Raw genomic sequence first — 576716 nt, 5'->3', positions numbered from 1 at the left:
TACAGGCTTTGGAAATATTTGTAGATAATTCTGGAATATATATTATGTCTTGTCAACACTGTAGCAAATGCTACAATTTATCTATTATTTTATAATAAATTTCTAGTTCATTTTCTCCTTCCCAATATTCAGAAGAATCTTATGTCATAAAAGATAGAAAAAAACATTGGTTGTCTTTCTTAGTAATTTTTGTTCTCTAGATGCTCTTTTTATGCTTTCATATTTTCAAAAGAGCATTTTTTTAATCCACATAAATTCTAGTTCTCATAATAAGTTCATGATAAATAAATATATTACAGTTTCCTAATATTATATGACATGGGATATGTTTCCAAAATCCTTATTTAAGGAAGACTTGAATTTAGTGGATAGAATACACAAGGTCAGCAAAATAAAATAAACACAAGTCTTTACCAGTCTTGCCTCTGTCACAAGTAGATCAACAATTTCTTTCATTATTGATATTTTTTTCTCATTCTTTCTTCATGCAACTAATTCCAACATAGCTGTCACATGGAAGATTTGAGATTATAATTTTTTATTTTCTTATGATACTTATGGGCTGTCTGAAGTTATACAAACCAAAAATACAGTCATGTCTGTCTCTCTCCTTAAATAATTCTCTGACCACTCTTGATTATTGATAAAATCATAAAAATAAGAACAATATTTAAAGTTGAAAAAAACCTAAAAATACTCCTATTACTCAACAAATCTCTTTCAATTTTTATGCTCTGATGGTCATTTCAAAGTCCACTTCCTAGCAAGCAGTTACAAGTCTGATTCCTAGCAGCAGAAAGAAGAACCTAAAGACCCCTACTACCCAAACTTGTGTTTCAGGTATTCAGATCAACAAATCACCAATGAGATTTCTCTTGTGTGATAGAGTAACCAATTGGAATGAAAAGTTGTGAACAGACTCCCACTTGAGAAAGTAAATGAATATGAGAGACAAATGGACAGAGAGAGAGAGAGAGAGGCATGGGAGAGAAAGGGAGGGAGAAAGAGAGAGAAGGAGTTAAGGTGCAACAGCAAGCAGAGAAAAAACTAGTATAGATAACAGCAAAACCACTTACTACATTTTTTAGTGTTTTCAACCTCAGGAAAGCCAGTTCTGAGAAGATCATATTGTTCAAACAAGGGGTTAATCACCATGTTCATGGGCTGTGAACAGGCCAGCTTGTGGTGGAGAGGAGTCTGGTGAGGGAACAGAAATGATATTTGGAGCAGTAAGGAACCAGGAGGGAGGCCAGCCATGCATACTCTGCACCATTAGCCTGACATGTGGCCATGACTGCTTAAAGAGTAAAAGTGTGGAGGAAGAGAAGTAAGGCCATGCCAGAAGAGTTAACTCAGCTAAGATCTGTGACCGGGAAGAAAAACAGTTTTGAGGCAGAAGACAGTGTGTCTGGATAGGAGCTGCCATTATGGTGGAAGGAGACATACTTGGAACACAGTCTAAACACCATAACAAAATCAGGTAGCAAGCATCTGTCTGACATCAAAAAACAACAAACACCTCTGGGTTTGATCTCTCTCAGTTCTTTTAAAAGTTAATTAGTTGTTTTTTTTAGTATTTCTTAGCCTTAATTGTATTCTGTAATAGTCATAGTACAAAGCTTAAACATGTTAACTTCACTTAATGATGTTAAACTTTTATCTCCCTCTCAGTTTAGATAAAAATTTAAGCCCTTATCCTCTGTTGAAAACACTTTTATGTTAAAAAGTAACAAGATGAGTGTACAAGGTAGAAATGACTATATATTTAGACTCCTAGGTCTAGATCATTAAGCTACAAGACATTCTATTGCAGAAATAAGATTACTGTGCATTTACCCAAATAAATATTTTATTGTCCAGGACTGCTTATACAGACAAGTAAATACTGCAAAACAGTAGTTCTGTAGTACAATCATTGGCTTTGAGGATCTGGTGCATGCATTATATGTGTTTCCTGGTAGTTGACTTTGAACGTGCTGAAATCTTTGGCTGCTGCCAAATCAAAATGGAAATTTTGGGTAATGGGTAAAAGATCACACATCCCTGTGTAGTTGAGGCAGAAAAGGGGGTTTTACCTGGGACTCTGGTTTTTAAGGAAAAGGACATGAAAGCCTTTCAGGCCACCACTTCTCACGAAAATGTACTAACAGTAGCAGTGAATTATTTAAATCTTTATTAAACCACTTCACAACAAATAATAATGCATCAAGTGCTCTCTTGCCTTGTAGCAGTCTTACTCTAAGAAGGAAATTGTTAACCAAGTGAGTTTTTAAGTATTTAAGACACCAATTTAGTTAATATCTAAAATATATATTTCTTCAGGGTTTACCAAGAAGTTCTCTTACTTTGTGCAAACATCAGAAAACAACATATCTGCATATATAAATTTTTGAAGTAGTAAAGATTAATTTTTCATTGATGAACTACTTAAGTTTCATATGTGAAATTGTGTGCAGATCCTCTAGTCTGTTGGGCACTCAGAAAAAAACCCCAAAAGACAGTAGCAATGTGTTCTGTTAAATTAATGGAGGGTTCAGATTTAACATAATACATAATATGCAGTGAATGTGGATTAAATAGGTTCATTCACTTTATTTTGCAAAAATCAAGAAAAGAAGGAAAAATATGTCCTTAGAGCCATTTCTCTTTTTCACATTCTTACAGGAGTCAACCAGTTATCTCTCAGGCTGTTCTCCTTTCAGTTTCTTCACTTTGGTAAAAGCTTCAACATGACAATTTTCCCCCTCGAAAAATGCTTTTACTTTGTACTCTCCCAGCTCCCCACCTACTGTGAGAAAAACTCCTCTCTAAACAGCTGGATAGGGTATGAGAAGAGAGATGTTTTCATATATATTTTAACTAGAATGTAATTTATAAAAAACAACCCCTTGAAAATATTATAGTTTGTTTTACTATTTACCTTAAAATATTTATTATGTGCACCCAGAATTTTTCCCCTTTTGTTTTCCAGAGAATAAGCTTCTCAACTCAGAGAATATGTATTTTTTCAAAGAAATATGCCCATCATTGTGAAAGGCTGCAAACTACAGGGGGTTAGAGGAAAAGCAATGAGGAGTAGAGGGGACCATGAGGTTCTTAGAGGAGAAACCAGTAAAGTGCCTGAGTTAAGCTCAGTAAAGATCAGTAAAGCTCTGCATCCCTCTTCTCAAGTTAGAAAATACCTATCAAATGCAATGAAAAAGGACCATATTTCTTTATACAAAGCAAAAATTTTAATTCATTTATTATTTCACTGATTCAGTGGTATAACCCAAGGACTTCACTGTCATTAATAGAAAAACCATGTCAATGAAGCCAAGAATTAGTATTATGTCATTGTGAATAATATTATGAGTAGCATGGCTGTAAGGAATATTAGCAGATAACCTTGGTAATTCTTACAAATGCTTTAGTTTATCATCTCAAATCCAGCCTTTTTTGTTACAAACATTGAGAGCTAAAAGCTTATATGCAATTATAAGACAGAAAAAAAACCCCTAACCAAATTGACAAAGGCTTTTGACAAGTAGACAGAGAAAACCACAAAAGCCAAAAATATCTTCAACAGTCTGCAGTAGATTTTCTTTTATCATTCTTTAAGTTACTTATTGCAACCAGTGTTAAAGTGAGGAGTAAACTATCCACTTTTTTCTCCTGAAGGGAGAGATTTGTTGTTTGCCTTAGCTCTCTTTCTCTTTCTCTTTCTCTTTCTCTTTCTCTTTCTCTTTCTCTTTCTCTTTCTCTTTCTCTTTCTCTTTCTCTTTCTCTTTCTCTTTCATTGTCTTTCTTTCTCTCTTCCTTTTTTCTTTTTTTTTCTTTTTCCTTATTCTTGTTCTTCTTTGTTTCGCCCTTTTCTCTTTCATTTTTTAATTTTTCTTTTTTCTTTTTTTTTCTCTTCCTTTCTCCTTTGCCTTTTATTGGTTTTTTCTTTTGCCTTTTTCTTTTTAACTTAGCTAGCATTTTCCCAGTACTAGCAAGCATGCTTGAATATTGTGTCACTATTGAATACTTTCAAATTGCTCATTCACTATGCACAGAAACAAAGAAGTTTCTAACCAAATTTGAATAACAAATTTGAAGAACCTGTAAATGGTCAAAATTCTGCATATATAATTCAATGTGAAACATTAATTTATGTCTTCTGGGAAAGGTACTAATGGGATAGCACAAAAAGAAAATAAGAAGAAGAGGAGAAAGTACAATTTTGAGAAGTACTCAGAAAAGACAACATTTGTGGTACATATGCATTTCAACAGAATTTCTATGCTTTGTTTAGCAGAATACCATTACACAGATGTTAAATAGTTATTCTGGTTTGGGGCTGAGAGCCCAAGACTCTCTTCTTCCAACTAATTACTTAATTTTACAATTAGAGCACAATGCTCTCTTCTCCCTCCTCCAAACACTCCATCTCTCCCCTCACTTTTCCCATGAGTAAATCCTACATGTTCAGCTTGATCAGCCTCTTATCCCCCTAACCCACTTGTGTGCTCCCTTTCTTTCTATCAGGAAAGTAATTTTCTCTGGTTTTACAGAGAGAACATGCTTGAAGGAGAGAAGCACTTAATCTGGGGTTTTTTTCCCCCCCAACAGAGATGACAGTGAATTGAGCTTACTAATGCAGGCATTTCTTCATTTTGTGGGGGAGAACAGGAAGATTTTAAGAAGAGGGAATGAAAAATAGAGACATAGTTTTGGGGGTTTTTTACCATTATGGAGAATACAGCATTGCAGTCTGACCAGAATTTCTAGGAACCTAAAAAGATTATACAAGAATAGATAAAAAATAGATGAAAAAGCACGTCTGTATCCATCTACAGATAACATAGTTTTATGACAAGGCATCAGTCATTCAGAAGGTGTGCCACAAATGTTGTTTCCTATCAAAAATAGCATAGCTGTCATACTGTCAGCTTTTCAAAAGCCGATTTTTGTAAAAAACAGAGGAATTTTTGATATCAAACATACAGATCCCAGAAATCTTCTAAGAATGGAGTGCAGATAGGGTAATAAGTGTATCTTAAAGTTAAAACCAAACCATTTTTGTAAATGGATTCTCCTTGTGCCTGACCAGAGGCTTTTAATTATGGATATTGACAGCTCATTTCTAAAGGTTCCTCTACAACTTTGACAACTAGAGTTTCCACTCTGTTGATAGGAATCTGATTTTTTTTTAATAAGGTAATATAGGTTCTGTGTAATGCATTAAGATAGATTTGACGCTTTAATATTTATAAGATTAGCATTTATATTAGACCATAATGAGCTCCAATTAGTATCATTCCAATCTAACTTAATGTCTATAATCCACTTTTCCTACATTTCAGACATCATCCTCATAGTTAAGATGGCAATGAATTGATTGATTCATGACAACATTTTTTAGGGCCTACTGAGAAGAAGAGTTTCTGGAATGATTGATCAGCATTTTTCATCTGTCACTTGAGGTATCTTTAATGAGTAACAATAAAACTTCAAATTAACTACTAATAGGAATTTTTTTGTTGTTTAAAATCTAAACATTCCCTTGCTTATCAAAAAGATCTTCAACTGAATTGATTTCCCTGTTGCATCTTCTTCACAGGTAAGTTGTTAAATCACTTGAAACCTGAAGGTGTTGCCAGGTTGGTATCTAAATAAATTTATCCCTGTGATGACACCCTATTCTCTGTTTTAATCAGCAAAGCTGTGACTGATCAGAAAGTATTTTTGGGTGATTTTCAGCTTGTATATCTAGCAATCCACTGTGTTTTGATTGAACCTACTGCACACACTTACATATGCAAAGTAAAGCCTGGAGAGGAGCTGATGGACACACAGAACTGGTGCTTTGTGAAAAAGACATAGTGAATGCCTGCTGGAGACAGGGGAGTTGCAGATAAAAAGAAGGTATAAGAGGGATATTAAACTCACAAGGTTGTCGGAAGGATGAGTTCTGCCTAAACTGAGAAATAGTAAGCAGGTGAAGATAAACTTGTGAGGATAATTATAAACTATGGGCTTTTTCATCAGTTTGTAAGTTTACATAAGAGTAACTTTCCCTTTATGTATTGCATTCCAAGTAAGGCAAATTTTTTGGAAGTTTTTCAGCAGAAGAGAGTTGTAAATCAGATACAGCATGGAAACTGTCAGGAGAATAAAAACATGAGAGGTATCAGAAATTGATGCATCTGAACAGTGATGAAGCAGTAGGATAAGGCTGAGTAAAGATGGAGTTACAAGAGGCCAGTGTTTGTGTGCAAAACCTCCAACTCCATCATCTGGTCTCTGCATCAGGTCCTTACTGCAAACCAGCCCAGAAACATTTTCTGTGTCTTCTGAAGAACTACACAGAAACCATTATTTCCATATCAAAGGAAAGCTTATTTTTCCTAACGTTCAGCCTCTAAATTCCAAGTGACTTACCTACTCGCATCCATAACACAGATGTCGGTGCACATACAATCCAATTTACATTCATGCCTTTGAGCAAGGTCTCCTCACCAGTTTTTAAGCACTTTATCTTCATCCAGTGCATGTCTCTGGTGGTGTACACCAATTCAATAACAATCCTATGCTCTTTTACTTTCTCCCTGTTTTAGAGTTAAATACATAAAAAACTTAAACATAAATAAAATAATGATAAAATCATTTCATGAGAGTTACACTAACAGATGCTGCTCTGCCCATAGGATAGATAAAATAGATGCTAACACTCAATGAAAGCAAAGGTTGAACTAATATCCAAAATGTTACACTTACTTTACCTCCTAGAAATTTCCATCTTCAGTTCAGTCCATGATATCAAATACCCCTAAACAAGTGCTCAAGTCTGTTCATAGGCAGTATGTAGTGGTCCATCAGTAATGATGAAACAGTGCTTCATGTTTCTGATGTCAGTATCTGCAGAAAAAATTAAATGGGCGTATTTTGAAAACAGTAATCCTTCATTCTTGTGTTTAACAAAGTAACCTCAGCAACTTCCACCTTCTTGCAGCTTTTTGCATTTCCAGAAAAGCTAGTTCCATTTCAGCTAGCATCTAAAGTGCATCTTCTTTGCTACTTCGACTTTAAACTTTTATCTGTATTCAGAAATTCTAAAATCAATTGACTCAACATGCCAGGAGCAAAGGAAGATTATGCAGGAACATAAGTGATGGTCCTGAAACAGAGACAGGTTACATAATTCAAGAATAATATTTCTGCAAATATTTTCCACTAAAGGTTCATGCACGTGTTTGTCCATTAAAATCTTTCCTTGTTTTACTTGTCAGCTTTCAGAAATTTGAGCTGTGTCAAATGGGCTACACAAGTTCCCGCAGTTGAAAATCAACACAGAAATGAGAAGATATGTTGCTGATAATGTATTGAGAAATGAAAAGAGAAACCAGCCCCAGAAACAACAGAAGCCAAAAGCCAACTCTTAGAAGTTAAAAAATAAAATGTGTCAAGACTGGAAATTACCTATCTGAAGCAAAAATAGAGTGAAGCCTTAAATATTCACAGGAATCATAGTTAAACACAGTGTATTCAGGATACATAAATTCAGGGTGTCATGGTATTCAGATGCTTGAATTGTTTAGAAGGCACTAATTTACAGTTGCTAAAATGTTTGGGATGTCAGTTGCTCCTTCAATGGCATATTTCTCTCCCTATCCTAAACTGATGGAGATACTCTGATATCTCAGTCTTCAGCTCACATTACAATGAGAAAAAAAAAAGAAAAAAGAAAAAGCTAAATACTGAAATAAAAAGCATCTGTATTCTTCTGCATCTGAGAGAGGATCTAGTGGAGGACTGTGAGGATCATAATGGAACAGAAACACCTCTTCTATGCAGGTAGAGCTGGGCCTGTTTAGCCGAAAGAAGAGACGTCTGAGAGGGGATCTTATCAATGCATACCAATGTCTTAAGGGCAAGTGACAAGAAGATACAGCCAGACTCTTTTCAGTGGTGTCCAGTGGCAGTACACCAATGGGCACAAACTCAAAAGTTCTGTCTGAATAAGGGGAAAAGTATCTTCACTTTGACAGTGATCAACCATTGCAACAGGCTGCTCAGAGAGACTGTGGAGTCTGCTCTGGAGATAATCAAAGCCCGTCTGGACTAGAGCCTGTGCAACATGGATCCAGGGTGAACCTGCCCAAGCAGGGGGTTTTGAAACAGACGATCTCAAGAAGTCCTTTCCAACCCCAGCTATTCTGTGGCTCTGTGATTACAAATACATTTAATGCTATAACGTCTAGGGGCTCTCTCAGAGTTACTCCTGCTTTCCCAAAGGATATAGCACCAGCCAAAACTATTTGATCCATCTGCATACAGCAGTAATTTTGTGACCACTATTCTCTAAGGCAGACCTCAAAGTTAAGTGTGAATTTCTGACCAGGAGATTCAGTTGAGTCTCAGGGCTTTCCAGAAACCCCTCTCAGAGACATCTGATAAGACTTAGAGCTGAATGTACTTATCAGTGATACAGACAGCAGCAAAATAACAGACGACAACAAAACATTTTTTCTTTCTGTATACAGTACTAAAAGAAGGATTGGGACTAAGACCTAATAACAGGCATTCTCCATGTCAATATTTAGTGAATTTTTAGCAGCAAAACACTGGAAAGTGTTTTGCTTTTGAAATGTTTTCTTCTTTTACTTAAGATTTATAGATTGGGGTTTTGTTTTTTTTTTGCTAAAAGCTCAAAAGCTGAAATGCCTATTTTATCTGAATTAAACAGATTGGTTTTTTTCATCAAGAGGACTTCCTTACATTAGAAAAGAGGATTTTCTTGCTAAGCAAAATACATTTAAAAAGCCTAAGCTCATTTTCCTTATTGAAGCAAAATGCCTACTGCCAAGCTATTACCTGTGAGACAACATATTTTCCAAAATGAGTACATCTAAATTAAGATAGGTCTTTGGGCTCTGCTTTGAAAGCTACTACATGGCAAGTTACATGACTTGTATATCTCTTTGGATATAAAATCTGCTAAAAGGTATAAAAAACAGCAGTGATTTGATCAAGGATTTGGTTTAAAAATAAAATATTGTTGTTTTAAATAAATGGGCAGTCTTCTCTATTTCCTAAAGCTCTCTTGGAGTATTTTGTCCAGAGAAGCCTTTTTTTTTCATGTCTGGAAAGGGGGTTACTCACAGAGTATTATTTATGATTTGTCTTCAATGAGAAGACAATGTAGACGCTGTTTTCTGTGGAAAAAGAAATCGTTCAAGACAGATTCTTTTTCGTTTCAAAACCATCTAAATTTCTCCTTGCCACATGACAAGTAAGTCAGTCTAATGTCTGAGCGTCATGTTAGTATTTGTAACAGCCATTTGTAAGTATGTTTGAGACTCATGTCTCATGTAAGTATTTGAAAATATTCATCAATGATCTGATTGCTGAACTATCAGCAAACTCTGGCTACTGGTAACTTTGGCACTACACGCAATATTTTTGCATAATTTTCCAATAAAACCAGGAAATACTTAATGTAAGGCACTTGCCTGCCCTAGCTGGACTGCAAAATGAGATCTGACATGACTTCAGCAAGTGAATGGAAAGTTGTTGACCATGTTTTGCAGCCACCTCAGGATTTATCTTCACCTTCCACTGGGTGATTTATCAGAATGAATCAGTAGATACACCCCTAAAAGCCATTTTATCACTTGCTCATTTTATCACATATTCCACTTCATGTCCAAAGCCCTGAAATCCCTCATTTTATTACTTCAAAGAAAAAACAACTCATTTGCTTTTGTCACCTTAAATTCCCAATCCACGTCATCAGGATCTTCCCACATTTTTCTGAAATTATCTTCTGGATTTTATTTTATTTCAAGGACACTTAACCAAAGGATATGTAGCTAATGAGTAGTTTCAGAATTTGAAGAATAGCAGTAGTCTACAAAAGGAAAACTTTATTGCAGCAGTTGGGAAGAGATAGAAAATGGAGACACCAGGGAGAATCAGCTGTGGTTCTGAATTTCTTGCAGGTGTACAGATCAGTCATACCATTCTGCTCTGAAGAATAAAAAGTCACTTACTGAAATGTGTGTTACAGGCTAGACTGTTCAATGTAATTCCCACTGTGAAAGGAAAGAGACATTTTCCCACTATTTTAACATACCTGGTTTTATTTCAATGAAACACAACTGGGAATAACACATCCATCCAAATGACTTGTATGAGTCTAATCACTGTCTTATTTAGGTTGACAGGTTATGGCAAAAAACAATTTAATCACCTCAAATCCTTTTCCAGCTCAGGAGCTGTATTTCCATTACAGTAAAAATTTGGGATAATTGTGTTGTAATGGTTGTGCATAAAATACTCAAGCTGCATGTACATCTGACTCAATGCCTTAATGTAAGGTTCTGTATCAACAAATTAAAAAAAAAACAAACACAAAAACTTTCTTTGAAAAGATGAAAGATCTTTTCAATTTTGTGTTTTTCAAAATTCAAAGGTGGAGTGATCTCTCTTTAGTTTTATTTACTAAACGGTTCCTCAAGATCATTAGCTTATGTTTGGATCCTATAGTTTTGTTATTGATGAATAAGCACAGATTTCAGGAGCAAATGATCCCAGATGATGAATTTAAGAAAAGTTCTTTATATACTGGTGTTTTGCCAGCATAATATTCCAAATATAAGGAGAGGTAGAAATCAGCCAGTGATACTACTTTCTTGTAATCTTGATTCATGTCTCTATGAGCCCCTTTTGCCTCTGAATAGGGGAAGAGAAAACAAGGAAAAAAGGATTATTGAAACTGGAGGTTAAAAAATATTTCAGATTGTAATGCTTTAACACCTTTTCCAAATAGAAACATTCACTGATGTATCAGTTGAGTTCAGTTTCATTCCTGAATATTGTGAGTCTTGTCCAAATATGTAGATAATTTTTAGCTTTTTGGTGTTACGATTACAATCTGATTTTCCTTGTGAAGAGTACAATGTAAGAATGGTGAAATCAGCTTGCTAAGGTAAAATTGGTATTCAGGAGGAAAGACTTTTACACAAGAACTGACAAAATAATGAAACAAATTAAGCATTTATTATGAGAAGTCATGAGAATTATTTTGTCAATTGTCAGCAAAAAATCAAGTATTTTCATGTTAACTTGGAAACAGCAGTTCCTATTAAAAGATCCCAGCAGCTGAAATCCTGCTATTCACAACTAAATAACAAGAAAAAAATCCTTACAAAACAATATCACTTTGTGTTATCTAAAAACCCTATGCATGATCTCTTCTGTTGAATATCACCACTTTGTTTCACACTGAGGTATTTAATGGCTTCATATGTGTATTGGTTCACGTTTTCATTATATTTTGTAATTTAGCGTTCTCCATGATTGTGTCTCATTGAACAGATGCACTACAATTTCTCTGCAGCAAATTCCATGATCCTTAATTAGATGTCAATATGTTTCTTGTAATTCTATTGTGAATTGAACACATTTATAGTTACATGGACATTAATTAAAATCATATGCTGAATTGTTACATCTTTTCAAGCCAGTTGGAGAAAATATTTCTGGTTTACTTGAGTTCTGTAAAACATTCAATTTTATTTCTTCATTAGTCACTGTACTAAAAATTCTACCCTATCCTACTTCAAAGGATGCAATATCAATATGCATAAAAAGATGCCCTGCCCTGCATGCACAGATCTAAGTGCTAAACAATGCCTTCAGTCATGTTCCCTTAAACGGAAGATGACAGCTTCTCTCTTTAAAAGATGAGATGTGTATTTATTAAACATGACAGAGGGAAGGCAAGACCTAGAATGTACCTTCATCTCAGGAGTCACTGCTTATACAGAGGACATATTGGAGAATAAATGTGTCTTTAAATCACTGCCTATACAGAGGCATATTGGAAAATAAATGTGACTTTAAATCAAGGAAGTACCATGTCTGTAGTCCCAAACTACGTGCTATAAGAAAATTTTAGAAACTTCGCTGTTGTTGACAGATAGGAGGAACAGAGGGAACAAGAGTAGTACCAAGATCTTGCATAATCATTGACATGATTTATATACTAAATCATGTAACTTTTTTTTCCTTGTAGCGGAATCAGTTTTGATGGGCAGGAGCTAAAGATTTTTTTTTAAATCCATAGCAGTAAGTTTTCAAGGAGATTTCAAACAGGTCTCAACAGAATGAATGGCATAAGGCTGGCATAAGATGTGTGAAATGACTGTAAACAGCTAGTGGGATGTGAGCTAGTGAGGAAAAGAGCAAAGAACAGCTTAAAATATTAAGGGAAACCAGTGAGAACCAATATTCTTCCCTATTATTGTAGGTGGCATGTCCTTCCAAAAACACCCTTTTGGTTAGTATAACATTTATTTCTGCTTCCTACTCAGTGAGAGCAAGTTTTGCCTCTACTTTGTAGTTGCCAAAGTTTCCAAGACAGAAATTATGACATTCAAAAGGGGAGCTGGGATTCATACTCTCCTTTTTCTGGTGGAGGTTCACTCCATGGAAAATATTGCTGCAGATTGTAAAGGGGCAGAGGCAGGTAGAATAGGTATGCAACCAAAAAAACCAAACCAAACAAAAAAAACCCCAACACCCATGCAACAAAAAACCAAACCAAACAAAAACCCATCAACAAGAAAGAAACCCAAAAAACCCCAAACAAATAAACAAACAAAAAAACCTCAACCCAAAAACTAAAGAAAAACCAAAAAACCTATCAACACAAAACAATGAAAGAAAAGAACTCCATAGATCCGTTATTTAAACCCCCCATCTAAGGAAAAATAAAACTGAACTATTCAATGAGACGGTTCTCCACTGCTCATATTTATTCCCCTGCTATGACAACCCCTTTTTGCCCAGCTCTTCTCCAGAGAGTTTAGTTAGCTAGGTGTTAAGTTGCTCCAGAAAGAAGCAAGGACCTAGAGGAGAGATAAAAGAGATAAATTCTGCTTTTTCATGTGATTGTATCACACATACCACAGTATTTAAGAAACTTTCAACAGAGAGGCCAAGGATCTGATTAGAAAAGTATGGTGGAACATGAAGAGTAAAAAAATATTAATCCAAGCCTCTAAACAAGCCCACCATGCCCACATACAGTGGGCATGCACAGTTTGCTGCAGTGGGAAGATGCTGCTAACTTGAGTACAAAACCAATATTTTTGCAGCTTTTTGTTCACTGTCCTCTCTTACCTCTCCCTGTGCAGCTCTGTAAGGAAGATTATAACTAGATCTTGTGGGGATGTTCTTTCAGCATTTTCCGGATTAAATTTTGAATTTTTATGAGATGGGTATTTGCAAAATATGTTCAGAAGGAGGAATGGAAAAAATTTTCTTCATCCTATTTCATTATTATTTTAGTGAAAATTTCAAAGTTTTAGCTTTCAGAAAATACAGGGACACTTATATGAAAACAAAAAAAAACTTATAGACAACAGTCTTTTCCCAAGTTTCAGCTTGTAAAACGTAGAGAGACTGCAAATTCTCCTCCTGACTTAACTCTATTTTCAATGAGAGCACATGCGGTTCTAATGAGTGCCATTAGGTCCATGACAAATTTTCTGTGTATCAAACTAGCTTATGGTAAAACACAGACTTCACAAAATTAAAAATAGAGTACTGAGTTCTTAGGAGATTGAAAGGCAAACATTCTGAACTGTGAATAAGTAATTTTTTTAAAACCTGTAAGAAATCTCAAATTTAGAGAGGAGCTCAATTTGCATGCAAGATTTACTGCAAATTTTGAACACAAATGTCATCAAAATGTTCACAGAAATAGGTTACACAAAAGACAGTTCTGACTGAAGACTCTATTATTTGCAAGTATCACACAGACAGATAGCTAAAGCAGTTATGAGTTTAAAGTCTGTGGATCAAGGCTTGTATTCTCTGAACATATCAAAAAGTCTCATAGCAGCTCCCAAGGTTCTGCTGATTAACCCAGTAGGATATTAATTAAGGAAACATCTGCCATCCATACTCAGCACTCTCTTTCACCCATTAGGAGAGATCCGGATAATTCAGACTTCTGAAGCACTTTTTTTTCTGCCCCTTCTTTTTTCACTGAGAATTAAGTCTGTACAGCACTGACTCAAATAAGCCAGTTTACAACTAAAACACATTGCAATACCTACTGGAAGTAGAAGAACTGAAGGGAAAAGGAGATTATCATTTCAAAAAATAGTTCAAGCTACCTGACCCAGTTTTCTGTATCTGCTGGATTCTCAAGCTGACATCTTCCTATTCCTGTACTGGAAGAAGTAGCAGTTAGGTAGTCTCTTCCCAGAGAAGAAGCTCTGAAGCAAAGCAAAACAATCAAACAATTCAGAGGAGTGAAAACCAAACAAAAAAACCCCCAAAAAACCAAAACCAACCAACCAAACAAACAAAAAACCAACCAACAAACAAACAAAATACTAGTTAAGGAAAAAAGTATTTCTATTTTTTGAAGTTGAATACAAAGAGATCAGATTTAGAAATATGCTAGTCACTTTCCTTGCAGTGTACTTGCCTTCCCATGTTCTTGTGGTGCTATAAAACATTGAGGCATTTGTTTGACTACAATCAAAGGTACGGTGATGTTTCTGTGACATCCACTTTGCAGAGGTTTATACATTTCAATTAAATATACACTGGAGCTCATCAGATTAACAGCAGAATTTTTTTTCTTCTTCTTGACTGAGGATAGCCTTACCATTTTCACCCCCTTCCATTTTGACTTCTCTCACCAAAGTTGTAGAAACACTGAAGCCAATTACTTGCAGAGACCTGTCACTCTCCCAAAGCTACCATATCATCTTCCTTGCAGTTCTTTTAGCTCCTTCCTTAACCTGCTGCAATCTCCAGCGTGTGCTCCCACACTGTCCCACTTATCTCTCCTTGGACTCTACTGAGATGACAAAACATCCAACTGACCAGTGGCAGACACTTCCCTTATGCATTCACACTCACTCTCTGTGAGAACATGGGGCTGGAAAATAACCATTTAATTTTCATGCTTCAAAACTAACCTTAAAAATTCTCCTCTGCAATGACACTTGAAAAAAATTGTCCATGGTTGAGCAGCTGGTGTGCCAAGACCACTGCATATTGTGCCAGTCAATTTCCTCTTATTTTTAACTCTCCCCTTGCAAGACCAGCCATCTGTTTCTTGTTTTATCCCTTGATTGCAATCTTTTGGGGATGGGTTTATTTCTGTACATTTAGCACCAGCCAGACTGGGATCAATGAACCCAGGCAACCCCATTCAGTGGTTTATAAATACATCATCTAGCCCTTCCTACTGTAGTGGTGGGGATTGGGTATATTTTCCTTTGTCATTGCAATGGGAAGCAATCCAGCAATTTTCCCTCAGTTCTTTTTTATTAATTTTTTAATTAGAGTCCAATAAATGCAGAAAAAATAATTAAAAATTTTAAAATTGTTCAAGTGTTAGAGACCATGAAGTAATTTAAGAATGTAAGTGATTGCTGAATACCTGAAAACTGCAGTGAACCTTTCTCCCCCACATAAGAACACTGAATATGAAACCAATCTGTGGCACATCAGGTTTGTTTCTTAATTCTTAATTACCGCTGGAGAGATTACATGTTGATCTTTGATTATCTTTACAACAAAAGAAGTTAAAGTAGAGAAGAATTGGAATAAAATTATAAAAATTGGGAGCTTTAAAAGACATCTAAAAGGTTTAATTTCGGTGGTTGCAGTAAGACTTGCTTTGGATCAGTGGAAGATCTACAAACTAGAATTACAGAACTCATGTAGATTGTTCCCATTACAAAACTCATGTAGATTGTGCCCTCTTGGTGGTGCCACCCAATTCATTGCTAAATTGCAGGATGCATCAGACTGCTGCCAAGCCTTTCCAAACTAGCTGTCATTGCTGCCACCAAAGAGATTACTCTTTTTTCCCTGCTTGTTTCACAGTTCCTTTGTTCTTCTGCTTTGCAAAGTATGGGCATGGCATGTGGCAGATCATTTTGTAAATAGACATTCTTATTACAACAGAAAAAAGTGAGACAGGGCATTTCACATGTTATTTTTGCCTTAGAGAGCTTGAATGTAATTTCCTGTTTGAGCTCTTTAACTATCCAGAAACAGGTAAGTCCATGGTGAAGCTATACTAACTGATTCCCCTGAAAATTTTTCATGCCTTTGGGCAGTACTAAGTAGCTTTTGCCACAAACTCTACTCTTTTTTGAAGTAGAATTATGTGTGTTGTGCACCAGCTCGTATACTTTCCTGCCATTTGTTCACAACCCAGTTTATTTTCACAGATACAAAGTGTTGGAATACTTACTTTTTAAAGGCTAGAGGGAATCAAACATGCTGGTGAGTATTTCCTAGAAAAGAAAGTCTTGCTTATTCCCAGATATGCCAAGAAGATGAAATTTCTTACGAAATTTCTCTTCTGAAAAAGCAGGCTGGAATAGATTTGAGTTTCAGAAGTTACATGCTGAAGAGATGGATTTAATTATCAGAATTTTTCCCTGAGGTGAAGAATGGTGATTAATCACCTAATCACATAATTTTCAGTATCTACTTATGCATACAATACTCTACAATTTCTAAAATGGTTCTATAGGAAAAATGGCAGTGTGGTACAGCTGCTATAAAGAAACAAAAGAAAACAAAAAAGAAGTTAAAACAAAAAACAAAACCAAAAACAAACACAAAAAACTCCACCAAAAAATCAAAAAAGAGAAAAAGAGAGAGAGAGAGGGGTCCAAGTTAGTACAGAAGAGAGAAGAGAGATGGGGAAAACAAGACAAACAGCAGTTAGCCTGTCATTTTATCTTGCTGTCATTCTTGATTCATGAAATCCAAGAGAAAAACTGTACTTAAATTTAAAAATCTGTCCCTTAAATGTTTTCTGGGATTTCAGGTCACACTACAAAAGCTACTCTATTTTAAGAATTTTCAGAGGATTATTTCTCCTCTGTCACTGGGATCTCTTGGCCATCCATTTTGAATCTGACATTCATGAAAAGGAGAGGCTAATAAATTTAATCATAACCACACTTGTACAAAATTGTGCAGTCTGTCACACATCCAAACACACAAAAAAAAAGACCTCAAGAAAGAGGAGCACAGTCCTGCAGAGTTTTCTTCAACTAAATTTTATTTCCCTAAACAAACTCTAGAATACAGTTAATGTTATTACAGAAAAGCAATATGTACAATCCTTTGCATATGGAGTACTCTGGAGCAGAAACTTAGAAGTGCAAAGTTATGTGGTTCTTGCTGTAGTAACAAATGTCTGCTACGGATTTATAGGGGAGAATTTAGCTTTGGCAAGACTGATAAAAATGTACTAATGTACTAATACTTGTCCACTTCAAACATTCATCTTTCTGTGGGTAGATATGGTCTAATAAACATGACCAACAAACTTTTCCATTGCTAATCTAAACCAAAGAATGAGCCCAGAGGTGAAACCCACTATACCAATAAATAACTGGATTCACAGTTTGCACAATAAAGGAATTAAGGCTACCATTCATTTTTGCTTGTTCCTAGCATTCTGTATGAAAGCAGTGGCTGATGAGCAGCTGCATCATCCTAGTTCAAACACAAGGAATTTGACCCAAAATAAATACAGATCACTTCAGTCATTAAGAGAAAATATAAACAGTTACTAGAAGAGGAGATGATCATTCTACCATATATTATTATCCTCTAAAATGTCTTGATTTTGTTTGATTTTTCCCCAGGAAGTGTCAGAAAGCTGCCTGTCAACAACTTTCAGGTTTCTTTTACAAAGATATGGATTTTCCAAGACTGTGCATCAAACCAGAATTTGTGATGATTTACACCCACTCATGCTGTATGTGAAGATGGAAATCTAAACAATGAAATAAGGCCCATATATACCCTCCCTTTTCTGACCTTCACTGCAGCTCTTTATGCAGAGCACCCAACAGTATGAGTTGTTTTGTATTGAGTATTCTCTACAGATTTTTGTAATCTGGGGATTACAAAAATATTACAGCTCACCTCAAAACAAACAAACAAAACCAAAACCGAACAAAACTCCCCAAAAAACAAACAAGCAAAAACCCCTACTTCCTGACAGCAATAGGCCCAAGCATGTTTCTATCCTTTTTCTGAAGACCAAGGTGTTTTCCCATGTGCCTTACTGAACTGTGAGATTTTTGTTTGAGGTTCAGGCAATGGACAAACCTTATTTTCTTTTTTGCCCAGATTACATATCAGTATATCACTTTTTACCTACAGTCCACAATGATGCAAAAAAGCAAAGAAGCAAGTCTACCTCTCCTTATATGCACCAGATTTGATCACCAGGAGAGGGGAGAAGCAGAGCTGAAAGTTTCCCTTCAGAAACCTCATGGCTCTGGTTTTCATCAGTTATCTGTCAATTGATACTCAAAAGTACAGTTGTTACGCTTTTCCTTCATGTGATGAAAGAACGCTGCTAAAGAAGTTAAACTGTAAGTTCGCATAGGTAAGCCACCAACTCTAGCTATAAATCTAAGTAGATGAGAGCTTCTGAGACAGCTAAATGGAGTAATTCAGCACACAACTAGCATAGAAGACTCAAACTTGCCTCAGAACTTACAGGGGATATTTCTGGATTCCTTGGAAAGAACCAAAATTTTCTTGTGTTTTCTATATTTCCTCCTCCCCATGTGTTTTTTACTACTCCATCAACAGTATTTGGCAATATCACCATCAATACAAATATCAAATTTTCCATTCAGAATGACACTTCAAACCATCTAATTTTAGGTAACACTTCTGTCTAACACAGTAATCAGAAGGGTATGTATCATATATATACATTCTGATATGTAGAATACAAGAATTAGAATTCATCCCTCTGTTTGGGATTTTTTGGTGAAAATAAATAATTTGCAATATTTTTACATTACTAAGAAATAGTAAAACAAAAAATCAGGTTAATTATTTGAATTCCTATCAATTATTTGATTAATACCTAAGTTGTTCTTTGTTTTGGGAATGAAGAGAAGGGTAAAATTTTAATGCAATATCATAGTGTAATTTTATATTACCAGAATTATTGCAATGAGTTGAGTATATTCTATTAAAAACTACTACTACAACTAAAGTGAGCCAAACTTGTAATTCTGACCAAAAGTAATGTGTAGCTCAGTGATTTGGGTTGTAAAGAACCCTCTTTCAGACTTTGTGGTATTCAACAAAAAAGGTTACAATTTTTATATTCCCTTCTATTTTCAAGCAATATAAACTTTTAAAGTGCATAATCAGCAAGCCATTGTCATTAAGGCACACATATTGTTAACCTGTTCTTGCCTCTAGTGCATTGCATGATGCACACCCAGCATATACACTCAGTATAAGGTTTGTCTGTTAGCAGAGACTGTAGCCAGCTGTTCACCATCCATTTCAGATTGCCACAGGATTGATGGATCTCAGGGCCAGAACTGCCTATGCTGAAAAGCGCAGCATAAAATTAAGCTAAAGAAATCCTAGATCCTGAGTCTCCATATTCATGTTTGGACTTTTGACCATTTTTTTGCTAACTTTATCCTTCCTTTCTTTACAGTGTTGAGCATGAGCAATATGGGGCTAAAAGCTACATGATAAAACCAGCAAGGTTCACTTCATAAGGATTTTGCATGGAAGATTTTCATTCAGGCACAAACCTATGCATTGTGAAGCTCCCAGAAGATGTCCAGAAGGTTCATTTAAAAAAAAAAAAAAAAAAAAAAAAGGGAAAAATATTTGCCTCAGTTTCTTTTCTGTCCAGCATGATGTAGCGGTATTATTGATCAAATTTGAAATTTGTCTTTTTTGGTAGACATGTTAGGTTTCAGTAGATAATTCATGTAAATTGAAAATTGGTGATAGCTCCAATTCGAAAATATTTAATAAAATACACATTGCACAATGTGAAAAGCAACTGGGCTGGAGGAAAAGCAGAAGAGGGCAAAATGTTTGCCACCACAGGAGTACAATGAATGAATTAAACACTGAATGTTTGTGAGGCTGATTATCATTTCCTCAAGGCTTACAATAATGAAAAGTTTCATTTAATACAACAAAAGCAGTGAGGGGAACCAGAGAAGGTTGCATATATCTTGTATAGGAGCCCTTGCACATCCTAAATGACCCATTCCCACAAAAGCTCTCTCTTTTAAGGATATGACTTCCAGTACAAACTGCAAGCAAAGTAGCACATAAGTAAGTGCAGTGGTATGAAGGCACTATTTTCTTCTAGGAAGGACCTGTTTCACTGCAATTTATGGTTTCCAGTAGAGAAATACTCAATAGTAATAGTACTACTACAATTTGTGATTACATAAAGAATAGTGTTATATTTGAGGAGATGGTTTCCCACAAGCCCTTGGCAGAGAGCCTTCTTTCATCTTTCTGAAAGGGACTGATTTCTTTCCCCTAGTACCTTTACAGAGTGAAGTCCTATTAGTTACATTTAGCTCCTAGGACTCTACATGTCTATGAAGAAACAAACTGGACTGATTTGCTTTTTCTTGTACTCTGCTATCAAATATCACCAAATTTTTGCAAACAACAATAACAAAGTAAAACTCTCCACACTTCTAACCAGAAAGTTCAAATCTAATGTTTTTCCTTTAAAAAAAAACCCAAAACTTGAAAACCACATCTGTAGATTATATTTTATCCAGCAAAAAGCCATACATCATTGAAAATTCTGTCCATTCCCAGTCTTTAAAATTACTTCAAACGTCAGTAGCAGAGGTATTATGCCATGTACTGTTCCAAATGGAAGCAACTCTAATCCACCCACCTATGTTATTTCTTTAGTTTAATTGAATGGTTTAATTGAAGTGTTTTCATTTCCTGCACTAAAATGGTGTGCAACATCCCAGCTCAGACTTACCCACCTTCTTTCAATCAGCAGTGTGTTTCTGTGGAAATGTAAACCATTGCACTATGTGTATAAAATATTTTGTGATCTCAGGTGCTATAAGACACTGAACAAAAGCATTATTTAGACTCAATTTAATAGAGTGGGCAGTATCATCGTCTGGGCTTTATGGCTTGCCCAGTGGCTCCAGCAAATGAGCCTACTCAAGAGTTATAAAGAAACCTTCAGCCTTTCACTTATTTAACATCCAAATAAATCAAACAGACACAGAAAATACTGGTAAGTTTTGTGCAGAAAAGTGAAAGAGCCAGAATTATTCTTGCCAGCCTTTGCCTACCAAACACATTAGGAAGTTGTTTTACATCTAATATTAGACAGCAGAATTGGACCTCTAGCTACAGCCTCCAGAAAGTCACTCAGCAGGAATGAATGTGGCTCCACATGAGATGATGCAAGAATACATATGCTGCGCTAGGCTATCACTAAGCTTCACATGGGTTATCAGAGATGATGCCAGAGGATGGATGCTGCTGAAAGCAATGAATTTTGCCTGTAGAAGGAGGGAAGTTGCTCCAATCAAGCATACCCTACAATGCTACCACGATTTTGAAAAGGTCCCTTCAGTGTTTCAGGAACCTTAGAGATGATGGGCTGGGGGCAGAGACTATAGCTCATTAACTATTTCTCTCCAGTGTATACCAAAAAATAGTTTCTAATTGAAAATTATCCCAACTACAGAGAAAACTATCTGAAAATAGCTCCTACTTCTTTTACTAGCTTCCCCCACACCCCTCCCCATATCTTCAAATTTCTTGGCTTTAAGACTTCCCACACTCCTCTCTCTGCTTCCCCCTCTCCCACCTCTCACCTCCTCCCTCTCCAATCTGTCTTGCCCGCCTCCCTTGGCAGGCTTTTTTGCTTTAATTCAATAGTTAAAAGGCTGAATCAAAACTTGTATAACGGGCTTGAACAAAATTTTATTCATGTCAGAAAAGAAGAGGCTAAGAACAGCCCAGATTTGATTTTGCATCCATGGGAGTGAGCACAGTGACCTACCAATATTTCCCCCTTTACATGGATATATTATTTGCCAGGTGTTAAATGTTACCTGCATAGTCAAGAGCAGCAGTAGGGGAATCTCAGTGACAGGCATGAAGCACCACAGGGCTGTTCCTTAGGCCCTTCTCATCTGAGGCATTTCACTAATGCTGTCATCTGAAACACAAAACCTAGAAGCTGCTTTAGCTTTAGTGGAAGGCAAATTTCAGGGGGAAAAAAAAAAAAAACAGTAAAAGGTAAGAAAATTAGACAGATAGAAGTATGAAAAGTGGAGAAAGAATGCCCGGTTTTATTCTTTGTATTCAAAGCAGATCTAATTCATTTTAAATAAGTGCAGAACATGCAGATAGGCACTATGAGAAGTCTGTCATGCAGGGGAGAGCAAAAAGTGCCTTGATTAGCCTGATAAAAATGATGATGTGTGCTATGACTGGTGAACCTAATTGTGAAGAATGAGCACAAGTCAGGGAGAAAATTCACCAGTACTAGTAGACAGTATTAACACAAAACCAAATATAAACATGCTGCTGGTCAGCTTCAACACCCTGAATAATTCATATTATGCTGAGACCAGTAAGAGAGTCTCTATAACCTGGTAACCCCAATGCCTGATCCAGCAGCTGGATTGTCGTAGGAGGATCACAACCTGATATAGATCAGCACTCAAATAATTGGGTGTAATGAGGTTCAGACATCAGAATAATGCAAACAAGAATCAGCACGTGATGACGGAGCAATGTCTGAAACCGATAAAAATGTATTAGATATCACTGTGGTTGATTTTGTTTTTGCTGTTGCTATAAACCAGTATGAAGATGAGGAAAAAGTTCTTTATTCTTCTAGTGGCTATGCACTGCAACAGGTTACCCAGAGAGGTTGTAGGGTCTCCTTCAGTGAAGATATTTAAGAAAAGTATGGACACAATTCAGTGCCATGTCCTCTATGATGACTCCCTTCTTGAGGCAGGGAGGTTGCATCAAATGGTTAACTTTAGTCATTTCCAACCTGAATCATTTTGTTATTCTGTGATCTAGAATATTTTGGGTAGAAAAAGAGAGAAACAAGTTTTACTTACCTGTGAGAATTGCATTGTTTTTAGCTTAAAAATTTTTAAAAAGTAAATAAATTATGCTTCTTTATACAGCTAATGAAAGGAACAAAACCACTACACAGATTTTTCACCATGCCATGGAGAGAAGAATGAGGCCAATTTTTTGTCAAAGGTCAGCATCACACCATTTGAGTTTCAGGTAATCTAAAACAAAAATAAAATTACATATTATATGTGTTGGAGCCCAGGTATTTGTTCTCATTAAACTATTTCCTTTAAGGTAAATGATAAAATTAGGAATACAGACTATATGAATTTATTCTGGCTGTTCTTGGTTTTGTTGGGGTTTTTTTCCCCAGCAATTTAAGGGGTTTAAGATAAATCAGCCACACTGCATTGCTTGAGGAAAAAAAACCCAAAAAACAACTTAGATCTCAGATATAACTTCTAAAGAAAAATTCTAATTTTTTAAAAAATTAATCCTAGGACTTTAAAATCTGAAAAGCATGGGGGGGTTGCGCACATATCTTCACATGCACTGAAGCCAGATACTTGTATAAGAGCTAAATTTTAGTGGTAAGTGAGACTTACAAGGACCTTCCATCTTCTGGGAAATGGGACACACACCACAGCAGCAATGCCACACATCACTCAGATCCTCACCATACACAGTCATGTGTGTTTTGCATACAAAATATTCAAATTGCATGTACTTTAAAAAGCAGATTAAAGTTTTTACCAAGTTGTAATCAGTGTCACAACTATTGCATATTTAGTCTTTTCTTTTTGTTTGGATTTTTATACCAATTCATTCTTGCTCTGTGTAGTGACAATATACATAACAAACCCATTATTTCTTTGTGATAGGAGAAAACAAAACAACTACAGCAATCAGAAAGTACTTACATTAGTTCCCATCACCCAAAAAACAATTTTTTTTTTTTCTGAGACTGATTTTTAGGAGCACTTTTCCCCAATTTCTTCTTAATACATAGGAAAAACCTGAAAGTTTTCCATCAATTTTTAATTACTTATTGGCAACTTAATAAAAAAGAAATTAAAGAAAGCAAAGACTGTGAATACATCCTGTTATTACAAGGGGGTTTTTATTGCAAACAAAAAAAAGCCAAAAGTTGCATTCATTTAATCTCTTTCTCCCATGTTTTCATTTCCCCTTGTACATACACATCCACCATACACACAGTGTGTTCATATGGGACATTGGAATTAGTATTAGCTCAGTGTGGAAGCTTTGATGTGTGATACTTTGCAGAGCTGCCAGCAGAATGACAGTCTACTTATTGCAATGCGAAGACTATTCTTCAGCTATTCAGCTCACTTCCAATAGTCTTGTGTCAGTGACACAAAGATTGTGCCTTCCAAAAGAAGAACTTGCACTCCTCAGGGTTAGTTCTTTCTCCCAGAGGACTGAATGTCAGTTCTGAAACTTTTTAGAATTTTTATCAGATAAAAATAAGCATTAAATGCAATAAAATGAAGTGGAAAAAAAAAAAAACCAGGCCAAAATAAAATAAGTAGATACACTGGAATTCATGTTTCTAGTACATTGTTTCCAGAGGTGAGAACTTGTTTTTTGTAGCATGGTGATTTTTTTGTAGCAGTGAAGTTGGGACTTCTTCTTTGAACATTGCACTGTGAATTCGAATGTACAGGTTGCAGCAGTTAAATATAAACTGCTTTCTCCTGGAAAATTCATTGCAATCTATCTCTTCTATGAGATAGATTTGTTGCATTTAAAAGTATAAATGGTGCTGCATATGGACACCAGAAGACCATGAGAAATACCTCAGAAGATAACACATGCCTTAGTACCTGTGTCTCAATTCTGGTACTAACACCCATGGCAAGCATAATTTTCCTTTGAGTGGGTTTGCGGATCCAAGGAGAGAAGGTGCCACATAATTTGCCAAACATATTCTTGCTGAGGTTACAGGACCACAATGCTAGGTGCTATGGAAAAAAAATAAAAAAGCCATCTGGAAGATTTACGGAGAGACCAAATAGGATCGATAAGTAACTACCTATAGTAATATAGCAATACAGTGGCAGAGACAAGAACAAAGCAAAGGTCCTCAATCCTAGCCTAGGAGTTCCCTCTTCCCCACTCTATTTCCCATCATGCTATTAACTGTATTTCTAAGGACTAATTTTTAAGGCTGTATTACCTGTAAGTGGGGGAACATTTTGTGTGAAGGAGTGCTGCTAAAAGGCTATTTAAAAGAACAAAAATACCATATGTTTCCTGGATTAATTTTGAAGCCTCATTAAGGTCAACATAAAAGACTCAGATACACTACTGACTCAGCGTGTATTTTCACTCGATCACCACTTGGCATGTACCACCATTTGAGAGAGGGGTGATATTTTTGTAAACAAAGTTGCTAATTTAACCCAGTCCTGAATGAACTTGCATGTAAATATTCTAAAATGCAATGTTGCTGTACCTCAGGAGAAGAAATGCCAAATAGATGCTAAGTTTACTAATCCTAAATAATGATGGCACTTCATTTATGAATACAACAGACAATAAAGAAAATTTATATTATCTAGCAACTCCAAAGCTGTTTCCTACCAAATTAGCAGCCAGTTCTACAAACTGATAATCCAAAACTGATACAGAAGCTGTGTCAGAAAGGGTGTGTAATATTTTTCCTGTTAACAGAAAATTATGTTTTAAATAAAGTTAGACCCTTCAAATACTGTCATGTTATTCTTACTACTAGGAATAAATAAAATACTGCAGAAGCAAGGGCTGGTAATCTACCCTGAAATATTCCAGTGGTACCAAATTTAGTTCTAATATCCATGAATATAAAAAAAAAAGTAATAAATTAACTACTTCTATATAAAATCTAAATTCATTATTCTGCCCCAGTATTAGTTCTGTAAATAAAATAGTATTGATGTTAGTGAACATATAGTAAATTTTTTCAGACTGAAAAATATTTGCTTTCAAATTGCCAGCTGAAGACCTACAAATCCATTCTGAAAGCTGACATTTATTTTCATGTTAACAAAGATTTTCTTTTTTAAATTTGTTACCAATAAATGGAAAAAAAGGTAAGAAAAAATCATTATTTCTAATGTGACAGAATGAACTGTTTTGCATAACGTTACCTTGAAACTAATATATTCATTATTTGAATAACAACCTCTGCAGAAATTTAATTTAATCCTACAGTTCTCAGAATCTTATTTGATGCAAAGAGAGAAGTAAGGACGGGCACATTTGATCAAACCCAAACTATTTGTTCCACTTTAACTCTATTGACTGAAAACTTGTATTCATAATTTGATTTTTAATAGGCAACTGAATCCAACCCATCTTAATTTAAAATCATCTTTAAAATGTACATTTTCAACATGTAACAATTACAGTACCAAAGGGCAAAGGCTGGCAGGTTATATAAATAAATTTGATATTAAGGAAAAAAGCAGATGGAAAAATAATAGACAGCTGTTAACCTTTTCCAACTTTCAGGTTTATGCTTCTATTTACAATTTTTTAATGAACATATTTCTTTAAAAAAAAATCCGTGCAAACCCAGTTTTCAGTCCTAAACCATATCTTAATTTCAGTCTAAAGAATGTTGAGTGACAAAAATCCTTAACTTAAAAAAAACCAATCAGTAACAAATGTGAAACTTTCCAAAGGGATATCTTGATTTTCTGCATTGTTTATAAGATCCTTCTCTTTACTTCTAAGTTTTTCTGTATTTTTTCCCTATCTAATTACTTCAACTGATCTTAATTTAGGATATGTCCATTTGCTGCCAGAATTTGTACCAACATGTCAAAGCTATGCTACTTTAGTCACAGAATAATAATTATTCCCCTGTAAAATGTTTAGGTGAAAATCATTGTGTAAGTGAATTTCACTGAAGAAGAAGAAGAAGAAGAAGAAGAAGAAGAAGAAGAAGAAGAAGAAGAAGAAGAAGAAGAAGAAGAAGAAGAAGAAGAAGAAGAAGAAGAAGATCTGAATGTTGACAGGTCCTCAGGAAAATACTTCAACAGACCTACAGAATTGAATACATGCTGTAATGTATTACATCCCTTTAAAGTCTCTTAAGATGCAATTTAGAGTGTGTTAGGATACCTTCTTTGGAGGAATTCTCAACCACTAAAAAAAACTACAACTACTTTCATAAGGCTGAGTTTAAAACATCTAAATATAGCGATGTAAAGTCAGCTACTTAGTTTGCTGTTAGGAATGTACTAGCAGTAGGAGTTGTGGCAGGTAATCATTCTATAACGGCAAAAGCCCAATTCAACCTCATCACACCTGGCACTTGTGCAAAGTTTCCCACTTAAAGATATTTGATGAAAGATCCTGCCTGAAAAGGCCATGATATCTTTTCTAGTATTTCTCTTTTCTGATATCCCAGTCCTAATAAATAATTACAATTTTTGCAGTTTAAATGCTTACTTTTTTATCTGCTCCTTGAGCACAGAGAAGCTTTGTTAAGCTTCTCTCTGCAAAACTGGTGAATTGTTAAACTCTTTGTTACAGTTATATTGTTCAAAATTACATAAGCCCAAACCCCTCAGCCTTCCCAGCAGATCATATTTTCTGGATGCCCAATCACTGTCATACAGCCATACTGATAGCTAAAAGTCTGAATCTAGACTTTCATGGAGAAAGGCACAAATAATTGCACTTTTCTTCCACTATAACATCATCAGACATAATAGAATGTTTTCTTCTTCTGTTATAGACAAGTTTTTCTTCAGCAGAGATTTGAATTTTTTGTCCCTTTTTCTTTCTTTTTTTCTGTAACAAAATAATGCAGGCAACTCATTCCAGCTGCAAAGGACCCCACAGCCCTGTATCATTCAGACAGAAGGCATGTACAGTTATTTAGCCTCACCCAAATATAGGTGTTTATACTAGTTCTTGTTGCATTGCATTAACAGTAGTCTTGGCATCATCACAAATTTGCCAAGACTTTTTGTTTCTGAATTCCAGCCTGCAGGACCTCAACTTCCCATGTTGTGCATAAGGCTAAAAAGACCACAATGTGGGTCATCCAGGATTTCAGAGTTTTTGCTAATGACAGATCAACAGTGATCCTTACAGAAACTTATTTTGACAGAAATAATTTGAAATAGCTTTGAGTGTCATTTTGCAAATAGTTTTTTGCTTTTCGTCTTATGCTTTAACTTAGATAGATTGAAAGGGATTTCTGACATCCAGAAAATATGTTAATTATATACATCTATGACAATTACCATGACTCTAAGTGCCATTCCTCTAACTAAATAATTGGTTACCTTATTATGGAACAGGAAATCAGGGAGAAAAATACCTGATTCCAAATTATTTGTTAAATTTGTAATCTGAAATAATTTTTTTCCTATAAAACTGAAGAGAAACTAATTTTAAGAAGAAAAAAATTACTTCCAATATATGTGCACTCTTTTTGTACCAAGTATTACTGTGTTCTCTGCAATTTTGAGGAATCAGAAAAGTGCTGATAACATCACCACAAGAAGTGGTATGCAAAAGAAACACTCAAAAGTACATAAAAAGGTACAGAACAAATTTTAAAAGAACATGAAGGTTACTAAAAGTGTTCCAAAAAATGTAGGACATGTTCCAAAAAATGTAGGACAAGCTTATGGTAATGGGAGGTTGACAGGAGGGAAAAGAGAAGTGAGCAAACAATTTGAAGGCCATACATCAAAGAAAAGCAGAACACACTACCACAGCATGAACAGGCAATGCCTCACAGGAATTCTATTTTTTTTCTGTATGTACCTAAGACAATAAATAAATATGTAGAGAATAGAACAATAATAATTTCAAAGCTAAAAAAGAAATTAAAAAGAGCAAAACATAGCTTGTGACACTCCAATGAGCTGCTCAATCAGTACAGTAGTAAAAGAAAAATAAATTCATATGCAAAAATTTGCTAAAAGGACAAACAAAAATTATATATTTAAAACATAATTAACACACATTTTGGTATTGCTTTCATATTTCTTTTTTGATGAAAAATAAGCGAACATGAGGCAAGGACTAATTACCTGTTCTTTGCAGGCAAATCCCAAAGCCATTATCAGGTCTTGTTGAATTTAATCTTGATCAGCCTTTAAAATAGTGGGTGAGAATATTGTGTTTCCCATCTACATACCTGCCCAGCAGCACAGAAAGTCACAGGGCACACTTAGCTGTTATGTACGTATAGAATCTCCTATAGTAACGGATTTGGGGGCTGTTCAGGGGGTTCTCCTAATAAAAAACAGGCACATTCTTGACTACATTTTGAGTGCAACAGCATAGCTTCATCAGCGAACAGTAGGAGTCCCATCGGCCTGTTTTCCAAGAACACAGTTTTCTACTTCCATCCTCTGCTCGATGTAAACCACACTACTTTAATGCCAGTGTTGATCTTAATACTGCTTTGGACATTGACCTGTAATTTTTGCAAGAAAGGCTTTTCACTTCTCTGGAGCTATATAAATAATTGACAGCAATTATTTATTGCTGCTTCACCTGCACAAAAAGTTAAGACAGTGATCTATCACCAGAAGTAGAAAATTACTGAAGACACTACTTCAGCCAAGCTCTCCAAAAGGATGTTTCTGTATCCTTTTCTGTTTTGTTGTTTTGTTTTTTTTCAAAGTATGTCTATTGAATGGTACTTTCTGCAGCAAAAATATTTCATTAATTTTCAGAGATTTTCAGAGGTGCAAGCAGCAGCTACGGTGCCAATATCAATATGCTGCTGTTCATAATTCCTGCTTTTAACAATCAGCATAGTTTAGGGTTTGGAATTATACTTTTACTTGGTGATCTCAAAGGTCTTTGCCAGCCTAGTTCATTCTGTAATTCTGTGTTTCTGTGATTCTTACATTACTAAAAAGGAATGCCAATTCTAAAGACACTACAGCATCTCACTTTCATTCACATAACTCCATTCCAGACATGAGCATTTATTAAGCAGGTGACCAAGTGCTTACCAGCAAGAACTTTTCTTCTATGTTTGCATAGTCTAATGCAAGGAGATATTATCTACAATTTTCTCTTGCCACAAAATATTGCAAGTCATACTTGGTTAGAACAACAGCTGAGTTGTAGTCACGAAAAATAATTCAACACCCTGTGCTGAAAGCATCTATAGGTGGTCAAAATTCTAATTTCCAGGCACTCTTGCCTTTTTTGTCAACTCCTGACCAGACAGATCTTGTAAGTACAGGTATGGCTGGCATGTCTATCAGGGCAACTGACACTTGAGGTTGAAGAATTCCAAGTTTTCTTAGTAATTTAGACTCAAAAAATGTGTATTCTCATCACAAATACAACAAAACAAAAATATATTACTCTCCTGAACTATTTCCTGTATGTTAATTTTGAGAAATGCTTGCAATCCTCCAGTACTAAAGGCTAACAAAAGATACATACAAAGTTATTTTAATTACTAGGAATGGAAAAAAAAAACAAAAAAAACCCCAAAAACAAAAACAAAAACAACAACAACAACAACGACAAGCAAACAAAAAACAAAAAAAACCAAACAAACAAAATAAAAACCAAAAACAATAACAAAAAAAACCCCAAACCCTTGATATCTTTGAGGGTTGGGTGGTGCTTTTTCTTTTTTTTTTTCTTAAGCAAAATTTCTGCGTTGGTGTAAGGCAGATTTTCCAGGCTTCAACAAACCAGATGGCCATCCAAAATTGTGATATGAAATTTTTATAGGAAGCTAAGAGCTGAACCCATCTATGGGAGAGATTTTTCAGAGATTCCAAACTTTTAAAAATAAATATTACAGCAAGATCTTATGTATCTACATTTGAACCGCAATGAGTCAATAAATAACTGCAGTGATAATTACCTAAATTCTATATTTAGAAGGAACAGAACACATGCAATAAACAATAGCGCATTGTGATATTAATGAAGCACTTGCTTCCTCTAAATGTAGAAATTCAGCAATTATCACCAGAATTGGCATGTATAAAGGTGCTGGTGACAATTTTAAAAAGGCATATTGCTTATATGATAGACCAGAATGCATGCTTTGGACTTAGTGCATTTTGTTATGAAGGATTCAGTGTCACAGTCCCACACTGAGCCAAGCTTATGCTCAGCACAGCATTGGCTCTGGTGGCGAGGAAGAGGTGATTGCAAACCTTCCTTCTGCTTGCCCCAACTATGAGTTGGTCGGAAACCAACTCAGCCATCAGCACAAACTAGATCTGCTAAAATGATTTTCTACTTTACACCAGCAGGTTTGGACCCCTGAGGAGTGCACCACTCGGGCATCAGAGCATGTATTGAACTACAAACCTTTCCCATCAAACCTCTTTCAGAGTCCTTCCTTGCTAAAACGTGTCTCCGTTATGCTCTCAGGCATTTCCCCCACACAATTTAAACCCTGTCAGAAAAGCTGGCAGGGCTGGCACACCAAGCTGAAACATCTCTCAGACACAGGACTTGCCCTCTTGAGCTTTAGGGTTACCCTTAATAATTCTCTTTGTGGATGAAGATTTGGTCAGAAGACCTGCTGTCAAAGAAATACTTCCAGGCTGCTTGCTTTTTCAGACCTTCATCACTAGCCTTGTGTGCACACAGAGGCAAGCTGCTTTGATACCTGCACATTGCATTGTGCCTGTCCAGCATGCCTTTTTGTTCTTAACTCTATCCATCTTTTTTTTTTTTTTCAGGGTGAAAAATATCCTTTTTACTTTTTTTTCTTAGACTTTTTCATGCCATGTGGTTTCCTACCACCCTAAAAGAAAGAAAATAAAGTCCACAGAACATAGGAAAGTGATCATTAACCCCCAGCCTAACTGCAGGGTTTGAGTTTTGGCTTTCCACTGTATTACATGCCAAGAAAAGTCAGCCACAAAGCAGAGATCTTAGTCAATGGTTAAAGTCTTCTCTAATTCTCTGAGCAATGGAGGCTTCATATTCATACTTCTCCTTCACATTATACTTGCTATGCAGAAAGCACTGCTGAACTGCTAGGAACAATTTCTTTACTGGATACTATCTGGCCAAGGAATCTACAGCACAGCTTGCAGTGATCAGAAGGGTCTCCTTGTGTTTGGGAACTTGGCATTGGTTATAAATGGAAATTAATTACTGAAAGGGAAGGGTAGCCATTTTCCAGATTACAGAATTCAGTTGTTTTATTAATTCACCAGAATCCTGAATGTGTATTCTCTGCAATAGAGGTGTAAGTGCTTACTATGACTCTCCTTCTCTCAGTGCATCCTGAAAGATGAACTTCTGGAGCTCTGCACACCCCCTGAACTCACACAGATGTGTGAAATGACTGCATAAAGTCCTGATGGAGAACACCAGAAGTCAGTCATGCTCCTTCAAACTCCCACCTCTGCCTCAGGAAGTATTGCTGGAAGCTGACTCCTATAGCTTCAAGGACATATTCACAGGCAGATGCTTCCAGTCTCAGAGAGATGACAACCATCACACATTGCCAGGATGGGAAGACAATTGCAATATTTTGGAGCATTATGCCACTGAATATACACAAGATCACATGGAGAAGATAACATGCAAGGAAGGATTCATATACCAGCCACGTCAAAAAAAGAGATTACTAAAAGGAATGCAGCTCATGTTTTTGTTTTCTAAGAGGTGATGCCTCAAGAGGGCACAGGGTGCAGAAAGCTCTCCATAGGAATCAAGAAAGTGTCATGGTTTAACTCCAGATGGTAACCAAGTCCCACATAGCTGCTCATTCACTGTTTCACCAGCAGGATCAGGGATAAAACCTGGATGGGTACAAGCCAGAAAACGCTTGGGTTGAGATGAAGATTGTTCAGTAGGGAAAACACTTTACGTATTGAGCATGATGTTACATGGTTTGGAATATCCCTTTGGTCAGCTGGAGTCACCTGTCCCTAACATATCTGATTCCAGCTTCCCAGGCACTTCCAACCTCCTCACCAGCATGGCAAGTATATGAGAAGCAGAAAAGGCCTTAGTTCTGTGGAAGACCTGCTTAGCAATAACAAAAACATCTCTATATTATCAGCCCTGTGTTCAACACAAGTCCAAAACACAGCCACTGTAAAGAAAATTAACCTTACCCCAGGAAAACCAGTACAAGAGAAAGTCGAAGCAAATTTTTAAGAGGAGCAATCACACTATTTTCTACAGAAACTTGCAGAGATTATAGCATGCATGATTACATTCACATCACTGGGACTCTAAATATACTGATCTAAATGTCTGTTAACATAAACTACTTACAACTGACCCCACAGAATTAGAGCTCAGAAGTTTGCAAGGTCAGTCAGCTGATTTATTCAGCAGTTGTGCTGACTGTTATATTTCTACTACCACCATATAATGTCTTCCTCCACAAAGGGCCAAAGACATGATAGTGAAAAAAATTGCCTCAAGAACCATAGAGTCATTAAGATTGGAAATCCAAAATCATCAAGTCCAACCTTTGACCAAATACCACCATGCCCACTGAACCATACCATAAAGTGCCACACTTATTCACCAGGGATGGTAACTCTACCCCTGGGGACCCTGTTCCAGTGATGATCACTCTTTCAGTGAAGAAGTTTTTCCTGATATCCAACCTCAGCCTCTCCCAGTGCAGCTTGTCCTATCAGTAGTCGTCTAGGAAAAAACACTGAACCCCACCTTGCTACAACCTTCTTTAAGGTAGATGTAGAGGGCAATAAGGCCTCCTCTGAGCCTTCTTTTCTCCAAGCTAAAAAACCCTGTCTGCAAGGACAGGAGAGGCAATGCCTCTCAGGCACCTAACCACTGGATGTCTTTCTGACTTGAAAAAAGTAGTTGAAATTCCCAAACACTAAGCTGGGAGCTCTTATCACAGCAACCAGAAAGGGACTCCTCATCTCACTCTAGGATGAGTCTCTCCATCTGTTTCCAAATAAAACCTGAATTCATTCTTTCTTTCTTTCTTTCTTTCTTTCTTTCTTTCTTTCTTGCTTGCTTTCTTTCTTTCTTTCTTTTCTTTCTTTCTTTCTTTTCTTCCCATCAGTCATGTGAACTCTTGGAAGTTATGTCCTATGTGGCAGCTTAGTCAAATAACCTAATAAACACAGGAATTGCTGTGTCTGCAAAAACATACACTTCCCTGTGCCTGTCTGTGCTGGGCTTTAATGACAAAATACCTGCTGCAGGGGCATGTATCCAAACTATGAGCATTGGGATGTATTGAATATGCATAGGCACTGCTAAGCAAGTGTGCAATCTAACTGCTCCACTCTGCTCTTCTCAAGATGTTATTTGGTCACACAAGTTCTTGTTGTGTTTTCTACTTAGCAGTGGAAAGCACTGCATTATAACTCTCTACAAAAACATGTAGTTATAAATGAGCACATCAACTGGTTCTCAGCAAGGAACAGAACAATTGGGTGGTGGAATGCACTGGGAAATTCCATTCTGCACCTTTTGTTCCAAGTCTGCTAATGTATTTTCCACGAGAATTTCTTCTGCAATGGAAAAAATATTTTAGGCAAACAACTTATTTATTATTAGAATGTCAGGCAGAAAGGGGAGAATAACAGAATTTTAAACAGAGACATTCTGTGAGAAAAATATTTTAAAATGCAGAAATATGTTTCAACAGTAGCCATATTTGATAAGGACTGACCCTTCAAGGCCTCACAGTCAAAATCTTCTGAACTGCATTCAAATTAGCTGAACCACAGTCTGAAGCACTGTTACATGTATACAAAGTTGTAGAATCAAGTCTCTGTTACTGGGTATGGGACAAAACCACCTTAAGGATTTTTTTCACAATCAAACGCACTGTCCCTATGAAGATGAAGCCATATACCTAGACTAAACCAAAATTAAAATGGACACCACACCTCCTAACATGCTCGGCTACGTTTAGTGTGCAATCTGCCATGAGCTTACTGATGTTGCTCCTCTGAGGTCATCTAGTTGATGGATGGATACAAAGATGTGGTACCCACTTCTGCAGCAAAGCCCTCCAGAACTGTCTAACTGTTGTTCAGCATCCTACCTATGAAAATGAAGCACAGGATGCAAGGATTAAAAAATAGGAGAGTTGGTGAAATAAAAGGAGTAATTGTGCAGCTGAAATGAAGTAGAGCAGGAGGGGTTGAAATGGAGATGAATACACGCATAAAAGAACTGTTCAGAACTAATTCTGCAGTTAAAATACTACCATTCCATATGTTTTTCAAAACAACCCTCTTGCAACAGATAATCCATTACATTTCTCTCTTAATCCTCTCAGCATGCCTCAGCACCACTGCAGTCTGTTGAGTGAATAGCTGCAAAGCTGACCATAATTCCAATATCAACACCCTGCTACCTACAGCAGCCATAATCTCTGTAAAATAAAGTCCACACACATAACAACATGCACAGGAGAATTATATTTTAAATAGCAATGGCTCTGTAAATATTCTATATGTTTACACATAGCTTTTAAAATATATCTTTTCTGCAAGAAGAGCATAACTGAGGGTTACAGAACATCTTTTAGCCTTTTCTCAGTATTTGTGATGTAGTTTTTTCCTCTGGCTATTTTCCTAAGGCACAATCTGTTTTTAAGCTATGCAAACAGCAACAGTTTTTGCCTTTTCATTCAGGGGAAGCAAAGCTTATAATGGCTGAAAAGGCACCTGAAGGGAGCATCATTGGGCCCATCTCTTCTGTAGTGGTATAGTGGTTTTGCTACAGGGAGAGCCAAATGAAATATCTATATTAATATAGAATAAAAGTTCTATGTAATGCTCATTCTGAACATGTGACTGAGGAGTGAAAATAAAGGAGTGTACACTACCCATAATTGATATTCTTGTGCTCACTCTGCTATACCCCAACCACATATCCTTCTACAGCAATCTTTCGTCTTGTTTCCCATGCAGATTCAGCAAAGATATACATTGCTGAATTCTTGTGCGAAACTTAATTTATGGTCACCAAATTCAGTTTTAATGAAAACTTTCCCAAAATATCAAGTTGGTTTTTTGTTTGTTTGGTTGGGTTTTTTGGGGTTTTTTTTTTTTTTTTTTTTTTTTTTGTTGTTGTTGTTTGTTTGGTTGGTTGGTTTTTTTTTCCCTAAGAGCAGTTTCCTTGGAAAAGCATAAAGAAAGAAAAAAAAACAAAACCTTACTTCTTTGGAATGTCACAAATACTATGTTTTCCTCCAAACTTGGACAAAACAGCTCATAGCATCAGCTTGCACAGAAAAGGCTACCTATATATTTAGCACATGGAAAAATCACTTCATCTTTCCAGCTGCAGGTTAGGCAGACAGATTTTAAGGGTGAAAGGATAAGGGAGGTACAATTAAGGAGTCAATGGCTAATATCTTAAACTACTGTCTTGCAGGGTCAGTAACCTGCCAAGGACTGGAGAAGATAGTTACTTGCCATTGCTTAAGGTCACACAGCATTTAAAATTTTGATTAAATAATGTAATAAATGCTGAACAACAGCTCTTATCTGTTGCGTTGCCATGTTCATGGTCACACAGCTAGGGATAATACATTGAGGTCCAATCAGGATCTTGTTTTCTTGATAGTATGTGGGCCTAAGACACTGTTTTTCCGCAAAAAGTCAAAATTAGATTAAGATTAAAGTTAATCAGACTTTTTCCCCATCAAAACTAGCTTATCCATAGAAAAACCCCCATCTTTTCCTTCTGATTATATTTATTATGTAGAGTATCACATTTTGGGGGGGCAGGGTGGGGGTAGGGGATGGGGGGAGGAGGAGTACAGGTAAAAAACACAAACAGGAATCCCATAGGTTCCATAAAATTCAGGTTGGTTATATCATCTTTCAAGCAGCACAGCTCAGTCTGTTCTGAAAAGGAAGGATCTTCTCAGACCCTCTCTGCTCTGCCCCATAATCACTGCCCTGTCTCTCTTTTTTCTGACCTGAGCCTTTATCTGAGCAAATTCAGCTCACAAAAGTTGCAGAAAAATATCATTCTGTGTTCTTCCAGCAGGTCCCTGGGTTGAGATTACCCTGAGGAGGGTGGTAATACAAAGTTCCAGGATAGAGCACTTGGGGATTTCATTCAACAGCAATATTCAAGCTGAGCACCATCTCTCATTGTCACATACCCATCCATTCCCAAAAAAAATAATTCTGAGGGTTTGGGGTTTTTTTGTTAGTAATATTTGCACAGGTGGACAATATCTTTACAGAAGCTATCAAGAGGACTATGTCCTCACCCACAAAAGGACCCCACTGACTGTTTTGAAGAAAGGGAGGGAAGTGAACCTATCTAAGCCACCAGCACCTTGGCTGACTTCTGAAGCCTGAGGAATTCATTGACTATCAGGCGCACTATGCTGGGTAAGATCAGGAGCATATATTCCCTGGTCCTCACCACATAACCACCGTGAGGCTGCCACGCAATACAATGCAGACAACATCTTGGATCAGAAAACAAAATCCTCTTCATCTACTAAGACAGATGTCAGACTAAGGAAGTGCCTGGTAAACTGAGCTCATGGAAGAGGAAGTCTGACTTTTCTTACAGCTTCCTTGCAATCATATACAGGATTGTCCATAGCCCTTCATTCAGCAGTGACTAAATTACTCTAAATGTAATCTGACAAATCCCTACATGCATACCTTAAAAGAGCAAGCAAAGAAAACGAAACCAGAAGTTAGAAAGGGGCCAGGGAGGGATTCTTGGAAATAATATTTTTCTCCTATCCAAGTAGGGTTATAGAAGAGATAAAAAACAGCAAAAGACTTAGCAATAATTATCACATGTTGGATATGGCTAAGTTTCATTCAGGAAAAGTTCAACAACTTTGGGTTGCAAAGCACAGAAACAGGTTTGCACAGAATTAAAACTATGTTCAATATAAATTATAAAGGAGTTAAAGGAAGAAAAAACCTAAACTTTCCAGCTAAACTTGAACCATAAATTAGAATTTTAAATATATTTAAAAGAAAAATGAATGCTAGAAAATTTATAGAATTTTGAAAGAGATGTTTTAGCAGAGAATCAAAAACTCAAGAATTTCGGAATCACTGTACCAAAGGGGAATATCAAAACAGCCATTCCATTGGAGAAGAGTATGCTTCTCATGCATGGGGATAACAGCATGCCATCTTTTAGCATCCACTCCAAGACATGACATGTAGTCATTTACAGGTTTTTCTTCAAAGGGAAGGATGACACATAAAAAAAGTAGAAAAGCACAAGAAAAACTATTCCATTGGGATAGGAGGGTTTTTTTTCAGAACTGGCAGGATGACTGTGTCTGAAAGAAACCAGGCTTAAAGACAGGAGCAACCTAAAGCTTCCTTCCATCTCAATCCCTGTCTTTTTAATTTTTCATGTTTCTTCTTACTTGTTGACTTGAATTTATCACTTATTTTCTTTTTTCTCTAGTTTGTTTGCTAGTTTATTCTATTAGATGTCTAACAGCTTCTGTGCTGATATTATGGCATTTTTTGAATACCTAGTCTCTTTTCTGATGCACAGAAATTTTGCATTTGTTTGATGTGTTGGTACTTAGACTCTGTCTTAAAACAAATCACAAATAATATAGTTCAAAATAATTTAGCACAGAAAATGATTTGTAAATAAATATTAGTAATATTTCCTTAGATAGAAACAAACATCTGAGGGTGGATTTTTTTCATTCTGTAATGCCAGTTTTGTAATTGCAGACAGGTTTTGCCATTGATGTTCTCCCTCCTTCTGCTGCATAGAACACAAAACCAATATTTAATTTTCTTAGACCTGGTGATCTAGGCAAAGACAGTAAAGATTCCCCTAGCCTAGCAAGGATTAAAGCACCCTTTTCTTTGCAATTTTTTAACATATGCTTTATGTACCACTAGGAAGCTAGAACATACCAGGTTTGTTCTGAACTATTGCCTGAAGCAGTAACCCTGGATTCTTGACCCCTAAAGCTGCTTTTTCCTACAAGTCTATTAGTTCAGCAAACTTTGAGGATCCCCATCCAAGTTCTGCTCACTCAGGATGAAATGAATGTCCAAGCCTACCTGTCCTTAATCAGCTGGAGATGTTCCATTCTCCAACTAAACTGTCAAACTGGAATTACCACAAATGGTGGGAATCAATAGACTGTGAATGAAGCAAAGAAAAAAAAAACCCACAAAAACTCCCAAACAACCAAATGCAAAAGCCACCAAAAAAAAACCAAAACCCCCCTAAATATCAAAACCTTTTTGGAAAATGTTGCCACTTGAACCCGGTTTAAATATTTTAGCTTCTTGAACCAATACTAAAACAGGCGTGGAGAAAAAAGGGGTGGCTGAAAGGCAGGTATCCTACTTTTCATCAGCACCATGAAGAAGAAAGCAGAAAAAAAAATTTAGCTTATCTTAGTAAAAATTAAGGTGTTTTTGTCTTTTAAAGTAACTCCAAAACAGAACTCCATCCAGTCTTTATCCAGTTTATTGTCTCAGTGGGTAAGGATTAATTATATTATTCAGATTATACTTCACAAGGAGCACAAAATGCCTTTCTTTGCAGATGTTATGTGAGGGGCCACATGTTTAATGGAGTCAGTGGTCAGAGACAGGGACAAGACACACCCAGATGTTCATTTGGCAGTAGAGAATGTTTTATTTTATGAACTCAGCCTTACATAGAAGGTTTTTAATGTCCTGATCTAAAACACTTATGGTCTCCTCTTAGCACTGCCCAGGTCCTGGACCAGTGAGATGTCTGCAGCTTAGGATGGAATGTAATTGGGTGAAGTCCCTGTCTGTATTCAAATCCATCCTATTATTGCTCAGACAGGGACTTGTTTATGGAAATGAGCTGGGTTTCTTATTTATAGCCAAATTAATTGCCCAGTACAAGCAAGCTTGTATTGTGACATGCAGAAGCCTTCATTAAAATAAAGTAGCTACACCAGCAGTTACACTGTCTCTTCTGTGCTTTTGATTCAGCTCTTTTGTTGAAGGCCTTATTCTAGTTTCATTCAGGAAAGCCAGAAAGTCACATGTAGAATGAGAATTTATTGCAACACCCAGAAACCCAGGTGCTCTTTACTTTCAAAGAGACTCTCAAATGTACCATGCCTGGACTACTTTTGAAAGTGCAAGCAGGTCATTCAGATTCTGACTCTCAGATGTATTTAATAAAATATGTGTGTTTAAGTATCTTGGCTGTCAGTGCCTCTGAACCTATATTACATTACTAATGAAAATTAGCTCCTCATGCTAAAACTGCAATAGGATTACTGGGAAAATCGCATGTGGGAAAATCACATGTGGGGCTGAGATCCTAACCTTCTCCTGTGATTTGCCTCAGTTTTTTACAAGGAAGCATGTGTTATTCTGAACATGGTTTCTAAAATTTTGTTGTACAAAAAGTGAAAAACTTTTCAACATTAAGAGGAAAAAATTAAACAAAAAAACCCGACACATTTGAATTGCAGACACAGTGAGACCAAAATATCTTTCTGGTGCTACTTATTACCGGCTTTGTCCTTCATGCAGTCCTTCTCCTTTTTCTCTTTCTCTTTTCATTATAAATAGTAATAATAGCAGTTCATCACCTGTACTGACAAGTCTGAGATTATTTACTTTTCTTCCCGTAGGAGGCTGATTTCCCATGGCCTGTCCTTCTGCTGGGGTGACAGCAGAAATGAAGCACCCAAAGGGTTTATTCCTCTGCACTAGTTAGACCCATGTAGCTCCCTAGGACAGCATAATTAACTCTGCCCCATTAGAGCATTGTGGCAGCCCATCAACCCTGGTACTTGATAGATCTGTCCTAGTTACTCACAGCACTGTCCATTCTGTTTTGAGACACATCCACAGTAAAGCCTGAAAATAATATCACTGAAATCAGTGACTACTGAAGACTACACTGTACGTTTTAAATTTAAAGTCAAAATGCCAATGATACTTAAAGGTAGAAGCTGCAACATTCCAGCAAGATGATGTTTGTGTGTCTCCAAGCTTCTCTCTGCAACATCATTCAGCACATAATGGGAAGGAGGAGTACGGCGTGAAACAGATTTTTCTTAAAAGTCAATTGACCAAAAAACTCTGACTTATCTTGATATGTAATATAAATTACTAAAAGCCTGACTGTGCAGCAACATTTTCCAACTAGCAGGCAATGTTATACAAAACACAATTGTGCTAAACTGATTTTAAGGTGAAAACTCCAGCAATTATCCTTTTCCCTGACACTTAATTTTACCAATTAACTTTTTTAAATGTTGCTATTACTAAAGGACATAGAGCAAAACTAAAAGCTTAGAAATGCATTTGGTTTTGAATATGAAATGTCACCTATTTAACAACAGACAATCTTTCATTTTTGGGATTCAAGATCTGCACATATTGCAGTGTCACCTCCCAGCATTCCCCACTGTGAACCTCAAGTTCATGGGAATGACCAATACTAATGATCCCTGAACTGTTTCCCACAGCCAAATGACAGCTGTGGTTCTTTAGTCCCAGATTTCTTCCTTAGAGCTGATACAGCAGTAAATTTATGGCACTTCCTCTGAAGCATCCCATGCTGGTTTGGACATTTATCACCCAACCTTACCATCAGAAGATGCATTTTCCTCATAACTCATAGTCTAGTGCCGAATTCACAAGACTGTGGGTAGTAGGAAAATGCAGGTTTGTGTATATTCTGAGAGATGACCAAGGCATTTATCTTATTACCATCTTCCTTCAGTGGAGGTGGAATAACGGTGGAACTTCATGCAAAACATGGAGGAACTCTGTCAGAAACAGTGGGTTCAAGAAGCTTTGGGCATTTCTAAACCTGTATACTCTGATGAATCTATTCAGGTTTGAGACTTCTATACTGCCCACCTTAGAGCTCATAAGAAATATCTATATCAAAGAGTATCTGCTGGCATGGAACCAGTAAAGTGCTGCAAAAGCTAAACAGGAATTATTCAGGTGTCATGAACAAAATCTATGGCAGTTAATCAAGACATCGCTGAGTAAATCCATGGCAGATTTAACATTTGCTATTTCCCTTATCACTCCATTATAATGCAAATAACACTAAGATTTTGATCTTCCCATGTGAAAAAATGATCCTTAAAGCCAGGATACATTTCTGAGTTTACTGCTCATGTAAAAAAAAAATAAAATCTGCACCAGATAAGCAATAATCCCTCCAGCAAGAAGACTTCAACACTTAAGAAGTGAAATGGAGCTTCCCTGTTTAGCTATAGCTGAAAGTAAAATCAGTGTGAAATTCTGACCAGAAATAACCTAATATTGTTCTGACTGTGGCTTGTTCTGGCAAAACAGGGTGATGCTTGGCCACTGCAGGTTTTTACTATTAGGTGGAAAGAAAGGCACTAATAGGAGAAACAGATTCCAGATTTAGATGTGGATTTCAAACCCCTTCTTTTCTCTCCCTAGTCTCAGCTTTTCCAAACAGTATTTTATTTTTAAATGAGGACAAATGAGGTCTTTAACTTCATAACTTTTTGCTCAGAAACTCTAGTAGTGTGTGATAGTCTGGTTAAGAACTATTTATCCTGCAGCCATGCCAGCAAAGTAGTGCACCCTTGATCTTTCCATATGAGCTGTTATAGAGAGAGCAGGTTTCACAGCAGGTTCCATGGCACAAAAGACATCATGATGCAGAAATAATGCTCCAAACAGTCAGACACATTCTCACTTCTACAAATGTCTGAGCAAACATCCGCATCTGGTATACTAATTTTTTGGTTTTGTTGTTTCAAAGAATTATGAGTATTAGCTCTTGCACTGTGCCATTTAGAAGTGATTTCAGTGACTCAAACAAGGAATTCTTGCTTTGGATCTGGCTGGAATTTGGTCACTGCATCAGCAGCACATTTCAGCATGCTCTGTGCAGAACAGATTTGAAATCCAAGGGCTATTTTTCCATCACAATAGAAAGAGCTAAGGATAAGCTATTCAAAGATGGCTACCAGAAAACCAGCATGTTTTTCAAAATTCTGTTTAGCTGCATATTCAAATAGCATTCTAATTTATACCAAGAAAAACTTTTTTTGTCCATTTTGAACTATCACTGAAGTTCTCATTCAAAGTGTTGCTATTCCATCTGGGTAGTCAAAATGAGACAAGTAAATCCTGAGCAAACAAATCAGACTTTTGTACCTCACTCTGTAAAGACAAATATTAAAATTGCAAACAGTAGATAAATAGAAACATTTTAAAATGCAAATTAATTGTTACCAGCAATGTAAGGCCAAGACAGTAAAGCGATCTCATTAAGAAGCTTTATGGAGGCCATAGATTTAATTATCAGGGGCAGTTGTACAACTCGTTCTGACCTTCTAGCAGCATTTTTGGTTTGCACAGATGGGCCATAGTACTGTCTCTTTCCTTCATCCATCTTTTCTGTTCCCCAGAACAGGCAAATTACTGAAATCTGTAAGTATTCTGCTCAGCAAAGCTCTCACCCTTTCTTGTCAGTCTTGAATACAGCAAGCTTTCTGCTGCCAGTAGAGATGGAGAAAATTTTCAAGTCTGTGAAAATCTTGTAAGTTTCACTCCTTAATAATTATTATTCTGTAGTTAGCAAAGATTAAATGCAGCCTGTTCTCCCTGCTCATTTTCTGCTAGCAGCAGTAAGAGTCCTACATACTTAAACCATTTCTCGTGAATGTGTGGGGTGGAGGACAAAGACAAAACTTAAACAGTTGGCATAATAAATAAGGCGTTTCAACTAATTCACCAAGAATATATGACTTCTTTCACTCACCATGAAATAATGAAGTTTGGGTGCTGGTAAAGGATATATACCATACTTGGTCATGTTAATTATGCAAAGAAAGGCAATGAGTTGTTAGAAGACTGGACTTGTTTCCCTGAGAGGAAAAATGAAACTGCCCACAGAACACACACATACAAAACAAAACAAACCAAACAGACAAACAAACAAACAAACAAAATAACCAACCCAACAAAAAAACTAAACCAACCAACCAATCAAACAAAAACCTCCAAAACCACTCAAATTGAAAAACAAACAAACAAAAAACACTAAAAACAAGCCAACTACAGAGTATTGAAAATTCCACAAAATAAGGCCCTGAAAATTTCTTCTATGTCATTGTTCTTCACAAAAGAAAATTCACCCTGCTTGCTGGAATAATGTCATCTGTGCTCCTAGCCAGGAGTCCCTCCTATCATTTTGGATATTCCTTTGCCTAATCAGTTTTCTATAACTTGTATTTCTGTTCTCTCGCCAAGTAAGCATGTGTTGGCATTCAATCCTTGTAATAATTGCCTTGAAAATTTTAGGTATATCAGCACTGTCAGAAAATATTTTCCAATCTATGCCTCTGGAAAAAAAAAAAAAAAGAAAAAAAAAAGGGAAATATTCTAAGTGTTGTGCCATCTTCAGAACTTTATTCTTTAAAAAAAATCTCATGTCACCATCACATATCTGAAGAATGAAAACTTCTGCATGAAGTTCCTTATTGGTCATAAACAACAAAAACAGTGGAAAGCACAACTTTCCTCTGCAACTCTGTGTAAATGGATAAACTAATATCTGACTTGACCATTTCTGATGTATTAAAAAAAAATCTGAGTGCCTGTAAATATACTGCCATATAATGAATATATAGGCTTCCTCAAATATTGGTTTTATACTTTTTATGTTAAGACGACCTGTCTTATATTTGCCATTACACCTTTCTTCATCTTTTCTTGTCCATTTCTCAGCAAAAGTTAAAAGAAAGAGTTTCTGGTTTGGCTCATGGATTCTGACCCACACCACTCAGAAAGTTAGGGTGTCATTTAAGGTAATAATTTTCCCACAGAAACCAGTTTGGAACACTAGACTTGCTTTTAATGAACTTAACTTTTAAAAACAATTTTCTTGACATTGATATATCCTTGTACTTAAACTATAGTGAAAATATTTCTGTATTTCCCAGCAGTGATGTTTAATTTCTCTTTGAGACATCTCACTACATTTTACTTTTCCTGATACTGGGTGCCAGTCTTACATTGCCTAAGTTTCACACAGTGTGGTTGTGTTCACTGTTTTAATCTTAAATTACATACATTTTTTTGTCACTCCATGTGTTTCTAATTGGTTTCCCAACACCTGCAGTAATACAGCTGCTCTATTTGGCAGCTGCCAGTGCCCACAAATTATTTTGTCTTCCTCTTTGACACTGTTCTAAGTGTTGTCTTTTGGCACTAACATGAAAACCACTTTAATCAGATGTAAAGTGTAAAAAAACTACAAAACATCTGCATATAAGCTATCTTCATATAAGAAATTACAAGCAAAATAACCACAACTAGAGAATAAATTTCCAAGACATGATTGGTGGTGGAGAAGACAAAGACAAAGGCAGGGCCGACCACGGCACCCCTGTCTGAAAGCTCATCACACCAGCATCTAGGGCTGCCTGGCTTGGTTTAGGAGGTTGAGCGCTCTTCCTGTGTGTTTCCTGACTGGATAATGGCCCACTGTTGTTGCTTTATGGTGGAAAATATAAATATTCTAAACTACTCAGGTTCTTGCATAAATAGCCAACACTATTATTTCAAAACACTACCTTTCATGAATAGCAAGGGGATGAGCATAGCAAGGTTATTCTCAAACTGCTTGCAAACGAGGACCAGTGAAATGTAGTGTAGAACCAAACAGGGAAAGGTCTGTGTTATTTTTACTGCACATGCAGAGCAAATGGATCTTCACTTTGGTTTCTCTGATCCCACCTTGGGAAGGCATGAATCTGAAAAGCACAGTGCTCATTTTATCTCTCACACAAGAATGAAGAGCGCAGCCAAACCCAGCACTGCCTGAACCTCTGGTTTGAGGAGGTCTAAGTCTTCTAAAACCAGTACCCAATCACATGAGTATACTGAGTGCAGAAGTCCTCAGTTCATAGATGCACCGGGCTGTGAGCATCAGCCTAGATCCAGGCTGGAAATCACACTGCACCAAACAGGACAGTTAAGCAGTGCTGCTCCTGTGTCTCTATCACCACAGTCTTGATTTACTGGGCTAAATAATCTAGTAGGTCTGTAATATGAGTTTCTCGTAGAAAGTGAATTACTATTTGCACATAGGAAGAAACAGAAAAAAGTAATGAGTGAGTCTCAATCTCATATTCAGTTTTCATAGAAGATCCTGCAAAACAGGTTAAAAGCAGTCATGCAGGACAGAAAAATCTTTGCTTAATAAGACAAGGATGCACAATCCACATATGCAATCCTTGAGATATTTTTACAGAGCTGAGTTTTATATGAGGGTAGGAAAAATACTTCTACAAAATATGCTGTAGCAATATACGTTTTCTATTTGCCCACTTACTCAAGAGAAGAGTTAGTGTAGAGCATGCAGAATTCATGATGAATCACATGTATTCATACAGACTTTATTTTAGTGTTACAATGATACACATTGCTAACTGATGAACAGCAACATAGAATTTTCTGATAATAAATATGATATCTGTAGAAACTGATAAAATTAGTTCAGTAATTACTAAGCCATTATTGTCAGCCATCAGAAAAAAAGAAGAAGTGGAAGGATGTCCTGGTTATTAAAGTTTAGTGTCAGCACTGAAGAAATAAGTGTGAGGGGTATTTACCTACAGGCGCAAAACTTAGCACACGTCCAAAAGGTGACAAAAGGTGCATGTGGATCCAATTAGGAGGCAAGGGAGAGTGGAACAATAACTTAATGACTGAAGAACCAGACAGAGGGTTGAAAGATTTGTGTTTGATTTTCACACCTATCACAGCTTTCCTGTGTGGTTTAAGTCAAGTTATTTCATCTCTCTATGCCTCAACTCCCTATCTGAAATCACAATAACATAATATGCAATATAGCCCTCACCAGACTTTTGCTGCAATTAACTCCTTCTCTTACAGAGTTGTCTTTCAATACTATAATATTATGGGAAAATATCAAATATGCTACCATAATATGAATAATTGCTAATCTGATTGTTCTTTTAAGTCACAAGGGGGCGGGGGGTGGCTGGGGAGGTGAGGAGGAGTGCAGGAAGAAAATCCTTCCTATTTAGGCACTTGGAATTTGACTTTGAGATGAGCAAAGGATACAAATTTCAGAATTTCAGGTCAAGAATCATTTCTAAACCAGTGTTCTTAGAATCCCCTTTTGCATTCAGACTTTCCAAGGAAAATTTCCTTTTTCTTTCTCCCAGATATGGTAAGAAGGAAGGTAATATTGTCCCTGACAGAGATGACAGCAGAAAGTGATGGATGAGAGTTTAGCTGCAAATTCAGCCAAATCCTTCGATTTTGTTCCCATAGAAAGGCTACTTCTCAGCTACAGAAAATTAAAAATTTGCAAGAGGTGAGAACACCTACAGATGCCAGGGGTCTTATATTACAGCAGTTTGTTTTTTTTTCCTTTTACAGTAAAAGCAGCTTGAAATCAAATACAGATGTTTATTTCTCTGGTAACCTATCCAAAATTACTTATACTGTCATAAATACATACACATTAAATAGGCTTCTGCTATAATTGCCTTTGAGTGTGCTTGTAATTACCTCTACCAGGATTACTGATCAAGAGCCTCACCTGAGTGAAGAGCTGGAAATGGCCTCTTGTGCAACTTTCTAACAAACAATATCTACTTTACCTCTTCTTTGTCAGAGACCAATAATTCACAAAGCACCTGACTCCTATACCCCAAAAAAATATATTTTAGAAATTCATGTTGCCTTGATGAGAGGTTCTTTTTTCTTCAAGTAAAGCACTAGGATGCTAAATGTATGGAACAACTCTAGTTAGGTATTTTGTATATTCCAATGGCAACAAAAAATACATGCTCTGACATTTTAATGCACAAAATAATACTAAGAAAGGGATGAAGAGGAAGATAAAGAAGCCTCTCCCTTTAACCTACAGGTTTACATAATTTTTTGAAATCTACATAGAAGACATGGAAATAAAGGCCATGAAGAAACAAGAATTTTTTTCCTGAAAGGATTTAGGCAGGAAAAAACAGATACGTATCAATACAAGATTTGAGCATACTCTACCTGATATGGTAGATCATTGTGCTCAGCTTAGTGCTGTCACGGATGTCCATTGCTAAAGCTGTTCTCTTGTTTAACTCACATTTGATTGTTACTAGAAATTACTCCAGTTGTTCCAGCTGAATGTCTTTGCTTTTCTTTTTTCCTCTGGAAAATGTTAACTTGTCAAAATGTAGATGATCCATGGGAACAAATTATTTTAATGAAGTTCTTGTTGAAGTAAAGAAAACTGGAGCTCTGCCATTTTTGAAAACCTTACTTAAGAAGGTTTCTAAAATTATCCCATGTGACTTTCTGCCTGCTCACCTGTTACACTGTTGAAGAAATCAGTCTCCCTCAAGTCCCAGGCCATGGATTAGCCAGACCTGGAAACACAAGAGTTTGCCAAGGCTTGGGAAAGTTCAGGTAGAAATATTTTGAAATTATTGAAAAAAATTAGAATTTTTATCTTTGTTAAGTGGAGCTGTGGACATATTTGGAAAGACATTTTGAAAGTTTGTTTTTCACTTGATTTTTTTACTCTATTTTTAATTTTTCCACTGAGTGCCTGACAGCAGAGTATATTTCTGTGGCTTGTAGCTACCATTGCAAAGCCATTTCAATTGATAAAAAAAAATAATTGCACTAGGCCTGGTGACTTTCTTCTTATACAAGATGGTTCTGTGAAAGAACTGACACCTGACACAAATTTTGTGTTGATACGTACCTGTTTTTTGCTGCCTAAATACTTTCAGGAAATATTCTCTTGCTTCTTCATGGCCTTTCTAATTTTCTGTCTGTGGAAAGACCTGCATGGCTAACTGAAACTAGAATAATATAGAAATTCAAGACAGGTATAAATCCTATTCATAAACATTAAAATCCTCTGAATTTAGAACAGATTAGGCATGCTACCTACTCTAACTGGAAGACATAATCTATTACTTATTTCTATTCAGTTTCCCAGTTTTTTTACTTTATTTAGAGTATTACAACTAATATTTAGAATTGGTAAACATGAGAGCTTGTGTCCTGAATTTAGTTTTTGTTCCTAGTGTCTGAAGCTATCACCCCATTTTCTTGGCTTTTTAGTACCAAAATGGCAGCTATTTTCAAGATCATCTGGGTATGGTTGTCATCTTTATCAAATGTCTATTTAGCACCACTTTCTAACTTCTTCTTTTGTTTATTGTCTCACCCTTATCCTGAAGCTTTTTATGATTTTCCCCTCTATTATTGTAGCAAGTTACCCTGCAGTTTTCACTTTTCTGTGTCCACCTTGAATAAGGGATGTAACTTCCTAGTTTTGGCAATTGCAGCAACAGCTTTGTGACAGCAGCTGCTCATTTTGTTGCTGGAAAGTGGCTGTCAGAGGTTTAAAATTCTTCATTGTTTTCACATGCCCTTTCTATGACACGCATTGTGCACAACCTCTAAAGCACCAGTGTGGTTTCTCTCCCCTCTTCCAAATGATTTGTAGGGTGCTGTAATCTACTGGAGAAAAAAAACCCCTGGAATTCTGTTTTCATTCTGTCACTTCTTTTACAATAAATAGTCATAATAAGATTTTTTTTTTTCCATACTTAGAGGGTCTGCAGGTATTTAGATGTCTGAAAGGATTGCATACTCAAACCTTTTTTATTTTAGATGATTCACATTCCAGCTTCCTTAGCCTCACCAGACAGATCTGTGTCTTTGGCCACCTTAGCTGTTCTTTAAAATGTTTCTTTTCTGTTTCTTTGGACACTTTAGTTCTCCTTAGCTGTTCTTTAAAATGTGAAAAAATATTTTGCTCTTACAACAAAAAACACTGCATTAATCAGTTTACAGAGGTGTAAAGTGTTTGTCATTTGTCAGAACACAGTGCAAGCAATACAATTTTGTTTAACAACAATCTTAACAGCAAGGGTTCCTGGGATGGAAATAAGTAATCAAACAAAAACAGGGATGAAACTTTGAGAAGCCACCTATTTCCTATGCATCTACAGTGCAACGAGATCTCACACAAAGCACTGGGAAAGGAAACTGACTTCTCTTTCTATGATCCTGAATTCAATATTTATGCCACAAAAGTAGACACATTCCTTAACATGAGAAATGAAGGACAGAAGAACCAAGTCTTTGCATAAATATTCCTGCCTCTAACCTAGATGTCCCCAAATCCAACAGTTTTATTGACAATCACAATGAGATTAAAACCAAATCAGTTTTGGAAACCATGTTCTCAGAGTATAAAATTTACATAACTATGCATTTTAGATATAGGAGAATCAAATCAATCAAATTTTAATGCCTTGGTGTGGAATTAATCTTATGCCTATGCACATAGAGGAGTATTTCCACAATCCAAAGTGTGAGGAAAGCTGAGAACATCTAATTTTCCCTCACCAGCAGGTGAGATGAGACATGGATGAGACAATATTTATTGAATTAAAGCTGCTCATTTTTCCTACTAATTTGCCTTGCTTCTGTCCTCAGATCATCACTGACCCCATTACATTATCACAATCAGGCTGCATGCTAAAATGAACTGATTGAAACACAACTCTCAGCAGAACTGGAACCTTCCCTTAGTTTATTTTTTACTTCCATGCGTGCGAGATGGAGAGAGAGAGCAAGAAAGGGCTATTGAACTTTAAATTTCCCAATAAGCTGTATTGTGGGAAAGTGCCATTTTTAGGTTTACATGAAGGACCTACCTCTGAGAATGTCCTTTAGCCTGTGAAAAAACTAGAATCATCTCAGGAAGTCTCCAAAACATTACAGCCCTGAGAGAATTTGTATAAAAATAAACAGTGGATTATTTCAGTACTACTCCCTTGAGAAAATGAGACCAAATTACTCATAGCTACTAGCGTAATCTTGACAGAGAATTAGCAACTAATGCCAGGGCTTTTTTTTTTGTTTTGTTCATGTTTTTTTCTGTTTTCTTAGTAAAGTAATACTTGGAAGAGGCAGCAAAGGCAGGTTAAGCTTGTGATTTGAAATAGGCTCCAAGCTGAGACCAAGCCCTGGAGGACAACAAACCAAGCAAGGCAAGAAGGAGCGCTTTTAAAAGTTGTAAACTTTAAAAAGTAAGAAGTAACTGGAATTCACAAAAACACAAGAGCTTCAAAAGGCTCTACTCACAGACACAATCCAAAACTGGAAAAATTCTGGTGTCTAGAATTCAGGGGATTTTTTTTTAATGCTTTTTGTCAAGCATATTTCTCAGGAGAAATGAAGACATGGAAGACATAAAGCATGACACAGAGTCTCATGCCAATGTAAAAGGTCTTTCTAAACCTGGTCAGAAAAGTTCTTCATTCCATGGAAAAGTTATTATTCTGTGTTTTCACTGGAAAGGCTTAGAATCCCACACTGTGAAAAAACCCACATCTTATTCAGCATTGGTCCTGGTAAATGATGGTCAGAAAACACATGAGATGTTGTGATTTCAGTTATCTACTGGTGAAGCATGGAGCAGGAAGTCTGAAGCAGGATGATCTGAACCCATGATTCTAAAAATTTATATATAAAATAGGAATTAGAATGAAGGCATCTTCTCCAGAGTTTTGAACTGTTCCACAATACTGATCAAAGCTGAGAAATTCTTTCATGGAAAATGTGTATCAAAACCCTTCTGGGAGGGTTTTTATTGACTCAGAGGAGAGAACAAGCTGGCATTGTCCCCAGTTCAGAGCAATGCTCCAAAGCAGATTCTTCATTAATGGTTTGACATTTGAGATATGACCTTCAGATTTTTAACTTACTGTTGCTCCCTTGCATGGCACTGGGGAGATCAGGAAGAGAGTATAATGCAATAGGAAAAGATCCCTCAGCAAGCATTGAAAAAGCACTGCAGAAGTAGACACTGCTACAACCCATTGACAAAACTCCTTCCAGGCAACCCAAAGTGAAAGTAAACAGATTTTGATCCTTTTGCCATCATACTGGCCAACAAAAGATGAAGGCAAGAATCTCCAGTGTGAACTAACAATATGCAAAATTGCTTCACAACAGGGAGGAAATCAACACCTTCAGAAACAGAAGAACAAAATATGTTTTTAACTTCACTGTCCAATCAAGTTAATAAAATCCTCCAAAAATCACCATACAACGCTCTATCTACAGAGAAAATTCAATATCTATTATATTAACAACATCATTAATAACAAATATTTTTTTAATTACTCTTACTAAGATTAAAAAGGCCATTATTCTTGTAACACAAGACATTTATTAGCTGAAAAGTCTGTTTAATGCCAAATAAACCATCCTTAAATACACAGAGTTTATTATTGGAAGGTACTTCTGATATTCAGGCATTTGTGTTGCTTGAAGGAGTACTACCCAGCTGGGCTGAAGTTCATGCTGTGACAGTGAGGAAGTACTGTTACATTTGAGAAGATCAGACAAAGCTGATATTTGATAAAAGCAGGACATTTGATAACAGTGACTTCCATTTAGAACTCTTTAAAATGCACAAGGACAGAGTGGGGTTCTCAGAAGTAACTAAATCACTTATAACTCTTATCTAAGTAAAAAAATTGAATTCTTCTGAAAGATGAATCCCCCAGCAAATTTTGAAAGTACTGCCCCATAATCATCAGCTTTTTCTTGCCATGTGCTGAAAGGGACTTGCACCAACACAATAAATGTTGTGGATTATGCAATGTGCACCTTCTGTAACCAGATCATCAGGACAATAAACACACCCGTTTGCCTTGTTATTCAAGAATGGAAAATACAGCTAATGTCATAGTGCCTGGCTAGATGCATCAGTCTGTCTGATATCAATTTTTTAGTCATAGTAAACAATGTGTACTCCATCTTTAGAACAGAATGTGGTTGTATAATCCCATCCTTCTGCAGCTGCAGAAGTAATTACATCCTTCTAAAGCTTGAAACACTGCATTTCTCCTGGCATCCAGGGGAAGCAGAAGATCTGATCTGTGGATAACAGATAATAACAGATGGAAAGGTAAATGCATTTCCCACCTCTAAGCTCTATGGATACTGCTGTAAGTTTATAGAGAAAATTATTGCAGTTCGTAGCAATAGCAAAGAGGGATGAGTTTTGCAGGGTAATTCAATCCGAGAATCAAGAGTAGCCCTCAGTTTATGTGTCCCCCCAACTGGCACACCTCCGTATCATGCATGTTCTGAAATCACAGCAACAAGGAGGGAGACATACCAGGACAGCAGTAAGAAGTGTCATTGTCAGAAAAGATACTTAAGTGAACCATATCTCCAAAACAGTGCTGAAAAAGGCTCCCTGTTCAGCCTATTTCACTAACCAGAGGTTACACACTGATGTCTGTTAAATATATTTTTTTTTTTAAAACAATTCAATTAACTCTCCATTGGAATACATTTTTAACGCTGGGTTGAAGGATGTTAGAAAATATAAAGCAGCATTATGCAGTCAAAATTTGTTGAATGCTATATTTGTCTTTGAGGAAAGGGCAGTCAGTGACTTAACCTCTTTTCCTCATTTCCCTAGAAAATACTAACAATCATAGATGCAATTGTCCTTGATGTGATGGTAACAGGAAACCATTAAAAGTTCTTCCACTACTTGATGCAATACCAGGACAACAAATTGTGAGTATCACATTATTAAGACAACAGATGTATGCCAGATCTTAAGAATAATTCAGAGCCACAAGACCTACTTCTTGGGCATATTTGCTCTATTTTTCTGCTTCTGACCAATACCAAAAGTTCAGTCTCTGTGTTGGTTTTTTTTATGCTGTTTTAACACTTGAGCCTTTTGCCTTGTGTTATATCACCCCCATTTCATGTCCTTTTGGAGCTGATTCCATTTTTGCTATCATGCTGCCTAGGGACTTATACTACAGTGGGATGTAGATAGTTCCCTATTAAAAAAAAAAACCAACTTGTGATGATAACACATCATTGATTAGCAGTTACAACTCAGGGATACCCCTCCCATGTGACACACTGGATGCTTTTCTGTAGTGAAAGCAGACTGAGTTGATGTCATGAGGGAGTAGATGTCAGGGAACCTGAGTAGTAATTTGGAAAACCACTAGGTTTGGCTCCTAAATAGAAATCTATTTGCCTCACCCTACTTAGAGATGTTCAAAAGCCTTCTTTTGCAGCCACTCTCCAGTAAGGTATAAAAGCACCTCCTTCACACCAGGCACCAATATATGAGTACCTGCTACGAAGTAACAAGCACATGCTAAAAGATCTTTTTACAAGAACTTCTGTCCCACTTCTAGGTCATGCAAGAAGGTACACTGATTCATTGTCAAAAGTAGTAGTATTGTGGGTCAGTAATTCTGTTAATACAAATAATAATATGTACTTGTATTAGAAAATATTTTTTCATATTTAATTGAATTACCAGTCAAGCAACTGGTTTGCTCTGTTTAGCTTTGCATATGTATAGTAGATGGATTAAAACAATAACTGTAAGTTTGTAAGAAAGGAGTTGTGGGTTCAAGAAGGAAGGGGTTATATGCAAACAGAGCGCATAAACTATTTTCTGGGTTCAAGAAGGAAGGGGTTATATGCAAACAGAGCACATAAACTATTTTCTGGGTTCAAGAAGGAAGGGGTTATATGCAAACAGAGCGCATAACTATTTTCTTTCTTCCTTAGTTTTCAATGCTTTGCTCCACTTTGTAAGCCTTTAATAGTTAGCTTTGAAATACTATATTAATTCAGTTATACCTGTTTATCTGATAAATTTTACATCAGAAACAATTAGACTTGCCAAAGAGCAGTGTAGCAAACAAAATCACTACAGATTAACTGTAGTGATTAACTGCTTTCTGAAATAGGTAAGGGACCAGAGTTGTCAGGAATGCTGGTGTATTTCTTAGTCACAAGTGAATGGGTAGGTTGTCCAGGCCTACAGTTTAATTTTTAGAACTTAAACCCAACTATGATAAGCAGACAAAATCTAACCACATTCTTGTTAACATAATCAATCAACTAACAGTCTGATATATATGCAAGCATATTATACAAGAGATAATGACAGAAATGAAAAAAATTATATGTGTACAGGATTGCTACATTCTTTTCCCTAAGAGCAGTATGATTACCATACACACCCAGCTATCGTACACTTTAGGTTAAATTAAGCTCTAGTAGAAACACCAGTTTAAATTATATCATCCAGGGGTCACTTTGGCCCGTTACATGCCAATTGCATCCCTGAAAATCAATTATTTTCTTTTTAAAGGAAAATAGTCTTTTATAAAATTAGTTTTAGAAAAATGGAGTTTGTCTGTTTTTTCAAGAAAGTTACATATTTGCAGAGTTCCTGGACTACTTATGCCATACAAGTTACATCTGTTTTTCTGCACTGGTGCTGTCCAACCCTGTTTTGAAGGTAAAGCTAATCCAGAGCAAGCCAAAGATCTGACTAAATTCTATAAGCCAAGAAACAGCCAAGCCACAGAAAATATTTAGGCATGAGGCATCTGGCCCACCAATCCCCAGGAACACACTCCAATTGCACTACAACCTACAGCTGGATCCTGGCTGCAGCCTCCATGGCTGAAGCATGGCTTTCTTCCCATTCCTGTCCAGGACAGCCCCAAGACACAAACTGTTGTATTTCGGTGTCTCTCTTTTTCCCCTTCACCTCACACTGTCTTTTTCCCCTTCACCACCCAGCAGACTCAGGCAGGAGAATGGACAAACTTCCTGTGTTTGAGGTTCTGCAAACAGTTGCTCTTCCTTCTTTGCAAAAATAACTCAGGTCCACAAGTGCTTCTCCTTGCAAAGTTAAACACCTGACCAGGCAGCAAGATTTTGTCTGCTTATTTGTTTGTTATTAAGTGAAAGAGTGAGATGTGTATTTCTACATTGTAAAAGCTGAGTTGGCAGAAGGGGGTTATCTGGATATGAAGAGTCTAACCATAACTCTGACTCATTTCTTTATTATATTTTTTGTGATTTCATTATCTACAGAATAACCTGAATTCTAAAAGTGAATCTGAGCTTGCTAAGCAAAAATCTGGCCCCAAAAGAGTTTTGCAGATGATTTCATGAGTACAAAGAAAGTATAAATATTTATCCTTTATGAAAAGCCATATTAAACTATGTACATATATCTTAATAAAACATCTGTGTTTTTTGCAGAGAAGGGACATAAAAACTACCAGTGTTGTCATAGCTGTAGAGCAGTAGTCACAGTAAAATATTACTTTACCCCATGATAAGAATCCCTGGCCATGTAACTGAAAGCAAGACTCTTACTTCTGTCTCTCCTTTCAACAGCTGTAGCATTTGAACACATATTCTTCTTATACCTCCTCTTCAAAAGCCAATCACATGCAGGCAAAGTTGAGAAAAAAATTGAAAACTTTCACCAGGAAAAAGTACACACTGAAGTAGCGGGAAGAATCAATTTATTGAATAATTGTGCTTATGGTTCCCAGTCTCAGCCACCTACTCAAGTTACTTGTGTATGTGTATGTATACAGGTGTGAATATGTCTCTAGGCATATGCAGATTTTATGTGTGCTGTATTCTGCTTTCCCTGTGGAAGATTTTGACATCCAACCAAGATGGCCTTTTGGCATTCCAAATTTGGCATTTCAAATTTTTTCTCTAATACCTTCCCCAGCCTCCTGACAACATAGTTTTTCTGTCTTTCCAGAGCTGTTACAAAGCTGAAAGACTCATAATATTAGCTCAGACAGCCAGACAGGGTTGTGATCCCTGTTCTCACTCATGGAAACACCATGCATTGCTCAAGATCTTTCCTGTCCTTCCTGTGGGTCTGCTCTCATGTCACTCTTCGGGAGGCTATTCCCATTCTCTTCCTTTTTCTTTCTCAGTGATTCATCAGCTGTTTCTATTTTCTTTGTCACTGTTGTCCAAAAGAAAAAAATATCATTTCTTACTGCAGTGGGCTTATTTAGATGGGTTCTGCTGAGACATGCACCACAGAGAAGAAACCTCTCTGCTCCACAAGACAGCTGAAAGTAAAAGTGGGAAAGACTTAACCCTTCTGGAAATTTTATGTCTTAGAGAGAAGCACCTCTGAGAAAATTTCCCTAAAGTGACCACACTGTATCCTTAAGTTTGGTGAGGCTGTTCTCCTTTCCTGAGTACCTTTGCCTCCCCTTCAGGAACCCTTTCTCTTCTCACCTTCCCCAAATGTCTTAGCAGGACTCTTGCACCATAGTCTGCTTCCAAAAATGAGCAGTCAGAAATTACAATTATTAACACTTCATCAGATTTTCTGTCTGACATTTTCTACCTGTCTAAAAGGAAGATTACAGGGCTAGCACTGGTAATATTTTTTTACTTTTTTTTAATAATAAATTGCCAATCAGGATTACAGAAAAAAATAACAATTGCAAAATCCTACCACTTACATATGTCTTTGATCACATTTTCACTGACTTACTTGCCTGGCACATGCTGAGTTTTGCCTTGTCATAGTAGCCTTATTGCTCGTTATCAATGTCGTGTAATTTACAAAGGAAAATTATGTTCTTTGATTCTTGTTTGTAATTTAAGCAAATTGCAAACTAGTTATTCTTAAAGAGGAGCATTTTTCATTTGAGAAATGAAGAACCAATGGATTTTACTTTAAAATGTCAGATCCTTGCTTTGTTAGCACAGATGTGTCCCATTAACTAGGAAGAAAACAATAGCAAATCTGAAGGACATGCAGTCTAAACATATTTTTTTCATGCCATTTGGGGAAATACCTGGTGAAACAAAGATGAAGAAAAACCAGTTCAAATTTTAGGTGCATTTTAAAGTATGTGTCCCTTTTAACATGTAAGTTTTTTCCATGTTCCAAATAGCTTGCTTACATTTTAGTCTTCCTTAAACTAGTTGTTCTTAACCTTTTTAAAGATTAATTAAAATAGTATTAATAGTTTCAAGTAAAGCCTAAATTTATATGAAACAGCTTCTGTGCCCTTTGCATTCCAGGTTTTTTTTTTAATTAACAAGGTTCTAGCAGTCATTTTTGACTGCTGTAGCATCTCTGCAAATCCTTTCTTCAGCTCTGCTACACTGAGTTAATTTGTGTCATTCAAATCTGCTTTTTAAATATCCTCTTATAAATTTATTATGGCAATATATTCATATCTTTAAGCTTAATCTAAATCTTCAATAACAAGCAGGAGATTGAATAAATTAGTAGAAAGGGACCCAGATAAAAATTAAAATACTGTTCTGTCATTGCCCACATAAACTATTAGGGATACTGACAGGATAATATTTTAATGTTGTCCTCTTTTGAGTTGCTTTCTTCATCCCACTTCACTCTTCCATCTTCAGCTTGTTACCAGAACTTCTGATTAAACACAGGAACAGGGTACCATACACAACATGCCCCGGACATCTTTAAAAAGGAGAAGAAGTGACACCAGTTAAGAATCACTGTGCCTCAACCCAGAAGAAAGGATCTTTTCTTTCATTAATTAGGTACCAAGTGATCCCCATAGAAAAACACTCTTACTGTCAATATAATTATGAAAAACAGTGTCTTTTAACCCTGGCTCTCCACCTGTCCATGATTTAGTTATATTATGTGACCAATTGCTTCTTCATGCTTATGCAAAATCTGTTTTCAGGCCTCTCCATCAAGCCTCCCTAAAACAAACAGTTCAGAAGTACTTTCACCCCATAACTAAGAATCTGAATTTTGTTGGATTTTTTTAACTTGTAGGTATTGTTAAGAACAAATTAATTGTGTTAATTACATTGTTGTTAAATGTTGGACCTTTAAGACACCCTTACTGTTAATCCCCTTAGCTTACCGAAACACTTGTTGGGTACTGCCTCCACTGCACCTCAAAATGGTGCCAGGAAACGTCCCCAGGAAATATGCAAGTTAAGAGATACTCAAGGATACTCAAGAAGATCCAACAAAAGACCCTAAAAATGACGAACTAACTGAAGATTTAAGGAACTAAATAAAGGGTCTTACTAGCAAAAAGTCCTCCTACCCCACCAACAAGGTTTCAGATGGCACTGTGACCTGACTAGAACTGAGTCAGAATGAGGACTCTACACAATGAGCCAGAAACTATCTTCCTAGGCACGCCCATGAGGATGGAAGCCCCAGTTCTGCTGAGAGCAAAACTGTCCCATCTCCTCTTCTGCGTCACCAAAGGGAGCAGCAGCAGTGTGCGCAACCCCTCAGGCCCCCAGCCAGAGCTGATCACTTAATAAAGGCATCCTAAAGGAGCAGGTCTCCTTGCTGCATTTTCTCCAAGTATGACTTTTCTCTTTCACTCAGTTAAGGGAGAAGAAAACAAGTCTTTTTTTCAGATTTCTTATTTATTGAGTATCCAGGTAACAAACTGCTTAAAATCAAGCAAACAAAACTTGATAATTGGCCCCATCTTCATCTGAGCTGCAGAAAGATGTAGCCATGGCAACATGTAGTTTAAAGAAGCCCATTTCATGTACCTTGGAGGATTTAAGCTTGTCAAAGTCTATCCATCTCTAAGTAGAATTATCACTCTAGAAGCACTTTGTTTTTTGTTTTAAATGATGGTTAAAGCTGGGGGCAGAAATAGTCTTGACAACATGTTCTGGGGTGGAGGGAAGAGGTATTGAAGGTGATATGGATGTACACACAAAAAGTTAAGCAAAACAAAAAACCCCCGAAGGTCCTCTCCAAAAAGGAACGAACAGGAACAGACACTGCAAAGCAAAAGATGGTAGTTAAGGAAGAGTTAAGGCCAGCAGGCTGTCAAAAAGCCTACCTGCAAGTGAGTCTTCTCTTAAGAAGCACAGAACAGCCCTAAGATCCAGTGTTACTTTCCTTGCTGTAGGTAATTCTTATTGTAAATTTATGTATATGTATCAATAAAGAAACACGTCTTTGGAAAGAAATTTAAGGCAAAAGACTACAAAACAACAGACCCATTGTAGTGGTTTGACACTGGCCAAACACCAGGCACCCATGAAAGCCATTCACTCACCCTTTCTTGCTCTCATCTGGGCAGAGGAGAGGGAAAACAAATAATAAAGGGCCCATGAGTTGAGGTGACAACTGGGAGAAAGCATACTAAGTAGGCAAAACAGGTTAAAATGTAACGGTATAAAGTAAATTTATTTTTAACAGTCAGAGGAGGATAATGAAAACTAAAATAAGCCTTTAAAACATATTTTTCCCCTAGTCCCTCCATTCTTCCCACCGATACCACAGGTAGACACAGCATGGGGGTTTTGATCAGTTTGTCACTTGAGATCTGTTTGCTCAGAGGGAGGAGTCCTTCCTCTGCTATCTCGTGGGGTCCCTCCCATAGAAGACAGTTCCACATGAACCTTTCCAGCATGGCTGTAATTTCACAAGCAGCAGTCCTGCCAAAAGTGCTACAGCGTCTTTGTTACAGGAAAACAGTCTTCCCAAAACTGCTGCTTTGTGGGTCACTCATCCACAGCATGCATTTCTCTAAAGATAGGCTGCTTTATTTTGGAAGCAAGGGCCCTCTCTCTCTCTCTATCCCTGGAAGCAGGGGCCCTCTCTCTCTCTCTATTTAGTTGTCCCGCTAGATTACAGCTTTTTACAGCATCCACCCACTCTGGCATGAGCACTTTTCACACGGGCTGCAAGTGGATCTCTGCATCTCTCGTAGACTTATGTGCTGCAGACAAACAACTGCTTCACCATAGTCCTCACCACAGCTTGCAGAAGAGACTGGGCTCTGACCCTTGGAGAACTTCCCCTTCCTTCTCCACTGACCTTGGTGCTACTATGTTGCTCTCCCTAACTTGTCCTCACTTCCTCCTCTTCTCGACTAGAAGAAAAACTGCTGCATGTACGTACCACTGACAACAAGTTCTACCAATTCAAAGATTCTTGCAGGACCCTGCAGCACCAAGAAGTTGATCTCATCTAGATTCCATGTTGGGGAATCAATTGCCATGTTTCCACTGTCAGCCAGATGGCCCCCCCACCATTGTGAGGGCAGTGGTGGCTGCTGCAGCACTGGCACTATTTAACGCCTCTCTTCAAGCTGGGTGCTGGGAAGGGGAAGCTGCCACCACCCCTGCCCTTCTGCCTGTGGCACAGCTGGCTAGGGGTGACCAGGCAAGCAAGGCTCGCTGTGGGCTGTGCCAAGATGACAGAGGCTGCAGCAGTGCATCACCATGGGCTGTGCTGGGATGGCCCTGGCCACAGCAGTGCAACCTCACGGAGTGTGCCGGCAGCAGGCATTGCCGGATGGCCCTGGCAAAGGTGCCTCTCCACCCCTGGAAAAAACTTGCATTGTTTTGATTTTCTTCTTAAATGTGTCATCACAGAGACATTTACCAGCCTCTATAACTAGGCCAGCAGCATGTCTATCTTCAGAGCCATCAGAGATTGGCACTGTTGGACTTGTAGGAAGCTTTTAGCAGCTTCTCACAGAAGCTACTTCTGTGACCCTCCACCACTACCAGAAACCAGGCTGTGCCAAATCGACACACCCACATTGGTAACATGGTAACTTCCTTTTTCATTATGGGGACTCAGGATCTAATGAAACTGAGTTAATTTAATACTTTTTCCCATTACATAATGTTTTCTAGGTTTTTTCTATCTGTCTAATCTAGCCATCCTTTTGTATTTACAGCTAATACCTCTATAACATTACTATGTTTATACAGCCTGCATATAATTTTGCTTTCTCCTTGCATTTCACTAATTAATTTTTTTTTGTAGTATAATTAAGAGTTGGTCTTGAAATCCATTCTGCTAATGTTGTTTTTTGTTTTCCTTTTGAAAGAGAAACTACAAATATCAGATTTTAGCTGTCTCTTTGCATAAGACAAGTCATATTGTTTAATCAGACCCTGATTAACCAAATTAACTGACATGAGAATAAGTAGTTACTCTGAAGAGAAGAGGTAATGGGCTGCACAAGACAATACTCAGAAATTTCTTGGCATGGAAATCTAAGGGAGGAATATGTATTCAAATTTCAAAATAATTAGATTTGAATCAGAATAAAACTAGTCTGAGTCAGAATGAAATATATTCCTGCATTCTCATATTCTATGAGCCCCTGCAGGGCATGAACAGGGAAACATTAATGGAGGCAGCTTTATTATTGACTGGAGTATGTGTCATGAAAAACTGCATTCCAGACTGTATAATGCCATAAAACATAATGTACACAGTAAACTTTCTTCTAACTGTGCAGTAATTAGAGCTAGTGCTTTTCACTCATAGTACACACTGCTTCACCTAGTTAGCACTTTCCATGCAACGTTTCCTTTTCTTTCCATTATTTTTTCTTTCTCTTCTTTTTTTTTGCACCATATACTGTACGTGTCTTGTGCATCTTTCTTAAAAACAGCAGAAATTAAAGAAAAAGAAAAAAGAAATTAATGGAAAGACAATTAAAATACTTAAGGTGACCTATAGTCAAGTCTGAATTTTATATGGCTAAGATCAGATTTTAGGCCTGCAGGAGTAGATATGCCTGTTATCAGCTCTCTAACTTCAATGAGCAACCAAAAATAGACCATCCGGTTAGGTTATAATTACTGTGCTCCTACCTATCTTACTGCCAACACTATTTCTGCTACTGTTACTATTTTTTTTTAAAGAATAAGCAGGATTTTATTAATCAGCAAATAAATATTTCTTGCTATTTAATTTTATCCTCAGAGAATTTTGCATCTTGCACACTTTGATAGAAATATAAGCTCATTAGCAGAATATTTTTTAACTAGACCATTATGACTTAATTTTGAATCAAAGCTCATTAAAACAATTATAATCAAATGTTTCATTTTCTTTTTCCCTTGTGAGGAACAGCTGAAAAGGTTATGTTTGTTTTTCTTTATCTGAATTTCTAGGGCTATATAAACAGACTATATGGACCTGGTTTTCTTCCTTTTTTTTTTTCCATTTAAGGGTTTGCTCAGCTGCGTATGCATGGATGCTGCTACTGGGATCCAAGAACAGTTGTAGCCTGAGTTGCCACTCAGACCACACTCAAATCAGAGATAGTTTTCAGCTTTGTGCCCAACTGTGTTGTTTCACTACCAAAGGTCCAAACAGGGGCCATCTCTTGATGCTGCATAATTTGAAAGTAAGCACATCAAGGATAGGTTTGTTTTTTCTTGCCTTGCTCCACTTGCAGGAGCATACACACTGTGAGCAGGAGGAATGGGAAGATGGAATAGGTTATAAGAACAGCTCCACTCCTATCTTAGAATAAGTAGTTCATCATTGAAGACAAAAATGACCAATTAAGAGAAAATGTATGCTCAAAACCCAGTAAATCAATGTAACAATAAATTTAGAAGTGTTAAAACTTCCTCTCACAAAGCATTACCTTCATATGCAAAATGGTAATTTTTTTCTTTTGAAATAGCTAACAATTTCACATCATCTGCAAACCAGAAGATCAGCACTTAGCTAGAGACCAGAACCACTTCATATTAAACATAATTTTTTTTTCAGTAATGAGATTAAAACCAGAAAGTTGAAGAGGGGATACTAACTGAAACCTCCAAGTTTGTTCAGACTTCCCTGTTTCTGTTGCACATAACAATTTTTGCAGAATTTCTGTACCAGCTCAGTGTAACTACAGTTTGCATGCATCAAAAAACAGGTAATACAAGGCAGATGACACGCAAAGCTCTAAAAAACTAAGAAATAAGTAACACAAATATAAATGATTTAAAAAAAAAAAAGCCAAGTTTAATGTACAGTTTTTCTACTGCTAATTGATCTAGACTTCTATGTCTAATTTTAAGGAGAGAGATAATACAATATATATGGCCATATCTTAAAATAAATAATACTTGAGCACTTTCTAGAAGGAAACTTCTTTATAAGGATGTATTTCTGGCAACCATATTACCCAGGGGTTCGAGTGATCTCTTGATCTCTTTCTCTCTCTTATGGCTTAAAGCCAACACGCTTCTGGAGTGAAAGGAGAGAGCCTGTTACCCATTCTACTTCAGCACAAGACAAAGAGGTGACAATCTCAAGGTTTTTTCAACACCATGAAGGCCTGAGTTGTTCAGCATGCTCTCCCAAACCTATTAATCATCCTTTTCTTTTTTCCAATTTAGGGATCATTTCCTAGGTTGTGAGGTTTTGCGTGACATCACAGCAATAAATAGGAATGGCTTTCAGAAAATTTTCTGGATTAGTATATTAGAGAATAATTTAATCTAAGTATAGATATGCATATCCATGATTCCTTATTTTAACTTAACTTTTAAGTACTGTCTAACCATATTGCTAGCTCAAGCAGGAAGATCACTGTCATTTTTATTTTTTCCTTATATGTTTTTCTTCGTTTTCTTAATTATTTTTTCTTTTTCTCTGTCCATTCTTTTTTTTTCTTTTTTTTTTTCCCTTCCTCCTTCCTCCTCCAGGTTCTAACAAGATCAAATTGATTTGCACATGAATGTGCAAGGAAATCTCCTTGCACAGTAATGGACATGCGAGCTCTGCTCTTTCTGGGGTGCAACAGGCCAGTCTGTTTTTCTATAGAGAGATTTTTCATTGATGACAGGTGTGAGCCAGGTGGGCAAGCAATGGTATTTTAAAGGATGGCACATAAGAATAAGATAATGTATATAAGAGTACAGCTAATTCTTTACAATAAACCAGAATAATAGTAAAATTAATAGAGGGGATAGTTGTAGTTACAGTTAATTTCTAAGACTGTTTCCAAATGCAGATCTCTAAACCAATGGACATTATATTTATTTCAGTTTTATATCAGTTTAACTTTCAGGTAGAACTGTCAATTGTGTCATCAATCATCCCTAGTCAGTTGTCAGGGTGAGGTACAGAAGGAAGCAAAGCAAGAAATACCTTGCAGTTTCCAGACTTTACTTTGGCCCTGCACAATTAAATATTTTTTTCTCAAAAGACAACAAGATATGGACATTGCATTGTGTGATGAAGTATGTGATTTTTTTAAACTGTGTTATTTAGGAAGGCCAAGCATGACCCCTGTGTCTAATCTGTTCTACACTTTGAGTATTTTGCAGTAGTCCAAAGAAGAATGGCTTCTCTCAGCACAGTGCTACTCTGTCAAGACTTCTCCAGATCACACACCATGGCTGTAGTCCTTGCAACCTACTCACCAGCGGCCAATTGTATTCAAGACTCTCTTGCCTAGATAAAGATATTTTCCCCATCACAAGGATATTTTTCTGGATGATCCAATTGTTCTTTGAGCAAGAGTGTTTATTTTAAAATTTTTGTTGTTGTGATTGGTTTTGTTGTTGTTAACTACTTGTTTTAAGGACACCAGCAGACTAAAAGGCAGTGACCTACTCATGGATGCTGAGATCATTTAAATGCAGGCAGTGTAGCCAAACCCAAGCATTCCAAAGTCATTAATCAGGCCTCATAAATCATAAGATAGCCTCAAAATAGTGACTAAAAAAAAAATGAGTGCTGGTTTTCTCCACTATCTTCTGGCTTTGTAATCTTTTAAGGTACACATTGGGTCAAGTTTTCAAATTCTCATCTAACATGAGTAGTACGTACTTTTTGTTTTTAAGGAAAACTGATGTTAAAATACTAAATGATGTGCAGAACTTTAGTTTTCAAGAAAAACATCAAATATGATCTCTTGTGATAATATCGCAAGAGCTAGAAACAAAAGAATCATGTATATGCATTGCAATAGTCTTTCCAATCACTTTTGTAAGACTTACACATTTTATATCCTAGCTTTAATTAAAACCAGTTACTTTCTTTTCTTTGCAATAGCTGAAACAATTCAGTGCTTAAAAAGAAAGGAAAAAAATAGAAGAAGCAATCTGGATGGGTTTCTAATAGTGTGTGTAAATCCAGTCATAATCAAGATTTATTTGTACATATAATTTCAGTGGGAAAATACAGCCTCCAAGTGTGCATTCAATTAAGTGTCATACCAAGCCTTTTTAATCTTTCTGTTAGACCTGGCTGGTGTCTATGTATTTTGTAAGTCAAACATAACAATATAATAATCATAAATAATTTTTATTTATGAAAAGCTGACTCCAGTGTCAATCATTGGCGACCTGGATTTCTGTGGGTACTTGTAAATGCCTAAATGCAAAAGCAACTTTATTATTACAGATTAAATCACAGTAAAATATTAATTTATTATTCTTTTTCAGACTTCAAAAGTTGGACAGCATTTTTTGCCTCTCATTTGAATTCCTGAATAATGTATTAGAAGACCAAAATTTCAGAAGAATTTGTTTGAGATTTCTTCTTTTGCTTCACTGCAGTTCTCAATGAGCAATGCATCATCCAAGCACATTATAGAAATTAGAGTCTGCATTCCATTATGCATTCAGACATTTATAGCAGAATGATAAACCTGCTACCTCAGGGAATTGGCTTTATAAATCAAGGCATCCTGTAAAAAGATTATATTCTTATTTGAAATTATTTGGATTTGGAATCTTCTTTCCATATCACATTATAGTATATATCAGAAAAAGAAAGGAGAATGGAATTAAAGTGGAGAGAAAGTGAGGTTTTATTAGAGGCAAAATGTATTACTACTTTATTTTGATTTTCTGAAAGAAAACTGAGATCCTGAAGGCTTAGGGTTGAATGCTTCACTATTATGGTGCTTATTAAAAAAGAAAAGAAAACAAAACAAAACAACAACAACAAAACACAGAAAAAACCTCTCATCTCTTAATCTATTTTTGAAAATTATCAGCTTCTGTAGTGCCAGAAAAACTCTGAAGTCTTTCATGGATTTATCATCACTGAATTCCTCTGAGGGAGGAAAATGATGCTATTACTATTTAACATATTAGATGTTAAAGCACAACTCCTCAGGTCTCACAGGTAAGTTCTGGAACAGCCGGGGATTGAGCCACTGTCTCCCAACCCAAAGGTTACACAGGGGATGGAGAAATTAGAAATGCAGTCAGAGAGTCAGAGAATATTCAGAGCTGGAAGGAATCCACAAAGATCATTGAGTTCAACTCTGAGTTAGTGGTCCACAGGAAAGTATCCCTTTTCAGCAAGCAGGACACAGTGGGTCAGGACACACTGTCATTAGCAGTAGAGATTTGGATGGGACATTTTTGGTGTGAATGTCCTCGAGGCACCACAGCACAGTGCTCTAAGTGCCATGTCACCTGTCCCACAGGTAAGATGCTTCTGTTGAGTTCAGAATTTCACTGCTTTAGTAAATGCAGTGAGAAATTAGACTACTAATGTGTGAGGAGCAGAAATTTAAGTTCCACAGAGGGCATTCACTTATGACAATCCCCATGTCTTCTTCCACCACACATCAAATATCCCCCTCAAGCCTCAATGGGACCTTTCTGAGATGTCTGTATTACAAATTATGGTCAATATAACAATGATGATCACACAAACCCAGGTGAAAAGACGTGGAACCAGGCTTATTTTTCTTGAAAAATAAAGGTTTTTCTCTGTGATGTCAAGTGAGCATAACATCCTCTAAAAAATTTGGTATACCTTAAATCAAGAAACCAGTATACATGGCAGGGCTCATTAGGATGAGACTTTGAATAAGAAATATTAAAACTAAAAGGAATTAGGGAATAGAAGAAATTGGATGGAGAATGTGAAATCATCTGTGATTTTCTGCTTATGTGTTGTAGTACTTGACTTCATGTGATTTATGTCTGTAAATTCAATAACTGACTGTTCCTCAGCAGACATGCCTTTCCCCTGACAATCTGCCACAAAATACTTTGCTAATTGTACGCTCTGTATATTCAATACCTGGAAGAAAACTGCAGGATGGAGATGAATGAAAGTGAAAGTAGTAAATTTGGAGGTAGGCGAATCTCAAAAGTCGCCTCCCATAGTTAATGCCGGTACGTACATGTGAACTGCCAGTTTTCTTAATTTTGTTATTTAAAATTCTGCAACGGAATTTCAGACCTCAGAATAAAAAAAAACACTAAGCTAAACTGATGAAATCTTTTTCTTGTAGGTCAAATCACTTAGTCTAGTAAATGGCTTGAGATCTTGTTAATACAGTAGAGTTAGGTGTTTGGGTTCTTTAATTTATACCACAAGTGATACCTACAGTGATTTCAGCACCTATGTGTTACCTTCTTTAAAGCCACGATGACTTATCATCTATGTATTAACTATATTTTATTAATCGAGTGAAACAGAGCTCTCTAGGGCTGAAACACCTCCTGAGAGATACAGTTTACATCCACCTTGAAGTAACTGAAAGGCTTCATGGCTCTGCAAACCACCAAAGAACACCACTATATGTGTTCATATGACGCTAGAATGTCACCTGAAAAAATAATTTTTTTTCACATGTGTATAAATAAAACATCCTTCCTGTTTCTTTTTCTTTTTTTCCCCAAGAAATAAAGTCTTGTTCCATATTTTTGCTATTAAATGATTTCACATCTTTATTTTTCTGTCTGGAATCAAAGGTTTCATGCACCACCTTTAACATTCTTAAAACTTGAAACACTTTTTTATTGAATGGTACATTGATATTCCGTGTTAAGTGTAAGCTATACTTACACTCTACTTATAAAAACTTAATCAAAACCAAAGTCTGATAAATTAATTTGAGCAATAACATTTATCCTACATTGTTACTTAATCTGGTATTTAGAATCAGGAAGCTGTGGAAATAAAAACTGCAAGACTAATCCGATTTGACCATCAGTAGTCCTTACTCTTTCCTAGTTTGTTGCAATTAGAGATGTAGCACAATATACATAGGGACTCAGGAACATATAGAGTATTGATTCCCTTCTGTTCTTGTTTCATATTTTATTTCACACTAAATACTCCCAATGTGAAATACTCCCAAGAGATACACACAAATTCTGAGGTGGCCAGAGAGAGATGCTGTACCAGCACTACTGAACAAAGTAATTCAGTGTATGCAATCTTAAAACCATAACTATTAATCTTTTGATGCAGTACATCTCTGAGTGTAGACTCATAAAGCACATAATAAAACACAGATGTGCAACAACGATTGGAGTCAAGTCCTGTCTTTTCTCAGACATTTGACTTATAACAGCAGAGTAAGAGCATGGGAATGAGCACAAGGAAAAGTCTAAGGATGCAAATGATCAAATCTAAGACATTTGTTCTCTGAGACATTAAATACCTTTAAGGGCTAATTTTTTGTTTTGCGGGTTGACTATAAAACCACCTACTCTACAGTGACACTCCCCTTTAGTTTATTGATATTTTCCACTGTCAGGCTGTCAGTTTTCCTGTTTAAAGTCTTAAAAAAATTAATCATCTGAGTGAAACTCTTCTAAACCTTATGTTGGAATGTGGGAATATTTCAGAATATTTCGGAATGTATAATTAGCTATATCTGAGATTGGGCTAATGAAAAAAATTGCTTTTTTAAAAATTTTCTAACAAAGAAATCACCACAGCATATTCTCTGAACAGTTTGAATTTGTCAGCTTCTAGAGAATATAATTGAAATTTGACCCAGGTTGGCACTTGAATCACATGTATGACTTTGACTGTTTCCGGCAAATTGTACCCAAATTTTTATAAAATCACAAGCTTATTTTACAGCTCAAGGGATCAGAACGGAAACATAAAAAAATTCTGTGAAAGCTCTTTGTACTGCTACGTAAAACGAAAGGCACTAAACCAACAGGAAACAGCATATCTGCCTGGGCATCTCTTTTTTTTTTTTATGTATATTTATATGGTATTATTTGTTATTGTTTTTTATACCTCTTTTTCATGAAACAGTGATGAAATCCACACAAGAATATGTGAAGAAATAAATCACAGTGGTTTTAGAACAAAGCTTTAAACAAAGCAAAGGCTCATAAATGGAGGAAAGAAAACAAAATATCAGATAACTCATAATTAATCAGCAACAATTCCAGTCACTAAATGAGATTGTCATCTTTGAAAAAACTAGGATGTGATTATAAAATTTAAAGGAAATTATAAATCTTGGGCACCTTTTTATGTTATTTTCTCATCTTAAAGTGCTTAACATTGTGATCTTATTAATGTAATCTTGTTGACAATTGTATTTTACTCATAGTGAGAGATTATAAGAATAGCTGGTTTTCTGGGAAAATCATTAATTTTATCAGACAAGGTTCAGATAGCCATACCTACAATCTGTTCCTTTGATGCTCCTCAACTGGGTATGCATAAGTTATGTGCATGTGTGTACGTTTGTGTGTATGCATATCTCATAGATAGGTAATATAACAGATGGTTCATGTGTGAGAGAAAAATCCCACTGAACTATAACAGTCCCAGATGTTTAGTTTTTTCAGAGTATACGCAGAGAGTAGCTTCCCCTTAAATAGCTTGCAAAACTTCCTAGACTGCTCTCTGTACTCATCAATCCAGAGCCACCAGAAAACAGCCAGAGCAATAATATATGTATATATATAACCAGGCCTTGAATGTTTGTATATTTTTAGCAAACATAATTATTTTGTACCCAACTGTGCCCCTATGCTATTTTTCATATCGGTTTTGTTGCTTAAAGATCAAAAAAGCACAGGAATAAACTGTATATTGCAAATAAAGAAAATGAGGAGGCAAAGCTTCGATATTTTAAAAAACTTCTCTGGCACCTCTCCAAAACACAAAATAAAATTGTAGAGATATTCTTGAATATTACATTATGTACCTTGCGCAGGACCAGAATATCTACACTGTTTGGCTTATGTTACTCAAACTTCCAAATAGTGAAATTCTCTTAGTATTGGCTTCCACAGCCTCATTATCTTTTGTATCATCAAAGATATGAGCCTCAAAGAAGCAATTTAACTTTCAATATTTCTAATGTAATAATTGAATTTTAAAAGGCCTTTTGTATGCTGTCTGAATGTGAATATGTTTTTCTTCTAGTCTCCTTTCCTTGACAATAACTAAAACTGTGTCACAGACTGTTGAGAACTTATTCTCAGTGAGACAATATTACTGATTCCTCCATTTATTCTGTGGGATCTTAAATCACAGGAAAGTATTTCATAAAAGGATAAATAAAATATATATATTAGAAGGTGATTGACAGGTGTAAAGGTAATACCACTGAGAACTTTTCATTTGAGCACAAATGGGAAGAGTGCGAAAGTTGCTCTATGTGCCCAAAACTCGGGAGACCTGTCCAGGGTATTGTCTTCATGGTAGGGTGAAGTTAATATGGGTTCAAGAGTTCAATATGGATAAACTGCTAACACAATAGACTGCAGAATAGCTGGTTGTGGGAGGAAAGCATGCCAGTGAAAGATATAAGATGCAGTTATGCATGGGAAGAGGTCACCTTTGCATAGTGACCCACAAAGATAAACTCAGATTTATGAGCAAGGAATTTCCATAGTGTTTGCTTCTACTACATGCCAAAAAGAAAATAACTTCTTTCTCTTTCTTAATTCATGTGGACGTTTTTGTCGGTTGAGTTGGGTTGGGTTTCCTTGTGGTGGAAACTACATCTAAAGTCTTGAAATCTTACCACTTGAACCAAAATCCCCAATTTTATTATGTTTGAGTTCTGAAACCATCATAAGAGATGTATGACATAAATCTGTAATGCTCAAATCCAACCTCTTGTATTCTCTAAGTCTTATCTTTTATGCAAAGAGAACCAGCCAAAGTAAGTGAATCCTTATGTGGCAAAAAATGCAACTACTTTTCTGTGTGCTCCACCTGAAGAACAGCTTCTTGATAGCGTAGGAAAAGTGCTTTTACTTCCTTCATTATTCAATGAGATTTAGGCTCTAAATAAAGCTTGTGGGCATGTGCTGATGTGTTTCTTTAGAAAATACAAATGCCATGAGTATTTTAGATTATTGTATGCATATAGTGGCAAAGTATATGTACATCTAGATTTTTTATTAAATGAAGTCTCAGAGGAAAAGCGTGGCTTAAAGATGCACATTAAGCTCCTGTTGACAGCAAAAGGATCTGAAGGCACTCACATGCAAAGGTGAGGTCTGGGCCACAGTCACATCATAGGAGATGTTCTGACACTGAAAATTGGTTTATTTAAGTTCACAAAAAACACTGAGCAGTGCAAGCACACAGGGAGGAAAATATGTAAAATAGGCTGTGGAATGAGCACTAGGGAAGAAATATGCAAAGTGACGTGCTAGAAAAGCAAACTTGTGGCATACATGGAACTAAAGGTTGTCTGCATAAAGTGAAAAAGTAGTGACTCAAAAACTGGAGGATCAAAAGGTATTTAAAATTTAAATGAGAGTGCAGTAGCTGAAATACTAAAAAGTAAAGGAAATTTTAGATACATTCTGTATAGGACAAAATAAACACCAATAGAGCAGAGTTGTCTGGTGTTTAATTTATCTACATAGAGAAGAAAAATAAATGGAAATTTTGTTGAGATTAAGCTGTTTCTAGATACTTCCATGTAAAATATAGACTCAAAGAGAGTTTTATTTCTTTAGGTATCCATCACTTTCCAAAGCAGATATTGAACTAAAGAAGGGAAGGAAAAAAAAAAAAAGACAACAAATTGATATTTACTTCAAGTTCCAGGAATAGAAATTGTCTGACTTGAAATGTGGAAAATTATTTAGGAAATGGTTTTTGTAGGCATGTAAGTCATAAAGACTGATGGATACGTATATTTGTATATTAATATAGACATCTATAAATTTACAGTGAGAGGAGAGGAGAATTTTAAATTTAAACAATACAAGTGAAAATACTGGGCTTTTCTGAAATACCAATATTAGTAGTCCAGAGTCTTTTATCTCCTGTAGATTAATCCTGTGCAGGTCAATTCTGAAGTACTCATTATTGCTGTGAGAGTTCATGCACAAATTAATCTTTTTCATTTCCATTTCCTAAATCTCCTCTCCAAGGAATGAGTGCCCACATTCAAAAACAAATCTTCTGCAGCAAAACTGCTGCTCTCAGGGGTCTACCTGAGAAAACTGCCCTTCTTCTTGGACCATGAAATTCCAGAGCTACTGCAGCACCTACAGCCTACCCTGCAGCACAAGCCCAACCATATATTACAACCTGCCTTGAAGGTGAGGTAATAGCAGTTTTTTTAATAGATCCCTTGGAGTAGATTAGAGTGAAATTACACTGAATGACCAGTGTTTACATATACATATATGTAAGGTTTATTTTAGAACAATTTGCTTGCTATGGAAAGCAGGTATGTAACCATTCTGGCTATTTTTATTATCTATAGTAGTATAGCAGTATAAAAGTATGAAATGTAGGAGAATATATTAGGGAAAGAAAGAAAAAGAAAGGATTTGAGAAGAGTAGATAGAGGAGAGGAAATATATGACTGCTTGTGGATTCAGTGACAAGACATATTTGTTGCAATTTCAGTATCCATTTTTAGAGATGAGGGCTACAGTCTTGATCTGTCAAGGGCTGCAAAAAGCTCATGAAATACAAAGATCAATTGGTTAATATACATTTAGGTTTGAGTGGAATGTACCTCCCCTGGGTGGGAGGAAGAAGTATTACACTGCCTATTTCAACACGGTGTTTCTGTTTTAACACTGTGAATCTTGTGCCGTCCTCTGGTGGCAGACCTCAGGAGGAAAGTCTGGGGGCACTTTGAGGGTATTTGATGATTTATGAGACTTTCTAAAAGATGACAGCTACCTCTGTCATCAGCGTAGTTGAGCTAGTTATGCCCCATCAAAAGGGACGAATTAACCTCCAGCCTCCCTGTGAATGTGACCTTCTGTGGGGCTGGAGGGGGAAAGTTTTACAACTGAGCCAGTTGTGTAAGGGAGGACATTGGAACGATAAAAAGCCCAATCCCACCTCAGCGAGGTCTGCTTCTAATCAGTCTCCTCCTTTATCTGGTTCAAAATCCAGAGCTTCCAGTGCTCACCCTCTCTGTCTTACACAAAGGTTTCACCACCACATACAAAAGCCTCTCCTCTTCTGTTTCTGTTTGGGGGGTGCAAACCTTGCCCCAGAAAAGCACACTCTGCCTTTGCAAATGGCCAACTCTTTGAGTCATGACCAATTAACATGTCAGTCTCTCACCCCATCCCAAAAAAGCATGAAGCATTAAATCAGCTAGCAAGCCATACTTACGGTTTTAAGGGCAAGCAGATGGAAGGTCAAGGGCTTTAGAAAGAAGGTGTCACCTTCACTCATAGCCCTTCACTCCTCACTCCTCCATTTCCCATTTGCTTCCACTCTCCAGACCCTGGATCCCACCTCTGCTCTAAAGAAAAAGAAATTGAAAGAAAAACCATTGTAATGCAAAAGTGAAAGAAAAGACTTATGCTAAAAGGAATAATCTTCTTCTCAATGAGGTATTTGTTTTCACAAGGAAACTCCTTCTCAGCTAAAAAGGCAAAATCATGGCCTTCTTTTCAAATAAATTTTATTTTCAGACAAAGCTTGAAAATCAAACAACATTTTCTACAATGGAGAAAATTTCAATGGAGAAAATGGCCTTCTGAGCTCTAATAATGTCAGTTTCAGTGGGTTTATCTCCTAATTCCTTTTTGGGAAACACTCTCCTTGATCTTACTGATGAAGTCTCAAGATTTGGCATGAAAAGTTTCATTTTGGCTCTGGTACAAGGCACATACATAGGTTGTTTTATTCATTAGCACACAAAAGCCCTCCCCAGTCCCCAATATCTAAATTTATAGACTGAAAAAATAATCTGTTTTAATATAATCTCACATATTGAAGAAAAGAAATACCCTTTTTCTATCTGTCAATTAAAATAGTCACCTGATGTGAATATAAACTTTTAAGTAATTCTCTTTAACCTCATTGCTCAAAGCCAAATATATTTGTTTGCCTATAATAAAAAATCCACAACTACTAGGTACAGCATGCATAAAATTTTAAGAACCATTATTACATCCAGAAAGTTTCCATTAACACTACCCTTACCATATATTTGTTTTAGAGTTCCCTATGTCTTCTTTGTAAGGATCAATTGGTCTATTGTTTTAAGACTTTTATCTCTTTATCTTTCATTTTGTAATACAGTATTTCACTTAATGCATCACATTTTCTTAAGCTGTTTTACAATAAAAATCTTAATAATTTCAGACATTTTAGCAGGCAATGACTTATTCATATATATATGTATGTTAACAATTAAGGATAATAATATTAACCTAATCAAGCCCCAGTTTGTGGTTAAATAATCATCATTTTTGCTTTAGTAAAATCCTGTCTTTTATATTTTTTTAACATGTAGACATACATACATAAAATAATATATACTAAAGAGCAGAAAAAAATTTTCTTTGGTTGTATTTTCTCCTTGTTTTCCTAAGTGTATTAAAAAAAATTAGAATCTCCATTCATAGCCTATCAGGACTTAAGAATAAAGGAAGCATTCATACTGTTAGTGTCTCAAGTCTGCTTTCCCCTAACAGCACTTTGTTCCAGTTAGATTCCATTGTTAGATGGAATAATGGGTTTTAAGAAGTGGCTCATGACTGTGCACTTGTTTCAGAAGAAGAAAAGAAAAATCCCCGAAATCTACATTGACCAGGAAAATTGTAGGTAGCATCCTACTTCCACAGCAGCAAGGACTTGAAATGAAACATCACAAGAAAATTGAAATTGCCCTTCTTCAGGGATGAGGCTCACTTAAATATTTTCAAATCCCTGCTGGTTCACTCACTGGTGGAGGGAGGTTTCCCACTGACCACTGCTGGGCCCGCTACTGAGTACTGAAGGAACAGAAGCAGGAGAATCTGCAACATGAGGAATGCTTTTACTCGTGATTGAAAAATAATCTGCAAAATCACTGAGTTGGACAGTGTCATTGACAATTTGCTGGTTTGCCTGGCAGATGGCTTGTATCTTGGAGATATTTTTTCAGGGTGGTAAACCTGATTAGTGTATTTTACCTGGAAGATCAAGGGAAGATGAATGCTCTACTTCAAAAGTCTTTCAGGGAATTCTCAGTTTACTCACACACTTGCATAATTGTGCTGCTTTCTCACCATATGGAAAACCCCTTCAGTCACCAGATTCAAAATTTAGAGTAGCCTTCAATGCCTTTTGCAGATCAGATCTGAAGGAAAGTTTACTGGAAAACACCTCAAAAAAAAATCTTCCTACAGAAGGAAATGCTGCATTCCACACATTATAAAAAGAGCAATTTACATCTTCTTTTCAATGATTAGAGGACAGAACAGGGAGAAGAGATGTTTTCAAAGGAAAGCATTTTTTCATCATGTAGATAATCATCTCTGTTTAATGCAATTTAGAAATTCCTGATATGGATAGATAAATTAGGAGGATAAATAGCTGGTGACAGAGATAGGATCAGAGAGATTCTAAGTCTGCAGAAGGTTTTACCTCCACAAACACATATTTTAATATCCTGTGCTTTATTTCTGTACAAAATTATGCAAGTTTACCTTTGCCTAGGAGAGATAATTATCTTTTCTAGAAGAGAAGAGTGCATAAATTCTGAGGGAAATGCAATATCTTTTGACGTAGCTTTAGACCACCCACACAACAAGCTAGGGGAATCAATAATCTTAAGCCAAAATATGTATAAATCACTAAAAGAAGGTTTTGCCCTTCTACATGTCTTGTTTTGTCTAAGAAAAACCACTAAGCTGGTTGTTAACAATTTAGAATTTTTGAGCCAACTCTTCTGGGCTATAAGAACCCAGATACGGAATAGTAATTATTTTTCCAAATATAAAATTAATTTTCAATACAAATATAAAATCCAGTATATTCTGAAAACTGGCCTCCAATTTAGAAGGCAAAAATTGCCATCTATTTTTAGGGCTGTATATCTTTTTCTACTTGATATCAAGTAAAAATCCACTTTGATGTAAAGGATTCATGAAATAAAAGGATGCAAGTGTTTAATGCTTCTTATTAGAAACTGTCTTTTTTTCTTTACCTAAAATAGAGAGATTTACTGTGCACCTTATCCTCACCATACTTATCAAAGATTTTAGAGATTACTACTGCAAGAAAAATCTCACAACATTGCACAGGATGTAATTTGTGATTAAGAGGTAAAAAAGGGCATGTTCTGTGTAAGGTAACTGCCATCCACCCCCATTCATGTGTCCAGAAAAGGGATATAAAATTTTGGGAGTTGAATTCAAGACCAGTTTCCCCCAGTCAAGAATATTTCTCAACCAAAACCTCTGAAGGCACTGGGAAGAGTTTACCCTGAATTCAAATGAGACTTTGATTGTTTTCTCCAGCAAGGAGAGAGCATTAACAAATTTTATTTGTGAATCGTACAATCATAAAGTATGGAAAAATGCTCTAGTATCCTCAAGTCCAACCATTAACCTAACACTGTCAGGTTCACCACTAAGTCATGTCCCGAAGCACTAAGTCTATAGGTTTTTTGATCACCTCCAGTAATGAGGCGACTCTACCACTGCCATAGGTGGCCTATTCCAGTGCTTGACCACCCTTTCAGTGAATAAATTTTCTTAGTCATTTGAAGGTGGTTCATGGTGATTCTTGGAGCTACACTATGTCAGACCAGAACTGGATTTTTTTGGCCCCTTCAAACTCAGGATATTTTCTGATTCTATGACTTTTTCAAAAATGGGCACAAAAGCTGTTTGACAAATATTTGCTTTTTATCCAAAAACCTCAGAATATGACCTCTAGTTAGAGTCAGAATCAGATGTAATATGTTTATCTGCTGGAATTTCCACTGGCTTCAACAGAAAAACCAGGGGAAGAAGCAGTCAACAACTTCATGCATATCCAGACTGCAAACCCTACACTTTTATTTCCCTACATTAACTGTTTCATCTGTATTGCTCTTCAGGTCAGGAAGCTCCTAGGATTAAGGAAAGCAGTAATCTCCTTCCCTGACCCTGCTTTCTCCTGTTGTAAGCATTATCAACAATAACAAAAATATTTCCAAGGTAATGTTCCAATCCTGTATCTGAAGTTATTCTGGAAAATGTTTTTGCTTGTCCAGCCTGTGACTTTGCTTAAGGTGAAAGAGTCCTGTGCCCTCTGCACTTTCTCCAGTAACAGTGCTTGATTCAGTGAGCAACCAGCTTGAATTGAAAACAGTCATTAAGCTTGGCTTAAGTTGTGAGAATCATATAAAAATTCTTTAAATTCAGTCCAAACAGTGGAATAAAAACATATATTTTTCTTTAATAAAAAAAAAAATATGAGCTTTTAAAATAGAACTTAAAACAAGTGGTCTGAATTAAATTTTAGTTGTGACCTCAAGTACTGCCGTTTTTCCTTGTAAATTCTGGGAGCTGCAAGCTATTTGGCAAAAAAAATCAGTGAAAGCTTGAATAAACCAGATTCTTTAACTCACTTTTTTGCACAAGATTAAAGAAAACAGTTGTGTGATGTCAAGTAAAACAATGAAACCATGTAAAAGGCAGTAGCAAAGAGAGGTATGAGTAGAAAGAGTTCTTTATCTTTCTCTTCAAATTACTTACCACAAATGAGAGCACATGCATATATAAGGTAAAGAAATTGCATGCTAAAGCAGAATGTTCATATGAGATAGGCTTAATTCATCTTCCCATGACTCCTGTAGTGATGAAAGTGAAAGCATCAGGACACATCCCAAACACTATCAGCATTGTGCAGAACAGGGGTATCTAAAGCTAATCTGGGTTCAAACACTTGGTCAGGTGCTGGGATTTCATTGTCTCTTCCTCAGCTGCACACAATAAAGCATAGGTTACCTTTCCCCAGGTACCCATGCCTGAAATGAAGGAAAGGTCTTAACTTTGTTTTACTATTTGTATAAATGACAACAATGTGCCTTATACCTGAAGCCTGGATTCATGGTATTCACAGCAATATTACCAAATAGAAAGAAAGTTAGATTTTGATGGAAGTTACTTTCTAACTTTTTTTTTTCAATTATATTGACATTTTTCTGACTCTAATAGTAGATGTAGAAACCCTTCCCACTCACGAAAAAATCCTAGCTCATCTTAGCTCCCCTCTGTGAGCTAAAGATATCTTATTGCTGTTGAAACACAGATTTTACACAAAGATGCATACAATCCTGCAAAATTTTACTGTTTTAGGTCTGAAGAGTTCAGGATTTCACTGGGGCTACTCATGTGGATATGATAATGGGCTTAAATGCTTTGATTTCTGAGGCTTCTATGTTTACTCTTCTTTTTAGGTATACACACATATTCTTCCTATGCAGAGTAAGATTATACCACTGCTAAGGCTGTTATGTTACATTTAAAACACTAGCAGCAGAAAGACATAAAATTTCTGTAAATTGTACTAATTGCATAGCTGCAGAGGAGCTTCTTGGGATGGCAGGCTTTGAAGGCATGCGCTGCCTTTTTGGTGTACACTTTTGCCTCTGGCATGCAGGTGAATGAAGTGAAGAAACCAAATGAGGATCTCTTTCTAATAAAACATGTTTATGCACAGTTGGCCATGCATACATGCACAGAATCAAAAACTCATAGCGTGGTTTGGGTTGGAAGGGACCATAAAGACCATCTAGTTGCAATGCTTTTGCTATGGGCAAGGGACTCTAGCATAAATGTTAGACCCAACAACAGTATGGTAACGTGGTGACACTCATGCCACAGGCATGGGCACAGGCACGTTGGCTGGAACTATCAGGAGAAAAATCTTCCCCAGCTGTACTCTGCTTGAATTTGCATTTTTGTTACAAAATATATCACTGAGTGCCTATAAATCTGCATCAAAGGTAATTAATGAGAGACTAAAAGCTGCTTAGAAGTCTGAACAAATCCCAAGAAAAAGGCCTCTTTAATTTCAAGTTACAAGAAATTTTGCTTATAAGAACTTTGCTAAAACAGAACAATCCTAGTTCTCTCTAATCTAAAGGAATGACTTTGTCTGCAAAGTAATATCTAATGGCAGAGCTTTTAGTCTTTATATCATCCCATCTCATTTCAAAATTTAAGGGTCTGCATCACAAAGGAGAGAAGTCCCCGAGTGCCAGCAGTTGATCTACACAACCACAGCTCTTCAAAATTTAACAATGAGGAATTTGTGTTGTTTCAATCAAATACCCATTCTTCTTTCCCCAGTACAAGACGTGGGAACCTGGAGACTGTCAAAAATACACATCACCATTTCCCAAATTTTACCTGTTGCTTTTTAAAAAAGAGTTAAAACATTTTATTTTGCATGTTCTCGTGAGTTCACAGTGATTTAAAACATTTCACCAGTATATTGCAGTTTTTACCTATTATTTTACATTTTAAGGTGGGAAAGTGCAGCTGTGGAAATAGTGAGGGTTTAAGGTAGACATCTGTTTAAAAAAATTGGAATATGGTAAAATCAACCTAAAATCTGTACTAGGCAGGGAAGTAGCAGGGGATAACATGAGTAAAGGGAATAAAAAAGCTCTGAAGAGCCCATACCAGTTGCTCATACCAGTTGCTAATACTTAATCTCTTTAAATAATGAATTAGCTGCTCATATCTAGTCACTGCAAAGAGAAAGCACTTTCTTTGTGAAGTAGAGCTTGAATATCCATGAATTATTCAGTATAAAATGTGCCAGTTAAAATGCCTTGATATTGGAAGTCAAATGTAAGATTATCTTTTGTCTGTCAGAAAGGATCTCTCCCATGTTACTGAGACTTGAGCAGGGTGGAAAAAGAGGACCAACCAGGGCAAAACATGTCAAGAAAATTAAAGGAGATATTGTAGTAACATGCAGAAGTATTTCCACTTATGTATGAGCTCCAATCCTATGCAGGAAATGTTCTGCTAGACTTTTTCCTGCTTTCTGTTTCTCTTCTCCTTTACGTTCTCACAGTTCCACTGTATGTGAATCTGAGAGAAGCACTCATAATGCAGCAACAAGGCTCCAAGGCTCCTTCCAATAGAGACAGTATCAGTTATTGATCTGTCAGCCTTTGCTGACATGGAGAAATATATTCCTGTATTCAAGTTTCTAACAGACCTTTTTAATGTATTACAATGTTCAATTTAGAAGAATACATGAAAGTCATGCACAGAAAATTACTGTTTCTCAGGAAAGTTTAGGTCAGCTAGCCTTGAGGTATGACATGGGATTTCCAAAATCTCAGGTCTGTTATGTTTTGAAGTCAGGGGAGAAGAGTGTGTGGGGAGGGGCAGGGGGCGGTGTTGGGGACGGTGAGAAAGGGGGGTTGATGTTTCCCTTTGAAACTGTCCACACTGTTGATGGTACCTCCATATATGTCAAACACACCTTTTATTTTATTTTCTACCTGTGTTTTTAATAGATTCCATATATGTTTTCTTTCTTTTTCTTTTTCTTTTTCTTTTTCTTTTTCTTTTTCTTTTTCTTTTTCTTTTTCTTTTTCTTTTTCTTTTTCTTTTTCTTTTTCTTTTTCTTTTTCTTTTCTTTTTTTTCCTCTCCTATGTAGTTTTTTGGGCTTTTTTCTCATTATTGCATTTGAGTTCAAAATATCACAACATTCTAATGCTGCAGAGAAAAAGACGTTAGTGTTTTGTAGCACACTTTTTTCAGTCCCTCTTTCCCATTTTTTCTCCTCAAATTCCTCCAGTACTCTCCACCTCACCAATGCCTTCATCATGTCTTTTTATTTCATGGCTATGTGATTTGTATTTAGTGGCTTTTCAGATTCAACAGTATAACATCGACAACTAACCCACAGATGTAGCATCCAAAATAGCCAGTAAACTGGACAATCTTTATGTGCTGTATAGAACTTACCACTTAAAATCCTCAATTAAAGTATCTTACTCTTCTCTTCGTTGATTACATTGCCAGGAAGGAACTAGCAGCGCTCACCAGAGGTTAGTCTGTATTATCAGGATTCTGAACTGGGATGCTACCCTATGACAATAATACTGAGCCTCTGACAGCAACATGAGTACAGTCTAGTGTAAGACTGAACAGCAAGTCAAGATTACTTAATCTCTTCTAGAATACTTTAACTACCATAATTTTCTGCGATCCACTTTATACTGATTTTGACAAGAATTTATGCAAGCCTGACACTTCTGAGAAATACAGCCTTGGACTTTGAGATGAGACTAGAGAACGCAAGGGGTATCTTTTGTCTCTGAAACACTGATAGTGCTCTGTGGAGTCCTCTGTGAAGGACCATGCTAGTACTCCCAAGGCTGAGACTGAGAATTATCATTTCCCTACCTACCAACTGAAGAAAGAAAAAGAAAAAAGCTGTAACAACACTGAAAAGTAATGCCAGCTGTAAAAAATGTCATTAAAGAATTATACTTTTAGCTGACTTACTTAAAGATAAAAGACATAGAAGAGTTACTGCATACTTTTTGGAAACACCTACAAACTCTTCCTTATCTGTAGTAAAGTAAAACTGCTAGAGCTATTGATCAGTCTATGTTTGGATAAATTTCCCAGAACATAAAAGTAATTACCTTTTTGTCTAAACAGAAAAATCCAACTGAGATCTCTTCTGTTTATTTTCATGTTTCTGTTGAAACTCAGAGAAACAGACTTTTCTAGCCAGACCGAGCCCAGGCCAGAGAAAAAATTAATTGTTGTCTGTTTCACCTGTACTGACTATGGATAAATAAAGAAGCTGCAATTTTAAATATTCATTATTTTGGTTTTCTCAGACACCTTTCTGCATGTTGCATGATACTTAATTTTACTTTTAACAGATATTAGCCAAATAAGCAATGGCAGATTAGCACTCTTTTCTTCAGCCTCAAATGTGACCTGATTCGGACTAAAATCTGAATTTTATTTGTAATAAAAAAAATTATTCAATTTTATTTTTATTCAATAAAATCTGAATTTTATTCAGAAATTCTGAAATTTCTGAATCGCAGAATGAAAATGAAAGAAAGAAATCAAACTAGGGTTCAGAGCTTTCCCTCTGGACAAAGACAGCTGTGTGATTACATGGTTAGAAGGGAAGTATTTTGAGTTAGAATTTTTTCGTAACACAGCACTGATACAAGATAAAGAATCTAGTATTAGGAAGATGAATCAGAATTGAGAAAAAAATCACTAATTTATTTGTTTTGAAAGGAGATTCTTGTACAAAGTCATTTAAGATATATCTTGCAATGTCCTCATTCAACAGATTAAGAATCTACAACATGTTGCATAACAAAAAATGCAATCTTTAGAGTCATTTACGATTGATGTTTAGTAACAAATGAAAACCATTTGCCACTCTCCCCAGAGAAATTTTGGAATGAAAGATTAATTATCCATATTATTGTGGAATCTTGATGCAGAAAAACTCTCTTTTGTTCCAGAAATTAATTTAAATGTATTGAAATGATTTCTCAGATTTTATATGGTGCCTTTCCTCATTAAAATCTATGGATAAATATTTGATATTAAAAGAGCATAGATTTTAGCAAGAAATGTTAGAGGCTTTTTGTCTTTTAAACACCACAGACCATATTGTGGTGTCTGTTGTATGAAAATAACTCTTGCTGAAATGAATATAAGTCCCACGTATATGCTGTTTTCATAATCAGAACCAATTGTTTTTCTGTTTGCACAATTCAGACAGGGTAAAGGCTAAGACTTAGGAAACTGGGCATCACCAGACAGAGTCATTCCTTGGTTCTCAGAATGTGCAACTAAATCTGATTGTTCTCACTTGTGGCTTTAACAGGATTTTATCAGATCTTCCATATTTTTATGAGAATTAATGAGAAGAACCCCCATGATTTTGTTCTGCAACTCTGTATAATTCACCACTATTTGAGTTTTGTTGAACACATTTTTCATGCATCTTGGTGAATAAGAGATTTTCCTTATCTAGCTTAAGTGAATGTGCTTTTGTGACTTCAAAGCTAGCAAAGTAGAAAATGGACCCATACCCAGTTTATTCCACTACAATGATGTTTGGGACAGAGCATGGTTTGTTTTGGGGTGGGGCACATCTGAAATTTTAGTCCAGAACGCCTCCAGCCTGCATTATATATCTTGCATCTAAGAAACCTGTGGTCTATTTGCACTATGTGGCTTCTTGTTTAGGTTTTGAGTTTATTATGTGTGAGGCTATGTGTGTTTTTTACAAACTAACAGCAGCTCCTGACTATTTACACACTATGCAATACATATGTCAGACTGACCTTGTTTTTTAAGAATTATGCCAGATGTCTCATGCTCAAAAATACCCACACTAATTCTACAATCACCACTATGAGAGTTTATGTTGTAATCAGGTGTCATAATATCTTTTTATATCAGCACTTATATTGTTTTGGAATGAGGTCTAGAAAAGAGAGAAAAAAGCACACACTTTAACTGGGCCACTGGCATATTTGTAGAAAATACTCAGGAAAAAACCCCAAACAGTTTTAAAAGTATTACAGCCCTTTGACTTCTATGACCTCTGTAGTACCTACAAAAGAGGCCAGATATACCTTTAAGGCGCTATATGGACACTTCAGAATCCTATTTCACAGTGGATATTTGAAACAGAATTTTATGCTAGGCAGGGCCAAAGGTTAGATTATTATTTTTTCCCTGACACTTTTTCTTGGCCACCAAAACTTAAATAATTGCACATCCACATTTTGGCAGTCAGGATTTGTTATGGTCCATGTATTAGCCAAACTTTTCCTCTCTAGGCTCTTCTGAACAACTGACCCATCTCTATTGACTCCTGAGCCGTAAAATTCACATTTAGAATAAACCTTTCAACAAAAAACTTTATTCTGGGAGTTTGAAAGAATCCACAAACAGATTCAATGGGAAAATATGTAATTACATTGGAGGAATACATTACAGGACCAAGGTGTTCTGTTGCCCTCTCTAAAAATAGCATTTCTTAACTGGATTTTCATAATACCTTCTAGACTGAAAAATCTCAAGAATTAGGTAATAGGTTTGAGTACATATTGTGCTGGCATGGAAACACAATATCTGCTGTTTAAGAAAGTGTTCCACTGATCATTTAAAATTAATCCCTGTCACAGCTAAAAAGGTGTTAGCCTTACTTGTTACCTTGAATCTGCAGTCCAAACCCAAATAAAAGAACCCATCTGTAAATCCTGTTTACCTGTAGAAAAAATTCTAGCCTTGCTAACATGCAAGATATTATTGTTTCTTTTCCTATGTGTATAAATAAATGTAAAATGCTCCAATATAAATCTAGTGTGCTATAACAGGTTGCATTTCTTACCCCATCCAACAACAGTAGTGATATATGAAAAAAAACCATGTGGAAAAATTACCTACACTGAGAAAATCATCCTTCAGATTCAAACACAGCAGAAAATCATTGCACAAAATGTATTGACTCTTTTCTTATCTACAGCAGAGCAACTCTGTTGCTTTCAGTGGAGCTTTATTCATCATTTTGGGGGGAACACATGAAATTATTAACATAGATGAAAACTATTGTTCTTTCTACCTTCCTCCCTTCCCCTCTTTTTTCTTTCTTTCTTTTCTTTCTTCCTTTCTTCCTTTATTCCTTTCTTTCTTCTTGCCTTTCTTTCTCCCCCTCCCACCATTTCTCTCCCTCTCTCTTTCATCGTTTTCAGTCTTTCAAAAAGCAACTGATTAAACCAGTAAATCAAGGAGGAGACACTAAACATGCCCATTCCAAATAGTAAATAATTATTTTGTCCAAGCAGCTGCTGGCAGGTATAAATTGTTAGCCAGCCCCTTAGGCCTAACTTCTCTAAAAATTACTTCTTTTCCTTTCCTCTATCTTTTTTTTTTTTTCCCTTCTTTTCACAGCACATATCCTGATACAGAATCTCTGAGCTAATTATCAGGGCTGGGATTCTCAACTTAATCATCACCACCAATTCCCTGGAGAACAGTGGCATCTACAAGCTAACCCCTGCCATGCTGAATCATACTCACACACATGAAGAACCAAAGCCCACTGAGATTTTCAAAGGAGGAGTCCTGTACACAAATTTAATATAATTCTATTCTTTACAATTGAAGTGTAAACTAGGAGACAGTAGCTGATAAAATGCTATTTAATGTTAAAACATTAATGTTATAGATTATTAGTTTAACAAGGCATCAGGGAAGAGAGAGTCCATTTGCCTGCATTGTCTAAAAGCAGTTCTACAGTGCAGTATCTGTAAGAATTAACTCATTCTGTGTTTATCATTAATGGAAAAAAAGGTGGAAAGAGACACAATCGACTAATTTGCTGTAACTCTGCACTAACCATTAAATTAAGAGAAAGGTAGACTGCAGAATAATTTCTCTCCATCATTCTCATTAAAATTCATTTCAGCAGGGAATTGTGTCGTTGGTGCTTTAGTTATCTGCTGTGAATTCAACCCAATATTCAGCTTCAGCACTCTTTGTATGTTACGGCCTGTATTTGCAGGTACACAGGATGATATGGAGTTACATGATGGCAGTAAATTCCAGGCTTAATTAAATTAAAATCATAATCATTCTGTGAAATCATTTATTTTGCATGAATAAACACAGATACTTATAGTCTCTGCTGGTGTAAATCATAAACATTCTACTGACACCAGTGGAGGTGTGCTAATTTATACCAGATGGAGATTTGGCCCAATTGGTTAAGGACCTGAAGTATCTGGCAAAGGTTCAACAGGCACGACTGAATTGTGAAGTTTCCTACTAGGGCATTTCAGCAGTAAATTACATTTTATACAGAAACTTCAGCTATCTGGATGTAAAATCTTCCTGGAATAACTGCAGCAAATTACTTGGTCTGCCAGATGAATATATGCTACAGCTCTTGCAGATGTTCAGTCCTGTGTTAGATTCCTTTGATGCAGCTGCCTAAAACAAAGACACATTTATCACACTTACAGCTGTCTAACCTTTAACTAACATAGCTCAGATGCAAGAAATTCTCAGAATTTCAAACTATGCTGTTATATTTTGTTAAGGTTTGGGTATCAGTAGCAACATTGGCAGCTTACAAGATGATTGTTCATAGTGAACTGTTTGTTGTGCTGTTTAAGGTTGCAGCTTCATTAGTTTTTAAAATATGTTGGAATTTTTAGTTAAGTTTTTTAAGCATAGATGTCTTTTTACCATGCATCATAGAACAAAGAAATTAAGAAAATGTCCTAAATAAACTGGCAAAGTTAAAATCAACCATTTAAGAAACTCATCCTAGATATTTTCTCTCCATCTTACAGTGGATACAATTTAATAACCTTGGAGCATCTTGCATATTGCTTGATTTGTGACTTTAGCAGTACAGTACAGTAAGATGGAAGACTCTGTTTTTCACAAAATTGTAGTGGAAGGTATGAACTTTATGCCAAGAAACCATAGTGTAATTCAGTGAGATTTCAGAGTCAGTGGAGAAGTTATATGTACAGTGGCACAATTTTATACATCTATACAGAGGATCATAAAATAAATGAAAGTTGAGTGATTAAAGAACAGGAAAGAGAAAAAGAAGCTGTGAATTTTATTTTCAGTACTGCCACAAGGACCTTTATTCTCATTTTCTTTCCTTTTCTCTGCCCAAAAATTAAGTAAAGCAATGCTTTGTCATCACTGTTAATTTGTTTTATTTTGGAGAACCCTCCAGAATGTGGTCAGTCTTGCTAAGTATCATAATAACTGTAAGAGATTCTGCTCTATAACCTCAAAAAGAGCTGTTTCTCTGAATGTCATTAGGACATAGTTGTTGCGTCACAAACCCATCCTCACCTGTTACTAGAAGAAATTATATAACCAGGTGAGTATGGCAGCAATCACATTAAACTATAGGAATATTTGATTAGATTTTTAACTGCTTCCAAAAGGAAAAAAAAAAACTATTTTAATCCATTACTTCAGTAATCAGTGCAGTGTGATATGATAAACAGTCAGAAGGACCAACCTGTGTAGATTATGCAATTTTTTCTGGTGTGTTTCTAGCTCTCTTTAGCATCATGGCTCCAAATTATAAGTAGAAATGCATCTTATTTGGATTCATTCCACCTGCTGGAAAAGGATCTGATCCCTACTTGTGTTTTTCTGAAAAGCAGTACAGGAGATATTATTTCAGAAGGTGTTATTTTCATCCCCTTTTCCTTCCTGAGCACATACATACAGCTTGGAGTTTTGCTTCTAAATTACCCTCAGATGGAGAAGAAGCTGATTTCTGTTACATGGATTATAGCAGATGGGCAACCAGCAACCACCTTTAAAGAATCATCTCCTGTTGATTATTCTGGTCCAACCAGAAAAACTGTTGTAATGGGAGACAATTTCTTTAACCATATACACCATATTTTTAAATATTTATATGCATTTATATTTATTAATAGATCTCAGGAGATTCTTAAGAGCTCTTTGTCAAATGTTTCTGGAATTCTGCCTGTGAAATCATTCTTATCTTGACTGATTAAATATATTTACAAAAAATCCAGTCCCTCATCTCCACCAGTAGAAAGTGCCAAAGGTGAATGCTTTATCTGTTTGGATCCTCATTCTGTTGTCCCTGTCCACAAAGCTGCATTATAGATGTTTCATGGTGATCTTGGTGATGTTACTTGCACAATTGCATACATACGTATTACAGTGCATGGACTGTCACTGCTCCTATTATTTCATGCAAATTAAATTCCAAAGTTGGTGATGAAAAGGTTTCCTTGAGGGATCCGCATAAGATTGGAAGCAGGCTTATCCATTTAAAAATATCTTCCAACTATTTTACCATTCTAAGATTAAACTTTTCATGGAATTTTTAACCAAAATATGACATCAGATATTCATGTGATGAAGACTTAACCTCTCTATAGTGAATTCACTTATCTTTTATCTATATGTTTCTAAAAACAACTACAGTTTGCAGTAGCCTTCCACTTGAGGAATAAACAGTTTCCTTCTGAATAAAACCATCAGTACCTCCAATGGCTAAGTTGCACAAATGGGCAAGGGCTAACATGGAACAGAAGAGTCTGGAGCACAGGTACTACAAGGAACAGCTGAGGGAGCTGTGCGTGTTCAGCCTGGAGAAAAAGAAGCTCAGGGGAAACCTTCGCACTCTCTACAAGTGCCTGAAAGGAGGCTGTAGCTGGGTGGGAGTCGGTCTCTGCTCCCAAGTAACAAGTGAAATGGCAAGAGGAAACAATCTCAAGTTGAGTCAGGGAGGTTCAGTTTGGATATCAGGAAAAATTTCCTCACCAAAACAGTGGGCAAGTCCTGCCACGGGCTGCCCAGTGCAGTGGTGCAGGCACCATCCCCAGAAAGTCTTCAAAACTATATGTAGATTTAGTGCTTAAGGACATGGTGGGCTTAAAATGCTGGGTTAATGTTTGGACTTGATGATATTAGAGGTCTTTTCCAATCTAAATTATTCTATGATTCTATGACTTTGCTAAGGAGTTTTTCACAGAGTTTTGTGGGTGCAAATCCGCTGGACACTGCTAACTCTTCATTACAAGCAGCTCTGTCCTCCTTGTAAAGCCATTTAAACTCAGTCCGAAAAGGAGTGCCTAGCTCTGATCTCTTGTCCTGTTTCCCACTGAATTTTCTTTAAGCAAGCTGTTAATGACTATCACACGCAGTGTGCAACAAGCACAAGGCAACATGTTCACTTTGATGAGATCACTTTGAGCTTTGGCACAGAGCTGGGTATCCTGCCAAGCTCTCCTCTGACATCTCTCAAAAAAGCAGCCAAGTGTAACAGAGGGTTTAGCTGGGAAAGGAGAGCAGCTTCAGGACAGAGTAGTAGCAGACATATCCTGGAGGGCCTTGAACTATTGGAAAAATGAGAAGCATTGAGAGCAAGGAATGGAAAATTTATTATGGGACCCTGTGGGCAGATAAAGGGTCTGTGAGGCCTCTTGGAACTTCAGTTGGTTAAGAGAATCTCTTAAACTTCTGCATATCCACCTAAAACATGCTTCCTCTAATATCACCATCACTACTTTGTGTTCCTTTGTCTAGCTACAAAATTTCACATTATTCTTGTAGACATAATTATCTAATTGTTATTTTAATCCTCCTAAAGCCTTTTGCTGTTTACTTAGCAAGTTACCAGTGAGGCTACTGACATCAAGAAAATTGCTCTGAAAGCAGTTGCCTGTACACTGTGTTGTAGCATAAATTTAGATTTATGCAAAGATGCTACACATAAAATGCAAATGAGCAGGGAATGAGATTTAGTTGTTCACCAGAGGTTCAGATCTTGGTGGAGAAGCCTCTGTAGGGCTACCAAGCAAAAAATAGGCTTATGTTTCAACTCTCCAGCTGCTGCTGAGTAGGGACTGCAACCTGTCATAGAGCACTAATTGAACAGGATGCTGCTGGAAGGAAATATGTCTCAGTGCCAATCCCCCAGTGAAAAGCCATAAGGCAAATTCTTGGAGGAGCAACAAACAATAAATTGCTTGGATGAAAAGTGTAGCCTCAAATGCAAAAACAGTCAGGAGGGTAAGCAGCAACAGGAAAGCTCTCCAGTGGCTGAGGAAAGTAAAAGATGGTTAAAATGCCCCAAAGATTAAAGTGGCCTCTGCAGGAGAAGTGTCAGAAAGACCACTGAAGGGAATAAACAGTTGTCATGGGAGGAACCAACTCATCATAACACAACTTTATTTCATGTTACATCTTTAATGTAAACCAACACCCACACCGTTTCCCTGGCTTAAGCACACCAAGACAGTCAATGTTAAGCGGAAAATTGCAGGAAAAGATGGATGGGGAGCAGACACTGCATCCCTGTCCCATCTACCTCTACAGCAAGCAGGGGTGCAGAAATGACAGGAACACAGGCACTTCAGGCAACAATTCTGGAAGCATCACAAGTCCATGCACCTAAAGTACCTTTATGTTTCATGGCATTTAAAATTATTGTCATTATCTAGTTTCTTCCAAACTAGAGCCAGCGCTTGAAGCACTGAGGTCTCCCACATGGCATGACCCACCTGAAAGGACTTTGAGTTCCAAAGACTTTTCAATTAGCCTAGAAAATCTCACATATATAGCTGACAAAATAATCACAGCTGTTCTGAAATGACAGCAGTAATTTGAAGAGGCAAATCAATGGAACCTGCAACCTTTAATCAGCTTGCTCTAAAAACATCATTCCACAAACAAAGACTGAAAATCTTTTTCACACGTGCTCATCTCCATGTCTCTATTTGGGCATATAAGACAGTCAATTTCATTCTGACTTGTAATGCAGGAGCCATAAGAATACACAGAAATTTTGAGGGAAGTGCATTTCCACAATATCTTCGAAGTTGCTGTGGACAGCTTCTGAGTTTTCTGCTTCAGGAATGAAAGGCTTTGATCAGCTTTCTAATTTTCTGCAACTATTAATATTTGCATTTCATATTTTTGAATACATTATGAATCAGCTCCTAGGTCATCAGCACATAGGACTGGATCAAGAAGACTATCTAGATCAGTCACAAAAAAAAAAAAGTTTTGTTGCCACTTATTTGGTGAAACATGTTGCATGTGGTCAGATGAGTGGTTCAGATACATAAAATTTACAAGCTGAGGTTTTTTTAGCATTAGCCCCAAATCTCTCTTTATTTGCAGAGAAGATAATTCTCTTGTGCATATTTTCTCAGTATTGTGATGTCCCCTAAGAGAGTCTGATGTTCCTTAAACACATCAGCAGTGTAATTCCAACAGTTTTTTATTACTAACCATTCCTTCATTAATAAACTTTCTCTCAGAGAGATTCTAGGAATCTGCAAATCATTTTCACTAAGGAAAGAGTTTTTGTATTTTTCATATTGTTTTTGCTCCCTAAAACTTCCAAAAGTTCCAAAATCAGGTAGGTTCCTGATATCATCTTTATTGTAGAGATATTAGGGAGAAGCCCAGGGAAATAATTTCTGTTCCAGTGATGTGGAAAAGTTCTTTGCTGCTGAATCTTATTTTTTTAGGGGTAGCCCTGTTAACAACCCTATTTACATCTTACAGAAGAAGAAAATTATCCACAAGCCTAGTTGAAAGGGGATGGATACAAAGGAAAACTTGAAGGGGAAATATGGAAACCTATTGTTCAAAGCTGTTGCATTTTCTAAGCTAGCATCTATTTGAATATGACTGTTGTACAAGAATGCACTGAGGTGATTTAAAAATAAAAAGACCAGCAAAATAATAGTGGTTTTCATTATTTCTCCCTTGGGAATTTCTGGCTTTGTTAGTAGATTCTGACTTTGTTAGCAGAGACAAATGTTGAACAATAAACAAAGGCATTTCTTCCTAAATTAAATGAAGTTTTTGAATTATGCAGCTATAATGCTCACTCCTCTGCTAAAAACAAAGGGTTAAACAGTATGAAATATTACCTCTCTGTGAGGAAAGAGGGATTGAATTTCAGAAGGCAAGGTCTTAGAGCAGATCCTGACTCAGACATGCTTTTACTGATTCAGCCATAGCATTCACCTGGAAAGCTTTGCATCATGGCCTTGGCAGACTCCTAGATTTCCCAGTGCAAGCTGCTGTTCTTCCTTTAGCTTACCAAAAATAGCCCTGCATAGATTTAGTGTACCTAGCTTGCTGGTGTTTACAGGCAGGAAGGTGTTTTCAGGATGGCTCTGGGCAGTCAGAGACTGTTACAGTTTGGAGACAAATGGGGAAAATACAGAATTTCTTTGTAGGCAGAGACATCCACTCCAGAGTCTGGTACTTTGCAAACTCTAAGCATCCAACCCATTGCACTGGTACCATCATCCACATGTGTGTCCTCAGCTCATACCCAGCCTTTCTGGATGGTTGTGGTTGTTTCCAAGCAGCTAATTGTTCCACTTCTCACAACTCTTGTGGTACACTGATCATCAGAACAGACTTTCTTCAGAGTGAAGAACAAAATTCTGGCTTCAAAATGTTGAGCAAAAAGGCCCTCATTTGCTACATGAAAAGATGAGCACAATGACATCTCCATATAAATCTGACGATCTTTTTGCAGGCCCTTTTCGTACAGCTGGGGTGACAGAACCTCAGCAACTCTCACAGCTGTCACACATTATAGCTCCTGGGCAAATGGAGATTCCTTTTGCTTCTTGTACTGTGATATGAAGTGACCGACACACCTCAGTGCAGAGGATCCTTGGATATGTAGCATGGAAAATTTTAAAAGGAGACCAGCAAGACACCTAAACCATGACAATCTTTAATGCTCAGCTGCCAACACAGGCATCCCTGTCATGCTTCTTATCTGGGGGGCACAGAAAACACCAGGATGAATATCTTGGCCACCATAGGTCTTCCTAAAGCAAGGTATCTAAAAGATAATGTTCCTGCCACCATCCAGGCTTGCAAGGTAGTCTGCAATTTTAGCAGTAACATACAGTTGTTCCTTGACTGTAGAAGGCAGTTGGAAATAGTGATGAGCTCTCAACAAGGTTTTCCTAAGGCAGGAAAGGGGGCAGTGGACTCACTATTGATGGAAGTGTTTAAGAAAAGATTGGCAAGTCTCTTAACGGCTGTGATGTGGTTGACAGTGTGGTAATTGGTCATAGGCAGGACTTGATCACAGAGTTCCTTTCCAACCTAACTTTTTCTGTGATTCGCTTTCCAAGTGACCAAAACATATTTATCCCCATGCACCTCCTGTTACACACTCTTCTCCTAACAGCACGGTCTCTTAATTCATTATCTAATGCCTTCCTTTGCTATTTTCCTTTCTGTTTACCCATGTTGCCCATGAGATCTGTAAAGGAGAGGAGATCTGTGAAACCTGGCAAAAGGCAGTTTATTTTATTTAATTCAATGCACAGGATGGAAGGCTCTGTATGTGCATTTGTCTGTACCTAGACACATGCACATACATATCTGTGTGTGCATATTTTGGTTTTAGAATATTTTTTTAAATGTACCCCTAAATGCTGACAATGTAAAACCAACACCCCTATGCAACTCTGGCAAGTTAGAAAGTGTAGGCTGGGCAGCCAGCACCAACCTTAATAACCAAAAATAACTGCCTGGGTCTGAACCAAGTATTTTCTCATCAGTATGCAGCACAAGGGTGTAGGAAAATGAGGAGTGTGAGGATATAAAACAAACAGTAAAATGAAATAATGCCATCTGTGCTCTGGCCTTCCCTTCTGCTTCTCACAGCCCACTCCAAGCAATGCAGTTGGGATATGCGACAGGCTGCGCACAGAGCAGGGGTAGCACACATGCAGCTGAACACATCTGGTTAGCAGTTGCCTGGTTTTGTGCTGTGAGCCAACCAACAACATCCACATTTCTAAGTCAGCCCTCTGCCATTGTTACGGAGTGACTTCACTTTTCCTTTGTAATAGGTTCATTCCTCTTCCCAACAATACTGTTGCCACTCTTTCATCTTTGCCTCCCTGTAGCCTTCATCCACATGTGCGTACATAGAGTCAGACTCAGGGTGATTGAAAGGAAATGGTTTGCATAGGAGAATTTGATGCAAGTTCCTTGTCTGAAATGTTACATACCTTCCCATCTTAAGGTTGTTTTTGACAAAGTGAATCATATTTATTTAGGTGTATAACAGTGGTTTGCAGGCCTGGGTTTGGCATGAAAGGAGAAAACTGTGACTTTAGACTTCCGCGTATAAAACATGATGGATGTTGATGCTATTTTTTTGCTAAAGATATGGTTATACAAGGAAGTGCAGAAAAGTAGATTAACTCCCTTTGTTAGATTAGCCTTACTCAGCCAGGAGCAGCCCATCTGTCCTTTCCCTCTTCTCTATCATCCATGCCATCAAGAAAGAGGCTAGGGACAGTGTTCTGATCTATGTTTAGTTATTTAATAGACATGGTGGTAAGGAAAAAAGTAATCCCACAGTCATCACCTGTTGCTGCTCTCAATTTAATTATCTCTACTTTCCAATCCTGCTAAGAAACTGAGGCTGGAAGTCACTGGTTATAGCACAAGGAAGGTCAGATAAAGAGAAGAAAATTGCCAAATGGGCAGACAGGTAAGGTGATCCATACAGAGGACAGAAAGAAATATTGGAGAAGAAACTCTTTCTGGGCTCTGGGGGTCACAGTAGACAAAGAACAGGGACACAACCATGGAAATACAGCTATGCACATGGAAGATGTGAAAGACTGGCAAAGTCAAATTACTTCAGGAGCAAAATTAATGCTGATTACTTGATGCAAGACATCACTCAAACCAATCAAATTGTTATTTTGGGAAATCATAAATTTGTATCTAGAGTCAGTTTGTAACTCATTAAAAACGTATAAGAATGATTAGAAAATTAACTTAATAAGTAAACCTTAACTTCTTTTTCATTTAATAGCTTAAAATATAAGATGATCTCATCTGGCTCTTACATGACCTCTGACTACATCACAGGCAATTGATTTTCTTCTCATCCTTACTGCTAGCATTGGTCTCAGTCAAATTATTTCTTATGTAAATATAGCTGAAGTCTCCCTGCCACCATCTTTATCTGGATGAGGAGTATTATATATACACCAGTATGGAATGTCCATATCTCGCTCTTTGCTTTTTTCCTGGGTCTGTTGTTACATAGACCATTTTCATCAGGCTTTTACACTTGAAAAGTTGATTGTGCTGGAAAATGCCTTGCTGGAGGCAATTAAGAGGTAATTTTGGTGGATTTTCTTTGTGTACTGCGTATCTGCACACTCAGCCTGGGAATCTTATTTTAAGGCACTACCAGGAAAGACAACATTATTAAGTTATGCAGAAGTGGGCCCAGTCATTACCAAAATATCACTTAAAATATTTTTTAAATGGGATTCTTAGGTGCATATAATTTTTTTTACTACCTGAGGACATATTTTTCCCCACAATCATATGCCTTTTTTTCATAGTGAAATATTCCTCTCTTTCTAACCCCTTTAAAATTGGAATGGGTCTTTACATGGAAGAAATACAGATTATTCTGTATCTTTCAAAGGTAAAACATATTGGAGAAAAAAAATTCTTCAGAAAACAGATTTTAAAAAAACATTTTAAAAGCCAAACCAACAATTTTTAAAAGAAAACTATTTCTAAGGGAAGTTACTATAATATGAATGTAGCAGTGAATTCACTTTACCTTTAAATTTTACTTTTCCTTACTAAGAGACACAGGTATTTGAAAAGCTGTTGAAATCTGTGCTTCTTCAGCCTGCTTTTCAATAGAATAAGTACAAGAAACCCATGGGATTCAGGTGTCCAACAGGTAAAGAGCATTGTCCTGCTTTGCTGAAAGGGAATGATGATCTCACCATTTGCAAAAAAAGAGACCTTCTAGATTTGCTTTCAGCTCATCCATGCTTCACAGTGCAGTTCTCTATTTCTTTCTCTCCATATCTAGGAAAATAATAATAAATGCCACTGTGACACATTTTCAGAAAGTGACAACATGGCTTAGAAGATGCCAGTACCTAATGAAACATATCAGCTCTATCTTATAAGCTGTGATTATCATGATCATTTTTACTGATACATATACGGATTTGTCAACTGCAGCCTTTTGCCTTTTAAATAATCTGGTCAACAAAATTGCTAGCAGTAGGTCAATTTAATCATTGCTTTCCAGATTTTCTAGTGTTTTTTTTTCATCTTATGGTTTCTCTTATGGGTATGTGTTGCTGCTTTCCTGTAGGAAACAGAGCAGAGAAGACTTGGAAGATATTCAGAAAACCTTGCTACAAACTCAGGAACATCTTATTGCTTACTGTATTTTGTCATGGCAATGCATTATATAAGTAACACTGACAGAAAGGCTCTGACCCAAGAATTAAAGCAGAGACCAGAAGTATTGCTCATACTGCTTTCAGGTTATAAAAATATTTGTTTAATTGTAACTCACATATATCTTAAGATGACAGGAGTGATAACAAGCTGCTGCTGAGCTGGTGTGGGGAGGGGGAATGGTGCTGGAGCACACACATCTGGCTTAGGCATGAAGGTACAAACCACTACAAACCTAGATAATTACAGAATAACTTGGGTTGGAAGGGAACCTAGGCTCGAGGTTGGTCAAATTATATAGGCATCTATCCACCAAGGGTGTACTCTTATACTTGCACGGTGATGGCTTGCTTTTACTTTGCTTGGTAGACATTCAGTTTGGGTCTGAATGGGACCTTATGTGAGTAACCAAAACACTGAGAAAAATGTTTGAACATGTGATTCCCCTTAAGCATGCTGGTGGCCCTGGTGAATTTCAATTGCCTCCAAAATGTCCCCATGGAGATTTGTACTGAATTGATTGCACACCATATCTGTGCAGTGTAACACACAGCATAGGTGAACCACAACAGCAGTGTGTTAATTTGCTCATAACAGAAGTCCCCAAAACACTGATTGATCCCCTTGATCACCAACAAAATTTTTCTGTTAATCTGAAAGATAAACCAGCAAATGAGGTGTGATTGGTCTAAAGATTTTGTTTTACTTAGTAAAATGGAACTAATTGCTCCAGGCTGGATATCTATAATGAGGCTTACTTTTGAAGAAATTTTGAAAATTATTTTTCAGACCAAGAATTTTTTTGTGTGTGTTTGTGATATGTTTAGTTGGATTTCAGCTTGGTTCTGCCATTCTGCTGTATTAAGTATGACCTTTTCAGGAAAATAAGGATCTGTCTGTTCTTTTCCATTTTGAAATCAAAGTGTTTGCCCCAACACCCAAGCACAAGATGCTACACAACTCTGAACCAGAACGCAACAAGGTAAGGGCTGTAAATGATGACCACAAGGTAAGTGCTGCAGGATTTGCCCATTTGTGCTAGATGTTTATACCAGGCATGAAATACATTCCTAGACCCACACAGTGCTGGTGGTAGGTCTTGCACCAAGAGACACCAAATTCAAATGAAAGTTAATGATTCACACTTACTTGTGTCCATGCCTGTGTTTTTGTGTACAGAGAGATACTCACACATATAAAATAATAAATGCCAGCTCCATTTTAGCACCAATTTTTAGGTAACTCGGTTTTCTACAAATGCTGGTTTGTGCATCACTCTGTAATCCACCTACAGATAGCCAACAAGTAAAGAATCCTGGAAAACTGTCAGAGAAACATTTCAGATTGCTGTTGGGAAGCCTGTGCAATATTGGTACCTTGTTTCAAAACTGACATCCAAAAAATCAAGTTTAACATCCAGGGTCTGTTCGGTGCTTTTCTGAATCAGGGCCATTCACTATAACTGTCACTTGCTTTTGCTCTTGCTGCACGGCCTATCTTTAACCTATGAAATGCATTATCAATAAAAATTGATAAAATTGCCTTTCCATTATTAATTGCCTCATGAACTTTCCTAAAATAATATACGCTCTCACCCTTTCACATGAAATGATAACATTATTTTCATTTAAGAAGTGCTAACAGAGAACAGCTCTTTCACCTTTCCTGTCTTCTTTGTAAACAGATTTTTCCTGTAAGAAATCATAACATGAAATTAATTCCTGGAATAATGAGTACAACCCTGTGTCAGATTTCAAGGATCTTGTTTTTATTTTCCAGTTACTGTACAAATGAAATAATCGTGAATGCCCAATGAATCACTAAACTATGTCAGAAGGTCTTTTAAATTATAAACAGTTCATTGCACCACTAAATTTATGACTACCTACCAGAATTTACATAGAGAAGCACAATAGATCAGATGCTAATTAAGGGCTTAACACCCAGCTGAAGGAGATACAGTGAAAACATTCCCTTTTAGACAAGCTAGTGGCCCAGTTCCAAAGGCATGTATGGGTCTGTTGTCCAAAACATCAAAACCTTTTATCTTCAAGTGGAACCAATTGATGAGATCACAAGTACAGTTCTAGTGCAAAGAGATTGCATTATCGTTATTTAAATCATTCCTTGTACATATTTGTCTACTTCAACAAAATCTCAAAAATGTCCTTTTCCCTCTTTTTCTCATCCCAAAACTGCTGGGACTCTATCGCAGTCCCAGACAGTGGGCAAACACTCCCTATAGAGTAGCCAGCATACCCACCCCTGCACAGTGATACACTTCTGCCTGAAGCAGAAAGTTGTGGCTACAGCTGTGTTCCTCCAGACTGGCTCTTGTATATTCTCCAAGCAGAGCATTCGTCTTCTCCCACTGCTATTTGCACCCAGAAATGCCTGCCTGAATTTCATGTCCGTTCAGGATCAGCACTCAGGACCTTGCATGCTGTCCTTGCCACATATTGCCCAAAACGACACAGCTGCTCTGTGCTGTTAGACATAAAGAAACCAAAGCACTCAGAAGTCAAGACCTGTTATTATATTTTCTTTGGTTCTACAAGAAGTTCAGGTTGGTCTACATTTGTGCTCATTATCAGGACTAAGTGTAAGCACTGCTATGCAGTTCTTAGAGCAATTATAATCTTTCTCTGCTTTTGATGCCAGATTTTCTATATTCAAAGCACACACAGAGAAATATTTTTGGCGACTTTTTAAACATTTTTCTTTCAGTATTGACCCCAGTCATAGATTCATCTATTCAGTCACTTTCCAACTTACATTTGTAAGGAAGGCAAAGAATCACTCACTGTTTGCTCATGGTCTTTTTTACAAAATGTTCAGCCTGAGAGAGCACAAATATTCATGAAGGGTCTTTGGACAAGTTGAAGGGAAGTTGGTTGAAAAGGACGCAAACACTGGAAAACTCATTTGGGTTTTTCATCCCATAGATCCAGCTGCTCTCAATTTAAAAGTAGTGCAGGTGTCCTTCTATGCTGCTGGACTCTTGTAGACAGCAACCATACATAGCATGTGTACCATTTCTCTTTTTTGCCCTCTTTTTCTCTCTCACATAAACCAAAACACAGACAGACAGAGACACATACACACACCAGAGCATACACGCATACAGAGTAACAGCTTGTCAACAGCTTTAGCAAAGTAAAATACGAATGATAATTAGAAACATGTGACCCTAGAAAAGCAGCACAGAAAGTAAAAGGTCATCTTTTTTTCCAAATTACTTAATTAGAAAAGCCTGGAGTGTTGGCTACAATATATTGGTTTTACACAGATTTTTAATATAGACTTCCTGTTTTAAAACAATGCAATTTATTGGTCATAAAGGGAAAGAAAAAAAAAAAAGAAAACAAAAAAATGCCTGGTATTTAATACTGGTAAAATTAGGCCTTACAACACCTGTCTCAAGAAATCACCAGCCTTTTAGATCTATCAACAGAGCACTGTGTATTTGTCATCCTATAATGACCATAAAGAAGCCAGCACCAGGACATCTGCCAACCCATGAGAGAGCCTGAAGAGACACCCCAATGTCTCTCTGGAGAGAGACACTCCTCACATGGAGGAGGCAGACACAGGTGGCTTCACAACCTTCGCCTGTATTATCCAGCTGGAACACCCTCACCTTGGCTGAGCCAAAGGCAGTATGCAGAGGAGGAGGAGGGACAATGGAGTGAGATGGAAAGGAGCTGGAGACATTAAGAAAAGCAGAAAAATACAGAAAAAAAGAAGGTAAGAGTCTTTGTGCAACAAAAGGAATGGATGAGTAATTCTTTCCCAGGGTTATCTAAAAAGAAGATCATGGGCTACAGCAAAGGGTTTTCCCCAGCTTAATTTCACCTACTCACTCTTTACTCCACATTCTTGTTTAATAATTTTCTTTTTTCTAGTGAACATGCATGCCATTTATTCCTGCAAAACTATTAATCCTAACTTATTCATTGTTTAGAAAAGCTATATTTAGTTTCAATTAATCAAACTTTTCAGGCTTGTCAGTTTTAAACAGTTTAATTATGGCAGCTATTCCCACACTGTAAGACTTGTCCCCACCACAGTGGGGGGGGGGCTGCAAAACCAGCTCAGGACAGCAGTGAGGGGAGGACATTAGCTGGCTCCAAGTATGGAAGTAGGATAACCAACATATTGTGCATTTGGACTGAGCTAATAAAGAGATGTACAGAGTTCATGAGGGAAGAAAGAGCTAGAGAAAATATCTTGGGAAGTGCTGAGTTAAAACCATACTCTGCTTATTAAAGGCAGTCTAAGCAGGTTTCTGTATCTTTAGCTGAAGAGAAGCCCAAGCCTTTATATGGAAGAGATGTTTAAAGCTGTGCAGCCATTGTAAAGGTGGGAGGGATGTAAAATTTGAGTTTCTACATCCCTGGGGGCTTAGAATTTCTCTGCTTATAATGGTTTCATTGGGAATCAGTGGCATTGCCCATTTCTCAGGCATTCTCTGTGTCCCATAGGACTGAGCTGGATGAAGCAGCATGGAAAAATAATATATGTTGTGTATGTAATGAGCTGCTTCACCATTTTTTCTAAGAGTCTAAAAGATGTGATCTTCATTGAAAACTGCAGATGCCAAGTTTAGATCTTTACATTCAAAGTCTGTTTGAAAGTCTGTAATGGAAAAGAAAAGAAAATAAAAAAGAAAAAAAAAACAACAGAAAGGAAGAAAGATGCATTTACTTGGTAAAAAGGCATAATATTTCCTTCATTTCATTGTTCTGAAATGAGTGTGTAGATTTTATTCAGCAGTTTATTTGTGCTGGTTTGAAAAGAATAAACATCACATTTTTACTGTTAAAGGTAGTTTTGTTATTAAAGCACTGAAAATAGCGGTTGAAAAATATTAGAATCTAACAATAGTAGCATTGTAGAATCTAACAATAGTAGTATTGTGTATTAATAATGGTTTCCTCATGGTAATATTTTTAGTGATACTGGGTATCTCACCCATAGTTAGACAAGGACATTCAGATATACTTGATGCTTACAATAAACATCTCAGAATGAAAAAGAGAAGCACTGGAAAGATACCATATCATTTGCAATACAAGTTATGTGAACACTTAAGGTTAGCGTGTGACAATTAGTATTTTCCCTGTATCACACTGAAAATGTACACATTATCCACAAGTCTTTTTTTTTTTTATCTCCATATATACAAGGGGTACCAAGACCTACCAAGTCAGAATCAGGCCTCTGTAAAATATTCACACCCTCATGGGGCTGTATGTTGATCTAGGGAGAACCAGGTCAGTAAGATGTTACTTAGTTTCAAAGACTGAAAGGTACTAATTTTGTATGCCAGTTAATCCATCAGATCACAAGGAGACTGAGGAAATGCTTTTATCTTTAAAATGACAGGCATTAATAATGTTACTAGAATTTCCCTTATGTATAACTTTAATATTTTCAGGGGTTTTTAAATATCTGTACAATTGGAAAACTTCTGAAATATGAAAGTCAATGTCCCTTTCAGAGTTACAGAATATTAGTTATTATGGGTGTGGGAAGATGAAATATGCTCTTAGGAAAAAGAAAATGTTGGACAACAGAAAGGAGGGGCATATTGTATAGGCATTCATAGTGACAGCATTGTATCTGGTTCTGTAAAAAGACAGACCAGCTGTGGAGTGGGGTTGCAGCCACCTTTTCTACTCACAGGTATGATAAAACATGAGTTTCAAAACAACAATTGCTATTCACCTTGCAAACTCTCTGGGAAATTTGCAAGATGAAGTCCAGAGGAAGAAGTCTGCAAAGCCTAAGCCACAAGCTCTAAGTATGGGCATGAAAAGAAATGTCTGACCTGTCTAATCAGAGCATCACAGCCTCTGCATTACAGCCTTTCTTCACCCTTCTTCAGACAAGGTTCTGGAAACCAACAGCTGCTTTAAAAAATATAGTTTAATAAAGGACTCTATTGGGATTGCAGGTTATATTTTCATAATCTCAGGTTATTAGGATGCCAATCTCCCCTCTGCCCCAGGACAAGAAAAAATGTCAGAAAAAAAGCCATTTCTTTTTATGTACAGGCTATTAAAGGAAGTTCCGCATTCTGTACTTCTGATATACATTTCCTTGGACCACATCAGCTCATGAAAAGAACATGTTAAGCACAAGAAAAGAACATGTTAAGCACAATCTGCCTTTGTGCTTACTCAAGCTTCTAACAATTGCCTAACAGAGTGCCAATATGCATCTCAGCTGGATGAAGCTGGAGAAAGCATGCCACAATCTGAAACAAAATTAATCATTCCCTGAACTACTCCAATAACATTTTTCTCCTAATGTACCTGAGAATTAGTAGGAAAAAATGTACCTCATGGGCAGAAAATAATGCAGCAATGAGTTACTTGGACATCCTTGCAGGTAATACTTATTGGCCATGTACTGAGCATTTAGCAGCCTGCCATTACTCTTTTGCTCTTTTCTTCCCAGACCAAAGGAGTTCCTGGGAGCAGTTCACTAATGGAGCTGCACAGGAAGTTAGTGTCCCTGCTTTTTTGTCTTCTCAACTTACTTCATCATCTCCTTGCTATAGGACCTATGTTAGCTATCTCATATAGGTGCTGAATCTCTGCCAAACTATGGCAGAGCTCAGAGGGTGGGGAAGACAGATCACAGAAGCAGCAACCCACACAACTTGTTTTTGCAGCGTGAATTAGTCACTAACACCCCACACCTGCTTCTCTTTAAAAATCAATGAGAAAAAATATCCCAGTAAAATTATACAGGTGAACAACCAGATCTATGTACTGAGGTTCATGTAACCTGAATTTCTACTTTTTATGATACTTTTCATTAGCATCACATTAGTACAGCACAGAGATTTTTATGACAGCAACAGCAATTCATTGCCTTTGTTAAAGGTAATTTGAAAGTGTGCATAGAACAGATCTGTAGAAATTCTACAGGATATTCCATTTGGTTTTTATTATTCAAGCTCACTGTAGACTACAGTCACAGTTTTCCATTTCTGCTAGAAATACTACAAGCTATTTTTTTTATTAACTATGATGTGCAGATATGGAAACTGAAGGTTACCCATTCTCATTTTCAGTCACCTACTTTTTTTCCCTTTCACACATATGCTTCATTGATCTAAATTCTACATTAATTTTCATCAGAAAACAGATTTAGTTAATCACAGAAAGTTGCTTATTTCAAAATTGAAAGATTTTTGCTTTGTTTGGCAGTGGGATGCAGTTTTAACACTGAGTTTTCCGAGTCCACATTTCATAAGCTAACTGGCTGATTTGAGTGAGGCAATATGAGCAGAGAGGCAATAGAATATGCACAAACAGTTCTATAAAATGAAGTTATTGTAATATCAGTTGGCTTATTACCTCATTATCATATTTACAAAGTTTATTTCTTCACAGACATCCTATGTACAAAATAATTCCTTACATTCCTCTTAGTCTAAAGCTGTGGAATTTTTCAATTTTCTTCTCAGCAAACACCAAACCAGAACACTGACAGTGTCTTTCATTACTGTCTGATCATTAACACAACCTGGAGGGTTTGCAGAATATACACAAGTCACTAACTTATTTGTCCTGACCAATTAGAACCCCAAAACACTGGTTCTGCACCAACATGAAATACTGAGTGCCAGCCTCAGTAAGATATATCTCAGATCCAGGCTGGACTCGCAAGTGTCACGCTTGTGGCTGGCAAAGAGGGAAATGCTGCAAAGGTTATCTGTGTCTCAAAGGCAACTTCAGACCCAGGAGCTTGCTTTCTGAAACTGTTGCCTGGGGACTGCTGAACATGTATATTGTGACTGCAGGAGTGAAGGTCAGAAGTGTGGCATGTAAGAAACCAATTTCAATTTTTTTCTTTATATAACCAATTCAAATAGCTATATTTCTCAGCTGCTGGGAAATCAAACACAGAGGCAGTTCCTGGACTGTATAAAAACTGTTGCCCGAAAGGTGCAGCAGACTGGGAGGGAACTGGGGGAACCCTGTTAATACACCCACAAGGAAATAAACTGGGAAGCTGCTCCAGAGCATAGTAAGTTTAGCAGAGTAAGCTACTTGCAAATTTACAGTGGGTGGGGGTACAACTCTTGTCCCATGAACATATTCTTTGATAGAATGTGTTTAGAGCCGACTTTTAGGAGGGTTGTTCCAGGTCTCTCCACTTTTTAAGGAGGAGTGAAGAAAAATGCTGGATTCTGTATATGCAGATAGCAACCTGTGTGAAACAAACTTATGGATGCTGGACAACTATCAGGAAATGGAATCTTCACACATTAGCAAAGGTTATAGTCCAGCAACAATAAAATACCCCACCAAAACTGATCTCTGAAGCTAGTCCAGTGTGTTGCTCCACAGCTTGAAATAGTTGTGTACAAAAGTGTAGAGTGTGGCATGAGGAGAGCAGGAGCCCCTACACTTGACTTTGGTTTTTTAGACCCTTAGAAAGACAATAAGTAATTTTTGTAAGCTTTGCATGGGGCAGGCAGCACTGCCTTGCACAGGAAAGGTTAGCAGGACAGTGTTTAAACTTCTGAAACTCATAATAATTACTAAAACAAGATCTCCCTAGAAACAGACTTGAGAAAAGGTGTATGGGTGCTGAGCAACAATCTCAACTTTTAAAAGAAAAAATTCTTCAAAGTTATTTCCTTAGTGTTATTTGAATCAAACAGCATTTTACTGAGACAAATGACAGCTTGACTGGAACACGCCACATTACATGCACAAGTTACAGCTTGTTAATATTAAGAATTATGTCTTTCTCAATGACAGGTAAAAACCTCTTTTGCAACATTATATGGCTCAGAAAGAAGCGTTTTCTGAATTTAGATCTGTTGTTGAATCAAAAATCACAGAGTGGTTTGGGTTGGAAGGGACATTAAAGATCATCTCATTTCCAACTTCCCTGCCATGGGCAGGAACACCTTCTGCTACACTGGGTTGATCAGAGCTCCATCCAGCCTGGCCTTGACCCCTTCCAAGGATGAGACATCCACAATTTATCTGGGCTACCTCTGCCAGTGCCTCACCACACTCTCAATGATGAATTTGTCCCTAATAGCTACATAAACCTATCCTTTTTTAGCTTGAAGCCATTTCCTTTGTTTTATCACTCTTGTTAAAATTTCCTCTCCAGCTGTCTTGTAGCTACTTTAGACACTTGAAGGTATTCCACCATCTCTCTGGAGCCTTCTCTTTTCCCAGCTGAACAACCTCTTCACAGGAGAGGTGCTCTAATAATGTTTCATGCCTAGGGAATTACAAGATCATCATAATAATTTATTGGAGGTGGTAATGAATTTCTAATTATCATTAATAGGTTTCTGAAAAAAAAACCCCTTTCTTTCCACTAAGTTTGTTTTTTATTTTTCCTCTGAGGTAGAACTTAATGTTTACATGTAGATCAAACAACTCTTCATTTGATTTCTTGTTTGCTGTTTTGGTTTGTTTTTTTTTTTTTCAGACAGACTAGTAACTCATAATTTTTTGGCATTTTTACAGCATTTGCTATACTTTTAAAATCTTCACTCATCCTTTTAATCACTTAGAAAGTGGTTTTTTTTACTTTAAAGCTAAATAAAATTTTGTTCCAAATCAAACATTTATGGATTAGGATCCATATACAAAATCTCTTGTATCTGCATCTAGAATTCTCTGCTTGGGATGAGTTGTACAGGATGGTTTGACTTTTGTGGTTTTCAACATTTTTGAAACTGATTTTCAAAACTAATTACCTGGCTAGTCATAAATACAATTATTCAGTTTCTATAGGTAACTGCTATATTTCAATATGAAGTCTCAGGGGTCACTTCTGTTTTGTTTAATGTGACAGGGCAAAATCCAATTGATTTCCATAGCAGGAGCAGATTAGGAGCAAGTGCCCATTCAACTCTCATAACTGGATAAATCTTAATTTTTAAAAGTGAGGCTACATTCATCTAAGCTCACTTTATTGGCATGCTTCCAAATTATAGGTATCCAGTGCTTCCCTTGAGTTTTTTAAAACTGCACCTTCATCTCAAACATCTTTACCCCTTCTTGGGAAACATGTAGGCTAGTGTCCTGTTGTGTTAGACACAAGATATGCAGACATCAGTCAGGACACAAAAACCCCCTAAATATACATAAATTTTTATTATTCATGTTTTTCTTTTCTCCAAATTCGCCCCATCTTATTTACAGCTAAATTTAAGTCTCCATAAGCATAGCTCAATTTATTACACCAGCCAATTTAAGTGCACAGACTTATCTGACATATATCCTAGATCAGCTTAAGATATTCTAGATCAGCATAAGATACTTGGGATGATAAAACAAGATATTTAGGCGTATTTACTTTTTTCTTTGAAAAGAGCAACACAGTGAACTTGAAAAAAGCTCATCTAACTTGAAGTCGTGACTTTGCCAAAAATTCCTTGTGTTCTGTTGGGAATTAATTTCATTTCTCACCAACCCTACTTCCTTTCATTGAAGAGTTTTTCTATCTTTTTTCTCTCCCATGTGTTTCGATCCTTAACACTTCCTTGGCCGCCTGCTGTTTCTAATAATATTAATATTTCCAGATGCCAATGTAATACAAGTAATAACCACAGATTTCATACAATTTCTGCTGTGGCAGCATGAGATGGACTAAGTCTGATGGGTTTATACCAAGGTCACATGGGGCTTTTGTGTAATGAGGTGCATTGAGAGAAAAAATATAAAAGAAATAGTACTACTTTATGAACATTTGTCATCAGCCAAAGCCTGTAAACTCTGAATACCTTAGCTTCTCTGTCTATACAGGGGGAAAAAAAAAGAAGAAGAAAGAAAAAACAAGAAGAAAAAGTCTGTATATTCTAGAAGGACTATCAGTAGTTGTCCTCTTCTTTTCATAAGTCTCTCTATTAATGGGTGTGAGCTCCAAAAAAAAAAAAAAAAAACCACACAAAAAAAAAAAAAAACAAAAAAAAAACCACCAAAAACATCAAGGACAGAGTAAAATTTTTCCCATCTTGTGAATTTCGGACTTCATTTGTAAGAACATAGACCTTTCCTCTCTGATCCTTAAATCTGGCACCAACTGCAGTAAGGCTTCTTAGAGCTCTTTGATGACTGTAAAACTCAGAAAAAAATTGAATGAGAAAGTAAGGAAATGTTCTCAGGATATCAGGAAGAACCAAAGGGAAAAAATGGGAGGCAGACGCACACAATATATGTGATTTCATAAAGATGTTTTCTTTTAAAATTCTCCTCCAAAATGTTAGTCTGTATAATAAATTGTACTAACAGTTATGCTATAAATGCAACAACTACTGTAAAATGTGATTAAAATGATGGGTTAACAATCTACATGGAAAAATAGTGACAAGACAAAATAACAGTGATTTGATCTTTCATGTGAATATTCAGTTTGGTCTGTGATGAGAAATAACATTAATTACGAGATGCTATATCCATCAAAAAATCCTGGGAAAGAAATTTAATGCAAAGGAAAATATTATTCAGTTCCCACTGCCTGTAATCAGTACATTATTAACAATTTTGATAAAATTGGACAATTAGCATGTAGAAGTGTCATAAAAGTATGTAGAGTCTCTAGCACAAAACATGAGCTGTTGCTTAATAATAGAGAACCTGGTTTAGTCTAAAACTTTCATAAACAACATCTTTTTATATTGTTCTTTACATTCAGAAAATTATCCCATTTTTCAAGAACTCTTTTCTTAGGGTGTTAATAACAGAGTAGAGAATTTTTTAAAAGGCTTTTCAGAGGTAATCTTCTCAATTTTTAAGGAGTGACTGCACTTCTTATTTGATAGCAGCAACTTCATTTTTAACTGCATGAAAATTGCCCTTGACTATATTGAGGTATATCAAGGATGTAAATATTACATAGGCACATATATATAATGTAGATCTGTGGTGCATATGAAGGGTATGTGCAGGTTATTCAGGACTGCTTCTGCAGTTTTGCAGGTTGATATTGAACTGGCAGTTCAGACACTGTTAGACATCTTTGAAAATGTACTAAGTGTGTACAGGTGATGTATTTTGAAGCAAGGCTGGTGCAGACGACCTTTAGGATCCAGAAGCACTAATTCAAGTCATGTCCTGGACTTACTCTGATGACAGTCCTCACATCTATCACACTAGCTGCAGAGTTAGGGGTCCATTAGGCTAGAAAGCCAAAAGCACCCAGCTGTGAAGTTTTGCATGCATCTGTTTTATGCACCTACTGTAAGGAGATTTCAGAAACTGTCCTAGGGCACTTGCCTCAGGTGAGATAGTTTCCATTAGGTAGTGGTGAACATGTTCTTACATGTTACCAGAGGGATATTTACAACACAAGTACCTCTGGTGGGAAAATCTATTCCAGAATAGGTCTGTGCAAGACAGGGTGTTTTCCTGCCTGCAAAAGTATCTTGGTTTGCTTTTATAGAGAATGCACAGTGTACATAGTGGCTTACCCAAAAACAAGGGTGTAAAGCAAAATCACACCTTTCACTTCTTTCAGAGAACTGACCCTAACAAAAAATATGAAATGTTTTTTCCCATGACCTGGCATGCTGATGGAGTACATAGAATTAACTACAAAAGAGTATGGAGAGTTCCAGTGACAGCTGATATACAGAGTCACCTGAAATGTCTCAGGCTGGATTGCAATGAGATCTGATATTAGCCAGCTACTGAGAAAAATATCCTCTGTCTAGGAAATACTCCCAGAAATGCAGTAAACAAGAACTAAATGGTCAGTGATAAAAAGCCAACACAGAAGTGACATCCTTCTGTTCCCAGAGGTTTGATTCTCTCCAACTTGTTTTTCCTATTGAAATGAGACCCAGCTAATAAAATTCTATATCGTGTATTCAGATTCTTGTGGTAACAGTGGATGCTTCTTTTTTTTTTTTTTTGCATGACATTTTTTCAAAGTCAGCTTTATATGTGTGATTCTTGCTCGCCAAATATCTGCCCCATTTGAAATCTATATCTAGCCTGAAACATATTGTTTTGTCCTTTGGTTGACCGTCTGCGCCAGTGAAAGACATCCTTGTGAAGAAGTGCCCCCTTGCTCCTGTGGTTACCAATACTGTTCCACAGTTTCCAAGGGTGATGCTATTACATTGTTCCAGCCACCCTGTTGAGTAATTTATTGGCCAAGAGCCTAACAGTGGAAAGGCCTGTCTATAATCCTGTTGAATTTTAAAAGGCAGAAATATTGCACTTTGTAACAAGCAGCCATTAATGATAACCAGCAATATAATTCTTATGGAATTTTGCCTTGCATGTGCATGAAATTCCCAAGCATAATAAAAAGAAAATGAAATAAGTTAACCTCTTGTGTGCTGTGCTTCCTGGTACATAATTACAGTGTAGTGGAAAGAGCATGACCCTGTAGCTGTCCAAAATTATAATTAGCATTCCCCATACTGCAGTCTATTGTCTGGAGGACAGTTTTGTCTCTCCTCTATTCTGACTTGTGCAAAATTATATGCTTAAATGTGAGTTCATGACCCTTTCTCCAAGCCAGCCTTTTGTTTTCAGTGTAGCCGGAAAATCAGTGGACTGGCAGGATGTGCAGCATACACCCACAGGGTCAGTTTGATGCTCATCACTAGATACATACAGTGCATTGTAAGGATCTATATGAGATAACAATGATTTTCCACTTTTTAAATGTAGCCACATGAGATTAGGGCATTTCGCAGAAAAACACTTCCAACTCTTTATGTCATCCTATTAATGGTGAGTAGCAGCAGAGTCTGTACATTTTTATCAGATTACAGAGCAGCTCAAAAATCTTCCTATTTCTCTTCTCATGTATAAATGAAGCTGTGTATTGTACCTCATTAAAGCAAATGGAGGCACCTCCTTAACACTCACCAAGAAGTAGTTTTCAGAATTGTAAGTCTGTATAATTCTGATATGAAAAATTTTATCAAAGGAAAACTCATTTTAATTAAGGTGATAGTAACAGGTTTTAGCAAAAGATTAACAATCAGATGTTCAGAATTTTGTCTAGACTCAGGTCTGATGGAAAAACATGATCCTTACCACAATCTGGTTTTTTAGTCGAAAATTTCTGGCATTGTTAATTAAGGGATTTGACTGTCTAAAACTGTTTTTACTGTTATCTTTCTTCTCTTCTGGATGAATTCATGGACCTGCACAGGTAAAAATGTAACTGTGGGCAATTTTCCTTAATTTTAGATCCAAAATGAGAAGTCCTATTTTCAAAAGTGAAGTTCATGAAAAGCCCCAAATGAGCTCAAGCAAAGAAAATCATCTAGGAAAAAAACTCAGATAGATACCCTGTTTATAAAGCAATTATCTCATGGGACCCTGACTGGTGTACTAGTGATCAACACTGTCACAAATTAGGCATTTTTTAAAGAATCAAACAAGGCAAAAAATTTTAGCCACCTTTTGTTGAAAAATCTTTCATTAGTTTTCTATGTTAAAAAAGGTAAATTTTATTATCATTTTAATTTTTCCTATGATGGTGGTGTAAGAAAACATTTTAAAAATAAGTCTCTTTTACTCCACTTATTTTCAGGTTCCCAAATAAGTAGGATTACCATCTAGACCTCTAAAACGGCCCTACAAATCTGAGACACAACAGCTGCTGCCTGATCTGAGACATTGCTTTTACATGTGTTTCTGTACAATTTTATATTACATTTTCTTTTTCTGCCCAGAATAGAAAAAAACCTCTTGCCTCTTCCAGTGTGAGTGTGGTGAATATCCATCCATTCAATTTGTCTTGAATGAACTTTTTGTCTTTAGACAGCAAAAAAGCAGGCAGTACTTAAACTGAAGTCTACCATCAATTGCACCAGAGAGTTACTGGCAATTTACAGAATCACAGAAGGATGATTGTGTTTGAAGGGACTTCAAAGCTCATGTAATTCCAACATTGCTGCCATGGGCAGGAACACTTTCCACTAGACCAGATCGTTTAGAGCCTCATCCAACCTGAGCTTGAACACTTGTAGGGATGGGGCAGCCACAGCTTCTCTAGACAATCTCTGCTAGTGCCTCACCAAACTCCCAGTGAAGCATTTCTTCCTAATAACCTCCTTTCTGTTTGAATGCATTTTCCCTTGTCCGATCACTCTATGATCTTCTCAAAAGATCCTCTACTCTCTTCCAGCCCCCTTTTTTACTGGAACTGGAAGCTGCTCTAAGGTCTCCCCAAAACTTTGTTTTCTCCAGACAGGGTGTTATCTCAGCTTTTCCTCACAGCAAAGATGCGCCAGCCCTCTGAGGACCTTCATAACCTCCTCTGGACTCCCTCTAGCAGATGGACCTTTAGGTTCTTTAGACTGTGCATGCTCTGATGAACACAATTTTGTTCCAAAGGATGCTGAGATGGTGCTCACCATGTCAATGCTATCCAGAGTCAGAGCTCTAGACCATGCCAAACCCATGTAATGATTCTTTGCAACAGGGATATAGCTAAAACAGCCCCACTTTTACTTGTGATATCCAAGTGGATATAGGCAGTGTGTTAAAGGTAAAAAGACAGAATCTGATCACTGACACTCTTCCCTTATGTGGCCATTTTTGACTCATTTCCCATCTTACTAATAGCCAGAGCTGAGTGAAAATTTTGCATTAAACAATTAATAGAAAAAAATTAGCTTCTTTTCCTAAGTTGCAAGCACATAATAATTTTTTGAGCAAATTTTTATTCAAATTTATCAAATGCATGCTGCACAGTTTGGTTACTTCACAGCTGAACACAAATAACTCCACAAGCATATTAAATTATTAAGTTCTGAAAGTTCACATATACTGTTTAATTGTAGCTAATTAACTAGGAGCTTTAACTTTATTTTCTGTGTGAAGGTTAAGGAACAAGCTGTACAACTATCAACTATTTTCCTTCTCTATTTCTGAGACTGCTACATTACTAATTTATCATTCTCCATGAGATACAATGAATTTATTTTTTCTAGGTTGCGTTATAGTTTTTCCTCTGAAGTAAACTATTCAACAAATTGTAAAATTTTGTTATTGAAATAAGTATTTTTAGTCTTTTTATAAATCTAATATCTTTTTTACTGTTTTCATAAAACATGACTCACACTGCACTGACACAAGGCCTTACAGCTGGCACTGCACTAGAACTTTTACTATAAATTTATGTTTAAAAATTACCTGCTCAGCTAATTGAAAAAATGTTTTTTAATAAATTGACCTCCATAACAATACTTCAGTTTCCTCTTTATTTGGAATCCAAGATTTTTTTAAAATGCTTTCCTTATATTCTATTATTTATACTTTTACATAGTTAGATCCATATGTTAATGACAAGGAAGTCAGTATTGTGAAGTTTTCATAATTTTATATGAAATACATAAATACCCCCAGTTCGTGAGAATTTTTAGCTATTATACAATAGCTTTTAAGGGCTTTTAAGTCATATAGCTAACCCTTCCCAGATTTGCTCTTTTATACAGAGAAAAGAACCAATATTAACTTTGTTTCCACTATTCAGTGCCAACTGAAACAACTAAAATACTGACCTGGTATTTAACATACGAAGCACTCCCAGCGTTCTCAGTCCAGTGCAGAAGTTAAATCTCTCTGCTTTTCCACCGTGCAATGCAGAGAATGTGGTGGGAACAGAATAGCAAGGCAACTCAGCTGGAAAATATCTCAGATAGATGAAATATTTGTTGAGCAGTTTTCTCATGTGAATATGCCTCTGGTTGGTATATGCCAGTCACTAGTCCATTTGTTCTGTCTCAAGGATTTATTCTCAAGGAAAAACTGCTGTGTAAGACATCATAACTGTGGAGACAACAAAGTAATGTTAGTTTTAAAAAGAGCTCTATCTTTCATAGGTCTAACAGACAAAGAGTCAAGTTTTAATATTCTCAAGGGTCCTTTCTTCAGAAAAGAATTTTATAACGAACATTAAGGCAGGTTCCCTTTCTTCTCCTTTGTTTGGCTCATATTCATTATTGCCAACAGGACATCGCCTTGCATTTTTTTTAAAGATGCAGACATCAAATATGATAGTGTTGAATTTTAAATTAACAACAACTATATTATTAAAAAAACACGTTTTCCCAAGATATACTGATGTCTTAATAGAATCTTTGTGCAGAAAAGGAAATAAGGCACATATGAGTGTTTATCAGCTTCGCAGCTTACAAAACCAATGTCCTGAATAAAGACAGCAACATATCCACTGGGTGTTATCTGATCAAAAACATTCCACATGTATAAATCAAAGCTAGGAGGAAAAACAGTCATATAAAGCGGAGATAGATGAGAAAGTGGTCATATTAGGAGAGCTTCTCCTATTTAAACAGTCAGGCTTTAAAGAAAGACAAAATGAGACCTAAGTGAATACCTCTTCAGGGTTTGTAATCTCACAAGTGCATCTCTGAGTTAGATTAAGATACATAATGATTCTCTTTTCCAGCATGATGTGGACACTTACCTCTATGCAGAACATATTTGAAGGACAAAAAAGGCATGCAGACAGCCATTTAATTCAATTAACATTACAATTAATGTTGCAAAATTAAATAATATTAACATTATGAAGAGAAAGTGTGCTGTACAGTAATGCATAATACTTGTGCCATCCTAATTTACTGCTGACCTACACTGAGTAAAAAACCAGCATCTCTGTGTTACTTATCTCATGAGTGTGGCAGTAACAGCCACATCCAGCAAGACAGAGGGTGTCTCTCATATGCTGACAAAATTCCCATGGGAAGGTTGATCAGTTAATGGCACTTTCCTCTCCAAGATGACCATTCTGGACAGTCTTTCAGTTTATAAGATATTTTTGTCTCTGACCATAAAGGTTCAATAAATAGCTCTATCACTACTGAAACTAAAGAGGCTGGCTCATTTATGCACCCCCTTTGGCTTGCTTTCATACCTAAGGTGTCAATTCCTCATGAAAACTTTTGGGGGGTGGGCAGACACAAGTAACATCACTCTCCCATCTATATTCTTGGGTTTCTGGAAGATATTGGATTACACCATCATCACCACCCTTGCAGCATTTTAGATGGCTTGCTAACTCTTTCCACAAAATACGCATATATTTGACAGGCTTTTTTTTTTTAGACCTTAATTTTTTGAGCTTTACATTTCACAGTTATATATATCCAACCATTTCCCTGTGAATAATTTACAAACAAAAATTTCTATTAAGTTTGTAATAAAACACAATTAGTCTTACCACATTGCTTTTTTAATTCAGTGCACCACTGCCTTAGTGGTGGAAGCACAGACAGTTTCAACACTTGACTTGCCACAATGATTTTTCATTAGCTGCTTCTAAGTTTTAAAAAGATACATTGCTGTTAAGATGAAGAGGGAAAACCAATAATTGTGAGAATGGATATCAATCCTGAGTAATTCTTATGTAATTCTAAATCTTTGATTTGTACAATATCATATTCCTATATGCTTTAAAAGAATGATAATTAATAATCTCTTTATGTGCTTAGAGGAGCAGAAACGTCATTGATATAACTAAATTAAATACATTGGGAAGAACAATATTTTTAGATTGGCCACAATACATCCATGGTCTTAAATGCAATAGGAATTACCTGCTTCCTTGGAAAAGCATGAATCATAGAACCATAGGATCATTCAGGTTGGAAAAGACCTTTAAGATCTTCATGTCCAACCATTAACCCAGCACTGCAAAGAATACTAACCAACATTCCCAAGTGTCACAACTACACATCTTTTAAATCCTTCCAGGAATGATGTCTCCACTACTTCCCTGGGCAACCTGAGAGAGTTGTTTTGACAAAAGTCAGTGATATGTATGGGCTGCAAGGGGCCACTTGCTCCTTACCAAAAGCTCAAAGTGATCTCATCAAAGTGAACATGTTGCCTTGTGCTTGTTGCACACTGCGTGTGATAGTCATTAACAGCTTGCTTAAAGAAAATTCAGTGGGAAACAGGACAAGAGATCAGAGCTAGGCACTCCTTTTCGGACTGAGTTTAAATGGCTTTACAAGGAGGACAGAGCTGCTTGTAATGAAGAGTTAGCAGTGTCCAGCGGATTTGCACCCACAAAACTCTGTGAAAAACTCCTTAGCAAAGTCATAGAATCATAGAATAATTTAGATTGGAAAAGACCTCTAATATCATCAAGTCCAAACATTAACCCAGCATTTTAAGCCCACCATGTCCTTAAGCACTAAATCTACATATAGTTTTGAAGACTTTCTGGGGATGGTGCCTGCACCACTGCACTGGGCAGCCCGTGGCAGGACTTGCCCACTGTTTTGGTGAGGAAATTTTTCCTGATATCCAAACTGAACCTCCCTGACTCAACTTGAGATTGTTTCCTCTTGCCATTTCACTTGTTACTTGGGAGCAGAGACCGACTCCCACCCAGCTACAGCCTCCTTTCAGGCACTTGTAGAGAGTGCGAAGGTTTCCCCTGAGCTTCTTTTTCTCCAGGCTGAACACGCACAGCTCCCTCAGCTGTTCCTTACCAGACTTATTCTCTAGACCCTTGCCCAGCTCTGTTCCCCTTCTCTGGACAAGCTCAAGCATGTCAATGTCTTTATTGTCATGAGGGGCTCAACACTAAAATCAGAATTCATGCTGATGGCCTCAACATCTTGCACTGTAAACTGCAGAGAATGGACATTTTGAATGCACACTGTGCAAGCCAAGGTGTGCCCAAAAATCTCTCAAGTTGTAGCCACCTCTTGGCAGTGTAAAAACCATTTGGAAGCACAATAACTTGTGTTTTAAGTTGCTATCTGTGGATGATAAGAAACATCAAAAGCAGTCTCATTCAAAGTGGAATAGTGTAGATCCTTTCAGGGACACCACCAGCATAAGAACAGGAACACATAAGTGACATGTAAGTCCATGAATTTGCCTTCATTTTGCATCTATCTGTGTAGATAAGCACTAGAGGATTTCAAGATACTCAACCAAATCACAGTTTTCAGTTCTATGTCCTAAAGTGCATAGGTGTCTCCTAATGTACATATTAATGCTATGCCCCTTTTAGCTCCCTGTTTTCAAGACATCTAATTTAGGAGTGAGAAGATGAGTGTGGAATTACTCTGAAGTTTTTTCTGTATGATGGGGATGACACAGACAATCTCTAACTCTTACTTATCTTCAGTGATTTAGGGTCTTTTTAAGAAAAATAACTTAGTAGAGTTTACACATCTCAGAATATATTTGTTTTGCATATCACAGATAGCTGACAGTGTAAGTGCAGTTAGTTACATTTATTAGATTAGATTAATTTTATTTTATTACTATAGTATACTTATATATATATACAGCACACCAGATCAGTTCTGATTTTTTTTCTCCTGATGAAATACAAGGAAGGGAAAGGCATTACAAGAGGGAAAAAGAGACAAAAATTGAACGATTGTTACAGGGATCAGCATTCAGTCTGTAACATGGTAAGGGAAGAAGGCACAATTCTAGACTTTTATATTTCACAAATTACTTTGCTTTGCATGCAATCCATAGAACTTCATGTCACCAACCTGTGATTCTTTACCCCAGAGCCCCAAGGGCCTAGGGGTACTATTTTTTCCAAAATTAAACTCATTAAGGTTCTTCCTTCATCATGCTCCCATCTGAAACTAGGGGGGAGGTTTTTTACTGATTAACACTTAAGAGACTGTGTTTTCTAAATTTAACTCTTACTCACCTTTGTTCTCTAATACAATGTAAAGCATGGGTACTTTGACACTTAAAAGTAATCTATAGAGGACTACATCATCTAAAGATACCATCAGGCTAATGATCCCTGAGCTTCTGCTATGCAAGACCTAGTTTTCAACTGTTTATGACCCTGCCAAATACATTTGGATTCATTTTTTTCTCTGTGAAATGTGTTCCATTTTAATTTCCTTGTCAGGGATATGGGATGACTTGTCTGTTTGCATCTGGAAATTTAATCAGTCCAGTCACCTTTCATAAAAGAATAAAGAAAACTGTTTCAACAAATGAGAAATATGAAGGAAGTATTATAACTGGTATCCCTTGGCTCACAGAAGCACCTATTGCCTCCTCCTGCAGGTCCTCCCACAGCTGTAACCCCTGCCAGCTCTTGTCTAACTTGGCTGTAATTAGTGCTGTGATACTCAATTCCTTTGAATTAGTGTTGATGACTGAGATAAGGCAAACGACCTGAAATGCTGCATATTAAAGACAGAAATTCTTCTGGTATGTACTTGCCAAATATTGCTGATGCACCTGTTTTATGTTCAGAGTGGGGAAACAGTCGAAAAGGAAGTGGCTATCTTTGAAAGAGAAGCAGTACTTTCAATTTCTGAAAATAGCCCAGATACAGAACTGCATAATAAGAATACATTACTGAGTAAATGTGTGTGTGGGCATTTTTCCTCTGCCATACACAAATAGTATATGGAATGTTTTCAGAGAATAAATTAATTTTCATGAGCCTGGAATACTTCTTGTTTATATCTACCATTGGCAGATCAAAGATACTGCTCAGTGACAGTTTGCAAAGGTTTGCCAAAAAGCCTGTGGTGAAATCCATTGTATGAATTGCCCTTTTCTCCCTGATTTTCAGTGTGCTTCTCACATAGATATATTGTACAATCTTACATTGTAAGATTGTACATCTAAACTAAACCTACATCTAAACCTAACATTGTCTGGCATACAGGTTTTCTAGGCAACATATTAATTTTCTCAGTATTTGCAGGAGCACTGGCAGAAACTGCACTGCAAATGGGGAAATTATAACAGGTCAGAAATTTGTAGGTGCATTGGGCAATGGAAGAAACATTGATCTCTTGTAAAAAAACCTCCATTAGAACATGAAAGTCTGCAATATCCTAGGATGTTAGGGATGAGGAAAAAAGCATTCAGGGGGTGACATATCTGCTCTTCTTTGCTGGCCAAATCCAGTTAGATGGTACACAAAAGTGTCTAACAATGAAGTGAACAAAGATTTTCCACATCTACTAGGGTGGTAACGCTGGGTCTTAAAAAAAAAGAATATTTTAGAAACCACAGAACACTTGTTAGTACCTTAAAAGATTGTACAAGCCATGAGAAAAGGTTTTTATGTTGGCTAATTGAAAGAAAAAATAGAACTTACTACAAAATGACATTTTTTCCCTTTCCTTTTTTTTTTTTTTTTTTTTTTCCTTTTCAGTTTGACCATGAGTCCCTCTGAGCAAGGCAGAATCTTTGCAACCTTTATTCTGGTGATAGGGGTAAAAAAGAGCATGAAATCTGTGGAACTAGAAAAGGACTCTTGATTCATTCCCACACACATATACCTATACTCCAGTACATAATGGAATAACAGCATTTTATCTGTAGGTAAATAGAGAGATATAAGGTAAATGTGGTGATTCCTCTGACTTACAAAGCAAAAAGAGTTATAAAGACTGATTACACTGGTGGGCAGACTGCCCGGTCCTAAGATTTCAAGTCTGCTAATCAAACAAGTTCCTGAGCCTCTACACAGCACATGGGAACCATGTTAAGGAGGGATTGAGAAGGAGAAATGACAAATCCCCAGAGACACCACTTGAACCATTAGAACTGGTTGATCTAGCATACCATTCACACACTAATGTCAGCAGTGTGGGACCAGAAGAAGGAAAGCGATGCTGGTGATACTGCTGCTCTTCCACTGCAGCTATTGAGCTTTGCTGAGAAGTAGGTCCAGAGAAGATTAACACACCAAAATTTTGAGTCTCTTGTAAAACCTCATCTGAGTTAAAATCCTGCACAATTTGATATGATAATAAATAATTCCACATACAGAATTTTAAAAGTAAGAATCTGCTTTCAAAAACACAGCAGCATCTGGACATGCTGCACGTATAAAATTAAATACATAGCTTTGAAAAAAATTCTATTTAGAACAGAGATATGTCTAAAGTTTGGAGCACCAGTTTTTTTGGGGGGCCATCTAGACTGCAGACTTTGCCATCTGAGGATTCCTCTAGCATTCAGGACTTGGGGCCAAATTTGGAATGAGTCTTTGTCGATTCAGATATTTAAATGCTATTCCCTAACTATGTTCTTATTTCCAAAAGGTAAAGAAATACATTGTAATACTGGGGACATCAGAAAACACTCATCACCATACCTCTGGGATGTGCCTGGCAGTCTGTAGAGAAGGTATCACATACACTACCACTTTCAATTGCCAACTCCCAACAACTACTAAAAGGAATGAATTTACATTTTCAAAGACCTTCTGTGTGCTTGACCCAGCTCTCAAACTGTTCTTCAGTGGAGGGTGTTTTGCTAAAAACTGCTAGAGATGAAGAGCACAAGGATGGAATTCTTCCACCTGCATCATCTTACAGACCACATTCCTCATTTCTGATGCTGAGTAGTATCCCCAGCTTGGCCCTGAACTCCATCTGCCAGTGTTATGCTAGCAAGACAGAAGGTATTCCTGCAATAAAGAGAAAAAAGCTGGAAAAAACTCTATCTGGGACCTGTAATGAGGTTTGAATGTGGCTTTTTTTCCAACATGCACAAGAAACAGAATAAGGTTCTATTCTATAGAGGTTTTAAAATTATATTTGAATTCTTGAAATCTGGCATACTTTCAAGACTTCTGTAGCACTGCTAAAGTGTGAGATCAAATGCAAGCTGGGTATTTGGGGATAATGATCAGCAGTCAGCATCTCATTTTGGAATCATAAGGAAATCTCGCAGAGTGACAGATTGATGATCCCTATAGATCAACCCCTTGATATCACCACGGCAAGACTGACCCACATTATCTAAGAACTCTAAATTCCTCAGATATCCAATGACACTGAGTATATGGGGTCTGGAATGCTCAGATTTTGATTCAAATTCGCCTTTTCCCTGTAGATTTCTAACTTTAACATGTGAATTTCATCTGCATTACTACCTCAGTCCCTTGCACGTTTCTTCAGATAGTCATCTGAAAAAGAAAAAGATTTTTATAGAAACCTGAAACATTAGAAAGATGCTCAGAGAACTGATTGTTGTAGCTAAAATAGAATCAAAGTAAAATCAAATATTCTCTCACTTAATAAGCACATTGATAAAAAAATCACTTGCAAAGGTTTTTGACATAAAAACTATAAAAGCCTAAAAAACTTGTCACTTTTGAGAAACACAGTCTCCTGTGAGCCTTGAGTTACTTCTCTGAGCCTTGAGAGGCTACTGAGCACTGTGTATTTTACCAGCAAACATGACTAGTATAGCATATTATCAGAATTAGCTACCTTTCTTTATAAGGACATTATAGCCCATGTGGATCATGCCAACCCCTTCCTCTGCCATGTCTTTATTTGCCAGCAGGCTGAATTATTCACTGTCTACAATCTGAGTTTGCACAAGTCCTTTCAAAGAAATAAAAAGTGAGACTAATGAGACTAGTGCAGGGAGAATGAGGGACAAGATTTAGTCCATGAGATATGCTGGGAGGCACTTGCAGACTCTTGGGTTTGTTGTGGTAAACAAACCCTGCTATTTTGCAGTAGTGTAATCATTAACAATGACGATAGAGACTTAATAGCTATACTGAGTACAATGAAAGAAAAAGTGGAATGGAAGAATCTGAGCAAGATCCATCCTCTCCACATATGTGAGTGGTGGTTAGCATCAAGGTATTACTCCAGAAAACCCCTTCAACACTGCTTGTTGTTTCAACTAGGAAGATTTCTTTTACAATTACACTTCATTGATGGAGCTAGCAGGGTCAGAGGAGATAGCATAAGAGATGAGAAACAAGCATATTTGACAATCTCCAGGAAACTATTTATGTGCACAAAGCAAAATATTGCCAAATCTAAGAGCTGTGCAAGCTTGACAAAGTATGTAAGCATCGTTGTTCTGAAAGCTGGGCTGCCTCAAACAGACAGGTACCCATCAAACCATAATAGGGGCTTCTGAGCTGGTAAAGGTCAGAATTTGGGCTGGTCTGGATACTGGTGGAGGAGAGAACATGGGATACCATCTCTCAGGTTAGGGTCACATCCTGCTGCAAATTTGGGTCAATCTCCACGCAGGGAGGCATTAAGAGCTGTAGAATGCACTGGTCTTAAAAAGTGCATGACAGTGGTGCATGTAACTTTCTCCAACCCTGACACACTCACAGCCTCTGGAACAGTCTGTGATGCTATGGTCACTTTTCTAAGCAAGAGTTGTGTTCAAAAAGGATTGAAAATTATAAATAAAAAAACCCGGTTTTCAAGCAGTCTAAACTCATAAGTAATTATTGTGTAAAAGGGCAGTAAGAGTAGGTGTTCACCTGTCAGTCTGCTCTATCAATAACGAGCCTATTTCTGCTCTTCCATGCAATGACTTTAAAAAAAAATTACACGGAAAATAAAAAAATTAAAAAAGACACCAACAAAAACCACAACATCTTTGCTACAGAGACATTTTTAACAAGTATTCCAGAAAGAGTACCAGCTATCAAAAAGGCTGCCAGGACCAGAAGGAGCCATCAATCGTACAAGTTTACATTTCAAAGTTTTTTAAGAACAGTGAAAATGTCTTTACCCTTCTTGATGGGAAAACCATAGTGCTATAGGAAAGTAGCTATTTGCTCCTTCTTACTGAATCACATTTATCTGAAGCAAGCCTTTAACTAGGAATGGTGCTAGAGTGTTAGACACACAGACACACAGACACACAGACACACAGACACAGACACACACACACACATATGTTAAGTAGCTCCTGAGAGTTCTACTCAGAGCTGCTTTGAGATTGTGCAGTCAGTCTTCTCTCTTTTCCCTTTGCATATGCCATTGTTCAGCTCCAGGGCTTCTCTAAGATAATAGAGATGAAGAGGTTAAATTTTTAAACCCTTTCCTGACAGTGTTTACAAGTCAGCAGAATGCATCTGTTTGACATTTGTCAGCTAATTCAGTCAAGTTCCCTCATGTGACACAGCTTCATTCCCTCTAACAGAACCTGCTGCAAACAAAAGGCCACACTATATTGCATGGCATCACTACTCCCAGGTGTTTTAAAATTAAACTGCTAAACTTCCCTGTCCCTGTGAAACCTGGAAGAGGATAAAAAAAGTGGAGTGTTTCTTAACAAGCTGAACTTTCTGCTATTATTTCTTTGTGCTTGACTTTTTCTGAGTAATTTGAAGATGATTAGGCAGCTCAAATAATTGTTTCCTGGGTATATTAGCAGCATTATAATTGTCATGTTTAAAGCTAAAGTTGGTAAAGGCTGCAGTGTACTCCGGAACATTCAAACTTCCTATACACAAAAGCTCACAGATAAATGTTTTGAAACTTTTATTACTAGTTTCCCTAGTAGTTTGTTTCTTTGTGTCTTTGTCAGGACCCCAGATGGATTCAGTCTCATGCTGTTCTTCATTATACAATGGCACTGCCTGAACTGTGGATGGAAAGGTTGTTGTCTTGCCTTTGGACAGCATTTTGCAGTCACTCCCATATGATGACTATTGAATACTGTCTTCTGGGTGGGAAGGGTGCATGACAGGCCTTTACTCCTCTCTATGTGCAAAAAAGAACAGATACCATCTACAATAACATATCATTTGTATGAGCCTCAGACTGACTTATTGAAGTAAATTATACTTGGTGTAATTCACTGGCAGGGGTTGGGGGGCGGGGGAGCAGTTACCAGTTACCATGCCAACTCTTTGTAAATACCATTGGTCCTCAATGAACTCCTTTTGACTCACTGTTGTGAGATTGTTGTTGTGTGATGTACATAATTCTCTCAATGCTGGTCCATTACTTCCGCTCAGGTCAAGCCTGCAGTAAACTCAAAGAGAATTAGCAGCCCTATCAATAACCAGCTGCAGAACTGCAGTCCAAATGATAGATCAAAAAAATCCAAGGAAAGATGAATAAAATGTGAAGGAATATGCATGTATATTCTATAGTTTGAGCAGCTGTTGTGGATGATCAACATCATCAGGAGATTTCAGTGCATTAGCATATATTCGAATGACAAATGTACAGTGCTATTCAGAGACTCATTAATTTGCAATGGGTGCAGTGCTCATGACATATTAGTGAAGAATTCGAATGTCTTTGTAGCATTGTGAGTTTAGTTGCAGGATCTAAGCTGCTAAAATGAAAACGTGTGCAATTTTTTAGCAGTTTATTGAATTATGAAGTGTGATTACTGTATATGCGCATCTTTTTAAGCAGATGAAGTCCAGTGTGCTCCAGCACCAAATTGCATGCTTTGTGTTGAAATCTCCCTGTCAGAAAAATTCTGAGCTGGAGCTGAAATACCAGCTAGGTGCTGGCTGCTGCAGCATGCAGGCTGAGATCTCCCCCTTCTGGGTGAATGGCATTGCCACGGAGAAAAACAAAATTTTGTTCTTTCAGGTCTTCTTTGTTATTCCCCTGTCTTTTCTGCCACATTAGCCATTGGGTGTGTTTTATGTCTAGAAGAGCCATGACAGCAGAAATAAAATAATGCTATATTATTATGTATGAACATGATGGCTTCCTCTGTCATTCCTTATACACAGCCATAGCCTTTACGTGTAGGATAACTTAGACATGTAGTATATAAAAATCTTAGTTGGGAATAACACTTCTTAAGCTATGGTTTTGTTATCTGTAAAAAATGGAGAAAGAAAATATTTACATTTTTATATGGGAAAAAACACATCCATAGAACTCTTTCATAACACTGAGATCAAGCTTGAAATTATAGCATCTGACAACTGAAATACATCCCAGTGGATGTATCCTCAATGCCTTGACTCTGCCGTAGGTGTGCAGTTCTGACACACTGCTATAGCTTTCCAAACTTAATGAACACTGTGAACTCTATTGCATATTTTTGCTTCCTCTTTGAAGTCCACAGTGTTCCTTTGGACCTCTAACTATATCTTTTTTCTGTCCCTGAGTTTACATGTTTTTCTGTCCACCTAACTGTCACATCTAGTATGGGGTTTTTCTATGAGAAAAAAAAAATCTTTAAGTTAATTGCTACTAATTTTTCTGAGGAAAAAAAAACCCTAGTTTTGAAGTGCAGGAGCCACAGTACCTAACTGGTAAAAAAAAATAGCTGATATTTTCAAAAACACTAGGTTTTAACAGCACAACCTCTGAAAAATTTTGAAGCAATCTGAGTTTTGGAGACAGGGGAATTAGCTGCCAGTTGCATACCCAACCCCATCAGCTGCTCTCGAACATTTGAATGTCTCTGTAAAATGAATTATATTTTATATATACACAGCAGTCATTAGCTAGTACAATAATAAGACCCTTAATAAGGTTTGCAACATCTCCCAGCATATTTCACACCTCCAAATAAAAGGAAAGCCATTTGTCACTCTTACTTCTCATCTGTGCCATGCCACCTCCCATGTAAGCTATGGTATGTCACAGTTCAAAAAAAACAAGCCCAAAAGAAAACAAGCAACAGAAAATAAGAGAATGTCACGTTCTTTCCCATCCTTGTGAGGAGGATCACATTCCTCTGAATTCCTGGCTTCTTGGTGTTTTGATAATCATGATGTTTGCCAGGTGACCTAAGCTGCCAGTGAACTACAAGAGCATGTGAAAAGTGCTTTGCCCTATACACATATAGAAGAAAAGAATCAGCACATCACCAAATTAAGACTGCAAATCACTATAAACTGGCTTAAAGCTATGGTTTCCAAATCTCACAAAAGTATTAGGATGCTTGTCTGACCTCAGCTTCCACCCTCTCCAAAGGCTTTTCAGGTAGATATCCAAGGTGAGATCATAAAAACTGCATGAGCTTCCCAACAGAGTTAGTTGAACTTCACACTCTAACATCACACCCTAGCATCTTAATTAGCCTTGCCCAAACCTGACCTGAACGTCCACATGACTTGGATCTGAGCTATTGGAAGCACAAGAAATTATTTTGAGAATGAAAGGGCAGAGAAAATGGCATGGTGTGATGCCAGCAAAGGATGTGTCTGGGTGTGGAGATGTCAGGATCCATTTGGAGCCATAGGTTTCAGCCATGGGAAATACTGAAAATCTGAAGCAACACCCAAGACTAGGCCTACAGTTATTTTAGGCCAGAAGGGCAAACACTTAGGCACAGAGCCTGCCCTAGAGGATTGATAAGAGGAAAGGGACAAGAACAAGGAGACCCATGTCTTCATGGCCCCTTAGATTGGGAGAGCTCAGCAGCTGCACTCCCCAGTGCAATTGAAATTCCCATTTAAAACAAGCGAGCAGAGCCTTAACACATACGTACAAACATACCCACATACAGAGTCACTGTGTTAATCATAGTGACTTCAGAGGCCCTCAGATGCCTCTGTCTCACAGTCATTTCTTTCTCTCCCCTCTGCCCAGGATAGGACCAGAGCCAAATGCATAGTGCCATGGATGGTTGCCTGATCTGTTTGTTGGTGCCAGTGCAACTCCAATGTTTAAATGACAGCTAGGGGATCAGAGGAGCCTGGAAATTAATTAGTCACTCTTCTTCTCCCACCACCCACAACAAAAGTGCTGAGGGTTGAGTCCATTAGCTAAATGCCACCATTAATTCTGTGGAGAGATGAAATTTTATTTTGTGAGTAACTCTCAAAAGCAGTTAAAGGAATCAAGGCATAGATGGTATTTCTTATGAGAAATAACTTTCCTTCATTACTACGCAGCTCTGGCCTTGGTTTGAAATATAGCACCTACTCTTTGAAACCAATTGCATGGGTTTCCAAGTGCACTTGATATTTAGGCATCAACAGAGAAAGCATTTTGTACCTAATCAAGACCAAGTAAAAAAAAAAGCTTTATTGCAAGAAATTGATTTTCATACTGCAAAAGAGTTTGCCTTTCTTTCAGAAAAGCCCCAATCTCTTTTTCACTTTGGGTTTTTATGGTTCTCTTATATCACACCACTCAAGAGGCAAGCTGCTCTGGACTCTGCACTTTCAGGAGTGACACTGATTTCAGAAACATATTCCAAGAAAAGGTACCTCACAGATGATCAGGTGATGGTCTGGGTAGAAACAGGACTTCAACGGGAAAGTCGAATCTTAAAATCTTACAAAATTATTGTTAACTGCAGAAAAATCCTACTAGAGGGAGTTTGATAAGACAAATGGAAATTTAAACTATGTCTGCATGCTGGCAGAATCAGTGAACTCCCTCCTCAAAAAATTCCGATAATTGGAAAAAACTCAGGTCTGAGTTTTCAAATACATGAAAATCCAGTCAGTCTGTCAGCTTCAAAATTAAAACTTGGTCCAAAGTTGTTAGGAAAAAGAAGATGATAATATTCTTAAGCTTATGACACTCTTTGTGTTAACATCTTTTTTTTTGCACAGAACATGTTTGTACTTCAATTGACAAAGTATTTACAATGAGAAGATATATATTCACCCTTAAGCCAATTAATTCTGGGTTAAAAAGCTTGTATTTCAGAACAACCATGAATAATTCAGTGTTAGGCTGTTTAAGTGTGTTTTGTAAAATAGAGCTGCAGCTTTTGTTTTTCTTGAAAGCTTCTGAGAAAAAAAAAAAAAAAAAAAAAGGTAATTTTTTTCTTTGTCTTTTCACCCCTGGGCAGATCAGTGGCCTTTTCATGTTCAACATTGAACACTGACCTCCATTTCTTGGTTTTTTTCCCACTAAGTTGAGGAAAATACAATTGAAAGTGGGAGCATTAAGGAGTAAGGCACTATACCTGTGTGTCATAGCATATTGAACAGGTTGTGGTGCTTCAAACTGCTTTGATCGTGACTAGCATTGCTGGATTGTGAGCTTTTATGATGCTGATTAGCAGTAGTGCATCCACATGTGCACTTTTGGTTTTTTTGAGTGCAAGTCTAACCCAACAAATGAATTTACGTAGCTGAAGGGAAGGTGTATGAGTGGTGTCACCCCATCTCCTCCTCAGGTGGATCACATTACCTTCACACTGCCCCATGTTTAAACCTAAAAAGAAAAAAAAAAGGCCTGGGTAACAGCTGGATGACTGACAAATTTTACCTAATCTAGCACCCATATTGAAGAGACGGCAAAAAGGAGGAATTTTTTTTCTAGTCCTTGCAAAGTAGTAGCATAGTTGAACTTGTGTAATAACCATTTACAGCCCCTGTTAAGTGTCTGAGTTGGCAGGGTTGTGTCAGGGGAGAAGCTTCGTTATGGCTCCATCATGATTTTTGGAATGGTCATATTTGAAGTCAGTTGTTGATTAGTATTTTAAACCAAGAAACCACAGAAAACCAGGAACATTACAGCTGACGTGTAAACTGTCTCAAGTGAAGTAAGGCATAAGCTCAGATAATCAACATTCATAATGCATGTTGATGGAATTGAGGGGACTTGTGGGTTTGCTAAAAATGTTCTCACAGAACAGGGCAGGCATGGCCGATCATACCAGTCTTGGTAAGTAATGTGTGCTGAAAAGCAAACCACCTCAAATGGCTAATATGGGAAACTGCTTTGTTCTATTTTTTCAATATGTGCCTAAAATCTCTTCAGGGGGTTAAATCTTATGGTACTTCTGTGCTAGCTCAGTTGAACCTTCTCAGTCTAGGCCAATAACCACTGGATATCTAGCTGGATGTAATCTCTGTATCTGTCCAGACCTCTGCAGTCAGGACAGAGCAATGCATGGTGGGGCTTTGTTTTAGTTTGGAAGACAGGTGTCTGCTAAGAAAGGCAAGAGCCTCCCTTGAAATGGAAAATGTAAACCATCTCCCTCCAAATTATTATAATTTTAAGGGGCTCTCAGGCAAAGATATGGCAGTAGGAATAACAGCTCATTATTAGAGAAAAAAAATTTTTTTTTTTTAAAATGCAGTAATATAAAACACAACACTGACAGAATCAGAATATGACCTGACACCCTGTGGGTCAGGATGTTGGTAGCAGTCTGATTAAATAGTAACTGTAGGCCTCCTGGAATAACACATGTGGCTCTGTTGAAGCAGTGATCTTGTAGAAGGATGTAGTTTTCCTCTGAAGGACCAGTGGTGGTGTAGATGGGCCTGGTCTTCCTCCGGGAATCCAGTGGAGAAGAAAGCTGCTCTTCTGGGAATCTAGTGGAAAAGGTGCTGTGGTATTCCAATCTCAGATTACATCTAGGTAGGAACACTTGGCTCCTTCCCCATGGCAGAGCATCTCACAATGGCATGATGTAATTTTATCAGTCATGCTGTGAGACTCAATGGTCCATTAACAGAAGATGTCTCCCCAGAGGGAGGATTGGTTGTGGAAGAGATAAAGAAAACTGCCCCACCTGGTTTTAACAGGTGGCCCAATTAATAGAAGATAATTGCCCTACCTGTAACAGATGGCAATAGAATACACACCCCCAGTCACATCTTGCATTTCCAACCTAAGATAAGCTTAAATCCTGGATTTTCACCTTTTTTTGCCTTAACTCCTTCATAGTAAGCTATAGCACTTCTGAGAAGGAGAGGAGAGTATGTGCACATTTTCTTTACCACGACTCACACCATGTCAAGCTCACCTAAACCTTTTCCTGGAGACTTCCAGACAGAGGTATAGAACCCTGTAGGTTGGAAACAACCTCTAAGGCCAGCAAGTCCAACCATTAACCCACCACTGCCAGGTCCATCACTAAATCATGTCCCTTAAGTGCCACAAGGGAATAACATATGCTTACATGAGAGCACAGTCCAGGAAAGTTACAGATAAAAATGGAGCAGTGTTTTCAAAATAGTGTTTCCTATTTCTATAAATGAAAAAGAAAATAGGATAATAGGGACAAGATCCACATCAGTTTTCTGCATGGGAAAAAGACAAATGAGAATATCAATACTGAATATTTAAAGTTAGTTATATAGCTCATATGGGCTCTCTGCAAGGGTTTTGTGATTAAATATTATGATTCAAAGGGAAAAAAAAGGATGTGTGCCCCAAACCAACACTTCTCTTTAGAAAAAAGTATAAAGTACATCTTAATTATTACCCCAATAGTACTTCTTGCAAGATTTACTTATTTCTTTCCCTAGAGTAACAAGTCTTGAGCAAGCTCCTGGTTGCTGTAGGGTATGGTAGTGTAGATTAGATTTGTTTTCTCATTAATCTTCCGTATTTCTCCCCATTTATGCAGCTGCATGAAAACTTCTGAGTGAAATGTCCAGACCTTGTACGTGTTAGGATTGCTGGCTTAAGGAGGGATACACCAAGTGCTAGGATAGTGTGGGAAGGAGACAAATTGAAAATCACCCAGTGAGAAACAGAGAAGAAGGAATTTTTTCTGCACTGTGTTTATAACTTGTACTTTCTCTGATACGAAAAATCCACTGTTTTGCCTACATGTCTGTAAGACATTATAATTCGCCATGCATGTCATGTGCAGTTATTAATGTAATAACTTCCTCAAGCAAAGGTGTGCTGAAATTCAGGTTTAGAGTTGCCTGTAAGTTCCAGCAAAATGGAAGATTTAATAAAATGTTCTGCAAATAATGAAACTTCAATAGTGAATTTGGAGCCTGCCTCTTTTTTCACTGTTTTTATTTCTGTATGACACTATTTTATAGTCTGAAGGTGCATTACAGCCTTGTAATTGAAGAGTGAGCTATCATAAAAAGGAGGATGTATCTGTGTGTCTGTGTGTCCTGAGCCCACTTGTCGAGTCTGGAAAGCTGACTTACAAAGCACCCAGGGAATTGCAGCAGGGGCAGTTGAAAATATCCTGGGGTACATGTTTTGGGGGATAAATAACATTTACAGGACTATCTCCTTTTCTCTTTCTTTTCACACCAAGGAGTGGTGTTGTTTTTTGTTGCCAGACCACGGGTGGCTGCAGAAAGGTTGTGTGCCCATGGTACTCCAGACATCCCTTTAGCCCTTTGGAGGTCACAGATCATCTGCATCTATCATCAGGCACATGCCACCAGTTTCAACAGTTATACTTTCTTTCTCACACTTTTAGAATTACTTTTAATTTTAGAATAAATCCAAGCCTTAATGAGTACAAAATGCATTTAGAAAAATTAATTTGAAGATGACAAATTTTCCAAAAAGTAATAAATACACTATTTATTACGTATGTCTGAAAACACTGAACTTTTTCTGTAAAAGCTGTTTTATTTTTTGACAGTTTGTTTTCATCTATCTTACAGCAGCCCTCTCACCATGATTTTGATAACTATACCTTTGTTTTTTATTGTTTTTTATTGCCTTTGTTTTCATTATGCCTTCTCATTATATTAGTTATTTTCTGTTATTTTTTTACCTGGTTTTTTTGCTGTTAAGAAGCTCCTCTGTGATTTGCAGCGTGACAGCATTATCAGAAAATTACATATTTGGTTTTTATTGTCTTGTTTAAAAAATATGAACTCCTAGATAATTTGCAATACTGTAATTTCCAGCCTGTAAGACTTACACAGTGCAAGAAGTCATGTGAGAAAGAAGGCTATATTTACAATACTTCTGATAATAAACCTGGTACAGAACTCGCATTAAAGTCAATCTAAACATGACAGTACTTTACAATTGAACCACAAGAGATAATCAGGCAGAAATTATGAATTATTTCTATATTTCACCACTTTTATAGTCCTGCTACCACCTGAAATACTGTAAATGGTGGTGGAAATAGTGTAATTTCTTACTGATTTTGATCCAAAAAAATTTCATAAAGGTACATGTCAGAAAGGAACAATAGTTCCACTTTAATCCAATTAGTAATGTTTTTTGGTTTTAGTTAAGTTATTTAGTTAATAAATAATGATAAATCTGACAGTGGAAGATGCCAAGAGCAACTAGACTACCATCTCTTCAGGCCTGGTCTAGATATTGCTTTTGTAAAGATACAAAGACATAAGCCCACAAGAGGTAAGTCAGAGAGATAGTTTGTGTTTGAGCTGTAAACACATCAGCTCATCAGCTGTTTCACAGATGCTTCCCATACACATGGACTGACATTCCTCATTGCCGCAGTTGCAGAAAGTCTTAATACTTTCACAGAAGGATCAGCCATCACAAATCATCTTTGCTTTTGGACCTGAGGAAAGAGATTCGGATTGGTATCACCAGAATAATGGTGGCAAAGATCCCAATAGATTTATTTTTTTCAGAACAGTGCCCAGTCTTTCTGATCAAAGAGATGATGCACTTTCTTCCATCACATGAAGGATCATGAATGCTGCTTTGCTTATCCAGAGTGAAGGATAGTTAATTCAAATAACCTGGGGCTCCTTAGCAGGGGCTGCATGGCCTCTGCATGGTAGCCAGGTAACCAGGATGGAGATGCCCAGAAGATGTTTATTGAGCTCAAAATTTGAGAGTCTCCGCTATTTCCACACTGGAATGTGTGAGCACCTTGTCCTTGGAGAGCAGAAGTGGACAGTTTTACCTTCTGCAGCGGCTACTGCTGACCTCTTGGTCTCTGACTCGCCCAGCTGCACAGGCCAGCACCGCCGGCAGCAGTGAGGGGGGAAGGGCACTCTCCCGCTAGGAGACTTCCTAGCGGGGGTATTTAAGGCGGAATGCCTTCAGAAGGGCGAGAAACCCCCAGAGCCGTGAGGAGAGAAGCTGGGCTGCGTCCCGCAGGAGAAAAGGCTTGGACCGCTCCGACAGGGAAAAAGGAGGTGTTTATTGATGGAGCGTCGGCGCGGACAAAAAAGCTTGCTCGGCAAGGTCTTATAACTAGAACACAGCGACCAATCTAAAATTTTGAGAGGAGGGAATAACGGTAACAAACAGCTCGGGTGTCCAGTGTAAATAAATTAGGGGTTGAACCCTGACCTCTAAACCAATCATTCAATGTCCTGGTCAGAATGTTCTGGATGAGTAGGCAAGGACTCTGAATAACAGACAGGCAGTTAGGGAGGAATTTAGGAAAGATAAAGTGTAGCTGACGGGACAATTTCAGAAGAGAGAGAGAGAGAGCCCGGGGCAGAACCATAAGCAGGAATGGGGGGTACAGGAATAAACCAACTTAAACTAATGCACCCCAACAACCTTCAAGCCCAGATGAAAGATACAACTAAATCAGACCCAAATGAGTGAGGTCAGAAGGCGAAACTTTTAGTTTTTCAATGGAACTCTAGGGTCATGGATAATTTTTATCTGCCTTCTCATCCCATTCTTTTTGTTTGTCATCCTCAAATCTGCACAAAGACTGTAAAACTGTATTTCATGCTCTGACACCAGCTACTCGCTTAAGACACTACTTGATAAACAAATGCAGGTGATAAAGATAAAGGTTATACAAAGTTTATCTTTTAACTTCTTAAGGAGGCAATTCCTAAGACTGCCAGGTTTTCTCAAAAAAATCTACTCAGTAGTTCACAAAGTCATTTGGACATCTTAAATTGCATATAGACTGCCTATTAGTCTCTCTTTCTTTCTTTTTTTTTTTTTTTATTCCATTCATTTAAACTGAGATGCTTTGCTTCAGAGAGAGGAACAGACAGCAGAGAGATAAAAAGCTTCCTGAGTCTCTGTTAGATAGTGAAGTGCATAAATGTTTGAAGCTGCAAAATTGTGTAAAGGGACCTGATTATACTAATACATTAAACATCTCTTAAAATCTTCTGAAATCATATTATAGTAGACACACAATCAAAGGAAAAAGGGATCATCTTTTTTGAATGCCCATGGTCTATTCTATTTGCAGAAAAACATGTTACTCATAAAGAAAGAATGGAAAAAGGTTATTATAAGCTAAATCCACATAACAATGTTGGACTCTCAGTTGTCTCATGAGATAAACCCAGGGACATTTGACATTTGTCCTCTAATCTTACCCCAGCTTTCACACAGTTGTCTATTTCCTGTGAGCCAGACAGATCTAAGCTGTCAATTAATAGGTAATGTAGTTTACTTAGATGTTATGTAATGCTGCTATCCATGTGGAAATATATCAAATGTCCTAATTTGCTCTAAAGGCTATGACAGTAAAAATCTTCTCCCATGAGAAGCCTAGGATTGACAAATGCCTGAGGATTAGACATAGTCAGCCAACTCTTTGTGATGCAAAATGACAATCTTTGGCTTTTTCAAGTAGTGTTACATTTTTATTTTCTCCAAATAAAGAACCAAATTCCAGGTTAGCAAACAGTTTAGGTTGTATAAATTTGTTATTGAATAAAGAGGTCTTGCTAAATCCCAGGAACTGAAGAAATGCAATAGCTGAAACACTTGCTTAAAAATTTTAATAAATTCAAAAATGTCTAAAAGCCAATGGTTTCTTTCAATATCTTTCATCGTTTATACCATATTGCTGTAGCACTAGGTAATTGATTACTTAGACTGTCCTCTCCGAAGTCATCCTGATTATACACCAAAAGCACCAAACGCAGGTTGATATTCCATTGTTATAGCTGAGAACTTTATGTTATTTAACCTGGAGTAAGGCACCCTTAAATTAAAATTTTATATTTTAAATAGGACCAAAATCCTTTAAAATGCTCATTTTTTCCTAAAACCCAACATCTAAAACATACGGAAAAAATTGCCTCTAGGTATTGAAAGTTGTTGCCTTTATCCCACTGTGCATCTAAATTCCCAAGGACAATTTAACGAGGTTTGCATATTAAAAATCTTGTTCTTTGTTACAACAGAGGAAATCATAAGAAAGATTAATGCCCTCTGCATGGTGCCATGGATTTCAAATGTCTTTGAAATGCCTTCAGTCCAGGAACACTTTCCTATGCAGGCCTGTACTTGGCAAAGTTTTTCTCAGTGTAAAGAATTTATTAGTCATGGCTGATGATGTTGGTGTGCTATACACTAAACACCTGGAATATGCCTGTGTTAAGACCAACTAGGTACTTCACAAGGCTTTAAAGAAGTGTTCATTTTTCAGGCTGATATAACGGATTCCATGTAAGAAACATATGAGGATACCCAAAGGTAGGACATTCAGTCTTGACATATTTTTCCATTGCAGTAGTGGTATCTGACACAAAGCAGATTAATGTGCTTAGACTGTGATCTCTTAGAGAGTTTACCTCAAAGGTAAAGGGACACAGACCAGGCTGAACATGCACCACTTTTTTAAGGGGGAGAATTTGAATCAGGGAGGCAATACAAAAGCCTCTCAACTGTCTAACAATAGAACTAGTTACAGAATTGGTAAAAAATAGAAGATACAGCAATAAGTTTCTGTAGAGTTACATGGTTGGATAAAAAGAGAGGCATTGCAGCAAAATCATGTAAAATGTAGCAATTAGCAATTGGTTTTTGAAGATGCTAGTGAGCTTTGTGGAAGTAGTTGATTGGATAAGAAATTTATAAAAGACATTGTAACTAAAGTTATAACAGCTTCTAATATATGGTTTGCTGATGTGGTAACTTTGGGTGTAACAACCTTATGGTCTCGCCCTTCCATGAGACTGATTTTGCAATAAACCAACTTTTAACCACCTCATCAGTCAATCCCATCTTTCTGTATCCCAAACAAACAACAAATATAGTTCTTCAGATAATACATGAAAATTGGGTGCACTCTGCCATCTGCTATAATTACTAAAATTCATTCATTATTTCTTGTTTAGCAATATGTCATGAGTTCCACCCAGGCACTTTCCCATTTTCCTTCATATTCTACAAACATAGTAAGAGACAGTACCTGTCATCACAAGCCTCAAATGCACAAGGTAAAAGATAGGAAAAAAACATGGAAAAGAATCACAGAGAGAGAGAAGTGATTGAGTTTTTTAAATAGCTGAAGTGATTTTGAATTCTTTCACATTTATTAACACTAGTCTTAGTGACTGCCACAGGGACAAATGGGAAGCCTGCTGTAGATAGATATTTAGCAAATGTGTTCTAAGTCATCATCCAGAGCCTTCAGCAAAGACCATGCACCATGAAACTTATTGGCCATGGGGCGGGGCATTAGCATTACCACCATGTCCTTGAAATCTTTTCTTTATTCCATTTCCGACAGGTTTCTTTAAACAAAGGAGACACTTTAAAAAAAAAAGCACAGCTGCTCTCAGAGTGATGGGATAGACAGACACCTGCTTTCTCATATATTTTGTTATTTCTCACTAAAAAAATCCTCAAAATAATGGTTGCTGTTTCCAGGATCTCCTTTAAAGTAGATATAACATTATGTCCCTATAATTAAAAATGTTTTACAGAGTGCAATGAAAACAAGATATAAACCCATAATTTTCTACATTCAATTACTTTTAGCTGGTAAATATTAACTATAACTATGTAAAAAAAAAGCAAAAACCCATATAATATGAAAAACACTGGATCATCTGCCTTGTTTACTTCAGACCAGAAAGGGAAAAGAAAAAGAGGATCAGGAACAACTTGTGCATTTGTCCTTCAGTGCACAGGAAATAAATATACTCTGGAGGGTATGGTTGTCCAAGAAGGAGAGAAAAATTTTAGGAGAAACAGAGGATGTGGAGGCAGAAAACTGGAAGCCCAGTGGAAGATGAGAGTAGGTACAAGACAGGAAGAAAATGAGACATTGGCTATGACTAATATGCAGTGTGGTATCACGTGGGACAGATATGCAGAAGGAGGTGGATTTGGTCTCTGGTCTCTGTTGCAGGAGACCTACAGAGCCAGAGGCCATCATTTCAGAACTCTACTAACATGGTAAATCAGTGGATAATCCCAAACTAAATTTATTCTGCCATGGCCTCAGAATTGATTGATTGGTTACACAGATGGTCCTCCAATTTGAATTAAATAAAATACAAGTACACTTTTTCCAGAGTCAGCATAGTGACAAAGACAGTTTTGGGCACCACCAAATTTCATGCACCCTAAGCCAGCCATGAAAACTGTCTTAGACAGCCTGACTGTCCTGTAAAAGCTGACTGCCCTGCTTTTGGAAACTTTTCAAATCACTGTATTTGTATTAATCACCTTTATCAGCCTTGAAGAAGGGGTCTGTGGCAACAATCCAGACAAACCAGCCTGGCACACAAGTGCATGACTGAAATGTGAGGCAGTGAAGAGCTCTAGAGCAGCCAAAGCTCAGGATCCCCATTTCTAACCACAGAAATGGGATGGGATTTTTCTGGTATGTATCTCAGTAGCAAGATGATTGACAAACACTGTCTTGAAAACCAATTAAGGAATGTGAGCTTTTTTCCTTCAAAGATAAAAATCATAATTTTGATGATACACCAAGCAGAGAAGAATATCTGGAATGCATTTCTTAAAAAATGCCCCCTAGCAGGTAGTAAGAACTGTTCCCTTCTCATTCGTAACACAGGCGAAAGGAAATTTTGCTCATGATTCATTAGAAGATTTTTCAGAAATGTTTTCTATATCACTGAAATGTTCTCTATTCTCCTGGACATCTTCAACCTCTCCTCTAACTGGAGGCACTCCCACCCTTGTAAAGCCATATCATTAACCTTATTACAAAAAGTGTAGTCTTTTTTTATTTTCCATTGTTTAGAAAAAACCTCAAAATATTCCACAGCGTGTTTTTAAACATTAATTCAGTCCATATACAATTGAGTTTCATAAAAGTTTTTAAGATGAGAGAGCCTATTCTTCCTCGACACAATTCCACAGTACATATAAGCTCTTCTTCCTTTACTGGTACTTCAAAGCCTTGGAAAAGGATGTGATGCATTCAATTTTTGGTGTGGGTTTTTTTTTTTAATTTTGGTTTTTTGGGGTTTTTTTGTTGTTGCTATTGTTTTGTTTTTGTTTTGGTTTTGGTTTTTAACATGTGAAGCAGATCTTTTGGTATTTCCCACATAAAGCAAGCTTTTAATTTTTTAAAAATTACACTTTTGGAAATTTATTTCATATCTATCTTATCCACAGTATCAGAGCTCTTAATTGTGCACTTAATGTGATAAGTTCTTTTTTTCTTTTTCTGTCTGCTTGTTTCACTTATTCCCCTTTTTTCTCGCAGCATTTTGTTCTAAATAGGAGATAGTAGTGACATCCCTAAAAATGGTAAATTGGCTCTATAACATCAGACTGTTTACAAATTTCTTTGTGGTTTTGCTTTCTCTCTGTCTTATCAATGTCGACCTGTGTCATGGGCAATTTTAATTTTCATGTAGTAGGTTCTCAAGTGATGGCTGTCCTGTTAGTAGCTGCTGTCTTGTATAAAGAAAAGTCCTTACCAAAAGAAGTACTTCCAAATGAAGTCATGTTAGAACAATGCAAGCTTTTTTATTGCACAGCTTTTTGGTGCTGTTTTTACCATAGATTAAAGCCCTTATTGTTTTCTTTTTATTTTCTCAATATATCCAGATGGTTTTACCATTGGTGGAACTGGATTTTTCCATCTTTCAGTCAGGGAAACAATAACTTTGCCTTTTTCCACTGTTTTTTCTCCATGTTTGCTTCCAAGTCACACAAACAGCTCCCAGACATGCGCACAGTACCATGATAAGCAACATGCAACACACAGTCTGCTCATTATACTGGCATTTTTGGAGAGAAAAGGGCCTCTCATCCTATAATTTCCAGACCAGGAATCAAGAAGCTGGCTGTGAGTTCAACAGGAGGTGCAATATTTGGTCCAGGCCTGAATGAACCAACCTGAGCTGGGCTTAATGGGGATATGTTGAATAACAAGGACAAAGCTGCAAAGGACATACTACAAGTATTGTGCCATTCAATACATCAGGGAAGACAAGGCTCAGTACTCTCAATATTGGGCCTGCTGGAGAAAGGGAAATGCTTGTCCATTTTGTTGCTAAATTTAACTCCCTGACTTGAGATACAAGAGCTACAAGAGCTGTGCAGAACTTAATGACACCAGCACAGCAGCAGATGCTGCAGAGGGTCTCTGCTGGCCATGGGCAGACTGGAGCAGCTGTGTTGGCTGGGAAATTTGCGCCACAATGCATCTGAGCTCCAGTGCCCAGCTGTGGAGTGTTCTGTGCACTGATAGGTCTGACCCTGTGGCATCACAAGCTGGGGAAGCACAGCTGGGCATGGACACAACACCGCTGCTGCCACCTTACCTGATGTCACATTTGGAACCCTGGAATTTACATGAAAGATGTCCTAGCTGTGGACATTTCTTGAGGTGGAACCATGTAATCCAGCTGCTTACCACACTGGGAGGAGTTCCTCACCTTGAGGTCTCTCTTGATGCTGATACTACTCAGAAATCCAAACTTCAGGAAGAATCCGAATGCTAGATTTATGTGCTGGCAAATAAGTCTCTTCTTACAAATATACTGTTTAACTTCATCTACCGTTCCTTATCTCTTAATGACCAAAAATAATAACCAAGGCAGAAGCAGTGCTCCCTTCTCAACATTTCAATACATTTAAGGTTGTAATAGTATTTTAATTCAGCATAGCTAATGTGTCACATGGAATAGATGGAAAAATTGTACCATATGTAGCCTCCAGAAAACACTGACAAGACAGATGTACCCATTCTGTCTCAACACGAGATATCATCATGTTCCAAATAAGTCTTTTATGACAGTGATTATATCTAGCATCCTGATAAATGAATATTTCTGGAACTAACTCTCACACAGATCTTCGGGATAATAAATTATATTTTTGTTTTTCAGCATCGTTGCACAAGTCATCTTATCTGTGATGTATTTAACTGGAGATCAATGAATCCAACTGTGATGCTAAACAGCTAAAAAACCCATTATACTCAGTGCATGAAAAAAATCTCTTGTTATCTCCTGCTTCCTCCAAGTCACAAATTTGCTTTTTTGTTAAAGCTTTTGTGTTCAGAAATGCTTCTTCTGAAGATGGATTTTAAAGCCTACCAAAGTCTATATATTTCCACCAACATCTGCAATATGATGTTGATGAAAATGTATACCAAAAGTACACCAGAGGCAGAAATAGGACAACTCCTCAGTTTGACTGGTAAACAGAAGGAGGACCAAACACTGTATCATTTCCTAAACACTGAATTTTCATTTAAGGTCACCATTCAATTTTCACCATTTTAAGTTTCCACCAAAACAAAATATGTTGATCAAGTTATCCAGAAAGGGACAGGTCCTCCAAGTTCCCGGATTCCTATATTTATTTTCATTTTCCCCTTAAATACTTGTTCTTAACCTGGAGTGAATCTGGGAAGATTGTTAGAGACACTTTTCCCATAGCTAACTAATAAGTTCACATTCTCTCACCCCTCTAGCTACTCAGTTAAGTCCTAAAAGACATGAAGGTAGAAAGAAGAGGAAAGTGTGGTCCAAATTTCTCTGCTCTTGACCTCATAACAAGGCCCAGATTTCTGCTGTAAAGAAGAAAAGATGATGCCACATACAGAAATAATGCCAGATTAGCTGAGAATTCAGAAGTAGGAAGTTGTCCAAGGAAGCAAGCTCAAACTTACCAAGCTAGTTTGAAGAAAAATGTCCCTATTACTGTTGTCTATATGATATTCCACTAGAGGTAGATTACTGGAAAACTCCAAGTGTAGACAATGAAATCTATTTCAAAGTGTCCTGTGGTAAAGGCCAGGCTTGTAGGAGAAACGCATACAGAACAATAAAATGGTTTGGTTTGGAAATTAACCTGAAAGGTTATCTAATTCTAACCCTACTTCCATGGACAGGGACATCATCTACTTCATCAGGCTGATCAAAGCCCCATCCAGACTGACCCTGATCACTTCTAGGGATGGGGCAACCACAGTTTCTCTGGACAATCTGTGCCAGTATCTCACCACCTGAATAAGAATTGTTCTCCTGTCGCCCCTTTAGGCACTCACTTCTTGGAGTCTAAAGTCTCCCCAGAGAGCTTTGTCCTCTCTGCAAGCTGTCAATTAGTCTGTGCCAATGCTCTGTTTCCAGCAGTTGCATATTTCCTGTGCTTAAATCCTGCAGGCCAGGCTCCTCACTCTTCTTTTTCTTCACCCTGGAGCTTCCTCAAAGAGTGTAAAGACAAAATATGAAAAATTAAATCATTCAAGAACTAGGATTTAAGCATTTAAATGGAAATTTACTCTCTGAGGTCAGATCAACTGTCCTGCTGGACTGGCACAGACTTGAGCAAATGTATTTGTCTAATCCTGCGCTTTATGCACTCTTTACTCAGTGCCCTACACTCCTCGATTGCATGAGCTACTTTTAGGTGAGTTCATCTGATACTTGTGTATGTTTCTGCCATGTCATCTGCACAGCACTAGCTGAATCTGCGTGGCAAGTGGGGTAACAGTAAGTAGGAATCTACAGTAAAGCTCTGTATTCTTATGCCCTTGCTACTGATCCTTTGTCATTGACTTCTAGGCCACTGAAAAACAAAGTATGTATTAATGCTTCTCTATGCTAAAATAGAAGAAAATGTGTCTCACAGTTTACATGATGTCAGTTTCATTTGAAAATAAGTAACTTGAATTTATTATAATTAAATGAAAAGAATTATTTTTTTAAAAAAGCAAAGCCTTTGGCTGCTATTTGTAATGATTTACAGATTATGGAAGACTTCATCGAATTATACAATTTTCCTTGAAGAACGGCCCTGTACAGAAGACAATGAGAAATGTTATGCAGTTTCATTATACTAATCAGAGAAATATAGCCTTGTGATATGGAAGCAGAGGACATCACTGGGGTTTTTTTGGTATAGGAGGACAAGGAGAAGACCAGACAGCTTCCTGTGATTTGTGTGTGACCTCTGTAGTACGGTGTATGAGTCCTCATAGAATTAAATATATTCTTGCACAACATTACTCCAATTAGTTGGCCTCAGGATTTATAGAGTTCAATTCCCAGTTCCTAGCTGTATAGAGGTCCCAGTAGGTTCAGCCCAGAACACATGACTGTACTGGGATTGCTCAGCAGCAGCACAAGAGTCTGGAAAATTTTAACCAAGCTCTGCCTTGAGAGCAGACCTGACTGCTTTTAGCTGAGGTGCTAATGCTAATGCTTTTAGCATCTCTTAATAGGGGAGATGCAACATTTTAGGATAAGGAAGTAACTTTTTAGTAGATATTTTCAGCTTCTTCGGTGGTTATCTAAAGGGTTGGGTCAGTTGCTCAGGTTAGAATACCATTCTGGAAACTCAGTGAGGTCCTACAGAGTACTACCTTTTTGTGCTACGTTTTTATAAGCTTTTGTTTAGTTTTGTTTTATTTTAGCAGCTGAAATGTTATGGCTCATTTTGAAAGCAGAAATTTTAAATGTATCTAATAATAGTTGTTTCCAAACAGAAGCAGTCACTACTAGAAATCTCCTGAGATCTGGGTGGAAAATTTTCAGTTCAGAGACATTCCTTTTTACTAGACCTTCCCTGTCTGAGTGGTGACCAAAATCAGTATCTGGCCAGGGTTTGCATAAGTGCAGTGAAAGGGTCAATGCCCTCTGCAAATAGGCACCTGTACAGTCAGGCGCTAAATCTGCAAGCACATGTTAAACTTGGTCATGGTTTCTATTGGAAGAAATAATGCTTTACAACACCAGCGAGCCTTTCCACTACATCTCCTGCCAAAAAAAAGGATGACCAAACTTCAGAAAGCAAGGAAATCCTTCTGCGTGTATCAGCATGGCCTCCTGGTGAAAATCATACAAAAAGGTGGTGAGCAAAGAAGACCTCCTCCCTGGCCTTCATATTTATTTAAAAGGGGGAAAACATCAACCTGGTGACTTTTTTCAGAATGGTTTCAAAATTAAATCATTGTAATAAACTCAAAATCATATTTATTTTTCTACCTTTGAGAAAAAAACCAACATGGCTGATTTACTGCCATACAAGAACCCATATACTGTTGAGTCCATAGCATGGCTTCTGTTGCTCATCAGGTACCCAAATGAATACTGAATAGAATAGGACTGAGCCTGCATGAGAGATCATTGTGGAAAACAGCTTCTGGATATTTTGTAGGGCTTGTTATGATATAAGAGACACTGCTGCCTGCATTAAATTGCGAACAAGACCACATACAGGAGTCAATAATAGGGATTTTTTAATAACAGTAAATGTGAGGTAGAAACACAGAAAGAAACAGGAGAAAAGCAAGGGCACAGAAGGAGAGTGAGAGAGAGTGATGAGGTAGAAAGATAATACCACTCATGGATTCCGACAGCATCCCACTGGTCCTTCTTCATTCTCCTAAATCTTCGGTGGTGGACGTCCTGGAGTAGTTCTTCTGGAGGAACTACTTTTGTACAAGTCCCGGGTACCAATGGGATGAAAAGGCTATTCCCACAGACTTGGCTGGTATCTGCGTAACCAGTTGCTTCCTTTGTCACAGTTTGCTGCCATGGGAATTTTTGTCCTGATAGGTCTTATTTTAAGTTCCCACAGCTTGTAGAGCAAAATTTTGACCAGTGTGCTAATTCCAAATCTTCACCTTTGTTAGACCTGTAATCCAAGCCTTCCTGTTTTGCTATCCGTGCCTGTCTCAAGTTCCTATTATGGCTTATCCTATGGGAACTTCTTTAACAGCGTTTTGAGAGATGCAGCTGCATTCTCTGTCCTCACACAGCTCACACTCCTCACAGAGGTCACCTGTGCTTCCCATGCTGGTACCTCTGTCAAAGCTGGTATAATTTGGGGAAGGCTTTTCCATTCTCAGTTTAGCAAGCTATTTTTTGTGAGTAGGGAGAATGTTTACATTTTTTTAATGCTTCCAATATAAAGCTATAGTTAGCCTTATGCAACCAATGTATCCTGTCACCAATAAAACAGAAGAAATCTTGGCAATTCCCTCCTCTCAACCCACTGACTGCAATGACATTTAGGAAAACATCAACACCTGGGTTTAATACCTCACTTATTCACAATAAGAAACATATATTAGTTCTGCTTTGGTTCTTTTTTTTTTTTAAATCAAAATGTATTGTAAAATCTCATATTACCAAAACATTTCATTTTACCTTTTACTACAAGGAAAAAAAGATTAAAAAACCCAGAAGAGGGTCCTTCTCCTACCTCCTTTTTTGGAAGCCAAGAGACAGAACAAGTCAAGGAAACTGGTATATGTCTCAAAGATATTTTAAGGCTAGAGGAACGGTCAGCTAATAATGCAACTGGGATTGACATAGCCACTGATATAGCAATAATTTACAGAAAAATCACAGGTTGTGTAATCCTCCAAAAGTCTTCTTTGAAAGGAAAGCAAAGGATGTTTAGTGAAAGCTTCTACTCTTTTTAAGGGTGGACACCTCTGGGCAGGGTTCAAACTATTTTTTCCACGAGTTTTTTTTATTGGCTCTTTTTTTTTCTTCTTTTTTTTTTTTTTTGTGATAGTGTTTACTCAATATATAATTATATAATGATGTAACTTACATCTCTATAAATCATATTCCATGTGTCAGAATCAATGCTCCTAAAATATTCTCAAAAGGCACTAAATATATTTCATACATTCCTTGATAACTCTATGTTATAAAATAATTGATACACAGCCCACAAAACATCTAAAAATATTCTCTCAGCTTAAAAGATACCTGCAATTTTTTCTGCTGTGCATAGCTGTGGACCACAGAAAGCAATCAAAAAATCTAGTTACAGCAATATTCAGGAAGTTGCAGAGAGAGAAAACAACCTTTCACAATCTGAGTATTTGCTTTGTTTTACACCAGATGGTCAACACATTCACACAGCTCAGCAACAGAATAAATTTCCAGTACATTGTTTCCTAATGAAAAATATTTTTCCACAGTTCTTGCCACTATTGGACTTTTTACGTTTAATATGGTATAAATCTAAATTAAATAGGAGATACAAGTATTTATAAATTGCTGTTGTATATGATAGTTTATTTCAAGCTATTTACAATGAATCCAGGAATATTATGAACAGACAACTATAATTTATTTTCTGAGTACTCACATAGTTGGTTTTGTTTCTTTTCTTTTTCCTTCCTTACAGTGGTAAGAATCTGTGGTATATCCTTAATAATCCTGAAATATCAATGAGGCGGCCCACAGAAAAGGGTTCATGAAGGCTTAAACCACACCAAGATGAATTATTTTCAGCAGTGGACTCTTTCTGTGATCTCACATTTATTACTGCTGTAGAGACTTTCAGCCAAAAAAAAGGGCAGAAAAAACTAGATGAGAAGCCTCTAAAGCACTCCAGATGCTCACCTACCTTTTGAGATGTAGGAAAGGAACAGGGGGAACATTTCAGAGTTTCATAGGGAACAGGACCTCATGGAGGTAAAGTGGGGAGTATGACAGCAGCATGGTGACAGCTTGCTCCTGCAGAAGGAGGAGCAGGGGAAGGAGCCAAGTGTGCCCAACAAACTGAAATGCACAAGGACACAACTTCTCCAGTGCCTACAGAACCCAAAAACCATCGACTCAAAAACCCATCACATGGCTGTTGGTCTGCTGTAGACAAGGGTGACCTTCCTGAGGTGGAGTGCCTAGGGCCAAGCCTGGAAATGTGGGAAGGAAGGAAGTACCACCACATACCATACTGTGCAGATTTGTTCACAGAGAGCAGGTGGAAGCAACAATTTCAGGAATGATCTGGACCTCCAACGTCATCAAATGCAAAAATGGCTAGAAAATGGCTAGAAAATGGCTAGAAAATTCAGTGTTTTGGGAAATATTTATCATATGTGTAGACATCATTAGTGTGTCTCTGGGGACATCAACACAGCAGGAAATCTCAGTAGAGAAATTGGCACTTCCCTACTGATCACATCTTTATCTTATGTGTCAGGGATCTTATTTTGATTGTGTTTACTCCCAAAGCAGCATTTGCTCCCTATTACCTGCAGGGTGCTCACAGTCCACCTTTGAAGCCAATGCCACACTGCCTGTGATAGAAGCAGCCTGGTCTGTGGGTGAAAATCACAAGCCCACTGACATTTATAGTGCTAGCCTTGGAGAGAAGTTCACTAAACCACACATGTGGACAGCTACGGCCAGCACACAATACAGCCTGTGTTAAACCCTCCCAAACCACCACTGATATGTGTAGACTTACAACTGCATGGACAAGACTTTGTTTCCTGGAAAAAACCCCAACAATCTATTTGCAACTTGGGGTGGGAGAAACAAAAAAAGAAAAACAAAATACTCTAGAAAAGTACTTTTCTCTTCCAGTGATAGCTTTCTTAACCCTGTGAACAGATTGCTGAGATTAACTGCTCTCTTCTTAGAGGGACTTAAACTTCCTCTGTCTCACAAAGCTTCACTCTTTTTTCTTATTATAAGAAATGGCTCACTTTGGGGGTTGTGTCCAAGAATGATACCCACATGAACAGATAGGAAGTTGACAGTGTAATTTAGGAGGCCAGCTGTTTGCAGCATATTGTCATTAACTAGTTCTCGAAGGTGACCAAGGAATCTAAAATAATGGGGAGAATCACTTTGTGTTTAACATTTTGGCCTTTTATTTCTTGAAAATAAGTGTTTTTTTAAAAATCCAGGATCTTTCAAAAGTACAGCTGCTGTGTAATTGAGAGTGAAAATTATAAACTAACAGGAAGGGGAAAATCCCCCCACCCCAACCTCAAGTAAATGGGCAGACTCCTGTGTTTTAAGACCTGATTAAATATTTAAGGTTGTATTGAACAAAAGCACAAGTAACATCTATGGACAAGCTGCTGTAAAATTTTCATGTAAATGGACAGACCTGAGTATTTCTCCAGAGAGGCTTTAATAGATATTATTTTGAGAAAATTATTTTGCGAGACCACTTCATGTGATGATGTGTATTTTGTTTAGCAGACCAGGGTTAAGAGAATACTGCTAAATAAACTCACTTGGAAAATGAGTGCCAAACCTAGAGAGGGGAACTTTCATCTGGAGATCTGGAGTCACATGGAAGAAAAATGAATGAGCACAGAATAGGCAAGGGAGGGGAATAAACAAACCCAATAGAACTCATCACAATATCTTTTCTTTTTTTTGTTTCCTGTGGAAGACCCCTAAATGGTTAAGAGGCAAAGAAAACAGGCTTTTCCCATGCATTTCTGATGCATGGAGCTCCGTTCCAACTAGAAGCATGAAACAGCTATATCCCATTCTTTCTTACTCCAGTTTTGTGGTCAGATGATTCCTCGGTTGGCCTAACTGGTTCCAGGTGAGCAGATAAGGGGAGGGCTTTAAGAAGCAATTACCACTAGCATCTGGTTGAAATATCTGCACTTCTTTCTTCTCTGCATGCAGCTGTTCTTTTTTGTTTTGTTTTGGTTTTTTTTTCTTTGTGAGAAACATCCAGAACAGTATATCTGAACAGTTTGGAATAAACAATATTCCTATAGCATCTGTTAGAGTCCAGTGTCACTCTTTGATGTGTCCTTCAGTATAAATATAACTTTGGCATTATCACTGCTCTCTCACACGTAAATGTTATCAGGAACACTTAGAGAATCATAGAACCACAGAATGATTTGTGTTGGAAGGGACCTTAGAGATCTAATTTCAAACCCCCTGCCACAGGCAGGCAGAAGATTGCTGGAGGTAAATGTATCCTTAACAATGTGGCAGTCAAACCTGTGAAATCTCAGTGGAAACCATCAAAGGCAAGAGCAAAGGAATGATATGAACAAACAAACAGTTGAAATCTGTGAAATTTCTCAAATTCTCACCTTCCCAAAACTTCTAAAATTTCCATTTTGATATTAGCTGCTTTTGAGCTTAAGCTTCCAAAGAAATTGTTTACACAATTTAACCATTTTAATTTTTAAATAATTGTCAAATTGATTCATCTAGCAATTTCAAAACTTTCTGTCAAAAAATATTATCTAATTAAAGCGAAATTGAAAAGCAGCTATTGACAGAAAATGGTTTTGTTGTAAAAGCACTAATTTAGACACTTTTTAAACTTGTCTTACGGAAAAAAAAAATCAGAAAATCTTCAATGACTTCTGTTTAGAATCACAGCAAGTGTAAAACAGCAAATCTTACACTGCCAAACAGCTTCCCACTGATTATAGTTTAGAATATTTAGCTTCTGCAGCTCCTTCTCTCCTTCCAGCTTTTAACTGACTATCCCTCTTTGTAATATTGCACATCAGTGTCCATCTTTATCTTCAGCATGTTTCCTATTGGCCTCCTCTCTTTCTTCCTGATTTGACCCAGAGTACCAGATCCAAGTTTGGATTATCACAAACAGGCTTGAGTAATCCCAAAGGATTTTAAAATTTTCTTATGAATATATATACACACACACACACATATATATATATATATATATATATACACATACACACACAAATATATGTATATATAACCAACAAAAAAGATATACACATATTGTACATATACATGTAAAAAATATATGTATACGTAACAATTGACTCCATATATAATGTAGTATATACATATATACATCCTGTTCAGAAGGTGTAATGAATGATACACAGGCAACTGAAAGCTGCAAGATAAGGAACATATATTGATTGACATGTATCAGACAATGTAAATGGCTTTGGAATACTACATATAATAAAATTAAAATAGAAACTGGTGGTGTGACCCAAAGATGGGAGGAAGACCAGATAAACTTTTTCCATGCTATCAGGTTCCTACCAACACTTCAGAGAATCACAGAATATCCTGAGTTGGAAAGGACCCACAGGGCCATCATCAAGTCCAACTCCTCAGCCTGCACAGCACCATCCCAAGAATCATACTATGTGCTTGAGAGCATTGTCCAAACACCTCTTGAACCCTCTCAAGCTTGGTTCTGTGAGCACTTCCCTGAGGAGGCTGTTCCAGTGCCCTCTGGATGAAGAACTTTTTTCTAATATCCATTTTGAACCTCCCATGACATGACTTCACACCATATACTCAAATCCTGTCACTGCGCACCACAAAGACCAGTATCTGCTCCTCCTCCTTCCCTCACGAGGAAGTTGTACACTGCACTTGCTCCAAGTAAACCATAAAAACCAATAAAATTAGGGGCTTTGTTACTGGATGATGTGTCAAGAACTCCTGTTTTAATAACTACTTGATAACCTACTTACACCATCTGATGAATATTATGTGTTGTCTAGTAGTGGGTAAATTAAAGAAACTGAAATATTAATTCCAGGGATTCTTTTCCCTGCAAAAAAAGAACAAGAGAAGACTAAATGAAATGTCAGAGGCGACACATCATCAGAAAACAAAAAGGCTACATTCAAATAACATGTTTGAGAGACAAAAGCCAAAAAAGTTTAAATTAAGTTTGTAATATCTCTGCTGACACACAAGTTATCCTTAAAAAAAAAAAGAAAATAAAATTTACGAGGGCAGCAGGAGATAAAGAAATTATTGTTAGAAAATCAGCCCAGATTTTTAAACTTAATTCAAAATGTCCTGATTCATGTCAATTAAAATGTTATATGTTCTATGTTCATAAAAATATTAACTTTTACTTCCGACAGCAGTAGCAAGTCACTCTATTAATCTACAGTAGACATTTCAGTTACATCACAGTTGCGATGCATGTGGCACCATGCACTTTAATATGCTTTCCTATGTGCTTTTCAGTGGCACCACAGTGGGACAAACACAGTCACTTTGCTGTAGTTTCACATGTTTAATGATTTAATGATAAAGCACTTCACAGGTTATCTTAGTCTGCAGGACTTAAAGGTCAGGATTTATTGTAACTTAAATCACAAAGCTATTTTATCTTGACAGGAATTACATACTGTTTCAATATTTCTCACTGAATCTAGAGATGTGTTTGCTTTTTTCCTGCGACTGCTGTGTAAAATTGGACTTCAGCCCAGAAAAGAAAAAGGGATGGCAGCCTCTTTTGTTTTTCAGCAACAACTTAATTTCTGCTAAAAAACAAAACAAAACAAAACAAAACAAAAAACAAACAAAAAAAAAAAGAAGAAGAAACAAACCAAAAACACCAAACCAAAAAAACATCACCAAACCTCTTCTATTACTACAAGAAAATCTTTCAGGATGGAAAATCAGTTTGTATAGATGTTCAGCAGGACATTCTTGGAGTTATACCGGGGCTACCTGAAACCAAATGATCTCATCACACAATGCTGAAGCAGCATCCTGTCATGTCTTTCACAATGCATTTAAAAAAAAAAAAAACAAAACAACAAAGAACCTGACATTTATAGCCTAAGACTGCAATAGTAGTGAGCCAGTGCTCTAATATCTGCTCCACTCACAGGTGAGCTGCCTTGGGTTATGCAGTGCCAGGACTGCAGGGCACTCTCCTCTTCACAAGAGTTGAATCAGCTCTTTTGTACCAGGTTTATAGACAATAAAAGTACTTGTGTATTACAGCCATGCCCCTACCAAATGCAGTAACTTGCACTCATCTTCAGAGTAGCATCAGAAGTCACAGATAGGTTCTCGGATGTCTTGTAAAGCCACTTGTCAGCAAAGACTTCAGGGTTGCCTCAGGTATTAAGTACACACATTCCTTCTGTACCCAGGCTACAGGTTCCCAGCAATGGGATTGTGATGGTGCAAATGCATCTAAAAAGTGCCTTGCAGGATGAGCTGAGCTGATGGCACTGGAAGGCTGAATGGAAAAGGATTTGTTACTGGTGAATGACTCCTTTAACAGAGCCTAGCCTTAGGTTAGCAACAAGAAGAGTACTTCCTTCATTTGAAATCCTTGATGTTTTCTCAGTCTTTATTTCAATGTTTAGTCATTAGGGGAGAAACCAGGCATTTCCATGAATTCCCTTTTATGTGGAAAACAGAATGGGGGAAGACAAGAAAACAATTACAGGGTAGAGAAGCTTGGAGACAAGGCAGCAGCATTTTTATAGACATCATCACCACAACCCTGGATTTATGTGGTGACTTGGTAAGATGTTGAATTATGCAACCACTCCCACAGATGTACTATTGCATTAATTTTGGGTCCTTGAATGTAGCTAGACTTGCTGACCTCAGACTGAGCGTTTAGATAGGACAAACAAGTTGCTGTGCCAGTGTACATATCAAGCCTGGAATTTGAAAAGTCATTGAGACAATAAACATGACGCTAAGTTTACAGATTCACTTTTTCAAGCAAAATCACACTTCAGTCTATATTAAGAAAGCTCTCTTTTCAGTCAAAAATGTGGAGCTGTATATAAACATACAGTTGCACAACTGCTGTGCCTATTTTGTATTTAGATTAAATGGCAAGTTAGTAGATCCTGGTAGATTTTCTGGATTCCTTTCACTGAATTCCCACCATTTACATTTGTTTGTCTTTTCTAAGTTAGGTTTTTTAAATGCAAATACACAAAATATGCAAATCTATCACGCACTCCTAGATCAAGCTCTGAGGAAGGATGCCAGTTACAATTCAAAAAGTTTGCTTCTAATGAGCAGAAAAAACAGGTGCTCACGAGGGAAAAAAGGCAGTTTCACATAAGTCTACAGTTTGTTAAACTTTGCAGTTATTTCAAACTGCAGTTAACATTATAGCATTTTAAAAGAGGGATACTGGAGTCATATTACTATGTGTCTCAGCATACAAAACAAGCATAGGAATCTGTCATACACCAGGAACAGTTTACAAAAAAAATAGTACGAATAAGTAGTAATTATATTCTTGTTTGTATTAGTTGGTTTGGGGTGTTTTAATTGTATACTCTGGCCTTAGTAAACAGTGCTGTTGACCTTGCTAGTTTGGATTTAGGGTGTAGTGCTTATTTATACAGGGATTTTGTAAGCTATGCAAACAAACAAACAAACAATGAAATTAATCTTTCACATGAGTCTGAGACCACTCTTTTGGCACTAACTCACTTTTAGACAAAGAGAATGCATTTTAAAAAATTTCAGAACACACAAATTTCTCTCAGTCGCTCCTTAGTTTATTAATTTTAGTATCATTACCCTTCCATGTAAATATTTCTTTCCAAAACTAAAGAGAAAAACAGACTCAAGAAACAGCCACCAGATTCTTGGGTTCTCCAAAACACATAGCTTACAGTCTGTAATCCAATTAGATTACCAACACATCTAGGTTATTTTGATTTTTAGATCTGCTAAAGAAAAGAAAAAATAATTGTTTGATGATCTCAAGTGAATGAAGTCTGATACAAATATGTACCCACTGCACATTTTTAGGTGCTCACTGAGCAATCAGAAGAAAACAAGAAATTATATGCTATGAACCTGTACTAAATTACAAGGTCATAACTATTATTATCATTGGGGCATTATAGGTCATTTATTCTATCTATTATTCATCACAGATCTTCAAAGCAGCTTAAAAACAGTAATTTCCTACCTATATTTCCTATACATATTACATATATTGTCCTTTATTTTTTTCAAGAACAAAATTGGAATTAACACATTTCTTTGCACTGAAGCCTGTGTTACCTAACACAGACCAGCCTGATGCACTCAGTACAGCACCATGAAGTCACTGTCTGCAAAAGTTTCCCAGGGAGGACCACTAAAACTACCATGATACAAGACTTGGGAGCCTCCACATACTGTCCAGTACTCAGTTGTGCTGTAAGAGGAGAGCAACAGCTCCACTGCCTTCCACAAATCTTATGAAAAAGCAAGGGTACAGGTACCAGTTTAATACAGCTGAGCCTTTAATTAGCACAATGCAAGGATTCAAAAGACAAATATCTTGTACGTGCAAAGACTTTGTAATTTCAGATGTCAACATGTCTTGTGTCTCTGATGATGTGTTTCTGAAAAAGAAACAAATGCCACCCTAACAAAAAATGTAGAGGTGTCTGTTTGCAACTTATGTGACTTAATCCACCACAGAAAGTTTGGTGAGCACTGAGATACCACATTTTACAACAGCAGCAAGGAGAAGACAATGTCCCTCCTGGTGGTGTGTGCAGCAGAGCCCACAGCACCCAGGACAAAACCTCCTGGACTGTGTTCCATCCTAATACTGCCTCTCCAGCTGCTCCAGTGCAGCCCTCTGGGGTAGGTCTCTAGATAAATCAAGCACATGAGGATTAGAGAACTTATACACATTCAATTTCCACTCCATTTGCAAAATATCAGCCATTCCCCATGATTCTGACATGTATCATGTTTCATCTCACTGAAGCAGAGGGAAATGCCTGCCTTCCACTCTGTATTTGGAATTATTAGGTATGTTGGATTCACAAAGACTAGCACAGAAAGGCCAGCATTGGGCTCAGCTCTGTAGGACACATTAATACGGGAGAAGTGGGTGCAGATTTATCCTTCAACTTTATCACAACCATACAAAATTTTCTGCAGTTTGTTTTTATCCTTTTTTTAAACTGCCATGAATAGTAAATACATAGTAAAAGAAACTACCTGGAAGTCTGCCACAGGTAGTATATCAGGATTCCAACACAGGATGAGTCTAATAGTGGCAAAAATAACTTTGTGATTTAGGAAGTAGAAGTCACTTCTGAGGGATGTGTAGGTACTTATTTTCCAGTGGTAGCAGAGGAATTTGAAAGTCCTTTGGAATTTGAAAAAATGACGTTCAAGGACCAAGATGATGGCTGAGACGGCCATCTCCTGTTTTTCACTATGGAAATCAAGCTGAAGATTCATTACTTACTCAAATGTGGCCTGAATACTTCATCTCAGTGCTCTGCAAAATGTGTCAAAAAGGGCCATTGAACTGAACCAAATAGGCCCTTCACTGGAAAATTTTTTAAATGGTTACATAGCATAGTTGTTTATCAGTAAGATAAACAACTTTGATGTTGTTGTCTTTGATGTAAGAGAAGAAAATTTTACTTCAATAAATACTAATTTAAAAATACATTTTCACTCATTTGAGCACATTTAAATACAAAACCTTTATTAAAAACCAAAAGAAATATTATTGCATCACATTCCCATCACAACTGGGAAAGAATTTAAAATAATAAATATGTGAAATAGCAAGGATAAATGAAGTTTTGCATCCTTTCTGAGAAAAAGAATAGTTACTAACGGCATTAGAAACAGTATTAAAATAACTTCACTCTAGGCATACGGAATAGCTTACATTGTTTTTTACTTCACATTTAAGAAACATGCTGCTTTAACTTTTTAGAATTTGGGTGACAAATTGATCTTGACAAAAGGTAACAGAAGCAAGAAAAGAAAATGCCCCTCCTCCTCTCCCTCCCACCCAGACAGGAGCATAAGAGAAGGAGAAAAGTAACACCACCAGGCGAAGTGACCACTGATCAAGAAACCCTGCCATGTAGAAATTTCCAGACCATTTTATTGCTAGTTTTTAGAAATCTGCTCCTCACTAATCTACCTAAGCAAGGTAAGGGCTGTGATGCTGTTGGTGAAAAGAGGGGGCAGGATCAGAGACAAGCCAAGCTGCAAGGTCCTTGCAGGAGCTAAAAGGAATGCTGAGGAGTGGCATGATGCAGGGAACAGATCATGAGTTAAGGGACAGAGGCAGCCACAGATCCTCTTCACTGGACCACCTCAGAGCCAGGAGACAGGAAGAACAGTGTGATGGGCAGTATGACTGGAACAAAGCTGAGCCTAGTATGGCAGAAATGCACACATGAGAAGATATAGCAAGGAGCCTTTGTAAGAGCAGGGCACCGAGTTGCAAAGCCCAGACTAAAGCAGGGTGACTGCTTGAGGCAAGAAAAAATTAGGACATGAGTGTACTATCCGGTTGTCAGAACAAAAAAAAGGATACATTTTCCCCTCCATTCAGATACAAAATCGAATAAAATTACCAGTGTATCTTTGAATAAGTACGTATTTTCTCAGTAAATTCTGCACACCACAAGCAACCAAATATTTGTTTTCTATTTTTATATATCTGCAAAGTGACACAATACAGAAACATAAGCTTTCAATATATGCAAAACAGTTCTTATCTGTGCTGTGCAGAAGTTGCCTCTTAGTTGGCAAATTTCGGGTAAATGGACAGAAAAGGCCCACAGATTTTTTATGGTGTGCATGCACACCAAGAGAGAGAAAAGATTCAGGTATAAAAATTCCACCTGATATTTGATCATGCTGGTTTTACTTAAAACGTCGGAGACCACTTTTAGTCGTAACAATGGGTCCCCCTAGTGGGTAAAACAATAATTGACACATTTTGTGCTCCTCTGAATACAGCTAAGTATCACATTTGATTACCAAGTGGAAGTTGCTGGTTTTAGGAAAGTGAACATGAAAAGACATGGTTAATTTTTGTGCAACTTTTGAAAAACATAATTCACGGCCAGAACGATATATATTCCTACTGAACTGTCTCTTTAAGCAATCAAGTAACATCTTGAACATCCATGATTTAAAATAGTAATATAAATAAATCTTTCTGTGAAGATTGTCCTGAGTAGGGCATAAACAGTTTGTCAAACAAAAAACTGTGTGAGAAAGAAAAATTAGTCCTGCCAACACTTTTCCAAGTAATGAAATTCAGTGTTTCATAGAGAAACGAATTAGATGCTGTTGCATTGCAACAGCTTCCATAAATGTAGCAGCCATTATAAACTAGCATAATTAATTAACTCACACAGCTCCAGACATCAGCACCTATTTTATTAACTAAAGAGGTCTTCATTAAGACAGTGGGATTATGGTTTGCTCTTTTAGGACTACTGGGGAAGTAGCTAACTTCCAATGAGGGCTGAATAACTGAATTGTTGCCTTTTTAAATGTCTTTTTAAGGGTGGCCCAGTATGATCTACATTTAACTATCATTTTTTACTGATTTCATTTAATTGGGTAATTTGGATGTGATTGTTTTATTTACATATATAACCATCAAAAATACCATACAGACGTTTTACTACTTTCCTTTTCAGATACAGCACACTACTCTTGTTTTAACCTCTATGTGTAGCTCTGCTTTTCACTAACCACGGGAGCACAAATTGATTGTGTTTTGGGCTTTTTTAATCCCATCACAACTGGGTTAAAATAGATCTTTTTATTTTAAGAGTTTTCACAACTCCTTTTTCAATGACAACTGTTCCTGAATATATTTCTTTATTTTCCTATATTTTCACTTACATTTGGGACAGTCACTGTGCTGCAATGTCTCTAACTCCAGCAGAGGAACGGGAAGAGTGCCTGCCAACACCTGGGAAAGAAGGAAGAGGCTAGAGAACTTGATGTCAACTGCTGCAAGCTTTTGCTAACACAAATTGTTGAAATCCTTCCCACGTCAATAAAGTAGGCTTTAAATCAGTCAAAGTTCAAGGTCACTTAAGAAAAAGATCCAAAACCACAACTAACAACCCTCTCCCAAACCCAAACAAAGAAACCCTAAGCCAAACAACAAAATAAAAAAAAATTTAAAAGCTCAAAAAAAATCAAACAAAATAAGACCTCTCAGAAGTTCATTTCATTAAATTGTAATTAAAATAAAGCATCCATAATTATTGTTTCCAATTAAAAAGAATTATCTGATGTTATAACATAATTACTACTAAACATTTTAAATTATCTTATTTAGAAAAGCAGCCCCTTCCTACTAAGTCCATTCTTTATCCCTTTAAGAGGAAAATTTTAAAATAATTATTCCTTTATTTCTTCCTTGATATTAATTTAAGTACTGTTTTATAAATGGTTTTCAAATAGTAAAGGCTAATAGGTGGAAAATACAACCTCCACCACCAATACGCTCATATGTCATTTTAAAAAGACCTACATATGGAAATTTCCCAATTATGTATTCTGAGAGCTATCACTTCTGACTGCTGATAATTGCCAATGTGTTCTGTTTTCTTAGCAACAGTTTTGCAGTAGATGTACCATTTGTGCAATCATAAAAGTAAGACACTTGCACATTCCCCAGAAGTATATGATGCTTCTACTGATTTTGTGCTAATATGTGTAACATCTTAATAAGTGTCTGAATAGACTTGTCCAGATATTTCCCTTGCTCTACCTTAGGGAAGCACCAAAAACACTGTCCTACTTTTTTCCTCTGCAGAATCATTTTTCTTTCTTTACTTAAAAATAGGAACATTCCAAGCATCCCTACAGACCTACATCTATGGTAACTACAGAAAGTGAGTTATACAAAAGTTTTCCTAGTGCAAGTTGGTATCTTCTACAACCTATTGACTTAATTGAAAGGTCGAAGAAAACACAGCCCTTGCTTCAAACAGCTTCCTCGTGCACTAAGGCAAGTTGCAGTCAAAGCCATTTACTGCTTAATAGTAGTAGTTCAACCAAAATAGTACAGTTCAACCAAAACAAATAAACTAGTGTGTCTTGGTTTATTATCCCACCCCATTCAGGCATTGATGTGTTTTGTGCCCAGGGGCGGCAGCTGCTGTGCCCACCCCACCTCCCCCACGGTTTACCCTGGTGTGTTTTTTGGGGGCTTTTCTTTTCTTTTCTTTTCTTTTCTTTTCTTTTCTTTTCTTTTCTTTTCTTTTCTTTTCTTTTCTTTTCTTTTCTTTTCTTTTCTTTTCTTTTCTTTTCTTTTCTTTTCTTTTCTTTTCTTTTCTTTTCTTTTCTTTTCTTTTCTTTTCTCTTTTCTTTTTTTCTCTTTTTTTCTTTTTATTGTTCCTTTCTTTTCTTTTCTTTTTTCTTTTTTTTGGTCTTTTCTTTTCCTTTTATTTTTTCTTTTCCCTTTCTTAACTTCTTTTATTTTTTCTTCTCCTTTTTTATTTTCATTTTTTTTATTTTTCTCTTCCTTTCCTTTTCTTGTTTTCTTTTCTTTTTTCTTTTCTCTTCTCTTTTTTTTTCTTTTCCTTTTCTCTTTTCTTTCCTTCTTTTCTTTTCTTTTCTTTTCTTTTCTTTTCTTTTCTTTTCTTTTCTTTTCTTTTCTCTTTTATTTTCCTTTTATCTTTCTTTCTTTTCCTTTTTTCTTATCTTTCCTTTTCTCTTCCTTTCCTCCTTCCCTCTCCCTCTCCCTCTTCCTCCTTTTGCTGTGACTGAGCTTGCCGCCTTGGCTTCTTTCGCTGCTCTGCTGCGGGAAACCCCGAGCCACTGCGAGCCGCAGGACCCCGGGACCACCTCGTTTCCCGCTGGGGGCTGCCCGTCCCGCAGGGCCCGGACCCAGGCTGCAGCCACCGGCAGACAGAAAAGCCGGGGGAGCCTCACTGGTGCGCAGCTGCTGCTTCCCACACCCCGCCCTGCCTCTGTTCCAGCTCGCTTCTCCTGAAATTCCCGCTACAGCTCCTTTCAGTATCCAGAGGTGCACCACGGTCGGCTGCCCCTTCGGGTTTGTAAAGGAAAGTCCTTTTCCATCCCTTCTGCCGGCCGTGTCACCCATTGCCATGTGAGAGAGACGATTGAAACTCGCGCTACAGCGCCCCCTGCAGCCCGGGGGGAATCACCGCACCTGCCTGGCCTAGCTGGGGAGCCACCAGCGCCCCTGCCGTCTGTGACTGGAACTGCACCAAGGAGGAAATTGCCTGACAGCCGACAGAAGGCTGTTGTTGGGTCTCTGGGGGTTAAGGTTCCTCAATTTCAGTATCTCGCATCATTTATTCAAATTTTTTCTTTCTTTTTCTGTGCCTTGCGGGCACCTTTTTTTTTTTTTAATTTTTCAATAAACAGGTGGGTTTTTTTCACTTTCACCCCCTGGTATCCATTTTTCTCATTGGCAGAAGAAAAGAAGCCCTTTTGAAGCCCTTTTTCTTTATAGGAAATGGTCATTCCAGGGTGTTTTCTGCTGAAATTTGTCTCAACAGAGCAGTGCATCCATGAGATATGAGTCCACAAAAAACCCTCCAACTGTGTGAGCAACTACAAGCAATCTATGGGGCAAATGGATTTGGTGTAATTGTCCTTATCCTCCATTCTTGTGTAATTTGTGATAAAAACTTCTGCTAACAAAGTTTACTTTGTAATATTCCACAGCTGCACAGGGGATTTAGGCCAGGGATTTAACAAGTGAAGTATTTCTCCACACTGCTTCATGGCTTAACTACCACACAATCTCCAACAATGCCAGTCACAACAGAATCATCTTCCTGAGCTGCAGGCACAGTGCAGGAAGAGAAGCTGTGTCAGTGAGTTCTACTATGAACTAGAGACCAAAGACAAAGAGATCAACACGGACCCTGATGCCCTCCCCTTTGGGCTGCCATTCCTCTCATGCAGGCCTGTGGTTTAACTTTAGACTCAGGGCCAGCTGTGTCCCTTCCCAGTGGCTCTGTGCCTCTGCTCTGTTGCCAGACAGTGTTGTCAGTTTCCCTTTTCCCCTTTGCCAAGTCCCAACAGCACAGTTAAGCACAGCTCTGATGTAAAGTCAAGCACACCAGCAAAACACTCAAGATGTTTCTCAGTTCAATCAGAGCCTTTACATGATGCAGCACATGTAACTTTAACATTATCTGACTGTTGATGACTTAACTGTGCCATGGAAATTTTTGCATGAATAAACACAAACCAAATATGATTGATGTCACAAACCTTGTACGTAAAAGACAACTCTAAAATAAGCCAGTAGAGTAGTACTTGATGTAAACTGCATTCCAACATGGTATTTTTATTAAATTGAAAGCTCTCAATTTCCTGAAATTTTCATGCAATTAATCAGGATTAATGGAATTATTGATATTTGGCACTGTTATAAACAATTGTTACTATAAGCTCTTAAAAAGAGGTTCCAGTGATTTCAGTGCAATGGATTACAATATTTATTAAGCTATGGAGGGGTTGACAGCTGGCCTGCAAACAAAGCTGATTTAATAGAAAAAATAACAATTAATGATTTTTGAGTGTATCCATAGCAAGGAAGAAGACAAGGCCGTCAGCATGGAAAAGATTAGAAAAGATATATGAACATTTTTGTAAGCCCAGCTACATGCCTAAGTAGATGTGTATATGTGCCTTATTAAATTTCTGTAAAACTTTTGCCAATTATATTGACATTAACTGCATTGCAACAATGAATACACTAAGTTATTGTGATGTAGTTAACGACTTAAGATCACACTTTGTTAAGGGTATATAAGCTGGAGAACACACAGAATAAAAACCTTTTTCTTCTTGGACCCTGATCACGTGTGTGTATCTCACGTCTGACACACTGGTGACACTAAGCTGCCATTTTTAGACTTCCACCAGGCATCACTGTCTTCCATAGCAGAGGTGACAGAGGAACATCTGTTCCTGGTACTCCAAGCCAGACCTTGTTCATTTAACCCTAACCCACTTTTGCAAGTCTAGAAATAAAGGACACATTCAATGCAACACCTATTACATATGTAGTGATGACCCCTTGACAGTATTCTACAACAGAGATGATAAAATGTGCCACCAAATTACTTGCCTCCTCTATGATATCAGGCAAAGTATAAAAAGAAAAAACTGTGAATTTGTATCCTATGATACACCAAGAGAACTACAAAAAAAGTACCAGGATAGGTGTGAACTCCACAAAGCACAGAGAAATAAATGTAGTATCAAAGCTGGGGCTGAGCTGAAAGCTGCAAATTTAGAGATTATGTCTTACTATGCTCTGGTCTCTGATCTGACCTAATTATTGTCAGGTTGGTGAATACCAAGGAAAGTCAACAGGAATTGCAACAATCCCAGTACACAAAACTGCAAGATCAACAGTCAGCAGCACATTTTGTTTTGAAATGCAAACATCTCCAGAACAATGAAGGAAAAAAGTAAAACCAAACATTGAGACACTAGTGCAAGTACTACTGAGAAAATAGCATCACTATTCTGATAGTTTCTTTTTCCCTTCTTTTGTGACACTCCCACAGTCTGAGTGACTTACAAGACCTCTCTCCAGGTCACTGGCCTCTGTTTATGGACCCTTACAGCTATTGTTACCTGGCCTCTAACAAATGATGCTGTGTCTGCAAGAACAAGTAAGGTTTACCAAGTATATTGCCAAAGCTAGAAATATGGCCTCAATTCAGAAGACAAACAGTATATCTTACTGGAAGAGTTACACATAGTAAGTGTTCACCTATCAAAAAATAAGCACCAGCCATCTACAGAGAGGGTACCATCTCCCTAAAGACCACTGCAGCATGTTAGAACACTTGGCACATTTAAAGGTAGGATTCTTGAGGAAAAAGTTTTTTGAAGACTACAAACAGACCTTTCCCATTCTTTATCACTTTGTCTGCAGAAACTAAAAGTGCCCCTAAATAGTTGACAAAAAAAAAATTTAAAAAAAATTCAGAAGCTACTGAACTGGACAATTCTTGTACTGATCCTAGAAAATATTGTTAAGAGCTGTCCATAGGCTCAGTCCCAAACACTGAATTTTTTCCCCTAAACATTTACCTCCCAAACAAATCTAAGATTGCAAAATACTAGTTAGGAGTTGTGGGGGTTTGTTGCAAGCTTTTTAATGGATTTTAAAAATGTATTTTCTATTTCACATGGGGCGTTTTTGCTATTAGATTCTAAAGCATACTGCTGGCTTGCAAGAAGTTTGCCACTGTCATTGTCTCCACAACTATCAGAACTGTGGATACTGGAGAGAGAATCACTGGCTGACATCTGAGTGATTTAAGCATGTTTTGAAATCATGCATAGTTGCATGTCACTTGTTATCACACAGGGGGAACAGTTAATAAATGGCATGTTTGAAGATGCATATACTTGCCCATTTAATGTTGCAGTTCATCTAAAGAGCAGAAGTAAAAGCTTATGAATGAAAAAAGAAAAAAAAACAAACATTTTCTCTGATTCATTGTCTCTTCTAGCTCAGCCCAGATTGAACTAAAATAATAAGACATTCCAGTAGTAGTAAAGAATGTTTTATTAAAATGGAAGTTTTTCAAAACTTATGTATCAAAACTAAGGCCACAACTAATGCTAACACAAAGTCAATAACCTCAAAAGGCTAATATATGACACAAATTAGAAATTTGAGACAAGGCTATTTTACAAAGTTAATCAAATATTCTGAAATGCAGCATTATTTACTTGTTCTAAAATATTACATCAATTATCCTAATGATAAATATTTAATGATACAAAGTACTGAATTATCAGTGCATGCAACCCGTTTTTATTTTGGTCCTGTGACAACTTACTTTCTGCACCACTCCAGCTACCAAAATAAATGAAAGTACAGAACATTGTAACAGAAGCTGCCAACAACTCCTCCCTTTTGTGGTCAGTTAATTTCTTTTCTTCTAATGCTAAATATCACCAGTCATAATAGCAATAAATTCTTCTTGATTAACTGCAAAAAAAGAAAAAAAAAAGAAAAAAAAGAAAAAAATTCATTAGACAAACAGCAAATAACAATAAACTTTAAAATAAAATAATGCATATCTGCATTATTTTTTTACTTAAAATTGAAGTAAAAAATACTTAAATTACTTAAAGGCTTCTCTATTAATATTTGCTGCATCTGATCCATTACTATAAGTGTTTACGAATTTGCTTCTAGAACAAGGGTTTTGCACAGGCTTTTCATGTAACATGAAGCTAGAATGCAAACTTTATTATGTGGAATACTAAACCCAGAATCTAGCTCACTTATAATTACTATTATTTCTATTATAAAAGTAAAAATATTCTAAAAGTGAAATATGATAGGAAAAAAATCCCCAACAAACATATATGAGATGCCTCATGCAAAATAGTATTATTTTAAAGGTCTACAAAAGTGTTAAGAATGGTATCTAAATTTTATTAAGTAAGTACTTCTCAAGCAACAATACCTTAGTTAGTTAGGACTGAATCCAGTTTTAGTCTTAAAATCTCAATTCAAAACATTTACATCCGATTTACCATCACAGATCAAACAATGCTATTCCTGCCTAACGAAAACAAATTTTAATATGCTTTAGCAATTATTCCATAAATTAGCTAGATTTAAAATGGACATTTGATGAGCCTTTCCCCACCTGAGCTTTCTTCATGCTTCATTTATAATTAACAAAAATTTTACACAAATGCACTTAAAGAAATTAAGTCATAATAATACATTAATTAGCATTCATTAATTATTTTGTTGTAGTTATACCTGAGGTACTGATATTACTCATACGTTAAAACATAGCCCCTGTAAGAGAGTGAACCAGTGAACGTGTTCACTGTGCAACTAATTACTGTTCTGGGGAATGATTAGAGTAAGATGGGGGTATGGAAAAGACAAGATACGTACAAAGCCCAGGCAATTGTCCATCCCAGCCCAAGCTATTCCTAAACAAAACACTGCAAAGAAGGAACTACATTCACAGCTAGAAGAAAATAAAAGAAATTCAACTATGTTAAAGAATAAAAAAATCGAAAAACCTACATATGTCCTGCTGTGATGTATATAAGAAAATAGAAAACAAGTATATTTAGTCTAGCTTAGGTCCCTATGCTCTGAAATGCCAGTCCATCACATAGCTACATCCAGTTCTAAGACACAAAAATACAGTAAGACTTTAAAAACATTTCCACAGCTTTATCACAGTAACAACATAGTAACAGCACAAATTCAAACATTGTCTCAGAAATATTCTCTGGTTTACAACATCCTTGAAATAATGCTGCAATGTGGAAATACAACACTATAATGACAAATTTTGCAACACTCAAAGAAACTTCAAAAAGCAGTGTAGTTACAATTCCCAGTAAGCAAAGTAATCCCAGTTAGTCTCCTTCAGATATAGGATCTGTTTCATGAGTTAAGCACCATGAAAGCAGAACTGTTTTCCATGGCATCATATTTCTCTCAACTCCATGACATAAGTAACCATAAAAGAACAAACTAGAATCACAGCTAACAGAAAGAAAATATTGACTTAGAATCTTGAGAGTTAAAGGTGCATATTTTTTCAGTGGTGGGTTTGGGTACGTGTCTTAATTTTGTGTCAAAAATCCAAGACATGAGATTGGATCGTGTTTCCTACAGTTGCATCCACACAAGAGGATCAAAACTGCATGAACTGACACCACACAGTTTTTCAAGTCAGTTGTGCTCAAAACCAGAAGAAATTATTAAACCCAGGAACACCAAAGTAAGATTATTTATGTATTTAAGGGAGACAAAAATACATCAAATATACTTTCTTTTACAGAAATCTGTGTAGTACTGTACTCTACCAGTAGAGCTCAGTGATTTTACTGGGAACATAAGAGTTCATTGTGAGCAAAACAATCTCTCAAATGTAATACAGGGTTTAAACCAGTAAAAGTGGTATTATTCCTGTATTATTCCAGTATTTGATATATCAATAAAAATATATCAATATATCAATTGATTTGATATATCAATAAAAAATAGATATATCAAATACAGGAATAACACCATAATAATGGTGTTATTCCTGTATTTGATATATCTATAAAAATGCTAACAATTAACAGTTTCAAATTTGTTTTGGAGAGCAGGAAAAGGAGAATTAAATGACAGCAAGATTTTGCCACATTTGCCAGGTGTTTGAAGACAAATTATTCACAGAATCATTAACTTTCTCAGAATAAATCTTGAAAAGCTAGAAACAGCCTCAGTTTTCTTTAAGGAACAAAAAACATACAGAACTTTAAGGATAAACAGCACCACACACAAACATTATGCTGTCAATCTTCCATATTCCATCTTCTGTTTGATTGCTCTAACAAAGACAATGATGACTGAATAAGAGGCAAGTGAGCCACTTAGTCGTAGCTGATCAATTTGATTTTAAAAAATGTAGCACTGACACAAAATAATGACTCAATAACCCTCCTGAAAGGAGCTAATGGTATATGTTCCATATGTAGTACCCAAATAGCAATGTGACAAAAAAAATTCATCCACAATTTTGACATCTCATTTGGCATCTCCAGGAGATCAACAAATGACAAAACATATTTGCACAAAGAATTCTAATTTCACTCAACTCTACAGCTATGACTGTAAAAAATACCCTCTAAACTGAATAGCACAGAAGACTATCTGTCAAAAGGCTGACAACACAATTTTTTCCATACTACGTGTGCATTTTGAGCCCAACATATGCTTACAAGCATAAATATCATTGTCACAGGATAAACTGATGACCTGCTAGAGAAATCTCAGATATGAGTCACTGTAAGAATGGTGCTCGATGGACTGACACAGTCTTTATGTGCAAGGTCTTAAGTGAGTGATCCTCAAAATTCAGGTATTAAGGTTTCCGATGTAAAAATAAGGTTGTTTTGAAGCAAGTGGAAAACTCTTTAAGTTTCAGTGTCCACAATGATTTAACAAGCATAGTATCAAACTTGACTTACTACTTCATTCTTTATCTACCTAGTAAATCACTTCTGCAGCCTACTCTGGACCTTGTCAGTTGAAGAGCCATTTTTCACAGTACGCTTTTCAGCACTCCGAAGCTCAGAAGTATGTTAAAGAGCCATGCAAGCTGATCCTACACAGACCCAGGCTACTTCCAGCATGATTTATTAGCTTAATAATCCAAATCACAACAAGGACACATTGACACTTAAGATATATTGAGTAAGTGACCAAAAGACTTCCTCTCAGCACTTTACTGCTTTTACTGATTAATAAGGAAATAAAAATGGAACGTAGGCACACAGAATCTCTCTTACTTCTACTTTCAACTACACTTTCACCCATCTTTTAATAGACATTGGCTGAATAAGAGTTGGTGGTGAATCAATATGATTCTTAAACTCCAGGATTAGCAGCTGTCAAAAGCAATTGTCTGCATTATTTGTAAGCTAAATTATGCTTGAGATGAAAGGAATCTAGAAGGAAATGAAAGAGGACATTTTCACAACAAAATAACACCTAAAAAAGGAACAAAATTAAGAACAAGATGATATGATGTTATATTTGCTAACACATACTTTCTCCATCTCCATCCTTATCAAATTCTTCAATCATAGCCCGCAGTTCTTCATCAGACATATTTTCACCCAATTCTCTAGCAACCCGGCGCAGATTTCTCAGACTTATTTTACCAGAGTCATCATCATCAAATAATTTGAATGCCTTGAGTATTTCTTCTTGTGGGTCTCTATCCAGTATCCAATCTGTCACTGCAAAAAGGATACTTAAGTTAGACTAAAAAATCAGAAAGGCAAACTTAGAATGACCTTTGTAAAGTAGGACAATATGAAGAACACGTCTGATTTCGCCTGTTCTTACATTTCTATAGAATTAAATATGCATATTTGTTTGGCTTTTGTCTGACCTCTCTTTCTTACCTCTGCTTTCCCAAGTTGCTCTTTGGGACTTAACTGTTGCAGTAGAAGCTGCATGGCAGTTCAGACACAGTCACTCTTTCCACACATTTTCCAATAGGAATTTAAAGTATACACAAGATGTCTCTCTTTCAAAATTCCAAATTTTCAGAAAAAAACCATGATCAGCTCTTTCAGATGAAGGTGAGAAATTTTTTTACTTTACATGTTTTAATCAGGATAGAGTTTTGAGCTGGGAAGAACACTGAAACAGTAAGTGAAGAAAAACATCTACATGGAACCTCTCATTTAAATAAAAAGCCACATTAATACAAAAAGCCACCATAACCAACCAACATCCCAGCCCCCTAAACCTGAAAACAAAAAAAGATTAAGCATAGGGGTTATGAAAAGAATGCTGCTATGAATCACAAGATGTTTATTCTGAAAGGATTCTTCAGCCTTTATTGTTCTTTTCAAGACAATCATTTGTCAGTTTCTGCAACATAAAATACAAACTTGCCTGATGAAATATTTCTCTAGTAATTACTTCAGACCAACCAATGATAATGTATCTCTATATCTTTGGACCTGCCAGTCTTGTACTGCAGGGCTAGTCTTGTATTATCAAGCCATTAAAATCACATCAATACTGTTTGCACAGAAAGAACCACTTACCATCTGCTACTAACTGCAGATGGAATGTCTGCTCTGGCTTAGCTAACTTGAGAGGAAAGAATTTTTCATGCTCATACAAGCCAACGACAGCAATCAAGTTTATATATCTGCAGATTTACCCTAACTTTAAATATTTTTTTAAAACAACAGTGCTGCATGACAGTATTACATCATTTGAAAAATGTTACCTTTTGTGGCAAAAAAGACAACTGAAAAATAATAAAATGCCTCTAAATACAAAACTACAGAAGACAAATTATAATAGCATCCTTATGTATTTCAGTTGAACATTACATTAAGAGAAATTGATGGCTCAAGAATTGCTTACAGGCTTTAACATTCAGGGGCTCATCACAGTTAATGTCTCAATAACCTATTTTATCTAACTCCTCAGTCTTTTTGTTAGAAGTGATATCATATTTAATTCTGTGTCAAGGTCATATGGCACCACAGTAGTATGCTATTTCAACTAAAGTTTTCCAACAGGTTCAGTCCCCTTCTAAGTATATATGTACTGTGCTTTCTACAAGAATTTCCTGGCTTCTTGTAGCACTTAATGACTGTCGATATTGATAGCCAGGACAGAACAAGGAAAGAATTAACAGGACTCAACATCAGGAATTTAAAAAGTAATTGCACGGTAATTACAGTATAGTAATTTTATATAATATTACATAATGTAATATGTAATTTTAAGACAAGTATTACTCTCAAATGAATACAGTCATTTTCTTCCTAATACTTCCACACAGACTTTATAAATCAGAAAAGAACCAAAACAAATATTCTCTAACTTGGAATATAACTATAAAAACATTACCTACCATTAACAAGACATTTCGTCCAGTACTAATCTGTAAAACAATTAAAACTTGCCACATTTCAATCACTAATTGTTTTAATACATTAAGATGACTGCTATTTGTAGCCAAGAACAGGTACTGGGGGGTTGGGTTCCATAAAATGGTTGTTCCATAAAATCTACATAAATTCAAGACCTTGAAGAAATGGACTATCATGAACATAATGAACTATAATGGACATAATAAGCTAGAAATGTAAACCCATACAGTTTGCTTTTTGGTAAACATAAATTGTATACAAAAGCATAAATTATACATAACAAAAATCCCCTAAAATCTTCAAAGAAACATCAAGTCTTAAAATTCTGCAGACCACTACAAACTCAAAGTACATAAAATTTCACAAAGACAGAACTAGTGCTACGGGCTCTATCAACAGCTGAAAATCCTCGTAGTACAATATCTAAAATCTACTTCAACCTCTCTAAATCTTTTTTATATATGAAATCTGTAGTCTGCTTCTCTGTGTTTGCACTCCTTCTCATGAAATTCAATGCCAAATACCTTTTCCGCAGCAGGAAGAAGAATCTTAGAGAGATCCATGAACAAGACAAGAACATCTACACTTTAAACTAGCATTTATTCCTCTGTGTAAGCTTGAAAGATACTTCCTTTTATACTGTAGCTATCATTCATCTCTACATATCAAATTAAGAATTCAGAAAACAAATATCTATCTTCCTTTACTATTGACCTATATTAAACAAAATATTAAATGAAATCTCCCACTTCTATTTCTTAAACAACTGAAGAAGTCCACAAAGTACAGCTTTGAAATTTTACTCGCTACTATAGGCTAAATATCTCTAGAGGTACAAACACAATCACATACCAACTTCATTAAAATCGTCAAACGTGATCTTGCCTGTTGATTCTCGATCATAATCTTTAAGTATTTTCAGGACATCAGCTTTTTTCACATCAAAACCCAAGGCTCTCATTGCCACCTTTTGGAATAAAAAGGAAGTGCAATCACAAATAAGGATCAAAATAAAGATTAACAGATTTTCCTTTTAATTTCACTAATTACCTTCTTGCCCAAGAGAGAAAGAGCATATCGATGGTTTAGTAACAATAATAAATAAATAAAAGGAAAATAGCTTGGGATATTAAAACCATTTAGAACTACTATTAGGAAATGGAATATCTAGTTACAGTGAGAAAAAAAAACAACTTTGTATTTTCAAGGATTTTGCAGACTGGACCAAACGCATCTTAGGACAAGTAAATTGATTCCTCATTTCCAAAATAATTTCAAAATCTGATCTTCTTAAGACAAAACTGAAAATCATTCTGGAAATTGTATGCAAGTGTGTATGTTCATGGATTTACAAGTCCTACAAGACTTTTAACTGCTTTTCTAGTCAGCCACAGAGGCCAACCTACGTTTTACTTTTCCATTAGTGCTGAAGTCCACATTTAGTTTCCCATTTCGCCTTAGAAGGCAATTGCTCAGCACACAGCACCCTAACCTCCTCCAAACCGACAAGCTAACCACACACAGTGGAAAACCACTGAAGTAGTTATTCAAAAATTCATACTATATGCTGATTTTGTAGAGAAGGAGACAAGTAGTTTTTCTCTTTATGTATTTCTGCTGTTTCACTGTATAAGCTTCAGGATGACAGTATTTGATTAGACAGCTAAGAAAGAGCTTTTCAAGCAATCATGACAGGGAATTCAAAGCATACCATAAACAGAAAAACCATATTGGTTATAACCAAGAGAATGCCCAGCACAACCCTAGTCACAGTGACTTTCAGCAAAGATAAAATAAATTAAATAAAGAGAAGAGAATTGTTCTATCTAACACATTCCTGTAGCAGCAAATTAAGTAAAACTTTTTTCCTTCTTTGAATTACTTGGTAGAGCCACACTATACAGCCAATACATTGGATTAGGCATTCTTTCAAAAAAAAACCTCATCCAATATGTGACTGAAACACTGGCCTCTCCAAAGCTACTTTTGGTTCTTAATGTCTAAATTAGAATAAAAATGCATGAAGGATTTAAGGTGAGTTTAGTGAACCCCATTTACTACTCTGTAGACTTTCAGGTGGGAAGCCTTACTTAGAAAGAGATCCTAACCTCCATCTGCTAATAGCTATCATTAAGAGCATCCTTCTTTGGGAAGGGCAACTACTGAGCCTCCCTCAAAAAGCACACCTTATTCCTACAAATCATAGGCCTTCTTTGGAAAAATACAGGTAAGCTTTGGCTTGTAGTCAACAGTTTTACAAATCTGATTTACATCTTTTACTTACACATCTGAAACCAACACCAGGCTTGAAGTTATACAGTGTCTTTAAAAATAATCAAATGGTTTTTCAGCAGCTTTTCCCTCTGTCCAAGCTTATCCTTGGACAGTTTTTCCATCTGTCCAAGCTTATGCCAAGTCAGCAATTACACCACGGTTATTCAGAGTTCTATAGCAATTCTGTTATTCATGAACTATATTAAGTGGGAAGAAAAGCTTATCCTTACACTAAGAGAATATTTCCTGGTTTTTATTTTTTTTCCTTTGCTCCTTTAACCCAGCAACACATTTTGAAGGAAGTTTTTAAAGATACAGCTTCTTAAGAATTCACTATAGAACAGATATATTATCAGTTATAAAACTGCTTAAATGAAAGGAAAGTTCTACCTTTAATTCATGATAATTTATCGCTCTATCCTTGTCTGTATCAAACAATTCAAAGGCATCTTTAATTTCTTGCTTCTGTTCCTCAGTCAGTTCTCTTCTTTTCTTCTTTTTAGTTTTATCTACTGAGAACTCATTCCTATATAATGAAAAGGAAACATAGTGTAACACATTTCTATTGGGAAGATGCCACTGTAGACAACCTTCTCCACGAATAAGAAAATGACCATAATTTTAGAAATCAGTACCTTACCTAGTCAATATTTTCACAGCTTGTATTCCCAGTTGAAAATTACATTAGAAACAGACAATTACCTTGTGAAATCTGAATGACACCTCTTGTCTCCCACCCAAAATAAAACCAGCACAGGCATTTTTGTTAATAAGCAGCAACAACAACAAAAAAAAGAGGTTAGAAAAATTACCCGTTAAAAAGGCTTCTTGAGGTTAGAAAAATTACCAACACCCAAGCACAAGATGCTACACAACTCTGAACCAGAACGCAACAAGGTAAGGGCTGTAAATGATGACCACAAGGTAAGTGCCACAGGCACTTTTAACAGTACCAGTTCAAAAGGCTTCTTGAGGTTACAAACTAGATTAGCAGTTGAAATTATACTACTCATGAAAACAATTAGTTTCTACACTGTAGCTTAGAAAAATAAAATAAATTTGGGGGCTGGCAGTGGAAGCCAAACTAGGCCAAACAGTCTTGTTACTAAAGCTAGTATTAGGTGATACAAATCAGCTTTGTTGCCTGTAACAGTTCTCAGACAAATAGTACTTACAGGATTTTTTAAAATCCTTTAGATCACACATATACACAGGTTTTGAAGATGTTTTGCTCTGTTTTGGTATATACACAACAGACAAGCCCTCCAAATCAGCAAATCTAGCTCAAAGACAGTCCCCGTTTCTTTGGCTAGTCTAGGAATAAGCTTATATTTTCAGAGGAACACAGTAAAAGGACAAGAGACAATAACTACAAAATTTAAGGAAATAAACTGCAGCTGGAGGAGAAACTGCAGCTGGATCTAAGGGAAAACATTTTCTCAGTGCATGGGTGTTAGAACAGTCCCACTGGGAAGGAGTCTCCATCATCAGAATTTTTTGAACCTAACTATAAAAGGTGCTTAGCATCCTCAGCCAGATTTATGTAGAAGCTGCTTTCATCAGGAAGCTGGACTAGATGACTGCCATAAGTCCTTCCTAACCTAAATTACTGTATAGTTTATGTTATAAACCTGTTCTCAGGAGCAGGATTTTTATGCTCATTTCTCCTTTTGCACCAGAGGCAGAATGAGTGCTGCATCACCTAGTGTACAATGCAGAAACATTACTGATCAGAAAACTGCAAGATTAACTTTCTAAATCCCCTCTAATAAGCTACTTTATGCCCTTCTTTGTTGACAATTTGCTAATTTTGATCAGTCCTAAGATTAAACACTTATCTACACTTAGCTTTCAACAACCACTGAAGCTAAAATCCCAAATACAGGCATGAAGAGTGCAAGCCGCAGAAGCTGAGCCTGCTTCAAACCACATTACCCTCAACGAGTAAGATGTCCTTAACAGACCAACTGAGACAGTATGATTTCACATGGGCTTTGGATTACTACAGCTCTTGGAAGGATCACAATTAACTCTGAGCTTGCTACATAATTAGGACTGGGAGAGTAGTTCAGATCTAGGGAGCCCAGATTTTGTGAGCTACAATTAAGAAATCCATTTATAAATGTAAAAGCAGATTAACACCGAGCTCTTCTGAAAGAGCAATCAGGGCACTTAAGCGTTCATTTAATGCTTAGCATAAAATAATTTATCAAAAGGAAATGCAGTACTCAAATGCAAGCAGTTTAGTGCCACTTCTGCAACTACTTTAACCATATTAACCATGAAGTTCTTAGACTTGAAAATTAAGGGTAACAGTTGCCATGTATGCGTATTCATTACACTTGAAGACAAGAAATTGCCAGGTCCTTTATGCAACAGCTACTAAACCAGAATTTATAAACAAAACACAGCCGAGAATTTTAACTTTATGCCTATTCACAGGCCTTTTGAAAGCACATCAGACAACACAGAAGAGAACCTCCCAAGGCCAGATGCGCCGAACCCCTCCCTCTTCCGACAGAGAGACGGGCCTGATCCGGCCCCGGCCGCGCCAAAGGGATCAGATGTGATGGGCTGGAGGCCGGGAATGACACCCAGGCCCCACCACGGCCTGACGCGCTCCACGTTCGGCCAACACCTCCCGAACGGGGGCGGTGCGGCCCTGAGGGACCCCCATCCGCGCTCCGGGGATGGGGGAAGCAGGGAAGCGCCGTGCTCGTACCGACCTGAGGGCCAGGCTCATCGTGCCGCTGGCGGGCAGGCGGGTCCAGCAAACGCACCGCCTCCCCTCCGCACGAGCCTTCCGCGTCCGAGACGCGGCGACGCCGCGCTCCTGGCCTTGACGACGCCGCGCTCCTGGCCTAGACGACACCGCTCAAGCCACGGCCCCACCAAGTACCTACCTCTGATTGGCCGAGAGTCGATAAACTCCCGCCTGCGAGCCCTAGGCGCTCTGCTATTGGCTGAAATTCTGCCACTCAGGGCGGAAGGGGTGGTCCCTGCTCTGAGCGGGCATTGGCTTCCGGCGTCGCCTTCGGCCGACGAACCGCTTTTGTTGCGAAACGGGCAACACGAGAAAGCTTTTCTAAGGAAGGATGTTGCTTGATGTTTGATCTTTATTTTCAAGCCTAATCAACAAGAAAGGAGATTTAATCCTTGAAACAGATAGATGCTACAAAGCAAACTTAAAGTGATTTCCAGGGGTTAGAAAGAAAAATCTTTTGTTGGAATTTCCTTGTTAAGCTCTAGGTCACGACGTATTTCAGTGATATCAGACAAACAATTCAGAATTTCCTGGCCACAAGGACATTTGGCAGTCGTCCCCACATATGGAATAAATTATTAAAGGCAACTCAGCAATTGTGCTGAATCAGCTCCACTTCCAGCAGACCACTTACCAAGCTGCCCACCAACTCAGGAGAACGACTGGGCATGTGGACTAATTAGCATGAGAAGTAAGAGAATTATTAACAACAGAAGATAGAATAATCATTATTAAGAGAACTATGTAACCTGAAGCCTAATGCATTTGTTTGCTAAAATGTGTAAATACTAAAAGGTTTTGATAGTTGGTGTGCTTGATTCATGGAATACCATGCAGCACCCAGGCTTCTGCCACTCTAAAATAAAGAATCCATATCTCCCTCAAGTGTGTAATTACTGGCTTACTGCACACTGGGTAACAAATCTGATTTTTGTGGTCAACACTTCTGCTGGCCTTGCTGTAGCCTGGATGTGTGGTGGCTGTGTCAGAAGAACTCCCTGTGGCCCCAGGACCTGCTCCCTACTGCTCAGTCCGACTGCTCAGTGTGCGGTGGGTTGTGGAGGATCACACAAAAATGGCATTTATAGAAGCATTTCTGGCATTTGTAGAGATTTTGCCTTACTAAAAATTTGATTGAAAGCAATATGTACTGTGTGGAGACTAAAGACCTTAATGTATAGTTCCAGTTATCATTGACGCTAATATTTTTGTGTCTTGTGAAACAGTCAGTGAATCAACATTACATATGGGTGAAGAAAATACTCATATCACTCATGAGAAAACTCAGATTTGTGAAAAGTGCTGCCTCAATGCTTTGGTCTGTAACAAAGTAATTGTCAGTGTGCCTTGTTTCATAAACAAGGGCTGTTTCATAACTAGCTTTGACAATGTACTACAGTGTTACTAACTGGACCATTATGATATTCAGATCCTTGCTAATACTATGTTATACAACCTGGCTAGATAGACTGAAAATTCTTAGACAATGAAAGATTCCTTCAGGTCTTGGAGATGTTTTGCACCTATGCTTCCAATAATAAACTATTAATGGGTTTACACTTAATACATAGAGTTCAATATGTGGAGTTTGGCTTGATCAAGACAACATTCTTTCTGAACAAAGTCAAGTAAAAATAAGACTTTTTTTCCTTCTTTGAATTACTTCGTAGAGCCACACTATACATCCAATACACTGGATTAGGCATTCTTTAAAAAAAAATGTCACCCTATATGTGACTGAAACACTGATGAAACTGACTGAAACAGAAATGAAACTTATTTTTCTGTCTATTCATATTATGCCTGGTCCACAGATCAAACAGGCAGAGGCAAGAGGTATGGAATTGACCTCTGTTTACAGATGGTAGCTTTCCAATTAAAAGCATAAATTACTGGCAGGTTTGACCCTCAGCCTGTACTGTGGGACAAATATAACCACAGATTAATTTGTGTGTGTGTGTGTGTGTTTCATAGAACACATTTACTTGTCCAGAGAGAAAAGGAAGCATTAACCAAATGGTGAGTTAAGTGTGGGAAAGTAGCACCAGGAGCCTACAACTGAACCAAGAGCCTCAAATTGTACTGATTCGCCCCTACTCTCACCTCCTCTGCATGTTGATCCTGGGTCTCAGCATAGGGGCCCTTAGTTCTTGCCTGAGCTGCACTGGTGTTATCGCTGTTCTTGTACTGTGTTGTGGTGCATGGTTCATTTGGTCTGTGCTGTTTCCCCCTAAAGCTATAATGGTTCGGTCCTGGGCTCCCCCGCCCCCCCCCCGGCAACCCCTCCTTTTGAGAGTGTCAGTTTTTTGTCTCCACCCCTGTTCCCCTGGTTACCCTCTGTCAATCCCTCCCTGAGCTCCTGTCCATCACCCACTGTCCCCTTCCCTCTTTCCAGAAAGTTCTCCCCTCCTCGGTGGGTGATTGGATCGGGAACAAGAGTCCCTCCCTGTCACATTGGCGAGCCGGCATGTTTGTCACGAGTTTGTTCCCTCCCAAGTTCTCCCTCATTGGTTGAAGTGTTGTGTGTTCCGCCCCCTTTATAATCGGCTGTAACCCCACCTCGTGGTCCCGACTCGGCTGGCTTCCCCTGGAGTCATTAAACTCTGGACTTTGCTCCCAAGACGAGTCCCTCTTTTCTACTTCGCCTTCCTGCTGCTCACTGCTGCCTCCTGCTGAGGCGCTCCCCAGCCGCCCCCGGCACATCTGGGCAGTGCCCCCCGCCTGTCAGCTGCTGTGCCACAGCTCAGCCGGTGCAGACTCCTCCCCAGCGCGGGGAGTAGAGAAAAACGTGGACAGCAACTCAGCAGTACTGTGTGCTGCTCTTGCTGACATATTTACCAGACTTCATGGCCTGGCCATGAACTAGAGTTGCCATTAATCTGCAGTCACTGGGCTGCTGAGAGGTCAAGTTACTCTGCAGGGGGGGTCACAATCCCTGCCTATGTTGTGACTGCACTTCACTTTCAAGTTGTCCTCTCTCATGGTGCACCTGTGCCTTGGCTGCTCTGTGTCAAGCAGAGTGAAATACTTGATACTGATACTCTGGGGGTGCTTCTGGCAACTGGAGATCCACATTCAGGTCCCTGCTTCTAAATTTATAAGCTAAAAAGTTGCTCTAGTAACCAAAGCTCCAGTCTTTGTAAATTGATTTAAGTTAGCAGCAGTGCTCATTCTGCATATGAAATGGAGATGCAAAGAATTCCAAAGAGAAAAGACAGGCTCAAATAATAATATCTGAAAATATGGTGGTGGTAGCAATGACTTATAAATCCTTGCATTTTCAAGGTTGGTTAAACCCATCTTAAAAAGACCTCTTATGAATAGAGTTGGTAAGTTAGAATAGCACTAGCATGTTCCTTACACATATCTATTGTCAGCTTAATAAGGAAAACAATTAATAATGCAATATACTTAAAGGTGTTGTTACTGGCTTTTACTTAATTTTCAAACTCATATATTGCTTTTTAAAAGTCATTTGTGGGGCTGTCTGCCAGGTCTGTCTTCCCTTTGAGTGAAGATGTATTCTTCTCTAGTCCTAATTTTATTAGTATTTGAAACTATCCTACCACTCTGTTGTCCTAAACTGAATTTGAGTGTGCAGAAGACTATAAATCTCATCCCAACTGCTCAAAATCAGATCACATATCAGATTAAATTAATCTTGATTTTTTTAAAGGAGAAGTTGGGCAAGATTTCATGCAAGTCAAGAGAGTTCTGTTCATGTCACTCTTAGAACAAATCATATGTAAAAATACAAAGCCATATTAAAAGCATACCAAGTATCATTGCCAGTTTGATGATTATGAATGTGCTTCTTTTGTGCATCTGGGTCAAATTGCTGGGAAATACCTGGCACAATAACAGAAGTGCTTCTGAGCCTTTTTCCATGTCAAGTAGTTTTGGGGTTTTGGGGTTTTTTTGGTTTTTTTTTTTGGGGGGGGGATTGGTTTTTGTTTGTTTGTTTGGGTTTTTAAAAAAATTTATTGTTTGTTTTTCCAATTTTAATTTCTGTGAATGCCTCATTGCCTCCCCAGGACACGTGTATGCACAGTTAACTCTAAAATAATTCTTTAACCAATAATTTTTAAATTGTGAAATTAGACTTTCCCTTAAAATCTGAGTAGTGAGGAGTAACTATGCTGAAGATGGTTTTGGGTAGCACAGTAAAAGCAAGGAGCAGGCTTACAACACTGCTGGTTTCTAATTTGATACTCAATTCTGTTGTTTTCATGGTAAATGCAGCCCCTGCCCGGCTTGTGGCCACCCGGTGCTCCCCCCAGCACGGAGCTGGCGTGGTCAGCGGGTGTAGCCATGATATTTTAGTGAAAAAGCCTCTGCTGGGATTTTTCCTGTCCTGAGGAGCTGAGGGCCTCAGGAAAGAAATGTAAACAATAACTGTATGCTGCTGTGGAATGCCACAGGTGCATCTGTCATTGGTCCATGTGGATTGTTTTCAATTAGTGACCAGTCACAGCCACCTGTGCCAAGGCTGTGAGCAGTCACAGGATTTTTGTTATTGATTCCTATTCTATTCTTGTCTTTGTAGCCTTCTGATCTTCTCTCTGTTCTTTTTAGTATAGTTTTAATGTAGTATTTTAATATAACATAATAAATCAGCCTTCTGATGAAAATGGAGTCAAGCCTCATGTCCTTGCACAAGGGGCAGCCTAAACAACAAGCGGGCAGGACAGTGAGGGGACATTTCCACCCTACGGACACTACACGTGCAGTAGCAGGTTTTGGGGTAGGATCCCACTACGCCAAGCAACGGGTGGCTGTGTAAGCTAGTAAAGTGACTTCACAGCATTCTAGAGTGCCTGGACTACTGATGCACCTCGGAACGGCTTTCTGCCTGCCCTGAAAACCCAGTGCAATGCAGCTAAAATGTTTTGGCTAGCAGCTCCCTTGTGTAATAGTTAACATCAAATAAATTTAAAATAGAACACAATGAATGGGTTTTTTCATTGCTTCTCAATAATTTCTATACTTCCTAATTCAATTTGAAAGTGAAAGGACTTTAGATAGAGTAGCAGTATTTGCATAATACATAGATGAATTTTTAGACCCAAGAGGTACTACTTAATGATTTAAGTTACATATGCATTAATCATAAATAGGAACTGGGACCAGTCTTGGTTGAATGCTGAGACCTAGATTTTTAACATTAAATATTAATAAATTCTCCTTTTCCTCCACCTTTATCTCGCTCAAGCTCTCCTGAACAGAGCTGCATTATTTTATTTTTCTTTGGCTACAGATGTCTGCTCTTACAAGGCAAAGGGCATGTACAATGTGTAAACTTTTTAAATGCAGTTTCTTTCTTGGAAGCATAAATAATTCTGCTAGCAACTTGTAAATATACTCCATCTAGAATGAAAAGTGCTTCTTTTGAGAAATACCTAGAAATTATTACTTAGCTGCATAGGATTATAATATTTTATTATTATAATACACAAAAAAAATTAATTAGGTGCAAACTGTTGTTTAACATTGTAACAGCCTTGACAGATTACAGAACAAAACTTCCCATATGATTTTTATATCAATTCCCTAGTCTATTGAAAACTGCATTAACATATATATAGATGCTACAAAGAAATCAACACAGTTCTAAATGCTCACATGACACAGTATTTAAATTTACAATGCATTTTTTAAATGTTTAATCCAAGTAGTGTTAAAGGACCACTGTCAAACTCTTATGATTAAAATTTGGTAAGTCTTAACAAAAATAGTCAGAAACTGTTCTTTTAACTTAAGATAATTTAAATATTGTTTCTCTAGTAGTGAATTTCTTATAATACAAAAAATAATTTCATGACCCTCAAAAAACTACTTTCATTTGGATTATAGCAGCAGTTTACTAACAAACTCCACTTTGGGTGATGTGCATGTAAAGATAACTTCTGAGCTAGGACATTATCCCCTAGATTTTGGCAAAGTAAAAAAGTCAAAAATTTGGTTACGTACTTAGCAGAATTAAGCATAGCTTAATAGGGCATTTTGACAGTGATCTGGCCATTTAAGGATCTCAGCTGATAGAGATATTGAGCACAAATTTGAACACAAATGATGGAGGATGGAGGTTATGCTTTCCTTTTGAACTGATGTCGCCTGTGAGTCTCCTCGTAAAAGCTCAGGCTTTACAATACACTAAAATCTGGCTACAGAGATTCTAATATTGGATCAAATAAACTGATAGTAGTGTAAGACAGAATGCCAATTCAAAGTGATCTTACTCTTCTAGTGAACATGTACAAAACTTTAGCAACTTGACATCCATACTGGCAGGCTTTGGATTTCGTGGTGACTGCTTTAACCCACGGGGCTACCAGCAGGGCTCCCAGAGTCTTCACAAAAGCTTTGTTTAAAAAGAATGAGTATTACTGGTTCAACTAATTTGCAGGAATTCAAATACTGTCAGGCAACCTGTAACACCACGGCATCCTCCAGATAACTGGTGTAAGCTTTAGAGATAGCCTGCTTCCCAGACTGTTTTTGTATTTCTTCCTCTGCCAACTGAGGCGAAGATAAACACCTCTTGGTTTTATGACGTAAGTCTATCCACTGAACACTCATCATACATTGATGTACATGGATTTCTCAAAGAGACTGTGAACTGACTAATAACGGGTCTTTCAAGTGATGCATCTCTTCACATGGCCTGCCCACTCACAATTTTTCTTCAGCTTAGAGATAGGCACTTCTAAGAAGAACTAGGCAACAACCAGTCAGTACAAATCCTAGTAAAGAATATATTCACAGTAAAGGCAGGAGTGCAGGCATCTATAAAATGGAAAAAGCCTTACCTAAGACACTCACTTATATAATTTTTAGACAGAGATGCTTTTTAAATTTTGCAATAGGTTGGTCTTTTTTCCACAAGAATTTGCATCCATTTAGAAGGCTATCAACTTCCTCCCCCTCATGCCTTAGACAGAGCTCAAAACTGGCTCCCTTACTATTGGCTATGATGGGGGCAAAATCTTCTGCATAAAGTGAAAGCAAACAAGAAAAGTTAAACTGCACTAAAATTTGAGAGAAACATTTGCAGTCTTTTTAGGAACATATATATGTCTATGTTAAAAAAATAAATTCTGACAGTGTCCATTTAAAAAGTTGAATGTATACAAACTGTTAGAATAATTACACAAATTCTAACCATCTCAGCAACTTTTAAATATCACACATTCAATTTTCATAAGCAAATTGCAATGCTATTTAGCATTTCTCAATATATTCAACATATTTTTTGGAACAAACTCAATGCAACACACTGTACATTTCAGAACAACCATGTGCAGCACATACTTCAGATGCAAACAGTAAACCATTTGAGCTACATTCACTTTGTGATAAAAAGTGTACTGGGTGCTTAATGCAGCACCTTCACTATGGTAAGATCATGTTAAAGCCTCAATCCCCCCCGAACACAGATGATTAACAATTAAGTTACAACACCATCACATAAAAATACACTTTAGCATAAACAAACACCTTAAAAGGTCCACTTCTCTCAGCTTTCCAGAACAATAAACTCTTCAAATATTTTTATAAGCTGATCGGAAAAAAATAAATACATCCAGCAAAAGCTCAATCCACTTTGTACAGGGTAATGTAACACATTAATTCACTAGTTCACAAATCGTCTAATTCCAAACTCACATGCCTACAAGCAAAACAGCTCCCTAGCCAATGGTGAATGAGAGTGCTCCTGCTTGCTCACTCTCTCCTGCTGCAGTGGTTCCTTGCACCACACCAGGAAACATGAAAGCTTCAACAGTCTGTCTGCACCAGAAGCTTTTGTGATAAACTGATGTATCTGTGCTTCCAGCTTGAAAGTTTGGTCTATAGAATTTCCATGTGTTTGTGCATTCTAAAGAAAATGCCAGATGAGTACTTTGCAAAGATAAAGCTTCAAGTAGTGAGAGGTGCAGCAGATACCAAACCCACAGGTGGCAATGGCTGCAAGAATTCTCTCTTTCTGCTCACTGAGCCCTGCGTAAGTGTTACTCCTGCTCTGATCTAATGGCACTGCTCCTAGCACATACTAGGTCTTAGCAACAGCTGTTAGGTCAAAACCTGAGCAGGTGATGAATAATCACAAGTCCAGTAATACATCAACAAGGTTTCGGGCATGACTGTAAAACCTCTCATTTTAGTATATATCCATCTGCTAGAGTTGTAGCAAAAATAAAATAATATATTTCAATTGCAATATATGTAAAAACATGCTCTGAAAATGTACAAAGAAAAACCATAGCTTTGGCTAAAGCTACTAGTTTACAGAGTTTTTATAAAAATATGAATAAAGCAGGAAAAAACAGAATGTTTTTAAGCTCACCTGAATCAATTGGACATCTTTTTGTTAACACATACTGCTTCTGCTTGTTATTGACGCTTTCACAACCATTTGGTTATACAGCATGTGACAGATCACACAAAATTGACTGTCACTGAGAAGTGATTCTTGAATTTGCAACACGAATTGCTACGCTTGCAATGGATCTCATAGCACAGGTAGAAATCTTGTGACAAACTCCAGCTTGGGATATGTAGTTGGAAGCTAATCGATACAGCCTTTCTGCTCCAAATATGTTAAAATGCCCGGGTAGCACCTTCTCCACAAGACCTCTGTCTACTAACTCCATCAGGCGCCGGCAGCTTGCAACATAGTCACTGATTCTGCTGTAGGGAAGCCAATCGATCATAGATCCATCATACACCACATCACCACTGAACAAAATCTTCCGGTCTTTGTCATGTAAGCAAATACTGCCTCGTGAATGACCAGGCATGTGCATGACAGTGAGCTGTCGATCTCCGAGGTTGATCACATCCCCTGCAAACAGATTTGTTACGGGAAAATGTATGCATTTGCCATGTTTCTTAAATGACATAGAGAACTACCTACTCATATGCAGAGTTTATACGTTACTACACATCGCAACAATGGGAGTGGGGCATTTATTTTCTTTCTGAGAGCCAAAGAGGTGTCTGAAATATAAGCTTGGCAAAAAGGTATTTTTCAATTACACTAACAGTTAACACAAATAACTTGGGTTTTATTAACGGAATATATTCATATTCTAATAAATTGCACAATGTGAAAAGCAATGCAGTAGAGAAAATAAAATAGAAACAAATGCAGAGAAAATAAAATGGAAACAAATAGAACACATCTAAGCTGGTTCTTCTTTGCAAAGAATGTATTTCACAATTTATTATACTTTTACCCTAAGAATTCCTCTAGAATTGCACTGCTGCTACTCCTGAAAGACAAAAGGCTAAAATATAAATTGCTGGAGGAGAACCAAGACAGGCCTCCACACACTTTCTTCATCTCATTCATTAAGACATAAAAATGGAACTTTCTTACCATTATGTCATTTTTTTGTCAACACATTTTTACAAGTGAATGCCTTTTAATTGTACCAGCCACTGAAACGATATTTTGTCTCATGTCTCAGTTAACATCTTAGAAATTCTGATGCTACTCTGGCAGCCAGTGTACTTGCTCTTTTACAAAAGTTTGGGGTTTTTTTAAATAATCCTCCCTACTTTTTGAGGAAAAAAACCAACTTAAACTTCTGTTAATTTACTATAGTTAAATGTCACTGTAGTTATTTAACTATTACTATAGTTAAATGTCATCTGATCTTACTGAAGCCTTCAGTAAGTTCAGTTCTGCTTTTCCAGCACCTATGTGAGATGGTCAGTAAAGCCAAGAAGAGAGTAAGCACCATGCCCAAGGTGTCACCTGACACCCGCCCTTTAACATCTACTGAACAGTATTGTACAGTTTAAGTGTTTTAGGTTTTAGACTAGTCACTGTCTCCCATTAGACACTAAATTATCTTTTTTTATCTGCAACAAGCCACTTCCATAAATACTACATCAGTAACAAGTGATTTTTTACATTTTATGTAAGTCAGGTAAAATTCAGTAAATGTATTTATGCAAAACTCACATAAATTCTGTAAAATAAAAACTCTGTTCTCAGTACATATTTCAGGAATTGTTATGTTAACTGCACTGTCCATGTTTTGACAGCTTATAAACAATAAAGATCACCAGATACCAAAACTGAGTGACTAATTGAGTACCCCAGGTTTATCCTTAGGCTTCAAACGGTCTGTCAGGTTTGAAGCCTAAGGATAGGCTGCTGACATACCGTTTGAAGCCTAAGGATAAACCTGGGGTACTCAATTAGTCACCTAACACATTACTGAATGATTCTCATTCTATATGGAAAAAAAAAAAAACAGCCGCCAAAACTTTCAGAACTGGTAGAAACGGTTTAACATAGTATGCATCTTTTTGGTCCCATGCTGACTACGGGTGGCTTTTAGGTCCACAGGAGTGACAAAATTAATATATTTAATGATTATATACGAGGAGCTGGGTAAACCAAGAGGCGCTCAGCAAAGAAGCTGAAAAGAAGCTGCTCCGTAATACCCAGACCACTGTGCCTCCGCACCCCTCGGCACGTCGAGGTCGCCCCCTTACCCTCCTGCAGCAGGCGACTCGGCCGGACGGGCAGGACACGGAACTGCCGCGCGCTCCAGCCGGGCCGCGGCGGTCGCGCCACCTCCCGGTCCGACAACCAAGTGACGGCCTCGTAATTGTCGCCTTGGAGCAGCGCCTCCGCCTCAGCACTGTGCACCGCTACCTCCTCGAAGTGCTGCAGCCCGCCCGAGTGGTCGAAGTGGACGTGGGTGGCCACAGCCAGCAGCGGCCGAGGTCCGGCGCCCTCGGCCGGCGCCAGCAGCCCGGCGTCACGCAGGTAGTCGGGCAGGCTGCGCAGCCCTAGCCCCGCGTCAATCACCACGTCTCGCTGCGAGCCCCGCACCAGCCAGATGTTGGCCCGGTTGCCCGACTCGTAGAAGCGTTCCTGAATCCAAAAGATACCGCCGCCCAGAGGCTTGTGCGCGAACCATTCCAGCGCCGACATGGCCCGGCCGGCACTGCGGGCCCGTGAATCCCCCGCCAGCGCCCGGGCGGCGGAACGGGCGGGGCGGGGCGGGGCGGGGCGAGCGCGGACCCAGCCCACTGCGGTAGCGGCAGGCAGAGCGTGACGGTGCCGGCTGAGCAGTGGGGAAGTTCGGACGGGCTGTGGGGCTTCAGCAGTAGCAGGAGAGGGCGCGTATTTGAGCCCCTTTCCGCACTGAGACCCGTCGCGGAGGGGCCAGTAGAGGCGAAGCGTGCCGGGCGTGCGGGGAGTGGCGGGACCCTCTAGCGGTGACGGGCCGTCAGCGAGGTGCAGGGAGCGGGAAAGGAGCGAAGAGCAGCTGAGAGGGATATTCTCTATTAGTGACCCCCAGGAAAAATGTCTTCTCCCGCTTACCTTCACGGGAGTTAGTTTAAAAAGACATCCACAAAACCTCAGTATTTAAAGTTCAGTACTTCTGTATCTGTTTTTCCCTTTAACTGATGGCACTTGTCTCTGAAAATCAAGGACCACATCCACCAGAACACGATCAGGAGTTTTGTTGTGAGGAAAGCATTGGATACCGACAGTGTACTTAGGTCTGCTGTTGCTGCACCAGCCGCCCGGCAGCTGTCGGGGATCTGGCTTCCATCAGCCTTTACCTCCTGAAACATCAGATACCTTCCCCTGAGTAACTGCTCGAGAAGCTGCATACCTAGGTTTGGAGGAATTTGAAAAGCCTAAATCTGAAAATGTTCTCTTTTATAAATGACACACTAACTACCCAGAAACAAGAAAATACACCCAGGTGATCTTTTAGACAATCCCCCGAGGCAAAGAGAACACTAGTTGTGGTAACTTTGTCATGCTTTGTGGCTTAGTTGTCCAACTCTTCAGGTTTTTTCCATCTGTCACTATCACTTTGTGCTGTTGGTAAACATAAACCTGATGTTTTGAAAAAATGAGTTTGGGTAAAAATGTGAAGTTGAAAAACTAGTTGCTGCTAGTTTTAAAGCTTATTACGTCTCATCAGACTAATGCCATTTTAGGCAAATTTACTAAGAATTAATTTTAAAGCAGCTTTTAAAAAATGGACCTTCATATTCACTACATTAACTTTTTTTGTTGTTGTTGTTCTGCTGTTGTTTCCTTTTTTTTTTCTTGCATCTAGATAATTGCTCATGTTTGGGGCTTTACAGTGTCTTTTTTCCATTCTGCAAGGCTCACATCTTGCTTTTCATCCTATTTTCAGAGGACCTTCCCTTCCCTTCCCTTCCCTTCCCTTCCCTTCCCTTTTCTTCTTTAAAAAATATTTATTTAAGTCTCTCTGCTTATTTTTAGATAGTGTTCTGTGCTGCAGAGTGCCATGGAAATACAGATTTTGAATTTGTTTTGTCCACATAGAGCTTACTTCTGTTGAAAGTAACAAGTAGGAAAAAAACTGGTATCAATGTGTTTTCTCTGGCCTTAATAAAAAGGCCTTTGCTTCTGTCTGGGCGGAACCAGGTGCACTTGTACAGGTACAGTAGTAAGTCTGGAACAAACTGGTTGTACCGAGCAGGTACAGTGACCTTGCAGTTAATAGTGAACAGCTCATGGGATTTCTGGGCTCGGACCTTGCACCAATCTGAATGGTCTGTGGGAGTGAGCAGCAGCTTTTCTTGGGTCCCATTTATTGACATCTTTACCCCATTCTCACGTTTTGATTTACTTGTCAACACATGGGTCATGCAATTAATGGGATGAAGGTTGGTATAACCATGAAAGTGGAGAGATATGACTATAAATGTTTTGGAGGCTCTTCTTCTTTTATGACCTTTTAAAATATTCAGTTAGAAACAACATCCTTTTTTAACCCCAGCAGTTAGCTTGCAGTCCTGCTGAAGTTTTTCATGACTTTTGATTATCTTAATTACCTCTTTGCCCGTGTCACTTTATCAAGATCCAGAAATAGTTACTAAAATAAAGGACAAAAAACATTCAGGATGAAGAAGTCATGAATGAAAAACACAAACTGGTTTCTGGAGAAAAGTTAAAAAAACACTAGAATGTAGCTGCAGGGTTCTTAAACTTTTTTTCACTTGTTTCTGGTTCTTCTGGTTGAACTCAATACAGTACAACTAAAGTTTAGAAGACAATGGCTTAAAATTCCTAGGTTAGGAGGCAGTTTTAGGCATGCAGAGGTGGCTAGCAGAAATAAGGGAATGAAGCTCATTTTATGCTTGTATCATATTTACAGTCTGTGGAAGAATCTAAGATAGGCATTGAAAATGGCTTGCTATTTAAAATATCTGGTTTTAAAATTACTGTAATCTTTGTTAGACAGTAACTTTCTTGGTAATATGTACATCAATTTGAAAAATGTAAGGAAAATATATCTTTAAAAATCTATAATACTTTCAGTACATCCAAATGGCTGGGTCGGGTAGAGGAAGAGGACATTCTTCATTTGCCTTCAACATGTAGGCTATTGGCTTTGGTAAAGGTGCAGCTCCACCTGATATCATCTGTAAGCCTCCACCACCATTTCCAGTAAGTACAGCCAGTATCTTGGACACAGTCTGTGTTCAGGTAAACTGGGTTTACACTCATGTGTAGAGAGCATAATGAAATATATGAACACCGCTAAGAATTTTGGATTTTGTAATAATATATGTCACCTTTTTTCTTAAATCATCATCAAAGGCATTTTCCTGCCCCTTTGCTAACTGTTGTATGCCATATTTAACTGGATTGCTTGCAAGGAGTTAATGCATTGAAGTCCCCATCATGATTTGGTTTTCTGGACATTACAAGAACAGAAACGCTGGATACTTGAATTCGTCTGAAATGAGTTTACATTAATCTTTGAAGATATAAATAGATTTGCTGATTTTAAAAACTACTATTTATACAAACATGAAAGATTGTGTACGATTGTCTTATACTGCAGAAGCCAGCATTTGAAAATAACTGAAAGGTACTTTGTGTAACTAAGGGAGCATAAATGAGACTTGGCAGTTAGGATATATTTGAAAATCAAAGGGGAATAAAAACCATTTTCTGACTGTGTTTTGATGTGCAGGGAAGCTTTTGACTTACTGAACCATACATTATTCATCCTCTTAATCCAGCATTACAATTAAGATGTGTGGTTTCATATTATTAAGTCATCTGTAACTGTTTTTTGTGTGAATGTTGCTTGGTAGCACAGCATCTGAATTCTGTATACTAACTATATCATTTGAAGAACATTCAGCCTTACAGGAGAATTACTAGCCCCAGTATATTTAATGTATGCCATGGTGAAGGTAAAAAAGCTTTCTTCCTTCTGTGAACAAAATTTCAGAACCAAGTTAAACTTCTCAGAGCAAATCTGGTGCCATTCGGGAAAAGCAGAATTAACCTAGCTGTATAAGTAGAATCAATAAAAAAATTGAAGTGTTGATTTAATGACTGGACAATGACCAAAAGTATGTTATAGCTTTGACTAACTTACAGTGAAATTTTTTGAAGCAGTGAATTATTGCTGTTGCATATTTCTATTAGACATTTTCTGAGTTCACACTAAGTTTCTGTAAATGCAATTAGAAACCAAATTAAGGAGCATCAGCAATATTAAGTGATTTAAAGTGTTGGCCAACTAGAAAATATAGATAGAAGAAGCAGTAAGCTCCTTTCATGGTCCAGATCTGGGACTTGTGATAGCACTTCATGCTTTGCAACCTACCACTCAGTTACTGATTTAGCACCATTTATCACATGAGAGAAACAACATCCATTCTGTAATTCTGTCTGTAGTATTCTGGATATTTTAAAACTGTTTTTGCATATTTATCTTTCTCACTTTCAAGATTCAAGTTAAACAAAAACAAAACACCCCCAAAAAAACCCCACAAAAAATCTCCCTCCAACCCCAAAAATCCAACCCTGAACAATTCATTTAAATTCAGCTGGTAGAAACTGAACTGTGTGAGGGCCTGGTTTACAGCACAACCTGTTTACATTATAATAGTTATGGGAAACATGTCCATGTTATTCAGATATCATACTTAATGTAGCTGTTACACTATCACAGAAGTGGTTGAGAACAAGACTACTCTGACTGAAGAGAGAGGGAGTGGTTTCTGAGAAAGTTAGGTTGGTGAGAATAACTGCTTTTGGCAATTAAGAGTTTAGGATTACTATGAATGACTGTGAAACAGTTTTAATAAATTTTTTCCTTAATTTTGTGGTACATTTTTGCAGAAAGATAAAGAGAAGTTATAAAATATGTAAATTTAGGTGTAAACATAGTTACTATGCATATCAAAATACAATGAAGTGTACTTGAGAGGTAGTATAGTGCATAATTGCATTCTTTTTTATATGTTTCTATCATGGTTTGACCCTGGCACAATGCCAGTGCCCCCATGAAAGGTATATTTCCAAAATGGTTACTGTGAGATGTGACCCGGAAACAGAACAAAGCAGGCTCAAATTTGGGAATGGAGGGAAAAACACAACACTTTATTAATCTACAACATAAGAGACAAAAGGGATAAAAAGCCAAACAAAAACACCCACAGCAATCCACAATGGAATACCTCCAAAACACTCCTCCTCTCTCCACCCCTCTAACACTGGATTCTCAATCCAATACCATGCTTCACACAACTTCCCCCCAGTTCATCAGGAGAAAGGAGTCTCCCTCTTGCACCATGGGCCTCCCCAGGAAACACAGTTGGAACCTCCTGTGCTTCCATGTCACACATGGCAGCCGCCCAGAGAAAATCTGCCGTGGTGACCATCTTCCTTCCATGTCCAGTGCTCTCACCACTGTCCAAGGATCCAAACTGCTCCTTAGGTCCTTTTAAGAATGCCTCGTCCAGTTCCAAGAAGTGGCCGCCTCTCACCATTTGGGACACCTGTCCCCCTCATATTTCACCCCCTGGGGCCGAGGGGCCTCATGAACAGAGATCCTTCTCCGCTGAAGGCAGAGGGCTCCACCACACCCTCCCCATCAGTCTCTCACTCCTGGCTTCTGGCCAACTGCCTCCCCCAGGGTGCAGTCTCTACATTACAGGAAGACGTTGGTTCCGTCCCGTGGCCATGTAAGAGAAAAGTCCAGCCAAAAGGCCACTCCAAATCATCTCCTCCATCTAGGGCGTTTCTCATCTTCTGGTATTTCTTCTCTCACTCAAGCCTTCTTCTCATCTGCCCATCCTCTGTCCCCTCTCAACTCTCAGCTGGGGAGGACTAGTGTTTTTTACAGCTCCCATTATCTCAGTAGTAACGGGGTTAAAACTTCAGCTGTGGTCTGCCGGCAGCTGGGCACCTTGCCCCCCCCCCCCCCCCCCCCCTTCTTCTCCTGGCCATGGTGCCAGCCCAAGACATTAAATTTCAAGCCAGCACAGTCTCTATCATTCTCTCCCGGGGGGGCTGCCCAAACATCCCAGGTCTCCTCCACCCCTGCACCTTGCAGGGCTCCGGGCTTCCTTCCCACAGGCCGCATGGCCTCCCCCTCCCCCACCCAGACGCAGCTGGGCAGGGGAGGAAGTCAGACTCTACTCACTGCCGGACTCCAAAAGAGTGAGTCGGCAGTGAGTCGAGTCTGGGAATCCTCTGCTTTTGACCCTTGTGTGTTCCCAGAGGCGTATCCAGGTCCTCAGTGGCCACAACAGATGCCAGTTTTCAAATCTGGCCACTGATTGGTTTGACCATAACTTTTCCAGAAACTCCCTTCCTGGTCAAACCACGACAGTTTCTTGTAGCTTTTATTAATGTACCTGTATTTTTGGTGGATATCAGGACCTTATAAATAATAAACATAATTTGTACAGAGTATGGACAATAAGCCAACACCTCTGAAAATAGAAGATGAAGATTACTTGTTGGACTTAAAACAAGATCTTAGAGATACTACGAAAAAAATGCCATACTTCTTGACAGTAGGAGATAAACATTAAAGGTTTGTGTGCTTTTTATTTTTATTGACATCTTATTATTCTGTGAAGGTTGAGGTAGTGTAAAGCAAGTGTTGAGGATGAGTTTCATTCTTATAATGAGGAAGTAAAAATGGCAGCTTAAGCTAATAGGGAATTTTTCTGCTTTTACATGTATTGAAGTGCTGTAACTGGAAAGACACTACTGTGTGGAAAAGAGAGGTATCAAACATCTGTTCCATTTGGTATACAGTAATGAACATTTAGACCATCTACATGCAGCCTATTCAATTATATGCTAGCCAGTACAAGCTAATTTGGTATTTCTATGTGTTACAATACCCTAAACTTTTTCATCACAGCAAAGAAATATGTAGTAAATACTAGTGTTGAATTCAGCTTTCCTTGAAATTGTGTAAAGATACACAAAAAATAATATTATATTTAATAGATAAAAATAATAAAAGGTACTCAGTTTCTTTCCCCCCTAAGTCCATTCAGGAAATATTAGTAAGTGTTACTGACAAGTCCCTTGAAATACGAAGACTGAGGTGAGCATAAGTGATTTAATGAAGTTTTTATTGGAAGCAGAGCTGGATTATAAGCCAGATCTTGATTTTATTCTGTGGGACCTCAGATTTGCTTTTGCTTACACATAACTAAAAATTAATAGCTTTGTTATTTTTGATAACAGTAAATGCTGGAGTTATACTTGACATCCAGTCATACATCATTATACTGTTAAAATTCAAGCTTTCTGGTCAGAAAGCTGAGCTCGTGGGAAAGAAGGAAAGTGGAGCAGAAACACTGATGTGTCTGTTTACTATACTGTGAGGACATTGTAGATCTAGAAGTCACTGGTGATTATTACTGTGAGAAGTGTTTCTTTACATTCGTGATATTTTGGCTAGTTTTATTAGCTGCTGAGTGCTTATTCTGAATGTTATAAATGGAAAGTGCTGTTACAGCTTCATAAAAGTGTTTAAAAACCTGAAGTGGCTAAACACTAGATAATATTTTCTTTCCTGTCTTGTGGTGATTTTGAATAATGGGAACTGACTTATAATCTAAAACGGAAGGATTCATTTCCACACAAAACCCATCAGAATATTTTCTGGGTAGATAATCATTATGATAATGAATAGGTGCATAATCCAATCCCCTCACAATTTTTGTTCATTAGTGTTCGTGGTGAATTCTGGTGGTTTTGAAACTGTATGCAATTCTTTTTAATTAGGCTTTGAATGTAACACTCCTTATTGTCCAGTTGTTGTGTACTAAAGCCATGTATGAAATGGACCAGCACTGTGAGCAGTGAACACACTGCCAGCCAGACGTTGTGGCTCACAAAAGACAGAGTATTTCACCTGATCTGCAGCTGGGGTTCAGGTGGTGCAAACAGGTAAAACTGGTTATGAGGCAAGAACAGATCTGATCCTTATTTCTAGATCCTTTTATGATGATAGAATTTTGAATTACTCTTTTATCATATGTCCTCTTTCATTTTCTGGGTAAACAAGTTTCAGCGTCTTTGGATTTCCATCTCACTGCAGGCTGGCTGCACTCTTGATCTTTGTCAGGCTTGAAGTTTGCAATTTCTGTTAGAGGCACAAAAAAGAAAACTGGTGTGTGAGAGCCAGCCAGGATTATTTCCAATGAACCAGCTGCTTTATGAGACAATGCTGAAATAAATAGGGCAGGAGATCTTTCTCCTTTTTAATGCCTTTATTAAAAAATTCAGCTCAGGTTGGGAGAAATAACAGGTCGCCCACACCACTGCTGCTCCCAGGAGTGGCACGGAGGAGGAGGATGATGCAGCTGTGTCCGCTGCTATGCAGGCAGAGCAGGGAGTAATGGGAATTCCACTTTTTCAGTCTAACCTCCAGGTCCTCTTTCCTAGCTGACATCTTTATAGCAGATACTGGATTAAGTTCTTCACCTTTAGACATTACTTAGGTCTCTTAATTCCATGTTGGCTCGTTGTTTTTAGGGGTTTTTTCCCTGGAAAATTGCAAAATCTGGTGAAATGCATTCTCATCTGCATTCCCCCCGCCCCCACCCTGCTACCTGCAGGGTCTCGTGTCATTCCCCGGGGATGCAGCAGGGGAACAATTGCGCTGATCACCAAGCATTAACAGGCAATTGAAGAAAAACTCTCAATAACAGGTGACTGCAACATGAAGCTATGAAACAACAAATAGTCAAACCTTCAACTCAACAGCAACTGGTCCAACCTGTTTTAACTCTGCAACCTTAAAAAAAATTGGGTAACTTTTTTACTCATAACAAATGCTGTCTCTCTTTCCTGACTTTACATCATGTGATCATTCTTACTGTTCACCAGTATTATGTTTGTTCCTGAAGCCTTTCTGAGATGGACAGATCTCTCTCTGTTGTTGAGTGTATTCTTTAATAGAACTGGCAGTTTTGAAAACTGTTTCCTATCAGAATTGGCAGTTGCAGGGAGAGCAGGTAGACAGCCACTTTATAGATTCAAATAATGCTTCAAATGTTCTCACCACCCCTGCAAGGGTAAGTTGGTTACTTGAGGTATCTTTTTACTGGATCTTGAATCATACAAAAATGCCATATCTGAGGGGTGGGACATCAGTGATGGTCTTAAATTTAAAAAGCTTCTTTTTTTCTCATTTGCAATGTGCAGTTGTCTCTGGGACTGCATTCTGTGGCAAAAGTGGTCTAGCTTTAAGAAACTGTAGAGTAGATTATTTTTAGTGATATTTTCTCTTACCTGGTTTACAAAACATCTTGTAAAACCAAGAGGGTGTTATAGGGTGGGCGGTAAGCAGAAAATTCATAAATTGTCTTTGCTACAAGACTGAATGGATTGTTACAAAAACCTCAGAGCAGTATCTGTGAGCCAAATGGTCCTTTGAAGTGTGAAAAGGGAAATTTTTAATTAGTTAGGATGTATCTGTTTATCTTTCATTATTCAGGTAGCAAGTGAAAGCCATATTCTACCTGGAAATTTCAATCCCATGGAGTGAGTGCAAAGTGCTGCACCTGGGTTGGGCGGGCCATTGCCAGCATGTTGAGGGAGGGGTTATTCCCCTCTTCCTTGGTTTGGTGGGACCCCACCTACCATTCTGCATAAGCTCTGGAGTCCCAGCACAGGACGAACATGTTGGAACAACATGTTCTGGACCTGTTGGAAAAAGTCCAGAAGAGGTCACTCAGTTGATCAGAGGGATGGAGAACTTCTGCTATGAGGAGAGACTGAGAGAATTGTGATTATTCAGCTTGGAAAAGAGAAGACTTCAGGCTGACTTAATTGTAGCCTTTCAGTATCTTAAGGGAATTTACAGAAAAGATGGGCAATAGCATTTAGTGACAGGACAAGGGGGAATGGGTTCAAATTGAAAGAGAGTAGATTTAGATTAGACATTAGGAAGAAATTCTTTACCTAATGATGATGTTGAGGCACTGACAAATGTTGCTCAGGGAAGTTGTGGATGCCCTGCCGCTCCTCCCGGCTAGCTGATGACTTGGGGTGGGGGGAGGTGCGGGCAGAAGATCCCCCCTCAAAAGATCCCCCCTCAAGCCCTGTGAATCCCAGCTACCAGCTGTTGGCACAGCATAAAACACAAGGCAGCACACCAGTCCTGGGGTAACTTTATTTGATGGTAAAACTTCCCCTCTTCTTCATCCTGGGACCCCAAACAAGGGGCAGACAAGAGCTTACATGTGGGGACAGGTCTCTGGGGAGGGTACAATTTTTAACAAATCAGGAGAGTTGCGAGTGAAAAACAAGGCGAGAACCACAATGTATAAACCAATGAAAATACCAAGGGAGGGGAACAGTTTCAGTAAACTGATAGAGTTTGGAGAAATAGAAACTAGCAACTAACAAGAAAAGTGACAAAAATTCTGGGAAAAGGTGGGAACAAAAAGGAAACAACATAAAGAAAACTACCAAATTACAAATCAAACAATAAACCTACTAATAAAACAAAAAACACACTGCAACAATGTCCCATTTCTGGAGGTGTTGAACTCCAGGCTGGATGCAGCTTTGAGTAACCTGGTCTAGTGCAAGGTGTCCCTGCCTGTGGCAGTAGGGTTAGAACAAGATGATGGTTAAGGTTCCTTCCAACTCAAACTCTTCTGTGATTCTGTGATTATGTGCTAGAAGTCTTTGATACTAAAGGTCAAAGGCTATCTTTGTTACTATTTTTTGTAAAATATCTGCAAATATTATCTCTACTTGGGTTAACAGTGCAATCAGATTCAGTTATTTTACACAAAGTGTATTTTGCGTGTGGTAATTTGTCAAGAAAAAATGTGACTGATTTAAGAATACTAAAGTTTTGGTACTGCTTTTGGCATTAGAGATTGTATATAAAAGGTTATTCCATATGAATGGGTGTACTTGCACTGTATGACTACTGTATTATTTACAGTTAATTTCTCAAATTAGTTCTTGTGCCTGCAAGAAGGTTAAATAGATTAAAGTGTTTAGCTGCTGGTTTGGATAGGATGCAGAGCTTTTCCATTGCAGAAGTACTGAAAGTCTTGGAAGCTGATGATTAGACACAACCTTTTGAGACTTGGGAATACTGGATACTATTTATGATTAACAGTGGTGTTAAATGTTACTCACTGGTTTTGTAATAAATGTTTGATTGTGAAACTCTTGAAGAGTAGAGAATTAGTGTTATATTTGATGTTTCCACTCTGAATAAATCTGCATTTAAAAATTCCATGCTTTTCAAGGATACAAATAAATTATAGTATTTTGGAGTATTGGGTGTTTTTTGTTTGTTTTGGAGTGGGTTTTTTGTTTGTTTTTTTTACTGCTTGACAACAAGAAACTGTTCAATTTGGGATTAGAAAAATATGCTGTATGTAGAGGGACTGTGTCTGGATGCCTTGACTGTGAACTGAATAACACTCTCTATAGCAACTGAGAGATAGTCAGGAGTACCAGGATAAAGCAAAGGAGCAGGAAACATGGACACCAGGAAATAGCTAAGGTTATCAAAGGCTAATTTTCTATGAACCTGTGAAGTGTTTTGATCTTTTAAGTATTTGATTTGTTATTTTTCAAACAATAAAAAAAGTATGAAATAATTACCACATAATATATTCCTTCGAATCTTGTATGTTGAGAGTAACTGTACTTAGCATGATTTCAGATCAAGGTAAGTATTGTTTTGTCAAAAAAAAAAAAAAAGGAAAGAATCTGCTTTTATTTATTTACTCTGTTGTAACAACCCATTGGCAGCACAAATGCAAACTTTAGCTCTCACTCTTGCTCTCCTTTTTCCTTAATCACTTCATAAGACTTTTGAACTGGGAGCAAACATTGATATTACTAAAAATAACCCAACCTTATGTCTGTCGTGGGAAGCTATGTTTTATAATATTAGCCTTCCCCAACCATATCTTTATAGCTCACTACTGAAAACTTAATTACATAATAAGTAAGAGCCCATGGGCCACTGGAGTGGCTGAACTTTGTCTCCTTGGGATAGAACCAGTTGTCATTATGTGGGTGAAATGGCAATCCTGACTCCTGTTCCTCAATTTAAATTACAGCTAGAATGCCCTAAAACTGTTGTGCTAAAACATTTTGGCATGCATGTAAATAGGATTGAGCACCCTTCCTTTCCCTGGTGGCAGGGAAAGGATTACTGCCGTAAAATATTATTTTTCTATATTAAAGCTATTTTCTGTACAGATTGGAGAAGACTCCCAAGATAGATGAAACCAAAGAAGAGAAACAAAACAAGTATGTTATATATTTTGAGAAGCAAATATTACATAGTAGTTGAGAGACAGAACCTCTAATGGAGATAGTTAAGAGGAAAAAATGCTAGAAATGTTATTTAGTCTAAATCATTAAAGCTTTTGGCAGATTCCTTCCCTAAATATTTTATTAGTCTGTCTTTTGTGATTTTTGCTTGCTTCTGTAGGATGTTTTAACTTAGTGGAACAGATTTACCTTCCTTTTTTCTGCCTTTTCTGTTGATGCTCCATATTAATGTACAAGATATGTAACAGTATAAAATTTTTTAAAAATCCACAAATGTTTTTTGTTTTGAAAACTTGTCTCTTTAGTCACCACTCATCCTTCTACTCAGCAGTAACTGGCTGTTCAGGTTTCCTTTATGGTTTGGTTTCTCAGTTATCTTGTTAATGATTTGATTGATTTTTTGAAATTTTTAAGCCTTTTATATTTAATGTGGGTTATTTAATTTAATTATTTAATTTAATGTGGGTTATTTTTTATTTTCCCTGATTTTACTTTATTTTCAGCTTTTGTCTGCAGAATCGTGAATCAGATCGTTGAAAAGTAGTTGGAACTGGTAGTAGTAGTTCTTACAGAAACCAGACTTGTATTACACAGCATTATTTGTTTCTCAAAATGTTTTCTAGTATGCATGACTTATTTTAAGTTCTCTGTGGAAATTTGTGGCCTCCTGTGAGAAGAAACACTTGGCCTGCTGTGTTTAGCTGTCTGTTTATATATAATTGTTCGCTTTCTTCCAAGTCTTTCATGTGTCATTTTTCAGTTCATGGATAAAACAGAAAAAGGAATGGGAATGTGCGTAGTCACAGAGACTGGTTCAGCTGGAATCTTTGTTCCTTTTTAGAGCATCATTGAGAAGCATAATACAGAAGGTAGACTGTAAGATTCAACTGAAAATGAGATACTTATTTGCAAAATCTCCAAAGGTGGGACCAGAATATTCCTGGGGTTTTATTCCAAAAGAAGAAACTTCTATAAGCCTGTGCACAATAGTTTTCACCCTGAGATCATAAAAAGAGAATGACTGCTCACTGGGGGAATTTTTCTTTCTTTAATTCCAGTTTCTCTACTGGCACTTAAAACTACATTCCTCTACATGTTATAATGGCAAAGATCAGCTGACCATCAGAATTTGTTTGGATTAAAAACCAGGTTCCCTTAAAAGCAAAACTAATGTGGAGCAAGGGTTTTTTGTGGACTCCTGATTGTCAATTTAGGGTTTTTTGTTTGTTTGGGTTTTTTTTTTTGTTTTTTTTTTGTTTTTTTTTTTTTTTTGGTGGAATCCTAATGATACATATATGAGCCAGGAAGTTTGTACATAGCTGATCAATGACCCGTTAGAGCTCCCAGTATGCATCTTTGTTGTATTTTGAGGACACATAGCTTAGGTAACACTTTAACCATGGTGGAACAAAGGTGAACAAATCAACAGAATTTGTAAAGAAATTCAAACCAGATTCCTACCATTCTCCCTTTTTAGCTTGCAGGAGTGGTTTTGGGATCAATACAGTTCCATGCGCAGGGGCACCTTTACTTTTACACACCTCCCCTCCCTCTTTCTGGTTTCTGTGGATGTTTTAACTGAAGACCTGACCACCTGCCTTCTCAGTGACAAAACTTCAGGTAGAATTCCACATCTCTCCCACACTGACCCTGGGCTGTGAAATGCAATATCCTAGATACCAGCAGTGCCTGCTGAAAATTAAAAATACATAAATAAAATAAATAAAAATGTCATCTGGGTTCAGTTGACATTGTAGGCCAGCCATATGCATAGGTATATAGCACTTAAATGTATGCTTTTTAGCCCAAGTACTGCAAGACCAGGTATTTGGAAATTAGATTAGACTGTATTCCATTGCACCTCTCAGGTCTATAACATAGGGAGCTATTTTTCTTGAAGTTCTAACAATGGGCCAGTGTCTCTAATTTTATAAGGGCCAAAGATGCCCAGCTTTTAGAGACAAATCTCACATGTCTGTTCTATATGCATTATCTGTAAAAGCTTGCAGGAGGTTGTGCAGGGATGTGCAGGGATGATAATTCTGAATTGCACTGCTTCTTTTCCTAAAAAGCCTACTTCATTCTGGATGTGTTTGCTTTGATACTGTTCATGTTTTTGCTGAGCAGCTTGACTCCTCTGAGCTCCATGCATAGTCATATAATCCTTTCCTAGCCAAAACACTGGAATAAACTCAATGTTATTGATGACAAATGCTTTTGATAAAATATAGGTGTTTTCTCAGCAGTTCCCAGTATTCCCCTTCCTTGAGTATTTGGGGAACTTTGGTTTAGGGTGCTGCCATTCAAATACCTCTTACCTGGATATATAGTTTACTATTTTTGATCTTTGCTCCACCATACAGTTAATCAGGGAGTAACTTGATAAAGATTATGTTCATGAATCAGGGAACTATTCAGAATTACACAACATAGATTCATTAGATGAGAGCCAACTGTAGCCCAAAAGCCATGTAGCTATAGTAATCATGCCTTCTGTTAGAACTAATGAACTTCTGCCCTTTTTTTACATCTACTTGTCTTAAGCATCCATCATTAATGTTTTGTATAAATTAGTAAAAATGAGTTTTTATCTTTTCAAGATGATTAAACATAACAAGTGAAATTCTGTTCTAGTTTCTTAGCATATTTCAAGTATATAGGTGACTAGTATGTTGTGAAGCTGAATGTTGTATTTTAGCCCAGCCTTTGGTCAACTACTTGTTCAAACTGAATTTCAGACCGGCCTTCTAGGTATCTCTTACATAAATCAGACATTTACATCTCTGTGAATGATGTAGCTCAAAGTCTCAGGTAACTTTAATACAGACAGTATGGGATTTCCATGGCATAGTTAGGATGTATTTATTCTTAAGAACAAGTAAAACAAGAGAATTTGTCTTTTTCACAATTAAAACAAAAGAGAAAAGTGATGTATTTTATTTTACTATGAGCAAAACCAAAAACCTCTGAGCCTAAAAGAAATCTGGATGTCATTAAAAGAATTGATATAATATGTGCAGACTATTTCTAAATTTTACAATAGAAATTGAAGGAAAATGAAACCTAATATGTTTATTAGTACAAATGGAATAACCAGCACAGATTTTTTCTGGTCTTGTCTTGCTACTCTGACAGACAACTGTTCTGTAGCATGGTGGCACAAGGGTTAGGGTAAGGAGAATCTGGCTGTGGAGAAACTACTTTCTTCGCTTTTGGTTGTACCGGAACACAAGAACCAACTGCTCTTCACTGAGTAGCAATACAGCCTAATGTGAGCAGTACAGCTACTATCAGAGCTTATAGGAGGAACTGGTACCACTGTTTTTAAATCTGTTGCTGTTTCATCAATGTACTGATGTTGGAACTTAAACAATTTACTGAGTTGAGAAAGAAGAAACATACAGGAACTTAGGACATGACCTCTGTTTTGTTGGCAATTACTTAACATGGCCGTGGGAATCTTTAAGGTGAAACAGCTTTGTATTTTTTCTTCTGCTGATCCACCAGTTGTTTAAAGCAGTTACATTATTACATACAGTACCTGGTATTGATTTATCAAGTATGACATGGTCTTCTGTCAACTGTTCTAACAGTGGTTGGTAAAGGGAAATTGTCATCTCAGTTTATTACACAGGACATGGTTTTTTATGGCTGATGCTTGACCACGTAAATCCTTATTAAGTTCTTGTGCTTCACATCATATTGTTTTAAATATTGACACAACATTTGCACTGCATTGTTATAATACTGTCCTGCTGTTAACTGCATCTTAACTCTATAGTAGTATGAACATGCTGTTGCTGTAACATGGAATTACCTTGTTAAGAGATTGCCTTGTGACAGGCACTAGAAAAGAAGGATGAGGAGAAAGACAAAACACAAAGAAGGTGAAGATGATGAAGAAGCAGAAGAACCAGAGGAATATGATGAAGAGCATGAAGAGGTATAATGTTAGTGTTCCTATTTATAGTCAGATCCCCATCACTGATAGCATTCGCTAGCAAAGAAATGTCCCTATCTCCCAATAAGGCAGAGTTGTTTTGGGAGAAATTATTACATTTATTATCTTTGTTGCACTACACTGTATTGTAAATTTAAGTGACTGTTCTAGACTTATTACTCACTAAGAGCTCTGATAAAAAAATCTTATACACAAGACTGTTGACACAATCAATACACACAATTACTTCTTTTTATCACTAAAATAGTGACGCCTGTTGTTTCATATACGTCAGGACTTCAATACAGGATTTTCCTTTTTCTTTCCAAATAATCTATTACTGTTTTAAAGTGTGGGTGCTCAAGTGCAGTTGAAATCATCTTTCTTCTATAAATTGTCTTCTCTACACATGTACACTACCTGAAGCAGAATTCTGGAGATAGGCCGAGTATAAAGAGACTGAATGCTTTAGCTTTGTTGGTTTTAAGCAGATTCTCCAAAAACACACTCGAGTTTAATTATAGTATTCTGTTAAAGAGGCTAGGGAATCCTTTGTTTTGTTGTTTTGCCAAGTGTTTTGCAGATGTGCCTTTTTAAGGTCCTCTGTAACGCTTACGAATAGAGTAAGCTTTATGCCATTGTTTCCTCTGCACAGAAAAAAAAAAATGCATTTTACTTGAAATTCTGTCTAAGCATTTCCATTAGTCAATTCCATGCCTCAACAGTAAAATTTTGAAATAAATAACAAAATTTTTGATGACCACTGTAAAAAAAAAAGACACATAGACTTTATGGACATAGGCTGCTTGTTGGTAGCTGACTCCTTTGAAGAACTTTATGTAACTTCTGAGTTCAGGTAACTGAAAACTGACAACTATGCACTTCAATATAAACTGACTCTGAAGTACCTTAGTAATATAGACAAACAACGTGACAGTAATCTGAAAAACCATTCATCTAGTTAAAAGAACACATTGCCTTTAGTATTTTGGTTAAAAAGGAACACATTAAAATATTAACATATTACGAAGTATACCTTAATGAATTAGCAGAAATCATAATTAAGGATAATCTGGCTTAAAAAGAATATATGGCAGCGATAAAAATTTGAACCCTTTGCCTCAGTTTCTCCACCTGTTAGGGCAATACTTTCTTACCTCAGACCCGTTAAGTGAGCTGGCAGATAATAGCTATCTATGTAATTGTTGATGTACTTATTTACTTTCCTACCGAACAAAGAAGACAGACAAAAAATCAGTAAGAAACAAACCCCAAACTATAGAAAAGGAGTGCGGTGAAGTATTTTAATGCATTGTTTTAATCAGAAAAATAAGAGAATGCCAAGAAAAAGCCAGAGCTGACTGTTTGGAAACATCCTTTTTATTTGAGAACCAACAGCTGTAGTGCTGAAAACTTATTACTGAGATTCGATGCCTGAAGAACACTGTGACAGCACATTCTCTGTATCTTAATGTCTTTTGATAGTAAAAAATACTGGTTTTTATTGTTACTACATTACTGTTGATCAGGGTTACTGGGCTTTTCTTGTTGCTTGGTTTTGAAGTGTTATTTCCTTTAAAAAAGTGTTTCACCTTACTGGTGACTGGGAAACAATTCTGTATTATTCTGTGAACTTCTGATATACAAAACATAGAAGATGTGAATGAGGGAAATATGCTGAAAATTAAATTTGCTTGCTTTGACTATAACTGCTTCTGCTAGCTATTCTCCCTGTGCAAGGTGCATGGTGAGACTCCTTTCCCCCTACAAAAAAAAAGCAAATAGGTGGAACTATAATTTGCCTGAACAAGTACACTCTCTTATTCTGTAGCAGACAGTAATTCTTGAGGATCTATTACTTTCTCCATTCATCAGTCTTCTAATGGGCAACTGCCTTCCTACTGCACTGTTGAAAAATATTACTCTGGTAAAAATCAGGTCTTTCTGAGTCCTTTAAGAGCTAAACTTAGTAGTTTAGAGGTAGTCACCTCTATCCTCCAGAGGGAATTGCAAAGTCTTAGGCTGGACTCTCCAGGAATAGTTCAGCTATGGTAAATAAGGCCATCAATTAGGAACAAGTTCTGCAAGGACACAGATCAGTGCCAAGGCACTTCTGAAAAGCAGTGAGATTGTGCTCTTCTACAGGTGTAATACTCGCACCTCTGTTTAGAAGCTGATTTTCTCATTGCTTAGAATTTATTGCAAGACCATAATGGCAATAAAACTTACAGCTTAGTTTTCAGCAAACTTCAAATTTGGACAGGCATATTCAAACCCTAACTTACAGCAAAGAAAAATACTGTATTCAGTGTCTTCTCACTGTCTAAAAACTTCAGTGATCTCTCCCTTAGTTGTTCATACCTATTTCTAAGAACTAAAAAGTTCTCAAAAATTTATGCAGAAACATTCAAAGTTTACAAGCCATGAACAGAATAAACCCTAAAGGCTGCAATTATGGTATGCTAGATATGAAGACTGCCAACACAGTACTTGCTGGCTAAGGATTTTTATAGTAGATCATTCACAAAAATTGGCCTAAACAAATACATGTAGTAGCCGGCTGTAATAAAACATGCAAAGTACATAGAACTAAAAATATATTAGATGCACCATCTGCACCACAGTCTAAAATAAAATCTTTATTTTACATATATTACTTATGTTTTTCTAAAAGCAGAGAAGTATTTAAAATAAGACTTGCATCCTCACTCATAAGTAATTCACAGTTGTATTTTCAGCCCTTATATAAGTTACAAAGACTATTTGTGAGAACACTACTATGAAGTATACCAGACTTAAAACATTTAGATTTTATATGATCCAGCAGTGCAATATGCACTTAAGTTTCAAACCCATTTCCTGAACAACATGTTGCAATTATTTCAAAAGGTGATTTACAACTCAATTATTCCATGTTTGTGGGAGTTTTGGCTCTTTTTTGTTTGCTTTTGGAGTTTATTTGTCTTTGTTTTTGTTTATTTAAGAAGTCAGTTTCTAGAAGACTACCTTCACAGATTTTATCTTGAATCAGATTTAAGTTCCTCACAGAGCAGCTATCCTGTTTATTCCAAGCTGTGATGATGAATTACTCGTTGTGTTGTACTTTGGAGAAAAAAGCTGTAAAGATCCCCACATTCTGCAGCAAGGCAAGCCAGCTGATGGTTGTAGATCACCAGATTCAGGAATGCTACAATCTTGAAAAGAGTTCTACTCTATCTTCTGATAAAGTTAACTCTAAATAAAAATGTACTGTGTGGAATATGCCACGTAATATATATGTATAAACATGCCCAGCTCCTGGTTAGAATGGAATATGGTCCCATAAAATAGCTACTCTGTTTTTCTGAAGACTGCTTATCCTGAGGTAAATCAAGGCACATCACCCTTAACTCAGTGCCAGTAAGCCAAGGTCTTTGACACAGGAAAAAGCGCAAAGTCTGGGACACACTAGAGGACTCTTTAGCTGTACCACCACAGACCTCCTGACCTAGTTGAACCACAACCACAGTTAATTTCACTTCGGTACCAACAGCAATGTAGTAACCATAAGTTCAGGTATGTGCTACATATTAGGCTTATGCTGCATCATCACAGTAGCTAATTTAATGTTCTTTGATGAATCCATAAGAAATGGAAGGATAAAGTATTAGAACTGGTGATTTTCAGGAACATGATGGGTGAAGAAGCAAAACAATAAAATTATGCAGCAAATAAAATCACGCATTATATACCAAGTTTCATCCTATATAGAAAACATTTTTTATGTGCCAAAACTATGTCTGAGTGAGTCACTTTTTAAAGTTTTAACCATGAGAGCTATATCACTTTAGCCACCATAAATTATTTCATGAAGGATTTTTGCATACAGCATTTAAGTGACTACAACTGCTACATCAGTGTTTATGTTTTACTGGCATATTCTCTTAAAAGAAAAGAACTACTATTTTAAAAGATCTTTGAAAACAAGTGTTATGCAAACCATCAAGTTCATGCTGTTTGTAATTCCTTTTCTAGTGTGGAGACTATGAATAGGCTCACTGTCTCCACAGATGCTCCTTTAATCAAAAGGTTCAACAGTCACAGATCATAGTTCAGGTACCTAACTTTACACCACTTTCCTTCAAGCTTTGGCCTGCCTCAATGTCAATATAACACAAGTTAGCCAATTCTTGTTCATACACTCGGCAGGCCAGTGGAGACCATCTGCCCCACTTCTTGGGGAAACAGGTGCCCCAAGAATAAATGGGGCCTAAGTTTTCACTCTAATAATCTCACAGAGCATTTTGGAATACCTCAATAGTTAGAACACATTCACTTTACCTTTTTGTATTGTATATACTTAGTCAAGACATTAATTGAAAAGGTAATTACAATAGTAGTTTCAAGGATGCTGTTTTTCCACTTCTCTCTTTTTAAATCCTAATCAAGTCTGTTATCTTGGGTTTTGGTAATAAATACTATTTTGAACAGGGCAATGGAATTCTTGCTCCACAATGCAAATATAACCAAAATAATTATAGGCACCATTTCAGTTTTCATTTAAAAGTATTCTGAGTACACAAGTACCTCCTTTCTGTATGAAGAGTCCAGAGGTGTGGGGGTTTTATTTATGTTTTTATGGTGTTTTTTTGGTTTTTATCTTGAAGCATTTTTAGATTGGTAAGAAAAAGAGGGGAAAACCAAGGCTGATCATGAAACTCCAAGAGAAACATTTAGGAGGGGATTGGTTAATGAATACACTAATATATGAAGTACAAGTCTGAAGATGCAAGTTGGCTATTCTGCTCAAATTTGGTAGCAGGCATTAAGATTAATTTGAAGTTTTCTAGGACACTTCAGGAAAAAGTTAAGAGCTTGAGGTTCATCAGCAGAAGACCAGTATTAGCATGCTCAGTACCCACATGACTGCTATCTGAATAATCAGTTGGTCCTGAACTGAGATTAACTGGAGGGGAAAAAGATAAATCTATTAGCAGCAAATAAGGACTGCTGGGGCAGTTACAGCAAGGTGCCACACTTCTTCACTTCTTTCATTCTACACACAGGTGACCAGATGAGAATGCAGTCAGTTTTCAGCAGGAAACCAAGGAAGAACGTAAATTTTCAGGAGGACTCCTAAGTGGACTGTGTTGAAGCACAGAATCCCACAGAGAAAACAAATTATCTAGTGCCTATACTGAAAAGTACTAAAGAATGGGTTGACCATAGGCACGAGATTTCAAGATTCCAGTTTAAGTGTTTTCTACTGCCTCTGTAAAAAAGAACTTCATAGTGGCTATTAATTATGGAATGACCGAGTTTTTAAAAAAATTTTACTCTATAAGAAAGGTTAAATTATGAGAACACTACTTTAACCTACAACTGTAAACCTGGTATTAAAATGTCAAGTGTACTATGAATTCTGTAAATTCTTTCAGATGTTTAAAAGTTAGCTATCCCCATATGCCCACTTCTGGGCTGTAAAACACAAAGAATCCTTGTGCGTTAGTTTGAACTATATTTTTCCACCTCATCATTAATTAAAAAACATGCCTATCAAAATAGAAGAAAGTGCAAAGCTTCAGCGATGACTTCATACCTTAATATACAGCCCAATCTTGCAAACTGCCTGTCTGAGACATATTCAGAGATTATGTGATCCCCAGAAATATCCTTGTAGTGGAACACTGCCCATAAAGGCAAGTCACACATCAATACACATCTCTGCGTTCCAAGTGCATTTTGCATTCTGTGGATTCCCCTTTACCTAAGGTTATGTTATGTATCTACATACAACAGTTGTCTAGGGTCTTCCACTACTAATGCTGAAGGTCTCCTTGATGATCAACTTGCATAATATTTGTTGGATTTATTCCATTTTCTGTTTCTTTCTGATGCGATACTGCTGTGACAAACAAATGGGAAGATTCCATTGGAAAATGATGACTGACATCTGCTTTCACTAGAACTTCATAATAGAGGAGATAAAAAACTGGAGTTACGATGCCAATAATCAACATAATCACTACTGCTGTCCACCACCCTATACCCCAGTCTGCTCCATAGTAAGGATCCTTGCATTTTTTAGTTTTACTATCAGTTTCAAAACAGATCTGTTGGGCTGCTAAAGCAGAAACAACTTCATTCAGATTCTCTCTCTTTGTATCATTACACTTCACTATTTCTTCTATATCTCGATCGACTTCTTTTAAGAAGTTGCCAGCAGTCTCATTAGCAGAGAATTTATCACAAAGAGATGTTTCGTGATCTTCTGGGGAACACAGAGCAGGCCGAAGAGCTGGTTTTCCTTTTGGATATATATGGGTTTCAGTCAATACACTGAACTTTTTCACTGGAATTTTGATAGACCTCAGGGCAAAAAAATCTTGATCGTTGATAAGATTGTTAACTCTCTTGATATCTGCAACCTAAAAATGAAAACAACAGCTAAAACATCGTATTCCATTGAACCAAAACTCTCTTAATAGTACTACACCTTTAAGAAATACAAGTCTTTTGTATGGAAACAAAGACAAGGCCTGTTTTTGCCCTACTCTAGTCAGCTCTCCTTTTATTGATATTGTATTGTTGCTCAAAATATAATTTTGCACAAATTAAGTTTAGATTTTCTGAAGTTGAAGTCTAAGGCAAGGCCTTTGGTTTTCATTACCATTGGGTTTTTAAAAATTTATACCCATTCATACAGTATGAAGTCAGAAGAGGTCAAAGACCAAATCCTAACAACTTTATAACAAGAAGGAAATTAATTATGATGCAAAAACCCTCTCACTTCAGATAAGAAGTCTGAAAGTCACTTCACATAGATACATTTATTATATGTATCTTCAGCTATCAGTTGGCAGGCATCTGTGAAATTAATGACAATTCACCTCATTTTAAGTTTTCAAATTATGTAAATTACTGTTAATTTCTAATTCAGTGACCAACTTCTGAGTTAGGAGTGATTACAAAATATGAGTGTGCAATTCATCTAGCCACAGGCATGTTTTTTTGCTGCTTCTGGGGACTACAGCAGAAAACAAGTCAAACTTTTAAACTACTGTCATCTACCTTATCCAAGTCAGCTCTCCCCTTTTCCTATTCTTGTTCAAAATTAATCTCACTTTGCTTGCAGTAAGTTCAGATTTTAAGTCTAATGTGAAACACTCTGCAGGATGCACTGGGATAATCACTGGCTTCACTTTCAGATGGTAACTCCCTCACTGAGAAAGAAGGCACAGCCGCAAACTTCACCATAATGAAAAACTTCAAAATCAGTGCTTTTCTGCAACACCTGCAAAGCACACAGAAATTACGCCCATTTGAAGAGGCACTGTATCCAAGTTCACACAAACCTTTTTAAGGTGAAGAAGTCCTTCAGTTAATATGGCAGTGTATTTGTTAATTGCATGAGGCGGAATAAATTGGGTAAGAATACAAGACTGCCAAATGCAGCAATATATGATTCCAGCACAATGCAACTTATACTTTCTGCCTCAAGTCCCAGGATCGCTCTTCCACGTTCTCCTGAATTTGCAAGAAAGAGCACAATTTAGTTATCCTTCCTTTCTTAGTGAGGCCTGACCTCATAAAGCTGCTCAAAATATCCAGCTGCAGTAGGTTCTGAAGCCAAGCCTTAACGCTAAGGTCCATCATGATTAGGAAATAGTTATGTGAAGACTTTAATACCTAAAGTCACAACAGGAGGTCCACAATTCTGCTTCTGCCTGAAGAATTAGATGACAGCATATTCTGTATATACAGATTTTCAACTTGACCTCATGGCACCTGTGCACTTAGCATTCAGTCTATCAACACACACAGCTGATTTCCTGTTAAAACTGGAAAACATCAACCAAGACTAATGCCATTACCTTAATAGTACTCACAGCCAAAATTACTGGGTAGGCAGCACATTTACCAGACTAATGTAAGAACTGAGCTAGAAGTAGTGAACACAAAGAAGGGTGCACAGGGGTGGGAAGTTCCCAAAAGTAGAGCAGGCTCATGCTTAAAATAATAGGGCAATTTAGCAGAATTCAAAAGAAAAATATGGAGGATTTTCCCCCCTACTTTGATTGAATAGGCCTGCACGCAAACCCTTCAGATAGCTCACCAACAGCCTCGTCACCCAGCCCAACAGCGCGAATGCTACTTAGATGTGCCGACCTGTGACTGAAGAAGAGCTTTGAAGGCAGCATGTACGCTCAAAGAGTGTCACAATCAAAACTATGCGCTTGTTTCTCACACTTGCATTAGTTTTAAGGGGAAAAGCCCATGGAACCGGAACCCTACTCTGTAACACGAACATGTCAAATTACACTTGACGTAATTTTCCACTTCTGAGACACACCGCGTTTACCACACGCTGCCTCCGCGGGCAGCCTCGCGGGGCCCACGCCGCCCGGGCACTTACGGAGCAGCAGAACTGCAGTGCGATCGCGTTCAGCGTGTCCCCTTCCCGGATGTCCTTCGTCAGCAGAACTATATCATCCAGTCTGTCCCTCGACGCGCTCCGCCGGACCTTTTCTCTGCCCCGCGGCCGCAGTTCCGATAGCTCACCGTCCTCCTCGGGCCCCTCGCTCTCCGCGCTCACGAAGGGGTACAAGTGACCACCGGAGAGCGCCTGCGCCACGGCGGACGGCTGCGGGCCGCCGCCAGGGCCGCGGCCGGCCATGCTCCACGGGTGGCCCTGTGGAATGCAGCAAAGGCGTGGCGCCCTCCGCGGATAGCCCCGCGCCGGCCCCTCCTCCTCGCCCGCACCCAGCTCCCTCCAGGCTTAGTAACCGCCGGCCACGCCGCCGGGGGGAGGTGAGAGCCGAGCCGAGCCGTGCCGTGCCTGGCCGGCTCGCTCCGCCCCGGACCGCGACTTTACTTGCCCCCACTCCACATGGAAACCACCGCGATGGCGGCCGCGCTGCCACGTCCGCAGCGCGGCCACGCCCAAGCGCCGGCCGCACGCAGCCGCGGGGGCGGGGGTGGGGGTGGCGGGAGGCCGGCCCGGGGCTCGGCCGTGCGGAGCCGGCTCGGCGGGTGAGCGTGGTGTGGTACCGCGTGGCGCTGGTACTGCTTCGCCCCGCTCCGCTGCCCCGTAGTGCTCCGCTCCACACCGCCTGTGCCGGTCCGGCGCGACCCAGAGAGCGCTGTGGCTGAGCCACTCGGCCTTGGGGGCCGGAGCGTGGGCCCGACGCTGCCGGGCGAGGAAGCGCTTCGTCCCCGCCTTCCCCTCGAACCCCCCGTGTGCTCTTGCTGATCCTCTTTCAGGAGGAACGCAGTCTGCTCAGATGTACGAAGTTTGAGTCATTATTTGGGATGTTCTGAGACCGTTTTTCCCCTAGCGTTCCCAGTTCCTTTCCACGTTGTGTATCTCGTAGTCCCGCCTGGCTCTTCTACCGCTTTGCTGCACCCTTAGAAGCTGCTAGGCAGTTTCTTTATATCCCCTCACAGCTGTCCCCTCAGCACTAGTACTGCAGCGGTACAGAAATCTAGCCCTCGCTGATAGATCTTTCTTACAAAAGAGGTACCACAAATTAAACTCTGTCGATATTTCAGCTTTCCTTTCCTAGCAGAATGATTTTTGCTCTAAAGATCTGTCAGCAGCTTTTGGGGTGCTAAGGCAATAGATGGATGTCCTAGTCTAACTAATAGATTTAACTTAGTGTGTCTTTTTGCTGACACAGCCTTAGGGGGAAGTTTTGGATTACAGCAGGAGCAAGAACAGTATTCCTTTAAAAAACTGACCTCTCTAAGGCTAAATATGTTGAAAAAAATTTGTTGAAGATGAATGAGTTTGTAGGTCTGGTTCTTGAAAATAGATTAAATTTGATCGTAAGGTAATTTTAAGTTAGGGTTTGGGGTTTTTTTTCCCTTTTGTTTTTGAGCCTTGCTAAACAACCAAAGTGGTTAGAAACATGTTTGATATTGAAAAAGGCAGGGTTTTTAAAATGTCTTTACATTTGAAAACCAGATGACTTGAGTCTGAAGACATAAAAATAAGAGCTAACAATTGTGTAGCTCTATGAAGTGTCACATTCCCACCACAGAAACTTAACTGAAGCCACATTTCCAGATACTGTAAAGCAAGCTGTGAAGGTACATTGTGTTCTTGTATGTCAGCCTATTTTTTGTGTATATATGTTACACACATACATATATTTATCTGTATCTACCTTAAAATAGCGTTCTGTTGTATATAAGGGATGGATCAGTTAAAATAAAGGTATTCCCAAGACTGTCTAGGTACTCCCAAGCAAAATACCATCAACAAGAGCAGTACATTTCTCTCAAGACCACAGAGGTTTGCCTGAAAGAGTAGAAATATTCTTAGGTACAGAAGTCAGGACAAAATAACAAGCTGGCTATTTCATTCAGGTTGATCACTGCTGTTTGTGAAAAAGCATGGAATAGTACTAGCATTTAAATGTGATATTGTTCCTGCGGGAAGTTTGGCCTACTTTGTTGAAACTAATTTTCTGGATTTCTTATTCTGCACTTGTGAAAAGAGCCCAGTGGATACCGAGTGTAGTAAGAATTTCCTCAAAATGAAGTTTCTTATAAGTCTGGACACTTTCTAAAGCATTTAGTAGCCTAGTATTTTTTTGATGCTTTGGCCCACATAACATTTTCCTTGCTGAGTGTTTCTTAGTGTTTTCTCTGAGGTGTAATTAACTGTGAACAGTGGTTTCTCCTAGACAGGCGCAATTTCTTCTTTCATAGCATCTTCCCCATCAAAGCCTGCTCAGAAATAAGCTTTCTATTTTTATCATGGGTCAGAAGCACAGCTTGTGGTGATTAACACAGCGGCACTGAAGGCTTAGATAGAGCCTCACCTAGAAGCTGCTATCCAGCAAAGCTTGGATTGTCAGATTACATGACAAATGTGTGAACATATTTGTAGGAGTCCCAGAATGATTTTGTGTCTTTTTGGGGATGCTAAATGTGGGTAGAATGAACCTTCTACCACTGTATTTCTGGAAGGAGCAATGTTGGAGGTGACAAAATTGAATTAATTTCCCATAAATCCAAAGTTTTCTTGTGGGATCTCGAAAAAAATTAATTTTAACTTAGTGATTTATGATTTCATCTATTGAGAAGTACCATAACTGGCAAGGAATATTTGCAGCACCAAGCAGTTCAGTTTTTTAAGGAAGCTTTCAGTAAAAAAAGTGAAGTAACTGCAGTTATCTGTAGCTGGGAAACTGATGACTCAGACCCTATTCATGCTTTTGAAAGACTGTTTTATGAGTTTCATCAGAGCTGTGGGTGATCTGTAGAGGAATTTGAAGTCAGAGTTTGTATGCAAGGATGCCTGCAGTGGTGTCTAATGATTGATCCATCACGCACCACTAACAGAATATCCTTTTGGAGGTTTTTTTAATCTTTGGGTGGTGAGGCTACAGCAGAGACCAGCACCAGGGAATTTCACCATTTCTTTTATCTACAGAGGTATATCACCAGGTCAAAAAAGAACTGCTGAAGCAGCACTCTGCCTTAGAAGGGGAAAGAAAGTATTGGAGTTTGCTTTGACCCTGCTACACCCTTGTGTGTAAGCATTTGTAACTGGTGACATTTTCCCATCAATAACAAAAGGGTATATTCCAAACTTGATGAACAGGACTGGAGCTGCATAGCTCCCATGAATGCTAATAAGAATACAGCCTTTCTCTATTCCCGTGTAAGTTACTTTGCATATCCTAATAGTGCATTCTCAATGAGCAACAGGGTCAGTGTTGATCACACCATGGCATTCCAATAGCATCTGCATGGATCTGTACCACATTCCTCTTGTTCATGTTATTTATTGTGCAACCTGATCAGAGCTAGGAAGTTAAGTATACACATAGAAATATTAGGAAGATCTTAAGAAATTTTTAGAAAGGAGTTGTAAGGAAGGTGTGGAGGGGCGATATAACTTGTTAATAATTTTTTATTAAAATCTCAAACGTATTCTTTCTGTCTGGAAGCTATTCCACGTCATGTGCTACCATTGTTTTTGTAAATCATTCTATGATTTGGTACCACCAGTCTAGATTTACATTTCGATAACTAGTGTCAAAGTGTCTAAATGTATCTTTTAATTTCTTGAGTGATATGACAAATTTTTACTCATTAAGGGATTCACAGAGAAATACATATACAGCCTTTGTCTGTCTCTGCTTCCCCGCTTGGTAATTGGGAATGGTAGTGCAGTTGTAGGCAATAGTAATGTCAATGTAGCTCTGCAGCTCCAGTAAATACCAAAGGAAGTTATTAAGACATGACTGTAAGATGCAGTAAGAGGAATTTCTTAAGATCTTTATAACAGTATGCAAGAAGCAAATAATGCTAAATCTACAGACAGTGCATAGTCTATTCTCCAGTAGAAATATTTGCATGTATACATTTAGCTGCAATCATAGACCCTTAATATCACTAAGTCCAACCACTGATCCTCAAAACTACCATAAATCCTTTTTATTTAGCGAGGGTCCAAAAACAAAAATGGGTCAAAAATGACCACAGAATTTGTTTAATTTAATTGTTTAATTATTGTTATGGTTTAAATGACAGTAAATGAAAAAATACAATTGGATTGAGACTGTATTTTCCCTGTGTAATATTTTACATATTTGCTGTTCCCCTTTGGTTACTTGATGGGAATCAGTAACTTTTAAAATTAACTGCATTAATTTAATATGTATCCATAATAGAAATATGCTGTGTGCCTTTTACAATGCAGCCTGTAGGGTGCATTGGTTGTTTGATATTTTATTTTCAAAAAACTGTAGATAACTGCATATTTGCTTCTGATTTACTGCTTAAGTACCTCTGAATAAGAAAATCTATCAGGGAGCCCATTCAGTTATGATAAAAAGTATGGAAAAATGCAGTACAGTTTCTGGAAAATTTCTTTTGAATTATTCACAGATGGATTTTGTTATTAGATATGGAATTCCTATCTGTTGATGAATAACTGTTTTGGTAGTGTAATAGATGAAATTATTTTTTGAGTGGGTTTTGGGGTTTTTTTTCTTTTTTCTTTGGTTGTTTGGGGTTTTTCCTTGGGTTTTTTCTGGTTGGTTGTTTTTTGGCTTTTGTTTGTTTGCTTTAAAGATTATCATAGATTCTTTCCAATTTTTACGGGATGATTGTAATAAATCCAATCAATAACTATTACTATTTCATATGTTTTCCCTGGGTAAAGTAAGGAAACCTTTAAGTATTTATCTTCTTTTTCTTCTGACAGAATATTTGCACTGTCTTCAAGTCTTTATCTCATTTGTTTTTAATTAATTAAGCATTCAGAGTTTATTGGCTTCTGTTTTCTGCTTTCTCTAGGTCTCAGTTTTTGGGAATCTGATTTATTTAGATCCTCTGTGGGTTTCAGCATTGTTTTTAAAATGCAGATACCAGTATTCATACAATCTCAAATATCCACCCCTACAGTACCATGGAGAAAAGTAATTCCACCACCTCAACTGCTTGTCACTAATATGCTGTTGATGTATCTGAAGATGACATGTGCTTATTTTTTCTTTCCCAGTCACAGAATCACATTGGACACTTATGGTGAGCTGCTTGTCTGCTTGAGTTTGTTCAGAGGAAAATTATTCAGAAGACCTTTATTTTAGCTTTGAAGGTATTCACCAGTGTTAATATGACTTGTTTTAATGGCACCAGTTTGCTTGTATTACTGAGCTGTATGACTGTAATACTCTCATTCCCATTCCACTAATATTGATAACACAAACCTTCAGTTGTGAGTTTTGTATTTACAGGGAGAGAGTGTGGAGATCTATTTTTAACCCTTGTTGAACTACATAATACAAATATTTTTGTGTCTTCATAATGAAATTCTGTGACTCTGACAAAAGATACTTGGGTCTCCACATCTTCCTCTCTTGCAGTTGTTTTTGATGGTCAGTGTGATTTGTTCTAAGAGTCACACCAGGTAGGAATTACAGGAGAAATGGGAGAGCTCTGATGATTACAATTGACTTTGGTACACGTCAGCATACAAAAGGATATAAAATGCTGCTGGATCCTGGGCCAGTGGGGCAAACCTGGGGCTGCAGGCTGCTTATGTGTAGATCCCCCATCAACAGGGATTCCTGCAGGGTACATCCAGCCTGAAGGTAGGGAATACTTCTGTGTGGGTGAGTAAAAGCAGTAAGATCCAGTCACATATGGAGATAAAATGCTAAAGTAGCTCCATAGGTGCTTTGTTGCTTTGTAACTGTGCATTCTCTAAGGTCAGAATCTGTAAACCTGTATGTTGCTGAGCTTGCTGATATTAAAACCGTTTAAACCTGCTTATGCTATATATCATATTGACAAAGGTTGTATCTTAATTGTTACAGATTTTCATTGCTTACAAGTTTCTACAGTGGATGTATTCCAAATTGGTACATTGTTACCTGCACCTACAGCTGAGAAAAGCTTTCTCTGGCCAACTGTCCTTTGATGTCTTTCCACTGAGAAGTGGAAAAGTGCCTTCATACTGGCATCGGTACCCCTGCAATCCTGTCAGCTCTGCAGCTGCCTCTTCCATGTCTGTTCTGTTCTTACCATGTGAGCAGTGGCCTATAGGCCAGGAAGAGAATTCTCTGAAATATCCTAGCATTACTTTCATCCTTTGTTGTAAGCTGCTTCTGGCTGGAAGCAGCAGAAGTGGTATAGGCTGAGCAGCTTTTTATCAAAGAGAGAGGGAATAGTAGAAGGGAATGGGAGCTGGACCAGGGAGGCTATCTCATGGAAAGGGTCTGATTCAGTCATAAAAATCTTCAATATAGAAACAGGTGTAACTTCCACAGCCTGCTAAACTCTGTTTTTAATGAGCCTTCAGTTTTCACCTATAAAGGCATGTGAGTCTAAATGAAACTGTAGGATTAATACTCAGTGCTCCTGATATTAGTAGTAAGTAATAATATTGTAGTTGTAAGCATCTTACTATGCTTGCTTTCAAATTTTCCATATAAAATTGATTACAACAAAAAATATATATAGCTACTTGTAATCTCAAATACTTACCAGTATACAGTTTAAGAAATGTTTGTTTTTCATACAAAACATGTTTGTTTCAATTTTGCATCTGTAATTTTTTGATAAATATGGCATATATAAAAAAATAAGAAAATACTTGTAAAATAAATAGTCATATTCAGCTTTTTAAAGCACTCAACATATGATTGCAAATATTCAGTTTATGACAAATATGAGAATGATCTACTAGAAACAGTCTCTTTGAAGGGAGCATGTTAATGAATTTTAAAATAGATTCCTGCCACCCTTATTTTTTTGCAACTTTTGTCTTTCTATTTGATTCAGCTTCTATACAGGACAGCTAAACACATTGAAACCTTTAAGTTCTTTTAGAGAGTATCAGGGATGTGAATGCAAATGTGTTAATAGTAATCTTCATGGCATCAGTAAGTGTTTATAAGGTATTAATATGCCTACTGTGACAAATTGTATTTAGTGGGAAGCAACAAGGAGTTTGTTTTATTTGTTCCTTCTCCCTCAAGTAATAAATCTTAAAAGCTTCAATATTGATTCAATGAAATGAATGGTTGAATTGTTCTGAAGAGACTCTGGCAAATGGACAAATGCTTCCATGGTTACGTTGAGCTATGCAGTATGGTTACTGAACTTTGCTGGTTTCCTCCCTCTGCCATTGAAATAGAATAACAAGCCACAGGGAAGCACCACACATGGTGAGTGTAAACTGAAAACAATTTTAAAAGATCAAGTTAGCTGATCTTATACAGATTTTAAACAATATAGGTTTTATTATTTTATACTCTGTGCCCTAAACATGTGTTTCAGTAGTTTCTCCTTCGTATATCGCTTTCCCATGGAATGTTTTTATTTCTTGCCTGAACAACATCTCTTGATTTGGAATGCCACAAATTAAAAGACCATGTGAAAGTATGTTTCATAGTACTGTTACATGAGTTATATTTTTGTAGGAATATTTATGTATTAAATGGTGTGCCTGCCTCAATGCGGGCCTCTGCAATACCTAGATAGCAAATAACAGATCATGTGTAGAACTTTTATATGCTGATGCTTTAGGATCCTTTGCAATATTAACATAATTAAGTGGTTTTATTTTCAATCTGCTTGCATTTGAGGTACTCAAATTTCATATGTCACAGGGAATAAATTATTATAAATGCACTACATTTTAGAAAAACAATACAGAACAATGACATACAGTTATTTCATTAGAAATAACATTTTAAAATGTTGCTGATCAAGTATTGCATTAATGGAAGGGAATTCTGAATGTCTTGAAAGCACAACTGAAACTGTATGTATGAAAAGCAGATTTATTGACAATAGTTACATTTTTTCCCTTGGAGACCGACCCCAAAATAAGCATGTTATCCACTGTATTCGCACTGTTTGTTTTCTCCTCTGTGTGCTTAACAGTCCTCAGAAGCACCATCTCAGCTTTGGAATGCTAAATTTTTTTAGCGCTTCTTTATAGAGGATGACTGCCAGGATTCCACACAGCCAGGAAAATAAATTCATACACATGGAATATAGTTACTTCTGAGACAAAAATTCTGGCCTTAAAGCTTTCCATTGAAAGTTTGTATTTTTTTGTAGGTACTTAATTTTACAGTTTCTCAAGTAATTTGTCTTTGATCCTGAGGGGGGAAGGTAATCAATTAGATAATATTTCAATGTTTCACTTAAAAAGAGAAGAGTCAATTCTTAAGTTGAAAAATATAGGGGACTTTGTGTTTTCAAGTGGTTATTTTCCTCATTTGAAAGGAAGCAAAGAGAATGCCTAGTTGTGAGCTGGGAAAGCAAGTTGTATGCAGCATCTGGAATCCTCTTGCTTTTATTTTTAAATAGTTTTTGTGAACTTTGAAATTAAGACCAGATTACATGTAGGGGATATGGAGAGGTTTTAATATTTTTATTATGTCTTACCTTCAGAAAAATGAGCTTTTGGTAACCATTCTATTTGAATTTCCAGTCTAGTGCTTGACATGCTCAGATGTTACGTGTTTTGATGGGTATTTGATGAGAAAACTACTTATTTGCTGGATAGAATGTACATTGTCAGTGACATGCTGCAAATGAAGAGGTGAACACACTTGAAGAAACAAGACTGTGACTTCATTTAGCAATAGTAACTGTGTAAGAGAAGCAGGCAGGCAGGTCTTGACGAGTTCTCATCTTGCTTCTTCTCCATGTGGCACAAAAGCTTGTAAGCATGCACTTTGGTTTGAAATGAGCTATGTAATATTGTAAGACCAAACCAGCCCTTCACAGATGACATTCTTGCATCATTAGAGTGACACAAAATGACCTAAATTGTCTCAAAATGGCATGATAGAGCTTGATCATCCAAATCTAAGATGCACTAAATTGAAACAAGGCAGTTATTTTTTCATTAAGTATTCATTTTTAGTGCAGTTTTGTATTTAAATTTACATTCGTAAAAAACCATGTCGCTTTTTGTGGAAGTCCAGTCAAATGAGAGTTCATTAATCAAAAAGTTATGATTATATGAATAGTGTTTCTGTTGTAATGTGAGTTAAAATATAACAGCCTTTAATGAGCAGATGCTAGGAACCACTTACTTTTTCCTACTACTAGGAATAATTCAAGTTTTTATGTTAAAAGCTCTTTTAAAACATCAGCATGCTTTATCTGCATACAAGTAAGGAGCTGTACCATAAAAAGATTAACCTTTATGAAATTGATTTTAGGAAGCATAAACAAATTAATATTTGTCCACTGAAAAAGAGCATGATGTGCTTGGAAGTTCGGTTTCTTAAATCTTTTACCTATATATGTCAGCACATGAACTAGTCTGGCACAAACTGATCAGTCAGAAGTATGTTGCTCAATTTTGTCATACAGTCTTCTCATTTTATTAGCATTGTTCTCATTTGTCTGGTTTTTTTTCTATTTCCTGCATGTCTTTGTTTATTTATCAGGAACCTATGCAGTAAAATCGAGAACATGACATTAAAGTACTCCCAGCCCAACAAAAGGATGTGGTAAAGTTCAGGAGAAAGAGCAGTGCAAGTGTCTCTCATCAGGTGTCACTTGGCAGTGGCTGAGTATTTCTCTGGCATTGGGTGGCTGGATAGAAGTCTCCAGAGTGCAGGCAGGAAAACCAAAAAGTTATCAGAAACCTCATTTCACATTTTGAAGAGACAACCCAACTGTGATCCTAAACTGCTATGGGATAGTGGGCCAGAAGTTTGCTAGGACAGACTAGTCAGGCTGTGAGATGAGCACATCTTTTTGGTTTAAGTCTTGGTTGGTTCTGCCCTCTTTTGAAGCCTGACTTAGCGTAGTTCCCTGAAGACTATGCTACTAAAGCCATGTTCTATAGTTCTGGCTTCTGTTTATTTCAATACTGACAGCTGGATGTGGTCCCCAGTGTGAATCACACTGAATAATAAGAGAGAAAGGAGACTGCAACCTAGATGCCAGCAAAACAAACAAATCAGAATCAAAAATCAAGCTACAGCTGCACATGCTGCACATGCACAGGGAAGGATATTAGTGCTTGTGGCCATCTCTAGCATGGTCTGTCTTGCAAAGTCACTCAGTACCATGGACCATCATTCAAAGAAAATCCACTTAGAAAAAACAAACTAACAGCTGACTACCAAGACCAAATGAATTTCTTGGAGGAAAATATTCTCTATCTTGCCATTGCTCTGTGAAGAAGCAAGATCAGCTTCAGTATCTGCCTGTATCTGGTGGATATTATGTTTTTTTGAAGTGCATTGTATTGGAGAGCTTAATTTATAAATAAGACATAAAAAATAACTTGTCTGTTATACCATAATTAAGCATTGATCTATGAAAGAGCTATGCACATGCTTCTTGTTCCTCATTCGGAGTAGTTGAAGCTGTGCAGGGCTAAAATTTCAAAACTTTTAAATCTCTTTGTTTGGTACTTGCATTCGAATAGGTGCTTAGCCCAGAATTCTGAAACTTGGATGTTTCAGGTGAAAACACAGGTGAATTTTAGTGGCATTTATGAATAAAAAAATTGTTGTAGCAGTTATGTTTGGTTTCTGATATTTGTAGATTAAGATTTCAGTACCTCTTACTGAAAACCAAATGGCACTGATATAACACAAAAATCTTGCTTAATAGAAACAAAAATGTAAAGAAGAGAAAATACACATGCCTGAAAAGCCTTTGTTAGATGTTTTTTTCTGCTTGCTCCTTTAAGTCATGTGTTCTTTCTCAGGGATTTGTTTCTAACTCCCTCTTCTGTGGTCTTTTCTTTCAGATGATGCCAATGAAGGGGAAAGGCAAGGTTTCAAAACAAATAAGCAAACTGTAGTCTGTTGTTTCTGGTGCTTTCAGTATTGGTTTACTTGCAGCAGAGCCATTTTTTGCTTACAGAGTTTTAATGATTTCAGAACAAAGGGTATCCAAAAAAAGAAGTGAGGTGTGTACTTAATACACCTTATTTACTGCTTTTATTGAAAAGAGAAGCTGAGGCTGACGCGGAGGCACAATTCTGTGCAATGCCAAATCTATTGTAGGTCCCATACCAGTCCTGATTGTTTGTCTCTGACATTTGTAAGAGTTGGGAGTGCAGTGTGGGCTGCATGCTGAGTTGTTAAAAGTGTGTGTGCAGTGTCTGATGTCAATCACCATCATCCTTCCAGCTGCTTGAGGACTATCACGATAAAATCCTATGGTAGCTCTCTCTCATCCTCACATGTAACAAAAGGAAGCACAGATCCCTGGAGTGGTATGATGAAAATTAAACAATTAGGAAATCCTTGGGATTTGAGAGAAAACATAGAGTGTTGAGTCAGATGGCACAGCAAAAAAGGTACAGTCATTTTGGGTCTGAATGCAGTTTTCTGGAAAGAGCCTGTGAGAATAACCATATGAATTACTGAGTCCAAGTCTGAGTTCTCATTCATCCTTACTTTTCTAGCTCAGTAATTAGCAATGTTTAATATGCTCAGGCCTTCTGTAATTGAGAACTAATGACTGCTGAGTCAGCCCCTCTGATAGCTGGTGGGAGGTGAGCTTTGTTCAGAGACTGGATGAAAAGAGGAAAACTTTAGATAAATCATATAAGCTGAAACAACATTGTAGAATAAAAGATAAAAATAATCTTATACCTCTAGTATCCTTTCAGCCAGTTGATCCAGAGAGGAAAAACAATATGGTATCTAGATTTTAAAGCTGAAATATAATAACAGTATGGTATTGAAAAACATGGTACTTACCTCTTCATGTTCATGCACTAAGTTCTCCCTGGTTGAAAATTCTGTACTATTAGTATTGGCTTTAGAGGGAATGTTCTTGATACTTTTTTATTTCTTTTTGCAAGATGAACTGGTGCTGGTACATGAGGTACATTAGGAATATGCATAATAAAGTATTGATCAAAAATATGGTCAGATATAAACCAAGGTGAACTAGTGCAAGAAGTGATTAAACATATAAAACACATTAGCAAAGAGAACAACTTGAATTCCTTTTACATGGGCACAACGTGAATTCCTTTTACATGCACAGCATAGTTGTTTAGAAGAAAAAAATGTTTGAATTTTTACGTGAATTCCTTTTACATGCACAGCATAGTTTAGAAGAAAAAAATGTTTGAATTTTTTAAAAAAGATATTTTTTGTAATGTTTGAATCATCTCAATATTTCTTCAACTCTTAAGAACTGTAGTTTGTTCTGATTATTAATGACTACTTTTCCATATGCATATTAGATTGTTCATGCCTTTATGAGTTATACTGCAAATTTTTATTTATCAACATTGATTTCTCTTTAGCTGTATACAGAGTTAATAGAGAAATTCTTCTTACCTAACAAAGCTAGGTAGTAGTCTGAGATAATTATTTGGACTCCCTGTTTTGTCAAAGGAGGGAAATAGCTATCTCTTAGAGGCAGTTCATACTATCCTGCTATGAGTTTACACTAGGCTGGATGGCTTGTTAGGTGGAATGCTTCTACTTTAAAACATCATTTTTTATAAGCAAAATGTTTCTTGTAAAGTGCTTTTTACTAAGTAATTTTTCTAACCTTTCATCATTCTCTAGCATCTTCTTTGCCTTTCCATGTTTGTTTACATTATTCCCAAATTATCATAACTCAGTACAGATTGAAGTAGTGACTAGGCTAATGACATCAGGAGGCATAGAGTATACTAGATTCTGTCTTGGTTTTGCCTGAATAGTTCTGTGCTCTATTTATTCCTTCTCTCCTTTACTGGATAAGAAGAAATTTTGATACTTATTTGCTATTAAGTGGGAGAATTTGTGTGTTTGAGGGCCAACACTGACAAGATCGGAGTGTTGCCTTTGTTTTTGTCTTGTGGCTCAGGATTTGCTTGCGGTGGTGGTGACTGTTAAAATATGAATTTGATATTAGCTACAGTGAGTCTGGAATGCTTCATCTAGAATTGGAAATGGTTTTTCTAACAGAGAATTATTTCTCCACCCTGAGCACTGAACCAAGATGAGCTGCATGTTCGGGTGCCACTGAGAACCTGAATCCAAAATCTGTCATAATCCAATAATAAAACCTGTCAGTTTTGCTGTGTAGAGTAATACAACAGTGTAGCCCAAGCTGAGTAAGACCTGCCAAGGCGCTGGTGGGAGGGGCTGCCTCTATCTCAATTACAGCAGTGCAGCGGGAATTGCTGGGCTTTGAAAAAATTTTGTCCTCTTCTATCCCATCCCCTTTTATCTCCACAGCAGCGGAAAGGCAGCAGCAGTCAGGAGAGGGAGGAGAGTGCTGGGCGCTACTCAGAACAGAGGGAGGAGTAGGAGGCGGGAATGCATAACGTGTGAGTGATAGGGGGTGCTCTGGCGGCTGGCGGAGTCCAGAAGACGCAGATGTTCCTGTCCCAGGGTCCAGGTACGTTTATTGTCCCTCTCTCTGAGGCACTAGTTGCTTTGGAAGCATCCTGTGTCAGCTGCAGAGATGTTCCCTGTCCAGCCCGATGTTCTGCAGGCAGCACCTGTTGCGGCACGGACCGGGTTTAGCAGCGTCACTGAGCCTGTCGCTCATCTATGAGGTGCTGCTGGAGGGTAACAGTCTCCTAAGGTTTCTGTTCTAGCAGCTTCTCTTTCTGCTGTGCAAAGCCGGGCAGGTGGAGACAATAGTCTTCCCAATGGAAAATTCTGTTCTCAGGGGATGCTATCAGAATGCAGCTCAGTCTGAAGCCAACAATTTTTGACTCTTAATAAAGAATAAAACATTGGCAGTTTAAATTAGGTGAAAATGGAAGGGGAGGAACTGCCTATGCACTGTGTATTTTAAAGTAGAGTGAAAGTAAGAATGAATTTTTCAAATAATTGTCTAATAAGAAATGAGTTCTAAACACTAATAATTACAATATGACATGTAAGTGATTACAGTTAGAAATACTGCTTTTATTTCTTGCTTTTAATGTGTTGATTCTACGTAAGACATTGCATAATTCACTCTTCCTAACCCAGATAAAGTTAAGTTCAAATGTATATGCAACTGCTTGCCAAAAATCATTCATTATTTTTAATGAATCTGTAATTGCTTTATAGTGCAGATGTGAAATAACATATGATTTTAAAAAATCCTATTAATTATATAGAAGCCAAAATGTTTGTGGCTTTTTTTTCGTTGTTTTTTTTTTTTTTTTTGATATACATGTTTTCTAGAGTAGATCTTTCAGTTAAGTATTAAGTATTTTGGGACTGTGCCATGAGGGCAGTTTAAGAACTGAAGGTAGAATGTGTTATATTTAGTTTATCTGTTCCTTAAGAACAAGCTTCTCCTACTCTAAACAAGGTTTGGTGTTGAAAGACTCAAAAGAACCAAATTCCTGAGGAAATCAAATAATTTGTGGCATAATAGGCTTAAAATTGAAATTGGCAAATGTTTGATAATATAAGAGCTACCACATTTCAAGGGTATACAATTTCTAATTTGTAGTTGTTACTGGTATTTATGTTTTTATATATTTCTAAAGTACGGTTTTGTGCTTTAGCAGTTTTCTAATACACTTTTGTGTTTTAATAGCTTTAGATGAAGAAAACAATGATGTTTACTAAATTTATATCTGAGAAAATTAATTAACACTGATAATGGGAGCACATGGTTATTAGATTGTTAGTGTGGTCTGTGTCCTGGACACATGAAAATCGATGGGAAAATGTTATCTGTTTTTTTGAAGACTACTGCTGGGCAGTTTATTTGTGCTATTAGTATTTTTAAGGTTGAAGAACAATGCTGGATGATTTTCAGATTGTTGGTGAATGAGATTGATCCTCATGCATTCAAATGTACTGTGCAACTCTTCCCTGAGAAATTGTTGTAAGCTTTATTTGAAAGACATTTTCAGAATTGGGTCTAAATCATAGCCTATATTAAAATCTCTACTATCCATGGAATTTTGTTATTTTAGCTTATTATCTTCAATATGTTTTCATTTGCTTTGGAATTCCATTTGAAAAATAGAGTGCTTAAACCTACAAATGCTTACATGAATATTTTAATTAGAATGTAAATATGATGACTGAAATTAAAGTATTGGAAAAGCTATGAAAGCATATTCTTTAGTTGTGTAACACTAAACAAAATACCACTACAGAGGTCTGTGAGGATCTCATTCATTGGGCAGCAATTATTTATAGCAATTTGTGAGAAAATATTGATGGTCTATAAATCACCTCTGACATTGTTACACATTGCTCTTCAGAATTGTGACAGGGTAACAATAAGGGAATATTTAATAACCATGCTTTTAAAATGGTCTATAAGGTTAACAGAACTTGAATTTTAGAATGTTTCATTGAAAAATTGGAAAAATATGTTCTTGCATCATACTTGGAAGAAAGGGATATTTAAAATTTGTCCCAGCTACATCAGAAGTGTTTTAGTCACAGGTGTTTTGGAAAGTATTGGAACAGTAAAATTTATCTATGACTCTTGCTATTATTTGAGATAGGATATCTGATGAAATTAGCTAAATTTTATTTCTGAATAATACCAACCTCTTTGAGGGTGTTCCTGATATCAGGTAAATTTAGTTGTTCACTAAGAAAAACCAAAATGTAGGTAGGTAAGAGTAAATAAAAAAATATACTGAAATTGTTTGCTTATGGACTATTAGGCCTCAACCTTCTAAAAATATGATCACATGCATAATTATTTTTACATGTGTAATCCTCTTGATCAGCTGTACTTATTTGTAGAAATTGTGCATGCATTTCAGCTCTACAAGATGGTTCAATTACAGTATAGCCACTATACATATGTAACTGTATGTAATATATATATATTATATATATATGTTTGTGTGTGTGTATATATATATAAAACTGTTATATACACATGAATATAACAGTTCTTTTCCTCTCTAGAAATAAGTATATATAGTGTTTAAATGCTTCTCCCAATATATATTAAGTGTCACTGCTGTTCAGTATCTCCATCATAACATTGAATTTTACAAAGACACTGCCGTCATTTGTAGGCGTTGTCATAATTCAAGAATTATGTCTGTCTGAGAGGAGCTGCATTACTATTTCTTAAGGAAAGAAAAAAATAAGGTTGACAGAGGGAAACAATATTAGCTGCTATTTGTCTTACACTCCAGGTGGACCCACTGTAATATATTTTACTTGGGAAAAAAAAAATACTAAATCATAAATGTTTTTGCAAATTTCTGCAAACTCTCACTTTCTTAAGTCACTTTCTCAGTTGGTAATATTACTGGGAAATACTTTGTGTAAATAAACACTTCCAAGATCTAGCTTACTCTAGGTATGACAACTTGAGGCAATTTTCAGATAGAATTTTCAAACTGTAAGTTCTGAAATATGAAAAAATTAATAATATGAAAAAATGCTTAATAGATTGGCTTGTGAATATTTCATATAAAACTAAAGTTGTTGTAGTTTCTTGTACTGAAATAATTTGAAAATTGAAACCAAGGTTGGAGTTAAGATAAGTATGCTGGTACTTACTGAAACAGGCATATTTGACAGACTAAGTAAAATAAATAAAAATAAAGATACATTTGTTTGGTGAAATGAAACAACAGAGAAGATGCTTTGCATGTTTATCAGAGCTTTTGTGTTTCTGGATTATTCTAATTGGGACAGAATTTTCTCTAGAATGTAACAGCAATATATATTTGTCCTATACCATGATAATTTTGTTTGTCTAATCTTGTATAAACTCGTTAATTAGAAAACTGTTATGACTCTCATTTTCTGATGGCAAAAGAAACTTCTCAGTCACTTAACTCAGACTGGTCCAATATGTTACTGCTATTTATGCTATAAAGCTTGAATTGTTTCAAGCTTTACTTCATTAGGGATTTAACATGGCCTTAATTCAGCCATCTGTTATGGGTTTGGCAGGCCAGCAGATGTGAGGTATTGGTAAGAGCTTTAGAAATTTCCCACATTTTAAAGGTTAGGAAAAGAGCTACCTTTATGAATAGATTTTGAAGAATTCTCAGCAAGACAATGGTGCAGAAGTGGGGTAAAAAATGCTTGTCATTCTCTGAAGCTCAGGGTCCCCTGTCTGCCTTTAGCTTTGCTGAAAGGCAATTAGCATTTCAACCAGCCAATTTGGTTACATGCAATGAAGTATGTGGGTCTGTAATTTGCTGCTTTTGTCTTGGGGCTGTTGAGAACTAGCTTTGTGTAATCCTCTCAAAGCACCTTTATTTCCAGCGTAGTTATTGTTGCTGGTCTTAAATAACTAATCAACAAAGAGGTTTCCTTGTCTTGGACTGCAAGGTGTCTTAGAAGAATTAAAAGAAATACCCAGTTAAAAAGGGAATTATTCTAATTATTAAATTGTGATTAATAAATTATGACATGGGTTAAAAGGTTTAGAAAGCCAGGCAAAGCAGAATACATGATAAAGGTGGTGTAAGAATGCTTTGGATCCAAAAAAATTTTGCTTAAGTAGTTCTCTTCTCTTAGAAATAAATACTTTATTATCTGTTTTATCTAAAAACAGATTGCCCAGATTTAAGAGATTAATCCACAGTATAGATCAGAGTGAGGACCCCACACTAACATCTTCACAAATTATACAAATGTGTTTTTACTTCTACAGAAAGAAGTCTTTGGGGGACTTTATAACACACGGATGCTTTAATTAAGTCAACATAATTTGTTGCAATCTAATGAAGAAATAATACATTTTACTGTAGAAAAGAAGCTTGTTTTATATATGCCTTAAATAAGATGTTTTGTTGAACTCAAGAAAATCTTGCCGATTCAATTATTGTAATAATTAGGGAATTATTACAATAATTCCCTAATAATAATTACAATTTAAAATTCTGTTTGGTTCATATATGTGTATTAAATTGTAAGAAGCCATTGTGGATGGCAACAGTTCTGTCAGTGTACCTGGAACAATGCCATCTAATCCCTGCCGTGAGGTTTAATTTTGCTATTCTGTACCCTCTTTTTTCTTGCAATAAAATTATGTATAAAGCACTGCTTCTATTTTCAGTTTTAAGTATTAAAAAAAACAAACCACTGTACTACAGAAACCCATGACTTCTTTTTCTGATACATGGTATTCATTCAGGCTATGGAACTTCATTCACAGCAGATACTAGGTTTTTAAAACTGTGATAGTTTTGTCCTCAGCTGTCAACATATGTTCTCAGCATTTGTTATGTCAGAGCGTGGAGGATGTGCAAGAAACCTCCAAAGTTGAGATGCAAATGGAAATTGTTGTGAGGTTTTAGATATCTGCTGAAGTATAATAAATGGCTGATTTGCCATGAAGCCAGTGGATCTTCATCAGCTGGATTTCTGGTTCCGTATGTGTTAAGAGTCCGATCCTCTAGCATACTCAGTCATGCAGTTGCTTCTACAAGTATGAGCTGGGAGTGCTAGACTTCTTAGTGGGGGGCTTGCTTGGATTTGATTTAGTTTGGTTATTGGTTTTTTGTTTGTTGGGTTTTTTAAATCCTCTTGCTTCTTGGTGCAAAAACCAGTTTGAGAGAAGGCATAAGTGCTTACAGTGTCTGAAGTTAAAGTTACTTGGTGCAAAATACCTAGGTAAAAAGCTAGCCCTGGTTCTGGAATATCTGGTAAATTAATTTCTGTCTCTGAAAGATGTCTACTGTGTTCATTAGAACTATATGGGTAGAAGATGTTTTCCAGTGTGGAGCTGAAAACTATGTATTTACCTTTTACTTAAACTTACACTGTATGTAGGAATGTTCAAAAACTATGTCTTGCTTTTCACAGTATGTGGTTAGACCTATATATGGATAGATTATTGTTAATTGTGTGAGATAAATGAAAATTATGCAGATGAAGTCAGTGTGCTTCAACATTAAGCAAATTCAGATCTTTACTAGTGTATTTCTTAATATTGTTAATTAGCAGATTTCAGCCAGAGTTTATTTACATCAGACTCTGATCTCTCTTCTAAATTTAAAGTAACCTTAATAACTCCAAGTTGTTGCACTGGAGGTAGTGTGGGTAAAAGCAATCCAGATTTTACAGCTAATCACATTATTCCCTGGTTGTCTGTTTGACATGAAAATTATAAAGTAGCTTCAAATTTTTGTAGAAGATTTTTGTTTCCTCGCTTGCTGCTAGAAATACTGGATTCTACACTGTATGAAAGTTTTGCCCTGTATTCCCTGCTCAGAATTAGAGCAAGTGGTTGCCTCAGGAAATCTCTAGCATTGCTGGACATAAGAGATAGCATTTGATTCTTCAATGATGATTATATGTTTTAGAACATAAAAATTAAGGACACAGTTTAGATCTACTCACATTCTTCTGAGAAAGTGTAAAGAAATTGCCAGAAAACTTGCAAGGGGTACTCTGGATTCTTATACTTACTAACTCTGAGTGACCTCTAATAACAGGGTGAGATTGTTTGGATTTCTCCTTATGCTTCTGTCTTGGCCTCACTTTTACTGCTTCATGTATTGGTTCCTGGCTGTGATGATAAATGTACCTTCCTGACTAGTAAATATAAATATAGTGGTAGTCAAGCATACTTTCTTCCTTGGGATAAGATGTCTATTTTGAAGAGTGCATGCTGTCTGTAAGAAAGGGTGATCGAATGAGCAAGAAGTATCATATGAAGATGTTCGGTTTACATGAAATTTGCCATTCCCAGTAATACCTATGATAATAGATAACAAGACTTAAAAAAAACATACTGCAACTGTTAAAAAGAAAGTGGTTAGTGGAATAATTGACTGATGTCAGTGTCATTAATTTCAAATGCAGATACATCTTTTTAGTACCTGGTGTGCTGTGATACTGTTCTGTCAAGGCAGCAGTAGTGACTAGGGAAATAGGCAACTGAGACCAAAAACTTCAGGGTAGAAAAAGCTGATCAAGGGATTTTTAGCACCTAGTAGTCTGGATTTGTGCGTTGGTTAAGTTTCCTGTGTTAGTAATAAGAAGGGGAATGTCAGGTATCTGACATGCCTTTGTAATAAAGGAAAGACAGGAAAACATGTAGAAGAATGGAATACTGAAGAATGTTCATGGAAACTGGTGAGATAGACTCTGCAACTACTAGCATGATCCAGGGATGCACACAAAGTCAGTATAATTCTGATTTTTTATTCACCTTGAAGCAGGTTGAGGCAAGAAGGGGATATAGGGTGGGTATTGTTGTGAAATAGCACCTTTGGAAAACTCTATTTTCCAATATGTATGAGAGTGAGAGACTCACTTATTTTACATCTAAATAAAAAGCCCAAAACAAAGAAGGAAGAAGAACCAGCAGAGCAGGCTTGGGTAATGTCTGCTGTCCATATTCTGGGTTTTTTTGTGTCCTGTTTTTTCATATGAACACATGAACTGTGGGAACTTTGAGGCAAGGAAAAAACAAGTCTGACATAAAATATTTCTCCTTTAATTTGGAGCCTTGACAACATAAAAAGGAGAAGTTTACTAAATCAAAGTTTTTATAATCCCTGTTGCTTTCCCAGGTTGTTCTCCAATACTGTTGTACATGTCAAGAGAATCTGAGAATGCCTAAAATAAAAAATGCTGTAAATACGCAGGGTTTCAATATGTTTCTACAACAGATGCAGCAGTGGCAATGACTTGTGAAACTTCTTGCTCTCTGCTCTTCCTGTGTACTACAGACAATTGCCACTTTATGTAATGAAAGAGCACATGTATCCGTCTTCCACTGTATTCAGCCAAAGACGCTGCTGGGTGCTGACATCTCTGTTGTGAATAGACTTCTCTCTGGCAACCACTTATAGCTGTACTCCATGCAAAGTACTAGGCATACCAGTTTTTTAATGTTCAGCTTGGCTGGGTATTTGTAATCATGGGGAGTAGACAAGGACAGGGAGTGAAAAGTGTACTTACCTTGTTCCTGTGTGTCTGTGGGCTTTAGAAATATACAGTGAGTTGTTTCATGATGGGCAAGTGGTAAATCAGATTGTAGTTGCTGGGTGGGAATGGTGCTTCTTCAGGTCGTTGCTTCTCCTGTGAACAGCAGTTACAAACTCTGAAGTAAAAAATATTTAATCCCTTGTTCCATCTGCTACTGTGTTTGTGAACTCTCTTTCTTTTGCTACTTTCCACTTCCTGTCCTGCATTTTATGCTGATTTCATTTCAGATTTTTAATCTCAAGCAGCCCTTTAATTTCTTTTCTTGATCTTTCCATGTTCCGTTGGGCTGTAGATTCCCTCATACTTCAAAGAATACAGCCATGAGCTCTTTTCATTCTTAAGGGTTTAATTTATTAAGCACAGAAGCTGGTGTAAAAATCTGCTGAAAAGACCATTCATTCATTATAAACCTTAAAGTCTTCATCTAAAATATGTTCCAGAAACTGACTGGGAAAAGCAAGTTAATCTTGGTGATTCACCAGTTTCATAAGCCTGCCTTGGCTCCAGCTGGACAACAGATTGAAATGGTGTTGCTTATATAAATTGTGACAGTATTGTGGAAATTACTATGTGGAATCAGTATATGAATTTTTTGATTCTACACGAATATTCCATATTTTAGAGGAAAATACAAATTTGCTTCAAAAAGTACCATAAAATGCATACTAAAAGAAAGTGTTAATTAGGGATCATGACTCAGAATTCTGAGTTAGATTTCTTTACTTTTTTAAAACTATATGGTTGGCGAATGGGATTTTTTACTTTTAAAATCCTTTAATACCATTAAAATGTCTAGATTATTATTTGAAAGGTATGGTTTGGTTTTGATGCGAGAAATTTTTATTATAAATCTGTTAGAAACATCATCTAGTCCTCAGTACATAGCATTGTTTTAAACTACCACTGCTATTAAAAATGATTTTTTGAAATTGTTTAAGTCAGAACATGACAACAAATTAATTAATCCGTTGTACATGCTCTAAAGATGTGTGATGCTCTCTTGCTTGTAGTTCTTATAAAAACATAACGATTACTTTGGCTCATTAAACTAATTTAACTATAATATATCAATATCCTGTTTGGAGAGAAATGAACTCAATAATATTTAACTGAAACAGAGGGGAGAACTTGATCACCATATGTATGGTTTACCAAAATTTAGCAGTGAATAAGGACTAGAGTTTCAGCTTAATCAAAAAAAAAAGTTACAAATTAGAGTCGTCAGTGGTTTAGTGAGGTGAGGGAAGTAAAAAAGGGTCCTTTTGTAATCCATGATCTTGCAAAGGTTTCTGCTGAACTTTATGCAATATAGTTAGTAAAGAACAAATTGTATTCCTATATAAATTAACTTAGTAATTTAGTGTACAAAGTGAGTTCACTTTTAACTTAACTTTTTAAACTTAACTTTAACTTCTAATTTAGGTAAAATACTGGGACCTATAATATGTCTTCAGCTATTTTAATAAATTTGTTCTGCATTCTCTTAGTCTTGATGTGTGGTATTTTTATTATATTACACCATATAAATTTTAAAAGAAATAATGATTTTAAAAGTGTAGTTTATATAAAGAGTAAAAACTGGTTCTGGCAGGCTGTGCAAAGTAAATCTTCGTACAAATAACATAACAAGGAAGGATACACACCAGCTGAATAATTGATGGTATGATTGTGAAACTTCTCTTGTTCCGCAGGAGTAATCCTATAGTTTTAGAATGCTCTCTAGTAGAAGTAATAGAATTCAAGTAATTCTAAACTTTGTAATCTTGCCCTCAAGGATCATGTTTTCAGTATTATTTACTAGAAGCATGTACCGTGGGAAGGTGTTGGCGAAGTCTATGGCAAGGTAACAGCTGAAGCTGAAAGGTCAACAAATTCCTCAGTTTAGTATGGATGATGCCTGCTTCTGTAGAGTGTAATTGTCTGAGAGTTTACACAACTTAGACAACTCTTTCCTGCTTGATGTTCTTTTGTTTCTTTGTTTGTTTGTTTGTTCAGAACAGTTCCACATAAAACTAGGAAAAAACCCTTTGGAAGTGCTGATAATTTTGAATTCCATGCGGCTTATGTATATATATTTTATCTTTGCTTCCCACCGTAAGTTTTTGCTGCACAAGTATTACTGAATGGATAGATATGTGAGAATCAAGCATTGTTTCTGTTGTTCTGTTACACACTGAATTCCCAGTAAGAGCCATAGATATCTTGAAGGACTGTGTTCCTGGTAATAAAAGTTTAGAGTAGTGTGAACTATGCAGCAAAATCATTACTGTTGTGACATTTTTTTCAGAAATAATCAGACATTGTTTGGGTGGTGGGTATGAAAAGCAGGTGGTGAAAAAGAGTAGCTGTTTTCATAGAGAAAATAGTCCTGATTATTTGCATATACTTTTTTTTTTGTGGTTGTTTGCTCTGTGATGTTCAACAGATCTAGATGAATTTATTGTTACACGTAATTAAAATCAACTTACTTTGTCAATCCACCAGTCTTTGTTTGTAGGTACTCTGGAAAACATTGATAGTTTTCTTGACTGTACTTCCAATATGTACGTAGTTAAAAAGCCATGTCTGTGGATCTTTTTGTTCTCTTGCTTGCCTGATAGCAGTTTATTTCAAGTCCTCACAACATAAGATTTATCCTTGCCTAGACAGAATTTGTTGAAAGATGAATCAAAGACTTGAAGTCTTTCTGAAGCTGCATTAGTTAAAGTGGTCTGAAGGCTATCTTATTATCTGTTCAGTTGAGGATTAAAATTATCTGACTGCAAACATAAGTCATTCAGAGTATGTGCTGGACCTCAGCTCTGATTCAAATTTGACACACATTTTAGAAAAATGTGTTTTAGTATACTCATGACATTTGCTGTTTTAGTGATGATTTATGATTAAATACTCATAACTGTCACTCAGATAATGAGAGCAAACTGCTTTGCAAACATGTCTGATCTTAAATGTTATTAATATGCAAATATTAATGTAATATGTTATTCATAGTTTATACAACTGCAATGGACCAGATTTGTCTGGTAATTGTAACAACTGAAAGGATAATTTTAAGCAAATTGACATTTTATTTAAATATTTAATTACACAAAATACTGCTTTTACCTTTAGTACAGAAATTTTAAGAAGTAATAGGGTAAAATAGTGATTACAGATTAAAAAAAGCTTGGTGAGGGAGCTAATTTAATTAAAGTTTGATGTTGTAATGCATTTTGATGTTCAGAGCACAATTTTGTTCTCCTGTTTTTTTCCAACACCTCTAAGATCCTTATGACATCAATCTGCCCTATCCACGTTCTCAGTTCTGGTCAGCACTGTGCAATGTAAGCCTCTGCAGAACAATGCAACCATTTGAAAAGTGTTGTGTCAGACTCTTTTAAAAGTTTTTTTTTTTTTTCATAGTATCAACACCTGATGACTTCACTGGGACTTAAAATTGTATTTTACATCACAAAACTGGACTCTGACGTAAGAGAAATGGAGAATGTAAAAGAAAACATGGGTTTTAAGTCTGCATAACCTAACAGAAAATACTAGGTGTTATGCAGACACAAATGAAAATCAAAGTCTGCCGGTATAAAGACTGCAGTGGCCAAGTAGCACAGTTGTTCTCCAGGACAGGAACACATGAAAGTATCATGGGATAAGACTCAAGTATATATTCAAATGTGTGAGGATGTTTCATGGTGAATAAGATGTCAGAAAATGATCTGTGAGATGATTGCAAGTATCCAACACTTCACCCTTCCTGTAATTTTTTGTATGTTTTTAAACACAATCTAGAGAGCAAAGAAGGTGGAAATTGAACTGTCAACCTTGAAGCTAATTATTGTTGATTGAAAATTAAAACAGTTGTAAACAGGGAATGTAAAAAAAAAATGTTTCTTAAAAGAAGCTCCTTATTTCTCCACTGGAAGTAGATAAGTACTTCCTAGAAAATCACTAAATGAAAATTATAAAAATAGAATTAGATACACATGATATTGAAATTATATTTCTTGATTGTATTGGAGACCTCTGCATGTTTTGATTTCATTCTGACACTCACAATATGATCATGGTATGTGAAGATTTGAAATGGATCAGCTGGGTTGGTAAGGTCAACCGCAAATGATTTGTCTATTTTAGATGTGCAGTTTATTTTTAATATCTTTTTTCCACAGGGATGCCCTCTGCTTCTTTATTAGTTTATTTGCTTTTGGCATTGCTCATTCATTTCACATCTGGAGAAACAGAAGTGAAGTTCAGTGGACAAACAGAATTTGTAGTCAATGAAACAAGTACAACTGTTATACGTCTTGTAATTGAAAGGACAGGGAAGCCTGCTAACATCACAGCAATTGTGTCGGTAAGAAACTGTGGCAGTTATATTCTCAGTAACTGTGGATAACTTTTTAATGTGCTTTTTGGGACTCAGATAAGTGGAGAGTTGCGAGTATGACTGATAAGAGAGACAAGTGAGAGTGACAAAAACCCCTTTGTTTCCTTTTCTTTGAACGTCTAATTTCACTCTTTTGGGAGGAAGAATAATATTTTTCACAATAGTTCTTTCAAGCATTTAGCTTCTAAGAAGGATGATTCAGGTGTGGCTATGCTGGTTCAGTGGCTTCTCTCTATTTAGTGTTAGTGCCCAACCGTAAACTTAGTCTAGACCCTTTGATGTTTTTACATGACTGCCTTTGTAATCTCTCCTCTAATCAGCTAACTTACAGTAGAATTAGGGGAATTTTCTTATGTTGACTGAGATGAAAGGAGGGAATTTCTTTTTAGAAGACCTAATCTTGCTAATTTAATAAAATTGTTAGTCTAGGTTGAATGCCTAGGCTCCTTCCAGTACTTAAAATGGAAGGCAGAGGGCAGTTACATCCTAAGGTAAGTTTAATTCATGTAGAATATTATGAGATGTACGGATCTGTGCTTCCTGTACGGGCATAGCTTTTCCAATAAAAAAACCTTTTCATATGGTACATTATGCAAAAGATACAAAATTGCTGGGAAGGAAGTCATAAGTACTTCTGAAGAAAGTGCTCTGTTCATTTTATCATTCATTTCTTTTTCACCTGTTTACTCAGCATGAATAAAATGGGTTATTACCTATGTACCTTCTGTCCAGAATTAACTGTATGACAGCAGGGTAAAGAATTATGTGCAGTGGAAAGTCTTATGTGCAGCAAACAGGATATGAAGTCTGTTTGAATGCGTCTAGAATGGTAATATAGAACATACTGAAGGAAGAAGGAGGTGGCATTTGGTTATGTGTTTATTGCAGATTGATGGTGAAAACACAGGAGACTTTTTTGACACATATGCAGCTGCATTTATACCCGATACAGAAACAAACCGAACAGTGTATATATCTGTCTGTGATGATGATCTTCCAGAGGCTGATGAGACATTCACATTTCACTTGACATTACTGGTAAGTTTCAATTTTTCAATGTATCTATTCCACAGAAACCAGGGGATTATCTGATATAGGTGAATGGTATTTCATAGATTACAGTGTAGTCTTACTGCCTGTGAACAGTAATAGGTAAGAGCTAAAATCTGGAACCCAAGCAGGATGATGCTTATTTCCCTTCAGAAAGTTTGCATTTCTGTGGATGTCTCTGTGTCATGTTGCTGCACCTGACACTTGAGCAGGCATTGCATTCAGCTGTGGACATTTGAAGGTGTACTAGAGCCCAGAAGAGTTAGATTGTGAAGACTCAGCCTTTACTGTTTTCCTGCCTAGAATGTGCATGGATGGAGGAGAGGGTGGAAGTAGCAGAAAAAGAGGATGACTTCCAGTCCTCCAGAAGCAGAGATTAAATGTGATTTACCTAAACCCAAACAATTTTATAAATATTTACCAATAAATTTCTTCATATTTTTCTATCTCACACGAGTTATGCTACAAGACAGGGGTTCACATTCATGTATTTTTAGCTTACAATTCATGACTAAGTATGATGTAAATTCCATAAAAAGAAATTTTCTATTTCATTACCAATATTACACATCTATGGGGATGTTTGCAGTGAATATAAAAATGCATATTTTCCCTTCCTTCTTACTTTGATTTGTAAATCTAGCTCAATTTTACAATGCTATAAAACTTGCTTCTTAGAGTTGCTATCCCAGTAAGTCCTTTAGCTGGTATCCCACTATAATAGCTTCAAACTTTCAGTTCTACACAAATGTTAGGGAAAAAAGAACAACTTTGCAATTTCTGACGGTGATATATGCTTCATGTATGGTTTCTTATTGATATACTGTTAGTAATTGTTTAACTATTGTTAATCATTTGCAAAGTTTGTTTCAAGCACTTTATTGTTGACTGTTTACAGTGTATTTCCACAGTTAGGAATGATCTTAGTGCATTCTATTGCTTTAAACAATTTTCACTGTGATATATAATAAAAAGACATACATTTTTTGTAAGCTAATATTTGTAAGCTAACTCTCAAGAGACAGTAAAATCAAAATGCCTTTTTTTCTGTTACCATACTTAATATTTAATTTTGGTTTTAATTTTAGAAACCATCTGCAAGGATAAAGCTTGGGACTCCCAAATCTGTCACTGTAACAATCTTATCAAATGACAATGCCTTTGGAATAATTTCTTTTAACATGGTATGACTTTTTATGTGGTATATTTTAAAACACTTTAGTAAACATAAAGTTGAAATTGTCAAAGATGCTGGTTAGTTATTCACCCAAATCCCTTGAAAACAGATTCTGAGTTACATTTCTGAAAATATTTCTAGAGATAAATCTTACATATGTGTGTAATTCATGCATATATGAAGCTTTAATATTTCTGTAGGCTTTTAGGTGTTGAAATGTTGCCTGAGATCCTCAAACGTGGATGAATATCTATGTTACTTATCTAAATATAAAGCTTTTAGAAATTGTTCAGCCCCTCAATATACTGTGGAAGAAATGAGAAATAATAACATAGGAAAGTTAAAGAGGTGGCTTGGAAATTTTAAGAATATATACCTTTTTCCCATCTTAAGTGAGCAATTTTATATTTAACTCTCAAGCTGTAAGAGCAGCATATGATCTGTGCATAATACAATATAATAAAATATAATAAATATATACTATACTATACCATACCATACCATACCATACCATACTATACTATACTATACTATAATGCTCTTATCCCTTCTATGGATAAAGTTTGTGTTAGCAGAAAGTGAAACTCTGCTTTATTGGTGGCATTGTGGAAATAAACTTTTTAGAAGACTTCCCTGAAAAAAATCCAAAAAGAAGAATTTTTAGCACTGTAGTATTAAGCCATGCTGCTCCCTGAAGTGTTGTAAGTCTTTGAAATCTCTCATCTATAACAGTTTGATAGACAGAGTGCATAGACAGTCAGTTTTGACAGACAGTTAGTTGATAGGCAGTCTAGTTATCTAACAAATGAGATATTAATGGAGAAAGCCTATTTCTAATAAGGGTAGGAACTCCTGTAAATATGACCAGTGCTCATGTGCTGGTGCTTACTTAGTGTATCACAGCTATGCTCATTTACCAAAAAAACCCCAAAAAACCACTAACAAAAACCAAGAAAACCCACTCCACTTGTATTATGATAATTATGATAATTTTTTAATCTCAAACTTTCCAATCTTTCTAATAGCTGAACTAATTGGTTGCTAGGAAATGTATGCCATCAGCAGACTGGTTTGCAGATTGGATTAACTTGTCTGTGGGAGTTTGTTCTATGGTAACAATTTCTTCCGTCTGCTGTGGTATTTGATCTGTGCCTAATTGCCTGTCTCTTTTCTTCCTCGTTAGTCTGCCTTAATCACAGTGAATGAGCCTAGGGGCAGAAATGAATTTGTTCCGCTCACTCTAATCAGGGAGAGAGGAACCTATGGGACAGTCATTGTAAGTTTTGAGGTGAGTTTATCAAAAAAGCTTTGTACCTGTGACTATTAGATGAAGCTGTAAGGCCATAATTATAACTTAGCAAAGTGTTTATTAAAGTGAAAGGACTAAATAGCTATGTCTAGATTTGTTAATTTTGTTTCATAAAATGGGAAGATACTACCTTTCAAATGGAAAATATTGCAATTATCTAACTGCTTAATTTAGGAAAAACAAAAATATATTTAGGAGGATATTTGAAGCAGCATTTGTTGGTATTGTTAGCAAACAATGTCTGTTGAGTGTGCAAGAAATGTCTTGTATATTTTTCAAAGTTTATAAACACCTGACTCTTTTGAAGGTGCTTTTGTCACCTTTGCGCATGTAAATGTAGAACTCAGTATTTAGAGAATTTCTGTATCTATAAGATTGTAGTTTGGATTCCCAGATATTTCAAACTTTCAAAATCATTACTTGAATATTTAGGCCATTACTCGCATACTTTATGTGAATGGGATATACTTATTGCCTTTATTGTGAGAGGGGGGATTTTTTTTTTCCTTGTCTGTTTCTGATTCTATTACATTCTTTAAAATTACAGATAGTTTCTTTTTCATATCAAAATTCCTTTATCGGTTGTCATCAAAGATGTAATCTAGATGTGCCAAAATCTCAAAACATTTGTAGTGGATGTTCTTGCATGCTAAATACAGCATGTATAGATAATGTTTAGAGATTCTTATGTTATTTATTGCAGATATGTTTGTTTTAAATCCAATATATTTTGCTATCTGCACAATTTATCAGGTTAATCTCAAAAAGTTTTTTATATACATATGTTGAAAAAAATTTACAAGATTTTCTAAAATAAAACCTTAATATATTGTGTCTGTGGGTCTTACTATTTTTTCAGGTTTTAGTATGAAGTGTAATTTCCTTAGTATCACAAGTCAAGATAGAAAAATCACAAAATGAGTAATTGCTATTATCTTGTCTTGGAACTGATTAGGAAGTGCTGGTTAAATTAAAAGGGAAGAGCTATCCTTTTTATTATTGAAAAGAGTCAGTTATGCATCAGTAGATACCAAAGAGTTCTCAGAAGGCCTGTATAGAAGTGGTTTTCTTTGTCTTTCTCTGGCAATACATAGTTTCTTCAGAGTGTTACTCCAGCTTCCAAAAAAGAGTAGATTTTCACTACTGGATGTGTGTACATATGATCAGGAGTGAATTAATAGCAATTTCTTAAGCATTTCATACACTGTATATTGACTATTGTACTGGTTTTTTATGTATGCTCTGTATATTTCTTATACTAAAAAACAATTATTTGCAGATAGAAGATGGACCAAATTCAGCTGAAGAAGACTTATGTCCAGCCAGGGGAAATATTACATTTACCCCTGGGAGATCAGTATTGATTTATAATTTAACAGTGCTTGATGATCAGGTAAAAACAAGCTGACATTTTTGGTTTGGATGTATAGATTGACTGCTGTTTTGGGAGGACTTTGTATATTTTGTAATAAATGCTTGGCTTAAACAGGGCTACAAGTCCTTCTGCTTCATAAAGTTCAGTTTTGTCTCTGTGGGCTATCGTTTTATCTTTTTAATGTTGCCTCTGTATTTCTCATCAATTAATATTTTTAGTTTCTGAACATAACCTGACTGTTCTGGCTAGATCTGTTAGGTGCTGTACAGTAAAAGTATAAACAATCAAGAAACCTTTATATTTTTATTCAGATGGAATAGTGAGGTTCTTGTATTGTCAAAGATGATGTTCTTTAACTACACAGAGGATCATCTATTAGACTGATGTTTCTTTATTTAACTTTTCTGTGTGAACATGATACTGAACAACTTGATAAGGAAATTCACTAAAATATTATGTAGGGGAAAAAAAGTGTGTCAAAGTGGGAAGTTTTAAGCAATTTTTTATGCATTTCTGCTGATTATGGAAAATAGTCTTTCAAGTCTATACACATACTAGTATTTAAGGGACTGCTCCAAACTGCTGTGTAGAAATATCTCTTTCAGATTAGATGTATAATCTCTGTAATTTATATATGAAAAGAATTAATTTAGTTTGTAGGGAGATGTGATTTATTTTTCCTCTGAGAGGTCCTTCTAATGCTCTTTAACTCAGAGTTTGATCTGTACAGCCATGGTGGTCCACTCACTGGATGTCTTCTGTGGCTGTACACAAAAAATTTTGTGTAAAAATCCTTTACTGCTGCTGCTGCTGATGGAATGCACAAGCATTTAGTGTTACTCTCAGAACTTCTTTTGAACTGAAGTTAAGATCTAAAGTTAAGAAAAAACTCTGCAGCAGATACTGTTCTGAATTGCAAAGCCTTTTTCCTACAAAAATTCAGCGACTGCAGCTCTGATCTCTTCAATAGTATTTTTGTAGTAATTTTGTTGTGTACATTTCCTTTTTTAGTGAGGAATAATGGAAACTTTTAAACAGAAAACGAAAGAGGCAAATCAACACTGAAAATCTTTTATATTATTTTCTTTGAAGTCTGACTGGGTTTTTGGTTGGTCAATAATGATGCCATTAAGAATTACAAAGTGTCCTGTATCATCTGTATACGAGATGTTAAGATGTAAACTACAGCTAAAGTTATGGATATATTTTGGCTCTCTTAAATGTATATTCTTAAATTATGCCAGATGGCATATTAGTTAGTCAACTAAATGAAACATAAGTGAGCATTTTTTTTTAATGAAGTAGATCAGCTGCGTTGTACTTCAGTATAGGAAACTGGTGGCTGAGATCTTCCAGATCTCACACTGACAACAAACTGTGATATCAGTCAATGGCATTATGCATGTTTCAGTGCTACAAGCCAAAGGAAATTAATTGGCATAAGCTATCATGCCCACTCTTCTAGCCATAGAAAAGGATCTGAGGGTGTCCAATAAATAAATGAATGTGAAAGAGAAAGAAATACTGAACAGCAGGATTTTCAGAAGTTGTACTTTTGTCCAGGAGTTCCTCTCAGAAGCAAATACTTCTGGTTTCCAGTAGTCCACAATAAGGATGAAATGCAAAGATCACAAATAATTTTTAAAGATTTACTTTTTATTTGTATGTATTAGTAACAATATTTTTTCAGTTCCATAGGTGTAGCTAATCCAGATTTGGGGAACAAAATATAGAATCATAGAATTATATAAAATGCTGAGTTGAAAGGAACCCATTAGGATCAAGTCCAACTCCTGGCTCTGCACAGGGTACCCAGGAATCACATCACACTATTTTTGTCCATATATGAATACTTAATATAAAGCAGAAATTCATCCTTAATTCAGTAATTTGTTGTTTATGAGCTATTCTTTATTGTCTCCTGCATCAGATATTGGAGAAGAAATAGCTAGAACTAAAATGTAGTTTTAAACACTCATTTTGTAGAAATACCAAAATCTAAATTATTAGTAAAAACAAGAAAACACTCAGATCTGAAACTTCCACTCAGATGGAAATTTTGTGTGGGTTTGTGGTGATTCCATTGCATAGGGATTGCGTAGGGTTCTATAAAAAAGTTGCTACTGTATTTTCTCCAGCACCTCTACCTGTAGAGGTAGATCAGAATCAACATCAGAAAAAAGAAAATTTAAATCTAAGTAATGGAGTGGAACACTTCTTTACAAGTAGAGGTGGGTTTCAAAAACGGCAATTGGTCTCTTCATAATGTCAAGATGTAAAGGTGAAGATTTTTCTGATTCTTGAGTAGTTTTTATTTGTATTTTATTTGACTTTCTACTCTCTTTCAGAAGTATGTTTAGGTAAAATAGAGACCTTAAATTTTGAAAAGGGGTTTTTAATGAAAGTTAAAAGCAAGACTATTCTCCTGTTTGTTTTAATATGAAATGAGCTTTCAAGTTAGTATAATTTTACTCTTCTGCAAAATGCATAAACCATATTTCTCAATATAAGTGTTCTGCATATATTTGAAATGGGACTTACACACAGTTGCTAATACTATTTTCCCAGGTACCTGAAAATGATGAAATCTTTGTTGTTTGTCTGAAGAGTGTGGAGGGAGGGGCTGAAATCAACAAGACAAAAAATTCTGTTTGGATTAATATTAGGAAAAACGACAGTCCTGTGCGTTTTGTTCAGAATGCTTATATGGTGCCTGAGGAAGATGAAGTGATATCAGTCAAAGTGGTTCGTGGTAAAGATGTCACTGGAAAATTAATTGGACCTGATGAAGATGAAGTCTCTGTCAGTTACGCCATCATAACTGGGGATTCAGCTGTACATGCACAGCTTAATGTAGATTTCCTAGATCTACAGCCAAATGCAACTCTTGTTTTCCCACCTCTAGTTCATGAAGCATATTTGAAATTTAAGATTCTTGATGATGCCATACCAGAAATTGCTGAGACCTTTCAGATTGTGCTTCTTAAAGACACTTTGCAGGGAGATGCTGTTTTGATTTATCCATCTGTTGTTCATGTCACTATCCAGCCGAATGATAAACCCTATGGAGTGCTGTCAATTCACAGTGTTCTGTTCGCTCACACTGTTATCATTGATGAAGACCAAATTTCAAGGTACTACAGGTCTTAAAATCTAGTATCTAGTCAGTTTACGAGATTTGTTTGTAATTGTTAAGGCTCCTTAGGATATCACTAATTATAAAATCATTACTAAAATGTAATGTAGTAATCACTTATTGTGTTGTTATTGTCAGTTATATTTACAAAGATTTCAAGGAAGTGGAAATGTCTAATGATACAGAAAGTATTTTAATGTCTATATACTGTGTTTAAATAAGCCATAAGTATTCAATTGAAAACTCCTTAATCTAAAGGTAGGACCAATGAAGTTGTGATAATGATATACAGAGGTTCAGTGGGAAATACATTTTTGTCTTCCACCCTTGGTGTATATTTGTTTTTACTATCTATAAAGCCAGTCTCTGATAAAAGAAAAAAAAAAGTGTTCAGCATCTCCCATGAAATAGTTACTTTAAACTCAAAAACAATTTAAGTGTTTGTAATTTTATGTAGAGATTAAAATCCAAGCTCTGTACAAATTTTATAGACAGACTGATACACAATATTGATAATCTCAGTAAAAATGTCCACCACTAATTACTGATAGTTCATCCCCAAAGAAACAAAAAATGCCTCAAACTATCATACTGTGAGAAATTTTGGAAAAATATTTTATGGTATGTAGGGCCCAGCACTTGAGTATTCATCTTTCTTTTTTTTATACACAGTAAAAAAATAAATCCTGCTTTCTGAATGTTTGTAAGTCATGATTTCCAGATTTTTTTTGTGGTCATGCACTTGTCAGATGCAGGCAACATGACATTTTCAGTATCATAAGTATCAGTAACTGAATATATTTTTAGTACACAGGCAAACAGTTCATTCAAGATCATCATTTCAGTGCTCATGCCTCATAACTGCTCATGGTGTAGACTAGGCAAAATGTTTTCGTAAATTTGATTTGTATTTCTCAAGACAAATGTAAAACATACCAAGACTCCACTCAGTTCTGAGTATCTTACTTGCTGTAAACAAAGTGAGATCTAACACGTATCTTCCGAGATTTTACAGAGAGTTCATGAGTAAATGCTCAAGTCTTACATATATATTATGATTTCACAAACTGTAAGCCTTTTGTCAAATGTCAGTTGCAAGCATTTTTACCATGTAGGTCAGTGTAAACATTTTAGGGACTTGGTAACCATGCATGCTAGTAGTAATTACAGTTTGTGGGTTTTTGTTTTCACTTGAAACTATAGGTTTGAAGGGATCACAATTGTAAGAAATGGTGGAACACATGGAAATGTTTCTGTTTCCTGGGTTATAATCCGAAATAGCAGTGACCCTTCACCTGTGACTGCAGACCTACTTCCAGAGGCAGGAGAGATAAGTTTTGATCAAGGAAAGATGCTGATGACACTTCATCTGGACATTATTGATGATGATATACCAGAAGAGGCAGAGCCTTATCTTCTGAAACTCCTAGCTTATACAATACAGGGAGGTGCAGAAGTCAGTGAGCCATCTGAGGTAAGTTACTCTAGAATTCTCTTGGAGAAGGTATTTTGGAGCAGGTGTTTGGCGTAATAAAGACCAGTTTTAATAACACTGATTGATTGATAGATTATCTGAACAGGTTAAAGGATTTGGTCTTGGATAAAAATCAAGAACACTGATCCTTAATATAATCTTAGTGTATAGAGCCATATCTAAAGTATTTGGCTGAATACAGTGTACAATGCCAGACCCTTTTGCTGTGGTAGAATTCAGTTCAGATTATTCCCAGTGTGCAATGATAGCATTGAATAAATGCTGTCTTGAGTGACTGCTTTCTAACAGAAGACAGGAAACAAGTGAAAATAACTTGTTTCATTTGCTGTTTTAATGATTACTGAAATGTTTTACAGAGTAACAGCTTCAAGGGGAAGGTTTAGTTACTAAGACTGTAACTTCTGAACAATTAAATAAATGGTGGCTAGACAGTTCTGTGACTCAAGTGCCTCCTTTGTCTTTCTTGAAAATGGTTGCAATGAGCTTGGTGAATAAAATGAAATCCTTCACAATCTAAGACATTTTTAAATTATTCACTTTGGCTGCTGAATCAAAAAATCAGTTATTCAGAGCTCATTCTGCACATGGGATGATGCATAGTGGGACAGTTGCCACTGTCAGTGCAATGCTTCTTGTGTATAAAGAATTCTTTGAGGCTGTCAATCTGATTTCTTTCCTGATGCCAGTTCACTAAGGAGAAAAATGTGTGGTGACAGGAGATAATTTTGTGAAAGCATGAAACTATGGTATAGAGTAATGCAGCATGTTTTTTCCTGCTTTGCAGCTTCTGTTTTACATTCAGGACAGTGATGATGTTTATGGCCTAATAAAATTCCATCCTTTGGAGAATCAGAAGATTGAAAGTAACCCAATGGGACGCTTTTTATCCTTGAGTTTTGCAAGGGAAGGAGGAACAGTTGGAGATGTGCAGTTGGTTTATACTGCGCTGTATATTCCAGCTGGAGCTCTGGATCCTGATAGAGCGAAAGGTGGCATTCTAAATATATCTAGAAGAAGTACTCTCATCTTTCCAGAAGGAAAATCAGAAGTTACTATAAATATACCAATACGAAATGATGCATTTCTTCAAAATAGAGCTCATTTTGTCATACAGGTATCTCAGCTGGTTTTGGGGTGGTTTTTTTAGCTCATGTAGTATAAAGGATATAAAACAGTAGTGGCTCCTTCCCTTTTAACTTAATTAAAAGGATTCTACCTGATAAAAAAAAAAAAGAAAAACAATTAGTTCTGTAGCCAAGAAAACTCTTTTAATTAGATACTGCTTCCACAGATATGCTGTAAGGAGCTTTATTCCATATCATTATTTACTAATTGCATAATTTAAAAAAATACATTGCAGTAGGATTCAGTTACTAATCATGAAATTTAACAAGATTATATCAATGTTGCAGAAGTTAGTTATCTTTTCAGGTATGTTATTCTGTCTACCCTTTGCCTTTCAATTTAATCAAATTAAGGCTCCTAAAGTACAGAAATATGACAGCTTTTATAAATTAAAAGAGAGGATTTATAAATTAAAATAGTCAAACAGACGTTTAATTTGTCTGCAACTTTGACCAGGTAATTGAAAAGTTCTTCTAGTTTTCCCTGTATGTGATCTTTTGTTTTTTTAATCCTCTGTTTTTGTTTATGGGGTTTGTTTGTTTGTTTGGTGGGTTTTTTTTTCCTCTCTATTTGAATTTGTAAGAAGGGAGATTGTAGGCATCATATTTTATAAAAAATCCTTTGCTAGGATTTTTCCCTCCCAGGAAGCTGAGGAGCCTCAGGAGAGAAATGTAAACAATAACTGTCAGGTGCTGTGGAATGCAACAGGTGCATCTGTGATTGGTCCATGTGGATTGTTTTCACTTGTGGACCAATCACAGCCACCTGTGTTCAGGCTGTGAGCAGTCACAAAATTTTGTTATGCATTCTATTCTTGTTCTTTCTAGCTTTCTTATGAATCTTCTCTTTCTGTTCTTTTAATATAGTTTTAATGTATCATTTAAATATAATATATATCATAAGATAATAAACCAGCCTTCTGAAATATTGAGTCAGAACTTGCGTCTCCATACATGGGGCATCAGACACAGCAGGAGATTGTCTCATTGGTTATAAGACTGGCTGGAAAAATACACTAAAATTATGCTTTTGAAAGAAAATGGGTTTTCCACAAAAATGTTTAAAGAAAGATTTTTTTATTTTCCATTGATTTTTTTCCTTCATTTTTCACTGGAAAAAATCAGATTTTCATATATATTACCAAGTTATTGTTCAGATATGCTGCTGTGGGAGATTCTGGGCATTGTAATTAGTAATTTTTAAACCTGTTTTCTCATCCGCAGTTGAGACTATGGCATAAGCTCTACTTCCTCTGATTAACTATTGCCACTATCTAGGATCATGAGCCTGGGGGGCGATCCTGATACACAGATAAAGGGGTGACTTGGCACAACCAAAGAACAAATCTCAGAGTCATTTCTTAGTTATTTTTGGTCTTTTCCTTTTAAGTCAGGTATCTTCAAAATTTTCAAACAGGGATGTTGATGTGGAATCATACATGTAAATTTTTTTTTTTTTTTTAAATTTCTAGTCTACCAAAAATGTTTTAATTACTTGAAAGGATTTCTTCCCTCTACCTACTTCCCACTACATTCTATTAAAAAAAAAAAAAAAAAAAAGAGAGAGAGAGAAAAAAATATTGCCAGAATCATATTATCATTTTAGTTGCACATGCTCTTTCAATGTTCACAGCCAGGCTGGGAATAAATTTCTGAAATATTAGAATAGGTTAGTATGTTTTGCCTTTTCATGTGTTCTGAAAGACTGACAGAAGAATTGAAATATCTAATTCCAAGCTCTTTTCAGGTGATAGATTACAAATAACATCTTAGTGATCAAGATGTGTGACAAGTACTTCAGTATGCAGATATTTGGCCTGGTTTTTCAAACTTGAGATTCCAGGGAGATGGGGTGTATCTTCTGTACTTTCTCCATGAATTATAAAAATCTTTTAATTTGAGTACACAAAATCAGATGCAACTTCTAACACAAATAACTTATTTAAAATAGGAAGAAAAATACCCTATTTATCGCTATGACAACCCTTCTACATTGTGAATAAATTATAGTCTCAGCAAACATGTTTCAGTGAGTTTACAAAGTTTGTACTAGGCCCAGTAAAGGATCAACTCAGAAATCGGGGAAGGAGGGATGGAGGAAGAAATGTGAAGCGTGAACACAACAAGAGAACAGATAGAGGGACTGGAAATATGAGATTAACTTTCTTCAGTGACATCTTCAATTAAATAACCTATTGTTTGATGTGCGGACTACTTTTGGTATGGACAGGAAGATTAACTAATTTAGTAAACTGCTTGGCATTATTCAGTTCACAGTGCATTCTTTTTTCCCTCATGGACTGATTTGTCTAAGAGGAAGCATTAAATCTAAAAAAAACCTCCAATATTTCATTAATTATTACTTTAAGCTCAAATTTACTATCCAGATAGTAACAAAGAGAATTCTTTCAGTTCTGTAGTATTTCAGAAGTTCTACTGAGCTAACAACCACAACAGTGGTCCACCTGCATGGTGTTAATTGGAGAATTACTCACCTACTCTAAAAGAAATCTTAGAAAACAAAGAAACAAGTAGAACCACTCTATGTTCCTAAGAATCCCAATAAGTAGATTGTATGGTTGAGAATAATTTTCTAATTACAGTATTTATAAAACAAATCCCATCTATCATCAAATGTGCAGGAATATTTTTGAGTGTTACTTGAATAACAGCAGACCAAAATATGATACAGTCCAAGTATTTTATTTAAATTGGTTTTAAGAAGCAAATGGATTTAAAGCTCATCAGTTGAGAGGATGATTCACAATAACTATATGGATTTAAATAAGGCCATTTTGCCCTTCTCTAAATCCTAATGGGAGTTAAAAGGTGATTCTCATTGGTGGTTCATGCACCAGTTTACAGAAGTGTATATAAATTAGTCACAGAAATAACTGTTTTTATGTTATCTGTTATCCATGTAGACAGAATGTGATACTGTTATAATTATTTTTGAAAGGAATATTAAAACAAGTAAAACAAGGAAAGTCATGTCAGTGGTTGAGATGGGCTGTGTGAATGGTATTTTCCATTCAAAGATAAACATTTTTATGTCTCTTCTTAGTATAAATAAACCATCAAAAATATGATAATATAAGAGGAGACTAGTTTTGAAATCTTGTACTGATTTTCAATTCTGAATGTAATTCTAACATATTAGTTATTGTAAGTAGAGAAGTCTTTACATTTTTTTGAGAGAGGAAAGAAGAATGAATCACTGCTTGCCTTCATGAGAGTGTCTGAATTATTATGTTTCCAGTGACATCAACAGATTTTTATCAATGCATGGCAAAAAACCTGAAGTTCGATTTCTAGATCAATTTATAGATCTAGTAAGGAATTGTCCAATTTAGAAACTCTACATACAGTTGTGTACATGATTTGTCTGAGAGGTATACCATTCTGCTGTGGAAGTTCAATGCCGTTCATTTAATTTATTACACAGCTACTTACACATTTTTGTAGTAGAAATGTCGCTGGTACGATAAATTTATCCTGGAGATGTTTTGCTCCTTGCATATGACACTTATTCCAAGGTGTCAGAATAGTTTTTGCTTGGTATTCAGGCTTCTTATTTTTCAAGTTTTTTCTTACTTTTTCTCACAGCTGGAAAAAGTTGAGCTGCTGAATAGAATTCCTCTTGTCCCACCCGTGAGTCCTAGATTAGGTGAGATTCGAAATATTTCTTTGAGGATTACTCCAGATATTGCAAATGGAGAAATAGGCTTTACTAGCAATCTTCCAATTATTCTTTCTGAACCAGAAGAATTGCCTGCTACAGTGGTAAGTAAACATTTTTATATTGTCCCTTAGTATGGAAAACTTATTTGGAGAAGGCAAGTTTGCTTTCCAAATATCCATTGTAACATTTAAAAATTAACATGAGAAAAATCCATCCTCCAAGTTTGATCTTATCTCAAATATTATCCTGCTTTAAAAAAAACCAAAAAGGCAAAACATTGTTAGCAAGATTAATGTGTTTGTCATCTGAAAAGTGTGGTGAACCTTGCTTTCTGTGTAACAGTCTAGAATTGGTTAGGTCTTTATGCTCATCTGGAACAAAAGATACTGCAGACAGTTTAATTTCTTTCACTACCGCAAAGACACTCTGTAGAGTAGGACTGATTTTGCTCCCAAATTTGGTGAAAGTGTCACCTACGTAATAGGTGACTTACATGTGAATATGTAGCTTGGCTTGCTGTGTGTGTTTTCTAATAAATATGCTTTTTTGTATTTCTCAGTACCAAAGCATTTTCAAAAGCATCATCATCCATCTGAATGCTGTAACCGCAGCCAAAGAAACCCTCTATAAAATATTTTTCTTACATTTTTCCCTTTTTTCCCCCTAGTTGTTTTAACTGAGATTTTCCTTCAAATCCTGAGTCAGAGAACTGTTTTTCATCCTCAGAATAAAACTGCTGATTTAAAACCTAGGTTGTCTTTATGATGTCAGCATTAGTTAAATCAATCACAGAAGGGTTTTTGTGTTTATGATTGCTAAGTGATTTGTCATGTGAATGGTCTGCCACCTCCACTAAGTATAAACCTATATGTCCAAGTATGTAATGGATAGATGATTAAAAATACAAGATTCAGTATATATCTTCATAGATACACCATCTTTGATTTCAGATCTTATACATAGGTATAAGTAAAAAGCCCAAGGTGAATATTTTCAGGTTCATATTCCAACAGTCATTTGCAAAGGGTTAATTGTTTTTGCAGCTAGTTTTACAACTCACAGCAGACTCATGTGCTTTACAGGTTTCCATTGCATTGCATCGAGATGGGACTGATGGTCAAGCAACTGTGTTTTGGAGTTTGAGGCCCTCTGGTCCTAATCACAAGGCAGTTACACAGGATGATATAAGTCCTTTTAATGGCTCTGTTGTTTTCTTATCTGGACAAAGTGATACTACAATCAACATTACCGTTAAAGCTGATGATATACCTGAAATGAATGAAACTGTGTTATTAACTTTGGACAGGTATTGTACCCTAATCTTTATTCATATGTACCATTTGCCATACTCAATCTATATATAAAAAAATTGGCACAGTATTAATTATGAGGTGTTGCCTCCATTGTGTTGGTAAATGCCTGAAGGAATACTGGGCCATTGATTTATACTGTGTGTGAAATCTTCTTTAACTTGTGATCAATGTAAGAAGGCATATTGTGCTTATTATCTTAGTTTTGTTTGTATTTTGATTTAAAATAAAAAATTATAAATAATTTAGAAATTAATTAATTTATAAATAAATATTTATTTAGAAAATAATTTATTATATGCTACTTAAAAAGTTGATTTAGCTTTGATCTTTAGTTGTAGCTCTTGATTATAACACTTTCATAAAAATAATGTTTAGTGAGATAATGGGGAAAGCTATAATGAATAACAACAAAAGTGGTGTGTTTTTCTCAGAAGAGGTTTATAGTCAGGATGTTGTTGCAGAATTAGATGCTTCTGTCACAACTGCTGGCTTCCATAATAGGCCAGTGTGACTACTACCACATACCTCAGCTACAACGGGAGCAATGGTGATTCTGAAGCACAGTGTTGTGGTCTCCCTCCTGTGTGACATCAGGATTGCAGGATACTTAAGGCTGTTAGAGGCCCCAGAAGATATGATCTGCATGTGAACACTACTCAGAATAACTGAATTATTTCATATCCAGGAGCCTTTTTATTAGCAGGAAAAGCTTGGCTATTTCTTCAGTCCTGCCTCCAAAAATTCAGATGTATCTAGAGTTTAGAAACACTATTACTTCTTGCTAATATCTCCAAATAATCTGAGGTATATTTTTACCATTTATTTTTCCGGAAACATGCTAAGAGAGGTCTGTCAGCATTGAACATCTGCTACATATACAGTCCTTACCTTATGCAGAAGTATCCTCATTGTATATAGTAAGGGTAAACTAGCTCATAGGAACTTTTAACACCGTATATTCACGTAGATTACATACTAGCAAACCAGAAAGCAACTCCTTAAGCTGCTGGTGATCCTGGTTTTTTAAGCATTGTTCTATCACAGAGGAAAGATACTTTTTCAGTGCAGGGTTGTCTGCTTCTGTAGAAGCTGGCTGGTGGATGCATCTAGTGCACAATTAATTATTTCAGTCTAACCTTGGATACTCACTGTGTTGAAAAGATGGTCGTGTTGAAGATGAAAACTAATGGAGACTATACCAATCGGTTCTTTTGTTTTTCTTCCTGTGGATGAAACTGGTTTGCCTGAAAGTTTATTAGAGTCTGTGGCACAAACAAAGAAACTAAGATTAGAAATAATGATTGAAGTTTTGAAGAAGTTGTGTAAAGTGGCAAAAATGCTGAAGTGGAAGGATAGGAGACAAATAAGTACATAGAGAAAGTGGGCAGCTTAAAAGATTAACTTTTTAGTATTGGACAGCTCTGCAGTATGTGTAACTACAGCTTTTTACCACTTACTCTGACTAATAATTCCATGCTTTGAAAATTATGTCTAGAAGGGGCTTGAGTTGGCAGCTGAACAAATGCAACCATTGTTCTGCTTTTGCTGTGTGTGGTGGGAGTAGCAGGTTTTATTGATCACAAAGTGGCTGGTAAAAATTATGCCAGCAGTAAGCAGCTTTCCCACACTTGGCAAGATCAGAGAGTGAAGTATGGAATAGGTAGTCTGGCCAGAAAAAAGTAAATAGTAGGAGATAAAATCTGAACTTTTCTCTGCACCCCTTGACAGTGTTCCTCAAGGCTACAACTGAAATTTGGCAACTTTTAACTTGAGTAGAAGCCAAGAATGCAATATCTGCAAAGATCATCCTTTCAATACTGGAGATGACTCTTCAAAGCAGGAGTGAATGATACTGGCAGGGTGATGTGTGTAAGCTTTTGGTATTGCGTCCTACATAGTTTGTTTTTCTAAATTAACAGAAGATTTTAGTTTCCAGGATGGGCAGCTAGCACCTCACAGCAGCAGTGAATTACCATGAAAACAAACATGGCACTCTGCTGTCGATGTGCTTGCACTGCTTGATAAACTGTAGCATAAGTCAGTAGAAAGATAGAGTATGTATGGAATTTAATGAAACTGTAGATGTAGAAATACATCCATAAGCATTCTATTTATTGCAATTAGTAATAGCATGGGCAAAATAATATCATAATTAGTTCTAACAAGGATGTATTATTTACAACTCAGTGATGCTGTTAAGGCAGTTTGTGTTTTAAATGAGCTTTGATTGTACCTGTAATAACAAAAGAAACCTTCCAAGCCATTAAAAATAGTATTTTCCTTCTTTACTCCGTGGCCACTATCTGTAGGCCCTGGGTATCAAAAATAATTATGAATGCTGTCCACAAAATGGAGGCCAATGTATATCATGAAGAATATGCTTACCCAGAAGATGAGTTGTAAAGAAGCAACATAATCCTATGCCTGCAGAAGTTTTTTCATATTTTCTTTCTTTAGGACCAGCTTCAGTTTGGATGCCGGCCCATATCTTAATAGGCCTGAATTGAAACTAAACATAAATAAAGCCAGAGGTCTGCATCACTACAGACCTAAATCTGATAGGTTTTTTTTTAACTTTTGTACAAGAAATTTGGCTATTGGCAGTTGTCATGCCCCCAGTGCAGATACACAGCTATAAATTTGGCAGTTGGTACAGCTGAAGGGCCAGGACCCTCATGGCCCATGGACTGTGTTTGTTCTCTTAAATGAGTGGAGCTGAGAGTGAAAACCTCTGAACTTTAGGTCCTGGGGAAAACAATACACAAATTAATTTTTTTTTTATTTTGGGAAAATTAAAATCCAGGAACAGCTGAGTGTTTGCATAGTTTATACTCAGAATCTTTTGGTCATGACTCCCATAAATTGAGATACCAGGAAAGATCCATGTATGTGTATGTGTATGTGTGTATCTAATGTGACATATGTTCAATGAAGCAAAACTGATGTAATGTGGAAAATTTTATAGTTCTAGTGATTTCTGTGATGTGATACAGGCTGAAGTATTTAATACCTTCTTTGCCTCAGTCTTCAGCCTCAGTAAGACCAATTATTCTCAGGGCAACTGGTCCCCTGAGCTGGTAAAAAAGGTCGAAGAGCGGAACAGACCTCCTGAAAATCCAGAAGGAAGTAGTTAGTGATTAGCAGTGCTATTCAGATGATCAGAAGTCTATAGGACTGCATAGGATCCATCCTAGGGTAATGAGGGAGCTATTGTAAGAGCTCTCTAAGCTGCTGTGGTATAATTTATCATCAGTCATGGCTAACTGAGGAGGTCACAGACAATTGGAGGTTGGTGATGCTTGTTCACAAAGAGGGCTGGAAGGATGGTCTGGGGAACTACAGGCCAGTCAGCTTAACCTTGGTGCCTGGCAGGGTTATAGAGCTGATCGTCTTGAGTGGGGTCATATGACATCTGCAGGATGGCTGGGGCAACAGATCCAGCCAGCATGGGCTTAGGAGGGGCAGGTCCTGCCTGATCAATCTGATCTCCTTTTTATGATCAGCTGACATGTCTGAGGGATTGGGACAAGGCTGCGGGTGTTGTCTATCTGGACTTCAGCTAAGTTACTGTGTCCCACAGCATTTGCCTTGAAGAGCTGGCAACCCATGGCTAGGACAGGTGCACTCTTTGCTGGGATCAGAACTGGCTGAATGGCTCGGTCCAGAGAGTGGTTGTGAAGGGTGCTGCATCCAGTTGGCAGCCAGACACTGGTGGGGTCCCCCAGGGATAAATGTTGGGCCCAGAATTGTTTAATGTCTTTATTGATGATTTGGATGAGGGGATTTACCCTTAGTAAATTTGTGAATGACACCAAGTTATGTGGGATTGTTGATCTGCTGTAAAGTAGGAGGGCTCTGCAGAGGGACCTGGGTTGATTGCCCAACACCAGTGGCTTGAGATTCCACAAGATCAAGTCTCAGAGTCTCCACATGGGTCTCAACAGAGTTCATGCAGAGCTACTGGCTGTGGAAGTGTGGCTGAAAAGTAGCCCAGTAGAAGAGGACACTCTTTGACATATTGGATAGAAGAGAAAGTTTCTTAGAGAAGTATGTTTTTAAGACTAACAATAACACAAATTCATGGTTGCCAAATTGCAGGGCCCAAAACTGAACCCAGCACTTGAGTCAAACCTATGTTTTGCATTTACACTTAAAAAAAATATTTTCCAAATTTAATCAAGGATTTTTTGTGTTTAAGAGACTACTTAATGATAAAAAAGTTTGCAAATCATGGAAGGCCTATTTAAAGCACTGCATACTGTCTATGTGCCTTAATTCAGGGCATAAAAAAAAGTTGTTTAATGGAGTTTGCTGTATTTCTCTAACTTGGGGATTTCCTGTGCTTAGTGCTTATTTCAAAACTATATTTATCTTTCTTAAGTAATTTTTCCATGAAGAAATAGATGTGATGCTATAAGAATTAAGTATTTAATTGTAAAATATTGGCTTTTACTTCAAGGCTTTGGCCAGATCTTGTTTTGATAGGGAAAAAGTTATTTGAAACTGGTAGTAGAATGTTTGTATGAGTTACTAGACACCTACTGCTAGCTTTCATTACTTCTCAAGGTAGTAACACCATATATCTTCTGCTATGAATAAAAAATGTTAAAATGGCCTCCAAAATAAAATAAATTGTGGATTAAACCTGGAGAGAAGGTGTTCTCTCTGGTAAGAAACACTGTGGAATTTATAATGTGGCCAGTCCTTATTGGATACTTTTCTGTAAAGCTAGGTCACTAATTAAGTCAGTAGCTAATTCTGAAAAAAAATAAGTAGCGAACACAAATAGAGGATGCAAATTGAGTAACACTGCACAGGCAGTTTGAATGCACCTTTTCTAAGATACCTGAAAGAAGAGAAAGATTTTAGAGAAGTGTGTTTTTCAGAGTAACACTAATACAAATTTACAGTTGCAATTCTGTTTCTCATGGGCTTTTCAAAACATTCACTTTTTTCAGAATTATAGTTCTTGGTTCAATATTACTGAATTAAAACACATCTCTTAATTATTATTTTATTTTCAGTAATATTTATTTAATAATTTTCTTGTTATTTCAAATCCAATAAAAAAATCTTCTTTCTGTTATTTTATAGTACTATGCATTTTAAAACAGTGAGATAACATTTTGAAGCTCCTCTTAGTTGTCCTAATTGGTCTGTAGTTCTTGTTAAGTAATAATTAAGGTATTTTTAAAGAAAAAACTTCTGTGATGACCAACCTTTTTCATATAGAAAGTGGGGGAAGCCTTCAATACAGGGCATAAGGTAAGGCCATGGTGGTAGGGCAGGTTAAATCAGGGACAAATGTCAAGTTTGGATGATGGTCACCAGCATTAGACACAGCTCAGTGATTGCCTGGTGGGTCCACAGCATGAAGAAAAATCCAAGGCTGAGCCAGGAAGTCACTTGATGGATCCTGGTCCGGGATTGGTATGAAAATTTGTATATGAGTACCCCAGAATGTAGGCATGAGGGATTCTGTTGTATTCATTGTTCATGTAATGGCAGATCTGAGTTGGAAACCTGTGTCTCGTGGTTTCTGTTCTGTTTTGCATAGGCTGTTTTATCACAGAATCACAGAATAAGGAAAATTGAAAGGAACCCATCAGGGTCATCAAATTCAACTCCTGGGCCTGCATAGGGTATTCCAAGAATCACACAGTGGGTCTGAGGGCATTGTCCAAAAATTTCTTGAACTCTGTCAGGCTTGGGGTTGTGTTACTTGGGGAGCTGTGCCAGTGCCCAACCACTGTCTGCTGATTTTGAATATTAACCTAAATTTAATGTATTGGAGCACTGGTAGCAATCTGGCCAGTCATGCAGGGAAAACATGGTCAGATCCATCAATCAGCCAGCCAGTCAAGTGACCCTGATTTTGAAAACTTGGCTGGAGAAAAATCCAAGATAATGGTGTTTTTAGCAGTGGATGGGCTGAATCTGATTAGTCGCGTTCTAACTTCCAAGTTCTTGAGATTCTGGTCTGATTTAGACTGTGACTGTTAAAAGGTAGTAAGTATTGCCAGTCTTCTAAATATTTTCAAAGTATACCTGGAGATAATCAAAGTACCTCCTCATGGTACCTTGGGACTGTTTAATTTCAGCTACCCCTTGGATTCCGTTAGATCTGCCATTGTGCACTACAGTATGATACTAGATTCTAGCAGTAGTCCTCAGTTCACAGGCTCTTTTTCATCTGAGCTGTGTTTGGATTCACGCAGTCTGACTTCATGAAGATGAAAGAGATGCCGTATCTGGCGTGCCCTTTCACTTTTTGATGATTGTGTCTTAACCATTTAAGCTTGCACTTAATGTACCAAAAACCCACTTGATATAATGGTTCATTTGTATTCTCTGCTGTGAAATACATTACCAGCAGCTTAGTGATACAGTGAAATTGTATCACTAAATTAAGAGCAATATAATGAAAATTTAGCATAAATTTTAGCTCTGGAGTATTCACCTTGACTTTTTAAATGGTATAAATGCTTGATGATTTTGGAAAACTTGCATACATTTCTGGAGGAAAGGAGAATGTCTTCATATATAGTATATAAAATGTAGCCTCATTTAAAATAACTAAGAAACTTCTATTAAATCAGACCTCCTATTTGAAAGAATAGAGCTTCAAATGTATTTGCTTTATTGCTTCAGTCTTTTGAGTGAACTCTTATGTCTACTGAATTCTGAAGCTGAATTATTTTTTAATTCAAAACTTCACTTTATAAATGCTTTGTTTATCTGTTTATACAATTTTAATGGTAGATCCAGGTTAAATATTAACTATATACTTATTTTAGGTTAAGAAAATAATCTATACATACTTTCATGAAATGGCATATTTGTTATTGCAGAATAATGTCCTTTCATCTGAATTGATGTGATAGTTTTGTCGTATGTGCTTATTTTCCTATTTATATTTTTTCCTTGGTTTATATGGGGGGTGGTGGTTTTCTTAGTTTCTTTTTTTGTTGGTATTTTACTCTGATAATCTGATTAATCTAAAAAATTGTCAAAAATAAAATTTGATGTGATTTTTTGCTAGAATAGTCTTTGATATATATGTGTTGTAATTAACTCCCAATGTACTTATCTGTTTTTTATCATTATTATGTCAGATTGATGAAATAACACACAATGGAGGCATGTTGAATGTAATTTTTTTTTTTGCGTGAAGTTATAAACGTGGACTGCTGGTGCAGTTGTGAGCAGACACAGAGGTTGGCAGTGAAATAACTTCTGAAGGAGGGCTGGGTAGAGCATACAATGAATGGGCCTTGACATCCTGAATTGGTCATGCGGTCAGTTCTCACCAGTGAGGACTGCCCACTTGCAGAGCATTTGTCAACAGGAAAATGCTAAGGAAGGAGGTTCCCATAAAAGGAACATGATGTGTTTGGAAAGGGAAAAGACAACTTTGTGGTTTATTATTGTTTTTATTATTATCTAAGACTGATACTGTTGAAATTCCAGGAACTAGCACTTTCATTTATTCCCCCACCCCTTTTCTTTCCCTCTATTCTTCTTTCCTTCTTTCTTTCTTTCTTTCTTTCTCTGTTAACAGGGTAGAGACAGAGAGGTTTGTCGTGTACTTTGGGTAAGTGCAGTGAACTGTGGTTTGTCCTCAATGAATCAATGCTTTGTTTTACGAGTGATTAGTTTGAACAGAATCTGTCAATAACTTTTTTTCCCTCTCAGGAATCCTGTCTTCTGCATCTCTTTAGACAATGCTTGGTTGCCCTTTGGTTTTTAATTTGATGGCATGGGTTTCTGGCATGAAGCTTTATTTAGGATTTGCGAATGATGAAAGTTACTGCTGCATGACTCAGTGATACCTGCTCTTGATTGCAATATGGATCTGTTGTTTTAAACTGCCAGAAATACAGTTTGTCCCAAGTAAATGCCTGAGTGGACTAGAACTGTACAGTTCTAGTTGAGCAGTTACCTTTTTTCTGAATGACATAGGTTTAGTTTATGTTAACACAAGTTTTTGTGTCTGCTGGAATTTTTTTTAACATGCAATAAACATCACGTATTACCATGTAAAATTGATATTTCGTGATTGTTCATTGAAATTTTCTTCCAGAAAACATGGAAGATGAATCTGAATTCATAAACCAACATTTAATAAGCTATATCAAAATCATCAGTCTGAAGGTGCATTCTTTATGCATCTTTCAGCAGTAGTTTTTCTTGCATTTCTAATTGAATGTACTTAAAACAATGTAATTGAATGTTTATATCTGACAAAATGAACGCAAGAAACACAGGTTCTCTTTGTTTAAGTGATTTTGGATCACTCCTTATGTTTTGATCCAAATAAAAAGTAATACTAAATGTGATTTTAAATTTTTAGTATATGATTCTATTTCTTTTTATTTGTATTGTGTGCATGTGTGATAAAAAGCCCCAGAACTATAAGCTGTATAAAATAACCAGAAAGCAAAGGTATATCAGGAACAAAGGTTATGTTTTCTGCAAGTGAATGGAACACTCTGATATGTATTTCCTAATTTATTATGTTCTTTTTAGGTAATTGTTTTAATCATTTATTCATAAAATGAGTCAGGATTCTGATGTCCTTCACAAAGGTATGTATTTACTTGCTAAAAGAACCATCGTTCAAAAAACCATGACTTTTTTAATTTCCCAGGGTCAGTGTGGAAAATCAAATACTGAAGTATGGGTTTACTACTTGTGAGATCACTATATTGGAAAATGATGATCCTGGAGGAGTGTTTGAATTTTCTCCCTCTTCCAGAGGTCCCTACAGTATCAAGGTAGCTATCTGAATAACTTTTCTTAATCGTTATGGAAAAGTAAATCTTAGCAGAATGCAAGCAAAATGCTGGAATGCTGGATTTTCTTTTTCATAGGAGGGGGAGTCTGTCGAACTGCAGATTGTCCGCAGCAGAGGGAGCCTTGTCAGGCAGTTTCTGCGATACACTGTAGAACCAAGGGAAAATAATGAGTTTTATGGAAGCACCGGAATTCTGGAATTTAAGCCTGGCGAAAGAGAGATCATAATTACCCTTTTGGCAAGGATGGATGGGATTCCAGAGGTAGAAATGAAAATTTTCCTTTTTCCAAATTGTGTTTACAGCATAACGGTTTGTCACTTATTAAAATACAAGAAAATATATGGTAGCAGAATGAGTATGCAGTGCTTTTCTATGGGATGTGTTTCCAGTCTCCAAACCAGGGATGCCTGGATTACTTGAAGGTGTCTTTGGCTTTAATAGGCCTCAGTGGATTTTTTTTTTTTTTTTTGGTAAATTGAAATTTCTCATCCATCTGAGCTTTTGGCATCCGTGGCATTCTGTAGTATAGAACACCATTGTTTAATTGAGGGCTGTACAATCAATTGCTTTCTTTTTGTTCCTCTTTTGGTAAATATCTGCTAATTGAACTCAGTGCTCCCCAGTCTACCCTAATATTTGCTGCATAGATGGAAAGATGCTATGCTTGTTTTACTGTTCCATGGTGCATCTCCTGTGAGTGTTTTTGCAAGAAATAATTGAAGTACTAAGTCGCATTATATTAATAATGCAACCTGATAAATTCTTTTTAAATTAGCTTAATGTCAGTGGTTTTAAAATCTTTACTTCCGCTGTTACAGATGACAGAGATGTACAAAGCCGTTGTGCATGTAGAAAATGTGTGTAATTTTCTTTTGTTGAACTTGTCCTCTCTTTCTGCTGAATATGTCTTTTTATTCTGACTGAGTTTCCCTCTTCCAGCTGGATGAAGCATATGCTGTTGTGCTCAGTGGCTACAGTGAAATGTCAGGCAAGCTGGGGAATGCCACAAGGGTAAATATAACCATTTTGAAGAATGATGATCCACATGGTGTCATTCAGTTTCTACCGGATGAGCTATCAGTAACAATAAAGGAAAGTAAAGGAGAAATCATCTATGCTGGTAATTCTTTTTAATAGAGTAACTGCTTTCTCTGCTGTCTGCTCCTGTAAGGCTACTTTTCCCTACTTCAGCTTTGAAGGACAATGCCTGACTCAGGAGTTTCCAGGGGGATACAGTCTGATGAGAGTGGAAATTAGTGTAGAGCAGGATGTACCTTGAAAGCCATTAGGGATCAATCCAGGTAAAATACAGCCTGAGAATATACCAGACAGAGAGTTTATTTACTTGCAAGTTACAGCCTGATGGTAGTAGTTCTGCTTGGCGAGAATGAACAGTGAGAGAAGAATGAGCTAAATTTTCATATGTGTAACTTCAATTTATCTATCTCTGTTGTATCAATTGAGTTGATACAAGTCTTAACTGCTGTAATGGTCTATTATTATGTGGCTTTTTGTATAAGGCACTGGCATATTAGTTTTGCAAGAAGTAGATTTACTTACTGTTTCCTTTCCTTTTTCTTTGTTTCAGCTTTGGTGACCTTTTTAATTTTGAGTTGTGTTTTTCTGGAGATGTACGCTGACTGTACATGTTTACATTTTGTAGCCTCTTACAGACTTGTAAGAAACCAAGGAAACTATGGCAGTGTTAGTGTGTCCTGGATTGTTAACCCAGCATGTACCAATGACGTTTATCCAGAACAAGGGACTATATTCTTTGATAATCTGGAGTTTTCAAAAAATATCACGATTTACTCTCTACCAGATGAGGTAATAATATTTACAGTGTTTTTGTGTAAATATGTGGAGCAAAGAGGAAGTGCTGAAACATGGAAATTTAAGAAGCAGCTCTGTTTTTTAAGAAACTGTTAATTTTTTTTGAGAAAAATCAAAATACTTTGATAAAAGGGAGTTTACTTAAGCAAATCATAAGAAAATTTGAGACACTGTGCATATCTGTAAACAAAAAGGTTAGAATCTGTCAGTAGTCATGTGGTTAAGTTATAGTAATAAGTAAACCGCTTGTTTTGATAGCAAGAATTCTAATCTTATGTTTTTCATACTGATATATTTGAAGTAAGATACAAAAGAATGAGAATACTTAGTAATAAATGAATAAATAAATAAATATAGCTGTAAAAATAAGTTACATCAGCATCAGGAAACTGCAGGATAACTTTTGGATAATCTGTATAATAGTAAAGATAAGGGGATTTATTTACAAAGATTTTTGACTGATGTTTATTTTTGTATGAACTGTCATTTTTCTTCCCTGTTAACACACTTGCGAATCAAGAAATAAATGACGACATGCAGGAACCCTGTTTTGTTAACCTCTTCAGCTGTTTATTTTAATTTCTTCATTGTTTCATATGCAACAAATTAATTTCTTAATACTTTGTCATTCAGGTACCTGAAGAGATGGAGGTATTCATAATCAGATTATTCAATGCCACTGGTGGAGCAAAACTGGGCAATATAACCAGTGCATTTTTACAAATTACAAGGAATGATGATCCCATTTATTTTGCAGGTTAGATATCACTGGTTTTTGAATTGATATTCTATCCCATACAGATTTTATTGAAAGAGCAGCTTATTGAAAAATCTTAATCCTAATTGAGCTATTGTTATAAAACACACTTTTTTGTTTGTTTGTTTTTTACTTAAGAATTTTTTCTGATTTTATGTAATTATTCTTGATGATGGCTCTTGGATTTGTTAGGTGGCTAAGCACGACAATATTCTCTGTTTCCCTTCCTTAACTACATGTGCCTTCTCTTTCCTCTTGTGGGGGATTAGGTGAATAAGCTGCATGCAAGAAGTTCAGGCTTGAATTTGAATTTGTTGTTTGTGTGTTTTCAGAACCTCTGACAGTGAGCATTACAGAAGGGAGTGTTGCAAACTTTACAGTCCTAAGGAATGGATCTGCTGATACTGTTGTTTCTGTTCAGTATATTACTGTTAATGGAGATGCAACAGCTGAAGAGGGAGACTTTGTTCCAAGTGAAAAGGAGAATTTAATTCTGTTCGATGTTGGAGAAAGAGAGCAGATCTTATCTGTGTATATTAATGATGATGATACCCCTGAAACTGATGAAGTATTTTATATCTTCCTTTTGAATTCAACAGGTAAAAGCAATGATTTAATGTATATTTAGTAATTCTCCTTTTTCCTCTATTTTTACCAGCTAGTTTTTATCATAAAGCAATGTATAAATGCCAGGCATCATATGAATAAGGTTTGCATCAACATTTCTATAAAATTTCTGTACAGTGTATTTGGATTTTGATCTTGAATTATTTAGTCAGAAACAAAAATTAAGTTATAAAGCTGAAACTGTCCTGCAAAAATAACTTGAGCTGAAATCTCTTCCAAATGTTCCAAATGCTCCAAGTTAGATGGGGCTTTGACTCATCAATAAGAAAATATAAGCTAAATAGAATAAATAGGTACTTTTTCTCAATTATCTGAGTATAAGGTAGTTCATGTGTTTCCCAAGGCCAGCTAGAATTCATGTTGATACCCAGCTCTCTGAGAGAACATCAGCTTTGTGGAAATTATTAGACAAAGCCATATTTCTCCCTTCTTAAATTTTTTCTTCAGTGCTCTCATTCTACTTTATTAACTTTGTTCAAGATCTGCTGGTAACTTCTTTTACCATTCTATTGAAAATGTGTGATGGCTTTCCTCCTTTCACATATTCCTGCCAGAATGGGCACAATACAGAATATTTCTAGATTAATTCCTGAAAGGGGAAAAAAAAGTGCAATTATTATTTTTCTTTTTATGATCTGTTGTATATATTGGCCTTGATTGTTACATCCCTTTTGAAAATTATGTTGGACTGTTGTACCTCTGAGAAAATAGAAATAGAGGTATATGAAGTTAAAACCATAAACAGGTTGTTCACTTTGGAATAAAAACAAGTCTAGTGCTTTTGAAAAGGATGAAAACTAGGATGGGGATGGAAACATAATGTACCTTTGTGGATATAAAGAGGTGTTGAAATGTTGTAAGATACACAAAGAAATCCTACTAATTTCCACCTTACTTCACTGGTATCTTCTATTTTTTTTCCTTTCAGATAGGCTTTGATATGGGTATGACTAATCTCTTAGAGATTGTTATTGTCTTGTATTTAGTTAAAGTGCAATATTTCTGCTGTAGGTCTAAATGAGAGCTGGGATCTCTGAATACATATATTTTTTTTTCTGACTTGACCAATTGATCAAACATGAAGTATTGCCTCTCATACAATCCTTTCTTTTCAGGATTGTATAATCTCTGGTCTTGTCACATTTTTTTCTTCAAATCTGCATTCTTGATCCTTGCCTTAGATGCTATTTACATTTTTTTTAACTCTGATTTGTCTGTTACTGAATATCTCAAATATTAGTTTGCATCGTTTGTTTTATCACTGCTTGTTTCTTTCTTTGCATGAAAGCTATTGGTGTGAGAAGAAAATACATTCAATTTTAGAGTTAGCTCCATTTCTGATTCCAGTTTTGATAAAATTAATCACCCTCTTTTTAGGGGATACTGTTATCTTTAATGCTGGAGTGGCTACAGTTATTATCGAAGCAAATGATGATCCTAATGGAATTTTCTCCTTAGAACCTCTAGAGAAGCCAGTGGAAGAAGGAAAAAGTAATTTTTTTTTGTAAGTAACTTTTATATCATATTGTTGCCCATTTTTTGAATGCATTTATGTATACTTTAATGTGTGTGTTATTTTATGGATAGTACTTTGATCTAATCCTATTTTTTACATTGCTAAGACTTATTAGAAAAACAGCTCCACCAAATTTTGGATTAAATTATGTGCAAACGTATTGAGGATAAACAAAACATCAAACATCAACTCTTACATTATCAAGTAGACTGTGCATATTAAAATGTGTACAGAATTCCTGTTAAAATATAAACCAGAAAGATTGCAGCATAGGGGTTTTTATTATATTTTCACGAGAGTGTAGATTCAGAAGGATCAAGACGAATGAGCAGAATATAACCTGGACCAATAGAGAAGTAAATACAAAATACAGGTAAATACAACTATGTGGGTTAATTTCTTTTTGCACCCCCGTTTGAAATTTTACCCTGCAAAAAGCCTATTTTGCTATATTCTTTCTGTTAGTTTGTATTTCTTCGATCTGTAAATTTCAGATAGGAGCCATACTCAAAGTTCAAATGGGCCTTTCTTCTAGGCTGAATATATTTTCCCCTAGTCTGACCTGTAGCTGCTGGGATGTCTTCAGGAAAGGGAGTGGTTAAGAAATTAAGTTTCCTGTCATCTGACCTTTTTATGTTCCTAAAGTCAGAATGTGGTTATAAATTGACAAAAATACTGATTTTCAATGAGAAAATTTTAGACAGGGTATAAAGAAACACAGGTTCACAGTAAATCTGACAGTGTGAACAGTTTAAGAGGCTTTTTCACAATTGTTTCATTATCTTTTATATATTTTTATTTGATTTGATTGTTTGTTTTAAGGCCTTGAAATAGAAGCCTATGACTGTTAGTTAGATCTTTATGCTTGTCTTGCAGATCTAAAAAATTTAAATCTTTGTTAAAAGAGTATATTAAGTATATATTCTGTGGTTCTTTTTGTTATGCTGCTCTTTAGGGACTTTTTGGTCCTTAATAATTTTTATTTTTAAATCAACGTTGTGAAGAGTGATGATTTGAACTACACACATTTGTATACAGGTGCTTTATGGAAGCACATGTTTTCCAGGTCATCAAAATCTTACCTTGTTTAGTCCTTATTGATAAAATACATTTACTAGGAAACTGTCTCTTCCATACCCCAAAAGGATTTGACTTATTTTTAGTGCATAAGAAAAGGGTCAGACTAGTTTATAATCTAATAAGTGAGAACACCTATAACAACACTGAGCTTTTAGGAGAGTAACTGGAGTTACTGCAACACTGCTACACCGCTGGAATAGAATGCCCTGCTTAATAACAACAAAAGGAAACCTTTGGAAGCAGTAAAAACATATTGTGTTTCTGTTCCTAGACTACTTTACTGAATTAATTTTTCATACTTGTATAATAATGCTTTAAACAGATTTTTTTGCTTTTTACCACACAAACAGAAATGCTCTTTGTATATGCAAGCATGTTTTGTTAATAAAGGAACTTCTTTATGTTCAGTTCCGTTCTTCAGTTTTTATTTATAATACCTTTTGGAAATTGGTGAAATTATGTTACCAGATAGCTGTGCAAACAAATAAAAGCTTTTTTTGTATTTATTCAATTCTTAATATGGAATAATCAGATTTGTGAAGGACCTACTATATAACTGAAATCAAATACCAATATGACAAAGGCTAAGGCACCTTAATGGTTAAAGAAAAAAATTACTTGTAGTTAAATGCCTTCTCTTTCTTCTGTAAGAGTGGCCAGTTAACACAATTTTTCATGTTAATTTTGCTGAATTATATATTAATTTTTATTATTAAAAAATTTCAGAAGTGCAAGACAATCTGATGTTCATCTAAACAGTGCTGTTTTGCATGTACCTTCATTGATTGCTTTCTTTCTAAGACATCTCTGGTATACCTCGATGAAGAGTTACATTGTGAAATTGCAGGCTCTCTAAGAGGACTTTTTTATTGTTCATAGTTCTGTTTGTTATTTGTGGTTATTTAGAACAATGCATATTATATTCCACAGTAAGGATGATTAGTCCGTGTTTTCCATTGTTAATGGAGAATGTTGATGTATGCCTGCCAGGACATCGACTCTTTGTCAGTGTGTCTCTTTATCTCTGTATCTCTGAACAGGATTTTGAGACATAGAGGACACTTTGGGAATGTCTCATTAACCTGGCAGCTGTTTCTTAATGACTCTGCACTGAAGCCAGGAGAAGAGTTCTATGAAACATATGGGACTGTGTACTTCATGGATGGTGAAGGATCAAAGCAGATAGTGCTTCATGCTGTTTCAGATAAAATTCCTGAATTCAATGAATTTTACATTTTAAAATTGGTGAATATTTCAGGTACTGTCTTCCATATAACCATTCCCTTCCTATCTGGCAGAAAATAATTATATTTAATCAATCAAAAAGAAAACAATCCTGCAAAGAGCTTTGCCTTGATGCCTGTATTATCCTATACTTTTCTGGTGAAATTTTAGGTTTTTAATTTTTTTTAAATTTAGATATATGAACACAGTTTTGGAATCAGGCCTTTAAAATGATTCCTTTTAGTGATTTCAGAGATATAGAGCTTTCTGTAGAGCTGACAAAATGAAGGTATAAAAGGTTATGCATATCTACCATAATGGAGATTGGCTGGTTTGTTTGCTTTTTTCTAGAAATTTCTCTAAAATGCTAATAGTTACCACTTTGTATCACTTAAATTACAACTGCTACCGGCCTGCTATTGAGTAGAGTTCCAAATCTGCTGGACTCCTTCCACCTCAGTACTATTTATGGTCTTCTGTGCCGAGATACAACTGAAAATATGTTGACATTTCTGTAAGTGAAATCCATATGCATGTACAGAAGATTTCCTGCTTAGACCACTAAGGCTCTACAGTCATGCCATGATCCTCTTACGTCTTCTTACTTCTACAGTCATACCATGATCTCCACCTGCTGGAGAAGTAGATGACTAATGGCAGGACTTAGGAGCACTTTTAACGCACAAGTAGTTATTGATTTTGCAGGGTAATCTCTACTTACTTGGAGGCAATGAACCAAATGTTGCCATTTCATATTTGGATAAATCTTGGAGTACAATGAGAAATTAATTTGACCCCATGTTTTTCAAATGAAACAAAAGCAATTAATATCTCATTACTAATTCAGGAAATCTGAGCTAATATTGTTTTAACTGAAAAACAGTTATATTCTGCAATTGAAAAATAACATGGCTTGTTTGCTATGAAAATGTTCTCTATAGTGTTTTAAAACCAATACAGTTAATTTATGTTATAAATTTGGAGAAATTTTTAAGAGTGCAAGACAATTTAAAGAAGATTTAGGCCTATTTAAAAAGGCAGTTTGTTTAAACATTTAAAAATACTTAGTAACTTTTTTCAGACCAGTAACTCTTACTCTTGACTTCCATTATGTAGGTGGATCTGCTGGTCCTGGAGGGCAGTTATCTGAAACAAGCCTTGCTGTAACTGTGATGATTCCTTTCAATGATGACCCTTTTGGAGTCTTCGTTATGGATCCAGAGAGTCAGGACAGAGAGATAGCAGAAGATGTTCTTTCCGAAGATGATCTTTCCTATATTACAGACTTCACTATCTGGAGACATCAAGGCACTTTTGGTGCTGTCCGTTTAGGTTGGGAAATACTGTCCAGTACGTTTCAAACTGGGTTACCATCAATGGTGGACTTCTTGTTGCTGGGATCATTTCCAAGTTCAGTGCAATCTCAGCCGCACATGAGACGCCATCACAGTGGAACAGATGCTTTGTATTTCAGTGGAAAAGAGGATGCATTTGGAATTATTCATCTGGAATACCCATATGATGGAAATAATGCAGTAACTAATTTTACATTTTCAGCGTGGTTAATTCCTAATGTCAATACTGATGGTTATATAATTGAAAAGGATGATGATAATGGGACCTTATATTATGGTGTGAAAATCCAAACAAATGATTCTCATGTTTCTGTAGTGTTTCATTATACAGCATTAGGATCCTGTATGACATACATAGCCAAAGCAGCAGTCCTGAAATATCTGGATGAAAGTACGTGGGTTCACATTCTGATTACTCTGGATGAAAGTATAATTGAATTTTACATGGATGGAATTCCAGTTCTAGGAGGGATTAAGATCCTTAAAGGAGAAGCAATTGCTGATGGTGAGCCAATAGGTTGTGTTATTTTTCTTCACATGTGAAGTTCTGCAAAATAAGAAAGAGTCTAGCTCCTTGAAAGATGTATGCAAGATTCTGAAATTATTGTATCTGATTAGTTAGTTAAAAGCAATTCATAGAAAATTCTAGGGATTTTCAAAAACCATATAAATGGAACTAAGATATATACGTATAGTTATATATATTTACAATTAAGATTTTGATTAGATTTACAGTACTGTGGCTAAAGAAGATTTTTTTCTCTTGGTATCTAAAAACACAATAATGTTTTTGATTCTAGTTGTGTATTATATTACAGCTAAACCACTACGTTGTAAGCATTGGAATTTTTAGGGTTTAGATTTACTTAAGCATGTATTTACATGGTATATGAAAATTTTGCCCGTATGTTTAATGATGCTCCAAATAATATTAGCATGCGTACTTCAGTTCCTCTAACTCGATATTCCCAGATGTGACTTAGTCATGCATAACCATTATGGACTTTTACACTCTACTAGCATAGCAGTGAGCATCCTTTACAAAGTCAGGTATTGTATGGTGGGAATACGTTTACATTTACTCTTTCTTTTGCATTTCCTCACTCTTCCATATGCTTTTTTTTCATAGCGGTAATCTCCTCCTTTATCTTTTTTTCTTTCTCCATCAGTTTCACATTTTCTTTCATGGGGATAGGCAGTGTATGATTATCAAATTCTTGAGTACAGGATCCTCTGTAATCAAAGAAAGAAAATTTGAAAATATGCAGTGATGTTAAATGCATATACATCTACATGCATATATGTGCACAAACATAAAGTTCTGTCTGGAGATAATACAAGTATAAGATAAGAATTCAATCTCTCACCATTTAATGTTGGATACTACAGTGGATACTGTAGCCTGGCTTTTCTCACCATCCTCTGCCTTGTGTCTTGGAGCCATTAGCAGTTTCTAGAAGTGACACTCAGTAACACATTTCCTTCCAAAATCATAAAGCAGCTGAAGAGATATGTTCTCTATGTTTTAGAGTGACAGGAATGAGTATGAGCTAACAGCCTAGTTTATTTGTGAAAAAGAGAATTATCATCCTCTGGTTTTCTGAATAGAATAATTTTTTGGAGAGAAATAAATGTTATAGCAGTTGTAAAAAGTGCTTGGAACTGGGTCTACCTTTCTTAAGCCCCTCTTGCAGTGGGTAAGGGTACAAGTATATCCTGTGTGGCTAATACTCTGATCATCAGAATGGATTCTCTGTCCTAGCAGAGGACACATTAAATATACAAAGATATAAAATGGGTAAAACAAGTGTTTGGAAAACCAAAATTGAGACAGGCTGCAGCTGTCTCTGAAATTTTTTAATGGAAAGAGAGAATTTTCCAAGATTCATTAAGATAAGGGATGATGACAACGTGCAGATAGAATTGGTAAGATGAAAAACATGAACCATCTAGGAAGGAGTTACTTGACCTGTAATGATCTACCTGTAACACTCAGATGAGGCTTCAGGAGCCTCCCAGTCTTCATTTCAAAATGAATATGATTACTAACCCAGGGACAATAAACAATTTACGATAGATTTTAAAATAATTACATGTATTAGTTATCTTGAACCCAATAACATGAAAAAAAATTCTAATTTTCTTCTCAGGTCCAGGAATAGTGAGAATTGGAGCAGGAATCAATGGCAACAGCAGGTACACAGGTTTAATGCAGGATGTAAGACTTTATGAGAGAAAACTGACACAAGCAGAGATCTATGAACTCCATGCAACTCCTGCAAAGAGTGACGTACACCCTGTCTCTGGGTATTTAGAGTATCGGCAAGGAGAAACCAATAAATCATTCATTGTGTCTGCAAAGGATGACAAAGAGGAAGAAGGAGAGGAGTTATTCATCCTAAAGCTCATTTCTGTGTGTGGTGGAGCTCGAATTTCAGAAGAAAACACAACAGCAAGATTAAGAATACAGAAAAGTGATAATGCTAATGGTTTATTTGGCTTCACTGGAGCATGTATTCCTGAGGTAAGATGCTCATAAGGAAAGCTACAGGAGAAATTTTAGACACGATCAAACTAATGGCAAGGCTAACTAACCTTTGAAGTGCCTTGATTCTACATCTTTAGTTTTTGTAGTCAAGCAAAGTTTTCTAGAATTCAGAATTGTGCGTGTTCTGGTTTTACAGCCTCAGTCACTATAGCATTTCCAATATTACTGTTTTAGAATCCTCCCCCCCCCCCTCCCCCCGCAAGTTACTTTTATTAAGGAAATTTATTTTATTACATAAACTGAAGACTATGGCTAAAAATTTCCTAGAACAGTTTTTTCCCTTACTTCTGTAACTTCTGAGAATGTGACCTGATGTCTTCTTGGAGAGAGTTCGTTTTCTTCTTAGTATCTGGTACAGTTCTGTGTTTTGGATTCAGGATGAGAATAATGTTGATATCAAAAGGATGGTTTGGCTGTTGCTAAGTTCTGCTTCACCTGAGTTGAAGACTTTTCTGTGTCTCATGCTCAGCTAGTGAAGAGCTTCACAAAAAGATGGGAAGGAGCATGTCCAGGACAAGCTGACCTGAACTGGCCAAATGAACATTCTGTATTACAGAATGTCATGTCCAGTGTATAAACTGGAGAAGTTACCTGGAAGGCACTTGGTTGTTGTTGAGAAATGGGCTGGGTATTGGTCAGCATGTGGTGAGAGATTGTGCTGTGCAGCAATTGTTTCTCCTGGGTTCTGTTCTGGTCTCTTCCTCCCTTAAATTAAATCATCATCATTTTCATCATCATATTTGATATGAATTCACTTAATCCTGGCTGGAAGTTACTGTTTTTAAACATTAAATTTTCTATGGAGGTGACCACCATGTATGCAGTATATAAACTGGAATCTTTTTCTGAGGGGATTGAAATAATCATAAAAAAATTTTAGTTTTTTAATCATTCAGAAGGAGAAAGACATGATACCCAATTCTATTATTATTAGATTATTTTGGAAAAAAAATAATATTTCCAATTTGGGAGTTCTTATGACCTCTTAAGTGCATCCTTTCTATCTGCAGTCCTTATGACATGTTTGAAGGCAGCCATCTTGCCTGACTGATGATAGTTTTCGGTTTGGTTCAGTTTGTTTTCCAGGTGCCTACCGTCTGCTACCATAATGGATTACTTCAGTTTCCAACGCCACTGATAATTCTGTGATGTCATAGATCAGCAATCAACCATGAAGCAAAATTAAAAATTTATGTGGCATGTTAATTGTTTTGCCTTTATCTTATAGCATTGTTTTATCAGTAGCTTAATTTCCTTATGTCATTATCTGTGTGTTAAGCAGCTGAAGGCATATTCAGTATCTACACTGTGCTATACAGTAGCTCTGAAATTCATCAAATGCTTAAGATAGCTTTAGTCAGTCTGATAACTTTCAACTAAAATTATTTTCTGTTTTAGTTTCATGATCATAAATTTTTTTAATAGACTTTGCCAGTATCAATACCTTATTTGTACCAAATGTGTGAAATCGTTGCTGCTAAGGGCATGTTCTTTGTGAAGACAGAATTGCAAAGAGTACTGTAGCACAAAACGTTCTTCAGTTTTTTTGTGAATCGTAATAGTATAGTTTAATTTAAATGTATCTGGTTTTTTTCATCGTGTTTTTAGTCAGGGAAAGGAGGAATCCAAATCTTTCTTTAAATGAAAATTAAAATATTTAACATTAATATAAAACAAGTATAGTCTTTTGCTTTTGATATACACATTTCAAACGTTGATTCTGTTTTTGTGTCCAAAAGAAACAACAGGGTACACTTGCTGGCTGACCTCAGGGAGATGCTAGAAGCTATTGCAATTTCCATTAAGATTGTTCTGACCACCATCAACATCAGTTTCAGCTTCCTGTCACTCCAAAAGTGTTGAAAGTAACATGGCAGCAATAAAGAATTCCTGAACATTTGAATAGCATTACAGAATTCAACCTTTTACATTTATTCCTTTGATTTACTATGATCATAACAAATATGTCAATTTCTTGCTTTCTTCCAGGCTGCTGATGAGGGTTCCACTATATCCTGTGTTGTGGAGCGAACAAGGGGCGCCCTAGACTATGTGTATATAAATTACATTATCTCACAGGTTGATTCCAGGGGCATTAATTATTCCATTAGCGATTTTTCTAACAGCAGTGGCACTATCACATTCCTTCCTTGGCAGAGATCAGAGGTAAACCCTACCTTTCTATTAAGTATTCATCCTGTCCTTTACAAACCTGCTGGAAAACACCTTTTGAGGATGCTTGACTGGTTTTTGTATTAAAGAGTCTTTTCTTCACATGGCTTTTACTACTTTTGCAGGGTTTTTTTCATTTTAGACATCTAACGAGTGATAGGATAGACAACTATATATCTATCTGTGTGCATCTCATTTCAGGCATGAACGCTTAAATGCAAATAATTGCACATAAGATATGTTTACATATATATATTAGATATATGTATATCTGTACATATACTTCAAGTGTAGGTAGTCTTGGGCTTGAATAGTGGACCTAGTGACTTCTGAAATTGGAATATGATCAGGTTTTGATCATATCATATGCGTAGTGGAGATCAGTTTTATCTCCACAACAATTAAATAGACATCAGTCAACTTCACTGCTGTAATCAAATGTCTTGCAACTATTAGCCACGTTCTGTCTCTTTTGGTTAATCTATTTCTGTGAATTTGACCCCAACCCACAGCATGGGAATTTTACATTTATTGAAAAGAGGTGTGGAGACCACAGTACTGTAGGAAGTTTGTAAGTGTTTTCTATTAGTGTTAGTTAAATAGAAAGGGTGGCTTGTTCATAGAAAATACTGTCTTTAATTTTGCTTCCATCATTCTGTTGAAGGGACTGAGTGAAACCTACTGACATAATTTGAAAAGATCCAAGAGACTCACTTAGAGCTGTGGATTTGGTCGCACTTAAACAACAGTTGACAAAAACTCATGATTTTGGAAAATAGTATGCTCCTGGCAGTTTATTCAGCTTTAATTCTCTACTGAAATCTATTACTGCATTACATACAGTCATTTAAAGTTAAATTTGCCAAGCTTTTCCAGTATGGCAGCATGGATGAGGCCTGACTTTATAAAATGGTAGAAAAGACTTGGTGAACCCTCTTACTCCATTGCTATGTGGTCCCATATACAGTCTACATAGAGACCCTAATGCTCATCGCCCTAAGAAACAGACTGGGACCCGTTGCTTATCAGGTGAAAAATCTTTAGAGAATTTCCATTGACATTTTTAAACTACTCATTCCCATGTCTCTACATCAGCTACCTAAATTTTTTCTCCTATATATTTATCAAATCTTATCATGATACATAGAAAGTTGGAATTGTCTGAGATTAATATTATAGTCTATGCAGAGCATATTATGTTACATGGTAGTATGATCTGTAATGCCTGACACATGTGTCAGGTGGCATTAAAAACTCATTTGACTTGCTCTCTAAATTAGATTAATTGCTGTAACGTCTCTGACAGCTTGGTAAAGATGTTTTGGAATTGGTATTCTAAACTTATTATCATAAGGTTAAATAATTTGAAGGGCAATAATGTTCTCTGTATTTCTTTCTAAACTCAGAGCAGATACACCTGATTGACTAAAAACTTACTTGTTTAAAAGGGTCATAAAACTCTTAAAGGATGTATGTTGCATACTTTGATTTCTCCATTATTTGGTCCTTCTCTAGGTCTTAAATTTGCATGTTATTGATGATGACATTCCAGAGCTAAATGAATATTTCCGTGTGACATTAGTCTCTGCAGTGTCTGGAGATGGAAAACTAGGTTCAACTCCTACCAGCGGAGCAAGTATAGATCCAGAAAAGGAAACTACTGATATCAGCATTAAAGCCAGTGACCACCCATATGGTAACAGTATTGAAGATATACAGTCTTATTGCAGATTTATGTATACTTCTAGCTTAAGAGGTAAAAAGTTTGCCTAGCCAAGACAGAAGAGGAAGCGATGTCAAGTATTACACTTTATCTAACTTGAGATTTATTTAATCACAGGGTGCTCACATGGGGCGCCATTTATTGCCGGCCGGGGGCTATGTACAAATCACGAACGGGATGGGGCTGCTGAGGAATGTGTCTTGAGCCATTTTATTTTCCAGCATCAGTCTCATTACGTGGTTATGACAATGGGAAGATGCCAGCAGCTCACATCCCAGGCAGCAGACCAAGAACTTAATGTTACAACTCACTTTAAAAGCTTTTTGACCAATCACACAAAGCAAAAGAACATTGACAGTAGTTTTGTCCAACGACTATAAGCACATGTACCTTCCGTTAAAACAATGCTTGCTTATTTAGAATACAATAGATATTGTATTTGTAAAACCTTAAAACACAATGCACAGAGCTCCATGATTAAGCTTAGAACTTCCTAATATCTTGCTAGATATATTTTTCTGTAGCTGAGGAAGTTATTCTAGACAAGCATTTATATACAGACCATTGTTCCATTTGTCCTTACTTTTCTACTTACTACATAATTTTTCTGTTGACCTATCTTATAGCTACTGCTTAGCTCTAATCACAGTTCTCCTGTCTCTGAGGCCTGCCTTTTGCAGCTTTCCCAAAACCCTCTGATGGATTCCCATGCATAATTTTTATACAAGAATGAAAGTCAAATTAATTACTCTTGAGAATATTACAAAAGAGGAATTAAAGCTTCCTGGACCAAACATGGGATCATCCCCATTTGCAAGAAAACCGCATTGCATGTGTTGATTTTATGGTACTGTGAAATGAGAATTTGTAAAAGAGGGAGACATTTAAGCCTGCCTATTATTATACCAATAAGTATAATTACCCAATATTATGACATTTAGGTTCTTTTGGAAAGCGTTGAATTCATTCTGGTGAAATGTTTTTTTTAAGACTAACATGAATATCAGTGAGAGAGAGAATGGTACATAGTACATTCCTGGAAATAGCATGATTGAGTCCTAAAGGCATTCTTAATATGTTTAAAAGTTCATAAACATTACATATAAATATTATAAATATTTTTGTTTAATTTTTTATTATTATAATTTGACTTTTATATAAGAAGTTACGTCAATAATATTTTTTGTCTTTCAGGACTACTGCAGTTCTCAGTGGGGCCACCTCCTCAGCCCAGTGATGAAATGATTCTGCCAGCTTCTGCTGTGCCCCATATCACTGTTAAAGAAGAAGTTGGACACATCAGATTATTGGTAGTTCGTGCACAAGGGCTTCTTGGAACAGTTCTTATGGAATACAGGACAGTGCCAATTACAGCTTTCAGTCCTAAAGATTATCAGGTATGGCCATTGCCAATGTAATTATTTTAGAATTTAGTTAAAGCTATTTGTCCTGGAAATAGCCTTCAGTTTCAGTATTTTAGCTCTGATGTAATTCTTTTCACAGAAACAGTTTGTTTTATTATGGTGGTGTGATAGATGTGTAATACTCACTATACAAATATAACCCACTTTGTGCATTTTGCCTCCTTTCTGTGCAGCATGTTGTGTTTCCTAGGAAAAGCCCCTGGGTTTGATTTTGATATCCTTAAGAAAATTGTCAGTGCAGCAAGAATGGATATTTCCTATTGTTTCTAAGTATATCAGACTTTATATGACCGTACAAGTGCATATACAGGTGAAGATTATATTGTACTTACTAGGATTTGTACATATTCAACAGCATAGCTTACAAGTATCTGTTTTCTTGTCTGATTGCTGTTTGTGCAGAAAAATGTAGATAAATTGAAGATGCTTATAATTCAGTGAGTTTAGATTGCTATTTCTTACAACAAAGACTCAGCAGGTTTTTTAAAGTTAAAGTGAAGAAAAGTAGACGTTTTGATGAAGAGAAAAAGAATTGTGGTTATATTTCTTTTTTCATTTGGATGAAAACACTAAACTTGAACAAAACTGTGAAGATCTGTCATATTTCAGGCTGTTTGGGGCTCAATGGAATTTCAGCCTGGAGAAAGATACAAGTACATTACTGTTAACATCACTGACAATTCTATTCCTGAACTAGAAAAAACTTTTAAAGTGGAGCTGTTGAACCCAGAGGGAGGAGGTAAGGCACATCTATTAACCCACTGGTTGCATTTTTGTGATCTTTATTCATCTCTTAAAATCTAACCTTGTGAACTATTTCCATGTTTTTTTCTAAATACACACCCTCCAGAAAGCAGCAATTCCTTTTAGGAAAAAACTTTTCTTTCAAGTTTTCAGTATTTAAGGTTTAACAGCCAAAGGTGTGGTTTCTATCTACCACTTAAATGAAATTGGAGAAATTGCAATAAACTCACTCATAACTTATTCAAATGGATTATAGTATTAGAAAGTTGTGGGTTTTGAGATGCCCGGGGAGTTCAGCTGAGTTGGAGAACTGGCTAGAAGCTAGTGTAAATCCTGCTGTGAGATGTTAGTTTTGCAACTGTCAGCAAGTATCAGTGCTCCTGCCTTGTAAAATCAATTTTGCTTTGCAGAATTTATTGCCAGTGCAAAAAGTTTTTAAGGGAGATTCCTCCTGGTTAGAGGAAAAGGAGTAATTCAAAATATTGAGAGCCATAAAGTGCCTTTTTAACTGGTATTTTTCTAAGCAATTCAGAATTGCAAGTGTGATGCCTTCTGGAAAGTTAGATCATATTAACATGAGTGTGCTGCAATGTGGCATGGTGGTGTTACGCTAGGAATCTTTTGATAAAAGTATGAGTTTTCAAGCCTGTGGAATTTTTGGTCAAGTAGTTGTTTCAGTTAAACAAACTTTTCGCTTTCACTTTTTTTGGTTAGAAAACTTACAGCTAACTTTGGTAATTTACTAGATGCAGATACCTCCTGAACATAATCTTTTGGAGCTTTCCAACACCTCTGCAAGCACGAAACTTAGAATAAAGTCTCCATCAATTAAGCTGCCAAATTTTTTCAACTTTCTGACAGAAGTTTTTGATTTGTGAGAAAATACTAGAGTAAGAGCATTTCACAGGGTCTAGCCACTTCTTCCCTCTCCTCCCTGCCCCATTTCTAATTTCTCAACTAGGAATGAGAAAGAGGGAACACAGAAAAAAAAGCAAAAAAAAAAAGGATAAAAAAGGATAAAGTTGTATGTGTTTTCTTTCCTTCTGACTTCCTTTTATGATTCCAGTGCAATAAATTAAACAAGAGGTAGCATATTCAATATTTTTTCTGGCTATTAGCAGAAGTTAATTTTGAAAATTTACATTTTCCTAGAATACACCTCTGTCTTTTTGTGTTATCCAAAAATATTTCAATTACTTTCTGCTTTCCCTTTATTTGTAAATATGTATATGTGTATACATCTGTATGTTTGTCATCTTAAAGTTGCTGAGCTCTTTAGAAATGATGGAAGTGGTAGTGGTGATGGAAACATGGATTTCTTCCTGTCAACTGTCCCTCAACTTGGTGAGCTTTTTTGATTGATCCTATATTTTATTTGTAAGTGTAATAGCTGTCATAAATTATTATTCTTGATACAACTTTCTTTACATGTGGTTAGAGATTATTAATTTAGATTTAACAAAAAGTTTTACAAAAAAATTCTTTTCCATTTTAACTTAGTTGTAATTTCACTAGCAGTCAGTGTTTAATGTAAAGCAGAGTACAACAGTGTCTTATATAATCAAAACTATATTGTTGTAAAACACAATACAGTAATTTCAGAGTTAAAGCTTACAAAATTATCTTTGTCTGAGCATTGTCAGATTTTCCTGGGAGAAAAAAGCAAAGGTACTTTTAAAATTTAAGGCAATTTTAAAACTACCTGATTGTATGCTTTGATCCTGTATGATATAATCTGTGTATAATTTGCCCTTCATGGCAAATATACTCTTAAAGAAAAGTAAGTTGTGTTATATTTTTTAATGAAATAATTTGATTTTTTCATTTTTCCTCTTTAATTTATGTTTCTATTTATGTCATGATATGCAGAAAACAATGATAATTTAATATTAATAAAAAATCCCAAATGAAGAAATAATATAGAATATATGGGAAAACCCTATGCATATAGGAATTTAAATGAAAACCTGCAGATATAAAAATGTTATATGAGCACCCATATGCCAATAGAGTAATATTTTTTCTTCTTTCATTTTTCTTTTTTCTTGTTTTCTTTCTTTCTCTTTCCCTTTTACTTGTTTCCAGGAATGGTTTCCTTAAGTGCCAGACTCTTCTTTCTCTCCAGGCAGCAAGTTATGTCACCCAAGACAATATCTACAATATCTTTAGAAGTAGGATTTACTTGACTTGGCGAGTTTTTTTTTTTTTTTTTTTTTTGTTATTTTTTGGTTTTATTTTTCTTTCATTCCAGCTTATGTCAGGATGAGATCTGCATTCATCTTGTCTGTCCTCTTACACTGTGGTTTACCGTATAACCTCTCACTGTCCTAAATGCTGCTTCATGTTTATTCCTTGAACCTGAAATTTTATTTTGGTTCCTCCCTTGAAATAATACTTTTTTTGTTGCATGGTTCTGTGGAAGGACTGAGAGGACTGCCTTACTGAAAGTCAGATCCTTTTCCATGCAGGGAGTTACCATGCATTTAAAAAAGAAAATAAACAAAGATAAACTGCACAGATGCTTCATACTCTATTTTGTATTTTTGTAGCATATTTCTTCAGCTGCTTTCTTTCATGTAAGAAAATATGAGAGAAAAAAATAACCTTCTTGGGATTCTCATTTAACAGCTAGCTTAGGAATTGCATCCCACATCCTTGTGACTATTGAGGCTTCTGATGATGCTCATGGTGTGTTTGAGTTCAGTGCTGAGTCCATTTCAGTGAATGGAACTGAACCTGAAGATGGAGATAGCAATATCGTGCTGCAGGTTAGAAAGCTCTGAGTCTCATATTGCTGCATTGTACTCTTCTGTCTGTTTTTACTGGTGTTCTCTGATGCTTTTGTCATTAGTCTATGGAGTTTTTAACAATTTTGCCATGAACATTTGTTTTTCCAGTCATTCAGTGTTTGCTAATGTATATTATTCAGCTTGAAACTAAAATAATAATATCCAAAAACTTAAAATCTTATACCTATTTAGCATCAAGGGACTACTGTCTTAAAATAAGTGTTGATAATACAAGTTCTGCAGAGCTAAGATAATAAAAATGACATGTTTTTAAAACACAGACATATCTTTAATTTTTCATGTTATTGTCTTTGCTTAATTGCATTTCACACTTCTATGTTGCTTTCTCAGAGAACAAAAATATGCACATCCTTATGTTTTTCATAGGTTGTGAGAAGTCATGGGACTTTATCTCAGGTGACATTGCATTGGATCATAGTCTACGATCTCACCAACGACCTGATCTCTACAGATGGGAATGTAACGTTTGATGTTGGCCAAGTGAGAGCAAATATTACATTACAGGTTTCTCCTGATGATGTTCCTGAATTGGATAAGATGTTTTCGGTCCTGATCATCAATGTCTCCCTTGGTCGTCTTGGATATCATACAAATGCAACATTGACTATTTTAGCAAATGATGATCCTTATGGAGTCTTCATCTTTTCTAAGCGAAACAGACCAATGAAAGTTGAGGAAGAAACAAAAAATGTCTCTCTGACAGTTTTAAGATGCGGTGGTCTCCTTGGTACAGTAATGGTGAAATACAGAACTATTGCTGATGAAGAAGAGTTGCCCTTTCTTCCACCTGATATTGTCAGAGCAATAGAGGGAAAAGACTATATACCCGTTACAGGTTATGTAATCTTTGCAACCAATGAAAGTGAGGCCACAATATCTTTGCCTATTCTGGATGATGATGATCCTGAGAGGTCAGAATCTGTTTTTGTGGAGCTAAGCAGTGTTGTTTTGATCAAGAAAGTTCAGGATCGGCCAAGTAAGTATCTTTCGTAAAACCTACAATTTAACTACGAAGGTTAGTATTTATCTGTAACAGGAGAAACTGCAGCACAACAAATGAACTCTTTACCTCTGCCAACCTCTGTGTAGTTAAGATATCTCTTAGTTACCTGACTTGTGTCTGTTAACTTTTATTTCCTTTGGCGCACTATTTTATTGGAAAAACACGAGTATTTCTTTATCCCTTTTGAATTGTGTTGTGCAAAGTGTTTCAGACCAAATATCTTACGGTATTTGTTTGTGCACTAATGCCTGTTTATTTAGCATTTTTTTCTGGAAATTCAGTAGTGGGAAATAACTAAGCTAGTTTTTTAAATTAAAATACAAAAAAGTCTTTAAAAAAAGTTATGTAGAATTAGTGATGTGCTGCTTTCTCAGTGTTGACAATTTTTTCTTAATTTCTCATTCACATGAATTCAGGTCATTACAACCTGATTTGCACTTCAGAGAATCTTGGCATGTCTAATTGCTGCCCTTGCTCAGAGATTAAGGGGTACCTTCAAATGTAATTCCACTTGGAGTTGAAATCTTACTTACATTTCATCATATCAAAAGTAAAACTGAATTATTCTGAACTGTATTGATCTTAATATTAGTCTTATGGATAAATAAATAAATAAATAAATAAATTCACAGTACTTCATATTTTCAAAAAAATTATGGCTTGTATGCTCCACAGCATGATAGAATAATGTTCAGATTTTCTGCAAGAACATAATTTAAACACATGTATTTTGATGTGGTTTGTAGTTATGCTTTGTGCAATTGTAAAAAAGATAATTTTCATGAAAACTAGAGACAGGTAAAGTTACATGTGTGCCTATGAACGCTATAGCCATGAATAGTAATGATTTCAGGTACTGCTCACTATGTTTTCTTTATATTTCAGTTATAAATTCTCCTCGACTTGGTTTAGTGGGTGAGACAATAGCTCATGTAATTATCAATGCCAATGATGATGCTTTTGGAACACTTCAGCTTTCAGCTTCAGCTGTGCGAGTTGCTGAAAACTATGTTGGACCAATCATTAATGTGACCAGAACTGGGGGAATATTTTCAGATGTTTCTGTGAAATTTAAAGCTATGCCAATAACTGCAACAGCTGGTAAGAACGCAGAATAGCAGAACTATGTAGTCTTTGTTAAAGCTGTAACAAACAAGTGTGTAAGGAATGGACTGTTAATGTAGCATGTATGAAATATAAAGTAGTAAGACATTGACTGTGCTTATCAAATATAAATCTGAGACCTAGGGGAAAGTTTACACATTATCACTGGAGAACCTAAAAGTGAAATGAGGAAAGGAATTGGGATGTTTGTTTACTTAGTTGTTTACTTAGTACATCACCACTTAAATATTTCCTCGCCCCCCCACCCCCCAAAATGCTATGGTAGTATATGTAAAAACTATTTAGTCCCATGTACATATTTAAGCTCATCATGCATTGCTTAGTTGAGCTTATTGGAGAGGAAGTGAGAGCTGGGGACTTAGCTGTAAAACAAATACGGAAAAATCTATCAAAACCCAAGGAGACTTGTACTTCTGAAAATGGAACGTAAACTTCTCCAGTTGGTCCCTGCTGTAGAGAAGGTACATAAAAAAAGGAGAAAAATTATGAAGTCTCTAGGGTTACTTAGACAGTTATAAATTGAGTGCGCTTCAGTGCATAGCTGTATTTCAGCTATGTCCAAACTGATTAGGTGGGTGGTACATGTCCTGAGAACCTTTAATTTCATTTTTATGTAACAGAGTGTTAAAAATCTGTGGCTAGATTTATATCAGAGTATGCTTTCAATTAGTTTCTGAAGCAGAGCTGTGATCTAGTCTATCACAGATGTTCCTCTAGACGTTGAGACAAGTTTGCCTAAACTGAAGTTGACACATAAAAGGTGCCCTTTGCTGAAATCTGCTTTGACAAGGTGCTTCTGTTTCACTTTTATCTCTTGGAAAGCTGGACAGCAATTATAAATCAAAAATAGAAACATCTTGGTAGTGTGACCTTGTAAACAGCAGATAGTAATGGAACTTTTGTAACTACCTCTTGGTCTAACAGTGCAAGCACTTTCTCTCTTTTGGTTAGCCAAGTTTTATTTTGATCCATCCAGACTTCTAAAAGGCAACAGTACTTAAATAGATATATACGTAAGTAAATGAGAAAATAAATAAATAATTAAGAGTTTTGGGGTCTAAAGGTAAAGGAAAAGACACCATAAAAACACAGAGAAATGCATGTATAAGCAAAGAGAAAATGGTTAATAATGATAATGTTCACCACACTGAACTGTAAAGCATTGATATTATCTGTGTTTTATTATTTTGGGTTTTATTATCTACAAATCTAGGTGAGGACTACAGTGTAGCTTCATCAGATGTTGTCTTACTAGAAGGGGAAACAAGTAAAGCTGTGCCAATTTATATAATTAATGATATCAATCCTGAACTTGAGGAGTCATTTTATGTTCAGCTGCTGAACCAAACAACAGGAGGAGCCTTGCTGGGATCTTTGACAAGGGCAGTCATAACTATTGAGGCTTCTGATGACCCATTTGGATCCTTTGGTAAAGGACTACATATTTTCTTTCTTCCATTAACATTTTTTGGAGGGTTTGTCGGAGAGCTGCAACTTCGCAGCTCAATAAAAACATTCAGAAGTGGAAATGTGGGTATAGAGAGTAAATGAAAAGATAAGATGAACTGAATTTAAACGTGTAATGGGGCTTTAATAAAACGGAAGGATTGAGCCTCTTGGAGGCTCTGGTTGTTGGCACCAAGCACTAGAACAAGAGGCAACAGGCAGAAACTGATGTCCAGGAAGTTCACCTGAACATGAGGAAGACCTTCTTTACTGTGCAGGTAATGGTGCACTGGAACTGGTTGCCCAGAGAGGTTGTGGAATCTCCTTTAGTGGAAATATCTAAGAACTGTCTGGACATATTCCTGTGCCATGTGCTCTGGGATGACCCTACTTGAGCAGGGAACTTGAATCGGATGATCTACAGTGGTCCCTTCCAACATGACCCATTCTGTGATTCTAAAAAACAGCGATTCCTACTTAACATGTTCCGTGATAAATAGTTATAATTTATTTCTTCAGTAAGTGACATGAAAACTGGTAAAGAGTTTCTTTGCTGTGAATAATTATGAAGTTATATCCTAAGACCTTAGAAACAGTTTAGCCTCAAAGAGTGGATGTATTGGAATAGTGGATGTATTGGACTTGAATGAGGGCTTAATTTTCATGCTAATTTTCTCTGCGGATAAAAATATGGGTATTGAAAGTCTGCTTTTAGGTTTAAACATGATTAAAAGGGGTTTACCTGTGCAAGTAAATGCAAGCAAGTAAAATAAAACTCTGTACTTCAGAAATGGATATGTTTATTTTCAATTTTATTGTCAATGCACTACATCTCCCTATGGTGTATGTCAGTTTTTCAGAACACCGAATTCACTGTGGAGGAGCCTGAATTTGGATCAGTAACCATAGATCTGCCAGTAATCCGTAATGCTGGGACCCTGGGTAACGTTACTGTTCAGTGGGCTGCTACCATTAATGGGCATCCTGCTGTTGATGACTTAAAAGTTTCCATGGGTAATATTACTTTTGCTCCTGGAGAAGCCATTCAGATGTTGCTGTTGGAAATCCTGGCTGATGATGTTCCAGAAGTAGAAGAAGTAAGTAGAGTAGTTATGTCTCTCTTAAACAGTATTAGAGTTTTAACTTGTATAAGGTCTGTGTGCAGATCAAAGCAAGAAATGTTATGACAGGAAGCTGCAACAAGTTCAGACTTTATTTTAGTTGTGATTATTTGTAGAAATGGCAAAAATTATTTAGCTGCATTATTTGTTCTTCTTTTTCTTTTTGAGATTGTCCGTATTGAATTAACTCAGGCCTCCAATGGTGCTGTTATCGGGCTTGATGGCATGGCAAATATTGTTATACCTGCCAATGATAATCCTTACGGCACAGTTTTCTTTCATCAATCCTCATATCGAATTCAGGAGCCACTAGAAAGAAATTTACTTGCAAATATATCAGTCAGGAGAAGGTCTGTATAATATTGGCTGATTTTAAATATTTTTGTTGTTGTTGTTTTGGTTTGGTTTGTTTTTTGTTGAGTATTTTTTTGGCAATAATTTTAAATGTCACACTCTTGTATAGGTATTTGCATCAATTTCTTGTTCTGCCAGCTTTTTTATCATATACATTGATTTTGATATCTGCAGATAGATGTCTGCTTGAACATAAAGTACAAATGTAATACATAGGTAATGTAAACCCAGAGTACACTGTGTACTTGAAGTTTTATTTTGCCTCTTAAATTGACAAGCCATTTAAAGCTGCAAACCAGCCTGTTCCTGTGATGTGAACTGGAGGACAAAATGTATCAAATGTTGTGTGATGGAAGACAAAATGAAAAGCAGAAAAGGTTTTGCATGTGAATTATGGTATCTTGAACAGACCTCAGAGGAATGATAGTGCTAGACAACAAAGGCTTTTTCTTCCTTTATGGTCCTAGGAAGACTAATTTAACTCCCAGAAACAAATGTTTGCAAGCATGCATGCTTAATGGACTGCTACCCAAGCTATAAACAATCAAACTTGCTCTCCAAAAAACCCAACTACTCAGTTATTCTAGTACTAGTTTCAAGGGAAGTCACTTTAATTAGCTATTTGTAACTTTTCTGCAATTCAGAAAGCATTAGTTGATTTTGTTTTTATTCTTAACCCAGTAACGTACAGAATATTAGACATGGCTTCACCAGCTAACATAACATTCTTATTTTAATGTCTTTTAGTGGGGGAAGGTTTGGTCAGCTGCAAATATTTTACAGCACTTCTGAGACTGACGTTGTAGCTCTTGCCATTGAGCAAGGTGAGGATATACTGGCCTATTACAAGTCTCCTGTACAAGGAATTCCTGACCAGCCATCCAAGACCAGAGTGAATGTGTCAGCAGCAAGTGACCCACTGTATGCCTGTGCAACTCAGTGCCTAAAAGAACAAGCATGTTCAGCCTTTGCATTTTCCAGTGCCTCTGAGATTCCCCTCTGCCTCTGGCTGACAACAGAGATTGGGCCATTAACTAACATGTCAGGATTATGGACCTACAAGAAAGACATCAGCAGTACATCCATTTTGTTTAGCACACAAGCCATTGCTGGTAGTGATTACGAATCTATCACAGGACAGTGGGCCATCATGCAGGAAGGGGAAGAGTTTGCAAATCTCACAGTTACCATACTCCCTGACAGCCTGCCAGAGCTGGATGAAAAATTCACTGTATCCCTGTTGAAAGTTGAACTTTTTAATGTCTCAGCCAGCTTAAAAAATCAACCAACTATTGGACAGCCAAATACTTCCACAGTTACCATAATGATGAATGGGGATGCCTTTGGAGTATTTAAGATCTATAGTGTAAGTCCCAATGCAACAGAGAACGGTCTATACATTGAAGTAGAAGAATGTCCTCAGGCCAGCATGCAGCTAATGATAGAAAGGACAGAAGGCAGCCTGGGACAGGTGGCAGTGGAATGGCGTGTTGTTGGTGGAACTGCTACACCAAACATGGATTTTGTGGGTGTTGGTGAGATTCTTGTGTTTTCTGAAGGTAAGTTTAGGTTTAGCACTAACTTGTCTAAAATTAAAGAAAACACAAAACCTACACACACACACAAAGACCACAAAGACTAAAAACAAAACAAAAAAAAAGGATGAAAAGTATAAATATTTAAGTATTTTTAAAAGAAATATTGCAGTGCGCATTATAAAGACAACATTTTTACTAAATAAATAAGGAATAATATTGCTGAAATAGGTGTCAAAGATAATGAAAATGAAAATCAGGCCTAACTGGTCTTTTGTTCTTATCTTGTCGACACAGCACTATTTTTTAATGATTATATCTTTTTAGATTCTGAGATTGTATTGATTTTGTAACATAACAGGATAGTTTAAAAAATTGCAAATAAGAAACCTCTGTGTCAGGCATTATTTAAGCACTCTGCAACATGACAGATGTATTTTATATTTTCAAAGTCTGAGATAATTGAGCAGTTGTTTTTAAAACAATTTATGGGAGTGTAGTAAAGATTGCAATGTTCATTTAGTTTGCTAAATAATCTGAACTTAAATGAAAGATTGCCAGGATGATTTGGAAACTGACAAGTAATTACATTAGTGTTTATAAGTTTACTAAATATATTTTCAGAATACTTCGAATGTCAATATAACAAAAAATATATGTATGGGGTAAACTGATAATTAGTATAGGTTAGGAACATACAATGACCAATGGGATTCTGTTGCAAATTGTAATGTATTACAGAGACTGGTAATTGATTATATTTGCCGCTTACATTGTCATTCTTTGATATTTCAGAAAACATGTAACGTATACAATGACAGCCCACTTTAATGTATTTCCTGGTCCAGTAAATATATAATCAAATTTCGTGTACATATGTCTGTATGTGACATCAGAAAAATGTATTCACTTGGCAATTCTTTTTACAAGAGTTATTTCCCTTTTCTAATTAAAATTTGAAAGCCGAAGACCTTACAAAGCAAATAAGAATTCTAAGCATTCAGAAATTATTCTTAATTTCTACAGAGTATATTTAATAATTTTTAAATTATATTGCCTAATATAACATTTTATTAGTAATTGAATAAAATTTCATAACGACGTTCAGTAACTTCTAGACAGGTAAATAAGTAAAGATTCTTTATGTTCCTTTTTATATAAGTTAAGTATTTAATACTAGAGTAAATGATAGCATCTTTTTATAGGTGATTTTCATGTGAACATATAAGTATGTATATGTTCTTCTGCTTTTAGGTGAAACAAAAAAGATGGTCACACTTACCATTTTAGATGATCCAGAGCCAGAGGATAATGAAAGCATCATAATCAGCCTTGTGCATACTGAAGGAGGAAGTAGGATTCTGCCCAGTTTCGACACTGTCACAGTGATTATCCTGGCAAGTGACAATGTGGCAGGAATCATTAGCTTCCAGACAGCTGGAAGGTCCATTATTGGTCATGAAGGTGCGTTCTTGGTGTTGACCACACTCAGTTTGATTAGCATCAGCTTCCATTTCTGTGCTTTCTGTTGATAACAATTAAGTGATTGTATCACTGTTCAGAGAATGTCAGCAAGCAGAATAACCACATACTTAGCATGCAGTTCTTTGGAGTTTTAACTCTTGCAAACACAGCACTTAAATGGAAAAGGTGAAGAGACCAGTTCCAAACCCATAATTCACCATTTCTTCTTTCCTGTCGTTTTTCTGAAGATTATGCCTTGCTTCTATTGGCATTGCATTTCTAAGCTCCTTTTAGCATTTCTCATTCATTTTTACCATATTCCAGAACTAAATATAAACCCCCATCATACAGACCAATTGCAAATCTTAAGCAAATACTATCTACCACTGACTTAAAATTAGTTTTTAAGTATCTAGAAAATATTCCCACAGAAATAAAATAGGAAAAAATCTTCCATCTCTCTAAAGTTTCTCTTCATATTTTTAATAGCAACTCATTTTAGGAGTGACAATCTTGATGTCATAGTTGGATATCTAGTGTCTAACAGTGTTTTAAGAGAACAAGTTTCATGTTTTACCTAGAGTTGGTACAGTTCTGCACACGACAGTAATAATAAAAATGGTAGCTGCTCTTGTTAGCCTTTGCTGGAATATCAGTGTATTGCAATCTCAAATTTTTCTGATGTGTAAACTGATGGGTAGAAAAAACTAACAGAAATTTGCTGTCCAGAAGTGTATGCACTGAATTTTTTGTTGGAAGAAACAATCTCAAAAGGACATGGTCTGGTGTTTTTTCCTATAATGAAAAGACCCCATAAGCTTTTGGGTTTTGCTAAGATACAGCTTGTATTAATTCTGTTGTGCCAAGTTTCTATCCTTTATTACTCCACATTATTGGTTCTGATCTGCCTGACAAGCATTGTGATGCCTGATGCATTGTGGCAGTCTAAGAACAGCTGTTAATGAGCTCAAAGAATTAATTCGAACCATCTCATTCCCCAAGGTTATAAAGACCTTATACACTTTCCACTGGTTAAATATTAGTCATAGCATGCTGAAGTTGAAAGCTTTTATCTGGAGCTGAAATACTCTGCTATGTATAGTACATATATAGTGCTATAAATGATTCTGTTTCCTTCAGCTTGTGAAAAACCATGCATTGCACTGCATTATAGCAAGAAAAACCAGCCAAACTAGCTCAATTTGATTTAAAAAGAAAAGAATGTGCTAACGCCTTCATATGATTTCAGTGGCTTTACTTCATTTTCATTATCAGGATTTTTCTTACGAAGACAAATATTATCAAACATAAATCCAAAAAGTTTAATCTTTTATATTTATTATATTATTGAACAGTTTCTGTTAAGCAACACAGTCTTTTTTTCAAGCTGTTCATATTATTTATTCCTGTGGGCAGGAAAGATTTGAAAAACTGAAGATGGGTGACAGGAAAGAAAAATAAGTTCATTTTAGAATTTATTTTTACTTAAAGACCAACCCTGCAGATGGGAGATGTTAGAAAGTACTCGGTGTGAGAAAATTCAGGTATTTGTGTTCACTCTGGATTATTGGCTGTCAACCAAAAAGAAATGGATTTTTCTCACAGAAGATAACGATATGTTGTTAAAGTCTTAAAATCCTTTCCCACAGACTTGGACCTCTCTGTAAGGGGGAAAGGGAGTTAAGAGGGGTGGTGAACCACAGCCTGGTGAAGGATTTGTGCACTGTCCAGGCCTTTTTATGTGTAACACAGTGCTCACGCCTGTGCACTTTTTGCACTGCTAATATGGAATAAGTTTAGTGGTATTGGTGGCTGTATTTTGAAAGTTATGTAATGGAATAAATCTTTTCTTCACACTTCAGCTGTGGATCATGGCTGTCTTGGTGTTAACTGCATATATTCTGTTCGCACAATCACCGTATTGAGGGCAAGGGCAGCATTTAAGTACAGGCAGAACAAGGAACAGTTGTATGGCTATGAATTGGATGAAAACACACTGCAATAGCTTGAAATAAGGAACAAGAGGAGAATTGATAAGGTCCCCTTCTCCTTGATAAAGGCAGAAAACGAAAGAAAGATTTAAAATATTTAAAAAAACCAAAAAAACATGAGACAAAATAGGGAAATTAACCTAATAATACTTTCAATCTTCAGAGATCAGTTTTATTTGTGTTAGTGTTTCTTACTGGATAGGAATAACAAAGATTATGGTAAAGCTGGCTGAGCTTTACATGCATCAGTAGCTGAATACTGGAGAGTATTCAACTGAGAGGTATTGTACTTCAGGTTTCTTCTTGGTGCATAGATTACAGTGTATCAGGGTCCTGTGTCTTGAAATATTTTACAGTCGTCAGTGAAAATTTTTTTGTGTTATGTAATTTTGTATTGAAATAACCTTTGTATGTATTGTATGTTCTGTGATGATACTAAAGTACGTATTTTCTGTCAGATATTTATTCTGTCAAATATTTACTGTTTGCAAATAAATACTTTGCAATGGATGTGCAAAATCCTCAAGCAGAATAAACAGATTTCAGGGCAGTGTTAAATACAGTGTTAAATAAGGCTAAATAATTAACCTTAAATGATGTGTAAAATTAGCCCTCAGGGAACCTGTAAATTGTCAGTATGTCCTCAGATATCTGACTGTAGAAGCAGAATTCTTGTGATGTCAATAAATTTTGAATTCCTTTGTTCTTTTAGAACTAGTGTTAGGCAACTTAAAACAAGGCTTAAATTAAGTTTGAAATAATGAGACTGATAACATACTAATGCTACGTATTGGAAAATTGGTGTATAATTTTTTTCTACTTTACAATTTTATTCTTCAGTTCATTAAGGTCTTTTGAAGTTTGTTGTTTACATCTATCTCATGCATAGCCAATATATTGGCATCTCTCAAATATTTCCTTACCAAACAGAGAACATGTCTAGAAAGTGATCATTTTTTTTCTTCTTGTTTTAAATATACAATACTTTCCTGCAGTATAATAATTCAGTGTTCTTTCAGTTACATGATCAGTCAGAGTAATTGTGCTGCTCAATTCTGTATGCCATGGACTAAGAACATAACCTAAGAACATAACCTAACACCACCTCTTCTCTTTCCTTTTCACAGGTGTATCTCAGTGTTTCTCAATAGGATAGCTTTTAAGTGTGTACATAACACAAACTAAACAACAGGAAAAAAAATTCAAATCAATTTATAGCAGTACTAAGAAAGTAATTTTCAGTTAATTGACGATGGACTTAAGCTTACATGATGATTTCTAAGCACCTCAATATTATAAATTTCTGTGTATTTCATGTCCTTGAAAACGAATTCCACACTTATATACTGGCAAACTTCCATTCTGTGAACTGGGAAAATGCTGTTGACATACAGATGCAATACACTTACGTATTATAAATAAATATCTCTACTCTAATGGGAATATATTGCATAATTTTATAAATGTTACCTGCTGATCCGTTTCATATTATTACAATATATAATTTTACATGCACATATTTAAAATATTTAATTTTATGCCAAATATTTATTTTGTATAAATGCATGTAGATATTTCATTCTTTATAATAATGGAAGTTTTCTTAGTTTTTCAAAACTTTTTGAAGAGCTTACTCTTTAAGTGACCATTTGGTTAAATATTGTAAATGTGGAAAAATACCAAAATTACATCATACCAATGCATGTTTTCATTTGATACTTACTATCTATAGAAATTATAATAAATTATTAAAAATTAATTTTAAAATATCAAAATTACTGTCCTTTTAACATTTCGAATTGGCTTTTTTTTTCCTGGATGTTTCTAACATCCAGAAACTTTTGTACAAACTTAACATTTGTAAATTCAAAACTCACATAAATGGACCTTGCAGGTAACTGCAAGCATTTTTCTACATGCACTATTTGTAGTCACAAGACTCTGCAGACATTAGGAACATTTCTATTTCTTGCCAGTTAGCTGCTTAGAAAACTGTGTAAAAACTGTGTGTAGAGGATTTATTTTGTGTGTAGTTCACAAACAGATACTGCTCTTTGCTTTGTGTGTGTTTTGATAGTAGTTATACATATATACCAGGTTCCTTTATATTTTGATAGTTCTTTCTGGGAATGAGCTAAATTCATAAAAACCCATGAGAAAGAGTTCAAATTTGTGAGGGTTTTGTTTCAATATTAAAAAAAAAAAAGGTAGTACGTAACTACTGGGAAGCTCACTATTAAAAATATTAAGGTTTTACATAAAAAATGCTTAAACTATGATTATTTTTTTTTTGTTTTCATTTTAATAGTTGAATTGTAGAAGAAGAAACCCCAAAGTATTGCATTTTGTCCTTTATTCCTAGGAGAACAACTGCAATTCCATGTTGTAAGAACTGCCCCAGGACTGGGAAATGTTACTGTTGAGTGGAAGATAGTTGGACATAACGTAGAACAAAATTTTGAATACTGTTCTGGAATTCTCATTTTTCCTGAGGTGAGTCCATAAGAAAATCTATATGGCTACAAGAGAATATTGTAATTTGAAGTGAGCTGACAGAACAAGTATGCTTTTAAAGCAGTCTTCCATATCTTGATATGATTAAACAGCCGTGAGTTTATAGTTTTCAGTATTTAACTTGACATTTCTTAAAAGTATTGCTCAAAATACATATGATAGAGTGGTATTACTTGTGCTCTGTACACTAATGACTAATCAGTTTATCAATAACATTTATAGGGAATATTGAATACAACATTATATGTCCACTTGCTGGATGACCGTATTCCAGAAGAAAAAGAAGAATACCGGATCATCCTATACAACATCAAAACAGAAGGTAATGCAGAACTACAGACGGCTATATCTGCTATATCTAAAATCGCTATTTAGTAGTGTAGTAGCTTTGTGTATATTAAACCATTTCATGAAATCATTAGGACTGTAAATATTGAAAATGTTGCAAACTATGCAAAATTTGTTCACATTTTATTGAAACAGGCTTGATGCGTCTGTGTGTTTTTGTGTACATATGATACCGGCATCATAAAATAAATTTATATTATCTTTTTAAACAATCTTTAATTTTTTATTTATTTAAATTTTAAAATTTTAAAATTATTTAATTAATTAAATTTATTTAATTTTTAAATTTAATTTAAAAAAGCTGTCTCTCTGATCTGTCTCTGAATTAGACGAGGTCAGAATATTTTATTCCTTCATTGAAATTATAATGGGAAAAGAAGCATGAGACCACATTCCTTCTTGAATATCCTTTGTTAAACTGGAATTAGTGTCTAAACACTAAACTAACTTGACATGGGTGGTGCTGCTGATAGGTGCCTTGCCAACTTGCCATATTTTCTTTGCTCTTGTGCTTGTTAAAGAATGCAATTACATATACATTCCACACAATCTGTAAAATTCAGTGAGCATGTAATGTGTTCTGTTTGATTTCATTTGCAGTATTACTGACTGTCATTTGTACGTAGAAAAAGCAGTAATGTAAGACAAAACTTGATTTACCTAACACAATTAACTGTAGTCCATTGATTCTTTCTGCAGGTGTTTCGCCTTCTGGTGCTGCTGTTTTGGATAGTCAAGGCTATGAAGCCGTTCTGACAGTAGAAGCTAGTGATGAACCACATGGAGTACTGAATTTTGCTTCTCCATCCAGGGTAGTTTTACTTGCAGAGGAAAACAAAACAGTTCAACTTTTTATTAACAGAGAATTTGGATCTCTAGGTTTGTATAACATCTCCAAGAAAAATTAAATTTTGTTTTCAAAATCATTACACAAAGGAAAGCCATGACAGAGAGGCTAGAAATTCTGGAAAATTTCGGACACAATTGATGCTTTCAGAACTTCTAGGCTCTTTACTGCCTTGAAAACTAAGTTTTAACTAAAAATGAAATGAAACCATTGCCTTTAATTCCCAGCAAGGGATCTGGGAGCTATGACATAGCTAGTTGGCTGTTGGGTTGTACTTTTATGTCCAGCAAATCTGTCTTGAATTGTCTGTCCAGAAAAAATTAAAAAAAAAAAAAAAGGGAAAAGGAATTTGTATGGAATTATAATTTCCACAACATCCCCTCTATAAACTTTCAGAATCTGACAGTTTAGGAGTATCCCATGTTAAAAATTGCATTGATGCCTCTGAATTCAGTTTATGGCTCTCTTAAGAATTCTGTATTTCTTTTTAATTCAATTTTCCTTTTAAAATCAGATTAAGTAGTACTAACTAATGCACTGTGTGCCAAAATATTTTTTTTGTGGTTTTTTTTTTCCCTGAGTAGTTTGACTTCCATTGAGAGATAACATGCATAATCATTTTCTATTAACATTTTTAGGCTATATTTAGACCTCTGTTAAAATCTCTCTCTTGGTTTTTTTCTCTGTTTTGAGGTGAAGTGATCAGTTGAAACAAACATTCAAGATCTGGGCACACTACAGATTTGTAGAGGAATTTAAATGTAATTTCTTTGTTTTCCCATTTCTTTTTTAATGTCAATCAGTATGTAAATTACCTTTCGAACACTGCTTAGGAAAATATTAATGTATTCTAAGTTCCTGTTGTAAATGTAAAATGTCTCAATTGAATTCCATCTGTAGTTATTAAAATGAAGATTTTTTTATACCTTATGTTTTATTTCATACAGATAACTTCGAATTCCATTTGTCATTTTATCTCCAGGATCACTCTCTTTAAATTTGCAATTTGACTTACTATGGCAGATTTGTGAGATTGGCTTTGCAATTAAAAAAAAAAAGTCTAGCTTTCCCTCTAGTAAAATTTATCAGTATGTCCTGAAATTTTTATTCTCTGTAAACATTTATGTCAGTCTGTCTGGGAAGGAAACTAAATTTAGGACTTTCCTTAGAGCCTTTCTTAGGCATCGGTCATTCCTGAAACACTCTACTTCCCTTGACACCAAACCTGGTATTAATAATACATTAGATGTCCCAGGTATGTAATATAATACTTGCAGTTCACAGCACCTCAAATATATGAATACATTGGGTTCTACTGCTTTCTGAGTCCTGTGATCTTGGACAAATTATTAGTGTTTCAATCCTGTGGTTTGTAGTTAGGCTTTCCCTTTTTTCAGTGTGCATTTGGTCTCTCTTCTTTGTCTATTCTAGTGAACATTACATAAGAATAGAAAAAAAGTGAAAAAAAAATGAAAAAAGTTTGTCACCTTTTATACAGGTGCTATCAATATTACATATGCCACAGTTCCAGGACTGGTCTCCTTAAGTAATCAGACAGAGGGGATCTTGGCTGAACCAGGAGCTGATTATGTACCTGTTTCTGACTCAGTGATTTTGAAAGAAGGAGAAACATCAGCTGCCATAAATGTTACTATTCTAGAGGTAAATGCTGTATCCTTTCACTCTATACTTATTGATATGACAATCAAAAGGAATATTGTGGGACCTGAATCTTGCATGCTGTATTATTTGAAGCTATCAATTTTATGGTAATTTAGAAAGACTGCTTTGGTCCTTACTGATAAAATCACAGAAGGACAAATAACAACAGAAGACAGTGCTACTTATACTTAAGTGAAATTTGACTCTCTAATTGAGTCTTTATTTTCTGGTATTCAGATCAGTGTCATTCATTGCTTTATCAGTAGTTGCTATTTGTGCCTTCAGAATTGAGCAGAAATCTGTTTGCATTTAGTTCAGTGTCACCGCAGTCTTTTCCATTAAATGTAATGTTGTGCTTCATAACTAACATTTTATGTAAAAATGTTCTAGGAAAATGGAAGCATAAATTAATTCTAATATTGCTATAAGGTTAGAGACTTCTAGTGTGTTGCTTTTTGACAAATTCTGTGATTGTTTCTTAAAGAAAATGAAAAGAGAATATACTGGATTTGTGTTTTGTAGGATGATGTACCAGAAGTGCAAGAATTCTTCTTGGTTAATTTAACTTCAGTGGAACTTATAATGAACCATTCAACTTCCTCCCCACCTAGGCTGGGTAAAACAACTTACAAGCAATTATGATTAATTTTATTTTTTTATCAATTGAATGCACATCATATTACTCTGGCATATCATTATTGCGCTTGTCGCTTCCCCAATAAGCCAAAATGAGACAGGGTATTCTGCAAAAAATATTGTAGAATATCAAACATAGTAATTTTTACACTGGCTTATTACTTTTTAAAGCCTTGTAAAAATTATAAGACAATTTTCACAGAGGAGTTATTTAGTAATTACCAGTTGGAGAACACAGTTATCTCAAAATTTATGTTGGCAATGTGTGAATGTGATTTTTATTTCCAAGTAAATGACAGAAACAAATATGTGCGAAGAATTCCTTCAAGTAGTTCCTTTGGTCAGTCTTTCAAAAGTATCTTTTTATTACTTTTTATCAGATTTACTTTTAGGACTCATGATCTATTGTGTTCCTACTCTTCCACAGAACTTCCTTAAATCCTTACTGAGTTGCTCATTCTGCTGCTGAACTCAGTAGCACAGCTGCCATTGGCTTTTAAGACAGTTGGGGTATCCTGTGACAACATTGACTAATTATGTGATTATTTCTAACATCTTCTATGACTCTTTTTCCCTTTCTTTGCATGCGTATTGAAATGACAGAATTTATTCGTTACAGACTGAAAGGTAACTTGCAAGACTGATTGCTGCTGTATAGACACTGAGCTGTGATTAGTTGAGTTTAACATTTAAATCATAGAAAGAGTAACATTAAAGTATAAAGGATTTCCTGATTTAAATTGTGCTGAGTGTGGTATAATCTTAACTTCTGCCATATGTGATTAGCAGTCTGAGTATGACCATTTGACTCTGATGTACTTAGGATGATCAGATAATAGTTTTAATCCATGAGGCAAAATTTTGTCCTCATTATAAAATGTTGCAATTAATTCTTTTATCAGACTATTTTCTAATCTTGTTTTCCCTTTCTGTGTATTTCTTTGTTATGACTGAGAATTCAAATCCTTGTTGGTGCAGTGCATTTGTTTACGATTTAACAATCCCGTACCCCATAGAAAATCTTTAATATAATTCTAGGTGTCTAATATCAAAAGTGACGGGAATCCTGCACGTGATACTGATGTGCAGTTAATCGTATCCATCTGGAATATATCATAAATGCTGTCCCTGTCTTAGCCATGTGTATTTAATATGTGGTGTAGGTCTGGGATGTCTGTGACATACAGTTAAACAAATAGAACTTAAGTGACCTTTATTTCTGATCTGAGACTTCATGGATGTGGAGCAGAAGCAGGAAACATAAAGGACAGTTCTGTTTTCTTCATGCTGCTCTTGCTCCATCCCATCATCTAGAACAGGTGGAAGAAAAAGCCCAACTCTAATACAAAAGTGCAAGGAATTAAGAAAAGGGAAAATGTTTGATCCTTGAGAATGATGAAAGAAAAATGAATAAACGTAATGGATGGAAGAAAGAATTAAGATAGGGTAAAATGGCAGGAGGTCATCAGGAGAGAGGAAAAATGCCAGATATGAAATAAGAGGTGTGATGTTGAAACCGAAGTATTATAGATCTTGAATGAGTTGGTCAGACTATGTGACATGAGGAAAAACACCAGTTAGGAATTTGAAGGGTCTACATGCACAGTAATCCCTATGGGTTTCTAAACCTTTTTGCTGTCTATGTGTAGGTCTTACAGCTGCTGTTCATGTTCATCACTATCTCATAGCGTCAGTTTTGGATTCAAGGCAGTGATCTTTTATTAAGTTTTATCTCATTTAATAGAAATACCTCTGATGGATCTAAAATAGTATATTTACTACAGATTTAGTGAAGTTAATTTGTTTTGTAGAAATTGTCAGTTTTCATTTCTTTACAATTTTTATTAAATTAAACTGATGAAAATTGAGGTATTCATGTGATGCTGTTTAAACAAAATCAGGCATTATTTTCTCAGAAGAATCAAGTTCTCACTGCCAAGTTCTGGGCTATGAAATTAGTGGAAATTGCTGGCATTAATTTATTATTCAGTATTTTCACAGAGAAATACATCCAATCCAATAATCTTGCAAAGTTATTGTGAATATAATATGGTTTTATGTAGTAATAGAACCTTGCAATACATTAACTAAAAGAAAATTAATAATTGTTTCTTTATAGCAGAATCTGTGGTGTGTGCCATTAAGATTTATTATCAGCACTGAAACATTAATATGAGATGATATACTGGATTTTTTATTATTCTTTTTTACTCATTTTCCCTCCAATATTCAGAATGGCACTGTCTGTAAAACACTAAATAACATCATAAGAAAAACACACAGTGAATTAAGACTTGATGAATCTTGCTTTTGTCATTTTCTGCTTTTTCTGTTCCATGAGTTTTCTTCAGTTTTTTTCTTTTGTTTTTTCTTTTTTAAATACATAAAATGTAAGGGTGGTAACTCAAGGCCCTGTGTTGCAGTTCTAATAGAAAGCTAGTAAGAACAGATTTTCTTCAAGCCTTTCCAAGTATCTGGTTCACTTCATTTTCTCCTCCACATTTTGGAAATGGAAAATTATGTTTTTCTTCTACAAAATTAGTAAAGATATAAAGAAATGCTTCTGTTATTCTTCAGAATAATGAAAATGAACTCTATTGTTCTGACATACTTGTTTTCTGTTTTCTCTTTTAGGTGTGGAAGGTTTAGCTTCTCAAATTATTATCGACGCTAATGATGGAGTAAGCGGAGTAGTTGAATGGGAAAGGACCAAGTAAGTCTTGTCAGCTTGAAGAACTCCCTATGGGAGTTAATGATTAGTGTTGTCCAACTATTTCCATTTTCAGTTAACAGTAAAACTCCTATTAATAATAGAAACAGATCATTGAGCTGTATTACATATTGCTCAGTTCAGTGGAACTGGAAACATAATGCCCAGACTAGAAAGCAACATTTACTCAGAAATCTCATGCTACCATGTATTTATTTTTACTATTGTCCTTTGGTATTGTGGATTTCCATCACTCCCTCAAGCCTCCATCCAGTGCCTCAGCCTCAGCATCTGTGTAAGCATGCACACTGACATCTCCTAGATCTTTATCTCTGATTCCCAGGAGCTAGGAAATGGGATCCATGCTCATAGACAGGCTTAATCTAGTTCAATTCCATTTTGATAAGAAAAAGAAAAGGTATAATGGTTGCATTAGACAAGTGGTAATGATGCTTTGCTGTAGTAGTGACTTTTTCTTAAAAGGTAGAGGGAATGATTTAAAATTAAAATATAACAATTATCTACCATCTTATTAAAAAACATGCTCAGTGAGCACTGAGAATTTGTCTTGGTTTTTTGTTTTAGTTTTGAAGTTAATGAAACTCACGGGAATCTGACAATAATGGCATACCGAAACAAAGGATCATATGGAAACGTGTCTGTGTTTTTTTATGCCCAAAATTTGGAGGCACAGCTGGGTTTGGATTTTAATGTGGTCTCAAGGGTAAGAAGAAAATTTTAAATCTAATAGTTTTCATTTATTCAACTGCCTCAAATGCACATCATCTTATTTATTCTGCAGAATGGTCATTAGTGCAGCTAGATTTCTCAACTTTTTTCAGTTGCTCTGATCATCTGAATAGAGATAGATTTAGTCATCTTATTTTACTCTTTCTTCCTTATTTAATACTGAAGCATTCTTAAATATAAGACACATTTTAAACTTTGAAACATCTATTTCAAGTACAGTTTTGCTTAGACAAGAGAATATAAGATTTCATGTAAGTTTTAATATTTTTTGTAAAAGAACTTTCAAAGTGAATTGCTCTTGTTTGTCATCACTCTACAATGTGCTAAACTATTTTACTATTTTGCTTCTTTTTCAGTCAATTTATAAGAGACATAGAAATTACTCTTCCTGCTTCTTCTTTCCTCCTTATTGAAGGCAATTCTGCTTAATCTTAGTTTAAAATTTCTGTATGCATTATCAGCTATTGAATATTCAATGCTTTCTGTGTTTCAATGCTAGACTCTTTTTTTTGCTGATGGAGAAAGGACTAAATCTGTTGTTGTTATGATTTGTGATGATGATATTCCTGAAGGTGTTGAGAAGTTCCAGTTAATTCTAACGAATCCATCATTTGGCCTGGAATTAGGGGAGAACACAACAGGTAAAACTTAGTTTTGATGTTCTCATTCTTCAGAATTGTATCTCAGTCACTTTAATTTAATTCTTCTGAATAATCATGTTTTAGAAAACACCAGTGTACTCCTATGGTAAATTAATAATCTCATTTGGAATTTCTTAAACATCGCTGTGAAAAATGTAAAACTAACAAAATAATATGTAAAATAAGGAATCAGAAAATGCAAAAGCTGGATGTTTTAACAAGGTTGTCCAGATTCTTCCTTTCTAGAAACCTTCCAAGATAAAGCAGAATACTTACATATTCTGTTAAGTAGTCAGGGACATAAAAGCAATAATATAATTACATTATATAAATAATGGATTTGCATATATATATATTTATTTATTTGTCTATGTGTACAATTATATTTTACTATTTTAATTAAAGCATATTTCTATTATTTATTTTTCAAAAGCCACAATTACTATATTTGCCAATGATGATGGACATGGAATTTTGTCATTCAATAACAGTGATCACTTCTTCCTAAGAGAGCAAACAGCTCTCCATCTGATGGAAAGTGTTGCAGTATTAAATATTATTAGAGAACCTCCTCAGGGAATATTTGGAACAGTGTCTGTTCAGTATCTTGTAAGTGAAGTTAATTCTTCAGATCCATCCATGGATTTGGCCCCTTCTCAAGGATACATTGTGCTCGAGGAGGGAGTCAGATTTAAGGTAATATGGTAGTTGTAACGCAAGAAGTGAAGAAGGCTTTTTTTAAAATTATTTGAGACATTTCAGCAATGTTTGTGTTTTTTCATGTATTAATTTTTTTCTTATGTTTTCCTTAATTCTCAGAATAAACTGAGCTGTGGGAATGCAGAAAAATTGAATATACTTTTCTGTAGATATTTCTCTCTTTGTAACAGTTCAGATCAACTGGAAACAATGTAAGGGGTATATAGTATGATGTGTGTGTGGGACCATTTATTTGTATGTGTTCAGCATGTAGCTGGAAGATAAACTTTGACATGCAGTCATAATTTTCTACTGTAAATAATTATGGTAGAATTAAAAACACTATTCCTTTATGTGGCCTGAACTGTTCACCTTTTGCCTTTGCTGCAGCAAAGGCAAAAGGTGAACAGCTTTCAGAGTTTTAGAAATTGAAAATAATTTTTCTGCCAGTATTAATCCCACTGCTTCTGTACTGTCCCCACAAGAATTTCAGCTAGAAAATGAACTATCTTAAGTGTGCAATAACAGGTTAATATATTATGGTTAGGGGATTAGGATCTGGGACAAACCTTTCTTGAAACACAGGTTTTCAGTTTCTGAACCTAAAATGCATTTGACACCTCAGTGATGGCCAGTTTAGCAGATCTGTGAGAAGTAGGGGGTAAAATATTTTTCAATACAGTCTTTAAATATGGTTTATTGAAGAACTAAACAGAGATCTAAAATGTTGTAAGCTCTATTTTAATTCCAGATCTGTCATTACTAAATATTTTTTCTGAGGCAAAACTACAGGTACTACTGTAACTTTCACCTCTCTGGGTAATTGGGAGGATGACAGTGGTAACACCTATTTCTTTCTAGACAGTTCTCTGCTGATTTGAGACCATCTTGAGACGATCCTATTCTTATCCACCATGGTGCAGTAGAAGGAATAAAACATCAAGAAGAGAGTATTTCAAATATTTCTCTATTGCCTTTTTTCCTTTGTTCCCAGTACCAGAAGTGTAACTATTCTGTTGCCCATGAGATAGTTCAGTTGACAACTAAAGTAAAGTAAAGTAAACTTGACTGAGCTGTGATAAGGTAGCTGTATGGGGACTGTGTTACCAAGGAATGTGTGGAATAAGTACAAAACAAAAGTATAAAAAAAGGATCAAAACCTGTTACATTTCAGAGAATCTTATGATAAGAGTAAAGAAAGGAAGGGAAGAATAAAAAGAATGTGGGTATCCTCGTGCTAGTGTTGCATTAATGTAGGTCAATAGAGGGATTGCTTTAGAACAGCAGCCTGAACTATCCATGCTTTACTCCTGCTTTCTCCAGTTCAAGAGCTGCTGTTGTGCTGCCCTGCTGTCCAGAGATGTACAGAGAGAGAACAGAAACTGCAGCATGTCTTGAATAACATTGTCATTGTTAGCTGTCAAGTCTCAGTAGCTTTCTATGCTCGTTTCTTTCTTGTCAGACACTGCGTATTTCTGCAATCCTGGATGAAGAACCAGAATTGGATGAGCACTTTATTGTCACCCTGTTCAATCCAACTGGAGGAGCCAGACTAGGCACCAGAGTGCAAACTATGATTACAATATTACAGAACCAGGCTCCACTGGGGCTTTTCAGCATCTACACACTTGCAAATAGGTACTAAACCCTGATTCAATTAAAAGGGAGTTTTTTCATATTCATAGAGATGATTTCCCTTTAAAAAAATTTAGGAATCCAATTGTCAAATTTATGATTTTAAAAATTACACTGTTTGTCAAATACCATTACTGCTATACAGAAGAGCAGAAAAACACTTAAAATGGACTATTCACCATAGAAAGGTTGATTTCTCTGTGCATTTTTTCTTGAAACAGTACTTCATTAGTCCCCAAACATTTCACTAATAGTAATCAATATTACAAATTCCAACCATAAACCAGTATCCCAGGAATCAGAAATTTTCTAATTGACCTATTTATTTGAGCTTGTACAAGATACACCTTCACTCAGGGCTGTTTTTTCAGAACCAAATCAGCCAATCTTACGTGGACAAGCTCAAGAAGTGGCCCTTGGGAATCTTATGAGGTTTAACAAGACCAAGTGCAGAGTGCTGCACCTGGGTCAGAGCAATCCCCAGTGCAGGCTGGGGGATGAACAGATCGAGAGCTGCCCTGCCCCAAAGTACATGGGGATGCTGGTGAGGGGCTGGACATGAGCCAGCCATGGGCGCTTGCAGCCCAGAAAGCCAAATTCATCCTGGGCTGCATCCAAAGCCCTGTGGGCAGCTTTGGAGGGAGGGGGTTCAGACCCTCTGCTCTGCTTTGGTGAGACCCCACCTGCAGAGCTGCCTCCAGCTCTGGGGTCCTCAGCACAGGAAAGACATGGAGCTGTTGGAGCAAGACCAGAGGAGGCCACTCAGTTCGTCAGAGGGATGGAGCACCTGCTCTGAGGAAATGCTGAGAGAATTGGGATTGTTCAGCCTGGAGAAGAGGTGGCTTTGGGCTGACCCAGTTGCAACATTCCAGTACCTAAAGGAAGGCTATCTGAAAGTTGGAGAGGGACTTTTGGCAAGGGCATGTAGTGACAAGAGGGAATGGCTTAAAACTGAGAGACAGTAGGTTTTGATTAAATATCAGGAAGAAATTCTTTACCATGAGGGTGGTGAGGCACTGGCAAGAGAAGCTGTGGATGCCACATCTCTGTAGGTGTTCAAGGTCAGGTTCAATGGAGCTCTGAGCAATCTGAGGATGTCCCTGCTTATGGCAGGAGGGCTGGAACAAGGTGATATTTAAGGTTCTTTTCAACCCAACCATTCTATGACTATATTAGTCTCTGATATGGAATGTTTTCAGAAATCATTCAGCTTTACCCACATAGTGTGTCAGATTTCAGGCTGGTTTAAGATTATGTTGAATTTCCCATGATTTTGTTGAAGTCTTGTGTGAAGAAACATTGGGCAACCTTAATTAATATTTGTCCTTCTCAGAGCAAACCCGGTATTTTCTTTTTATTGCATATTCTGTGCTGAAAGTGTAAAATTCCTATTTTTATACTATAAAAATAATGCTTCTTAAAATTCATTTTCACAATTCTCAATTTTAGGACAAATATCTTCACAGTTGAAGAAGCGAACACTACAGTTTATTTGAAAGTTTCACGGAGTAATGGGCTCAACGCATCTGTGAGTGTTGAGTGGGAGACATTGTCGGATACTGCGTTTGGCATCAGTAGGTTCACTTTATCAAGAGCATCTGTTGCTATTTTCAGAGTGAAGGTAGCTACAGAGTAACCAAACATACAGGAGATATAACTTTGGAGTGAAAATTCACTTAAAATATTCCTGTGATATCCAAATTCATTAGATGAAAGATCTTGGCTGCATAAGAGTCAGCTTGTCATCAGCCAGTGCTGCCATAGTTTCAACAATCTGTATTGGTCTTCCTGTTGCTTATATATTTTCACAAGACATTTGATTTATAAATCTGTTCTTCACTGCTTGTAATTCTGGATTTTTCTAAATAATATAAAAGACACTATTGTCTGTAAGTGTTGAATGACTAGGCAGTTTAAGAATCTTATTGCCATGACTGCTGCTTGTGATGAGAGAGAGAATGAGGATAAACGCATTTTTAGTTTCTTTGTCATTATTTTATTCCTTCTTATCTAGTTAATTTTCTAACTACCTAAATTCCAAACTGAGTCACTCTGAATCACACTCAAATTGTCTATGCATCTTCCATATGTAATTGTAATATCTAAGAAATTAATTAATTATTTAACTCTCAGTACAACCTCAGTGCTATACCATTTCCATGCATTTACATGCAGTTATACCAGCTATTTAGAAACAACTCAGAATATAGATTAGGCATTTATGGCATGGTCAAAAATTTCAAGGTTGTGAGTTTGACCATTGTATGAGTCATTCACTTAAGAGCTGGACTTGATAATCTTTGTTGGTCCATTTCAACTCAGAATATTTTGTGATTTCTGTTACTAGGTTTGGTTTTCACAAATAAATAATGAAAATGATGTTATAAAAGACCATAAAGATAAATACTTTTTTCTTATACTGTATTGCAGGGGATAGTATTAGTGTTCTGTCTGTCGTGCAAAGCTTTGTGGAAGAGTCAGCAGCTGGCTGGTGTTTCTTTGCATTGGAAAAAAACCTATATGGTGTGCTGTTGCGTTCACCTCCAGCTGTCTTTTCGACTCTCTACCAGTGGAAAGGAGTTTTTGTTGCCATCAAGGTAAATGCTTGCTTATAGACACCAACCATGCTGCTTAGTAAAACCTTGGCATTTCAGTTCTACATTTTTGTTCCTCTCTCAGAATTTCAGTATGTGGAATCCTAAAAGCTGTGTGTCTTTCCAAATCCATGCCTCTCCCTACCTTGTGATTACTCATGGAGGAAGCAGTCAGGAAGCTTCCAACAACAGTGTATATGCATTCATGCCTGGACGCAAATTATTGAAGGTAAATCTGTGTTACTTACAGATTCATTAAATATTGGTGTTAGAAAGGACTTTGTGAGGCCCTTCTGTTCCACCGTGTTTTGGGGAAAAGAGCTCTGTTCTCAGATAGTTTGGCAACTGAACAATCTGCATGAGTCAATGATGTAAATTATTGTCCTGGTTTAGGCCAGGGCAGGGTTAATATAGCAGTAGCCGGGAGGGGGTATGGCTAGAGCCCAGAGTTTATTCTGTACCACCTGATGTCATTTTCTGGGGATGGGGGAAAGAGGCCCTCCTGGGGTTTTGGGGTACTGTGAGTGCAGTTCATGTATTGACAGGTTGTGCGTAATGAGCATTTTCACATGTTAATCTTTGCCTCTCTTAAACCCTCTGCTATTTTTGTGGTTTTTACTGTTAATTTTCTCATCACAACATCAGACATTGCTGTTTGCAGTAAATTGTCCTTATCTCAACCTGTGATCTTCATCTTTTGCGCTTCCAATTCTCCTCTCCATCCCACTGCAGGGAGGAAGGGAAGAGGCAGCATGGTTTGGAGTGTTTCAGTGGGAACACTAAATTGAGAAATACCATTCCTAAACCATGACAGTTATTACAGCTTGTTGTCCAGTGTTTTTTGTAGTCATATTTTGAGGGTGAGATAAAATGATCTTTGAAGTGAAGGAAGAAATTATGGAGTAATGAAGTCATAGAGCATTTGCTGAAAATGTATGATAACTAATATTAATTTTGTAAAATGAGATGATATATATTTTTAAAACTATAAAATTACATATATGACAATTATTATACATTATTTTATATATGTTTTACATGTTTACAGTTTTTAAAAAATATGTGTGCATATGTATAAACTTGAACTGACTTCCAAATACCATTTTTGCCATATTTTCCTTGTAGCTACAGACCCTCTCTATTTTGGATACCGCACTTGTCAAACATTTTGCTGTGGATGAGGAAGACTATTTGGTTTTTGTGAGTGATGCCACCAGTTACAGTTCCATCCAGGTTAGAACACACTTGTCTTCATGGCTTTGATGTAGGTAGTTTTATTAGTTTTCAGTTTGAAATATGAAGGAAGTATAGATAAAAAAGTAAATATATATTCCTGAAAAATTAGTTACGTTTCTATTATAGATTTGTAAGACATAAAATTTTAGACTTGTTTAAATGTAACAACACTCATTACATTAATATGTAATGTAGACTTGGTTTGATTAAATTGCTACTGTCATTTCTGTTTTGAAGTTTATTACGTTAAAGAACTGTAGGAATAGAAATAGCTTCTGAGCATAAACCTTTTCATCTAAAGAAGAGGCATTTTCAGTAAGGTAGTTACTAATAGCTGCTTATCAGTGTGCTTCCACCATAATGTAAGATCCACTGTAGAAATGAGGAATTTAGTCAATTATAAGTCTTTCCAATTTTTCATCAAAACACTTAATTTATTATTTCTTAGTGCTTGTTATAAATATATAATAAAATACAAATTGTATTTTCCAGGTTTTCCAGTGGAATAAAGATATATTTGTGCCACATCATCAACTTCCACTTTACAAAGCTTTGAGTATTGCCTTGTTTTCCCGAGGAGGCATTATGTACTTAGTAGTTTCGTTGTCAAATACCAGCCAGAATGTACTCTTGTACCAATGGTTGAATAATGAGTTTAGGTATCTTCATCAGTTACCAGCAAAAGAAATAAAACACATGGAGGCCTGGACCTCTGGATCTGACATATATTTAATTGTTGCAAAAGGTATTTAGCAGAAAACAAACACTGAGATTGCGAAGTATGTGCTGGCTTGTTTGATAGCAAAGGTGTTAGGAATAAAAGGGGTTTAGATAGAGTTTAGAGGGGGTTTAAAATATTACTGGTGGGTGACAATTTGCTGAAAAGCATCTTACTGAAGTAATCTCTGATTTGTCCTTCAGAAAATTAAAGCATTGTGTATGTCCTCAAATATTTATGAAATTAATGAATATTTTCCCAATAACAATAGGAATTAATAACTCTATTCATCTAGCTGCTAATTGGATCCTTTCTAAACTTTTCTGAGCTTTGTCATATGCAAAGAGCATTGACAAGTCAGCAAAGTCAGCAAAGTTTACTGAATTAAGTTCAGCAAAGTATATTTTTATTACAAGTATGACACTTGAGAGATTGTTTTATGTCTGCATCCCTGTGACTTTAAAAGTGTATGTTGCAGTCCATAGGTTTCTTTGCATTTGACTGTTGTCTGCTGTTGTTTGCATTTGACTGTTTTTTAGTGTTCTCATATGTGAATGTGTGCAGAAGAACCCTTAAATTGTGTCATGGAATAAATCAGCTAGTGGGAATTCATGCTATGGAGTTATGCAAGTAAAAAGGAAGATACAGTCACTGGTCTCACTTTGTAATTAAAGCTTCCAATCTCTGCCTTTGAATGGCCAGCAGTGTGTGATTTAATTAACAGGCAGCAATATAATGTAGCTTTTGTAATTCTTCCCTTTTTTAGAAACTGGAAATTCTGAAATTTTCATCTGGGAGACAGGGCAGTCTACCTTCAGACACTTTCAGTCTCTTCCAGTCTCTGCTGTAAGAAACATCCATGTTTTCATTCCTCCTTCAGGTTTAGGTAAGATTTTGTTTATAGTACTGGAATTGAAGAAATAAATGCATTCCATTTTCATATTATTTATCTTTTAAGAGATACTTTAAAAATTGAGCTGCCATGGGCATTTCTGATATTACAATAAATTTTAAATATATGACTGAATATTTCTTTTTTTCTCTTCCTTTCTCAATGTAGTTCACATCCTCCTCTCTGGCAAGGACACAACAGCACTCTACTCTTGGAACTCAGAAGGGAACCAGTTCTCTCTGATGCTGGAAGCACCATATGCAGATCATATCACTTTCACTACTACAAGGTCTCTGAACTCCAGCAAGAGTTTGATTGCTCTTTCCATTGAGTCCAGCTCCCAGATTTATGAGCTGACGACTATCTCCAACCAATCAGATTTTATACCTAGGTAGGTTTTTTGCATTCCCAGCTCATGCATTCCTTTTTCTGTGGTAGTCTTTTTGTTACAGTGGAGACCATGATAGACTCCTGTGTGGGATGTGTTTATTAACACTAAAGAGAATTTTTCACAGGTGGCCTTAGGATAACCTAAAGTCAACTTGTCACAATTTGCTTTAAAATATGTAGTAAAAGGACTCGTAGTTAAACTGGATATTGAAGCTTTTATTTAGGATTAATTAAATTACATTACATTAATAAGAAATATCAGTTACTATATGTTCTATTGTAATTAAGAAGAAAACCAAACCCAACACTAATCCCACAACCTTTAAACATCATTGATTTACTCAGGAATATAAACAACAATTTCAGCATTAAAAATGCTCTTCAAATTTTCAGTAGTGCTTTCAAAGTTTCTTAATCATATCCTCAGTTTATACTTACTTGATGTGGGTTTTTGTATGCTAGTTCAGGTGAATTGATATTTGAGCCTGGGGATGTGGAAGCTGTGATAGCAGTCAATATCCTGGATGACATCATGCCAGAGGAGGAAGAATGTTTTAAAGTGCGTCTGAAAAACCCTAAAGGAGGTGCAGAGATTGGTGTCCATAGTTTTGTTAACATAATTATTCCTCCCAATGACAATGCCTATGGAGTCATTGCATTTGCCCAGGTAAAACTTTTAAGGTAAATCATTAAAATACGTATATACCATTTCTGAATAACAGAACACAAACATACTAAAATTGCATGTGACAGGATTCTTGTTCTAAAGTCTTGTAGTGACCTGAGACAGAAGGGCTTTGACTTCCATTTAGCATTGTTACTTGGTTATATAGATGACAGGCAACAGAAACTTAGTTCCAGTCTTTCCCTGTTGTGGGGTTTTTCTAATCCCCTTACATTTAGAATAACTCATTATTTTATCAGTTTTATTTTCAGCAACCTTAAAAAATTAGTTATCAGATGGCATATATGATATCATCATAGTCTCTACTGATTGGTTAATCAAGGGAATTAAGTAACGATTCTTTTCCTCTAAAATTGTTATGTCACAAAATGAGCCCATCTAACTGAACAAAATAAAAACTTTGGAGAAAATGTCAGACTAAAGGTATTATTTGGAGTTGTTGATTCTAATTATTAAAATAAATTATCAAAATTGTAGAAGTGATGTAAACAGATATATGTACTAAATGCATAATGAAGATATAAAACACAGGAGAATAATCACTGAAACGAAACATTTTATCTGGACTTGTGTGAGGAGGATGAATATTAATAAAGTAACAGCAGAAAAAATATGTCTGTCTTGAAAGTCTATATGTTTATTTGCTTCACATGATTTGGACATAAAATACTGTAATAAAAATAACCTAACAAAAACTGTTGAATTTTTTCCCTGAACATTTTGACATTATTGTGTTTATAAAATTTGGTCCTGTTGAGTATTAAGTTATAAAAATTTAATCAATAGACTTGCATTTATCTGCTTAATAATAGAATAATTTATTGAAGCCCAATGTCTCTGCCCCCCTTTGAATATCCTGTTCCCTAAAGAAGCTTCTCTTTTTAAGAAAATAATGCTTTGGTTCTGCTACTGTATGTTTTCCAGAGTTCTTTATTTAAGCAAATTGAAGAAATGGAACAGGACAGCTTGATCACCCTGAATATTGAACGTTTAATAGGAACATATGGACGAGTTACAGTAGAGTGGATCACTAATGGGAGCATAAATGATGTATTTCCAGCTTCAGGAATGGTATTTAAAAAATATCACTATTATTGGGGAGGCACTGACTGTATTGTCTCAGACGGTAGGAAAAGATGTACTGAGTGAGAAGGGCAGTACATGTTAGATTGCCCCACATTTCTGTTAATCCCTGCTTCCTGGTCCTTTCCTGTGGTTCAAATGTTTTGTGCTGCTGGCTGGCACATAATACAGTGGTTGGTATCCACCCTAACACTTGTAGAACATGATATTGCAGTGCTGTCCAGGCACAGGAGATGTGTATCTATAGTATCCTATTCCCATCTTCTTTTCTTCCTGCTGTGAGATTCAGTTCCTATGTCAAACTGTTTGCTTAGGTGGGAATCTGGGAATGTTTGCTCTTCGTCGTGACCTTTTCAATACAATGGAGAACTTAAGTGGCCCAGCAGAATATGACAAGTCCCAGTTTTCAGTGTTTCTGAGACTTTTCAATTTCCAGCCATGTTAAAATCCAGTTTGTCCTGTCAAAGCTTTTTATATGCCTTAGGACTGGCAGGAGCCAGTTTTTGTAAATCAAAGTCCTCCACCTTCTGGCTGTCTGTAACATACACAAAGTCCAAAAAAATAGTGAAGAGAAAAATAAATGGCCTGGAAATCAAGGATGCCAAAACAATCATACTGAAATTGTTAGAGTACTCCTTGAGCATTGTGGCTACATACCATATGAGTACACTGCATTGCTTTGCATGCAAGAAGAGTCATAAAGGATAATATTAAGTGGAAATTTCTCTTTGTCCTACCATTATGTGTAGGCGTTTCTAGACACATCTTCCTCATCAAGAAAGACCTAATCAAGTTGCAGGCCCTTTGAATTTAAAAATAAAAATATAGAAAAATATTAATCAATCATGTTATCTGAAGAAGAAGAAAAAAAAAAAGTTGAGTTGCTATTTTTTCACATAGCAAGGTCTTTAAGAGATATATGTTCATTATTTTGATACGGATATATGTGGTGTGTTGACCTTAGCTGTCTAAAAATCCCCAACTATTTCTTTCTTATTCCCCATCTCAGCAGGATGAGGAGAAAGTAAGGAGAAAAATCTTGAGATACAGGCTGTTTAATAAGAAAAGAAAAAGCCATTGTCTACCTGGATTTCTCCAAGGTTTTTGATACAGCTTTCTCTGGCCTTCTTCTAAATAAACTAACGTATTGTTGCTGTATAAATAGCTCCTTTTCAAACTGGCAACCTGTTACAAGTGTGGTCCCTCAGGGATCAGTATTGGGCCCAACAGTGTTTAATATCTTCATAAGTGACGCAGGTGATGAGATCAGGTGTACTCTAATGAAGTTTGACGATGATACCAAACTAAGTCAAGAAGTGGACTCTTTGGAGAAACCTGTAACAGGAAGACCTGGGTAGGCTGGAAGATTCATCAGGAAAAAATGTTGCACTATGGAAAACATAATCCGGGAGTCCAGCACCCACTGGCATCTATCCTGCCTGAGGATTAGCTCCAGGAAGAGGGACCTGGGGATTCTGCTGGTCAATAAGCTCAATATACATGAATACTTAGGCAATCCACCAGAACATTTCTGGGTTGCATCAACAAGGCCACTCCCAGCAGATATAAAGCAGTCATTAGCCCACTCTACAGAACACTTTTTGGGCTACAGCTGGAATTCCGTGTTCAGTTTTGGTCCCCATTAGGGAAAATAGATATGGGCAGGCTGGTAGGGGTCCAGAGCTGGCCACAAATGTGATCAGAGGACAGGGAAGACTGTTATATGAGGAAAGACTGAGAGAAGAATGTTATGGGGAGACCTTATGTGTAGACCATGTGTCAGTATTTAAAAGGTGGCTACAAAGGAGAATACTTTTTACAAGGTGTCATGTTGAAAAGACAAGTGGTAATGAATGCAAGTTACTCCTTCGGAGTAATTATGTCTCATTGGACATAAGAGGAAAATTTTTCACCATGAGAAGAATCATTCATTGGAATAACCCTCCCAGGAAGGTTGTGGACTCCCCAAAACTGACACTTAAGATTGAGCTGGAGAGGATGCTAGACCATCTTGGTTAGTCTGTGGTACTGCCAAGAAAGATTGTGCCAGATAATCCTTGTGGTGCCTTCCAATTTTGTATTCTGTGATTATCTAAGATATGTATGTGTGTATGTAGATGCATTTTATAACTGATAGAGTTTACAGAATAAAACTCTAGGCTTACTAACACGGACAAGAAATTTTACTTTTTTATTCCCTTTCCTCTAAAACTTTAGGTAACATTTTCTGAAGGTCAGGCCCTGTCCACAATCACCCTGACAATTCTGGCGGACAGTGTTGCAGAACTTTCAGAGGCAGTGGAAATCATACTCACCCGTGTTACCACTATGGATGTTGAAGATAGCACAAAAGGAGCTGTCATTGATCCCGAAAGGGCAAGAGCTGTACTTTGCATTTTGCCCAGTGACTCTCCACATGGTGTGATTGAATGGCACATGGAGTCTGTCTTTGTTAAAATCACAGAGCCAGAAGGTAAGTCTGTTTCTTGATTCTTTGGAAAGAATGTTTGTTTTTTCAAAGTCAGCATTGTTGAGGCTATTAACACTGGTTACATGTATGTGTATATATATACACACATATATGCATATATGTATAAATTATATATATAAAACAGTTTTTAATTAAAGTTTTTTATATGTCAGCAGTATTTTATTATTTATAGCCTAAATATCCCTTAAAATATGTAACTGTGCTCTATTTGACATTGCACTCATCAATATTCTTCAGCTGTTCTTGTTTGAGAGGTAAGTTGCAAATCACTAATGCATAAAATGCTCCTGTTTATATAAAAAGAGAAGTTGCCCATTGATTGGGATTGCTATATTGTTTAAAATAATTTACATAGAAAGACTTTGCTCTTGAAGTGGCTCAAAAAGGGAAGATTTTTGCTCAGAGGACATGGGGAAGGAAGGAAGCAGAGCAGGAGTCAATTCTACTTCACAAAAAAGGTGTTATTTTTCTGCTTGGAGTTTCACGTTTGATTTGTTTTCCTTCCAGGCACAGGCTGAGAAAGATTTCCCAGGCAGTTGTTCAGAGGAGAACTCCCATGATGCTCAAGCTTCTTCCCTCTCTCCTGGCTCACAGAGCCAGCTGGCATTTTTGGGGCTCTTACCGCAGCTACCTGATGCGGTATTCATACATTAACAACTCAGTTAGAGTTTTCTAACAATTTAAGGTTCTGTCCATATTAAAAAATTAGATATACAAAAAATACTTTTTCCATCAGCGTATATTATCACAGTCAAAACATTCTAACATGTTTTATTTTCAGGTGAATTGGTGTTGCCCCTTTATTAGCACCTGGAAGTAATGTAAAGGGATACTGTGATTTCTTACACATTATAAACATTTATACTTTGGAGTTAGGATTTAAAGAAGGTTCCTAGCTTCCACTGGTTGCACAGAGTTTTTTCCCCCAATCTTTTAACTGTTGTACTTTTAATGAATTATTCACAAGTTCTATCTGTGAAATAATACCTAGTTACAGTAACTGGTTTGAAGTACAAGCCTGTTTACATTTTATCTGTTTCTATTTCTCCAGTCATAAATGCACCACTTTTAGCCAGATTATGTGTTTCATTATTTATTGGATAAAATCACAAATCTGCTTTCTCAAAAGGATGCTGAGCCTGACTGATAAAAGTCTATTTAACTTCTTTGAGTTAAGGAAATGTGACATTTACAGCCAGAATGACTGCCCTCAATACCACTTTCTGTGTTAGAATCAATAGTGGTGGCCTAGGCATGAAAGGCCAGGCAAATTATTGAGATAGAAGTTTTGAAGGATAACTGAATAAAAGTAGAAGTGTTGAAGTAATAATTTGTATAACATGCATATAAAATTGTAGATATGTAATATCTTGTTCTTCTAGATCCAGTTTTTCAATGCACAGTATCTTTAGATAGAGGTACTGTTTTGTGTGTTCACACCATTTGTATGTGCTCATCAGCTTAAGCCCTAGAATTATCGAAGGACTGTTGTGTCACTGAGCAGAATTGAAGCTGGCTCTAGTAAGCAGTTGCAGTAGTTACCTGAGCTGAAAATCAAGCAGGCCAAGGGCTAAAATACGGCTTCCATAGGGATCATCCTAGTCTCAGTTCTCTTCAACATCTTCAGGAACAACTGTGGCATGAAGAGGGGTGGGTTAGAGACAGAGATGACACTCACACCTGAAGTCCATGTGGCAACAGAAAGAGTTTATTGTTTGAACTCCTCTTTATAAAGGGAGTTTGAAATGCCCCAGTCTAGATAGCTCATTGGCATGATCTTTTAACACTGCCCAGCTCCCAGACAAGTGAGGTTCTGCAGCTTAGAATGGAAGGTGATTGATTAAGGTTCCTGTCTGTCAACCCAGAGGCCAGTTTATGGAAGCGGCTGGTTTCTTATTTATATCCAAATTAATTGTCCAGTACAAGCCAGCCTGTAGTGTGGTATACTGTGAGAAACTACTTGGATGCAGGAGTCTTGGGAATAATAAGTTTGCTGACAACATAAAATTGGGAGAAGCTCCCTTGAGGGCAGAGAGGCTCTGAAGAGAGATGTCAACAAATTAGAAAGATCTTGACAAAATACAGCAGTGGGCAATCACCAACCATATGAAGTTTAACAAGGAAAAGTCACAGATTCTGCACCTGGGATGGGGCAACCCTTGATGGATGGACAGTCTGGGGAATGAGATGCTGGAAAGCAATACCGTGAAAAGTGACCTGGGGGTCCTGGTCAGTGGCAACTTGAACATGAGCCTGCAGTGCCCTGGCAGCCAGGAGGGCCATGTGTGTCCTGGGGAGCATCAGGCACAGCATCACCAGCTGGACAAGAGAGGGGATTGTCCCGCTCTGCCCTGTACTGGGGCAGTCTCACCTCAAGTGCTGGGAGCAGTTTTAGTCACTTCAATATAAGAAAGACATTAAATTATTAGACAGCATGCAGAGGAGAGCCATGAGGATGGTGAAGGCCTTGAGAGGAAGTCATATGAGGAGTGGCTGAAGTTTTGGTCTGTTCAGCCTGGACAGGAGGAGACTGAGGGGAGACCTCATCGCAGTTACAACTTCCTCATGAGGAGAAGAGGAGGGGCAGACACTGATTGCTGAACTCTGTCATGCCCTGTGACAGGACTCAAGTAAATTCCATGAAGCTGAATTCAGGCAGATTTAGGTTGGGTAGCAGGAGAAGGTTTTTTACCTAGGTCGTGGCTGAGCACCGGAACAGGGTCGTCAGGGAAGTGGTCACATCACCAAGCCTGACAGAGTTCAAGAAGTATTTGAACAATTCTCTCAGACCCATGGTGTGATTCTTGGAGTGTCCTGTGCAGCGCCAGCGGTTGGACTCTGATGATCCTGATGGGTCCCTTCCAACTCAGCATATTCTGTGATTGTAAAACAGTCGTATCTTGAATTTTTTCTCTCCTTACTATAGGGCCAGAGAATTCAACTACTGTTACTCTACAAATTGTTCGAGAGCAAGGATTTGTTGGGGATCTTGCAGTTCATTTGAGCACTGCACCAAACTTTGAACTCCCCCTGTCCAATCGAGCAACAGAAAATGAGGATTATATACTGGAAAAGAAAACAGTAATTATGGCAGAGAATGCAACAACAACTTCTGTCATAGTCACTATTTTACCTGTGAGTAGCCAACTATTTCTTGAGCTATTAATATGTTTTAAGGAAATGGAAATGGTACTGATTTTATACTAGTAGTATGACTTAACATGGCTGTGCTGGGATTCTTCTAGCCATCTCTTTCAAAAAAAACCTGCATACCCATCACTGGAAATGAGCCAAATTCTTTGTTTGATTATAATCCCAAAATTTACTTATAATAATGAAGAAGATTATGTATATTCTTTAAATATATTTAGAATTGAGATACTGATTTTCAAGTCATGGCTTGGTTTCTGAGATCTAGCTGACTTTCTCATAGGTAGCAGTAACAGGTGACAGCCAGCACTGCTTTCCACTGTTCTTGAAGATCTGAAATCTGACTTGTCAGCTTCTGTTTCAAAATCTCAGCAAAAGTATCTTTTAATCTTTTATATGGTATGAAGCCAGGGATTGATTATACGGTCCCAAATACTGAGAAGTTTTAAACAGTAACGAACCTAAAAGTAGTCAACTGTATTATATTGCAATGTATAATTAAAAAAAAAAGACATTGAAAACTTTTTTTCAGGACAATATTCCAGAATTGCAGGAAGGATTTATAATCAATATTACTGATGTGCAGCTTATCACTTCATCTAAAGGACAGCCAAGTGTGAAGAGGCTTGGATTAGAAATAGCTGAAATAACAATTGAAGAAAATGATGATGCCAGAGGAATATTTAATTTTAATGTTACAAAGGTAAGTAAGTCTGAATAAAAAGCATGTAAAGTGGCTTTCGAGCAAGACAGTCTGATTTCTCAGATGACTTCTGAAAGTATTCTGATTGGCTTTATGATATTTAATTGTTCTGGAAAAAATGGCCAGATACCAGACAAACAATTCTTTCTTAAGTGGTTCACCACAAATAATACACAAAATTTATTTTTGCGCTGGCAGTGCTGAAACAAGTGTCATAAAAAGGGAGGTCAGGAGGTCATCTAATCCAGATTTTTGCTCATAGCAATGTCACTGCTAAGGCCAGACCGTTTTACAAGTAGTTACATGTTTCTTCACTTACTATAACTGCAAGTCAACTTGAAAAAAAACCAAACAACAAACTAAAAGTTTGTTGAGACATTCTGCAGTTTCTTTTTGAATGTACAGGGTATCACTGGAGCTGTTTCTGGTTATGAGGTACCACCACCACAGAATGTACTGAAACTCCCAGTTGTTCGACAGGCTGGGAGGTTTGGGTCAGCAACTCTGTACTGGGAAGCCATTCTTTCAACTGCCAGCTTTGAAGACTTCACACCATCATCTGGAAACCTTACCTTTGCAGATGGGCAGGTATTCACTTGCTGAAAGTTTACCTGACTTTTGGTTACCAGCCTAAGATTTTTTGTGTGTTTTCCTCTAGCACAATTTTCACTGAAAACACGTTATTTATGGCCTAAGGTATATGAATGATGCTCCCAGCTTCAGTTTTTTAACATGGAAAACCAGAATATTCAAAACCATTGACCAAATAGGCTTGTGTGTCTTTGATACTTTGGCAAGTGAGGACATAACTTCTAATAATAAACCCTGTTACACTGAAAATTTGTAGTGAAATCCATCTTAACCATAAATTCTCAGAATAAACCTATATGATTTCTTATCTGTGTTCTACACCATAGTTTTAAATTTCATACTGCACCTGAGAATACTTATTGTACACAAGGGATTTTGATTTTAAGTGAATACAAGTGGTCTTTGGCAAAGGGAAGGATATACATAGTGTGCAGAATTTTGACTAAATATTGACCATATTGTCAACATTCACTTTCTACTGAGTACCAAAGCAGAGTATGCTGCTGGTTTTAACAAACAAGATTCACATTGATGGAATTAAAAAACACTACTGAAATTATATCTTATTATAAATATACAAGCATAAGAGGAAAAATGAACAACTGAGCATTGTCTAGACATTACTAGATACAATTTGCCTATTTTAATTTTTTTTTCAAACAATTCACAGAATATTATAAATGAAACTTCATTTTTTTTTTATTTTTAACATTTCTACAGGCTACAGGAGAAATAGAAATTACAATCATAGATGACAGTGAAGTTGAATTCCTTGAGATATTTAAAATTGCCCTGGTGAGGGTAACAGGTGGTGCAAGACTTGGGAATGACACCGTCGTAACTGTTGCTATTCCACCAAATGATTCACCTGTTGGGGTATTCAGGTTTGAAGAAAAGAATGTGAGTTTGATTTAGGCGGCACTCATTTCTGCTGAACTTGGAGTGGGTTTGTGTCAATAGCATATAGCTGATTTTTGTAAGTCTTCACTCAGTGAAAGATGTGATTTCATTGAAATGATATTAGTGCTTGTCTTCGACTAGCTATGTAGGATGGTAATAATAGTGAAAGTGCTGCTGCATAAATATAGATTTCTGTGTGACTGAATCAATTTAATTCACTATACTAACAATTCAGGACATCCTAGGTAGGATTTTTGATGGTCTGTATAATAATCTGCATTACTGAAAGTAAAATTTGGAAAGAAATTACAAAGCATATCTCATCTTAGTTCTTGCAGTACTTCTGCTCTCCCTTTTGCTTGTACCGAACCTGCTTGTGACATTGTCTGTAATTGTTTTGGATCATAGTGCATAAAGAAATCACTTGGTAGTCCTTGGTAGTAGAATTCAACACTCTCCTTACACCTGTTATGCTCATGTCCTATTGTTCAGAATTGTCATTGATAATGTTTTCCATTGTTTATCTTAAACATGTATCCATGTAATTTGACATTATCAATGCAGCTTTTGACTTTTTTCAATACAGCCTTTCCCATACTTTCTTTCTCCATCAGGTAACTGTGAAGGAACCTCAGACACCTGATGACTCTGCTGCAGTTGTTTTGCTCAATGTAAATCGAAGTCAGGGAGGAAGAGGAGCAGTTACAGTGTTATGGATTCTCGAGGAAGCAGCCAGATATGATCTGACCCCTCTAAATGGTACCCTTCATTTCAGTGAGGTATTCCAGACATTGCAATAACTTATTTACTATTAGATATATAAATACTTCCTTCTGCTGGTGTGTATTTGTCTGATTGTTATTACTTGTTGATAGAAGTATGGGGTTACTAAGTATTATACGCTACAAAAAGGTTAGTTTTAACTGACCTTTTAGAAGTATTCAGGCTTCTTTCAAGATGTAATGGAAAGCTGACATGCTTTTTTAATGCAGCAGAATGTAATCATCAGGAAGGTAGTTCTTCAGATCTCTGTTTTTACTATTAAGAAAGAGGAATTGAAAAATACTGAATGAAAATAATGATTGCAGAAACACTTATTCCACTAAAGTATCAAGCATCTTAAAAAGAAAATTTGTATTGAAAGGGTGAGAAAGAAAGATGAATGCTCAAAATTTGCAGATTAAAAAATCCTGAAAAGCACCTTCATAACTTTCAAGTTAGACAGTGTTATTTAATTTGTATTTCATGGCAGGTTACAACTCTGAAGTCAGAGTTAAATGTTGGATACCAATACAATGTTTATATTTTACAGTCTGCGCAAAATACTTAATGAAGAAAAGTATTTTAACAGAACATGATCTGTTTTCTCTCAGTATAAGCTTTTTCTTCATTAAATCAATAGGCATGCTGGTTGTTTTACTTTGAGTCAGCTGAGAAATAGATTTTTTTTCTGGTAAAACCATCAGTATTTGGCAAAGTTTTGCTGTCATTTCTCTACTGGTAGGCTTTGACATTTTGTCTTGAACATTTATCTATGCTTGAGTATAAGCATAAACTGTATATGCATGGTATACTAAATTTATACCATGTGTTTGTCACTTCCCACCGACAAAAATGTAGATTAGGCAGAAATTTGACTAATATATCTAATGTTAATAATGTGTTAATCCTTAGAATATGTGTACTATTGAATATGCAGTTTCTCTACAGAAAGTTTTCTCTAAGTTAAAACATATATGTGAGTACAATTTCGAAGGAATTTCAATCTTCATTTAGTTGCAAATAGTGAGGGTGTTTTTAGGATGGCTGGCAATGTTTGAGAGACAGTTTTTTCTGGTTATTAATCTGTGAGAAGAAATTTCAGCCGGATCAAATATATGATGTTTTAAAATACTAAAGAATATGTCAAGCATTCTTAACACTTAATATGTAAAAAAAAAATAAATTAATACTGTATTTTGTTTATTTCATTTAATATATATCCATGTCTGTCTTTATATGATGCAGACTGAGTCCCAGAAACAGATTATTTTACATGCAATACAAGATGGTCTGCTGGAGGGGAATGAAACATTTACCATTCGGCTAGTCTCTACTGGTGATGCAGAGATATCCCCTGTAAATGGTAAAGAATTAATTCAGTATCTTCTGGTTTTAGATATTCTGTATGAGACTATTTGAAGTCTATTAATATTATTTCAGTCTGCAGTGCTGAAGTATTCTGTGGGCATCTGGTTGGTCACAATTTTGAATGTCCATCTTTTTCCCTAAGTTCCTTAGCTGAAGAAGTCAAAGAGAGTTCCACAGGCCCTCTATGAAGCTAATGTTTAACCACTCATGCCACAAAATTTACCTTTGGTAAATTGCTTAGTTTTCATTTACCATGAGAATATTTTTTCTCTTCATAGGTGTTGCAACCATCACTATTATGGGAGATGAAGGAGCTTCTGGGGTGGTTGGGATAGCCCATTCATCCAAGCATGTTTTGATTGGAGAACCTTCCGGAAGTTATAATGGAACTGCTCTTGTTAGGTGGGTGCATCTCTCATTTTTTCAAAGAAGGAACAACAACCCAGATTCAAAAGCTATGAGACCCCACATTTGGCAATTTATTGAGTACTACATTTTATCATAATTTCTATAAACAGTACTATTTTAAAAACCAGTGATTGATTTTAAGGAAGGGTGGAATATATCATGTGTGTATCCTTTCAGTATTAATGGGGAGGTCCAAATATTCCTCTCTGTCATCAAGTTATTTACAACATTGATGCACCAAAGGAAAGAGAACCTTAATCAAAGGAGAGGGGTAAGAAAATGTGACATTTGAAGGTGCTTTGTGCTTTCTAGAAATTGGTTCAGGATTTGTGCCTGAATAGTATTTCAGCAAATTGTTATATTCTATCATAAACAGTATGGGAATGGGTGTTTTGGTGGAAATAAAAAACAGATGCAATTGTTTTATTCTGTCAACTGAAAACAGAATGAAGAGTTTTAGATTGTTAGAAGAATCTTCTAAGACCATTGGAAAAAAATATTATGACACTTCCAGCAAATATAAAGCAGCAGAGCACCTTCTGGTACAGGCACAAGAAGCCCAAAAGACAAAACAATGCTTTGTGCAAGAAGTAGTTTAAGATTGTGTTATGTGCAAAATGTGCAGACGAATCTTTACTGTGACTTATCCAAGCATTATGTTATTAGTAGGATTTTAGACAAGTAGCAGACAGAACATATCACAGAAAATCTCAAGGCAAATGTATCCTACATCTGCCTTGTAGATCAAATTGCCCCTGGCATTACCCTGGCATCCAATTTCCCTTCTATTTTGCATATCTATCTCTGGCAAAGAACAGAACTTCTAGAAATAGAAAGAGAAAGCAGTTTTCTGGTCCCATCTTTGGACTATACATGGAAAGAAACTTGAAAGACCTCTTGGTAAAAATACAGCTGGAGATGCCTCCAAACACAGAGAATTAAAAGAGAACTTCAGAGCTGTTCTGAAAATGCCTGAAAAGGGGATTCTCATGTTCTTAGCAGTGATTAAGTACATTAAAACTCAAGCTTTCATAGTGCTGATAACATTTCTTCCATGCACAACAGTATGATATACTATCTCTGTATTGATATTAAATAATGAAGGTAAAAATAAAATCTGTGTTTGTGTCCTTACCTACAGCCTGGTACGTGGCCCAGGGATTTTTGGGGAGATCATAATATATTGGAATATAACACCTCCTCATCAGACAGAATTTATTGAGGTATCGGGGACTTTGACCATGCGAGATAGGCAGTCTGCAGCAGTTGTTCTAATACAGGTATATGAGATATCTGATACCAGTAGCTGTTTCAAGTACTTTATTTTATTTTCTTAGGATCTTAGCTAAAAATTATTTATCTCTTTCTCTCTAGAAATGGTTTAAATTCTTTTAGCTGTTGTTGGTTCTTTTCTGTAGGCTGTAGATGACAGCTGTCCTGAGGAAAAGCATTGCTACCAATTTCAACTAACCAGAATCAGTGATGGAGGACTCATAAATGAATCTAGTAGCACAGCAAATATTACCATGGCCGCCAGTGATTATCCGTATGGAGAGTTTACATTCTCCCATGAACTACTGCAAACAACAGAAGATGAAAAATGGGTATTATATTAAAATTATTTTTTATATAAAATTACTGATAGATATCAACGTTGTTGCTATAATTATGTTCAACTTTAGAAAGAAAAAAATCAGTCTCTAAAGTGACTATCTGCTAAATTACATGTACTGTGTACTTGATAAATCATATTGTTGTTACCTGACAGAACCATTGAAAATATGACTTTAGAACATCTTGTAAAGGCAACTGTAACAGAAAACAAAGCCATTTTTAAAAGAAAATATTCTCTTTCCCTCAGGTAAACATCACTGTTGTGCGTTCCAAGGGATCCTATGGCAGAGTGCATCTTTGCTTTCAGATAATAAATGGGACTGCAGAGGAAGGAATGGATTTTACTCCCACAGTAAGGGAAATGGTATTTGAACCAGAGGAGGAAAGTAAAATTTTTTTGATTGAAATTCATGATGATGACTTTCCTGAAGGTCCTGAAAACTTTTCAGTGATGATTAGTGAAGTGGAACTCCAAGGAAGGTAAAGTTAAAATTTCCAGTTGATTTGTTAAAAGCAGAAAAACAAACTAGAAAAACAAACTATATTTGGATTCTGATCTACCTGAATAAAATTACTGCCAGACATTTAATCTGTTTTACTGTAAAATTTTGTAAAACAGCTATAATTGTAATCATAATAGAAAATGCATGTATGGTAAACCCAATTATTTTAACAATAGTATAAGATGTTGCTGATTAAGAGTTAATAAAACTTAAAATCCATACATTAGATACAAATTGCCAAGTTGCAAGAAACTTCATTAAAAAGACAAAATGAGAAAGAACAAATGAAATACACACATTTCTAGTAATAATTCTTGCAAACATAATAGTATGAAGAAATGTGACAAAAAGTCTTCAGTAGTAACTGTCAGAAAATAAAGTTATTTGCAGTAATTCAAAAATTGTCACACACACATCTTTATATTTTCACAAGAAGTTTAAAATGTATTTTTATGTTTTGGCTTTTTTTTATGTTCTTGCAAGTGGATTTGATTTTACTGTAAGAGAGAATGGTCTACAGATGGATCAACCTCCAATAATAGGAAGTATCTCCACAGTATGGGTCACTATTGCAAAAAATGACAATGCTGAAGGTATCATAGAATTTGATCCACAGCATGTCCTTATACAGGGTAAGTTTACAATAACTTCTCACTGTATTTTGGAAGATAAGGGTTTGGCATGAATTTTGAAATGACATAATTTTTTCTCAATTATTTTTATAGTGGAAGAGGATGCTGGATTAATCATGATTCCTGTTCTGCGAAAGCGTGGAACTTACGGCAATGTCACAGCTGATTTTCTTTCTCAAAGTATTTCTGCAATTCATGGTGTTGACTATGTCATTCATAATAATACTGTAATTTTTTATCATGAACAGAACCAGTCTTTTATTTACATATCTATTATAAATGATGAAGAAAGGTAATTACATTTTCAGATATTTATTCACCAATTTACTTGTGATTAAGTCTTCTTTAGCATGTGCTAAAAAATCTACACATATGTGTGTATAGAGCTGAAATTGAAAAATTTCTGCAGAGCTAAAAAATCACCTAAGGGAGAAAATCAACTAAAGGGGAAAAATTTACAGTGTCATAGTTCCTGTTAAATAGTATGGAATCATGCATGCAATCAAATATGATTTTTAATTGCATTATAAGAAATGTTGGTGTCAATAGTACTACTATGAAAAATAAAATATTTTTCCATATTTTTGTTTAACTTAATGCTAATAGAAAATAGAATAATGATAGAATTTCAGAATGATGATATATGAAATATTTTTATTTCAGATATCACCATTCTATGCAACTAGAAGGAATCTTCTACACTGCACCTATGGAGATGATTTCATTATTCTTTTAAACACGTTCAGTTGGATGCATGATTGAATTACTAAGAACAGTTTTAATTTTTTTCTTTTCTCATATCTCAGAATGTCTTTTTTTTTGCTTTCTTTTTTCTTTTTCTGTGCAGTGAATTTGCAGAGCAATTTGAAATCCAATTGACAGGAGCTACTGGTGGAGCCATCCTGGGGCTCCACCTGGTGAGCCAGGTCACTATTGCGAAAAGTGACTCTCCCCAAGGCATGGTCCGATTTCTCAACCAAAGCCAAATAGTTCTTCCCAACCCTGATGCAACCACAACGGTGTCCCTGGTGGTGGAAAGGACTGGGCGGTTGGTGGAGGCACAAGTGGGTCTTGCCTGTAAAAGCCTGAAAGTTTTCCAGTGACTATGTCAAAAACCTCCTTCATTTTACTTTGAGAGCTTTCTTAGTGACTGATTTCTAATTGTATAATTACATCTTTTTATTAAACATTAATTGCATATAGCTGCAGTATAACAGAAAGTGTTGTTACCCTTCAAAATCCTCTTTCTTCTCCTGCTTCCCTTCTTTTATTATGGTATTGTGTGCATTGTTTTGAAGTAGCTCCTACTCCCACAAAAATTATAGTTAACTTCATGCACTGCTACTAGTTTAATTTAATTCAGGAAATTGCTTACTGTGAGTTTTGTAGAGTATTTTTTTACTCTCTAGAGGCCACTTATAATGTGAAGGTATAAATATAAAACATGGTGGGCCTTTCAAGGTCTTGTCAAATAATTGAAAAATTATAAGCCATGAACTCTTCTTCTCCACATATAAAAATTGCCTCAATCTTTGACTTTTTCTAGAAGTCATTGGAGAAAAGCAAAAAACACTTAAATTAACAAAATAATAATTATAAAATCCTGAATATAGCCTCCTTAAAAGCAGTTTAATTTGTGAGAATCGCTGAAAATGCTGTGGCTTTTAATCAGGCTGAAGAAATATTAAGGATTCATAATTTCCTTTGTAATCTGAAGGATTAAAAATTTATATGATAGAAAATATTTGTCATTTTTAGACTTGACATCACACTTCAAGAGGAAATGGTTTTGATCATGAGTACTGATGTGGGAAGTTTTGCAAAACAAGTCATGAAAGAGATGAGAAATAGACACTGGTCTTTGTGATTCTTGCTATATGCTAAAGAAATCTTAGTTTCTTTTCTGTTATTCACATCTAGAATTTAATAAACTGGCATTGTGACTAACACTTTAAAATTCATTTGTAAATTGACAGGTTTACTTTTTCAAAGGTTTCTGTATTTTGTCCTTTATAATTAATTATTACTATTTTGTATCCTGTATTAATAGCAAATATTTAAACATAGCTAAGTACTTTTGGTACTCTGTCACTTCTCCCGTTGGGATGCTGTTATAATGTATCACCCCTCTAAATCTGAAACTGATCTCTTCCACAGATTAACTGGGACATTTTGGGACCCAATTCAGAAGAGATTTTGTCTCCTCTGAATAGTGACATTGGTGACCCTGTGAATGGAACATTCTATTTTGAAGAAGGAGAAGGAGGTCTGAGAACAATTAATCTACAAATCTATCCTCATGAAGAAGTTGAAGTTCAGGAAACCTTCATTATTCGACTGAGCCTTATGAAAGGTGAAACAGAAATAGATTCTAAGGCAAACAGCATTACATTAATAGTAAGTTATTATCGCTTCTCATTCTTCAGAGATTTCTGTTGATATTGGTATTTATTCATGCAAAGCTTTTAAAAATTAATCACAATGATTACTTACTCATTTTTTGACCTGTGAACTATTTTGGTATATTATTTTCAATTCTGAAAGAAAAAGGGCAGAGAATCTATCTGTAAAAACTGGAATAAAAGAGGTGGGCTGGCTCTCCTATTTGCAGTTCTCTTTGGAGAGAGCATGGATTGAGCCCACATTTCTATGTGTCAATATGTTTGTCATCTGTTGTGATTTAAACCCAGCTGTAAATTAAACTGCACTCAACTGCTTCCCTTCCCCTACCCTGTCTTGTGAGAGGGAGACAAAAAGCAGTGTTTCTGAGTCAAGATAAGAAAAATTTACTTGAAAACACTAATGAGATGAGAAACAAACAGTAACAGCAACAACAATAATAACAAAGCTATACAATAGAGAGGGTGATTTACACACAAAAAGGTGCTCATCGCCAAAGCTCCACCGAGACAAAGACAAAATGTCTTTTTCCCTTGAGCAAATCAAAAACAATGATGAACCAATCATCCACACACACACACACACTTGTCCTTAAACCCTGAGACAGTGAAAAACGATGGACAAACTCTCCAGGCTGGACCACTTGTCCTGCACCAACTATTATGTGTGTGTGGTAGGTAATAGCGATCTCGGCATGCCCACACAGCACCAGGCTCTGACCCCTCAGCAGCTGCAAGCAGGACATTGTCACTCTTGACATCTCTTCAGAGGAAGGGAGAAAATCTGCCTTCTTATAGTACAAGAGAAATGCAGATGTTTTGAGAGTTATTGCAGTCAAATCAGTGCTCTAGGGATACTGCAACTAAGGAAATACTTATAAATCTGCTGTAAGAAGCCCTCAAAAGTATCTCTCTAGAAATTGTATTTTTATTTTATTATTTGGTCTGTAAAGAGTGGAATTAACTCTTATTTCCACAGTCCCCTTCAGGAAGTTGTGTTTCCCTAAATTCTTTTTGCAGCTAATGGTTCATAGAGATGGGTGCGGATGAGCTCTCTTTCCCATAGTTCTGAGTTTGCAGACTGATAGTGTTAGAAGAATTTCTGTATACTAGCTCAAGGTACCTGAGCATTTCCTGCTTTACAATCAAAATATTCAGATGTAGCATTTGAAATAAAACTCTGCTCTTTTCCTTCCTGGACAGGGGAACTGAAAACTGAAAAAGGGACATTCAAAATTTTCTCTGCTGTTTTTGGAACTAACAGATATGTGCCCCAGTAGCATCTAGCAGTGAAAATCTCAGTAGTTTGAACAAGAATACAACTTACACTACATTTCTAGTTTTTTTAATGTTTGTTTACCATTTTACAGATAGAGAAGTTTGGTGATCCAAATGGAATTGTACAGTTTGCTCCCGAATCATTAACTGAGAGTAATTATGCAGAACCCTCAGGAGACGAAGGGCCACAAAACATTACACTGTTTGTCAAACGAATTCAAGGCATTCTGGGGAACATAACGGTATTCTCACTCTTTTCCTAATAAACAATGTAACCAGAAATCATCCTTGGTGTTGACCTATGGAAAAATATCTCATTCTGTGCCTTTCAATTGCTTGTTTCTCAAATTATTTATTTTTTAATGTTGCCTTTTAGACTGAATTTAGGAAGGGCTTAGCCCTAGTACTTGTAGTTTGGATAGTAAAATTCATTCTTCCCTGGTCAGGGGAAATAAAAGAAAAGCAATACTGCTGTGCTGCTCTCACTTTCTCTCCCAGTTCACTTTTGATGGGAGAACGAAGAGACAGTACTTTCATAGTGACTTGTCTTTGATATCATCATACTTTACTTTTTTAGACAGAATCAGACTTCCTTAGAATTTTCTGAACCATCAATGTAAAAACATTAGTTTTTACCTAAAGTTGTTTAGAAGTCAGCATTTTAACAGGAACTAATTTAATTTAAAATAAATGGATCAATTAATAGAAACATCTGCTGTGTTAATGAGAGTTCATTCCTTTATTATGTGAGGAATACTGAAAACAGAAAAAACAGCAAGGGTGTTTTGGTGAGAAAAGAGATGCTTTTTGAAAAATGTTCATAAATTCGATATAGTTTTACATAAATCTTCTGAAACTAGACAAATGAAATATTTTTATATTTTTAACACTGTTAATTAAATAACACACTCTTTTGAAAGATAGTCTGTATGATAGGATATTCTTCCTATGCATACGCAAAACAATTGTTATTTTACCCATTTAAATGCAGTCTGTTCCATATTCTGTCTATACTGAATCCTGAATTTGCAAGTTTCTGATTTTGGGGGTAACTTTTCTTTCTTTTATGCTTTGCATTTTCTGTACTAATTTCAGGTGTACTGGGAAATATGCAGTGAATCTGACATCACAGGTGACTTTCTTGAGACAGAGGGATTTGTTGTCATTGCTGACCAGCAGAGTACAGCTGAAATAATTATCTACCTGTTACCTGATGATGTTCCAGAACTGGATGAAAGCTATGAGGTACAGCTGATTTCAGTGGAAGGTGGAGCAGATTTAGACCATAAGAGAGGAATTTCAAAGATCACAGTGTTTGAAAATGATGATCCTTATGGAGTGTTTGCCCTGTACTCTGATCAGCAGTCAGTATTGGTAGAAAAAGCCCTGGATCGATATATTCAGATTAATGTGACTCGGCATGCTGGGGCATTTGGAGAAGTGATGGTTGAGTACCGTGTCATATCCCTTCACAACGAAGCACTAATTGAACCCAAGAATGAGGTGGGATTCCTCACAATAAAGGATGGTGCCAGCTTTGGAGTAAAAAGAGTGCCAATAAGCAACCAGGTGTGTATTACTCTTTTAGCTCCTATGTTATCTGTTGTTTCCATTTGTTTCATCACAATACAAATAAGATAAAAAACTCTCACTAATATCGACTGTGAAGAAGGAGAAAAGAGTTTTGGTGTTACAAATTTCCTCTTTATGGAGTAGAACTGGATTTGAAAATCAAATTTTCTGATAGTAATTGCAAAATCACGAATTCAAATATTTTATGGTTTTTTTACATTGTTGTTTTGTGTTACAATGAATTCAATATCTTATTATTATATGAATGCAAGTATTTTCTTAAGTTTCTTTGGATTGTAAATAGTGATCTGTCATTTGTGACCAATGAAGAAGAAAATAAATGTACCTGCAGTCTTCTGTGTTTCCTTGTTGTTTGTCATTATTATCACAGTCTTACATCCACTCTTACATGCTCGTACAACAATCTTAAATATCTTTAATCCTAAGGATTAAAATAGAACCAAGGCCCAGTGTGTCAGATACAACTTTTTAAAATGGCAATAGTTGCTTTACAAACTCATATTCCAGCAAACTGCTGGCAGATGGCTTTCACAATATTGATGGCTTAACTGCTGTTCTTTGAGAAACATAATCAACTAAACACTTGTCTTGAAAATGCTGCTTTGTATGTAAGCAAACAGGAATCTGCAGGTTGCTTTGGTAATTATTTGCACTGTTGAATAATATCTTTCTAGTGGAATTAAATTTCTGTCTTTTAAATTAAATTCTCTCTCTCAAAGGCATTTATTTTACTGGGCTTGAATTTTACTCTGGAACTTACTAATGTAAGCCTGGTAAGGGGAAGTGCCAAGGATGTGCCTAAAATATTAGGAACAGCAAAGTCTGCTGTGCTGATTATTCCTGAGGAAGCTGCCAATTCACAGGTCAGTAGCCTGGTTGTGATCTCATGTTCCTACCACAGAAGAAAGGTACACTTCACTTCAGAAGATACCTGTTATAAGAACTCAGTGAAGTTTCTTTGTAATCAATATGACGGAAGAGATCATTCCTATTATTACTTGCACTGTATGTTACTCATTCCTCTAATAAAAATTCTTATAGAAACATTTTAATACAATTGGAAAAGGCCTCTTTATATATAAAATGTAAGTAGTGTAAATATTTACATGAAAGGGGAGTTCTAAGACTTAAAGGAAAATAAGTAAATCTGGATGATGTTTCTATAAGTACGGGAACCCCAAAGCAGAAGATAGCATGAATTCAGTATTATGTGCAAAAAGAGATGTTGGGTGCTAATGCTGATGTCAGTAAATTTGGTAATCATTGAGTGATAAATTTTCCCTTTGTCTATTTCGTATGAGAGTGGGAAAAGATAATTTTCCTACTTGGATTTGGTATATGTGCTACCATTCCCTTTTTTTATGTCAGGCAAAGACATGAGGTTTTAAAGGTCATGAGGTCTTAAATTTTATTGAAGTTTAATGATTTTAATAATCTTTAAGCATTGTTGTAATTTTTAATTTACAATGAAGCTTGAGTCAGTCTTTCTGTTTACAGAAAGACTATTATATACCATATACTACCATATATCCATTTACCATCTTCGCTCCTGTTTGCTGCTCAGAAAAACAGAAAAGTAGATCACAGTAGCAAAAATAATTTTGTGTACAGTGTCATGACATAACAACTTACTGGATACACAATTAATAACCTAATTATATGTATGTATCTATATATCTATATATGTCGAGAGAGTAGTACAGTTATTACCTGAGAGCACTGAAGGCAGGCTTAATTTATTTTTCTTCTAAACAAGAGACACAGATGGTATTCACTATTTTCAGTACTGAAATGTCACTCATACTTGTTCTTTTTCTGTGCAATCTAATTGCCAGAAATCTAAAATTATTAAAGAGCTCATATGAACTCCTTCAAGAGAGCATATTTATATGTCCATAAATACACGCACATATATTTATCTATGTGCATGCATCCTTATTGTAAGATGCCCATTTTACAAAAGGTACTATGCTTTCATGTATGTTATTGTCCATTTTTATTCCATTTTCTGATAAAATCTACTATGTTTCCACAGGTTGGCTTTGAATCTGTGATATTGCGACTTACAAACATTGTTGCAGGGACAGGCCATGCTGTCATAACCAGGAAAGGAGTTTATGGCTCTGTAATAGTTAGCTGGATTTCAGGATGCCCACCAGACTTAGTCATTGACTCTGTTAAACTAGGCAATATTACTCCTCCATTTGGTGAGTAATTGCTGCAACAAGTTATGTACAGCTACAAGGATAACAGCTATGACTGTTGCCTAAGTGATGATACCACCTTTTAGTTATTTGTACCTCTGCATGTTTCCATTCCTAATGAAGAGTCATTAGAATGAAATTGTGTGGTCCAGTTTTTATCTCTTAAGGGACATACTTACTTTATGAGAGAAAAACCATCTTTTCTTCATAGACACGACACTATGTCCCTGAAGGACAGTTTTCTATAGGAAAGACCCTTATCATGAAGATTTCTTCACCTTAGTGGAGTCGAATTGCGACTAAAGTTCCTATGTCAATGTATTTCCAGGTGAAAATAGAATTTCTGTTTAGTGATTTTGACTGTTGCAATCATTCTCCTTTCAGGTACTGTTGTATTTTCCCTTGGGGAGGAAAGTAAAGTGATTTCATTTCAGGCTACTCCAAGCCTAAATAAATCTGAGACATTTGCCATCACTTTAACAGCAGTGCACAGCAATGTGTCTGGTGGGGCTCGCCTGAGGTAAAGATATTATTTGTACTTTGGAGTTGCACTGATCCTGTAAGAATTATGACATGTATAGAGGCATATACCTCATACAAATCCCTATTACATTGTAGGTAGCTAGCAAATTGGAGTTCCTTTTATGATAATTTCTATGTCTTGTCTCACATGGAAACAAATGTCAGTACTGCAGATCTGATTTGTCCAAAACAGGGTTTCCTTCAATTCCAGTCTGTTCCCTGGCATTGGGATCTGAGGTACCTAGAATGTGTATAGTATGATGGAGACAGTTAGGAAAGCCAGTTAGGTTGAAGAACCAAGATCAACAGTTTTAACCAGGAAGCTGAAGAATAAAATAAACTCTCAATTTTCAGTGTCCCTGAATATCTATATTTAGAAGATCTTAGATGACAACCATTATTTCAAAGAAATCAAATGAAATAAAAAATGCTCTAAAAATGACTAATTTATATTAAACCCCCTTTCTATTCTGAACAAATTAAAACATTTCATTCAATGTTGTTTTTTGTCTCACTTAAGTTGTTTTCTGTTCTTCAAACTATTTTCACTCTTCCTTATTAAAGATGAAAATGTATAAAAAATGGGCATAGAGTGACACTGTAGGGAGAAGGGTATTGGCTTCACCTTGTTAAAATTGAAGTGGCAAATCTGAAGGAAGTTAGGAGTGAATCAGATGCCTAAATTTCTCAAACTGACCCTTTCTCCTAGGTTTGTCCATCCTATGGACTTGAGTCCTCAAGCACATATTTACTGTGTAAATCAAATACCTTGAATGTATGTGATTAACCTTTCCCAGAAAACTTAAGACTGCATCCCAAAAGAAATAAAGCTCGCAATTACTATGAAGGTATTTTGGCTTCCTAAGTAGAAGAGATCTGTTAGCCAAATCTCCTTACTATAATTGTGCCATTGGTAGCCTCTGGCATTGAATAATGGTTAAGTTCTAGAGAGAAGGAGATGACGCAAAACTTAGCAGAGTCAGTCTAATATTTTTTAATAAGAAGGGAATATATTTAATATGAAAAAAGTAAAGCTTAAATTTATATTGATAACAAGACTCAGATCTGAAAAAAAGTACTTTGGATAATATTGTAAAGAGGGAGTATTTCAAAGCCTTATAGTGTACTTTGAAATAATTTCCTGACCTTCTCTATCTTCCTGGCTAAAACTGTAGATCTGCTAGCATCTACTTCACAGCTTTCCCTTGGTACAGGAGGTTTGTTCACTGTTTAAAACTGGTATTACTTGTAGTGGCTATATTATATTCCTGTATTATGTCCGTAGTAGGAAGTTCTACTTTCCTTTGCCTCTCCATTTTGTCCGGAAGACCATATTTTATGTATCATTTACTCAGTATCCTGTCCTGACTTAAGATGCATTAAGCCTGTGGAGGGCTGCTCAAAGATTACAAAAGCCTTTTTTAGGGAACCTCTCTATGTCTTGCTTTGTATGATATCTATTTCTTCCCTCTACTGTTACACATTCTTTTAATCCACATTCCTACAGCCATCATTGATTGCTCACTGAAAATTACTATGCTTGATTGTTCATGTTTTTATTATTTGTATTTCTCTCTCAATGTGATACTGTTTCTGTTTCAGATCAGGATTTACAATAGCTAAAATTGAGCCAATGGGGATCTTCCAGTTTGATCTTAACTCAAGATCAGTTTCAGTTGAAGAAGATACCCAGGTAGTCAGACTACATGTCCAAAGATTGTTTGGTTTTCAAAGTAATCTCACTAAGCTGACATTTCAGACCATTCCAGGAAGTGCCAAACCACTAGAAGACTTTATACCCATCTACAATGGAGAGCTTATGTTTTTACATTTTCAGACAAATGCAGTGATAGAAATATCAATAATTGATGACACTGTGTCTGAAATACAAGAATTTTTTTTTGTAAATTTGACTTCTGTGGAAATTCTGGATGTTCAACCAGCAAACCTTGACTGGAGTCCCCGTTTGAACCCAACTTTCAGTGTTGCAACAGTTAATATCCTGGCTAATGATATTCATCATGGAATACTAAGTTTGGGGCCAGAGTTTATTTATGTTGAAGAAGATACAAATAACAATACCTCCAACACAGCAGTGCTTCAGATCAGAAGGACCAAGGGATTTACTGGTGATATTAAAATTACTGTTAAAACTTTCGGGGGAGCGAGTGCGCAGAGAGGAGTAGATTTGTATCCTTTTGGAGAAGTTTATGGAAAATCAAACTTCACATGGGCAATGGAAGGAGAAGATTTTGAAGAACAGACAATCTCTCTGACTTTGCTGGATGGAGAATTTGAAAGCCAGGTGTCCATAAAAATTTTTGATGATGATGAGCCTGAAGGACAGGAATCATTTTATGTTTTCCTCTCAAATCCTGAATATGGAGCTCAGATTGTAGAAGGAAAGGATGAATATGGATTTGCTGCTTTTGCAATAGTAATTATTGCAGGTAATATTTCCTCCAGGAAATGAGTAAATATATTTGAATTAAATAACAGCAAATAACTATATGTTCTCGTAGCAATTTTCACGTAAAATTGGAATTCTGTATGATAATAAACAGGGTATTTTATTTCCAAATCTAGTGTTTTCCAGATGAGAGTAAGCATCTAATGCACAAAGCCCACTTAGCATCCCTTAGCAGTGTAACGCAAAATACATCTATAGGTGCTGCTTATTTCTGTTCTTGTGCTTTATGAAGGGAGAACACTGAGTGAAACACATGTGTGGTGAGTCGGAGACAGAGATGACCACATAACTGATGTTCATGTGGCAACAGAGAGCATTTAATGGCTCAACTCTTCTTTATAAAGTGGGTTTGACTGGATAGCATATTAGTCTGATCTTTTAACATGGTCCAGCTCTTGAACAAGTGAGATGTCTGCAGCTGAGGATGGAACATAATTGGTTGAGGTTCCTGTCTGTCAACCCAGGGGCCAGTTTATGGAACCAGCTGGGTTTCTTATTTATATCTGAATTGCCCAGTACAAACCAGCTTGTACTGTGATATACTGTGACAGCTGAGCATAACTGGTTTTGTTAAAGATGGAGTAGCATTGCAGGCTCATTTTTTTTTTTGCCATTTTCCGTGTTCCAACACTTCCTCCTGGAATGCGAGATTCCCATCTCAGTAGATCCATGGCTTCCAAATTGAAAGAATAAGTGGGATACCTTATGGTACAGACCCACATCTATGAGAAGTCAACTTAAGGTATGAAAATGAAAGTGTCCAAGAGGAACCTGTTGCAGAATTTCTGGGCATCCATTGTTTGTTCACACTATTGTGCAAATGATTTCTCACAGTACTCTAGTGCTGCATTCAGACCAAAATATTTTCTGTAACTGTAAATACTGACCACTTCTTGACAGTTTATGGCACAAAAGGATCACTGCCTTTTTTTGCTTGGTTTGTTTCTAAAGACCAGATGATCTGTATTTTGCCACTTGAGGTACTGTTGGAATTTACCAATATTACTAAACTGGACTGCCTTGGTCTGTCTGGCCTCAGCTGCTAAACCAAATAGCGGCACCTGTGATGTTTTCTCCCCAGAGACGCTATTCAGTACCTGTGGTCATGGCTGAGCACATGGGGACAAGTCCGGGCACGCCCCGAGCTCCAGTGCTTGCGGCTAGAGCTTGCTATTGATGAGGGTCACTCCTCAGGCCTTCCTGAGCTGGAGAAACCTTTAAGGCGAGGTGAAGAAAGGAGTGGGTCCTGATGGAGAGTTTTAATCCAGAGTTTTTCTTCTGGGCCACATGGCTTTTGAATCCTGCAACAACTCCTACAGAACTCTCAACCGTGTGGTGTGCTTGTCCTTTTACCTGGGGAGAGGGCAGGGAAGGGAACACAGAGACCACCAACCAGGTATGGGGGGAGGGGGTCTCAGGTGCGAGGGACACCTGGATGGGCCAGGTGTCCCTCTGCCAATCACTCAGCGTTCCCCTTGGAAATTCTGGGTTGATAGGCAGTGCCCAGCAGGGGTCAAGGGTGGGGAAAGGAGAGGTGGTGATTAACACACCACCTGGGGAAAGAAACTTTAGGGGAGGGACTAGGGAAACTGAGGCACACCATGACAACACACTACAACAAGGTACTTTGCTTTGTCAGGATCTAGAATATTTTAAGCTTCTTTTACTTTTACCTTTTTTTTTTTTCCCCTTTTCTTAACTTAGTCTATGAAACATGATTTTGAAAAAGAAAATGTTTGAATACAGGAAGACATAGTTCTTACTGAGACCATAAGATTACCTAAAAGAGGAGAGATGTAAAAATTTACTGACCCATTATTTAAATAATGCATTATGGCAGCAGTGCTTGATGGGAAACAGTGATTATAAGTTGAAATGAGATTTCATTTGAGCCTGGACATTTTTTTCTATTCTGTACAGAAAGCCAGTGGCACAGGTTGCCTCAGGAGGTTTCATGGTCTCTCTCCATCCCTGGAATTCTTTCAAGCCTCAAACCTCTGAGACATCTGGTCTGGTTTCAGAAATAATTAAACTTTGAGAAGGGTGTTGGACTAGAGACTTAAAGGGCCCTTTTAATCTGAATTATATTGGCATTCTGTCAGATGTATTTCACATACTTTGTATTTTTAATTTAAGTCCTTCTCTTTTACAATGGATGGAGTTTGTACAAAGTTTCTGTTTTCATTCTTTGCTACTGTGCAGTTCATACCTGCAGTGTAGTCATCCTCTGATTCTGGGAATAGAGGACAGGAATTAGCATACTCAGTCAACAAGGAAGAGTTTGTCTTTCAGTCACTGTCGTACTATGAGAAAGTCATGTCAGAACTCCGAACTTCCCCTCGCTCTTAAATATCCTGTCAGGCTTACCAACTGTATATAAACCAATCTAATCTGCAATAAAGTTTTAGAAAGAAGTTGGGCATCAGAACAAATTTTAGGTTAACTCAGTTTAGTCTAAGTCTAGTCTAACTAAATTAGCCTAACTAACTTTCTAATCAAGAAAGTAAGGTCCAGCATTACTAGGAGTTTTGTGTATTTAGATAATCTTAAGAAATCAGTGTGGGTATTGAGAACTAGGATTAAACTGTGCTGCTGGATGAGTGTAGGAAGCAATCAAGATCATATAAAAAAACAGATCATATGAAACATGTTCTCTTCATGTGCATTATCTTTAGAATTTACCATGGAAGTAACCAGTTCCCTGGGTTACTTGTTGATTTTCATGTTGCTCCACCCATGCCTGTGAGGACAGGTAATGATTGCAACAGGTCGGCAGGGAAGAAAAGTGCGTGACAGGTCTTAGGTGGAAAATCTGAGGGCCCTTTATTCTTCTGCCTCAGTAACAGGAGTGATCCCAAATACAGCCAAACACTTAAGACCTTGAATAAGGGGAGATCCCTATTTATATACACTAAGATGGAACATTCTAGCAACATAATAACCAATCATAACCAGCAGTGGCAGCGTAACCCATATTAGCATGGTAAATCTGCTGATCCTGTTGGAACAAACTTCAACTCTCCCTAACTTGAACCATGACCCCTAACTTAGGGTGCTGCTTTCCATGGCCTCGGGTTGATCCTAGCTATGGCTGGCTTGCTGGCCAGCCCAGGCCACTGAACCCCCACAATTAACTGCAAAAGTATGTGTGTAGACACATGTTGTAGTTGGAGCTTGTATTGAATACTACAGAAGTGTATTAATATGCTCTAGGGTTATACCTACAGTACAAAGTTCCATAAAGTTGGAACATGAGACAACATATTAAGGAAAAGGGTTAAATATTCGTGCATGCACATAAGCAAACACACAGTTTCTGTTCATCTTATGTTGACTTCTCATAAGTACTGGGGTGGAAGTAGATTGCCTTTTCAATTCTAGAATAAAGCCATCACTACCTGCCAGGAGAAATCTTTTAGAAGCAAGATTTGATTGAGCACTGTAAAGACATTAGTTTCCCCTCATTAACACTGGGAATTTTTATTAACACTGGGAATTTTTATCTTCCACTGCTGTTTTTCTGAAGTTACTTGCATTCCCCTAAGAAAAATGTGGTGTTTTGCAGCTCACTAGTTCGACATATAGAATAAAGATGCAAGACAAAAGCTGCTGTGATAATCTAAGAAAATTGATGTGTTCAACCACATCATGGATAGGATGAATAAGAAATCTTAAGTTACATCACTGGAAGCCAATCTTTATCACATTATGTGCTTTGTATGTTGAGGCCCATTTGTTTTCAGAGAGAATGTTTTAGGATTTATGATAAACATAGCTGGACTGCATATCTCATAAGGCCATTATAAGCAAGGCTTTTGAGATTGTTCTGGAGATTTCTGTTAACACTTAGTCTCTTTAAGTCAAGGGACACAGAATTCAGTCAGTTTGTTGAATGCTGCTGAAAATACAAGCTTACATGCAGAATTGGTGCCAGGACTCATAAGGAATTTACTTCCAAAACCAGTTATTATTATTCTAGTGATTAAAATAAAATTTAGACATTCTAAATTTGAAAATCTAGTGTAAATTAAGAATAGAAATATTAAGAGAATTGAGGTGTCCTGAAATAGTACTTTACAGCATGCCTTTGATACCTGACTGTTTGGAGTTTTAGCAGTTGTGCATATTAAAAGTATAATTTACTCTCAGCTTAACTTTCTGGCTTTTTACTTTCATGGACTATTTCTTACACAGGAAGCGATCTCCAGAATGGCATTTTGGGATTCATTCCAGAAGTACAAAGTGGCCTGATACTTGATGAAGACTCAGAAAACAGAGAGGTGTTGCTGACTGTTACCCGGCAACCAAACAGGTGCAGGCAATAGTGGATTCCAGTGCTCTTCCCACACTATGTAATGTGTTGTCTTCAATCACAGGAGCTACTGTTAGTGGAAGAGGTTTTCATCACAGAGTTTTATAATAAGTGTTTCCCTTTCACCTCCTTTAATAGCTTCACAGATTTTGGCAATGGGGCATTTAAGTTGTGAATATAATTAGGTCTGTTACTGGTATAAAGCAGAAACCAGAAAAAACTCAAATGCTTACCATTTTATACTGTAAGTCAGCAAGTGTGAAGGTTTTGCTTAAGGTAAAGTATTTCCACTGCTAAAGGTGTAACTCCAATTCTCATCTCTCTGTACAATGTAAGTACATATGAATACTACAAGGAACAATTAAGAAGTCATGTAAGTGTCAGTGTGCTTATGTCTTCACTTTTGCCTAATTAGTGCACACACACACACACACACACACACACATATATATATATATATATATATATACTTTAAATAAATATGCTCAAGTATGGTAAGTTCCTTATACTTACAGGAAAGACCAAGTCTACCTGGCTTTCCAGGCCAATGGATACTATAGTATTAATGAAAGTACTTGGGCACATCCATGCTTTCCAAGTGTCTCTTATTCAGATAATTGCATGTTATCTGAAACAAAAATTAAGAAAAAATCTGCGTTCCCATAATTGTTTTATTTTCTTCTTCTGTTACTTTTTTTTGTAATGTAAATAGGTATTAGAGGCAGAAATTTAAACAAAAAGAGCTATTTTTTCATTGTAAAGCAGTTGATTCCATAATGCTAAGTTCTGAATAATAACATAAAATGTATGTTATGTCTGTGGTTTATGTTTCCTAAATCTGTTTTGCTCTCCTTCAGTAAGTGCGTACTCTTCTCTTTTGCTTATAGGGCTTTTGAAGATGTGACGATCTTCTGGCGTGTGACCTTTAATAAAACGGCTGTTGTCCTTCTGAAGGATGGTGTGAACTTGGAGAATGAGCTTGTAGCTGTGCTGGGAGCCACAACCTGTGTGGCAGGTCAAACAATGTGCAACATCTCTATTGAAATAAAACCTGATCATGTAAGTAATTGTTGCTTTTTATGTACAGGACTGAATTGCAGTTAGTTAAGATGAAAAAACTCCTCTGATCCAGACGAACTAGTACTTAGTTTGAAGATAGTAACTTGGTATCTGACTCCTCTGGGACATGTTTATTTATAGTCTTCTATTGACTCCATTGTGACTGGTAAAAAATTTGGGAAGGAGATAAGTATTTAGTTTGAAGAGTAAATTACAGATCTTAGGTTTTTATGTAACAGTAAGGAAAAAGAATGGAGTTTTTTCAATGGAATGTTAGATCATATGCTCTCATCCTTTACAGAGTAAGATTTTCATCTACCAAAACATTTCTTATGGTGGTTGATGGAAAACATTCTGTAAATAATAGCTCATTGAATAAAAAATACCTTTTAGTCTAACTTTTATGTAATTTTATATTCCTAAATCTAGCACAGTGATCTCTGAAAACTCATAAAAACTGCCTAAGGGTCTCTGAGTGTCTAAAAATCTGTCTCTGTTCATCTGCCTTGTGAATAGTGAAGTTCAATTTAGGAGCCATCATCCACTAAATTGCATTTGTCTAAGTCTAACAGCTTTGTGAGACTCAGATGGCACTCTAATATACAGACATGATTGTATTAACACAAAACACAGTATTCAGTCATTTTTATTGAAAAGGAAAAAATATTTCAGTGTGAATACATAGGGGTTAGATTAAGCCCTTAAGAAAGGAAGGATTAATGTTTGCCATTATTTTAAAGTTGGAGAGTTTCAAATTTTTCTAATAAATTATCATAGCACCCCGGTGTAAGAGCCATAATGAGGACTCTAGGCAGCTCTTCATAATGCAGTTTATTACATCCAATATGTTACAGCAGTACAGGGTTGTGGGCAACAGAGCCTATGCCTACTGCTGTCAGCTCCAGCTGCAGACCTGAAGACTCTTTAGTTTTGGTTACAATTATATACTTCAATGTATACATTATATACTTTTCTTTGCTGAGCATCTTAATACAGAAGAACCAATCTATATCTTAATTTTTCCCTATAGCCTATCATAACTACTACAATTACCATATTCATGTTACTATTCGCCAATCACTAAAAGTTAACATGTTGCAGTTTAAGCTAGAAGTTGTTTTTAAGTTTTCTCGCAGTGGAAAATTCTGAGACCTTTTTTCTACTTGCAACATCAGCAGACTTCTTTGCCTGTGCTTTCTTTCTGCTTGGTAAAAACATCTTGTTTGAGGTGGGTTTATCGTTTGCTCTAAGGCATAAAACCCACTTCTAACTAACATACCTTTGCCTTCTTAGTTATCCAGTAAGACTGGCTCAGCATTTCTTTTCTTCTATATCAAAACTTGCTTTCATTTCTATTCCTTCTACAGATTCTACATTCAGAAATCTTTCTGCCAAGCATAGGTATCTCTGAGACTTTCCTGTCTCTTCCCAAACTTTCATCCTTCCCAGCACCCAGGCTAGTGGCAAAGCTGAGGTCGGGGCACTGGAAAATCACTAGATGGGAAGATTTCCATGGTTTTTTTTTTTACTCCATTCTAGAAAATATTGCAACATGCTATATGTGGGAAATAGGGATTTCCTATTTAGGAGATGGATTTAGTCCACCAAGAGAGCCATTTTCCTTCTCCATCTTCAGATGTTATCTTTACATTATAGAGCCGGTGAATAGGTGTATAGGGCACAGGCTGCCCTGCTGAGTAAACTGAGATTATGAAATACCTTTAGACCAAAGAAGGGGTATCAGTATTTAATAACAGCAGTGCACAAGCTCCAGAAACATGCAGTTGTGCCACATAAAGCCTCTGCCATTCCAGCAAGTGCTACTGGAAGGCTAAAGCTCCCCATTCATTCCAGTTTAATTGTGCCTGTCATTAGTCAAGAACATTTCATTTAGAGAACCACTTAACAATTTAACTGAAAACATATACTATTTATTGCTCCATATATTTCCTCTTTCTTCTTAAAGTTTTTCTTTCATAAGTTAACTTGTGAGTTAGTAGTAAATGTAGTAAAAAAAGATAAAGTAACAAATACATTAACTAAGTACTTTACATTTTTGTAGGATACATTCTAGCTTTCATAAGTTTTACTTCCTCAGCAGTACTGAATTTATTAGCTAAAAATCCCAGAATTAAGGTATGATTTCAAAAAGTTCAGGGTTGAAACACAGCTTTTTGGGTAGTGGGTTTGCCCTGGCTGAATGCCAGGCACCCACTAAAGCCTCTCTGTCACTCCTCTCTGCAGCTGGGCAGGGGAGAGAAAATATAACAATGCATTCAGGAGTTGAGACAAGGACCAGGAGAGATCACTCACCAAACACCTGGGCAAAACAGGCTCAAATTAGAGATATTAAATGAATTTTTTGCTAACAAAACAGAGCAGGATAATCAGAAGTAAACTGAGACCTTAAAACACCTTCCACCCTACCATCCCTCCTTCCAGCTCTACCTCTTCCCCTCCAGCAGCAAATGGAGTTGGGAAATGGGGGTTATGCTCATTTCATCACATGTTGTTCCTGTTGTTGCTCAGAAAGAGGAATCTTTCCCCTGCTCCACCAGAGGGTCATTCCAATGGGAAGCTTCTTCAATGTGAATCCATACCACAGGCAGCAGTTCTCCATAAACTGCTGCAACATCGTCATCTTCCCATTTGGTGCAGTCTTTCCAAGGGCAGGCTGCTCCAGTGTGGATCCCCCACACAGCCATTAGTCCTACCAGGAAGCCTGATCAAGTGTGGGCTCCTTTCTCCATGGGTCTGCAGGTCCCTGCCAGGAACCTGCTCAAGTGTGGGCCACCCATGGAGTCATAACCTCCCCTGCTCCAGTATGGGGCTCCACCATGGGCTGCAGATGGATCTGTGCATGCTCATGTACGTCCATGGGCTGCAGGGGCACAGCTGGACTACAGAGAAATCCTACCTAAAGCACTTTTTCCTCCTCCTTCTCCACAGACCTTGGTGTCTGCAGAGTTGTTCCTTTTACATGTTGTCACCCCACTTTACTCTGGCTGCAATTACATCTGCATAAAGACAGGTTTCTTACTTTTTAAATATGTTTTCATAGGTGTGGTTCAATTGGCTCGGCTATAGCCAGTGACAGACCCATCTTGGAGCTGTCTGGCATTGGCTCTGCCAGACAGAACCTCTGGCAGCTGGGGAGGACTTCTGGCAAATTCTCAAAGAAGCCACCCCTGTAGTTCCACCACTACCAAAACCTGGCTATACAAATTAAATTTAAAAAATAGTAAAAAAACCCCAAAACTGGCTTCGGTGATTGCCATTTTTTCATAATATTATTTTCTTGTAAAAAAACCCCCAACTTTTAAAATCTTTTTTTTTTCAAGTTTGCTACTTGACAAGTGCATGTAGTAGGTACAAGTAACATCTTTCCAATTATTTTTGGAATTTTAGAATGGAATTTTTGGAATTTTAAAATTTGGATGTCTATTTTTAAATGTTACATTTGTTTTGTAGGTAAAATAAAAGACGAGGCAGAATGTCTTATTATAAACTTAACACTGCTACCTTATTTTCAATAAGGAAACAAGGTTCCACAGCCTGTATTTTCAGAGTGAAGTATTTCTCTATACATGACACATCACAAAAATCTATCAAATAATATTATCTAAGCTCTGAGATTTTAAATAAATTCAGTTAAGTGTGCAAATCTACTGAGTTTTTAATTTCTTGTAAAAACGTGCATGGACATACTAGTGTCTAAATGCTTAAGCTGCATGCAAAATATTTTTCAGAACTTTAATTGAGTTCAGTACTTGAATACAGGAGAGTTATTATGCAAATTATTTGCATTTTCAAAATTGTGTACTTATTTCTGTGCAGTATTTCCAAAAGTGAGTAGGTAGGTATGTGCCTTTTCGTAAGGTAAAAAGAAAATGAAAGAGCTTAATAAGTACATCTGTGTAAATCTATAATATGGAATATGGCACTCTTGAAGGGTTTATTGTCATTTGTGTCAAATTTAAAGCCATAATGCCTGCACTATTTAAATAGCTACTTTAATGCAGCAAGTTCTACGTGAAAATCTGGGATTTAATAATTGTGCCTGACAGAGTGATATCCATTGCAGTATTGATTTTATGATACATTTTATTGTACTTATTGCACATTTCAGGAAGCATGTTTGTGTAAAGTGTTATTAAAGTGATCCACTGTGCATATAAAGTAATATATAAATATTTATTTAAAGCTGAAAGTTATTAGTAGGTCTTATAATGATATGAAAATCATCACTCACTTACAGGTACCGGAATTTGAAACTTATATTTTTGTTGAGCTGTATGCTGTAAGCACAGGAGCTGCTTTGAACAACAGTGCCAGATTTGCTTTTATTACTGTCCTGGAAAGTGATGCTCCTCATGGTTTACTGTATTTTGCTGTGGGATCTCGATTTGCTGTTGCTTATAAGAATACAGCTTTAATCAGTCTGCAAGTTCTTAGAGATTCTAGTACATCAGTAACCACAATGGTTACCTACAGTATGCAGGTAAGACTTATGATTATTTTATTTATTTTTATATCTTTTTCTGACTTTTAGGAAAGCACAGACTTTCATCTCCTCAGGGAGCTAGTCAGGGGTTTCCTCTGGGAGACTGCCCTCAGGGACAAGGGAGTGGAACGGAGCTGACAGATCTTTAAGAAAGTCTTCCATAGAACACAGGGGCTGGCAATCCCCAGGAACAAGAAATCAGGCAACAAAGGCAGGAGACTGGCATTGCTGAGTCAGAACCTGTTGGTCATACTAAAGAAAAAGAAACAAATGCACAAGCAGTTGAAGCAAGGACAGGTGAGCTGGAAAGAGAATAGATACAGAATGTGAATGTGTAAGGAAGGCCAAGGTGAAGCTGGAAGTAAACCTGGCAAGGGATACGAAAAATAACAGGAAGGGCTTGTTAACCAGAAAGGTGTGTTAACCAGAAAGGGAAGGTCAAAGATGGTGTTTCCCCTGATAGACAATGCTGGGAAACTGGTAGCAACAGATTAACAAAAGACTAATGGACTCAACACTTCTTTTGCGAGTCTTCACTCGCAACCTTTTTCCCTACGCCTTTGAAGTGGGTGGACAGCAGGATGGGGCATGGGCGAGCAAGTCCCTCCCACTGTATGGGAAAATTGGGTTTGTGACCACGTGAGGAAAATGAATGGTCACAGCTCTATAGGACCCAAAGAGATGCATCCTGGAGTCTTGAGAGAATTGGTTGATGTTGTTGCCCATACATCTCCCTTGTTACTTGAAGTCTTGACAATCAGGTTAAATCCCTGGTGACTGTAAAAGGGGTATTACTATGTCCACCTTTAAAAAGGGAAGAGTAAAAAGGAAGGCCCTGGGAATTATCAACCTGTTGGCCTCCCCCTCCTGCCTATGGGAAGATCATGGAACAGATCCTCCCAGGAGCTCTGCTAAGGCATGTGGAGGACAGGAAGGAGCTTGGAGAGAGCCAGCACAGCTTCACCAAGGGCAAGTCCTGCTTGACCAACCTAGTGGGCTTCTATAATGGGGTGACTACATCAGACTACAAGGGAAGGGTTACAGATGTCATTTTTCTGGACTTCTGTAAAGTCTTCGACACATAACTCACAAGATCCTACTCTCTAAATTGAAGAGAGATGGATTTGATGTTGGATTTGAATGGACTGTTTTTTGATGGATAACAAAGTTGGTCACATCCAGAGAGCCACAGTCAATGGCTCAGAGCATCAGTGACAAATGGTGTCCCTCAGGGATCTGCATTGGAACTAGTGTTATTTACTGCCTTCTTTAATGGCATAGATGAAGGGATCAGGTGCACCCTTAGCAAATTTGCAGAAGACACCAAGCTGAGGGGTGCAGCTGACACTCCTGAAGGATGGGATGCCATCCAGCGGCACCAGGACAGGCTCAAGAAGTTGCCCTTGGGAATCTCATGAGGTTTAACAAGACCAAGTGCAGAGTGCTGCACCTGGGTCAGAGCAATCCCCAGTGCAGGCTGGGGGATGAACAGATCGAGAGCTGCCCTGCCCCAAAGGACATGGGGATGCTGGTGAGGGCCTGGACATGAGCCAGCCATGGGCGCTTTGGTGAGACCCCACCTGCAGAGCTGCCTCCAGCTCTGGGGTCCTCAGCACAGGAAAGACATGGAGCTGTTGGAGCAAGACCAGAGGAGGCCACTCAGTTCGTCAGAGGGATGGAGCACCTGCTCTGAGGAAATGCTGAGAGAATTGGGATTGTTCAGCCTGGAGAAGAGGTGGCTTTGGGCTGACCCAGTTGCAACATTCCAGTACCTAAAGGAAGGCTATCTGAAAGTTGGAGAGGGACTTTTGGCAAGGGCATGTAGTGACAAGAGGGAATGGCTTAAAACTGAGAGACAGTAGGTTTTGATTAAATATCAGGAAGAAATTCTTTACCGTGAGGGTGGTGAGGCACTGGCAAGAGAAGCTGTGGATGCCACATCTCTGTAGGTATTCAAGGTCAGGTTCAATGGAGCTCTGAGCAACGTGGTCTGGTGAAAGTTGTCCCTGTCTGCTGCAGGGGCTTTGGAACTAGATGGTCTTTAAGATCCTTTTCAAACCAAACCATTAGTAAAATCATGGATTTTATGATTCATTTTATAATTGAAATTAATTAAATAATAATAAATTAAATAATTGATCACTCTTTAAAGTAAATAGGACTGTGATTAGCATTTTTTTTCAGGAAAGAGTCAAACATTTACTGAGCCTAGCTTCTTTGGTTTTCCATTATTAAAATAACTTTTTCTTATTTCATTGTCCAGAATATTTTTTTTAGCAGTATCTTTCAGTGTCCTCAAAGATTATGGTCAGCCAAGCATCGAATATATTTCTTTCTTTGTTCTAAGGCTCTTGTGAGCCTTCAGTTTTTGAGGCTTTTTCATCTGAAATTAAGTTTTTATCCTGATGGTTATGTATACAACATCCAGACAGCAGGACACTTGCTCTGTTAGGCAACAAATGTATTATTAGTAACTGAACATACATAGGAAAAGAGAAATTATTTAAATTTTATTAAATATTTTTGGAAGACTAAACAAAAAAATTGTTCTTATCAAAAATAGAATGCTCTAAAGTAAATTTTATCATCCCCATTAATTTTTTGTCAGATTATGCTCTTTATGTAAAGAATACCCCATAATCCAGTAGTTTTGAGATGTTTACCTCTGTAGCACAAGACTCTTTTAGCTGTTGACCCTTTTTTCTCTTAAATGCATGCCTCACTCATTACTGTTGCAGTTGATGAAGTTTCTCCTTTAGCAGATCTGCAAAAACATGATTCCTGGCACTTCCTTAGTATGTGTGAATCCAGCATCAGACCTCAGCAGACAGAAGGGCAATAACTGGAAACTGATATTTACCTCAACCTACAAAGGTTTCTTAGACATTGTTCTTGTCACTAGTGTTTTATTTCTGCTTATTTCCATTTCCTAATTCTCAATGGGAAGGGATAAACAATAGGAAACTTCCCCCTGGCATTTCCACAGGTGATGGGATCATGTAAAGTGCATTTTGAACAGTTACAGGCTGCACTGACTTACCAGGTTCTCCAATGAACTCAGAAAATGTCTGATTCATTCCATAAATAAGGTCTACTAATAAAAGGTAAATATTTTCAAAAGGGGTCTAGTATTTCACAAATTAAAATCCCCATTTTATTCAGTAGGAGACCTTTACTTAGGAGTCAGTATACAAGCTGCCCTTATTAAATTAATATATACTTTTGAAAAAATAATACAGTTGAATAATAGCTCAGGAAGTTAGTTTCCTCTTAAGGAAAGTTTAGTACATTACCTGATATAATGTCAAGGCTATGGCAAGTGATAAAAAAACCAAGACTTTGAAGAATGAAACAGTAACTGAAAACCTCAGGGAAGGTAAAAACAGCGTTGCTTCACAAAGAAATAAGGCCATGTAGCATTACTGGATAAATTAATCTATCCTCCTTGCATGTGTATTCTGCATTTGATTTGCCTTTGTATTAAATGGATTATTCATCTTTTAAGTGTGTATTCCGGGACTGAAAATACCATGAATTGATATTAATTTGGACACAGATTTCCAAAACTTTTGCTTTGCTTTTATTTAGTTTTCTATGTATTTGTAATACTTTTCTCTACCCTAAAGTGAGGTCATAGTCTTACATCAATCCTTCTGGAATTCACACATATGCTAACATTTCTGTAGTATTTATTCACACAGAAAAGTTTTATGGATTTTTGTTCTGGAAAAGAAAGACACCCTCTTTACTATTGATAATATATAATTCTTCTCCTAGATTTGATTGATTACTGATTCAGGGAGATAATTATTTTAAATGTAATATTTTCATCACTCATAACTGCTTTTTGAAAGTGGACTTCTTTTTTACACTTTTTTTTTTACCCACCTAAAGTATGTTCTACAGCAGGTGGTTTTGAACAATTACATCTATCATAATGTTACCTAAAACTCTTTTGCTTTGTTTTAAGGAACTACAAAAACCTGAACCTATTGGACGGACCTTCATATCTCCAGCTGTGGCAGGACAAGATTTTGCCAGATCTGAAGGTTTATTGACTTTTGCACATGGACAGAGAAATGCATTTCTGGATGTGACCCTGACTCCAAAGACAGGATCTTTAAACCCATTTCCTAAACGTTTCCAGGTTGTACTTTCTAATCCCACAGGTGGTGCCAAGATAGATGATGTGTATGGTATTTCTAACATTACCATTGTCTCAGATTTGGACTCCTTGCCAATTTGGGGACTGATTGATCAACTGCATCAGCCTCTTGATGACACCATGTTACACAGAATCCTTCAGAATCTGAATGTCAAAGTGGCTACAGAAACTACAGAAGAGCAACTTACTGCTGTAGTACATATAATAGATAAGGTAAACACTTCTTGCTTGTCCTTAAATTACATTAATTAGAGTATAATAACACAACAAGGTGCACATGCAAACACACACATATAAAACAAGGCAGATCACATCCACAGCAGTGACTCAGAAGCACAGACTGCAAAAGTGGAAATTGTGAAGTCTCTCAAGGAAGGAGCTTGTCTGCCACTAGTTAGGAGGTGGCAAGAAATCACAAATCAAATAGGTTGAAATGAGCATCTAGTATTAATTTTGCATAAATACCTGTAGCTCTTCTAGATTTTCTACTGTGCAATTCTCCTTCTGATGCTGCAGCTTCATAGAGCTTATTATGTTTTCTTTACTCTTGGGTCACACCTTTGTTTCTTTGAGACCTGGCACAACCTCTGCTGCTATCTTTACAGCGGATTGCAGTCAACACTCAAGCAAATCCTACCTGGGCCAGCTGGAGTCTACTGTAGTCGTAACCAAGCATCAGTCTTTTTTCCTCCAGTATCTTAGGGAATTGGTTCTCAGGGTAGCTGAGTGCTTAAGCGTTGCTCTAATTTCTGTGAAAATTATGGGTTAGTTGTATGGCATTCTGTCTCTTCTGGACTGTTGGAATAATACATAGAAGCTGGAAAATTTCTAAATATCTAGATACAAAGCATAATAACAATATCCATTCATTTTTGATTGTTGCCACACAAAAAACAGAGAAAATAATTTAAAAACTTCTCAGGACTAAAAAATATTTGATTTGTGAAAGAATGAAAGATGCCACATCCTTTCTTTAATAATCAAATCCCCTAGTAAGCATATCTTTATGTAACTTTGACAGACTGTGTCTTATGCCTCAGAAACTCCTATGTGATCAGGAGTTGGGAATAATATTCAGAACTTTCAGAATGAATGTTGGACTAACAGAGAAGATATCATTAAACCATTGAACATGAGGAAATGTTACAAGCAGATTCCTTTGTGTAAAATGTTGTTTGATTTCTTCTCCTTTCATTAGGTTACAGGTGTAGGTGAAAAACTGTTACTCACTGATAAAAGTAGAAGTCTTTTCTATGACATACTGTGTGCTCTGGCTAGCCCAAAACGCAAGGACACACAAGGATATAGCCTGCTTGCTGAGGTGACTGAGAAGTTTGCTTTTTCTCTGTTGGCTGGGATAAAGTGTGGATCACCAGGAGAAAGGTTAGTAAGCTTGAATTCATAATATGTTTTGTAAATACATGACAGTTTACCAATATAGAAAATCTAAATTACTTTTTCAGAAAAGGGACTTATCTCCTGTCTAGTATGTTACCCATATGTGAATGTGTTGTTACAGTGTCATGATCTTACAAAGCACTGTGTCATATTGCCAGTATATATAGTGCTTTGTAAGATTGGTTGTCACACATAACTGTTACTTTGGTATGGAATAGATCTGGGAATATGAGTCAGGAGATCTGGTATGTATTGACCCACCTCTAACTCAAATATTGCCTGGAAAGAATTCATTATTCTTGCTAAGAAAATAACATGTGTTTGTATGATGCAGAGATGTGTTCTAAGCCTTAGATGAAAGTCAGCAACACAAAATTTCTGCTGGCATTTTGTAATTTGTATGTTCTTGGTTTTGATCCACTTGAACATTGTTTTAAAATATTTAAAGCTACTCGTAGTTTCAAATTGCTAGTTTTGTCTCCAAGAACATAATAGCCTCATCAAGCTAATGGGCAAGAGAAATAGGTGACTGAGGTTATTCTTTTTTATGACACAGATGATTTTAAACACTCCCATTGAGGATCTATTAAACAGCTGGTAATGGAATGTGTGTTCAGTGTTTAGAACTTTAAAGTTTAAATTCTTTATTCCAAATGTTTTGCATAATCTGGTGGGAAAAAAAAATAAAGCAACATCATCCATTTTAATGCCTCCCCTGTTTTTTAGACTCAGTTCTACATCAGGTTGTAAAGATGAGTATTTTGATAGCCTAATTCATTATGGACAGGTTTTAGTTGCAGGTCATAAGGAGCAAATACCAGAGAGGAAATGGAGATGCTGAAATAGGCAAAAAATTCAGCCCTCTTTTTTATTTTTTTTTTCCCCACAGAAACTGAAATAGTGTGCCAATTAAATATCACAGGCCTGAAAATGATGAATTAATAAAGTACTAACAAATCACAAATACCTTTTAAAGTCATTACGTGATGAATAGTGAAGCTGGGTCCCACTTACCAGCCCTATTGCTTTTTTGTTTCCACAGAGGCAAAAATGTCCTTGACAGCTGCCCGTATATTGCAATAATGGCTCACAACTGGTTTCCTCAGCAAATCAATGGACATAGATTTAATGGAAAAGATGGAGATTCTATTCAAGTACCTGAACACCTACTAGAGGTCTCTGTAGTATTATCATCTCCCCAAGAAGAGAAATGTGAATCCGTACAGTTCACAGAATACAGCAGTCAGCAGTGGTTCCTTACTAGAGATAAAGAACTTGCTCTGAAGAACAAGGTTTGAAGAAATGCAATTTTTTTCCCCAAGAATTTGTTTTAATTTAGATATTGCTCAAAATATAAGTGTTTTATGGTTGTCTCTGATTAAAATGAGCACTGATTAAAATGAGCACTGTGTTGAATTGTAATATTAAATATATCTTTACATTGTACATGTTGTTTCAGGTTTTTTCAATGAGCTTGAAGGGTCAGAGTTCACAGCCTTTGAAAGATAACAGTGAAGTCATTTATCGTATTTATGCTGAAGGAAGTCGGATTGTTCCACAGACGTCTCTATGTCTCCTCTGGAATCAAGCTGATGAAAGGTTATTTTATTATTGTGTTTAGTTTTCCATTGTCTACCATGAATCCATGTATTTGTGCAAAATGTGATAATGCAAATTAAATAATTTGCAAATATAAAATTGATCCATTTCATGTCTTTTTTCCTTAATTTTTCTGGCCATTTTACCAGTACATAAATCTTCTCTTATAATAAAATGAGTAGTTCAGATAGCTCAGATATTTCTGACTTCTGCCCTTTTTTCTTCAAAATACTATTTAGATTGTATAATGATGCATTAGGTTGCAGTGACAGGCCATAAATCCCAGAATTGCATCAATGAATGTGTTAAAGACTTGGAGATAAGGATGTTCTATATCCTGTCGAAGTCTAGTTGATTTAGATTCAACTTCATTAGACCAACTGGATGATACCAGCCTGCTATTGATACAAACTATTTGTTTTCAGGAGGAGATGCACCACAATCTACCTGTATGCTCTCCTTTTATCTATGCACAAATTCCAGTAGAAATGGCTTAGGATATCACCTGTGTATGTCTTATCCTTTTTCCAAACCACTTCAGCAATACTGGAAAAAAAACCCAACAAAAACCAATGAACAAAAAACTTCTGAATTTTAGTTTCAAACCAAAAAAGAGCAGTATAAATTGTTCTCCATAACAGGATAAGGTGTTGAGTAAATAAAGTAACTATTTGAAAAGTCAGACAGACGTAGAAATCTAGCAGAAATTTTAAAAACATGGCCACATAAATTCTCTAGTGAAGAAAACTTAATTTCAATATATTTACAAAAATTTTAAAAAGAACATGAAAAAATATAAACAACATTTTAATCTCATGTAAATGTGCTATTCTGAGCAGTGCACATGAAAGATTACAGAAAACACCTCTGCAATAGTTTAGCGAAGTTGGTATTCCAGGAATACAACAAAAATTTTTTAGCCTGCTTACAATGTGAGTTACACAAGTCCATTTCCAACTTTGTGGAACTTGTTTTGCAGCTGGCTGTCTGATAGCGGTTTCTGCAAAGTGGTTGATGGCACATCAGATTATGTGGAATGCTCCTGTTCTCATATGTCCATTTATACAGTTTATGCCCAAACCGATAACTTGTCTTCATACAACGAGGCTTTTTTTTCTTCTGGATTCATCTGTATTTCAGGTCAGTTCATTTAAGACAGTTTTCTTATTAATAACAATTGATGACCAGTAAAACTGGTTGGCTGATTTTTAACATTTTGGTAGCTGATGACAATCTTTTTATTTAGTGGAATATTGAATGAATGTTAACTAACCAAATGTTATTAAAGGTGCTATCTGGTATTTGCACACTGACAAATTTTGCCATTGGAAAAAAAATGTCAAGCGTAGAAATATCACAGAATCAACTAGGTTGGAATAGATTTTTGAGGTCATCGAGTTCAACCTATGACCTAACACCACCTTGTGAGCTAGACGATGGCACTGACTGCCACATCCAGTCTTTTCGTAAACACATCCAAGGGTGGTCATTCCACCACCTCCCTGGGCAACCCATTCCCATCCGTGCTGGCTCATATTTTGGCACATAGGGGCAGCCTGCTGCTGTGCCTTCAAGATTTTTTTCTTGAAGTATGTCCACTTTCCTGGATCCCTTTGCTTTTGAGGGCTGTTTCTCAAGGTACTGTCCAGAACAGCATCCTGAATTCCACCCTCTGGAAGTCTTGTGTAGAGGTTTTATTGAAGTTTCAATATCCTTGTTTCACTGAATATTGAGAACTCTATTCTTTCATGGTCACTGTGCCCCAGATGGACTCTGACCACCACATCTCCCTCCAGCTCCTCTCTGTTTGCAAACAGCAGGTCTAGCAGAGCCCCACCCCTGTCAGGCTCGCTCACCATCTGTGACAAGAAGCTCTCCTCTGTACACTCCAAGAATCCCTAGACTGCCTCTTTTTCACTGTGTTGAGTTCCCAGCAGATGCCTGGCAGGTTAAATCTCCTACAAGAACAAGGGCTGGCAATCTTGAAACATCCTCCAGCTGCTTATACAATAATTCATCCATCTCTTCATCCTGGCTGGGTGGTCTGTAGGAGACTCCCACCAGGATGTCAGCCTTGTTACCCTTTCTCTGATTCTTACCCATGGCACTTGATCTTTTTGTCATTAATCTCAAGTTCCATGGTGTCCAGAGCCTCCCTAACACAGAGCCACCCCACCACCTCTTCTCCCTGTCCTGTCTCTTGTGAAGAGCTTGTAGCCATCCATTGCAGTGCTCCAGTCCTGCAAGTCACCCCACCACATTTCTGTGATGGTGACTATGTCATCGCTTTGCTGCTGTACCATGGCTTCCAGCCCCTTGTTTGTTACCCACACTGCATGCATCAGTATACATGCACTACAGCTGTGCTGCTGATTTCACCCCTGACTCTGGCTTACCACCCATGGGCTTACCCCTGGAGTGCCTGGTTTTATCCCCTTCCCCCTACAAATCCAGTTTAAAGCATTCTCAATCAGCCCTGCCAATGCATGGGCTAGAATCCTTTTGCTCTTGTTGGACAGATGGAGCCCATCTGACTCAAGCAGACCTGGTGCTGTAAAAATTGCCCATGGCAGAAAAATCTAAATTCCCCTGATGTCACCAGCCCTTAAGCCATTCAGTGATAATGTGGGTTTTTCTATTCCTTTCATCATTCATCCCTGCTCCTGAAGGAACTGAGCAGAACCACACATGTGCTCCTGCGCCACAAACCAATCAATCCAGGGCCCTGATATCCTTTCAAAAGACCTGGTACCCTTCTTGTCAACCTTGTCACTGCCAACCTGGACAAGCAGCAGTGGGTAATAATCAGAGGGGTGACTTAGTTCAGGGAATCTCCTGCTGATATCCCATACCTGGGCCCCAGGAAGGCAGCAGACTTCCTTGTGGAATGGGTCTGGGTGACACACAGGGCCCTCAGTTCCCCTCAGAAGGTGAATTTACTACAACCACCCTTCTTTTGTTCTTAATTTCCTGAGGTGATCCATCTGAAAGACAAAGTGCACCTGGGAGACTCTCCACCCAGATTTTTTTGTTTACCATCATCTGCCTTAGTCTCTGGACCCAGGGCCTTTTACCTATTTTGGGAACGTCAGGGGGAATTTTGCTACCTCTCTGAGTAGCTCATTCACTGGCTCACACCACGCACAGGTGCCTTTTCCACTGTCCTCTGGTACTACCCCTAGGCTCAGCTACTCCCTGCAGCCAGGGACCTGGACAGCTGTGTCCTTCTTGGCAGGTTTGGGCTTAGCACACTTTTGCTAGCAGCAGCAGCAGCAGCAAGCTTTTGACCATTTATAAGCCCTTGCTGGATCTAGTCAAGTTGGTGGAAGAAGCCCCAAAAACCCCGACCAAAACACACCCATCTAACATAACTCACCACCAGGAGCCAGGAGAGCAGCTGCATCCCTCCTGTGCAAACTGCTGTACCACGCCCTCACTGCTGTGCCATGCCCCTGTTTGCCCCATTTGGCTCAACACACTCCCTAGAGCAATTTAAATCTCCTACACGTGGTCCTGGTATACCCATTGATTGCCTGATTGGCTGTTTCCTGACATAATGTCGCTTTTCAATAAACCATTCCGCTGGGATGGTTTATTGAAAAGAGATAATATGTCATTCATCTGGGGGAAGAAATTTAAAAACCCTAAATTTATCTGTGTTGCTAGCAGGAGTACTGTAATCCTCTTTGTCAAATTTCTTTGACAATTTTAGCTAGAATTTACATTCAGAAATTATAACTCCGGCGAGATTCCATTACACTCTGCTGCATTACTGCTACCCAAGATCTTGGGAAAAAAACCTAAGAGTTTAACCTATAAGTAACATGACTCTTTAGCAGCTTCAACAGCATAAATCACAAAATACAAGGCGGGAAGCAGGGGATCTAAGTTTGGAACTCAACGTCTGAATGAGCCTTTCAGATTGCAGCTGGTTTACTATTATGTTGCAGCAATCGCAAATTAAAGTAAATTTTCTTAGAACCACAGAATTGTTTAGGTTGGAAATGAATTCCTGCATTTATAGGCACTAAGAGTAATGGGCTTATTAAGAAAACATGCTAAATGGAATTCTCTACTAAGTTTAACTCCCTTAAATGGGGGTCTGAGTGTGCTTCTTGTGAGGTTTATGACTTCTATATTAGATCATCACTATATGAGCAATAAAAATCATGCAAGCAGCTAAATCACTTATTTATCCCATCCAAGCAAACTTGCCTAACAGATTAAATCTAGGCTCCTTAATGTTTTTAAAATGTCAGCCAAAGAAAATGAAGACAGAGAGAAAACCTCTCAGTTTCTTACCGGCTCCACACAAATTGATGATTATATTTGAAAATAAAAAAGGAGATTTTAGCACATAAAAATAAGCAGATTTTAAAATACAATTGCTGGATTACAGAGAAAAAACAAGTAAGTTGATGAAACAAAATGCTGTAAAATGCAAAATGCTATAGAAACTAAAGAAAAAAAATTATACAATTATACAAAAAATATAAGAAAAAAGCTTAAAAAACTTTTTGCTGCATTGAATCAATAAAGATGCAGATCATTGTTCACAACTAGTCACTTACAGTATATGTCATAAAAATGTGTTTTAAAAATAAACATAGTTTAGCTTGGTTAAGGGTTTATTTCAAACTTGAGGTGAATGCTTTCCAATGCCTTTCAGTTTTTTGGCTGGTTGAAGATGTTTACTTGTGTGATGATACAGATTACTAGATTTAAATGAATATTTTAAGTAACAAATTGCTTTAGGAGTGATAACGATATTTTTCGTATATCTTGACATCTCCATCTGGGTGTAAGTAGAATATTAAAAAAAAGAAAAATAGAATATTGAAAAAAAGAATATTAAAAAAAGAGAGAGACCATGTAGATGGTTGTGTAAATATCCCTAAGTAATTTTGAAATACTTAGAAATAATACTTTTAGCAATTATTTATTTTACTTATCTCTTACAAATACTGGTAGCTGAACAAATAGTCAGTCTCAAGACTGACATAAAAGAACTGCCTTAATTACCCAAATTCCTGCCCTAACTGAAGTGCACAATTAACTCCATTTAATTCTGAGATTTAGCAGTGTTTTTCTTGGTGGCTTAACTTTCCTAGAGACCTTTTCCCAGGAACTACTTACTGTTAGGAAGGGGGGCCTTTGTTGTGTTCATATTTGCAATTAGTTAGTGAAATGAAAAGTAGTGTCAGTCCTCCTGACTACTGCTATAACAAATTTCTATGCTCAACACAGATGAAATGGGAGACTGGCATTTAGAAGGTTATAGCTATCTGTTATAATAGTGCTACCCAACAGAGGCATGTTTTATGTAACTGTTTCTAAAAACATTTTTTTGGAAGCACTAATATGAACACTGAACTGTTACCTTTGCTTTGTATATAACTATTATTATAATCACCCATATCACGCAGAAAGGGACACCAAAGAAACACTTTTCAAAAATTGCTTTACATTATGAAATTATTTTGTCTCCCAAGCCTATGGGTATCGAAGCTAAGGCGACTCCTGATGAAGGGGAGAGAATGATGCATCTGACTCCATCTTATTAGAAGGCTAATTAATCATTTTATTATACTATACATTTCATCTAGACTGAATCTGCGAGGCACTCACTCTGCACACAACTGCACAGAACTGCACTTATCTCCTGACCCAGATAGGCCAAGGGAACAAAACATCCTCACTTTGGATAAGTAATCTCCATATTGCATTCTACTTTGGCACAACACAGGCACAGCAAGTAAGATAAGAATTGTGTTTTTACTTTCTCTGAGGTTCAGAAAATGTGAATCTCAGAAATATTCTTGGGAAGAATTGTGCCTTCCTTTTGTCTATGAAGAGAATGTGGCAACATATGGGAACATTAAATACATTTTAGTATTTGAAATAAACTCATGAGTGATCCCAGTGTGAGCCAAAATGATCATACTCTCCCTATAAGATTTTTTTGGTTGGGTTTTTTAGGTAACCTGCACCTTCAAGAAACATCTGCTAGATAATATAGAACAATTTATTAGTTTAAACTTAAATATGTCTTTTTTTTGTTTTGTTTTTTTTGGTTTTTTTTTTACTTTTTTCATTATCATTTCTGTGTAGGTTTCACTTTGGCTATCATCTCCCACCTTTTCTGCACCAGGTGTGCCATGTTTGCAGCTAAACTTCTCACTCATATGATGGCTGCTTGTTTGGGTACTCAGGTAAGAAAAAAGGCTGAAATCTCAATATGTAGAGTATTTACATGTTTGCTTTCCTTTTCTTCACTTTCACGGCCGTGTCTGAACAGATTATCTTTTGTGTAAATGTTTTTGGAAAATGTGAAGTTTCAACATATGACACTTAAAATTGGCGCAATATTTATATCCTGTGTTGGGAATTCAAGTGAAATTACACACTGTTTGAGAATATTTAATGAAAACTGATGGATGATATAGCAATATGAGAAGAAATTCCATGTGTGGAATGTTGTGCTCAGTTCTAACTTCTGAAGGATTTTGAAAGTTACTGTCTGTTTGGGCCCATAGGCTTTTCCATCTGTGACCTGTTTTTTGTTTAAATACACTACATACTAACTTTTATATGTAATTCTGATCTCTGAAGAATAATTCTTGAAAACATTTCCATGTGATGTGTAAATGTAATAATTTTAATTACAGAAGTACAATTTGTATGGTTCTAAGTAATTTTGTCATCCATCCTGAATCTTGGAAATACATCACTCTCCTTATCTCTTTTCCAATGCCATGCAATGATTTTGAAAGTATAAAACAAGATTTTTGAAAGAGGATTTTAGCAGGGTAACTGTTCAGCTAGTGAGTGAGCTAGTTTGGAGAGGAAGTAAAGACAGTTTGGCAGCAGCTGTCAGATAAAGGAAAGTGGTTTTAAGTCAAGAGTGAAAAGAGACTGTTTGACAAAGAAAAATTGAACAACTGTACCAGCTGTTCTGAACAGAAAAAAAATCTTTGTACGGTTACCTGTGTTTTGATATCTTGGCCTGTTGTGAACTAGCCTGATTAGATAGCCAAAATTTATCAGAAAACTCTATGTAGTTTATGTATGTATCTCGGGTTCCCTGCGGTCGGACATGTGTACAGCTGTACCATCATACAAGAATTTGGTCACTATACATATGATAAGAAGTTCACAAAGTAATTGAAAATTTCATGAGTTTGCTAACCAATGACTCTGTATTAGAGAAACTATTTAAGACAGTTTTAACTGAGAACTTACTACATGAAAATCAGCATTTCATAGTTTAAATACAAGTAAAATAATATTTTCCATTCCTTTCTGCTAGTCTTTAGGCACTAGTAGACACTGGATTTGTAACTATTAGCTCTCAGGCCACTCTAGAGAATGAAGGTGTTTCACTGTGTTTATGTTTTTATGGTGAAAAAAACCCCAAAATTAAAACAACAACCCCCCCACCCCCCCAAAAAAACCCAACTGGGAAGCTTTTTGTGGTAGCTCCATTGTTTTATACATACATAAATAATTAGTTTTCATCTAAAATCTCCACTAGGTGTTTATTAGGTTTGTAGTTTTAAGGTTCTTTTTAAACTGCTATCATTGCAAAGGTTACTAATGTCTGTAGATGGCAGTCAAATCTTTTCATTACATTGTTCAGAAACTTGCTGTTCCAAGGCTGTGCCTGCCTTTGTAATTTCTCACAAAAGTTAATTTCTCCGTCCGTGATGGGGAATGGTGATTCACAACATTCAAGCTTCATTTCATTCTTGGTGTGTCCAGGGCTGCCAGCATTAATGGAGCACTTGTAAAGCATTCAACAGTAGATGTTTCACCATGTGTTTGGTGGAGCTCATTTGAAAAACATGAAAGTCTATATATTTATAAAACATTTTTTATTCCTTTCAAGCATAAGTTCATGTAACAATACTCTGAATGCACCAAGGAAAAAATTTCTGGGCTGAGATTTTCAGTTTTGGAGTAAATTTAGGTGAATTTTTGAGTATTCAAAAAAACTGAAATAGTATGAGAATGCACTTCACAATACTGTCATACTAGTAAATAAAATTTTTATTTTCAGAGCTATAAACCTAGGTTACAATCTCAGTATGAACCGTTGTTATGGCTACTGTGCTTTACCTGAGGATTGCCAGGCAGAATGCATGAATAAGCACTTTGTACATGGCTTGTTGTCAGCTTGATGCATCTTGTCTGCATTAAATTTCAGGGTCTATTTCCACAATACATGCTGAGTATTACAAATAACATGCATGTACTCTAAATTCTCTGTTCAGACTTCTTGTGAATGCACTGTTGAGCTGCTTTGCCTATATGCAGTAGCCACTTCTCTGGAATATTTGAACATTCATAATCCACTTACAGCAATAACTGTGTACAAATGGCCTTCCATTCTTATGGCCAGCGAAGCAAAATTAAAGTCCAGTCGAATAGAAAAAAACCTGTGTCATCCTATTTTTGTCAAACAAAAAAATCAGTATTTTCTAATTTATCCTGTCCTCAAGCTTTTTATACACTACTATGATGCACTTAGCATCACCACCCATCACTGCAATAGCTACCAAACTGCCAGGTCAAGTTGATCCTAGCACTGACTTTGGTGGAAATGTATGACAAAGAATTATATTACTCTGCTTAATATTTGAAAATTGTGTTATTCAACCTAAGCAGAAATACAAACATACATGTCAAGAAGCAATAGTGCATACCATCTTCTTCTTAAAAAATTGTTAAACATTTATTTTAAAATTATAAACTGCATTCTTGGTACAACTGTTGCTCTATTATTTGGACTATTTCAGATTTGGACAATTCTGCCAGAAGATAAATTCTAAAGATGTGATAAAATCTCCAAAAGATGATGAAGGAGCAGGATATGAATGAATGAATGAATGAATGAATGAATGAATGAATGAATGATCGATCATAGGGCCTGTAGCTTCTGCCATGCTATGAAAGTGAAACCTTTACAGAAACAGAGAAATTATACTTTTGCTGTACTGTTCTAATCCTAACTCCTCTCTTCCAAAATAAGGAAATTCTTATTTTCTCCTACACATAATCAAAGCCCAAATGAAATTGACATATATACCTGGATAGGGGAAGCTTGCAAAGCGTGTTCCAAAATAAGATGTCTACAGTTACTCTCTATACCATCCACCATTGTCACAGCTTGTGACAGTGAGTGACTGAATACCCGCCCCTCTCCTGACAGTAGAGAAAAGTTTTGGTTTTAATTCAGTCTTCCCTTATGGTAAGCCTAAGCCTTTTAGTTAGCTCCTGGGAAATCCTAGTTAAAGGACTGTTTCTGAAGAAGCCAGGGGGGTAGAGTTTCACTAAACTCCAGGTCCATATGAAATATGAAACTTCTATGGAATAGGAAGCAACAAATGTTTTTATGCATTACTTTAAAGTTAGAGCCCAGTTTCCCAGAGTAAAGGAATTTGTCTTTGAGGAAACATAAGCTTAAAATTTTCTTGCTTTTGATTTCCTTGCTGTAACCTGACAGCAGCAATAACGCCAATGAGATACCAACAATTCTTGCTTGTAAGATTTGAGAGGACACAGAGGAAACAGACAAGAACTGTATACAGTGATCCAGAATTAGTGCTCATTTCAGAAATTTGGCTCCATGCTAATGTGTTTGTCCTGTTACTTTGCAATGTGAAATGTTTCAGTAAGAATTATGAGTGGTATGTATTCTTCTTCCACCCTTGTTGTCAGTGCGCCTGTCTTTGGGTTAATAAAGTGTAACATTTCTCACTTATAGAAGGAAAGATTCTACAGATGTCACTAAGAACGGAAAGTTGAAAAGATTTTCACTTCTGTTGGAGTATTGGAAAGCACAGCTAGCTGAGACACTTGTTGGGTATGTGAGAAGGGGAAGGTGTGTCAATAAAAATGTTAATGTGGGTAAGCTGCTTTCACCAGTTCCCTGCATAACATTTGAATCACAGCAAATAAATTTTATTTACTTTATAAAATCATGCTGTACCAGGGGATACAATGTATGTTCCCCAGTCCTACTGAAAACACAGTCCCCTATAATACATCAGGCAGTGACTCCTGGAGTCTCACCTATTTTTTTGTTACCATTGCAAAAATTAGGACCTAACCCTTTTCTCCAGGGACTATTTTATTAGGTTTCAAACTGACTTATTTAATTATTTACTAGTTATTAGTTAGGTACTAGTTATTATTAAACTGACTTATTTATTTATTTACTAATTATCACTGATTTCAGTAATTCCTACCAAGTCAGAGCACAGTTCATGCAGCTTCTTTCAGAAGCAGTTTCAATCTAATCATAAGTAGAACTATTTGGGAATTAGATTTAAATAAAAGACAATTTCAGAGTGGACTACCATAAATTGAATGCTTTTATAGCAAAGCAATATATTTTACGATCAATGAGGATTTGTGGGCCCATCTCTATTACTCTTTCTGTTTTTGAGTCTGCAATATCCAAGAAGAATCAGTCAAAGTTGCAGCTAATCAGAGATTTTTAGTAGAAGAGATTGTAATCTATATCAAGATTTCAATGACTTTATAAGTTGTGTACAATGATCATGTATATGTGCAGACATTTTGAATATAGATAGATAGATAGATAGACAGATAGATAGATAGATAGATATCAGGTATCCTTTGGTGTTAGATGAGGTGTAGTGTATGAGGTCCTTCAGAATCTGAGAGTCAAGAAATCCTTATCTGGAGAAGTGGGCTACCCTATCAATATTCTATCATTAGAATATATGTTATGCACAATTAAACAGTGAGGAAAGACTACTACCATAAAACAACAGCGGATCATTGATCACCCGGATTTCTGGCTAGGAACAAGACTACTCATTGAACTCCTAACTGCAGAATATTTCACTTTTCTCCAGCAGAGGGAGTCAATTTGCCTGTGAGTTCCATCAAGTGCCAAGTAGCCACTGCTTCAAGAGATTTGATATGATGATGCCATCTGCAGATACTTAGAGCTGAAGCTCAGACAAAAGTAAAAGGCCCTGCAGATGCTCTAAGAGTTTATCTTTACAGTCTCTGTCTAGGGAGTGAGGAGATGTAGAAGCAGCTGAAGAACCTATATCCCAAGAAGAGAGAGTAGTAGTCATGGCCAAGTAAATGAGTGTAAGAAATAAATAGGAAATATTCCATTTAAATTTTATGCTATTTGTTTTCATCTGTCAACACAGGATTTTGGTGTTTTGCTGATAATCTAGTGCTATGGAAGTACCCATATATTTTTACTTCTGCTACTGGTAGGGATTTTACTTCTACCACCCTTGTTCATTTTTCTCATGTTGAGCCCCATGTAGTGTTATTCACAAGCTGTTAGGTTTTTTATGGATTATATCCTAGGGTTGCCAGAACTCAGATATATGAGCAATGCTATAACATATGTTAAAATGCTGCTACATTACCTCACACCTCCTGTCCTCACTACAAACAGTCAAATGTTCAATTTATCACTTTGAAGTATGAGATTTGTATCAGCTGATGCCTCCCAGCTCTTTTTTATTATTCTCTACTTTTTCTCAACATCACAAGCAGTTGGGGACCACACACACAGCAGAACAGATAGAAACATTCCCAGGTTGCCTATTCACTGCTGTTCTGGGTGTCTCACTGTGAAGCAGGTTATACTGCTGCCTCTCTCTATTTCATGCTTCATTGTAATTTTTCAACTCTTTCTCCCATTTTATGCCTCCTTTCTTCATCTGCCTGTGTTCTCTCCTCTCATGTGTGCCATTCTGCTTTAATAAAAAAGTAGTTATCTATTAGTTCTCTAATTAGCAAATCTTCTGTTGCTCTTTTCCCGGCTGAAGGCTTTCCTCAAACCTGCCTTGATGGAGAGAAGGACAGCAGCAGTTGCTGTTATCCATAAATTCAGGCTGTAGCAACAGCTGTGCTGTGTTAATATGAAGTTTCCAAAATATTCTCAATTTAGCTTACCTTTTAGAGGAAAAAATCGATAGGGTTTTATGAGCAATAGCACTTCAATAGTTTTCCTTTACAGCTAATTATAGTTAATACTAACCGTTGAAACTTTAAGTGCTGTTCTTTCTCCACTACAGTCACTTTGCTTGCATCCACATGCAAGAAGGTTTTAAAGGGGTCTTTTTTCCCATTTTTGACAGTTTTCTCATTACCTACTTCATAACTTTCAGGCAGCTAATGTTCCATACACAGTAGATTCGCAAGTCCTTTTCAGGACTGAATTGGATTATTTATAGACGTGAAACCAGAGCCTGACCTTGACAGATTCATGTGGCAAGTTTACTTTTAAGTGCACTGGGTTCTGATTGCTTTTGAAAATAACTGAATATTATTTTCATAAATACCAGCTTACGATTTATGATTATGGTTAACTTATGGTTGTGGTTAACTATGATTAAATGCTTTTTAATAATGCTTAATTTAATAATGCTTAATGCTTAAATAATTTTTGATAGTTTAATCAGTAGGCTGTGGTTGAATTTTACATGCTGGTAGATCTGATTTTATTCCCATGGTCATTTTTCCCTGTTTGTATAGAAAGTGCCTTTTGAAAATGACATTGTAGAGATTTGTAAGAATTAAACAAACAGGTTATAACATGACAGACTTTTTTACTTTTTTATTTTTATGATGTCAATATTTTTAAATATAATATGAAAGAAAGACACTAATACTAACATAGATCTGATTAGATTCTGAAAAATTATCATGGAAACCTTAAATGCTTGGAATGACAATGAATAATCAATGAAATTATTAAAAAAGAGTTCGGGTTGCATATTAGCCAGAGGCAGAAACCAGAAGCATATAACTTATATGTTCATATGCCAAAAAAACCCCCAAACTGTGTTCAGCCATGAAAAAAGGTTTAGAAAAATGCTATATTTCCATGGTTCCATTTCAAAAAAAAAAAAAAGAAGAAACCAGGAAGCTTTTTTTGGGCAAAGATACATGAATAAATAGAAATCAACTGAGCACAAAGCATGTGCATCATTAGCAATTAATGTCTACAGTTGAAATATTTGCTTGGAATATTAGAATTTTATGTGGGTCTCAGAGACCAGAGATGGGAGAAAGTGCACAGAAGATAATTAACGACATTGTTTTACTTCACAGCTGAAATGGGATAGGGAATCTTCCCTTAGTCAATAATTGTGGACCAGCTGGCAAGAAGTAGCTTGGAAAGCAAAGGAATTCAAAGTCTAAAGACTGTCTGTGAGTAAACAAACAGAATTGAGTCAAATGAACACCTAGCATCTCATTTACCCGGATAAAAAAATGTCTGTTCCACTCAAAGGACAAATATTCTGAAGAAAATGGTTAGCCCTTTCCCCCTGTCCCCCCAGTATTTATCCCTGGGCCTTGCAGTGTCCAGAGACTTGCATTTATTGTGTCCTGCAGTAGTTTTGGACAGATACTGCTCTTGTCCGTGGTGTGGTATAAAGCTGCATGTTCCAGGCAGTCCAAGCACAGGTCTTCCACCATCGCGTAGAAGCAGGTGGGAAACAAGGGACATATAAATGTCTTCACTGTGTTATACAAGGTTAAGTGGCACCTCTTTACACAGGCTTTTAGGCTTGTTGTGCTCTATGGTATCCAGATTCAAGTCAGGAAAATTCGTCCTTGAAAATAAGTTAGTAAATAATCTGTGGTTTTGAGACCAAAATGAAAAGAAAAAAAAAATTCTCAAACAATAACTGCAATAACTGAAGTTTTGCTTAGGGATAGGTGGCCTTTTATTTCTTTTTGATGTGTTCCCATAGTAAGAAAAAAGTTGGAAAGAGAGGAATCAAGTAGGCATGCAATATGGGATGCAATATGCATCCCATGAAGATGCATCAGTACTCTAACCCTAATATACTGAAGTTTTTTTTTTTGTCTTCCCACCACCTCTTTCATAGGTGTGCATGACTCAGCACAACATAAATGACAGATAAATATATAACTGAAAAGTACAGCTACAGACCTGTGTTCTATATAAATTCATAATTAAAATTGGCTCATAATTACTGCTATTTGTTACTTCTGATGTATTTTTGAAATATTGCAAATTGTGCTTGAGTATAATCTGTGATCAAGATACAGTTGCGTACTTACAGACCATTGGAGACATTTACGTGAACATTTTCAAAAGGTCTCCATGGGAGATAAAAGACAGCTGTATAACAAGATCTATCTTCATGTTTAATTGTGCTCTTCAGTTGTCACAGATCCTTGCAGCCACTCACCTTTGAGCAGAGTTTTGGGTAGATGGGTAGTTAATGTGTTCCTAAACCCTCACTTGAATGTTTGCCAAGTCATTAACTTATATACAGCATCCTACCCTTGACATGGGATGGGTTAAGGCAATATCCATATATTAATCTTTAGATTTTTTAAATAAACTTGTACTTTGCCTTTAACTTTATGCAGACTGATATTGGCATAAATATGTTGCAGGTGATTACTAACTTCTAGCTGAGATCAGATGTGATCTCAGGATAAGATGTGTGTGTCAGGATAAGATGTGTGTGTCAGCATCAGATGTGTATCAGGATAATTTTTAGTCTGGGCATCTCAGCTTCCCACCTTTGAAGAGCAAAAGCTTTCGGGATATATTTTATTTTATTTTAACTATTGTTAAAATATATCTTATTAACATCAGACCAATTTCTTAAAGTGTCATGTAAATGTGGTTTCACTGGAAAAGGAATGAAATAGAAGCAAAAAAGGAAGTTTTAATAAGAAAACTCACCATGTGATTAGTAAGTCTAAAGCATTACCTCTTTAGCCACCTTCTTTGTTATAAAATTCTTTACATTATTGTTCAAAAGGTCACACTTATTTTACTCCAACTTTATGAAATATTTCTCTCTAATGTGTTCTTGGTTGCATTTTTGTATTAGTTTAAAATGAAGCTAGCTTTGACACCTTTAGCATTTAGACTATATTTGTGTCTTTGTTCTATGCCTGTATGCTCAGTACTGCAAAAGGATATAACCAAAGGAGAACCTGCTCTTAATTGCAATAATAGATCATTCCTGACATATGAAGCAAGTGCTGATTTTCTCCTTAGAATCATGAGTGGAAAACTGATCTTTTTATCACAAGTCCAAGTAAGAAGTCACTCCTTAGAAATCCAGTAATAGGTGCAGACTGAGTCTGTGTCTGAGCTTGGCTAGCTCTGGCTGGAAGCAGAAGTCATTGGGAATGTCTCACCAAACTCTCATTCTCTTGTTGCCTCGAGGATTTTCATTCATATTTATAATGGACTCTTACTAAGCTCAGTCTAGTTTAGACATCCAGAAAGTATGTATTGCAGAACAGTAAAAAGTGATGAGATAATAAAATGTCTCTGGAGATAGCTGTTCACAGCTTTTTGTTCTGAAATCCTGCTGCAGTGTGTGACACTCATCCACACACACAGCTGGCAGGTTTCACACAATGGTATATTTCACAACATTTGCTGACACTTTAGATTTTTCAGGTTTATTTTTTTTTGTTTTTATATTTAGACCACTCACTTTTGGAGGAGAAAATGCAGCATATCAGTTTTCCAATGTAACCTTTCTGCCCAAAGACATGTATGTCCCTATGCTCTAGCTTTCACAAGTGTCCTTCATGGCAAGCGTCCTTATTAAGCTTCACCCCAGAAAAAAGCACCTTCAAAAGATTCTTGGTCTGAAATACTGAGATGCACAGGTGTTATTAATCAGTTTAATAAATGTCAGATTCCAGTAGACAAGTCTGTTTATCAAAGGAAAAAGGGAGCATGTTATTTTTCCTAACCTCTGGAATTACTGACATGTTGTCTTCAAAATGTTATAATATTCTTCAGGATTTTGCTAACATTTAGCACTGTGTAATATAGCAGTTCTTCCCTTTTCGAAGTTGCTGCCTAATTAGTTAATATAGCTGTACAAAACTGGAAACATTTTTTATTACAGTTTAGAGTTCACTGTGATCCTCTTGCTCAGCTTGGCTGGAGTGAGCTGGCCAAATAAGGGATGGGAATGATGGTCTATCCTGAAAATAAAAACTTTAATAGTGAAAATAACAAACATGGAAACCACAGAGTATAGAGACTAGAACCAAAGACCCATGGGTGGGGCAAACATAGCCAGGTATAGGGGAAAAAGTCCAATCACAAACATGAACTTGGACTATGACCTTATATGAACTCGGCATTGAGCCAGCTGAAAGCAAGAACTAGAAACTTGACCAAATTTACGATGGTTCTATTAGCATAGTACTAATTCCCATGACCCCACTGTTCCTACCGCGGCCTGGTCAGGTGCCCCCTCCCCTCAGTACCCTCTCTCCCATGGTCTGTGGCCAAAGTCTGCAAACACAACTGAGGCAGAAGTCTCAGCTGGATGCAATCCCATATTTTTCTTAAAGCAAAACCTAATAAATGTATTTATTTCTCAGTAATACATTGCCCACTTAGTTCCTAGGTGTGTATGGATTCCTAACTTGCAGCTGTACTAGTTTATAAAGTGTTGCACTATTTGTGATGCTTACAATATACTCGACATTTTAAATAGAAATTTGAAGAAAAGAAGTCACTGGAGGAAATTTTAGTATAAAGAATCCCCTTTCCCATTTGCTCCAGTAGATTACTTTCCTGCCTGAACTTTCCACTGAACATTGTATCGTATTACCCTTTCAAAATATTCAAAGTTATTGGGAGCTGTTGACTGAGATAGACACAGCATATGACTCCAGCTTTGGAAGTAAACACTTGCCATTAGTGATGAAAATATAAGTATTGTAGTTTCATTTGGTTTATTTCATAATCCTGCACAAGAATCACCACAAGGAGTTGTTGCAATGATCTCCTGACATGCTAAATAATGCTAGACAGATCTGTTGCTTAGCAAATCTGATATACCACATAACTTTAATCAAACACTGAGAGGACACCAAACTATAAAAAATAAAAGCCTTGTAAGACTTCATTTGTACTGTCCTAATTTTGAGCTGCTATACAGGTAAAGAATTAAAGGATTTGTAGCTATTATAGATAGCTTTCAACCAAGATCAAATATGCTTTCAAAACATCAGATTAATTTACTGCATTTATTTATGGGGAGATAAGCGCAATTTTTAAATGGTATCAAAGTTCTATGGAATAAAATAAATTAATAGATTCCTTGTAATTTAATTTTCAGCATTTTTGGTCTGAAGCAAATGGAGTTAGGATGTTTTCTAAAGTCAGGATTGACATTCTGCTTCCTAATATTCTTTCCTGCCCATTCATCAACACTTTCGCCTAAGGACTTGACCTTATTTTCTTCAAATTAAAGAAACAATTTCATGAGTTTAAGAATATATTCTTGTTTGATAACTACCAAATAGTGTGCTTTAAATAATCTAGTAAATTATAAGCTGCCATTTATTCATTAATTAAATGGGCTTTCCTAAGATGGAATAATATAGATGGATTAATTGTGGTACATTTCCCAAAATTAGTTATATCCTGGGTCACATTGTTGAACATAATTTTTAATATGGCCAATGTTTTCTAACTAAGATTTGTAAAGATTTGTGTAGTAACATCTTATGACCGACAGAACTATTCAGGAAAGTCAAGGAAAATGTCACTGATAAATTAGAAACATCAGAAATTCATCTCAGGCTGTAAGGTTTTTTTTTCCCCTTCCTTTCCCAGTAAGACTTCCCTGCACATCAAATGGAAATCTGGAGATTCAAATATTTTTCTTGTAATTCGCTTTTAGCCTCCATTTAGCTGTGTCATCTGTTCCACAGATGATGGTCCTCTCTTTGTCTGTTACAACCCGTCAGGCTAATAGCAGCTGCTACACTCTCAGATGGTACAAAATTTCTAAAACGTAATATGGCTTTTTAGCAAGTCTAGAAGTCTGTTAATAATAAGAAAAAGTTCTGCAGAATCTACTTGATCATTTGACAAATTTAAAAAACATGTCCTCTGTATTCAGAGTTGACTTTCCTTTCCTCAAGGTACTGAGGGTTTTTTCCTAAGTAAACCCAAAGACAGAACCAGGTATTTGTGTATCTTAGTTTTGGGGGTTGGTGTTTTGTGTTTCCTTGCTTTACTTTCAGACTGTGTTATTGGTATAGGTCATTGTAGCACTTAGTGAGCCTCAATTAACTTTCGGAGTGGGAAGCCAGTTCCCCAGTATGATAAGATTGTCAGACATTTTCTCTTGTGTTTCTTTGTTATTCATGTTTTTACATTTCTGTATAAAATCATGAAACTTGTAATTCCGTGTTTCTTGTCAGTGGACCACTTCTCTTTCTTTGCATTTCCTGGTGTTTATTCTAAAAACAAATCAGTCTGTGAAATTTCCTTCTCTTGTGTTTTTTTAGTCCAGTGCTTAGTAACATTAGAGGTGACTTCAGGAGAACTATGAACAGAGTGTGACACAAATACAGCTGCTAAACAGGTATGCATCAGGGAAGAAATTAGCTGGTCATTAGCCAAACCACAGCACAGAATAAAATAATTATTAAGATGACAGGACCTCTAGAGATCATGTAGTCCAATTCCTTGCTCAATGCTCCCCATTCAAATGAGAGAATACAGAGAGAGCTGTTTAGTTTGGATTACATTCCGATCAACCAATTATATGCTAGGAAGTGACATGTTTCTTTCATTTCTAGTATTTCTGTGTGGATTTGAATTTCAAAATGAGATTTGGAGAGTTTTTTATTGATATTAAACTCAGATTTTTCCAAATTATAAATCAAAGGTTTCCAATTGAAAGGGATCATATTTAAGCAATAGTGTAAACAGTCTAAATTATTCTAACTAGACAATATTTTTCAAAATCCTACTTGTAGTGAATACACTTGGAGATGTGATTAAAGATAATTCTTATGGTTTAGCTCTGGAGATGATATTGTTCCTGAATTTTAGAAAACACTTTTATTTGGTTGATTTCAATGGTTATATTGAAGGAATTTTACTGTAGGAGCTATAATTCTGGGTGATATCTTCAGTTTCAGAAATATGTGCTTTTAACTTAAGTTTTATTGAATATAAAAACTTAGAGTTACCAGCTACATTAACTTTTTAATACTATTTTCCAAGCTGTTTTCAAAAAATTCAAGTGAAATAACCAAATCAGACTTTCTCTCACAGTCTAATAAAATGCCCACATTAACTATATGGGTGTATGTATATCTGAGATTGAAATGCTGAAATGTCATGCTAGAGGTTCTTCTTGCAAAGCAGGTTTGACTAAGGCAAGACTGCTGTATATCTCTCACAAAATCCTTTAGAAGCCTAATCTCTATCTCCATTTAATTATCCAGATTGTTTCTCTGTCACATGGCCCTTATTGATGTAATCACTTGTTCCTCTCAAATTTAACTTTGATTTAGAATGTGGATCAAGAAGTTTAATGTCAGGGGTTTAATTTAATTTGTCCTGCAAATGAAATCCCACTTCATGTGACATGAAGATATAATTGTTATCTATAACAACTCAGTTATCACAATTTCTTGAGCCTATTATGATCGGAATATTTCCTTTATTTTACATAGAAAACTGATCAAAAGCAATGCAGTGTGATACAGTAAAAATACTCTTTTTGTTCATTAAAAATAATTAAAAAGCAAAAAAGCTAGAAGAATTTATCATATGCTTTAATTATTTTGTTAAAGTTAGTAATAGATCATGAATACCATTAGAAAAGACTTCTGGTAAATCAAGCTGTGTACTTGAGAACCGAAGCTTATATGTGGCAGCCAAGTTTTACCAGCTATGTGCTGCTGAAGTCTGTAGAGCCACCTTTCTATTCAGATTCTTTGTCAATAATTGCTCACAGGGAACAAAGACAACATATCTTTATGCAAATCTTTGCTATAAACAGCTACAAAAAGTTTTCAGCATGGTTACAAATTAATAAAATGTGCATTGAGAACAAAATTAAATTTCCAATAATAAAGCACAAATTTAGTCTATACCTTCTGAGTAGTAGCTGTGTTGTACAGTAACTGTGTTGGCATAGGCTCAGTCTTTTCTGGGTGTTTTGATTGGACAGAGATGGAGCTGCATGAGCATGTGTCAGAAGCTTTAGCTTTTCAGCAACTGTTCTAGTTGTAAGGGCTCCACAAAAGCTATCTCCAGTTCTGTGACCCTAACTTCACCGTGCTCCCTTCCTGCAGCGCGAAAGTCTTCCTCACCATGAGAGCAGTCAAGTTAGATTCCTGCTTTGAATAGTTTTGTGAGGGAAGCTATTCCTTGTCCTTATCTATAGTGAGATTATGTTTACCACAGTTAATTTAGCTTTTCTAAAGGGAATTTGTCCACTTCTCTTTAATGGTGTCTTAATCCTGCTGGTATCAAAACAAAGCAGAACCCAATCAGCTTTTGGAGTGCTAAAGCATACAAACAGAAATTAGCAATAGTCACAGAAGTTATCTAACAATAACAAATATTTCAATTTTCTTTTTGTATAAATTCAGAAATTAATGGGAAATTAAGGTAGCTTCTAAAATGTTATAATAAGAAATAGCTGGTTTTGATCTAGACATCTAAAGATGGTATAAGTATGTTGGATCAGTAATTTAAATGTTATATAATAAATTATGGGATAAAACATCAAGACTCAAATTACATATAAGAAACTTCTTTTATAAAAAGGTTAATTACTAGACTAAAAGAAAGTTACTAGATTGGGTAATGGAGTTAATACATTTCTTTAGCTGTCCAGGTTTTTGTCATTAAACTATCATTTAATTTCTTGAGAAATAACAATGTAGAAATATGTAGAATTTAGAATTTCTTTCAAAAGCATTGGTTTGAATTTCTTTCAAAAAATGAATATATTTGAAAACAAAAAAGAAATTCCTTTCCCTTGACTGAACAAAACAAAAGAAAAATGTATTTTGCTTAGCTTGATATTGGTCTAAGTGTCATCATGGTGTCCAAATTAGGAATTTTTTAAAATAATTAGAAGACCAATGCTAAATATTATTCATTGATAGCAAACTATATGAAACTACATATGATAGACGATTTAGGTCATATGAGAAAGTTATTACACGTGCTAAAAGCTCATTAGAGATTTTGTCTTTGGGTAGATTTTGCTTTTTTGGTTTATAATTGCTGTGAAATTCCATATAACACCACCTGGCTTGAGTCAGTTGGCCAAATTGCAATCATTTCCAAGAGAAGAAAAGTACAGTAGTAGTTTTACATGACCATCTGATCTAATCAGAGGTACAAAATGTGTTTTTTTCTTACAGAACAGAAGTTAAGTGTTAGGCTGCAGTTACTGTAAAAGCTGGTCTAACTCATTATTTCTGACTTACTTATGTTTAGAAAGCAATAACAACTAAGAATAAGACACTATTCAGTACCTTGTATTGCTGGAAATGATGACATTGCTAAATAGATTTTCTGTTTGTAAAAAGGTCCAATTACTCCATTATTAATGACATTATTTAAGTACTCATTAAATGTGCCATTATTTAATGGGTTCATGTTAGTTTAAAACCTTCATTAAAGGATTGCTCTGGGGAGCTTTGTAATCTTGTATTTTTCCATCCCTCCAAGTCTTATATTTCCTGCTGTCACTATAAATTTGGGAACTCTTTCATTTGAACAGTAAATGTGGAATCTTGGGTCATTGATGAAGGTGAAATTTATGTAGATTTTGGATGACAGAAGAAACTGAAACAACTAAGCTTCATCAGTTTTCATTGTTCTCTTTGAAATTATCATGTGATTTCACGGTGATGGTTATTTGTTTTGTGGGTCTTAATACCACATGGCAATTTGCTGTCTCGATAAGAGTGTCCCATTAAATAGTACTAAGTGTCACAAGTGATCAGTGGCAGAATACTCTCCCAGTGTGAGAAACAGGGTAACCAGGAAATTCTGGACTAAGTGAATGCATCTTCTACACCTTGTAGAGAGGAAAGCATCAACATAAAGTTGGCACTGCTGTTATCCCCTTATTTTTGAGAACTGTTATTTTAATATCCTAGAATTATAGGGGGAAAAATCATTCATATCTAAAGCTCTTTTCTGTTGTAATTTCTTGTAGCAAGCATTCTAGTTATATCTAAAGTTAAATTGGTAATGAAGATATTACCAAACTCTTTCTTCCAAAGCTTAGCAACATTGTCCTTTGATAATTTTTTTTTATTAAGAAGCATTTTTCATCTGACTAAAGTTTTATGTTGCAAAAGAGAAAGTTTACATCTACAGTCAATAGTCAATTTCTGTCACTTTTCTAGTTACTGTAAGTTACTTTTCAAGTATTCTCATTTGTTTAATCAGTCCTGCTTAGGAATAAGTATCTCAAAATGTGAAAATCTAGTTGTAGAATTTGTTTCAGAACTGAAATACTGAATTTAGTACACTGATATTGGATGGATCTTTCAGTAAGGATGCTTTGGGGATCTTCTGAGCATTGTCATTTCTCAGGGATCACCAAGTCAGTGAAACATGAAGCACAAAAGTAAAAAGTGTGTAAAACTTTCTATATTTTAAAAGTGTATCTAAACTGTAGCGGACTAAAAACTGACCTCTCTTTGTGTGCACACATAGATATACATATATAAATTCATGTGGAGATGCACATAGAAATTTTATACATACACATAGGAAATATTACAGAGAAAACAGAGAGCAAAAGAGAGAGCCTAGCTAGATAGAATGTGTGCATATTTAAATAAATATTTTATTTCATCTTTTTTATAACATTTTTTTTAAATGTGGGAATCTGTTGATGGTGCCTCTCTTCTCTTCTTAACTCCAATTTTGTCAAGAAATCTGGCCTGTGAAGGAGAATAGTTATTGTTTTTGTAAAGCCACCTTTACAAAAACAGTGTTTTCCAAGCATTTTAGTTGTGTTACAAGATGGGTTAATATTGAAGAAATGTCATGTTCTACTTCTCTTACATGAGATTACACATGCCATTGTTAATCTAGGATCTAGCTTCTTGTAAGCCTTTTGGATTCAGGAGGCATTTCCTCTGAATTCTCCTAGGGTGATTCAGAGGCCAGAATACCCCTATAACTAACCTTTGCCAGGCAAAATTTGTTTCATAAGCAGATAGATCATTATGTTTTCTCCACAGTAGCTAGTGGAATTTTCATTGATTTCCTTTCTTCAGTCTTTATCAGCTACTGCTTAACAATTACTTATATCACTCTTGTGCTTGTTATAGCAATCTCTCCATCCCCTCCTGTTTCTTGCCCTTGTTATGCTGAAATACTGTATTTTTTTAATTTCTTCTTTCCTTTATCTTTCAGCAGTCTCTCCATCTAAGCCCATTCCAATCCTTCATTGATCATTACCATCCATAACTTTTTCGTATCTGTCCCTTAGCACTGAGTGACTGCTGGATGGTGTGATTTGACTCTCTGCTGCTTTCTCAAAAAAGTTATTTCTCCTTCTGATACCTCCCTGCAACTCCTGTTATTCCCTGCACTAATCTCAATATAAACTTGCATTTAGCTAAGCCAATTAACTCTGCCAGTTCCTTTTTATTTAAATGGTAGCCCTTTTAAACTCTTTAAGTTGTGTTCACCAGTTGTTACTGAACACTGTAATCTCATTCTTTCATTCTGTGGGACTCCTTTTAATGTTCTCACTTACAAATGGCTTTGCTATAGTGATGAACATAAGAAATTTGTCTTGTCCATTCCCATGTGACATTGCAGCAGAATGCCGTTCAGGTCCAAACTCAACTTTTGTCTTGTGGCAAACAAGTCCTCTTCTTTGAGCTGTCTCATTGGTCTGCATTAATTGTGTGTATGAATGGGGCATGCACACTTTAGGCATGATTTGAATACCTAATAAACTCTGATGAATGAACATTAGAATGGCATGTGACTTAAATTGACATACTGCCGGTAGTAGCAGTAGGGTAGGAGTTTGAGACCTGAAGAGCAATCAGACTCAGAAATTTAAAAATAGCAAAGAAGAGGAGCTTGGAGAGAGATGATCAGTCAGTCATCTTTTCCCTAGATCTTCTACATTCCACTGTTTATTTTCTCAGAACTTCTTTCCTCTTAACATTAACATTAACAAATTAACATTTGTTGTAGGGGAACATGAGGGAATGAGTGAGTAAGTTTTAACAGAAGTAATACAACTTTCAGTTCTTTTTTACAAGCTGTGAAGTTAAACACCAAAAAAGCTGTAAAATTTCTGGAATTTTTTGATACGTAGTACTTAGAATTAAGTATAAAATAATACTCTGTTTTCTCTTAATTTATTAAACTGCTTGCTTTTTATTATGAATCATGCAGAAGTCTTAAAAACTTGAACATGCTGATTTTGCTCATTCAACTCTTTGTTCAGGCATATATCTTGTTGGTGACTTAAATGTCATTGTTCAACATGTCTGTGTTTTAACAGAATTTTTTAATCTCAACTGCATAAGCACATAAGCCTTGCTTCAAAAATAGGGACAAATAAAATAAGTAATCTAAGCCTAGAACTTTAGATAAGGTATATTAAGACACTTGCTGTAAAGCAGTGCCTTGCCTCTGATTTCTAAGCTGTGTTTGCTTTTGACCTTTATTATGAAGTTAAATTTCATTATAATGCTTTATCTTATAACACAGTACAAGACAGAGAGCCCAAAGGTCCCAGTCCTGGTTTAAACTTGCAAACTAGACAGCTGTGCTAGTGTAGCATTCAGTTCAAACCATTTAGTTCTACCCAGAGGTGAGGCTTATTTGCTTCCATCTAGACAAGATGTAACTTTTCTTCCAAGCACCAGGCAGTATTTGTGTACTACTGTATTGCACTCCTGGGGCATAATGGCCTTGGCTATCAGGGACCCATGTGCTAAACAACTTAGCAAGTGTGCATGTGTCATTAATACACTTCGATGCAAGTTTTGACATTCAGATTTGCAGTGTGCTGCGGTCTCCTCAGTCTCACATACTGTTTATCTATTCTACACTAGCCTCTACTTTAGATTCTTATTGTCTCCAGAGAGACAATATACACAATTAATTTTTCTATTGCTAACAAAAAGTTAGCAAGTTACGTCATTACTTAGTAAATCATATTGGACAATCTGATACTTAGGAAGGATCTAATGCCCTCTCCTAGATATATGACATCTTTCTGTGAGAGATTTGACAATATTTACAAATAACAGTAGCTTGGAAAGAAATAAAACAACATAGACTAATGAAATTGCCAATGTCAGGAATTCATAATTGAACATAATTTGTAGCAAATTGGGCTACTTCCCAATTTTATATACAGTGAGACAGGGAAAAAAGAAAAAAGTATCTCTTTGTCTATATTTGATGTTGTTGTCTCAAGGTGTTTTAACAGTGATCATATAAAAGACTATGTATTTTTGTATTTATGTTTGTATAGCTGAAATACAAGTCATACTTCCAATGTGCTTTTCTCTTTGTGTTATTTTTCTTTCCAGTATACTGTACTGGCTGTGGTCAAGATGAAGTTAATGTTCTTGATAAAAGTCTCTACAATGCAGTGTTGATAACAGACCAGTGTTCCAGCTGTTTCTGAAAAAGTCATGTGTGGTGTCAAGTCTTCCTGTTTTTTCCCACTGCCTCAATACTGAGTGGGCTGGTGGTGGGAAAGGATCTAGGAAGGGACACAAAAGAAACAGCTGACCCAGGTGACCAAAGGGTAGTCAGTACCATGTAACAGCATATTTAGAAATAAAAATTGAGAGACAGGAGTTAACCTTGCTTAGAGGTTGGTTGGGCATCTGTCTGGTTGTGGGAGATGATGAATGATTGCTTTTGTATCACTTGTTTGATTCTCTTTCCTTCACTTACAAAATTGTCTTTATCACGATTAATTTTTCATTCGTATCAATAGTATTCATATTGCTTTAATATGACCTAGTTAAAAGCTAAGGAGTAAAGTATTTTAAAAATTTAAACTAATTTTATAATTTTTATTGCAGCAGATATTTTGGTTAAAGAAAAACTATTCTTTAGAAAGAAGAGTAGCAATCATAGAAGGTTTTCTTTGTAAACACAGAGCTATAACATCACTGAAATATTGCAGGAAAAGCATTTTTCATATTGAAATATTCCTGAAAAACAATCATTATCTTCCTAGTGTCAAGTATATAATACTTTCTTTCTAGAAGTAAACAGTCTTCCTAGTGAAATCATAATGACAGCCGTGAGTGGCTTTTATATATGTGATAAATACTCTCATTAATGCTTTAATTTTCTAGAAAAAGGACTAAATCTACCCTAATAAATTTATTATTATCATGTTTATGATTAATTTTTATGTATCAGTGAATAAATCTACCTAAATGCAGGTTTTTGAAATAACTAAAACAGAATTTTCTCACCAGATCTTTGACCAGCCAGACTTGGACATGTACTTTGCAATATTTAGAAATATATTTTTTTACTTTAGTGAAAAAAAATTGTGGTTTAGCAGTAAAGGCCACCTACTCCTTTTACTCTTTATATTTCTGGATTTTCAAATATTACTCTAACGTCTTGTCACAAATGCCTTAATTTCCCTCAGTCTTCCTCTGCCCACGGGTTATAAAATCTTATCTCTGAATCACACTTGCCTACAATGCAGGGGTTTTGTTTTTCAAGGTCTACTTCTGCCTGAAAAGTAGACTACATATAATTCTCAAGGACCTTTTTTCACTCTTATTAGTATTTGTACCTTTACTTTCCCTTAAGTGGCTGTAAAGTAAAGTTAACAAATTACATTTTTATTTGATATAGTAATAGACAACAGAAATAAGTTGCCATTCTGTTTTGCAAAGTTGTCTATGAAAACATGGAATAGCAAAACCCCCAAATATATGTATCATATACAACATGCAAGTTTTTTCTTATTAATTCTGAAAAGTGCAAATAATTACATAATTGCTTGATAAATATAAGCTTAAAATTAATGTAATGTTGATTCAGGAGTTAGATTAAAAATAAGCCTTGCAGTGTATTTGAGGGGAAAAAGTCAAACTATTTTTTTTGTAATTTCTGGGTATCATCTTCACTAAAAATTAGAGCACACAGACTTTTTCCGAAAACTTACTGTTTTGTATTTAAAATTTAAAACTTTGATTTATTTCTGACCAAAGTTACAGAGAATTGCAGAAGTTGAGCTTAAACCTGACTCTAATGAGCATTATTAAAATTGAAGGCTAAATTTAGAAAGACTTTTAGGAACCCTGTGCAGGAGGCAGAGACTTATTGGTTGAGGTGCCTCTCGGAGATAAAGAATGGCTCAGCAGACATGTAAATCAGAGCTGTTTCTCCTTCTGTTCTCATGCTTTTACTCTCATTTCCTCTCTGAAAACACTTCAGATGGTCTTTAGGTTGGAAATATTTTGAAATATGGTTTTATTTATTTTAATTTTGCCTTTTCATCAAAAAAGGTGGGTTTTTTCATGAGTTGTACATAAAAGTCTGTTTAATGACTGTTTCTGACCCACAAATGCAAGAGAAGCTTCGAAATTATCCAGGTGCTTCTTTGACAGTGTATTATCAGCTCTTAATTTTGCCAGATAGATTTAAGTGAATTTTTCTGACTCATTCTTTGGAAGTGTATTGTCACTATTATATGAGGAAATTGGGAGGGGTGTTTTTGGAAGCGTTTTTTTTAATGCAATATCCACGCTGGATAACATAGCACACAGAGGGATATTAGAAACAGGTAAACCAGGAAAGCAAGCTTGTACTGCACTGTGACATGCTGTGATAACATACCAAAATGTATGAGAGATATGAGTTTGTGTTACCCATAAAAAGTTGTGTTGGGGTTCTAGCTTAAAGAGGAACCTACAGACATAATTTGTAATGCTTAATCTTTCTTTCTCAACTTGGATTCAAATGTTTTCAAATTTTTTCACTCAACATGTATTGCTGAGATACTGTGATCTGATTCTCACTTGTTTCTTTTTTCTTAAACTTCTAGCATATATGCCTCAGACATATGTGTCTTCATATATCTTCATCTGGTTATTTTCTTTTCTTTAAAAATGACAGCAAGAAGAACAAGAATGAAAAAAGTCTACCCTCCTCCAAAAAATAGCAAAAAACCAAAAAACAAACAAACAAACAAAAAACCAAAAAACCAAACCAAACCAAACCAACCAACCAACCAAAACAAAACAAAAAAAAAAAAAAACCAAAAAACCAACCCAAACCAACCCAACCACCCAACCAAAACAAAACAAAAAAAAAAAAAAACCAAAAAACCAACCCAAACCAACCCAACCACCCAACCAAAACAAAACAAAAAAAAAAAAAAACCAAAAAAAACCCAAGAAAAGAAAAAAAGGAAGAAAAAAAAACAAAACCAAAACAAACACCAATGCTCAAGATGTGACAAGTTCTGTGAATGAGAGATAATAAGGTATGTGTGCCAATGTCTGTAAACAAAAACTGCCCCACCTTAAACCTCAAGCACTATTCACCTGCCAACATCACTAGGATTTAGCATACCAGGTCCTGTTTGTTCAAACTATTGCCACAGGAGCTAATATTTCAGCTGTGTTTGTCATAGACAAAACGTGCCAGTTTTCAACTTCTCCTCCTTTCCATTCCAGGTATTACAGTTGTAGAAGGACTTTGTCAACAGTGCTGCATGCCCTGGATTTATCAAACAACTGTGATTTTGAGGGAGGTGCAGCAGTAAAGATGCTAATGTCCCAGGGCTGCTATTGAAACTGTTGCCTGCTTGATTTTACTTTCCTCTTCCCCACTTACTTATCAATATGGAGGTTCATTTTTATAACCAGCATTTTTCCATGCAAGGATTTGTGAATGTTGGCAGTCATCAATAGTCAATTCCCTAAGAGTGAAACTTTAATCTGGAGATACAGTTCCACATAAATTACACACCCTAACGTGAGATGTTTTGGCATGTCCCATTCTCAGTATGAATAATGATGGTTCATTTAATCTTGGAACCTGACTAGCAGGCTATAGGCCAGTCTGCCTGGGAGGCTCTTTTCACATCACCTCTTGATGCTGTGCCAGCTTGAAACAATTATATCAGATTTCCTTAGGTCAAAGTGAGGGAGCAATAGGGAGCATGACTGTGGCTAGATGCATTGGGCACCTATTTAGAAGAGGGGAGATCCCAGTTCTGATTTCTGCTCAAAAGACTGCATGAAAACCTTATATTAAAAAGTTATTGGAGTTCAGAGACGTGTGTCCACTCCTCAACACCAACCCAGAGGTTGAGGAGGACATCAAAGACAAACCTCTCCTGTTCTTATTTGGATCCTGCAACCACTGACCAGTTAAATAAAAGAAAGTCATTGCTACCATCTGAAAATGTGTGGGCTTTTAGGAAATAAGTCTTCTGCCAAGTACAGAAGAAATTGTCCATCTGTGAGCCCTAATTAATTCCTGAATACATTGTACAGAATTATGGAATCATAGAGCATTAATAGTTGGAAGGGACCTTAAAGATCATTGAATACCAAACCCTGCTGCCATGGGCAGAGACACCTCCCGCTGGATCAGTTTATGCAAGGCCTTATGCAAACTGGCCAACAGAGAAGTCAGACACCTGTTTCAAAGTAGGGACCCAACACGAGATCCAGGCAGCTACATCTTACGGCTGGAATACGGTTATTAGGTTTTAATACTGCATTGCATACTTTGGACTACGGATGATAGTTATGGTGATACTGGGCATTTGCTGAACTCCTAGACCTCAGACTAGTATCTTAACTATACTTTCCTCATAAGACAAAGCATTAATTGCATTTAAAAGTCTGCCTTTTCTGACTCTGATGAGCATTAAAGAGAGTAATGAAGCCTAGTTTTGCGAATGTTTGGCAGTAGTCTCTATGTCATGCGATAATAGCTTCAACAGTTTATAAAATATAAGTAATGTTATAGCACATTCTGTAGGTTTCTTAGACTGTGTTGAGATGCCTTGATATATCTGAAACATTTTGTTTTTCATACTGTTTATTTCTGCTGCCACTCTGAAATTTTCCTTGACCTGCATGGTGTTTCCAAGCTGCCTGTCTTGCACACATTTATTGTGTGAGCTTTAGGATGGCTTTTCACTTTTTAAGTGAAGAAAAACCTGTGTAGCATTATCATGCACCCTGCTCAGTAGAGGGGATATGCTCAGATTTTCTGACACTGTGTAGCAATAAGCTGATTAGATTTATGAAATATATTTGATTAAAACATAAATTTCTTGGTATGTTAGTTGGTCTTGCTGAAGATTGAAAGTAGAATATGCTTCTGTTTTGGTTTTTCTAACAAAAACTCTAGAAAGCTAAGAAAACCATGTCATCTTTTTGGTGGCTGAAGTTGCTTCCTGAAATCTGTATTTCATCAGCTTATGATGAATTATTCATCAATAATTATATAAATTTAATTTAATTTAAAATGTTGAAATTTAATGGTACTCTTGCTTTTCCTGTGAAGGATACAGTATCTCAAAGCAGACTTGCAATACTTTTGTGATAGAGGGAGTATCAGAAAATGTGGCACTTAGTTCTGAAAATCAATACGTGTTGGCTTATCATGGAGTCTGGTTTACTGCACAGTTATACTCCAGTCATAAGGAATAATACCAGGATGAATCCACTAATCTGGTGCAGGGGTGCTTAAAAAAGTGATTTAGCATGATAAAATTACCTCCTCTCATTCTGATAACTGAATAGGAACCAGATGCAGTTTCTGTATAGAAATATAGAAAACAGGAAAAGATAGCTAGAAATAGCTGATGGTGAAAATCAGAGTAGACTTAGAACATATGTGAGTTTAAAATCATTATTGTTGCAATAATGATTTTATCCCTTTCTAGCATATAGGTACAATCCCATACATTCATTTAAGTCTTATATTAGTAAATGTAAGGGTAGTAAAATACACACAAATAAATATTCATATCACATAAAGAAAGCAGTGAAGGACAGTTTAAGCTCCTCATACTTTTGCTGGTAATATATCCATCACACGGATTTTGCTGCTGAAATCAAGGGGATGACTCACACAGGGAAATAAGGCAGTGAAAGTCTGTTCCTAATTGACGTCAGATTGGACTTTCCTGTATTGAAATACTTACAATTGCACAGTGGCGATGTAGCTCTAAAAATGTCATGTACAGCTGCAAATGAACTGAATTGTGATGTGACTAGCTTAAGTTTAAAGTAGAGTCTGAACTCCAGTTAACGTTTGAAAGAGTTGTTTAAAGCTGAGAGTCGTTCACTGGAACCTCACAGTTGTGACTTAAAATGTTTCTCCCTTTGGACTGCATTTCTACTGTATAATAGCAAAAGTTGTATTTAGCTTAAGAATTTGTTTTAAGGAATTTTTTTTTCCAGTGAAGTCAGTTTTCATACAAGGACATGTACAGCTGAAGTGTCTCTCCTTCTCTGATCTTAAGTTGTTCTACTCTGCATAAAATGTTTTGCAGCTCATTATTGGTTTATTAATCTTAGATGAATTAGTGCTAATTACTGAGAAAGAGCAAGATGTTTGTACCTTTGACTACTGTGTCCTAGCTGAACATCTACTAGGTTATTACAAATTCCACAGGTGGGATTCACTTATCTTTGAATAGATTTTATTTTCTTGTCCTCTCTAATTTAAGTATTCATTTCAGCAAACAATAATGGAAAATTCCTGCATGTGGAATTTTCCAGAAGGGGGGATTACAATTGTTAGTGCTGTTTTTCTCCAATCAGAAATAGTAAATTGAATCAATTTCTGAGGATTAGGTGTGATAACGTTGGTGACTGTGATAAACAGAAGTACTAAAACTGTTAACAACAGTATGTTTCAGCTTGTTTTTCACTAATGAGAAAAGCCTGATCTTTCCATGAAGGTGCACTTCTTCATTATGAAGGAGATCAATTCTGATGTTGATGTTTTAGAGTTGTGAACACAATTTTAAGCATCCAATGTGGAAAGTAATTTGCTCTGTTTGATTTCTGGGTTATGTGCCTCAAAGTCATAGGCTTTGGAGACAACAGGCAAGTGCAGGGTGGGTTGTAGACTAAATGTATTCTTTCAATCACTTCAACAGCATAATTTTGTTGTCAAACATTTCTAATTTGTTCTTGCAATTCTGTCCCTGGTGCTTTTGATGAAACTTAATAGCTCTAAGCCATAGCTTTAGATTTACTTATTAAATACAAAGAGCAAGAATTTTCCCATGTTTTGGCAGATAAAAGCAGGAATCTGCAAATAAAACATGAGTATGTTCATGAGCATGAGGCCGCCATCCCTACTAAATATGTTCTCTGGTGCTACAATTTAATGCTTTGGAGATTGTCACCTGGCATTCTCACAAGCAAGGCAAAGTTGGACACTGTTGTTTTGCACAACAGTAACACTTCTGCTCCTTAAGAAAGAAGTTACCTAATCTTAAGAGTCAAACAAACAGGCCTCACCTTAGACCTGAGGGCCTTAGCTATTTGTCATACTTCCATTGCAAGCATCACAGAGAGAGAGGTAAAAGTGAGGCATAAAGTTAATTTTCGCCATCATGAATATTCCAGTTTTCAAAAGAACAAACAAAAAATATTAAAAAGAGCATCTTAGGTAATTGTTCACAGACAGAGAGGTTGGAAGCTGCACACTTGCGTTTATTACCATCATTAGTAAATACAGGTGTGTGCCAGTGTGTCCAGACCCAAACATTCTCATTCAGCAATCATGTGCCGAGTGCATGGGCAAGTCACCTTTGTACCTTTCCAGAGTTCAAGCTGAGGTCTGCTTCGTGGTCAGTCTTACTGTGTTTCCTGAGAAACAGGAACAGTGTAGAATAATAGCATTTTCCCAAACAGCTGATAATACCATGATTGATGGCAAACTACGTTGTATGCCCATGATTTTGTTTTTCCTTGGCTCTGTATAAGCACCATTGAACGGTTTTTTTAATGGATTTAAAATACCAAATAACTGTTTCTGTTAGAATTCAAGAGAAATGTAGGATTTTTTTTTCACTAGCACACACAGAATTCCATTTTGACTTCTCTTCCAAAAATATGCCACCAGTCCTTCCTGTGTTGTTGTCAGATGCTGCCTTACCTGTATTCCTTGTGTGATTCTGCCTTATGTTTCCAAAAAGAATATGAAGATAAGAGTATAAAGGGCAAGGGTAAATAAGAAGCAAATTGTACTTTCCCACTTTATTCACACAAATAAGCAGAGATTATTGAAGGACAGCTTTTGAACTTTTTTTACCAGGGTAGTTAAAAAGAGTGCAATGTTTTGAATCTTAACAGCATTTTTGAGGGAATTTGTGGTCATGTTCATAGAATTTTTATCATTTTAGAAAAGACCAGAAATTAGCTGGTAGTTCACACTGTCAAAACAATGGAATACCAATAGAAAGAAGGATGTGTCTACTCCATAATCTGAAATTTTGATTATGTATAAATGCCATCTATACTTGGAAACAGTTTGCTTGGAAACAGGTATATATTTATTCAGGATTGGTAAAACCAGAAAATCACAGTGAAAATCAGACATTTAAAACAGTGAAGTAGTGATTAACAGCAATGAAATAGATAAGATTAAAAGTCAAATGAGGATACAGTATGTGAGTGGCTTTTTGAAGAGAATGCCTTTCCGTGAGTCATTCTGGAAGAAAAAGAGGAATTATAGAAGCATGGGGACAAGTAGGAGACAGCAGTTAGCATTTTTGGGTTAATAATAAAAGGAATAACTGGATAATAAATTGAGTTTTGCTTAAATCCCTTCAGTCTAGCACCAGAGATTTTTTGATGGAGTTTCTTGGGTTTTTTTGTTGCTGAAATGGCTCCCGAGGTATTAAACAGTCTTTTTTCCCAGCCCCTTGACCAAAGAAAAAGCCGAGATGTGTCAGTCCTGGTTTTCAGGTTGTTTATTTTTCCTTATCCACAACATTCTTTTTCTGACCTGTGGAGATCTGTCCAGCAGGTCAGTTCGTGGCACTCCGACCGCCCTTGGGGCAGTGTTATAAAAACGTGTAATTTTCCAATACCTATCATCTATGTTAGACAGTCTGTCTCTACTCTAAACCAATCTGAAAGTGCCACCATCACACAGAAGATGGAGGCTAAGAAGGAGAAGGAGGAAGGACAGGGCATGCACAAATCGTTCCATTTTGCCTCCTGAACCCCCATTCTAAAAACCCCCAAATTCTACTTTTTTTCACCCTGTGACAGGTTAATTATCATTCTACTTAAACTCTCATGGCTTTTACATCTTCATACAAAGATGGTAATTTTTTCTATGGGTTAAAATCAAAAGCACAGGTGTTTTTGACTCCATGCCAAGGTTTCTGAGCCCCTTGCAAGGGTCTCGAGTCCTCCAGGGCAGTCAGAGGAATGTCCTAGGTTCCAAAAGAGTTTTCCTGCTTTCTGTGGCTTTTCTCGTGTTGTGTGGTGGGTAGGATATGCCTGCTCAAGGGGATTCATTCACCCATGTTAATGCTGTTAGCAGCTTCTGTGTGGGATGTGTGACACAGACACACTGTGATACCCTTGAATAGCCATTCTGCAGGATAAGTGCACCACTGCTTAATTATCTCCCAGAGACATTTCTAGGTTAAAAGTAGGGCTCTCTGGAAAAAAAAAAAAAAAAAAGAAGTTAATAATTTTCTTATCAAAATGCTGTGCCCAAAATTTTAGTCGAGGTTTTTAATGGGTAGGATGTTTTATTTCAAACCAGTCATTGTTGAAAATCTAGAGTTGAAAAACTCTATAGAAAGTATCATTATGGCAAGACTCTGATATTTATCTAGTGGACTTAGATAATGTATGAAATGATCATGTACAGTGTGGTTTGTTAAGGTACTTTCCTCAGACAGGAAAAGAAAAATTATTTTTAAAAAATGCTTAGCACGCTTACTCTATAGAGCTGTAAATAGCTAAGCAGGAATGAAACAAGACAACCATATCTGAGCCTTCCAGACTGATAAAATTGCTCAAAAAGGGGAACTCGTTAGGTAGGAGCACCAATGGTAACAACACTGCCCAGCAAGATGCACCACTTCTCAGCTCCCTCTCTGAGACACTTACCTTACAATGTGTGACCATTCCCTCTGCTGACCCTTGTTAATCAATGAAATCAATCAATCAGTCAATCAATCAATCAGTCAATCCCTACTTACTTACACCTTACAAACTCAAAATGCATGACATAAATACCTTTTTCTTGATATTGCTGTGTCAGCATAGACTTTCTGCAGGGATGCCTGTGGTATTATGGTAAAGATAACTTTAGACAAAAGTTGATAATATGTTTTGGCATAAAAAGTTAGATCCAGCTGGGCATCTCTTGAGTCAAATACTATGAGGAATCTAAGTGAAAACCTCCCAGCGTGGAAGGCCCTTGATATCTTCTAGTGCTATGGCAGGAAAAACAGAAGTGAAAGCACCACTAGAAAATAGTATGCTAATTTTTTAGGCTGATGTTCCAAATGGTATCAAAAGAGCTGTAAATTGTAAGCTTCTAGCACAGGGTTTATCATTACAGAAATACAGTATTTTTTTTCCACAGAATCAGATTTCGTGTTTAATAACAAAAAGTATGAATGTAGCTCAGTGAACTTTAACAAATCAAGAACAACATCCATAAAGTGACCCTCAAAGGTGACAATGTTAAGTTCTGGTCTTGTAGGCCTTTGAAGTTAGTTTGTTTAATTTGGGGCAAGTTTGCATACATGAAAGAGAGCTATATTTTGGCTTTGGAATCTAGACTCTGTTTAGCCACTGTTCATAATTATAATATCACTTATAATTTTTGTAGCATTAAGTCAGTAGAGGTCTGAAATACAGATTTGCATGGCTCAAACACGACAACTTGTCTCTTCATTTCAAGTGACAAATGGCTTTAAATATAAGCACAGCTATGGCATGTAGTACTTTTTGTAATTTTTTTAGCCCACTGCAAGTGCTTAAAAAATACTTGAAATCTTTGTGTTGCAGATAGAGACAGTGAAAGGCAGAGAAGCATTCTTTAGCTCCTGTGAGTCTTGATAGGGCAGAACCTGGATAGATTCAAACCTGGGTTCCATCATCCTCAGTCCGGTGTTCTATTTAATGATGTGAAAAGAATCACAGTACAAGAATATTCTTAGTAGGAAAAAAAAATCTCAATTTTTGTCTACCAAGTCTGTGATCCCACTTTGAGATAATAACCAAAATTAAGATCTATACTACATTCTGAGCTGCTTTTCCAGAAATTTAGTTCTCTGTCAGTGGGGATTTTCTTTGAAAGATCACACTCTGATGAGGCATTTCTATCTTATACTTTAAAAGATTGCCATTGACAAGAGCTCAAATTCTCTGTTAAATTTTCCATTAAGAAGTAGTTCCACCCTCTGAGATTATCTGCTGGAACTCAAGTCTCTGAAGGTTTACTCAGGGTTGTTATTCAACAGGCAGTATTCTACTTGCCTGTTTTTAAACCAATGTTGTATATTTGTAGTTAAGATGTTAATAATTAAACAACATTCCTTAAATAATAGTAGCCACTTTAAAATTTAATATAGGTTAATGTAAATATATGGGAGTTTCTATGTTTCTCAAAATAGTTCACTTGAAAGTCTAAAATTTTTCCTGCCTGCCAAGTTCTTTCTCATTTTCTTGTGTATTTTCCTAGGTTTCTACACAGTAGATAGGATGCTAAAGTCTTACCACAGGGCAGACACATTGTAATTTTCCATGTGCTACTGAGAAGTTTATTGGAGATTTGGAATTAATCACTTATACAGTTCTGTCTCATAATGTGGTTTAGCTGTTACTGATTGACCAGGGTAAGTAAAGAGTTCTTAAAATATTGATGATGACTTTCTACAAATTAACAGTGCCATTAACCTCCACTCAAGCAATGAATTATTTTCCTAAAAAAGCTCTCCTTTGAGAAAGAAGTTGAAACCATAAAGCCCAAGAGGTTTTACTTTTGGTAGCCCTTGCTGTGCTAAAAATATGCTGTGGCTACATATAAATACCTCCTTTTGTTTCTTCATATAAATTTATGGAGACTGAAGTGAGCAGTTGAATACTTTATGGAGCTGTAAAAAATTATACTGGAGCCAGAAGCTTCAATCTTTTTTTCCACAGGAAAAAAAGACTTTTCCTTTTTCTTAGCAACTGGAACAGAAGCAGGAAGAATTCGTGCCAGTGGTTCCATTGGTAGTTGTTCCATTAACCAGAGGAGGGAAAGGGGGCAAAAGGAACAGGAGGAAATAATTTCTAAGGAATGCTAATTTGTGTCCACAAGCATAATTTTTCAAATAGTCTCTTGTTCTTCTTTTACGCTGGAAAATATAAACTACTCCAGTAAACTTATCCATCTTAAGAACTAACCATATTTTCAACTTCAGTTGTGAAGACTGGAGGTAATTCATGAGTGAAACAGCCATAGTGTCCAGTCTCCAGATAAACTGCATGACAGTAGGAGAAGGTATGAAATTACGAAAATAATTTTCTGATTACATTGAAAAACATTCCTCTCTATCAATTCTGCATATAATAATCAGAAACTATGAGTGTTTAGTTAATGTTGGATTCAGAAACAGCTCTTCCACTTTTTCCTTCTTGGGAAAAAAAATACAGTTTACTAGAATAAAGGCAGGGATGAGATGGAGTTTTGTTGAATTTTAAGACTTATTTTCAGGTTACATAAAGAGGTAGATTGTGCTCACCAAACTACTCTGTTCCTTAGTAAGTGGTGGCCATATCTTACCTGCAGGAGAAAAAAAACTAGTCAGGGGGAAAATGGTGATAAGGAATCTACTGTTTATACCAGCCTGTGCAAAAAGCAGCAGACTTATGGGTTATGTTTTGTAAATTGGTAAGCAAAATCCATATTTGAAGTCACAGTGCAGATATTAACCAATTATACTTTCATGCTAATCTTATCTGGAATTTGAGAAAATTCACTCATCACTGAATTTTTAGGTGAGTTGAACTTGTCTGGCACTGACAGCATTTGCTGTTACAATTTCACTTCCTAATTTGATACCTGTACTGAGTGCATATTACTAAAATATTTTTCAGTTGCTTGGTCTTTCTTTCTTTTGTAAAGCAACATTCATTTCAATTTTCTCATGGGGAGAAATGGAAGATGGTGCAGTAGAGCACATATCTTCCCTCCTTACATACTGCAGTATACTACACTACATTGCACAATACCAAAACACACAATACTTTGCCAAGTAGCTTATGTACTTCAGATATTTGCATTTTTACCAATCACTGATTAACTGTATTTGTCATCCTTTTTGTTAATTTCTATCTGTTGCTGACAGCTAGGCTCTTCTTTTGTACCCAGAGCACCACTGGCAGACCCAGTGCCCACTCCTTTGGAAAGCGCTGTCTGCTAGCAGTAATAATCTTGTCACCTTTACCTTCTGCTTGCAAATGATACCAAAGTCCTTTGTAACTGGTCTTTGTAATTTTTTCTTTCCTTCAACTAAATAAAAGGACATGAAAATTCTAAATGAAAGAAAATGAACATTCTTATCAAGGACATGAAAGATATCTCTATGGTGGCATTCATGACAGATTTATTACAGTGTCTGCAAACTGATAAACCAGCCTCCAGCTGTGAAGCAATTCTCTTTAGTGGTGCACATTTTTAAGTATGAAAACCATTTAAATGTACTGACTCGATAAAGCTAATAATATTGCTTCTATACTGAAAGCTTCAAATACATTTTGTACCATAGTTGTCTGATTATCTGGCAAAAATATTTAAGACAAATGGAGAATTATTTACCTTGGCTGATAGCTAGGGGTTATCCTACAGAGAACACAAAAGATTCTCAAATAAAAACAACTTAAAGCTCCATGTAGAAAGACTAGCACCTCTCTGTGGAGGATAGGTGCCAAGTGCAGACTCACAGTATGGCTATGTTTTTTCTCAGCTGTCCTCCAAGGAAAGGAAAAAATATTGGAATAATTTTATATAATATTGTCATATATATTTTATATATATATATATATTCCCCTATATATATTGGGAATTAAACCTTATCTTGCACCTAATAATTTAGTAGTATTTGGTTTTGGATGAAAGTCTGTTGTGTTTTTTAACTAAGATACAAACAATACAGTTTTGAACTTTCTATGACATTGCAAAAGTCTTTTTGTCTTAGAGGATAGTCAGCTTGAGAATTAACTCTTTACTAGGTTATTTAAACATGAAAAGTAGCAGTCCCAACTCCATAATATTAAGTTGTTGCATGCAATGGTAGTACTTCTATCATAATTTTTAAGGGCTATGTAACCTTTTATGTATGGTTCCTCAAAACATGAATAATACTAATTTTCAGTGTCATTTGAAGCCCTTTCTGGTTTACTTCTTTGTAGCCCTTTCCTGTATCTACATCTGGTGTTTTTATACATCTGAGTATTTTGCTTCTATGCCTAACTTTAACAAAATATTTTCATTGTTAAACTGGATATCAGGAAGAAAAGAAATCAAGGAATTTAAGTCAGAGGGTGGGAAAAGAGAGAATAAAGGAGAAGCCAAAGATTATTCATTTTCAAGTCAGCTTCTCTGTGACTCATACTTCAACTGTCTGGCTTAATTCCTTTGTTAGGGTCAGTTCAGGACTAGAGGAAAAAGGCTTTTAGAAGAATAAAAAATACGGAAACCTGCTTGACTGGTCTTGGAGCATAGAGCTTGAGAGGTCACTACCCAGCAGTGTCCTAATACCAAGTGCATGCTAAAACTGTGTTGTTCTCCAAGTTTTGTGGCTTGCCTACCTTTCAGAGGTGCAGCCAGCTCAGAAACTGATTTTGTCAGTCTTGCACAAAGAACGTAACCAAACTCCATTTCAAAAATGTCTTGTATACCATGGGACTTGAACCTAGAAACAGATGGTCTTCAAGAAAACAGGTGGGCTTCAAAAATTTCCTTTTCCAAATCAGAGCACAGAAGGACATAACCTATGACTTTTCCTCTCCTTCTGTGCTCTGATTTAGATTTTCTAGAAATACTGCATTGTGAACTCTCCAATTAGCATCCTTCCAATAATCTGCAACTTTATTTCACCCTTTAATTTTTTCTTAATTCCTCTTTCCTCTCCTACCTCTGTACCACCTATTTAGTCTCATCCCAAAGCAAACAGCAGTTTTGGTTTTGCTTGGAATGTTCTGTCATGTTGTTTAAAAATAGTAAAAAAAAGCACCGTTGCATGAAGGTAGATATTTGTAAAAGTGCTTCCTGAGACTAAGAAGTTGTCTCAGGGACAACTGAGGGAATGAAAGTAATATAATGAAAGTTTCAAAGCACTACATTTCTGGAAGAAGACAGAGATTAGTGCAATAAAGTTACTATAAACAAAAATCAAAATTTGATCAACACAGGGAAAATAACCCTATAATTAAAAAATGTACTAATTTCACTTTTATGTCATTGCTGTTGAACTCCTTATTTCAACACAACATAAAATATGTTGTTCTGTCAAATAATAGAATATGGTAATAATCTGCTTTTTGGTCTTTATTTAGTTCATAGTAATCTCTTCAGAATTATCTTTGTTTTCACATACTCACTGACATCACAGTATCACAGAATACCTTACAGGTTGCCTCCTGATTTAAAAAAAAAAAAATTCTTTTATTTACTTCCTTAGACTTTTATGGTGGTAAGTGTAGGCGGTTCAACAAGACCAATTGCTGGGTCCTGCACTTTGGCCACAACAACCCCATTCAGAGCTACAGGCTGGGGATGGAGTGGCTGGAAAGTGGTTCAGCAAAAAAGTGTCTGGGGGTGCTTGTCAATAGCTGGCTGAACACAAGCAAGCTGTGCCCAGGTGGCCCAGAAGGCCAATGGCATCCTGGTCCAGTGAGCAATATTGCAGCAGGGCAGTGACTGTCCTGCTGTACTGGGCACAGGTGAGGTCACTGAACTGGGTTCAGTTTTGAACCCCTCAGTTGAGGAAGAACATTGAGGTGCTTCAGTGGGTCCAAAGAAGTGCAGTGGAGTTGATCAAGGGTCTGGAGTACACATCCTGTGAGGAGTGACTGAGGAAGTTTGGGTTATTTGCTCTGGAGAAAAGGAGTTTCAGTGGTGGCTTTATCACTCTCTACAACTCCAGGTTTTAGCCAGGTGTCTTCTAATGAACAACAAGCAACAAGGTGAGAGGAAAAAGACTCAAGCTGCACCAGGGGAGGTTTAGGTTGGACATTAGGAGGAATTTCTCCACAGAAAGGGTGATTAAACATTAAATGGGCTGCTCAGGGAGGTGGTTGAATAATTTAAGGAAAGACTGGACTTAGTGCCGTAGTCTTGTTGGCACAGTAGTCTTCAGTCAGAGGCTGGTGTCAGAGATTATGTCAGAGTTCTTTTCCAGCCTAATTGATTCTGTGATTCTGTGCGATTCTGTGATCCTGTTAGGACACATGCAGTAGTGCACAAAAGTATAGTAAATCTTAGGAATTCTTGAATTTCTTGGAAATGCTTGATGGCAATCTTGTTCAGGTTTATTTGCCTTGTGACAAACTAGAGTTTGATATGGTGATGGATTTACAGTTAGTTAGGTGACTTTCACTTTGATGCACAGAGATGTGCCCACTGAGAGGCAGTCTTTACCCACACTCCAATCCAAATGCTCACAAGACTGACATTTCCTAAATTTCACTCATGTGGGATTTTTATTCTATGTTGATTTTATTTACAAGTAATTTGCCTAAGGAGATTATGAAAGGGAACTTGATATTTTAGTCTCTAAAATATTTTGAATTGTTACTCTGTCTTAAGCAGTCATATCAATAGCTCTGATGGTACAGATACTAGCAACCAAGGTAAGTAATGGGGTTGAGACTGTGAAAGGGAAAAACTATGAACAGAATTTTGGGATCTTTTGTTCTGCATTGATACTAATTTTTGTAACTGTAGAACTTTACATTTCTACTTAAGACTCAAAAATGCAGTAAAACAGAAAAATAGTACTTTTTCAATTGTATAAATTTATACTTTACAGTGACAAAAGGTTTAAATGAATAATTCTGTAGAGTGGAAGGTAAAACTTACATTTTTTGATTACATTCACATTGCTTCCAAATAAGACTCTGAGATTTGTTGCTGTCTGTGTGCAAATCACAGAAGCGAAGGAAAACCTGCAGCCAGGGATCTGGGTCTGTGTAGGAAAGGTTTAGCCTGGCATATGCTGTACACCAGGTCTTTTAAACATTTGCCTAATTCCGTATTTTCAGGATGTGACTGTTGTATGTTTACATCCAGTCAAAGTCAAAGATACACGCATTCAGAGAGATATGCAAATGATTCTTGCAGTAATACTACTGTAGCTATACTGCTGTAGCTATATTTTCTCACAGCACAATTTGTAGGACAGGATGTTTTTTACACCAGCAACACAGTTGGACAAACTAGGTAAGGCTTCTAATTTGCCAACATTTTTAGAGATGGAGAAATGAAGAAGAAGCAGATAGCACCCCTCAAATTCTTCATCTCTTTATCAATTAGGTACTTTACACAAATTTGCTACCTCTCCAAATGGCCAGTTTTGTCCAAAGGAGCCATTGTGGAAGCCTGCAATTGCTGGGAAACTTTAGGAAATCCCTAAATGTATATATGTGTGTGTATATATATATATACACACACACTTTTTTTTTTTTTTTTACACAATTCTTCTTGAGCTCTGTAATGTCTTGGTCCACTTGGCAGGTTTAGAGGAAAGTTGTTTGATTTACTCTGGGCTGTGTCCAGGTGAAAACAACAAAATTCTGGAGAATTTCTGGAAAGCCAACAAAATTCTCAGGAGGTTCAAAACAAATTTGTACTTGCAAACTTTAGAACATTGAGGTAGAATAAGGTAACTTGGCAAATTTTAAAACAACCCAGAGAAAGTGGGCACTTCACAAACTTTAACTTACTGAAACACAAGGCACTTAACAAGGCATTGATTGGAATGTCTATAGTCTAGCTTACAGTATATTTTGCAAAGAAGAAGTTAGGAAAAGAAGAACGAGAGAAAAAGGAGAGAGAAGTGCTTTTAGTTGTCGCTGATATTGGAGACAGGCATGCAACAAAACACACCAAAGATCATGTGACAGCAGCCAATTTTTGTTGTTATTCTTCTTATATAGAGTTGAAGGTCCTCATGGTTAATCCTGATTGGCTGAACAGTTGCCACCTGGCCAACCAGCCAATAGCTGACTGTGTCCCCAACAGCCCAGACTGGTCAAATTATATAATCAAAGTAATTACATAATTAGTTATATAATGAGTTATGTTTCAGTTATAAAATTATAGTTAGGATTACTTATAACTGTGAGGCCTTCAGGCCAGCTGTTAGCTACCACACATAGTCACTACCTGAGGATCCAGTGTGGTCTCAACTGCTTTTAAGTCCAGGGCAGTGGAACACCCAAATTTAGCACATGTGTCACCATTCTTTTATCTGCTCTTCTTCACTGGTACTTTCCTCCAGGCATGCACCTGCACTTTAATGCTTCAAGCAGGGCCACATGGTCAGCATGCACCATTTTGGCCCAGAGCAGAGACTCATTTAAGCACCAGGGGACCAGGACAAGCATTGGCCATCCTGCCAACAATGGGCTCACCCTTGTTCTCTCCTAATTCCCACCTGGTTCTTTTGAACAAATCCACTGGTCTCCTAAAAATTTCCATCCAGGTGGACATGCAATGTGAAAAATGAAGTATATGAACCTAATCTTGCACAGGGACATTTTATTCATCAGGCCTTGGAAGGCAAGGATATGCCTGTGAAGTCCTTTCCTGGGAGAAAGTGTATAAATACACACTTGCCCTGGTTCACACTGGAGTCAGGGCAGGTCTGTTCAGCTTCACTTAAGAGTAGCTTTGTGTTCAAAGTGACGTGGGGATTGGCCTCTCAACAAGACTTATTTTCTCAAGTATTACACAGTGTTTGCCAGACTGTAGCTTTTGATCTGGAGCTAGTTCATATTCAACTGACTTAAAGCATAAGACAGATAGGTCACATCTGTGTAGAAGATACAATACAAATTAAAACTCACCTTAAACATGGGCAATGACCATGCATGGCAGAAATTCTCTCCTCACTGTGTCAAAGAGCCTGCGGAATTTTTATAGTCTATGCATTTAGGCTATTTGCAAACATGGCCTGTGGAGGTTGGCATAATGGGGAAGTGGAGGGAGTGAGAGTATTGGAAGGTGCCTCCACAGATGAGATTAACTGAGGAGCTAAGGAAATTGTTTTCTTTGAAATTATAAAATTCAGTTTTGCTATGGTGTCAAAAAGCAAGTAGCATGTAATCAGTGCAAATTTGGAGGTCAGATGATATTTCTGTGACGGTATTTGACTGCAGGAACATATAAAAAGAAACAGAAAACCAAAACATGGTGATGAGGTCATTTCAGTTAATAAATGAATGAGCTGCTTTATGTACATTTGACCTTCTGGTGTTGATTAATTTAACACATGAGGGGTCTGAAGAAAGCAGTTGCTATTATTAGTATAATCAAGCATAGGAATAATTTGAAATAATCAGTCATAGCAAAAACATCCCTGTTTCTGTAGGAACAAGAAAAATGTTGAAATTAAGTACAGGAATGAACTCTATAAGGAGACAGGTTTGAGATGTGTGAGTGTTTAAGAAAACTATTCTCTGTATTTGGCTGGCATTGCAAAAAAAGATAAGGAAAATAGCACTTTCCTAGAAAAAGAGAAGTTACAGAAAAAGTGCTTTTGTTCCTGTCTTGAAGGTAAATGTAACCACATTGTTTTAGAGCTATCAGTTAAGCAGAGAGGCTTTTTTCCTTACATGTGCTCCCATACACAAAGCTGTTCTGCTCAGCCTGTTTTCATTGTATATATAATCTAAGTATACATTGTGCAAAGCTGGTTTTCAGAACTCTGTGTTCTGTCAACTTCTTTTTGCCTGCAGAATTACCACACATGCATGAGAAATATTCATCATTTTGGGCCTGCCGAACTTTAACAGCTACAAGTTTTACAGCAACTGACCTGCAGAGGAGCTGCAGTCATCTGAGAGAAGGAACGTAAACTGGGCTAGGCAGCTATCAGCTTACTAATAGCTCTTTTTTAAAGAACGTAGATCTGGAGTTCTTTGATTCTGTCATATCAAGTAAAATGTAGTCTTTGTGCAATGAGCCGAGAGCGTATTCAGTATTTAAAATGATCCCAGAAAAAATTACTAAGCCATGGGTATTTACCCTTCTCACACTGAATGCTGTGTGTGAGTTTTGATTTGAGAGAAATTCTCCAGTGCACAGCAGTATACAATATACATTCTATGAAGTCACAGAAGATTTTCTGTTCTTGGGGCATTTTTTGGCACTCAACTAGTGGCACATGGAGTGGCCTGGATTCCAGTTTAACTATAATTAAAAATACAGTATGATCATTACATATTGCAAACTTTCCTTGCTGTTGTAGAATGTACAGAAGATATCATACTTGAACATGAGAATACCTTAGTGTCTTAATCACCTGTTAAATATTTTATTGTCTAAAACCAGTTTTTGTGCAAGAGGGTTGGTTGGAAAATAATTTGAATTGTTTTTGGTTTCTTTTTCTGGTTTCAGTTTGACACAATAGAACAGAAAGTGGTGCAGAAATTGCTGCCCTATTAGGAATAATATTGATAGGGGTAGGCACTGGGTCAATGTGTGGATCTGAGGCTGATGTAATTGGAAAAAAAATGGGGCTTTTTATCATGGGATGATCTCTTCAACACCTAGTCTGCTGACATGTGATGGGGTACACCTTTATCAGAGGGAAGAAAGAGCTCTAGCACAGCAGGTAGTGGAGCTCATTGGGAGAGCTTTAAACTAGCTTGGAAAGGGAAATACCAGGCTTAAGGGTGATGAGGAATGGGGTCTCTCAATCTGGTTCAGGTGGTGTTGGCTACAATGCACTACACATGAAATGTTCCTACAATAATGCACAGAGCAGTGAGGAACACACAAGAGGAGCTCAAGGCCTTTGCTGTGTTCCAGAGATTTGACATCACTGGCATAGGTGAGGGAATGAGTCCTGAGACTGGAGTGCCCTGTTGGATGGTTCTAGGCTCTGTAGGAGGGATAGGCAGGGCAGAAGAGATTGGGGGGTTGGCACTGTATGTAATAGAAGGGTTAGAATGTATGGAGCTTACCGTTAGTAGTGCAGTTGAGAGCCTCTGGGTTAGAACCAAGGGGCAAACAAATAAAGCAAGAGTCTACTATAGACCTCCTGGCCAGGACTGTGCAACCCTGATGTATGGACAGACTGGGAAATTAGATGCTGGAAAGCAATGTCATGGAAAGGGACCTGGGGGTCCTAGTCAATGACAAGTTGGGTATGAGTCAGAGCCGAAATGCTGGAAATACCCTTCCCAAGATTGCACCTGACAGAGGTGTGTCCACGTAGCTTGAAGGACAAAGGGACAAGGTGGTGTTAGATCCCTCCCAGGAAGGAAGGAGTTTATAGAGCAGTTCCAGCAGCAGATGAAGACAGCTCATCCAGGGTCAGCACCCTCCTCACCGGGGAACAGCAAAGTGGGCACAGCAGGTGAAGAAGTGGGCTGGACCCATTCGGTGCTTTTCTACTGGGCACTGCTGACAAGCCGTCAGCAACGCGAACCAGAGCGGGACTACCATCTGCAAGCCAATTTACTTAAAAAAAGAAGATAATGTGGTAATGTGTTCAGTATTCTCATTACATATATGGAAGCTATTATAGAAGCATTATATTCTGTAGTGTTCATTAGAAGTTCTGGCCCCCAAATATCAAATTCATGTAGCAGGCACTACAGAGTAATTTTTCACACCAATTTCATAGGCTTGTGCTCTTAATCCAGAATAAACACGAGTATATTTTAAATAACTTACTGTGTTGAGACAATAGGAATAACAATAATTATGGGAATAGCTGATTTTCTCTGCAGTTCACTTCCACATGTTGGCAGAACCACAGAGCACAGGATCTAGCTAGATAAGGAAGTTTCTGTGTTTGTGTTTGAAAAAGTGATTCAGTCTATACCCCTGAACAAAGTCTGTGGCAGGAGGATTCGCCTTCTGAATTCAATGAATACTTGAACCATTTCTGAAATTTATTTTTACAATAATGTGTGTGTACTAAAAGTTGTACTTAATACCTAATCAATGCTATTGCTTTGGGGTAGATATAATTCTAGGATCCTTATCTTTTTGGCATATTTTGTGTATTTGTCTTTGTCTGTTTTTATCTAAGTTAATACTCAGAGCACTAGTGACCCAGTTGTTTCCGGCGTTTGTTTAGAGATGAGTCTGTAAAGAACAGATAAACTATGTCTACCAAGACATTATTTAATGCTATTTAATAATTTATATTAGCTGGCATGGTCCCAGTGATTTTGGGACACATTGGAAAATCCCTGTCTTCAAGTGGCATCACCTTAAATCTTTACTGCTTGTTAAAACTCTTGCAATTTCTGAATGGCATTGATTATTATGGGTTAAAAATTCAGTCTTTCCACTAGCACAACTAAATCTAGAGGGATTTTTTTTCTGTTTCTGTTAGGTAGGGAAACCTTCTGCTGCTCTGCAATTTTGAAGTCTTTTTGGACAGTGAAAACAGCAAATAAATTTTCCTATATCATAAAAAAAATTCTAGAGATCACTGAATTCACAGAATCACAGAATCATTTGGGTTGGATGAGAATCTTGAGATCATCAAGTCCAAACTTTGACTGAACACCCTGTGTCAGCTAGACCATGACACTAAGTGTCACATTCAATCTTTTCTCTAACACCTCTAGAGGTGGTGAGTCATCCACCTTCCTGGGCAGTCCACCCTTTCTGTGAAAAAGTTCCTCCTGCTGTCCTACATAAACCTTTCCTGCTGGAGTTTGAGGCTGTCTCCTGTCATCATTAGTTGACTGGGTGAACATTTCTTTGATATCATAAGTTAAAAATAATAGTAGAACTGGGTAAATTACCTATTAACCCTTGTTGAAGAATGCTTTGTTTGTAACTAAATAGTAAGTAAATGTCCTTATGTTTTAAAAGCTTCTGGCAAAACCTGTATTTCATCAATTAAATATTCTTTCCTCCCACACCAGACTTAATGTTAGGATAGCTCTTCCAACTAATAGATGAAGACAGATTCCATGGTCTTGTAAAGATCTCTTTCTGTGTATGTAAACCTCTGGGGTTTTTTGAGACTGTAGACAGCATGCACACTACCAACAGAGGTACTGCTGAGAATAATAGTCATTTACTATCATCAGCCTTCTGTTAGGAGTTGCATTTTTAGTATACCTGCATTTTGATCTTTGTATGCAGCCACTGGTTTTATAAATGTCTCAGATTACCTCAAATTAGGAGTTTTTGCTTAACCCATTGTCTTTTTACTGAAAAATAAAAGGAAAAGCCTCTCAAGATTTCAGAGCTGCATAGAGGAGCTAATATTTAGGCAGAGTTGTGCTACTGAAGCATTATGAAACCAAAAGACACTCTTTGTCTGGAATTACATCTTGGTTATTTCGTTTTTAAGAAGACAAATAAATAGTTATAGACTCATAGAACAATTTGAGTTAGAAGGTTTCTTTTATTTTCAACCCCACTGTTGTGAGCAGAGACACCCTCCACTAGAGCTGGTTGCATTCCTGTCCTCCAGTGTGTGACTGTAGCACATAGCTTATACTTCACAATTGATTAGCCTTGTGGAGGAACATGAGGTTCCTTTTTACCATGCTAAAAATACATACTTAAGCATGGCTGTATGCTGATTGTATCCTGACCCTAGTTTATGGTGAGTCTGCCCTGCCTACCCTGTGCTGTGACTCCTACAGGGGGACTCCTACAGGCAAGCAGGTGGAGAGTTGCAAGTTACTCCAGCCACCATCTACAAAAAATTTACACTAGTTCTGATTGGAAGGGACCTCCAATAATCATTGAGTCCCATGGCCTGATCACTTCAAGAATGAGTGATTGCTCAAGCATTTTTTAAGGGTGTTGTCCAAATGCCTCCTAAACACTGACAGGCTGGGGGCATTGACCATGGGACATGGGGCACTGACCATTCTGAACTACTTACACAAAGGATCAGAGGTCATCAGATGTTTTTCTCTTGCAGTATTTTACATTCCCAACATCACATTTCGTTGGACCTGGATAAAATCCTAAATTCAGTTTCAAGTTCATAAATGGTCATGTCATCAAATTTGTGTGTACTTTTTGGTGGAAACTTATACCTGAACTTCAAGGAAAACTCCATCCAGAAATGTAGGAAGTGAGAAGCCATGTTATTGAAAGCTTTTCCTGATAAACCCCATAAGTGAATATAGAGCCAAACTGAGAAACCTCTACAGTAAATTAATATGTCATGGCAGATCTGCTTAGGGTTTTATATGAGCTTCTAGATAGAAAACAATGTCACACAGATCTTACTGTGGAAAATCAAAGTCCATCAGAGGAGCTTGTTTTGGACCTGACAAATCAGCTCATTTGGAGCAGAGCCTTGAGCTCTGTGTGAGTACTTGAACCTGAGAGATGGTAGATAAATGTTTGTTAGTTTTACAAAGAAATTTTATCTTCTCTTTGCATCATTGTATAAAAACTATTATAGTTTTGTGAATCTTGCGGCAGGACAGGATGTCTGGCCCTTGTTCTGTAATGAGTAACAAAATCAACCATGTATCTTTCTTGCAGACCTAAATGAAGGTGATAACAAAAACTTTATATAGGATACTATGCCAGATACATTTTTCTGAATCTGGTTCTAAAACTAAATGGGTTAGGACCTTCTAAGAGCATGTTAGTCTTTATTTTTCCTCAACATATTATTCATAAGGTACAGTACGATTGTAGCAGACAAATGGTGTTAGAGGACCTCATGTAGTTGGGTGCTTGTGTCAGGCTTGTTTTGAGGAGGGTGTGAGCTACCCCAGTCTTTCCCCAACAGTTGAGTTTGACTGCATAGCCAGCTGTGTGCTGCTGTGCTCACACCCTCCTACCTCTATCCTGCACCCTCAGATTGCTACCTCCTTGCTCAGAGAAGCAAAAAAAGTCTATGTCCCTAAAAATGGGAAGGAAAGAGGGCAGGGATTCAACCGGCATAAAACCAGCTACCTTCCTGCCCAGCTGGGGGAAGGGTGGTTATTGATGTCTAATCACTACTGAAAATGATTTCCAGTTCTGCTGCTGCCTAATAAAATGTAGACATCTTTACAAAAGCACTGTGTGTCACTGTTACAAATACAATTTCAGCATTTCAAGGTATTTTATTTCAGTTAGCTGTTTGGCATTTCTTACAATGTCAGTTTACAGTGATAAAGAATAAACAATCTAAGCAAATAAATCATAAACATAAAATAACTCTAAAATACAAAATGCATACAAATTATAGATTAAGTCTATGGTGATGCTGTTCATAAGGTACTTATTTTTTAATATGTATGTTCACTGACTTAACTGAAAACACAAATAAAGCTTAACCCACATATATGGGGTTTTTTGTGGTGTCAGTTACAAAGTACTCCTCTCAAATAAAACGCGTTATCATCAGTGAAGTCATTTAACATCTATATAAATTTAAAAAGGAATTTTACCTGCTTATTTAAAAAATATTAATACAGAATAAATATGAAATAAAAAGCTAGTTATGGAACTTTTCACACAGTTACATACTATGTTTTGAATCTTCTAATTTACATAACCTTTTCCTCTGTGCTCTGATACATGCTGTATGTTGTATTGTTACTTTTTCCAGAAAGAGTGATTTAGAATATTTGCTGGTGACCATGAATCTCTCCAGTTTTTTTATCATCCTATGATATTGGTATTTTTCTCCTGGCATTTAATATCAGAACATAAAACACAAGAAGACTTGACTCACCTCAGTGCTGTCCAGTCCTATGAAGCAGCAACAAAAAGTATAATTCATATGTACTATTACTAAGCAGTGTCCCTGTGTTCAAGGAGGGAACCCTTATTTTAGCCATATAAAGTAAAATCAAAGCATAAGAGAGCAATTCAGTGAGAACATGAGCGTTTAAATGTGTTTATTTTCCTACGTTATTGTTCATTGCAGAAAAATTAATAAAATTTATAAAAGACAAAAAAATTGTATAATGTGAAAAGAAATTAGATGGCCACTATTAGGATCCATTTCAGTAAGACATATGAGAACCCATTTCTGTCTAGAAGAAGAGAAGGTCTAAAGCTTTTTTAGTTCATACTGTGAAACAGCATTTTACATACATTGCAAAAACGTGGCATAAATATACTGACATGTTCCTCACAGGCACACTCCAAAGTGTTTTAAAAGAGTTGACCAGTTGCTCTGTGGGTTTGTCTAGGTGGGAAGGATCATGTGTCTCAGCTGCAGGAGGCAGAGTGCTTCCTGCTGAAATGGGAAAGTAAAACTGTTATGAGCTGATTTGTCAGACCTTATGCCTGTGCCCTCTTCCAGGGCTAAGTGCTTGTTCAGCTGCTTGATGCTTTTATATTTGCCAGGGTTAGCTTCTCCACAGCTACTCCCCTAAAGTATTGCAAGATATTCTCTTTCTTTTTTCTTGGCCCATCACAAAATGCTGCCCTTTTGTCACTTCTTGGAATTGGGAAAGATTTTTCCTCTCAGATTTATTCTGCCCTTGTGAAATAATTTTTAAGTTCTTAAACTATAAATTATGTTTTATTGATTTTTTTTTTTACCTTTTATTTTACTTACTTTCTCAGGGTTTTAACACTTGCAGTATCAGTGCTGAAACTTTTGGCTTACAACTTGTATGGCTAATAGTGCATAGACTTGGTTATTTATAAAATATTTTTTTCAGTATTTACTGCATTGTCAGGCTGAAAAATTGGGACAGAACATTAAGACAGACTGGTTTGAATTGACTGGAACATGGTAAATCAGTTACCTACGGTTTTTAAAAGACAAACCTTCTGGTCCTTCTCACTGGGTGTTGCTCATTCTCTGAATGGAAATACATTTTGTGATATGGTTTGCCACAAAATGAAAGGAAAAATGTATTCTTTAGTTTTTTGTGATTTTTTGGGTTTGTTTTGTTTTGTTTTGTTTTTTAAGGAATATTCTTTCTTTTGTCACGATGCTTCAAATTCGTCAGCTTCATTGCAGTTCTTTGAACAGTTCTGAAGTGTTGTCATGTAAACCACTTAAAATCAGTACTTTCCAAGCAAGTTCAAATTAGTTTTGAGTCAACCTCACTGTCTGCATTTCCAGCCCACAAGTCAACAGCTCATCTATGAATATCTTAGCAGAGAAGAAGTCAAAGTCCAGGTAGACAAATAGTCTAAGTGGACTTTACTAAAGTCCAGGTAGACAATATATGCTGCTCTCTCTTCATCTACCAGGCCACTGACTTCATCACAGAAGTTTTTCAAGTTGGTCAAGCATGACTTTCCCTCACTGAAACCATGCTGGCTACTTCTAGGAATTGTCTCATCCTTAATGTGCCTGTAAATTGTTTGCAGGCTTTGCTGCTCTGTCATATACCCAAGGGTGGAGGTGAAGCTGACCTACTTGTAGTTGCCCTGATCCTCCTCCTTGCACTTCTTGGCCTTTGCTTTCCTCCAATCTTTGGGCACTTCCTAGTCACCTGATTGTTGAAAGGTTATTTCAAGTGGCCTTGCAATGACAACAGTCAGCTCACTCAACACCAATGTGAACACCCCATCAGGTGCCATGGTCCTATGTGTAAATTGTTCCCTGTCCTGACCCTCTGCCACCAAGGGTATATCTTCCTTGCTCCAACCTCATCCGCCAGTTTCTGGGACATGGCATCCCTGAAGGCTGGTCTTACTAGAAAAGTCTGGGGCAAAGAACACATTTAGTATTTCTACATTTGTTGCAATGTAAAGATAAGATTTGTTTCCTTGTGTCATGTGCTGTATCCTCATTTTAAAATCTAATGTATGGTAGCATTTCAGCACTAACCATGACAAACTGGAATTACTATTGCTTTGTATTGCACTTATTTTTCATACATAATTTCTTCAGTCTTCTAGTCTTTCCTTTTTCTCTTTTGTACGATATTAAAAATACAACTTAGATTCATTGTTTTCTCAGTACATTTCTGCTTTGAGGCCAAGTTCTGCTAAATAAGGCCCAGATCTCCTAATTCTGAACTTAGAGTTTAATAAATTCTGCAATCATTAGAAAGCTCATTGAATTGTTCACATAATTTATAGCTGGCATCAATTAATAAACTTTGTACATTTGGTTTGTTTGACAAGAGTGTTGTCTTGTGTGGAATTTTTGTTAAGGTTGGTTGGTTAGCTGGTTGGTAGGTTATCAGTGATGATGAGAGAGATGGGGAGACTCTGAGATGGTCAGAAAAATCCAATCCTATCGTGGACTACATATGCTTGTGGACCATTTTAGGGAGACTAGTAATGTTTTACTACAATGATTGGGTTAATTGTCACATAAACAAACTTACACATTTTACAACATCTCTTGCTTGCAGAAGTCTGGACGTAATTTTCTTTTCCAGTAAGTCTTGATTTAATCTTCAGCTAGTCTTGATTTAATCCTCAAAGTTCTGTGTGCTCTTGCCAAGGCATCCTGATTACCAAATCTTTTATGCCAATAATGCCCAAAGTACTGTCTGTCTTGTGTGCCCCAATAGTAGATGAGTGGGGGTTCTTTTATATAAATGAAGAGAGAATAATGTAAAATTTTGCAGTGAGGCAGGAAAAGTAAATACATTAGATTTGACTCCAAACAGAAAAAAGTTCAATCTTTACACCATCACTGAAGATAGTGATATTAAAGGTCACCACTGTGATACAGTCAAGATGGTGTAGAGTTAGTAGCATGGAGTTAAGGTTATGGACACCAGGAGAGAAGGAACATTCAAAGGATAGGTGCATTTACAGTTTGAAACAGAATAGCTCCCAATCCTAACTTTGACAAGACTTGTAGAATATCTTGCAGGTCTCACAGCAAGTGCTTTTAAAAAATATTTTGTTTCTGAGTGCCAGTATGTGACTGGAAAATAATAAATTAAGAGTAATATATAGTAAAAAAAAATTCATATTGGCAACTGGAGGTCCATTAATACAATATCAGAAGCATCAAAGAATTAAAAAAAAAATCTGTCAAAAGTCAGTAGTGATCAATAATGGAGGGAATAGGACTCACATGTGCTTATACTTAGATCATACCGTACTAGTCTGATAATTTTCTTTGACAAGAATGTGTCACATCATTAGTGAAATAATAATGGAGGAGGATTAGTCTAGCAACTCAGATCTGAGAGGGGAAGAGACAACAATGAGAGAGTGAGAGAGAGAGGTATTGTACTGGTTCTAAAGCCCTGGGCTGTGGGACAGAAAACAACATGCCCAGGCAAAATGCACCAGTGGTGGGAAGTAGAGAAGCACTGACACTAAGGGGTAGAATATGGAAAGCTGTGACTAGCTTTGAAGACTGAAGAGTGAAAGAAAGGAATATTTTCTAGAACAAGCTGAACAGTCATAACTTGTAGCTTAGCAGCATAATTCTACATCAAGAAGTAGTTAAAAATAGGAAAGAAAGCTGTGTGTACCACTGGTGATCACTGGATGATCACCGAGTGATGATCACTGAGGTATTACTATGTATCTGCCAAAAAAGACAGCTGCATCCTGGGCTGCATCCAAAGCAGTGTGTCCAGCAGGTTAAGGGACAGTATATGGCCCCTCCACTCTGCTCTCATGAGACCCCAATCATGTCTGAGGTTTTCAGCCCAGAAGGGGCAAGGACCTATTGGGGGAAGTCCACCAAGATGATGAAAGGGATGGAACATCTCTCTTACGAGGAAAAGCTAGGAGAGTTGGAACTGCTCAGTCTGGCTTTCGGGTGACCTAATTGTGGCCATCCAGTACCTGAAGGGAGCATACAAGAGAGATGGAAAGAAACAGTTTATGAGAGTGTGTTAGTGACAGAGCAAGGGGAAAGGATTAAAACTGACAGTAAGTTTAGATATTAGGAAAATATTATTTGCTGTGATGGTGGTGAGGAACTGGCACAGACTTCCCAGAAAACTGTAGCTGCCCCTTCCCTGGAAGTGTTCGAGGCTGGGCTGGATGGGGTTTAAAGCAAACTGGTATAATGGAAGGTGTCAGTGCCCATGACAGAAATTTTGGAGCTAGATGATATTTAAGGTCCCTTCCCAACTATTCTGTAAATCTATGACTGTGATCAGAAGTTTTTGTATGGAATATAGGGACATAAGGAAAGTGCTGGATGAGAATGTTGTGAAACCTCAGCAGCTTTTCACCATCCAACCCTAAGTTTTTTCACGAAGGATGGAATCAATGTGTCACCTGTATAGAAGAGGACAATGAAATTGGAGCATAGGCTGCAAAGACTTTTTTCACAAGGACAAGTTTTCACATGTGTGAGCATACATTTCAATAGGTAAGGTTACTGTGAGAAACAAGGTAAATTGATCTAGGCAGATGGTGTATTCATGGAGCTAAACTGCTTTTGCTGTCCAGATCAGTTTAGGCATCTCTACAGAGTACTTGTTGTGGCTCAATTAACCCTGAGAAATGGAGCCTGAGGGAAAGTACTACTGCTTTCTGTAAATTCATGATAGTACAAACCCCAAGGAGGAGGAAATCCTGTGTAACTTGAAAAATTTAAAACAGAACTAAAAACAGATATAAACTGACCATTAAAAAGTCCAGGCCGCAAAGTAGAAGCAGATCTCAGCTAGTAGAGGAGTGATGTTCAGATACAGCTTATCACTTGGAAACAGCAGTGCAAAAATACTCTTCATACACATCTTAGTTTGAAAAGACAGGTGTATGCTAAGGAAGGCAGGACCCTCTCTTGAAATGGAACATGTCAACCCTCTTCCCTCCAAATTATTCTGAATTTGAAATTAAGGGTGCTCTCAGACAAAGACACGGAAGTAGGAAAAACAAAAAATAAAAATGCAGTAATACAAAACAACACCGACCAAGTGAGATTACAAGCTGACACCCTGTGGGCCAGGGTGTTGGTAGCAGTCCCAATTAAATCACGGCTGCAGTCCTCCTGGACTGACAGGTTCTCTTGGAGCAGTGATCCTGTAGAAGGGTGTAGTTTTCCTCAGAAGGTACAGTGGTAGTGTAGATGGGCCTGGTCTTCCTCTGGTAATCCAGTAGGAAAAGGCGGCTCTGGGAATCCAGTTGGAAAAAGCTGCCTGTGGTGTTCTAAAGATCAGATTATATCTAGGAATGTTTGGCTCCTCCCCCTGGGTGGAGCATCTCCCAATGGGTTGATGTAAATTTATCAGTCATGCAGTGACACTCAATGACCCATTAACAGAAGATACCTCCCTGGAGGGAGGATGGATCCTGGAAAAGATAAAGAAAACTGCCCCACCTGGTTTTAACAGGTGGCCCAATTAATAGAAGATAACTGCCCTACTTCTAACAGATGGCAATAGAATATACACCACTGGCCACATCTTGCATTTGCAAACTTAAGACAATATAGAAACGTAGAATTTTGTAAATCATCTCATGATTGATACAATGTTACTCATTTATAGTTTGGTGTTTATGACTTAGATGGAATCACCCAGTAGTAATTTTCTTCAAATAATTGGTAGATAATTGTCTTAAAGTTTAAAAAGAATTGCAGTGTCCCTTGGTTAACTGAGTAAATGACAGTCAGATGGGGTCCCTGTCAAAGAGCTTTTTGCTGATATATGGAAATACATTTATTTATCTTAATTTTTAATTTTTTTTTTCACTTTGTCAAGGGGAACCTTTGAATTATATGCTATCACCATAATTTTCAGTGTGGTATGGAATCATCACAGTCAGATAATTAAAAGCATCAGCCTGCTACTTGAGCTATTTAAGGGATTATCAATTAAGTAATTTTGGGTCAAGACTGATTTGAAGGTTTTCAGTGCTGGCTGAACCCCAGTGCACTCAATAGAATATGCTTACTTATTTTTTTGTTGCGAGAGATTGAATTAAGAGGAAGGCAAAGCAGGCTCAAAACTTTAAAAGGATATGAAGAAAGCTTTATTAACACTGACTAAAAGAAAGAATACTAAGAATCAGAATAAGACCTTTAAAACATATTTCCTCCCTCCTACAACTTCTTCTTTCTCACTAACAACATACAGAAACAATTCAGTCAGTTTATCACTTCTAGAATAGTTTTCCTTCAGTTCATTTAGGGAGAGAAGTCCCTCTTGTTACTTTATGAAGACTACTCCACCAGAAAATAGTTCTCTCATGGTTTCTAATTTTCATTAATAGTAGCTGCCCAGAAAATCTGCAGTTGTGAAGTTCCTCCCATTTTGCACAGTTTTTCCCCACAGCTGTGTTTATGGGCCTTGTCAAGTTATGGGGGATTGTTTTAAGGATGCAAAAGCAAAGTTTCTCTCTATCTATCTCTGAGATCATCTCTGTGAACAGAGATCTTCTTCTCTCCCTGGGGGCGCAGGGTTTTCATAATTCTTCTCTCTGTTCAAACTTCTCAAATTCACAGCTATTTCAGCATTGCCTGCTTCAGTACAGGTTTGAACAATCCATTTCCCCATATTTCTTCAATGAGTTATAGGAAAAATAACTCTGATGTGTCTTCTCCATGGCTTTAAAAGAGGATTTCAGCCCCAAGATCAAGGCATCTCCTCATCTCTCCCATCTGGGACTTGACTTCCTCTTCACTGACCTTGGTGTCTGCATGTTGTTCCTCTACGTGCCTACACTCTGTTTTTTCTCTCACTCAAGGCAGGATTGAAGCACTGAAAGCATTAATATCTCACCTGGGGCCTGCAGATGGTTACCTGACCCCAGCCAGGCTCAGCAGCTTTTGGCTGGAGCTGCAGCTGCGGTGGGGAGGGCGGCTAGGATCTTAGCAGCTAGGCCAGAACTCAGCAGCAGCACACCAGGGCTGATGGCTTCTCCTCCCCCTGCCCAGTGGTTGCAGGCAAACCCTAACAGTGGCAGAATTTTGGCCAAGCCACCCTGGCCCTGGCTGCTCCTGGAGCCCAGCGAACCCCAGCTCAGCCTGGACTGGTGGCGAGGCAGGGCTCAGTAGTGGAAAGATGTTAGGAGTTGTAGCCTGGCCTTGGCCCCACGGCCTCCCCTCCCCCTGACAGCCGATGTGGCCCAGTGGGCTCCCCAGGAAAGGGGTGCTGCCCTGAGGCAGGGGCTGCCTGACTGAGACGGGGGCCAGGCCAGCCTTGTTACCTGCTTCCAGACTGGAAGGGAAAGAAACCCTCCTGAACTTTTTTCATCTTTTACATGTGTCTTCACAGAGGCATGTACAGTTTTCTTAGTTGTTTAATGGATTGTCAATTCTTAGAGCTAATTACTGATTGGTCTTTTTGTCAGACATGGAGGAAACTGCTAGCAGCTTCACTTAGAAAGTCACTTCTATGAGTGCCTCCAATATAAAACCAGCACAACCGATCACCTTAAAAAGAATGAGGAAGAAGCATTATGTTATTTTTTCAGCATAGAACTAAATGTCAGTATATAAAGATTGAAAAGGGCTATTTAAACTATAAGTTCTCTGTAAAAGGAGCTCTGGATGATTGGTAATATAATAAGCATAGATTTTAAAGATCCAAGAATGAACAACTTGTTCCAATATATGGCACAAGTTTTTGTTATTAAAGTAATAAGTTCCTTGTTAAAAAAGGTTGAAGCCTACAGTTAATAACTAAGTGAGGCACGGAAGACATGAGGCAATTAGTCTAAGGAACACTTATTGGGAAGGCATATTTGTTGGTTTGTGGGGTTTTTTGTGTTATAAACTCTTATTTGTAGCTTCCAACCAAGATACAAACAACAAGTCTATGAAAATTTTATATTTTACTTTTTTTTTTTCTAAAATACTCTAAGGCCACTAAGTACAGTGAAGTTTTAGCTGAGGGATTACTCCAGTCATATTGTTGTCTTGTTCCTTTAAGAAAAGTCCGTTTCTGTCAAAGTTATGCTTTTTTTAGCACATCTTTAGACTCTTTGCATTGTTGGAAATGCAATTGGAAAACTGTTGATATACTCCTCTTTTTTAATATGCAAAACCTTCTTTTTCTTGAAGCACAGGAGAGTTTTAGGAATTATAGTTTCTTGGTTATAAATAAAAAATGCTTTCAAGCCAACATTCAGTCCAAAAGACTGACTCCATCAGTCTGCTTTTGTGTTTGCATCCCCTATCCTCTAGCCTAGCAGTCTGTCCTTGACATACACACAAACCTTCAGAGACCAAAGGTTGTAAAGCCTTTCCACCCAGATGCTTGTTGTCAGTAGAAGTATTTGTTCAAGTCTCAGACAAGTTACTACTGGTGGTGTTTGAGAGAGCTGGTACTGTGGGGTTGTTTCCACAAACACTTCTTATTTATCCCTTATGGATGGCAGCTATTGCAGAGATATTTCAATTGTGTGTAACCCACTCCAGATGATTGGATTTCTTTCAGCAGTGTCAGAATTTGGCAAAGACTAGCCCTTATTAATCTGTGTGTTAACCTCTTAATAACTGAATGATTATGTGGCCATGATTTAGATGCCAGTTCCCAGCAGAAGCTGATAAATACCACATAAAATGTTGAACGTGCATTTTTTGTCTTTAGATCTTGAAATACTTTTCATAATAATTTTTAGTCCACTTGTTCCTTAGTTGTTCATTGATATTCTTCAATTTCATGGTGAGGTAACATTATACTGTCTTTATAAGGGTACTTTTATGATAAAGAGACTGTGTAAGGGGTACTCAGTACTGTATGAGTATTTTGTCGCAAATACAGTGTCCACATATATCCCAAATCACTTAATTTGCTTTAACTTTCTTACCTATCCCATCTACTGTACATAAAATCTGTCTCCAGAGCCCATTACTTTCTGTTGCTAACAAGTCAATGGGCTTTTGGTCAGAAAAGTAGTACTTTTTGTCAGGCAAAAGGAAAATGATCAGCACAGTGGATGAGTAGAACCTTTCTTTATGTGAACACTTTAAGTCTTTTATGAATTTTGCTTGTAGAGCCATTTCTTCTGTAAAGAAATTTACAGAAGACAGAGCTTAAGATTTCTGAGTTGTGTTTTAATTTAAAATGCTATGTTGAAATTGTCTAGCTGCATTCCTTGCAGTCAGAGTTGGAATACCTTTGTTCCTTAGACAATGCATTGGCTAATTATCCAGCCAACATATAGTCCTTTGATATTTGGCATATCTGTGGAAGAAAACCCAAATTGTAACTGCCTTGTGAATGTGAAATCCTGGTATGGTATTAGACAAAGGAATAGTTGCTTCTTCCCTTTTGTCCAGTATTGGACAAGATATTGCCCCTATCTTAGGGGCTGACGTATTATATTCCTACAAGTCTGACAGCCTGAAGACAGTAAATGCTTCCAGTTTGTTTGTTTACTTGATAAAATAGCTGGATTTATTAAAATAAGAAGATAACATCTCTCTTAGTCTTACACAGGAAAATCTGCACCCCAATTGCAAAACCTGTCTAACGTTGCATGGGAACAATTTTAAACAATAAATATTTAGTCTCTCATAGTCTTGTCATATAAGGGGGCAGTGTGTGGAGAGGCCACTGCCAGAACATTCTCACACGACTTAAGGAGTTACACATGTGCCACCTGAGACTGTCACTGCTGGGACTGGGGTCCCTTCACAGCAGGCAGCTCCAGATGGCCCATGGGTGCCTCTCCTGACTCTCTACCCACACATACCCTCCCTCTCAGGTGTGCTTCTTCATTCTTCAAGCTTGACCCTTGCCCATAGCAGAGTCTCAGGTGTCAGATTTGTAAAACAAAAAGAAATTTAAGAGTGGTACAGCACAGAGCATGGAAAATTAAAAAGCCCTAAGTTCAGATAAACATTATCTAGCAACCGCAAGAACATCAGTGCAGTACCAATATTATTTTCCATTCCAGCCAAAAATATACCTAGGTGTAAGACGACAGCTTGTCAACTAAGGCTTCCGCAAATCCAACTGCTTTAGGGTTGACAGTGCTTAATCATAACTTCTTTTGGGTGAATGTTAAATGTCTAAGATGTTCAAGATATGTTTCCAGAGTCTCTGAAATAATAATTTAGTGTATGTTTTACTTCCAAACTAAGTTTTTTCCCTTATTGTTAATATTAAATTAGTTCTGCTTAATTCCAATATGAATGTATTCTTTTTTTCCCTGGCAGGTTTCATTTCTGGCCTCTGCTTACATGAGCCAGCATATCTCAGAGGAAAGCTGCTTTGCCCTTGCGTCTGTTACCCATTACCTTTACCTCTGCCAGTTCAGCTGGATGCTTATTCAGGTTGGTTTCTTAGTCCTTTTTATAATTTTCCCAAAACACCTGTAAAAATAACTAATAGTTAGACTTCATTTCTATTTTATTTTAGTGCATATATATATATATATATATATATATATATATATATATATATATATATATATATATATATATATATATATATATATATACATATACATATCTGTATATCTATATATAAGAGACATATAGAGCACCTAAATTCAATGCTACTAGAAGGCCAAAGCTTTAGATGACTTTTATTAAATCTACAGCAACACAATTCCAAGGGTAAATATACAAACACTATAAAGACTTTTTCCTCTCATTTTCATTACAACTATTCATTCTCAGAACAACAAAGAATTGTCTCAGAGCAAGGAAGAATTATTTTTCTTACTCTTAACAGTTTTTCTAAATGTCTCTTATTTGGTCTTTTGAAGCAGTCTCTTACAAGTGAAGTGTAAATGTAAACTACACTGTAATTTGTTGATTCAGTGGCATTTTAGTCATTAAACTTGTATAACATGACAAACATTCCTTCACAAGTTTGTATTAAAATATAGCCTATATGTATTCATAATTATCACCATATTTTTATAGAATCATAGAATAATTTAGGAGAAGCCCTCTAGTATTGTCAAGTTCAACTGTTAACTCAGTACTGCCAAATCCACAACTAAACCTCCATGTCCCCCCACCCTTTTGTCTAGGCTGAACACCCCCAGCTCCCTCAGCCATTCCTCATTAGTCTACTGCTCCAGACTACTCACAGCTCTGTTGCTCATTTGATATATTCTAGAACAGTAAATGGTTGAAAAAAAACAAGTGAACTAATATGGAACTCCATGAACAGTCAAATTAGTTATGGAAAATTACTAGTTGTAAGTTAGTCAAAGTAACAAGCTGTGGAGTTACTAGAAAAAAGACATTATTATGTTCTCATTTAGAAATGTATATTTAGCATCAGTATTTGAGTTAAGTGATTTATTTTTCTGTTATTTTAAGAGATTTGCCCCAAGCACATTTGTTATAGCATACAGTTTTATATATCTGTGCATCTAAATGCAGCTTTCTCTCCCAGTAATATTCATGTGATATGTGGTGTTTTCCTGGGATATGTCAGGCTCATATTGATTGAGAACCACAGTGGCCTCTCCAACAGCTCAGCTGTGCTCATTAGCCTTCACAATTTACATGTAGATGACCTCAATAAAGAAACTTGTTTGCTTGGCAAACAATGTTCTTGTAGGTTAACAACTCTAAATTATTTTGTAAATAATAATTATTTTGTAAGGAATAATTTGTAGACTGCCTAACAGCTTCAAAAGAGGAATTATATAAAAGCATAAAATTATTATAAAATGACACCTCCAACTATTTGTGTCAGACTTGTAAGATGTCTACTGATCTTAAAGTAAGTTTGATGGGTTTTATTTTAAGAATAATTTGTAGACTGCTTAACAGCTTCAAAAAAGGAATTATATAAAAGCATAAAATTATTATAAAATGACACCTCCAACTATTTGTAAAAAGAAGAAAGAAGGAAAATAGAAATTTTCCTACTGAATTCGAAATGACTTTAAATAAAGTATTTTGCACCCGTTTTTTGTCAGCTATCTGCAGATAATCACAGGTGGTGGGGCACTGGAAGAGGTTGCCCAGGTTGCCAAGTTGTGGCTACTTCATCCCTGGAAGTGTTCAAGGGCAGTTTGGAGATGAGACTTTGAGCAACGTTGTTGTCCTCGTTTAGGTCTGGTATTCTCCAGTTTAATTTTTATTCTCCCACTGAATCCATGCACTGCTCTCTTACTTCCAGCCTCCCCCTCCCTCTGCCCTGCAAAGAGCATGGGTTGAGAGAAGAGCATTGTGCTAGAAACAGCAATGAGACAAGGGAACAAACAGTACAACAATACTGACAGAGGGTACCAGAAGGAGGTGAACTATTCACATGGAAACAGCACGACCCAACTGCTCCCTCCACCACACTATACTGACCCAGAACAAGCCCCTTCTCCCCAGAAGAGTTCCTTCCCCCAACCTCCAGCAGTGCTGGGAGGTGATATAGGATAACCTCTGGGTCCCAGCCATGGCTACTGCAAAAATTACCCCTGTTCTGGCTGGTAGCAGGACACTGGTCCAGTGGAAAATGTCCTATCGTAGTAGATGGGCAACTAGGTGGCCCCTTCCAACACAAAAATTTCTAAAATTCTGTGATTATCACTAAAGATAAATTAATGAATGATTAAACAATTAAATAAATGTGTCCCAGGTTTGAGAATGTAATTTCCGTTAATTGCTTCATTTTAAAAGAAAAGACCTTCACTGAAGTTCACATTGTCTCATTAGGGTGTTCTGTGAATAAACAATTATTTTGTATTCTATATCAGAACAAATCACAACTTGATCATTTGTACTTCTACCCGAGCAGCTGGAAAATGGACTGTACATTTTATTCTTCTCTTGAACTGGTAATTGTTGCAGCATGGCAACAGGAAAGGATTTGCTAAAATTAGCTCCTGTATTATTTAATTGATTACCTTTTGAAGCATCAAAAAGGGTTGAATATAAGGACTAGTAATTATCAAAGTACATATGTGACTGTGCAGAAAATGTGGATAATCCAACCTCACTTACACCTTTATAGCAGCTGTGGTATTAAGTGTTATGCTGTGATAGATGAGGTGAGATAACTAAATACGGCTAACCAAACACAGAACAAGGACATGAGGGATGACTTCATAGGAAGCAGTTTCAGTTGGGTGACTAAGAGCAATGTTCACCAGGTTGTCAGAACTGTTAGAATCAGCAGTCCCTGAGTGTAATGGCCTATATAGTTCAAGCATTTTGCTGTCTGGAAGTGCTTTCAGTGAGACACAGCCTAGCCAGCACTATAAAGGTGTGTAACTGAAGTGTGTTTACTGACGTGAAGTGACAAATAGAATTTTCAATAAATTTTCAGTCCGACATAAAAGTGAACAGAACAACCAAATCTTTCCACAAGCTGTGGATTTTTTGTCCAAATAAAATTTTCATCTGTTTAATATTTTCTTCCTATGCATGTCCAGCAATGGAATTAATAGTTTTTCTGTGTTCTTTCAACCTACACAGGATAGTTGCCATTATGTGGTGGGATTTACCTGTGATCTTTTCAAGAAAATAAACTTTGCTTTTGTTCATATAGCACCAATCACCAAACAAAAATGAAAAAAGGCATAATAGTTATTATATAATTAATATAATTCTATACACTGGATATAGCTATGAAATCTCATTCTCTAAAAAAGGCATTTAAAACAGTTACTAATATTTTTTTAAACAAGTTGGTACCATCCAATGTGCTTTATTGTCAATGAGAAAAAGTATTGCATATTCATACTATATAAATCACAGAAAAAAATCTGAAATGATAGGTGACTAATGAGACATACATAGGAATCCAGAAACAACTAATTAAGCACTTTAATGGGAAAATTAGGTGTTCCTGAACCAAGGGGTAGACAAACCCATGGCTGAGGGAAATGTGTAAAATTTCCCTCAATAAAATAATCATGTTGCATTGTCTTGTCACAGTATATTAATTTTTACTTATTCTTACAATAGATGGCTGAAAATGAAGCCTGTAAATCAACATTATTATATGAAACCCTTGTGTAGGCCATAGAGAGAGATGATTGTGCTTGGGTTAGGATTAATGAGTACCTGAATGTGCCTGTCCTGTCTCCACTGACTGACAAGACATGCTTAAAGGCACAAGCTGGAATTAGATACCTTATATGCAGAAAAAGACAATTAATCCCTTATGCCCTCATATAAAAGGCCTGAAATCATAATATAGCATGTGGACCTGTAGGTGGTATAACATTTTTGAAGTGGAAAAAGTGAAGAAAAAATTTAAAAAATATTATGGATAGCTTAGTTGTTTATTAGACAGCAGTGTGTAGATGTGCTTTAAAAAATGCTCACCCATGACAGCGTTTCTATTATGAACATCTTGAAGAAAATTCAAATTTTCATATCAAGCTATATGTTAAGTATTCTGTTTTACTTGAAGGGTTTCCTTACTCATATTATCAGTTCTTCCAAGGGGTTTCAGCTATTCCAGTATTTTGATTCATATAAGGTTTTAAGCCACATTATTCTGTTTGATGATAAGTTGATCATAAGAAAACATGGACTGTTTTGGAGATGCCTGTCAGTTTACATTCATTTATTTCCAGATTATTCTCAAACTGTTATGCATATATTACACTGAATCATAGAGCTGTTGAAGTTTTAGGGGTACCTTGAGGCTATCTAGTGCAAAACCCTACCTCAAAAAGCTAGAGCAGGTTGCTCAGGACCATGGTCAGTGTGGTTTTGATTATCTAAGGATGCATACTTCACAACCTCTGTGGGCATCTTGGCCCAGTGTTTGACCACTCTCACAATAAGAAAGCTTTTTCTTCAATGCAGATGGAGCTTCTTGTATGTTAATTTGGGCCCATTGCCTCTTGCCCCACCATGGAGTATCAGTGAGGAGAGTGTCTCATTCTTAGTCACTGACTCCTATCAGATGTTTATACATATGGATATGATCCCCCTGAGCATCCTCTTTCCAGGCTGAACAGCCACAGCTCCCTCAGCCTCCCCTCATGGGAGAAGTTTTTCATCCCTCTATCATCCACATGAAGCATTGCTGGACTTGCTCCATGTCTGTATTGTACTGCCAAGCACAGAACAGGATAACAGAACCATCAAAGGAGCATAGTGTGTTTCCTACAATATACATACAGCTGAACAATAAGATAAAAATATTAAATACAGATAAGACTTAGAAATACTGTATGCCAGTCTTCTATGTGAAGGTATGAATATCTAGAGAAAAAAGTTACTTTTGCCCCAAAAAGCTATTTTTACATAGCAAAAATAATGTTCTCTACTAAAGAGGGTGTCTCTTTCTCTGTTAGTCTAGTTCAAAATAGTTTTATAAATAAGCATATTGTTTTTGTAATGTGTTTTCTTTACTTAACGAGAAAAAGTGAGGACAAAGTATTTTTGTTGAATAGTGTTTATACATACACCTGCACTGGGGGAGAAATATGCTGCATTGTGACCTTCAACGTGATTAATTTTTTGGCATAGTTTATAACCAGCAAGTCTACTGATTGTTTTTGTGCTTTATTCTTCAGGCAGTTAATTTCTGGTATGTCCTTGTGATGAATGATGAACACACAGAAAGGCGTTATCTGCTTTACTTCCTTTTGAGTTGGGGGCTTCCAGCTTTTGTTGTTATCCTCCTTCTAATTATCCTGAGAGGAATTTACCATCACAGCACCGCACAGATTTATGGCCTTGTCTACAGTGATCTGTAAGTGTTTCCTTAAAACCATGAACTAGGCATTGTACTATCTGTTTTGGTTTGTACTTAATTTTCTTCCATGTGGAGAGTCATATATAAGCATAGAAAACTCTCCTAATTAAAACATTATATCTTCATAGAACCAGACACATTTAAGTGGAGATACATAGATAAATATTTTTGCTCTTTCATACCTTTTTTTTTCTTTGGCTTCTTTTCTGGCAAACGTAATCTGTGATGATAGCTCTTCTAGGATATAAGGATAATATACTTACTGATTTTTTATCACAATTACATGCTTCATGTGCAGAAAATAAACACACGTCTTCTTTTTAAAACACATGTACAAATTCTTTTTATGAAAACATCATATGACGTTGCTTTCAGGGTAGACCCACAGCAGAAGAATATTCATCTGTCTTTAATAAAAGAGGAAGATACAGTGTGCATCATTCCATTATAAGAAAGCAAAATTTAGTGTTGTGTTTTTTGTCACACCAAGGGAATTCCTGTGAGTAGATACTTGAATTTCATACTGATGTTTAAATATATGCAAGTATATATATACATGCATATGTCCTTAAAATATTATTTGTATATGCATATCTGCATATCCGTGTGAATCTGTATTGTAATGGTAATGAATCTTACTGCATGGTAAGCAGGAATACCTGATTTTGATGTAAATGAGTTACATTGGGTACCACAAATTCTGTGACCATGTTGGATGAAGTTTAGTCCCACATTCATAGACACCAACTCAATTCAGAAATATGACTGAGGTCCACAACAACAAACCATTGCTGATATTCATGTTATATCAGGCAGTGCTCCATAGGCATATACCATGCCATACACATCAATATTTCTTCACAGAATGTGTCTTTTTCTTTATGGTAAAATGCTTCTTTGTGCATCGTAAACACAAGAAATGTGTGTAACATAATCAAGTTCTCCAACTGAAGCCATACTGTGAGTTGATGGTATCATTATGTAGTGAAACAGTTTCCCAGTTGTTTTCTTTTGATGTCCATGTCTCATTCTTTAAAAAACAAGGAAAAACCTTACAATTCTGATAAAATTATTAAGTAGAGGAAAATTATTCAGTCCAACCATTACCAAAATTAAATATAGAACTTTTCCAGCATTCTGTTACAGTGGGAAAATGACAGAAATCATCCCAAGCTTAGTGAATGTGCAGCTTATTCTATCTCAGTCAACATGAACACTCTAAGAGATATCTGCAAAAATTTTCATAAATGGCATCAATGCTCATTCCTCATTGATTTGAAGGGCACTGTAAGGCTTGTTTTTATCTATACAAGATGACTTTGAAAGACAGAATGTAAAAAAGAGGACAGATTGAACTACAGCACGTGGTTTGTTTTCTCCAAGCCAGAATGCAGTAGTGGAAAAAGTGACAAGGAGATTTCCAAATCCAAACTCATTGCATACTGACTTCAGAATCAGCCTCAGAAACAGTTTGAAAACAGTAGTGTGCTGGTAAGAACTCCTCACATACGAGAGCTGGAAAACTGGTTAAAGTAATAGAAGTAGTGAAGCCTGTTATCCTAACTCTCTCCTAAGCAATCACTCCTTCAGGCAACCCATTTTTGCATTAATGTGTTGTCTGACCAACTGTTTTGTTCTTAACCAGTATGCCATGGGCAGAATTAATAGCCAACAATATAGCTGTATTTAGAGAAGTTCATTTTATACTTGCACTGAACAAAAAATGAGTTCAGACATGTTGGGTTTTATGCTTCAAAGGAAGTATTAGGATAGAGTTTCCCTCCAGATATGACAAATTCTACATAAAAATGCCGGTATTTTATTCTGTGACTCTCATGTCTCAGTATAAACTAATAGTGTACTGTTGATTGCTTTAATATTTAGCAGTGTTTATATATGGTGTGAACAGTTCTCTCTTTGGCATTGTGTGAATTTTTTTTAATACTGGTAAATTTGTCTGTATAAATGCCACCAAGCAACTTTTTCTTTTTAAGGTTGGAATTTAGTGATAAATGAAAGACCTAACTGACACAGAAGGGCTCTTTCACTCTGCTCTTTGCTGATTCCCCTATTGCTCAGCTGCAAAGGTTGAAGTCTCTTTGAATAAGCCTAGAAAAGATGCTGATTCTGTACAATTTCAAAGTAGTACAGGGTTCTTTTATAGCATCTTTTAGAATTCTGGGCCGTCTCTTGGGTACAAGTCCAGTGAGTGTAGCACAATTAACATTTAAACTTGTGTTTGTCAACAAAAGCTGGTACTTGACATTAAACAATTCTGGCTTCTGATCTCAGAAACAGATGAGTTAGGGCAAAGCTTGCAAATGGGTGTGGTTCACCAGCTTTGGTACCAGGGCCTTTGCAATGCACTTTGTGCCATGGTTTCTCTCTGACCGAAAGTCTGTCAGTCTGTTGCACTGACCCTTAATGCAGTCAGAAAAATATACTGGGTGCTGCTTTGGGTCTCATCCAGTTGTATGACTGTCTCAGTGTTGGCACACGTCCTAGAAACAGATCCCTGGCTTACTAGCTGTTCCCTAAAATGGAAATCTGCTTTCTTTATACCAAGGACCAGTAACAAGAACATTTTAGCTTGAGTGACCTAATTTCGGTCTAAGCATTTGGATTAAGTCTCATGTCTCCTTTTCTGTATTACTTCAAAAGTGCTGAATTCAGCCATGAGCAAGGTTTGAATTACCAGACTTTTACAGGCAGGAATAAGTGAGAAAATAGCTAAGAATTGCCACAAAAACATTCAGGGATTTTAATTTAACTCACAGACATACCAAGAAGAAGAAGTTTGTGTGACAAGTCTGTGAGGAATTACCATTCTGTAATGCCTGGGTTTTTTTATTCTGCATGGACTAGAAGTGTCTCCCTGCATGGCCCTCTCTCTCCAGCTTCTTTTTCCTATTATCCCAGTTTTGCCACCTCCTCTCTCCTCAGTTCACTGGCACATCATCTAGGATTTCAAACTGCTGTGCTAGACCTCAGCACAGAATGATGCTTGACTCTCTGTATGCAAAGCCAATTGCTTCATGAACCACCTAGCTGAAGTTGGGGGGCAAAAAGCCTGGAGTTTTCACTGCTGATTTCTCACCATTTGTGCTCTGCACTTTTCTGCATAGTAAATTTAACCATCGTGAGCTACTGCTACTACTACTGCTCCTGCTACTGCTCCTGCTACTGCTACTGCTACTGCTACTGCTACTGCTACTGCTACTGCTACTGCTACTGCTACTGCTACTGTAGTCGCAGTATAAATATGGATAGTAGCAGTAGTAGTGTGTAGCAGCAAGATAAATGTTTCTGATGAACCAGAGCTACATCAATTATGTTGACAGAGCACCACACTACAGGCATTCTTATATATACATGCACTCATATGCATACACATGTGTATATATATATATATATATATATATACACACATACTTATATAGGGAAAAACCTACAGAATAAGTTAATAAAAGTACAGAGTTTGACCTTTTTGTATCCTGTACTTGTGCTTTATTTTCTAAACTTTTCCTGTGTTTTCAAAGAAACACAGGTAGTCTGATGTGCTACCATCTTCTAAGGATTATTTAAAAATCCCTCAGTTCTAGGTGGGATGGCTTTAATTGCCTTTCACTTATACCTCATTCCAGGATAAGTTTTCAGTGAGGAGAAATTGTTTGTTACAGTGGCAGGGGGTTGAATGTCTTTCATATATTGGCAAATATTTCTTGTAGCACATCAGAATCAGGCATACTCACTGTACTGTGCTTTTTTAAAACTAAAATAAAGAAAGATAAATTCTGGATGCTTTTACTGATGGAATTTTGAAATATGAGTAGAGAAGAATATTTGTTATGGTAAAATTTCCAGTCATTATGGGATGGTTAATTTCTGACAAATCATGGTATCATGCTGTCATGGTAAAGAGTTAAAAAGGTAGGTTGTTATGGGTGAAAGTTGCATTCATTAATGCCTGTGAGGCCTGATCCTTCAAACAGGTTCAGATGAAGGCATTTTTTTGTGCCCCAAAAAAAACTCCAGGAACTTTTTTGAAGCTCTTGTAGTATTATGATAGGAGTATCAAAGAACATCTGCTGGATGAAGGCTTGCATCTCTGCCATTGATAGCATTTAAAAGCTTCATATTTTCTTTGAAGTTGTACAAGTAACTAGTAATTTCATCCCTCCTTCTTTGTCATCTTTAATCATTAAAATGCAGTCTTAAAAAAATTGTTCACAGTTTATCTGTTTTCCACCAAATTAGAAAAACCTTTATCTAATATGCCAGAATAAATTGAGAAATGCTAAGACAAGCAAAAGCGAGATCAGTACCAGCCACTAGTTCTGACTACCCCATTAATAATGACAAACAGAGTCCATATATATATATATATATATATATATATATATATACACCTTCTTGTATTTAATCTTTCTAAAAAAGAGGTGAAAAAAAATGGTTGGTTGGGGGGTGGTTTTGGTTTGGGATTTTTTTTGTATTTTTAATTTCACCACAGGGCTGTTCTACAACCACTCAATTTTGTACTCAGATTTTAGTTCCATTAAGTAAGTTTTAGTGTATGTAGTGCAATAAGTTGTACTTGGGAAGGCAAACTCTTGTCTGCCCATGTAAAAGCCACAGTAAATAAAGGCATATCTCACTGACCTGTACGAACATGCATATGATTAAAAGGAATGCAGCTTTAGCAGATTGGTTTTGATTTGTGTTACTAGTATTACATTTAATTGTCAGTATGAAAAAGCATACTTTTTAATGGTTTTTTTATGTAGATGTTATTTGTCTTGCCAAAGGGCAGGACTGTGAACATGACCTTCATTTATGTTTGACAGTTTGCACGTGGAAGTGTCTTCTTTTTTAGCTAGATTTGTAGTAAATCCTTGGTTTAGAGAATGCATAAGAAAAGTAAGATTAGAGTGTCTGCCTTAAAACATTGAACTACGGAAATATTTCCTGGTGCTGGAGAAACTGTAACAAGTCTTAAATAGTAAAAAACCATGAACATAGCCACAACAATATATTGCAGTTTCAAAGTCATTGATAATGACTCATGCACATGAAGAGCAAGCCTTAGATTTAAACAGGAGCAAGATACTTAACTGAAATCCGACACATAACTCCTTATGTAATTTTAAAATTGCAGTGTTAGCAAGAACCATGCTCTAAGAGATTTCAAGCAGGTTTCTGTCAGCTTAGTTTCCTGGTCAAACTGAAGGCAGCTGAAGGCTGCAAATCTTCTGGGACTTCTGGACTGTGCTGCCTGGGAACTCCAGAGCTTCCAGTGCCTTAGAAGTATGGTTGAAGTCTCAACTGTATTAATGGAGTGCTTATGCAGTGTCTTTGCTGCTTCTTCTTTGGTAATTGTATTTCTTTAGTACTAACTATCACAGCAGGAAGAAAAAAAGAAAGAAAAAGACAAAGACAAAAACAAGGAAAAAGGTTAAAAAGCTAGGTATAAAATTGTTCAGAGAAATTTCCAGAGGATCATATAATAAGAAGACTGAAACAAAATAAGCTGGGCCCTAAAACAACAGCACGTGACTTTTTGGGTCCTCATGATCAAAAAACATTGTTTAGACATTTTCGTTTTCCCCTTTTCCAACTGTTTAGCTCTACAATAACAGCAGCAGGAGAGAGCAACAAGGAAATTTTTTTTTATTATGCAATAGGTCGGGTTTATTGACAAGTCCGTTGTTGCACACACTGACTCAGACTGAATCTTCTGAAGATTCTGTTCTTTGCTGTTCCAAAACAACATCTTGGCATTTCTTCATCTTTTGTTCATGAACGACTGGATTTTCCCCAATGTTTTGTATCCTTGGTATTTACTCTGTGGGTACTTCCATTAATGAGTATGGTGCTACTTATGATAAATTTTGACACGTCAGTAAAGATGATAGAATCAAATTTCTAGTAGTAATTCCTATGGATGTAGATTTGGCTTGCAAAAAACTGCTGGGACAGTCTGTCCAAATATGAACAAGAGTAGGCAAGCCTTGACTTAATTTCTGGCAATTGTAATTCTGCTGTTTCTTAACCATTATATTTCTTAACCAAAACAGTCTAACTGTATTTTCATTACCTTTTTTCCCTCCATCTCCTCTTTCCCTCTTTCTTTTTCATCCTTCTTTTGCTTCATAGACAAAAGAAATTAAAAGGAAACTAAATAATGCCAAAGAGCTGATGCCACATTTTCACTCTATAAAATCTGGGAGAGCCATTATTAAACATTTTGCATTTCACTTGAAACTTATGTGCAAAATATAAAGAAAATAATTATTTTCTGAGTGTGGAATTATATATGAAATAAAACATATGGACTGATCTCTGAGTTAATCTGCATGAGGCAAAAACTAATTTCAATTAATCAAAATACAAATGCAGCTTTCATTTTTCTTCATACCAAACAACCTCCACAATTTTATGGCCAGTAAGAGATTTCTTGGTTTGTTCATTTTCCCATCGTCCTGGTGAGGTGACTGAGGCTGAGTGCAGCACTGAATCAAAACAATCAGTCGAACTATGTTCAGCTTGGGGCAGTAGTATTTGATTTCAGGCATTTCAAAATGTATTTGTACAAGGGTGTGACTTGTTTCACAGCTGCATGGGATTCTTTGGGGCAGCTATTATGAGTCCACTGAGATTTGCTTATCTTGACCCATGAGCAGATGGTGTTCAGTGTTCCAGAGAAAATCCCCATTTCCTTTTGAGGAAAAGTGATTAAACAAAACCAAGAGTAACATCATGCTAGAATTCTGTACATGCAGCTGCAGGGAAAGCACTCACCTCTTCATTTTCTATTTCAAAATAATCCCTTAGGTATATACAATCTTTCTCAGTGAATTGTTTAGCTGAAATTACAGGGTGATATTTTTCCCTCTGATTTGAGGTCTTACACACTCTCTCTCTGAGGTAAATAGGGCAAATTGAACCAGAAATGCTCAACATTTTCACACCAAAATTTGTACGGCTCTTACCATGGAGGAAGATGGATAGCATGGAAAACAGCTGGTAGAACATAATGGCTATGTGTTTATGAAGAACTTGTACATCATACGGAGATTTCTTCGCACAGATATCTTGTGAAGCTACACAGAAGTGAACTTGAGCTCCATCTGGCGAGGTGTTCTGGGGCAGAGGTTGTGTTTGCACAGGGGGTGTTTCACATCTCTGCACACACAGCTTCAAGCAGCAGCTTAGCTCCAAGTCTGTTCCTGCAGCATAACAATGTGGTTAGCAAAGCACAGCTTTGGAAAACCCCCTTTAAAAAGAGCTGGTGGGTCCAGGAGCACTCAAACTGTAACATGTGGGGTGCAACCTCTGCACTCTGCAGGCTCACCAATTTAAATGTCTGAGGCTGGTTATGAGCAAGCAAACTGGTACTTCCTCCAAAGCAGAAATACCACAAGTTTCCGCCCTGTGCTTTGTCCTGAACGCACTGTACTGAGAGATATGTCTGTTTGTAAAGCAGTGGAAAAAAAGGCACTATGAAAACCCTAAACATACATAACTATACACACTGAAAAAAACTCTGGTAACATCCAGAGATGGAGGTTCTGTAGCTGCATTGTTTGATGGTAAGAATTGAGACACGGTTTTTAAAAAACCTTGCTAATATCAGGAAGGGGTGGCTGTAGTTCACTTATCATCGAGAACATTAATTTGTATTAGTGTTCTTTGCTTATCAGTAACAGCACCAACATGAGCTTATGGTAGAAGTTCAGTGAACACTGTATTGTTTAGGTTAAAAAAACCAAAACTCTGAGAAATCTTTTAAAATGCTTGGTACATTTTGTTCAATTTCTAATTTCTTTTACCTGACTTTTCAATAGCTTTCCTAAATGTCATGTCTGGCTGGTAGAAAACCTACTTATTTTGAGCAAATGCACTGTGTAAATTGTAAATAAGATTTTTTTTAGGACTAGAAGCAAAAGGAACTGACATTTTAATAGTTCCAGATACATATAATGCAGAGACAAGTGTAATATATGCAACTTTTCTCTCTGTCACCTTAAATTTCAGAGCTGCTTTACACACAGTAGGTCATTCCTGAGAATGACTGGAACCCACTAATATTAGAAAACCTTTTCTCTTCATAAAATGGAGCTCCACCACAGTACCAAGTTGTTGGGTTTTTTTTCCCTTAAACTTCTGTAATCATAATGCACCTCCTAATTTCAGTGAAGTCAGATTTTAGACTCCAGTTCCTTGTGCTTTGGACCCGGTTCTCATCGCTGCTTAGAATTGTATGGAAAGAGATCAGGAAACTGTTCCTCAGAAGAGCATATAGATAGCACTTAAAAATCGTAAATTGTCACATTAGAAATTTCCAGTGTGTAACAAATATATTTCTAAGATTTTTTTCTAATTAATCTGGGATTTTAACTTCTTTATAATACTGTACTTCAACTCCAATAAGGAAAATCAGACTGCAGTTCAAAATTTGATATAGTCCATATAATTTGACAAACATGGGATAAGCATGCTGTTTGTTTGCAAATAATTGAAAAAAAAAAAAAGCAACTGTCAGGGATTTTCCAAGAAAAAAAAAAAGGCCTGTGGCAACCATATCTTGCTGAGGCAATGTCAGTGTGTCATGCCTCTTTGAAAGCTCCCACATCATGTTTGATTCACTCATAAACCAGTGCTGCTTTCACCTCCCTATCAGACCATTTTCTGGAGTTACCTCATGCAAATATAAATCAGATAGCTTACTCCTGTTATTATTAGCTACTGCCTTGTTGCTGAGTATACAAAAAAGAAATCTATTTCCTGAGAGGAACCTCTTGCTGAAAGAAACCCTTGTGTATTGGAATGTAATCAAAATATAAGCCCAGAACACATTTCAGTCAGCCTCCATTGCTTGAACAACTTCTCCAGCCTGCCAAGTGTAATTTAGAGTATTGTTATGCAGCTGTAGTTTTTGCTGACCAATGTTGTTTCCTTGCTGTAGAAGATCATCCCAGTCAGAGGTTCTAGCTAAGTGCACTCATACTGAAGCACTGAGTCATGAAAGAGGGCATATTGTGTCTTCCTGAGTCACAATACCACTGTGCTTTGCCTTACAGTGTTCAATTTACTCAAGACATCACTTTTTCTTCTAAAACTTGCCAGGGTTATTCATAATATAATAACTTAGGATGCTATGAATAATGAGACATGAAAAATGCAGAATGCATGTGACCATTAGTGCTCAGCTTCAGTTACATAGCCTTTTAGTCATATTTTGATCAAGGTATCCATAGCCTTCCTTTTAATGCATGTCATTATGTAAATGCAGTACATTATATCATTATGACTTCTTCTATAGTAGCTGGAGTTTTCTGTCTGGGGGTGAGCAAGATCTTAGGAGGGGACACGGCCAGAACAGCTGACCCAAGTTGACCCAAGGGATATTCTGTGATATATCCTGTCTGCTCAGATATAAAACCTAAGAGAAAGGAGGAGGAAGGGGACACATTTGTTGTTATGATGTTTGTCTTATGGAGCAAATGCTACACATACTCAAGTCCTGCTTCCTGGGAAGTGACTGGACATCACCTGCTAATGGGAAGTAGACCACAAGTCTTTTCTTTTCCTTTTTCTTCCACATGTAACCTTGTCCTTTGCTTTATTAAACTGTATTTATCTGATCCATGAGGATTTTTTCATTTTATTTGCTGTCCCACCCTTCCTCCCTGTCTTGCTGAGGAGGGGAGTGATAGAGCAGCTTGGAGAGCACCTGACATCCTGCCAAAGGGAATCCACCAGCAAGTTCTAAGGTGTGGAATAGGGTTTGAGTAGTGTTGACAGGCTGTAGAAGATAGAAGGAGTCAAATCTTACCTAGAATCATCCATAATGACCTCTTAGAGCCTCTGCCGTGGCATTGTTTTAGAAGTACCAAATTGGAATTATGCAAAACATACTTAGGAATTTTGGGTAGGAAGAGGATCCATGCTTGATCAAAGATCCTTAGATCTATTCTAGTGGGTCCCCCACCAAGTCAGATTCTTGTTTTTCCTTTTCAATTCTCTGAGTAGATACATTGTGCCAACATTAGACCAACATTTGGTTGCGAAGTGTTGTTTTAAGCTATACTGTATGCAAATGCATCCATAGAAACAGAGAGACCTGACTAAGTACTTTCCTGGTAGCTGTAATCCCTTTATTTTACTTTTTGACCTTATAATAACATTCTCAAAAGCCTTGTAAAAATTATTTTACAATACTAAGTTTTCTTTCTGTGATGCAAATTGGAAATTTTAAACTCTTTAGCCTATGCTTAATGTATGACAAGTAAAAATAACAGAATGATTACTCAGTGCTAGCATTTGCATGATGTTATTATTCAAAGCATATCTGAAAAAAAAAAAAAGGTTGCTTTCTGAAGGCTTGGGGCATGGGGAAGAGTAATGCTTTGGAAGCCTCTGTGGCTATTTAATTGGAACACAATTTGCCCTTTTCAAAAGAAACTAAAAGAAAATCTTTGCTGATTGGTTGTTTTAGAATTCTTCTGTCTTATGCAAATCTTTAGAGAGATTGGCTAACCAGCATCAGAATGCAATACATATTAGCAGTGAAAATAAAGTTTTTGGTAAATGCTATTTTGGGTACTTGTTAAAATAAATACAGCATCATTAGACTGGAGCTGTACATGTGGTTTTCATCCTTGGACATTGGAAGGATTACTCTTCTACTTTGTAGTTTGGATTGTGCAATATTTTAGCTGATAATGGCTCCAAATAGCAAAAAGGTATGTTAAAAAACCCCTAAAACTAGACCTAGACAAGTTCTCTGTGTATGTGCAGGTGCATATCTTGTCCATCCTATGCCTGTGCATAGCTTGCAGTTATTGGTAATGAAGAAAAAGAAAGGGAAGGGCAAAGGGAGGAAGGAAGGGGAGAAAGGAAAGGAAAAAAGGAATAAAATTGAGAAAATATCTACAGTGGAAAAGAAGAAAACTCAGCTGATTTTCATTCTAGGCTTAACTCTGTATTACCTAGGAAATGTTTAACAAGTCTACCAGAAAACTGACCCTCAAGAGGTTACATTTGAAAAAATGTTTCAAGTGAAGAATTAAGAGCTGTCTGACGTCTTGCATTGTAAGGCATGTGCTTTAAGGTTTTTTTGTGTGTGTGTGGTGTTTTTTTTTTCCTCCAAGCATTAGTTCTTGGGCTTGGAAGTACTTTTCAGATTTTTGTTTGGTTGCTCTTCTACGGTGCCCAGTCCTCATCATTTTCAGTCTGCTAAATACAGCTAATCCCTCCTATGACTACTCTGATAGCCACCTGCCAATACTGATATAGTTTTAGCTCTTCAGCTTGTGTTTTCCAGCAAGCAAAATGTATTACAACATGGAGTATTCTAATTTTCCTTTTTGTATACTTGTAGATTGCCAGTTCCTTGCCTACTTGTAGTTTTCCAGTAATTGTCCTTTCCCATTAGCAAAAACCCCACAAACCAAGCAAACCAAAACATATAAAAATATTTTTTCCCATGTGTTTTCAGAGCAGAAGAAATATATAAGACCTCTGATGGCTTTCATAGCTCTAGTGTGAACATTTTTCATTCAATTTTGGTTCTTGAAATTTGCTAAAATCAGACTGTTCTGTTTTTGACTGGTGCAGATGTAATTTTCTTCATAGTAGCTAGTACACAGCACTGTGTTTTGTATTCAGATGAAAATAATGTTGTTAACACCCTGATGATTTGGCTGTTGCTGCATAGTCCTCCTCCTAAATCCAGGACTTTGCAGTGTTTCGTGTAATGCCAGTGAGGAGCTGCTCAAAAAGCATGATGTGGGAGCTTTCAAAGAGGCATGACACACTGACATTGCCTCAGCAAGATATGGTTGCCACAGGCCTTTTTTTTTTTCTTGGAAAATCCCTGACAGTTGCTTTTTTTTTTTTTTCAATTATTTGCAAACAAACAGCATGCTTATCCCATGTTAATATTTCTGTTATTATCTTTATTATCATCATCATCATTGTCATTCTCATCATATTCAGTATTACTCTACTATTTTATTTCCATTACTAAATAGTTCTTAACTCAACCCACAAGGTTTACATTTCATTCCCATTTCTCTCCACTGAGAGGGCAGGTGGGGGGAGTGAACAACTGGTCCTTACCTGCTAACTAGGATTAAACCACAACACAGACTCAGCATGCCACTGTATTTGTAAGACTGATTAGAGCAGAACATTTACCTCATCTGTGTTGCAGAGTAGACAATTTTTTGTAGATCCAAGTATGACCTTTACTTCTTTGGAACAGTGTAAAATTACAACTCTTGTCATTATTAATGTGGTCCGTTGTGCAGCCTTCCCGTTCTGAGGAGTCTGTAATGTGAGTTTAAGACTCCTGCCATGGGACTCCTGATAAAACCCCGGCCTCGGGTCTCTGTCCCCTCTCTCTGCTCTCAGCTTTCTGGGGCTCTGCTCAGGCTCCCGGGCTTCCACCTCCTGCCCCCGCCTCCCCCGGCACGGGGTGGGGGGGAATACAACGGACTCGTGCTAAACAACTAAGAGACTTGTCTAGTCTGTTTCCCTTGCTGTTGGGTTGTGACCTCCCTGGATACGATCTCATCATTGTAGCCGCACGCTGCTATGGTCCGCAGTAATTTCCAGATTCTATTCTGCAGAAATAAAACTAGCTAGTGAGTGCACTAGGTATGCAGTGTGTTTTACATTACTTTCTTTGTATTGCCTCCTTCTTTGTAATTTAAATAGTATAAAAAGTCTCAAGTTCATTTGTAAACCAAACCTGTAAACTCATGAAATAATGAAATCAATTTGCCTGATGTAGTCCGTTGTCCAAAACAATCTTGATCATGAGCTGAACACTTCTTCATGTCTCCTATTTTTTGGTTTCTGACTTTAGTGACATATTAATATATATCTAGTAATCTCAAATTCTGCACTATATTAACAGTTCTCAGGTTTTCAGAATTCTTAAATGAAATGTTTTAAGGAATAATTACTTTAAAGTGACCTTCAAATATTTTTCAACATCTGCCTTGATGAAACATTTAGTTTTTATTTGTGTAGTAAAGCTCATAAAAACCTCCAAATAAATGCTAGATCACCTTCCATCCTCGAAGGTAGCCATAAAGCATATCAAATTGTGCCACACTCTTTAATTCAGTTTCAGTCGGTATGAAAAAGTGCGCAGTCTTTTTCCAGGGTGTTGTGTGAACTGTTGTTAATGTGCATAAAAGACTGTGTGAAGTTGACTGATGACTACAAGTTTAAACGTGTGTGCCTTTGGCAGTATTAATTTTTTTATAATGTAGAAATCTCTAAAATCTTACCTACTGTAGAAACAGAAATTTCTCTCATGTGGCTTGAAATTCCTCAAAAACTAATGACTACCTTCTCAAATGATACCTGTGATAAGCTTAGCATACCCTTTCCTTATGGTTTTCCTCACATCGCTTCATAGATGCATAAGCTTTTCTTAAAAAAAAAAAAAAAAAAGAACCCAAAACTACTCAAAAAACCAAACAAACAGAAACAAAACAAACAAAAAACCCCCAAACAAAACTAAAGAAAACACAAAAAAACCACAAAACCCCCCCCCCCCAACAAAAAAAACAAAAAAAAAAAAAAAAAACCCCAAAACCCCCCCCCCCCAACAAAAAAAAAACCCACCAAAAAACACCCCTGCACAACAAAGATTTCCACATTTCATTCTCTGTCAGGGGAGTGGAAAAATAAAAAAGAGAATTAGAATAGTTGTTATGAAGAAATTATTTCTTGTGAGGATGTTAAGGGACTGAAACACATTCTGGAACCCATTGCCCATAGGAGCTGTGGATGCTCCATCCCTAGAAATATTCAAGACCAGGTTGGATGCAAATTGGAGCAACCAGATCTAATAGAAGGTGTTCCTGCCCATGGCAGCGCAGTTGGAACAACATGAACTTTAAGATCCCTTCCAATGCAAACCATTCTAGGATTCTGTGAATCTATTGTTATATTGTTGTTTAATATATTTATGGGGAAGGGTAACTGTTACAACATAAAAGAAAGTAGAGTGGAACTCCATAATCTGATCAAATTGATTCATCAGGTTGAATAGGCTTTGACACTGCAAGAGCCAATATGTTTACCTTCTTGGAGGGTTTGTCCACAACTGACTTGGTCTCAAACAGTTGTTAAACCCATTGTTTTCCTGAACGCCATTTTAAAATAAATAAATATTATTCTTGTTTTCCTGTAAAATGCTTTGCTGTAAAGCTCAGAGTCTCAGGACACCTGATTGTTAAAGATGCTTGTAATTTTTTTGTCAAATTTAGCCTTTTATAGTTTCAAGATACAGTCAAAAGAGATTGTCCTTGGAATTCAAGGCAATACTATAATGGAATGAAACTATTTTTACCACATTGACCAACTTTTAAAATTTTACATTCTAAATATTTGTTGCTCAGAAAGGAACAAAGAATGTCAGTCCTTCCATTTTTTAACAATTGTTATTTCCTTAGCAATGTTGTTTGTTATTTATTTTTGTTTTCCTTTTTTAATATTAATTATGTAATTGTGCTAACAGTAGTTCCTGTATACATGTTGTCTGTTGTTTCTTGTGTTTCCTTTAAAAGTATTAGGGAAAACAAAGAGAAAGAATGGCCTTCCCTATCATATGTAGCTGAAATATCTCTCCAAATTTTAGGAAGTGTGATGTTCTAAGAGATCACAGAAGACTTTACAAAAACAATTGAAATGTCAGGTAACATGCTTCACCCCCTTGAGAAGAATCTGCTTTAACAGATTTGAGGGGGGAAAAAAGGAAAATCAAGGTAAAACACATTCTGGCTGGCCAATAAGTGAGGTAATTTTTATCAATTTATAGATTTTAAATGTATATGATTTTCTCAAGTTACATCTTTTCCAGTGGGAAAGATGTCTCTTAATTTCCCCTAATCATTCTGTGTTTGTTATATTTGAAAATAACAATTTAAATTAAATGAACAACTGCAGTAGTCATCAATGAGAAAAGTATTTTATATACTAAAGCTATTTCTCATCATTCTGTGCCTGAAAAAAAGAACATATAAATCAAATGTCTGATTTGTATTGGAGGAAAAATAGCTGATTAGTTTCAATATTACTTTTTTTTCCAGTTGTAAAATTATTAACAATGTATTCCATACTAGTATGGAATTATACCTTGGAGGAGAAGCATACTACAGACAATTCTTTCTAAATTTATTTTTGGCCTCCTTCATGGAACAGACCTTTCACAGATGCAGACACACACAGAGCTTTTGAAAATATGCTTTATGTCCTGTTCTGTTAGAAACATTTGAGATGTACAGTTTAAACTGACACCATGCATGAAATAGGGGACTGGGACAATACAAGGGTGAAGTCTTGAAGATGATGAAATTGAATGAGTTTAGATAGGAGTAGTGCAAGAGAAACCAATGGGAGTATCTTATTGTCAAAGTATTATGATCTGATTATAAGAGATGCTTCTGGCCAAATCAAGGTGTAAATGAGACCATATGCTGAAGTCAGTAGTACAGATTAAATTTAACAGCAAATGTGAGGCAGAGAGATAGAAAAAATTAGGAAGATGCGAGGGATGGGGATAGGGAGCAAAGAAATAGTGTGAGAGATTAAGCAAAATATGAAAAGATATCATATTCACCACATGGATTCCTGCAGCATCCCACTGGTCCTTCTACACCCTGTCTTCAGTGGTGAGGGTCTCCCTGTTGCTCACCTGGAGGTACCACTTCTATATAGTCCAAGTTCAGGGTATCCATGGGGTGTAGATGCAGTTTCCACAACTATGGCAAAACATATGCATCCTTTCTCACAGTTTTCACTGTGTGTATTTTTTGTCCAGATAAGTCTTATGTCCCCACAGTCTGTACATCAGAATTTTGCCTGGTATACTAATTCCAGATCTTCTACTTTGTTAGGCCTGGAGTTAATGTCTTCCTGTTTTGCCGTCTGCAGTTATCTCAAATTTCATTGTCATGGCTTGTCTTATGGAGACAGTGTCTTGGGCTAGGTGACTGCATTCTTTAAGCCCTCACGCCACCCCATGTCTCAAATGCTGTCTTCCAGGGACTTGTTCCTCAGTTTGTGCATTTTCCATGGGAGTGATGCATATGTAGAAAAGACAGAAGCAACAGAATTAATAATGCCAGTAATCATAAAATGTACAACAGTTATTCCAATAACTAAATATACAAATCCAATTGCAATCATCAACCCAATTCTCAGTAGACACAGCTCCCAATTTCTAAGTCCCAATTTTTAGAATATGGATCTTAGCCAGGTATTGCAGCTAATTTCCTGAAGCCAATCTTAGAGTGATTGAAAAAGTTCGGATGTCTGATTAGCCATTTCTGTGGCTCAGGCTTTTTCAATTGATGATATGGCAAATGGTAATAGTGCATTCAGTTTCAGTAAGTTTTATTCCATATATGCCTTGTTCCTTTCTTAGTAACCTATCTAATGCCAACTGACTTTGTAAAGCCATTTTTGACACTTGTTAGAATTGCAAGTTAAGATCTCAGACTCATATCTGGTCCATTACTGAAGGACTGTACCTGCCACATAATATTTCCTGGGACCTGCTGGTGCTATGTAAAAATTACCTTAAACCTAAAACCTATTTTTTGTCCCACCACATCTGGGGCACATATATTACTGATCCATTCTTAGCTTTGTTCAGGAGAATTAAGTTTCTGTCATGTCCTTTCTGCTGCTGAATAGTGAAAGATGTAATTTGGGCAAACGGATGGGACTAATATCCTGCACCTTAGACCAGCATGCGGAGTTAGGGTCAGTCACTTTTCATCAGAATATCCCAAGATTAATCCAAGTGATGTACTATAGTGGCTTGTCTTGTAAGTTCAGGTGTCTATCAAGACTTGAAATTAGCCATAGAATTACACAGCAAGTGTTGATTTTTAAATTCCATACAGGCATATCCCAAACAAATACACATTACATATCATAACATGTATTTTCTAAGTCAGCCAAGACTCAAGGGGATGACCAGGTCTTGCAGAACAATTGATGATTACCTTTGTATGCTGAAACAAGCATGAATGAGGATGTGTCTTCACATACTTTGAAGGCTTCAAAATAGGGTTCTTTCTCAACCACATCAACATATAGTTGGAGAAATTTTGTAGCTGATGACAGAATTACAGAATATTCTGACTTGCAAGGGACTCACATTCCTGTCCCACTGGGTAATTCTACACACCATGAGAAATTAAGTTTTAGCATATAAAGTTCTCATACAAAATACAGAAAGTTCTCACATAAAGAAAAGTTTATTATATAAAAAGGTTTTCAGACAAACGCATCATCAAATTGAGCCTATACTCAGTTCTCCAGAGGATAGATTAAAGTTCTGTTGTGATTTAATTTTGACACAAAACAAAAGCTGTGGCTACTGTTGATGGGGTCATAAGTGAAATTAATTCCCTTTCAAATTTTTTTTTTCTCTCATTTTTAAAATTATTATTACTTTTAAATTTTATTTTCAGTGGGAAAATTACTCTCATTACATTCCTTTGCAATTACTGCTACAGGAAATTGCACCCATGACTTGGAAGCATGTGTAGTCCACAGTGTACTATAATTACTGTATTGATTGGAATATATAAAAGAAGTGAGGTGAGGTTAAAATAATCTCTTAGGACACATGCTAGAAAACTTAACAGTAGATCTGGCATATTAATGTGAGAATACAAGTATTTTCAAAAACAGTTACAGGTCTTGATAGGTGGTAAAAGGCTTTTCTGAATTTTATCCATGACCCATTTTTAGTCCATGGCTGTCCATCATTCTAATTTAGGAAGGGGGACTAAATTATTTCCCATGTCATATTTTGTTTTGCTAAGATTGTTTAGGTTACTTATGACTACATCTAATATTTCTGAAAAATTATGCCAAGTCATGATAAATAAAAGCCTTCTGGGGCAGAACTTGGAAGGTTAATACATGTTTGCATGATTAATATGAATAAATTCTTGAACCAACTCCCATGCTAAATTTGGTTGAATTTTCTAATTCTTAACTGGTTGAAATAAAAGAATACATCCATAAGTTAAAAGCTTTTCCCACACAATTAATTTTTTAATAAAATTAATTTTTTAATAAAAAGACCAATTAATTTTTTAATAAAAAGACCACCTCAGCAAAAAAAGTAACAAAACATTCAGTGTTTTTTCTTATGTAATCTTACTGATATTTGGTCTCCCAACAAATTCCTGTCAATTAAAACACATACAAATCAGAAAAATTGATAAACTGAAAATACAAGGAATTACGGGGTCCAGTTAAATGTTCCATCAGTTTCTGTTATTGGGCTTTCTATAAAAAGGTACTTATCTCAAGTTCCTGTTGATGGCTTTTCTCATAGGAACAGTGTTTTAAGACATGCAGTTGCATTATTTAAGTCCTTGCAAAAAGTTAACAGAAATTTATAACAATCAAAACAAAATTAAACATCAATAAAGTCAATGATCAAAACAAAGCAATCAGCACAGAACCAAAATTGAACCCTCCAGTCAGATAACAATAGTCAAGAAGGGCAAGACTTGTGTCTTTTTGGGACAAAAGCTAAATAGCGATCTTTCGAATGCTAGAAGAGACCTAAGCTGGGATCAAAAATTCTCAAAATGGTGAGGAAAAAAAATGCATTTTGATAAAAGGAAGTGTTACTAGGAGGTCATGGTATCTCCGTAATGAGAACTGAAGAAGAAGCTAAAAATGCTGGTTTTCTGTTGGCTTTTTTTTTTTTGTCGTTAGTTGGTTGGTTTGTTGGTTTTTTGTCTCTCTTGCAGAAGGCAGTATTTCAGTGCATAGATTTTTTGGTTGGTTTGTTGTTTAGTTGGTTTTTTTTTACTATCATTCACATTCAAAACAAAACAAAATACTTTCAGAAATCTAGAGCCTAAAAAAAAAAAAAAGAAAAAAGGAACTTGCTGGAAAGCTATACTGCAGGAAATAATGCTCATCTTCAGACAAATAAGGTTTATAATTACATAGTTTTTTCAAGTTTCTACATCAGTCTTTCTAGGCTTTTTAAAGTAGAGTAGTTTTGTTCTGAAACTTCAATTTAGCTGATATTTTGGGATTTTTTTAAAATATATTTATCCAGTGCTAGGAATATGCAAGATGCAGTAGTTCCATGTGACAAATGTGTCACGGTAATGGAATAATAGCTGTGTCCCCAGTATTAAGTACAATAAATAATTGCAGTTGGTCCCTATAATGTTATCCCGTATGATTTCTATAATAAAATATATCTGTCAACATATGTCATCACATGATTATATGTGAATAAATCTTACAGGATGATGTGGTTGTCATTGACTTGCACACCATTGCTTCAAGAAGAAAATGCAAAGTAAGCTTTGTGTATTTCTTTACATAACTTTCCAGTATATTTTTTAGAGCAAGTGCGTAAGATTATTAGTAAAAGCGATCTATCTTTGTAGGTTTTCATTTTTATACAGCTTTTTAAAACTGAATATAAAGGAGTTCGCAATAAAGTTTCAAAAAACATTGGTAGTTTTTTTGGAGTGGTGTAGCCATGATATTTCATGAAGAATCCTTTGCTAGGATTTTTACTCCTGAGACACTGAGGAGCCTCAGGAAAGACATGTAAACAATAACTGTCTGCTGCTGTGGAATGCAACAGATGCATCTGTAATTGGTGCATGTTGGTTGTTTCTAATTAATGGCCAATCACAGATGCAGCTGCATCTGACTCTGAGAGTCACAAGTCTTTGTTATTGCATTCCATTCCTGTTCTTTCTAGCCTTCTGATGAATCCTTTTCTCTCTATTCTTTTAGTATAGTCTTTAATATAACATTGTAATATAATATATATTATAATATAATAAACCAGCCTTCTGAAACATGGAGTCAAGATTCCTGTCTCTTCACTCATCCTGGGAGCCTCCTCACACAAAGCATCGACCACAGAGTGTATGTTATCTTTGAAACATAAAAATTCATCAAGTTGAAAAAAATACAGATTTGAGAACATAAATATGATTTTATAGAGAAGTATTCTTATGCTGAGATTCTTGCCTTAAGTATCATCATTAAAAGCAGCATAGATTGTGGTAATACAGTTTCATTTCTTAGTGCTAATTGTGCCAACTCAAGAATGCATTTGGGGAAAAAAGATAACTTTCATACCTAAGAAATAATAAAAATTATAACGATTAAGTGGATGGGATGTTGTGTCCCCACATTAACCATGTTGAAAGCAGGTCAAGGGAGGTGATCCTCTGCTCAGCATTCATGAAGTCACACCTGGAGTGCTGGGTTCAGTTCTGATCTTCTCAGTACAAAAGGGACATGGACAGAGTGTACAAAGTCCAGTGAAGGCCACCCAATGAGCAAAGGACTGAAGTATCCCTTCTATGAGAAAAGAAACAAACACTATGAATCGCAATGCATAGTTCCTACTTTCTCTGATGCATACTTGTTCAGTTATGTTAGCAGATGATATCTAAGCTTGGTGTCTTACTGAGCCTCTATATTCTGCGGAGAGCTGTGAAAGGTATCTAGATTGTGCTGGAAATTATTTTTGGGATTCACTGAGTATGCATGATTGCTGTTCTGAAAGATACAACGCAGGATGCAATCTTGACTTTCTGGCAGTATATGAAAGTACGCCTAAGCAAACCCAGAAGGTTTATCCAACCAGGTATATCAGTGAAACACATACCTAGGCCTCTCTCTGACATATATCCGCATCAATGCTAAGCTTACTTAGATGAGCTGATCTGAGAAACAGAAGGGCTGTAAGTTACACCCTCTTAATAGGGATGGCAGTGATCACATAATTTCTAGACATACTGGCTCCAGCACTGTCCCTTGGGCTCCTCTGTTGTACATCATCTGTAGAGTGGGTCAGTGGCTGTAAAGCACATACTGGTCTCCAGGGAGAGTACAGAAAACCCTGATCTCTCATACCCCTGAGAGCTCTCTTTAAGGATCGTCTCCATTTTCTTCGAGTCACCATCATATATGGCTAATTTGACTCTTTCAGGGATAATTCATATTTTTGACATATCTTTAAAAATAATTATGACTTAAATAAATGAGAAGGCCAAGGAGAGACTGACCAGCTTGGTGGGGGGGGAAAGGGGGAGAGAGTAAGCATTTGGTTTCTGTGAGAAAATGACTTGAGAAGGAATAGTTATGTTGTCTTTAGGACTTGTAAATTTATTTTAAAAATATCTTGTTCAACATTCAATTTGTTCTTTCAGGAACTAACTATAGAAAATTATATAATGTCCTTTTAGAAACTGCTGACTAAAAATGATCACTTTAAATGAATATAGAAGCATAGTAGTTGGTTAAAATACAATATTTTTCATTTCAAGTTTAAATTGTTTCAGAATTGGTTAAGCTAAATATAACATGCATACTAGAAGAGCAAAAGCTATACTTCTTAAGATACAATGATGAGATAAAAACCAACAGAACACAAAGGAACCCATCAAGGTTTTTCTGGGAAGGAGTTAAAGAATTTGTGGTTTTTAAAGCACATCCTTTTTCAGAAATTTTTTTTCTGTATTCTGTTTATGGCCTTTCGAGGTGTCTCTTATGCTTATCAACACCATATTTTTCCATTCTTTTCCTATCAGGTGTTTCATTCCAAATGCCTATGCTGCTCTCTTCACCGCTGCTCTGGTGCCATTAATGTGCCTGGTGGTGGTTTTTGTGGTGTTCATCCACGCTTACCAGGTGACTCCTCAATGGAAAGCATATGACGATATTTTCAGAGGAAGAACAAATGCAGCAGGTATGATTTGCTGGCTACATGTATGCAAACAAGTTGTACTTTTGAATGTTACAGACTGCTCGTGCCAGTTCAGAGAATCCCACCTGAAACCATAGTTCAATAGACACCTATGCACTTACTTTAAGATTACGCCTGCTGAAGTCCCTTTGTAGTCCGTGAAAGTACTTTGATGATCAAAGCTATGCAGATACTTAATGGTCTGAGGAGGTTAAAAACATGTAAAACCTAGAAATTAGTATCACTGGCTTTGTGACTAAGTTTAGTCTACATAAAGAGAAGAACAGAAATAAAACAGTGCACTGCCCTCCTTGGAGCACTGTGTCCCCATGCTAGATTTTGGCTGGAGGTACTGAATATCCTATCCCAGGGAGGGCTGGGACTGCTCTGGTGCAGTGATTTTCCACTTGCAGAGCATGATCACCTATGGATGCAGGCTGTACCTGAGCAGGAGTGCTCAGCCCCAGGTGATGGGCACAGCTTTGGTCATTGTGTTTTGCAGTGTGTTTTGTGGCTGTGAAATCATGCACAGGGTGCTCTGTGCACTGGACTATTTGGAGTTAATGCCTCTGTTTTGATATTTCCTATGCTACTTGCAACTGAAACGTGCTTGAAAGGAAAAATCTGTCTTGTGCAAAAACAGGAAGTTTCAGTTGGCCTCCTCTATCAGAACAATTTCAACTACAATGTTCCCAAAATAAATTTGTGGCAGTTTAGACCAATTCTGTATTAGTAATAGGATATTCTGTGGGAAGCTTAGACTATTTCTATTGTTTTCACAGTATTTTGTAAAAAGAAAATGACCTTTATAACCTAATAAATAATTTTTTTTTTATATTGGGGGTAGAGAGATATATTCCTTTCTTGAGAAAATTATAATAAATATTCAGTATCTATAATTTGGACATTTCTGCAAATATTTATGTCCTTTTTAATGACACAATATTAACTTGACTAAGATCTATATGAATTCAGATAAGGTCTGATGATATTCAAGACCTTAGTTGCACTCTTTCATTTCTCTCTGATATAAATGCACAGGGGTGGCTCCTCTTGTCAGTCTTTCAGTTAATTTATTTATAATTAACTTTGTTTGGGTATCTTTAGGGATATTCCTAATGATATGTTTAGGGCTAATGCTTGTCTCAGAACAGTTAAACTAAAGGAAAAAGCGGAATGGAATATTGAATTAATACCATATATAAAGTTGTCATGCCAAATGGCAGAAAGTACTAACAGAAATTATAACTGCATGACATAAAGACATGAAATAGTAGGACTGAAACAAATCTTTGATTTAGCATAGAATTCAGGGTATTTTCTTTCTTCAGTAGAATCTAGAAAATAGGGTGGAGAGTGCCAGAGTCTCAGAAAAGAAGAAAAAACATCAGAAAGAGAAAAGTTCAGTGAGATCCCTTCCTTTTTTTTTTTTTTTAATCAATTGTAATTTTTACTACTTGTGCACCTGCAAGGCAAACTGCTGTTTTGCTACCAAAGAGCTTTTGTAAGCACAAATGAAATACTGCATGCAGTGACAATGAGAGCAGGTTGAAGAGGGGCTGTTCTAGAGAGAAAAACAAGCTGTCTCCTGCAATTTATGGTGGCTGTAATTGTATATGGGGACTCCATATAGCTGTGTTTATGATTTAAGCTTCTAGAGAGAAAATACGGTGATTTCTGTAGTTTGTAACATTGTCTGTAACTACATAACACAGTACTAACTGTAGACTGAAGGTCTCTGCCTTTTTTTGATGGAATATTTATCTTCTGAAATTAAAGGTGTTGGTAGTATATTTACACAGTTTTTAATGTCTTCTGGGTATATTGTAAGACATACTCAAAGGCAGTTTGCAGTGGTAAGGCCTAGTATCACTTACATATATTGAATCTTGACATTCACTCAGCTGACTGTCTTCTTACAAAATTCCTGGGAGATGCTCCTGCTCCTGTTATTGTAACCACATAAATGGCTGCTCTGGGAAACAGTATTTTTTATGTCAGTACATTTGTCTGCAGTCAGTTTCATGATGATATATTACTTTTTAAACATAGAAGAGGTCTTGCATTACATGGCCAAACTTACCTGCACTAAGTTCTGGCTCAAAAGACGCTATGTGTTAGGAAAGTCTTTTGGCCATGTTCTCTTCTTAAGTTGCACAGACATACATTATTTTTTCTGTTTACTTAAGGCAATGAATATGCCATAAGATATGAATATGCCTTCTCTCTTTTCATTCAAAACCAGAGGAAAGGTTTTGGATGAAAAGAGAGATGGAGCAACAGTTTATCTATATCAAAGGCTTTAGAGAATTCAGGACAGATGACATCAGCTCTTCCCTTTTCTACTAATACGTTCATTCCATTATAGACAGCCACCATGTTATTCTTCTACAGCTATTCTGTAAAACATCTTGCTGAACTTAGGCAGTAGCATGGTGGTTTACTATTTTTTTTTCTGTCCTAGGAGAAGAGTTTGTTACTACCCACACTAAAGGAGACTCCTGTGTATTTTTTCTTTCCCATGAGCAGAATAACAATGCTGGGTTTTACCATACATGCCTAAAAGAAAACATTTGGTAGCTGCAAAGATGATCTGTTTCTAGACAGATAAATATTTTCTTGGAAAACTATAGAGTATAATTGGAGGTTCTATTACTTTTGTTTATACAATGCCCATTTTTTATTGTACCTCCTTTTCTGTCACGCATATATTCTTCCCAGTCCTCTATATTTTTCCTGGGTACCCTTAAGTAAGTTCTCACCTCTCATACCCTATTCTGGTAGTTTCAAGAAAATACCATGGCCTAGCTATGGTATAGACAGCTAGCCCAGGAAAAATCTCTTTTAGTAATTGGTGTCAATTCTTTTGGCAGTGGTCTGTGATCTTCTTAGAAGCTGTTTATACTCTTTAGTTGTGACTAGGTTATTACTGTAAAATAATATAATTAAAACAATGTTTTAGTGTAGAATAAACACAAGTAAATAGATTTGCCAAATCTTAATTTGAGCAATATGCACACTTCTCATTACCCTGTGTGCAGCATCAAATATATGAGATTGCCCTCTCATGCTCTTTTTTACTGTTCCAGAATTTGTTACTGGTCATGTTGGTTTGGTGATTGATATAGTTTACTTAGCTCAGGGAATTTTCCTTGACAGTAGAGGGCTCAAGAAAGGGCAGTGGGAGAGTCAAGAATTAGTTATCTCTTAAAGCAGTCAGCTTATCCTTCTCAAAAGTGAATGTTGGAAAGAAAAGTGTGAAAGGTTGGAAAAACTGTGAAAGATGATTTTCAAGGATGCTAGCTCTATCTCTGTAGTTCTTCAGAGGTAGCCTTTGAGACTGCTTAAAAAGAGTCCTCACTTTGTACTCATTCTGTTTGCCAGCCTTTCAGCAACCATGTTCTGTTGGCCGACTCTCCTCCTATATATAGAAACTACTTTCTCAAAAGTTATCCTTGACAGGAGCCAAGTCAGAGTATTCATTGGATAAACAGCCTTTGGGCTAACTAATATTTAAGTTTGCATCACGGGACACAGTTGGCCCTCCTGGCTGCCAGGCCGTTGGTGACTCATATGCAGCTTGTATTTGACCAAGACCCCAGGTCCCTATCCATTGCACTGCTTTCCAGCATCTCATTCCCCAGTCTGTCTGCCATCCATCCAGGGTTGCCCCACCCCAGGTGCAGAATCTGGCTCTTTCCCTTACTGAACTTCATACGGTTGATGATTGCCCATTCCTGTGCTCACTCTTGTGATTTGCAGAGGTCTCCCTGCAGGGCCTCCCTGCCTTCAAGACTCAACAGATTCTCCCACATTTCTATCATTTGTGAACTTCTTAGTGTACCTTCCAGTCCTGTGTCTAAGTCATTTATGAAGATGTTGAAGTGCACGGGGCTGAGGATGGAGCCCTGTGAAAACCCACTAGTGATAGGCCCTAATATGCAAATACAGAAAATTAATAGTAACAGGACAGCAATCCAATATAAACAGTTTTAGCTTCTGTTTGCTAACCTTTCCTAATTTCACAAAAAGATTTAAAAATGTGACAGAACAACTTGATTGTCCCCCCCAAAAAAAATTTTAAATAGATAAGTGTCATTTATTGAATGAATCTTGAACTGACATAATTTTCATTGACATGCCCTGCTCATAAATATGCAGTACAACTTACCTGAATCAGATGTCATGATTGCAAAAGTCCCAGAATTAATGTAAAGATTAAAACTTCATGTTGTCAAAATAGAACTTCAAGAAGAATGCCCTGTATATTTAGTTGTAAAATTTTAGCTACCTATTTTCATCTTCCTTCATATAAATTTCTTTAATATGAAATAATGGAATAGTTTAGGTTGGAAGGGCCCTTAAAGATCATCTAGTTCCAGTATCCAAATATATTTATTGTGTTAGCAATATGCAATTCCTAGTCACAACAGAACATGCTGAATAGTCTGCCGACACCTATTAAGAGCATTCACAGTTGTCAGCACACAGGATATAATATTTTAGTCTTCATAATGCTCCAGAAGCTTTTCTTTTTTGTGATTAGGAGAAAAACAAATCTTTGCCTTCAAGATTTTTTACAAATTCTATTAGGACAAAATGCACAAGCATAATTAGACATAAGGAACTGAAATAAAGAACTAAGATCTGAATTAGGTAATAACATAAATGCATACTCTTCACTCGTATAATTTAGATTGCTTGCACTGTGCTTCACATGTCCAAGTTAGCTTTTTTCCTTCAAAGAAATCTGCAAAAGCAAGCTCATGTCCATGAGTTGTGACTGCACAGTTGCAATTTTAGCACTCATTTAATATTTTGCGACTGTGCATTTAAATAATTTTATGTGGAAATGAGTAGCCTCATATTTTTCTTTATTCTATTGATTTGCTACTTTTCTGGGATTTGACATGTTCCCTGCATAACAGTAATAGCGTAAGCTATGATAAAATGCCCCCTTTCCCCCCTTTTATTATAACACAAGGTGTCTTAAATCTGTATGTGAAAGTTTGCAAAAACCCTGACATTTAGTGCAATGGTTAGAGAAGCTAGTCTTTTATGCTTTTGAAGCAGTGATGTATTTGTTATACTTAATGGGACATGTGTTTTTCTTTTAGAAAGTATACTTTAATTTCAAAATTTTCCTTGCCACAAGGATCCGCAGATCAAAAAATGTATCTTAACAAAGTATTTTGACACATATTTTTTACTTCCTATTTCTACAAAATATCAGTGAATATTTTTTTCCAGTTCAATTTCAGGGACATGGATCTACCAGTTTTCTTGTCTTCAGTATCTGTACTGTTAAATTCTGCACATTTAACATTCCCAGTCAGGATTCAGTGGTTTATGCTTCATTGATTGCATTTTCTTGGTTGTGTGTTTCCTTCTTTGAATTTTATGAGAGAAATCTGTTTTGTTTGTTTTGGTTTTTATTTTGAAGCTTATTTTAAAAAAATGTTTCTGTGACATTTTTATATTTACATTGCTATGTTTAACTGATGACTTCTTAAGAAATAGCCTGTAAATATTTTACTAATTTAGGTCTCCCACTAATTGATGAAATTCTGTGAAGCAACACACTCTCCCCAGTCATCTGGAAAAAAAAGTTTATAGAGATCTTTTAGGTTGGTCTTCATGTTTGGCTAAAAACTGTTAAAAGCTATTAAGTTGCATTATCAGTTGAAGTTTAACAGCCTAAGGAGAGTACACATAGTAAATATTTAGGTAAACTCAGAAGAAAATTAAAGTTATATTATTAAATTTCTTATTTCATTGAATTTCTTATTTATAAAGAATAAAGAAAATGGAAAAAAGGAAAAAAACCATAATGGACCAACACAGTGGTGAGAATACAGATATCTCGATACATTATGGAAGCACAGTTCTCACTCTCAAGCAATAGAAGGGTAGATGAAGGGGAGTGGAAATGGGTTCCTGCTCGGGCAGGTAATGATAAAAATTCCTCCTGACCCTCATCTCCTAGCCAGGTGCCATTTCAAAATAGGTATGACGCCCTGGATCTAGAGAGCCAGTCAGATGATGTAGAAGAAAATGATCGGCCCAGTGAGTCTCCCAGATGTGACTCATCTGTAAAACAGATCACCACCTCTAACATCAGGAAGAAAAGAAGGGTAATCGTAGTGGGTGATTCCCTTCTGAGGGGAACAGAGGGCCTCATATGTCAACCGGACCCATCCCACAGAGAGGTCTGCTGCCTCCCTGGGGCCTGGGTATAAAATATCACTGAGAGACTTCCTGGGCTGATTCAGCCCTCTGATTATTACCCACTGCTGGAACTCCAGGCTGGCGGTGATGAGATTGAAAAGAGGAGTGTCAAGGTGATTAAAAGGGACTTTACGTCACTGGTTCAGGTGGTTGATAGGACAGGGGCATAGGTATGTTCTGCTCAGTTCCTTTGGTGGCAGAGAAAAATGATGAAAGAAATAGGAGAACTCACATTAGCAAGTGGCTCAAGGGTCAGTGGCATTGGCAAAATTTTGGATTCTTTGATGATGGGGCAACTTTTATGGCACCTGCTCTCCTGGAACCAGATGGGATACATCTCTCTGTTAAGGGCAGAAGGTTTGTAGCTCATGAACTGGCAGACCTTGTTGAGAGGGCTTTAAACTAGGTCTGAAGGGAGAAGGAGATGGATCTGAGCTGTCTGGAAGCAGGCCCAAGGGTGGTAAGCCTGAGTTAGGAGAGAAATCAGTAGCCCAGCTGAGGTGCATGGATACCAATGTGCACAGCAGGGGTAACAAACAAGAAGAACTGCAGGCCATGGTGCAGCAGCAGAACTATAATGTAGTTGCCATCACAGAAACATGGTGGGATGACTCACATAGTTGGAGAACTGCACTGGATCGCTATAAACTCTTCAGAAGAGACAGGAAAGGGAGAAGAGGTGGAGGGGTGGCCCTTTATATTTAGGAAGCTTTTGATGCCATAGGTATTGAAACTTATGAAGACGGAGTTGAGTGCCTATGGGTAAGAATTAAGGGGAAGGCCCACAAGGCTGGTATCTTACTGGGAGTCTGTTATCATCCACCCAACAAGGAAGAAAAGGTGGACACCTTATTCTAGAAGCAGGTAGATACTGTTTCAGGATCATCAGCCCTTGTTCTTGTAGGTGACTTTAACCTACCAGATATCTGTTGGGAACTTAATACAGCAGAAAAGAGGCAGTCCAGGAAATTTTTAGAGTATATGGAGGACAATTTTTTGTCACAACTGGTGCGTTGGCCCACCAGGGGAGGGAGTACGTTGGACCTGTTGTTTTCAAATACAGGTGGGCTGGTGGGAGATGTAGTGGTTGGAGGCTGCTTGGGGCAGAGAGATCATGAAATTATACAGTTCTCAATATTTGGTGAAATGAGGAGGAACCCCAATAAGACTCTTTCACTGGACTTCCAGAAGGCAGACTTTGGCCTGCTTAGGAGAATTATTCAAGGATTCCTTGGGAAGCAGCCCTTAAAAACAAAGGAGTTAAGGAAAGATGGGTGTGCTTCAAAACAGAGATCTTGAGGGCACAGGAACAGACTGTCTCTGTGTGCCGAAAGATGAGTCAATGAGGTAAATGCCCACCTTGGATGGGTAAGAAGGTTTTGAAGGAACTTCAGAATAAAAGGAGGATGTATCATCTTTGGGAGGAGGGTCAGGTCTCCCAGGAAGTATTTAAGGGGACTGCTAGAGCATGTAGGAAAAACAATTAGGGAGGTCAAAGCTCAGTGTGAATTTAAAATGTCAACTTCTGTAAATTATAATAAAAAATGTTTTTACAAATATATTAATGGTAGAAGGAAGGGTAAAACAAACCTTTGTTCTTTACTGGATAAGGGAGGGAACTTAGTAATTGCAGATGAGGAGGAAACAGAAGTGCTTAACACCTTCTTTACCTGAGTCTTTAGTGGGAAGATAGCTTGTCCCCAGGACAACTGTCCTCTTGTATTGGATGGTGGTGTCAGGGAACAGAATGGTCCTCTGATTATCCAAAAGGAGGCAGTCAGAGAACTGCTGATATACTTGGATATTCATAAATCTGTGGGACCAGATGGGATCCATCCCACGGTGATGAGAGAGCTGGCAGATAAACTTGCAAAGCCACTCTGCATCATTTACCAATAGTCTTGGCTCACTAGCGAGGTTCCAGATGACTGGAAGTTGGCCAATGTGACACCCATTTGGAAAATCCTAGTAACTATAGCCTGACCTCAGTACTTTACAAGATAATGGAGCAATTTATATGAGTGTCATCATGCAGCTTCTACAGGATGGCCAGGGTATGAGACCCAGTCAGTATGGGTTTAGGAGGGGTAGGTCATGTTTGAACAACCTCATCTCCTTTTATTATGGCAGTGGGGTTTTGAAGTTATTTGTTTAAGAAATTGTTTAAAATGTTGTAATGGTTTGTTTCTATTCACCCCTGTTCAGTTTTCCTCATAGTCTCTCCCTAAAGTTGTTTACCACCTGTTTTGCCACCTTTCCCTGTGTCAGTCCTGACATTTCCAGATCCTTCCCTGTCCATCCTCCAAACCCTGCCCCTGCAACTTGTCTGTTATTATTTGCTACACCCATTTATCTAGAAGCTTTGTTGTCAGTTACGATATTTCCCTTCATTCATATACACTCTTCCCTGCTTCTTCCCTATTGGTTTTATGTTTATGTGTATCCTCTCATACACCTCCTATCTAGCCTTTGATTTGTTGTTAGGATTTGTTGTCTCTTCATGGGGGATAGTCTGTCTTTAAAAAGTTGCTGTTTTTCTCTGTTTCATGCCCTTTTGCCTCTGCCTCCACTTTGAGCTGCTATGCTGTGGCACCTGTACCGCTCCTTTTATGGGGAGGAGTAAAGACAGTTCAAAAATGCAAGCAAGGGATCCTTCTTTCCTTTGCCTCAATCCATCAACATGGGTCCACACTTATTGGCCGCTTCTGTCGGTATGGGACCTCAGTTTATAACCAAACCACTACTCTCTGCCTGCTGGTGGCTGAGGAGGGGAGTAGCCACTCGTGATGCGTGCCAAGGGGAAAGGGGGTCGGAGCTCACCGGTGACCAGTGTCACCCCTTCTTCCCATGTCCGAGGCGTGGCATCATTTCATGACCAAGTGACCTGCCTGGTGGGTGCAGGAAAGTCTGTGGATGTTGCCTATTTGCACTTCAGCAAGACCTTTGATACTGTCTCCCGCAGCACACTCCTGGAGAAGCTGGCAGCCCATGGTTTGGACAGGAGCACTCTTTGCTGGGTTCAGAACTGGCTGGATGGCTGGGCCCAGAGTGGTGGCGGACGGTGCTGCATCCAGCTGGCAGCCAGTCACCAGTGGTGTCCCTCAGGGCTCTGTGTTGGGGCCAGTTCTGTTTAATAGTTTTAGTGATGGCATGGATGAGGGGATTGACTCTTTCATTAGTAAATTTGCAGATGATACCAAGCGGGGAGCATATGTCAATCTGTTGGAAGGTAGGCTGACTCTGCAGAGAGACCTGGAGTGGTTGGATAGATGGGCAGAGTCCAACAAGATGAAGTTTAATAAGTCCAAGTGCCAAGTCCTGCACTTTGGCCACAGTATAGACTAGAGACAGTGTGACTGCATAGTGACCAGGCAGAAAGGGATCTGGGGGTACTGCTTGACAGCCAGCTGAAAATGAGCCAGCAGTGTGCCCTGGTGACCAAGAAGGCCAATGGCATCCTGGCCTGTATCAGGAATAATGTGGCCAGCAGGAGCAGGGAAGTTATCCTACCCCTGTACTCGGCAGTGGTGAGACAGCACTTTGAGTGCTGTGTCGAGTTCTGGGTCCCTCAGTTTAGGAAGGACATTGAGACACATGAGCGCGTCCAGATAAGGGCTGGTGAGGGGCTTGGAACACAAGCCCTATGAGGAACGGCTGAGGGAGCTGGGGTTGTTCAGCCTGGAGAAAAGGAGACTCGGGGGTGACCATATCGCTCTCTAAAACTTCCTGAAGGGTGGTTGTAGTCAGGTGGGGGTTCGTCTCTTTCTCCAGGCAGCAACTGACAGAAGCAGAGGACACAGTTTCAAGCTGCCTCAAAGGAAATGTACATTAGATATTAGGAAAAAGTTTTTCATGCAACATGTGATAAAGTACTGGAATGGTCTGCCTGGGGAGATAATGGAGTCACCATCCCTGGATGTGTTTCTAAAAAGACCGGACGTGGCACTTGGGGGCAAGGTTTAGTTGAGGTCTTAGGGAGCAGGTTGGACTCGATAATCTTGAAGATCTCTTCCAACCTTGTGATTCTGTGATTCTCTTCTGCCTGGTAAAATAGGTTTTAGTAGGCAGCATCAAACCATTAATTCATAATCAATAGGCACTACACAGGAATGAGAGGTCAAGGATGGGAACAGTCACTTCATTAGTGAAGTTACAATGCCATACTTGAATCCACCTCAATCTTCGACTTGCTGTTAGGTGAGCTGATGAAAGTGTGACAGTGCATCATGATGCAAGGCTCCTCCTCATCTTCTTTTTCATCTTCACAGCTGCTTCCACTTCTTTCTTCTTCAATGCTGCTCGTCCTCCCAGTCTTGGACTACCAAGAGGCCAGATGGCTCTTAGTGCTCTAAGAGCAGAGGCTGGCAGACATCCACATGCAGAGGCTTGCAGACATCCCCTTCCCATGATTTCCAAAGGAGTTGTATCATGCATACAGAGTTGATGGACAGGATACACTTAGTACTGAAAAATAATTTTTCTTTTTTTTTTAGGCGCTTTCATCCTGTGTTCTAAAATTCAGTATCTATCACCACTTGTCCAGTCTTTTCAGACACACAAATGTGATAAGTGTTGCAGTTCCTGTTTCTGAAAAGGTGTGCACAGGCTCATTGGAACCACAGTCCTTTGGAGTTGAACTTCTTTGTGGACGTCAGTAAGCAGCCTGCTTAGGTTGCAGTAGGTGTGGGTGTAGACATAGGAGATCATTAAATTATTTTTCTCAGTAGGTCATTACAAACCATGGAATCATAGAAAGGCATGGGTTGGAAGGGTCTTTTAAAGGTAATCTAGTCAAACCTCCCTGTAATGAGCAGAGACATCCTCAGATGCCTTATAATGCAAGAGAGAATGAAGCTTTAAACTGTCACCAGTCTTTCACTTCTTTGTGAGGTTTATTTCAGAAATACATAATTGTTAAGGGTTGAGTTTGTTACAATCTTAAAAACACTGTATATGAAATCAAAACTGGAAATGTTTCATGTTTTGTTTCCTACTGTTTCTGTTTCTTGTTTCTACTCTAAGGAAACCAAACAACAGACACAAGGCTTACAGCTTTTTTAGCTGGGCAATCTGGCATTTTATTACCTGAATCTTATTATATTACTGTAGAGTTCCTTGTGCTCATAGTTCTTCTGAACTATCAAAGTTCAATTTGATTTTGTGAAAGAAAAGTCCCCTAAAGATTACTAAATAGGAAAATAAAGCCCTGTATCTGGTTAGGGAAGCTCCTGAGTTGTAAATGGGAGAATTGCTGGGAGAAGTATCATATCCATCCAACATTTTTGTCCCTTCTTAAAGGCAAGGCCAGACAAACTTTTTATATACCTAATACTGTTCCTTTTAGGTTCTCGATGAGGTGATTAAATTTTTCCATCATCCTTATTTTTTTCCTGGTTAATGAATTTTGTAATCTAATCCAAACTCATAATGAAAATATTGCAGCCTCTGTTTCAAATTCTCACAGGCATTGTTTTTCTGTGAATCACTTACAAAATCTTGTGTTCACTCTAAGGACTCTCCTACTGTTGTAAACCACAATTTTATTACCCTTAATAACTTATTACAATGTACTTCGGCCCTCAGAACAGAAAATTAATTTTACAGATTAACAAGGAAATTATCTTTTCTCAACAATGAAGGAATGACAAACAAGGGACACTTCCAGTTGTTTGGTAAATTTAATGTATGCAATTTCACCTAGTTAAATATCAAGCTGGACTATGGTAAGTTTTAAAGCTCTAACAAGCTGTAACTAGACCTGTATAAACTGCATTTATCTGCATTGAATTTGTCAATGCTGTCAGTGTTTCTTAGGCTTATAGTAAGGTGTTGCAGTTCGACTGGGGGGGCTCCCCAGGGAGTCCCCAGAGGAGCCCCCTAATCTGTGAGTTGGCTGGTAGCAGCAGGCAGGCAAGGAGACTCCACACAGCTTCTGAGGGTGCTGATTAGATGAGGGTTTATTGGGGGTCCCGTCTCCGGGAGCAGCATGGTTTGTGAGGGAGAAGGGGGGAAGGGGGAGAGAGGGAGAGTCTAGGGGACAGTAGGGCCAAGAGAGAGATCATCTCTCTCGCATAGCTTAGGAGAGATTCAAAGTGGTTGCGGAATAAGACTTGGGCCAAAGGGATTACAGATACATGATACTTCAGGGGAGGAACACAGCTTGGAATAAACTGTACATTTTCGAGGGATGAGATAGAGCAGACAATTTAACTAAAATGCAACACCACATTTCTCCCTTTTTTTGTTAGAAAGAAAAGATAAAGAGAAATATGACAATTAACAATTTAAAAAATGAAGCAGTAATTATACAGTTTTGTAGCATAAAAATAAATACTCCTGCAGTGATTATTAGTTTTTAAACAGTCCATTTGACTTGAGGTTTGCTTTTGGTGGTAGGCAGTAAAGATAAAATAAGCATTTAATTGTAATAAATGGATTATGTGGGTCCATATTGCAGATTTTAAGCTAATTTAAAGCATGGGTGAGTGCTTAAAGGGCTTCAGCCTTTGGCACTAAGCTCATATGAGAGTTTTGGGATTGGCCTTTTCAAGCATGACTGGCCCAATGGTGTCTAACTTTTTCCAACTGGCTTTTTGGACCACCACAACCCCCAGTTTAGGCTGAGGCGCAGACTTCTGCTCCCTCTCCCAGGGATAGGGAATCACCTGGAGCCCCCCGCACTCCAGGTATGTTTGTGGCCTCAGATTCTCACTCTTGGATCTGAGCTTTAGCACGGCTTTCACTTTCCAACCGGTTTAACCCAGAAGAACCCCCGTTTTAGGTCATTAAAAGAAAAACAAAAAGAAAAAGAAGAAAATTGGCTTCAGCTACAACCTATACTCAGGGAGCATTCACCACAAAACCATCAAAATACTTTCCTATACACCATTTTAGGTTATCAGTTACCCTCAGAACCTACTGAGGACAGCATAAAGGCAACAGCAATTATGATTCAGCAGTCTAGTACTATCTGAACACTCGCTATTAAAGAAACAATCGAAAACTTCTTGTTGGATGTACACAGGCTCCTGCTTTCTAAAAGTGAAAGCAGGATAATCTGCAATATGAACACACATTTAAACTAGAAAAGCATAATTGTAAAAACTACTTCATGGGGACAGGAAGGAAATAGAGAGAGAACAGATAGTGGATAAGAATGATAAAAAGGTTAGAGGGGTTTAGGATAAAAGTTCTAGCTGACGAGCTCTTTTCAGCTGGAATGAGTGAATAGGGATTGGGAATTGGGGAGGTTATGGGGAGTCAGGGACTCTGCGAAAGAAAAACCTTTTCGGGGTACCCTGCGCTTTCGAGTGGTTTGATCCCAGTGAACTACCCAAAATAAGGAAAAAAGGGGTATGGATTGCAGAGAAGGATATTATCCTGCTCTTGGAGTAAAAGGGGAAGGAGATCATAAAGTAGAGTTTTCAATTCAATGAAATGTTGAGGCTTAGCCATGTGGCTGCTGTGCTGGGCTTAGCAGGATGGAGTGGATTCCCGGGGGTTTGTTAAGGGGAAGGCGGGTTAGGGATGGAGTGAGGGAGAACGAGCAGCGAGGGGAGAGAGAGTAAGATCAAGGAAGGAGGTCACAGAACTGACAAAAGTAGTTTTGGGTAGTACAGGGCTCAGACAAAGCTGAAAGCTGTTTTTTTCCTTGTCTGGTGGCTCCCCCAGCGAAACTGATGGGCTTTGGTTCCTTCTTTTGCCACTGCTGTGGTCCAGGGCAGCGGCTGCTGGAGCTCGGCAATCCGCACAGCCCACCCGCTCTGCCGGGCCCCCCTCCCCCCCGGCACCTCTGGGCCGGGGGTGGCAGGCTTGGCCCCGCTGTGGCAGCTCCTGGCGAAAAGCAGCTCCGAGGAGCCATGTGGCAGCCCCATGGCAACGGGTGCACTTGGGCTGGGTGCACTCCGCGCAGCTTCTTTGGGGACAGGGCCAGGGCCACAGCAGGCTGGTGGTAGTAGGATGGCGGTGGTGGGATGGTGGTGTGGTGTCTCACAGAGCCTCTGAACAGTGATGGACAGGCCACTCGGGGCCACAAATGCGGGTGGTGAAGGTGGCACTGAAGTGGTGTTCTCGGGGTTCTGCGCTGTGCCAGCAGGGTGATGGAGATTCATTTTTGACTTAGGGTTGTCAGTGTTCTTGCTGCATGTTGGTCGCCATTTGTTGCAGTTCGACTGGGGGGGCTCCCCGGGGAGTCCCCAGAGGACCCCCTAAGCTGTGACTTGGCTGGTAACAGCAGGCAGGCAAGGAGACTCCACAGGGCTTCTGAGGATGCTAATTAGATGAGGGTTTATTGGGGGTCCCACCCCCAGGAGCAGCATGGTTTGTGAGGGAGAAGGGGGGAAGGGGGAGGGAGAGGGAGAGGGAGAGAGGGAGAGTCTAGGGGACAGAAGAGAGAGATCATCTCCCTCACATAGCTTAAGAGAGAGATTCAAAGTGGTTGCAGAATAAGACTTGGGCCAATGGGATTACAGATATATGATACTTCAGGGGACGAACACAGCTTGGAATAAACTGTACATTTTCGAGAGATGAGATAGAGCATCCAGTTTAACTAAAATGCAACACCACAGTATAGAAACAGGGGCATATTTCAAGGAAAGACCTGAACAGTCAGGACATTATATATGCATGCATATATACATTTATATGTATTTAAGGAGGGTGTGGGCTACCTGTTGCTTAAATAAAATCTTCCATCCCTCGTGGGATTAAAAAACAATGTGATAAGTGTACCAAAAATGGGGACCAGCATGGTTGGATTATGTAATACCCAACAGAACTGCTTGTCAGTGTCTCAGTTACATCACAGTAATGTTAAGCTGACTTCTCCACATCAGTCTTATCTACTAATGTTTATTCAAGTAGCCTAGAGGTAACTGCTTACACTTGGACTTAGAGTAAAAGTCATATCAGGGAAGATTCATCAGCTCAGATTAACCCTTTGGGGTTTCTTTGGGAGTGGGTTGTTGGTTTTATTTTCATATGAAGAAAATTACAAATAATTAGACTATTTTGGTCCATATCAAGACTATTTACTGGCATTCTCTTCCTTTGAGCAATTCTGATTTTACAAACGTAAAAGAATTTGTTGCCTTTTCCAGAAATGTTTGCTCTAGTTATTGAGCTATTGTTGTATCAAAAATCCAACAAATGGGTATAGAGAACTCAAAGATCTAAGGCTTTAAATGATGCCAAAGTTTCGATTCTGTATTAGCTCTTTGCAATATTGATAACGAGGCAATTATTACCAATGAAGAAAAAAAACAGAACCATAAACTGTACCAATATTCAGTATGTGGCAAAAAGGCAGTATCTTTACACTTTTTCTTGTTAAAATGTTATGTCTGTATGATGTGGGGTATTGCCTACATTCAGAAGGCCCTTACTATTTGTACAATATTAAAAAAAAATGGCTAAAGGACTCCCAGACTGCTGTTTCTGGAGTAATGCTTGTAAAAATACATTCCCACTCTTTCTTGATGCTGCATAACTAATGTGGAGAGGGACAATGTCTGGCCAAGCACCTCTGCTCCTGAGTGTGCAGACCTGCAAAACATGGACTTTGAATTCTGCTGCAAACATGGTAACACAGGGGCTGGCTCTTGTCAGTTTCAGGAGAAACATGTGGGGGTGAAAACTTACTTTTGTTTTCTGTATTGCAAACTTTGTCCAGGCAGACATCTTCCTGCCAGCATTCCCTAAATCTTTTATGTTGTAAATACACTGGGGAACATAAAATGGAGAATGTGTGCATCCTTAAGGACAGATTCTGCACATATTTTTGAAATTAACTGTTTCAAAGTCTGTCTTATGGATCTCCTGGGCTGAGAGGAGGTTGTCACTCTTAAGTTTTATGGGGTCAGATGTCTTATGTTTGACTTGAAGAGGAAAATAACAACAAATCAAAGAATAAGCTATTATAGTTTTCTGCAACCTTGTAAGTGGCCAGAACTGGGACCATTTATGTATCCATATGTCATGGTTTGACACTGGCTAGATGCCAGGCCTCCACTGATTGTCCTCTGCTATAGCTGAGCAGAGAAAGGGGAAAGAAAAAAACCTAAAAGGCTCATGGGGTGAGATAAGGATTAGGAGAAAACACTTTAAGGGCAAAATAGGCTCAAAATTTGAAAGTCAAAAAGAAAAAAACATCAACAGAGTTAAAAGAGGACAATGTGAACTAAAACAAACCCTTAGAACACCCTTTCCCCACACCACCCCAGCTCTTCCTTCCTTCCCACCGACAGTGCAGGGAGACAAAACATGGTGTCAGTTTTTTTAGTCAGTTTTTTTCATCCATCTGTTACTTTTAAAAAATCGTTCTTCAGTTTGCTTAGGGAGAGGAGTCTTCTGTTATGTTGTGGGGTCCTTCTCACAGGAAACAGTTCTCTGTTACTTCTCTAACATGGTTCTAATTTTCATGAGTAGCAGTCCTGCCCGACCTGCTGTAAGTGAGTACCTCCCACGGGCAAAGCACTCTTCCCACAAGTGTTTGCATGGGTCATTAGTTCATGGGATGTAGTCTTTTAAGGATGAGCTGTCTAGTTTGAAAGCAAGGATCCTCTTTCTCTATCTCTGGAAGCAAGGGTCTTCTGTCTTTCTTCAGGTTTCCCACTAGATTGCAGCTTTTCAGCATCCACATGCTCCAGCATGAACACCTTTTCTCACAGGCTGTAAGTGGATCTCTGCATCCCGGCATGTACTTCACGAATTACAAGGAAACAGTTTGTTGTAGTATAGTACTTGTAGAAGAATCTCAGCTCTGACACCTGGAGCACCTCCTGCTTGTCCCTTCTTTCTCTGACCTTGGTGTCCCCATGTTGTTCTCATGTGTCTTCAACTTTTCCTTTTCTCTGACTTAGGAGAGAAATTGGTGTCCATAGGTTTGGTTGTTACCAAGTTCTATCAGTTGAAAGGTTCTTATGAGGTTGATCCTGTCCAGGCTCCGCATTGGGGAATTGCTTGCCATGACCCTTGCTGTTGGCCATGTGGTCCCTGCCAGCACAGCGCAGGTGGCACCAGCTGCCGCCCTGCCAGCTCTATTCAACGCCTCTCTTCATGCAGGGCGCTGAAAGGAGAAGCTGCTGCTGCTGCCTCTGCCCTTCTGCCCTCAGCATGGCTAGTTAAAAGCAGCCAAGCAAGCACAGTTTGCTGTGGACTGTGCTGAGATAGCCCTGGCCGCATGGTCCCAGCCACACCGGGAAGGGCCCCAGAGGCCTCCTTGCCACCCCTGGGAGGAGGAGAAGAAGGAGGACTTGCATGTGGTTTTTTTCCTTCTTAAGTATGTCATCACAGAGGCATTACCAGCTCCTCTAATTTTCTTAGCAGCATGCTTATTTTCAGACCCAGCCCACAACTGACTTTGCCAGCCATAGAGAAAGCTTCTAGCAGCTTCCCACAGGAAAGATTACTTCTGTGGCTGGCTTCTTCCTTCCTCACCAAAAAATCAAGCCATGCAAAACCAACACACTGTAATACTTTTCTTCTTTTCCCTTTCCTCTAAATTCTTAGAAATCCATTTTCTCTCAAAATTTCTAGAGCTTGCCAAGAATTCTATTATTTTGCAAAGTTCAGCATGTTTTTTGACTTCATGTGTGTTCTTCCCACCACTTGGTTTGCTAAGCTGGGTTGTGCTCATTCTGCCCCTCATACTTCCCAGACCCCTGACAGCATCCTTCTGCTGGTCTTCTGATCTCAGGGTGGGGTCATAAAAGCCCTGGGACCCCCATCCAACTAGAGCAGGACAAGGGCTGTCCACCACTGGAGAACAAGCTCCAACGTTAGCCACACAGAGGAAAACTATGTTCTGTGTCAGTAATTCTTTAAAAAGTGTTTTTTTTTCGAAACCACAGCAGCTGAAACTCTGTGTATGTGGTTTGCAGAGATCCCCTTGGTCTTGTACCTCTTTGCCCTGATTTCCATCACCTGGCTGTGGGGAGGACTGCACATGGCTTACCAGCACCTCTGGATGTTAGTCTTCTTCATCATCTTCAACAGCCTGCAGGTAAGAGCCAGCATCGGGTCCTTTGGTCTTCTTGCTGACCTGGGGGTGTTTTCTCTACTCATGTTTGTCGTTTTGGCTTCACCAGCTGAACATCATCCAGTAACTCACTGTCACAGTGTGGAAGTGTGTATTCTCTTTATTTCTCAAACTGACATATGGAATGCATATTAAAGCAAGGGATGCATTGTTTTTAAACAATAGCACTATAATTGCAGAGATTTCATTCCATAGCTAATACACTCAGAAAGAAAATTGCTTGCTTCTGTATGTAAAATGTTATTGAGATAATTACACCAGTGAAAATGAAGTACCTGCAGCCTTTGCAAAATCACTGTTTCAGTTTTCCATAGATGTTAATGATAATGATAATGGTAATAATAACAGTAACCACACATATATTTTAAATTCTATAGCCCTAAGAAAGAATCTTTTTCTTTCTCAAGAGATGAGCCTTGAGGCTTCGTGTTGTAGTGGGCGTGGAATAAGACTTGGGCCAATGGGATTACAGATAGGTGAGGCTTCAGGGCAGGACCACAGGCTTGAGATAAACTGTACACTTTTGGTGGGGGACAGAGCATACCATTTAACTAAAATGCAACACCACAGCTTACCTTTTCTGATATAGCAAATAACTTTCATTGAAAAAGGAAACAAATAAAGACTAAATGTTCATCATTAAAAATAAAAAATGTAAATAGCTCTTTTCAAAATTCCCATATAAGTGTTTGGAGAACCCAGTGCACTGGGTTCTCTAGTGCATTGCACTGCATTTAGTACCATACTGCATATTGCTGAATTATTTATATAATAATGGTTATTATATCACAGATGGGAACATACCTCTGATCTCTGAAAACAGTGAAATTAGCAGGAGATTTAAAGTTATATATAAAAATCTTTGGAGGACAAGTACTTCTGGACTCCAGTATGCCCTTCTTATTTTTTTCAGAACAGAAAACTCTGTGACAACTTTTATTTCCCAATAGTAAAAATCTGTATACCCCATAAAATAAAAGATTAATTAACCTAAAAAGGCATATTTTCACAAAATGGATTTATTTTAAATTGAAAATGTGAGCATTTCCTTAGGCAGTGTTAAAATACCTTTAAATTACTCTCAGAAATGTTTTTTTTTAATTGAGAAAAAAAAGTACTTTATTCTCCCTGAAATAGATTTGATTTTTCTCTATATATTGCCATTTATTTCTTATATATATATTGACATATCAATATGTGCTTCTGCTCTGCTTCACCAGTAGATGTGGTCTCTTTTGGCATTTGCCTTAATGATAGTTACTAATATCTGGGAAATAACTGTATATGTCAACAGGCCTGCAGAAGTTAATGCAGCATCTCTATTCACATTATGTCAGTATTGATCTTCCACATGAGGAAAAGAAACCTTTTACTTTTGTTCTTTCTAGCCCAAGAGAATCAGTAAAACCTGAAATATATAGTAATTTTTTTCTTTATTCAAAGGAGGTGAAAACATTTCAAATGCATAGTCTCTTCCTGTTTATTATTTTAAATTAAAACGTGCATGTCTGGAGCTCCAACTCAAACAGTAGTTAACAAAAAAATGATTTTCAGCTATGAGGAGCTTAATGACTTAGACTCCATGCTTTAAAGTGGATTTTTATCCTTTGTTGGATTTTTGCCATGTAGAATGTAATAGAACAGTATCCATTACATTTTATAACTATTTACTAACTGCTTTTTTAAAGTATAAAGCTACCATATACTTAAAAGGAAAAGAGCTTTTTGGTGTTACATACCCTGGGAGAAGTTAAAAAAATAGAGTCGCTTTTTCACAGTACTACAATTATTAAATTTGTTTGTTTTAGTAGATAATTGTCTTCAGTGCTTTGTAAATCTCTATAAATAAAAGAAGTTTTAAAAATATTTCCTGGAATGTCCCCACACTTTAAATAACCATCCCATACAGACCATTCTCCTCTTTTAAAGTTACAATTTATCTAGTCAAGAAATGGAAAAACTGTATGATGTATGATTCAAGTGATAAGACATAAAGCATGAAATGAAAAACAGGGAAGGAACAAGGTGAAGAGTCTGCAAATTTATTTAATCTGTGCTGCTCATCAAATAAACAGATACAACTAACTAAGTCAGAAAATATCAGTATGCAAAGTCTTTGTGTAGAACAAAATTATGTATTACCAATATTGAATAAAAATGGAGGTTTTTCTGTGGGCAGGTGCAGCTTCAGAAAGGATTTTTATACCATGTTCCCACTGATGAGAGGCTGGTCTTGGGGAGTACACACTTCCTGCTGAGAGTCATTCTGACCTGCAGACTATGCAGAGCCATGTGTATCCAACAATCATGTCCAGTATTCTTTGAAGATGTAATCTCAGCCAATCTGTTTGTGACTGGGAAAGGAAATGGGACTAGATAGTGGGTAACACATTTTCATAATGATAACAGTAGAAACTACCTGTCTTTGTTATGCATCCTGTTGGCATCTTATTCTCATGTCTTTGTCAGCTCTCAGAATTGGTGATTGTTAGAACAAGCCTACTTTTCTGCAATAAAAAGTGGGTTTACCATTTATTGGTGAGTGTTCCTGTTATACAACAAGCTCTGTTTCAGCTGGAAAGCAATTCATTGCCCATTAAGAGTTTTTTTCATGACAGAAAAGAGGAGATAAAATAGTTTACAAGAAGTATAGGCCTGGTTCCCTGTGTCCAGGAGCTATGGACAGTGTAAAGAAGCAGAACGTGATCCATTAAAATGTGTTGGGTATTCAAACGGATTCAGTGCAGGAGATTGAAAGGACACTGAATATTATCCATTGTGTTTGTTTAGCCTTATGATACGCATTTCCCAGGAAATGCACTTGCTTGAAAAGTCATCCACTCAGTACAAATTGTTTCCAAGCACTTCCTGCAGGAAATGGTTCCCATCAGAGACAAGTTTATAGCAGGAGCTATTCTAGTGCATGGAGGGGAAGGTAACCCTTTCCCTGTAACTTCAGGAGTAAATATGCAAATGGAAGGGCAATAGCTGGTTTACAAATAAAAAGTACATTTAGAAAACCATGAAAGAAAAAGAAGTGTGTTGGGTATTTTGAATTCCTTAGCAGTATGCACCTAGTTGTCCTACCCAGATAGCATCTGTGATGCAGAAAACATACTCCATTGCTCTTGCATGATAAGCCTCCGCTCCTCATCTTTTCACTTGCAAAACAGAAAAAAACATTTACCTCTTTTCTTAACTTACAATTGTCATTGTGGATTTATTAACAAGGTAAGTGTTTTTCTGGGGTCAGGAGTGAAAGAATAAGCTGCTATCTTGAGTACTTGTCTCAAATATTTGCAATTTCACAAGCTCTTTTGCATGCACCATAGCCATCTAAGAATCACCATGTTTTTTCCTGCAGTTAGGGGAGTGTTTCTGATTTGTGTAGCTGACATCAACAAAGGCCTATTTGCATTTGATGTATCCAAAGTTCAGGGTAGTGGGTGGATCTCTTCCCACCATCTTATTGTTTGCAAGAGGTTCAAAAAGAGTCTTCAGGCCTGTTCCAAGGCTATTCTCTGCAGCCAACTTTCTTCGTGTAATCTAGATACTTCTTTGGCTATATTTCCAGCAAACTGCACTATACACCTCCATCCTCTATAACATAAGAATGTGTCTGCACTGTAAACTACAAGTTACTAGGTATGCCACAGCTACCTCAGTCACAGTTTCCTTGCAATGTCTCACCACTCCCCTCTCTCAGCAATAATTTAATTAATTTAATTTTTCAATAAGTAATTTTGAATTGAAACCTCACTTATGAAATACTGTGATGCTACCCACCAACAGTATAAAACCTCAATTTTTTTCAGGAATATCAGGGGGAAAAAAAATGGCAACTGGTAGTGACCGATTATTAATGACAGTATTCAAAAAAATCCTTTTGTTGTTTTTTTTGGATGATGCACGTAAGGGTTAAATGTCTGCCTGTTCTGTGTTTGAGCATACTGGATAACTCATGTCCATGTAATAAGCATCAGTGTTACATGCAAAGTACTTCTTCTCAAGAAATGCAGGAAAAATCTGGAAGATTTGACTGGTGGTTTTCCAAACTGGGCACATGAGCTGACTGCCTAATGCAATGTCTCATTTTAGAGACAAATTTCACAAAAAGTTCTAAAAGTCAAGTTATTTGTAGTAGATTGCAATAAGAGAAAATTCAGAAGTTCAGGTACAAATACCTGAAAAGCCTTTAACAAGAAATATGGGCATACAGCAAACAAGTGAACAGGTGTACATCCAAACCTGACATTGACTGGAAAAGATGAAATTAACCAAACTTCATTAATTAAACAAATTAATTAAAATAATTGAAATAGCCGTGACAATAGTGACAATCCAAAATGGGAGGAAAGGCTAGCTTGAGTAGAAAGAGAGATAAGATATCAAAGAAAACTAGTATGTTGAAAAAAAATAACCAACAAAAAAACCCCCCAAATATTACAATGAAACAATAGAAAATATAATGAGAGAAATCAAGATGAAACAGTTTTAGAAGGAGAAATAAAGTTTTAAAAATACCACATATTGTGATAGTAAAAAGTGAGTAAAGATACACTGTTCTGTAAGCTGCTTCGTTATATTATGCAGGAAAGCAAAAGTACACAGTTTACAAAGCTCATGCCAGTACCAGTGACAAATGAAATACGTATTTTTTCCTAGAACATACTATACAACTCTGGGATGTAACCCAGGGACACAGAGAGGGCTACCACTATGTATAGGCTCACTTCCTGTGTCTTATGACATCTTCTGAAAGCTTCTCTGCTCTGATGAGTCAGAGGTAGACTAGAAGATCCCATGCAGTGGTTCAGATTATCAAAGCCTCACAAAACTAAACAGAACCCAGTACTAGACAGACATGAGATGCAAGTAAATGTAAAAGGCTGCCTACAGATTTTGCAAAAGATGATTCTACACTGCAAATTAGCCCAAGAAAAGGCAATGAAGACCTCACAGTAATGCCATGAACTACAGTTTATATCAAGGCTATCAAGAAAAGGACATACACTTGTTCAAGTAGATACAGTCCGACCAAATCTTCTGTCAGCTAAGTGCACAAACCAAACACAGTTAAACACAGGCCAAAAAATTCAAATACTACCCAAGATACAAAATAAAATACACATCCAGAGCAATTCACATATGCATTTTGACATCTGTTCAATAAAGCTGTTTCTGGTGGCTTGGATTCTTACCTGTAAGGAAAGACAATAGTATGCTTAGAGCTATTCACTTAACCTTGAAAGTTGTTCACTATGTGCAATTTTTTAAAGTAAAAATAACTACAGTAAAGCAAGTATAGAAAACACATCACTTTGGAGACTTCACACTTTTTGACATCAGCTAAATTTCTTGGTTGTAATCTTGATTGGACAGTAGCATTGGTATGCATTATAGTAGCTGAGTAAACATAAGTTGTCCATGAGGCTTGATTACACTGTGAATCAAGAGAATGCAACAATTTTATATCCCTTTTTCTATGCTTACAACTTCTTTATTGAAGAAGAGTCCTCTCTGTTCCTAGTTACTGCCTGAAACATACTTTAATATGTTATTTCTGTAATTACTTATGAAATAATAGTTAAAGATTCCATTTAGCTATTTAAGTCCATACATAATGGACCCCAAATCAGTCTATAGCTGAAGACAAAACAAAGTCTGCAGTGTCAAGTCAAAACAGAAACCATTGTTAGGATAGAACTGAAATACATGAGAAATTATGTCAGAAGAGTACTTTATGTTTAGAGCTGTGTTTATAATGTGTTTAAATAATACACAGTGAAAAAGTGTATTGAAGTGGGCTTTGATTTACTGGATTTTCAACTAATCACTGAAAAAACATTTAGACTTTTCAGTGACACACTTAAAATAGAAAAATGTGACCATAATACATTTTTTAAAGTAATTAAATAACATTTTTAATCTCCAGCCTCTATGAAGTTCCTTTATTCATTCTTGAAGAATTTTACATTAATATATTTCAGTAAAAATCTCTTAACACCAGTTTTTTGCAAAAGAAGGTGTAAAAGTAGTTTTAGCCATTCTCTATGGGAGGTGTTAGGAATGGCCAGAATTATGTAGCATATAAGAAGTAAGAAATGCAACTGCTGCAATTGGTGGAAGTATATTTGCTGAAAAAGAATTGGTATCGGGTGTGTTTCTTTCATTTTCCAACTCTTATCAATATGAGTTGACTTTTCTTACTGTGAAGAATAAAATAACAGCCCTGTTAGTTTGGTATCTGTAACAAATCACTCATCACTGCAAATGCTTATTTGACAGTGAAGACAGAGTAGTTCTTTAAGTGCAGTTGATAATGACTTTGCTAGCCTAGGAAATAAGGAATGAGAAGTTGTCCAAACCAGGACAAAATTATCCTAAAAGAAAATCTTCAATGGATCTTTTTTAGAAGTGTTTTCCTCTAAAGAATCACAGAATCAGCTAGGTTGGAAAAACTCTTAGAGATCAAGTCTAACCTATGACCCAACACCACTTTGTCAACTAGACTATGGCACAGAGTGCCATGTCCAGTCTTTTCTTAAACACCTGTAGGGATGGTGACTCCACCACCTCCCTGGTCAGCCCATTTCAATGCCCCATCACTCTTTCTCTAAAGAACTTCTTTCTAAAATCCACCCTAAAACTCCACTGGCATAGCTTAAGACTGTATTCTCTTGTCTTGGTTGTTGGTGTGGACTAAAAATACGGTAAGTGGCCAAAAGAACAGTGACTCTTTGAAACAGTGGCATGATATGAAAATAGGTTGTCTTTAACTCAAAAGTGGAGAGGAACACAATGAAGCAAGAATCCATGAAATAAGAGTTTTATACATCAGTAAAACTTCTTGTGCTACAACGATTCAGTTACATCTTGTGTTCTGTGTTTTGATTTTGACAACTAGAAGCCTATTAGTTCAATAGCAGTTTTATTTATAAGTTCAATAGCATCTTATTTATAAGATCAGATACTTAAAAATAATACCTGGTTTCAATGTATTGACATTATCCAAGCTATCTTCTAACCTGGACAAAATAAAAGCAGCAGATCTGTTTAACTTATAGCAGGTGTTTAAATACCTGTTGCTCAGCAAAATTGAAAGAGTAAGATTTAAGGAAAAAGTATGGTGAAAATAACATGAGGATCGTATAAAAAATAGTAACTGGATCTTGATACAAGATCTTTACTTGAACTTTCCTTGTGTGCATGGCAGAAGAAATGCTAGTATAGCTGTTTTATTACAGAGATTTAGGTATTATTGTTTATTCAGAGGACTGATGTATCCTATGTAATGAAATGGATGAGTTTTAGTCTGCAGAAAGACTTATTAGGAATTATATCCAACCACACTAAGTGCAGAATTATGCACTAAGATACAAGTAGTGAAAGAATTTCTGCTATAAATTGATAGGCTATGTATATATGTATATACATATAAGAAGTAGAAACTGGGATGAGTGTATCACTTATCTCAGGACACATGCAAATCAACAGCATAATATAGATCTGAAAGAAGGAAATGTGATGCTCGCTTTGTAAGCAAGAGCAATTTTGATGCTATTGTAAAGGATATTGGTGATGCATTATTTGGGATCCTGTGGGCATGTCTAAGCCCATTGGTCAAATAGATTAATTCCGTATATTGCAGCAGTAGCGAAAAAAGCCCATGAGCTGAAATTTGAAAATCTTATTTCAGAAGCCTGAAAGAATTTCACATGATATCTGTCATCTATTGCCTGTGTCAATAGTGGCCTTGATCCAGTAGCTATATAATCACACTGGTGTCATCTTGCATGCAAAATAGTATACCCAAGTTTTTTAGTGACTTCAGTCTGTTTTCAGAATTTAGTCTCATTAAGAACAACATTTTGAGTTCCAGCATCTCTGTTCTGTTCAGTGTGATGTGAGGGCACAGGCAAAGCACTGAGCATATTTCCTAGTTACATTCACTTTGCCTTCATCTAATAGCAGTGACAGCTGTGGGACAAACACTTAAACATCTAACCTGCTCAAAAACATTGATTGTGGTATGACCTCATACCATGGAGTTTTTTTCAAGATACTCAATGTTTCCATCTGTTGAAAAAGTCCATTAATTTAAGGTGTTAACTGCAGTGTTAACCGTTGTAAATCATTTATAAGTCAGTTTGATTGTAAGTATATTAATGTAATCTTGTCAGTGTTTCCTTTCCATATTGAATTTTGGTGATGGATTATATTCTCCAAAATGGAACATGTGAACAGTTAGTTGTGAGGTCTGAATATAACTGTTTAGAAGCAGCTCTCTCAGGAGGTTTTCTGATGCATATGAGGACTGCAAATTTGAGTCTGGAAGGAGCTGAGCAGCTGTGAAGCTGGAGTGAACCACAGTTGGATGAAAACTGCTAAATTATATTTTCTTTATTTTCAGCAAAATGTCAAGTATTGCTCTTTTGCTTTTGCCCTTACAAAGGACAATTTGATTTAAAAAAGCATCAAATCAGCTTGTACTGACAGCTGATTACTTGTTTAAATCTTCAGATATGTTGTTTTGCTGTTACAACGGGACATGAAAAGTTTTAGCGACAAAGATCCTCTATTATAAAACTAGGAACCATACTGAAATTTTTTCCTTTTTCTTTCTATATCTTCTTAAAGAAGACTGATCAGGAGATTTAGTGTGAGAGGGCTACTATTTTATTTTCTGTGTGTGGGTGCCAGTGACTGTAAATAAAGACCATCATCTGCTGGAGACTTGCTTATGTTTTGACTGGGCTTCAAAAAATATGAAAGAGGAAAGCAAGGTGAAAATTGTGATTTATCCATATATAGATTCAAATACTGTTGGTAGATTTTGAATTGTTGGTATTTCTTATGCCCCAGAACCCTTTGGGATTAAGCTTTTGAGTTCCAGAAAAGAGAAAATTGTCATTATAATACACAGAGAGATTTCATTCTGAGTAAAGCAGAGCCAGCAGATCTTGCAGAACCTTTTTCTCATTCCTGACTTCTGAAAGGTAACAGGAAAACAGTTATTCTCAGCATAAAGACTTCTGTTTTCCTTAGAACTTTGTTATTCTCACACTAGCTTGTCTCCCCCATTATTAACCAAGTAGGCCAATGTATGAGACAGAAATTTTTACTTCATAAAAGGAATATGTATTTACAGATCTGTTTTTAATTCTCTAATTCTCTCTTTGAAATTCTTTAATTTCTTTTAGTGAACAGAAAAGAATCCCCACCACTGGGTACCTAATTTATCTCACTGATGTCCAAAGACTTTTTATGTGGTCAGTAAGGAGGAAATGGGATTCCAGAAGATGCTTCACCAGATATATGTGATGTTCCTGTTTTCACTTAGTATAGCACTTCTGTATTTAGGCTCTGTGATTTCATCCCAAAGACAACACTGTCATTAAGCATATTTGCCCGTTTTTGCCTGAATTAAAAAAAAAAAAAAAATAGAAACTAGACATTGCATACATTGAAAACAAAAAGTCTGAAATCACCTGTCCCAATATTTTTTGGGTTATTTTATACTCCTTTTTGTTTTCCCCTAAGAAATAGGTAATCTCAGAAGGAGAAACAAATTATTTTTATCTGCATTTCCGCAGGGTCTTTGCTTTGCAGATAACTACAGTGTAGAAGTCCTTCACAAAGCTCCAAGTAAGGCCATGGAGTCATGATAAGATACTTGGACCACTTGAAGGCTTCTTTAAGAATTACTCTCTAAAGACATAGTCTAAACTCTGAGAAATAATCTAAACAAATTTTTAACCAAGATCTAGTTGTGTGTGCTAAACTTTGAAGTTATTATACTAATTCCTTGAAAAACAGTTTAACTGTCCTACTTTCCTTGAGGACACATGAAAACCAACTGAGAAAGTTTCTTGAGAGCAGTTTCTTTATGAAACTTTAGAAATATTTAAATTAATGAAAATTTTGATAGTTTTGCAGCAAATATGTTTGTAATAAACCACATAATTATTTGTTATGTTTAGACAAATTTACAGAAATTTGGAAACATAAGTATGGAAAATGAAAACTTGGAAATGTAGTCTTTTTATCAATGTAATATAAATTTTAAGTTCTTATGTGGTAAAGAAATTTCAGAGAATATACAAATAATAATTTTCTGCTTGTGCAAATCATCACAATAGGATACAATGATATATAAAAAACAGAGACTAAATTATTTTTATTTAAAATATTTTTGTAGTTCACCTGTAGATTGCCATGTCTGTCTGACCAGCTTGTCAGTCTTCAGAGATGGGTATTATAATTTCATTATAGATGGCTGGAATAAAAACTGTGGGAAGATAAATTACTTTTCTGGGGCCAACCTGCAATATGAAGCAAACTTAATGGCTCCTGCATTTCCAGTTTGTTCTTAATTTATTAAACCATGTTACCACCAAACTCTCAGTCTGTATTGACTCAAGTACTTTATTTTTTGGAATGGATTGTATTTTCTAATTGGAAACCAAATTTATTTCTAATACAGCATTAAATTCCTGTAACAGTAGAAAGTAGAAGGATCTGTGGGATGGACAATTTTCAGGACAATCTAAATAAAGACCCTCTTCCTGGAAATGTCTCTATTTAGATTCCCATCCTCATTTTCTTTGACAAAGAGCATTAGCACACACTGTTTAGCCACTTTTCTGACATGGTTTTGCTTAGTTTCTAAAAATTATTTGTAATAGATAAAATTAGAAGGAAGAGATTGGTGTTATCATCCTTGCCACAAATTTTACTTCTGGTAATGTAATTATATATTTCATTTTACCTGTAGTTTTGCATGTCGTAATTCATTGTGCATGAACCTTAACCTAAGGCAGTGAGTGCAGTTGCAAATAACTGAATGTGCATGCTTTAAGGACCTCTGTATCTGAATTCAGAGGAAGGTTCTGTGTAGAGAGCAGTTACTTAACATCTAGGGTAGAAGTTCATCTGAATGTTATAACTTGCATTTTTGCTAAGTGTTCAGAGAACAATTGTGCCTTGTGCCTGGTTTATCAATATTAAATTACCTTTACAGAAACATAGTTATATAGTTTTGTTTATATCGTTATAATTACAGGTAAATACAAATGTATATATATTAACATAAATATTTGAACATATTTTTTATGTCTTAGTCACCACAGACACCACTGTAAAAAACCTTCACAAGCTGTTGTAGCTTTGAAAGACTTAAGGAGAAACATGGGCTAACTGTGAGGTATATATGAAGAGAGAGGCTATGGTGTTACACAGGGAGGCCTTGGAGAAGCTGGCTTGGCTGAGTTAAATAGTGTCATTATTACATTACACTGAAGTCTTCTGAGGGACCCTGCATCAAGGACCACCACCCTGGTATTGATGGTGAAGACATTATTCCCAATATAAGAGCAGAAAAAGAAAAAACATGATCAGGTTATTTCCATTCCCAGTGTCCTCACTGGAATGGAATATTGAACATCACCTTACAAATTTCTGCATTTATTAAATTATGTTAATTATTGTGATTATTAAATTAATTAAATGACACTGCCACACCAGCCTGTGAGAATTCCAGTAGTTCCCTATGTCACTGGTTTTATATAGATTTATGTTTAATCTGTTTAACATAAAATTGCTTCAAAGTCCACCTGCCTGGCAGTTTCCCAGTCTCACTTCAGAATTTCTGACAAATGCCACAGGAGACTGCTTTGACATCTCACCAGGCTTTTTATTACTTACTTATCAGCCCATTTCTTTTCCTGACTTTAGTGAGGAGCCAAAATGCTTCTGCAAACATCTGAACATGCAAATTTTGGAGGTAGGAGTTCAATTAGGTCAGTGTTCCCCATCAGGTCTGATTTATAAGTACCTCCAGGCTTGTGGAGCTCACCTCTCTCTGTTGGTCCTGCTCAGCAGGCAGAGCCTGGTAATGTAGTCATTCTGTCTGGGAGGTATCTGCAGCGGGGAATGAGGCTGGAGTTTTTTCCCAGCTCTAGTTGGTGGAGGGATAATGGCAGAACTGGTAGCTGCCTTGCTGCAGCTGGGAACAAAAAAGTGCAAAGGATGACAAAGTCAAAAAGTACTAAAGTAAAAAACAAAACAAAACAATCTAAAGAACCACTTGTCAGAGCCGTGCACTCTCCTTTGACCAACAGTACAGCTCTGCAGGTGGTGGCTGTCTGTGTTTGCTCTGTGCTGGACTTGCCATGCAGCCCAGACAGCTCTGTCAAACACTGGATAATTTGGCAATGAGAAAACATGATCCTGCAGTGCCAGCAGGGCCATAGAAAGGTGCTGGAAAAGAATAGATGGTAATGTTCAGCCCTCACACAAAGCAGAAGATTTCAGAAGGACATATATGCTAAACAATAGGAAAATAAAAGCTAAAATAAAAATAAGCAAAAAAACCCCAAACCTCAGAAACCAACCCAAAACCAAAACAACTGAGAAATGTATTGCCTTTAAAAACATGGGAAAGTCCATCCTTCAACAGTTCCTATAATTTTTTTTATTTGAAGAAATCCTCCACAGATACCAAGAATGGGTCACAGACCAGGTAATCTCAAAACATTTCTGTTAAGTGCTGCAGCAAACATGTCTTAGGTCATTTCTGGCATAAATCCATTGCAAAAAATTTCCAAGAAAGAGAAGGGAGCTTCTCATTTTCCAGCAGTTTTAATATATATTTCATGACTTACACTATCTTTTGCTGACTATGAGTAAAGCTACTTTATGGCAAAGTTCAATGAATGTACCAACACATGGAAACCAGATGTTCCAATTGCTTAGTTTTGAAATATATTTATATATCCTTTGTCATTACATTGGTATATATTGACTTACAATTTGTGATTTTATTAGTACAATTAATAACTAAATAATAATTACTAAATACTGTATAAAATATTAAATAATATTTAATTATACTATATATACTTAGTTATGTTATATAGGCCATTACTCTCCCAAGTGTTGTACTTGTCTCAGAAATGCAGAGGGATCCCTGTTTAGAGCCATTGGAATTGCCTCCATTTTAATTTAATTTGCTTTCTATTTTCTGTAAATTTTCCTTCTTTTATATACATATTTTTTTTTTTTTTTTTTTTTTTTTTACATTTAGTTGTTGTTTCTCTGAGTCTGTTTGAAAATCCTGATGGAAATTTTTGTGGCAATGTTCTTTTCCATTAAAAAAATCAGTTGTAACACACAAATGCAAATTCTTGAAAGCTTTCTGAAAAAAGCCTCAAGACAATAGTTTCTAGTAGAAGACTGACAGTGGTGGGATTGAGTGCACCCCAAGCAAGTTTTCTGGCAACACCAACTTGTGTGTTGCAGTTGACATGCTGGAAGGAAGTGATGCCTTCTAGAGGGACCTTGACATTCTTGAGATGTGGGTCCATGCAAACCTCATGGAGTTCAACAAAGCAAAGTGCAAGGTCGTACACTTGGGTTGTGGCAATGCCAAACACACCTACAGGTTGGGCAGAGAAGTGAGTGAGAGCAGCCCTGAGGAGAAAGACTTGGTGGTGATGGTTGGTGAAAAACTCAGCATGAGCCAGCAGCATGTGTTCACAGCCAGTGAGCCAAACGTGTTCTGTGCTGCATCCAAAGGAGTGTGGCCAGCAGGATGAAGGAGGTGATTCTGCCCCTCTGCTCTGCTGTTGTGGGACCCCACCTGGAGTTCTGTGTACAGTTCTGGTGTCCCAACAGAAGGAGGACATGGAACTGTTGGAGCAAGTCCAGAGGAGGGCCAAGAAGTTGGTAAGAGGACTGAAGCATCTCTTCCAGGTTGACAAAGTTAGGGCTGTTCAGCCTGGAAAAGAGAAGGTTGTATAGAGACCTCCTAGCAACCTTCCAGTAACTGAAGGAGGCCTACTGGAATGCTGGAGAGGGACTCTTTATCAGGAATTGTAGTGATAGGACAGGGAATAATGGGTAAAAACAGAAAGAGCGGAGATTTAGGTTACATATGAGGAAGAAATTTTTCACTGTGAGGCTGGTGAGGTGCAGGAACAAGTTGCCCAGGGAGATTGTGGGTGTCCCAGCCCTGGTACTGTTCAGGGCCAATTTGGATAAGTCCTTGGGCAATCTGGTCTAATGAGAGGTGTCCCTGTCCATGGCAGCTGGGGTCAGGACTAGATGATCTTTAATATGTATTCCAAACCCTTAGCGTTGTATGATTCTGTGATCAACTCCCTATTTAGTATGAGTCTGTTTTCTGTTTTACTCTGAGTAGCACTCCCTATGAAAAGAGATCTGAAGTGCTTTTTTGAGGTACATTTTATTCTCTCCTTGCACAGACTGGGGGTTTGTTATCTCAATCCAAGAAGTGGGTGATTTCCACGACAGAGCCAAATTATGCCTCTACCTTCTTTTGTTGTTGAGTTGTCAGATATGGAAGGACATCTAGTCTTTGTCCTCATTTTTGCCCACATTTCACTTTTCTTGAGAAGCATACCTAACCAAAATGATTTTATCTTCCTGCTTTATAAAACTTGTCTTCTGTCATCCCTGAGTCTGTGGAAAGGTAGTAAGTATCTGTAGGATTTTTTCACTAAAATCAAGGGAAGTACAGAGTATAAATTGCTGACAGTTCCCATGAATATCACTTAACAGCAAAGCCTGCTATACAAGAACTCTAGTTCTGAAAAAGTCAGTTGTCTGGCAAAATTGATTTGTTATTTTTAGTTATTACAATAACTAAAAAAAGTTATTGTAATAACTTTTACATCTGTTATTCTGGATGTAAAAGTCATAAAAAAGTCATTGTAAGATATTTGCTGGGGTCAGTTTTAGCTGAGGGATGGTTGAACGTGTTGAGAACCTGTTTGGTTCCGTACAGCCTTGTGTGTCTGTAGCTCTTTAATTGGCTGCAGAATCACTGAAGGATTTTCCAAATGGTCAGAGAATGCTGGAGTACACAAGCACTCTCATTCCCATCAGTCTTGCTCTAAAACACTCAAGCAGAAGATATGACAAATAATTACACCGGTTATCTATTCAGTTCTGTCCAAGACTGAATTTTTTTATGGTTTCTTGCATTTATGGCTTCTGAAGTTGCAGAGTTCTTGTTACAGCTTTTTATGGCGCTGCAAGGAAATGCTCCTAAATAGATTATCCAATGTGTCAGTCAGAGTAACAAGAATCAAAGAGACAACAGGAGGCATAAGAGAGATTATATCACTGAAAGAATTCCTTAAAGGGGAAAAATGTTGTTAAAACAATAAGTTCTAGCTTAACTCTGTGAGATTTTCTCTAATGCCATGTAACAGATCAGCCATAAGCAGAAAGTCAGCTTCTGTCTTTTGACTCTTCTGGTCACTAAAAGCCTACTTTCTTTTCCCTGTTTCTTTTATCTCTGTATATGATTAATACGCATAAATAATATATATAATATATATATATATATAATTAATTCACATAAATAGAAATTACTGTTTTAACAAAAAATAACAATAAAAATAACAATGTGTTGCAGGAGTAGTTCTTTTTTGACTGTGCACTGTGATGCTAGTTTGTCTGGTCTTTGAATGTAGCTAGCAATTTTTTCAATTGCTAGCTTCTTGTTTCAGTTTTCAACTTGCTTTCAGATATAACTAAAGAATTAACTGTTCTGAGACTGTTAGAGAATCTCTTGAACTAGGAGCAGAGGTTGCAAAGGCTTTTTCATCAAACTTTTCTTCTATGAGAAAGAAATAAAAGCAGTAGTAGGCTTAGATTGGAAGGTGTGATCTAAAATGTAGGTTTAGTTATAAATGTTTACCATGGAAAGCAAGTAAAGAGTAAATATTTGAAAAATATTTACTAAGTGTATGTTAAAACTCATGACCTCTGATATTTCTAGGACTTGAAATATGTATGAGCATAACCTTCCCATGTTAGGTCTTCCTGTTTGTTCTCTTTTGTGTAAGGTTCATCAGTGGACAAATAGTCTGGTTTCATTGTTATGTGATCTAGATACTTTTTGGTACCAGAGAGGCCCTCCTCATAGGATAAAGCACAAGAAGAAACTTATGCAAAGAGGACCTCAGAGGATGTTGTCTCCAGTTTCTGTTGCCCGTGCAGGAAAGAAAAATGAAAAAAAGCAGAGGGGGAAAAAATTCACAGGCTAAGAACTGGGACAGATATGGGGAGCAATGGGGTGCCTGTCTGCTTTGTCTGCTCTTATTTGTTCTTAACCTTCTGCCACCATTTGTGGTTGCTGAGATTTGCTGACTCTCACAGAGTCTTACTGACTCTCTGTAAAGAGTGGCTGCAGCCAGAGCTGTGGGGGAAATTGCAAGCTGCTTCTAAATGCTGGCTCTCCCATGTTTTCCCTCCACCTCTCCCAAGTTCCTACCTTCGGTGTTCAACTCAGTATTTCCTTCTTTCTCAGTTAAGTTTGAAATACAAAAATAGGGATTTCTTTGTATTTCCAGGATGACTGCATTAGAAGGAAGGGACAGAATCTTATTCTATCTCAATCTACACATTTGGCAATTTTGGCTAACTATCTGTATTTTCAGTGCATTTTCAAGCTTAACACCCCTCTTTTAATGTTGAATCTGCACTCTTTAAACAAACAACAACTGACCAAAACATGTCCAAAAACTCTAACAAAAAAAAACCAATTTAAAAAACAGAATAAAACCCCCCAAGACCTGTTCCACTACTTAACAGTGCTGAAATAAGAGGTAAAAGTGGCAGTTGTGTAGGAGTAGTTACAAGTGTGCTGGGAGCTACGCAAAATATTTATAGTGAATCCTGAATATCCAAGCAAATCTGCTTTTTAAAGATGTGCCAAATTATGTGAACCTGTCAGGTAAGACTTAACCAAGTTTAGACTAAATCTGAGAAGAGTGCAGTTTGCCAGAAAGGAATTTATGGCTTTGGCTTTGAGCAGGAATTGCAAGATTCAGCATGGTATTGGCATAGCTGGCTCTGCATAAAGAGAAACTTGGCAGTGTATACTAAAGTTTCAAATGAGACATTAGCATTAGGAAAACTTGTTCAAAATGCTGAAAGTGCAGTATTTTTTTCATTATTATGGAATATACCTGTAACCTGTTTATCTGTGGAATTAAAGCTTCACCAAAATCTGAAAGCACTCAAAATAAGTATATCTCAGGGCAGACCTGTAAATGTACTTTCAATTTAATGATAGATACTTGAATTATTACTTTTCTTCATTCCATGTTTTAAGGTGGCTTCTGTTCTTGTGTGTGTGTATGTGGTGGCAGCTGGTTAATTCAACAGGGGATGCCTGCTAGCATGGTATGGGTTTTGCAGTCCTGAATTACATTTATTTACATTTATTACATTTATTTATCCTTGATTACATTTATTATTGTGTTTTTGCTTTTGATGTTAATTTCTAGCTCTTCAGCTGTAACTGGCACAAATCTTGTTGTGCAGAGCAAAATGGGGTGTAAATGCCTCAGGAACCAAAGTGCAGATAAGCAGTAAACGTTCACCGTTGAAACTGTGATAAGATAAATTGCAGGATTGATAAGAATTACAATGGTTTCATCAAAACTGACGCTTTAACGGCAAATAAACATTCTAATATTTGATACACAGCAGGTCCAAAGTCTACTTACTGAATGCAATCATCAGCTGATGGAGTTGCACTGCTACAGACAGTTTTACAACAATCACTTTGAATGCTAAGAAACAGAACCACATATAAACGAGGTGTCTTTGATTTGTATTTCAAAGGTTATTATTTCTGAAGAGCCATGAGTGGGAGATGTTAAGTGATGGCTTCAGATGTATCATATGACTAAGATGATACTTCTGTCGTAATAGCAACAATAAAATATCTTCAATCTGCTTTCAAAGTCAAATATGATTGAAGAAAACAATGGCAAAATGAAATGTACATTGAAGACTGCATAGAAAAATGCCATGCCTGCAATTTATTATAATTATCTCTAAAAACAAGGAAGGAAGGGAAGAAGGAAAGGAGGGAAAGTTTTCCTTGCAGAAATAGAGAATTATATGTTTTGTGTTTGCCACTTGGATCACATTATTAATACTACTGCATGTATGAATATTCAGTTCCATAACTAATAAAATTATTAGGAAAAATGATTTTATCAAATTTATATCATGCATTGCATAATAGCATTGATTATGATTTCTTGAATATGATTCCTTTAATTTTGTGAGTAATTTCTTGCTTTGCAGAGACTAGCTTTTGAGCTTAGTGAAAAATGCAATTTATTTATACTAATGAGACTGATAATTTTCCAAAAGAGGTAGGCACTTGTTATGTAAATTAGGGTTAATCCACAGCACTCTTTGACCAGCCGGTGATGGAAAACAACATAAAGAACTTTCCATAAATTAATGAAAACCCAGGGAAGTTCACAAGAAATCAACCAAGGCACTGAGTAGCACACCACCAGAAGTGGCAGCAGCACCCCTGACCACTGACAGCCAACCATGAAGAACAGTGTGACCACTAAATTGACAAGGAAAGAACTTCCTATGACTGGTTGCCAGTAAATTAACAGTCAACAGTAAATTAGCACAGAGCAGAGAGAGAATGAAATTAAATCTCACCCTGATAAAATTAAAAATCTGAAGTAAGACTAACTAAAGCATAAACTATCATACAGAAATTACAGTAATGACAAAGTGTCAAAAGCTGATCCAAGTACGAACAGTTCTTCTGTGGTTCAAGATACATTTGTGTGCTTTATTGGGGTATTTTTACCACTTGGCATGAATAAAGGTGTAACTATAAAAATAATAGTGTATTTTTTAGCCACTGTGTTTTAAGGATCAGAATGAGCCATTTCTGGTAACTGAAATTTGTGGTCTGACAGAGGGGTCAGCTTTCTTCAGAAGCCTTGATTTTGATTTAAGTATTCTCCTTTAGAAAAGCAGCTTTTAGTGATACAGTCATGTGATGATAGTTAACAAACAAAATTTTCCAAATTAAATTTAAGTTAAATTAGGATTTTTTTAGTACTGATATATACCCAGAAGCAGGTTGAGGAATGGCTGAAATGGAGTAATGAAATTACTTTTTGTTCACAAAATCCTCTTAAGATACTTTTGTTTTATATATAGAAATACCATTCTTCTAAAACAGATGATACTATCTAAATTAACTTCTCTGTGGAAAACAGGTTATACAATTACCAGGGTAGGGTATCTCAGACATAGTTAAAATACTTGTGGGAGAAATATGATTTATATAAGCTTCAAAAATAAGTGTAATGCCATGGTGTGCTTGTTTATCAGAACAACAATCAAAGCATGTGATGCAGTAAGCATCTTGGTTTTCTCTCTGTATGTAAAAAGGAGGTGATGAAAAGATTTGTTGATTGCCTACAGTCTGTTTTATCCTTACTCATTACTAGTAACAGAGTTAGCTCAGTGTTCAAATTTAGACGTACTGTAGTGTCGCCACAGTAAGTTGCAACACACAGAGCTAAAGCACAGATGCAGAGAAATTCTGAGTGTTTAGTGTGCAGTGAAGGTTTCCTGTGGATCAGTTCTGCAGTCCTGCATGGGATCTCATGAGGTGTAAAATGTATGAATGTATTCTGTCCTTAATTTACTAGCTTCCTGCAACTTCTCCTCAAAATATAAAAATCAATCTGTTGCATAGGAGAACCCACCTCACATACATGCATGAACAAAACCATCTTACCAATTATGTTTTGTATATATACATACTTGATATATACCAGAAAAACTCCCTTCTTCTTCTATGGAGTAATTTCCACAGTCTTTTTGGGCAGGTTGCTCCGGTGCTTAGTTACCCCTACATTAAATATGTTTTCCTCATATCCAGTTGAAACCTTCCCTGTTTCAACTTAAGACCACTCTCTCTCCTTCTGTCACTTCCCACTGCCTTCTCCGTGACTGTCTCTTCTAAGGTGAACTACCTGGCATAACCTAGAGCAGCACTGAGGCTGGTCACACCTCACTGAACAAAAATATCCCATCAAACTTTTCCATGTGAGCTTTCTTTCAGACAGTTGCACCTGTGTTTATATGGATTTTTTTTTTCTGACATAACACTACAAAAGAGATTATGAGCCAGACCAGCTTGCTGAGATGAAATGGTAAGAGCTTAATTGTCTTTCATCAGCAAATATCAGTAAAATAACCAGAAGTCTTTTCAGACAGTCTCTTGCAGGCTTTTTTAATATAAGCACCATGTATGAGAACTATCAGTTGCCTGTTTGTGCAGTTTGTGCCTTCCTCCATAGGAAATACATTACTACCACCTTTTTCTTTGATCTTTTACTGTGCCATTGTACTAACACTACTACCATAATTTAACCATAAATGAAATTGAGTTAAATGTTTTCTAAGTGGTCCTGTGGGTCCAATGCACAGAATTTATGTAGAATTACTATTAAATCCTCCAGAGTCCTAGTTCTTTAACTTACTTGTTCAGTGTGCTTCCAAGGTCAAACTCTTAGATTATTAGTCAGTCATTGTAATCTGGGACCCAAGAGATTTTCCTGGTCCCCCGGCGCATGCTTATGAGTTGAAGAGCATGGCTCCCAATATATATGCAACAGCAGAGGTTGCTGGCACTAGGTTGAGATTTTGGGGTTTGGGTTTAGGTTAGGTTTTTTTGATGAGAACTTCTAATAAAAAAATTTCCCATAAATTTAACAGAGATGGCATTTTTTGTGTTAACTAATATCCACACCTTGACTAACCTCTTTTCAATCCTTTTGGAGGGTATAGATTCCTAGCAGGCCTGTCAGCAGAAATTAACTATTGTATTCATTTCATTTTTAGTCCAGCCAGCAAGGACAAGGTCTGTGAGTCTCTGAAAAAGTACAGGAGTTCCAACTTGGCTAGAGTTGTTTATATGATAAGCACAGAAAAACATATATTGCAATGACAACAATCTTATTTTCATAGCAATTTATAACTGTTTTTACATTGTTAAAGGTTGAAGTGAAAAGAAACGTGAGTCAAAAGCATGATGAAAGATAGTTCAATTCTCAGACTGGTGCTTTTGAAAAAACCCACTGAAACTGTGAAAGCTGTGGTTGCACTGACAACAACCTAAGTATCTGCACACTGTCCATGCTCTTTCAGAGTAAGCACCTTGGTAGCTGCTGTCTTGAAAAGAAACAGAAATCCTTATGATTTACTGCATGACATCATGTGTGGGGTCTTTGGAACTCATTGCTATCTGAGCAGGACCATTTGACTTGTTTTAGCTTCCTAACCAACTTCCTGGGGGTTTTTAACAGGGACACAAGACTATCAGAATATGATCACAAAACCCTTTTGGTGCTTCAAACAAAACTACAGTTATGGTACAAAGAGACTCACATCTACTGAGCATTATCTTTTTGAGATTCTAGATTTGGAGATGAATATAGGTGAAAGAAAGATCCATCCTTTTTGCAGCCAAGCAAGGAATTTTCTGTCCAGCAAGAATTCCTGTGAAAATGTATTGCCTGCTTAGGAATGTTGGGTTTAATTAGGTATAAGCTTCTGTTTGTAAGACATTGCTCTAACAATTTACAAGATGGGAGAAGTAAAAGACAGTTTTTGGTTCTGCTATCTGTCTCAGCCTTTGACTTCCTGAACTACCTGTTGACTTCGAACTAGCTGTTCGTAGGTATTAAAATAAATTCCCTGTGTCTATGCGATTACTATGGAAGGACCCAGAGGAGTTGTTTCATCATCCATCTACAGAGAGTTACATCAGGACACAGACCAAGTTAAGGAGATAATTGTGACACTCTATTCCCTGGGTATTTGTTTTAAAAAATTGGGTGTCCACACTTGAGGCTACACAGGAGAGTGACTTCTCATGGACCTTGTATGCCAATGCCTTGTGTCTCTGCAATTTTAAAAGACAGGGCTGTGCAGCATCTTCAGCAAACAGGTTTTTTTAAAAAGTACAAAACCACTTGAACAAACAAAAAGTTGTTTGTGCAGCTTTTGTGGCTAGGCCCTCAGAGACTGAACTGCCAGAGGTTACTCTGAATTTTGTATTGTCATTATAATCTGTTCTTCTTGGGGTTTTTGTACTTTTCATATCCATAGCAACTTAAATTAAAATAAATCCATTTGCTGCCCCCATTATGTTTGATGTATATCAGAGTCCTTTAACTTGTTTATAGAATGAAAGGATATTTTTGTTCTTTTTTATCGTTTGTCTCAAACGTGTTTACATCTATTTTATGGAATGTATTTACTTATATGTAACACAAAAAAATTTCATCTCAGTGAGCTGCTTGAGTTGTCATGACAAATAAACAATAATCTGGAAAAGCAGGAACATGTTTTCTCAGAATAGTTTTTTAGTGGTTTTAGCACTTTTTTTTGGTAGTCTTCTGTTTAAAAAACTCACATGCAGATCTGTATGGTTTTATAGCAGCTGTGTGAGAGTATTTCCAGTGTTTAACCAGCTGAGATTGAAATCCTGTTGAATCCTATTAACTTTTCTTATGTGTCACTTGGGACCAGATGATTCTATCATAGCATTTTGGTAATAGAAATTATCAGTTTAATTATTATGAAGTGCTGTTGGGTATTTGCAGTCTCTTTTCAAGTATTTTCAAAATTCCTTTTGTTAGGAATTCACAAATATAATTAGATGAAATTCCTTACTATTTGTAATCCCAGCTAGTACTTCCATGCCAGTGGATACCTTTAAAATTAATTGTTCTGTTTAGTACAATTGTCTTCAGAGTTCTAGAGAAAAATGTGAATTAAAAAAAAAAACAAAACAACATTGCACATGTAATTGTATTGCAGCAATTGGTAAGAGTGCAGAAGACTTCTTTCTGTACTATTTTGGTAACCCTTTCTTTAGTAATTATTGTACGGGTTGATTTAACAGTGGAGTGGATTATTTTCCTTCAGTATTAATGCAACTTAAAAATTAAAGTAAGTAATCTGACTTACTGATTCTTATTGAGAAGTTCAATTACTGGATTTCTTTATAAGCACAAGACATGGTTATATTATTTGTCTTGGCTCAGACTAAAGGTCAAAATTAGCAAGTTTTAAAGAAGAACTGCAGAAGCATACAGCAGAGCCTTTGTTGTAATCAGAAATGAAAATCAGTGCTGAATTAGTGCCTATCACAGAACATCTAATTTATAGCTATGGTATCTGTGACAGCAGAAGTGCAGTTTGCATGAGGTAAAGATTCCAAAAAGCCAGCAGGTAAGAAAAGAAGAAAATAAATAATTGTGGCTAAGGAGCAGCAGCCAAATACTATTATAAGGTAGGCCTTTAAACTCGTTTTCACTGTTATGACAACTGTGAAACTCAAGTCGGTTTTGTTGGTTTTGGGGTCGTGGCTTTCCTTTGCAGCTCTGTAGGTTCAACTAAATAATTTTCAAGTATGTGTGTGTGTGTGTGTGTGTGCTTGTGTGTTTTTTAGCTGAAGAACTCCGGATATGAACTTACTTGTAACTTTCAGATCTCTGATGGACAGTGATGCCATCCATTATTTTGCACAGAAAGCTCTAAACCAACTCCCTGAATTTCACAGCCTGCTGTTCTCTTTCAATCTCTGTTTAAGGGTCTTTACGTCTTTGTGGTATATTTTATCCTGCACAACCAACTTTGCTGTCCTGTGAAAGCAAGTTACACTGTTGACATGAATGGGCATACAACTCCAGGATCAGCATTTTTCACACATGGCAGTGGTCTGCCAGCTGTGGGAGGAGAGATCAGCAAGTCCACACAGAACCTCATCAGTGCTATGGAAGAGGTAAGAGTGCTCTGTAGTCATTAACTTGTTTATTGAAATGCACCTAGGGATTTCAGCATTAATTCTTAAGTGTTATACATGGGAATAAGATGCTAGATGTTATAGGTTTGATTGGGGGGACGAGAGAGCTTTTTCATTTATTTTGATAACATAAATAGTTATCTTTATCTATGTTATTCTTGGAACTTACTGTGCCCTGATAACACCCCACCTAGAGAATTTCTCCTTTCACACTTGAGTCTTCAGTTTATTATGGAGGTTGGTTGAAGTGTCAAAAGTAGGTAATGAGAAATCAAAGTATTAGGTTAATTCTTTCAGCTTACTATAGATTTTAGATGGGTTTTAAGTAGTTAATTTCTCAGAGTTATGATGTTCAAAACTTCTGGAAATTGCAATAAAGTTAGAATAAAATTGGAATGGAATGGAATGGAATGGAATGGAATGGAATGGAATGGGAAAAGGGAAAAAAAGGGAAATGGAAAAAACAAGGGAAAAGGGAAGGGAAGGTGTCATGGGTATACCCTGCCTGGATGACAGGCACCATCTGAAGTGGATGATATAGAAATATACTTAGTGATGTTAATTGAATTATTGCTAACAAAATCCAAGCACCATAATAAAAAAGAAAGAAAAGAAAAGAAAAGAAAGAAAGAAAGAAAGAGAAAGGAAGGAAGGGGCGGAAGGAAGTGGCGGAAGGAAGGGGCGGAAGGAAGTGGCGGAAGGAAGGGGCGGAAGGAAGTGGCGGAAGGAAGGGGCGGAAGGAAGTGGCGGAAGGAAGGGGCGGAAGGAAGTGGCGGAAGGAAGGGGCGGAAGGAAGTGGCGGAAGGAAGGGGCGGAAGGAAGTGGCGGAAGGAAGGGGCGGAAGGAAGTGGCGGAAGGAAGGGGCGGAAGGAAGTGGCGGAAGGAAGGGGCGGAAGGAAGTGGCGGAAGGAAGGGGCGGAAGGAAGTGGCGGAAGGAAGGGGCGGAAGGAAGTGGCGGAAGGAAGGGGCGGAAGGAAGTGGCGGAAGGAAGGGGCGGAAGGAAGTGGCGGAAGGAAGGGGCGGAAGGAAGTGGCGGAAGGAAGGGGCGGAAGGAAGTGGCGGAAGGAAGGGGCGGAAGGAAGTGGCGGAAGGAAGGGGCGGAAGGAAGTGGCGGAAGGAAGGGGCGGAAGGAAGTGGCGGAAGGAAGGGGCGGAAGGAAGTGGCGGAAGGAAGGGGCGGAAGGAAGTGGCGGAAGGAAGGGGCGGAAGGAAGTGGCGGAAGGAAGGGGCGGAAGGAAGTGGCGGAAGGAAGGGGCGGAAGGAAGTGGCGGAAGGAAGGGGCGGAAGGAAGTGGCGGAAGGAAGGGGCGGAAGGAAGTGGCGGAAGGAAGGGGCGGAAGGAAGTGGCGGAAGGAAGGGGCGGAAGGAAGTGGCGGAAGGAAGGGGCGGAAGGAAGTGGCGGAAGGAAGGGGCGGAAGGAAGTGGCGGAAGGAAGGGGCGGAAGGAAGTGGCGGAAGGAAGGGGCGGAAGGAAGTGGCGGAAGGAAGGAAGGAAGGAAGGGAGGAAGGGAGGAAGGGAGGGAACGAAAACCAGCAACCTTAAAAACACCTTCCCCTCCTTCTTTCCCAGGTCTAATTCCTCTCTGAGCAGCACAGGGAAACAAGGAATGGGGGTTATGGCCAGTTCGTCAGCCATATCTTCGGCAGCTCCTCAGGGAGAGGAGTCCTTCCCATGCTTGAACATGGGGTCCCTCAAGCAGAAGACAGTTCTCCATGAAATTACCCAGTGGGAGTCCATCCCACAGGCAAGAGTCCTGCCCAGACTGCTGCAGCATGGGTCTCTCTTCCAAGGGGTGTAATCCTTCATGGACAGGCCCCAGCGTGGTCTCTGAACACCTCTCACAGCCTCCTCTCAGGCACCCCCCTGCTTTTGCATGGGGCTCCTCCATGCGTTGCAGGGGCACAGCTGCTTCCTCATGGTCTGCACCATGGGCTGCAAGGGAATCCTAGCTCTTGCATCTGGAGCACCTTCTCCCTTTCCTTCTCCACTGACTCTGGTGTCTGCAGAATTGTTCCTCTCACAAATTCTCACCCTGCTCTTCCCAGCCACATCTGTATAATAATATTTATTTTAATTCTTCTTAAATGTGTTATCACAGAGGCATTACCACCATTTTTAATTGGCTTAGATGTGGCAGTGGATGCATCTTTGCAGCTGCCAGGGATTGCTCAACCAGGCATAGAATAAGTTTCCAGTAGCTTCTCACAGAAGCCACCCCAGTAGGCCCCCCTGTACCCTCCCAAAACTTGGTCATGAAAACCCAAATACAGAAGGGAAGGAAAGACAAGAGAACAGGAGAAACAGATGGATCTAGATCTAGATATAGATGTAGATCTATATATAGATATAGTCCTAGATATAGATGTAGACATATATATATATATTTATAGATATAGATATTGATATAGAGGTACAATTAATTAAACATTTAAAAAAGGCTTCCTGTTTCATTATAGAAGTGACAGAACAGCTGGTTCCAAAGTCTCTTGGTCTTCAGTTCAGCACTGGTCATAATTTCCAGATAGTTTTGATGATTACTGAGTTGTTGTGTCTCCTTAAACTCTTCAGGTGCCTGCAGACTGGGAGAGGGCATCCTTGCAGCCTGCTAGTCAAGCTAGTGCTGCCTTTAAGCAGAGTCCACAAAATGGTAATGCTTTCCACCCTTCTGGAGGATTCAGTACCAGCTCATTAGTTGCTGATGAGGAATCACAAGAGTTTGATGACCTAATATTTGCTTTAAAGACTGGTGAGTGACTCTTCCCCTTGCCCTTCAAAGTTTGCTGTATTGCTATGTTGTTTTTCATCCTAATGGTGCCGCTATTCCATGAGATACAGTTAATGAGGTCTCTTAATATAATCTGTTTCTAATTAAAATCTTAAAGATCGGTTGTCATGGGAATTTCTGCTAGGACAACCAAAGAGTGAAAGGAATCCTACCTGATAAGATGTGGCATACAGTAACCACTTACCACTCAGGTAAAGTTCAAGTGGTCTTGCTTGGTAGCAGGAGGTCACCTAAATGATCTTTAGGGAGACCACTGAGCCTTGCAAGAGACAACAGCAAGGTATTTGTGGGAGTAGCAGATTAAGTGACCTGGCACACACAATTTCAGAAGCTTGTTCGCTTCAGTGAATCAAGAAAACTCAAGCTGGATGGAAGACTGGGAATGCTGATAATAAACAGCTATTTTTATTTAAATTCATAAGCTATATATCCTACTTATGGGGCCTTCAACATGTGAAGGACATGGACTGATTCCAGAGGAGGCCATGAAGGTGCTCAGAGGGCTGGAGAGCCACTGCTATGAGGAAAGGTTGAGAGAGTTGGGGTTGTCAGCCTAGAGAAGGAAGGGCTCTTAGGATAGCTTTGAGTCCCTTCCAATACTTAAAGGGGCTACAAGACAGCTGGAGGGGGACTTTTGACAAGGGCATAGTGTGACAGGACAAGGGGGAATGGCTTTGAACTGAAAGAGGGCATGTTTAGATTAGGTATTAGGAAGAAATTCTTCCCTGTGATGGTGGGGAGGCCCTGGCACAGATTACCCATATAAGCTGTGGCTGCCCCATACCTGGCCAGGTTTAATAGGACTCTGAGCAACTTGATCTAGTGGAAGGGGCAGGGGCTTGGAAATAGATGGTCTTTATAGTCCCTTCCAACCCAAACCATTCTTTGTTTTGTGACAATCTGTTCTATACTTATTATTTTTTCTAAACATTTTGCAGACTAGTTCTACTTTGTTAACTGTTAATTTTTTTTCAAGACTTTCAAAGACTTTCAAAGACTTTTCAAGACTTTCAAAGTTAGGTGCAGAAGTTATACTTGAAAACCTTTTTTTTAGGTATGTTAGAAGGTAGATTTTACTTTTTGACTTCTTCAACACTAAGAAGGAAATTTATAGACATGTTAATAAAACATGAAACTATCCACATCTAATACTTCTCTTACTACACGTTTGCTGCTTAAGTAAATCAGTTGGCATCAGTAAACTGTAGAAGACTGAGTCTTAAGGCATGAAGAGCAATCAAGGCAGCAGCTATAGCTGAAATATAACACAATTCAACACATATTCAGGACTTACTGCTGAATACAGTTAATTTTTCCTAAGTCTTCAAGCTCCATCCCTAGTTAACTTGTTTTAAGTTCTTTGAGAAAATAGGTCTAAAACCAACTTTTGATTTTCTTGCCTAAATTATATTATTGTCTTATTTATTAAAATTTTATCATAATTTTTAATGAACATTTCATATGAATGTGATTTGAGGTAGTGACTTCAGGCCACTGTTGGAGAAAAATATTTTGTTTACTTTACTGATTTGAGTAGTGCTGGACAATTTTACACCAATGCTTATTCATGTGCCCACATGGTGTCACCAGTGGTATTACAAGAGTAAGAATCCCCGTGATTTCTAATCCAAACCAGTTGTCCCATCTTGTTTCAGTCTCATATTTGAACAAGATGACCTGAAGAGGTGGTGTGAAAGGTTAGAGCATCTTTGACCATCAAAGTAAATGTTTACCAGCTATTGTCTCAGACACAACCTCTAGCTCAACATATATATTTTTTAAAAACAAACAAAAAAGCCCACCAAAACCAAATAAAAAAACAACAAGCTTTTATGTAACTAAAAATCTTTTTTATTATTTTCATCCTGACATATTCTCCAGTTCTGTTAAGTGCATGGCCAAAGAGAGGGAGGCAGGGAATCACATGGAAGTAATAAAAAAAGAGTAGAGGTGGTGGAAATCTGGATTTTTCTCCTCTGTTTGGCAATATGGACCTATGCTGCTAAAGTATTCACTATGCTGTGGTCTAACAAGAGTTTTATGATAATAGTTAAGCTAGCAGGCACTGAAATGAGCTCATCTCCTAGTCTCTCAGCACCACATTTTTTCCTCTCTTGCGTCATTGCTTGTGCTCACATGAAACCACAAGAAGTTAGGATAGATTTCTCCTTTGCTTCTTCTTTCCTCTCCCTTCTCTCTCCCACTCTACATGAGTTAGTCTGAGGCCCTTTCAACACCAGCCCTTGCTCAAAAAAAGTGGTCATTGGCAACTGGAAGACAAGGACCTCTTCTCTAAGCAGGCTAAAGGGTAAAGGTAGCTAACACACCTTTTTGCTGAACTGCTCTTGCCTGTAATTTGCTCTGTGAGGAGCTTCTCAAACCCTTTTAGAATAGACTTTATTTCAGAAGGCTGGGAATTCCTCATTCTGGAAGAGCAGGGAGAAGGTGCTTTTCCCCCCACATTAGCTGGTTTTATCACTGCTAATGTGGGGGGTGTTGCTTTTGGAGGAAGATTAGAAATACTATTGTTTGAACTTTACCTTTGATAAACTGAAACAGAACCTTCCATTATCTGTGTTCCCTAAAACTGTCAATCTATACTAAAACTTACTGTAGTGGTGCTAAAATGTTAACTCCCACTCTGAGGGCTGACTGAGGATCAGCACTGATTAGCAAAAGAATATGTAAAAATGTTTTTATGCCCCTTTGTGCTTCATCTGTTCTGTCTGCTTATGTCGTTCTGAGCTGTCTGAAGCTGACTTTAACTTATGCACGCAGGGAATAATTTTGTGGCCACAAGGTTTAACCTGGCAGCCAGGATCATTGAGAATGAGTATAATCATAGCAAAGCTAAAATTTCATTCCTGTCCTTCTGTCACTCTCAGTTGTAGAAAAGAAGACAGGTTAAAAAAAAAAATCAACCAATCCTCCACAGAAAAACTTGGTTTTTTAACCTGTCAGTGTTTAGTAATTTGCAGTGTGCAGTGCAGCCCCATAAATAGTTATGCTGGCACACTCAGCCTTGTTGCTAAAGGAATGTGTCACAGAACTGTGCACTTAGCCTTTGGTTCCACAGTCATTAATTCTGGGCGTAATTACAGATTAACCTGAAATACAGGCTGGTTCAGATGGAGGCATACAGCTGCAGTTATAGCAAATCAGGTGGATAGCAGTGTGCTGTTTCTTAGCTACCTGTTCTGCTAGCTTTGTACAAGCATCACATGGTGATAGGGTTTTTCTGTTTTGTGTGAGAAATCCAGTGGGCTTTTTATATCATTCAGCCATTGTATTTTAATGTCTTACCAAGTAATTCCTTCTTTCCTTTGAATATGTTCATGTCCATACAAAAATACACAGCTGGGATTTACTATGCTTGCTACATTGTGTCATTTCTTCTATTTTGGAGATCTTTTGGAAGACAGGCCAGCTCCAAGGTGGCTTATGTGAAGAAAATAATAAAAAAATTATGGTAGGAAAAATAATTTAGAGATGTCCTGCTCATTGACATGTGCTAAAAGCTTTTTTAAAAATGTTTATTAAATTGTATTTATTTATTGTTTTTCATTTATGGCTCTTATAATTATTCAAACAACTTCTATTGAGAAAATTAGTTATTTGTGAATTAATTTTTGTTGATTTTACTAATAACTTTAAAAGTGTGCAGTTTTGGACTTGATCTCATTTTCCTTCTGATTTCTTGTGCAAGGTTTATATTGATAGTCAGTTTAATAAGACCTTTGCCTTCCAGATTGTGACAGAGTCATATGTTATTGTAATTGGGGATAAAGCCCAAGATACCAGAATTCCCTAAGGACTTGTACTCTGGTGGAGAAGCATTAAAGCATGAATAAATGCATGATAGCTTTACTGATTTCTGAACTTCTATCTAGATCTTACAAATACTCTTGTCCTCTCTCTTTCTGTGATGCACCAAACCAAAATGATGGAATGAAATGTGAAACCAAAACACAGCAAAGCCTTTGAAGGAGGCCCAAACTCCTCTAGAGGTGACGGGTAACCCACCATGGTAGTATTCAGATACATATTAAGCAGAATACTGCTACATTAATACCTCAGTGTTTTTTTAATCTTAATAGAGGCAATTGTGATAAATATTATAGAAATATTCTGGTATTTCTTTAATATGATGCAAATATTCTAATGATTCCCTGATTTGGAAAATTCCTGGAATAATCTAAGTTAAAAACCCCACACAAATACAGCTGTTACAGTAAAAATGTTACATAAAATGATTCATGATTTTCAATTTAATACAGCTAGGGTTCCAAAGTCAGCATTTTATAAACCTTGGTAACCCTACTGAAGGTACCTGGTTTGAGAATAAAGCATCTCATGTGTCCATCCTGAACCTGAGGAAACATTTGAAATTTCAATTCTAGAAGGTGTTCAGTACAGCATCCTGGAGACTCTCTATTACAGGGCATATAAATTGTAGGTGGCAAAGTTCCTGCCTTGTCAATCTACATAATGTCTGTTTTGAAGAGCTCACTTCAAAGAAAAAAATAAAGGAAGGAAAGTTTGCATACTCATTCAGTTTCTCATCTGTGGTTGTCACACATATTTTATCTGATGGCTATTGAATCTGACTGCACAATACCCAGTAAGCATTTTTAGTTCAATATGAACTTCATTTATAGAAGCTGGATAACTGTTGGTGTAATTTCTGTGAAGATAAAACCCTGAAAGAAGAATTAAATTTGGTTTGTGTAGCTTCATATACATCCCACACATATAATAAAATCATGATTGATTAAGCAAGATATAAGTGCTTGAGAGATAGAAAGTTTTCCCAGTGATATGAGTACAATACTTAAAAAGCAAACTCTCTCCCTTAAAATGTTTTAGTGAAAGTCTGAGCTATCTCTGAGAAAGCAGAAGATAACAGCTGGTGTTTCAGGGCACATAGTGATGCACTGGTATAGCCCTTCACCAGCAGATGTCAGTGGAGGAACCTCTCTGGGTTTGAAGCCTGAGCTGAGACTTTTCAGTTTACAGCTAGTCCTTGCACACAAAAAGAAAAGAAAGAAAGAAAGGCTTTGTTTTCTTGCTTATTTTTCTTCACAAACTGGGGAAAAGTAATACTCCCTGCTACATACCTACCATCCAACTCTAGGATCTCTAGAAGAGTGCATGATTTTTGGGATCTGACTGAGGTTAAATTCCACTCTAATCTGAGAACACAGTGGACCAATGAACTCTGTGAAATTCAATTGTGTAAACAGTCATACCCTTTCCAGCCTGCCGACTGTTTGGTAAGCTGGTATCCTGGTTACATTTCAGTTCTTGTTCCTAAAAAGGATCAACTCCAACACAGTCTGTCTTTGCAGCATCAGCAGAGCAAGGCCCTTGTAAACCTAAAGTACCCAGTTTCAGTCTCTGACTTACCAAGTTCCTTATAAGAACCTATGTAACAAAAAAGATCTTCTCTGACTTTGCACAGAGCATGGACAAAACTTGCACGTATGTGACATTTAAGAATATACATAAGAATATACATAGCATTAGACCAATAGCTGATCTTTTCAGTGCCCAGCAAAAGATTGTTAAAGAAACCCTGTGCTAATTTGCCACATTACCAGTATAGCCACTGGTAAGACAAATATCTTTCTAACACCAACACTCAGTGTTCACCTTGAAATCTGAGCCCAGGGTGATCATATGTGTGATTGCAAATGGTTTTAATTAGTGTGTATGGGGTGAGGGGTTCAGTTTTTGAAATTCATACTTTTTTCAGACTGTCTAAATGTCTTGAATGAATTTGACTATTCTTGTTATACTACATAAGAAGTACTGTGTTCTTTCCTCATTTGAAGTATTTTATTTACTTCATGGTCTTTACTTAATCGTCCATCCCCATGTGGTAAATACAGCAGTCTGATTCATCTTCCCTATAACAGTCAGGTTTGTTTTTTAAAATAATCAAATATCAAACAATCAAAATAACTTGTTTAAACAATTGCTCTTTTTCCCAGGACCTTCAAGCACCTTTTGGATATTAGGATCTAGCTTATTAAAAGGTTGAATGTGCAAACAAATTTACATTAACTTCAATACATTTATAAACAAGTATTTTAATAATTCAGATCCTAATCTTGACTTTGTTATTGTATCTCTGTATCTTGATGGATTTTTACTCCTATCATACTCTGGCAGTAGTTGTTGTTTTCTCAAGAGCTTGGATCATGCAGGCCTAAGGACTCAGTAGTGTCAGTGAACGCATGTTCTGTCCATGACCCAAACACTAAAACCAGGTGTAAGAAGGATCATGGTGCAGCTTATCCACTTTTCCCTGGATCATAGGCCATGGATCCAAGTTTGACCCCTACCAGGACTTCGTCCAGACCTCTATGGGAAAACTTGGCTAGTCCTACAAGACCTTCTGTGCAGGTTCTCTGGACCATACTCCATATTCAAGATTGCAGCCTGACTTCCCACAGCAAAGCAGCAGCTCACTGCTGTCCGCTTTACAGTACTTCTTTTCTGCCTGGGGGGTGGTGGGTGGAAGGGTGCTAAGAGAAACCTTTGTCAAAGTGGAACAACAGAGAGCATAGAAAAAGGTGAAGAAACAAAAAAAAATTAACTACTCTTTTCTTTTGTCGAGCACACCAAAAACTGAAATGTCAGCTGAGATAGAAATAAGAGATGCACTGTATACCTGATAGAAACTCTGGAAAATATTTTACAGTATGAAATGCAAGTCACTGCCTCTCCCAGCATACCTTGTTCAGGGCTGTTTTGAGCCAGATGTCATTCCTTTGTAACTGCCTTGAACTGCATGTAGTTACAGATCTGCTTCTGCCCAAAACAAATTAATTCCCCAATAATTTGTAAGTGACATCGCTGCAGGATCATACTTGAAAGTGATTTGTATTGATATCCTCATGCCTCATTATACTGACATGCAGTTCTCAACAAATTTAAAACCTAGACACCCTCAGCCCTCAAAACTCGTGTTGTGTAGAATTTGTTCTATAGCTCAAGGAGAGGAGTTGAAAAATTACTGAAGGTTATAGTTTCAACAGATCTTTTGCGACAAAATGGTCTGGATAAAATTTGTATTTCATAAAAACTAGTGCAGGATTATGAATCTTCAGGTTAATCAACTCAAACCTCCCCCACAATAAAAGCCCAAATTAAATCCCCATCAAACAAATGGAAAGCAGAAAGCTAGCAGAAATCCTATGACAAAAGAATGGAGAAGGTAGCCTCCCAAAGTCTCTTCTAGACATGTTTTGGAGGTTCCCTTGGACCAAATTCTTGTATTGTCTTCTGGCAGAAGTAAAACTTAATGCAACAATTTATGTCAAATGTGGGTTTAAAGAATATTTGGTCAGCATGTTTTCTCATGTTGAAATTACTGTTCTATTAAGACAGCTGGAATTATTGTTTAACTTTGAAGTTGTATCATTAAAAATCATTTATTTATGAGGAATTCCTTGCAAATATCAGATGCTAACAGCCGCTCATGAACCCAGTCCAAGCCAGGCTTCAATTTATGCTTTTCTGATTTCAAGGCAACCGCTAAATATCTGTTTAGTACCACTTACTGGGACAAATAAAGTGAATGACAGTGGAATTATGAAAACGCATATCTAGATGGTACAAAGCTATGTCAGCTGGTGTTATAATCCATTAATACAGAATGGTAGACTAGTATGAGAAAACTTGCCACATGGTTGCAGGGTAGTGAAACATTTCAATAGTCAGAATAAAACAGAGTGGAACAGAATATTCCTAATTTTGTGTCAAAATTTCATTCTCACTGATACTTTTTTTTCCTCTATTTCAGGTGCAGGTCTCAGTGTCAGTGATAACGAGTCTTGTCATGGCAGCCAGGATGGTGGCAGCATGGCTAACTCCCAGATTGTAGAGCTTAGAAGAATACCCATAGCTGACACTCACCTCTAACTCCACAGCTTGCTTGGGTTTTTGTTGTTGTTGTGGTTTTTTATTCAAGCCTCAGTATTTTTATATTTGTACTTCCTTTTGCACTAAAACACTATATGAAACTGTAGTAGAATGCTCTTACCTTTACTGAATGTCTAACAAGGAATGTTTGCTTGAGGTTTGGGATATCAGAAAAAAAACTGTGAATGTTTTATAGTGGGTGAGCATCAATAGATACTATGGCAATTGGCCTAGATTTGTATCTTGTAAGTAAATGGTACATTTCATAAACTGTAGCTTTTTTAAAATTAACCTGTACATTAAGACTGACTAATAAAGCAATAGAGTCTGTTTGATACAAACCAGTCTGTTATTTCTCCTTACTGTTTATGAAGATGAAAGGTGATGCAGACACCTTGTTGAATAGGAAAGCATTCTAGTAGCACAGTTTTTTAAGTTTCCTAAGCTGTGCTCTTCTCACTGTTTTTGTGAGTACACAAATCTGAGAACAAATTCAAATAAAGACAGAATCCTTGACCCAAAGGTCTTGAAATTTAAATTGTGACATGATAAATATGTGATGATCTGAAATACACTGAGGGCAGAGCAGATGAAGAACAAGAATGGAACCACTGGCAGCTGTGTGCTTTTAGCTTCTTTACCTTGCTGGTTTCATAATATTAAGCTCTCACTCTTCACAGGCAAAAATAGGAGGAATTCCAATGAGTTGAATTTGATCTCCATGTAGATAGTCCTGTTCTGATTGAAGGGTTCAAGTATTGCATTTCAGAGTTAGATCAGTAATCTGGGACCATAAATGAGCAAGAAAAGTTTCCCCCTTGGAAGAAAAAAATAGCGGAGGAAGTATTTCAGAACTGAGAGGGGAGGCAGGCTGATATTGCAGAAATCATTAACTCTGCTTGTGCACAGACAGTCTGGAAGAAAAACACATTAAAGCAGGAGGCCAAGGGACTTTTCCTCTGAACATTTCTCAGTGTAGTATAGATGTACAGTAAATGAGAATGTAAGTCTTTGATACATTCCTCAGGAACTTGCTAAATGCTTTACACTGGGTAAGGGCTGAGAAACAACCTCTCCCTTTAAAATAAAACATTTCTTATAGAAATCTTTCCATTAATTTTTCTAGAATGATATGCAAATTTTGCTGTATTGAATTAGCTGTTGAGCTTAAAAAAAGCCAAAACCAACAAAATAAACAAATCCCACTTCTGCGTCACAGTTCTATAATAGCTAATATGACTGCACAGCTTATAGTCATCACCTGTACCCAAAACAAGACACCAAATTTAAGGTCAAATACTGCAAAAGCCTTGACAGACACAGGAAACTATTTTTAGTCAGGAAAGCTCTTAAACAAGTGCTTTTGAAGTGTATTTTGAATTGGTAAAAAAGAATATAGTTACATACAGACGTATGTAACTAGTATATGATCTGCTGTATTGAGTCTAAAATTTCTGACTCGCAGGAATTTTGTTGTCTTTTTATACTGGTCATGGTATAGAGGAAAAAAAGCCAAGTTCTTTTTGATAAATGTCAAAAGTTAGTGTGAGTTAGAAGGTGGGAGTGGGGGACAGTAGATGAGCCTTTCCTTGCTGCGGGCAATGCACAGGATGGGCAGGAAGACCCTGAGCAGAAGGGGGTTAAAATTGAGTGCAGTATATCACAATACATACATAGATGCATACAGATGTATAAAGTGGGAAAGTTTATGCAAAAGTGAGCCATCAAAGCAAATTTTGTAATTCACTTTTTTGCCCAAAGTATACCTGATGAAAAGGGACTTTCTGAGCACTTGAGTGAAATGCAAGTATCATTGAAGTATGTATGTCTGGAGTTAACATTAGTTTTGGATATTTTGCAATATTTTGCACTCTTCTTGTTTTCCTCATAATAAACCTGTTTCATTCTTCCTGAATAAACTGAGATGAAGTAAACCTTATGAGTGCTGATCCTTCTCCACTAAAGGCTGATCTACCCACTAAAGGCTTAATGTGAAACCTGGCCCTACAGAGCTATTGCAACACTTGCTCAGTTATGAGCAAGTCAGCACTGTAACAGATGTTTCATTACTCACACTACATGCTACTACATGCCCTGAGAAAGCTTATAAAGAGGATGCTTGTTTGATTTGATTCATCACCATAAATGTTAATACTTTATGTCACTTCAGCTTGTTGCACAACTGGTCTGCTTAGGGATTTACTGTAAATGCATCAGCATTTTCAGAGCAGATCAGCAGTAGAATGGCATCAGTAGGATGGCATCTGCTGCCAGCATTTTCTGAACTTTACATCTCTAGATAGTACTCACATGGTTTAAGGTCGTGAGATGAATTTTGTAATTGTTCTTAAACTGATCTTTTGTTAGCAGAAAATATTGTGTATGTAGGAGATTTAGTGGTTTAATAAAACGAGTCTCTCTCAGCCCCCTTTTGCTGTTATTTTGACAGGCAAAGACAGAGCCAGGAGGAGGGCATCTCTGTGCTCTGAGTCAGGTGTACCCAGCAGCCACACCTGGCCAGGACCAGTATCTTTACTGTTGGCATAACTCAACCCAACCAGACTGAATACCTCATGTGGTTCCTTAATCTGATGAATTATTTAAAATATAATTGAGAGTGTAAACATTTCTTTTTTTCTATGACATTAAATAGTCTGCGGCTAGGTATCTTTCAAGCCAAGCATTACCACACAGTCTGCCCTGCTGAATGACTCATACAAGCCTTTACTTTGCGCCTCTGTAGGGAAAAACACTTGCTGCCTCTTCTGTTTTCTTATAAAAATAGATAATTTTTCTCCAATAAGCCATTTTATGTGTTTTGAAGTGTAGAAGGAGCTGTAGTTAATATTTACTATATTTAATATTAATACTTAATATAGTATTTAATAAAGACTTTTACACAATATTTAATTGAATGTATCTATAATATATTTCAAATATTATTTAATAATATATTATGCTCTATGCAATACTGAAATGTTATATAATTTTTATAATTTATTATATTTCTTATATATTATACTTCTATAATTTAATATTTTATGATAATAGTTAATATATAACATTTTACAGTTCACTGTGTGAAGGAGAGCCCTTTTCCAGACAAATTTCACTTTAAACTGCTTATGTATATATGTAGATCAGACGGATGAAAAGACGCATTTCAAGAGTTTGTTACTGCTCACATGCTAATATAATTCACCTCTTTTGAAAGATGCCTGAATGTATTCATATTCAAATGCATAACGGGTGAAAAATACTAAGTTCAACAGACATCTTTTAGGTGATGTTTTAGAGAAAGCCACTGGTTTCACCTTCCTTGCTGTATAGCAAAAATAAAGCTCCATGTCAGTGACTTGAACAGAACTATTCAGATTACTATTTTTTTTAGAACCCAGCTGAGGGCCCCAATATACTCTTGTTCTTTCTCTACCATGCAAATGATAGCTCTCCAGTATTCTACACTAAAGTTATCCTGCTGAGGACTCCCCAGTGAGGGCTTTGATCTGCTAAAGGGTTAGATTCTATTGGGAGCTTTACAGCAATAAAATGCCTATGTGCTCAACATAAAATTATGTTAAATTGATTGATTATCTCAGGATCATGGTTAGACTAGAAAATTGCTTAAATACTGGCACATCCAGCTGTCAGATGCATTTCACTATAGCTTGGTTTATGCTCTGGCCTTTGGGCTACTATTGTAGATTCTGTTTCACCAGCACTAGTGTAAGAAATCATGAGAAATCAGAATGTATTTCAAGTTTGCTGACAGCAAAATTTGCTCCTGTGTTACTTCGACTGACAGTAACATGTATAAAAGTAGCACATGCAAGTTTGGGCTTATTTGTTCAATATGTTATTCTGTTAATTCTCACAGAAAAACATTCAAGAAGAATTTCCACTTCTAATGTCCCGATTCAGAATCATCTTTTCTGCAATAAATACGTTGTAATAATTACAGTGTAACACTCTGGTACACAATAAATAAATGGAAATAATTGCAATGTAATACTCAAGCATTGATCTAATACCTGAGACTAGTAATATACTGAAACTGAGAAAACATTTTGTGTAAATCACCCTAAAAGTTAGGCCAAAAACCCTAAGAATGGTTTTCTTGATTGGTTTTAATCAAGTCAAAGTTATGTTCATGATACAGCATTTTTACAAGAACAGATTTGAAGGAAAATACATATTCCTGTGTCCTCATAACAATGTGCAGGGTAAAAACAGAAGGGTTTTTACTGAAGCAGTTTTTCCCCAACTCAGCAGGTAGGCTTTGAAGACAGTGTGTTCATGCTTGTGCTATAGCACCACTGATCTGAGCACACAGTGATTTTGTCCAGTGAAACTCTAACTTCCAAAAGCTATCATTTTCAGTGTGCCTTTACTCTTCATGAACAAGTACATGTCACCATGTGCAGACAAACGAATAATTGTAGGATACAATGATATATATATATGAGATATATATATATGTATAGATATACAGATATATAGAGGATATATATATATAGATATATAGATATGGTTGTGGATATATATATAGATATAGCTAGATATAGATGTAGATGTAGATATAGACATAGATATAGATGGCTAAATGGATAATACAAATAAATTCTGTTTCAGTCTGGGACCTAAAACATTGTGGTTATGAAACATGTATGTGGTTTCTCTGGAAACTTCTTGGCTCCTGCTTTGCAATTCCTGAACCAAAGTTAAGCTTGGGATTTCCTAGTTACTTAACTGGAAAAGAGTCAGGCATGGGATATCGAGTTGTTAAAAGGGGAGCAAAGGAAGTGGATGCACAAAGTCTCCATTTGATCTTAGCCTCACATAGCCCACAAGCTATGTGATGGATGTACTGCCCAACCTACGGCCTGTTCGTGCCTTGGGTCTGTCTGTTCCCCATGATAGGGAAGAAGAGAAACAAAGATTTACCATCTGGCAAGAACCAGATGAATGGATTCCTGCTTGATGTGTACCCAGGAACATAATTCTATTTGGTTTGAGAGAACAGCATGTCCTGGAGATTGGGACAGGGCAAGAGGAAAAGAATGGCCAAACACTGACCTGTCTCCAAATTATTGATGAATCTTGACAAAGGGAGGTAGTGAGTTGTTACTCCTTGTGTATGTGCAAGAGCATGACACCACTAGCTCCCCTCCTCTGCTGTGGCACACAAGCAGCATCTGCACTAGCTACTCAAACAGGACTTGGTCTCTACTGTTTCAGAGCCTAAATTAGCACTGTTTAAGTCTGTTCTCCACATCACAGATACTTTTTGCTCCTTTTAGCAGAAATCGAAAAATAACCCATAACTAACTTCTACTGAAGAAGTGACCTTCCTCTCTGATCTCCTGCATGCCCACATTACTTCTCAAAGAGACCCGTTATTCACTTATTCCCTCCAGACCATTGTGAGGACATAATGCCAATTAAGAATCTTCTATGTTTCTGTCTTCTAAGAAGTAAAAGGTTTCCTTCTATTTTTTTATTGTTCTGCAGTTACCATGTTTTGTACCTTCAGTTGGTTAAAGTCCTAAGGAGTCGTGTCCTACTCCTCCAGCAAAATACACTTGAGAGCATCCTATGTGCCTATTGGCAATTCAGGTGGCAAAACCAGTTAACTGGTTGATGTGGCTCCACCCACGTGGATCCTGTGCCCAGCTGTTGTCTGTTGTACATTTAATAAATTCCATTCTAACTGGGACTTCCTGCAAGTTTTGAAGCATGCATGGTCAGTTGTGGAGCCATAATGATTGCAGCTGAGAAACATAAGCAAAAAGGATAAACTTCTGAGTGCTTCTTTGTCTTCCTTTTTTGTTTTTAATCACCCACTTGCTTCCTACTGTTTCTACAATGTGATGCTCTGCCTTCTGATGCAGCAGTGTGTAACAACCCAGAGTACTTAACTCAAGTGCTGTGATCCTTCTCTGAGGGTTGTTTTTGCATCTTGAGAGTCAGACTTCATAAGAATGATTTTATTTTGCAGTGCTAATGGGCTTTTTAGAGTTAAGAGTGTATTACTCATTAAATGCATTGCTGGCAGAAGACCACTTGCACATTGGAAGGCCTCTAACCCTAATCGTTAAAGAGCTAAGCATTAGGTTTAGAATACCTCACATCCTGGTTTTTAGTGTACTAAGGATTAAGATAAAGTCTGACCTATGACAGTCATGTGGACCCCTGCTGTGTCACCAGCAAGGAAACAACTTGCCTACATTAAAAATTATGCAGAGTGCAGAGCAAGAACGAGCCAGGCAAATGTCAGGCAGTTACTAACAAGCCTTTTGACTTGTAATGGAATGGTCCATTACAAACACTGGGTGATTAATATTAAAGATAATCCTTGAAGCTAGTAAAAGAATCCTACATAGCCTCAGGAGATGGACAGCTAAATCCTCGGAGCCAGTATACACACTTGTGCCAGCTGACCATGGGGATATAGACGTTGTTTTTGAAACAACTTTCTTTTAAAGGAGAAAGTAAATGGAAAAACTTGCTCTTCTAACCCAGAAAAGAACCTTGAATATTCATGAAAACAATTTTTTGTTCAGAGGAAACAGAAGTTAAGGTTTTCTCCTCATAAGATTGAGGCTAGCATGATTTAAAAATGTGAAACTGTAAATTAGCAAAAAAAGAGAATGTACATTTTCTATATATATTTATACCCTCAGAAATGCTGTTAGAATTATTTTTTTTTGCAGAAGTACTACATGACAAAAAGTAGTGTTTTACATATCGTATGAGGTAAGTTAACGCCTAGATCACAAGACTCATAGTGCCTCTATACCACAAGTGGTCAGAATTCATTACCTCTAATTTAACTGCTTTTTATTTTAATCTGAACTCTACCTTACTAAAAAGGAAATTCTTACACTGAAACTAATTAAAGTCCTTTTTTCCCTTTTTGTCTTATACAAGTATTGTATTTGTCTTTCGACTTTTGTATTAGTGGTGGCAGTATATGTTGTGCACAAAATTAAGTCCGTAATTTCTAGCTTTCCTGGGAGAAAGGGAAATAAAGGCATAATTAGTTCCTTGTACCAGACAGAGACGGCTTCTCTATTGTGAGAAGCTCAGTATTTTATGAATTAAGTAAATAAATAAATAAACCTCTAAAGAAGTAATGCTTCTTGGATTTTGGAGGGGAGATTTGAAATGCCTGTCTACTTTTCTACAGAAAGAATATAGAAAGCAGGAAAGGATAGGGGATATTTAATCCCATTAAGTGTGAAAAAGGCAAAGAAGCATGCCTTCCTATTAAGATCCATTCTGGCCCAAAACTGGATACACGGAAAGCAAATTCATGACAGTGGGAGTCATTGTCTTAGCTTGACTATTAACAGCTGTAAGATTATTCCTGTGGTGACTGTTTTCATTTGTTCTGGCAGGGTACAGTCAGCAGTGTACCCAGTGTACCCAGCAAGCTTTACTGCTTCTTAAGGTCAGATCCTGATCTAACAGCTTCTCGGACAATAGTTTTAAACATCAGATTTCACTGACAGGAATTTATACTTTGTATGCAGGCATTAAACTGGTTTTAACTGAGTTATGCTGTGAATATAAATGTTATTTTTGGCTTTCAGGTGGAAAAACTGTATCTCCAGGTTTCCCATAATGATCTGGGAGACAACATTCCTCAATTCAGAGTGGAACTGTGGTCTGTACAATCCCAGATAATGTGATGGGTTATGATTGTCAGTTTTAAAAAGACTGCACTCCATTGTGACTCTGTGTTTAAATTGATAGATCATGTTCATCCATCTGCCCACTACCTGCTTCCAAACACAAAAACCCAGAACAGCAGGACAGTTTGGGTTGAAAAGGACCTTAAAATAATCTCATTTCAATGTCCCTGTCATAGGCAGGGAGGGACACCTCCCACTAGACCCAAGTTTTTCAAAGTTCCATCCAGCCTGTCCTTGGACACTTCCAGAGATGGGTCAAACACAGGTACTCTAAGCAATTTGTGCCAGTGCCTCACCCCCCCCACAGGGAAGAATTTCTTCCTAGTATGCAATCTCAATCTACATTTCTTCATCTTAAAGACATTCCCCCTTCTTGTTATTACATACTCTTGTCAAAAGTGGCTCTTATGGGATATGACACCTGGCATCTGTCCCTCCCACAGAGGAGAGTGGAAGATGCTGATGAGCAGAGGTGTCACCTGCACTGACAACCAAGATGTGGATAGCAGATACTGCTCACTTGCAGCCCTTGAGTTGTACCACAAGAGCTTTAGGCACTATTTGCCCTCCTGCCATGCTATGCAGTGTTCTAGCATCAGTGCACATAGTGCATGCCTGGGTCTTGGCTTTTCCCTACAGAAAGTAAAGTGTATCTGAAAACATCACTCTTCTTTCTGACTAGATCTTTATTATCATGAGGATCACCATCCACACCCTACATACACTAGATATGCACATAGCACCAGTCCCCCCGCCAGGAGGTATCTGTGTACAGCAGAGATAAAATGGGTTTTGTTTCTGCAGCTTCCTTTGCCCAGATTCTTGCTTTCCCCTACCCATGTGGCCACAGTGACAGCTTTGGGCAATGCTCAGGTGACAACGTGGAACTTCTCTCTCTGACAGCCCTCATGCATGTTTATTTTAGCTCTATCATGCTGTAGGGATGATCTTCTTCCAGAGGACTATTGCTGCCATACAGTTTGCAGGACTGGGTGGCACAGAGTTAAAAACATTGCACTTGCCCCACACTTCAGGTGTCTTGAGGCTGTAGAGCTTGAAGAACTAATTACACCTGATCCAATCCTGCTTTATAGCTTCAGTGTGTGCAGTCTTATGGATCATGAAAGCTCCAGCTATGTTCTGTAAGAAAATCTGGTGGTTGGCTGGACCCCCAGGGCCTACATATGAACAGTATGTTAGGAGATTTGGAATCTGGTTTGGCATAAACTGAGAGAGGGGACACAGGAAACTCCTGATCAGGGCTCTTGTGGTCCAGCAGACAATGAAGGGAGATTGCCTTTTTGGTGTCTGAGGATCTTTTCAGGTCTTAGCTTTAGCCCATAGGATACCTCAGTGACTTGCATTACATGGAGTACCTGTGCTCACAGCAGCCCAACTCCCAGCCCAAGACCAAAAAAACTTGCCTTGTCTTCCCTGTAAGCACCACCTGAATAGTATGTGGGTGTGAAGCTACCTTCACAATCTTTGATTATGTGTCAAATTATGATGGTTTAATCAACATGATGTCTGCTGAAACAAGGTAAACCCATGTCTGCTTAGTCAATTTGTCTCTGAGGGTGTAAAAATAGGTCTGTTGGACTCTGAGGTTGTTTCAGACTTGTTCAATTGCTTTTTTTCCCCCTGAATTGATCTTTAAGTGATTTCCAGGGAACAATGAGGTCTGGAGAAAGCCTTGATGCTGGTTGTGTTTAAGACTTTCCAGTTTGGGGCAGATAGTCTGTGACCATGTGGTTCCCTGCTTCACTTTGATTTTACTTCTTTGGTTTTCTACCGGACATGCAATTTTTAGTGTTCACCTGCCTTTCTTTGAGATGTTGGCAGCTTTGTCTGTGAAGGAGATATGTAGACTATATGATACATGCTAGATAATCAGTGGACAATTGTCCAGAGACAGTATTTTTCTTAAGCTTTTGCCTTTTTCAGGAAAGATTTCCAGACTATTGATGTTGCCAATAAAAAATTGTAATTAAAATTATCAATAATACAAATACATGGGTTTATATTACAATATGTAATTAAAATGTGTAACACAAATTGCAATTTTAGTACTGGTAATACCAAATTAGTTGTGTTGTTGCTTATAAAGCAATAAAAATATGAGTTTTTTTCTATGTGTCAACAAGACGGAAAGATACCCCATTTTTAATGTCTGCTTAACAGTCTCTCGCTCTAGTGCCCTGTCTTGACATACGATCAGTATATTCTGTAATACCTGATCTTGATTAAAAACAAACATGCTTCTTAAAGGAAAAGGAAAAGTCATAGTTAATTTTGAGGGGGTTTTGTGTGGTTGTACCTAATTTTGATTCTTTTATATCTAACTAAGTTATTACTGAAGTAAGCACTGGACGCTGCTGAGTGCACTCCTACACAAACACAGTGTCTTTTACGTCATCAAAAGATTGAGGTTTTATTTGTGCTTGGAGGTAAATAGTGTAACATTTGTTTAGACTTACTGATTGAATGAGAAGGAAGACATTATCTATGCACCTGACTGAAGGGAAATGCTTTTTGTCATGGTAAGGAGTCAGCATATTCAATCACTAATTTGGAAAACAACTCAAAAGATCTTATTCTGTGCCTTCCATATACATCTAATGAAATGTAGCCAGAATTAACTGCTTATAAAGGCACTCCATATGACACTTGCAGTTTCCGTTCGGTTACAGATTTTTCATTTTGAACAAGTGCCACTGGGCTGGAAAAGTTCACAATGCTAGGAGGGTGTGATGCTGACAGTGGGGAGCAAGACATGTTAACAGTCCCTTATGCTAACCTATTGCAGGACAGCATGACTCCTCCAGGATGTCAGCAGGGTGCTGCTCTGCTCTCCAACTCCTCTGCTCCAATGCTCCTCCTTAAGTATTTCATTGAGAGCATATGTCTGCTGGATGTGAAGATGACCAATTTGTTTTGATTGTGGAAAGCAATTAAAAGCAACCAAATTGATGCTTTATTAGATAATACTTATCTTTCCAGGAATTTCTTAGCAGTATCAGTTATGTTGGGGATAAATTTGTGTAAAGGATATCATGCATGATGGTAGATCTATGATGGTTTATATCCATGTTCTTTTGAAATGGGTGAATCGAAATTATTTTAACCTATTTTTTCAACTAAAATATTAATAATGCCACATGATGAATTTCCATATTGAAGGAAACTATCCAACATCCACCATACACACACACACACTGAAACAAAAGTATTGAAACTTCCCGCCTGCCTCAATTAGGGCTTTCCAAGACATTAATCACTCTAGCAATTAAGATATTTCCTGTTTCCCAAACTGTACCAGCAACTGCCAATTAAAATACAACTATTTAATCATTTTGAATTAGAGCTATAATAATATTAGTCATTGCCTACTAATGTCTTGCAAGCCACTAAGAAAGTAAAGTCTTGCCAAGAAGGCTGTTACCCTTCCATAATATAAATCAATAAATCATAATTGCACTGTGTACCTTCACTTCTTTTCTACCACACTAGCTAAAACAAAAAGCAAGAAGCCAGGGATGGGTTAAGTAATTTAAAACAATTTGTAAGTTTTAACTCGAGAGGCTGTCTAGGCCTATGAATTAGTAAATCAGTCATAATCTTGAACCTATTTAAATGCATTTGATTTCAGTAAAATATACCAAGTGGAATAATTTGATAATGTGACTGCTGCTTTCAAGACTGTAAAGGACAATGTACTTTTCAAGTGTTTCTGTAAATATTTCAACATAAATTGATGAAAGTAATAATACATTTCAACCATTCCACCAATTCTACATAAATTAGGAATAACAAGAAGTCCTATATTTTTTATCCATTAATAACTGATATTTTCATTAATATTCCCAAACTCATAATTTTGAAGCCATTGCAAACATGGGTTGGAGATTTCTTCTCTTTTCTTTGCTACTTTCTGGCATTGCTTCTTCCCTGCTTTATCCTGATTTCATTAATAGTCAGTAGTGGAAAATCACCAGCTCTGAACTCCTATTGCTATGGATGCTCACAAGAGGACAGGGCATATCCTACGGAACAATGGATTAGAAAATATTTAGCAAGGGCTGAGATTTTAAAGGCATTTTAAAGGAATTTTTATGTGAACCTCAAAACAGTCTGAACACTTGGGGTTTCTTCTGTCTCTCCTGAAATGGCTTAGGTGGCACTTCTCTTTTTTTGCGTGTCCTGAAGTGGTCCCTGTGATAGTGCAGGAGCTTGATATATGTCTGTTATACCAAAAAATAAAAGCAACTTCCAAGTCATAGAATCATGGGCTCATAGAGTAATTTAGATAGTCAAAGACCTCTAAAATAATTGAATTCAATTCTCAACCCAATACTGCCAAGTTCTCTACTAACCCATGTCCCCAGATGCTGCAAGTGTTTAAAATACTTGTAGGAACAGTGAGATCACCACGCCCCTACGCAGCCTGTTCCAGAGACTGACACTTTCAATAACAGTTTTCCTAATATTTAATCTAAATGCGCCCTGGCAGAAGTTGAGGACTTCCTCCAGTCCTCACTTGTTACTTGGGAGCAGAGACCTACTGTCACATGGTTACACGTTCTTTTCAGGTAATTGTAGAAAGAATGAAAGACAATCTCCCCTAAGCCTTTCTCCAGGCTAAACAACCCAGTTCCCTCAGCTTTTCCTCATCAGACTTCTGCTCCTCACCCTTCTCTGTTTTCCTTCTCCAGACATGATCCACCCCCTCCATGTCTCTCTTGTGGTGAGAGGCCAAAACTGAGCCCAGGAATCAAGGTGTGGCCTCACCACTGCTGAGTGCAAAAAATTTATCATTTTAGATAGATACCTTAGTTAGCAAAATAACTAAACCTAGAATGAAAGGAATCAGATTATCCACAGCTGCTAAATAGATGAAGTGTCTCCCACCCTTGAGAAGTCCAAATGATGTGGTCTTCCTCCTTGAGGAGGACCACATCACTAAGAGCGACCTTTTGGAGAAATGAACAGGACAGTCTTAGCCTTAGGCACATGTGAACTAGAATCAAAATTTATAAACTGCAGCAAAAAGACTGATGCTGTGGATGAGATGTGTCTGGGTTCTGTTTGTGTAAACACCTTGGCTGGTGTTTCATAAAGGCTGGTGTTTCAGCCCTGGGAAACTCCCAGTCAAGAATGAAACACTTAAAAGGAGGAAGAGCATAAAACAAATATATAAATATTTTCCAGGAATGCTTATATTGTTTAGATATTTCAAGGAAAACAAACATAGAAAATACAAAACACAGGAATAATAACAATAATTCTGGAAAAAGTTGTTTCAGTGCATTGTTTATTTACTGCTTCCTTGCTATTCTAATTATCAACATGATGTGCAGCCTTTACATATAAAAAAATAAAGACTAAATCTGCACTCATGAATGAATAAATATCACAGAATCACAGAATATGCTGAGCTGGAACCCACAAGGATCAGCGTGTCCAGCTGAGGAGGAGCTTTCCCGTTCATATCAGCAAGTGTTCACTCAACTATTTTAATCTTACTAAAATTCCACAACATCTAGAAATAATCTAGAAGCCCTTAGTTAGAGCTTACCTGCCTTTGGTGCTGGAGAAGGTGCCTGTGAGAACCGTTTCCATCTATTTTTCACATGTGGACTAGAAGAGCAATCAGCTGATGCAATAAATATAGAGGTGCCATTGCCATTACAGGTTCATTGTTGCATTTCAAGCTGCAGAAGACTGATCAGGAGGCCCACTGGTCAATAAAGCTCTCAGACCACACACATGGGAGAGGGAAAAAGTACAGTTTACCTAGAGAATTAGGATGAACTTGTGCAAACTACCTGAAAAACTTTCTTTAGACAAGCCTTTTGCCTTTCCATGGGAAAAATTTCTGATAGATGTAATGGGAGAGGGTAGAAAAAGTGTTTTAAAAATGTATTGCAGAGTATCCAAAAAAGAAAACAGGGTGACTGTGTGGAGTACATGTCAGGAACAGATATCATGTGTTATGATTTTGAACAAAATATATGTTTACATGTGAAGCAGTTAACAATTAATCTGTATTTTTTTTCTTTTCCTTTCAGAATCAGTCCATGTGAAATATATAATGTATTCACCACATGTTTGTACAATAGCAATCTTATAACCTTGGAATTAATCTGTGAGGGATACTGTTGTGAGAGAACATCTCTCGTATTAACATGGACACAGCCAAACTGCAGCACTCCAGTACAATCTGAAGGGATTTTCCAGAGTGCTCAGTGATCTGTAGACTCACAATAGCATTCAGTGCTATAGGGATATCTTCTGGCATGAGTTAAAACACTCACAATGTCACACAAGAATGCTTTAAGCATTCTAATATTCCTTGCCAAACCACTGGCTGTGTTTCAAGATCTTCTAAGACCTGGTGGTGGTGCCTTCAGCCAGAGCATAGCCCTTGCACTTCTGTTGTAGCTTTTTGCTGTTTTCAGCAAGGAAACATGAATCTCAGTGAGTTTTGCTTCTGCTTGGTGAGAGCTTGTCTTGGCTGAGCATGAACTCCTCCTGCCGACCATGTCCTTTTAGGGCTCTACCAGTAGATTGGTGATAGCACAGTATTTTGGTGGTTTTGGTCTCTCAATCTTTCCATTTGCCATCCTGCTGAAGAAAGATATTTGTCAGCTGTAGCCTTTAGGAGGAAACTGAAATAATTTGACTGAAGAATGGGTCTTTGGGCCTGATTCAAAACAAAAAACCAAAAAAACAACAAAACATCATAGTCATAGAATCCCAGAATGGTTTATGTTGGAAGGTACCTTAATGATCTTCCAGCTCCAATCCCTTACCATGGGCAAGGATGCCTTCCATTAGACCAAGTTGCTCAAAAAGTCTCATCTAACCTGGCCTTGAAAACTTCCACCAGACATGGAGCATCGTGAACTTCTCTGTAGCAGTGTCAAACACCCTCACAGTCAAGATTTTCATTTTAGAATACAATTTAAATCTGTCTTCTTTCAGTTTAAAACTTCTTCCTCTTGTTCCATCACTAACTACCCACATAAAAGGTCACTCTCACTAATTTTTGTATAAAAAAGAATGGCCATTTATTTATTTCTATTTCTATTTCTATTTCTATTTCTATTTCTATTTCTATTTCTATTTCTATTTCTATTTCTATTTCTATTTCTATTTCTATTATTATTATTATTATTATTATTATTATTATTATTATTATTACTATTTATTTGCATACACACAGCTCCCCATCCCAGAAATCTGTAGTCCATTGAGTGGTCTGAGGCAGCCTCTTCCTGCCTCCTGTGCTAGGCTTTCACCAAAGGCAGAACATCTATGTTCTGATTCCACTGCAGGGAGGATGTCAGTAAGGCATTCACTCTTTGAAGCAAGCCCTTGTCTGACTTGGGTTCAGGGGAAAGCTGACAGGATAACTCCGGACAGTTTCAGAGTCCTGCCAGCCACTCACATGCTGAAGTTCAATCTGTGCAGGATTAGGTGAATCAGAACACTAATCTGTGACAATGTTGGACTAGGCTTCATAGTGACATGATGTTCTGCAAGAAGCTGTGTCTGGGAGTGTGGTGCTGAGCACTGCTGTTGGCACTGTGAATCAGAGAGGGAACAATGCAAAAGGCATCCTCTGAGGCAAAACTGTGCCATCTATGTGCAAAATGCAAAAGTGAATTGACTATAGTGGTACGTATTACATTTGGAATTACACTTCCCTGGAGCTGCAGAAGTTAGTAATTTTCACAGGCAACTCTTTGAGATGGGGCTACAATTTTACATGCAGATTTAACATTTTTCCTGATGAATGAGGGGAAGATATTCTTTAGAAAATGTGCACCTGTCCTTGTTTTTGTTGCTGCTGTTCTTAAAGCCTGCGAAAATGACTGGTTTTAAGTGCTCTGTGAGGTTTGCTGAAGAGTGTGAATTTTTTGATACAGTTAATACATTGTCACTTCCCAGTGATGTGCCAGTGGCACAGTTGCTCTCTTGCATCATTTGCTTACGCCTAATTGGTTTCTACAGTGATATGGATAATGTGTACAGAGCCTTCACACAATGTCAAAACAAATCTCTTCATCTAAATACATACTGAGATGTCACTTTTACTCTGATGTAGGCAGGAGGAAGTTGAGCAAACAGAGGCTTTGTTCGCAAGCCTTTAGAGGCTTTTTATTTGTGTTTAGAGAAACATTCAATCCCATCCCTCAGCAGACTGTAATGCTGGGTCACACACTTATTGCTGCATATCAGCCTGGTGCTTGAGTAACGAAATGGCCAGTCCTTCCTCCTTATTCCTTTTATAGGGTATTAGTGGCAAAACAAAACTTGTTTTCCATTCAAGGACAGATAAAGTTTTAGACTCACATATTCTATTATTTTGCACCCTAGATAGGATGGTGCCACAGAATCATGAACTGCTGTGAGACCTTAGGATTAATAAATTAATATTGGATTTTATGCCAAACTAGAGTTCTGATAAACATATATGTGCTTTGATTTAGGGATAGATTTTGCTTAAATGTCACTCTTTAATGGAAATGACATATTATAAACCAGCTTTCAAATTTTCTTCTTTGTAACCAATTTTTGAAACAAGCCTCAACACCCTTTTAACTTTTGAAGAATAAACAAGGACAAAAATTTTTCTTCAGCATTATGAAAGAGTAGGGGTTTTTTCTCACTTTTTAAGGTGTTCTGCTGAAATAGCAGATGAAGTTGTGTTGTATTTTTCTCAGCTTGCAGAATAAAATCTGTCCCCAGGAGTTTTGAACTTGCCTATTTCTTCGAAACTGCTAAAATTGCCATTGTGGGTTTGGGTTTGGTATTTTGGTGTGGCTTTTTTCTTTTTGCTTTTTTTCTCTTTTTGGTTGCAGGGAGAGAGTGAGATGGGGGCAGTTTCTTGGTGTTTTTTTCTTGTTTGTTTGTGGGGGTTTTTTGTGGTATTTTTTGTTTTGGTTTGGTTTGTTTTGGTTTGGTTTGGGGTTTTTTTTGTTAGTTTTGGGGCTTCTTTTGGGTTTTTTAAGAGGCCAAGGAAGAAGATAGGAGAAGAAAATAATGGATTAATCTAGTGTCCCATAGAAAACATGCACTGACCAAACCTGTTTTGTCTTTATTTAAACAGTTTCAATAGATGGCAACCCTACCCTTAATCAACAATAATACATTCTTTTAGGTGTCTGCCAACCCCTCATCTTGGCTGGTGCATTTTACTTGGAGCTTGAATTTGGAATCTATTTTTCAAAATACCTGCTATAACAGCTTTCTCTCCTTGTGCTTTTGCTGAGCATGGAACCGTCACTGTCTAAACTCTCTTCAACCTGAGTGAGTCAGGAAATTTATTAATCCTTTAGTTTAACCCTCAGAATGGCTCAATATCCTGCTCAACATGTACTGAGTTAGGCTATGCTCTCCCAAGTGGATAAAGCTCTGGAAAACTTCACAGGGAGCAGCTGTCACCCACTTGGTACAGAAGTTAATTTTAGCCATTTCTTAATCTGACTGCCCAAATTATTTTGATGGACATGAAATAACAAGCTTACCATGAGCTGTTGCTCCACAAGAAATGCATTTGGTTAATTTATATTGTTGGCCATAATATTTTCTGTTCCTGGTTCACTCTCCATATTACACAGATTTAGTACTTTAGAAATGTCAAGGATGATCCAGAAAGCTAAGGAAGAATTTTTTTTTTTGCTTGACCAAAACTAAGGAATCTAAATTTGAATGCTATGCTAATCTTAGATATTAGGCAGAATTTAGAGCAGAAGTCTGAAAATGTTTATCACCAGTATATGAAAAATTTATTTTTCAAATATACTCTAAACTCATTTGGTTTTGTTAATTTTTCTAAGATAGTAGAGGACATTCTAGAATTTCTGCTGTAAGTTTTACTACTTGCTTAGAGACAGTCAACCCCATCTAGAGATTAAGTCACTGGGATATAAAGGTGTGTCAGTCTGCCATGATGCCTGAAAATTTAGTCACACAAATTCCACTAATGAATGAGGGTTGCTGCTACTAAATGTAGGTGGAAACAGAATCAATTTTACCTCCATGATATTGATGTACCACAGGAAAGAATCTTTTTCCAAATAAGAGATTTTCTTTCCTTTTAGCCCTCACTGAACATACAGAAAATTATTTATCTAGCATCAGAATTACCCAACAAGCATTTTTATATTTTTTCAGGTTGTAAAACGCCTCAGATATTGTCAAGAACATGTCAAGATACAACGAAATTCCTCGAATCTTTATCTGAAAAGAAAAGCTAACCTTCCTATATGTTTAACAGCCTAATTTCTTAAAATTTTCTGATAAATAGCAGATTTTTTGCTGGTACTTTCTCTTTAAAATTTCTGATATATTTTGTTGCCAAGGCCTTGGTAGCTGGGATTTGGCAAATTATTTCTATCCTGATGTTCCTCCCCTTGGATGAGTAAAAAACCCTTAGCTCACCATAAAGCTAATCATTATTGTGAGATCTCTGTAGAATTTAAGATGATCAGGCACTACTATTTTTTAACAAGACTTCACTGACTTTGATTAGCAAAGCCCAACAAGCAAAATCAATGCATTAAGGACTAAACTTACAAACACTTTGGCATTATACAGCATTAGGAAAACTTCAGGCAAACAAGCATGAGTAGTATTCAAATTTCCGTTAGTCACTTAGAGTGGAAAATCTGACATGATTGTCAATTAGTGGGACGGGATATGCAGCTTATTTAACCAAGAAACCACAGTGCAGCATGAGGCTCCTTAGTTAAAACAGATATCTCATTACAAAAGTACTTTGACATTTCTTGTGTTTATTTAAAATCAGTCATCATTCAGGTACTTAAAAGCTATAAACTGAAATCATGCAGACCTTACGAAAAGTAGGTCCTACCCTTCCTTTTCATGTTTCATAACTTTTGGTGAGTTTATACTCTACTGAAGGTTAATCATGAGCTAATACCTATTTAAGATGTCTATTTAAAAAATACAGAAGGCACTGAGCAATTCCCTGTTGCTGCAGCACACAGGTTTTCTTTCTTTCTTATGCTCAGATTAGTGGTTGAATGCTTCCTGAACTGTGAGTCAGAATGGCTGCTTCTGCCTTTCTGCACTGTGGTTATGCTGCCAGCATTCAGGAAGCTTGTGTCAGTGTGTACCTTATGCAGCAGGGCTCAAAGACCAATGCATTTAGAATTGCAACAAAGTTTTTGCTTGACTTTTATTTTTAAGGAGTTTCTTCAGAGTTTTGTCGGGTTATGGTGACTGCTTTATGCCTACAAATGGATTGTACAGAAGAGCATAGGAGGAAGAAAGTGCTGGTTGAACGTGATGGAAGAAAATGTGACTGTAGCTTTTTTTGTCCCTATGCTTTGCAGTAGTGGTGACCAATGGTCAAGATTAAACAACTCTTGTTTCAAAGAGCTGTTAAGCCCTGATTCATTAGATCTCTAAGTTCTACTATCTATATCAATGCGACACAACTTTTCTTAATTTGGGTTTCGTTACTTGTTACTTCTATTGTTCCTCTAAAGGCCCTATTTGTGCTCCATGTAGGGTCAGGTTAGTACTATTTTTGAGAAACTGATGGATAGAACATAGGTGCTTTGCCAGTTGCACTATGTTCTGATTTGTGCTCCTTTCTCGATGGCTCTGCTGATGGACAGATATTAGCTCAGATAGGAAGTCTATGTTTCACTAAGGAGCCAAATATGTTCGGTTTGAAGTTAAGGGATCAGGCTGAGGAACAATCCAATCTTGTAGAACTTAATCAAGAGGGGTGACTGAGGTTGTTGGAGTTTGCTGTGCCTGAGCCCATCCAATGGACAGGAGCTGACCCCTCACAAGGAAGAGGCACAGATGTATTACTGGACACTGGCCATAAATGAGACACAAGAAAAGTCCTTTGGATGCCTGGAGATTAACAGTGGCTTCTCTCCTCCAGCTCCAAGGAGGAATCTTCTTTGAGAGAAATGTGCTGGAGCTTTTTGGGTGAAGTGGTCTCTCCTGTCTTTACTCAGAGGTGGTGAAGAGGAGACCTCTCATCAGCCAAATTCCCACAGCAAACAGCCAGGTTGTTTGGCGTGGCTCACATCACCTCCTAGGCTGACAGGCTTAAGTTCCTTATAAATCCTTAAGTGCTTTATAAATCACATGAGCCCTGTTCTGCTATGCACAGCCAGGAGCTTGGTTTTGGAGTAGTTAAATGGCAGATTTCATTCTCAAGTAATAATACAAAACTAACCACTGCTGGTGCATGGGTGGCTTGCTTTTATCAAAAGTTTTGAATGTAACTGAAGAAAAAATTATGAGCCTCTGTCCCAAAAAAAAAAAAAAAAAAAAAAAAAAAAAAAAAAAAAATCAAAGGGTCCAATTTTCTGCCAATCTGTTCTACCTTCATTTGGATTTGAAGAAGGGCACCTGGAATCCTGGAACAGATCTCATGAGGTTATGAGATCCAGAGTCCAGAGTAAGTCAGCAACATGCCTGGTTGGGTGAGCTTTAGGAGTCCTATCTGATATACACCTCTGAGCAGAACTGTGTCCCTCCCTTGGAGGTGTGAGGGCAAAAATAGCTAATTATGTCAGTTTTTCACCATCAAACTCCTCCAAGAGCAGATGATGATGATGATTGTCTAACATTTTACAAGGACCAAAGCCAAATGAAACTAATTTCCTTTTAATTCTGCAATTTTCTCAAGCATATTCAGGAAAAAGATATTTTAACATAATTGATTTAATGTACCAAAAAAAGACAATATATTGTAATGCTATTTGCATTTTTGGCAAAAAAACAACTGGGTGAAAATTTTTTATTTTGTGGTAGTTGGCTTTGTTGTTTGCTTGTTTTTCACATTAGCCAATGACTCAACATAACTACAATAAAAAGTTATTGGCAAATGTCTTCATATTACACCTGAATACAGAACAGAGTTAATCACCCATCTTCAGCAGTAGGGTGTGCCAATTATCTGCCAAACAGCTTGCACAGTTCAATGACTCTAAGTAATTTTGCTGACATCCTGAATATAGGTGTTTATGCAACAGCCCTTCAAACATAAATAAAATCAAGATATATGATGAAATAACATTATGTGCCTCAAAGGTTCTTTCCCTTCTTTTAAGCTTCAAATGATAACCAGCTCATTTAACAGTGAAATAAGTTCTGAGTGCAGCTGGTTTCTGCACTCACACCAGCTTTTTCTTTGACTTCTATCAATATCTGTTAAATCAGTTTGGAGATACCCTGATCCGTCCTTCAAGAAGACCCCTGTAATTACTGTGCTTTGGTGTGTGTGCCTCCATCCTCCTTTATCTCCTCTTCTTCCTAAGACACTCTTGCAAGCACCTGACTTAATTTTACTACAGTTGGAGCAGGTTTGACCATTCAACATCATTTGAGAACACTGAATTCCTGATTACTATGCACTGGTATTATATGGAGAGCTGTTTTCCTTCTCAGCCAAACCATTTTTCTCAGTCTTGCAAAAATTCAGTATCTTATTGATGTGGAAAGTCTGAGTCAGCAGTGCTGGAAAACTCAAATGTGATGTGAGAACTGTGCTGGAAAACAGATATTACAGTGGAGACGTAGTGAACAGAGGTAAAAATTACTTGAAGAATTGTAGTTTTGTTTTCTTTGGTTGTCTTAGAATGTTCTGGAGGAACCAAGTCCTCCCTTCTTCAAAAGATTGTATGTTCACTTCTAACTGGTTGCAGTGACATTAATTTTGTATTAAAGGAATTTCCCAGGTCCATAAGTGAAGGTGAAAGTTGGTATATTTCCATATGACATGAAAGTCCTGTGCTTTTCCACTGAATTCTTGATTAAATCCTTGCAAACATTGCTTAAGATGGAATTTTGAATGTGATGAGACTGGGTAGAGGCTGGGAGCAGCTATTATCTCTGTCTGTAAATGTTATCAAGGTGTACTGGCTACCAGAGATTTCTCACCTGAAAGAAATGATCATCCTATTTTCATTTCGTTCCTGTTCCTCCCCATGAGTAACACAACATGGAGTCCAAACAGCAAGAAAACTTGCACAGTTTCCTGATAAAACTTACTTCTTGGGAAAGTCTGAGGAGTTGGTTTATTATCTTTTTTTTCTCCCAGAGATTCTAAAAAGAGCAGATTGTAGAAGGGGGTGTGTTATGATATTAATCTATTTACAGATACAGCAAGCTCTAGCATGTGGAGGCATCTGCAAGGCACTCAGCAGCAGCCAAGCACTGGAGGAAAGGGTCCAACCTGAAATAAGAAAACTGGCCGTATTCAGTGTGGTCCAAGTGAAGTTGAAAGACCATGACAGCAATCTTTGTGAACTCCAGAGGGGGCATGTTGATATGTCTGTTATTTGCAGCTACTTTTGAAAATATATGGAGGATGAGCAAAATACTGGTGGGCAGAAATAAAAGTAATAATAAAAATTAAAATAAAATAATAATAAAAATAAAAGCTTGTTGTCTATCATACTTTAAAGAGGGAGAAAAGGGTGAGATGGCAAATTGTCTTTCTAGCTTACTAGAAAGTTCTGAAGAAATGCTTGGCAATTGCAGAAGAGCTTACAAATATCTTGAAGAAAACACAAGAGCTGCTAAACAGCCAACAAAGATATGTCAAGAACTAATAGTGTGTAAACAATCTAATTTCTATTAGAAATTCATATTAGAAATATGAAAGACTTTCTCAACAGGTAGAAACAGCAGATGTTATGCATTCTAGCTTACCATAAAAATGTTATGCTGTTTCACCCAACACTTTCTGGTGAGGAAGCATGTTGAGCTGTATGTGCTGAAGGCTCAGTGCAATACTGGCTGGAAAACTGTTTCCAGAATTCAGCAGCCTAAAGTCAGGGAATATGACCACTGTATGGCACTCAGGAAGAGTTTATAATAGTAATGGGATGATGAAATAAGAACACGGTCATTAAATTCAGAGGTAACATTAGGCTGAAAAAGAATAAGAATGTATAGACAGGCTTAACTTTATATTTGACCTTTACAACCTGATGAATACAAGTCAACAAGCCCAAGTGCAGAACATTGCACCTCAGTGGGAAACATCTTTTCAAATGGAGAGCAGACCTCAAGACCTTCAGGACTATTGAATAATATAACTTGAAAGGACAGAATGAAAAACAACCAAGTCAGCAACATATTGGTAGAAAAGGACCTAGGAATGATTGTGGCCCATGGGTTGTACAAGACAGTAGTAGTGTTCATGTGAGAAAGTAAGCTTTTCTATAGGAATGGATTTAGAAGATGAGCTGTGTGAATAAGGTGAAATAACCTTTCTTCATCGTTCAGTACTACCTGGTTAACATGGCAGTGCTGTATTTTAGACAATATCAATGAAATAAATTGTCAAAGATATAGGATAAAAGGTCTCCAAGGGGAAGATAAAAATTGTTTAGAGGTTTGTCTAACAGAGGAGAAAATGTGTTTTAATGCACAAAAAAAAGTTGCAAAAACTAGTCAGGCTGTTCTAACACACAGACAAGAAACAAACCAGAAAGCATTGAGTTTACATTGCAAAAAAGGGAGCTTTAATTATTAGCTATGGGATAAGGAAGTACTGTGCAGAAAAGGCGTGGAGCACTGGTGTCATGTTGTAGTTGTGAAAAACAGGTTAAGCAAACGTTCTTCGGGAATGACAGGTGTGATTGAAGCTGCCTTAGTGTGAAGGATGGAAAATAGTCCTCACCAGGTTTCCTCTCATCTTCTACTCTGTGATATTGATAGATTGGACATCTGGAGGACTTTAACCACATGTCCAAACTAAATTGAAAGCCTCAATCTAGCTCAGTGCAGACTAGGGGGCAGCAGCTGGGAGACGGCTGTAAAATGAACCTAGATGTTACGTAGAAATGTCCTGTTTTAAAATTTTCTGTTCTGCTCACATGAAAAATAGGCATTTTATCTATTTTTGTGATTTTGAGGCTGACCACAGACACCCAAGCAGAGGTATGTAGCTGGTAGTCAAACTCAGCTGGACGCTTTGAATTAAAGTGCATAGAAGATAGAAATATCATGATCTTGGTTGCTAAAGTACACACAACATTTTTACTAAGCACTGACAGATTGACAAGGGCAGCCCTTTTGCATAATGGCTATCCCCTTTAAAAATAATGTGCTTTCATTTAAGTAAGTGAAAAATGAATAGTCCTTAATTTATCATAGAATTGTTCACTTTAAATCCATCATCCATATGCATTTGATTCAATTCTTGATTCAAATGTTTCAATATCTTGGTGGCAAGGCTTTTTTCAATTTTCAAATTGTATCCCTGTCTTTCATAGCATAAACAATGGGAATGGAAAATTGCTCAAGCTGTAATTCTGAATATAATTCTTTTCTCTGCTTTATTCATCTCCCTAATAATTCTGAGCATTTGCTGTGTCTAAGATGAATAGATAAATGTGGATTTCTTTCACTGGAAAGAAACAGGACTTTATTCTTTATGCCAGCATATATTTTTGTCAAGGTAATCCTTGCCCAGCAGATTAATATGCAGCTGATAAAATTTTTCTTCATGCATGTGTGAAGGCAAAATTTAAATAAATAATCTACCATAGAGAATGCAAGAAATATCAGTGCAAAAGCTGACACTTCAAATGCTGCTTCCTTTCACTGTTATCCTCACTGTACAAAAAAAACCCATGGGAAATTGATATTAATGCTTTTTATTGGCAGAAGAAATAGTCTGCATTTGCTTTCCTGAAGAATTAAGTCTGAGAATGACTCTTATTTTCTAAAATGCACATAATCCAAAAATTTTGGCAAATAAAAAATCAACTAGTAGAAAATCCAGGTTAAAAAAAAAGGCCAGACAATCCTTCCTGTGTCTATGTGCTTAGAACGATAAGAACTAAAACCCACTTATGTGAGTTAACCTAAACCACCAAAGATCTAAACAATTCAAGAAAACCACTGGTAAAGGTGCATCTTATGAGGTTGATTTCCAGAATTATATGCATCTACATAAAATCTTTCCTTACATAGGAAACTAACTTTTATCTTCATAGAATATGGACTATTTTGAAATATTTATCTTGCTGTGTTGCACTTTTGTTTAATAGTTCCACAGGTGTCCTTCAGGTTTTAATGCCATGATATCAAGACAGTTGACAAATTGCATTGGGTTTATGAGCACTTTGTTGTTACATTCTAATACTGTATTGTTAATATATTTTCATGTAATTAAAATCCATAAAGTATAATTGAGATTGTTAGAAAAAAGCTTAAATTTGCTTCAAAATGCTTCTACAAATCTGTGGCACCTACAGTGACCATTTGAAATTGATGTATTCTATTCTGAGAGAAAAATGAAACCCATGTAAGTTTCCGAAATTATTATTTGGAAGTATAGGTATTATTTGGAAATATAAGAATTGCTATTTTTTTTTTTCTGCTTTCCTTCATCAGACAATTCTGAAAATACCTGTAGAGAAATTTTTGTAATTTTACAACGAAATACACTGGCACATATTCCCTGACTTGTGTGAAACTGAGAAGTACTGTGATGAAGTTATTTTCCTCAGCCCTAGACACCAATCTGATTAGTACCATCATTGTATTAAAAAAAATTACTTTAAGAACTGAGATTGTGTGTACAAAATCATTCTGGTTTAGAGAAAGTGTAGTATGTATGCTTTATATGTAGTTATGTTTGCTTTCTATTGTGCTTCTTCATATGTAACTTTGATATGTATGCTTGTCATCATCCTTACAGAAGCACTGATAACAAAGTTTTTAAGACTTTATTATGTCATATCACTTTATTTCAGGAATGGAAGATTTTTCAACTTAAAGCACAGTGAAATTGTGATTATAACGGAGTATTGTACTAAAACAATACATATTCATATTGCTGAAACCTAGGATTTTCACTGACTTAATGACATCAATTTTTCTGCTGACTTAATCTTGCCAGCACAAAACAGTTTGTATACACAAATATGCAGTGTAAGGCAGCTGTCTTTCTTTCCCTAATTCATCTGTAGATGTCTACAGTGTAAATACATAATCCTTCTTACTCCCCTCTCAGCTTTTTAATCCAATGGCATTCAAGTTTTATAGGTTAATCATACATTTTGTGAGCAAATGTTCTGTTCCCAGCTTAAAATTTGTTTTTCACTAGTAGGTATGCATGCTTCTTGTCTTTGAAGATTCCTAGAGCTATGGACATCCTTCTCCTTTCTCATCCCACTGTCTACAGCACAGACCCAAATAAATGCGTCAGTGCTACAGCACCCACTGAGTTGTATCAGAAGAGAGGAATAGTCCATTCCCATCTGCAAGGAGACCTGTTGTTTCCATGTACTCTCAAAAAGAGATTAGCTCATTCTGTGAAATCAAAATGTGTTGAGAGACTGTTCCCAGACAAACATCTGCTGTGTTAGATTTTCATTATCAAGGGATTGATGAGATTTACTCTGGGCTGCTTTTTTCCATTGTGCCCTGGAGATAAGAATTCTTTTCTTTCTGCTAGTTATATTTTAACCTACCTGTTGGTTTCCTTATTTGAGAAGCAGTAGCACTGCTTGTGGGAAAGACTAAACACTTGCAGTGCTACTGCTTCTAAGACACCTTTCTTGTTGACCATTCGGTCCACTGACAACTATAATAATTTAATGCATGTAGTTGCCTTATATAATGTAGAGAAATTAACAAATGTTTTGGGTGCTTTACTGACTTAATGTGCACTTTTTCTGGATTCATATATGCACATTGGACCTCAGCCCTTAGTAAGCCAGAGCCAGAATCCTGTCTGTGGCTGTGTTAGCTGGTGCTGAAAAACTATTTTTAGACCCTTGGCTATTTTGGTAATTGGAGGTTTTCCCTCTTTTAGCTAATGAACTCTCTATTGTATAATTCAGCTGGCCATCATCTTGGTGCAAGGGCCAGGAAGTGCAGGGGACTCCACAGAGCACTCTGGGGAAATCAAAATGCTGCTACAGGTTAAGGACTTTGTTGGGCATCCAAACAAAGAATATATGTAGGTGAAAGGTTTGTTAAGCAGCACTGAAAGAGATGGAACAGGTTTACTTGCAAGGTTGAAAATATACTAGTGTTACTAATTATCTCTGTAAAGACTTACAAAGACTATCAGTGCTGCTGACTCAGGATTACATGAGCATCTGGAGAGAGCCATTCCTGTCTCTAACAGTGAATGTCATTATTTGGCCAAACCGCAACCTCTGAGAAAGACAGCTGGATTCTCACCACTATTGGTGAGATATTGGTGAGAATATTTCCGTAGAGCTATAACATCAATGTCTTCAAATTTCCAGTTCAAATGGTAGGGAGGTTAAAGAGACATCAAGTAGGGTTCAAATGCTTGACACCTAAATCCAGAATCTATTGTTCCACTCTACAGCTGGATCAAGGAGAGTGAACCAACAAACACCTAACAAGATAAGGCTAGAAAACATGAAATTGTTAAGGACATTTGCTAGATGCATCAACTACCAGACTGTTGCAATAGTACACGGAGTAATAGTTTAAATCCAAAGGGTAAATTTTGATTAGATATATGAAATAAGTTGTTTTACAATGAGGGTGGTGAAACACTTGAATAGGTGGCCCAGAGAAGTGGTAGATGCCCCATCATTGGAAACATTCAAGATCAGGTTGAATGGGGCTCTGAACAGACCAATGTACTTGAAGATGTCCCTGCTCATTGCAGGGAGGTTGGATTAGATGGCTTTTAAAGGTCCCTTTCAACCCAAACTATTCTGATTTTGTGATACGCCATGTACACCCTCAGTTCCCTCATTTGTATAGAGTTTAACTATCATAGTAACCCTTCACATATCTTAATTCCTAATCTCACTAAATTCTGTTGTGTCTTCTTCACAAACAAAAAATATTTGAGTAGAATAGAACATTGGGTCATAAATGTTCCTTCAGAAATTTGAAATGGTTTTGTAATCTAATTGCATATTTATCTTTTCTCTTGAAAACTTCAATAATTCACTTAACATAAAGGAAAGTACATGAATATAATGATACATGAGATGTTATCTTTGATATTATACTTCCTTTAGCAGTTTATATCCAAATAAGTATTTTTAGCATGATATTTGAGTTTTGTGGTCTTGCATGAAGGCAAAGCTCTCATTTCTTAGAATTTCTTTGAAGGGATTAGTAAAATTTCATAGTACGTTTACCTATCCTCTTCCCAAAAAGTTACTGAGATAAATTCCCTAAATCAACATTCAGAGGCCTTACCATTCTATAGAGACATGGATAGAAATTTAAAAATTCAAGTTGACATATTTTTGTTTCATATTTTGTTTCATATTTTGTTTCTCAACAATCTGAGAGGTAGTTTTAACAAGATGGATTCTTAATTGAGTTTTCACTATGTTCCAGGCAAAAAGGTCTTAGAAAAGTCTTGTTAGACCATATACATCTTCAGCTTCTATGTTAAAGTTGAAAATACAAGCTAAAATAAGTAAGTTGTCTCTCAGGAAACAAAGTTGTCATGGTGTTGGCCTATAGGGGTTTTTTTCACTTAAAAATGAGGTAAAATAAGGTTTTCAAAACCAAAACTTGCCTAAAGAATTAATCACAAATATCATTCTCACTGGAAAAGGTAGAGGGTTTTCAAAGCAGACCTTCACCCTTAAAACTTTAATTACAATATTGATGTGGTATGTCAGGGAGTGCTGGACGTAAATCCAGAAATGACCATGTTAATAATGGTAAGTTTAGTTAGTGCTGAATAACTGCGCAAATATGATTCAGTGACCAGTCTATATGTAATAATAAGATGAATCAGGTGCATTCCTCTGAAGAATAAACTTAGTATAAAATAAGTTTTTGACAGAAAATACAAGTGCCATGGTAACCCTGGATTCAAAAACTCATCACTTTTAAAATGAGAATGCAGAAGAGAATACATAAATCTAGGTGTAGTAAGACTTTTTCTTTGAGCTCTGTTATTTCTTCCCTTTAATTAATATCCTTCTAAGAAGAATGTTCTGCTACTTGAAAAAAAATTTACAATGTTTGTTCAAATTCTATGACCTTTAGAAAAAGAAAGCACCTTACCTGGCAAGCTCAGTTCTGGGTGGGCAGAAATGTCACAGTGATTCTGTGCTTTTGGATATGAGATGTAGATCATGGGTTTGGTAATTCAGTTTTATTATTCTGTATTTTTGCCTTCTATAAATCTTGGGAAGAAAGTGGAAAGGAGCAATACTGCATTCTATAGAGGGATATGACTTGAAGAAATGCATATCATGAGATAACTATCTTGCAAGACCATTTGTTACACTAGTGAGGCCAAAATAATATTACTGTATAAAGAACTTCCAAATCAGAAAGTCAAAGGTAAAATATCTGATATAAAGAGTACAAATTAAATTGCATATTATATAGATTCATCACACATTGTAAACTGGCGTGTCTCTTAGCTGAAACTGTGAAAATGTAAAACAACTTTGTAAACGTTGCAAATACTCAGTTTCCTATCTTAAAATAAAATATATATCTCCTTAGATTAAAGTATTTTAATTCAAAATTGTTGGAAAACAATAACAAAGTTCAAAGTTTTATACAAAATTTGGAATTTTGAGTCAGTACTGAGGTGCACAGACTCTTATCAGCGGAGCAGAGCTTGATTTTAACTATTTTTTTTTGTCCTTTTTATTTTCCTTTTCCAGCTGACAGTGATAAGCACCCCTCTTCTGCAAAAGAATCCTGGATTACACAATGAAGACACTTGCATTTTGCCCAGCAAGTGGAGATAGACGCTTTCTTCTGCCACAGCTTTGGGATGGCATACCTCTTTTGTGCTGCCCCAGCTCCTGATCAGCTGCTTCATGATGGATGGAGTGGGCAGGGCTAACAGAGCAGTGGCTACATTCCTTGCTCTATCACTTCTCCTTAGAGAAAAGGTGATTTGTGCATGCTGCACAGGTCTGCCTCCTGTCCTCTCCTGTTCTGGTGGCAGGCATGCTGTCACAACCACCCTGTGTGGAGGAGAGAGAAGGAGGTAACTCCTTGTCAGAGCAACTTGAGGCAATTTCAGGAGCCTTATCCAACTGCTTCCTTCCTTCTACATTTTCCATTAGTTACCAGACTCATCTGTAGCCTTTCCTTTTTTCTTTGTGTAGCTATTATAAAACAAGGGTCATGTAAGTACAAAAAAAATCCCAAATAATAAAGCATGTAGTTTCCCAGTACGTCATTTTCCAGTAGTGACAACTTCTGGCAGTGAGCTTCATATGTCCTAATCTAAAACAAAGGCAGCACAGGAAGAGAAAGTGATTCTGTCTTTGAGTCTCAGAAAGCAAGTTATCTAACCAATCTAGTCTGGTCTTTATGAGCTTGAATGAGGTGTTTTGCTAGGCTTGGATTATTTTCACATGGGGATATGTATTAGGAAGAATGGAAACACCTTATGAAACTGATAAAATATGTTGCTAAATGCTCTTTAGCTGAAAGATTTTAGAGGTATTTTTGTTTCACCCAGACAGCAGCCAATCCCCATGCAGTCACTAGCTTGCTTCTCCACAGGTGAAATCACAGAGAGAATTGGAGGGATAAAAGCAAAAAAAACCTCATGGACTGAGATAAAAGCAGTTTAATAGGGAAATCAAAAGCTTCACACACAAGCAAGGCAAAACAAGAAATTGATTTACCAGTTTCCATGGGCAGGCAGGTGTTCAGCCATCTCCAGGAGAGTAGGACCCCATCACACAAATAGACACTTGGGAAGACAAACACTATCACTCAAAATGTCACCCTCTTCCTCCTTCTTCCCCAACTTTATATAGTGAGCCTGATGCCATATGGCCTGGAATATCCCTCTGGTCAGTTGGGGTCACCTGTCCCAGCCATGTGTTCTCCCAGCCTCCTAAGCACCCCCAGCTTCCTCACCCATGTGGCAGTATAAACAGCAGAAAAGGCCTTGGCTCTGTGTGAAACCTGCTCAGCAATAACAGAAACACCTCTATATTATCAGCTCTGTGTTTGGCACAAATCCAAAACAAGTGTATAACATCCCATACAAAACCACTGTGAAGAAAATTAGAAAGCATCACAGGTATATATTCCTGAGGGTTCTTCCCTCAAGGAAATGACCATACTTCAAAGCTTTATTTTCTCCTAAAGAGGTTTATAAGTACATTTTTGGTGGCTTGGGAAAGAGGAGGAATAAGATTTTTATCAAGAAGGAAATTTAGGGTAATGTTTACCCGATGCCTGAGTCAGTGCAAGTCACCTGCTGGGGGAAGCCCCTTACATCTAGAGCAGTCCTGTTTTTCCTGAGCCTACAAATGTCCCATCTGTCCAGAGCTGTCCCAGTTCTCCTACCATGTGGAAAAAGGTGCTGACATTTCCACGGCCTCTTCCTAACTAAAGTACTTCAAATCTCATGTTTGCCTGAGCACCTGTCCCTCAGGTGTTTTCCTGTGCTGGGAAGCAGGATGCTTCACTCATGCAGCTCTGTGGACTGCATTTCCTCATTGATTTGCTCTGTGTGATGTCCCTTTGCCTTCCTTCTGCAAAGACATACCACAAAAAAGTATGTCTCCGCAGGTGAAACTCTCTCTGCACTTCATCCACCTGGATTTCCGTGAAGCTGAGAGAACTAAAGATGTATTCCAGTTTCTAACAGCTGCTTCATCTTGAGTGTCAGTCTCTTCTCCCTGGTAGCAGGCAGTAGGATGAGAGAAAACAGCCTCAAGTTGCTCCAGGGTAGATTTAGATTGAATATTAGAAAATATTTGTTCATGAGTAGGGTTGCCAAGTCCTGGAACAGATTGTGCAGGGAAGTAATAGAATCATCATCCTAGGTGGCATTTAAATGATGTGTAGATCTGACACAGGGGAATGGTTTAGTGATGGATTTGGCAATGCTGGGTTAATGGTTGGACTTGATGATCATAAGGGTCTTTTCCAACTGAAATTATTCTATGATGCTATGATCTGTTGCTGGAGGAGGAATTGCTGTGGAAAATTAATTGCTGGCTATGGGTCTCTTTGAGCACCCTTGAAAGCCCTTGGGAGCCTTGATGATTCTTTGCCTGCTCAACTCTTTTGTCCCCCACTCCTCCTTCGTGAGTCCTTCAAATCATACCTCTTCCTGGCAAAGCAGGTGGAGTAAAAGCAGACAACCTTCCTTTCAGCACTGCAAGAATGACCCCAAAAGAATGTACTCAAACTAGTGTTGTGCTTATATTTTAATTACCCACTGACATGACCTTTGGATGAGTTGTCCTTCCAGTCATCCCAGAAAGATATTATCAGTCAGTGTTTTGTACAACACTTCTGAAAACATTTTGGAAGACACTGCAGTGTTAACTCCATTTCAGAGATGGAAAAATCACCAAATGAAAAATCAAGTAACTTTTAACTGCTAAAGTAGACATGCAGAGCTGGGGACTGTTGGAAGCTTTATCCAGAAATTCAGGCCAGCATTTTTCAGACATTAGCATTCCCAAAGCAGCATCTATAATTGTTGATTTTTAGCCATTCTTAGGGCAATATCTTACCAGATTAATTAAGTCAACTACTAACAAACATCTTGTTCATTTCTGTGCAAGTAATTTAGAAGTCTTAAAGTAACTTGCTTGGTCAGTCTTCCCTTGTTATGTTTAGGGAGACACAAGAGGTATTTCAGAAAACAGAACAGCAGAAATATTATCTGCTTAGATAGCAATCTGAAGTGAATAAAGGCAACTTAGTTACTGACTGAAAATGTCTTTTGTTGCTTTATTCTGCCACTTAGTGCCAATAGCCTGTGCCAAGTGCAGACTTGGTTTGTGTTGCCACTATGGTGATTTTGTCTCTATGCTAATTTTGTGATGTATGACAGCAATAACCTTGTAAATCATGGGCTTACAGGAAGGAAGGATGAAGTAAATGAGATGTGAGATTTTTATAGTTATTCTTTCCTGCGATATACATCTATGGAAATGCTGTCCATCAGGGGGACTGCTTGCCTGTTATCTTTTGTCTGGCACAAATGTGCATTCATTTCAACCCTTTTAATAAATCTTCAAGGGAAATAGCAATAGTAATGCAATAGCAGCAACAATAAATAATACTCATAAAATCACAGATCATAGAGTGGTTTGGGTTGGAAGGGACCTTTTCCCTCATTCATGGATAGGGATACCTTTCACTGGACAAGGTTATTCACAACTCCATCTGACCTGGCTTTATTCTTCCAGGCATGAGGCATTCATAACTTCTCCGGACAATGTGTGCCAGGGATCACCCTCACAGGGAAGTATTTCTTCTAAATATTTAATCTAATCCTCTTACATTTTAGTTCAAAGCAATTCCTTCTTGTCCTGTCAGAAGGAATGCTCTTGTCAGAAGTCCCTCTCCAGTTCTCCTGCAGCCCCTTTAGGCACTGAGAGGAGGTCTAAGGTCTCACGAGAGCCTTCCCTTCCTGGCTGGACAGCTCCAACTTTCTCAGCCTATCTTCATAGTAGATTTGCTTCAGCCCTCTAATCATAATCATGGTTTCCACTAGACTTACTCTGCTTCTTGTTTTGGGAAGTTATGGTTTGAAAAAACAACAATAATAATAAACCAACAGCAACAATAAGAAAAATAAAATATTAAAATGGAACAACAAAATAGTAAAATATTGAAATTATAAAACAATGAAACAATAAAACAGTACAATAACAAAGTAATAAAATAGGATATAATAATGTAATAACATCATTAACTCTATTACTTGTGTGTAATATGTAAATTGTGGCTATGTGGCTGCCAGGGGTCTCAATGGTGGAAAGATACTCCAGTGTCCTGAAGCTGGAGCAGTGGTTTTTTGGAGGCTGGAGGGTGGAGGTTATTTGCAAGCAATGTTTCTCCTCTGCTCCCAACACTGTGTCAAAAGCAAAAATCAGGTAAAAAATTGGAAAAAAAACCCAAACAGAAACCCACCCAAAAACCAACAAAAAACAAAACAAAGCAAAACAAAACCAAACAAAACCAAAAAACCCTCAAACAAACAAAAAATTATACAGAAACCAAACACATATCTTAATCCCTTTCTCCAGATTAAAAACAAAACAAAACAAAAAAAAAACCCCAAAACAAAACAAAAAAAATCAAACAAAAAAAAAAAGAAAAAGAAAAGAAAAAATGTGTAGCTCTTTTCATCCATTTTGGTTTTTAAACAGTATTCTGGAATAATTTAATTCAAACTAAATGCCAATACTTAGTAAGCAAAATAGATTTCAAGTATAGTGTCACTGGTGATGATTTTTTGTTTAAATTAAAGACCTGTTGAATTCTTACCTTTTCATTTCTATAGATTACAAAAACCATGAATACAATTTCTGTTCTTTGACCTTCCCTCTAAATTATGTGGAGGACTTCTGATTATGGATGGAGCATACCCTGACAGGTAAAAAAACCTTGTTCGCAATATTAGCTAAATAATTCAAAGCCCTTGGACAAATTTGCAGAAGTTCCTGGCCTTGCCATCTGTTTTATGTAGAATTGTGTTTTCAGGTCTTACAATTCCCTTTCTTGTTTTAAAACCAGCTGCAGCTCATTATCACTGAATTAGCAGGATCAAAGGTTTGGACTGGACTGATATTGTTGGGGTAAACTCACTTGTGTGTCTGGAGGTGAGAACATTTACCGAAATTCAGTTCCTACAGAGTGCAGCTGCTGAGTCTGGAAACACTCTGTGAAATTCAGCTCCATGAATTGCAGGAAATCTTGGAAAAAACTTGTTAATGGGAGTGTTTTCAACTTTTCATGGGTAAGGCCAGATCTTTAGCCTATCTCTAATTCTCCTTATAGCTTGCACTACAAAGAGAGATGTATTTCAACTCATATAATTGAGAAAGTGTTTATATAGTTGAGAAAGAGAAAGAGTTTCTAAAATTAAAACATAGTTTTAGACTATTAAATTTTAAGGTGTTTGTACTGAAACACCTGAGTTACAAAAGCAGAGGTCAATACCAGAATTGAGGTTCCTTTAAAATAAAAAAAAAGCATTTTTTTTTCTTTTTAGGGGGGTTTTGTGGCTGTTAAGGCAATGAAGGAAAATCCCACTTTGCATTTACATTGTACGACATATGCTTAGCTGGAAAAATGTTCATTGCTTTAGACTGATGGTGGAAAATAAAAGAAATTTAAAGTGAAGGTACTCAATTTCTCTCCAATTTGAGAAAGTAATCTGGTTTTAATACTTTTAAAGTGCGTTGGAAATAACCATTTGACCTTTTTGATTTTTTTGTATAAAAATCTTCCTGTGTTTTCAAAAAAGCATGGCAGATGTATTTCATGAAACCTACGTTTCTTCAGTGAGTTTTCTCCATAGATGTGTGTTAACATGTCTCTGCAAGGAATTGAATGAATGAATGAATGAATGAATGAACTGAATGAATGAATCATTCCTTGATATTGAAAGTCAGTGATTCCCAGTTTCTTCTTTTAATTAATATGTTGTTTTTTGGTTTTTTTTTCTCTCAGTGCAGGTTTTCCCTTATCTCCAACCAGGAATCTCCCTTAACTGTCTGATTATTTTTGTAGGGCAAGATGACCCCATGTGTCTTTGTTCTTCCAGCTGTAACAAGTTTCCACAGACTTCACTATCCAAATGCACCTTTTGAGACTGTGGGTACCACACTGGATCTGAGCACATGAGAGATGAATCAAGAGTTTCTCAGCAGAAATGCTGGTGAATTTACCATATAGATTTAACACAAGACTGGTTTTAAGGAGAGAAGAAGGAAGGAAAGAGAGACTATTTGAATGGCCAACAAGGAGGATGATAGAAGCCTGTCTTACCTGATTATAGCTGGGACAGAAGGCTGCAAGTAGAAGTGGAGTAGTGTGACAGTAGACAGCCATACAGGCCTAAACCAAAGGGGAATAGGGCTTTATGGATGACATTAAGCTGCTATAAACTCAGATAAGAATGAGTTTCCTACACAAGCAATGTGAGGGAGCTCTTGGTTTATTTTGTTTTATCCTTTCAGTTTCTTAGCATATTAAAAGCCTGGCTGAACTCAGAATAGGGGAGATACTGAGAAAAGGTCATCTGTAGGTGGAACCACATGGACATTGCCAACTCTGGCTTACAGCTGCAGAATATTAGTGCATCACCTATACCAGTGGGCACAGGAAGAGAAGTAGATAGACTGAGTCCTGCTCTCTTTCCTTCCCTTTGATTCAGAAGCTGGAAACAGGAGAGCATGGCACACTTGTGACCTGGTTTTTGCACTGTCCTTCAGGAACTTGATAGCAGTCCAAAAAGCATTCCTCAGATCACAGGCTGTTGACACAGTACCTCAATATGAACTGTGAAAAGCCTGGCTTCGTTCTATATTTACTGCCGCTGGCAGCCACCAGGAACCGTGCTGTGCTTGAAGCATTTCTAGCATGCTCAAAGCTAGCTCGTAAGCCCCAGAAAATGAATGTTACACAACAAACTGGATCTGATATAACTGGGCTTAGGGTATCTCCAGGTGATGCCCCTTGTGTTGACCTACTGAATATTAGCCATGATACTGTGATTCTTGATTTCAAAAATATTTTTGTGCTTTTTTTTGCTAGTTTAACTCCCTGAGCTGCCTTACTGTAAGGCCAGCTGAGTACCAACAAGTCAGATGCTTCAGTGCAAACGAGTGTGAGAGGTTCATCACTGTCTTACTAGGCCCATAAAAATAACAAGGGGCAAAAAAAGGTACAAGTAAGAGAAACCTGGTACATAGAGTGTAAGAGAAATGTATATTTAAATATCCTTTGGCAAAGTGCAGAACATCCCTTCTATGAAGGAAGAATGGATATAATTCTGTTGAAATTTTTTATTCTTAAAAAAGGAAATTAAGATTTTAGACCTCTGAAAGGAGGAAGAAAAAAAGCTGATAATTGCTGATTCATTTTTCTTTGCTCCCTTCCTTCAGTAATTGCAAAATGTTTACCATTATGCTTACTGAAGAAGTTAAAATCCTGGAAGCATCAGAAAATGAGCTCAAGTCAAATTCAAATAAAATTCAAACATGTAAGTTTGCATCTGTGAACAAGCCATACAGTTGTACATTCATTACCAACATATAAATGTGAAAATTTCTTACCATATCTTCATTTGTGGATTTTATGTATAGAAGATGGATGGTAGTTTATCTTCTGTTCTGACTTCGCTTCAGCTGGAAAAAAAAAATCTCTGACTCATGCTGAAATGTATTTTGTATGGATTGTGATAGTTTTAACTTCCGGCCTCAGTTTACAAGATATGCTAGGCAAAAACAAAGGAAGGGAAAAGAACCAGCCTCAAGTGAATGAAGTCATGTGTTAGGAACTCCTGGAAGGGAGAGGCGGACAAGTCTTATTAAAGGTTTTCAGCATGTATCAAGTAGAAAGCAAAGCCCAGAAAAGAAATATTCAAACTAAGATTTCTGCAAGTGATTCAACTATTTTTTTCCCTTTTCTCTAGTAGGCTAACTTTATTACTGTGGCATTGCTGAAACCTCAGTCTGTTTCAAACCAATAATCCTAGTTACTCAAAATCCTTGAGGGTTCACCTTTTAGTTTCTCTGTCTTGGATACAAAAGGCTAATTTTTATATTTGTGAAGACATTGATTACATTTAAAGTCTGTGGTGTGACTCTTGAATTTAGAGGCAGCAATTCTGCTGTTGCATATTTACTGGCATGGGAAGTTAGTGATCAGAAACAGTAAATCATCCTCTCACAGAGTAAATTAACTAAGAATATAACAAATTGTGCTGCTCTGCACTTTTGTGATTACTTGTCTGTATTATTTGAGACACATCACCCACTTCCACTATAATACCTTAAGAATACTGTTCAAAACACAGTCTTTGAATAAGTAGATCTTTGCAGAAATGGGAACTTGTGCAAATCCCCCCATAGAAGTTATGAGCTGTGCTGGTGGAACAGCAGTCAGAGGTCAGCAGTAGCTTTCATGCAGCAAAACTCATAAACAAGCTGGTGAGTCAAACTCATTTCCTTGACTAACAGGAATAGGATTTCATAAACAGCAATCGCTTAGTGCTCTCCAAACCAACTGTGAACTGTTTTTGTTAGTTTATGCAGCAGAGAAACAGAGGAGAAGGCAGCTTTTTCCAGCTCTTTTGGAAACACTTCTAAAAAGAGGCTCTTTCAGAAAATATAATAGTGGTTAGACTTTGGGTAACAGGGGAGACATTTTATTAGGACTCATTTAACTTGACACTCAACAGTGCCTTATTTCTGACCTACTCTTTGATGAACTAGTATATTTTTTTCATGTTTACTCTATGTGTTATGTCATGGTGGCCTAGTGTCCTTCTTAACGTATTTACTTGTGTTTGAAAAGGTCAGTGTGTAAGATCAACCTAATAAAACATCCCATCTCATAAAATTCACTGTCTTACTAGTGAGGCAGCACAGTCCTTCAAATCCTCTTCATTTTAGTGGAAATTCAGATAGATCAGATTTGTAAGGGAGGTAAAGACCTTACTCATGCAAATACTTTGTGTTTAAATTCAGAACACTGTTTCAAGCATTTATTATGTTTTATCAGCTTTTTCAAAAGGTTGTGAACCAGATGATGAAGTATAAAATGTATTCTGTATTCAGTTACAACTTACTCCAAAGGTTCTATTCTAAATATTTTCATTCACAAAAAAGTTGATAATGTCTTTAGCCCAGTTCATAAATATTTTGGCATTGGTCCTCAGTGCAACTGCACACCATGAATTCACTTCCTTGGATATTTCATGCCTGCGGTCATATAAGAGGTCTAGGTGATAGTCAGGAAATGCAAAGAGCACTCTGAGGTTCAAAGTCCCACCTGCAGCTGCCCACGGTGAAGGATTGACTTAGCTTACACACAACGTTCGTTCAGATCTCCAGGTGGGGCATGGTCTGCAAAAATTTCCTGTGTTGTTCTGCAGCTGTGTTCTTTGTGTTACATCATTAATACTGTTGACACTGAAAAGGTATTGAAGCCTCACAATATACTACTGATCTAAGGGTTTGGTAAATAAACCGTAGACTGTGAAGGAGAGAATGTGATTGTCTCCTTATCTCTCTAACTTTGTCTTGCTCTTGTTCAAAGAGATTTAGTCTTTCTGGAAGGCCAGAAAGACTAAATCCCATGCAACAACTTTGTTTTTTGTTTCTTTGTTTCTTGTTTCTCTGTTTCTTGAAGACTCAGATTGGCATTGCCTCTGTCTCAAGGATGTGCTGCTGCTCTTGCCACCACTTAGCCCGTGTAGGCAGAGAGAGGAGGTGGGGACAAGTCCTGACACTGGTTCCTCTTGCTCTTCACTGGTGATGAAAAGCAATAGAGAGCTTCCTACGCCTCCATTTCTGTGAGCTGGTGGCATAACCATAGAGCAGGTCTTGAATCATCACAGTACAGTGAAAGCTGTCCATCATCCATATTAAATGCGTCTCACACTGCTCTGCTGTCCCACTCTGCAGGCAAAGTTCACATCGTCAAGATTTTGGAGCATGTGCTTGACCTTTAGATATTAGAGTGGTTGGTTGGCACTAAGTTTTTTTCAGTGAAAATAGACACCAACTTTCTCCAGCATTTTCAGCACAGAAACCTGAGCAGTAAAACTCGTGCACTGAAGGGTTACCTGCTACTATTTCTATGGCATAAACCCATCCTGCATAACAAGGGCTGCATCTTGCATTCCTCTCCTTTTCCCCTCCCAGCCTCCTTGTGTGCCACTTGCTTCTTATCCTGAATTCCAACAACAAATCTCACATTTCTTCAAAAATTTTTCAATGACAATTCTTTCTTTATGTCTTTCCTTTCTACCACTGCAGGATTTTTATATATTTCTCTGGTTTTGCTGTTTTCCCTTTTATTCTTATGCATCCATTCCTTACCACTCTCACTCATTTATTTCTTTCTTCTTTCCTTCTTTCATGAGATAATGCTTTCAGAAGTGTATTAGAAATTTGGCAGAGTTGAAGTGGAATAATTTTATTGGAAAAAAGTCAAAGGCTGCTAAAGTTTGAAGTTTTGATGATCACAGGAAACCCTCCACCCTTCTGTATTTCGGTTTTCCCAATGGCAGTGTATAGTTTTACCCTTCTATTTTCCTTGAAATTTCAAAACTGATTGAGTACATGTGACATATGCTGTTGTGTAACAGTCAAAAAGAGCAAGATCTTAAATCTGAGAAAAAGACCTTGCAAGCTCAGTCATCAACACCAAGAAGCTAACCTGGAGAAGAAAATTTTCTCAGTTGGGAGAAGATTCTGAAGACCTGACAGCATCTTCATCCTTAAGGGTCAGGGTGCTGAGTGGAACAAGACAAAGGATCCATGGATAGAACACCTATCTATAGACACAGAGCTTTGAACAAGCAAAAACTCCAAAAATATAAAACCCTCAAACTCTGAAAAAGCTGGAAATCAGATGGTTTCTGACCAGTTCTCCTGACCAGGACTTGTTTTGTTTTATTTTTTATTTTCCAGTCATGACTGTGTCTAAGTGAGTGCAAACTGAGGAAGTGAAAGATAACAAAAAATGAATTTGATGGCAAACTTCTGTGAATTTTCATGCAATATTTTGCTATAGTGCAGTTATTTCACCTGGAAAATTATAATGGCTGCAATTATTTTGGAATTGTGTTTGTCAGAGAAACTTGGAATGGAAACACAATAAAGTTAATATTCTTTTTAATATAAAGTGAATGAATTTGTATGCTGAAGTTGTAGATATAGTCTTATTGTACCTCGTATGTGCAACTCCGTGTTGTCATCTAGGACAAATTTAGGAAAACATTTAGGATCTTCTGTGGAAACAGAGCTAAAACAATGCGCATGACTGCTGAAGATAGACACACAGCAAGATGAAAGTTGAACATGGGAGCCCCATGAGACATCCTCGACATCACATAGTAAATGCAAGAGCTGGAGTAATTGACAGGATTATGGGAGGGAGAAACATTATGAACTCCTGATGACAAAGAAGTGGCAAGTCATCTCAGAAACAACAGGAGAAACCCTGATTAAACATAAAGAAAAAACTCAAAATTCATTGTCATTGAAGTGCTGGGCTAGCTGAATAGGATCAAGCAGAAATGAGTGACATATAGTATCTTAAAGCTAATATAGAGATTATTTCTATATATTCCATGAGTAAGAATTTGTAATAATGTTGGGAGTGTAACAGGAAAACTTTGCTGCTAAAGAATACATCCTACAATAAATATCGAACTCTATTTCAGGCAACCCAATCCTCACATTTACATTAGGCTTTCCACATCTGTTTCATATCCAATTTATGTCAACAGTAATTGAAATCTGTTTCCATCTGGGTTTTGGGTGGACTGCATTGAATGAGTTACCAGGAAAAAAAATAACTTCTAGCATGAATTAAACATCATTCAAAGTCCTCTGGTGCCTTCTATGAGCTGAGTGGAGAAGCTGTAGAGCCTTGACTTGTACAGAATTGGAAATTAAGGAACCAAATTTTACAGAAGTAAGGAAAAATGCTCTATTCAGTCTGGAGAATTATGGGTTAAGATATAGGGCCTTCTACACAGTGATATTTGCTTATTATACAGAAACTTTGAATAAGCACCCACAAGTCCACAAGTATTTTACTTTGCAAAATCTGTTTCTTTTGGATTGTATCTAATGCAAACTGTACCTCAACCATAAAATTTCTACATTTATAAGAAAGAAATTACTAGACAAATAAAATAGTGGGAACAGATGTTAATGTCCTCATTCTACGGAGGTCAAATATAAATTCACTGTAGGAGACCAAACTCAATAATTGGACTGCCTAACAAATTAGATTCCCAGTGTATGCCTTGATATGTACAAGTTCTTTGTTTTCACACAATACCTTCTTTATCACTGAAATCTCCATATTATGAAACAAAAACATTTCTTGAAATATTCATTGAGGAATTTCTATTGAGGAAATAAAACAGTATATTATGAATCCTTAAGTTAAAAATCAGTGGTACAGCCTTTGGCTTGGATGTTACATCAATAGGTAAATCAGGTACAGACACGTGAAGGGGGGCTTTCTTTCATAACCCAGTCTTGCTTTTGGAGAAGTTAATGGGGCATTTGTTACTGGCAATACTAAGGGGTGGCTACAGACCAAAGGAGCAGTTATCAAAGGCTGTACAAATGGGGAAAAGTACCCATGTAGGCCTACAATAGTGACTGAGGGAAAACAAAATTTTACTTTGGACGTGCAGAGGCCCTTTCCAAGCTATATTATTAATGTTTCTATGACTATTTATATCTCATTACCAGAGACCTTCTCTTTTGAAGGATCTATTGTATTAGTGATCCCTTTTAAACTGAGTAATCTTAATCTTGCAATATTTTTAATTTTTTGAAAGGATCATAGCTTTCAGGGAGTAATGAATGCAGTAGGAAAAAATGCCTCCCCAGTGGAATTCTCTTTGGTTTCTTGGTTGAATAGGTAGCTACATAGATAAGTTATCTTGAACTGAAAAATTTCCTAATGTCTTTATACTGCTAGGGGAAAAAAGTAATTTTTTTGAGAGTCTAAACAGTCCATAGAGACCAATAAAGACATCAGGTCTTAGATTAAATAGCTGGCAAAATATCTAACTTTTAGGAGTGGCATCATTAAGACAGAACATTCAATGACCATTCAAGTGTAAATTAATCAGCATAAATATTCACACATTCTTCATCCTTGAAGATCCACTCTTTTCTGGACAGTACAGCTTTAATAATGTTTTTCATCACAGCTTCATGACATCACCACAAAATTTTGTCCTACGAAGTGGCACATGTGGATATAGATTGTTTTATTTTGTGAGAGCTCAGGGTTTCTTGTTTGAGTGTTCATAACTGTGGTAATTCCACTTAGGAACCAGCAAAGGAGATGTGGGTAGGTATTGCAACCACAATGTATATCATGTCCTTGGAATGCAGCCATCCTCTTTTAGGGACAAGGAGGGAAATCTCCTTCAACTCTGGGTGCTCCAGTTACTACTCAGTCATAGATCCACTCTGTACTCCAGGTATTTTGGCTTTGAAATGAATTACAAAAGGATGACAAACAGGAGAAACCTACTGAAAAAATAGGAGGAAAGTATGATTAAATTGGTATTATGTAGTGCTTTAGATGGGTTAACATTCCATCTTTATTTGTGTATGTACACAGATTGAGAGCGGGAGAAAGATGATAGTTGCTTTCTTGTTTACAAGTGCCACTTTGTCTTAGGGTGACTATATGATGCTTTTATCCCCAGTTGTCTGTTCTGTTTATGCTGGATAATAAGTTTTGAATCTTTAACACTTGTTCCAAGAGCAAAGAGGGGAGAGAAGAAGTATGCAGTTTGTTTTCAGACATTGCACTCATTCCTCCACATTCCTGCTCCTGGACTCTGTTGTCTGTGTATGGACAGACAACAGGACAGAGCTCTCCTTTGCTTTTAGTTAGCTTTTAGCTAGCTGAGGCAGAGAAGTTCCCTGGACTGTGGTTTTTCTTTTTCTTGGAATTGTTCAAACCTGCTCTGGACTGAAAACCCAGAACACTAGGAGCTCGCACCTGTGGCCCACCAGGGCCTGGGATGCAGAATTTCCAGCACAGGAGGGACTGATAACAGACTGAGTGAGGCAAGCTATACCCCATGGAAAGGACTTTCTCAGTCTGTCATCTCTTCAGAACAATTAAAGTTTCTGTTGTTTAATGTTATTAATTTTTCATGCTTGTGAATACTTTACTTGTTAAATAAACAGGGTTTTTTCCATTTTTCTCCGAGGAAATATTTACCTGAACCAGTAGGGGGAGGGTTCTGAATCTGCTTACTGAAGGGACCCTTTTGGAATTTCCTCACAAATTTGCTCTAAACCAGGACACACCTGCTGCACTCTTTCCCTACTGTCTTTTGGATTTATTGCCCTCACTAGGACAGCAGAAGAATGAGTTTAGAATCAGTGGGCTGTTACTCTTCTGTGGGCTAGAAATTGCAGTACTGGTTGTTTGAGTGTTTGAGTTAATATCTCTACCAATAATAAACACTAGATGAAAGAAAATGGAGAGCAGTTGGCAGAACCCCAACAAAATTCTCCACCCTTCAGAGAATATTTCCTTAGGCTTTGTAACTAAGTTCTCGGTAGTGTTAAGTTCTACTTAATATGGATGTAGAAATATGTAGTATATATTTTTGAAGTCAAAGCAAACACTGAAGAACAAATTGTGGAATCTCATTTGGCAGTGGGAGGTTGCATCATTGACTTTTCTCTCAGCCTCAGGAGGTTTCAGAACATCTGAAGATGTTATCATGAATGTGAGAAAGCTGACATTTTAGAAAGAGTCTAAGAATTGAAAAAATTATTAACCATTAAATACCAGGAATGCGAAGGAAGTGCACAAGTGATCATAAATGATCACAGGATGCTTAAGAAAGTAATGATAATATGTATGTTTTGTAGTGTCTCTTATGACTTGTAAAGAGACATCCTCTTTTTGTCCCCATATGCTTCCCATGTTGGAAAGACCCCAAATGCTCCCACATTTCAAGACATCTGGAGATTCCACTGGTTGGGGTCTTAGCTGGTGTCTTTGGAAAGCTACCCACAAGCATAAAAGGGAAGATATATATAGATGGCTTAGTGTGTGAAATAGGGATAACTTTCTGAGTATCAGAGGTGCATTTATCATATTGAATTTCATGTGGCATTTTGTCATTCAGTCAAAGAGACCCTACCGTAGGGCTTTGTAATTGGCTTTATTCTGACTCTTCCAAGAAGTTTTGTGTCAGAAGTTAACAGTAAACTCATCAGAGGTTACTGTTATACCACAATCAATTCTTTCATCTAAATTGTTTATGAGTATGTTGAGCAACAGACATCTTGCTGATAACTCTTTCTCATCATGAAAAAGCTCTTAATTGTCTAGGTGCACATAACATTTGCCACTCTTTCTGATATAAAAAGAATAGTACATAACACACACTTTTCTAGGGTTTTTTAAAATGCAGAGACATATATATGCATGTGTAGTACGTATTTCTTATTATATTTTTATGTATATATTATTTGTGTATATATGTCTGTATAGATATGTGCATCCAAAACTCTTTTAAATAAAAGAATTTTCATTTTCTTTATTGACAGGTTTATACTATGCTGCACTATTGAAGAAAGAGTTATAATAATTTTATTATGAAGTCTATACATCTAGAAAAATCATCTACTCATGCTGATACCATATAAAAATAAAGACAATGTTGTTTAATTTGGCTGCGAAAATATTCTGGACTACCAGAATATTTTTGGCAATGTTTTACCTTTTATTGTCTTTAGTAAATTAATATAACTTGTTGATTAACTTTGAAGCAGATTTGACTGAACCCAGGAACTAGCAAATCTTCTCCTGAGACTGTTGTATGTTTTGAAAAGGCTGATAAACTGAGGTTACATGCTACAAAGATTACATGCTTAATTTTATCTGTAACATGAATTCAAGGGCAAAAATATCCATAATGTTTTAATGTGACTGATTTAGAATCTACCATACTTTTATGTGGAGATGCAGCTTTTCATGTGAGTATTTTTCCCTCTTTTTTATTTTACCAGTTGAAATTTTATTTGGGATGAGGAAAGCAAAAACTTTCCTCTTTTCTGGGACTTCCAGTCTTAAATCTGTAACAGAAAATAAGGCATTCCCACACACCCTAGACCTTCAGCAAATGTGTTGTCATTCGAAAATCCTGGACATGTCAATTTTTCTGGTTTTGAGAAATAATTTTTCATCAATGAGCTGAAAGGATCTGATCATGATAGCTCTTTCAAAATGCTGTGTTTAGCTTGACAGTGCAACTGAAATTATTATGAGTGGACTAAAGATGTGTTATTTTTTATACGTCATATAAATGCATTCAGCTATGTTTTAATTCTCTGCATTGAGAGAAAAGTGAACTGAATAACTGAAATAAAACAGGAACCTTCTACATGAGTAACTCATGTAGTCAACATATTTTTCTATTTCTAAAGATGCCTTTTACTGAGGATTCTGTTTTCTATTAAACAAAAGTCACTTTACCACCATTAATAACCTCACTGACTGTGATGACTTAAGTTGTGTGAAGATTACATATAGTCAAGGCTGTTCTTTTCATCCTTTTACTCATTTGCTTCTGGTAGTGTGTCCCTCTGGATCCCTCTGACTTGCAGAGATTGAAACTTGTCATTCATCCTTGGAACACCACTAGAGAAAACAAAACTGCTACAGGATATAGCCTGATGATTCATTCACTAGCTGCTCCTTCCTTTCTGAGTAACAACTGAATCATAGCAGATGCTAAGGGTGGAAAAGACTGCTTGTCACAAAACTGTGTGGCTATGTTTAGTTCTGTCCTTGTATCCTAACTTTGTATTTTCACATTCTAAGGTGTGTCATGCCCTCAAACAATATTAGTAGGCTTGCAGGTAGAATTGCTCTGTTTTGTCATTCATGTCAGCTATTATAGAAATTAAATCATTGATTTACAATAAAGATTATTTTCAGGGGAAGGAGATGACTTCTCAAACTTCACAGACGGATGTCCAAATTCCTGAAATCCAAAGCTATTTTCTGAGGGGGGATAGCTCACACCATGACCTTAACCCAGAGATAATCAGGGATTTGTTGTGGAGCTTTTTCCTCCATGTCTTTCATTTTCCTATCCATCCCTGATATACTTCTCAAGAGAGAATTGTACCTCATTGCAGCATTTCTTATTCCTTATTTAAGACATTGGCTATGTAAAGGATTTTTTGAACTGTTTGGGAAGTATTTGAGTTACAGGGAATTTCCCTTGTTTATATTTTGTATATTTCTTAATCTGTGAGGTCTGGGTGAAAGTGAGAGATGATGAAGTACTAATTATTTTATGGTAATATAGGAATAATTCTTCAGCTGGGAGAGTTGCTGATTGAAGATTTGTGATAGTGGTAGTAGTTAGATTTTTGTAACCTAAGGATGTGCTAGCTAAGATGAAATGAAATGCTGTTCCACACTTTTTATTAGCTGTAGCATATACATCAGCAAATAATAAGATTCAGATTTCCTTATGTGAGGATTTCTCAATTTCTGTTTGAATGAGTCTTTTGGAAATGAATAATACAGTCATTGTTTTTTAAAGCCCTTTAAATATTCTTCACCATCTCAACATCTTTGGGAACTAACTACAGTGCATTCTGCAGCATGTATGAGTCTGTGTAATGTAAAATTGCTATTAGAGTGTAGGTTTGACATATCACACATCTTGAAACCTTTTTCTCTTGTGTCTGAATTTTCTGTAAGAGGTGTTTGTTAGCTGTTGAGCTTCTAAACATAAACTGAAGACCTTTTTTTTTGTTTGATTTTTTCCCCCTGAGCTTCTCTCTGTTTATAGACTGTACACTCCATGTTTTAAAAACTTACTGTCTGAAGGTTTTTACACAGAAAATAGCTGCAGATAACTATCTTACCTACTTTCCTCCAAGTTAAAGAAAACTTTCTCCTCCCCTTTCTCTGTATTGTTTCTTCAATTTCCAGTTCTTTCCCATTTGCTGAATAATACAGAAGTTAACTGGCTTATGGTTATTTTACTTCCTCATTTGTGTATTGGGATAATTAATTGTGTACTTTGTAATCCCAATACCAAGATGGTACTGACAAATTCTTTGGGTGATAATGACGTGTTCTTTTAAATTACCATCTAAGAGCTAGAGCCAAATCCTGATGCACTAGTTCAGATTTTATTGTGAACTGCTTTTATTTTCATAATTACTGAGTATCTTCATGAGTGCTTTCATGAACGGAGGAACACAAAAACTGAAGGCAGGTTTTCTGCTCACAAGGTAATACATAAGAAGACAAAGGAAAAGAGTTGGAAGACTCTTTTTTTTCTGTTCCTGTCCCATAATTTCTGCCTTCTGCTCTGCATCTCCTCACCTGCGATGTTTCATGCTCAGCTCTCTGAAGTCTTCATCATATCTTTCTTTACCATGAGAATGTATCCAAAATGAGTTAATGATGATGTTTTCCCCATACCTTTTCTTTATTCACTGGTTGCACACTGATCTAATGTTGGAAATATATTTTCCTTCTTTGTATGGTTCAGAATATGATGGGGAGAAAGGAACACCAACATGCACAACATCAGAAGCCATGCTGGAGTTGCTTACAATCTTTAATTTTTTTTTGTTTGCTTCACAAAAAAGAGGGGAAAAAAGAGAAGGTATGAAATTATGAGTCTACAGATGCTTTTACACAAATTAATGTCTGGTTTTGCATTTGTTTTACCTTTAAAAGAAAAATCCTTCTGTGAAGGTTATAAAATAGGCTAAGATTTATTTACCTTAGAGATAAGGAATTTTATTGCTTGCAAGGTTATTTATGACATAAGCAAAGACAAACAGAAGGATGAAAGATAACATTTGTTGCGAATACCCAAGAGAAAATGTTGATGAACTGGGAGTTTTAGAAGTGCCAAGTGTATTACTTTCCTCATTTTTATTTCTAGAAGTGGAGTTAGAGGTTCATTAATGTATGAAGGTAAGACCAGCATATGCTATACTATTTTTGCCCATCATCTGAGAAAATTAATGACAACTAACAGTATTAATTTAATATTCTAGGCAAGTTGCACAGCCTTAATGATGAACTCATTATAGGGTGAGTCACTGAATTTTTTTCTCCTGCCTGCATCTCCTGAATTTGTACAAGAACACAGTCTTGCTGGACTGGGACAAGGCAGAGCCAGGAACATGTAGGTTAAAAAGAAAGATCAGAATGTACTTGCAGACACTGCATAGGACATCAGTTTCTTGGAAAGCAATGAGCTAAGCACAATTTTGGTAAGATTCCAAACACAGTTCAGGGTGTAGCTGATGATATTTTGTTGTCCTTTCTTTGCAAGTTGAGTTTTTTTAGCTTCTAGGTTTTAAGCTTTTCTCACAAAACAAGGTGGTTAGAAAGTTACTTCAGACAAAACTCCAAAACTACTGTGGGAGTCGTATTGCCTCACTCGAGAGATTGGAGCTTTTCTGGAAGTACTAGAAAGCACAAGATGAAATCATACCCTTGGGCACCACTTGATAGAGAAAGAGGAAGACACTCCCAGTAGGAGACCCTGGGGCAGGTTAACACAGAGCTGCCTCCACCATCACCATGTTGAAAACTTGTCTGGTGCATTCTATTGGTCCTCTTTATCCCTTTAGTCTCCCTCACTCCTTTCTTCATTAAACGTTGAGTTATGTGATTTGTTGGTTTTTTTTTCACCATGCAGCGATGCAACAAAAGGATTAGAGCAGCATTGGAAGGCAAGAGGAGTTGATAGGAGTGCTAGGCAGCATAAAAATCTTACCGATATTTGAGTTTTTCACAGGTAGGAAGACTTGTCTTAGGAATAAATTTGGCCTCATCAGAAAGAGATAGCTGGTGGATAACCCAGCTCTGGGCAGCTATAGTGGCATTGTCCCCAGGTGTTTGTAAATCATCAATGAACTTTGCAAATCAGTGAAGAATGCTGATGATCCATCAAAACAATTTGGAATGAAGACTGACAATTTTTATTTATACTAATTAAAACTCATTTGTTATTGCTGAGGACTCAAGCTGAAGACCACCTCTGCTATTTTCTGCATAAAATGAGCAAGGCCAGGTTTAGGGGCAGTTTTAAGGGAAAACTGGCTTAGCTATAGATGGGAAAGGCAAAACCTTTCCAAAAAGCAAATATGAATTATTTGCCACTTGCTACTATTTTCTGAGAGAATCATCACTGGTGAAAAATAAATTACTTTTTTACTTTATTTGGAAATGAAGATAACAATAAAAGATGACAAAACATAATCAAAGAAAACAAGAGGTCAGCTTTTTAAATTTTCCTCTTAAAAAACTAGTATTGTCAATCTTGGCCATTCAAAAAAAAAAAAAACAAACTAAAAAAAACCCAACCAACCAATAAAAAAAAATTAAAAAAAACCTACTAGAAGAGAATTTTCTCAAAAGGAATAAGTTTGAAGGTGAAGTGTATGCATGTGTCTATTAGTATGAATATCAGGCATGTGATATCAGAGTTCATTCCAGTTACGTTTTCAAATGTTCCTCAACAATTTATTAGCCATTTACTTATTTTGCTTTCAATGGAGATTTTCTTGTTATCAATTCACTTGAGGAAAGAGGTCTTTACTGTTCAGATATGAATGCAATCAAAACTCAAATCTCAGAATACTGTTCTGTGCTCTGATATAAAGACAGTGATTTAAATTAGAACTTTATATATTTTGTTTTTCAGGTTTCGGTTATTTTGTCTCGTTGTTGGGTTTGGATTTTTTATTTAATTTAGGGGTTTTTTCTTTTGTTTTCATTAGCTTTTAACTTTTTTTTTTTAGTAAAGTATGGATTACATAGGGTGTATCTGTTTTACATTATTATACCTAAGACAGAAAATCCCCACATCTGTCTTCCAGAGGAGAAATTGTCTCTTCTACTGTGCTTGTTTAAGCAGCAAAGTCCAGCCTGGCACTTGTGTCACCCTGCTCCCATCAGCAGCCCAATCACCTGACCTATTTGCCTGGCACTGACCTATTTGCCTGGCAGACTACTAAGAGTTACAGCAACTAACTATTTCTGATTTCTCTTCCAGACAGCAGAATGATTTTGTGGTGCATCACTTCCTCACCAACTGCAAGGCAAGAATAAGACCAGTCTTATAATCTTTGAAGGCTCAAGAGGGTATGATAATGAATTATTTGCTTGTACAGTGCCCTGCTGCAGTCACATTTATCTTGTTCTGCTGCTTCTTCTTAAAAAATAGTACAGTCCATGAAAGAGGGACTCCTGCTTAATGGCAATGACATTGTCAAGTTTTTAAAATGTTGTTGCTCTGTGCTGGTGTTTCTGAGCAGTTGTGGGAAGTTCAGTCTTGTGTGATATCAGGACGATTGCTATAAACAGTTGCTCTCAATCACCCAGGCAGTGAAAGGATATGTCAGGGCTGACATTAAAAGAATCAGAAAAACAAAAAAAGTAGTAGTAATGATAGTGATGATGACGATGATGATGATGATGATGATGATGATGATGATGATAATGTGGGGGAGAAGGCTGGGAAAGGGGAACCTGGCATTGGTTACAGAAACATGACTCAGCTTCTGTTCAGTAAACTCTCTGTTCAAGCCCATTACACAACAAATTTAGAAGGGGCTTTCATATTTTTGCATGGCTTCTCCACTCTGATTTCCTGTTTACAGCAGACTAGGACAAAAACTTGTCAGAATAGCTGGAGAGCTGGGCCCGGACTGCAGGGGAGCTCCTGCCAGAGCAAGTTTTGCAGGATTTAGATCCAGAGATGTCCTGGCATTGTTCCAGCCTTTAATAATAAACACAATAGTTTCACTCCAGCAATAGCTGTATGTTCTGGTATGCACACACCAGCTGTGTTCCTGCTCCTACAGTCCAAGTGTTTTCCCAGACAGAATACTTCATAAAATGAAAATAGGCTTGTGCTATTTACAAGGCCTATTATTTTTAATGCATCTTTTTGTTTTCTAATATTTTTCCTTATTTCTAAATTAAACTCATCAAAACTATTAATTTAAGAATGTAGTTTTTAGAAATTTTTCAAACATATGTTTTGTAAAGGAAAAAAAGTGCAAAAATATATGTGCAGGCTTGCTTTGCAATTTATTAAGCAAAAATTACCAATACTGGACATACCATTAGAAAGCACATAATAAAATAAAGGAAAATGTGAATCTGTCAAGTTTACCTCCAAAATTTCCTTTACACATACCAAAGAAGTTGAAATGGTTAATAGGTATAGGAACCTCTGCAATAATAGATTAATCCATTGTTTCTGCTTTCAGTGTCTATCCAAGTGATGTGTACATATATAAACCTAGGAAACTAGGAAATTTAACATGCAGTCTTTTAATCTGACTTCTAAAACCTGTGTTCTATCCAGTTACCATCAATAAGCATTTTAAAAATATAAAATAAAATAATATTTAAAAAATATATTTTTAAATAGATTAAATATAAAAAATCTACATAAAATAAAGTGTACAACAAATTTATTTTATAAAGAAATAAATTTTCATTTTAAGGCTTCAGAAAGTTTTTGTAATATTCATAAATGGAAGAAGAAGCAAAGCAATTTAAATATGGAAAATAAATTGCTGGTGTCTTTTTTTTTCCTTGAAAAACATTTTGTTTTGTAAGCTTAAAATTATTTTTTTTCCTGTCAAGTTACTTGATGCAGTGCTTTAGACTAGAATAGCTGGAATGTGTTCTTGATTATAGCAATTACCTGGTCTTCCACTATTTAAAAGGAAGAACAAGGACTTGAAAAGCCATATTGAAGGAAATAATTTGGGTAGCTCTCACTAGCAATGAATCCCTTCCCAAGTGCTCCTTGTATGTTTCATTCACATGAAACTTTATTCAGATCCAGAACTATCTGAAGCTTTCCTTAACACTTGATGGTCATGCTGTAAGATGAGGGAGATGGAAAGTATGTGAAATATATTGCTATTTAAAGCATGCACAGCTTTGGAAGCCTGAAGACTACTGAGACCATAGCAAAAAAAGTAGAGAAAATAAAGGGGAGAAAGTGTTCTTCAAAATTCTTAATATATTATGAAGAGAATAATGAGATCACTAAGATGATTTTAAGTCTCCTGCATGCTACGACTGTCATGGCAGAAGAATTACTTTGGATTCACAAGCAAAAACGTATGCTTAATAGAAATTATCAAAGTGAAATTTTTGTTTGATGTAACTTATGGCTGCAGCAGTTAGATTGCAAAATGACATTTAAACTGTATCTGGCTATAAGTATTACTTATAAATGCTTCAAAGACACTGGTCACCTGGAGCAAACTCAGAGAGCAAATTATAGATTTTGAGTTCTATCTTGTCCCTATTTGAGTCCAATGCACACAGAATACTCCCAGTAAGAGAGACTTTCTTAGGCAAAATTTTTTGTTGAAAATTTGGTTTCGAATGAATACAATAAATATTGCCTAGTTCTTAGAGTTCTTCTTTAATAAGAGAGAAGAAGGAAGGAATCAAAGAAAAAAATCCAAGAAGGAATCAAGGGAAAAGATGGGCACCAATGTGGCCCTAGTAAATGGAAGACTACAACTATAGTTTTTGTTAGGTTAAAAAGGTCAAAAATACAACAATATTTGTTGTAAGAGTTAACCATAGCTAAACTTTCCTCATGAAGGCATTGAGAGGTATTAGGATGGAGCTTTGGAATATCTGTCTCTCTTTTTCATACATGGGCAATATACACTCCACTCATGGCTCCAAAGAAAAGGGCATCAAAACATTGTATTAGAAACATAACAATGTCCTTGCAAGTTGTAAGATTTAGTTGTCACCTGTTCTATGACCACTGTTTTAGGTAACTCAACAGGAAATTGAAGCACTTTGAGAAAACATGTTGTGTGAACACAGGGCAACTGGAGACTTGCCTTCCTTGCTCCAGCAACCTGCTCTTAAGTAAACAGAGGAGGAGTATTTCTGTGCACAGCAGTGTCTGAGGCTTGCAGGAAAAAACAATCTTCAAAGCAGCAATCCTCAGTGTTGCCTATGCCTTAGCTGCACTAAATGACCTATTTTTCTCTACCCAAGTGCTAAGCTGGGGGTGGTGGACACCACTGGTGCCCTTTCAGAGTGATGGGACAAATAGCTCATTGGTGAGAGCATCAGTTACTTTAGAGAGCAATGGAAACTAGAGCAGTGTCTATTAGGAGACAATGTGGGTGTCAGAAAACTGAGCACAAGCTGTCTGGTAAGACTTTCAGCTTTCTGGAAGACACAGGGACTTACAGGACAAAACTGCATGTAGTATATTTTTCAGTAATTGCAAAGTATGTTTTGCTGAAAAAAAAATTCTCTTAATGTTAACTAATATGTTACTAATGAATCAGAGAAGCTCCTCTGAACCTGTCCCAGTCTCTGCAAAATTAATCTGTGGACTCAATGACATAACCATTGTGTGTCAGCCTGCCATCTATTAGGTATGCAGAGCAGTTGTGAGTGCACCAGTTGTACCGTGCCGGATCTGTGAAGATGCAAGCCCAATGGAGCATTCTGCAGCTTTCGTTGCAGAACTCTAAGGCTTGGGATAAAGAAATCATGAAGCAAAACACAAGAATGCACCCATATAGTTTATCTTCAGTAAGTTGCATGAGATAGGCAGTATTCCTTAATTTTTTCAGTGTACCTACCGTATTGGATGCTTTGCTCCTTTCACCTTAGAAGTAAGAGTTTAAATTTCATAACTGAATTAATATAAAACTTTTAGCAATTTCCTCCTCATTGTTCTAGGGAAGTGATATTGGGAAGGCTGATGCCACAATTGAATGACTGTTCTCCATGATTTAAGAGTTAGAACCTTTCCTCTAAAAAGAATGAAAAGAAAAGATGTTTTTGAAATACCGTTTTGATGAACTGAGGGAAATATATGTCAATTTTCTGATAAATAAAACAGTGCCTGAAAAAACATACCTAATTAAAAATCATTATATTTATGCTTCTCTGTATCCTAATCACAAGCTGATGAGTTGAAAAACATCAGCAGAATGTCATAATTGCCAGATTCTGCATCTGGATCTTTGAGCTATTTGACAGACATGTAGCATACAAAATATCTAGGCAAGTTGCCAGTGACTGTTTAGATGTTGGTGTAGGGGAACATATAATGTTCTTCACATATCTGTGTCATTCTCTCAGAACTGTCTTTTTCTGCTTGTCTTTGTTTGTGTTGACCTTGTGTGGATTGAGACAAATACTCCTCTACTAGGTTTTTTCCATAAAAAGAAGGTGACTGAAAAGGCTGAAAATTTCTTTTTCTGCAGGTTTACTGATGCAGCAGTCATGAATCAGAGCTAGATGAGCTCAGTTAGAGACAAAAGTAATTAAAATCCGTGAACTACAAGGAAATCAACAGAATGGAAGAAATTTCCTCCTTTTAATTCAGTAAACATTGTCAGTGAGCCACAAATCCTACTTTTGATGATAATTTTTGCCTTTTTTATATACTGTATTTATGTAATATAATCCCCTCAAAAAGAAAGAAAGAAAGAAAACAAGTTAGGTATATGTATTATCATGTAGAAGCAAATTGTACATTCATTAAATTATTTGTACAGAACTGAGCTTGTCATAATCCATATAAGTGCATAAGATGTGAAAAGACTGAGCCTATTATTTCTATTTCTTTAACAAGACCAATGGCTTATATGCTATTTATTTAAATAATTGCAACCATCTTCTTCCCCCACCCTTGCTTTTTCCTTTTGGAGAGAAATAACTCCTAGAAATAACTAGTGTCAGCTGTGAATTCTGGAGGAGAAGCCAAGAATATAAAACCCGTGCATGTGTAGACAGATCCGACCCTCAGTGGGAACATGGTGACACAGTCTCTTTTCCCCGCCCTGGACAGCCTGTTGTCGGCAGCACCTTTTAGAGATAGCAGCCAAGGAACTTTCAGACCAGGAGCCAAGGGACCGGTTTTCCCTGCAGCTGCTCCTCAGAGTTAGACAGCCCTTGCTGAGGATGAGGCTGCACTTTCGCTATCCCTGCTTGGAGAGGATGGGCCTGGATCCTGCTGATGAGACTCAGTGCTCCCACAGCACCGCTATTAAGATGGTTGCCCATGTTTGCATTGCTAGAGTGTTCTGTGCTCACCCACAACATTCAAATGTTGCTGAGTGACATAGGGCTAAACTTAAAGCAAAAAGATTGTACCTGTTGGCTCTGAGGAAATTAAGTAGAGGCACCACAACATGTTTTCTTGCTATATCATTCTGGCTATGTCCATGGCTTATATTGCTTCCACTGATAAATCCCAGTAACTTACAGTTTTCAGCATGCTCCACTGCTCTTAGGATTTTCCACTCTGTCTTGTAACAACGCTAGCCTTAAGGCTTCTTGGGGATCTGGGTTGCAATTTATGAAAGTGAAACTTTTTAAAGGTCACAAGGGTGCTTGCTTCTTCTGTCAACAACTTGCCTTGCAAGAGGGCTGGAAAAAAGTGTTTGGCTCAATTCCTGGGTACAATCCAGAGCACCACAGAATAATCAAGTAACAGCATTTTGAAACCCCTTTTTAATACTGTCACCATGTTTAAAAAAACCCACCTTCTTATAAAGCTGGGAAACAAAACAGCACATCCAAGTCTAAACTGTCCTTGTCTGAACTGGACAGATCTCTGTTTTGTGTAATCAGTCAACAGATCTCTGGATCACAAAAATCAAAACTGTTCCTTTACCCACAGCCCCTTTTGTCCAGGTCTGCCTGTGTTTGGGGCTGTGCATGTCATCCCTGTGGACTGACACAGGTAAGGGAGGTAGATGCACGTTGATGGGGAGTTTGCTCTGTCAGAGGTTCCAGAAGGGCCTCTCACTGCTTTCAGCAAGGGACTTGCCTGATGCAGTGCACTTAGAAAATTCACATTGCACTACTGAGCTAAAAATACCTGTGTGCTCGTCAGAGGTGAGATGTCTGGCTTCTCTCTTGGTGCTGTTGGGACACTCTGGATAGAGGGGACAGTTGCCAGTTGCAAAATTTGTGTTTCTTCCTTCCCACTTCACTGCTCTTTAATTGTAATTACAGCAACTTTTTGTCCCTTTCAGACCTGCTCACTTTGAGCAAAGGGTAAAAGAATGATTTGTTGGAGTATTTTGTATTTATTAACTAGTTGCCAAAAGAATAAGGTTTAGTACAACAGAGCTTGCCCTTCACAGTAACAAATAAAACATGTTGCTTGTACTCTGTTTCAACCCTAACCACGCTGTCAAGTGTAATATTTCTTGTTTCTTCTGGTTGTGCCAGAAACCTAGTTAGTATTCAGTCATGCAGTCATAGAAAAGTACCAAATATATGCCAAATAAATTAATGTAATTTAAATTTACTTTCTAACTGCATATGGGAAGCAAAAAAAATATAAGAACAAGTGTAGGGTAGTATAGCTTTCAATAGAACAGTGTTTCCCTAGCTTAGCTACATGAAAATGCTGCTTATAAAGCTTTTTAAAGATTAATTTGTTTGTGGTTTGTAGTAGTTTGGTTTTTTGGAGGTATTTTTGGGGTGGAAGGGTAATTGTCAGACAGAGGTAGGATCTGTTATCTCCCAGGTAAAAAGATACAAGTTCACTGCAGTGTACTCTGATATTAGTGGTTCCTCTGAATGCTTTTAACCTGTGATAAAATCACCTTCAAGGTAAGTCAATTTTCATTCATTCTGAAATAATTCACAATAATAATGCTGAAACACCTTAAATATTTCCCATATTGCAACTGCTTCTTTATTCACTCATACCATGAATAAAATCAGTTTTATACAAGGAATTCAAAAGTCTATCTAGTCAGTACTCTTAGGTTTTTGTTCCATAAAATATGACTGGGGGAGAAAGACTATAGAGTATTTTCAAGCTTATTCTGAGAAGGTATTTTATGTCAAAAAGTTGGACAAAATGGGTTTTCTTTGAGGAAATACAGGCTTATATGAGGCTTTATAGTAGTATAAGTTATATGCACAGAAAAGAAGTAGGATATTTTGAGGCATTAAAAAGTTTGAATAAAATATAGGAAGAGGAAGACAGCAATTAAGACAAGATTATTACTTCCTTTGAATTACTTTGAACTATGAGGGGAAAAAGAGGGAAATCAGAAAAAAAAAAAAAGTAGAAATTTTGCAGCCTTTCATTTTAATTAATTTACATTGTTCTTCTTCTGCATAGGCCAGGTATTGTTTTCTTCCTTTGTTTGTTTGGGAGGTCAGTATTACATGGTACAACTGAAGAACTGCTTTGTTACTTTAGAGCTGTGCAACTCTGTCACCATAAACAGTGTTGACGGACTAAAACAAAATGGCCAACAGTAAAACTGTCTTTCCTGTCTTATCCTGTTAAATGATAGGGTAGGGGACCATTTAGTTTAATTTATATGTGATAATTATATAGCTGTAAAATATTGCTGCAGGCTTCTCTTTGTTTATATTGCATATTTAATACTGAAATAATTTTTTTTTTAATTAGAGCTGCAGTTGTTATCATGATCTATTTTCTTGGAATTTTAACTAGGAAATATGGGCTACTTACAGAAGAAATGGATCAGTCTCAACAGACTTGAAACGACTGAGGATAGACACCCCAAGCAAGAATGTAAATAATAAAAAAACAATTTATTAATCAGAAGCCATTACCTGCTGAATACTTGACACCTTTTACAGAAGGTATTCTAAAATTTTGTTTCTTAGCTGATGGGCAATGATAACAGTTTTGCCTTGAGTATTGACCATCAGCAGTGGGGAGTTTTCATTTTAATTCAAGACAGTCCAATCACAGCAAGGTCTTTTATGGCTCTGGGAAATTGCATTAATTTCCAGATAAATAATAACCAGGTTTTAAAATAATTTTTCCCCTCCTATGCTCCAACTGAAAGCAAAAGTATCATATCTCCTTTGAGAAAGATTGAATGGCATCACATTCATCAGTTCACTTTAGAAATAATATTTACTACACCAATAAACAGCTTAAAGGTTGTGGCCTCACCATTACAAATTACATTTGGTGGAGAGTTGGTGAGTCAAAGGCATGTTTTAGCCTGGAAAGGCTTGTGATAGAAGGCGAGATTCTTGGTAGTGACATACAGGAGCAAGAGGAATGCATGTGTGCTTGGTTATTCCCCTCAGTGCCCCAGCAGAAGATCATGCAGGGAGCTGCTCATGGTAGATGGAATGCACTGTCTTAGAGAGAGAGTTGAGTTTTTCCTGTGTAAAACACAAGAGAATTATCACATAGTGCCAGGCTAACTTTCTGGATGTGTTTTTTAATATTTTAATTGTACATTCCTCTCCCCCTTAAAATACATCTAAATAATTCAATTTTTATGTTATATTTAGCACTCTCCCCTTCTCTCATCCAGGTAGTTGTCTTTCATCCAAGTTACGACAAACATCTCAGGCAAGGTGCCTGAAGCAAACTCAAAGGCAGCGTCCTTCTGAACTCTGAATTCCCCATTAGGAGCTGTACTAGGTGAAAGGTACACTGTTCAACTTGGATTTCATAACAGCACTTGGACTCTACTCAGAAGCTACTGCTCTGTCATAACATCCACTAGGTAGGGAGATCCAGCTCTAGAAATAGCATGCTGTATCCAGGTGGAGTTCCAGGAGTGAATGACTGCTGGGAGAAGATATAGGTTACTTTTCTGCTATTTCCAGGATATGATCTGGAGGTCAAGGAGGAATGTGCTTGACAATGTGCCTTTGCAAGTGACTTTCACTAATAACATCAAAATCCAGGAGCTAAAATCCACAGGAATGGTCATACAGCGCAAATGCTGGTAACTCTTAACGTGTCTGTTGATCTCTGAAGGGGGACTCCACTCAAAATCCACAACATGCGGGACATCTGGCCTCTGTGTCCTCAGGAACAGCCATCTTCCTGCAGTACTAGCCTATGAAGAATCTCTGCTGGTCATTTGTCTCTCTGCAACAGTTGCCCATAGCTGTGTACCTAGTTGCAGGAATTGGTTTAGATCAGCAGCATCAGCCCAAGCAAATAGGTTTTCCTGTGGAAATGCATTGCTGTGTTGCTGCCCAGCTTCACAAACTACTTCTGGAGACCCTTCATCGCTCTGGTAGTTGGACTTCGTGCTTTGTAGCTGTGCTGTGGAAAGGTAAAGTAGTGAAGATCACAGCAAGGTAGTGGTCCATTTCTGTAAAACAAGGGAAGGTTTAAATCTCGCAAGTGGTTAAAAAGTACTCGGTACATGTTTTAACTAGATAATTCCCAGAAAATATCTTCATCCATATTGCAGCATTGCTTCTCAAAGCTCAGGTGCTTAAGCAGCATTGCTTCTCAAAGCTCAGGTGCTTAAGCAGCATTGCTTCTCAAAGCTCAGGTGCTTGAGCTATTGTAAATTGCTGCTGCTCTGTACACTTTAATGAATGGCTGAGGTGGAAGAGCCATTACATCCTGGTGTAACAGGCTTTTATGCATTTACATTTATATATTTACCTTTATATATATTTATATATTTACATTTATATTATTTATATAAATAACCATCTGCATTTAAAAATTCTCAAGGTCTCAAATAGCAAAACTTTGATAATTTCCAAATTTATAACACTGACAATACAACTAAGTTTGTTAGGTAGAGGTACTGGTCTGAAAATGTAGGATTCAAGATGTTGCACAGAACAGCTAGCAGAGTGTCCCTTTAATGGTGCTAATTTAAATTCTAACTCTGTAATGTAGCACTAGAAGGGTTGTGCAGATATTAAAAAAAATTAAAAAAATAACACATATATATATATATAGTCACTTAGCTATTAAGGAATTTGTTCTGGTTTTGACTGGGGTAGTTAATTTCTGTCACAGTAGCTATTATGGGAATGTGTTTCAGATTTGCACAGAAAGCAGCACTGACAACACAGACATGTTCTAATTACTACTGGGCAGAACTCACAATGCATCTAGATCTTTCCTGCTTCTTGAATCACCCCATCAGCGAGTGTGCTGGAGGTAGATAAGGAGCTGGGAGGGGATACAGCTGGGACAGCTGAACCCCAGTTGATCACAGGGATATTCTAGGATATGTAGTATCATGCTCAGCTTGTAGAGGTGGGGGAAGAAGGAAGTGGGAGAACATTTAGAGTGATGAAGTTTGTCTTCTCAAGTCACCATTAAGGCATGATGGGGTCCTGTCTTCCTGGAGATGGCTGAACCCAAGCCTGTCCACTGGAAATGGGGAATGAATTCCTTGGTTTGCTTTGTGTCTTGTGGCTTTTCCTTTACTAAACTGTCTTAACTCTTGAGTCTTCTCACTTGACTCTTCTGACTCTCCTCCCCCACCCACAGTGGGGCACTTAGGGAGAAGCTGCACACTCTTTCTTCACTAGGAGAGGTTATACACAGTAACAGATCTCCAAGCAGATTAGCAAAATGACAACCTTTGTGTTTCTTATTGGTTTTACCCTGAACTTAGGCAAATATTATGGACAGTGTTATTAATAAGGAGGGAATTAATTCTTAAGTCTGTCTGAATTCTTCACCAAAAACAAAATTAAGCTCAAAATTAACCTGAAATGCTCTATTTAGAGAGGAGGTCCTATTGTTTGTATTATGTAAGGTGTTGGATCGATGTTTATGTTGCCCATGCTAGCAGCTGCATCCCTGAAGATACAGTACTGTGGGAACATTGAGGCCCAGTACCCCAAACACCAACAGAGGTGCACAGGACAGGCCTGCCACTCAAGCCTCTGTTCTTCCCACAGGTCAAATCACATGCTGATCCTGAAGGACAATGACAATCTATTTTGCCCGTGCATAGCAGACAGGACATGCTGCAGCACCGCCACACTGCTGGCACACAGAGCAGACTCAAAAACATTGCACAGGGCACACATTTCCATATCTCCTTACTTCCAAGGACATCTTCTACACCCCAAGTCAAGAAACTTCATGTAAAAGTTCCAGCTGCAAACTAGACCTTTAAAGTCACTGCCCTCTTTCCTCCTAGTACCCCAATATTTGTGTCACCTCCTCAGGCAAAGGACCAGATACCTCAAAACAGGGTCACTGCAGCTGTAATGTGATACAGAGTCCTAAAAAGGCATTTCCCATGTGGGACCTGGCCCCATAAGCTCAGTCATGTAAATAAAAGAGATAGAATCCCGAAACTAGACTCAGTGGTATAGTTCTCAGTAGTACTCAGTGGTATAGTTCTAGAAATAGTTTTTTTCTATTTTTTGAGAAAGCAACACATGTTTTCCTGCAGTAAGTTCCTGTATTATGTGATACTTGTGTTTTTTTTTATTTTACACATAGATACAACATTTAAAACCCTTTTTTTTACAAAAGTTTATTTTCCACATGGAAGAGCAATAGGAAAAATTAAACTGTTTTCCACATACTGTTTTCTTAAAACAAGAGTCTACAAGGACATATGCAGCACCAAAACTAAAAACAAAAAAAAGTACAAACAGCCATACAATATAATCTATAAAGCAAACATTTAATATTGCACTTTGTTTCTCTAATGTTTGGATTTTACTTACTTTTTTCCTAATTCAGATCAGAATTCTCTATCAAATACTGGGTTTCAACTGTGAACCTCAGGTTTTATAATGCTGAGAACTGACCGATATTTATGGGAGAGTAATGCCTCTGAGTAATTTAAACTGTAAGTCTTTATTTGATAAGCTTATACAATTTTTCATTCTAATCACAAAGGCTGTAATGCCAAGCCAATTACTATGACATCGGTCAATCCTGCCTCATATGCAATTTTCCATTGTATTGTGGTAAGCATTTAATGCTATGTATATCAGCAATTGTTCCCTAGTCTGCAAAAAGAACAAAAAAAGGAAAAAAAAGTAAAACCACCAAATGCCCTTTTATACCAACGATCCCATCAGCTTTAAAAATTGTCTGGTTGGAGAGGGTAGAGGGAAGGGACATCCACAAAATTGGCCTAGTAGCATCATCCAATTTCCTTCTTGCCAATATTCCCGTTCAAAGCCCAAACCTTTTAACTGAATCACTTAAAACGCGACTCATTTGTATTTTATCACCCTGTTGTCATTTTTGAAACATGAATTATCTTTCATGTTCTCATAAAGGCCACTTATGGAAAAGCCGATTTTGTCGCATTTATGAAGCCTTAAAAACAAGGCAAAGGTTTTTAAAAATGAGCACCATGCAGAAACACCAGCCTCTCCTCTCCCACTCTCTTCAGAGCTTTTTTATTGCACAAGGAGTTAGGTATTTGATGGATTAGATCTCGATTTGTTCAAATACTCAAGACCAGAATAGTGTTCATCAGTGGTTTGTGTTCCACAGTTTCTGAAGAGCAAAGCTGACTTCCACTGTACATCTGCAGCATCTAAGCACTGGTATTTGTTAGCACAGGTAATAGCTCCATTGCACTCTTTTCCCTGGGGCACACTTAAGGGCAAGTGCTCTTTCCCTACGGTTTTGTTGCATTCTGGATGAATACATGGTATAATCCAGAGTTCTGTTTGCTTTAAAGCTCTTGATAGTGCCACAGAAGATGCAGTTATCAAAGCACTTCCACCTAACTCATATATAAGTATGGCTGGTAACACTGATCTTTCTTGCTTTAATTATACTTCTAATCTTGTACAGTATCATAAACCCTGAAGGTAATGCAAAGTGCGCAAACTGAGCTCTCAGCATAAAAGAAGCTTTTCTTGCAGTTTGAAATATACTTTCTACTAGACTCATCAGATACAGCATTTTTGGTGATTAAGTAGCTATATAAAAAAATAAATTTACTTTCCCTTCCTATCCCTACTACTTGAGATATTGATCTGTCTGTGAATCTAGACAGTGTATGACCACTTCCTTTTAGTAGTCTTTTGAGGAACAGCTGGTGTCTGCTGGTGCTGCTTTCATTTATGACTTTTTTTAAGAGCTTCACAACTTGAACATCTTTTTTCATAATGCAGAAAGAGAAATGGGAAAGAGGAGGATTTAATAACTTTTGTGTATGTCCTTATTCCAGATCTCCCTCTCAAGTAAAGAATAAAAAACAAAACACAAACACAAAAAAAGAACTAACTCAACAGTGCAACATAAAAAAACAAATAGCATTCCAACAGTTTGGCAAGTGATGAGTTCACCTGAGATTAAGTGATTTTTAGGCAGTCTGTAACAAAATGCTGCTTTGCAATAATAGTAGAAAGGCAACAAATTCTTAAAAAAAAATCAAGAAAGTATACAATCTTGACAAAGTCTATTAGTTTCTTTCTATTAACTCCCTCCCACCCTATCCCCATATCTGTTGCTTATCTACTACAGTAGGCTGCAAAACATACAGCAAGTAGGATTGGCTTGAAGGCATTTGATGTTTGTAAAATAAATCCACAATAGGATCCAAGCTGAAGAGGTGATACATGATCAGCCTACTAGGACAATTCTGAGCATGTGCATATGCAGGTAAAGTCCAGGCTACATTAAATTAAAAAAAGAAGGAAAGTCAGTGCATTTGTCAAAGTCTGTTGCTGTTGGGCTTTTTGTTTGTTTGTTTCTTTCTTTTTGTCAAAGCTTTCTTTTGCTCCTTATTGTGCGGACCACAAGACATAAGAAAGGGGTAACAACTGTCCGGCGTAAATGAGGAAAAGCTGTAGTGACACTGAACCGCACAATGTAAGCAATAAGCATGTGCAAATTTCCAAATTGTAAGAGGAAGCCAAACCTCTCTTAATGTGGTTTGGGTGTTTGGACACACATGACTGTAGGTTAGTAAGGCTGCTCCTAGTATGTGCCAGTATTTAAGAAGGAGGGGGGGAAAGCTCAGTTCTTCAAGAATGTGGAGCAGTCCTACAACGTTTCTGTAGGCTTCAAAGCATGATCACAGGTTGTTTTCATTTATTCACCACACAGGCAAGAGCAAACCCACTTTCTTTGAAAGTGTGTCTCCACTATGATGCCTTGACCTTCAACATGACAGGTATGATTCCAAACCCAAGTCAAGTCAGCTTCTTACGGATTCTTTCAACGAGAAGGGCAAGATGGTCTGTCGTCTGTGGGCTGATCTGGGTTCGGATCAATCTAAACAAAAGAGAAAAAAAAAAACCAACAACCCAAGGTATTTTTAGTACTGATTGCTAGAGAATAAATCAATCCAAACACCAAAATTTTTAAGTCCAAGACTGTCACAGATAAATGCTATTCCTGATTTGAAAGTTACTCAGGTAACTGAAGTATTTCTAAAAATTAGATAAAACTTTGAATTGAAAATTACTAAGTATAGTGAAACATTTTAAACTGCACATTGACGGTAGTTTAAGAATAAGCACAAATATGTAATAAAAAATTGTAAAAAATCTGCTATAGTAGCAGAAATGTTCTAAATTATTTATTGCATAAGAAGAAGACAACCAGACCCATCTCTTTAACATGTAGCTTAAAATACTAAATTGATTTTGGAAGACATTTTACTTAAAAAGGCACAAAATTATTAGTAAAAAGTTCTTCTACTTAATTTGTAAGTAACAAATCCTGAAAAACCCCATAAAATGTTTCAGAAGTTCATTACCTCCTCTTCTTTTCAACAAAAGGAAGGAGGTGAAGAACATGGTCTCTAACCTAGGTCTCCAAAACTCAATAGGGATTATAGTTTAAGTGGACACTATATAGTTTGGTCAGCTATTTTAAAAAGACATTTTTTAGAACAAAGAAAAGCTTACTTCTAAATATTTAGAGTACCTAAAATGAAAAGCTCCAGAGTTGTGTTCTAGGCTTATGTTATAGAAGAGACACAAAAAAACATGCCACGCACTCATTCACTAGCAGATTAAGTACTTCAAGAGGAAAACAATCAAGAGTCAGTGGATCCAGGCAAGATTTAGCCAAAGGACACTATTTTACTTTGTCCTACACCACTGCTTTTCCCTGAAAAATATGAACTAGGGTTTTGAAGCCTGAACTTGTGTCCCAGTTATTGAGTGACTTTCACAGAACTTAACTTGCAGACAGAAATGTTTGAACTGTGCATTTAGAGAAACCTGAGCCAGAAAGAACACCTTTGAATCTTCTCTGCATGGAAATTCTGAAAGTAACACATACGAAGAGCTAAAAATACAGAGTACTTTTAGAGCAGAGGTGAAAAACAGTTTGTTTTGCATCTATAGTCTGAAAACGTTGGTATTCATTAAAGTCATATATAACTGTAATAAGTTGCTGAGAGAGTTCAAAACAATTTCGGAATCTCTATGAGGCATTACAATGTAGAAACAGTTTCTTAGGTTTATTTCACATGGCAGAATTCAAAGAAACAGTGCATTCATAATTACATTTTGAAGTACCTACTTCTGAATAGAGAGGTGGAGGAAGAAAACGAAATTCCTGGATGTATGCAAACAGTGGTCCTGGAAGCGCTCTCTCAAAGTCATCACAAACACCTAAGGGTGCAAGGCTGGACTGCCGTTGTTCCTCCGTAACCACTTCTGCATAGCTGGGAGGTGCTGCAGGGAAAGGGCACACGCAGTTCGAACAACAAGTTCTTATGCATGTCAAAATATATAACATGACAAATATTAAACTTTTATATTGTAAAATGCACCAGCATTTAGATAAATTATTTCTGTGACTTTTACACAGTTACTGAACATGAAAAAGGGGTTACATTGCTATAATCTATTTTACAACTATGCTCAAATCCAACGGCAGACTGACCATTGTTCATTGAGGCTTAATGATCGCCTTCAAATTTAAAGCTTACTCAGAATACCAAATTTCTGTTACAGGCAGGAATGACAGAACATTGCATTCCTCTGGACTGCTTCATCAGTCTGCGATTTGTACATTAAAACCCCCATATGTTTATATGCAAAAATAGAGAAGCTACAGAGCTTCTCATTTGACAAAAGAGATTCCCACTGAAATGGATTACATTATGGTTTCACAATGTCTTGGCTACTAAGGATGATAAAGGTCACCTTAACTGCTACTCTGACAGGTTACACTGACTTACAACCAATGACACAGTTGAGATACTGGAGGCAGAATTAATTCTGCCCAGGTACAATGGCATTCTGTGCTTTCACTTGTACCAGCTTCCAAGCAGCTGCATGCCACTGCTTGTACACCTGAGAGAGGAAGGCAAAGAGGGGAACTCCATTCTTCTCAGAGAACAAGCAGGTAGCAAGGAAACATCCAAAGGACCTTCTATGGACCTTATTATGAAGGATGTAATTTGTGTCTGTTTGCATGACAGCAATGAATAAAGCACACAAAAATCAAAACAGACTTGTTTTGTCAGGTTACCTTCTGGTCTTTCAGGCAGTGTCAGACCAAGCCAATTCATGTTCATGCTACACTGACTGCTTACACTTGAAGTTCTGCTACCAAATGGGTGTAGAGGAATGGTGCCAATGACCAGTGGTAAGTTAAGGAATAAATCCATGGCGCCAGGAATATCCACGTATACCTAAAGAACAATAAAAAAGTATAGATTAAAAATAGGTTTGTATGAGCACTTCCTAATTATTAGACTAAAATCTCCAGCCATGTAATTTTTCACAAGAGGCTGAAATTTCATTTTGCTCATTTCAGAGCCAATGTCCCTATGGAGTCAAATAGCCCTCCAAGACAAAGGCAGCTCTATACTCTGAACACAAGTCCTCAGATGGAAATGTCACACTCATAACACATTTCCTTAGAATGTGCAAGATTTAAACAGAATTTACTTATAGAATTATTGTCAGGACATCTAATGCTAGGCTATATATTTCTTTTGTAACTAATTAGCAGTTCACAAAGCTTTGTTAGCAATTTGCAAGGAACCATGGAAACTACTCATGCTCCAATGAACAATCCAACATACCATCAGTGAATACTCCACACGGATTATACTACAGTCAAGGATTGAAGGAGAAACTGGTGGAATTTTCAACTGTTTGCCATTCCAGGTTTCTGTTTTGCCAGATGACAAGGATTCCCCACGCAGGCTGGCAACAAGCTGTTTGACTTCCTTCATTTTCCCTTTGGCATAAAATGCCTGTGTTTGGTAAATGGCTGCCTTTGGCACCACCACACGGGAAGAGCAGTTCTCAATCTCAGCAAAGATCTGAATTGATTCACCTGAAAAAAAACAACATTTCATTTTTCCTATGTATTTGCAAGGCAACTGAAGCAAATTTCCACACACTGTGTATTGTTATAAGACACTGGATGCTGCTAGCAATGCTCCACACTTTGAACAATATCCACTGATGCTAGCAGGAGTAAGGTCATCATGAGGTAAATCTAACAGAAAAATGCACAGGCCCAATAAAAGCAGATGTCCTTTAACAATATGGAGACAGGGCAAGATAACAAAATCAGTTGTTTAAAATAGCAAGACGAATGCAAACCAAAATGGTAAGAACAGTTTTTATTTATTTTACATAACAGTCACTAAGTACACAGTGTCATTTTAAAAGGGAAGGAAAAACATTTCCTATAATTACTTCTGTTACGTACCTGGGGTGTAGCCCTTCCTTTCAATTTTGGCACTTAAGGATATTGGGCCTGAGGTACAAAACCAACAACAGAGAGTTTTTTCTTTTGTGCCTGCTTGGGGTGACTGCAAGAAAAGAAAAATATTTTCCATTTAATAGAGTGCTCCATGAGTCTCTTAATCTGCTCTTATCAACACCAAAAAATATGTATAATATACTTTCTATGCATTTTGATAAGCATATCTAGTTCTATTTAGAGGGAAAATCTCAAGTAAATTGCACTACGCAAACTGTAAGCTTTATTCTAATTCCATACTCATTAACAAAGCTTTTTTTCTACACTTCATACTGCAGTTACACTTAAAACAAGTTTCTATACATAAATAAATTTAGCAGAGCTTAAGGAAAGGCTTTATAGCCTACATATCCCACCATATTGCTAAAGAACTTTTAATTTACCAGTAAACTAGAATGTCTATCTCCATGCAGTATAGTATTTCAAAAACAGTAACTAAGGTAAAGTCCTGTAAGCCTTGACTCCTGCTATTTCCTGTTTCAAAATGATCCTGTTTCATCTGTATTAAACAGACTTTGTTATTTTACATGACACCAAGATTTAGGACTTGATCCAAAGTCCATTAAAGTCAAATGAGAGTCTTTTGATTTTAATGGAATTTGTGCAAGGCCAATGTCCCCTTGCAAGACTGATTTTTCACCCATACACACAAGAAACCTATTTCAATGGATTTTGAGAATTTTTTCCCCTCTCCACAGGGGTGTGAATTTGAAGAAGAGTGGGGGGGAATGGAATTTTAGGCCTGATTGAATTCAAATCCTCATTGAAAGGAGCTGTGATACTGAAATCATTTTAATGAAAAGACATTTCACAAAAAGATTATAGAGCGTTGTGATAATTTCTCCCCATTGGTAGAAAACTATCCATATGAAAGTGATCGATTATGTACACCAGCACATTATTTACTTTGCATTTTTAAGTTTGCAGTCTGTCACACTAATTCTTTTAAGTGCCACTGCTCTGTCTTCAGAGTCAAAGAACAGTTCTCTCAGAATTTTCCTTCTTACTCACACTTAACAATTTAGTATTTATTTAAATTGACAAAACCATTTTACAGATCTTAAAAGTAAAGCAACTCCAAGTACAGGAAAAACTAGCTTTCAAAATGCCAGTACTTACAGAGCTGCAGACTAATGTAATACTTAGAAGATTGGCTGTAACTAGGTATCGACTAAGTATCAGGTAATGTATTATGTAAAATTAGATATGGATATCGTTTCAGTTACTAAACGTCATTATTTTTTTATGCCAAAACAAAAAATAATAATTCTGTCAATTCTTACCAGTAATGAAGGAGTGTTGATATCTATATGTTCAAAGACTGTAAATTCCTTCTTTAATTTTACTGGTAGAAACCAAGGCCTATGCAATTCGGCTTTCACCCAATAGCGCACACTGCCATGTCTGCCTTCGAATGAGGTAGCAAGTGGTCTGTGCAGGACACAAAGGTCAAAACTGAGTAAAGTCTTTCCGTCTAATAATGATACAATTGATCAAGTCAGTGATTAGTATATAGAACTGCATTTTTAATGCACTGTAGTACTTAATGTATAGTATCTCAGAAAAATTTAAGATTAAAGATGGGAGAAAAAATCATCTCCAATTTACCCTACTATAGTTTTTCATAGATTTTAGGAATCAATTGAAGAATTGTACTGGAAAATGCCAGGAGAGCACAGATTTTCTTTAAGCTTAAGAGGCCACTTCCACATCTAGGGTAAAGTATGTCCTTTTGACTATCAATTTAGAATTACCACTAGTATCAACCAATTATAGTTTTGGCTATCACCTTTTGTAAGCAATTGTGTATTATTTACTTGGTCAGTAGCTCAACATTGGGATAATTTTAGCTGTAACTCAGCACTTCCATAGTTAGGTTCACCTTAAGCAGAATAAATATTACAACATGGAGTTCTGAAGAGAGGCTATTTTGAGCACCTTCTAATCTTTCTCTACCCTGATAAGGCAGCTTAAAACATTTATAATACCTAAGAATGTACTCATATAGGCATATATGTATTTATATATACACACACATATAAAATCATGAAGACTACTCTGAAATTTGTCAAATGAACAAGTCTATTTTAGAAGCTGGAGGCAAGATGATGCAGGTAGTTTTTCCAGACCTGTGAACATTCCCTTTTTTATTGCAGTACCATAAAAAGAAAGATAAAATATCTTTAAAGTTCAATAATTTCAAACTTACAGTAGTTTCTTTAATTTACTCTCTTTACTTTTGTAAGTATTTTCTTGTATTTTACTACGTTTTGAATACAATTATATATATTAAAATAAAGTATTTGTAACATTTCCTATTTTCCACAGAGAGTAATACCAGTCGTGCTAGTGCTTAACTAGAATAATTCTTTCAATTACAGGTTTGACTTCACTATGTGCAAATTTGAAATGTTAGTTTTTTCTCCTAATAATGCAATTAAAACTTCAGTTTTTCATTCTGTCCCATATTCTGTAGAGGAAAAATTCTCTAGAGGATGATTGACATCTTTCCATTGTTGCTCTGAAGTTTAAGTCAGTTTTGGAAATATTGTATGGACACAAAATAGCAGGTAAGTAGGCAGCATCAAAGTTCAGGCTTTTAATATCACTCTTTGTTTTTCCAGTATTATTAAAAACTGGGCTAATAGGTAGTCTTTCACGGCACTTAGAAAGAACCAATAATTTGACCAGTGCTTGTGGTCTTTTGCTATCTCTTGTTTCACTTCAAGCTAAACATTTAATGTTCATGTTTTTAATGTTTTGGGGTTGGGATTTTTTTTTTTTTTTAATGCCCCTTTAAACTCGAGGGAAAATCAGTATTGGCCTTACTGTTGAGATTTTCACAGAATGCTAAATTGTCTTTAAAATCTCTAAGTTCACAGGTCTTCCCAGAAAATTTTATTGAAACAATGTAGAAGTCCTGTGCTGTTCACTTTGAAACTCTAAAAAGTTTGAAACTTTCAAAGTGTTTGCCATCTGCACATTCTGCTAAAACCAGCACCTCTAATAAACAACCTCAATATTAGGCAGTGTGCTTATTCACTGGCTCATTTTTCATCCATACTCATACTCCCTCTTTTCCTGTGTATTTGATTTTACTGGAACTTGTAGTTTTAGCTCATTTCCGTATTTCCAACTCTACTACACCCAATCTTACATCCACAGTGCCAACATTACATACTTCAGACAGGAGTGGGGCAACAATTTTTATCTTACCAGTACAAACTTCTGCTCTTACTCTTGTTTGCTTTTGTTTTCTAAAACAAATGGGATTTGGTAGGAAAATTCTTCTTATTCTATCCACCCATTCTTAAGTTTGTTTCCATCCAGGCTTTCTGTATAAATAGCCATCCCCTGGGTATATACATCCTATCTGAATAAGAACAACCTCCTCTTTTGTTGAAATCTAAGTAAACTAGCCACATCTGTTCCAGACTTGAGAACAAACAATTCCACTGCGATCTTATCTCTAGTTCTGCTGGTCTGCATAACTCCAGTAAATGGATGAGTTAGAAGGTATTTTAGTCACTCTGCAGGACTTCAGTGGCAGTTCAAATTCCTGTCCCTCCTTTTGGGAAGGGGTAATATACTGGAATACCTAGTCAGTCAGTAAGACTTGGTAAAAAGAAAGTGAGCAACTGGGCAGCAGTGAGCTCCTTTTTTGTGGAAATTTTTTTTAGAAAAGGTTGGGTATATCAGTGTAAAAGCAACCTCTTCAGTTTAAAGAGATTACGTTCTCTACTGCATGTTATGAGCACAATTCCTAATACCATTGAAAAGGTTTCCCCTCCACCCACACCAGGAGTTTTGGTCAGGTGGGTGGGCAGCAGAGCCCTGTGTGGAGGACTGTGAGTGGGTACTTACGTCTGTGGAAGCTCAAAGCTGAATGCATATTCATGCCTTCCTGAATGGATGGTGTGAAGGCCCTCTTCTGAATTGTCATCATCTAAAAGAGAGAAAAAAACCAACATGGTAATCCAGCTGCACACATGTTATACTTTGTGTGGGTTTCTCTTCCAGAAAAAAAAACAAAACAATTTGCTCAAACATTACAACACTCAATGAATGTGATGTCCCAGGAACAAGGGTCTCCAGTCCATTAGTTATTAACTGGATGGAATGCAGGGCCAAGTCTGACTGACAGAAAGGTAGGCAAGTCTGCCCGCTTCGTTTTAGAGAGAAGCAGAGGTTACTGTTTTAATATAATCCTGCCTCTGAACAGTGACACAGTTTCAACTGATGCCATTTCAAGGCCTCCATTCAAGGTCTGTAAAGAAAATCATGCTGCTTTCCACTGCAGTTGCTAGTCAGAATGAACTGGAGCTGGCTTTTTACCAGCATTAACAGTATCCAGTCTGCTGCTTAAGATTAAATTTAGAAATTCAGCTTCTTTGCTTCTTTGTATCTCCTGCCTGGCAACAGTGTCCAGACATTAATCTCACACACACACACCAAAAAAAACCCCCAAAAAACCAAAAAACAAACAAACAAACAAAAAAAACCCAAAAAAAAACCACACCAAAAACCACCAAAAAACCCCACAACCAACTGTGTGAGAAAGGAGTAAGAGTATACGAGCAACACCCAGAAAGTACCCGACATACTCAGAGGCATAGGAATTGGCAAGTTGCCCACTTAATACTATCTAGAGCTAAACTTTAATTTCTTTAATAGATTAACTTGATCTTGCTCAGACAGAGCACAGATACTTTCTTTTTTTATGTCAGGAATGCTAACCCTTGTTTATGTTTACGATTATTTGTCCAGCTTCAAACGCCACAAGAAAACTGCAGTTTATTCTGACATCAAACCAGAAAAACACTGACTCGTTTAAAATAAAAGTTGAGTGAAAAATGACTGAGCACCACGCAGATAAAATGGGCTGGAATTATAAAACGGCTTATAGCAAGACAAAGTGAAAGGGAACAGCTTATGTGTGACCTTCTGAAGCATTAATGGAGGCATGCAGAAGCGTTCTAAGTTTCTCTACTTCCTGCAGCTCAAATAACGAAAATTTAAAAACAAATGAACAAAGCAAGCAAAAAAAACCCTCCTAGCAGCGAGATGCGGAAATAAATACACCTTCAGCACGCAACTTTACTCAAGATAGGTCAGGAAAATGTGCTGAAAAAAACGAGACGGTGTGTAGGCGTGAGGGTGGGCTTTTATACTGTTGGTTTGAGTTTGGGGTTTTTTTTTTAAATAAATATGATTTATTTATTTTTGTTTAATTTTGTTCCGAGGGGGGCAGCGCTGCTTTCGGCTGTGACTGCGCTGCTCTCCGCCAGGCTCCCCCCGCTTCCTGCCAGCTCAGCAGTCCCGCCACGCCGCGGTAAACAAGTGCTGAGCTGTCAATCAGCGCAGGCTGGAGCAGGAGCCGACCGGCCCGAACCGGCGCGCGCGGAGCGCCGCCAGCCTCGCTGCTCTCACACTGCGTGCGCTGCGCCCGCTGACTCCACACCGAGGGCGGACCCTTCCGCCACCCGCGCCAAGTCTAGACCCCTCAGGTGATAGGACCGGCGACAGGAGGCGGCATAGACGAGACTGAGGGCAGCGCGTCCCCCTGCCCTCTCTCTCTGAGGGGCTTTGCGCCGAGCAAGCGCCTCGGAGAGCGGCCTCTGCCCGCCGGGGGCTGGCAGCGAAACCTGCTCCCTCACCCCCGCTGCCAGCACTCCGCCAATCAGCGGCGGGCATCGCCTTAGCAACAGGGCAACAAACCACGGCCGGCCAATCAGGGGGCGGCGAGGGACGCGGGCGGCCCTCGGGGCAGTCATTGAAACGCGGCCGCCGGCAGCGGCTGCGCGAGGCCCCTGTCCTACCCGCTCCCACGCGTGCTCCCCCCGCCACGGGCAGCTCCTGCGTGGCTGCAGACTCCCGTCGCCAAGCTCTTGGAACCAGCTCTTGGTCCAGAGGTGCGGGAAGTCATGCTCGGGTGAGTGATTTCTGAGGCGGTGTCAGGAGACGGGTGGGAGCCGCAAGTCACCTCGTTAGCGACGTGTGCGCGAGACATGAAGCAAATAAAAAAAGTCCCCAGTTCTGCAACAGCTTTACAGCTTTGATCTCGGATATACTGTATGAAGGGCTCGGTGCCGCCAGTTGTTGTTAAAAGATACATTTTTTTTTTTCCCCGAAAAGAACGAGAAATAGAGCATCGCTGCAGTGTATAGGATGCATATTCAGGAAAAAACAAAAAAGGGGGGGACGACAAGCAGCACAAAAAATTACATAACCAGTTTTTAACATTATTTTCTTGCGCTGGGGAATTAAGTCATCGCCACCACCTGACGCGCGCGGCCAATCTGCGCGGAGCGGGCGGCCCACCCCCCTCCTCCAAAGCCGGTCCCAAACAGGATTGAACCGCTTCGAACAAAGGCTGCGAAGTTCGGAGGAAAAAGAAGTAAAAAAAACACAGAGAACCTCCGGACCCAGGCGCTTCCACCCCGCCCCGGGGAAGAGGTCTGCGCTTCGTGGGGACACCACGGCGGCTCGAGTGGGAAGTGGGGAGCAGGAGATCCTGATCTCCCCAGTTTTGGGAGAGATGCTTCCATTACGCAACACCACTTCCCCTTCCCCCCTCTCTCTCCTCCCCCTCCTTTTGCTTCTCATCAAGGGCTTTTCGGACACACCTTTACATCGGGGTGACCCCCATTGCCGAGCGGGGTGTAGGGGCACCCCAAGGAAATGGAAGCTTTTTACGGGGGCGAGGGTAATACTGAAATGAGGAAAAAATTACACGTGGTGCTATGTCAAAATAAGCCAGGGAGACTTATCTGCCAATAATCAGCCATCCTGAAAAATTCATTGTATTACCACCCCAACAGCATCAGCAGAACCCCACACGTATCAAAAAGTACGGGTTTTACGCTTTCACTGCGTTTCAATTAGGAATCTGCCATTTAAGTCCGCTGCCCATCTGGCTGTGATATTACAGCTGTTTTTCCCCACGGAACGGCAATGCCTACTAAATATCACCAGAGGAGAAAAAAAAAAAAAAAAGAAAAAAAAATGGTAGAACACTGGGGGAAAAAAACCCCAACTTATTAACATATGGCCGTACTGAAGGGTAAGTAGTTCAAAGAGAGTCCTCCTGTTTGCAGGTACTTTGCAAATCTCCCATATGTAACTCCATCGCCAAGATACCACCCTGGGCATGTCCTGCTCTCCAATGCACCCATTAAAAGACAGGGCTAAACCGGTATGACACAAAGATGCATGCTTTTTTTTCCATAATAAAATAAAGCATTACAGTTAAGGGCAGCTCTTACCTCTCTCATGGCCGATCAGGATGTCTTTATGGTTGAAATATTCCACTTCTTCGGTGTAGTTCTGTGTATAGGCAGTGTTGGATCCAGCATTCCTTGATTCAGTCCAACGTACTTTAGCGTGCCCCCTCGCATGGATTTTAAGGGATTTCACTCTTATTTCCCCAGTTACTTCTAGACTGACCCTTCCTGAGACTGTATCCCCGCTAGAGTACACAGGGACATTGCTGTCATTCAGACAGTCAAAGCTTATCGTCAGACTCTTCACCTTCCCCAGCACCATGGTTTTATAGGAAAGTGTACAAAAATAGACTGTAAGAAAAAAAAAAAAGGGAAGGGGGAGCCCAAAAACAACCAACCCCGAGCCCCTGGGGCGCAGGGGTGCGGCGGTGCGGACCCTACAGGCAGCTCATGGGGGCGGCTGGGAGCCCCGGCCCGGCCCGGCGCGGGCGGCGCTGGTGCGAACGCGACGTCTCCCCACAAAGGCGCTGCCGCGCGCCGCCGGCCCCGCCTTATAAGCCGTGTGACAAACAAGGGCGGGCGCGCATGCGCCGCCCCGCCCCGGCGGCGGCGCCGCCGCCTTGGGAAAGCTCGGGCGGCCCGAGAGGCTTTGTGCGCACTGGTGCTCGGCCGGTCGGGCGGACGTCGCGCAGGTGGATGCTCTGGTACTGCAGTCAGCGGCCCCAAGGAAGATGGCAGTATTCCAGCTTCTACGAAGAGATGAAAGTTGTACTTCACTTAAGAAACCTTTTTCTGAAACTGGCAAATTATCTCGTCTCTTAGTCATTGGGCTTTGGGTTTGTTTCGTTGGCTTTGGGTTTGTTTCGTTGGCAGGATTTTGCTGCTTTGGGGGTTTTTTTGCGTTTATTTGATTAGTTTTTTTGTGGTTTTTCTTTTTGTTGTTGTTTTTTGTTTGTTTGTTTTTGGGGTTTTTTGTTTTGATTTGCCTTTTTTTCCCCCGTGTGTGTGTTTAAAGATAGGAAAGAAGTGAGAAAAGCTTGATAGGAAATTATAGAAAAATTATAGAAAATTATAGCAAGAAATAAGAAGCAGTCCTGGCTTTCAGGTAGTATGTATTGTACTGTGTGAGAATCTTCTCTGTAAACTTGAAAATCATTAGTGATGCGTTTGTATTTAACTATTGTAGTATCAATGTCTGTATGGCTGTCCCAGTAATACAGATTTCATTGCTGCAAATCCCCCTGCAATCGTCCACCTGTTGATTTTTTTTTCTTTTTTTTCATTATTATTTGGTAGTTCCGTTTCTCTGGTAAATGCTCTGGGTTTGGTTATTTAATGCTACATTAGCTAATTCTTAAGCACTTCCATGCTGACACAATATTTTCGGTGAGAAGTGTGGTGCTGGTGGATGACATCCCCCAAGACACCATGCTTTGGGGAGACTAAACTGAGATACTGCTAACATTTCATGCTGACAGTTTGAAAGTGTTTGCCTATTCTTGCTGCTTTTTCTCAAGTAAAAAAAGTCATATTTTCTTTGGCCTGGTGGATATTCTCTTGTGTTTTTTGTGGCCAAATGGGTGGACGTCTTGTGGGTAAATTAGGACTTTCTGTGCTTTTGCACCATCTTGTGGTAAGCATTCATACTTCCTTAGCTCATAGAATCATTGAGGCTGGAAAAGACCTTCAAAATCCTGAAGTCCAACCATAAAAAGAATACTCGTAAGAGAAGTAGAGGTGACGTAATTCCTCTTCTGACAGTGCTTTTCCTGTTCCTCTCATTCCTTCAGACTCAGGTGGTCTCTTACATGTGTTTGTTTGCGTGTTTTTCTTCTGTTCTGTAATTTAAAAAATAGTTGTGTCTTTCATGAGTCATAAAAGCCACAATTCTATGGTCTCCAGTTGCTATAGGACTTGAGAAAGCTGGCAGCCAGGTGGGATGCAGCTTTCCTCCACAGGGTTTGGGTCATATCCCCTGTCCTGCCAGTTCTGGGCTGGTTCTTAATGTTCACCTGCCCAAGGACAAATCTGCAGACATGAGAAAGAGCAATTGCATTTTCCAGGAAGCTGAAGATACAAATCTGTTATTCTAGTGGATATTCATCTGGATTTTAATTTTTTAAAAAATCTAAATGGATAAGGAAGAGAATCATCGTGCGTAGTTAGGGTACGTTGAACGTGTTTTGTATACTGCTTGCATTTGCCTATTCTAGACTTGTTGAAGGATAAAATACTTTGCTAAGCTACAGCAAATCATCCCCTGTGTATACCCTGCAGACCTCATAGCCCTGTCTTACCTCCCCTTTCACTATACACCAGTCATCTAGATCACCATGCTTTTTGTATGGCTATATGTGATTTAAATCTGGACCACTGAAAAGGCTAGCATGATTTAGTTAATCATGTGTTAAGCATACTAAACTTGAGATTGACAGTTCTGCAGAAGAATCTGCAAAAATGTATGTGTATCTATGCATTTCCCACATCCTGCCAAAAGTCACAAATATTCATTCAGCCTCTGCTGCTCTTTTTAATATTTCTCATAATGTATTCATTTTACTTTTGTGTTCCTAAAGTATACGCCTCATGCCACTGTGTAGCAAAGGTGGTGAAGTTTTGCCTTTCATCAGTCTCTGGCCTCTGCATTTCAGCAAAACTGACATTTTTCTGTGAAGCCTTTTTGTCAGAATCAAAAAACCCTCCAAAAAAAGTAAAAGCTTAATTTTGGTTTTATTTAAACGGAGAACATACTATTAGGTTTACCCAAAAATATTTAGTAGGGTTTTTTTTTCAGATGTTTAGTTAACCAAATATTAGTTATTTTTTGGGAGTGCGTTTGTCAAATGCGCTATCTTCTAGTTAAATATTAAAAGTTTTATAGATCCTGACACAGGATTTTATAAATTGGTTACAAATATGATTAGGTCTTACCATCTTAGATCAACAATAGGCAGTGAAGACTTTGTACACACATGAAGTATCAGGGGCCTTCACTAACCTTTTACAGACCTTATGCACGATGCAGTCCACAAAAATTCTCATAAAGTTTTTTTTAAAAAAAACCAATTTATTTAATTAATTAATCAAATTTTCTTTCTTTTTTCTTTTTAACTAGGAAAAATCATGGGGATGATGCTGCCATTGGAGTCCGAAGCTCCAAGGGAGACGGCAATATTATAGCCTCCATACAGGCATAAAGATTTTACCTCACATTATAAACCCTTTCTTGAAACTGGCAAGCTTTCCCTTGTTTGTCTTTTTTTTTTCTTTTTTCTTCCCTTGGAACTTTTAAAATTATTTCTCCTTTTAAAATTATTTTCTTTTATTAAAAAAAAATTAAATTTGTTGTGTGCCTAGTTTTGCACTTTTGTGCATGCCTAGAATTCTCCCATGTAACAACTTCCATGTGACCTAATGGTACATTCATGCTGAAAACCATTCAAAATTCAGAGGTTAGGTCCATTTAGCATCTTCAGCTAATCAGTCTTCTCACTGTGCATTGATAAATCTGCAAGGGTGAGTGTAATGCACAATGATCTTGACAAGTCATTACATTTTTCTAAAAGCCGCTTTTCCCAGAAAAGCTTGGAATGTTCTCCTGACTCATTAATAAACTACAGTTAGTAGGAAGATCCAGGCTTTGATCCGTTTTCTTACAGACCATCCTGGTTTGAGACTAGGTCTGGTTTTTGTGGAGACAGTGTTTGCCCTCCCTATGAAGCTGTTTCTTTGTACATCAGAGAATGGGCTAGAGCGAGTGTCAAAATAGAAGCTATGTGTTTTCTGAAGGTTAACATGTCCTTATCGAAGGGACAATCCTGAAAAGTAAACACATGCTTCAGGATGGTTTCTGTATTTTGTGCAGTGAATGAATGAAAAATGTGAAATGTTCTCCTAATGGACTCATTTCTGTTAATCTGTATTTGTCTGATCCCAAATCCATTAATAAAAATAAGAGAAATAAGATTTGCCCTCATCATACCTGTTGTGCGGCTACGTTTGTGAAATATTGTCACATTAAAATATAGAGTGGTGAGATAAAAATGTTGTTGTATGATACTGTAGATCTATGTACTGAGGAACTGTTTCCAAAACTCCTAAATTCAGAAGGATGTCTGCAGACCTTCCTTTTGGACTGTGTCCACTGGAACAGTTGTTCAGTTGTCACAGCTCTTGAAAGAAGAGAAAATTTTGCTAAATAGGCTTCCTTTGGGCTTGTTTTTTTAATGGAGAAATCATCAGTGTTGGAAAGAAACTTGGAGTTTGTGAAACTGTTTTCTGGATTTGAAAGATCCAGGATTTGGGAGCAGCTTTTTCTGGTATTTTCTGTATCCTTAGATAATAGCATTTATTACTGTGAAAGAATGTGCTGTATTTCTGATGATTCTGCTTTCAGAAGACACATACTGTAAAAAAAGGTATTCAGTCTCAAAACTCAAACATTGTGTGAAATGTTTATTAGTTTGGGGTTTTTTTTCTTTAAAATATTTTAGACTAAGTTGAGTTCTGAGATGTATTTGCTATTAATATCAGAGTGTCGTATAGCTATTAATTATGTTAAACTGAATGTTTGGTTTGAAAAATAACTGCTAGTGCTATTAAACTGAGAAAACAATTAAACACACACTTGAATCAATCTCTCCTGGACAGCATCACCAAAGGACAAGTTTATAGTTGCAGTCAGTAATATCCAAACGTGTGCTTCAGAAATTACGATGGACAGTCAAACAAAGAACAGAGGTAAAAACATTTTGAAGGTATGTGGCAATGATCTGTGCTGGATTTGATTGTCCCTGTTATTACTCTCTGCTCCCCTTAAGGCTCTTCCCCCTTCTTGCCTTGTAGCTACTTTGTCTGTAGGCTTCTCCCAAGTCCTTCACCTCGTGCCAAAAGGGCTGGCACTGTGACTAAGCTGAGGAGTATGCCTAAATCAGTCTTGAGTTGATTCAAATCCATGAATTTTGGGCACATAGCAGATGCCCACCAAAGACACTCTATCACTCCTCAGATGGACAAAAGGCTCACAGGTGAATGTAAGGACAAAAAGGGATCACACACTTACTACTGTAACAGGCAAAACAGGCTTCACTTGAGGAAGCATCTCTGCTGCTCCTTCTTCCCTAGTGAAGACTGCTTATGCCCTTCCCTTCACTGGGAGGATCTTTCTCATGGGAGACAGTCCTCAGTAAGCTCCTCCAATATAAGTCCTTCTCATGAGCTACAGTTCTTCATGAACTGTTCCAGTGTGTGTCTTCTCCACTGGGTCAATCCTTCAGGAACAGGCTGCTCCAGTGCAGGTCCCCTGTGGGGTCACGAGTAGACTTGGATTGCAAATGCAAGATGTGGGCAGGGGTGTGTATTCCATTGCCATCTGTTAGAGCTTGGACAGTTCTCTTCTGTTAATTGAGCCACCTGTTAAAACCGGGTGGGGCAGTTTTCTTTATCTCTTCCAGAATCCATCCTCCCTCAGGGGAGACATCTTCTGTTAATGGGCCATTGAGTGTCCCTGCATGACTGATAAAATTACATTATCCCACTGGGACATGTTCTGCCCAGGGGGAGGAGCCAAGCGTTTGTACCTAGATATATATAGTCTGAGATTTGGAACACCATAAGCAGCTTTTTTTCTGCACTGGATTCCCAGAAAAGCAACTTTCTTTTCTGCTGGATTCCCAGAGGAAGACCAGGCCCATCTACACCACCACTGGACCTTCAAACATGGGCAAATTCCAAGGACTGGTGGAGGGGACCAGTGCCCCTTTTGAAGCTGTTCTTAGACAAGTTTAGTAAGAGTGCATGCCTTAGGTAGTGGCAGGGTCCATTGATCCACCCAGACAGGTGTATCAGCTTTCCAGGTCAATTTCAGGGTGTCATGCACCGCAATGACCCCTCTGAAAAATAGGACTGAATTTCGAAACCCCATTGAGAAAGTACATCTCACCCCCATAACACCATGGGTAGAGGTAAAACAAATGGCTTTACAGAAACTGTGTGGCCTTCTGGTCGCATCACCTGAATTAGATGGTGGCTTTGATAACTGCAACTGCTTTCCCCAGTCCCAGTGAGGGCCTGGGGTACCTCAGTGAGGACCCAGCTGGTAGGCCATTTAGCTTGAGAGATAAGTCACATCAGCTCCAGTGTCTAAAATAGTGGTGAGTGTTATCTGTTGTCCCCATAATGACAGGGTACATTTACAGGTAGGGCAGAAATTGTTTGTACACATATTTGTGGGGTCCCTGTAGAGCCAAATCCTCACAGCCTTTTTTTTGCATTTTCTACAGGGAAAAGCAAAGTGTGTGGGAAAGGAATTAATCGTGTGATAGGGGTCCTTTGAGGGACAGTACAAGGTGGAAAAGAGGTCCAAGCCATAATCTTAATTTCATCATTAGAGTCTGAGTTTATGACCCTGGGGAGAACAAAAAGTCCTGAAAGGGTATCTGAAGATCTCCTTAACAGTAAAGCATGTTTCTGAAGCCCTGGTGGTCCAAAAATTGCTGTAGGGAGTAAATGAACTGAAGAATCGAGCAACATGACTGTGACGGAGGTTGCCTGGTCCAGTCCAGCACTGCCTGTGGTTGCTGGGTGAGGACTTGAGACCCTCCACTGGGGGTCTGTGGTGGTGGCTGAGGCATTTGTGTCTGTATGCAGTGCCATCCCGTGCTCTGGTTCCAGTTTCCCTGGATCAGGCGACCTTCAGAATCATACTTAGGGAGACATTGGTTAGCAAAGTGACAACCTTTATGGCACCATGAGCACACAGCTGGGGCTTTAGGCTTAGTTTCTTCCAGTTAGCAATTGTGGCTTAATTGAGTGAGTCTGAGAAAATTCTAGAGTTTTTCTTATCTACCAGCCTTTATTTTTTTGGTGGTGGATGGATTTTTTTTCCTCTTTTTAATCTGAAGGAAATTTCTTGTGTACATGACAATGCACCAAGAATAGATTCTGGCATATGTATCTGAGTAAGACTATTAAATAACCAAAATGAAACATGTTTGATATTACTGGAAGTAATATGGAGAAAAAGCAACTGTCTTTAAAGAGAAAAAAACATTCATATGTTTTTTGACTATATATTAAAATAATTACATTCTTGTTATTAAGGGAGAGCAGTTAAAACAGTATTTCTGTAAGTCCCAATGCAAGCATTTATGGTGGTAGCATCTGAAGTTACAAAATAGTGGAAAAAGAAGCATGTCAATTGGTCTTAGCTCATTGTGATTTGTGTTATTAATTTAATTACATTTCAGCAAATACTTAGAGGAGAATGACAGAAGAAGAAAATTAATGAAGATATGGTGAAAATGGGACACTGAAAAGCTTTTGTAAGAATTCATGGGATCTGTGCTAATACTTATAATTTCCAGGCCACATTCATCCAGTGGTGTGCTGTATTAAACTATTGTTTCACTGAGCTCATTCATATTGAGGCAATCTGATAATATTGCTGAAACTGTCAGCTTTCATTTCAGATACCTATAAATTTTGAGTACGCCTTGACTTGAGTGATTTTTTTTTTAACATGTCCATTGGCTATAAGAAAGGAAGACAACAATTAAGTTATTTTGAATATTGAATGAAGCCACAGTTTCATGCATTAGTTGGGATTTATTGCCATCTGGTGGCTATTGTGTGTATTTCAGACAGTGCCGATATATTCTCATTTTGTGTACTAGTATTCATATGATTTCAAAACATGAAATCAGCAGCTGTACAGAAAGTTTTGAGTACATTTTAAAATATTCTGATATTACTTATATAATATGATCTATAAAAATATCCTCTCTTAACACATAGGATTTAGGCACTACGAGATAAGGACACACATAAACAAAGGCAGCATGAAAGTCCTGTCCATGGCCATCAAAATAAAAAGTGCAGCTTCGGATATTTACAATTCTCTACAAGTGTAGCATAAGAGCCAAAAGTAATTTTCAGTGATCATAAAGAAGGTAATTGCAATCTTGAGGTGCTCTTTGAATTATTTTTTATATGAGGATACTGGGTTTGGTTAATGGTTGTACTTGATGATCTTAGAGGGTTTGTGCAAACTTAATGAATCTATGATTATGTATGATACGTTATTCCTAAAATTCTATTGGTGTTTCTACTACAACGTGTGTTTACTATCCTGTCTCCTGCACTAATAACAGATGCAATTTTTAAAATCTCATATCAATGAGATTTGTTTCTTTTACTATGCCCATTCGTTTTATACATTGTGGTACTTCCATCAAAAGTGTAAGTTTCAGTGTAACTAAAGGTATCACCTTGAGAATTCAGTTTCATTTTTCATAGGCAAAAATAAGTAACTCATATGTAATGTTTGTGATTTTTTTTCCATGGCTTGTTAAATGCAATCATTGACACCTTCTTTGTCGTCCACCTTATTTACTCCATGTGTTTGTAAGAGAAATCCTTCAGGAAAATGTTTAAATTATCATCATGATAAGGTTTTATGCAAGTGTATTTTAGACAGGGGAAGGAAAAGAAGTCTCAGTGAATACCCAGAAAAGAATTGCACCCATTTCTACTGATAGAAACTTTTGGACGAAAATTTAACATGATCCTTGATTCAACAAAAAAAGTAAACATCCTAACAGTAGGAAGATAACAAAAGGGGAAGACCCTTCTCAAAGTGACAAATCTAAAAGAATGTTTACAAATTTATATGTTATTTTAATTCCCTATGCCTGTCCTATGACATGTGTCAATATTTGAACAGTAGGAAATAAATGGAAGGTAATTTCCTCTTCAGTTACAGTGCTGATGCCATGTCTATCATCCTTATGCTCTTGCTTTGGCTTGTGATGCATTTTTATTTGGTTTTTATCTCCCAGCTCTGGCACTGAGGTTATTGTCTGCCAGGTTTTCCTTAATGCAAACTTCCATCTTTATTTCTGCTGCTGTCTGAACTCTTTGGTACTGTGAGCCTGAGTAGCTACAGTATTTTGGTTCTGTCTTCTTGACTGTCATGCATCTTCAGTCTATGCTGGAATAAAAGGAATACTATAGAAGCAGCAGCCTGCTGCGGCCATCCCAACCTTGATGAGAGCTCTGTGTAGAAGCAGCAGCCTGTCATGTTTATCTCTACTTTGATAAAAGCTCTCTGTTCTCTTGGGAAAGGTGCATACCAAAGGATTGACTCCAGCCATAAATACCATGTGTGAATGTTTTCCTTCACCTGGAACGCTGGGCTGTGGCATGTTTGAGTGAATGACTGATAAGGGCAGAAACATCTTCTCTGCTGGTACCTGGTGTTGTGGCTGTTTTGTCTTTAATAAAGTAATAAAGATGGAACCTGCTAGAAGAAATAGTGGTCCCTGTTTTTTTTCCAAGATGCTGCATGTCTGATGCTGTTATTAAATCAAAATCTTTAAAACCATGTGTCTTGATGTTTCCTTATAATTTATTACCAGAACAACGAAAGATTTGAAATATTTTGTAGCAGACCTTTTCCTGCTAATTTTTTAAAAGTATACACCTTCCTATCACACTGCCAGCAAACATGCTGTCGTCTTCTCTACTATGAATTTTCCTTTATGCTTCTCATTCTAGTCATAAAGATGGGGTTAAAGAGAGTGTCTCCATCTTTCTAAATGTAGAAAAAATTACTCTTTTAAAGCCTAGCCTTTCACTCCTGCATTTTTTACAGAAGGTGCTGCACTTGTAGCCTCCAAGAGCAGCACCTTCAGCACCATCTCAGCTGCACTGGGAACTTGGTGGTAGCTAGATGTGGGACCATTGCTAGGATTGCCTCTCCTAGCTGGATTCCACTCAACTCTGCCTCCTTCACCATGGCAGAGGTTGACTGGCACCTCAGAACTTATCTGTATAGCTCATTCCAGGCCTTGTTCATCCTTAAAAAATATATCTTTTTATTGCCTGATTAAATGCTTTTGGGCTAATATGGTTCTTACTTTTGGAGAAAGCAGCAGGGTTATTGGTAATTATGGTTCTTTTGTGTTTATACCAGGGATAAGCACAAAAGAACCTTTTTCTGTTAATAACAAAGAAATGTGCAAAATGCCTTTGCATTTCAGCTCTTACCTGGAATGTTCCCTAACCAAAACCAGGAGCAGGAATGAGTACCTGCTATATCAGGCTCTATGTTTCTGTATCCAGGTTCTGCCCACAAGAGGAATGAGTCATTTAATAACCCGTGGAGGAGAGAATAAAAAGGAGTAGTATGCAATAAAGAATTCTCAGAGCAGATTGCCCAAAGTACAATTATGACACATTACATAAATATTTGAACTGATGCTGAAAGTGACACATTAAGTTAATTAGTCCATCACTGGGTTTTGGCAGTATAAGTAATTAATTAAATGTTAAAGTAATAATAAATGTGTTGGACCTTAATAAATGGGCAGTTGTGTATCTCCCAGCTTGACTCTGTAGATCTATGGTAGTGCCATTTACCAGCACAATGGGGGCTAAATCAGTATCCTCTTTCATCATGATGAAGAGCAAGAATTTCATGCTGCTGTAGCCTTCAATACCTAGAGACCATGCTGCTCCTCGGCAGAGGAGCTGGGTCAGTCACCATCAGCCAGCTGGTAGAGCATCTATAGGAGCATTAGTGCTAGCAGACACGTTTTGAACAAAATATGGTAAGACCTTGCTTTCCATTTGAAAGTGAGTTTCTTAGGAGTTTTAGCCAGGGGAATAAAGATGGGTATATGGATTAATTAATAATGCTCAGGTTTGGGGGTTTTTACTTCCTGAAGACTAGAGATACACGGACATATATAGGATAGATAGATAGATAGATAGATAGATAGATAGATAGATAGATAGATAGATAGATAGATAGATAGATAGATAGATAGATAGATAGATAGATAGATAGATAGATAGAATAAAAGCATTTAGAATAATTAGGATAATACTAGAGGGTGTTACCTATACAACAGTGACAGAAGTTGTGGGTTCTAAGAGGTCGCAAAGAGCAGCATGGAAAGACCCAGAAGCCTTCTTCTCTCTGAGGATCAGAAGAAGCTTCCTGATTACACCATTCATTCAGGATTAAAAAAACATGGATGTGTACCTAAAACTCAAAGAAGAATTGTGGGCCCAAAGAAGCACTGCTGTTCTTGGAGAAATGGGTAGTAGTGTGAAGTTAAGTGGAACCAGGGAGTTTGAATATGAGTTCATGTAAACCCCTTCATTTATAGTACTTACAAACTGAGATTGAAGGGAAAAAAAATCCTTGGATAGCAGGAGATGTTATGAAGGAATTTTCCAGTGCCAATCCTTTTAAAGGAAGAGTTTTATTGAGAAAATGTCTTTACTACAGGTGACAAAACTATCTGCTACAAGGTATCAATAAAGAGACCATAGCAGAGTTTGGGCGTTTGAGTCCTTGTTTTAAGATAAAAAATTATTAAAAGACTTAGAGAGACTGAAGTTCTACAGAGAACAAAGAAGCTTCTAAGTTTTGACTTTCCAAAATAGGCAAATATCCAGAGTGCTGTGGTGTAATGGAAATCTTCAAATTTACTGAGAAGCATGAAGACCTCATAGTACCTTCCAATGTCTGAAGGGGGCCTGCTGGGAAGCCAGAGAGGGACCCTTCAATAGGAACTGTAGTGCTAGGACAAGAAGTAATGGGTAAAAATTGAAATAGGGGAGATTCTGGTTAGGTATTGAAAATAATTTTCTACCGTGGTGGTGGTGCAATGCTGAAAAAGGTTGCTCAGGGAGGTTGTCAATGTCTCAAATCTGGAAGTGTTCAAGGCCAGTTTGGATAAGGCTTGAGCAGCCTGGCCTAGTGAGAAGTGTCCTGGCAGGGGAGACTCGATGATCATTAAGGTCCCTTCCTTAACTGCAGATCCTCCCTAATGATCTCATAAACTAAGTCAATGTAAATTTTTTTGTTGTCATCAGAGTCCATGAAAATTACATGCACACACAGATTTTTCTCCAAACAACATTTTGTCTAATTTGCCTTCAGAAACCCATACGGGTCAAAAATCTGTCTTGATCTTACTGTGCTACATTGATTTATTCTGTTTGCTACATTGGATTCTCCTGTATCTTTATTACATTGATACTCAGTTGTCTAGAGGCATTTAATAGATGTACAGTTTAGAGAATGAAGTTAAACTTCCAAATGCTGCTGTTAATGAAAATAGGTAGTTGCCTTTGTGCAACTTCAAAGCACTTATGGTAAATTTCTCAGTACAGACTCTGTAGGAAAAATACGTTAGTATTAAAATGGAGCCCTGTGATATTAAAAAGCAAAATTTTATCAGTTTTTCTACTCTTCTACCTATGCAAAATGAGCAAGAAATTAGCTTGGCAAAAAACCTAGCAATTTCTTATAGCTCATGATGCTTCTGGTCAACATTAGAGACAGTAAAAGCCTTGGGCAAAACATCAAGCTTAATTTTTGTTGTTTCTTGAACCTTTACTTTTATGAACCCTAAATGATGACTGACAGTAGTAGAACCTATGGCTGTAATGAAATGTATTTGCAAAGCACATGTTACATGCATGGAAGCCACAATAAAAATGCAAGAGCAAATAACCAGTGGTGGGACCTATACTTCAAGTGAAAAAAAGTGTTTGTAAAGTCCATTGCATCCTTTGAATGGAAGACATAATATAAAGGAAAAAGCAAAAAAACCTGCTCCAGTTTTTGAGCAAACAGTGCATCAAAGCCCAAAGCACAAAGCAATTTTTAGTTGCCCTTCTAGTCCAATGCTTGCAGGGTTCTGGCCAAACAGTTATTGACTTGCTCTATACTCTAAAGATTCAGTAACTCCAATGGACAAAAACATATTAGGTCCCATCTGAGGACGTAGTTTTCTACATGATCTTTCTGTAACCATTTCAGGAACTGATTTTTCTCACACTGTGCAAATGGCATCTTCTCAGCCATTCCTTATCAACTTGTCTGGCCAGTTCTTTCTTCTTCTGCTGAACCTTCAGCCAAATGATTCAATAAACATTTAATACATTCTTTTGATTTTGTACTCATCTCTACTATGATTATCTGGGATAATTGTCTAATTTTTCCAAAATGAGCTTATAAAAACATGGAAAATCCAGAAGCAAACTGGATTCTGTCTTAAATGGTCGAGATTGTCCCTCACTTCATAATAAGGATTATTTTGTGATGAAATGCATGCAAATAAATTTTAATTTATTATGCAATTACATACTGGAGTAGGTCTTTAGTAAAAATAATTTGTGTGTTTTTAGTGTAATTAAGAATACCGTACTTATTTAAAACTAGTATATCCTAGTAATATTCTACTCTGAAACTGATGACATTGGTTGTTGATTTTTAAATGCTGTGCCTCAAAAAAGCTAATTCTTCAGTAGCATCTTAACTTGTACAAGTGTGAAGGAAAAAGCAAATTTGTAGGCATATGTATTTCAATATATACAAAGCCTTCTTGCCCATGTTTGTAATTTGGCAGCAGCAGCAGTTAGGTAGCCAGTACCACAAACCTTTGGGTGAATAATTCAGAAAATGTGTAGTAGTAGTGCTGCTATTTGTATATCAGAAATAGTAAGCTTGGAGTATGAATCATTTATTTCAAACTTAAATATTTCAGATTCTTTCCTACAAATGCTGTTCTTGTTTGTTTAGCTACTTCTGATGTGTTATTCTATACTCATTTACTTTTTCTGTTTAATGATTTGTATGCATTTATTTTATTTTGGTTTCAGACACTCTTTCTACTCTTGTCATTTACTTCAGTTTACATGTGTTATGGAGCCTTATCTGAAGGAAATTCCTGATGTTTTCTGTGAGGCAGAGGAACAGGTTAATGATTGGTTTTCCAAACAATTGCTTTCTGAAGAAATCTGATTTGCTACAACTTGCTACAACATTATGGCACACTTGCGTTTCAAAGATAACTGGGTTTTTTTGAAGTTCTCTTCATATCTCCAAAATTTTTTTACTAGGTATCAGCTAAAATATTAAGATATCTTGAGCACATTAATTTTTTTATTGCTGTTTAAGTTCAGTAAAAGACAGTGTTTGTAACAGAAATTGCCACCTATAAGCCACATAAAAGATAATAAACATATTTCAAAAAGGTATTTGATTAGGATTTAAACTGATAT

At 37.0% G+C, this 576716-nt stretch overlaps 6 protein-coding genes and 1 long non-coding RNA gene across 10 annotated transcripts; 3 read left to right on the top strand and 4 right to left on the bottom strand.

Annotated features, from left to right (window-relative positions):
- Nucleotides 1-160621: 160621 nt before the first annotated feature.
- CETN3 (centrin 3) lies at nucleotides 160622-171681 on the bottom strand. Its single transcript, XM_039695686.1, has 5 exons — nucleotides 171519-171681; nucleotides 169183-169318; nucleotides 167371-167485; nucleotides 164662-164853; nucleotides 160622-161068 (listed from the first exon to the last, which is right to left on the bottom strand). Exons 1-5 carry the CDS (start codon nucleotides 171533-171535, stop codon nucleotides 161025-161027), a joined length of 504 nt encoding a protein of 167 aa, XP_039551620.1. The 5' UTR covers nucleotides 171536-171681; the 3' UTR covers nucleotides 160622-161024.
- A 5297-nt stretch (nucleotides 171682-176978) lies between these two features.
- Nucleotides 176979-182577, bottom strand: MBLAC2 (metallo-beta-lactamase domain containing 2). The gene is made up of 2 exons (XM_039695687.1): nucleotides 182066-182577; nucleotides 176979-180398 (listed from the first exon to the last, which is right to left on the bottom strand). The coding sequence occupies exons 1-2, from the start codon at nucleotides 182508-182510 to the stop codon at nucleotides 180010-180012; spliced, it is 834 nt and encodes a 277-aa protein (XP_039551621.1). The 5' UTR covers nucleotides 182511-182577; the 3' UTR covers nucleotides 176979-180009.
- A 2321-nt stretch (nucleotides 182578-184898) lies between these two features.
- On the top strand, nucleotides 184899-198111 carry POLR3G (RNA polymerase III subunit G). Its single transcript, XM_039695688.1, is given in 6 exon segments — nucleotides 184899-185018; nucleotides 188288-188395; nucleotides 189627-189696; nucleotides 197114-197167; nucleotides 198004-198028; nucleotides 198030-198111. Coding segments are annotated over 6 exon segments (459 nt in total).
- On the bottom strand, nucleotides 195396-206921 carry LYSMD3 (LysM domain containing 3). The gene is made up of 2 exons (XM_039695672.1): nucleotides 206498-206921; nucleotides 195396-204509 (listed from the first exon to the last, which is right to left on the bottom strand). The coding sequence occupies exons 1-2, from the start codon at nucleotides 206756-206758 to the stop codon at nucleotides 203901-203903; spliced, it is 870 nt and encodes a 289-aa protein (XP_039551606.1). The 5' UTR covers nucleotides 206759-206921; the 3' UTR covers nucleotides 195396-203900.
- On the top strand, nucleotides 206787-489588 carry ADGRV1 (adhesion G protein-coupled receptor V1). 2 transcript variants are annotated; one of them, XM_039695670.1, is made up of 94 exons: nucleotides 206787-206892; nucleotides 211604-211699; nucleotides 219783-219945; nucleotides 231596-231780; nucleotides 232702-232851; nucleotides 233952-234047; nucleotides 235224-235328; nucleotides 236629-236742; nucleotides 239293-239858; nucleotides 241064-241334; nucleotides 242140-242469; nucleotides 246086-246262; nucleotides 247244-247467; nucleotides 255036-255068; nucleotides 256125-256251; nucleotides 256348-256533; nucleotides 257212-257392; nucleotides 257936-258099; nucleotides 258739-258862; nucleotides 259195-259461; nucleotides 260867-260993; nucleotides 263126-263343; nucleotides 264426-265169; nucleotides 266815-267188; nucleotides 269202-269378; nucleotides 270900-271080; nucleotides 272302-272504; nucleotides 273141-273270; nucleotides 274539-274619; nucleotides 275904-276043; nucleotides 276452-277061; nucleotides 277974-278189; nucleotides 279427-279642; nucleotides 280512-280756; nucleotides 280949-281130; nucleotides 281882-282693; nucleotides 283924-284133; nucleotides 288487-288617; nucleotides 288861-288960; nucleotides 289686-289865; nucleotides 291332-291495; nucleotides 292018-292111; nucleotides 294766-294844; nucleotides 295427-295565; nucleotides 296091-296232; nucleotides 296666-296928; nucleotides 298394-298569; nucleotides 300016-300140; nucleotides 300997-301163; nucleotides 301246-301389; nucleotides 302286-302393; nucleotides 302889-303141; nucleotides 303881-304000; nucleotides 304175-304397; nucleotides 304859-305063; nucleotides 306006-306152; nucleotides 308382-308637; nucleotides 311582-311790; nucleotides 312338-312508; nucleotides 312914-313096; nucleotides 313820-313999; nucleotides 314614-314778; nucleotides 316007-316124; nucleotides 316408-316531; nucleotides 317679-317817; nucleotides 317956-318141; nucleotides 318399-318631; nucleotides 319138-319286; nucleotides 319380-319578; nucleotides 320134-320350; nucleotides 321444-321683; nucleotides 323056-323205; nucleotides 324059-324208; nucleotides 324326-324532; nucleotides 325276-325419; nucleotides 326592-326763; nucleotides 327145-327280; nucleotides 328885-329732; nucleotides 333947-334064; nucleotides 334952-335123; nucleotides 339382-339624; nucleotides 343598-344005; nucleotides 344991-345175; nucleotides 346233-346482; nucleotides 346650-346789; nucleotides 347769-347929; nucleotides 352901-353001; nucleotides 407800-407916; nucleotides 413082-413260; nucleotides 434899-435056; nucleotides 453164-453285; nucleotides 476801-476992; nucleotides 479580-479757; nucleotides 487607-489588. In XM_039695670.1, the coding sequence occupies exons 3-94, from the start codon at nucleotides 219924-219926 to the stop codon at nucleotides 487723-487725; spliced, it is 18567 nt and encodes a 6188-aa protein (XP_039551604.1). In that variant the 5' UTR covers nucleotides 206787-206892; nucleotides 211604-211699; nucleotides 219783-219923; the 3' UTR covers nucleotides 487726-489588. The 2 variants fall into 2 exon arrangements, with proteins under 2 accessions (XP_039551604.1, XP_039551603.1); XM_039695669.1 differs by lacking the exon at nucleotides 219783-219945 and having other exon boundaries at nucleotides 324059-324532.
- Nucleotides 489589-537955: 48367 nt separating this feature from the next.
- On the top strand, nucleotides 537956-550648 carry LOC120495802. 3 transcript variants are annotated; one of them, XR_005626149.1, is made up of 4 exons: nucleotides 537956-538076; nucleotides 542213-545591; nucleotides 546284-547200; nucleotides 547233-550648. It is a non-coding gene; the product is annotated as an uncharacterized LOC120495802 (long non-coding RNA). The 3 variants fall into 3 exon arrangements; XR_005626150.1 differs by having other exon boundaries at nucleotides 537962-543696; nucleotides 545440-545591; XR_005626148.1 differs by having other exon boundaries at nucleotides 537964-545591.
- On the bottom strand, nucleotides 549210-563155 carry ARRDC3 (arrestin domain containing 3). Its single transcript, XM_039695668.1, has 8 exons — nucleotides 562677-563155; nucleotides 559276-559357; nucleotides 556695-556842; nucleotides 555358-555460; nucleotides 554720-554976; nucleotides 554161-554323; nucleotides 553204-553358; nucleotides 549210-551943 (listed from the first exon to the last, which is right to left on the bottom strand). The coding sequence occupies exons 1-8, from the start codon at nucleotides 562954-562956 to the stop codon at nucleotides 551887-551889; spliced, it is 1245 nt and encodes a 414-aa protein (XP_039551602.1). The 5' UTR covers nucleotides 562957-563155; the 3' UTR covers nucleotides 549210-551886.
- Between the last annotated feature and the right edge of the window lie 13561 nt (nucleotides 563156-576716).

This window comes from Passer montanus, unplaced genomic scaffold (assembly GCF_014805655.1).
Source record: "Passer montanus isolate IOZ18808 unplaced genomic scaffold, ASM1480565v1 scaffold91, whole genome shotgun sequence".
Taxonomy (NCBI): domain Eukaryota; kingdom Metazoa; phylum Chordata; class Aves; order Passeriformes; family Passeridae; genus Passer; species Passer montanus.
The sequence above is the reverse complement of the archived record's forward strand: the minus strand, read 5'-3'. Positions and strand labels throughout refer to the sequence as shown.

Excerpts from the sequence above, each read along its gene's own strand:
- CETN3 (XM_039695686.1), bottom strand. Across the intron at positions 167,486-169,182 it reads TAAATTATCATGAATTAAAG|GTGGCAATGAGAGCCTTGGG; the intron begins GTAGAACTTTCC and ends TTATTCCAAAAG. Across the intron at positions 164,854-167,370 it reads TGACGATTTTAATGAAGTTG|TGACAGATTGGATACTGGAT; the intron begins GTATGTGATTGT and ends TCCTTTTTGCAG.
- ADGRV1 (XM_039695669.1), top strand. The coding sequence starts at position 231,598 with ATGCCCTCTGCTTCTTTATTAGTTTATTTGCTTTTGGCATTGCTCATT. Across the intron at positions 236,743-239,292 it reads TAACAGTGCTTGATGATCAG|GTACCTGAAAATGATGAAAT; the intron begins GTAAAAACAAGC and ends CTATTTTCCCAG. Across the intron at positions 239,859-241,063 it reads GATGAAGACCAAATTTCAAG|GTTTGAAGGGATCACAATTG; the intron begins GTACTACAGGTC and ends TTGAAACTATAG.
- LYSMD3 (XM_039695672.1), bottom strand. The coding sequence starts at position 206,758 with ATGGCCGGCCGCGGCCCTGGCGGCGGCCCGCAGCCGTCCGCCGTGGCG. Across the intron at positions 204,510-206,497 it reads CACTGCAGTTCTGCTGCTCC|GTTGCAGATATCAAGAGAGT; the intron begins GTAAGTGCCCGG and ends TTTCATTTTTAG.
- MBLAC2 (XM_039695687.1), bottom strand. The coding sequence starts at position 182,510 with ATGTCGGCGCTGGAATGGTTCGCGCACAAGCCTCTGGGCGGCGGTATC. Across the intron at positions 180,399-182,065 it reads GAGTCGCCTGCTGCAGGAGG|GGGATGTGATCAACCTCGGA; the intron begins GTAAGGGGGCGA and ends ATCTGTTTGCAG.
- ARRDC3 (XM_039695668.1), bottom strand. The coding sequence starts at position 562,956 with ATGGTGCTGGGGAAGGTGAAGAGTCTGACGATAAGCTTTGACTGTCTG. Across the intron at positions 559,358-562,676 it reads CCTGATCGGCCATGAGAGAG|ATGATGACAATTCAGAAGAG; the intron begins GTAAGAGCTGCC and ends TCTCTCTTTTAG. Across the intron at positions 554,977-555,357 it reads AAGGAAGGGCTACACCCCAG|GTGAATCAATTCAGATCTTT; the intron begins GTACGTAACAGA and ends GTTTTTTTTCAG.